Below are 576,716 nucleotides of genomic sequence, written 5' to 3' on the forward strand. Positions count from 1 at the left end.
ATTTCATTTCTGCTGCTGAATTCTATTCGTCTCCCCAGGAGGTCATGTCATTGCTTATTTAATTTGTATACTTGCTCTGTTATATGCATTTAACTTTGCTTGTAATTGTATTTTATGCACATGCGCTCCCCTATAAAATCATCCCAACCAATTTAAAATTATGCATTCTTTACTGAGATATTCAAGTCTTCTTTTGAAATTGTATTCAATTCGCAATATACAGTTGAAGTCAGAATTATTAGCCCCCCTTTGAATTTTTTAAAATATTTCCTAAATGATGTTTAACAGAGCAAGAAAATTTTCACAGTATGTCTGATAATATTTTTTCTTCTGAAGAAAGTTTTGTTAGTTTTATTTTGGCTAGAACAAAGCAAGTTTTTAATTTTTTAAAAAACATTTAATGCATTTTGAGCTATTTTTTTTCCCGATAGTCTACAGAACAAACCATCATAACACAATAACTTGCCTAATTACCCTAACCTGCCTAGTTGCCCTAATTAACCTGGTTAAGCCTTTAAATGTCACTTTAAGCTGTATAAAAGTGTCTTGAAAAATATCTAGTCAAATACTTTTTTCATCATGGCAAAAACTTAATAAATCAGTAATTAGAGATGAGTTATTAAAACTATTATGTCTAGAAATGTGTTGGAAAAATCTTCTCTCTGTTAAACAGAAAATGAAAAAAAATAATAAACAAGGGTGCTAATAATTCAGGAGGCTAATAATTCAGCCCTAAAATATAATCTGATGGGTGTTTTGAGCTGAAACGTTACAGACACATTCTAGAGACACCAAAGACTTCTCTTACATCTTGTAAAAGGGGTAAAATAGATGCCCTTTATTGTCATCATCTTGCTTAATCCCGTCCCTTTTCGCAGTGTCGTACAAAAGAATTTTGCATGCTCTAACTCTAGTGTGACCACGTCACCTATGCAATTTCTATTTTAAACATCTAATTCTGAATCTTTTTTAAATGAAGATTTATTAAATATCTGGCCATTGTTTATAATATTGACCTTTAAGTATGTATTTGTCTTGTCAGAAATGAATTATCACAGATTTTTGTGATGTGCAGGTAGAACTAATGAAAGACACGGACACATTTTTCTTTCATATGTTGTGCATAACTGTCTCTTTTTTTTGTATTTTTATTTTCTTACAAACCAGGTAGGTAATGTTAGTGTTATGTAACAGGCTGTACAACACAATGTAAAGACATAAAAATAACACAAACAAATAATACAAATGACCAAAAAAAAAGCAGCAATGGGCCAACGTGAACCCTGTTTTCACATTTTTCCAATGTACATAGCAAGCATTTATTCAGACTTTGCCCTTGGCAATAAAGCGGGATTGCGAACGCGAAATGTACACTCAAGTATGTCGTATTGGCAACAAAATAAAATATTAATAAAAAAACTAATGGATAGATATGCCTTCACAGAGTCTAGATACAATCGGAAGAGTTGAGTTTTATGTCGTCGTCTTTTTTTTTTCCAGCAAGGGCTTACATTTGTGCAATCATAGTCATAAGAGAATACAAAAAAAAAAAAAAAATGGCAATATGTCTAGCATGGAGTAAACAATCTATTAAAACAAATCACATTCCCAGTGTAAACACCAATCCTGGGGTCAGGTATTCAAATATAGACTTCAATTCCCACAATTCCTCAACATAACTGAATAAACAGTCCTTCCCGCTGAACAGGATGTTGAAAGTAGTACATAAACAGACGTTTGCATTTGTTTATCTTATTTACCTGTTTAACTTCACATCCTGGCTGTTACACTGAAGTCTGCGAGTAAACGAATGCTTTTAACAGCAAGTTACTTCAGAATAGAAGACAAACCTGAACATAAACCATTGTGTAAACAATGTCTAAAGCAGTGAAGCGTTTTTTGAAAAGTAAGACAAGAACATCCGCAGGTGACTTTAAAGATAAAAAGACTACTGGGACGCACATTTGGACGCACAAATACACATAAAGCTTCATAAATGTTCTCATCTAGCAATTTTCAGAGTGCTTTGGGGGCGATATTGATTTCTGTGCATCAATACAGTGAAATGATGTACTTTTGGTTGATATTTAAAGGGATAGTTCACCCAAAAATGTTTATTAAGTGTTGATTTAGGATTGTAGATTACTTTTTTCTTCATCATCCAAACATAACAGAAGATTTTTAGATAAAACTGTCAACTTTTATATGATTAATGACTAAATAGTCAAGAAATCATGACTCTTTTTTTATTCTTAAAGGGATAGTTCACAAAAATAATCATTCACTCTCCTTTAAGTAGTTTTTAAAAAAGTTTTGTTTCTTCTGGAAAACAGAAAGGAAGATACTTGGAAGAATGCTGATGACGCCCACTGACATTCATAGAAAGAAAAAATATCCTATGGAAGTCAATGGGTACAATAACTTAAAAATATCTTTTTTCATCAATGTTCATCAGAAGAAAGAAACTTTAATAGGGTTTGAAGGGTAAGTAAAGGATGACAGATTAATTTTTTTAGGTAAATTATCCCTTTAAAATGCTAAAATTAGTCATTGACTTACATTTTATGACTTACATTACAATACATTTTATTCAGAATCACCATCTTCTATAACAGGGGTCACCAATCTTGACCCTGGAGGGCCAGTGTTCCTGCAGGGTTTAGCTCCTTGCCTCTACACACCTGCTTGGGTGTTTCAAGTATACCTTGTAAAACCTTGATTAGCTTGTTCAGGGGTGTTTGATCAGGACTGGAGCTAAAATCTGCAGGACACCGGCTCTCCAGGAACAAATTTGATGAGTCCTGTTCTATAATGTGAAAAACTAAATAAAATAAGAGTCACTCAAATCATTGATGGTCAAATGGTGATTGTTGACATTTTAAGAGTTTGGGTGAACTATCATTTTGAACCACTTTATAAAGCGATTTCATCAGAATAACGGGCCAAATGGAGAAAAATATATATGAGATCCACTTCATAGATAGTTATAACTGTGTATTCACAATAAAAAATAAAAACACAAGAGAATTCTTACCTTCTTGTCTTGATGTAGAATTTTTGATCCACTAAACACTGTAATGTGTGCATAAATACACAGCTATAAGAACCAAATATGGAGCAGAAGCTCTGGTGTAAACAAAAGAAAGTGATGAACAAACAGTAACGCTGAGTCTCTTCCTGATTTTGCTGCATGTTTAAGGTCATTTTCAGGTTGTCCGTTTCTTGAAATAGTCATTGAAACGGGTTATTTCCAGGTTGATTTGTCCTTTGCGAGTCTTAAGAAAAAACAGGAGTATCAATTCAGAGCTGTGCTGTGAACTTGTGGTTTTGTGTTGCTTCAGTCCAGTATTATTTCTGTGAGAAAAACAGGCTGTAAAGATTTTTTAAAAAGAAAAGAGGTGATATATAGATTTTTTTAATGTATGAACAGACAGAAAAAATCACGGAGAGCCTGCTGAGTGAGTGAATTTAACAGAAAAACTAAAAATCGCCCACCAGTGTCCGAAACATAAAGTGCAGGCAGTGTCTTTGTCTCTGGGGATTTTCATCGCCCTCCTTCAAAACAGAACGAACTCAAAAGAATGTCTGAAACATGCAGAGATGAGTGAGCTTGGGCAGCAAAAACAATGCAAAAATCCTCAACGGCTGCGCTGAAATTTGGTTTCAAAAAAATGGTGAGGAGGAGGAGGATGATGGTGATCTCCTTTGCTCGAGTCTGTTTTTACTCCACTCGTATGAGCAGGCCGTATAGAAGCGTGCCTCCTTTCTCCTTGGTGATCCATTCGATTTCTGCATTGCTGAATCGCGGGTCTAGCGGCTCGCTGATTCCTAAAGACGACGGACCTACTTTATAGGAGCCTGGCCGGACACACACCTGGAAGCCCACCTGAGCCTGGTGACAGCGGAGCGAACGCGGGTCTCGAAATCTGCAGGGAAAAGTGGAACGGTGACCATTTTGTACAAATATTGAGTTTTCAAAGGATAAAACTAAAGCCGTTTTACTTTAGATCCGCAAAATAGCATTGATGTTGCATTAGTAATAATCACAATGCAAAATATTAAACATTGAATCTGGAATATAATTGATCATTTCCCAAGGTCTGTCACTGTATCAGATTTTAATGGCATTCAAGTATAAAAAAATGGTACTGTTTAGTAACTTTGAATAATTATTAATTATTATTAACACTATACAGTATTGTTTTACATTTGATTATTTATTGAATTTGTCTATGCTAATAGATTAAAATAAATATAAAATTACTAATTCTTTCCAAATAGTCATTCAAATGATCTAGTGAAATTGTATTCATATCGAAATATATTTAGCAGAATATAAAATATCAACAATGCTAGACTTTTTCCAATATTGTGCAGCCCTAAAACACTGATTTTCATTTTTTGGAAATAGGCTTATTTACCCTGAAAACATCCACCAGAGTTGAACAGCTAAGCATTACCATTTTTGAATCCATTCAGCCGATCTCTGGGTCTCTTACTAACACTTTTAGCTTAGCATAGCATAAATCATTGAATCAGATTAGACCGTTGGCATCTAGCTAAAAAAAAAAGGCTTTGATAATTTTCCTATTTAACAGTGGAATTCTGTAACTACTAGAATTACCATAGTGGTCATTCTGACCGTTCTCATATAAGACGTCATATTGTCTTGTAATATTTATATTCAAAGCTTCTATTGAGATATTAAAACTAAGCTTTTTATAGGGCTTATTTCTCAGTTCTATGCCTTTTAGGTTTACTCTGAATCCTAAGAGTTCTGTTTAATCCTGAAGATTAGTCTAAGATTTGTGATTGCACTTTTCCAAAATGTACCTCAATTTCAATACATGAACAAAATGTCAAGTTTTTCCACAGAATTTATTTTACACCTGTTCATCTGCATAACATGTTCCCAGCTTGTTCTTGTTGAAGTGCAATAACGTGTAAGGGCACATTTTTCATGTATTTTGGTCCCGTGTTCACATCAAACCATTTTGGAGGGGGGTTCATTCTGCAATCCAGGAGATAATTGGAAAACGTTTTCTTTCTCCCCCTCACTTTTTTTTGTTGAATGACATTCCTGAAAACCTTTTTGACTCAGAGATCAAACCTGTTTACAACTCTTACATTTTTGGCTAAGAAATGTATATTACTAAAATAGTCTACTTCTCAAATTCCAACTATTTCCATGTGGATTTCTCAGTTGTCAGTCTTTCTTCCTTTGGAAAAATTAACCTATGATCTCAACCACAAACAGAACAAATTCTGGACGCTTTGGGGACCTCTTCAATTTTTTCTACATAAACTCTGAATTTTTTATTTTCAATTTTTATTTTTTTTATTTGAGTTCTGGCTTCTTTTGTTTTAATAATTTTATTATAATTATTATTATTATAATTTTTTTGTTTAAACAGACATTTGTACATTTTTATTCAATCTGGCATAATAATCAAGGAACTCTGCTGCTGTACCAGGGCTACAGAAGGTGCAATGTTGTTACGCATCATCTGAAAATAGTTTACTATTTTAGTGTAATGCTAAAAAAAGCAACTACTGTAGGTAACTAAATAACAGTCACAGCACAGTGTAATATTATAGCATATCATGTTTTTTTCGCTAAAATTTCAGCTTTCTTCAAAATATTTTCTTTTGTGTTCAAAAAAAGAAAGAAAATCTTGAGAGAACCACTTTTGGGTGAGTAAATTTTCATTTTTGGGCAAAATATGCCCCTTAAGTAATTGAATGCATAAATTGTTTGATCAGGATGTTCACTAACAGTACACCGCTGCTTATTTTTACCCCTAAACAAACAACAAAAAAGATCTGAAAACACAGAGCAACAGACAACATAATAGAATCTCCGAATTTGATTTGATAAACACATTATGCTACACAACAATTTCATTTCTTTTGAACCAACTGTCGTAAATCTTTTATTCATTATAGCATCCAAAAGCTGCTATAATTTTAATGTCCTGTTTAAATGTCCTCAGGAAGTCTGCAAACTGTGGACTTACTGCACTTTCGGAGCGAAGACCTCGAGGCCGGAATATCGCATGGTTGGTGAGAGCTGCACTCTGGGAATGTCTCTCTCTGGAGCGCTGTTCTCCTCCGGCTCTCCGTAGCTGCCATGACCCTCCGTCTTCACCGACGATGACGAGAAAATAGAGGATGATTCTGCTGATGAGAAATAGAGAAGCTGATTTTAATTCACACATTCATGCATTTCAGAAGCAGATATTTAGCCTTTTCAATGTTAGAGATGAACTGGATAAAAAAAATAATAAGCCTACAATTGAAAAGGAGTTGAATTATTAGTCACGTTTATTTTTTCCCCAATTTCTGTTTAACGGAGAGATTTTTTTCAACACATTTCTAAACATAATAGTTTTAATAACTCATTTCTAATAACTGATTTATTTGATCTTTTCCATGATGACAGTAAATAATATCTGACTACATATTTTTCAAGACACTTCTATGCAGCTTAAAGTGACATTTAAAGGCTTAACTAGGTTAATTAGACTATCGAAAAAATAATTAGCTTAAGGGGGCTAATAATTTTGTCTAAAATGGTGTTTAAAAAATTAAAAACGGCTTTTATTCTAGTAGAAATAAAACAAAAAAGACTTTCTCCGTAGAAAAAATATTATCAGACATACTGTGAAAATTTCCTTGCTCTGTTAAACATAATTTAGGAAATATTTTTTTAAAAATTAAGATTTCTAAGGGGCACTAATAATTCTGAATTCAACTGAATATTATGTATATATTATATATATTTCACTTATTTATGAAAAATATTATTAAATAACACAATAACATCTTAATTATAAGAATCTACACAAAATCTCTTACAATCACACCACCCAATCTTGATTTATTTGATCAAAAATACAGTATGAACAGTAGTATTGTGAAATATTAAAATAAATATATTATATAAATATATTTAATATATAAATATATATACCAAATGTATATTATAACTATACATTTGGTTTGAAAAATAATGTTATACATTACATTATATAAAAATAACTGTTTTTCATTTTAACATCTATTAATATGTAATTTATTGCTGTAAAAGGACTGACAGCATAATTACTCCATTCTTCAATGTTTAATGTAATTGTTTAATATATTATTGTTTTACATTATCAGTAGTGTTGAAAACAGATTAATATTTGCGTGACAATTACGTTTCATACAAACAATATAAATTATATTACTATCACTTATAATTAGTCATTGATGAACAGAAGTGTTTAATGGTTTCAAACAATACCCAATAATTGTTAATGAATAAATTCAGAATTATTTTCCAGTAACTGCTAACCTGATAACAGTTGGTTGTGGTCCAGGGTGCGTCTAAGAGAACCGACACTTGTGCCGTGATACGCAATGTGCCACTTCTTGAAGGCATTGGAGACTTCACAGTGGGTCTTGATCCTGATTAAATAAAGACAAGACCACTTGATAAGGCATTAAATACCACTAATAAATCATCTTCACATTCTAACAGCTTAAATACAGAAGCAACTTAAAAGTAACTGACTGGAGTGCAAAGCGGCACCAGCCGAACGGTAGAGCATAGTCTCTGGGGGGCTCTCCTCGCTTGTAATAGGCCTCATCACCCCTTAATTTATGACAGGACTCACAGTAACACAGGTTATACTTGGCATCCTCATTAAAGTAACCATCTGGAAGAAAAAAAAAGAGCAAGGGATTCAGTATGTAACAGGTTAGCATTAACCATCACATTCAATCTGTGCACATACAGCTGAGACCAAAAGTTTACATACACTGTATAAAAAGGCACATAACCATAAAAAAGTCAGATGTTAATGTGATTAAACTTTTTCTCTTTTAGGAAAGTTAGGTGTATCAAATTTGTTTTTGTTATGCTTAATAGCAGAATAGTGAGAGAGAAGCCAGATTACAATTTGCTAAATTACACTGGGAAAAAGAATAATGTTTGGAGATGTCCTGTGGTCCGATGGAACTAAGCTTAAACTGTTTGGCCATAATGACCAGTGTTACATTTGGAAGACAAAGGGGAAAGATTACAAGCCAAGGAACACCATCCCAACTGTAAAGTATGGGGAAGGCAGCATCATGTTGTGGGGCTGTTTTGCTGCAGAAGGGACTGGTCCGCTTTACAGCATAGATGGCATCATGAAGAAAGAACATTATGTAGAAATACTTAAGCAACATCTCAAGACATCAGCCAGGAAATTAAAACTTGGCCACAAATGGGTCTTCCAAACAGACCATGACCCCAAGCATACTGATAAATTAGTTAAAATGTGCTTTAAGGTCAACAGAGTAAATGTTTTGGAGTGGCCATCACAAAGCCCTGACCTCTATCCTATAGAAAATTTGTGGCCAGATTTGAAAAAGCTTGTGCGAGCAAGACAGCCTACAATTTTGACTCGGTTACACCAATTCTGTCAGGAGGAATGGTCTAAAAATTCCTTCAAACTATTGTAAGAAGCTTGTGGAAGGATACCTAAAATATTTGACCAAAGTTATACAGATTAAAAGCAAAGCTAAAAAAATACCAAGGAAATGTATGTCAACTTTTGACTGTCTAGAAATTAATAAATATAAATATTAATAAATATCTCATTATTCTACAGACCCTTCACTTGTTACAAACCTGTTGAACACAGCAGGTTAAACACAATAGTGTCTTCTATGGAAGTCAGTGGCTACCAGTTTCTAACATTCTTCAAAATTGTAACACAGGTAAAAATATTATCCTATTCAGATGCACAATATTTAATCCAATTCCATTTTTATTTGTATAGCGCTTTTACAATGTAGATTGTGTCAAAGCAGCTTCACAGAAGATTACAGTGAACTGAAACAGTGTCAGTTCCGTTTTCAGAGTTCAAGTTCAGTTCAGTGCAATACATTTTTTTGCAATATGCATTATTGTTTCAGTTTATTATGCAGTGGTTATAATGCGAGTTTAAAAAAGCTTATAAAATTTGATAACTAGAAACGCTATTGGGAAAAAATATTGACTTCCATAGTGTTTGCTTTTTCTACTGTTACTACTGGTACTACTGGTTTCTAACATTCTTCAAAATATCTTCTTTTTCGTTCAATAGAAAGTAGAACTCATAAAGGGTTGGAAGGACTTGAGGGTGAGATATAGTGAGGTAATTTACATTTTTTTGTAAAAATCTCTTTAAATTAATCGGTCACACTTTACAATAAGGTTCATTATTTAATGTTAATTAATGCATTTACTAACATGAACAAACAATGAACAATACATTTACTACTGTATTTGTTCATGTTAGTTAACGTTAGTTAATGAAAATACAGTAGTTCATTGTTAGGTCATGTCAACTCATGCTGCATTAACTAATGTTAACAAGCACTGACTTGGATGGTAATAATGCATTAGAAAATGTTCAATTATGGTATTGTAAAGTGTTACCAATTAATCTATAATCTACTGTATTGTATTGTAGTATCAGAAGCATCTCGCACCCTAAGAAACACTAAATGCTGAAATAAGTCACTTATTCGCATGTAACTGAGTTTTAATTCTGTGGTTCACATAAGACTTTCAAATACAGGAAAGTAATAACCAGTAGCCAAGACATTGTGTACGTTAAATAGTCATAACAATATAGAGAGGAACCCCAAAAAGACAGAATGCTGAAACAGTTAGCAGAGAAAAGCCCTACACAAACACACACACACACACAGCATACAGGCATCTAGGACATTCACAATTAAGCCAATTACAGTGTTTTATATGGCGAATGGAACATAGTCGACTCTTAAGAGGATTAAGACAAAGACTGTATAAAATCAATTTGCACTGGTGTGAATGGAGTCTGCTTTCATGGTAATGTCTAATGAACACATGCGGTTTGGTTCAGGGATCAGATGCGACAGCACAAAACAGAACAGATGCGTAAGTTGCAAAGACCACAAAAAATATCCGTCTCACTTGATTTCCACTACTGCAAATCACATTTATGTGCAAAACTGAGTATTGCATAAACATTTGAGAAAAGAGCAGCGTTTCTTTCTTTAACACACCTTCAATGTTACCCCTTTCACCCTAGACTACAATCAAAGGGGTTGTAACGTGGAAAAAGGTTCTCCTTCTCAATTGTACACATAAGATTTTATGAGTATTTTTAAAATTGATACGCATCTTGGAGTTTTCATTTTTATGCGATAGTTTAAAGGCCTCTTAAAATAGCTGAATGGAAACAGCTACTGAACGCTGCATTTTAAAAAACAAAATTAAATTAAATTTTAGACTTCATCTGTCATGAATCAGATTAATTAAAGGGATAGTTCACCCAGAAATAAATGTTTATTCACTATTCACTCGCCCTCAAGTAGTTTCAAACCTTATTTAGTTTGTGTTGAACACAAAAGAAGATATTTTAGAAAATACTAGAAACTGGTACCCTACAGTAGAAAAAACAAATACTATGAATGCCAAGGGTTACATGTTAAGCATTTTTCAAAATATCTTCCTTTATGTTCAACAGAAGAAAGAAACTCAAACAGGTTTGTGACAATTGAAGGCTGAGTAAATGATGAAAGAGTTCTCAGCTTGAGGTGAAAATAAGGTCATGGCAGAGCTGTTTTTATAAAGGGAAGGAGCTACTCATATCCCATTCATGTTATGGCTCACATGATGTCACACATGGAACAAAGCAGCAAACTCATGGCACATTTTAGGGAACCTTTAAATGTATGAGGTTTAATGTGGTTGTACCAGGCAGTGTGAGGAGGTCTTTGAATCTGGAGCACAGCGCCTGATACTCGCAGGTCTTATTAGGGTTGACCTCGGGAGGAGGAGTCCAGCAGACACTCTCTTTTATACCTGCAGCATAGAGAGCAAAAGTGTGAAGCAGAGCTACATTAACTACATTGTGTGAATAAAGGTCAGAATGTGACGCACCGTCCACCATATCAGCCTTCTCCATGTCCCCTTGACAGCGCATGTCTCCTCGCTCACCACCAACCACCGGCACATGATTCGCCACGATAGTCACCTGACAATACAACAAGACAATCAGCTAAACTCTGAAAGAAAAACATCTGTTTAATAACACAATATAATACAGTGTTAATATATCTATTACTGTATTAATAATAACAACAAGAACATGTTTAATGAAATATTTTCTGACAAGGAATTTTCCAATAAGATTACATTACATATTAACACACACACACACACACACACATATATATATACATACACACACACACAAACTAGGTTTGGGTCTATAGACGATGCCATCGATTGGGGATGGCTGATAGACATCACGATGCTGAGCCAGCATCGAGATCCTCCACCCCGCCTCCATCGCAAACCCGCTCGCAAAAAATACACACTCTGGCCCCATTTACACTAATACAGCCTAGTTTTAAAATGACATTTTAGAACGAAAACAATCCACATCCAGTGTTGCCAACTTAGCGACTTTGTCGCTAGATTTAGTGACTTTTCAGAACCCCTTAGCCACAAATTTTCAATAAAGGGGCTTTTTTGTGTTACTGGAGATTTTTATAGACAGTCATTTGTCCATACTGTATCGTCCCTACTCTTCTCAACGAGCTGCGGCCGCTGGCCCCTCCCCTGCCTCAGAGCACTGACAGGTGGCCCAGTCCTCGTACAGCAGTGTCTCCCACCTGCAGCCTGACAGCAGATCACCCCTCTGCGTACCGATGGCAAATCATTTAGCACCGGCAGTGTGAGGGTTATTTCCAATATACAGTCAAACTGATCTGCTTCTCCTTTATTTTAACAATTTAATTTGACCGTTCATTCTTTTCTTGTTCACAAATCACAGAGATTTTAGTGACAATTTCAGAACTTGTCTGAGTTTATTACGTTTGAGAGATTACTGCAAATTCACTACACATCTGTGATAAACTGTATTCAAAAAAAAAATTTTATTTTGTTATATTGACATGCTTACATAAAGCGAAGTGCAAATATAAATACCCCTTTATTGACCATAGGCTGTTAAACAAACAGAAATAGTAGAATGTGATGTTGTCAGCAATATGTAAATTAACGTATGATGTAATCTAGCAACTTTTCGGGCACAGCTTAGCGCCTTTTTAACTTATCTTTATTTATTTATGATTTGGTTATGGGTAAAACAAAGATCATGTGGGTCAGCTAGTTGAAACGGTAGGCAACAATTAATTCGTTATGAATTAATTAATTATTTAAATATAATTAATTCACCACCGCCTACAACAACGATGCAGTCTTTCATAGCAATGTTTCACATTAGACATCATACGATGCCAAATTGGTCAACATCCCCCAACCCAATAATAATAAACATAATTTTTAATCAAATTCACTTTTTGTGATGAGGTTTTCTGAATGATGATATTGATGAATGAAATATTGATTACATTTAAAATATGTACTTAATAATAACAACTCAATTTTTTTAACAAAAAACATATTTTAAGTTCCAGGAAATTTAATATAAAGATTCTGACCTGTTCACACTGGCCGTAAAGGTCAATGAGAGCGTAACAGGGGCTCGGGATGTCCTGTGCCGCTACACCCTGATCCATGCCATTCACAAACAAATGGAGACAACCACTGCTATCCACCAACAGCCCCAAAACTGTCCCCTCTGGACAGGTGTCCAGGTTTGGACCATAGTTCTCACAAATCTGAGAATGACAGGAAGAAAAAGGAAATAGTACATCGAGTACACAAACACGAGTAAGAGGCAGGCTGAAAAAAGAATGAAAAACCTCAAGAGAAAAAAGAACTGGGGCAAGGACCAGAAAGGACATCACCTTTAGCGAGTTGTGGAAAACAGAGTCTCGTTGCAGTAGCCAGACTGAGCGTTTAAGGCAGCAGGCTGTGGAAGGAAAGTTGAGTCGGTCTGGTGAATGACCAATCACACCGAGGGAGAGAGACGACGTCCATGAGGGATTCAAGCGGTCAATCTGAAACTGAGGAACAAAAGGAGACACACTTAGCATCAAATGGATATTGTTTTTAACATCCAGCAAGACTCTTATGCAGAAACAAACCTGGAAGAGCTGCTGGCGAGGCAGAGCTTGGGCTGTGACCAGAAGCCCCTGGTTGTAGCTGGACACCCGAGCGGCGGTCAGATTTTGATTGGACAGCTGGATATTCTTCCCATGATTCTCCAAAAACGTCATGACTGTGGGCACCAATGGAGGCTCATTCTCACACTGAGGAGAAATAAACAAATTCAGATTAAACCTTAGACGAAAGCCTTGACAAAATGTTCATGTTCGTTGAATTATAAGGGGAAAAACAGCTAATTATAAGCTTATTGTCATGTAACTGAAGTTTCTTCATTTTGTAATAATTCTGTAAGTACTTTATTGACACATCAGTGTCTCATTATTATTTATGAAATAGTTTTCTTATCCTCTAAGAAAACACTGCTTTTAAATTATTCCGTTATTCCCAGTATTTCATGATGGGTCACGGGTATTGTTGCTGCAAGTACCGATTTCTGTACCAATCAGTACAAAATATGTTTAAAAATGTGACAATGGAAGCATTTCCCGCTTCTTTTAAAGTGCTGCTAAGAGGAGTCTTCAACACTGCTGATTGGCCATTGTGTTCACGTGATCAACAGGTATGACTGTGATTGGCTACAGTGATCATCATATACACACTTCATTGAGCGTTTACACAGAAACACGGACACTGGAGCTTTTGAAAGCCATGCCTATCAGCTGATCCTGCTGGAATGCTGCATTGTAAGAGCGAATAAACTGTTTAACGTTATACACTACTGCCAAGCAAACTAGTTTTCTTGTTTGTCATCGTCTTCTGTGCTAAACAAACTGTGGCAAGTGGTTTTCACCAGATGCGTCTATTCTTAGAGCTTCTGCTATAAATACATCACGGATCAAGTCAGAGAATGTGAGTGAGTCAGTGATTTGAGAATATAATTTAAAAATGTTAATTATTTTTGTTACAAAAAAAAAACAAAAAAACATCAATCTGCTTCATAAGACAAGTGTTAACCCCCTGCAAGTGTATGGGTTACTTTTACCACAGAGTTATTTTTGCTTTTGGAAGATTACACCATTACACAGCATGGAAGAGTCAACTTAAAATTTAAACTACTCTGACTGTCTGAGGGAGAGTAAATTATGTGATATATTTCATTTTTATGTCAACCATTCCTTTAAAAACTCATTAAATATAAAATCATTCATTTCCTCGGGTTTACGTGAGTCAGCATGCACCACTGACAGATGACAGCTGCTCCCTCCCCTCTTTCTCTCCTTCCTTGCCTTAAAACGAATACTTTCTGCTCAAGTTTAAGTAGCAGGTCGGCGCCAGTGATGTAGGGTTTAGTGCTTCAACCCATGCACTCCAATGCTAACGGCGACCCTAAGTTCGATTCCGCCTAGGGTCCTATGCCGATCCTTCCTCTCTCTCTGATCCCAATGCTTTCCTGTCAATTCCCTCTACTTTCCTATCCAAATAAAGGTCAAAACCCCAAAATAGTAATAAAAAAATTATAAAATAAAAAGAGTAAGTAGCATATTTCAAAATTGTGAGTTAAACTTAAACTGAAAGACCGGGATTTCATGACCCTTTAAAATACAACTGAAACAAACTTCAAAAAGTGCTGTAGTAAGCAGCACACCTCTCTGACAGGAGTGCAGTCCTCTTCTCCTTCACTGCAGCTGTCGGACGAGAGCGAGGGAGCTTTCACACTCTCAGAATCCTCAACTAGTGTTGAACTGACGATGGACACAGCCGTCACCTTTCCATACAGGTCCAATACAGCATACACGTTCTGGAACAAGTGGTAAAAACGTGGTTGAGTGGACTGTACGACTGAAAAATGAAACATATTACATAAGTATAGAATGATAGAGGTACCTTTGCTACTGCAGTGGCTGCTGGTCCCATATCTTCTCCATCAATGAGAATGTGCATGGTGTCGTCACTGCATCTCTTCACCCCGACACGATTTCCAACCTATAACCAGAACAGAGATGGAAAATGTGTTATAGGGCTGCACGATTAATTGAAATGAAGCTGAAATCACGATTCAGCATAATCTGGAATTTTCATGAACATCTTGCCAGGAAAGGAAGGCTCTGTGATCACTAGTAAATCTCAGACTAAGGGCGCTCTCAAACTGAAACTGCAAATAAAAGACAAATAGGAGACACTGGAGATCAAACAGAGCAGATTCAATGCGACTAATATCCGCACAACTACAGAATCATCTCAAATAATAATTATAAAAACTCGACTGAAGACATGAGTTTGAATTTTTAAAAAAAAAGTCATTTAATGTGGTATTTTCACATTTTAAGAGAAGCAATGAATATATTCGATTTAGGAATGTGCCGATTCATTTTGATTTATTTATTTTTTTTGCATAGCTTGTAAGTGAACTATGGCTCTGCGAAGTAAACGCTCTATTTGAAAGCAGGGGCTGGAGATATACTGCTGATTACATAGCTGGGTTTACTGCTAAAATGAGCACGAAAATAGCCTTCAATTAATCGTGCAGCACTAATTCCTTAATTTACAAAACCCAACAGGCATAATTTACTAAATATATTTTGTAAATGATTATTCATCCTATCCATCATCCTAACAGGAAACTTTTTAAACATTTCTTCATGACTTCAAGACTTGTCACAATTGAAACGTTCATTTTTTCTTAAAAGAATCTCGAACGGCCAAGATCTTAAGCATCAAGTGAGAATATCAGACAAAGAACATGTGACACTCAGGAGCAGTGTTGCCAGATATAGCTGACCTTTTCTAGCCCAAAAGCTGTCCAAAAAGCCAAAAATATTAGATCAATATTTAAATATTTTTAATGTATTTAAATCGAAACTAACCTAGTTACTTTAATCGTCATATTTTTAACCATACAGCAACCAACACCAGCAGTCAGAACCACAACCAGATCTCATCGAAACACTGCCCCCTCTCACCCACACACTGCACTTATTGTTAGACTATGTTTTACTTTCGAAATGGGGTAAAAATTCATCCTATTTGGCATTTTTAATTCTTTTTAACTTAAATTCTGTTCAAAGCTTCTGTTTGTTCTTGCTGTCAATTGTGAAAAAAGGGATCGATAATAGTGACATGATAAAGTGTTGTGAGTTTAACAGCCGGCGCTGCGTGATGCCCGTGCACGCAAAAGGGAGTCGGATGTCCAGAGAGTCAGATTTTGATACAACTTTCCTTCACCTCCTTATGTGGGTGGGCCCACACGGTTTGTGCTATGCACTGGTCACTACTAGCTGAATGGAGTAAGAGCACACAGTTTAGTTTTGTTGAATAAGTTGCATATAAAAGTTACGTTTCAAAACCGCCTAAATTTTGTCCAATCCCCTATGCCATTTTTTACCGGCACAATCAAATTTAAATTGCCCAATTGGGTGGGAAACTGCCATATCTGGCAAACACTGCTCAGGACTAAAATAACTGTGGTAAAAAAAAATCAGCTGTGCCATCACAGGAATAAATAAAATTAATGAAAAAAGTTCAATTATTCGTTTATATAAACAGATATAACTAAACTGCAATAGTAACTATATCCGTCTTTTGATTGAGATGTTAAAGCCAGGTCCTGACTCTCTGTGGTTATTAAATATCCCATGACACTTCTCTTAAAGGGCCATGAAACCCCCCCATTTTCAGTTTAGGTCTACATCTGAATTTTTTTCAAAATATGTATCAAAATGGGCATGGAGCTCAGCGAGCAAAGGGCAGGAGTGGGCATGGCCAGCATGGGAGAAGGAGGTGAGCGAACAAATGTTGTCAGTTAGCTCACAAAATGAGACAAAAACCGTGAGGAGATGCATGATTTTATAGTTTACAAAGTTAAAATGCAAAGAAATAAACAGTAATTTATTGCCCTGCTACATTTTTTATTCGTAATTTCATATACACGTAACCACAATTTATATTATTATTAAGATAATTGTGTTCATATAAACACAATAAATGAGGACTTTTCCCTAAATCTCCAGGCCTGAATGCATATTCAGTGCAGCAGGTCTCTTGCCCTGTCTATTTTAACCATTAGCCCTGTTGGTAATCTAGAGGATTTAAGCAAACACAGCAGCACGGCGATGTGTCTAAATGTGATTAAACTCTTGATAAAAGACAACGTCTGATATTCTCCAATTCTCATACTGCTCTCCAGTCAAAAATGCTTGCTGCACACAAACAGCTTTGCTGTATTGACCCTGACAGCATTGCGGGGAAAAACATGCACCAAACCCAGTGGATCATGGAAACAAACACATACGACCCTTTATGAACAGCTAAATACTGTGTGCCGTGAATCCATGGACGCTTCTCACCCAGTCATCAACGTGTCTCACAGCTTGGCACTGGCAGGTCTGCCTTGCCTTCGGAAAGCACGTGCAGTCATGAATAATTAAGAAGCCGGCTCTTCTCATAGGATAAGAAAACACAGCTATGAATAATAATGAGAAACCGACGCGTCATCTTTGCATTTGCAGTTTTGCGCCAAGTTGCCGATTTTGATCCCGCCCCAAAAATCATTTTAAACCCGGAAGATGAAATTAGCTGACAAAAGCTCAAAATTATCCAGTTTTTCTCACAACAGAAGCTGACAGGTGCTAACATTGTCTTAACTGATGCTCAACACACACAAACCTGTTAAAATCTCAAAAAAAGTACTCGAGGGTTTTTTGAACCTTTAAAGAGCAGAAGTGTAACCCCAGTGTCCTGACCAAATTTCCTCCGTTGGCCCTTATGATCATAGCCTCCCAATCATCCCCATCCACCGAATTGACAGTATCACTGTCTCTCCACTCCACCAATAGCTGGTGTGTGGTGAGCGTACTGGCGCCGTTGTACTGTGGCTGTAATCGCATCACCCAAGTGGATGCTGCACACTGGTGGTAGTGTGGAGAGACATCTCTTATGATTGTGAAGCGCTTTAGGTGTTTGCCCATAAGTACATAATAAGTCCACATTACTTACTTACTTACAATATTAATGTTCACAGCATAAACTATACTTCTGTTATGCATATTCTGCAGTTTCCCTTAATACTAATACTCTGTAAAGTCAGATGTTTTCTGATTGGTCAATGCTCTTATCATGCTTTATGAAATTGATTCCAAGGACAGAGTTGCTTTGTGTTTTCAGAGATTTAAAGTGTCCTCTGCTATAAAATTAGAATGATGATTAACCTCTATAGTTCCTTTCATAAGTGTGAACCTGCATTTCGTACCGTGAGGCGATCCAGAGAGCAGCCATAGTTCTGTCTCTGCAGTACTCCGTTGCGTCTGACCTCAGAGCCGGCCAGCACCCAGGTGACCTTTGTCCTGAGCTGAGTGAGTGAAGGCGAGAGGCCGCTGAGAGGGCATGATGGCAGGTCAGGGGGCTGCAGGGTGGTCAGCCCCACATGAAGAGAACCAGACCACCTCTCATCCACCTTGTTAATTTTCACCTGAAAAACACCAGTCCCATATATAAAAACAACATTATTATCTGATTTCAGAATGTACAGTTGTGAATTAAAGCATGTCCTGCATCTTACCTCAAACACTTCATCTGTTTTGAGCTCTTTTGCACTAAAGACAATTCCATGGGCATAACCTCCGACCCTCAGCGCTTGGCATCCATCTCCTAATAACACCACGTTTTTACCATGTTTACTGTGCAGGCGATGAGCTACTCCTGCCACTAGAGAGAAAAAGACATCCCATTTACAACTGACAGCAGGCATAGACCTTAAAACAAGCTGTAAATGATCCATCTTAGTCATTTAAATATTGTTTTTTTATTAGTTTTATTAAAAAAAAACAAGAACAAATATCATAACAAGAAACTAACAAAATAATAAGAGCAACAAAATAAATATAAAAGAAGGAGGGGAAGGTGAGACTACAAATGAAATTAGTGACAAAAATACATACAAAAGAGAAAAGTAAAACACAACAAAAGGGGGGGGGTCTATTGATAATTTTAAAGCAGTTTTTCCAATCTTAAAACAGCAGTTTACTTAAACTAAAACTAAAAAAAGTTTAATAGTTTATTAAATTTCAACATAAAAGATTCTGTATTTAGATCATTCTCTCAAGTCCCTAATTAAAAATTTAGGAGACTTTTTTTCTTCTTCAGTAACACTATAAGTAACATTTGTAGCTGATACTGGTTCAGGGTTTCTGTAAGTTTTATGAGGGTTTATTTAATATATATTTATGACTCTTTAAAACCAAACAAACATTTTGAAAAAAAAATAATCAGGGGAAAAAATCTAAAGTAAAAACAATACTGTTGAGAACTATGTATGGTTTCTAGGGCAAACATAAAGAGTTGTGTTTAGAGCAACATTTTAACGAAAAAAAAAACTAAATATTTTTTTTTTATGTTAAAAGTATGTTAAGGTTTGAATACGACTTATTCAACCACTTGAGTGTAAAAATAACTTTTGCTTCTCATCAGACCCATTGTATATAGTATCTATATACTTCTATGACAATGCTGTCAAACAAGTTGCTATAAACACAACTCTTCATGTGCTCCCTAGACATTATAAACAGTGAAAATAGCTATATATATATATATATATATATATATATATATATATATATATATATATATATATATATATATATATATATATATATATATACAGTGGGGAAAATAAGTATTTGACACATCAGCATTTTTATCAGTAAGGGGATTTCTAAGTGGGCTACTGACACAAAATTCCTACCAGATGTAGCCATCAAGCCAAATATTGAATTCATACAAAGAAATCAGAACATTTAAGTATACAAGTTGAGTCATAATAAATAAAGTGAAATGACACAGGGAATAAGTATTGAACACATGAAGATAACAAGGTGCAAAATGGCATAGAAAGTCAGGAGATCTGTCAGTATTGAGAGAAAAACCCTGCTCCCTATCAGTACTAATTGATATCAGCTGCTTTAGTCCTAGTTGATGGCCTATAAAGGCTTCTCATTACTCAGGAGGCACACATGAAAGACTTCATGATGACTAAAAACAAAGAACTCTCTCAAGATCTGCGTAGTCTTATCGTTGAAAAGCATTTTGATGGGAATGGTTATAGGCGCATTTCCAGAATGCTGAATGTTCCTGTGAGCACTGTGGGGGCTATTATCCGGAAATGGAAAAAGCATAAGTTCACCATAAACCGGCCACGATCAGGTGCTCCACGTAAGATCCCTGTCCGAGGAGTCCAAAGAATAATCAGGAGAGTTCTCCAAGAGCCAAGAACCACTCGGGCAGAACTTCAGGAAGACCTCGCATCAGCGGGTACTATTGTTTCAAAGAAAACTATAAGCAATGCACTGAACCACCATGGCATACATGCACGCTCACCACGCAAGACTCCATTGCTGAACAAAAAGCATGTTGAGGCCCGGTTAAAGTTTGCGAAACAGCATTTGGAGAAGCCTGTGGATTATTGGGAAACTATAGTATGGTCAGATGAAAGCAAAATTGAACTTTTTGGCAGTCATTCTACACATCATGTTTGGAGAAGAAATGGCACTGCCCACCACCCCAAGAACACTATACCAACAGTTAAGTTTGGGGGTGGAAGCATCATGGTTTGGGGCTGCTTTTCAGCAAGGGGTACTGGCAGACTTCATATTATTGAAGGTAGGATGAATGGAGAAATGTACCGGGACATTCTGGATAAAAATCTGCTGCCATCTACCAGAAAGCTGAAAATGAAAAGAGGGTGGACATTTCAGCAAGACAATGATCCCAAACACAAGGCCAAGGAAACAATGAAGTGGTTTCAAAGAAAGAAAATCAAGTTGCTTGAATGGCCCAGTCAATCACCTGACCTAAATCCCATAGAAAATCTATGGAGAGAACTGAAGATCAAAGTTCATAAAAGAGGCCCAAGGAACCTTCAAGATTTAAAGACCGTTTGTGTGGAAGAATGGGCCAGAATCACTCCTGAGCAATGCAGACGACTGGTCTCTCCATACAAGAGGCGTCTAGAAGCTGTGATCACCAACAAAGGCTTTTCTACAAAGTATTAAGTTAAGTGTGTTCAATACTTATTCCCTGTGTCATTTCACTTTATTTATTATGACTCAACTTGTATACTTAAATGTTCTGATTTCTTTGTATGAATTCAATATTTGGCTTGATGGCTACATCTGGTAGGAATTTTGTGTCAGTAGCCCACTTAGAAATCCCCTTACTGATAAAAATGCTGATGTGTCAAATACTTATTTTCCCCGCTGTATATATATATATATATATATATATATATATATATATATATATATATATATATATATATATATATATATATATATATATATATATATATATATATATATATATATATATATATATATATATACATATATATACATATATATATATATGCCTATATAATATTTAGCTATGATATACCATCATCAAGAGACATGGGAACAGAGCGATTCTTTTTTTAAAGGGTTTAATTCAATAAAAAGCCAATTAAGACTTTTTTAAAACTCATAGAAACCCTGTGGTCATTGAGGATTCAACTACTGTAATTCGGCTAGTGTCATTTTGACAATCAAAAAACAAACACAGGCAATGCAGAATTATCATCCGTGGCACCTGGTTATACACTGAGGTCTTATGAAACAAAACAATCAGTATATGCAGGAAACCTCAAGATTGATTTCAAATTTCTTTCAACATTATTACCTTTAATCCACAGCCTCTGCAAAAATTCCTGACTGCGTTCATGACAGACATTTGATATTTTGTTTTGACTGTTTAAGACACTCTTGCTTTGACTGTATATGTTTGTTTTTTTCTCTCAAAGCTTCAGCAAACAATGCTCTTTAATTTTCTACTGAAGAAAAACATCACTTGCATCTTTTATGTCCTGACGGTGAGTAACTCATTAGAAAATGTTCATTTTTGCATAATCTGCATTCTTTTAAAAGTATTACTGCCTTAAAAGATTACTGTGATAATACAATACCCGGGGAGTGTATGGGGAAGCTCTTTTCTGTGATGTTACTGGTACACAGACTGTTGTCCAGTGGACCGGATGAGCTTGTAATGGACACTTGCACACACTGACCATAAAGATCGACCACAGCATACACTTCTAAAAAAACAAAACACACACACACAACACACAACACACACACACACACACACACACACACACACACACACACACACACACACACACACACACACACACACACACACACAGAGAGAAGAAATCAAATCAGGAGGACAAAATACATTATTAAGATGTAAAATAACAGCGCTGCATTACGTTTGGTAAGCTAGCTGAAAATTACCTGATGGCAGCCCAGTACAAGCTACACCCTGGTCGAGGCCGTTGATGAAGTAATGCAGGTCTCCAGTTGCTGTTCGCATCATCCCAATCCTGGAGGCAGTAGTCAGAGAGTCCAAGTCACAGCCATAGTTATTCCTCATGGTATTGCCATCCTGCATGATTGCTGTGCCGCTACAGATAAGATAGAGTGAAGGCAGATGTCAGGTATCTGGTCTGACAACAAAAGTACTTGAACAACTTGTATACTTGTACAACATAAGCCTTTGTATAACAATAGCTATAATTCCATCCAAAAATAGGAATTAATTTTACGCGCAAAACTGGAATATCGTATAATAGATGTGCGAATAAAAGCAGCATTTCTGTCCAACGAGTCAAAGAGAACAAAATGGTCACTTCCTGATTAACTGGCGCCAAATATTAACAGTAAAAGCGGATTTTGTCTGTAGTGGGAGAAGCTGCATCAATCTTTTCTTCATTTAATAAAGGACTTGCGCCTCAGAAGGCAATCCAGACATGCAGTGAACATGCGGTAGGATTTGAAGGCATGAGACGCAGAGCATAGACACTCTTAACTGTTCTGGAGGTAATTCAAAATATAATAACACTAATACTGAAATGATTAAGTTGTTTTAAAATGACCCAAACAACATTTCCGATGTTTAATGATGTGCTCAGCCTGCTGGTTTATCCATTCACACACATTTTTACCATCACATAATCTCTTAAAAAAATCACATGACTTTTTTAAATGCCTATACTGGAATTTGTTCGGTAAAAGTGTTTCCATCGTAGTTTATGCGCATCTTTTCTTATCGAATAAAATGTTCTTCCTCCTCAGTTTTGCTCATGTTTTATTATGCACATTTTTAAAAATTATGCGTATCTTGGCATTTCCATCAAGCAGCTCACCTCAGCATCCATGTGTCATAGTCAATGTCAGTCATCGTATTTGGAAACTCCAGTTCTTCGGGTCTGATCGCTGTCACTCCTGTGCATGGATACATGAAACAGAGTTGAAAACCAAGTTTTTATTAACAGAGTTCCATTCATTTTTGCTTTAATCATTTAAAGTATTCGTATACAGTTATTACTAAAAAACTAATTATTTTAGCTTCATCAATGTTTTTGATTCTTCTACGAGAAAAAATTAAACATTTCAGTCTAAATAGGTTTTTTTTATAGGCAGATTTTAAAAAAAATTACTTTTATGAACCAAACTACTGTAATGAATCAAAGACTATTGATGAATCTGTGGTATTTCTTCAATAGAAATCCCTCAGATTCTTTTATCTGAGATGATGCTGATTCCCATTCAGTAAATCTGAACTAGTGGTTTTTCTTTAAAAGATTTTTGTTGAGATTTTTGTATTTTGTTAGTGAATCAGTGCTATTTTGTTAATAATACAAAAATGAATTTGTTTCTTTATACATTAGAGGAACTGCTGTACTAAATTAGTGATATTTCCTTAATTAATCAGAGATATTACTGAAGTCAGTCATTGGTGTTTCTGTAGCAATTGGTATTTCTTTATTATTTTCAACTTTTACAAATCAGTGGCATTACGAAGAGAATCTGAAGTATTTCATAATGAATCCACGGTATTACTTTAGCAAATTTGTAGCAAATTTCTTTTTATTGATTCAGTGGTGTTTCTTTAATAAAACACTGGCACTTAAACACTTGTATTTCTTTAATGGTTTTAATATATCCTTTGATAAGATGGATATTTAGTAACTAAGAAAAGTTAATGAAACAGTGAGTACAATATGGACAATATATTATTATTTCTTCAGGAAACAAGCAATATTTATTTATGAAATATATTGGTCTGTCTTTAGTAAATCTGTGGTATTTATTTTTTTCTAAATATTTTTAGGGGTCTTTAGGGGACCTTTTTTATTGTGATAAGATAGTGGAGGTTTCAGACAGGAGAGCATTAGAAGCAGAGACAGAGAAAGGACAGACAAAGGACCTTCAGCCAGGTAACAAACTCGGGTTGATTTGAGCACCATGGTGCTATATGTTGGCACACTTAACCACTAAGCTATTGTCATTGACAAATCAGTCATATTTCTTTAGTAAATCAGGGGCATGACAATGCTTCCCACACATAGACTATACTTGGGTGGGGCTCCCAGGTATATTAACGGCCGTCCAAGTATATTAAAAGTGACACTTTGTTTTTTAACTACTATTAATATCTTTTACACTTTTTTGCATTGGCCCCATATAACCAAACATCCACAATCGATTAAGTAGTGAAAAATCTTCTCTTGTTTACCCGTTTCATTCTGTGTAAGACTTGTCAGCACTCACACAGACAGTCTCACATGCTTTGCAGACCCACAGAGACACGCCTTTTTCTGACTTGAAAAATTCATCTTGCTCAAGTTTGTAAATCTCCTAAATTGTCTGGGATTCAACTTTTGCTTTCGCTTTCACTTTCTAAAGCTCATATGCGTTTTTGAATTACTCTTTTATTAAAGACTACTTTCCGCTTGCTTCACAGCTGACACTGTGCACAACTTGATTAGCTTGTTCAGGTGTGTTTGATTAGGGTTGGAGCTAAAATATGCAGGACACCGGACCTCCAGGAACAAGTTTGGTGATCCCTGATTAAACGGATCGTTCAGAAACGACGAGTAAAAACTTTATTATATACTTGGAGAGGATGAAAATGACTAAAATGGTCTAAACTGGCTGCAAAATATATGTAGCCTACACCATTAGTAATGGTTAATCAACACATTTGCCTTATTTAAGTAATTTTTATCTTGTAATTGATATTTTGGCGATATTGTCTGTTTTATTCCCTTTTCTGTCATTTATTTCTCATTTGCTAATTATTTTATTAATTTGATGATGGTAATATATTACATAGGCTATTTATATATATATATATCTAAAATGCTTTGGCATTCAAGTTTGCTTTTTACATCTTTTGCATACTTTTTGCATATTTAACTCTGTCATTGTGTGCACGTGGCTCCTGAATAGTGTATATAGGTAACTAATTATGTAATGTGGATAAATGGTGTGTTTTAATCCGGATATCACCGCAAGTATATTTCAAACCAGTGGGAAGCACTGTATTAAGTGAATAAATGGTTCAATCATAAGTAAACAAGATATGTGGAATCACTGGTTATTTCTTTTGCCAACTAACTGCATTTCTTTAGTAAATCTGTGTTATTTCTTCACTGAATCATGTCCTTTCATAATAACTGACCTGCTTCTATAGAGCCCGACCAGCGATCCACCATTTTCTGAATCACAATTTCAAAGAGCTCTCCTTCCCGAAGGCACCTATTAAAACAGACACACAAGCATAAAATATTAATGCCTTATCTATTAAGATCAAGCAGCAGGATCTAACAGTCCTTAAGGTTTCATGCTAAATCAAAAGTAACCTGTTTGAAATGACGATGGCATCATTAAACTCGCTGCGGCAGTTCTGCCTAAGTGCTGTTCGGCCACCGTTGGTGATGACTGCGTTAGTGCCGTGCAGCTGATGAAAGCGCAGGTCATTGGCAGCTGTGGCTCCTGAAATTGAACACGGGCTACCAGGAGACATGGCAGTGGGACCCTCGGAGCTGTCGTCAGGCAAGGGAGGGAGATCAGCTGAAAAATAGAGATTTTTTTATTATTAAAGGTCTGTAGACACTTAGCAATTTCAGTGTAGGGTGAACAATTTACAGTATTTGCAATGGTATCACAAACTAAAAGGCTCCAAGTACATTGTGGTCACGAGATGCTAAGTTAAAGCAGTTTTCAGAGGAAAAAAAAAAACAGGTTGCAGATTTCAGAATTTTTAGATATTATTAGGATTATTATACATTACACCGAGATATTAAGAAGTTCCATATTGCTTGTAGGGCTGCACAATATTGGACACATCTAACATTGGGATGTTTCTTATTCTGCGATATATATTGCGATATGAATGCAATTTCACTAGATGAGTTGAATAACTATTTGGAAAAAATTAATAATTTTAGATTGACTGAGATGTGTAATGCATGATATATAATAAACAATCTGCAAGAGTGAATAAATTCAATCAATAAAAAGATAAAAATTAAATAAACATCGTTTTATTGTTTACCCGAAAAGTCGAACTGTATTTAGATGTACAGAAATGTAATAATCAAATATAAAGTCTTCATTGTATAAACAATTCAATCAAATTAACGATTTCCCATTTATAACCGTCACACAAGCCTTAAAAAACACTTGCAAAATGGTCAATTATTATCCAGACTAACATTGCATATACTCACAATGTGACTATGATTAACATTGCGATATTGATAATGAAAAAAAATATTGTGCAGTCCTAATTGCTTGCATCAAGGAGACGCTGAAATCGCCTTTAAATTTCACTGTAAACTTCCGCTTTGTATATGGCAAGTTTACGACGTCTGGTAAATATGTGTAGCTATTGAGTATTCTTTCATTTTTGCACCAACTAACTGTTGCTGAAATAAATTGTTGCTGATGTAATGTAGCAAATGATGCCATTTGACATAAGACATCGTTGTAGAAACTGTCAAAAAAAAAAAATCATCTCATGAGGTTTTAAACATTTATGAGTTTCATTCTTCTTCTGAACATAAAAGAAGATACTGTGAAGAATGCTGGCTTCTGGCCCCCAGTGATTTCCATAGGAGGACAACAATTGGCAATAGAAATGAATGGGTGCCAGCTAGCAGCATTTTTCAAATTATCTTCTATTGTGTTCAACAGGGGAATGAATCTCAAATAGGTTTTAAAGTGAAGGGTAAATGATGGCAGGACTCCCTTTAAAACTGCTAAAACTAAAACTATGATTGTTTTTAATTTGTGTGGCCGTGTGTCAAATATCTATTTTTAGGAAAATATATTCAACAACTTTGACACACAACACATTAATATTGTGGTGGTCATACTATATAATGTTTTATTGTTTGTCTTTGCTGAATAACACAGAAGATAATGTGCTTTTACTTTTTAAACACTTTCATATTAATTTGTAATATTGGAGTTTGTTTCTAATACCATTCAGCCTTATTTCAAGGTGTCTACCATCCATTAATTTCTATGCCATCTTTATTGCTCTCACCCATATCATCCATGATGGTGGCCTGAGCAGCCTGTCCATACAGATCCACTACTGCATACACGTTGGGCGGAACATTCCAGGCAGCAGGACCTTGAGGCACTCCATTCACAAAGAAATGCAAACTCCCATCTTCCTTTCGGACAACTCCCACCGTATCTCCAGCCTGCAGACATTCGCATGAAATATATGTAAAACCCTTCAATAGCCAAATTAAGATGATGCGCAAAGTCTAGAACGTCTTTATTTGTGTCTTTGCTCTACTGTATTTATCAATGCTTACACTTGATTGGTTAAGCAGGTGCACTCCCTTACAAAATCATCCCAATGTATTTAAAACTATGAATTATTTCAAAATAGAGCTATTCACTTTATCTTGTGAAATTATACTCAATATAGTCAATATATAACCTAGAAAACTCTCTAAAAGACAAAAATATCTATCTTTATCTAAAAAACATGTCTATTTAAAGGTCTCTTTATGATGCTGCATACTTTCAAGCCTGTACCTCAGGTCTTGCCGTGTCTTTTTGTATATCATTGTATTACTGCTTAACGTAGTGTTGTTTAGGATAAAATCTGTGTTGTCTTTGTAAGGTGACCATTTGTATTGTGAAGAGTGCCTATACGAATAAACTTTATTATTGTTGTTATTATTATTATTGTTACTATTATTAATAATACAATTACAGTGTATATAAAGGAACCAAAGACTGAAATTCAACTCTTAGCACCTCTTTTAAGACTATTCCCATACTTTTTAAGACCTCATAACCACTTCAGGTTTCAACTGGTAACATTGGTGACTTTTTAACTTGCAGTACTTTTGTTGTATAATCTTGAATAAAAATTTGAATCCAGCAGGAGGCACCAATAGAATTGGAGAATTAACACTTGGAGAAATAACCAAGTCAACTTGGTTACTGCAGTAAAAAAAGCAGCGTGATATCAAATCTAGCAAGACTTTATACATTCTTTTCACATTTCCAGTTTTCTCAGAGGCAGAAGGCGTCAAAGTTGGGTAAACTCAAGAGCACAGTGAATGAGAGAATACAACAAACATTTTTTTTTTACAATCCTATTTGCTAAAATAATAAAAGATAAACTCCTTGATGGTGTTATACAGACTTTTAGAAAAAAGGAAAGAAATTGTGTAAGACTGATGACGGCATCCAGAGTAGAGAATAACATTAAAATTCACTCTCAGCCCCATAGACGCTGCATTAAGCGGTAATTTGTTTTTTTTAATTTGACACAAAGATGATATAATACATTCATATGTTTTTAAATATGTTCAAAATATTTAAATATGTTCATAATGTTCAAAATATTAAAAACTTTCAAGGATTTAAGATTATGATGACCAGTGCCATAACAGTCTTGTGAAAAGGGTCTATAGACAGTCTATGATGCATGGAGGGCACAATTGCAAACCAGTGTTTTCCAGTAGGATGCTTTTTTCAGCTGGTTATTCTCGATCCGAAAGTGGGTGTCAATACCGTTTTGAGTAGGTTACTTTGATTTTGAAAGATATGTGTTAACGCTGTTATGCTTGTGTCAGATACAGTTCAATCATGAGAGAAAAACGGTCTCCTAATCCAGTGTCTGCCATCAGATAAGATGTTGAAATACAGTGTAAGTGTTCTTGACTAATAAAAGTATGTTACTGATATTATGCTGGCTGATTTGCATGTTGATTCTAATCAGGAGCAGTTTATGTTTCATTTATTTAGTTTGCAATTACTAATGCATTATTTACATCCAAGTCCATGCTTGTTAACATTAGTTAATGCACCGTGAGTTAACATCAACTAACAATAAACTACTGTATTTTCATTAACTAACGTTACCTAACATGAACAAATACAGTAGTAGATGTATTGTTTATTGTTTGTTCATGTTAGTAAATGCATTCATTAACATTAACTAATGAACCTTATTGTAAAGTGTGACCATCTAGTATTTACCTGGTATGTGTTTTTCTGTAATTTCAAAATGGGGCTTTATTTTTATTTAGTGAAAATAAATGTCAACGTGTTAGTGGGACAGTACGTACGTGTGTCAAACATTTAGGTAAATTACATTTGTTTGGGTTGGTTATACATAAAATAAAGGAAAAACGTTCACTTTACAGATGACGATGGTCTGTTTAAATGGCACAAGATGCCATCTGAGTGGGGGTAAAATGACTCACAGCAGCTGTTTCAATTTCCATTACACCAATTTTTTTTAAACGATCAGTCTAGAAAGTGGCCCTGATCAACAGCAGTATTAGTTCAAAGATGTTAAAAGCAAGTAAAATAGATTAAAACCAATGTTTCAAAGCTATCCAAATGTGTCATCAAGCTGCCAACTGAAAGTTCAGAGCATCCTCCTTACGCATACATGCAAAGCATAATGAGTAATCTTGTGTTCCATGAAAAAAGGTCTATAAACTACATAGCACCGCAATTTTTGGAGATTAAATTCAGGCAAACTTTAGCATAACTATACATTGTACAACAAAAATTTAATACCAAGTAAAATAGCATTTAAGAAATTTGTATCTTTTTTAAGGGTCTTGAACTCTAAATCGATTTATGATGTTTTAATACTTTTTAAGAACCTGCGGAAACCCTGTATCATGTAATAATGTAATATGTAGCATATGTATAAACAGCTGTCTGAAGATACTCCTTTTAGTTACACAATTTCATTAAGAAAATACAGATTCGCACTGACACAAGTTTTTAAATGTTATTTTTCTCAAAATATCTGAAAAAAAAAGCAAAAAGTTTGAGCTGGGCTTTAAACTCACTTTTAGACGGTCCAAATTGTGCCCATATTCATCCAGAATTGTAGTTCCATTGTGCATGACCCCATTTCCAGTCATCATCCAGGTTCCTGTGGAGATAGCAAAGCAAAAGATTAGCTAATACTCATGCATTTTACATTTGACGTGGCCTTGAAATCACAGACACTAATCAGTCAGCTGTTCTTTCACTTGTGACCTTTTGCATAACTGTTTAGGCATCTTACCCGAGCGCAGGTTGGTCATGGTTGATGGTAGCTGAAGATAGGCAGGGTTATGAGTCGTCACACCAATCTCTATGGAGCCAGCCCATTTGTCCACCATTTTGTCAATGCGCACCTGGAAAACCTCATTGGAGTGCAATGGACGATTGCTAAGCACAACACCATGGTTGAAGTCATCCGTCGCACTGCACCAGAGAACAACATTTCATTGAACTGCCCCTTAACGTCAATTAAATAGAGCAATTTTGGGATTCAGTTAACTCACTGAGGTCGTAAAGCAGTCCGCCCATCGCTGATGATTGCAGCCTTCTGCCCACAATTTGGATGGAAGAGCAAGCGGTCTGGGATATCAGGCTCAGGGGTTAATGAGAGTGCAGGCCGGGGTCGACCCACGTCAGGTGACAGTGCCCTCATGATGGCGTTATTGCGGCGCAACCGATCACTGTGGTTATGGTTGTGCACAATGGTGACTTTAACCGCCATGCCATAGAGATCCACCACTCCATACACTACGCCAGGTGTCTGGTTGGCTGCAACCCCTATAAAATCAATGCAGAAATGTAGATTAGAAAAATTGGTGTGTGAATTTCTTAACGTGTAATGTGTCGCTCTTGTTTGTTGTGACCTCATTTCCAACCTGTAAAAAAAAATACAATGTAAACAAAAGAGAACTGTTCTGTCATTTGAGACATGAGTTTTCATCTGGGGCTTTTATTTTGAAAATTACCTGAACTTATATCAAGATCAAGAATAAACAAAACAAAAACAACAATACAAAATAAAACAGAACAATAATTATCAACACATGTCCAAAAAGAAGGTGGAAGAAACAGAATGTCTTATGCTGATTTAATCCTACCCCTATCCTATCAAACCAACTTCACAATTATGTTGTCTCAATCAATCTTAAAAAATTAAAAAAATGTACAACCTATGTTTGTGTATTTATGGCCACAAATCAACAAGAAAATAAAGAAACAACCATAAAAACCTATATCCAATCTTGATTTAGATCGCATCCTTCTGATTGCACTAACAAATTCAATTTAATATGTCTGCTACTGGCTTTTCCTAAGGCTCATTTCTGGGCCATCTTTTATTATTTATTTACAGCTCTTTGGTCATATATTTAGAAAATATGATGTACATGTTGACAAAACCCAGCTTGACCTGTTTTCAATGTTCCCTCTAGGCCAGGGGTTTTCAAACTGTGGGTCGCGCAACGTCACATAGCTGCAGCTATATTCACATTGCGGTGAATCAAAACCAGTACGATTGACGGCAATAACTCAAAAACATCTTACCCTAAAAATAAAGGGCCCTATCATACACCCGGCGCAATGTGGCGCGGCGCAATAGTCTTTTACTACTTTAAGCTTGGCGCAAGGGTCATTTTGAGGTGTTGCGCCACACTGTTTAAATAGCAAATGCATTTGCACTCAAATGTGCGCCCATATGCGTTCTGGTCTAAAAAAGCAATCGTGTTTTGGCGCGTTGACAAAGTCGGTCTATTGTCTGGCGCAAAGTGTGCCTGGCTTACACACTACACACAAGATGTAGAGCAATATGCAAATATCTTTACATATGAAAAAGATATAATATCTTAAAGATATATAATAAGGATATATATAGGATATAAATATAAACCACTGCCTTTATACTTTCTTCATCTCGGGAGGCTTTTTCAGTTCATTCAATTTGCTTTTATATATTGTTATTATTATTAGCAGTATTATTTATTATATCCATATTTATATTTGTTTTATTAAAAACAAGCTTAGATTTGTCCACCTGTCAGGTTTTAGACCATATGGGGCATAGCAGGTGTATTTGGAAATAACTCAGTATTTTGACCACACTTTATTATTATTAATCATTTATTCATTTGCTGGAAATTAGAACTGAATTTAGAAATAGTTTTGAAACAAATCTTTGCGCTTAACAAACGAAATTAATTATTTATAGGCTAACTGATGTCTGTGCGGTAAGGTTTCCCTATCCACGAGAGCAAAAGCGAAAGTGAACTTACTTTACGTCATGTTAATAGCAATGCGCTTATGGCACGATGCAGCTAGCTCTTAAAGGTAATGGGAGATGAGACTCGAATTGGTTTATTCTCAAAACACACCTATAACTCATTAAAAAAATAAACTCAACCCCTTTAGACCATGCGCCATGGCGCAAAGCAGATTGTTCCGTCATTAAGTTAGCAAAAATGCGTTCTGACACGCCCAGAAAGCATTTGCGCCCTGCGTTTTGCGCTCTGCGCATGGACCGTCAAAATAGAGCCCAAAGTGTGTTTCCTACAAAAAGACAAAGCTAGTTAATTTTCACAGCTGTCTTTTTCTTTTTTTTTCCGCTCGACATTACAAGCACTGCTCCGTTTGAGCCCTCGCAATCTGCGTTTAGCCAGCAGAACTCGCGTTGAGCGGAGCTCTTAGTAAGGGACCGTCGGAAAAGTGCTTTTTGCGTTTTTGGTGTTTTTTAAATTTTTTTATTTTTTTTGCTCCGTCCTGCGTGTTTTATTTTAAACAATACTAATTTTCAATACAATTAAAAGTGAAATAGATTTTATAGCTTTATTTAATTTCTGGATAGGTCATTGATTTTATTAGGCTAAACCTTTTATTTTATTGTCAATAGTTTCTAATGTTTGCTATGTATTCTATCATTTGAAGCTATATGTTGTCCCATATTTTTTACATCCCAACGTTGACAGATTGCTAATCAATAAATAGCTATAGTGCTATCTGTTAGTTTTAACGTCACCTAATGTTATGGAAGGGCATAGATGTTATGGAAAATAGTAATAGTAATGTAACTACCCCATCATTCCTTCCTAAAGCAAATGTGTAAATACTAGATCTATTCAGCAATAATGTTAATTGCATTGGCATATTTATCTAACGTTGTCCCAGCTTGTAGTAGTCGATCAAAAAGCTATTTAGTTTTTTATGACTATACACTAGCAGTGGAATTTACTGCGATGTGATGGGGCTTGATCAAAGGTTGATCATATTCTCTTCTAAAAAAAGAAGAGTATCTTTTTCAACAAAAAATTATCAGAGTTACAGCCAGCATCCCTAAAAAAAACACTTCGAGCCTCATTTTGTGCATATCAAATCGCAAAATCCAAAAAGCCACACACCATATATTTTTGACTGCTTTAAATGGATACATTTTTTTTTTACCCATAAATCCATATTGAAATATTATGGTGGGTCTTGAGATTGAATTACTTGCCTAGGTGGGTCCTGGAATAAAAAAGTTTGGGAATCCCCGCTCTAGGCTATATGTCTAAACCAGTCTCACCTTGATCAATGCCATTAATGTAGAAGTGCAGTGCTCCACTGGCTTTCCTCATCAGCCCAATGTGATCTCCTTCCTATAAATGACATCAGCAAAAATAAGTAATTGTGGTCTTGTTGTGTATAAATAAATCATGCCATCTTGAGTACTATGGATCAGATCAGTCAAATTACCTGTAGTTCATCCAGGCTGAATTCGCAGTATTCCCGACGAGTCCCTTTCCCATTGGTTAAAATCCCACAGCCACTCATCATTATTGTGCCTTAGAGACAAAAAAAAAAAGCAATGAATACCACAATTTAGTTATTTATAGAGAGTGATTGGACATATATGCCTGATAGGTACACTACCAATCAAAAGTTTGGGGTCATTTTTTTCATGTTTTGTTTTTAGGAAAATTATTCTGTCCATCAAGGTAGAATTGATTTAAATGTAAAAAATTTAAAAAAAAAAAAGTTAAATACGTATTTATTAAATATTTATTTATTTCTTATTGTATGTATTATCAAATTAAATTATTACTCCAGTCATTATTGCTTTTATTACCACAATAGTAATAATAATAATAATAATAATAATAATAATAATTACTATTAGAGTGATTTCTGAAGGATCATGTGACTCTGAAGACTAGAGTAACGAAGCTGAAATTTCTTCTTTAAAATAAAATATTAAATTAAATTATAAACTACTTTTGAACAGTTATTTTATAGTGCAATAACATTTCACAATTTACACTGTATTTTTGATTAAATAAACGCGGCCTTGGTAAGCAGGAGAGGCTTATTTTAAAACATTTAAAAATCCTACTGACCCCAAACTTTTGACCGGTAGTGTACATTGTGAAAGTTCTGTAAACAATTGTGATTTGATTATATATGACTAAATTACAATGTGTGTACCTGAGCGCAAATTGGTCATTGTTGCGGGGTAATCAAGATTATTTGGGTTGTGGGTTGTCACTCCAATCTCAATGGAACCAGACCATTTATCCACCAGTTTGTCAATGCGAATCTGAAAAAAAAAAACGTAATAAATACATCAGAACTAAATTTACTTATACATTTCACATACATATAAAACATACAAAATAAATTTGAAGGCATTTGTCCTTAACTTAAAGGAGATGTTTGTCATAAATACTTAAACACTTAAATGAGAAAATACTGCAGATCAAATATACTATACAAGTATAATTTCAATTAATGGTGATTACCAAATAATCCTAATAAAACATTGCAAAATTAAACATTTACTTTGTTTAAAAAATTAGTTCAACAACTTCAACTAAAAATTAAGATGTTTAATTCTTTTGGCTGATAACTAAATAAAAAAGTAATTATTTACAAAATTATTACCTATAAAGGTGCAGTTTCTCATTGCTTCTTATTGTGGACTTATTGTTTTGCCTAAACCCTCAACATCATCAGGAGCCTCAGGTATTAATTGTGTTTTGACTGTATATATATTTTAATCACTTTCAAAATGCTGGTAGCTATTGATTTGCATTTTACGAGTCACAAAAGACCACCAATTCAGTTTTAAACCATCTTTAAATGTTCTTCTGAAGGTACAAGTCAACTAAATCTTGCACATACAGCCTGAGGGTGAATAATTTAACTTTTCTTTTACTATTTTTTTTTTTGTCTGACCTATCCATTTAAGGCCAAATCCTTCACATTACATTAAAGGGCACCTATTTTACCCCGTTTTCAAAATTTAAGAAAAGTCTTTTGTGTCTCCAGAATCTGTCTGTAAAGTTTCAACTCAAAACAACAATCACATTATTTATTAAAGCTTTCAGAATATTGAAATTTTCTGCTCTGAACACAGCGTAGCTGTTTTTGTTGCCCATGCCTTTAATAGTAGTTATCCCCGCCCACCATTCCCACGTGCCTGTCAGAGTGTGTCTAAGGCCGTACTCACACTAGGTACAGTTGCCTCGAACCGGGCCAAAGCACGCTTGTCCCCCCTCCCGTCTCCCCCGACGGCCCGCACTCACACCACAAATGGGCCTCGGCACGCTTACGTCATAGCTGCTGCGCTGTTCAGTGAGAAGCCCTCTCACTCAGCAGCACAGTGGAGATTTATCTAGTCAGTCGGTTTGATATGCAGTGACATGCAGTCAAATAGTAGTCAACAGATCCGCTACTTTTGGCGCTCATAAACAATCATAATGCTCTCTTGCTGCAGGAATGAGGAGGTCTGCTGAAGGCACGCAACTGTCGTGCTGTGAGGAGTTCTCGTCTTCAATAAACTACGGCAGTTTGTGTTCACTGAACAGTAAGAATGATTAATAAATCCATATGAAACAGCCTCTTAAAAGTCACGTCTCGCTTTCAGTTTCGGGCTTTGGCGCGTTTTGCACTCACACACAAGCGTACCGTGCCAAAGCCCAAGTGAACCGCGCTCAGGCACACCTCTTCCAACCGGGCCAGGGCCGGCCCAGTGAACCGTGCTTGAGCCCGATTCAGCGCACTCACACTTCTCAAACGATCCGGGAAACGGGCCTGGGCATGGTACGGATGGCATAGTGTGAGTAGGCCCTAAATCTCCGCCTCCGCTGCTCCAGATAAACAGCACAGTGACAGACCAGAAGGAAGCAGATCTCACGTAACGTTTGTGTAAAATACTACAGTAAGAACTCACAATGATTATTTGATGTATTTGTTGTGGAGTTTACTCAAACCTCTTTGTGAAGATTAGTCACAAACAATGTCATTACAAAGTTCACGCACATACACACAGACACACACACAACGGACACACAGCATGCACGCAATTAACTAAACACTGATTTTGCTTGCAAATGTGACAGGATACAGGATAATATCCAATGCTGTATGGATATCCCTTAGGTTAATGTACAAAATAAACCTGATTTAACATCCACAAACCCGGATTAAAGCATCTTCTTTTATAATTGTACGAACACGCGGCAGTGGTGATAAAGTAAAGATGGTAAAATCGCTGTAATTCAATACAATACTTTTTTTTTTTTTTGTTTTAAACTTGTAAAATCATTCTTGATCACATTTGATTATGATTGATGATCAGAGAGAGCTGAACAGATCTTTTAATCACGGTTTCTTTGCGCAAGTCCTGTCCTGTTGATATGATTATACACGTTAATATGAAGACATGTTAATACACTGCTGTAAATCAATACGTTGGATGAGGAACAGCACTCTTACAGTACATCACGTTGCAATCAGCCTCAAAATATTAAGGAATTGGATCCTATTTTAACGTCAAAGAAAAAAGAGACTTGTGTTTCTATCACCCCAATATGACTGTGGACACACTATACATACACACAGTTCTGTCCAAACAGCTTACAAAAGATGATTTTCATCATAGGTGCACTTTAAGAATTATTTGACACATTTAATTATATAAAGTTGTCTGCACTAACAATTCTAGTAAACATTACAACTTACACCTGTCTGAATGTAACAAGTCATACCTCAAACATTTCGTTGTGCCTGAGTGGTCGATTGGTCATGACGACTCCATTATTGAACTCATCCAGCGGTCTCCTTCTTTCTGCTGTCTTATTATTGTTGCTCAGTTTGATCAGCGTCCCACATTTCTCATGAAACAGCAGTGCATCATTGGTCGTCATTCCACCAGTGCCCACCCCTAGTCCTGCTGCCCCACCAGCGTTGCCCGCCGGGCTGCTATTGCTGCTACTGCCTCCACCACCACCTCCGCCGCCAATGCCACTGTCACTTCCTGTTCCTCTGCCTCCACCGTTACTTCCTGTGCCGCCCCTTGAGGAGTCAGAACCGCCACCTCCACCCCCAACATTCAAATCCTCTGCCCCGTCATCCTCCGAGCGATACAGAGACACAATGGCATTGTTGAACACATCAAACAACTGATGCTCAGTCAAAACTATGAAAGAGAAAAAGATAGAGCACAAAATACAGTGAAACACAATGACATTGAAGATTATTGATGATTTATAAATAAGAATCCATTTTAATGTGACATACCACTATCAGGCTCAAAGTTATTTGGAAATTTGTCCGGCCGACTGTGCGTCCTTGACACTTCAGGCACTAATGAGAAAAGGGGGAAAAATATTAAAATTGAGACAGTCAAATATTGAAAGTGTACATGATAAATAAAAGTCTTTTAAAAGTAATAAGCGGTTCAGCCAAATTATTTATATACAAGACATTATTACACAGAGCTATTTAAGTTTTCTCATAAAGAATTGTTAAATAAATATTAAATATACAGCTATGGAAAAAACATTTAGACACCACTTGACATTTTTCAGTTTCTCTTGCTATTAGACATACAGTGCTCAGCATAATTGAGTACACCCCATTTAGAAAAAGAATATTTTTCTTCATTTCTCAGTGAATATAGGCAATGTATTTTGGTGCATTTGAACAAAACATTTATTAAACAGATACATTTATTAAAATTATATTTAAGTCACCAAACACTTAAATTCAAGCAAAATATTGCAAAAAAATTACAACCTACAATTTTTTATTATTTTTTTTTTGCTTCTCTTGATTTTTCCTCGTTTTTAAATTTGTATTTAATATTTTTCTATAACATATGAATTTGGGTGTACTGCTTTTGGGGTCATTATCGTATGTTATTTTGTTAGATAAGCTCCAGATTTGGCTTCAATACTGACTAATCTAATGTATATGCACAAATATAATGTTGTATAGCTTCCAATTAAACATATGAATTTAAAAGATAGATTTGTAAGGGGTGTACTTATGTACAGTTGAAGTCAGAATTATTAGCCCCCCCTGTGTATTTTTTCCCTAGTTTCTGTTTAACGGAGAGAAGTTTGTTCCAACACATTTCTAAACATAATAGTTTTAATAACTCATTTCTTATAACTGATTTATTTTATCTTTGCCATGATGTCAGTAAATAATATTATACTACATGTTTTTCAAGACACTTCTATACAGCTTAAAGTGACATTTAAAGGCTTAACTAGGTTAATTAGGTAAACAAGGCATACATCTCCAAAACCTGACAGGAGATCAAATCTAAACTTGTTTTTATTAAAACTAATATAAATATGAATATAATAAATAATACTTTTAATAATAAAAACATTATACAATTGCAAACTGGCATATAGAAAAAGGCATGGAGGGATGAAGAAGGCATGGAGGTAGTGTTTTTATATCCATGTATTCAATAATAATTTTTGTAAAATTTTAATTCTTTTATTCTATTCTAATTTTTCATATGTAAAGATATTTGTGTATTGCTTTCCATCCTGTGTGCATTAAGCAACGTGTAAGCATTTGAACCTACACACGCGTTTAATAAACACTCTCTGCACTCGACTTTAGACCAGCTTTTAGTTGGTTAGTGGCGTGATCTGTTTCAGTTCTTAAAAATAGCAACGTGTCAACAATGCGCCTTAACACACCTCCTTTATAGACCAACACAACCATGAGTCCACAAAGTGGCACAAATGGATTAGCCATTTAAACAATGTGCTGCAAAACATGAAATTTAGGGTTGCGCTAGTCTGAAAATCGCGCCAAACACGTCTTGTGCCTCATTGAGCCGAGTGTAAGATAGGGCCCTTTGTTTTACTCAAACAAAAAACTTTAAATTATAAATCCAAAAAAAAACTGAGACTTTCTCAATGGTCTCTTCCTTTTTTTAATAGCTTTACATACCAGATGTAATGTTACATCATCTCTATCATTCTGTACAGTGTGGTCTAGTTTTACCTTCCTCCGCTGATCCGTTCATCCGCTCTGTAGTAGCAGCAGCTGCAGTCAGTACAGCAGCTCTATCATCATGACTACGACAGGCATCTGCCATAATGGACACTGCCTGCGTCGACACAATCTCATCCTCCACCTCTTCATCCTCGTCACCCTCCATTTCAGATGGCGGTTCACAGGACACCACAGTCACTTGTGTGCACTTCCCATAGAGGTCCACCACAGCCCACAGTCGAGATGGAAGTCCACTAGCAGCAGCGCCGCAGTCCTGCCCATTCACCCACAGGTGTAGCTCTCCTTTCCCATTCCGCTGGATGCCCACACGGTCTCCTTCCCCAAGCTGGTCAAGATCCCGACCGTACTCCTCCAGGACCGAACGGCCATCCTTCAGCACCGAGCAGCCAGACACAATCCACGAGCCACCTTTCAGCCCTGTGGCGCTGCTGGGAAATTCCAGACCGGCTGGGTCCAGCGCCGTCACACCGATTTCTATAGAGCCGCTCCAAGAGTTCACCTAAGGACAAAAATGTCAGTCAGTATTTGTTTTTATTTACAAAACATATAGGCTGAAATGAAGGACATATATTTCATATAATAAAACTACCCCCCCACCCCCCTGTAGTCCAGGGGCCTCATGTATCAACGCTGCGTACGCACAAAAACTTTGCGTACGCCAGGTTTCACGCTCAGAATCGCTCACGTTTGGATTTACTAACAATGAACTGAATGTGGGAATGTGCGCAGCTTCACGGCAGCTTTCTGGCTGGCGTACGCACATTTTTTGTGCGTGTCTGTTTTATTTCCATTGGCGACTCCTAGAGGCAGTTGTGTTAAATTCCTCTCTACAAAGTGTCTGAGCCTTGCAATGGCAGCTGTATGAGACGGGTTCAGCAGGTATATAAGGTTTCCATACCATACAGTTGACCAGCTAAACATTAAAGCACAATTTGCAGTGGTCGCCTGTTTTCCCAATGTAATCTGAGCTATCTACTGCACGCACATTGCTATAAAGACACTATCTGAAGATGAATTTGCATGCGTGAATCAGAAACATTTCCATTCAATAAATGTGCAAATAAAATATGATGTACAAACTTATTAATGATTCCTACTTGTCTTTCTCATGATAAATAGTGGGCAAAATCTGATATGTAGCGGGGGGGAAAAAAGAAGAAAGAGTTCATCAGACGCTGGAATCGAACCGAGTTCATGCTCGAACGTGTCAAAACATGTTGACATGCGTCTTACGAGCTGCGCCACTGAGACTGTTAAGGGCAATGCAACATTTTACACATATAAACCACACTATTTCTTTTTTAATGCACTCAGTACGATGTTCAGACCCAACTGTGTTAACCGCATCAGCTAAACTCTCCCACTCGATTTTTTTCTTTTGTTGTTAATTCCGGAGAACAAACTTGCAAATAACACCGCTTTTCTCCGGTCTACCCCTGGAAGCAGCACCTCCAATTCACATTCTGTTCAAAGTTTCTCTTCTTGCTTGATTTTGCCATTGCTTTTTCGTTGGGTTTTGCCAAAGTAGAGTCATTAGCATATTCATATGGGGGAGGAGGCAGGGAGGGGTTTTGTGCTCGTGCATGTTGCGCTCAGTTTCACGTTCATTCGAATGTCCAAAAGAATATGCGTGAGATTCGGCGTACGCAGTGTTTCATACATCTGAATTTTTTTCGTACGCAATGTTTTAGTATGATTTCCACGCAAGTCTTCGTACATGAGGCCCCAGATCTTTAATGTACACATTTGTACCAAGTTCACTCGAGCTGTGGACAATTCCAACATTATAATGTTCCAAAGTTGTGTCAACCACTTGTACATGTCCAAGTTATGTGGAGGAAGCCAATCTTGTGCTAATACATTTTTTTTAGCATAAGTTAAGCCAGTCAGCCAAACAGCTTTTTGTAGCTTGGTAAGATTAAACTAAAATTCTAAAAAAATGTAATCATCACACAGTGTAGTTGTGACAAGATCTCATATGAAAAGATCTTACGAGATTAAATCACAACGAGATTTCTAGTAAGGTGTGATGTTATGATGGAGCGTGAGGGTGATATAAGCATTGAAGATTGGAGGCAGGATTAGATTTAAACTAAAAATCAAGTGCTTTGCGCACACCTGGCAACCCAGGCTGGCTTCAGAGTTGCACGTGTCACTCGGTTGGGCATGCGGCTGTGACATAATCGTTTTCAGTTCAGCGGCTGCCACGTCCAACAGTGGCTACAACTGCAGCCACACACATTATGGTTTGTAACAATGCGATGGAATAGCACTTCAGATATGCTTAAAGTCATAATCTTCATAAAAAAAAACAAATGGAATTAAGACATGGAGTATTTCTAGTTTCTTTCACATTATTCAATTGCAGTACAGACATGGAAAGACCGCAATCAATATATTAGCATCGTGAAGGACTTTTAGTCGCATTTTGCGACAGGATAAGCCATACACGGCTGTTTGACACCATTTTCTGCACCTTCCGAGTCTGGTCAGTTGGCGTGCAGTATCATTACAAATTACATAACATCCAGTCAGTAGCATTTATAGCTAAATATTTAGCAATGTTTGCATGTCCTTTACGGCATAGAATTAATTAAAATAGAAAAAAAAACATGAATTATTAGAACTTTTTTTAAAAAGCAGCTCATTCTTTTGCAGTTTGTAATTTATTTATTTATTTATTTATTTATTTTTTGGAGTTGAATAAAAATATATTTTCCATTCATATGTTAGCAATTATTTTGGTAATATTTTACATTATATATAAAAAGACAATTTTCCATTGACAGGCTATTAGAAAAATAATTAGTAGTGTTTCCATGTGCTTTACTAGATATAATTAATTAAATTTTTAGTTGAATAAAACACATTTTTCTATTTATAGATTTTAGAATTAAAGATTTCTCAAAAATTTTGTAAAAATCTTGTCTCGTTCTTGTGAACCCAATCCCGTGTTTCGTCTCGTCTCATGGATAAGCGCCTCGTCACACTCCTATCATTCAGTAATAATGTCATTTAGTTTATGTTTTGCTTTGTTTTTTAATAATCTGGAATGCTCTGTGATTTATATTCTAAATGACGTGACAAAGATAATTCAAAGCATCATGAACTGAAAAAGAGGACAATTTGACAACACTTTAAATATGGTCACAATTCATGCTATTAACTACTGGCTCCTAATCATACCTAATCCCAACTTCTTCCTTATTAACTACTATTAAACAGCAAATAAGCAGTTTATCAAGCTAGAAATTTTAGTTAATGGTTTATTAATACAGTGAATTGTGACCTAAAGTGTAACTGTTTTTTTTTTTTTTGCATTATTCATCCACTGTATTTAATCACTTCATTTTTGTAACGACAGTTCAGACACAAAAAAAAAAAAAAAAGAATCACACAAATACCTGTATTAATCAGCCTATAGTTAAAGGCTTCCAAACATAAAGAGTTCCTATCAGCCGAAGCAAAAGTGTGAGGGAAGAAAGATTTTAAAAATAATAATAAATTAACAAATAAATAATAGCAAGAATATATTGATGGTAAAACATATGGTCATTACATACGTTGTCATACAATACAGTACAATACATTTTTAATTATATGTCATGTTTCCTATGCACAAAAGAAGTAAATTAGAATGTTAGTAAAAGAAAATAATTTTAAATATTACTGTATTAAATAAATGCAGACAACACAAGCAAAAATACTTTCAATACTTTTTGATGGTAGCGAGCATAACAAACAATTTTCATTAAAATTCTTTTTAAAAATGATCTAAGAAGAATGATGTTAACATCGACTTATGTCTGGGACAAAACATTCAAAGCAAAAATGTGAAACTCTTATTTCTGTTCATGAAATTACACTTTTGTCTCGTTACAAAAGCTGCTATAAAATATAAAAACTATAATACTTACCTAATACCTACAGTATAATACTTTTAACGGTGAGACTACAGTTCTAGACAGACAAACTATGTTATGTGTCCACCAGTGTATTTTAAGTGTGTGGAGTTTGCTCCAATGTAAACAGTACTTTGTGGATGGTTACTTCCCTTTCTGGAATCCTCTCACACATATCGCATGAAAGTTAGCAGGTTTATGAGAATTATATGGTTATATGTTCAACACAGGAAAGCCTTTTAATCACCAAGTTACTATACTCTGAAAACAATATTTTAATATTTTACTCATGGGAATAGCTTTGTCCCTAGACTGGGTCATAAGTGACTGTTGTTTGCTTTAAAAGGTTAGTTCACCCCCCAGAAAAACTCCTTTATTATTTTCTCGCCCTCATGTCGTTTCAGTCCCCTGAGACCTGTTTTCATCTTTAGAACACAAATTAATATATTTTAGAATAATTCTGAGAGCTGTCTGACTGTCCATAGACACCAACGGTGTTGAGACATTCACAGCCCCAAAAAAAGGAATCAACAATATTGTCAACTTTTCATCTGACTTAAGAGGTTCAACTGTAATAAAAAGCTCCAAGAACTTATTATTATTTTTTTTTTATCAACAACAACAACAACAACAACAACAACAAAACTGTTAAAACACATTTGTTCACCCAAGTCCTCCCTTCAGCATTGCCAAGTCAGGTCAGCGTATGTGTACTACAGGTAATACAACACATTCACACTACAAGCGACTCGCATCGGCAAAGCGACAAGCGATCGCTAATTTCAATGTAGAGTGAGCGACTTTCGGCGACCTCCATCTAGGCGAGCATCTCTTGAGCGACAGCCAATAGAGTAGAGCTCCGGTGATCCTCTTTCAGCTCGCTCAGAGGCCAGTTGTATTTGTGCTGTATATACCTACAGACCCCTGCGTTTGAAGCAGGTCCAGAGTGACAGGCAGCTACAAAGTTGCTGCTAGTCTGAATGAGGCATTAGTGTTGCGCTGCTGACTCTAATGGTAATACATTGTACAGCCTAAAGTAAACTTGCACAATAACCTAATATGGAAGAATATACTGTAAAAATTATTTGACATGTTATGACAACACATGTTTTTATAGTACTTAAACTTATTTTAATAAGTTAATCAGATTTTTGACTTAAAATTGTTTTACTTAATATTTTTAGTGGGTTTGACTAATTTAAAGGCCACTTTTGATAAAAATTAATTTTTGATAGCTGTTTGGAAAGAACTGTGTGTAGATATAGTGTGTCCACTGTCATATAGGAGTAATATAAACACAAGAAATCTTAAATTTTTTTTTAAATGTCCTGGGGTCCGTTTTTTGTACCTCGCTTAAATGATCTAAGATGATTTTGCCGATCCTGGATCTTTTAATCTCGATAACTGATCTCTCGCTAATTTGGTTCTTCAAACAAGTTTGCGAATCAGATTAAAATGTCTGGATAAACTGGATAAATGTATTATTGCTTTAAAAAAAAAAAGTCACATCTTGTACATTTCTATTATACACAATTTGTACTAAAGCGATCCAAAAAGTTCATATCAATAAGTTTTCTCTTTGCACCACCAGGTGGCAGTCTTTGTACTTTCATTTCGAGGGTGCAGATTGCATACGTTTTATTAATATGTATAACTTTATTTATTTTATTAATGACTATAACTTTATATATATATAGTTTAATAATATGTACCATTTTTCCAAGTGTAAATAACTACTACTGTAAGAAAATATCAGAATTCGGAACATATTTTCTGTATTATCTTTGATTGAACTGAGCCGATCTAATCCTGTTTATATGAATTGAACCTGCTCCCGATCAGGTTTAACCTAGCAGAACTGTTGCTATGACAACGACTCTCGGATCAGCTTTGAAGAACGAAACGATCCTGGATCGTGTCGAATCGTCAATATCCAAATCCAGCTAACTGGGTAATCCACGTGCGAAGAACGGATCCCTGACGTTAAAATAGGACCCAAATCCCGGTGATTTTGAGGCCCAATGCAATGTGACATAGCAGTACGGTTTTCCCCGCCCACCGAATTGACTGACAAGTGCCATTTTCCTATAATAACATGTATACACATGTCCTCAGAACATTGTTTTGCAAAGAAATTGGGATTAAAACATCTGTTTCAACTCTCTCTGTGATTTTATAAGTTTAAAACAATTTTTAAACAAAGCATGTTAGTAATAAAGACAGTAAAATCCTTATGTAATTCTTAACCGTTATAATCGCCACGGCCACATGATCTCAGTAAACGCTAATGTATGTTTGTACTGCGAATGCCATTTGTGTGTACACATCATTTCAGAAAGGCTTGAATAAACTCCACCACAAATACATGAAATAAACTTACTTGGTATTTTTGACTAGTGACCTTTTTTCAGCTTCATCTGAGTCGGTCTCTGTCACTGACTGCTGTTTATCTCACGTAACGCATGATGAGAAGCAGATGGGAGCGGTGGGCTGGGAGAAGCAGCTCATTTGTATTTAAAGCCACAGGCTACAAAAACAGCTTCACTATACTTAGCAAAATGGGCCGATTCTGGAGGCTATTATAAATAATCTGATGGGTATTTTGAGCTGAAACTTTACAGACACAGTCTGGAGACACCAAAGGCTTATCTTACATAATGTAAAAGTGGTAAAATAGGTGCTCTTTAAGTTAAGTGACTAGAAGATTTTCAGTTGATTTAACTAAACAATTTAAGGCGGTAAGATTTTTTACAGCATAGACATCGAGCAAACAGATTTTGGGTACACAAAAATGAAGCACTGATGTCACATAATGATTTTATGGTTCCTTTTCTGGACTCCGAACATCCCTGGACGATTGTTGTTTATAGAGGATGAAAGAGCTCTTGGATTTCATCTAAATATCTTAATTTGTGTTCCAAAAATGACCAAAAGTCTCAAGGGATTGCAATGACATGAGAATGAGTAATCAATAACAACATTTTTATTTCTAGGTGATCTAACCCTTTAATTAGTCTACAATGGAGATCAAAATTACAGTACAATAAATATATTTATCATGTAACAAGATTTTTTTTTTAAGTAAACATCTTGCACGTTATGCCACAGGCACCGACTCCAGAGATTTCATTAAAAAGACCTCCATCTCTATTTAGTAAACTATTGTCTCTAAATTCTGCATCCTCACCACATTCCTCAAATGTTTCTCTATGTGGATGGTATGTATGTAGTCTGTCAGAGAAGCAGGCCATGTGTATCTGGGTTAAGGCTGGCTGAGAAGAGGGACAGGCGGCACTGATAAAGTCATTTCTCTAATCTGGTTACATAAGTGACCAGTAATCTGCTTCATTGTCTTGTTCCCCCTCTGTCTAGAAGTGAGGAAACAGAACTAGTGAAAATGAAGAGGAAACGGACATATTATCAAGGAACAACATAAATGATGCTGTGAGCTTCTTTTCCCAGGCCTCATTTCCACATAATTGCTAAAGTCAATTCTTTTAAACATTAGACAGCATTTTGATTCAATCTGACTAAAACACATCCTCTTCTGAATCCATTTTCTAAATAGGATTTTGTGTAAGAGCTGACTGAATGATGGATGATGTCACACTATAGCAGTACTGGGATTTGACTAATTATAAGATTACTGGACTCATTTACTAGTAATTATATGGATCATTTCATATTTGAAAGCATAAAAGAAATTGACAAAATATTACAACGCTGCACTGCAAAAAAGTACAGTCCAAATATTTAACTAGGTTTCTGCAGGTTTCACCAAGTCCACTTTTAAGATTTTAAGACATTTTAGCAGTAAATAAATGGAGATCTTATAAACAAATGTTACTGTAAGGAAAGTAATTAAATGCTGCTTTTAAGACTAATGTTTTATTGAGATGGATTGTTGGGGATTGTATGGATGTTAATGGCCAGATTGAGAAGCTATGACAAAGTAAAGTTAAGACCTGTTAAAAAATATTTAATACCTACAACTAGTGCTGGGCGATAATTCGATATCGATAATTATCACGATATCTAATTTTCTGATAAAACGATAACGACAGTTCGATAATTGCTCAATAATATTTACGCACTATGTGTAATGCTGCGCAAATATTTTGCAGCCTGCCCTTCCGGATGCCGCACGAAGTATACAAGTTTACATACCGACAGTATTAGTTGCACTTAAAGGAGTAAAAAAAAAATAAGACAAAAAAGGTCAGTCACAAACACTGTTGACAAGAAATGTCATTAGACTTCAGTAGTATTGCAAACTGCGCAGATGACTAGTACCATCAAAAGCAGGCAACATCACAAACCAGTTTCATCGTATAAAACAAGGCCACGCTTATGAAGATACAAAGAAATTACAAACGCAAACAAGTGTTGGTAAACCAGCGCAACTACCCAGCAGAGTTTCAAGTCATCATTTCGAAAGGCATGCCTTACGAGATTTTATTTTGTATAATGTGTGACTTAATTTTATGTCCATTTTGTTGGGTAGTTATCTACAGCATAAATAAGAGGAACGTATAACATGTGAGGTGAAGCGCTTTAAAACAAGCCCGCTAAATGCTTTAGCGCCAAAACAATCCATTAAACTATTCTCACGGTTTCATTTTAATTAATGCAGTTAATTAAAAGTGCAGTTTGAGCAGCATGAGCTGGACAGTCTTTACAGGCTATTCGCGGCACTTATAGTATTGTTAGATTATCTCAGAAAAATAAACACGGTCTGAAGGATGATAGAGCTCAGAAGCTTGTTGTGTGAATGGAGAGGCTCCCCACATATCTCGCCGTGATGCATGATTTGTAAAATGAGAGTCTGCTGCATAGGCCCAAATTAGTGCAAGTATGTCAGACAAAATTGGTTAAAACACCTGAGGATATAAAGGAAATTTGCGCATAACAGGGTTTTACGTCCTGCAATGTCAGAAGGGTGACTGCATAAAGTAAACGGCCGCGTACCACAGCACAAAGCATAACTAAACTTTTACATGTCCATGCTTAATCAGTCATCGATAAGGTCTATCGATTAAAGCGTTATCGACAATCAATAGATCAAGTAATCGTTAGCATCCCTAAATAAAATATATTAAAAAATATTTCACCCTAAATTCACCGCACTCACCATTAAAAGAACAGTTCATCCAAATCTGAAAATTCTGTGACCATTAACTCACCTTTTACTTGTTCCAAACTTGTTTTTTTTTCTGATATTGAACAATAATATCCAATAACTTGTAATGTCAAAACTTGAACAGTAAATGCTGAATTAAGATTGTTCTTTTGTTTATTATTTTATTTATATTGTCAGACAGCTAAAACATTTCACGAAATATGTTAAATCAGCTGCACAAAGGGATTGGTATGCTGAAAATCCTATAAAATTGATAGATTTAAAGATTTTACATTTATTGTAATAATTATCGATATCGACCGATATAAAAAAAATTATCGTGATCATTTTTTTGCCATATCACACAGCTCTACCAACAACACAATATTTTAGTAGATTCACTAGACTTTTTAAGGTCTAAAATTTAGCTTTTGAGATTCAAGACATTTTAAGACCCCACGGATACCCTTTCTAAATATTCTTATATCAAAAAGCATTATTTTCTACAAGTAATACATAATGTTTGTTTTTAGAAATAATACTTGAAAATCAAGTAAGTTTTTCCTTTAATCTGCCAAGGGGTAAGCAAAATAATCTTGTTTTCAATTTAAATATTAATTTTGAATTTTGGACAAGAGCATTTTTTTGTTGTTGCAGTTTTTCCCCAGCAGAGATTTGCATTGTATTTACCAGCAAGAATCAAGGTTTTAGCTTCAAATCAGTTTTTGAATGTTTTACTAAGGAAAAACATCTTTTCACTTATTTTCACTTCCGGGCAAGTACATTTAAAAGCAAATCGATTTTTTTTGGTACACAAGTCAGTGTTTCTCAACCACGTTCCAGGAGGACCACCAGCTCTGCACATTTTCCTTGTCTCCGTAACAAAACATCCCTTGATTCAGATCATCAGCTCAGTAGCAGAGACTATTGCCACAGCCATTACAGGTCTTTTAGGGTGCACTCACACTTTGTTATTCGAACTGTACCCGGGTGTCTATCCCGGTTCGTTTGACAAGTGTGAGTGCTCCGAATCGGGCCCAAGTTCGGTTTAGTAGGCCGGCCCTGGCCCGGGCATACTCACACTTGCTTTGAACAGTGCAGAATTGGGATTGTCTCCCCTTCCCTCTCCCCGGACGGCCTGCACTCACATTGCATTTTGCCTTTTGAGCCTAAGCACGCTGACATCATTGATGATGCGACTGTTCAGTTTGAGAGAAAGATAATCGCTCTCACTCAGCACAGTGGAGATTGCTTTAGTTACGTTTTAGTCTTTTGAGATGAAGAGGGGGGTTGTTGCATCTTTAATAAACTATGCCAGTTTGCGTTCATTGAAAAGTAAAAATAATTAATAAATCCATATGAAACAGTCACTTAAAAGTGACATGCCATCTTCAGGTTCGGGCTCAGATGTGCTTTGGACTCACACTACAAGTGTATCGTACAAGTGTAGCTCTGGCGCCCCTCTTCCAACAGGGAAAGGGCTGGCCAACTGAACCGCGCCTGAGCCCGATTCAAAGCACTCACACTTGTCAAACGAACCAGGAAATGGGCCTGGGCACAGTTCGGATAACATAGTGTGAGTGCACCCTAAAAGACCTGCAATGACTATGGCAGACAAAGGAGACATCTAAAACATGCATTGTGGTGGTGGTCCTCCAGGAATGTGGTAGAGAAACACTGCTCTAAATAAATCACGTCTGAAATAATTTTCATAAAACACACATCCTAATCACTTTATTTAATGTTTTTCCACAAAATCTTTTCTTAACAGGCTTTGATCGCCCTCAGCAAACATTCAACATTCTCTAGCATTGCCTGGCAGCAAACACTAGTATCCTTGAGCAATGTCTGTGCCATCCTCAAAACACAATAAACACCTCTTTACACAGACCCATTACAAACCTCTCATTAGCCAGCTGTGCATCTGCGTTGTTACACACAAAAAGCCATGAAGCGCAAACTATAAAAACTAAATCTTCTTAAGGTTTTCATCAAGGGCTGCACAATATATCCTTTTACTATTGTTATTGCAATTTGTGTTCATTCGCAATAGTCACATCGCAGCATCTACAATGTGCAGTTGGGATTATTACTGTTGATCAGCAATGAAGAATGTACAGTGTTTACATTTACATTACATTTGATTATTCAATAATAGGAGTAGGACAAAACATATAGCACTGTTGCAATTCTAATAAATATATGTGCTGCTATTAAAAGAAAATACACCTTATAACTTTTTGATTGGTCCCCCTTAATTTAAAAATATTATGTTATATTGTAAATGTTTTTCTTGTGATACATCGCCGATACTGTAATCTATCATTCTCGGGGGCAAAATAACATAATAATATTGTATCGTAGTACTGTACCTGAATATCTGAATACTTATTTCACTTTATTTTTGCTCTATCTTATTTATTTATTCTTGCAATTTCATTGATTCACTCGTCTACAAGATTATTCCAATCAAAGTTAAAGATTTCCAAATACAGCTATTCAAGTCATATGCCGAAATTGTATTCATATAGCAATATAAATCGCAGCAAAATAAAATACCGCAATGTCAGATTTTCCAATATCGTGCAGCTCAGTGCAAGCTCTCCCGGATAAACGGATATTGCGAGGGCTTAAACGGAGCAGTGGTCTTAATGTCAAACAAAAAAAAAAAAAGAGAAAAAGACAGCTGTAAAACATAACCAGCTTTGTCTTTTTGTAGGAAACACACTTGAGATCTTTTTAGGGTAAGAGGTTTTTGTGTTATTGCCGCTATAACTGAATGTGTCAGGAATATCGAAAACAAAACCAATTTAACCGCGCTCATTTCTGGCGCACCCCTGGATGTACAGCGCCTTTAGCATTTGCCTATACTCCCTATGCCACGGGCCGGCCCTGAGTTGGCTCCTGAGTGTTGTAAATACCCGCGCTCACCTCCCTTGCAACAGAGCGCATAGTAGATAAATGACATCAGTACATAATAACCGATTATGATTATTACTGAACCGATACCGAATTGCCCGCGTCTGCATCGCGATGCACCGAAGAAACAATTAATTTTGACACCCCTACTGTACATCCAGATTAAATTCATACAATACCATAAAGATTTCAACTTTATTTATTTGAGGTGAAAATTTCACTTTTTAATGGCTTCAAATATAATTTCCTATTCAATCAGTACCTATGCAGTGTGAGTCTGTAATTTCTTATCTAATTTTTGCATTTGTGCCTTTTAGGCATGGGATGATAACCCTTTTTAAGGTATACTGCGGTTTGCAAAAGTCAAAGTTTTAAAACCATTAAAACTTTCTGCAATACCGTTACTAAGGTATGTGTGCGCTTTTTTTACTTACGTTTTTTTTTTTTTTAGGGAAACAGTATCTCCAGCGGAAAAGATGCCGTTTTGAATTAAAAAAAAAAAAATAGAAAATGGGTTTTTGAAACAAATGAAGACAGCAGAAGTCAATAATTCATTTAGCCTGACATTGTTCCAAAATCTTTTAAATGTTTCTCAAAATAAAATATATTGTGTTCAAAAGGGAAAAAAGTTTTTGCTTTTTACAAAGACATTTGAAAAGAATATATTTAAAGCAGTAATCACAGTACTGTTTTACCATGAAACTGTGAAATTCTTTTCCAAGGTTATCATACCGTGAGAATCTTATACTGGCCCATGCCTAGTGGCTTTAGAGGTTCCTACTTTTTAAAAATTTACAGTAAAAATTTAACCTAAATAAATTAAGTTAAAAAGTGGTGCTTGAGATTAGACACATCTCAAAGCCACATCTTCAAAACAGCCTGCAATTTGTTCATCATGATATGGAATATCATTTACTGACAAAATTAGTAAAAACAGAGGTTTAATATGTAACGACATCTTTCTCTTCTCTGCTAATGAAATCCATTCCTAGGCCAGTACCATGAAGCTAGATTAGCTGCTAGGTTGCACCAATTTTGAATTTTAAAGGGTATAAAGGTAGCTTGACTCATCTCAGCTGCTCCATAATACCATGAAGGGCTGGTTCAATAAACAATATCATATCGAATTACAATAAAATTTATTTTGATAATGATGATAATCACAGAGCAGCAATACGCGACAACAAGATGACGAAAGCAGTGAAGAAAGTAAACTAACCTTAAGTTATTATCCAAAGATGATTAAATTATTGACAAAAAAAAACGCAGCACGAATTCTGTTATATGGAAGTGGTTTGGCTATCTAAAGTATGACAAGGAGCAGATTATTCGGATCTGTAATGTATGTCAATGGCTTGTAAAAACCAAGTCTGGCAACACAACCAACTGATTCAATCACTCAAAAAAAACATGAAACTTTTACAATTTCTGTGCACTTGCTAGAAGTTGTACTGTATATTTTTGTTGTTTATGTTTTGCACAATTAATTTACCTCGTTATGCCAGATTAGTCTTTTTAAATGTATTTTACTATTTGTTTTTATTTAAGGCCAAATCTAATTTTTGTTGCATCAGTCATTGTTGGGATAATCACTTTTACAGCTGGAAGCATTAACAACTTATATCGAAATATTTTGTTATTGTTCAAAATGGAATTTTTTTTTCTTTTTTTTTTTGCCATATTGCCCAGCCTAATACCATAACAACAAGAGGGATTAAAGTCGAGCTGGCTTCATGCTACCTAAAACTAATGACTGCACATTATATGGTTTTAATGTCAAAGTCGCAATGTATGAATCCATAATATTCATATAGCTACACGTGCAATGAGGGGTCAGGACTATAGTTGAACTTGACATTTGTAGCTAGGCCTGTCACAATAATCAATATATCGACTTATCGCACAACACATAGCCATGACATCAATAATTTTTAAAAAATTTTTAATTTTTAAATTTTTTAATTTTTAAAACAACCTCTCTATCTCTATTGGAGGTGTCGGTGTCAGTGTGGTTAAAAAACACTATAGTATTTACTATAAATTACTATAGTAAATTTTCATGTGGGTGCCTGACAACTGAAAACAGATTTGGTAGCAGATATCACAGCCTCTGTTACTTTTTACCTTGCACTATTGTGTTACCATTTATTATTTTTTATTGAGAATATCTGTTTTTACATTCCGATTCCAATGTCTCATTATTGAATTGATAAAATGACTATAATTAAAGGAAATATTCTTAGGTACATTCTTTGGAATAGTGTACTTGATGTTATTATATTGCCTACATAATGAGTGGCAAAAAATTGTCTTAAAATGACAATAATGTCATTTATCACAATATATTATGGTGCAATATCATATGACAAGAATTAATATTGTGACAGACCTATTTGAAGCTTTAACAAAGATTGATTGCACTTAATTATTTATACAATGAATACTCTGTATCTTTGCATACATTTTGTATATTTTATGTAGATTCACTCCCCTACGAAATCAACCCAATAAATCCAAAAAAAAAAACATCCCAATAGAGTTATGAGGTTTTTTTTTTGCAATGCATTGTTACTGTTGAGCATGTAAACACGATGGAAAATCGGCAGTGTTTGAGAACGCACTCAACAGCACTTAAGGGAAAGGGACATTTTTAAAATTTCTGTACTGATTAGTTCTGAAATTTAGTATCATGACAACACTACCACAATGTTAGTTTTTTTTCCATATCATGCAAGCAGCATACCTAAAACCCAAGATTGGTGCAAAGTAAACCGAAACTTACTTAAATATCAGATGAAGTGACAGCTAGTTGCTAGCTGCCTTCACAGCTCGTTTCACATTCTTGTCATTAAATAATCATTAAGTTACTCTTAGTTCTATTATATTTACCATTACAATCACAGCTTCTAGAAGACAATTACGTACCAAAAAAGGGGAAACAATGGATGTGGCAGTGTAAGACACCCTGCTGTAAAACCATATGGTACGTCAGCAGACAGCAAGGTCACGCTTAATGAAAAATCCATAGACAGACAAACACTACAGAAACCAAAATGAACTAAATGCTGCTTAGTCATAGAGAAATACAATAATGTAGATGGACAAAAGTAGGATAACCTATGTAATAAAGGTTTAATTTGTATATAGGAATCAGCCTACTGTCTACAAAGCTTTAAATGTGTAATATGAGACTAACTTTTTATTACCATACGATCTGAGACCACTGTCAGAGGAACAAAAGCGCTGAGGCAATACCTTGCCAAAAGGTGTTAAGTTGTTTGTACTTTTTAGTAGGGCTGCACAAAAGATCGCGTTTGAACATTGATATTGCAATGTGTGCGTTCGCAAAAGTCACATCGCAAGATACGCAATGTTAAGTTGGGATTATAGATGACCAAAAACCACAATTCTAAACAATGAGATTTGTGGAGACACGGCAGAACTGAACCATATTAAAGTGAAAGTTTATCATCTGCAATGGTTTTTTTAAGGCCTGTGAAATTTAAGAGAGTTTAAAGCATTTTAATAGTGCAGAAAATAAAGATTAAATTTATTGAATTATTTAAATGACAAATAATATGCAGTGTTATTTTACATTTGATTATACAATTTCTGTAGCTAAATACTGTTTCTCTCCCACAAAAACCATTTATATTAATTTAACATTTGCTTATTTACTGTAGTCTGTTAATCTTATTAAATTATATACAATATTATATTTCACTCCCCTATCAATCAATTTAAAGTAACTTTGCAAATAGATTTGTTTAAGTCTTCTGGTGAAATTGTATTTATATTGCAATATATACTACAGAGAAAAAAATATTGCAATGTTAAATTTTTCCAATATCGTGCAGCCGGTTTTAGGTACTAATATGTACCCTGAAGGTTCTTGGATGAAGCATTTAAGTACAAAAATGTAATATTTGAAAAGGTATCATCTAGGGCTACACAATATATCATTTGAGCATCGAAATCACAATATGTCAGATTTTTCCAATATCGTGAAGCCCTGGTACCATCAGTGACAGCTTTATAACTTTATTTTTGAGGGTGTATTACAGTTCAGACTCCGAGATAATCTGCTGGCTGTAATGTTGATGTAAAGCTAACAACCACTATATTATGAAAGAATATGTGTATACTACAGACATTTGCTTTCATGTTTTGTTCTACAACATTAGTTAAAAACACTTCAAGCTAATTTAAAAACAAGTGTTTATTAAAAGCATAAGCAGCTAATATCACAAGAAAACTGGAAGATCATGTTCATAAACCGAATTCTTGCATAAATACCTATTATTAAGTCTCTAGGCTTTCTTCTAATAAAACTAAGAAATAAAAAGGTGATGTTTTATAAAAAACATGGAGGCGGTTCATTTCACTGTGGCAACCCCTAATAAAGTGGAATAAGTAGAAGGAATGTGAGTGAGTAAGATGGAAAGGTACTTATCTATACTTCTAATAACAGATAAACATAAACTGCAAGTAGGAAATACTAATAAACAATGAGTGTGCATTATTCTCCAGTAATTCAAGCCATTAAAGTCAGTTAATCCACTAATAATACTAAAACAAATTGCAAGAAATTTGTTCAGATTGTTCAGAGGTTGCGTTTCAAGACAGCTGTTAGGTTTTATCTTAAAATGCACATTTGCAGGACTAATTGCGTATGCATCTCGTCCCAATTCCTGCACTGGCAATTTCAAAAATGCCATTTTAGAGCTGGAATATGAGGCTTGAGCCACTGATAGCAGACTAATGCAGTTATTAGAGAAAGAGCGAGAAAGATTCATGTAAATTGCCATATACTGTATGTGCCTTTTAAAGGAGTCTGGAGTGTCTGCTTCAAAAGCAGCACTTTACAGTATTTCACATCGATTCAACAGAGCAGCAGTAAAAAACTATTTTTATGAGTCTGTGTCCCTACTGTATACGTGCGTTTGTGTGGAGAGCAATAGAAAGAGTTTTTCATTGATAATTAAATGTAATTTTGTGACAAAACCAGAAATAATCTGTCATTATTATACTAATAAAAATTTTGAGATGTAAACAAAAACAACAGTCCCAACGTATTTCCCGTATTACATTTTTAATTTCTATAGCTTCAGAAAATTCAAAAAGAGCCGCATATTGATAAATAATGTTATGAGAGCTGTTTTAACATTAAGTTTTAATTTAATTGCCTCTTGTTACAGTTATGAAGTAGTTTGATAACAAGCAGGAAATGTTCATGGGCCAATGACATCACCACGTTGAAATAGTCTATTGATTAATATATATACTAGTATATATATGCTTGGTTTGCTGTTGCAGGCTGTAATGACCTTTGAAAAAAACTTAAATCCTTTGATGAAGTGATTTATAAAGAATAATGTGTGAAAAAGAATGATGACAGTCCACTGAGTTATTAGACAATTATGCACAACCAGGGTTGAGATGCTGTTACACCTCAAGCATGAATTACTTTCCTAATAATTAAACAGGCCAGAGTCAATTATTAAGCTTCTACAGTTACCACACCTACAGAATTACTTCAACACATTTGACAGTTTTTTGTCCTAAAACTGCTCATGAAGGACTAGTTTAAATGAGTATCATCCAAGCCTCTGTTGGTAATCCAAAAATGTCATTTTAGATCTAGTAAGGGACATTTAAGTAACTGCTAGCAGGCTAATGCAGTTACTAATATTAATACAGTTATTAATATAGTTATGGTAGGGAGAAATTTGGTGTGAATTATGTTATAATAATTCGGGTGGGGGGGGGGGGGGGGTTGGGGGGGGGGGGGGGTGGGGATATAAATATATCATTGTAAATATACTGATTATTTTTGCTGTTATTACTGTGTTATCCTAAAATTTTAATTGTTAAATGTACAGTTTGTTCTGATCAATTACTATTTTTATTGTTATAAATATAAATTATATGATGTATTGAATAATAATGTGATATACTGAACAATAATATGATATATTGAATAATATGATATATTACATTGTTTTAATTTGATTATTATATATATATATATATATATATATATATATATATATATATATATATATATATATATATATATATATATATATATATATATATATATATATATATATACTTTTTTTAGTACTACTACTACTGTTTAGTGTTTTTATTAGACATGCATGTTCTTTTATTTTTATGTAAACTTTATAACTGCTTTGGCAATACATTTGTAACATTTGTCATGCCAATAAAGCAATTGTTGAATTGAATTGAGAGGTAAGGAAAAAGAGAGTAGCTAGTTAAAAAAAAATTACATTTTGTTGCAAAAACGACAACAATCAACTTTTAAAACGACTGTTCAGCATATTAACTTTGTTAGTGTATATAGTTTTTTTGCCCGTTGTAATCAAACTAGGGCTGGGAGATATGGCAAAAATGCAGTCTCAATAATTTATTCATTTTCTTTACGGCTTAGTCCCTTTATTAATCTGGGGTCGATACAGCGGAATGAACCGCCAACTTATCCAGCATATGTTTTACACAGCAGATACACTTCCAGCAACAACCTAACAATAGGAAACAGCCATGCACTCTTACATTCACACTCATACACTCCAGACAATTTAGCTTACACAATTCACCTGTACCGCATATCTTAGGAATGTGGGGGAAACCCACATGAATACAGGGAGAACATACAAATTCCACACAGAAATGCCAACTGACCCAGCCGGGGCTCTAACCAGCGACCTTCTTTCTGTAAGGCGATTGTGCTACCCACAGCACAACTGTGATGCTCACAATCTTGATAATTATTTTCCATATTGATCGATAACAATATATATTTCAATATCAGTAGTTAATGAATCTAATCTAATCTAATGCTTCCAGATTTAAAACAGTACCCCAACAATGACTGAGGCTACAAAGATTAGTGTCAAATAAATGCCATAACATATTTTTGGCTGATAAATTTTCGGTAGGTGAAAATTTGGTACATCTCTAATATCAACACACTTTAAGATTCCTATTGTTGCACATTTCTGCTGTGTGATTGTCTCTTAGATCAATATAAAGTAAAGAAAGTCCAGAGCATATCATTGTTATTATTGACATAAATTTTATTGCAATTCCATATAATATTGTTTATCAAAAACAAAATTAAACTGTTATTAAACTGTAACAAATCTTTAGAATTACCTAAAATGTTTAGTGCAGTGATATGAAACTGTAATGAAATCAGGATTTATTGTAAATATTTTAAACCGTTTCTTCAAAAATAACAGCACACCTAGGTCCGGACATCCATTAACAAATCTGAATGTAGCATTCAAGAACACCATACAATCAAAAATATTACTTTTGCAAGCTTGTTCAAGCTAGCTTATTTAAAATGAGTTGAAACAACAGAATTCTTATGTTTTTGGAACAACCTAATTGTTTTACGTTCAAGCCACTTAAATTTCTAAAAACGATTACGCTAACTTAATCAATTTTTTTGTTCATGAAGGAATTATGTGAAACCCAGCATTTTTACAGTATAGCATGTGGAACTGCAATGCACTCAATACCTGCTTGGAACTACTTCAGTTATATGTTGTTGTTTTTAATAACTACACACCTTAGAACACTTATCAACCAATCAGAATCAGGCATTCAACAACCCTCTGCTACAGTAATACATGCAATTCAGCGTTGTCCGCTTCTTAAGAGGCCTGAAACAACGTTCCCAGTTCCACTTGTTCTCATTAAACATTCTCGATTTGATTTGGTCAGTTCTATATATCTAAACTATTCATTTGAATAAATACCTCAGTGACTCATCATAACACTAAAAGACAGTCACGGGATGTAACCTGCAGAAGGGGTCACAGGACCAATCGATTACCGAATTCAAGAGAATCGATTCACCGGACTGTACCAAACCGTGTTTACATGACCTTCCGAGCGAACATACAGGCTAATATTTCCCCAAATACGCTGTGCATAACTAGACAGCTGTGAACAGAGCAGATTCGTCTTGTTAACCCCATGACAGTCCAGTAATAGCAAGGCAGGAGAGCATCCAAACATCAACAGCTCTGCCACTGACAAACCATGACAGATCACCGCAAACCCGCAGCACACGCACATCACGAATCATCCACACACCTAAACACCCCGCATGACCTCTGAATGAGCTCTGTCAGAGCCTCGTGCCTCAGTAATGAACCACTGCAGACGATCTGACAGACTCCCACCCTTTTCTCCATTTCTCCCTCTCTCCCTCCCTCTCTCTGGTGGGACATGCTTGTTTACCTTCTTGTCGATGCGGACAGTGAAGACATCGCGGTCCCTCAGCGGCTCCCGACTGAGGACCAGGCCGTGATTGAATTCCTGTACCGGCTGATTCCGTTGAGCGGTTCGGTTGGAGTTCGACAAACCGATCAGTTTTCCGCTGCGCGGATGCAGCTCAGCCGCCATCTTCGCACGGGCGGCGCGGTGCACGACACCGAGCGTAGTTTTGCGACAGTGGGGAGACGGTTGTAGGTAGTTCGCGATTGGCTATGGGTATATTGCTAGTGGTATGTATCATAGACATAACCAGACTTAATATATCAGCCTCAACTTGATAAATGTGTACATGCTCAGAGGTATCAGTAAAGACAATTCTTATATGCAGTTGTAAATGAAATGCTGCTAACGGGCAAGGGTCGAAACTGGATGAATGTGCTGTAGGTAATATGTAAATATATGCACACATGCTCATTATGTATTGAACAACACTCACACGAGATCTCAGCTTCAATTACAAAATATCTGAACTTAAAGGCCTTAATTCGATCTTCATGAAATTATAGAACATTTAAAAGGACTTAAATAAGATAAGAAAGTGTTACATTTATATGCACTGCCACAACAACTAAATGTGAAAATGACTTTCTGTTTAAATAGATTGTGTCCATTAGCAAATATTTGTTTGTTATCATTTTGGTAAAATTAAGTCATTAAGATCTATAAGTACTTGTATTTGTATAGTGTAAAATTATTCGTACTTAATGTTTTAAATTCACCTTCATAAAATGTGCAGAAATAATTGTAGAGTGTACATTTATATAAAAATGTCTGATATTTATTTTTAAAAAGCTGCCAGTGTTTTAAAATTGTGAACTGTACTACCTTTGTGTGAAATATTCTCTAGATGGCAGTATTTTACAGCTAAACTGACCTAAACTGATGAATGCATCCACAGTATGTTGTCAATTAACAGGGGAATTATATTTGTTTCAGGTTTACTAAATTCTTTCCTCTTCAATAAATATTAATTCTAATTAATATTTCTCTATATTAATTCTAATTAATACGTCTCTAATAAACTGCTTTACTTAATGAAAAAATTTCTGACTTATAACTAGGGCCAGACAGAATCTGTGGACATTTTCAAAAAAAAATTTGACATATGGGGTATGTGAAAGTTTCACATACACAAAGTAACAAAGTAAAAGTAGTAATGTCAATTATTCCCTTCTTGCTCTGTTAAGATTTAAAAATATTTTATAATTTTTTGACCTCAGTTACAAGAAACAAGAAGGCTATAAAACATCTCTAATAATGAAAAAAAATCTATACAATCTAATCATTTAAATATTATGGTTTCCCCTATATAGTTGAAGTCAAAATTATTAGCCCCCCTTTGATTTATATATATATATATATATATATATATATATATATATATATATTTCATAAATTATGTTTAACAGAGCATGGAAATTTTCACAGTATGTCTAATAATATTTTAATAATATAATTTTTTTTTTCTAATTTGTTTTATTTCAGCTAGAACAGAAGCAGCTTTTATTTAAAAAAAAATTAAGGTCAAAATTATTAGCCCCTTTAAGCAGTTTCTTTTCTGAGTCTACAGTTTAATACAGTCTATTACCCTAACCTGCCTAGTTAACCTAATTAACCTAGTTAAGTCTTTAAATGTCACTTTAAGCTGTATTGAAAAGATTTTTTTCAACACATTTCTAAACATAATAGTTTTAATAACTCATCTCTTATAACTGATTTATTTTATCTTTGCCATGATGACATGAAAATGAAATTCTTTGTAGTCAATAAAGGTATATATTTAAAAGCAAGAAATATGAATAAATGTATATTTTGATTAGCTATTGCATGTATTATATATGGCATGTTGTATCTGAACAAAAAGACAATCTAAGTTATTGCAATTAATTTAAATATAATTAAAAGATACTTTGTGTGCTTTTGAAAATGCTGCAGAAATGTCAGATGTGCGAGTAGGATACATTTAATACAAAAGCACAATTGCTATCAAATTATGTAAGTTAACTGTGAAAGTGATGACCCATTCCATTGCAAAACAAAGGAGTAGCATCGAAAATAATATTTATGCACGTAACCTGCACATTTGATTGCAGCTGATTTATTTTGTTCTCTAAAATATGGTCATTAAAAAAAACATTTGCTTTTATATGTGTTTGCAAACACATTTCAGAAGAATTTTCATTACAGTGTTTAATGTTCTGTCGTTTTTAAACATATTTTAATGCTCAGTGTAACATAATTGACATTTAATACTTTTTATATTGTTTATTAATACATTTTGGAGGTTATAATGACTGACTAAAAATTTAGCAGTTTTAAATAGCCCTTCCTGATTTGATCAAGAGTTGAGCCTGTCGGGATGATTGTGTTAAATCTCTACAAAGTGAGTTCATTCATTGCTTCTGTAGGACAGCTGTGGGACGACACCGCTGTGTGTTTGTACGCTGCCCGATCAAGATCAATGACCTGACCCTGGACAACGATTTTCTCCAGACACCCACGCAGGTATGGATTACTTTTTGCCACCTCGCTGTCACCTAAAAAAAAGAGAGAGTTCATGGACTCAATTGAAAAAGGTAGGATTTGTTAAATAGACTCCCTGCACTAAGCTGACAAATAAAGAATTTAACAATGACCAATGCGGATGTTGCTGATGGAGTAGTTTATCACGGAAATTCGTGCTCACTTTACCTGGCACTCCCCCAAATGTCAGGAGCATCCCATTTTTCCACATGGAGAGAAAGTCCAGAGTTTCCGATTTAACCTTTGGTTTGCTGTTTACCACAAGTGAATTTTTCAGTATAGTGAAAGTAAGTGTTGCAGGTTCACTGGGAAATTCGGTTGATCCATCTTTCAGGCCCAACTGTGAAAAAGGGTGTACAAAAATGTTGTGTGTTTAAAGCTATAACTGAGCAATTCCATGCAAATGTCAATCTTGCAATAAAATAAACTAAACTTCACCAAAATACAGAAAGTTTTTTGTGGAAGCAAATATTTTATAGTACTTTAGAAATACTCAAAAATGTCAAACTATTATATTGGATTTACTGAAGTCACACAAGTGGCAATTTCACATCCATAACGACACTTTTTCCTCATAAATGCAAAAGTCTTAAGTAAAATAAAACCAATATTTTTTGTTCTATAAACCAACGTTTATACTTTTGATGAGCATTATTTTGGGGGGGGGGGGGGGTGGGGGGGGGGTTGTGCAGTTTAATATACAGAATTTCTACAAAGTATGTTGTTTACTGTAAACTCGCTAACTTTTTTGGTCACATCCATAACGCATGTTTATTTTGTCTGTTTAAAGTACAAAACATTTTTAGAGAATTACATTTTTCTCTGTGGTCAGCTGATCTGGTAAATAAAAACAGATGTTTCAGTATAATGTTAACATATACTTTCTATGTGAATTTATGGTTTGAGGTTTTACTGCAAATGTCACCTCCATAACACTGGAATTATCTATCAATAAGCAAATCAGTTGTTACAATGGTTATAAATCTTTGTTAATATAACAGTTTGTTGCTTTATATTAGCTCGGGTCTATAGTTAATATTAAACAATTTCTTTATTAAATGAAAAAACAAACAAAACAATAGTTAAATTAATTAATTAATTAGTTTGGACTTAGAATGTTGAAATTTATATTTTTATATGTCAAACAATTGCATTATTGAATTTAAAAATTTTAAAACAATAAAGTCTGAATTTTGATATAGATCAGGGGTTTTCAAACTTTTCAGCCCGCAACCCCCAAAATAACAATGCTAGTGTCTTGCGACCCCCACATACCTTGAAGGTGGTTATAAATATATAAATGTTGCGGACATAGCAAGAGGCCTATAAACACAAGCACATTGACAACACCGAAAAATGCAAAAGCCTAGCAACAATTTATGTAGTCATTTATTAAATTGTGGGCAGCATGGTGGTGCAATGGGTAGCACAATTGCCTCACAGAAATAAGGTCTCTGGTTCTAGCCCTAACTGGGTCAGTTGGCATTTCTGTGTGGAGTTTGGATGTCCTCCCCATGTTTGTGTGGGTTTTCTCTGGGTGCTCTGGGTTTTCTCCACAGTCCAAACACATGCGCTGTAGGTGAATTGGCCGTAGTTTATGTGAGTGTGTGCAAGAGTGTGTGGGTGTTTCCCAGTGTTGGGTTGTGGCTGAAAGGATAAGTTGGCAGTTCATTTCGATATGGCGACCCCTGATTAATAAAGGGACTAAGCCGAAAAGAAAATGAATGAATGTATAAATAAATTGTTTAATTTAATATTATAACCTCACCAAATAAGACCGGTGCACACAATGTTTTCAACACAAGCCTATTCTTGGTTTAATTATGGAGACAGCCACTCAGAGATAATCCTCATTGTTCAGTGTGGCCTGTATTTATTTGTAATGTATTTGATTGCCATAAAGGTGTCAGAAAGTTTAACCTGGTGCTATAAAATAAATCTTCTGCAGTTGATGCTATTGCTGTGTTGTTAATCTAATGTGAACACATCAATTCATTGAAAAAAAATATACATTTGCATGTTGTTTTTAATGTTCCTATTAAATACTATTTATCTACTGTGGGTTATGGATAAAATATGGTCATTCTAATTGTTTAATAAAATTTATTTTACTTTTCAAATCACCAAGCGACCCCCTATCATTGTCCTGTGACCCCCACGTTGGGAACCACTAATATAGAAAGCTGCCAAACTTGAGATATAAAATTGATATTAAAAAAAATTGCAATTACGAGAAAAAAGTCAGAATTTTGAGAATCATTTTAGTTAGGATTCTGAGTTCATATAAGTTTCACTTGATTTATGATTTACAAATTTAACCATAAATTTAGGATTTCTCGTGATTCTTGGATTCTTGATTTTCTCAGACTTACAGTAAAATGAAACTACTAAATTGGCCGTTGTGAGTTTATTTTTAGCAATGGAAAATGTGTCTCACGAATCTTTTCTGGTGGTAAAAAAAAATTAAAGGGACAATAAGACTGTTGCTGTTTGTGAAGGATAAGGGAGCTCTCAGATTCCATCTAATATCCTTATTTGTGTTCTGAAAATGAAAAATAAGTTGATTAGTTGACTTAAAAACGAGAGTAAGCCTATTGCTTTATAATCATTAAGAAAAAAAATTATGTGCATAATTATAAAAGTTCAGTCATTTAGTTTACTGACCCAATTTTCTTTAAATATAGACAAGGCTAGTTTATTTATATAGCATTTCATTCGCAATGGTAATTTTAAGTGCTTTACATAAACGAGAATAAAAGAAAAAAGAAAAGAAAAATGACAAAGAATTAAATATGATTACAAACAGACTAAAATGTGTTAAAACAGGTTATAAATGAATGAAAAAGAAAAGAAAGACGTAATTGTACAATGTGTCGTACAAAGCACAGTGCTCATTTAGTAAAGGCACAGATAAACAGATGTGTTTTAAGTCTTGATTTGAATGTGCCTAATTTTGGAGCACATCTGATCATTTCTGGAATAGCTGAACGTGGATTCACCCTGCTTTTACTGAACTCTTGGAATTTTTAATTTACATGATCCTAATAATCTGAGGGATCTGTTGGGTTTGTATTCAGGGATCATATCTGTAATATATTGAGGTCATGGGCTATTTTAGTAATTTATAGACAGGTAGTAATACTTTAAAAGCTATTCTGAATGTAACTGGATAGGTCTGAGGACAGGTGTGATGTGCTCTGATTTTTTGGTTCTGATCAGAATTCTGGCAGCAGCGTTCTGGATGAGCAGCAAATATCTGACTGTCTTATTGCTTTTAAGGCAATGTGTTTACTCTATTTAAAAAAAAATGTTAAGTAAGTAATCACTTTTTACAGTGTGGGGAAGAGTAAATAACAGTGTCATTTTCATTTTTTTGAGTGAACTAACACTTAAACTGACAAATGAGGGAATTAAATTCACAATTCAGTATTGTAAGAAACTGCTCATTGTAAGGAGTTTGTTTAAGTTGTTTTTTTTTATTTATACATACCTTATCATCTTTATCCCCTTCTAAAACATACAAAAATCCTGTGCTTTGGAGACTTAGTGTTGTCCCAATCCAAGATCCAAAGATCTCTACTGTGATTCCGGCCTCTTCAGTCTTAAGAGCAGGAAGATCTGTGGTGACACGTCCATGGAAAGATAACGTCATCTTATCTGCAATGCAAGTTTAAACATACATGATTTTTCACTCACCAGATGTATTAAACACAGCCACTCCAGTTCCTGGAAAATAGCTCCCTTTCTTGATTTCTGAAGAGCATGGCCGAGGTTCCCATGTTGAGTCTGTATCCCAGGGGGTGCTGAGATTCAGCCAATGCCCTCCTCTGATACACGCATCCATTTCTGGCTCAAACTTAAGTAATTGGATAAAATGAAAGTCACATTAGCACGACTCAGTCAATGCAACGAGTAATAGTTATTTTTCACTTTTCAGTTCAAATGTTATTGGGAATAGACAAGCAATCTTACAGGATGGAAGAGTTTTTGTTTGTCCACCAACATGCCACCGAGAGCCAGACGTATCTTCCCTGTTAGTTGTTCTTCTGCCAGTTTCGAATGAAGTCCCACTACAAGTTCTACCTCGTTGTTTACCTCCAGTACCACAAATTTACCTTCACTGCGCAATTCCAGCTGTCCAAAAGCAAAACAGAGCTTTTATTCGTTCATCTCAATATAGCAGTTTAAAAAGGAATAAGGTCTCATTAAAAAGACGTTAGCTAAAGCTATATACAGTATGGACAAAAAAAGGAAAGACCTTATCAAAATTTAAAATAATTTTATATGTAAACCACTGATGACTTCCTAATTAAAAATAAAAATATGCCGCCATTTAGAGCATTTTGTTTGTTTTTTTTACAAAAGAGCAAAATCACCCTAACTCAAACAACACAAATACCAATGCTTTAACTTCAGAAGAGTTGGGAAAGCAATATTTGGTGGACTGACCTGCAGTCACAACAAATTAAAACATTTGTTATTTCTCCCAACTGTGATTTACTGAAAGAAACAAATCTTTCTCTGGCTGCACTGGCATATTTATAACAAGAATCATTTGAGGTTATATTAGAAATAGAATAATGATTAAGAATCACAGTGCTGTCATAAAATACTAATAATTATCACTTTAAATGTTAATATATTGCATGTTTGTCTCTGTCAGCAAGACATTTTTAATAATTTATGATTTGTATAGAATGATTGCAAAAGTTTGGGGTCAGTAGGATTTTTAAATGTTTTAAAATAAGCTTCTCCTGCTCACCAAGGCTCCATTTATTTAATTAAAAATACAGTACAAATTGTAAAATTGTGAAATGTTATTGCACTATAAAATAACTGTTCAACAGTTTAGTTTATCATTTCATTTAATATTTTATTCCAGTGGTTTTGATGAAGGATGAATTGTCAGCTTCATTACTACAGTTTTCAGTCACATGATCCTTCAGAAATTACTCTAATATAAATAATTATTAATATTATTATTAATGGTAATAGTAATAAAAGTAATAATGACTGAAGTAATAATTTCATTTGAAACTACATACAATAAGAAAGCAGTAATTTAAAATGTTAATAAAAATTTAATTATTTTATTTTATTTTACATTTAATAAATGCCACCTTGATGAACAGAATAATTTTCTTAAGATAAAAAAAGATTTTAAAAAAACTGACCCCAAACTTTTGACCAGTAGTGTATATTTAAATAAGTTGAGTTTCCCAGTACTGGGTTGCGGCTGCAAGGGTGTCGCTAATGATATCTTTGATAGTGTGTGTGTGTGTGTGTGTGTGTGTGTGTGTGTGTGTGTGTGTGTGTTTGTTTGTGTGTTTTAGTTTCAGTATTTTTGGATTCAGTCAATTAAATAATCTTTGTATGCTGTTGGGGATTTTTTTTCAGCCACTCTGGGGGGATTTTGGGTCCTAATTTGTCAACAACGTACTCTGTGTTTCAGCAAATGTAATGATTTTTGATGACAAAACTTATTTTCACACATATTTTAGGAAAACTCTTTTACTTTCGTTGTTAAAAACTCAACAATACACTCTGGCCAAATGTACTACACTTTCGTTATGTTGGTGGATATTTTTGCCCAATTGAATTCCATTATAATGACTTTTTTGATTGCAAACTATGACACAATATAATCATGCATTTTTGACAGTTAGTGGTAAAATGTATTATTTTTACTGTTGATCATCAGTTGCAATGCAAATAAAAGCTTGGGTATACAATTGAAGTCAGAATTATTAGCTCCCCTTTAAATGTTTTTTTCTTTTTCATATATTTCTCAAATGATGTTTAACAGAGTAAGATAATTAGAAGTAATAATTAGAAGTCAAAGATAATATAAGATAAGAAGTAAAATGTCATAGTATGTTTGATAATGTTTTTCTTCCAGAGAATTTCTTATTTGTTTTATTTTAGCTAGAATAAAAGACAGTCTACAGAACAAACCATCTTTTTACAATAACTTGCCTAATTACCCTATCCTGCCTAGGAAACCTAATTAACCTAGTTAAGCCTTTAAATGTCACTTTAAGTTGTATAGAAGTGTCTTGAAAAATATCTAGTTAAATATTATGTACTGTCATCATGGCAAAGATAAAATTAATCAGTTATTAGAAATGAGTTATTAAAACTATTATGTTTAGAAATGTGTTGGAAAAATCTCCCTTAAACTGAAATTCAGAAGAAAAGAAAAAAAAAAAAAAAAAAAATATATATATATATATATATATATATATATATATATATATTTTTTTTTTTTTTTTTTTTTTTTTTTTTTTTTTTTTACAATTTTATCTTTGCCATATATATATACCTCAACTCTCAGAAAATGGTAAATGTAGTATGTGTATTTAACATGCATACTATAATCTGCTTTATGCTCCATAGAACTCCATATAAAAGCCTAAAACCTATTTTTGCACAGAACTATCTAAAGGGTTATTTGTGTCAACTGAAGATCAACGGTAAAAAAATACACATTTTATCTCTTCCAAACAGGGAAAACCACCAATAATCAATAATGCATGATTATATGATGTCAGGGCTTTGCAATCAAAAAACGTTATTATAATGGAAGTCAGTCGGGCACAAAGAGCCACAAACATGATTTAGATGAGGAGTTACAATTAGTGGTAAAGTGGGTACAGAATAATAAGATGGTTTTAAATTTGACAAAAACCAGAAGTATTGTGTTTGGATCAAACTTTCGATTTAAATGTAAACCACAATTCAATTAGTCTGTAAAAGTGTGCCTTTTAAACAGGTAGAGGAAATTAGGCTTCTTAGACTTCTTTTTGATAGTAGGTTAAAGTGCTCAAAACAGATTGATAAAATGGTAATAGTTATGAGAAGAGGCTTAGCAATTATTAAGAGATGTGTAAAATATTTACCACTGGACTGTATCTCGCAGATTGTTCAGGCAATGGTTCTTTCTTATCTAGAGTACTGTCTAGTGCAGGGGTGTCCAAACTTGGTCCTGGAGGGCCAGTGTCCTGCAGATTTTTGCTCCAGCTTGCCTCAATACACCTGCAAGGATGTTTCTGGAAAGCCTAAGAGCTTGATTAGCTAGCCCAGGTGTGTCAGATTGGGGTTGGAGCTAAACTTTGCAGGACACCGGCCCTCCATGACCGAGTTTGGGCACACCTGGTCTAGTAGTATGGTCGAGTGCATCAAGTTAAGACTTGATTAATTACAGTTAGTGCAGAATAGAGTGGCACAACAAATTTTACACTGCAATGAAAGGGTTAATATTATGAAAATGCATAAAACTTTAGGTTGGTTTTTGGCGAAGGATTGGGTAATTGTTTCTCTGTTGTGTTTCAATAGAACTATTTCAAGAGTTCAAGAGTTTGAAGAGTTGCAAGTGTATTGTACTGTCAACCTTTGTGTAGTAATTCTAGTCATAATTTTAACACCAGGCATGCATCAAAAGGAAGATTTTTGCTTCCTGTTTCAAAAATAATGCAAAGCAATGAACTAATGTATAGAGGCAAGAAAACAGGGAATGAATTGCCATCAGACATATCATGCTTTGTAACAAGTAAAATGAGGTTGAAAAAAAATGTTAAAGAAACATTTAATGGCACAATATTAAGTTTTCCAAACAAAGACGTAACTCGCGGCTGATCATAGTACAATGCACAATGCAAAAGAACAATGTAGGGATGAGTGTTTCCTAAAACCGGTAATTTCTCTGTTGCAGATCCATCTTTTAAACCACTTTAGTTATAACATAAAATGCCCTTAATGAGGCTCTAAACGAGGTGGTAACAACTTCTTTAGAGAAGAACCCCATAATTTCTTTGTACACACACAAATGCAATAAAAATCCAATATTATTTTTGGTAAAAACATGCATTCTTGTTCTATATTAAATGAAATATATGTAAATGGCACATATTCTAATACCATATATAAATCATATAAGTAAATAATGAGGCTATTAATTAAAAAATGAAATTTTATTTTTATTATTTATTAGGAAATTTAAAAAATCATACTTTAATAATAATATTAATAATATTGATGATCATGATGATGACGATTATTATTATTATTATTAAGTAGGATATTTATTTTTATTTTTTTTGAAAAGTCTACTTTTACAATTTGACACATGCAAACCACTGCAGAAATGTTTTAACCATCAGGCCCATGTCATATACAGTACAGATACTTAATAAATAACATACTATAAATTAAAAGCATTAACATATGCTATGTTTTTTGTTTTCACAAGCTTTAAAGACCTAATGTAAATTCATCTTTAAATAATAGGTTACCTATAGCTTCGTCATGAGCCACGGCTGTGTTCAAAATGACATAAATGTTTTCATATTGCACTGAAAGCAAATTACACCTATGAGAGATGACTTTAATGCTTTTTTTTTAATAATTCCAAGTTTAAATGTCAGAATGTTATAAACAAATAGGGATTAGGAGGGATAACTGGGAATAGAACACAACCAGGAAATTATGTTTCTAACTACAGCTCCAGAGGTGTAGTTGCAAGCGTACAAGTTTGCGACGCAGTTTGCAAATGTTCATTGGAATGACGAATTTGAGAAAAAACAAATCAACTAACTATATTGGTAATGACGGAACTTGCAACCTTAGTTGGCTAATGATAGTTTTTGGAAACGCACCGCATGATGTTATATGAATTTGGGGTTTTTAAGTTTTTAAAAATTGGTCTTTGTTGTTATGGATTAATGTAATTTTGTTTTGTGTTAGCTGGACCCCAGTAAGGGTATTCTGATAAATAAATTAAAATGAAATAAATAACGAATGTGTAGTAAATTTGAACAATACACAAGTTGAAAAATCAAAAATATTTATTATGTTAAAAAATGTTTCTGTTTCATATCAATGTTGTTTTTTGCATTAGATTCAGCAACATTAAGCAGTACAATATTTATAATATGCCATAATCAGCAGTCAGTGAAACTGGTAGATGTTAAAAATATATGAAGTACTCACCAAATGCCAGGCTCCATCATTGAGTTTGCGACCTCCCTTTACACTCACTAAGATGTCTGCTTTCCCAATCTGCATTTCAGGGATGCCATCACGCAGTGAAAGCACAAACCAGTCTTGACCTTCTTTAGTGTCTCCATAAAAGACAGCTCCCTCCGGGTCAAGGGTTCGAAACTCAAAGAAAGATCTGATGCTGTGCGTGAGAGGTAAAACATCTTTAAGTCTTTAACTGCTATTATAATTTTCCACACCTGTAAATTAGGATTTAGAAAATGATCAACTAACCTCCTGATGTCAGAGAGGTTTGCACATGTTTGCATCGCAGGTGTCCATTTTTGTTGTCTGTGTGCAAGATTGATGGTTCCCCTGCCGGATATCTGTCTCAGGCATCCCAAAAAAATCAGAGAATGTTTTTGACATCATACAACAAATATCATGCAGCAGCCAAACTCACTCAGATTACATTTAGACAAATCTCTCGCACTCTCGCTAAAGGCTAGGTAAACACCAGCGTCTGAGATATGCCAGACAGGCTGCCAGTATAAATACTGCTGCCCGGGGCAAGAGTGGAACCAGGGTTCAACGAATTCAGAGTTGAATACGCCAGCCATGCAATGACTTTATCAGCTGAAGTTGCTTTCAGGGCTGCAATTTGCTTAAAATATTCACCACTGCTTTAGTCTGCTGTCGTTGGTTTTGCAATGGACACATATTTGTTTCACAATAATACAATATAAATTAGCGGACAACACTAATTAATTTTAAAAATAGGAAAAAATGTTTATTCATTCATTTTCTTGTCGGCTTAGTCTCTTTATTAATCCGGGGTCACCACAGCGGAATGAACCGCCAACTTATCTAGTAAGTTTTTACACAGCGGATGCCCTTCTAGCCGCAACCCATCTCTGAGAAACTTCCACACACACATTCACACACACACTCATACACTACGGACAATTTAGCCTACCTAATTCACCTGTACCGCATGTCTTTGGACTATGGGGGAAACCGAAGTACCCAGAGGAAACCCACGCGAAGACAGGGAGAACATGCAAACTCCACACAGAAACACCAACTGAGCTGAGGTTCGAACCAGCAACCTATTACCTACTTCACCACTGCCTCGCCGGAATTTTTTTTTATTATCAATAATGTGTAAATACTTCATATGTGTTACATAAGCAATATCACACAAGTAGCAGTGTGATGGCTGTATATCGGCACTGGGAGGCGTACGTTAATGTTTCACCAGTGACTATATACAGCCATATCACACTGCTACGAGTTTGATATTGCATTTATAGAACAGTTTGACAGCATAATCGTGTATGCAATAAAGAAAATCAAACACGGGTCTAAAAAACATTTCTTCCGCTTTTTATTCACATCTGCAGCTGACTTCAGAACAGCAGAAACCGTTGCTACTTCACCAACGTCACTTTAGAGCTAGCATTTGAATGATTCTCTAGCAAAACACATATCAAAAGTGATCACAAAAATGGTGATTTTGCTGACATTTTAAGATTATAAGGTTGAACAGCATAAAAATGACAGCAGTCTACAGAGATTTCCCAGTATTTTTCTGTTGCAATGGGGATATCACAATAATTAATTCAGAAAAAGCCAGAGAAAAGCAAACACTACCAGATTACTGTTGTGTTTGCAATAAGGAAAAACGCTAAACACATGCGGGCATTTCTTCTTTCTTTCTTTTCACTGAACTTGCCTGCAGTAACAAAAACAGGATACGCATTAGAAACAAACAGATGGCCAACCAAAATTAACTCAGGAGTATACAATGAGTGGCCAACACAAAATACACACATTCCTGATATGTGAGTCCCATCTCACACTCAATACACTACAATTACTATGGTATAAATACAACACTACAACATACAAAAGAGAGAGATCGACTTGGAATGACATTTACCAGTTTTATAATGATTTGATCAGCTGTAGTTAGAAAATATGCAGAGCTTTTCTCATCTAAGGGCTTATTATGCGCTCTCTGTCGCCATCTTGTGGATGGACAATGTCAAGCATCTTTGCTCTGCTCAAAGACAGTCTCTCAGAAATTATGAATATAAAAAATAGGCACTATCCTTTTAAATAAACTGCAAAGTTGCAATCTAAACAACTACATATTTACCTATAAAGCCTCAAAAGTACACCAACAGCAGCAACATTTATCAAACTGTAGAGTTCCCTCTGCTTGTGCAAGAACCAGACAGAACTGTTGTATGTATATACATAAATACATAACGCAATATATAATTTTTTTTTAATCAAAACCAAATCAGGTAATCCTTTAAATATCTACATATGAAGGTTGAAGAATTCAAAGTAGTTTAAAGTATAAAATGTTCTATAAATTTTAAGAACTTTTAAATTTTAAGAAAATTGTGTGTTATGTAATAACAAAAATGTTGTAGAGATCATTAAGATGTTGTCTAAAAACTTGTAGCAAATATATTAAATTAGCTTGGTTGTTTTTAATTTTCTATGATAAAATCTGTTACTTTACAGTTAATCTAAATAAACTTACAAATAAGAATTTTAATTGATTAAAAAAATTGAAATATCTAAGCAAAAAGGGCACACTTTTAGGTTTCAAGGGTTAACTACATTAGTTAACATGAACTAACAATAAATAAAGCATTTATAAGTCGATGTTGAATTCTGAATTCACCGTTAGAAACTCAAAAGTTTTTCAAATATATTTTTATTGAACGTTTTTAGTGAAAAAACATTTCTGAAATTTACATTGAATAATAATGTAATGTAGTTTAAGTCCTGACCCCCACATGAAAAATATAATAAAAAATAGTTATAAATAAATGAAATCAAATAAAAGTTTTATTTTTTAACAATTTACCGTAAGCTAACATGAACAAATAATGAACAATTGTTTTTTTATTATTATCTAACAAAGGCTTATAGTTGGCTCTACAAACCTATTGTTCATACATCATGTTTGCTAATGCATCTGCTGATAAAACATTTTTATAACCTTACCATGTTTATTTATTTTCTTTTTTGGGGAGTTTGAGTTTTAAAAGGTATTAAAAAATGAGGCAAAGCAAGTTTATTTTTTTTACATTATTTAAATGACACTTAAAAGTCGAGCTTATTTAAATAAATGTACTTTAGTGTTTTGTGTAAATAAGGCGAAGTGGATCAGATTCTTCATTCAAATGTGTATTACCACCCTTTAGCTTTATGGTTAAATTAATGTTGATTAATTTACGTGGTTTCAGTGGTATATTTGGTAAAACACATTAATTGCATAGTAACCAACAAAGCACATTTGTGATTACTTATCTCTCATATCTTGTTTAAAGTAATTTATTTCTTATAGAGATGTTGTACTCACTTGATCACCTGCTGCTCTCCTGCACTGAAGAATCAGGCATGGGCATAACAACAAGATGATCACTTCCTTGAGATATTTCATTTTCTTTACCTCCAGAGATTAGAATGAATGAAATCAAGCTGGACGCCTTGTTTGAGCCAACTGCCGTCTGACCACCTTTCTCTCTCTCTCTCTCTCTCTCTCTGACCCATGAGAAGTGAGTAAACTCCAGTCAAACACACAATCTCCCCACAAGACCAGTGACTTGATGTTGACATCACAGAACCTGAAAATATTGATTTCAGAGATGTTTTTTATGCATATGTATGCTGATAACATGGGGATTTATTTGACCAAAACCATCTGTGTTCAATTGGGCACACAAAAAATGGCTGAAAGGTTATAGATCTAGGCTGAGAGGTTAATGAGACTCAAATGTATGTCATATAGGTGGGGAATAGGTATTAATGCATTTTTTTATAGTATGTCATAGTAAATATACAGTTTTTGTTTATTTCCAGTTTAAGCTTAAAAAATAAGCAGTATATGTAAATATTAATATAACCTGTAAAATATAACCTGATCAAATAATGTAATTATAAATAATGTAAATACTTTTATTTATTTGTTGCCATAATTATATTTAGGTTCAGAAATTGTTATTATAATTAAGAAGTAATTTATTTATTTATTTATTTATTTATTTATTTTGCAATGTCTACTTTTACAAATTTGACACACACAAACCCCCGCAGAAATGTTGTAGCCTATATGTCATATACAGTAGAGATGCATATAAATGGCCTACTATAAAATATATATATTAGGTTTCACAAGCTTTGAAGATTTCTGCTTGTGAATCGTAGGTTACCTATAACTTTTGGCTGCTTTCAAAATGGCATAAATGATTTCAGAGTGCACTACAAAGGGAACGCAATCATCAGTCTGACGTTTGCTAAAGGTGAACTGTAAAAAATTATTTAAAAGCAAATTACTCTTGAGAGAGAAAACTTTAAGCTTTTTTGATAATCATTCAATGTGTAGTGTTTGAAAGGAATAGGCCATAAAGGGGATAACTGGGAATAGAACACAACCAGGATCTATGCTTCGAACTTCAGCTCTAGAGGAGTATTTGCAACCGCACGTTTGTGGATGTTTATTGGAACAATGGATTTGGGAAACACTAAATCGCTGAATTATAATTGCAATGACAGAACTTGCGACTTTAGTTGGGTAGTTGGATGGTTTTACTTTTATAATGCACTCAAATCCTCGCAGAAATGTTGTAGCCTATATGTCATATACAATACAGATACATTTAAATAGGCTAAAATAAATAATACAATTTTATGTAACCTATATTTTTGGTTTTCACAAGTTTTGGAGATTTCCGCTTATAAATCATATAGGTAGGTCACCTATAACTATTGGTATGAGCCATGGCCGTATTCAAAATGGCATAAATACTTTTAGCGTGCACTACGAAGGGAGCACAATTGTCAATCTGAAGTTAGCTATAGCTAAACTGTAAAAATAACTTTGAAAGCACATGAGAGAGATAGCTTTTTTATTAGTCATTTAAAGTGGAACATTCGAAAAGGAATGGGGCAGAATTTGGAATAGAACACAACCAGGATATATATGCTTCTAACTACAGCTCTAGAGGAGTAGTTGCAACCACACGTGTTTGCAGATGTTCATTGCAATGACGGATTTGGGAAACACCAAATGGCTTAACTATAATTGTAATGAATGAACTTGCGACCTTAGTTGGGTAGTTTGATGGTTTTACTTTTACAACACACTCAAACCCCCACAGAAATGTTGTAGCCTACAGTAGATGTCATATACAAAACAGATACATTTAAATAGGCTACTAGAACGATTTAATGTACCCTATATTTATTTATTTTTACAAGTTTTGGAGATTTCTGCTTGTATATCACCTCTAGCTATTGGTATAAGCCATGGCTGCGTTCAAAATGGCATAATTTCAGAGTGCACTGAAGTTCGCTAAAGCTGAACCGTAAAAAATAACTTTGAAAGCAAATTACACATGAGAGAGAAAACTTTAAGCTTTTTTATTAATCATTTAAAGTGGAACATTCAAGAGGAATAGGCCATAGGGGGGATAACTGGGAAAAGAACTCAATCAGGAACTATGCTTCTAACCGCACATGTTTGCAGATGTTCATTGGAACAACGGATTTGGGAAACACCAAATCACTATACTATAATTGCAATGACAGAACTTGTGACCTTAGTGGGCTAGTTGGATGGTTTTTGGAAATGCAGCCCTGGCAGTGATTGCACAACAGTTGAACTTTGAAAGGGAACTGATGTTTGCTCATCCAGTACAGTGAAACCTTGGCATATTATTAGTGAGGCATATGTGTGTGTGTGTGTGTGTGTGTGTGTGTGTGTGTGTGTGTGTGTGTGTGTGTGTGTGTGTGTGTGTGTGTGTGTGTGTGTGTGTGTGTGTGTGTGCGTGCGTGCGTGTTTGCGTGCATGCTTCTTTTTTTTTTTTGGTTTGGTACTTGGAATGTCTAAATCAGGACCAGTGAAGTTTTCGATCAATTTCAGACTAAACCTAATATTACTATGATTAACTGGAAGATGAGATGCAAGAAAAGTTTAAATACTTTCCACTGTTTTGTTTAATTATTTCATCATTGTGTCCTGACTCTTGGTCCATGAGTCAAAGAGCTGGAAAACAGCCTAAAATTATGCTTTAGGCTTTTACTAATCTCCACTCTTACCAATACAATACTAATACGCACTCTTTCATCAGTGGGAAAGTTGTACATGTATAGTTATATGATATAGTTGTATATAATCAAATTCTCTCCATTTCATCAGGAAATTGAAACTGTAGTCATAATGGAAGTTATAGCGCATTTATATTACCATGTCTCAAATAATTGATGAATTAGTGTTTTAAATATGTTAAAAAATAATATAAAATACAATAAAATTGTATTTAATTAAAAGGTTGTCAGTAAAACCAAATGTTTCATCACATTATATTCACATTAGTCAAGTCATGCAATGACCACAGCTCATAAGCTCACTACAGAAGAACATTACAAAAAAAACTTGCAATGTGATGCATACATACATATTCCTTTTACTTAACCTGTAGAGATGTCTACTACAGGTTTAAACAAATAAGTCATGGAAAATCATTTGTACAGTACTTTAATTGTTTAATAGCGTATAGTACAGCTAGTGTTTCCTCCCATAATGATAAAAATCCGGTGAATCGTTAATGTGACTATTTTAAATTTTATATGGCTATTTTTACTGCATCGATGCTGTAAAGTAATTAAAATGCAATCAGCATTCGTTTAGTTGTTCAAGCGTAAAACAAGATGAAAAGCCTTTAACACACACATGCTGTCAAAATCAGCTGGCCAGCACAGAAATTCCATTGAAAATACTGTGGTAAAATAAATGTTAATACATATTTTTTTACAGTGCGCAGGAAGTTTTTTATTTAATAAAGTGCTTTTTGCACAATTTGATACACACTTTATGTTGCATATCAGTCAGGCAGTGGAAATCATTGATTTTTAAAGGAAACTTTAAACGCGCCAATTTTGTAACGGCATGCAGTTCACCGGAAGCATTACCCAGTTTACTGAAAAATTAAATGTGAATTTGACTTTTTTTATTTGAGGGTTAATTATCTTAAAATAAAAAGCTATTGAGTTTAGTGTTCTGGTCTTTGTTCTTCATTTGTAGCCCTTATCCGATAACACTTTATTTTAGATCATTGTTAAAGAAAATTGTAATTATAGTTCAATTCACTTCAAAACAGAGCCACAGTTTTTTAGTTAATCTTTGTCTAAATAAAAAAGGAAAGGGAAGATGTAACTTTATTCATAGATTCTTCCCTAGCTGGATTGAACCATGATTTTGAAACAGCAGGAACATACACCCACCATATTTGTGTACCATTACAACATTGGTAAATAAGATACAAAGATTTACTTTGAGGGTAATTGTCTAGTGATAAGCATTGTACCCAAATATTTTTTGCCAGTACATTGAAATCACATTTTTAACCCTTTAACTGCCTGCTCTACCAAATGTTTGACCAAATTTTGAATGTTCTAAATAAAAACTGTTAAAGCCATTTAAGGAATTATGGTTTTAAATAATGGTTTACACTGAAAAAAAATAAAAATAAAAAATCTAACGAACATAATCCTGCTACACTACTACACTTGATTTTGGTTTTATTGTAAAAAAGAAAACATGTTAAATGAGAATCTGAAATATTTTATAGCATTCTTCAAAAATTAAAGATGATTTAGAATTCAAAAATGTTTCATTTAGATTATGTTTTAAAAATAAATTGGTCTTACACTTCCTTTTTGTTCCTATTTGATTTTCATAGTATATGTATTCATTCCGGTACTTTTACCATAAAATGACATGTCAACCATTTGGTAGAGGTTTAAATTTTAGAAATTATGGGATGTGTTGAAAAAGATGCTATAAGTGTGTTAACTGACGACATTAGCAGTTAAGAAATGCAATCCAAAAATGTTTTTCTTGGTGAGGCAGTTATTTAAACCTCTGTAATTTGCACTTCTTGTCGAAACTGAACATACACTGCATAGTAATGATGGATTCAAAGATATTTTGCACGTCATCAGGTTAATACTTTATTTGTATGGTTGTAGTGTGGACAGAGGGAGTAAAGAGAACAAGAGCAAAAAAAAAATGAACTGCAGATTGTAGACTTGAATTGGCAACGTGTGCCAACAAACCTCTGTATTAAATGGTCACAAAGTCAACAAGACACAAAAAAAGTTTTCAAACATTTCACGTCTTTGAAACTGCCCAAATATAATGTGGACCTCTAAAACAATGGCACAATATAACATTGTCACAAAATACCAGACGACTGAGTCACATGCCTACAACTATGACCAAGTGCAGAACATATGCAGCTGGTAGATTTGGATTGAAAATTGAAGCCTTTAAAGCATAGATCTCAAGCTCAATTCCTGGAGGGCCGCAGCTCTGCACTGTTTTGCTCCAACCCTGATCAAACACAGCTAATCCAAATAATCAAGGTGTTCAAAAGAGTCATGAACACCTTCATTAGTTGAATCAACTGTTTGATCAGGGTTGGAGCAAAACTGTGCAGAGCTGCGGCCCTCCTGGAATTGAGCTTGATACTTATGCTTTAAAGGTTCTTTGTTCTAGGTGGACCAAGCTGATATTTTGTATTCATGTGTTGTTCAAAACCAAACATACTGAACAAATCTGGGATTATTTCAGTACACATGCCCCCCAAAAAGCTTGTTTTTTAATTGGTCTGTGCAAATATTCAGTAGTCGCTCCAGATGCTGACCCATAAATATATATATTTTTTTAAAGTAGGACTAGTAGTAGTAGTAGTAATAGTAGTAGTAGCCCACACAGTCACAAGTGACCTCTTTTAAGCGTACTATCCACTGAATTTTATTGAACGTTTGCTGATGGATGAACAGGAACACAAGAACATAACTCATTTTGATGTTCCCCAAAAGTAAAACTTAAATAAAGTGTTTTATAGAAAATGGTATCACAATTTTGCTTCTGTAAGGTGCATTCAGATTATGTGCATATTCTTATTAGCTTATTTAAATAAAAGGAAATGCAAAGGCATCTTGTATGTAAACATCAGAATTTTAGATTTAGTCATTTTAACCAGTTACTGATTCAGAATTTAGCATTTTAAATTTGGGCGAATATGTAAATCCATTCAGAGTTAAATACATAATTTAAAAAAGGTCAGAAAATAATAATAAATGTATAAAGCCAATGTTATTCATTCTCTGAAAATAGTTGTCACATTTTCACCACAATTTGTACATTCGTTTACATAAATTGAACATCTGCTGCCAATGACTGGTACAGGTAGGTGACATAATTTACATATCTCTAAAATTCATCGAACATTTTTGTGGTGGAGAAAACACAGCAAAAAAGAACAGGTCCAAAATCAAACACAAGTTTGTTGGTAACTATCAAGGGAGATAGACCTTGTTTTGGTTTTTCCTTCACCACCACACACCCTTTCTCTCTTTCACACACACAAACACAGTCTTACAATGCGAACAAAAGGCTTGTACTCACACCCGAGTGAAGCTACATGATCCACAACCGTTCATTGCATTGTGTTTAACCCTCAGGAAATAAACAGTGCTGCGGCTACATTGCACAGTTTCACACTCACTTCAAAGGGAGAAGGTAAAATATCGAGAATCGACGGGGAAATGGAGGATTTTGGAATGAGAGCTGGAGATGGAAGGGTGGTGTTTGAAAAGCTTTCGTGATGCTTGGGGAAAAGAAATAAGGCAACATAGGAGTTTTTCTTTTTGGTTTTAAAGTTGAAATGTTGATACTGAGGGGTTAAAAAGTTTTTGTCAGGACGTGTCTTGAGAGAAAAAAAGCAGAACATAATGAAGAACCACTTATGAAGGTAAATGGAGTTTTGTGACAACACCAGAAGATACTGTAGAAGCAATTGTTGCTCATGCGTTGTGGTTATATTGAATCCAACTTCCTTGACATATCTCTATGACTACTGTATATATATATAGATATATATGTATATGAATACCTCATAGCGGTTCAGTTTTACATGTTATTTTTCAAGTCAGCATACAGAAATGATCTACCATACTGTCTTTATTTTTTTAACCTCATGACTAAATTACATTCATATTCTTGTGTACTTGACGAGCTTCGAGTACAAGCCTTGTCTCACTACCAAAATAGGAAAATATGTCAATCAAACATAATATAGTGTAAAACAAAATAAAAAAAAAACAAGAAAGAACAAGGGAGAGCTTAAGCCACTCCAGTGCTATAAGTCCCATAGTGCAGGCCCTGCAGGGAGTCAGAACCGACTGACGTCCTCTCCCTGTCTTTGCCAACAGAAACACCAACAGAAATGGTGGCTTGATTCTACGTAGTAGATTTTGTTTTGCTAAACCTAACATTCTCCAACTACCGCCTCTATTCTCTTTACAAAGGAAGCTCCGTTGTGCTAACATACTCCACGTCTACGCATTTCTCCACTTTGCTCCTATTTTAGCTCACGCTCTCACGCTATATTGTTCTTCACTTGGTTTCACTGTATCTATCGCATCTCAAATCAAGTCAAGTGAATGGAGTGTCTTTGGTGGACACCAGGGGGCAGTGGGGAGGAGAAGGCCACTAACATGAAGTCGACTGTTGCTGGAAGAGATGAAACTTCTGGCAGGAGTACTGGAAGTACACAGACTTATTTTATAAATGATCAAGGATTAATAGCCACATCCTACAAACCACACTATGTGAAACGGAATCTGTCTCTAGGCATAACATGGGCAAATGTAGAGTGTATTCTAAATCACCTTACACTTGATCTTGTCATGATAACCCTGGTTAGTGAAGGCATCACATAATATGTTTTATCCATATGACATGTAGCTACACCATCAAGTTGCTATGCTATGACTTAAGAAAGAAGAACTTCATCTATGTTTTCTATTTACTGACCTATTAAGATTATAACAGCTTTCCCAGGAATGATGTGAACTTCCAAGGACCTGGCCAAGGCTGATGCAGCACGTATGATTTTTAAGTGTGCATGCCTACACCCCCAACACACCCCACAAATACACTTACACAAACCTGCAGGCACACATAAAGCCGAAATACTGGAAAACACATGACTGGAGTACTGATGTTGTAAGATATGACACTGAGCTACCCCAATTTCTCCATGCATTACCTCTATACAAATTCACACATTGTACACACTCATGCGCACACACATTAATGCTGCTGCATCTTCCTTCCCTGTGTGTTGAGTATGTTGAGCCACTTCAGGCGTAACATTTAGCGTTTGATGATAAGCCACCCTTGTATAAGCAGTATAATTAACACAACTATTATTATCATTATTGTTGTTATACTGTCCCTATTATGGGAAGCAGACAGAATTCATTTAGAAAAACACACATCCTGTTAGCTGTTATTGTTCACGTTATCTCTGATATCGTAATGGCTCTGAGAGGATGGAGATCCCAGCTTTATCAACACTACAGAAGAGGCAAAAGGGTGGTGTGTTGGAGGTGCATCTTGGCAGTGCCTAAAGGGGGCGTTATATTATTTGTTCTTCACCCCCTCATATCCTTTCTTCTTTGTCTTCAAGACACTCTCCATCATTCCACCACATCTGATTCCTATGAATCTCCATACATTTGCTGCTTTACAAAAAAGACACAAGAGCTGTGCAAGAGTGTTTGGTTAACAAACAGAAAAAAAACATAATCTCCACCCTTAATGGCCTTCTCTGCTCTTATACAGTATTCCCTTGCTGCCATTGTTTACTAACTTATGGGTTGTCCTGCTTTGTGCTACTGCTGCCGCCACTGTTGTATAGGCTGGGGTTCATCACTAAAGGATGGGGCAATGTGCCTGTTAAAGGGGCAGCTGCGGCAGCATAATTAAAAAAAGGCAAGAAGGGCAAGGGCTCTTTGTCCCCTGATGCCATCATATTTAGAGCCATTGGAAGGGCAGCAAGGTTATAAGGGTATGGCAGTAGCTGTGGGCCATACAGTAGGTGATAAGGGTCGGGGTAAAAGGGCAGTTTAGTGGAGTCAGCATGGGGTACCATTTTCCCAAGTGGAGGAAATGGTAGGGGTCCAGCAGGGTAAGACATCAGGATCTGCTCCTCCTGATTCTTACCAGAACAGTACCCTCCAGGAATAACCATTGGAAGAGAATACTCCTGCACAGGGTAGCCCGAGACCCTGTGGTGTTCTGTATGAGTACCAGAGGTGATGTCTTTTAATTCAGGCTCTGCTGCGGGCACTTGAGGATTTAGCAGGGCGGGGGAAGAAGGATCGATTATCCCAGCTGAATTTGCTGGCAACATAAGACCCTGTTTTTCTGAGTTATGTCTTCCTCTGTGTGATTGGTTATGATCCAACTGTGGTCGCAACTGTAGGTCCAGAGGTTCTGGAGAGTGACACGTTGACTTTGAATACCTTTGAGAAAGACCTTTAGGAGTGGTTTGAATGACAGAGCATGTGGGAGATGGAATAGGACTGAGTGGTTCCTCTTTGGGCACTAGCAATGACACCTCCTCATTACAAGACTGGGCTTTTAAGATGTTGGATGGATGTTTAATCTGTTCATCAAGCTCCTTCTTTTTTGCCAGTATTGTTGGCCTGGATAAGTCTTGGGCTTGGCTGCTAGATTGAGGAAAGATTCTTAGATCCTGAGCATCTTGTAAATCACTGAAATCTTGATTTGGATTTTTGTCACAGTCTGTAAATGCATAACCTCTGCCTGTTTTTAGTGATATTGGTACAGATGGAGTTGTTTCTCTTCTAATCTGAGGCTCTGTCAGCATTTGAGAAACTTGGATTTGTCTGTTACTTGGTGTCTGGCTTCTTTTCTGCTGATCTAGTTTTTCTAAATTTTGCTTTTCTGGTGTCCTGTAGTCTAGGCACTCTGCACCATTCATTACCAAAACACTAGGGAGGTTTGGAGAAATGACGTTAAATCTTTCTAAAGTGGGGCTGTGAATAACTTGGGAAAACTGTGCACACCGTGGACTGTGAACTTTTTCATTCTTTGTCACCTTAGGGCTTTCACAATCTCTGACTCTTTGGTGTTCTTCCATCTTCTCACCCAGTTCGTTATTGGTGTTTTGACATTCTGGTTTGGAATAATATATGACAGACACTGGCTGTACTTGCTCACAGTTGGTGTCTAAACCTATGCTTGGTATAGTGTCCACTGCAGAAGGTGTGTAACTTGGCATGTCTTGCTTTTCATGTGCATCTTCAACCTCTGTTAAACTCCCTAACTCATGTCGCTTGAGGTGGCAGTTAAGTGCAGCAGAGGTTTTGCAGACCTTATCACATTTTGAGCATGTGTATCTAATTAAAGGTCTCCTGCCCAAGCGAACTGGGCTGCCTTTCTCAATGGACCGTCCATTCACTCCATCATCATCAGCCACTTTCATTTCCACCTCACCTTTTGATGACTGTGAAGTGTAGAAAGTGGGGGCAGACAAGGGCTTGTTTTTGGGATGCTGACTTCTCTGATGTTCCTCTAGCTTAAACTGTGAGGGGAATGGAGCTCTGCAATGCATGCATACAAACTCAAACAGATGTGTCATTTCATGTTTGTCTCGTTTCCTTGGGCTAGAGAACCAGCGCCCACATGTTCCACACTCAGAGGCTTGATCTTCTGACCATCGTTGCTTGATGATAGAAGATGCTGTGTGTGTTGGATTAGGTGTAGCCTGAGGAACAGTTGAAGGGAGAGGGAGATTAGGCTTTCCATTTGTTCCCTTTTCTTTTTCCTTCTGTTCTGTTCTTAAAGAGACAGGGAAAGAGTGTGGCATTTCTTTGACTTCAGTTTTTACTGGATCACTAACCTCCTTCTGTTCTGTCTTTTCTTTCTGCCTTTTTTCCTCTCTCTCATCTGCATCTTCATCCTCAGCATCTTTATTCAGATGATTTTTCATGAGTCTTTCAGCTCTCCTCATAGGCCTCAGGGATCGTTTGTAGTGCATTTTGCGTTTCCAGGCTTTAGCTCCTTGTATATGAAGAGCCTTTCGCTTAGGTTTGTAAGAATAATAAGGCCTCCAAAGGTTGTCCTCTACATCATGGTCATTTCTGTCCTCCCTGACTTCCTGCCGGAAGAAGTATTTCCTCACTTTGGTTTTCACTTTAGAGCTTTTCCTTTTGGGCTCCCTCTCCTTTCCTTCCTGATTGGAGTTGCGATGTTTACGTTGGTGATGATGGGTGTGTCTTTGCTCTCTCTGTTTGTCTTGTAAGAGGTTACTTTTTTTAGGTTTGCTTCGTGTAGGGCTTTTGTCTCTTCTTAGATCTGTTTCTGAAATGCTCCTTTTGACAATTGCCTCCTCCCCTATGCGCACAGTTATCTGACAAAGTGGACCACTCCCTTTGACTTCTGATCCCACCGCTAAAGGTATTGTTTTACTTGACTCTGTTTTATGGTGAACTTTTCGTCCCTTGTGAAGTTTCTCCGTTGGATGTCTGATTTTTGAGACCTCTGGGTCTAAACCGACAGCATTCCACTCCCTGTATGCCTCTGTTGGCTCTTTCTGGCTATGCTTTTTTATTGTCTTTGCCAGTTGATGCTTTTCTGGACTTCTTTTTCTCTCTTCAGAGTCTGTCTTATTTCTGTGAACAATGACAGAGGAAGAAACTGCAGTGCTGTGCATGATGACTGAGGGTTTACTGCGTGCAAATGCTATGACTGAAGACACAGCTCTTTCTGGGCACTTTGGAGTTTGGCCTTTGTCGTTGTTATTACCTGATGGCCACAAATCTGAATCCTCTACCTGTCCTGCTTCTAGTGTCATATCTGTTTGTGGAGATGCTATTTCTGTACCCTGCTCTATGTCCAACCTGATGGGGAATCCCTCAGTCTCAGCCTTGATGTCTTGGTTTTGAAGATCTTTCAGGAAAGACTCCAATTTCTTTGTGTCCAATGGTTGTGGGAGGCTGCCATCTACAGACAAATGCAGGTTATCAGTTGAGTCAGAAGTTAGTAGTCCATCAGCCATTGGCTGACTATAGGTTTTGTAAGGTCGTTTTAGGGATCGCATGGGCAGCAGGCGGTAAAGTTTAAGGGCATTGACCTTCTGCTTGTAGCCACCATTAGCTGTTTTTTCACTTGAGATCAAGCCTGGATTTATGCCATGGAAAGCCTTTTGGTGTGTTTTAAGGTTGTAGTAGGTAGGAAATGCCTCCCAGCAAAAGATGCATTGGTAGCGTCGCTCACCAGTGTGCCACACCTCATGTTTAGTACGATATTCAGCCAGAGCAAAAACCTTGTCACAGAAGTGACAGGGGTACTTCCGGCGCCAGGAATGCACATTGGAGTGTCGCTTCAGGCTGGACAATGTCATGTAAGAGCGCTCACACACTGAGCAAAAGTAAATAATATGTCCATCCACCACTTTAACAAAGTGATCGTCATCCCCCAGGGTATCCCCGCATGTCAGTGCTTCAGCATGACGGGCTGTAAGGTCTCGCACTTTCTTTGCGGGTTGGCCAGGCCTTGTTTCTTGTCCAAGCTGTTCTGGCTCTGCAGCCTCATCTGTTCTCTCCCCCTCCACTTCACCCTCCTCCAGGGGCTCTTCTTTGGGTGGCACTGGAAAAGCTGGCAGTCCTTGCCTGCAGGTGGCCTCGTGGGATTGCAGTCTTTTATTATGGATGAAGGCTTTGCCACAGTGTCGGCAGCTGAGTACTCGTCCCCCCCGATGGAGACGCATGTGGACAGTGAGGGACGATGCAGTGCTGAACAGACGGTGACACACCCCACACAGTAGTTCTGGCTTCGGCACTGCCCTAAAGGAGTCATGGAAAGATGCTGTGGGGTGAGTCAAGGGGGAGGAAGTTAGAGAGACAGACGAGGGCGAATGAGGAGGAGGAGTTGATGAGGAAGAGTGAGGGTTGATGCTGGGTAGAGGAAGGCTGAGTTCAACATGAAGGCTGTTTGCTTTGCGTTTTTTGCCTTTTGAATTCTCTGGGTCCTTTACACCTTGGTCCTGGTAGGCTCTTGCACTAAGGTTGAAAAGGATATGTGCTGTTTCTGTTGTTGAATGCTCTTTGTATCCATTATTGAGACTGACCCCAGCTGTTTCCTTTGGACTGTCCATTTTATTAGAGTGTTGTAAAGGAGATGCTGGGTATCTGGAACCACTACCATCAACAGAAACTGACAGAGATGACTTGCAGTTCTTACTGACTGGAGCAGTTAGATCGACAGGGAAGGAGGAGGAAGAGCATGGCAGACGGTCAGTTTTTGATGACGTTTTGGATAACTGTTTGTCTCTATATGTTTCCTCCATCCATGCCGTGCCATCTAAGCCATCTTTGCTATGGACGTCAGAAGAGGAAGTGGGGGGGGATGAGGAACAGTGCTTCTGTGCAGAAAAGCCAGGCAATCCTGCACTAAGGGGAAAACTAAGTGATATCCTTGTTGTTTTGGCACTATTTGCCTCCTCTGTGCCCTCTCCCATCCTGTCTCCTCTAATGTGCTTATTTCTGTGTTTCATTGGATCCTTGTTCAAATCCTCTGAGATGCTCTCCAAGGCTATAGTTGGTCTAAATCAGAGCACTAGACATTCAAAGGGTCTTTCTGTTGTCCAACAAGATCCTGGAAAATTCAAGACTCTGAGTGTCTGTTTTATCTCTATCTTTAGTGCAGAAGTTGAAGGATGGTGGAGAACAGAAGGTTCAGATCAAGAAGACTGTAGTTTAAAGATGGTCAAGCCCAGAGACGACAGCTCCTAGATGTAGATAAGACTCTGCATCTTTGATTATGTTGGTATAAAACGGGACGGGAATTGCCATGTATTGCACATTCAGCTCCAAGAGCGCAGTGCAGGTCTGGAGAGGGTCCCAGCCATCCTCTCCTGACACCATGACCCCGCTCTTAAACCTGCAACAGATTGGAAAAAAAGTGGTTTTAAATTTGAGTTTTAATCACATGAAACCTTGTTCCAGTAGTATTATACTACCAAAAAAACAAAAAAACACATGACTTGTTCCTGGAGGTCTGGTGTCCTGCAGATTTTAGCTCCAACCCTAATCAAACACACCTGAACAAGCTAATCAATGTCTAACTAGGTATACTTGAAACACCCAGGCAGGTGTGTTGAGACAAGTTGCAGCTAAACCCTGCAGGGCACCGGACCTCCAGGAATGAGATTGGTGACCCCTGCTCTATAGGGTGACATATCATATTAGGTTTTAGAACAGACATACCATAAAATACAAGTTAGCATGAAATAAGCAGTCCATTATAGTAACTATACACATGCAACTTATTCAGACAAGGTTGGTTGCAGTCAACTCAGTTTCCAAATTGGGCATCACAAAATCTGAAAGTGTGGAAAGAATCTCAGCAATCAACCCCACTGAGTCACAGCATTCCCTTTACCTAATTGAACGCTGCTAAGATTTAATTAAGATTTCCCCGACAGAGTGTTATTTATAGTCAAAGTGCTCCAAATTTGACTAGAGTGAAAAGGTACCAAAATATAGATGGCCTTTTGAACTGAAGCATCGTATTCTTGATGCGGATTTTTTGGATGATTTTGTACAAATTTCAAGCAGGGGATCATATGATTCATACTGTTGTGAAGTTTGCTTTAGCAGAGACTGAATAGTTCTTAATGTCATTGCATCCATCTTTGGATGCTTATTTAAATATTTATTAAATTACATTTTTAACCAAGGTCTACCATAGAGAAAGATCATTCTTAGTTAGCACTAATGATGCGACACCAGAGAAAATCCCCAGTCATGGTTTTCTTCCTGCGTTTTAGCCAGGCAGGCAGGCAGGCCTCTGTAAAATTCCACAAGCAGCCCTGAACGCACTGAAACTAGGTCAGCACTGTTATTGCAGAGAGAGAAAGAGAGGAGGAGGGAGAGCAATGGAGAAAGAGAGAGACAGAGAGAGGTGTGGAAGAAAGCAAGATCCAGGCCTGGAGACAGGAACAGCCACAAACACACTCTAACACATGCACACATACACATAGGCAGTCAACAAGCTGCATGCATGCACACACACACTCACACTCACTCTCTACTCTCAACACGCAAGCACATTTGTAGGCGTGCAGGCACATATGAACCAGTCTGTCTGTAAACAAGCTGCCTGACAGCTAGCATTACCCAGCACACCGCAAATGCAGCTGCTGAGAGTGTGCTAAGGATGTATACCAGAAGACCTGTATAATAATAGACGGTATGCAAGAGTTCATTTAGACAGGAAGAGTTGCAAATTATTTAAACCTGTCCGCCACTTGTTGTGTCTGTCGCCCAATCGCATTAAAACAAGGCCTAAGAGTGAAACCATTTTACATGGTGTTCGAATAGTGAATGGACAAACACATCTGCCACCCCCTCATTTTCTCTGTACGTCTGTCCCTATTTATCTCTCCCTCTCACCCTCCTTTTCTTTTCGTGTATGACGCACACACTGCCTCTTCAACAAACAGTCCCTGGCGCAAGAGGCTGGCCAAGCGTGACAGGGCCTTTGCCTCCCCTCTCTGACAGCCCCTCTACTCAAACATGCAGCCAACTGAAAGAGTTGGAGCTGAAGCATTAAGGTGTTGCATCTTGCAAAATGAAGCCTTATTTCGAGTTTATTTATATGAACGTTGATGAACTGACTCTCTCCCAAACTGAAAACAGCTATCAAGCCCACGTCTTCAGCTGGAACATGTCAGTTCTTCAGGTAAAGATGTTCAGTTTCAGATTTTCAAAACACCTTTTTGTTCTAATGCCAAACCCAACCACCCAAAAAAGCTGTCTTTGAAAAAGCTAATGAGCTAAGGTCTTGCATTTGGCTGTGCCAGTGAAAGAGACCATAGACTGAATGGCAGTAGAAAAGGGTAATGAGTGAAGGCCGCCTGTTTCCGTGTGGCCGTGACGGGGCCCACCAGGGTGAGGCGGACTGTGAAAAGGGGGCTGTCGCTAGATACTGAACTCTGCACAACCCCCTGCCAGAAACATGGTACAGCCAGCCAGAGGAGAGATGGGAGGTAGAGAAAAGAGCAAAAATGAGAAGTGAGCTGTTTTGGAGGAGCAGATAGGAGGATGGTCCGAGGATGTTTTCGTGGTAGGATTTCTTCACTCTTTGCCTCCCCCCACTCCCTTGAGCAATTCATGGTATCTTGGTGATTTGGCATGACTGGCCATGCTCCAGCTAGTCTGCCTGTGTTACACGCTGTGTTCGATATGGTTCACTAAGTAGAAATTCGACAAGTGATTCCCGTGAATCTGTTGCTGTAATATGATCAAGGACAACATTCTAAGTAAAGCAAAAGTGGAGGAAAATGTACATCACCAACAGAGTGAGAAGAATAAGTGACCTGGCTAAAGCCGCTTCCTCTAGATCATGTCTGAACCTGCATCCATAATGCTTCGGTTTGGTTAGAAAGACGCTCAGCCTTGCCATGTTTCCATTCTAAAGCTGATACTTCTGTTGTTTGAATATTCTAAGAACTTAAAACGAACGTGTGCCAACCTTTAATTTCAAATATCCCATGCAAGTACTATTATGCAGCAGCTGAAAATACTTGATGCTGGCGTATACGCAACTCACTTCAGTGAGACAAGCTGCATGGCTTCTAACGACCTCTGACCCTATGGCCTTGTAGGGGCTGTTAATTGTGTACTACTCAATATGCTACAGAGGAAAAGACTGCATATCTGTAAAACTTTTTTCCAAAAAATTGTATGACCATTTTGTTATAACATTCATCTTACGTAATCCCGGATGCTGCTTTTAGGAAATAGGACCGTGTCCATTTTTCCAAGACGCTGCTTAGTCATTAATACTGAAGAGATCATTTTGTCAGATGCAAACATGACAAAATGTAAAGTATCCAAATCGGTAAGAACAGTAATTACGATACGAGAACGCAAAGTATGAAGCTTTATTCTCGTTTCACTTTAATCTTGGAGCGACTCAGCAACCCTGAAAAAGAACTGCGTGGTTCAGCCACAACAGCCGAGGATAAGGGAGACAGGCCTTGATTAGCGCGCACGCAAACCCCCCCACACACATACTCAGTTCTGGTGTCTACACAGAACCAAAACAACATCGATATGATATGAGAGTGGTACAGAAATGCAAGAAGCAGGAAGAGGTGAAGACAGCAAGATAGATCAGAGGAAAAAGTCTCTCCTTCGCGCTCCCATTCTCTGCTAGGCAAGCACACAACAAGACAACGTACCTCGAAAAACCTTCTGCTGCATCTCGGCTGCGATGTGTTCTCTCTCTCACTCTCTCACTCTCCCTCCCTTGGTCTGTGTGTCCTGGTCTGCGTGTTCCCGTGTGCGTGTATGAGTGAGCGAGAGAGAGAGAGAGAGAGAACACAGGGAAAGACGAGCGCGTGCACACAGACAGCGCTATGTAGAGGGCAGAAACGACTCTCTCGCACTCTGACTCTCCCCCTCCTGCTGCCGCTCTATCTCTCTTTCCCTCGCTCACTCTCACACTTCAGTTTGCAACTGACACATGATTCTGGGCTGTTTTTGCATTTTTTATCTCCCCCAGCCTCATACCCCTTACTCACCCGCACCCCTCCTTTTAGACTCATTCTAATTCCAACTCTCTCTTTTTATTCCAAATTTTTCTTTTTGTGTTCATTAGACACACACACACTTTCACCATGCAAAACTGTCTACTCTACATACACCAAGCCTGATGATAGCAAGGAAAGGGAGGGAGAGCAGGAGCGAGGGAGAGAATGAGCGAGAGGACGCCATTTAAGCAGTTTGTTACGAGCACTGCCAGTCCCCAAAATGGCTGAAAACAAACAGGAGCCATGCCAACAGAAAAAAAAGCTTGGCCATAGACACACGAAGGGAAAGAGATAAAGAGTAGGAGCGGGGAGAAGCAGAGAAGCCAGACAATACTTGGGTTAAACTTTTAAATAAGTGAGGTTGCCAAAAGAGAGATCAAAGAGAAGGGCATGGACATGCACTTAGGTTTCCATTTATTCTCTGTCTACTTCACTGACTAAAGAGGAGGATCTTTACGGCAAGAAACAGTCAAACAAAGAAGTAAATATTGGCAGAGAGGGCATTCTGTGACAGATGTGGCCTTCTCTGTGTTATAAATAGAATCTCGATGTACTTTTTGTCCTGCCTTCATTCGCCAACTTGTCTGACATCTCTTGGATTGATCCATCAAGCTCACTGTCAATCTATAATCTACATATAGGCGATAAAAAGTTCAGGAACCACCTGTTTTACAACTGTTTTACAGAAATAAGTGCTGTCTTGACTTTCAGAATGATTTTCCACGCCCAAACAAACCTGTGGAGTGGGCAAGGCGACAAGATAAGGAAAATAAGAGGACGAATTTTGTTTTTCCCTCAAACTTCTCTCTTCTTTTTCTGTTCACTTGTTTTTCATGCCCAAATTTCTGCCGAACAGCTCATTATACCCCCCGTCCTACGTTCCTTTCCCCCGTGCCCCTCGGTCCTTCTCTCTATTTTTCCTTTCTCTTCCGCACTCCTTCTTTTTCTCCTCTTTTGTATGCCAGCCCACTTGTCTCCATGGGAACTCGGTTTGGAAGGGGTGTTTTTCTTATGATCTCTCCGACTTGGTGGAACTTTGTCACTTTTCTCACACTTTTCTCTGATTCTTTTCTTTCAAGGGGTTTCTTACTGCGAGCTTGATTATAAAACTTTAAGTCTGCATGTTTGTGGTATTTCTCACTTAAAACTAGTTTAGGTAACCTATTGAAAAGATTCACCAATTGACAATGTGGTATCGGTTGTGAGGTGTTTGGAATTTGGAACAGTAGATTTCCAAGATACTTCACCGCAGGCCAGTTTTTTTAAAGCATGATGCCAGAAAACAATGGGTGTTTTATCACTTGGTGTAGATAAGGAATAGTAACTGTTGACAAGGAAGTTTTATGGAAGTGTATTTGATTTGAGGTGATTTTGGATAAGACTTGTTCCAGTCTATCAGTGTTAAACCAAAGAGGGATGTTTTAGTGATTATGCATGACAAATTTTAAATGATCATAAATGCAACAAATACTTGTACTGTGTAATGTGTAAGACCAACTGGGACTTAACAACTGATTACGATTGTTTATGATGACTTATTTAGGTGGTCAGCATTAGTCTTACTCTTTCAATGGCTAAAGCTTATTTTTTCTTGCATCAACATTTGACCATCTTTTACTTTTATTTTGTTTTCTACTGTATTTTCCGAACCCAAAAAATGCTCTGGTCCTTTAACAGGTTTTGTTGAAATCATACACTCACCGGCCACTTTATTAGGGACACCTTACTAGTACCAGGTGCTCTATTGGATTGAGATATGGTGACTGTGGAGACCATTTTGTACAGTGAACTCATTGTCATGTTCAAGAAACCAGTCTGAGATGATTCGCGCTTTATGACATGGTAAGTTATCCCGCTGGAAGTAGCCACCACAAGATGGGTACACTGTGGTCATAAAGGGAGGGTCAGCAACAATACTCAAGTAGGCTGTGGCGTTGACACGATGATCAATTGGTACTAATGCACCCAAAGTGTGCCAAGAAAATATCCCCCACACCATTACACCACCACCACCAGCCTGAACTGTTGATACAAGGCAGCATGGATCCATGATTTCATGTTGTTGACGCCAAATTTTGACCCTAACATTTGAATTTCGCAATAGAAATCGAGACTTATCAGACCAGGCAACGTTTTTTCAATCTTCTATTGTGCAATTTTGGTGAGCCTGTGTGAATTGTAGCCTCAGTTTCCTGTTCTTAGCTGACAGGAGTGGCACCCAGTGTGGTCTTCTGCTGCTGTAGCACATTCGCCTCAAAGTTGGACATGTTGTGCGTTCATAGATGCTCTTCTTCATATCTGTAACAAGTTGTTATTTGAGTTACTGTTGCCTTTCTCTCAGATCGAACCAGTCTGGCCATTCTCCACAGAACTCTGGCATCAACAAGGCATTTGCGCCCACACAGAATTGCCGCTCACTGGATTTTTTTTTTTTCAAACCATTCTCTGTAAACCCTAGAGATGGTTGTGGGTGAAAATCCCAGTAGATCACCATTTTATGAAATACTCAGATCAGCCCATCTGGCACCAACAACCATGGCACGTTTAAAGTCACTTAAGTCACCTTTTTTCCTCATTCTGATCCTTGCTTTGAACCGCAGCCGATCATCTTGACCATGTCTACATGCCTAAATGCATTGAGTTGCTGCCTTGTGATTGGCTGATTAGAAATTTGTGTTTAAGTGGCCGGAGAGTGTAATTATTTCACTTAAATTTTGTGTGAAATCAAAATTTACTATGTTTATTTTGCTAGCACACATTTTATTCTCAAGGTGAACAGTTCATCTTTGCAAGTTAATTCACTGAAAAAAGTGTCTGTCCTTCTCTGCTGACGGCTTTAGCCACAATATCCTCAACCACGCCCATTTCACAGTTGGTTTGCGTCATTTGAGGGAATGATGCACGAAAAGAAAGCCCCGCCCTACTCAATATTCCATTTCAGTTGGTAGTACATCAACATATTGGAATAAAAGTCACAGCAATTTTCAGTTCATGCTGACTTTTTATCAGTAAGAGGGCTGTGGTAAAGAATATTGTGGCTGAATCTGTCAAACTGTGGTCAACAGAGAAGGACTGCCACTCTAAACATGGATGCAAATAGTCAGATTTTAATTTATTATCAAAAAAACATTTGCATGGAGTAATTGTTCAACCAAAATAAGCATTGTTAATTTTGATTTTACATGTACTTTATTGTTATCTATACAGTTTTAAGAAGGAAAATTAAAGGATCAGTTGTTTCCAGTCTGGGCTATACTGCTAATCTGATGTAAACATGGATTATTTTACTGATTATTCACTCACACTTATAACTACCAAACATTAGACTCTAAATAAGAATTAAAAATATATTTGGATAAAAGCATCAACCAAATTATCAAATGCAAATGTACTATGTATGTTATATCACAACACTCTTTTAGGCAAATTCAAAAGTAGGCCAGACAGAGGTGGTCTTCAGGAACTGTCCTCTTGAATGAGCTATTCAGCTCCGCAAACAAGCTTTGTCATATTCCAAATGATTATATTTGTCGTCTGATTGTCTCTAATCTCTGTCTGCTGTGAAAATAGGTGGCTCAAATGTTGGCCTGCTCGCCGCTGATCAAAGGCCGTCTTTAACATGACATATGGATCAGCAGACACTAATGAGAGGGCAGTGGCCAGCTGAATCTCCACCGTAACAAAAGAGTCGGGACATCTGGAGCAAGCCACACACAGTCTCCTGGTAAGTTTTTGGGGAAAAGAAGGGGGCCGTTCAGTGTCCGCCTGCAACGGGATAACAAATATGGCTGTGGGCAGATGAATGAAATGTCCAGTTAACCCTCTGATGATCAGCAGTTACTGGTGTGAGTGAATTCAGGACTGATCAATACAAATAACCTACAGTTGAAGTGAGAATTATTAGCCCCGCTGTTTATTTTTTCCCCCAATTTCTGTTTAAAAGAGAGATTTTTTTTCAACACGTTTCTAAACATACAGTAATAGTTTTAATAACTCATTTCTAATAACTGATTTATTTTATCTTTGCCATGATGACAGTAAATTGACTGGATATTTTTCAAGACAGCTTAAAGTGACATTTAAAGGCTTAACTAGGTTATTTAGGTAGGGTTGCTTAATTATGGGAAAAATCATAATCACGATTATTTTGGTCATACTTGTAATCACGATTATTCTAATCAGTTAAAGTCAAAATTATTTGCCCTTCTATGAATTTTTTTTATATATAAATATTTCCCAAATGATGTTTAACAAAGGATTTTTTTCTATAATATTTTTTCTTCTGGAGAAAGTCTTATTTGTTTTATTTCCACTAGAGTAAAAGCAGGTTTAAATATTTTGAAACCTATTGTAATAGCTCAATATTATTAGCCCCTTAAGCAATATATATTTTTGATTGTCTGCAGAAGAAACTACTGTTATACAATGACTTGCCTAATTACAATATTTAAGCTTTTGAATTGCACTTTAATCTGCAACATCTAAAAACATCTAGTAAAAACATCTAGTAAAATGTTATGTACTGTCATCATAGTAAAGATAAAACAAATTAGTAATTAGACATGAGTTATTAAATCTGTTGTTTAAACTGTGCTTTAAGCATCTTCACTGTAAGAAAAAGCTTTACAAAAAGGCTAATAATTTTGACCCTAAAAACTGCATTTATTCTAGCCAAAATAAAACAAATAACACTTTCTCCAGAAGAAAAAACATCAGACACACTGTGAAAATTTCCTTGCTCTGTTAAACATCATTTGGGAAATATTTTTTAAAAAATGTTAAAAATTCAAAGGGGGGCTAATAATTCTGAGGGGCTAAGAGTCCAGTTGTACGAAAATGTGCGATTTTAAAAAGGAGGCGTGGCACCTGCACCTCTAACCCCAACCGTCATTGGGTGATGAGCAAATCGTACTAAATTGTATGAATTAGATCATACAAATTCATACAAATTAGCCACTAAAGCAAAAAGTTATAAATTGCTGTGAGATTGCGTTGGAAATTCAAGAACAGTAAGGGCCCTATCTACTCTATTTAAACTCTTTGAGGCATCTGTATTTATTTACACATAGCAGTAATATTTCTTAATATATTTTTGTTTATAAAACAAATTAAATTCTTCATCCTTGTCTCTTTTTTCTTATAGTGTAAAATCTACTGTTGCATCTGGTAGTAACCATGGTTTAATTACTGCTAAAGGTACAGTAGGACTAATATTTGTTTGACTCACTTCCATTTCTGTTGCTTTTTTTAAACACTGGCCATCCAAAACTTTTATTTACCCTTCTCTCCGTATCCCAACATGTTTTTTTAAGTTATTTTGAAAAATGTTATAAACCTGTAACCATTGACATTAATGGTAGGAAAAACAAATACAATGTAAGTAAATGGTTTCAGGTTTTCTGCTTTTTTTATATATATATATTCAAACTTCAACTGATTTGTACAAACAAAGGGTGCAAATGACGACAGAATTTTTAGTTTCGGGTGAACTATCGCTTAATAAGTTAATATAATTCTGATTTCAGTGGTATTGCAATAATTTATTTTAATATTTTTTACTTGGTTCTAATTGTTCTTTTTTTCTTATTGTTTTAAAAAAATTATTTGTTCAATTTCGTAACTCCAAATCCAAAATATTGATAACTGCATACATGATTAAATCAAATTAAATCAAACACATATGATTGGCAGTGCTCTTGCCTCATTCTGTCCCAACACCATGAAGTAACTATTATACTTGGATGATTTCTGGTGTTATCTCGTGTTCTTCCTCTAAGCACATCCCTGCCAGAATGGAGATTGCGCTGAACGTTTTTAATGAAAAACTCTTCCAATTCCTTTCCTTTTTGTCTCACACTGATCAAGTATTGTGCATTTAAACAACATCCCTGTTCCATGAGAGTGTTTTTAGAATATTGTATGCATTTTCTTTATATGTCATACATTGTAAAAATTCTTGCTGCCTAAATTTTGTTTTACTTGAGTCAAGGAAATTTTATAGTCTTCTAAAATTCTATCAGTCAAGCTGAATAAAAATATTAAGTTAAATTTGTATTACTTAAAATATTTAGCTGAAACTAGATTAAGGGCGTACAGTTGCCTTGAATCATGCCAAAGTACGTTTGTCCCCCCTCCCCTCTCCCCTGCTGGCTTGCACTCACTGCATTTTGCCTTCTGAGCCAGAGCGCGCTTACATCATCAATGATGTGACTGTTCAGTTTAACAGGAAGAGAAGTGCTCTCGCTCAGCACAGTGGAGATTTAGTTATATCATTTTGTATTTTGTTTGTGATGCTGTGGTACACAATCAAATATTTTTTGACACTCATAAATTATAATATAAGTCATCGTGCTGCAGAAGTCAGGAGGTTTGCTAAAGGTGACAGCTGACGTGCAGCGAGAGGTTTGCATCTTTTATAAACTATGATAGTTCGTATTCATTGAAAAGTAAGAATGATTAATAAATCCATATGAAATTGTCCCTTAAAAGTGACATTGTGTCTTTAGTTTCAGCTCAGGTGTGCTTTGCCTTCACACTACAGATGTGCCTCGCCAAAACCCAACCAAACCTCGCTCTGGCACACCTCTTCCAACCGCACCTGCACTGTAAAAATATCCATAAATTAACAGTTTTCTGTATTTTGTGATTCATGTTTTTATTTATTTTTTTGATTATTTTGCATTATCCATTGCTGAGACTGCAGCTCTGCACAAGACATTTGGCCAGCAGAGAAATTGAAATGGTCAATCCTAATTGAGTCTGGTTCTCTTGAGATTTTTTTTTTCTTCACTTATGCCAATAGGTAAATTTTTTTTTCCTCGTCGCTGTCGCCACTAGCTTGCATGGTTTAGGATCGGTAGAGGCATGCATCGATGGATTTACTCTTCAGTGTTTGGACTCTCAGTAGTGATTATTAAACCACACAGAACTGAGCTAAACTGAACTGAACTTAAACACTAAAAACTGAACTACACTGTTCCAATTTACTATGATCTTTTATGTGAAGCTGCTTTGACACAATCTACATTGTAAGCGCTATACAAGTAAAGGTGAATTGATATGAATTAAATTACTGTATGCTCATGCATAATGAGCTTTGGTCTTTCTTTTCACAACTTTTAACATTAAAAAAGTTTTAAAAAGTGACTTTTATGAACATTTTAATATATATTGAGTGGTTGGTGTTACAAATTGTGTTGCAAAAACCTTAAACTGCTAGTACATTTTCTGTTTTATTACAGTTTCATTTATTCATAAATTATTTCTTATACATGATATTATTTCAAACTACTGAAATGTCAATAAAAGTCACTTTGTTAAGCTGTAGAGTTAAATGTTCAACATATAAAGTCAACAGAGCAGAGATCAGGGTCCCATTGTAAAATTAACAGCTATAAACAGACGGAAAACACAAAATACGGAAACTCTTAATTAAAAGATATTTTTTACAGTGTGGGTCGATTCAGAGCACTGACACACGTCAAACAAACCACAAACATTCCCAGGCACGGTTCAGATAGCCTAGTGTGAGTGCACCCTAACTCATTAATATTAAAGTAACATTTGTTTTCATGACTTTTTATGATTTCATTTTTACAGTGTATTCCAGGACAGTTCACAAAAAAAAAGGTTAAAAGCTGTGTTTGCCAGTATGTTTACCTTTAAATATACAGTAGAAACCTCTACCTCTTGTCTCTTTTTTTATTTTATGTTAACCTACCCTATGTCATTATTTTATAGTAAACACACCTATGTTTCAGACCATTTGTTACACTATAACACAACTATAACACAAATGTGAATCCGTCTAAAATTGTTGAATTTTTATCAAAAGGAAACCTTAAAAAACTGTTTTAGATTTTTATCTTATATATTATAATCATTATTATTATTTATGAATTTTACCTTGTGTATTATTTATTTCTGTTAATGACTTTTAATTATTAGGACTTTTTTAAAAATATAGAAAAGTGGTATTTATAAATTGTGGTGACCTTGATCGTTTTTTTTTTTTTTTTTTTGCCATGACATAGCCATAACAGCTGAAATGGCAATAAAATTAAATTTCTCTCTCTCCAGAAGAAAAAATATTATAGGAAATAATGTGTAAAATTCCTTGCTCTGTTAAACATCATTTGGGAAATATTTAAAAAAAAAAAATGAAACAAGAGGACTAATAATTTGGCCTTCAACTGTTTGTTAAGGAAACTTACTGTTAATCAAGTTACAGATTTTTTACTGAAACATTTTTTACTGCTTTTATCGTTGAAATCATGGCCATTTTTAGTGTTAGCACATTAAACAGTTTCAGTTGTTTCATTGACTTGCCATTAAAATCCAAAAAACAAATTAAAATATCTACAAAGTCATCCTTATGCTTTATGAACTATAGAATAGAGCCATTATAAAGAGATTTACTGGCCATTTTCCTTGTAAAAAAAAAAAAAAAAAAGCTTGGCCTATTTCATTGTCAATGTCACACAATCATGTTCCTTCAGAATTGAATGGAAAGCCTTTAGCTTCAGCGGCAGAAGGCATGGAGAACCTTAGTGTTGAAGATCTCAGGAAATACATTGACACTATGCCAGTAGATGTGCTTCTGTAATTGCTCCAAAAGGTGGAGGACACACCAAATACTAACGTTAACGCGTATAAACATAGTACAGCTCACTTCATTATATATTTGTTTTGCTTAGAGAAACCATCTGCAAGTTTCATGAACATTATGAAGAAAATCATGTTCTAAAGGCCAAAAAAGTCAATGATTTCAAATCTGTCAGGTGTTAATCATTTTGGTCACCGCCACCATCTCTATTTATAAGTATTTGGAATGTTTGTATATATTTTATATCTGATTACATTTTGAAATGTACCTATCAGAGGTGTGGAAACCTCTTATCCTCACTAAACCATTTATTTGATCGTTTTCTATTTGTTAACATACAATAAATATAAAAATACACATTTAAAATAACATTTAAATTTGTTTTTTTTTTACAACATGACTACTAGTTTTTTGTGTCCTTCAGAAATCATTCCATATATTTATTTGCTACTCTGTTATTATTATTGTTCACTTCTGTATTTTATTTTAAAAAGTTTAGTTTAACTTTTGGTTTATTTTTAGAATCTGAAATTCCCAAAAACTTCTTAATGATGATCTAAATGGTGCGAGATTACAGCTTTTGAATATTCAATCTTTGTCCTGTATTTTTGTGAATTCATTCTTTTTGTAAAATGCACCGTTCTTGATTCGCTCTTTTTTTTTTTTTTTATTGAAAAAGCTTTTCAATGTACAATAATATCATATTGATGCAAACAGTTTAATCTCTTTGTATGAAGACTTATTTTTTCTTAAAGAGTTGGTTCACCCTAAAATTGTAATTCTGTCATCATTTATTCATGACATGTAAAAACTCAAGGAAATGAGTTATGGGTCAATAGTTCTGTGTAGAGAACAAAATCTCTAAAATGCGATTAAAAAATATCTTCGTTTGTCTTCTGAAGATGAGCAAACATTGGTTTGGAACAACATGTAAGTGAATAAAACTGTAAGTGGAGAATTCTCCTTTTGGGGTGAAATAACTCTTTATTGCTTTATATAAAGAACATAACTGTAGCCCTAATGGATCCCATCTTGTTTCTTCTAATAATTAAAATGCTTCGCAAAATATTTCCATTATCCCTTATTCCTACGTTTACTTGTTTATACATGCCGTATTTCCATAAGGTAAATATATACCATACATAATTTAATCATTAAAATGAACCTTTGTTAAAAGCCGCGTATAAAAAAGTTTTATAAAAATCCATCAAAGGTCTTTTCATTGTGTAAATTGTCAGAATTTTCATCACATTTTTTAAAATTTAACAACTTCTTAATACTTAATGTTTTGGAAAAATGACATGCTTTTGTATGAAAATACATTGAAATACTTGATCTTTCACAAAGTTCTTTCACAATTTACAGCTTAATTGTTTTCATTTACCATTCACCCTCAGACATAAAGGTACTGCGAGCTGTCACTGGGATGGGACCTTTTCAAAAGGTACAAATTTGTACTTAAAGGGTCCATATTGGTACCTCAAAAGTATATATCACCACATAAAAAATTTAAAAGGAACACTTTTGTACGTTTTCGATACTAATATGTATCCTTGAGGTATTATTATGAACCTTTCAGTTACAAATTTGTAACTTTTGAAAAGGTACCACCCCAGTGACAGCTCGCAGTACCTTTATTTCTGAGAGTGTTGGTGAACTATCTTTATTATCAAAATAAAATAAACCATGTTTCAACTGTTTTTCTCCATACACTCTCAGAAATAAAGGTACAGGAGCTGTCACTGGGGAAGTACCTTTTCAAAAGGTACAAATTTATATCTGAAGGGTTTATAATGGTACCTCAAAGGTACTTTTTAGGTATATTTGGGTACTAGTACGCCCCTTTGAGGTACCACTGTGGATTATATGGGTACAAATATGCATCTTTTGAAAAGGTACTGCCTCAGTGACAGCTCCTCTTCCTTTAATTCTTTATGAGAGTGTAGGGTGAAATTTAGTGTCACCTCTCACTGACAAAGGTGCAGAATTTGTCCCATACATGAGCTCATTTGTCCTTTTTTGACTGTTATGCCATCATGGTGAAAATAACCCATCGAAAAAGACTTTAAGACCAAGCAAAATCCTCAGTTGGGTATCGCTTTGGTGCAAGTTCAGCTAATCAGCTTTGGCCAATGCTAACAAATATTTTTCATAAGTCAAACATCCAGCTGTTCAAGAAAACACACAACCATGACATAAGAGCAGTCATCTTTTGCTACTGTAAGACTTTTATTTTTAATCTTGGATCTTATTCTTGAAACAAAAAAATAACCAAACAAAAGGTGTGAGGCACCAAAAACATACCATATTAAAATTGATTTGCTTACTATTTTAGATAAAAATGTCAAAAAGTTTGGTTATAATGACCATCAGGCAAGCTAATTCAGAATAATGCTTAAAATGTCACTAAAATGCAGTATTTAAAACTCATAATTACGTAGAAAACACCAAAAAAGGTGTATTATTGCAAAAAGGTCCACTTTTTAAAAACAAAGAACCACCCCTTTCACCAGGCTGGCTACAGGCCTGATAGTTTATTCATTCATTCATTTTCTTTTTCGGCTTACTCCCTTTATTAATCTGGGGATGCCACAGCAGAGTGTACCGCCAACTTATCCAGCATATGTTTTATGCAGTGGATGCCCTTCCAGTGGCAACCCATCACTGGGAAACATCCATACACACTTATTCACACACACACACACTACAGACAATTTCGCTTAACTTCACCTATACCGCGTGTCTTTGGACATGTCCTTTTAAGAATGCAAAATTAGTGTGAAGGGTGGACACATGCTTTTGCTCACCTTCAGAAGCAAGAAAACATGCTTCACAATGAAATGTGCATTCCTAGTCTATTATTGTTAGGCAAGAGAAGGTATGAAACTCCTGCAATCCATACGTGGGTTGATAAGTATTTGGAAAAATCAGGGATAAACTGTAATTGAAGTGCCATTTACTTTAGCACTCTGTTTTATTTACATCTTTTTTGCATCCCAACATTGACATTAAGCATTTTTCTTTCACAGCCATCAATCATAATGATAGGTTGTGCTGATTGTCATAAGTCTTAAATAACAGTAGAGTTTGATGATTAAAATACAGGCTGGGAAACATTTCTGCTTGGTGAGCTTAATTTCGCAAAAAGTTACTTTACCGTTTACAGTCATTACGATCTTAAAAACATGTCATTACGCTGCCTTGGTAGTTTTTTTTTAACCAAACAAGCATATATATGGAGCCTTGTGATTACTAAACTGGAACAAAAATGCTTCCTGAGAGCTCCTGATCGAAGCAGAGTAGTTCATTTTCTGCTGAAGCCTTCAGGAGCACATAGCCTCCATCTAGTGGTCACGATGAGCGTTTCAGCATATCTTCTGCAGTATAAAACACAACTGTCAACTTTATTAAATGAAATGAGTGTAGATAACTCAGAATGTACTGATAGTTAATTTTACTCATTTAAAGAGTTTTGAGCTCAGCGTTGAGGGTAATAAGTTAATGAAATACCTCATTACTTCAACTTAAATGGAGTAAGTTCACAGTACTCATATAGATTGTTTTTTAACTTAAATGGTGTGTTGCAATCGGTTTCCTCAAACGGTTTGAGTTGCCTTAACTTATGTTTTACAGTACTCAGTTGATTTGAGTTCTCTTCATTTATTGGGTTTTACTGTGCTACAATTGCTTCATTTACTCAAATGGATTAAGTTCACAGTACGTATTAGTATTCGTTTTTGAATCTTAATGGTTTGTTGCAATCGATTTCCTCAAATGGTTTGAGTTACCTTAACTTATTGGGTTTAACAGTATAAATCATTCATTTTCCTTCGGCTTAGTCTATTTCAGAGGTCACCACAGTGGAATGAACCACCAACTATACTGGCATATTTTTTATGCAATACATCACTTTAGCATCTCTTGAATATACAAATAAATGACATCTTAAACATGAAAGACAACTATAGATATGATACTCGAATAAAACTAGTGGTATTAAAACTGTATTGAAGATTGTGTTTTAGTTTCTAGAATAACATTGCAATAATAATATCCATGCGTGAGTGTAGCGATAGGGGTTGCATATTTATATTTACTTAAGCTTTAAATAAATTTATTATTGCCTTTTTATGCACCAAAAATTGTTTTAGTTCTAATTTTAGTTTGAGATATAGTTTGTAATATGTTTTTTTTTTTTATCAAAAGGCAGACTTGAGTCTCTTCACTGGCTTAATGAATGTAATGATTCCAGAAGGAACTCTAAAAATGTGAAGCACACAATTGCGTAACTGAATTATTACGCTGTGAGCCACAAGGTGGTGCTGCAAGCCAATTTAAACTATTAACACTGCCTGAACAACTGCTCACGTTGAGATAAAATATTAACCCCCTAGCGGTCATCATTCCACAGGTGGAACTTTTATTATGTCAAAACCAAACGTATATTAACAAACTATATATAATATGCATATATTTTTTTAAGTGTGGGCTCCAAATCTGCGTTGACACTTAACCAAGTAATGTGTAAACTTATGAGAATACATAACACAAGCTTTGTAGCAAACATTACTAAAGTGGACAAGGTAGTGTGCTGTGCTTAAATGAATGTACACTGCAATTATTTGTTTCACTTTTTCTTTATTTACAAAAAAAAAAACTAAACACAAAATTATTAAGTACATAAACAAACTATTTTTGCAACAGGTAAAAACATTAAATGATCCACCAAGAAAAACTTTCCATTCACTTATATCAAAACGTCAAAACCATTTTGTTAAAAACAAAAGTATACTTTAGCTATAAAAAGACTTGATAATGGGGGAGAATTACAGTGTTCAACCACTCTTTTATTTATTATTCACCCTAAGACATTTGTTCATCTTTGGAGCACAAATTAAGATATTGTAGGCCAAATCTGAAAGCTCCTACATAGACAGCAAGGTTCTCAACTAGTTTAAAGGTATCAAACAGTTTTTATGTCTTTAGTGGTTCGATCAATGGTATTGTAACGCGACAAGAATAATTTGCATCAACAAAACAATAACAACTTTATTCAACAGTTTCTATTAAATGTCAGTATAGGGTGCACATTCATGGGTTCATGTTTTACTTAAAATATCTTTAGTTTGTAATCCTGAAAATAAATGAAGGTGTCGGGAGATTGGAATAAGGATGAGTAATTAATAATTTCATTTTTGGGTGAAATTAAACCCAGAATTACAGTTCTGATATCACAAACGAACCCTTATAATGTTGTTCAAAACTCAGATGAACACTCATGGAGTAGTTGTAAATATTAGGCTGTATAATGGTGTTGGGTAGTGGCCTATTTATTTAAGCTTCCATAAATCCATCGTAAAACATAAAATATTTTTAAATGATACATTCAAATCACTGACTTGCAGCAGCTGCTGAATGACTGTTCCCTAACAACTTCTTGGCTGGCTTGTGAATCTACGCATGTCAACAGTATTGTTGTAGGACTCAGGTTCAAACAAATATGGTTGTGCAAGAAAGTCAAGCACTTCTCTTACAGTGAAATTTACTGAAGCTTTTCCATGTGCAACTACTTACTAGGGTAATCGTGATACCGTTAATTGTTCTTACGATACTATAACAGCTGAAATATCACAATATCTAGTATTGCAATACTGTAATTCAGAACTCAAATATAAAGAAAACTGTCAGAAATACTATATTTTATGTTATAATAGGCCTACTTGAATGCAAGTATTATTTGCACTCCAAATTCTTCTCGTTTATTTTATAGATAACTGACCAAAAATACATTAAAATAAAGATACAAATTATGCCGAATGAAATTTGTTACAAAAGAGCATTTTTTTCTAACAAAATTGAGCTATATGAAGTTGTCAAAACTTGTTTCAATGTCGCTTTTTTGGGTTTTTCATCTTTTAGTCTTCTCGGGTAACAATTCAAAGTAATTCAAAATTTCACTTTGTTAGTCGTTCTTTTAAAAAGATTGTTGCAGTCAGTAAAAAAAAACACATTAACAGTAACAGAAATGAACCGATTTAGATGTGCGTTCAAACTGAAGCGTTAGAAAACATGCAATAGGCTACCATAAAAGGTGCGAATTCTACACAGTTTTGCAACCTTAAAGGTCTCCACAGACTATTCAAATAAAATGGTTTATTGTTGCACAAACATGTGAGCATTTTAGTGACTTTTCCACATGAAACATTATCTATTGTAGATAAACCATTAATGACGATTCTACCGTTTACAAACTACAGTCGCACCACCAGTATTTTGGAGCCATAGTATTGCGATACTACCGTAGTACCCGTGCAACCCTACTAGTTACAGCCATTTAGTTATCTTCATTCCTCTATTCTTACTGGAGCTTCAGCTACAAATGAATCACATGCCATACGTCAAGTCAAAGGTCAGCCAAGTTGTCACTTAGACCAGTTGGTGGCCACAGGAAATTAGCTATTTGAGTTTCTAATTTAAAAAATGTAAATGTCAGTTTCAAAAACACACTGATCCACTTCATAAGACATGTTAACCCCTTGGTGGAGTATAGGTTAGTTTTACAACAGATTTACATGCTTTTAGATGATTCACCAAAGGGCCAGTACACAAGAACAGTATACAGCATGGAAGAGCCAGGATAAAACTGAAAACTACTCCAACTGTGTTTGTCTAACAGAAAAAAGTCATATACATTGATGTAGGCCTAAGGGTGAGTAAATTATAGAGAAGGTGTCATTTTGGAGTGAACTAACACAAGACTTTCAGAACACAAAGACGTTTTAAACTAGACATCTTTAAGATTTTCACTCATCATAGAACATGTGCTGCTATTGATGCGACAATAAAAGTTATTTAAAGTCTATTTGCCCAAAACACTTGACGCATCGCTAAAATAAAAATACATATTAAACAATAGTTATCTTTTGACGACCGGCTGTGAAATGTAATGAGCTTTATTATTTTATGGAAAAATAGATATATGATGAAGGGTCATAGTTTGAGATCTGGCACTCATTTGCTATCTTTCTTTTTTTGGATTTGTTAGTACTTGTTAAGTCTGTCAACCAAACCATCAAGCAGTCATTATGATTGTCAATTTGTGCATGTTATTTATAATTTTTAATTTAAATAGTTGTTTAGTCATTATAGAGTGTGAATTATGTGTGCTGTTTTGTTCTTTTGTAATTTCGAAACAATGATTCTGCGTGTTGTTATACAGGCTCAATACAGTATAATTGCATTGTGTACATTTTCTATAATTTTATTTCATTTTTGATACTTATTCCTAAATGTAATATTTTGTTTATAAATTAATTAACATTTGCATTATTATTTTAGTGGGTGTATTTGGGTAGATTATAAACAATGCATCTTTTTTCCTGCTACTTTTGTATAAGTTTCCTAAAAATATTAAACAAAAACATTCTATAAAAACATGAATCTGAACTAATTTAACGGTTTAATACCGGTGTTCTGAATAAAAAGATGCTCATATGATAAATAGATTTAATTTAGCTTTTTATTCATATAAACACGACGCATTAAAAGTGACAGCTAACCCCTAATGACATTGTCTTTTACTTTCTCGTCATGATTTACATCAGGTAACAGGGATGCCAAAACAATGTGATTCATTGTATATTCCATACGTTGAATATAATATCTAACATTTGTGCCCCATTATAAAGGTCTTGGACAACACGAGGGAGAATGATGACTCGTAAACGATGCCTTCAATTAAAACTAAGGGTCATTAAGCTGTTACTTTTGAGACTTTTTTTTTCTTTCAGCATTCCTGGTGAAAACATGAGTAGAAAACAGAATTGAGTCCTCCATGTTGTATCGACATGCACGCCACACAACTATACAAGCATGAACTCGCCTGATTATTTTGTGTACTGAGAGAAGTATATCTAAGAGGAAGAATTTTTTTTCTATGTACTGAAAAAAACAAAGATGCTGTCTGATTGAGACACTGGCTCGTATTAGTTTAGTGAAGGGTTTTTACGCAGAGCATAATGCTAATGTTAGCTAGCTCGCTTCACTTGAGTCTGGAGTTACGCAACTCGGCTTCCCTCTGCCCTGTAAACCCGCCCAAGTACACAAGCACAGACTCCATGTTTGTTCGTCTCACCGCCACTGTACCGCCATATACGTGACAAGCCCTCAAAAACATACTTCTCTTGTATTATTTCTAATCAAGTGTCTAAACATCGATCATTAGATCGACTTAGACAGATCTTGACGTGACATTGTAATACTATCGTGCAAGAAACCGTTTTGACTTGCAAATATATTACGACAAAAGCTACTTTAAAAGCTTTAGAACCAATAACTAACTTAATTTCCATGAAGACAAACCAAATATGTAATCAATAATCCTGATAAAAGAGGGACTGTCTAACAGTGAGTCGACTGGGGTTTGATAACGTAACTTACATGAGCTCAACAAGCTCTTACTCCTTTATCCGATTAGCTTTGTTGAGATGAACGCTATAATCCAACTCCTCGAGTATAAAATACCATTCCTACTAAATCGATTGATCTTATTAAAGATTCAGAAACTAATTTAAATGTTAAAAAAACATCAGTGTTCAAAAATGTAATGTTAAAATACATGACTATCAAGCTTTGTGCTAACAGGCTAATAAGAACGTGATACGAGTAACACAATGTAATAAACAGCCACATCTAATGTTACACTGAAACTACGTGAAGACAAGACAGATTTCAGCGAAAACAGCCTTTTAAACAAAATGTATAAAACAATCATGAATGTTGGCTTTAAAAATTACAAGTGTATTTCTTGCCTGTATTACCAGTTAATTAACGTAAATTACAACATGTATAACGTTATACTTTAAACCCGTAATTCTACCTAAAAGAACAGTTTAAAAAAAACTATGTAATTTAACGTACTATTTTCTTTCTACACTTCAACAATATATACTTAATCCACATCAATAACCAAACAACGCTTAATTATCCTAAATAAACCCAAATACTTATAGCACACATTGACAATGTAAATTACAAACTATATTTTTTTAGGAAACGGTGTCGTAGCCGTTTGATCTAGTGTTGTTTAATGTTCCTCTTCCACAAAGGATGGCGGCTACAAACTAACATTAGCAAAAGCTCAGCAGTCGCTATGTAACATCAATATACATTACCAAGCTTTCTTGACTAAGTTACACTCTTCACATGCGACAATATTTAATATACTATCCTATAAAGTTATATCATTTCGCAATAATGGTCTTGTTAATATGTATATAAAGACAACAAAAACGTATGCTAGCGCCTTTCTGTCGAATAACATGGCCTAAATGTATATTTCAGTTTTTTCCCTATTTACACAACTACTATAACGTTATAATTTTTACATTGGTTTCAGAAAACATTAAACATTTAAAACCATAACGTTTCTTGAATGTGTTTTCATTAAAAATGTACTGTCCGAAGCCTTAGGCTTTCAGCGGAGTTTCCAGCGAATCATACCGAGAAAAGCGCGTGCCGTCCAGCCATTGTTTTAACTCGACCTCGTGGATTCTTGCATTTTCCCGTAAAACCCAAATAAAAGAAAAAAATCGTAATAAATAGTTCGGTGAATAATATTAAGCATACAAAATAAAGTCTAAATCAGTATTTTAAATTAAATACAAATCAAATATAAAACCAAAATAATGTTGTTAATCCTCGACGGTAGGGGTAGGCCTCTTGCACGAGCTTCTTTTCCAGCTCTCTTAGCTGATCCAGAGCGAGACGGACGGAACAGCACGGGTTTTTTTTATTTTTGCTCATGGGGTGAAAAAATACCAGTCGGGTAAAATCGGCAATGCTCGTAAAGAAGGCGGGCAGTACGAATGTTATTTGACCGCCGTCAAATCTGGATTACAATTGGCCAAATACTTTAGCCTCTTGAATAATAATAACACGTCTGACGAATAACGTTTCACTCTCACAAAATCTGTTTAATATTCAAATATTTCATGCACAATGACCCGCCCTAGGTTTGTAAGACCCTATAAAAACTTTTCATACGACTTGTCCCGCCTCCGCCTAAACAGGATTCGCAGGAATCCAAAGCGCGCGACTCCATTGGCTCTGCGTCAGATTTATTGAATTTTTCATGAGCAGCGGCTTCACGGCCAATAAAGGCTCAGCAACATCGATTCATAACCCTCCCTCTGACTGTTCAGCCCCTGCCAAAAAGGCTGTGTAAACCTGTAGCAAAGCGGGCAGTCTATATAAAGACGTGTGAGAGCGCTTTGCTCTCAGATGCGCTTAGAGCGCACTGGAGTGTAGATCGGGGAAAGGGAAGGGGAGTGTCGGAAGCGACAATAGCTAGTATATAAACACAATTTTAAAAAGCACGTTGAATACCAAGCCACGGTAGGCACTGGGAAACCGCCATCGGACAGGTTCCGGTCACCATTGGGTGCCAGGAGAGTCTTGGTGGCGTTTCAGACTGGTGTTCCTTCTTACAAAGCGGCGTGCCGGGGGAGGACGCGTCTCTTTGAATAGACAGGATGCACGGACCGCCTTCCAGCGACAGCGCATGCCCATTGCGCCTCATCAAGAGAGTGCAATTCGGCGTCCTCAGCCCAGATGAACTTGTAGGTTTTGCTCTTGAAAGCTGGTATTCTCTTCATTCTTTGAGTATTGTTGTATTACTCAAATCATCCTCGTTTTAAGATCCTATTAAATACTTCTGTTAACATACATTGTCTTCTGTGAGCTTGTGTTTTGCTAACTTAGCCGGCTAGCCACTTCTTCCTCTAGTAAAGAGCATGTGTTTAGAAAGTTGAACAAACACTACACGAGAGTCCAATTTCTTTACCAATTAACAACACGACACGGAAGGCTTTATTTGGAGTTATACATTACAATTTACATTGTTTTTGTAATGATTATGGTTTGTTTACTCGACTTGAAAATTTGAGTCACATGGCAGACCCTGGCTTGATCAAGTTTCCACATTGTCCCCCGTATCACCCTAACTGGCAATAAAATGTTTTATGTGCATGAATTAATTCAAAGTGCTCAAATAAGTTCATTTGATGAGATGCACTTATGATTTGCAATAAATATAAAGCATATGGCATATTTCTCAGTTCAGCTTCAGTTCAGTGCTTTTTATGAGCAATGAAAGTAACTTATATTTGGTGTTTATTCATAACTGTCATCCTTTTAAAAATTATAACTGTATCCTAAAATATTTTCTATTAATACTAGTTTTAGAAATTTGACAATTGTTATTTTTCTGTGCAGTGTACTTCGAGTAACCCAGTTGTGTGACCATTAAATGATTTTGTTTACATGTTTAACTTGAGAGTTAAATGTCATCTGGTGAGGGATTCATATTTCGTTTAAAAATGATGCTCATTGCAAAGTCACCAGCCTTTATGGTGTCGAGCTTAAGGATTAAAGTTTGTTTTCAAAGAAAAGTATTCTTACTCTTGTGAATCATTTTGTTATTTTCAGAAACGGATGTCCGTTACCGAAGGGGGCATCAAGTACCCTGAGACCACAGAAGGAGGACGCCCTAAACTGGGGGGACTCATGGACCCCCGGCAAGGGGTTATTGAAAGATCAGGCAGATGCCAGACATGTGCAGGTGTGTTCATATATCTCGAAATGTATCTAATTATCAATATTTTAATACTTGGACAGTTCAGACTCATTTTTTTAATGTGACGATTAATTACGTTAACATTTCTTATTAATATACACTTTTTTTTTTGCTTCTTTTAGGTAACATGACTGAGTGCCCTGGTCATTTTGGCCACATTGAGCTGGCCAAGCCGGTCTTTCATGTTGGCTTCATCACAAAGATCATGAAGGTCCTCCGCTGTGTGTGTTTCTTCTGTTCAAAGCTGCTTGTGGATGCGGTATGTCATTTCCTGTTTTGTTCAGTAATTCATAGTTACTCATAGTTGTTTCTATTTTAATTTTTGGTCCGAGTATTTCACTGCATTTTTAAATGTAAATTTTGTTTTTCCCAGAACAATCCAAAAATCAAAGACATCCTGACAAAGTCTAAGGGGCAGCCTCGCAAGCGTCTGACCCACGTCTATGACCTCTGTAAAGGCAAAAACATTTGCGAGGGTGGAGAGGAGATGGACAACAAGTTTGGAGTTGAGCAGCCCGAGTCAGAGGACATCACCAAAGAGAAGGTACAGTCATACATGGGCCAAGTTTAACACACTAATGCGTTTAAAGCTGTTTTTTTTGTTTTTTTAGCTTACTCCCGTCTACTGTACAAAAACAAATTTTACTTTACCGTCCTGCTTTTAATCATTCCAGAAGTTTTTATGAAATTAACTCAAAGGGACTTGGTAAAGTGACACCAAGAAATGTTTATCATATAATAACACTAAAAATCATATTTAATTTAAGTATTCAATTGTGTGTTTTTTTTATTGTATTTTTGTTATTGAAATGTTTTTGCCATGAAAATAGCCTTTGTTGCTGACATAGCATTCAAAAATACATTACTTTTACTGTACGTCTTCAGGGTCATGGAGGCTGTGGCAGGTACCAACCACGCATCCGTCGCTCTGGCCTGGAGTTGTATGCTGAATGGAAGCATGTGAATGAAGACTCTCAGGAGAAAAAGATTCTCCTCAGCCCTGAACGTGTGCATGAGATCTTTAAGCGCATTGCAGATGAAGAGGACATAATCCTGGGCATGGACCCCAAATACGCCCGTCCCGAGTGGATGATTGTCACAGTGTTGCCTGTTCCCCCTCTAGCTGTCAGACCGGCTGTGGTCATGCAGGGCTCTGCTAGGAACCAGGTTAGTATTTCTTGGTAGCCAGAGGGAAAGTGGGCAGGTGTACCGCAAGGGTTAGTACTGATGACTGTTAGGTTTGATTCAATTGTATGTTTTCACCTTCCACCAGGATGATTTAACACACAAGTTGGCTGACATTGTCAAGATCAATAACCAGCTGAAGCGAAATGAGCAGAGTGGAGCAGCAGCTCATGTTATAGCAGAGGATGTCAAGCTGCTTCAGTTTCACGTGGCCACCATGGTGGACAATGAACTGCCAGGTCTACCTAGGGTAAGATTTACAGTATAACTCAGATGATGTTTATACACTTTGCAATGGTTATATGCTTATTAACTGGCATGATTTGTTAATGTAGTAGTGTTTATTAATGTTTTGTTAGTGATTGTAAATATAATTTATTGTAAATATATTTATTGTAAATTTTGGGTAGTTGTAATTGTGTAAAAGTAAAAAATGCAGCCTTGTCTATATAAAAATAGATGTTAGAATGCAATGTTTTAGTTTTTTACTTTAAGTGAATCAAACGTTTTTTTTTTTTTTTTTTACCATGATTTAAAGAAGACACACACACTGTCTGGGTGGCCTTTTATAGAACATTAATTTGACAGATTTAAAGGCTTTTCTATTTGGGTTTCTATTCACAGTGCAGCAATAATATACTAGTTGCAATATCCAAAATAAAAAAGTCAGTGTCATTTATCAGTATCATATATCATATCAAAGTTTAAACATTCGAAAATATTTATTTATGATTTATAAAATGCAAAGATTTCTCTTTATAAACTTAGTTTGTCTGTTACATTTGTCTTAAGTTTAAGTAACTTACAAGATTTAATCATCATTAAATGGAACACTTGAGTTACTTGATTGTAAGATGCTTAAAACATTAAATGATATTTTCCTTGCTTTTAATGTGTACAGATTAGTATACCCCTAAAATGCTGTTTACCTCAACACATAAAACACAAATTTGTTATTTGATATGGTTACATTTAATAGCATTTTGGTCCACTGAATTTAAAGTTGATTGGCCTAGCCAAGAGATTAGGACCATTAATTCAATATTTGTTAATTTTTTTTGTTTCAGGCAATGCAAAAGTCTGGTCGGCCACTGAAGTCCATCAAGCAAAGGCTAAAGGGTAAAGAAGGACGTGTCAGAGGTAATTTGATGGGGAAGCGTGTGGACTTCTCTGCCCGAACTGTCATCACGCCTGATCCTAACCTGCAGATTGACCAGGTGGGAGTACCCCGTTCTATTGCAGCAAACATGACCTTTCCTGAGATCGTCACACCCTTTAACATTGACAGGTACTATTAGAAATATATAATTCTCAAAGTATGCTTTCTGTAAAATGGATGTGATTGATAATTTTTTTTTTCACCTTTAACAGACTTCAAGAGCTTGTGAGGAGAGGTAACAGTCAGTACCCTGGAGCCAAATATATTATCCGAGACAACGGGGACAGAATTGACCTCCGATTCCACCCTAAACCAAGTGACCTTCATCTTCAGATAGGATACAAAGTTAGTTTTGCCAGTCTGTTGCGGTGGTTCATCAAAGTGTAGAGTATGCAACAAGCTTATTTGTGACCTGTTTTCTCTCCTTAAGGTTGAGAGGCACATGTGTGATGGGGACATCATTGTGTTCAACAGACAGCCTACGCTCCACAAAATGTCTATGATGGGCCATAGAGTTCGAATCTTGCCTTGGTCAACATTTCGACTCAACCTCAGGTATGCTGCAATAAGACTTGGTCTCCCTGATTAACAAAGACATGGGCAGGAATTGTATTGTAATGCATTTGAATTGAATAACGATTGCAAGTAATTATAAATACAGTTGATGATTTTGTTTAACAGCTTTGTTATTAAAATGACTTGATTATATGATGGTAACAAACATGTGTAAAGAGAGAATTGCTTTTATTTCTAGTGTGACGACCCCATACAATGCTGACTTTGACGGCGATGAAATGAACCTGCACTTGCCACAGTCTCTGGAGACCCGTGCTGAGATCCAGGAGCTGGCCATGGTGCCTCGTATGATTGTCACACCACAGTCCAACAGACCTGTCATGGGTATTGTGCAGGACACACTGACAGCTGTGCGCAAGTTCACCAAGAGAGATGTCTTCTTAGAGAGGGTGCGTTGACAACACAGTAGGGCTGAGTCAAAGAATCCAATTAGCTGTTAGAAACTACAGACATAAAAGGTTCATGCTAACAAAGTGCTCTTGTGCTTTATTTTAGGGTGAGGTGATGAATCTCCTCATGTTTCTCTCTACATGGGATGGCAAAGTGCCCCAACCAGCCATCTTGAAGCCTCGTCCCCTCTGGACCGGCAAACAGATCTTTAGCTTGATTATCCCTGGCCACATCAATGCCATCCGCACACACAGCACTCATCCTGATGAAGAGGACAGTGGCCCTTACAAGAACATCTCCCCTGGAGACACAAAGGTGCAGTAGTGTAGCCCAAGCATGGGCATATTTATGCCGGTTTTTTTATTTTTATATATTTATATATTTTTTTTGATTATTCACTTAATTGTTTGTGTATTTTTGCAGGTAATTGTGGAGAACGGTGAGCTGATCATGGGGATCCTGTGTAAGAAATCGTTGGGAACCTCAGCTGGATCACTTGTCCATATCTCATACCTTGAGATGGGCCATGACATCACAAGACTCTTCTATTCCAACATCCAGACTGTGGTTAACAACTGGCTCCTCATTGAAGGTAAAATAAGCAAATTGAGTTTGAAGGTTTTTCTCCTAATCAGGCTGATATTAAGTTCTAATCAATACGGTGTTTGTTCTTTTCTTCTTGTCTGCTTTAGGTCACTCTATTGGTATTGGAGACTCCATTGCTGATAAGGCGACATATCAGGACATTCAGAACACTATCAAGAAAGCCAAACAGGATGTGATAGAGGTGCGGTGGCATTGTTACTAAATATCAAGGCTCTGTTATAAGACGCTTGTGCACATGTTGACTTATTTTTCTGCTTCTGTTCTGCTCACAGGTCATTGAAAAAGCCCACAACAATGAGCTGGAGCCTACTCCAGGTAACACTTTGAGACAGACCTTTGAGAACCAGGTTAATCGCATTCTAAATGATGCTCGAGACAAAACTGGATCCTCTGCCCAGAAGTCCCTGTCAGAGTACAACAATTTCAAATCCATGGTGGTGGCTGGTTCAAAAGGGTCCAAAATTAACATTTCTCAGGTGAGAGCAGTCTTCCTTGTTTTAATGTTTAAAATTTTAATGGGGCGTTCATTGCCGACATCTCAATTTTGACCCTAAACCAGAAATGAAACTTTCTAAAAATGTACATGCAAATATTGTCAGATATCATACATTTTGGTCTTTTATGCTTTTTCTGTTCACCCGTTTAGGTTATTGCTGTGGTGGGTCAGCAGAACGTTGAGGGTAAGCGAATTCCCTTTGGTTTCAAACATCGCACACTCCCTCACTTCATCAAAGACGACTACGGTCCTGAGAGTAGAGGCTTTGTGGAGAACTCTTATCTGGCCGGTCTCACACCAACTGAGTTTTTCTTTCACGCCATGGGAGGCAGAGAAGGTCTGATTGATACAGCTGTCAAAACTGCTGAGACAGGTAATGGGGTCTAAGCTTAAACCTTTTTCTGTAACACAAATTTCCAGTTTTAAATTTATATGAAACTGTCAAAATGTCATCAGGTTTGTCTCCATGATTTTAATTTTTCTACTGAATGTCAGGTTATATTCAGCGTCGTCTAATCAAGTCTATGGAGTCTGTAATGGTGAAGTACGATGCAACAGTCAGAAACTCCATTAACCAGGTTGTCCAGCTGAGGTATGGAGAGGATGGGCTTGCAGGAGAGGCTGTGGAGTTTCAAAATATGGCCACTCTTAAGCCATCGCACAAAGCCTTTGAAAAGAAGTGAGTTTTTTTGCATACATTTTGACAGTTAAGTATAAATGTCCAGTATTTTAAAATATATATAAAATGGCTAAATTGCCCTAAATCAAAAGGTTTAAATTTGTTATCACTTGTATCGTTTAAGTCATTTTAGGTCTTTGTTGATAGCCGATAGCGAGTGCCCACGTGATGTATACAAATGTCACTGATTCAACTGTCCACCTCTTTTTCCAATCACACAGGTTCAAGTTTGACTACGCCAATGAACGAGCTCTCCGCCGCACTCTTCAGGAAGATGTGGTGAAAGATGTGATGACCAATGCTCATGTCCAGAGTTCTCTAGAGAGAGAGTTTGAGAAGATGAGGGAAGACCGAGAGATCTTGAGGGCCATTTTCCCCACAGGAGACAGCAAGGTCTGTAACATTAGGCACCATCAATGTCCAAACACATGAACATCATTGGATATTTTGTAAATGTCTGAGGTGTGCAAATATAAAGACACAAACTGCTATGTTTTCTATAGGTGGTCCTACCGTGCAATCTGGCCAGAATGATCTGGAATGCTCAGAAGATTTTCCGCATTAACCCTCGGGCACCAACTGATCTCAACCCAGCACGGGTTGTGGACGGTGGGTTCAAGACATTGGTTTGTGGTTTTTAAATCTGTAAATGTTAGATTTATTTTTTGATATCTTATGATATCTTTATTTTAACATGCACTTTAAGAGACTGTGTCTGACTGGGTCTCCCAGCTAAATAAAGACTTTGTGCCATCTATATTAAGCCTGCTGAAGACTGATCCCTATAGCTTACTGCTGGCTTGTGGCAGACCTGTGCAAGCTGATTATAAAGTCTCAGCTTTTGCATCATTCTATACATTGACTAAAGCAAAGCAAAACAAAACATTTGCTCTATTGTTATGATAGTTCATTAAATTTTCCTCTGCTTTTATTTTTGTAGGAGTTAAGGAGTTGAGTAAGAAGCTGGTGATTGTAAATGGCGATGACCAGTTAAGCAGGCAAGCCCAGGAGAACGCCACTCTGCTTTTCAACATCCATCTGCGATCAACCCTCTGTTCCAAACGAATGACTGAGGAGTTCCGTCTTAGCACTGAGGCCTTTGATTGGCTGCTGGGAGAGATTGAGACCAAATTTAACCAATCCATTGTAAGTGAATGCATTCTGAGTGCAGCTGAATGTCTGCACCTGGATAAATTGGGAATATTGAGCAAAATCAAATTGATACAATTTTAAAAGTGCCTTCATTGACTGACGCTGTACATTTTTCTTTTCCGTTTACCTCAGGCTCACCCAGGTGAGATGGTAGGTGCTCTGGCTGCCCAGTCCCTGGGAGAGCCTGCTACTCAGATGACCCTGAACACATTCCACTACGCCGGTGTGTCCGCCAAAAACGTCACTCTCGGTGTGCCTCGTCTCAAAGAGCTTATCAACATCTCCAAGCGACCCAAGACCCCCTCCCTGACTGTCTTTCTACTGGGCCAAGCAGCCCGTGATGCAGAGAGGGCCAAAGATATCCTGTGTCGGTTGGAGCACACAACCCTGCGCAAGGTCACTGCCAACACAGCCATTTATTATGACCCCAACCCTCAGAACACTGTGGTGACTGAGGATCAAGAGTGGGTTAACGTCTACTATGAGATGCCTGACTTCGATGTGACCCGAATTTCACCCTGGCTGTTGCGTATTGAACTTGACCGCAAACACATGACTGACCGTAAGCTGACTATGGAGCAAATTGCAGAAAAGATCAATGCAGGTGGGTCTGATATTAGTGAATAGACATATTTCTAACACTTTTAACGGGCTATCAAATTTTAATGCTTGTCTGTGTGTTAGGATTTGGTGACGACTTAAACTGCATCTTCAATGATGACAATGCTGAGAAACTGGTACTGCGAATCCGCATCATGAACAGCGACGAGAACAAGTTCCAAGAGGTGTTGTAATTTAACATTTTTATTGGTGCATGAGCATAACTGTCTACTTTCTCTCAATGTTGAATTCGAAATCTTGTCACCAGGATGAGGAGGTTGTAGATAAGATGGACGATGATGTCTTCCTTCGATGCATTGAATCCAACATGCTGACAGACATGACCCTGCAAGGCATTGAGCAGATCAGCAAGGTATACCTCTTTTGGCAGTTTGGCTTCTATGCTGTCTAATACCCGACAGTCCGTTTGGCAGTGCAGGCTTGTCATAAATGACACTTGTATGCACTTCAGACAGCTAATTGGTACCCACCTGGATTATAAAGTGACAATTGGAAGGGCCTACTGTTTTGTGGATGAAATTTAAGTTTCTCCCTCTCTACACTGTTAGGTGTACATGCATCTTCCCCAGACGGACAACAAAAAGAAAATCATCATCACAGAAGATGGAGAGTTTAAAGCCCTGCAGGAGTGGATCCTGGAAACAGATGGAGTCAGTCTCATGAGGGTCCTTAGTGAAAAGGATGTGGACCCTGTTCGGACCACCTCCAACGACATTGTGGAGATTTTCACTGTAAGAATTGTGCTGGCCTGTCTAAATGTTGTGATATACTTAAGTCCTCAGATCAAACTTAGAAATTTCTACTCTTGGCCTGCAGGTTCTTGGTATTGAGGCAGTGCGTAAGGCTCTGGAAAGAGAGTTGTACCATGTCATCTCTTTTGATGGTTCTTACGTTAACTACCGCCATCTTGCCTTGCTGTGTGACACAATGACCTGCAGGGGTCACTTGATGGCTATCACTCGTCATGGTATCAATAGGCAGGACACTGGACCACTAATGAAGTGCTCTTTTGAGGAGACGGTAAGGTCGACAGTTGACTATTAAATGTTTTAAAGTGGCAGCCAGGATGGTCTTGTAAATGTCTAAATAATTAAAAATGTAGGTGGACGTGTTGATGGAAGCCTCTTCCCATGGTGAATCTGATCCAATGAAAGGAGTATCTGAAAACATCATGCTCGGTCAACTGGCTCCTGCAGGCACTGGTTGCTTTGACCTGCTGTTGGATGCTGAGAAATGCAAATATGGCATGGAGATCCCCACTAACATTCCTGGAATCAGTGTTGCAGGACGTAAGTCAAACTTATTTCCAGTTTTAAATGCTCAAACTAATCCAAAGTCGACTAAACCTTTCATTTAACCCTTTTCCACCACAGCCACAGGCATGTTCTTTGGCTCTGCCCCCAGCCCGATGAGTGGCATGTCTCCTGCCATGACCCCCTGGAATACAGGAGCTACTCCTGCATATGGTGCCTGGTCTCCCAGTGTTGGTGAGTGAAGTTAAATAAGGGTTTTTTATGGTTAACCTTATTATCTTTGCAGAGTCAATTTCACACCCATTTATTTTTCTATATGCAGGAAGTGGAATGACACCTGGAGCTGCAGGCTTTTCTCCAAGTGCTGCATCTGATGCCAGCGGCTTCTCACCTGGATATTCTCCTGCCTGGTCCCCTACTCCTGGCTCTCCAGGATCGCCTGGACCAGCTAGCCCATATATTCCATCACCAGGTTATATCACTCTTCATTTTGGTCTCGATTTAAGATTAATGGGCATTATTTGTGTAAACTGCAAACTGACAGGTCTCTAATGCCCTTTTTTATTTCTTCTGCAGGAGCCTTGTCTCCCAACTACTCTCCAACCTCTCCTGCTTATGAGCCTCGTTCTCCTGGTGGTGGATACACCCCACAGAGCCCTGGTTATTCTCCGACTTCTCCATCTTACTCTCCAACTTCACCATCTTATTCTCCCACCAGCCCGAACTACAGCCCAACATCTCCGTCCTACTCTCCTACATCACCTTCCTATTCTCCAACATCGCCGTCTTATTCTCCAACATCTCCAAGCTACTCTCCGACTTCACCTTCTTATTCTCCGACTTCACCATCCTATTCGCCAACTTCACCATCCTATTCACCAACATCTCCTAGTTATAGCCCCACATCCCCCAGCTACAGCCCAACCTCACCAAGTTACAGCCCCACATCTCCATCTTATTCTCCTACCTCTCCATCTTATTCCCCAACCTCCCCATCTTACTCTCCCACCTCCCCAAGCTACTCTCCAACCTCCCCTTCCTATTCCCCAACATCTCCAAGCTACAGTCCCACTTCACCCAACTACACACCCACCTCCCCCAGTTATTCCCCAACCTCTCCATCTTACAGCCCTACCTCACCTTCCTACTCCCCCACCTCTCCCAATTACACACCCACCAGCCCCAACTATTCCCCCACTTCTCCTTCATATTCTCCCACTTCTCCATCCTACTCTCCATCCAGTCCTCGCTACACCCCACAGTCTCCCACCTACACCCCAAGCTCACCTTCCTACAGCCCGAGCTCTCCATCCTATTCCCCTACATCTCCAAAATACACACCCACCTCTCCCTCCTACAGTCCCAGTTCTCCAGAGTATACTCCAACATCCCCCAAATATTCCCCTACTTCTCCAAAGTACTCTCCTACATCGCCCAAATACAGTCCCACCTCTCCAACCTACTCCCCAACTACGCCCAAGTACAGCCCCACTTCCCCAACTTATTCTCCAACCTCTCCTACCTACACCCCAACCAGTCCCAAATACTCCCCTACCTCTCCAACTTACTCTCCAACTTCACCGAAATACTCTCCCACTTCCCCCACTTACTCTCCCACTAGTCCCAAGGGCTCCACTTACAGCCCCACTTCTCCTGGCTACAGCCCCACCTCTCCAACCTACAGCCCTGCCATCAGCCCAGATGACAGTGATGAAGAAAATAACTAAAGATTGTTTGCGCCGGGCTTTGTCTGACTTCCCTGATGGGCAGTTTGACCCTAGGATAAAGACTGAAGGAAAGCCATCCAGCTGTGATTCACGGGGAAGGCTGAGCAACCTGGGCTCCCATCCTCTTGGTTTCTCTTTTGGACTTCTTGAACTGTTCTTAATTAGCCTCACTAAACAGGCTTCAGTGGTTGCATATGTTATTTCAGAGGTTTGAACTATAAGCCAAACAAGGCTGCCTTTGTACAGACCATTTGGTCACCAAGGTGAGGGAGAACCAATAACTCAAAATTGGTGGAAGGATGCAGGTGGCTAACTGCTTTTTGGAGGAAAAAGATCACTTGTAATCCTCTTTCCATCCATCATTTCTATCTCCCTTACTTTTTCTCTAAAATTCAGTGTTGGATGTAAAGGAAATCTAAGAAGTATTGCCAAAAGCCTTCAAACAGAAAACAGTGGATTGTATCTAAAAAGTTTCAATTGAAACCTTGACAAAAAAAATCTCTATAACGTGAATAGAAAGAGGGGAAACTGACCCTTTACACATTTTACAGCTTTTTGTTTCTTCTTTGTTGTAAATAAGCGCTTGTTCCTGGTTTTGATAATTTTCCTGATCAGAACTGAGAACTCTTTAAATATTGTTTTGTTTTCTTCTGTCTAAATGAGTTCTTGCATACAATAATTTCTAAAGGAACGGATGGTCGGAAGTGGCTGTCTGTTGTTGAAGCTGACACACATTGTGCAGATTTAAAATGTCTTGTTATACTGTAGTCTAAATATGTATGCTGGCCCATGGCATGGGTAAAAGTGTTGTGTAGTGATTGCCCTCTCCTGTAGGAAGTGGAGAGAGAGAAACCGGATGTCTAATTAACAGGCATCAACTTCCTATTCAAATGTCCCCAAAAGATGCAAGCCTTATCCTTCACCAGCATCTGCCCAGTAATTTACTATTTCAATAAAAGCAAAAACAACTGTTAGACGGTGGTCTTGTACCTCTACGCACATAGTGTGAAGTGAGTTTTTCTTTTGGTTTTAGTTTCCTTTTAACCCAAATGGAGTTGGAACACTGCATCTATATCCCCAAGCCACCATGTTAACCTTTTTTAAAACCATCTTGGTTCAAATCTTATGAGACCTTCCTTGTCCTCAGCACTCAGCCCTTTACTATAAAAAGTATATAATCTTTCTTTTCCTGATATTTGCATCAAGTGCAACTAATATTCTCTTGTGTGAATTACTGCGGAAAAGCTTTTATTTGACACTTTTTCTTGCGCTGGCTTACTTGTTGTCGGGTCAGCTATGCTTTTTTTGGATTAAGTGCTTGAGTGGGGGGAAAAAGGTGCAGTTTGGTTTGTTTCCTTTTTAAATATGCACTGTTTCATATCTTGTGTAATTGTGCCCTAAAACCTTCGTGGTTCTTCGTTAACCCAAATGTCATCATTATGCTTGAACAGTAGAGGGCGACAGAGATTGATTTGACTCGGGCATGTAGATCTTTTTGAGTGTTACTTTTTAAAGCAAGCAGCATCTGTGGTTTCCTCAACTCGCACTTCCATCTGCATGGTGGTAGCTGCAGGAGGTTTTGCTGATTCACTTGTAAATGACTTTGCTCTTGCATATTTCAGCTTTAGTTAAGGCCTTAGACTGCATTAGGGAGAGCAGCTCTGACCGTGTCTCTTTAATGCCCTTGTTTGCCTTCAGTTTAATGGATGTTTCAGACCAGTCCAGTTAATGCTCTGTACCCAGGCTACCTGTAAGAGTGTGTGAGTGTGCGTGCGTGTGTGAATGAGGGTATAAATGGGAAAAGACAGGGTTTTCTTGAGTTTGAGTAATTACTGGGTCGGGATTATGGGGAAAGGAGAATTTAAATTAAGAGAAATTGCCACTGTATAGAAATCAATCTGATTACTTAATTCTCTGTATCTATGTTTTGTTTGTTTTTGACTTGAAAAATAAAAAGTTTGACTAAATGTTGTTCATTCTGTGTTTCTTTTTCTTGTTTAAAGTAGAGTTGGCCAAAATTTGCCCATGGTAACCTTTAATTTGACCCACCTTCTGATCTGAGAGGGGGAATGATATGAATGGTTTTGAGATTGTCAATTCAAATGTAATGTAGCCCTTTCTTTGTTTTATTGTTAAAAACTAACTGAAATGAATGGTTTCAATTAAATAGTGTAATTTAATCTTATTTTGTTAATGCTGTCACCCGACAATCCAGAGACTTTTATTGAGCAAATCAAGTCAAAGTCTGATTCTGCTTGACCTGTGTATTCCCCATTGAACTCCACTGTGTTAAAAAATGTGATTGTTTTTACCCCAATAAATGATCATTTATTTAGTTGTACTATGTTAGGTAATATAATTTAATGTAATATTTTCTATTTATTTTGAAATACTATGAAAGGAATTAGGAAATTATCAACAAGTTGAGTGTAATATACTTTTAGTATTTTCTTTAAATTTATCTTCAGCCCATAGTTCTCAATGATATTCGTTTTTTGGCCCTTCATTCATAAGTTTGAGCATCCATGATTTAAAGTGTTGTGTTGATTTATAGAAATTGTAGTCTTTTACTGATTACAAATTACATTATAGTTGTATTACATTTTATTATAACCAGATTATTATATATAAATATATCAATTCAAACTTATTTTTAAATGAACAACTTACAAAAAAAGCTTGCTGTTTGTCATGTGGTCATTAAAACAATGTGATTATGCTAAAGTGTTGTTAAATGATTTAGGCCTTAAATATTTCAGGAATTTGGCCTGACCGATGAATTACAAGAGCAAATTAATAAACAAAAAATTGTAAATGTTTTAGAAATATTTTTAGTTATTGTATAACTATAAATCACAGACTTGTAAGCTTGTAATTGATTGTTTTAATAAGTAATGTAACCTTTATAGCAAACTAGATAAGTTACTTCCAGAAAAAAAAAAAAACATTTGAAGAATAAAGTATATATTAATTTTCGCATATTTCAGTGAGATTAAAACACTGCAAAAAAATGTTACTTAGATTTTTTTTGTCCCGTTTCTAGTCCAAATTCTTAAATCAAGAAGGATTTTTTAGACAAGTAAAAGATGTAGTTTCGTTTTAAGCAATAATATATCAGAATAAAAAGATTTTTCTTTAAAACAAGCAAAATAATCTTATGCTAGAACAGGGGTGGCCAACCCTGTTCCTGGAGAGCCACATTCTTGCAGATTTCACTTGCAACCCATATCAACCACACCTGCCTGTAACTATCACGTGGTGTTCAGGTCCTAATTAATTGGTTCAGGTGTGTTTGATATGTGGAGCAACTGAAATCTGCAGGAAGGTGGCTCTCCAGGAACAGGGTTGGCCACCCTTGTGCTAGAAGGAAAAGGAAGGTTATGTTGCTTATTTTAACCCTCTCAGGCTCAAATTAGGTTTTAGAAACAGGAAAAATCTAATATTTGGGAAAAATATAATAGTAAAATAGAATCCTGACTTTTTTTTTTAGAGAGACCTTCACATGCAAGGCGTTTTGGGATGTTGCAGATTTGCAACATTGGCCCAGTGTGGTAATTAGACATTGACGACTGAATATGATATGAACAATAACTTTTTATATACAACTTTTCAAACAATGTAACAAATTGCTTTTCTTTGGCAGAACAACAGCAAAAACAATATGGGATCCAAATATAATATCTCAAATCCTCATTGAGTAGGTCATGTTTCCAAGTCACTTTGTCATGTGGTACTCCAAGAAAGTTTTTGTCTTTTGTGTCATCTGGTGTGCAAGTGGGGAAACTGTTTGTTGCTAATGGACAACCAGGTCTTCCAGTGGTACCTCTGAGTAAAAAACGTATACGCCTGCCTTGAGAGGGCTAAGAAGAAACTATATTAATTTTGACACAATATTTTTAAAAACAAGACTATATGTTTTGCTCGTCTAGAAAATGCTTCTTTATTTAAGATTTTTAGATATTTGGCCTAAAAAGAATACAAAAACTCAACACAAAAAAAGCATTTTTGCAGTGAAGATCAATATTTCATTATAATAGTGTAAGAAGCACTGTATTTTACCGCATGTATGCTTCCCTTGAAAATAATTTGGTAAATTAAAGTAACTACATGGGAAAGGTTAGGAATCTGAGTAGATTATGGTTTAGCAGTTATTACCCAGCTACTGTAACTATAAAGTACACAATATTAACATTTACAATCAGACCACAATGTAAAATGTTACCAATTTATTCAGTGTTGCTTTCAGAATGTGAAACTCTGTAGAAGCAAGCAAACCGTGGTAGGAGAATGTTTACCAAACTGAAGTAAACAAAATCATTTTCCAATTTACCGCACCACATGACATGTGACTCAACATAGTGTGGGTTTTGGAGAATGAATTCATTATACTCTATGAAAGATGAGTTTGTATATTACCTTATAAAGGCAAGTACCTGTGCAAACAGTGCAGCCCTTTTATAACTGACAAGTTCTTGTTTCAGTAAACCACTGACACCACAGTCCAGCCCCTGCATTTCCTATGTTCATGTGTGTTTGCATATCATGTATTCCTTAATTTGTGGGGACCAAATGTCACCACAAGTATAGACATGCCAGTAGATTTTGACCTTGTGGGGACTTTACTTTGGTGAGGATTGGGAAAATGGTGCATTAATCACACAGAATGAGGTATTTAGAAAATTGTTATGTAAAAAATGCTAATTGTTTCCTGTGAGGGTTGTGTTTAGGGGTCGGGTTGGGATAGGGGGATAAAATATACAGTATGTACAGTACAGTACAATTATTATATCTATGGGAAGTCCCTTAAATAGCTAGTACAAATGTGTTTGTATGTGTGAGTGTGCTTGAATGAATGAAGCCACAGCCATTGTGTGCAGACAGCATGCTAAAAAGTTTACATGCTAGCTTTTAGCCATGACTTACAGGTCTGAGATCAGATGTTCAAAAGTTCCCAAAAGTATTGTGTCCACAGGCAAGTCTTGACATAGTTATGAATGCTTTGTGTGTGTGTGACTGGGTGTGACTCTTAAATACGTAAAAGTAGAAACTGACACCTCACAGGCTGAAACTGATTTGATATATTTTCTTCTTGTTTAGGCACAGAAATTTTTCCTGCTGTCAAATTTAGTCAAAACAAACAAATAACACGTTTAGGAAATCTGTGCACTCCACTTTGCCTCTTTTCCTCATTTTTTGGCATGTTTGTTTAAATGGGGGTGTTTTCAAGGGGGGTGGACCAAAAACCCATTCAGGAAGTCAGTTTGTACATTTGCCTCTCTTCAACAAATTCTCTCTTCCTTTCCTTCTTGAAACTTTGCAGAGTTCTTCAACTTCAACTTCATCAGCAAGGTAAACACTGAATTTCTTAAAAAAAGCCCTCAGATATTCAATTTAGAAGTGTGTGAGCTTCAAAACTAGCTGCCATTGAAGCTGCTTTATTGTTCATTCATTTTTAAGAACTTAAAGCAGAGAGAGGTTTAGGTAGAAGAGACACTCCCAAAGCTCCACACCCTAGTTCTACATCTAGCTTATTTCCTAAAACAAATGAGCACTTATTGCTATGAAAATGACTGTAGGGTTTAGAAATGCTGCTAATGAACTTTTGAAGTATTTAAATGATGAATTGAGATGCCATCTGGAATTTTCTTGTATGAGCATTTTTTCAGCATCTTATGTTTATATTAAGTTATTTTATGCTAAATGCAATGTAAATCACCTATTCTTTCTCCATAAAAGCAAAATGACTCAACCTTAAACGTTTTTGGATCTCTTGTTCAGGATTGCTTTTAATGACTTTGTGGATTAATATTATTTTTATTATTTTTCTGTTTTGTTTTTATAATGTGCCTGTGACATATTGTAAGGTGTCCTTGAGTGCTCTGAAGGCGCCTATAAATAAAAGGTATTATTATTATTAACATTAACTCTTCAAGTGTGTTGCACATCCTGACATTTGACTTTGCATTTTTTTTATAGTAGTTGGTGACCTTCCAATAGGAAAAGCTTTTCTTGTATCATAAACTGTATATAGTCTGCTTGTCATTTTACTACACTTTGATTGCAGTTCTACCACAGTATTCATGTCAGTGTTTTTATGACTCCACCCTTGTCTCTTGCAGTTTATCTGTTCATGATCTAACTGCATGTCTCTCTAAAATGAAAGATATAGGTTATATCACAGATTATTTATCTATCTGCCTTATCAACTAATCAGCGTTTCCATCTCACAAACATGTTACGCAATAAGGTTGTGATCATTGTTAAGCTGTGTTGACAAGTGTGTTTTGTAACTCTAAAGTCACTTAAGTCCATATAGTTTGTGTAAAAATGTGTCTGTTTAATGTCAATACAAAAAAAATCAGCTGATTATTGTTTAAGGTTTGTTTTCTGCATAGCAGTGACAAGATTAAAGAAATTCTATTGCCAAGATCAAAGATTATTGCAGAAATTACAAAAAGTAAATTAAATGGAAAATAAATACACAGTTAAACAAATAAGAACGTTTCTACATATGGCCATTCACAACCAGCATCTCCACATTAAAGATCAAAATGCTTAAAAGCAATTTGCAAATACTGTTTATTAAACGTCCCAAAGTGTCCATGTTATTTTCATTAAAGGGCCATAAAGCCCCCCCCCTCAGTTCATGATATGGGTGTGGATCACTGCGAGCGGAGGCAGGAGTGGGCGTGGCCAGCAGAGCAAAGGAAAAAGAAGGGAGCCTTTGGAAAGCATGTGCTGTCATGAATAATTAAAAAGTAGGGTCTTCTGATAGGCTAAGAAAACTCAGCTATGAATAATAATGAGAAATCGACGTGTCATCACTCCACTAGCAGATGCGCGCTATGTCACCGATTTTGATCCCGCTCCACTAATTATTTTAAACCCAGAAGATGAAATTAGCTGACAAAAGCTCCAAATTATCCATTTGTCTCCACAATTAAAGTTGACAGGTGCTAATGTTGTCTTAAATGATGCTTAACACACACGAATCTGATAAAATCTAAAAAAAAAGACCTCCAGGGTGTCTTGAACCTTTAAATAGTCTAATTCCCAAAGGTGTACATGGGGGAACCAGCATATAGTTTGTCCTTGTCACAGTGTTGCAGCCCAAGACCGGTTACTCACTGAAGCTAAGCAGGGCTGAGCCTGATCAGTACCTGAATGGGAGACCATGGGAAGACTAGGTTGCTGTTGGATGTGGATGAGGAGGGGTGCTCAACCTGTGGTCTGTGTGAGTTCTAATGCCCCAGTAAAATGAAGGGGACACCATACTGTCAGTGAGCGCTGTCTTTCAGACAAGAAGTTAAACCGAGGTCCTGACTCTCTGTCCTGGCCAAATTCCCTACATCAAGGCTTCTAAATCATCTCCTTCCACCGATGGCTCTATCACCTATGGCTGGTGTGTGGTGAGCGCACTGGTGCCGTTGTCCTATTCCAAGAGGATGTTACACACTGTTGTTGATGTAGAGCAGGGGTTTCCAAACTTTTCAGCCAGCGACTCGCGACCCCAATATCCTTTGAGGTGGTTATAAATACAGAAACCTTGCATGCAATAGCACACACACACACAAATAGACCCAAGTCTATTCTTCGTTTAATTTTTTAATGTATGTCAGTGCTGTAAATGTGCCAGAAAGTTTAACCTGATGTTATAAAAATCAATCTGCTGCATCTGACACTATTGCTGTGTCTTGAATATAATGTAATTACCCCCGGGGTCGAAATCCAATAGAACTAACTATAAGCTACAGTAACTATATAGTATATAGTTACTATAAACAACTATAAACTATTTTTTTTTATTTTCAGTAGGTTATGGATAAAATATGGTAATTCTTATGGTTAAATAAAAATAAATAGATTTTTGGAAATCCCCAGGAGACCCCTCGGGGGTCCCGACCCCCACTTTGAGAACAACTGGTGTAGAAGCACTTGGGGTGTATGGCCATACTGGATAAATGCGCTGTATAAATACACATTACCTTTACGTCTATGTTTGTTTTATATTAGTGTTTAATTGCTTTGCTTCCTGAGGAACCGACCAGTTTTTTCACCTCTTGTTGGAGGAAGTAGATCACAACGAGGATGATCACTCTGTGCTATTTATTCTATGAATTTAATGGTGGCTTGTTCCATTAATTATTAATTAATCTTACAATTTATAGTAAATAATAAAAGTAAATTGACATTCTAAAATGTGACAGCTTTTTCCATTTTTTTTTTCCTAAAAATGTGTGGAAGGTTATTTATTTTAATAATTATGTTCTTAGTTACTAGTAGTACTAGTAGTAGTGGTGACACATTAGATAACATCAGTTAAGAGTATGGCTTAACAGCAAAGAACCCCCCCCCCCCTTTTTTTTTTTTTCCTTACAGTAAATGTTCTATTTGGGAGTGACATGGTGGCTCAGTGGTTAGCACTGTTGCCTCACATCAAGAAGGTTGCTGGTTCGAGTCCTGGCTGGGTCAGTTGGCATTTCTGTGTGGAGTTTGTATGTTCTCTTCGTGTTCGTGTGGATTTCCTTCAGGTGGTCTGATTTCCCCCACAGTCCAAAGACATGCCCTATACTGTAGGTTAATTGAGTAAGCTAAATTGGCCATAGTGTGTGTGTGTGTGTGTGAATGAGTGTGTGTATGGATGCTTCTCAGTACTGTACTGAGTTGCAGCTATAAGGGCATCCGCTGTGTAAAACATAAACTGGATAAGTTGGCGGTTCATTCTGCTGTGGCGACCCCTGATGAATAAAGGGACTAAGCTGAAAAGAAAATGAATGAATGTTCTATTCCTAATTTTTTAAAGGTGAACTTTGAAAACTACAGCTGCTGTTTTGCTGTTTTTATTATTTGTACTTAGTGTAAGTTATTAAAACTTATTTCTAAGCATATACAAGACACGTAGGCTATACTTCAGCCAATTAGATGGATATAAAAAAAACAAATGTCAAAAATATAAATAACTATAAAAATGTAATTTAATTATAAAAATCTGTTAACTGAGTGGTTCTACCATTGATTTTGGTTTCTGGAAAGCGTAACGTAATGTACTAAAACAATGCGCGTTTTACCGTGTTTCCTCCATTAGCTCCTCTGAGTGGAGGAGAGATGGATGTAGCTCTGCAGTAATTATCCCGCTAGTGTTTAGCGTTAGTCAGGCAACCCGACTCTCCTCGCTGTGGGGCGTCCTCGGCAGGGCCGCTCGGATTATTCCCCCGTGTCCAGTTACTGGACACATATAAGCTAACCAGGCCAGGTGAACTCACTCACACACACACCTAGGTGCAGGAACAGGCAGGATGGAGCCGGACTCTGACAGCATGCCGGAGCAGGCCGAAGGAGCTTTGCAGTTAAGTGAACTAGTATGTTCTTTAGCTCCGAGTGCACTTTATACTTACGATAGGAAACCGAGACCTATTGTTGACAACATATTATGCGCATACGAGGTCCACCTGTATATTTATTATTTCATGCTCTTCTATTGTAGGGTAATATTATTTTCAGTGAAAAAACTGGTCTCAAAGAGTTGGTGATGATGCCTGTCTTAAAGTTAAACCTTAAAGCTAAAAGAAATATATATATATATATATATATATATATATATATATATATATATATATATATATATATATATATATATATATATATATATATATATATATGTACTATACCATATCTGTAGCTTATCTACAAAGTGTGAAAAACTATAAGGAAACCATATGCTGATTTACCCAATTAAAAAAAAGCATTGCAGTTTGTTTTTTGAAGCAGACCCCACCTTCAATTGCTCAACCAATGTTGTGGCAGTGGTTGCATGACTTTAATTGCTGACTAACGTAACTTGGGCAGAGTGTTTAGGAAACATGTCTGAAAACAGTCCTGTTGTCCAAATATGCATGGGTCTCTATTTTAGCAAATGAATACAAAATAATTATTATGCCTGAGTTAGTGGTATGCATAAAACGGTACAAGAAAAGTACAGACAAATTGTTGTAGAACAAATAACAGCAATGTGGTGGATGTGGTGTGTGCAGATTATATTAAACACAATTAATTAATAGGAACTTACATAATGGCATCACATTATATGTGTATTTCCAACACTATTTCATGGTATCTTTTTGATTTAGTGGTTAATTCAAATTTGTACAATCTCATTCATACATTTTAATACAGTTTGCTTAATTTGACTGTTGGGTTTACGGGTAGGGTTTGGTGCCAAGTGTCTTTTTAAAAATCATACGTCATCTTATGCCTGAACTTGTATTCATTTGTATGAATTAGCCAATAAACTGACACAATGTAAAATAGTTATGTTTCTGTGTGAGATCAGGATGGTATTTCAAATGAAATCTCCACATAATACAAACAACATGCTGTCACTGTCATGTTACTTATTCTTCATAATGTGTCGATTAGGTAAAATTCACCTATAACTGTTTAGAAATACTATGTATTTGGAAATCGCCTACAGTGATGTTTTTCAGCTAAATTACAGACACAATTTTAATTTAGATATTATGTATGGTGCTGCAAAATTTCAACACTTCAATGAGTATTTAGCATCCCCAATTATTATTTTTAAAGAATTATGAATCAACACAGGAAACCGATTGTGACAGCTTGCATGTTCCCTCCTTGGTCTGAGGTTCTTTGTGACTTACTGTAGTTGCGTGCTGCTTAATATACACTTTTAGTAAGTTTTTCCTAGTGAGTCACTTCTACATCTGCTTATTTTCTATGTCTGGTTTCTAATCTATGGATATTTAGTTCTTTTGACTTCCTTTTCCCCCAGTGTTAGTTCCTGTTTCCTTTGTTTCTGTCTCATGTTTGTTTCTATGGTTAGTCACAGTTCATTGGTTGTGTACACCTGAGTCTCATTTAGTTGCTTGTGTCATCTTTTGTGTTTAATGCTCTGTTTTAGATTAAGTTGTCGGTGTGTGTTGTTATTATATTGTCTTGATCACCATTTATAGTTAACCAATTTTTTTAAAATGATCTCACAATTTATTTTCCCTCTTCTGGTTTTTAACCTTTGAGTGTCTTTCTTTGGTTAAACACAAAAATATACATTTTGCAGGCACCCATTGACTTCCACAGTTGGAAAAAAATATAGTGAAAGTCAATCAGAAATCAGCATTTAAAAGCAATGTCTTTTTTTGTGTTTAACAGAAGAAATAATCTCAAATACGTTTTGAAAAAGTGAAGGATTTGTGATGATTACAAAATTTTTATTTTTGGGTGAACTGTCTCTTTAAATAATTGCTGACTGCTGTGGTAGAACACAAGTAAACCCAAGTGAATGGCTGTTTTACACCTTGCTGTACTGTGAGGGTGGGGTGTTAAAATGCTTGATGAGGAGATGATACTCTGTGAAAACTGAAGTCAAGACAAGTTGTCATTGTTAGTTCGTGGCATGGAGGACACAAAAAGCTTCTGTGTAATCAGATGAATCATAGGACCCTTATGAAAACTAAACATGGTTTTAATACAAATAAACACAAAGCATAACATGTTTTTTACGTAGTTACACCATGATAACCACAAAATTACCATGGTTTTGGTACATAAATAGTTTATTAATAGTATAATGTGGTTATAGTAATGGTAATTTACATTGCAAAAAAAATTTAAAAATGTATAGGTTTCTTTATTCTGTTGAGCACAAAAGAAAATATTTTGAAGAATGTTGGTAACCAAACAATTCCTACTGGTTAATAGCATCAGATTGTGATTTAATGGCATAATATTTGTGATACTGCCTATGCTAATGCAAGCTGACTTTATAGATTTCGTCACAAATGAAAATAAATCTTCCAAAAGTCCAAAAGTATCCACTACTGCTGAAGCCTATGAGAACACAGTCAGAATGCCCATATAATTCATCATGAAAGCGACCAATATCAATGTATGTTTTTAAATTATGGGATGTTATATATTTAAGTAATATTTAAGAAGGCTAGTATTAGTGGGTTCCAACATTTTAGTATTATTTCTGAATGAATATACATTTTTGAACGGAATATCTTAAACCAATGATTCAGTGGTTTATTTACAAAGACAGTCACTTATTTCACTTTTAAATCAATCAAGCATTTTTAAGGAATTATTCACTGAATCACTCATTAAAGGGTCGGTTTGCCCAAAAATGAAAATTGTTTATTATTCACCCTCATGTTGTTTCAATATTCTGAGACATTCATTCATCTTCAAAACACAAATTAAGATATTTTTTTATGAAATCCGAGAGCTTTCTGATCCTTTCTAGACAGCAATGGTTCTGAAACATTCAAAATCCTGAAAAGGAACCAACCAACTTACTTTTATAAAAAAAAAAAAAAAAATATATATATATATATATATATATATATATATATATATACTATATATATATATATATATATATATATATATATATATATATATATATATATATATATATATATATATATATATATATATATATATATATATATATATATAAATATATATATATATAATAAAAGATTTACTCGTAAAACCGTGATATGATGCTCCAAAAACACTTTTGTGCACCAGAAAGTTTGGACATACAATGCTGGTGTGTGGTACTGCTGACTTTTTTATGGCAATACGTTATACTTGCTGCAGTAAACACCCTGAACTTAAGTGGGAGAGAAGACATAGGCTTAGTTATAGGAGACATGTTTTTAGACATTTTTGGCACACAAGTAATCTTGGAGCATTGCGTGATTACTGTTGAACCACTGAAATCACATGGAATCTTGTGACTGTTTTTGGTTCTTTTTCTCTACTTCAAGCTTCCTGGTACTGTTGCTGTATATGGAGATTAAGAGAGTTCTCAGATTTAATCTAAATTATCTTAATTTGTCTTCAGAAGGAGAACAAGGTCTCTGGAAATCTAAAAGACAAGAGAATGAGTAATGAATAATATAGCTTTCATTTTTAATTGAACTAACCCTTTAAGGCAGTTGGCAGTTTCAGCGCCATATTTATTGCACCTATGACAGAATTCAACTAGTCAAGTTACAAACACTCTCCACAACATACTCTTTAATTATCTTTACATAAATTCAACTGTTTCTTTAAAGCTAGAGTTCTCAACTGGTTTGGCCATGGGACCCAAATTTTTACATGGTCATCAAGCCGCGACCCAAATTTTTAGGAACCATAATGCAATTTTAGGAATTATAATTAATTTGTATTTATTTGTTAACATACACAAGTAGTGACAGATAAATCATAAGAAAATCACCAAGACTTACAAATAAACTAAATTTTATTGCTGTCATTAAACAAAATGTATCAAATTACAGAGTAAAAGTGACAAATACTGTAAAGTGTGGTTAGGGTAAAGGAAGGGTTAGTTACCGTGAACTGAACTGTTAATAAAACATGCTGTCTAGTTTCTAAATGTCGTTTTAATTTAGAAGATTTCGTGCTCTCTTGTGAGAGCACCTCACTAATTATGACACACTAAGGCTTTAAGTCTTTTTTTTGTTGTCAATATATGTAAATCCATACTTTACATATTGGGGGTCGTACTTGCGCTTTTACTTATTTGTTGCTAATTAAATGAAATTTCATATGTCAAACGGTTGGGTTGTCATGCACGCATTTCAAAATATACGTCAAAATAAATAATTTAGCTTTTGTTGTTTGTTTGACCACACATCGCGACCCACTGAAAGGTCGCGACCCACCAGTTGAGAAACACTGCTTTAAAGTATGCTCTTTTGTGGTGAACAGAATAACGAATCTCATACAGATTTGGAACAAAATTAACTGATGGATTGACTTTCATTTTTTAAAGAACTGTGTTGTAACATGGCTCTTATGGAAGAAAATCTTTACTCTATCATTCTAAAGAGATTTTGATGACTGTTTATGACTGAAACAAACAATCTAGCTTGTGTTTTCTTAACTCTGTAAATGTTTTACAACTCGTTACATCACCTATTTTTTCTAGAAATTATAGCTACTAACAAGTGGATTTTTAAAATAGTCTGTATGTCATTAAAAAGCAGTGATAAATTAGTATCATAAAGTCAAGGAGTAGCTAAAAATGAATCATTTTTATGAGGGGGTTGTTCCTCAATAGGGTTTCCTTACATTTTATGAAACGTAATGCTTAGCAGTGACTAAATGAACAGATAAAAAGGGAGGAGCAGCACAATTCAGCTCTATCACGGCCAGCAGTTTGTGTTCACAACTGTTACCAAACAATGAATCTGCATTTTTGTTGGCACAGTGAAACTGGACATGTCTCGCTCTCTGTATGACATGTATCGGAGTGATATAAGATAACATGGGCCTCTAAAGGCCTCTTTACAGTAATGCAGTGACAGTAATGAGAGTGAAGTAATGCAGCTCTGTTCGGCTCCTCTCAGTGTCACACCATTACAACAAGAGCCTAATTAGACTGATTGATTTATTTTAAGCAGGCCTGTTCATTTATATATCAATATTTATCTGGTAAACACAAATGCATATCAAGGAGCATATCCTATCTAATATTAACTATGAATTATTTTGTTTGGTTTCTTGGTGTTCTGATGTATTGGTCACATTTTTTAATATGTAAACAAACAAACAGCAAAATATAAGAATATGCATAAGACTGTTACAACAGTGGCATAGAAGGAAATCAGGAAGAAGCATTAGGTAAACTCCAAACACACCCTGAAGGCTGGCATTTCCTTATTGACTTGAGTTTTTTTACTAGCAGCAGAATGTTGTAATATATGGGTCATATGTTTATTTTCATATATTTCCATTTCCCCCCCTCAATATGCATACTAAAGTGGAATGTTTGTTTATTTTCTTTGAGAAAAAAGGGTTATCATGCATTTTTACCATGGATACCACAGAAAAGGCCAAATGAAAGTCACACATTCAGTGCAACAATAGTTTATGTGACCCTGAAACACAAAACCTTGTGTTGCTTGGGAATATTTTGGCAGTAGCATTGTATGGGAAGTACATTGTATTGGTCCAAATGATAGATTTTTCTTGTATGCCAAACATAATTCGAATATTCAGTAAAAGTCATCTTTTATGAACATATTTTGTAAATGTCATTCTATAAATATATCAAAACTACATTTTTGATTAGAAATATGCATTGCTAAACGCTTAATTTGGGATACTTTTTTTTAAAGTCAGAATTATTAAACCCTTTTGAATTTTTTTTCTTTTTAAAAATATTTTCTAAATGATGTTTAACAGAGCAAAGAAATTTTCACAGTATGTTTGATAATATTTTTTTCTTCTAGAGAAAGTCTTATTAGTTTTTTTTTCTGCTAGAATAAAAGCAGTTTTAAATTTTTTAACACCAATTTAAAGTCAAAATTATTAAGCAATATTTTTTTTTCTATATATTTTTTAAATGTCACTTTAAGCTGTATAGAAGTATCTTGAAAAATATCTAGTCAAAGATTATTTACTGTCATAATGGCAAAGATGAAATAAATCAGTTATTATAAATTAGTTATTAAAGATATATCATGTTTAGAAATATGTTGATAAAATTAAGATAAACAAATAAGATAAAAACAGAAGTTCTGACTTCAACTGTGTGTGTGTGTGTGTGTGTGTGTGTGTGTGTGTGTGTGTGTGTGTGTGTGTGTGTGTCTGTGTGTGTGTATAGTAGATATTTTTTTAAATATATATATATATATATATATATATATATATATATATATATATATATATATATATATATATATAGTATTCCAGAGTCATATGCACTACAAAATTTGTCCACACAATTGATTTGTGTTGGGACATAAAGTTAACTTATTAAGAATTAAGTTTTAGTAACTTATTAGTTTTTACAAATTTAAGTTGATTAAACATAAATAATAAAGTCCCACCAAAAACCTTTGAACAAACAGCATTTTTGTTCATTCAAAAAATCTTGTGAAACATATTTAAATAAATAATTATTTGATGCATATTAAAAGATTCAGTTTAAAGGATGACATTTTTGGTGATGCAATATATCGCTTATACATAAAAAACAATTCTAGCAACATTTTAGCTGATTGCACAACCTCTCTGTTGGAGGTGTCAGTGTCATAAAAACTTGCTACATACTATATTTACTATATTTATTTACTGCAAAAAGTATATTTTCATATGAGTGTCTGATAAATGAAAATAGATCTGGTAGCAGATACCACAGCCTCTGTTACTTTTTACCTTGCACTTTTTGATTAACATATATTATTTTTTACTTGTTTAGGATATATATATATATATATATATATATATATATATATATATATATATATATATATATATATATATATATATATATATATATATATATATATATATATATATATATATATATATATATATATATATATATATATATATACGTTCTCACATTCTAATTCCAATGCCTAATTGTGAAATTGTTAAAATGACTATAATTAAATTAAATAATCTTAAGAATAAAATATGACTGATGATATGATGATCTGGCATAAATTGGTCTTAAAATAAAAATAATTAATAATAATTAATATATATATATATATATATATATATATATATATATATATATATATATATATATATATATATATATATATATATATATATATATATATAATGTTATGCAAAATGATGATACTACATTTCACCCATGTTAATATTTGTTTTAGGAAACATTCGAAACATTCAAGTCGACACTTTTCTTGCATTTGATCTGCTTTCTCTTCATATATGATCACATTTGTGTATTTAATTTGATACGAGTGCCATAATGTCTTTGACCCTCATGTGTTTTCTTGCGTGCCGCTGTGTCCAAACAAACAGACGTGCAGAATTCAGACCATGTGTTTTGGCAGTCGAGTTACTGACAGGTCAAAGAACCAATCAGATAACGCTCTTCAACTGATAGCTCTGTTGGCAGATTAGTTAGAGAAGTCAAATGCTAAGTAGGATTTCATCATGAAGCATGTTGCGGTTTTTTATCTTTTTTTTTCAGTAAAACATATAGAAAATGCTAGAAGACAAGACAGTGATGAAAAACACTGTGTGCCATATGAAATAATTTACACCGTACTTCAAATACTCTTCAAATGTCTAGCACAGAATTGTTTTTTCACTTCATCTTAATTCTAATCAGCAAGTTTACATAAAATTGATCAAAGGGGATATTGAACATAAACATTTAATATAAATTAAATGCTGTTCTTTCAGTGTCTATTTCCAATGATTTCTGAGTAATGTAATTGGTAATAATATGAAAAATAATTGTTTTTTGAGCGCCAATAATGGGAATTAAAATGATTTGTGAAGCATCATGTTAACATTGGTGCTGAAAATTCAGCTTTACATCACTGGAATAACTTATATTTTAAAATAATAATATATGAAATATATTAAAATATGAAGCATTTTTTTTACATTGTAACAGTATTTTACAATATTACTGTTTTTTGCTGTATTGTTTTATCAAAGAAAAATAAATAGTACTATCTGATTAGCTCCTCTCAGTGTCACAGACTTATAGGTGTATTTGTATCATGCCAATTCACGTTGACAACAATATTAATGTTGTAAATACTTGTGCCTATCAAAGACGATATCCTATCTAATATTAGCATTGATTGCTAATGTTTTCTGCCTTCAATTTAAAACATTTGATAAGATGTTTGGCCTACTTATTAATAACTCACATTTATTCACGAGTAAGCAAAAATCACAGCAATAGGGTGTGTGCTCAGTTCATTTTTATTTGGCCTATGGCCTTTATCTTTCCTGGCATATCATATTATTATTATTATTATTATTATTATTATTATCATTATCATTATTATTAGTGGTATATTTTGTGCAAATATGATTTGTTTTTTGTTCAGAAATCTTTGATATGTATTTCATATGGCACATTTTTCTTCTCACTAGCTGACATACAGCTTTTTTGCTCTACTATATTTAACACAACATATTAATAAAAATAAAAAAAACCCTGAATGCCAGCCTCATCTTTTATAGAAAAAAACCTTTAAAAAAGAGCTAAAAACCTGTCATGCTAAAATCATGTCATTTAATTTCTAGAGTGATGGCATCTCCATTGCAACTCCTCTTGCTAATTGTCAACAGCGCTATCAGTTCAAGACTTTTGTTATCTGACTGGCATATATAATTGATTGCTATATAATATAATTGCAGGGGAGATTACTGAAAGCTACCCGTATGCATTTTTTATTACTCTATTGAATTGAAAAATCAGTTCGGATAAAAGTACAAAGAAATGTATCTAAAAATTGCTTCCGATAATTGTTCATTAGTTCACTCTTCTGATTCCCTCATCCATTTAATAGGGCATTCAACAGCGTGGTACTCTAGAAACAGGGATGGGAAACGTTTCAAATCATTTCAAAGGCATTTGCATTAGCCATTCACCTTTTTACCATCTCATCTTTGTTCCTCCAGAATGCAACCATTTCAGGCGGCTCCAGGACAGTTTGGCGATGAGGTTCGTCAGCCAGGACTTTATTGCTGGAGAGTGGAGAAAATGAAGGCTGTTCCTCTGAATCAAGCTGAAGTGGGGGCTTTCTTCAACGGAGACTCATACCTGGTGCTGGATAACAGGGGAGATCAGGGAGCAGACCTACACATGTGGATCGGTGAGATTCGTTTTTTTTAGTCACTTTCAGTCTTGCAACTTTTAAAGAAACTGAATAGATGGACTATGTTCAAAAGCTTAAATGGATAGTTCTAAGGTTTTATGCATTTCTGACTTCTTTATTTCTCAAAACAAAATCTGAAGAATGTTGAAAAATAGCAGCTACATTCAAAAAAACTTTTGCTGCTTGTTCAAGCTACTTATTTAAAATGAGTTGAAACAACCCAATTCTTGAGCTTTTTGGGGTGAAATTTAATTGTTTTGTGTTCAATCCACTTAATTGTTAATAGTTAACTTATCCGATTTGTGTTGGGACAACATTGGGGCAGCATTTTTTACAGTGTTTATTGACATCTATTGTAAGAAGAAAAAATTCTATGGAAGTAAGTGGCAGTTTTTTCCCCAATGGTCTTCAGTATATCCTTTGTTCAGTTAAGGAAAAACTTAAACAGGTTTGGAACAAGTGGAGAATGAGGAATGATGACAGATCTTTAATTTCTGGGTGAACTACCTCTTTAAAGAAGCTCTATCCTCTCATAACCATGACTTTTTTTTTACTAATTAATATTTACAGAAGAATACATTTAAAGATGTGTACTGGCTTTACATTGTTTATGTTGTTGTTTATATTGGGATGGTCATATATGTGAATGGACAGTTTTATTCTCATTGTCAATGTTACTCATGCCACAGGTAATGAAAGGCCAATGCCAAAATCAAAAGTGAATTATGGGTGTTGAATTGTTCCGCTCATTTTTCTTTTGCTGTTCCAAATTTGATCTTTTATTATCTCCTTCATGTAGCTTTTGGATAACCTATTGCTATTTTTGTGTATTTTTCTCTTTGTACCTTATACAAAAATTCACGGCAGGCATATTTACCACAAGAATCATTTATTAAAAGATCACTGCAGAGATTAAAAATATGAACTAAAATATTATTTCTGTTCCTTACACTTTATATGCGGCTCTACCCTTAAAGCCACAACACTTTGCCACATTTGTCAGCAAGAAAAAATACATAATTTTTTTTGCAATATGTTTATTAGTTTGCATATTACAACATGTTACACAGTATATTATACTTATGTTAACACAGCAAACATTTTACATCCCGAATATCTCCCACCACCCCATCCCCAATCAAAAGAATATAGAAACAAAATAAAAATAAATTAATACTACTACTACTACTACTACTAATAATAATAATAATATTAATTATAATAATAATACATTATTCAAAATAAAATCTGTATAATATAAATAAATATGTTGGTTACACTGAATGAAAATGGAACATTATTTCCCGTATATTTTGACATTTCATTTTAATGGGTAAAATGTGTTAATTAAAAAGCTACACTTTTTACAATTCCAGACTACAATTAAACAATATATTAGTTAAAAACTATTAAGAAATATTAATTTATTATTAATATTAATGAATTATTAATTAACACTCCACCAGAGTGTTGACATGTGAGGGTCTCAGGGTCAGTCATTCAGTTACGTCAGGATATTTGAGCTCCTCAATGGCCTTTTGAATTTAGTGATATGCTTGATCAGACAGTGAAGTGAGCCTGACCTGCTCTAAATTATCGGCTGATGGAGCACAGAGGGGGATGAAGAGGGAACGATCCCAAGGGAAACAGCCATGGCCTGGTGTTTTCATAGCTCATGAATGTTTGAGCAGGCTTGTGACAGGACTTCAGTTTGGTCTATTGTCTTATGGGGTATCCAGTGCTTTGGGTAACACTAAGCTGGTTGTCAGCTTGATGAAGCATCTTCCCCTGTACCTTTTTGCTGAGCAGTCCTCATCCATACACTCTTCAAACAACTCCCACCATATTATTCTTTCATAATGAGTCTCCTATTGTAGATACTGGTAAGCCATCAGTGCAGCTATTCATCAAATCTAACATTTTAAAAGATGATGGTGTATAGACCATTTTTTAGGGATGTAAACAATAATAGTGGTCCTAATGTATTTCCTGTATTACATTTGTAATTTCCACAGCTCTCAAGAATCCAAAAAGATCCACATATTGATAAATAATGTTACAATAGCTCTTTTAACGTTGTTATGGTTGAATTGCCTCTTGTTACAGTTATGGAATAGTTTAACAACAAGCAGGAAATGTTTATAGGCCATGGACATTGCCACATTGAAATGGTCTGTATTGTGACTTCAATTTAATAAAAAAAAATGTTATTAATTTTTTTTTTCTGACTGTCATAAAAGTCAAGATGCTCTGTTATGGCAAAGACCAAAACACTGACTATTCATTTGAATTTATTATTGCTTTACTGTAACTTAGACTTGCATTTTGCATAAATATAAAAGTATATATGCACATTTAAGCTTGGAAAACATCAAACAAATGCTTAAATATGTAGTATAAAAATGTAGTAACAATATAAAGTAAATATTCTATATTAAATACTTTTTTTAAGCTCCTTGAACCTTGAAACAAGCATTTTTTTTGTCTCTTGCACGATATCTGAGCTTTCATTTTCAGCACACAAATTGAAACTTTGGAAACATCATGTGTTTATTGAAGTAAATGATTTACTGAAAGCATTTATTTTGTAAGGTTTAATCCATGCCATAAGGAAAAGCTTTAACCTTTTAATTTTTATTTTTTTGTTTAAGTTATTGAAGGATTATTCAATTGAAAAATTAAGAGTAAAGATTCATATGTAACAGTGCGTATTGAAGGTATTAAACATATCAGCATTTTGCTCAGAAAACATGTTTTTAAAGGTGCTGTTGACTTGAAATTTTTACCAGATGACACATCCAAAATAACAGCCAACATAATTCATACATACAAAGTGAACAAAACAAATTAGAAATTAATTTATGTGTAGTAAAATGTAATGACACCAGGAAAAAGTATTACATGAAGAAAGGGAGGCATAAAAAGGCATGGAAAGCCCAGACAGCAGCTTATAATCTCTCCATTGTTCAGCAGTGTAAAATAATGAATATTAGCTGCTTCAGTCCCAAAATTGACATTGCCAGGAGGACGAAGATGAAACCAGGGTGGACATTACAGCAACACAAAGGCCCCAAACACAGCCAAGGAAACACTTGACTGCTCTCAGAAAAAAAAAAAAAAAACAGAATGACCCAGACAGTCATCTGACCTGAATTCAACAGAAAATAAGAAGTAAAGATCAGATGTTATAGATGAGACCTCCAGAACCGTGAAGATTTTTTAGACTAAAAAAATCACACCTGAGCAATGCATGCAACTCCATTCTCCATATAAGAGGCGTCTTGAAGCTGTCATTACAAAAAGCCTTTTATACAAATTATTAAATATAATTATTACAATTATTATTAATTATTATTAATTATTAACAATTATTAATTATTAAATACAATTTTGTAGTTTAGTACGTTCTCCTTGTGTCATTCCAATGTTAATAAATACAGTATAACTCTTTTTTTTATTTTATTTTGTTTTGTTTAGTTTTATTTGTTTTTTATGGATTTCTACCAAACTCTTGGTCATTTTCATGTCAACTGCATCTTTGGAATTATATTTACCAGGAAAAATCATGACATGTTCAATACTTAATTTACCTGCTGAATGTACACTATACAAAAGTCTTGTCGTCAATCACAGTTGTGTAAGAGCAACAAATAATAACTTGATTTCTAGTTGTTCGTTTGGAAAAGTAGCAGAAGGTAAATTTTCTGAGGAATTATCTGTTGAACTGCATCCCAATCATCACAAATACTGCAGAAGACCTATTGGAATCCGCATGGACCCACGATTCTCACAGAAATCAGTCAAGTTTGGTGAAGGAAAAATCATGGTTTGGGGTTACATTCAGTATGGGGGCGTGCGAGAGATCTGCAGAGTGGATGGCAACAACAACAGCCTGAGGTATCAAGATATTTGTGCTGCCCATTACATTATAAACCACAGGAGAGGGAAATTTGTTCAGCAGGAGAGCGCTCTTTCTTCTACTTCAGCCTCCACATCAAAGTTCCCGACAGCAAAAACGTTTAAGGTGCTTCAGGATTGGCCAGCTAAGTCACCATACATGACCATTATTGAGCATGTCTGGGGTAAAATGAAGGAGGAGGCATTGAAGATTAATCCAAAGAATCTTTATGGAGATCTGATAGGAGACCTGCAAGAACGCTTTCTTTGCCATTCAAAAAGACTTTATTAATAAGTTATTTAAGTCGTTGCAGAGATGTATGGATGCAGTCCTCCAAGCCCCTGGAACTCATACACAATATTAATTCTTTTTCAACTGCACCATGACTTCATATTCTATACTGTACATAATTTCTGTTTAGTGACAAGACTTTTGACTCAACAAAGTCAGACCTTATTGTTTTAATTAAATAATTAGAAATCAAGGCATGATCATATTTTGGTAAAATAAGCATAATCTAGAGGCCTTTGCCTTTCATACAAACCACTTCTGATACCAAATTATCAACTAGAAGTCAAATTATTATTTGTTGCTCGTAAAACTTGGGTAGACGACAAGATGTGTATATACAGTATACAGTACAAAACAATATAAAATATAAATCTTCTAAATGCATAAAATAAAAAACTTTTATTTTAGAAATAAAATCTAATACATCATAAGGCATATGCATTACCTAATGAAAGTTGAGTAAAAGAAAGGATGGTACTTGCACAAGACACAACAAGATCATTGTTGCACAATAGAATCACTTGATCTTGTTTTTCTCTCTGCCAAAATAGTTATAAGCCAAAATAACTCAAATTAACTGTAAATAATTGCATAATTCTACCATAAACTGCTTTGCGTTTTGGAAAAACAGCTCTGCCTTTGCTTTACCACAGCAGAAAACAGCAGCTCAGAGTCTGCAGGCAGAGGAAGTGGTTGAGTAGGTATCATTGCAAAATGGCACGAGTGTTAACACACACAGCATTTTTGACTTTTTCTCGGTATGTAAGTGAAAGCGTACTACCGGTAAACATTTTGGGGGTTAGCCAATGTTGCTTACTAAAGCTGCATTAGCACAAGGACAGTAAAATTTATTCATTCATTCATTTTCCTTCGGCTTAGTCCTTTTATTCATCAGCGGTTGCCAAAGCGGAATGAACTACAAACTAATCCAGCATATGTTTTACACAGCGGATACCCTTTCAGCTGCAACCCAGTACTAGGAAACATCCATACTCACTCATTTCATTCACACGCATAAACTACGGCCAAGTTAGTTTATTCACATGGAATGTGAGGGAAAACGGAGCACTCGGAGGAAACCCACGCTAACACAGGGAGAACATGCAAACTCCACACAGAAATGTTAACTGGCCCAGCTGAGACTCCAAACAGTGACCATCTTTCTGTGAGGCAACAGTACTAACCACTGAGCCACGGTGTTGTCCAACAATAAAATTGTGAAATATTATTAACTTTTAACTTGTTGATGTGACTCAAAGCTGATCTGTTTTAGCATTAGTACAGCTTTTGTTATTATTTATAATGAGTCATTTAATTATAAACATGTTTTTTTCTGCTTCATAGTTTTGTTAAGATTTTACTTAAGACACTTTGATGAAACTAAACTTCAATAAAACCTTTTATTTTTACATCGGAAGTTACTTTAATCTTTTTTACGCATATAATGCATCCTTAATTAATCTAAGTAAATACAATTTTAATGGTACTCATTAACTCAGTGGCTCAGTAGGTAGTGCTGTCGCCTCACAGCAAGAAGGTTGCTCGGTCGTTGGTTCGAACCTCGGCTGGGTCAGTTGGCATTTCTGTGTGGAGTTTGCATGTTCTCCCTGCGTTCACGTGGGTTTTCTCCGGGTGCTTCAGTTTCCCTCACAGTCCAAAGACATGCGGTATTGGTGAATTGGTTAGGCTAAATTGTCCGTAGTGTATGAGTGTGTGTGTGTGGATGGATGTTTCCCAGAGATGGGTTGCGGCTGGAACGACATCCGCCACGTAAAAACTTGCTGAATAAGTTGGTGGCTCATTCCACTGTGGCAACCCCGGATTAATAAAGGGTCTAAGCCGAAAAGAAAATGAATAAATGAATAATAATGTTAGGGAAAAAACTGTTTAAAATCAAAATGAAAAATGAGTCAGATGAAGAAGACCCCAGTGAAGAAATCAGAGATTAAATCAATCAAAGAATGTTTAGTGAACATAGTTTGCATTTTTATATGCAGACGCCTGCGTCAACACTTGCACAGAGTTCGCAATCCAATCTGCTTATAATCTCAAATCACACAATTATATTCTCACATAACGCATTAACTGCGTCATACAGTCAGCGATAGATAATAATAGAGCTTCATACAACCTTACTGGGGAAAACATAGATAAACTTAGAAAATATCCATGTGTGAGCGTACAATTTAGAACAAAATCTCCAATGATTATGTAAGCGTCAAGCAAACAGGAGGCAATTCAACTTCAGTCTTCTAGTCTCCACCTATGAAGAACACAAACGCAAAGAATGCTTATCTACCTCTAGCAGGAATCTTATCAGAATGGTAATAAACATCTTTCTGCTGGCAGCTAACTAATACATAGAAGGTCTTGCTCATACAATAGAATCTTAAAAGCATTTATTCTTTAATGTTGTCCAAATAGCATCAAATGTACACAAGCAATTTGACAAAAATGACAAGCATTTAGGCTTTCTGCAGCAAATGTGATGCAAAACATTACAAAAACAGCAACAGAAACATTTAAATAACAGCCGCTGCACTCCCAATTAAATTATAAATGCTTTTAAAAAAATAACACATATTAAACCTCTTTAACATGTATAATAGACTACTGAGTGACGGATGTTTTTGCACTGAGTCACAGATCTGACTTTTCATTTTCAAACCTTATTAGATTAGATTAGATTAGATTAGATGCAACTTTATTGTCATTACACATGTACAAGTACAATGCAACGAAATGCAGTTTAGGTCTAACCAGCAGTGCAATAGCAGCAAGTGCAGGATACAGGAATAAGTTATAAAGTGCAGTTATAGAAAACTATGGTTATATTTACAGATGGATGTACTATGAACATTATATACAGGTTGGATAAGCTATGAACAGATTTACAATATATGAATATATGTGCAGGTTGCTATTAATAATCAGTAGTGTGCAGATACATACGCATGATTACAAGTGTATATGTTACAATATATGAATATATGTACAGGTTGCTATTAATAATCAGTAGTATGCAGATAAATAAGGGAGACAGCTCTGGGGAAAAAGCTGTTCCTCAGTCTGCTGGTTTTTGTCCGGGGGAGCCTGAAGCGCCTGCCGGAAGGCAGGAGAGAAAACTGTCTGTGAGCAGGGTGAGAGGTGTCCTTCAGAATACTGCGTGCTCGGCGCAAACAGTGTTTCTTCTGGATGTCCTCTATGGATGGCAGTGTGGTCCCTGTGATGCGTTGGGCAGTTTTCACCACCCGCTGCAGTGCCTTACGCTCAGCAACAGAGCAGCTTTCATACCAGACTGTGGCGCAGCTGGTCAGGATGCTCTCTATTGTGCAGCGGTAGAAGTTCACCAAGACGGCTGATGAAAGCTGGTTCTTCTTCAGTTGCCTTAAGAAGAATATGCGCTGGTGAGCTTTCTTGATCAGGCTGGAGGTGTTGGTGTTATGCTAGTTATTTTACTTTCAAGATCTGATGTGAACTGTCTGCTGCTGCTTTCAGTAGAATGGCAATAAAGTGTTACATGAAATTGTATTTAAACTCACATTTATAACATTTAACACAAATAAAGCACATAATCTGTACCTGAGGTTATCTTTGTCGCATGCTTGTTCTGCTAAAATATAAATGTTCTTGCTAATGGATAGGACAAAAACTCTTTTTACATGGAACAGATAGCATTTATCACATGTCGTGGTTTCGCATCACTTGTTGTTAGGACAGGCTGTTACTTTAAAAACGGTATTGGTAGGTAGGTCATCACATATAATCTAGACTAAGGGTGCCCAAACACGATGAGCTAAAAACATGATGCCCAAACATGATGAGTCAAAAATCATTGCGAGCAGTGGGCCGAAGATAAATATACCAAACTATATTACATTAAAGTTGCCATGGGTAATTTCTTCATTTATTTCCTAATATTTCAAAATAAATAGAAAACAGTACTTTAAATAGTATTAACTAATGCACTATTACTATTAAGTTACACCTTGTTGCAATAAAAAACATAAACAATCACATTTATAACAGTGGAGTTCAACGCTGAACACAATAGTCAAGCAGAATCTGACTTTGACTTGATTTGCTCACCAAAGTCTCTGCATTTTCAGTGACAGTATGCACAACTTTAAACAAAATCTGATTAATTTACACCAATTAATTGAAACAATTAATTTCAGTTAGCTTTTAAAAATAAAACAAACAAACAAACAAAAAGAGTTATATTAAATTTAAATTGACAATCTCAACCCTCCCCATCATTCTCTATCTCATCTCAGATGGAATGGTGGGCTAAATCAAAGGTTACCATGGGTCAACTTTTTCCTGCAGGCCCTAGTTTGGGCATCTCTGATCTAGACCCTTAAACTCAAATTTAACTTATTTAGTAATCATCTCACAGAAAGGATATTTGCCAATTCTGGTCATCATCCAGATACCCACTCCTTCAATAATTATAATAAATGTTTCTTTAGCAGCTGATGTAATGATTTCGGATGGATTGTGTGACACCAAAGACTGGAATAAGGATGTTGATATTCAGCTTAAAAATGTAAAGTTAATTGTAATAATATGTCACAATTTTACAGTTTTTAATTATTCTAACCCTTGGTCAGCAAAAATGTTTTTAAATGGATTCCCAACTTCGAACTGATCCCAAACGTTTGTAAACTGAATTGTGCAAGTAGTTTTAAAAGGATTAAATACATGTGGATTTTCTGTCTTCCTCTTTCAGGAGAGAAATCGTCGCGTGACGAGCAGGTGGCTTGCGCCATGTTGGCCACACAACTGGATAATTTCCTGGGTGGAGATCCAGTCCAGCACAGGCAGGTTCAGGGTTACGAGTCTCCAGAATTCATGAAACTCTTCCCTCGAGGAGTCAGTTATAAGGTGAGAAAGTACAGTCATTTATTCTTTGATCAATAAAAAGTTTGTAAGAACAACATTTATATTAGATATTTTAACATTATAATTGTTGTTTATCAACCAATTTCAAAATATTGCTGAATTAAAGTATTATTTTTTTTGTTTTGTTTTGTTTTGTTTTACTGTCCCCAAAGCTTTGATTAAAAGTGTATCTTTGTTTTCACAAAAACATTAACCAGCATTTAAAAAAGATTAGTTTATTAAATTTATTAAATTAAGAAATATTTCTTGAGCAGCAAATCATCATATTAGGATATTATCTGAACTGGAATAATGCCACCACAGAAACAAATAGCATGTTTCAAACAAATATAAATGCAAAACATGTTTTTTTATCAGATACTTCTTTATATATTAAAAAAAAAAACTAATATGATCTGATAACCTACATTCTAATCTGTATTATACTCACAATTACAGTGGCACTTATTTGCATGATTAAAGTAATAACTCCTTAAGTAAAACATTTTACTTCACACACTATTTTCTGAAACTCAAGTGGTTATACACCTTTATTAATTTCTTTCTCCTCTTAAACACAAAAAAAGATATTTTTAAGGAAGATGAAAACCTGTAACCTTTGACATTCATAGTCGGAAAAACAAATACGATGGAATTCAAGGCTTACAGGTTTCAAGCTTTCTCCTAAATATCTTCTTTTGTGTCCAAGAGGAGAAAGAAAGTCTAACTGGTTTGGAACAAATACAGGGTGAATAAATGATGACAGAATTTTTAGTTTTAGGTGAAATATCTCTTTAATTCATTTAAAGAGTGTTTATGTTTCATGCACCTTCATTGCTGTTCTGTTTGTGCAGGAGGGAGGAGTGGAGTCTGGCTTCAGAAGAGCGCAGTCTGGACCTGGACCTGTTCAGAGGTTATACCAAATCAAAGGGAAACGCAACATCAGGGCAAAGGAAGTAGATTTGAGCTGGCAGAGCTTTAACAAGGGCGACTGCTTCATACTTGATCTGGGCGAGGTCTGTGTGTGTTGTTTGTTTCAATTTTCATTTATATAGGAATAAATGCCATTACACTACACAGAATTTAAACAATTGCTTTACATCATACAGTAAAAGATCATGAAGTGCAGAAGGCCAATATAAAAAGCCTGAAACTTTTTTTTATTCTCCAGACGATTGTGTCATGGATTGGATCTCAGGCAAACATCTTCGAGAAGCAGAAGGTGAGAGAGATCGCCTCTCTCATCAGAGATACAGACAGACATGGCAAAGCTCAGATCACCAATGTCAATGAGGGAGAGGAGACACAGGAAATGCTGAAGGTAACAAGTGTTTAACTTTCTCTAGCTTCCTGTTATTATATTCTTTTGATATCATGCGTCACAGTTTCTATGTTCATGTGTTTGTTAAGGTATCAAAAGGAAACAACAAACAGAGCTAGCTCATGGTGTGGTTGAAACACTTGTGGTGTTTCATACCGATTTTTCTGGTGTTGATTTAGTGACTGATTCATATCAGTATGTAAGGTCTCACTTTTTTAAGGTCTGATTTTGTAAAATCTACACACATTTGTTAGCTTTAGTTTAAATACTTATCAAATGATCATATGATTTGTATTATTTGCACCTTTCAAAACATTTATGAGTACTAATGACCCTAACCTTTATCCCTATACAAAATTACACATCTCTGTTATCTCCATCCGGGTCATGGCACCCCTTTAACTTTCCTGATTCCACTTGCCCACTACTAAGTGGGATTGAATGGATGCTAACCACAGTCTCTAGCTTTAGTCACAGGTATTACTCTTGAGGCCAGGGGAGTGAAATTAACCTGTACACCTCTTTCTAGCTAGTCTTCATTACACTTACCCAAGAAAACTTAGTCACAGGACCAATGCAACCCATCCGGTTGTTCACTACCTGACCAAAGTCTTGTCATGTATCCAAGCTTTAGGAACAATAAATAATAACTTGACTTCTAGTTGATCATTTGGTATCAGAATCATTTGGTATAAAATAAAATCATGCCTTGATTTTTAATTAATCAATTAGGACAGTAAGGTCTAAACTTGCTTAGACAAAAGTCTTGTCACTTAACAGAAATAATGGACAGTATAGAATATAAAGTCATGGTGCAGTGGAAAAATAATTAATATTGTGTCTGACTACCATCAGCTTGGAGGATTGCATCCATACATCTCTGCAATAACTTAAATAACATATTAGTAAAGTCATCTGAAATGGAGTGTTCTTACAGGAGGTCATCAAGATTCTTTGGATTCATCTTCAATGCCTTTTTCTTTATCTTACCCCAAACATGCTCAATAATGTTCATATCTGGTGACTGGGATGGCCAATGCTGAAGCACCTTGACAACCACTTTTTGTTAGTTTTCATAATAAGGTTGGAGTCTGGTGAACCATAGTTTTCTTGGATGTGTACAAGAAGGACATGTATCTGAAACGTGTAGCACAACATATCCTAAGTAACATATTTCAGATTCACCAAACTATACAAAATGCCCTCTATTTGTTGATTTATTGTCTGAAACATGCAGCCAAACAGACCTGGAGCAACATGTCATTTCTGACATGGCAGGCAGCACACAAACAAAGATGTAACCTTTAGCATCACGTGCTGATGCCCCTTTTCAGGTTTACATAAAGAATATATTAGCTGGCCTGTGATGCACTTAACCTCACATGGGTCACGGCACCACTTTAAATTCTTTTTCCATTCAAGTGTACCACATTTTTATAAGTTTCAGTACAGACTTGTAGAAGTTGGTACTATGCTACATTACAAGTGATTCATCATATAGATTTTAAACATGGAAGATGAAAAAGGGGATTGGGAAAGCTGAGAATAAGCCAGTTATTCCCTACAATTAATACCAACAGATGCAAATGTTGTCTTAATTTATGTTCAACATACTCAAAATTTAGTCCAAGGTTTTATGAGCCTTTCAAGTCTCTGGTTTTACTTGCCCCATACTAAGTGGGTATTGAACTGGCGTTTTTGTCATGGAATGTGTTTTAGCATCACAGATGTCCCATTTGTGGTCAGAGAAGTGAGGCTTACTTATTCAGTTTCTACCGTTGATTCATCCCACGTGGGTCATGGCACCAATGTAACCCTGCTTATTCTACTCCATGTTATCTGACTGATTCGAACCAACATTGGTAAATTGTAGATAGATCAGAACAACATTTGTCAAGTTTTCCAGGTCAGACCAGTAGGTCAGCTAAAAACACTGATTGTAAACACTTGCTTTTATTCACTTTGAAATGTAATACGAATTTGTACAGTTTCAGCTTACATCCGATTACTTACTATTTCCACTACTTTGCTGCCAGGAATGGGTTTAGATGAGCACTGCTCTCATCTTCTCTATCTTTTGTTGTATTGAACAGGTTCTTGGTCCAGTGCCAGAGCTGAAAGAAAGCACTCCAGAGGAGGACAGCAAAGCAGATGCATCAAATTCAGCCTCTCTTTACAAGGTACCCTAACTCTCTCATGTTTTATGCATGTCATCACCTTGGAATCATAAGGTTCTATCTGCGTTCTGAATGATTTTGAGATATTGAGCTTCAAAGTTTTTACATTCCATAGCAAACAGTATGTGTGTAACATTTGTTTTTTGTAAATAAAAAGTCTTAAAATGTAAACAACTTATAAAAAACATTCCCTAATGAAAATACGTTGTCAATTAATAAGGATATGTCAGTAACTCAATTTTGACAAAAATGTCAGATAGAATCTTATAATTCCAAGGTGACGATATAAACTGTAAAATATAAACATAAAATATAACATATAAATATTAATATAAACTGTGGAAACTTTGTTGATAACATTAGATGTGGAATGATCCATTGAATTAGGAATCATATTCATTTTTCATCAACTTTTCTAGGTTTCAGATGCCACAGGGTCAATGAAGTTGACCAAGGTGTCAGAGAAAAGTCCATTTGCCAAGGACTTGCTGGTGCGTGATGACTGCTTTATCCTGGACAATGGGGCCAACGGAAAAATCTTTGTTTGGAAAGGTAAGAAAAATGGTGTATGTCAAAATAGAGGACAGTAACATTGAAAAAATAAGACTATCATCTTATTAATCAAGGATGCATTAAACAATACTAAAGGCATTTATAATGTAAGAAAGCATTCTTATTTCAAATAAATGGTTCCTCAAAGAATCATGGGAAATAATTATCAGTTTTCACAAAAATATTGACCAGCACATTTGTTTTCAACTGCGATAATAACAACCAGATAGTAAAGTGTTTTGGGACAAACTTTATGTTGCCTTAAAAAAGCTTTGCCTGATTTTAAAAATTAAGTTTATACAGTACTTGGAAATATGGAAAGATTTAGCATATTTTTAACATCTGTAACACTGCTTGCATGATTTACCACGCTACTAATGTGAATAAACATGTTAGCACACAGTTAATATATTACAATATGTTGCTAGAATGTTTTACACTATGCTAGCCTGAATTAGGTTTCAGAAAGGTTTCAGTTTCATTGAGGGATTCATTAAAGGGGTTAGTTGTAACATGCTGATGAAGTCAGATTTCACACAATTAATTTAAATTCAGTTTACTTTAAATAGTATATTACCTCAGTATTTAACTCATTTTTTTATTCTACACAGCACAGCATGTTTATTTATCTATTCGATAAACACATTTGGATTTATTTGCGTTTGTATTCATTGTTATGCAATGCATTTATTTGTATTATTAGCAATAAGAAATATGTTTTTCTATAAAAAAAAATTCTATTAAAAAACATTTTGTATTTAAAAAGTTCAGAGCATAACACACTTAAATTTTTTTTATTATTTTGTTCATTTAATTGGTGTCCAACAGTGTGTGGTTTATTTGTTACACCCTGTTACAAATAACCCTGCTGTATTGTGTTTTTCTTAAAACTGGCTAGCAGTCACTGTGTTTTTTACATCTTTTAAAATGGTTCAATATTTTAGCCTAGAAGACGGTAATCACATCAATATAAGATTTTGTTTACATACTTTCACAGATAAAAAAAAAAAAAAAATTATAGAGTATAATAAAAAACTTTTATGTTGCGAAATGGTTTCTCCTGTGTTTCTCATCCAAATTTCACTGAACTTTTTCAGTAATTGGCAGGAAGACGTCTGCCTACACTGTGGTGAAAACTTTAAAAGCATGTCATGGTTAACCCTGAGCAAATACCTTAAAACTCTGTTACATTTTACCCCTTGTTACTTTGTGCCCCACGCTTCCCTATATAAATAATTAGTTTACTGTTATCATGACAAATATAAAAAAAAAATCAGTTATTAGAAATTAGTTATTTAAACTATTATGTTTAGAAATGTGTTGAAGAAAAAGTCTTTGTTAAACAGAAATAGTGGTAAAAATAAACGGGGGCAAATGTATATGTATATACATAATACAGCTTCTATGCTATTTTCTGCAATTCTCAGGAAGTGGAGCCAACGCAGAAGAGAAGAGGGTTGCTTTAAAAATGGCAGATGACTTCATCCAGCAAATGAATTACCCAAAGATGAAAACACAGGTTGGTGTTTGTGCAAATATCTTTTGTGTGTGTGTTTATGACCCCTACATGCATGCCCACAAGCAGCTGCCAGTGGTTATCTTATGTAGTTATTGGTTTGGACTTGGTCATTTAAAACACTTATTCAAAAATATTGAAAATATATATTAATTGGACCCCTCATGATCTGTTTCTTTTTGTCTTCTAGGTGGAGATTTTACCACAGGGCAGAGAAACTGTTATCTTTAAACAGTTTTTCCAAAGCTGGAATTAAACCTCATTTCACTGCATGATCAGATAATAAACTGCACTCAACCAGTTGTCAAAAAACTGTAATTTACTTCAATAAGGCCATTGATATATTGCGTAATAAACAAATGTACAGTTGTAAAACAAATCATTCATGGAGGTTTGCAGTAATAATGGATATGAGTAAGAGAGGCTTTACTATTTGTTTGGTACCGCGTTTGTACGGCTTTTAGAGGGTGTTTATATTGGTCAATGCTAATTTTAAAGAGCTTTTAATAATAATTTCCCCCTTTTTTGATCGAGAGGGTCAAATCTACTGTTATGTTGCAGGCTTAATGAACGCAAACCCTTGAGTAGATGCCATTTCTACTTAAAAACAGAATAATGTAACCACTTTCAAGCCAATTTACTATTTCACAATCTCTGTGAAATGGCTTTTTTTCTCATTTTGTACTCATTTTGTGTATGTAACTGCAGCATGGCAATAAAAATGCAAATGCAACAACAGCAAAAACACTGTTTCTCAGGTGTGAAGTCGTGCTAATGGGCTGGAATTCCCTTTATGGCTGATAAGATGACAGCAAAGTTATGTAAGCGCCGTTAAGGGTCATTAGCATTCAGGGCATGTTACCATGGTTTACATTAACTCATATCAACTCTTACAAGGATTAACAGCTTAACAACTGAGGATTTAAGCAGATAAACACATATACTTTACATAAATGTTGGTTTATCATTACCCAACATTGGGTCAAATATGGCCAAATCCAATTTGTTGAGTTAAAATGCGAAATTTTAATAATTTGAAAAAATGAACCCGACATTGGGTGTGTCATTATTTGCCCCAATGTTGGGTTATGACAACACAGTATTTCTACTATATAAGTGAAACCTTCTGTCTACTGAGAATTTTGAAATATTGAATTGAGATCTGCAAAGCTTGGTTCATTTATTTATTTCTATTCATTTTCTCTTTTATGAATCTGAACTTTGGATTTGGAGGAGGTAGAACACAGTTATCACATGGTTTCAGAAAATGTTCACCTACTTTTTTTTTCTTGTAGCTGATGTTTGCTGTGTGATTACAGTGTGAAACTTTGGGTGTGACAAGCAACTTTGCAGCTATACATTCACTTTCAGTTAAAGTAATTAACCTGAATTCCTATGTAGTTTGTGGAACTTAAACTGCAATGTTAGGAAGAGGATTTTACGTAATTGCAATTCAAATTACATCATCTTAAAGTGACTATTATTAACTATATTTTTATTTTATTTTGACCAAAAATCAACATGTAGGCAAGAAAAGAGGATCCGAGGGTCTCAGTTGAGGATGGCGATATCTCTTTCAAGTATTTCAAGACAAGTATCATCAATATTGATACTACAATTATTATTTTATAGTATTTTATGTTTTTTAATCACCATCAGTATTATTAATAAAGAAAACACAACAGACATAATTTCTTTTTACATTTATTAAAATTAGAGAACACTATTAATTACACAACAAATGGCTAAATAAAACCATATAAAACTAAATATTACACATCGCACAAACCTTGTTTCATTTTTTTAAATTACATTTAATCCCATTAACATTTTTATTTAATGAAACAAATGGCTGCTGACTCTCCTTTTGAGCCTGTTATTCTTTGACTGATCAGTGGTGTACTGTTTTGTGACAAGTGTCACACGTCCCGTCATTATTAACTGGAGCAATATAACTCCAGATTAAGCATCTTTTTCGTTCAGTCATGATGACTCCATGCTCAAGTTGAAAACCTGCTGCTTTGTGTGTGCTGTGCACTATGTTTTGAAAGGGTGTAGCTGTGAGCAAACCTTATTTTTTACAGTCTATGGAGTAAAACTGACCCATTAACAGAGATACAGCCGAGTAATGTTATAGTTCTCATTCCAGTTCTTATTAAAGTAAATATTTATTAAGATATTCTAAAATCAGCAACCATTTATTTAAGAAAAATAAAACGTATAAAGGATCGATATAGAAGGAATAAAAAATATTTTCATTGCCAGTATCGAAAATATCGATACTTAAGGATCGATCTACCCACCCCTAAATTAGCAGCAGAAAAAAAAAAATAAATATATAAAGTCAATCCAGAAGGTAAGCATCAAAGTAACTGCTTGATATGCAAACCCAAATGAAAGAACCAAACTAAGGGCTTAAATACACGAGTAAATAAGAAAGCAAGCCAGATACATGTGAACACAGTTAATCAATGAGTGTAGCCATAGAAACAGCTAGCAAAGGAAATAGTAAGTATTAGAGATTTTACATCATTTGTCCTTTCTAATTCTGTTTTTCACAAAGTGCCTTGGTTTTTTGTTGAAGTGCCTTGGTTATTTAGTAAAACACTGTTCTAATAGCATGGGACTTAAAATTTTGAAAGAAGGTTACGTTATTTCTGAAAAAAACAAGTGTTCATAAATTGTTCTCTAATTTTAATCTCCACTATGTAAAACAAGAACACAAAATGTCCATAACACTTCAGTTTTAAAAATTTTGTCTCATTTAAATTTTCTGTTTCAAGTTAGCGGTTTGCTACCTCAGTTAACATTCCCCGTTTTATTGGACAATAAAGTTTTTTATGTTTTCTTTGTAATGAAATCATTTCAGGTCAACATGTAAAACTACATACTGCTGGGTGCCAGAAGACTATAAGGAAATTTTTTTAAAGATTTAATACAAGCTTGAATATTAAATATAGATTCCTGCTCTTTCTTTCTCATCACTATGGAGTTTCAGGGTGTGAAGCAGCATTATGTTACTGGGATAAAGTTCATGCCAACAACTGTTGCTAAGGCAATGTGAGTAATCATCACTGTCCCCAAAAAGGTCAAACCAGTGATTAACACTACGTGTCATAAGCAACTTATTTCAAATACAGCTGAAGTCAGAATTATTAGCCCCTCTGTTTATTTTTTCCCCAATTTCTGTTTAACGGAGAGACGATTTCTTCAACACATCACTAAACATAATAGTTTTAATAACTCATCTCTAATAACTGATTTATTTTATCTTTGCCATGATGACAGTAAATAATATTTCACTAGATATTTTCAGGACACTTCTATACAGCTTAAAGTGACATGTAAAGGCTTAACTAGGTTAATTGGGTTAACTAGGCAGGTTAGGGTAATTAGGCGAGTTATTGTGTAACCATGGTTTATTCTGTAGACTATGGAAAAAACATAGCTTAAAGAGGCTAATGATTTTGACCTTAAAAGAGTTTTTTTAAAAATTAAAACTGCTTTTATTCCAGGTAAAATAAAACAAATAAGACTTTCCCCAGAAAAAAAAATATAATCAGACATACTGTGAAAATTTCCTTGCCTTGTTAAACATAATTTGGGAAATATTTAAAAAAGAAAAAAAAATTAAAAGGGGGGCTAATAATTTTGACTTCAACTGTAAGTCCAAGGAAATCACACAGGATCTTCCTTTTGGCTTTTCTTGATTTTTATGTAATGTAATGTAAGCAACCGCTTCAGTTCACTGGAATTTATAATCATGCTTTTATAATCCTCCTCAGCTTTACTTTTGGATAGTTACATAACCTGTTAACAGTCATATAACCATACATATTTTATATCTGATGACTATAAAATCATCAAGAGAATGGATGCTCACAAATTTAAAATATTTGTATATAAAGGTTGGGTAAATACTAGAATCTGACATCGTACTCCAGACAATATCGCTAAGTGAGTGTTCAATGAATCAGTAAATGAACATGTGGCATGATATGGGACAGTATTAACTGTCTGATTCCTGGCATCATGCCATTTTGACTACTGTCTGAATCATTGCTGGGAAAGACCATATCTCATCACGTAGCTTTTTCTCAGCCTTCGCCTCACACCGTCATGACAGTAAAAACTGAGGTCCAAAGTTCAGAGTATGCAGGAGACGAGGTAAAACACGGGCTGAGAGAGCGCTAGCCTTCAGTCTCAGCAGACACCTCGAGCTGCGTTCACCTGCTCCCCAACACCTCACCATGGGTAAGTCACAGAGGATTTACATGCAGAGATTTGTGCTGGAAAATCAGGGAAATGCAGGAAAAGAAAATTTATAATAGTTAAATATTGTATTTTATATTTTAGAAAATAAATATTTTACATTATTTACATTTTAATGCTATTTAATATTTTTATAAGAATGTAAATAAATTATAATATTTAAATTAATAAATTGTATATCATATTTTAAGATGTATTATTATGATTTATTATTAATATTATTATTGTTGTTGCTTTGATGAGTGATTATTTTTACATCCAACATTGCAGCAAAGTTATCTTATTTGAGCAACAGGAATTATATTGTTTATTATGCTTTTATGCATTTATTTTGAGAATATCAAAATTTGACAATATTTATAATTTTGTACGGGAAATATATATTACATCTATATTTAAATTACAATATATAATATATATTGTAGTAATATGAATTATGGGCGACATGGTGGCTCAGTGGTTAGCACTATTGCCTCACAGCAAGAAGGTTGCTGTTTCGAATCCTAGCTGGGTCAGTTGGCATTATTGTGTGGAGTTTGCATGTTCTCTCCGTGATCACGTGGGTTTCCTTTGGGTACTCCGGTTTCCCCCACAGTCCAAAGACATGCACTATAGGTGAATTGAGTAAGGTAAATTGTCCGTGGTGTTTGTGTGTGAAAAGTGTGTATGGATGTTTCCATGTGTGATCAATTGCAGCTGGAAGGGCATCCACTGCGTAAAACGTGCTGGATAAGTTGGTGGTTCATTCTGCTGTGGTGACCCCAGATTAATAAAGGGACTAAGCCGATAAGAAAATTAATAAATGGTGGCTCAGTGGTTAGTGCTATTGACTCACAGCAAAAAGGTCGCTGGTTCGAGACCCAGCTGGGTCAGTTGGCATTTCTGTGTGGAGTTTGCATGTTCTCCCCATGTTGGTGTGAGTTTTCTACAGTTTCCCCCACAGTTGAAAGATATGCGGTACAAGTTAATGGAATACACTAAATTGGCCGTAGTGTATGAGTGTTTATGGGTGTTTCCCAGTACTTGGTTGCAGTTAGGAGGGCATCCACTGTGTAAAACATATGCTAGATGTTGGCGGTTCATTCCACTGTGGCCACCTCTGATTAATAAAGGGACAAAGCTGAAGGAAAATGAGTAAATATAATTTATTGCTGTTGTTGTGTTGTTAACCGCTTAAATACAAGTATATAATATTTATAACAACCAGTATTTGAGTCTGATCTTGTCGGTTTTACTGGAATAATAATCATTATTTATAATAGTATTATATAAGTATAATACAATTTATAAAAAATATATACTTATATTATGGTATTTTTAGTTCCAATAAATTTAATAATAATATGTCTTACATTCAATAATGCATTAACGGGTTAACTTTCACTGAAGGTGTTCATAATTAATTTAAACATAGTGTAACTCTAAAAAGACTGTTTTAATAAATAAAAAATCCTTCTTATAGGAGAACAGACGAAGCCCTACAAGAGCATCCTGAAGGACAACACTCTAAGTATGATTCTTATACATGTTCTCTATTTTGTGTACATCTACCTCAATTATAAAGTGCTGTGTTAGGTTATTTGCTAAAGCATCGTCAGACGATATCAAACAGGTTACAGTCTAATAAATAACCCAGAATCCCGTGTTCCTGTTGTGTCCTGCAGAAGTGCCTCAGATCTCCAACCAGGGGCAGCAGAGTAACTCTATTGGCGCAGTGCGATGGGTTTTACCGGATGAAGAGGTTCAGGTACACAGCTCCGCGCCCACGATCCCCTACAAGAGTAACAGCGGCTTCTCCACTCGCTCACAGGTAACGCCGAGTAACTCTGCTAATGTTGTGGTGTATAAATTTTGAGATAGCAGCACAATAACCGGTGAATATATTGTGTTTCCAGCAAAGGCAGCGTCAGCAGGGCCTTAAGGACCTCCGCAGCTTGGACGAGTGCATTCAGTTCATCAACCGCTGGAAACAGCAGGTGGCACAAGTCTGCAAGGTAGGCCATCGATTATTTAAAGTCCTTTAAAATGACAAATTATGAAAAATATATAACAGTAACAACAATTGAAATATATTTTGAATGTGAGTCTTTATAAGAGGTAGTAATGACAAGGCGTAAAACGTTACTTTACATTAGGCCTACTTGAAAAATACTAAGGTAATGTCAAAGTGTATTGTGTAGTCTTTAGTAATATTGCAAGTGTTAAGTAGTTTCTTTTGATTTTAATATTATATCAGTAGTTTAACCAACTAACAACAATGAACAGCTGTTTATTAGCTAACATAATGCATACCTTAGATTCACACAGTACCAATATGTTTATTATTTATTTGTTCATGTTATTTAATGCGTTTATTTAAAGTGTTACACAAATAGCAAGTAATACTATTTTACTTTAAGTTTTCATTGATAACACAATTTTTCCATGTTAGTTAACATGAATTAATAATAAATTGCCTTTAAAACAATCTCATTTTATTTAGCCAATTATTATTTTATTAAAACGTCAAAAGTTGTTTTTATTAATATCATTTAATGATAATATGAATCATAAACATTATTAATAGTAATTGTATATTAGAATATGGAGAAATATTTATTCATTATTTGTTTAATTAATAGTTAATCCCAGTGGTATTGCATGCAATTATTATGCATTTCATTTTATGCACATGCATTTAACTGGGAAACTAAAATAAACTTGCTAAGTAATTAATTCTAAAATCAAATGTATTACAAATAAAATGTAAACCATAAACTTATGATTATAGGATACAGCATTACACTGTGATGGCACTTGAGCGTATGGGTTCGTTTTACTGTAAAATGCTAGCTTGTACTGTGCTAGAAAGCCAAGTTTTACTTTAGTGCATGAAGTTTTTTATCAGCCCAAGTAATAATGTCTTGGCAGACCTCTCTTTGCGTGCAAACTCAGTTTTTTATAGCTGATATCATACGATAAGCGTTGCCATGTGAAAGGTGTATGATGCCAGTTGATTAGTTTATATGAGCCAGGTTCACTGATAACACTTATGTAAATAACCTAGTAATTCTGCATCTGTCTCCATACACCGGGTAGGTTGCTTATATAAATATATAAATATTGCTTTTTATGGATGATTATTATAATAAAAATGACAAATTCTGACTTCACCTGTATAATAAAAAAAACTGATGACATTAAAACATTATTTTGTCTATATTTACCCTTTTCAAAATGCAAAAAAAAAAACTTAAATAAATAGCAATTTTTTATTGTAAGTATGCATTTTATATATGACATACATTTTTTATTAATGTAAACATAAGTAAATTACATTTAGCATTTATTAAATTATTACTGTTTTTAAATGTAAAATAGGAGAAATACCCATGTACTCTTAAGTAGCAGTAGCCTAATAATAGATTTTTCCTATTCGCTTGCAATAATATTTCAATCATTTAACAGTATAGAAAATATAGTATAATTTTTATTTCAAATATTTTAAAAGGTAGTTAAAAATTATGTTTTTTATTTTTCATAAATATGTTACACCGAATGATAACAGGACATTACTTTTTCATTACATTTTCACAATTTAGAACATCAAAGGAAACTTTTTACCTGCATTTAATATGCTTTATACCCTAATTATAGTTTAATTTGCTACATACAGCAAAATGACACAATTTCTCTTCAGCCCATGTGGAATATTTACAACCTATACATATGCTAAATAAAAAATATGTATGTGTGTGATTTTCAGAATGAGGATGATCCCGGTGAAGGAAGCAGCAGACCAACAAAAACAGACTCCAGAACTGAACGCAGTCTTGAAGAGAGTCGCAAGCTTATTCTTCAGTGGGCCAATGAACTTCAAAGTGTAGACAAGGTGAAACTGCAATAAAAAAAGATGTGTCAACCATACTGAACTGTTGTGCAATGCACTATACAGTTCAATTTCATTTGAGCGGTTATATTCAGTAATGACTTAATCAAACTGCTCTGTTTGAACTTTAGCTATCCAAAAAGCAGCCATGGTTGAAGGAAAGGATTGATCTGGAGGAAGAAGATGACAAAACTAAGCTTGATAAAAGTGAGGGTGATGAGGTGCAGGAGAGGATCACAGAATGGGCCAAAGAGATACAGAGTGTGTCAGAGGTGAGAAGATGAGTCTTATCTGTTGCCACTTACACATTATGTGGTCCAAGTCCATTCTTGTTATTTCCTCCAATTAGCTCATCTTTCTAAGTATCCGAAATCAGATATAGATCCCCTACAAGTGCAGGTATAATAAAATATTACTCCAGTAAAAGTCCTACTTTTCAATTGTACTATAGATTCAAAGTACATACGAGCTTGATTTTTAGTGTACTTAAGCATTAAAAGCACTTATTGATGAATGTTTATTTAGCTAGAGAATTTTATTATTTTATAAAAGTTGCCTAGTCATGAATTAAGTGACAATAACATATCATGATCACTAGTATCTTACAAAAACTATTAAATAAAAAGGTGTGTAAATGTCTTCTGTCAAGTATAAACATGATACAATAGGCCTAAAAAAAAGACGTACCATGAATAAAAAGTGTTAACATAAGAAGATCATACTAATTTTATATCTATTATGTGCTACAGCAGCGGAAAACATGCGTGACCATGTTAGTTTTTTTTAAAATATGTTTATTTGCAAATACAGAACATTATGCAGAATGCAAAAATGTATTTTATTTTTTTAACAATTATTAGAAAAGGCAAAATAAAATAAAATTATACCTATAGTAATCCTAACCTAGTCAGATTCATTTGTAAATGCAGTGAATCATTTACTGGACTCTCACTCTAAATGGATCATTTGAATCAGTAAGCCGTTTACAGGAGACTCACTCCAAATCGGTTATTTGAATCAGTAAGTTGTTGACTCTAGAATAGATGTGATCAGATCAGTTCAAACTCACAAAAATCATTTTTTTCATGAATCAAACAACAGGATCCTCTCCCTGATGATTCTTCTCTTCAGAATCACATAGAACTCAGCTTCATTTAGGAAAAGTAATGGACTAAAAAAGAACAATATTTTATTTTTCTGGAATGTAAGTGAAATCAAAAGTTTTCTAAAATAAAAATACTCTTAAGTACAGATTTCTACTTAAGAACAGCACTGAAGTAACAATGCTTCACTGTCTACTTGTGAAACAACATTTGATTATACAATACAAACTTTCTAATTTTACAATACAATACAAAAACCTTTTATCACTGGCATAAAGGGAATAATGATCAGAATTGTTGTAAAACATGTTATGTTTAAATGCAGAGCTGCGGTATGCCGGGAGATGAACTGGCGCAGATGTTGCGTCTGCTGGGACTGAGGAAAAAGAGACTGGCTACCCTCATGCCACTGCTGGAGTTCATCACATGGAGTCTGCTGAAAGAAGAGAGCAAGGTGAGATGGCTAAAAATGTCTTTACTGCTCTATTATTACTGTGTAAAAAAAAAAAACGGTTCTGCTCAACATTTTCTAGCCATTTAAATTTGTTTCTGATTATATCATTCAGTTAGTCGTATGCTTCTGGTAAATCTGAGGGAAACATCACTTCATTATTGTGTAGCAGACATTGCCACCTTTAGGAAAAAATTACAAATTGCACTTGTCTTTGTATAAAGATTACATTAGAAACACATCTGTGCAACATTTGTGGTGTAAATCTGCCCCCCATATTCTGACCATATTCCAGCACTTTATGTAACAAAATCAGGTCAAGGCTGCTCTTTGCCTGCACAAAACTCAGTCAAAAGACATAATTCTCATAATAATTGTAGTGTAAATGTACTCATTCGATCTTTGAGCAGCATTACATGCAGTCTGTGTAAATCTCACATCTACTGTGCCATCTTTACTGTGTAAATGTTGAATTATTAAGTCAAACAGTACTAGTAATTTACGAATAAACCGTTGTCTCATAACTGTAATAGGATATGCAATATATTTTCTTATCAGGATAAAGTGTGAGGCTGTAAAATTAAATTGACTAAACTGCTTCGGAGACAAGATAGAGCTGATAAATTTATGGATGGAAAAATGAATTTAGGTTGTTTAAAGTGCGAAGTTCAAGCGAGCATCTTTGCTTTGCTGTACATTGGCCAGATATTGCAACGTGTTACATAAGTTTGACCATTTGCATTTTAAAGACATTGATTAGGTGCTGTACAACCAATGACAAACAGGCATCCTATACAAATGTATTTATATGATAAATTAATGTGAGAATTTTTTGGTGACAGGTTTAGTTGTTTTATTCACACATCCACAAAGGGTTGGTTCACCCAAAAATGAAAATTCTGTTTTCAATCATTCACCCTTCGCTTGTTTCAAACGTTATGAGTTTATTCCTTCTGTTCAACTTAAAAGGGGATATTTTGAAGAAATCTGTACCCATTGACTTTCATAGTGTTTGTTTTTTTCTTATCATGGAAGTTGACAGTTACAGTTTTTTTTTTGTGTTTAACAGCATTTAGAAATTCATAAAGGTTTGGAACCACTTGAGTGTGAGACATTAATACATTTTCATTTTAGGATGTATGTAAATACATCATCATAGACCAAGGGTGTCCAAACTCGGTCCTGGAGGGCCAGTGTCCTGGAGAGTTTAGCTCCAATCCTAATCAAACACACCTGTACCAGCTAATCAAGCTCTTACTACATATACTAGAAGCTTCCTAGCAGGACTGAGTTTGGACACCCCTGTGAAAAACTATATCGTGTCATTTTAACCCTAGCATATGCAGTATTAGACGTACAAAGTACTGCATAAGATAACTCTACTAAAATGTCTTATTTGTTTTAGGGCATGGTTCCTCATCTTTGGCTTTCTGCTAAGCAGCGCACCTGGAAAGCTGGTAAGGGATCTGAAATCTGACCTCAAATATTTTAAGCTTGACATATGAGTATACCAGTAACGTTAAGATTATTTGTAGCTCTTTGTAACTTCTTGGTTCTCTTTCTTTTTTTAAAGGAATATCACGATACATCCCTAATTCAGGTAACTATTTTTTCAGCTATAACCGCTGTGCGCATTTGAGATATTTAACAAAGCACTGCTGTGTCACTATGTTGAATGTTAGTATAAAGACTGTCGAATACACAGCACTACTTTTAAAATAGAGTATTTTTAAAGTTGTGGATTCATGGACATTAAACTTATATTTTAATCTTAAATTTAAATTAAACTTAAATGAATCCTCTAGTGCACATACCCTTCAACAGAAGAATCTTTTGTATTTGCCGTTTAAGTAATAATGACCTGGTTCAGTGTACAGTAAATACCTTGTGGACAAATTTTGTACAAAAACCCTATAAAGCAGGCTCGTATCCAGGGGGGAACCGGATGATTCGAAAGACCCACCCCTCAATGACAAAGGTCTTGAATTTTTCCCATTCATGACCTCATTTGTCCTATTTTGACTGCTACACCATCATAAATTGTAAAAAAAAACACAAAAAAAGGCTTTAGGAGCTTGGTGTGACTTAAGCTAATCAGTTTTGTTTGATGCAAACTATTATTTTTTTATGTGTCCATCATCCAGCTGTGCAAGAAAACATATAATCACATGTAGCCTAAGTGAAGTAATCTTTCACCACTGTTTTGTTTTTAAATAGAGAAAACATTTTAAAGTAACTTTATTTCTAAATCTTAAGATATTGTTGTTATCTATGAATTTACAATCAAATTTACTTTTTTACAAGAGAGGCTAGAATAAATCATGAAGCTCTTTTATTATTATTATGTTTAATTTTTTTATTATTCAAATGGTCAAATTCTGAATGTGGAAAATTAAATGTGCTGGCCAGCTTGTTATTTGCCTAATAAATAAATAAATGACAACAGGCAACAGTTTTTATTCAAAATTTAACAGATTCCTATTTTTTTTTCTAATGATATATGATGTGATACATTTGCACAAATTGCATACATTTCTTTATTCTTAATCTTTAGGAAATATTTTGGTACATTGAAACCACCAACAAGCTAATCCAGCTAAATATAGTGCTTAAAATGCAGTATTTAAACCTCATACCTAAATAGAATATGACTGCAAAATAACTGCAAAAAAGGTCCACTTTTTGAGAAAAAAGAACCGCCCCGTTCACCAGGCTGGCTGCAGGCCTGTAAAGTGCATGGGTATACTGCACATACGTTAAATGCATGCTTTCAAACATTATCATTATCATATTGTTTATGCAACTCACGATCAAATAAATATACTGCGAAAGGCTGTGTGTTTGACTTTGTGCTTATGCTAATGAACAGAGCATACAAACGAGACCATACCAGTTTACTCCAATTAGCCATCCGTTCGCTAAATGGTTTCTACCCAGCAAGCATTTTTTGTTTTTAAAAGATGTCTAATACACGTCTAAACATAGTCGTCTTGGATAAAACAAGGCTAAATTTGGGCTGTCAGTGAAAATCTAATAGACGTCTAAGAATACGCCAAAACTACACTAGTCATCAAATTAACAGAAATGAATGACTATACATGTAAGGTCAAGAGGGATTTGGATGCAGACCTGGTGCAGTGCAATCTGAGCTGCATCCAATGCTTTTTAATGCATTCACCTAACACCACCCCTAACCCTACCCCTCACAGTGACGTCACTTACTCCATTGAGTGCATTGCGTGCAATCTCAGCCTGCATCATAAAGGCTGCATCCAGATACTATTGGTAAAGTCTGACTAATCTCTCTATTTGACGACTAGTGTAGTTTCGGGCTATTCTTAGATGCCTTAGATTTTCACTGACAGCACAAATTTAGCCTTGTTTTAGCCAAGCTGTCTACATTTAGATGTCTATCAGATGTCTATTAAACGCAAAATTGTTTGCTGGGTAACAGTTCACTAACATTCTTAATAAATCAATTAGGCAGTAAGATCTTGTATCTAAACTCAAAACTTAAGATTATTTTCTCTTATTTTTCACAGTGTGGAGCTGGATTGTCAGTGCAGGAGGTAAGTTAAAGTCATATATCATGACCCACCGCAACAAAACAAACACAAAAAAACTCTTCATTACAGCATTAACAAAAATTGTGAATCCTAAAACCTTCATGTCTTTTTCTTAAACAGCTGATGTAAGTCTTGATCCCATGACCAACAACCCTTGGCTTTATGTTTCTGAAGACCACAAGAAGATTCAGGAGGGTCTAATAGAGGCCAATCTGCCTTACAGCTCTCAGCGCTTTGATAGTTTGCCCTGCGTGCTAGGTTGGGAAGGCTACATGAGCGGCCGCCATTACTGGGAAGTGGAGTTTGCAAATAATGGTTATTGGAGAGTAGGAGTGACTACTGCCTCCTCAAAGAGGCACGGCCGCTTCCCGATGAACCCATCAAGTGGTTATTGGGTCCTGTGGCGGAGCACAAGACAGTTCTTCGCCTGCACCAATCCTGAAACCCCCCTGCCACAGGAGCTGGTGCCCCGGAGAATGGGAATATACATTGACTATGAGGAGGGACAGATCTCTTTCTACAATGCCGACAACAAATCACACATTTACACTTTCACTGGACACTTTCGCGAAAAGCTGTACCCTTTCTTTTCTCTCATGGATGGCAGGACCCTTATGACCTTATGGTCTCCTAAAGAGCATAGCCACTTTTAATAGCATGGCAGGTTTAAAAGTTTATCTTTCACTCTGCACTTTCACTCATTTGAACATTTACACCTTAATAAATAATTCATTGGAATCAATTAAATCCAAAAGAAATAATAGCAGCCTTTCCATTTAGAGGATTGAACACCATTGTGGGCTGGACCCGCTTAATAAAGGCTATTATTAAAAATAACAAATGAAACACTCTTTCAACATGATTGCCATATTAATATTTCCAATTTAGAATATTTATATGTATATTTTATGTCGATCTATAATTATATACATGCATCTCAGCTTGTCTGCTTTCATGTATATGAATAACAGTATGTGTTATGACACAAATATTTCATGAAATATAAATTGCATAATGTTGGTATGTATATATTTCTATATAAAGTGTTGTCTGTTAATTCGTGTAACATTGAATAAGATAACTACAATGTGATATTTATTATATTAATGTGTATATGTTGTTATTAAAAGGTTAATCATGCTGTATTATAGATGCTCTAGATGATTATGTATTAATAAAAAAAATTAATTCAGGTCAACATGCGTCTGTTTATCATTCCCACTGCACTAACGTTAGTCTAAATGAATGTTATTTAATGGAAAGTTTTTACATAGGCAAATATTTATAATAATTGGAAGTAGACAGGTGGGCTTATATTGTTTATCTAATTTAAGACTTCTGGGCAGAGTAAAAGTTTATACACTTTTATTTTCTGAATATATTATTGACAATTTACCCTTGAGTCTTTAAAAACAATTCACAAGCAAAATAATTGATTCATAAAACTTAAAAATTATTGTGGAATCACTGAGGCAATCCTTAATTTAGTTCCGTTTTCACAGACTTTCCTGAAGAGCAGGAGAGCTGACCTATAGGATTGTTCAAACAGTTCATCTTCTAAGTGATGTAACCAATCACATTCTCGCTTCCAACCAAGGGCGGGACATTTTTTCAGATGTGGTGAAACTGTCTCTGGACAAAACTTATTCATGTTTTAACTTTAACTTAACTTATAAATATATCTTTGGGAGCATGTTAATTTCATAATTACCAACTATAACTATCATATCGAATGATTTTGCTTCTCGAAGACACTAATAAATCTGTCCAGAATGAATCACACGGACTGGAAAGAAACCACCCCGGTTTTCATAACAAGGTTTGTTACAATAAAGACTATTTTTGATTGTTACGCTGGGTGGTGCTGATGCTGCAATACTGCAAAACTTCAAACTGAGTTAAGAACTTTCCTTACAACAGTTATATTAACGTTGTTATTCGACTGGAAATTAGGTTTAGCATTAGGCTATGCATTTTGTAACATGGCATAAAAAGTATTTTATAATTTATCATTGTTATAATGATTCTTCTTTCTTAAAAAGAAATGAAAAAAGGAAGGAAAATGTTTAAAGAGAACATTTTTGGGACAAAGATTATTACTGTATGAGGCCATTTACATTCACTCTGCTTTGTTTAGATTTGGGTCAAAGCTGATAAAGCCACTTCATACACAAGTAAGTAGATCAACAGGATATAAATCAAACTGTGTCTCATCTGCTTGCCTTCTTCTTTGCCTCATTGACAGAAAATCTTACATCCCATTATCTTCACTCCCATGTGATTTGTTCTCCTAAGGTATTTACATAGTTGAAAATTTGTATTGATCATTCATTCTGCTGAATTCATCAGCAAAATTGCAGACACATCTATTTATCAAATCCTGTTTAGTTTCTTCATGAGTCTTAACAGTCATTTTGTATTGTATTGTATTGTTCAACTCGAATTCCAGAAAAGTTGAGGATGTTTTTTATCATGCAACAAAGTCATAAACATGCAATTTGCTCATTTTTGTTAACTTTTATTTAATTGTCGAAAGTACAAAGAAACATTTTTTTTCAACAAGCAAATTTATTGTATTATGGAAATATGAATAAATTTAGATTGTGATGGCTGCCACACACTCCTTTTAAAACAATATTTAATCATCTAGAAATTGATGATTGAAACTGTTCAAGTTTTACAAGCACACTTTTTGAGCAATCTAATAACCATAAAATTACCATGAAAGATGTCATTATGATGTCAGTATATGTTTCTGAATTCTGCCAATATGCCTTTATAACGATACTTGTGCAGACATTTCTCACACCCATACTGTTTGCTCTGCTATTCCTCTTTTACATATATGCTTTAAGACAGACTGGATCGTCTCTCTGAACTTTGAGACTGGGATCTCAATGTCTGTTTTTTTACTTTCAGAAGCAAGCTAAAACATGAACTCCTCTGAGTCCAGCACACATCTCCAGTGTGTTCTTGATTATCAGAGTTCAACTCTGGCCCTGAGAACCAGCTGCATCACTACTGCACACAACTGATGTACAACTTTCACTATTAACAAACATTCAAGTATGTGCAGGATCAGACTGTGTTCAGTGACAATGTTTTTTCCTGAGCTCCTGAGCTCAAGTTCTCCTGAACTCATGTGGCTTTATTTAACAACACAACATGTTTGTTCTTCATGCAGTGCTATCTGAGGCTCAAAGCTGGAGCACATTCAAATGGGGTTCCTGCCTTACTCTATACAGATTGCGATTTCTCTGGTTTTCCTCAATGTTTTCACAATGTTAAATATAATAGCTGGTAAAATATTTTACTTAATTGTGATTTGACGTTGAAAAATGTGATTTTTTAAAAATTTATTTGTTTGTTTGAAACACACTTTTACCACAAAATAATGAGCCATGATCCTGCTTTACTTGCAAATACTGAGATGCTCATTTTATACCCAACATTAAAGCCCTCATGTATCAATAATTTACCTGCTTATTATAGAGTGCTTCAAAACATTTTTATTTGGATATTTGATGATGGTGTCACGGTGACGCAGTGGATAGCACGATTTTATTGCATTTTACAAAAACGCCTCGACTTTTCTGGAGTTTGGGTTGTAAATGATTTGTTTTGATTGCACTGTTTGCTGTCAAACAATTTACCACCAGAAGGTGGAGGAACTGGTTCTTGAATCTTGATTTTCCCTGGAAAATGACAAGTCTTACAGTCATAACTTAGATGTTTGACTAGTTTTATCAGATCTTTTTTAGGTTTGAATTTGTTAATTTAGTGCCACTTGGCTTGGAAAAAAACACTATAGTGATTTATAGTAAATACTATAGTGTTTTTGAATCATATCAGTAATTTACTTAAATTAATCTGTTGTGGTATTTCTATAGTTGCAGTCTTAATACAACAACGGTATTTATATAAACAAACTACATCAGAGTAAATTACTGCAGTAAAAATAGTAAATAGTTAAAATAAGTTCACAATAGTTAATAAAATAATAAATTAAACTTAATTCCTTAGATTTGAGTCAAATAATTCTTTTAGCTTCAGTTTAAAAAGTTATACTTGTTTAACAATATATGAATCAACAAAACATTTAAAGGTAATGATACCATATTTCATACACACCATATTACCATTCATTTTACATTAAATGTATATTTTCTTAAGCAAATGCAATTGTCTTGAAAAATGTAATCTTTAGTAAAAAATATATAAATATTATTCTGCAAAATATATTTGTATAGCAAATAGTTTTAAAATAAATACAATTACTCTACTTCCCTGTACTGATTCATTTAGCATTATGTACAATGTTTAAAGCAAGGGGGTCATTAAATTTACATTTAATTCAAGTACCTAAATATTAAAATAAATCTCTTATTTTAAGCAGATAAGTCATTTAATTACAGTAACTAGTTTCTTTGTAACTGATTACACACAACACTAAATGTAATACACAGTAGTATTTTTAGTAGTATTTTTTATAGTATTTTTTCATGTTGTACATGCCTTTCTATTAACAACCAGTTTATTGTATCATTTTCTGCTAGTTGCTCAGCTTACAGTTTGTACAGGTGTGTTGATAAAACAAGATATTAGTTATGTTATCTTTGTACAGTTATGAGACAGAACAGCATTTCAGTGCTTTAAATACCTGGGAGTGGTTTATGAATTCATATTGAAACATGTTTGCTGCGCAGTAGGTAGTGCTGTCGCCTCACAGCAAGAAGGTCGCTGGGTCACTGGTTCGAGCCTCGGCGTTTCTGTGTGGAGTTTGCATGTTCTCCCTGCGATCGTGTGGGTTTCCTCCGGGTGTTCCGGTTTTCCCCACAGTCCAAAGACATGCGGTACAGCTGAATTGGGTAGGCTAAATTGTCCATAGTATATGAGTGTGTGTGTGGATGTTTCCCAAAGATGGGTTGCAGCTGGAAGGGCATACGCTGCGTAAAACATGTGCTGAATAAGTTGCCGGTTCATTGCGCTGTGGAGACCCCGGATTAATAAAGGGACTAAGCCGAAAAGAAAATAAATGCATGAATAAATAATTAAAATGCATGTTAGTGCATTTTAAAAAGCTGTATTGCACAACAATAATTTCACTTTTGTTAAAACCGATAAGTTCATTACAAATATTAACGGGGCAGATTTAGTGATTCGTGGTCCCCAAGTAGTTCCAGGCCATGAAATTCTAAAATGCACCTTTTGCACTTTATTTTAATTGATTTATTTAGCTGTTTTTGTCTTATATCACTCAGTCACCTTTTCTACACATTGTCTTAGTGCAAAACAATAATATCAACATGTAAAGCATCTTGTAAATCTTTTTAAATTATTTGTTTTCTTAAAATGAATTCACAACTAAAAATGATATATTAACCATTTTGTTTTTAAAAATAAATCTTTACCTAAGTTGACTGCTAGACTTGATTCAGGGTGGGGGACACATCCGCGCAGATGTAACAAACATTAAACTTTTACTTTCTTAGACCCTCGTCATAAAAAATATAATAGAAAATTATGTTATATATAATTTCTATGTATAATTTTTAATTCTATGTATTCATTTGGGGATCCTAAGCAGCCGCTTACCTTGCTTATTGGTGAAATGCGCATCTGAACATTATTAAACATACTACTCTTTTGACGATGCTGAAGGGCTTTTATTTTGAAGTCTCAGCGGTTGTTTTTCTGTTTCTCTATGGTTTCTCGCTGTTCACGTGTGTTTCAAGTTTAAGCTGAATCAACAACACCAATGGACTTTAGACGGCGCCTTTCGGAATAACGCTAAATTACTCCAACACTGCTCTGCTCCAAACCGCTACAATGGGAATATTATACATCGATCTGCAGGCGTTTTCGACATACGTACCGTGCAGCTCCAGACAGTTTTCAGTCATGTTGAAGTAATTATAAACAACAAGAACTGCGCTTCAATGAACTCGTCGTTTCATTTCCAGAAGCTGCTTAGTCACTAATAATAATGCCACTTGAGGAGTCCGGTGAAAACACTCCGCTTCTCAGAGACGAGATTATAAGGTAACGTTAACGTGTGATAACTGTATAATTTGTAACGTGAATGATATAATAACGTATATCAGGACTGTTATAAATGTTCTGAATTTATGAAATGAAAGTATTTGGCTTCGTTAAAGAATTCAAACTTAACAATGTTGCCAGTGTTCCACGTCACAAGGGCACTTTTGTCACTAATGCTCATAACATGATACGTCTAAAATAGATTAGGCTCAACGAGGAGAGATATGAATAATATCTATTGGGTTAAAGTTGGTTTTATATCGCACATTCATCCAGTGACAACTTGTGACATGCTTTCTATATTGTTTAACTTACCATGGTACTTTGAATAATGGGTCTGAAATAACATACAAGCATGGCTTCATATCAACATTAGCACTATTTATTTGACCATGAACAATGTTGTAATTTGATAGTCAGTGGCTGCTAATACAATTTCACCATTTAGGATTGGCAAAGAATACTTTTCTGAAATGATATTATTAAGGAGAAAGTCAGAATGTGCGAATATAAAACCAACTTTTTCGCAATGTAATATATTTCATTTATTAGGAGCCGTTGTCGCAATTCAGATTTAAAGGGACCGTTCACCAAAAAATTGAAAATTCTGTCATTCACTCATCCTTCACTTGTGTAAAATCGGTTTGAGTTTCTTTCTTCTTTTGAAAGCAAAGTAAGATATTCTGAAGAAAGCTGAAAACCTTTGACGTCCATATTGTTCATTCTTACTTCTTTGGAAGTCATCGGTTACAGGTTTTCAGCTTTTGTCACAATATCTTCTCCACTGTTCAGCATAAGAAAGAAACTCATAATGGTTTAATTGAGGTAAAGTTGGTTTTATATTCGCACATTCATCCAGTGACAACTAGTGACATGCTTTCTATATTGTTTACTATGGTACGTTGAATATTGGGTCTGAAATCACATGCAAGTATGACTTCACAACAACATTAGCACTATTTAATTGACCATGAACAATGTTGTAATTAATTTGATAGTCATTGGATGCTAATACAAGTTCACTATTTAGGTTTTGCAAAGAATACTTTTCTGAAATGATATTATTAAGGAGAAAGTCAGAATGTGCGAATATACCAACTTTACCTCAATTTAATAGCTTGCATATATAAGGAGCCTTTGTCGTAATTCAGATATAAAGGGACAGTTCATCTAAAAATTAAAATTCAGTCATTTACTTTTCACGTGTGTAAAATCTGTCTGAATTTCTTTCTTCTGTTGAATGCAAAGGAAGATAGTCTGAAGAAAGCTGACCTCCACATTATTCGTTCTTCTTTGGAAGTCAGTGGTTACATGTATTTTGCTTTCTTCACAATGTATTCTCTACTGGTCAGCATAAGAAAGAAACTCATAAAGGTTTATAACAACTTAAATTGTAGTAAATGCTTGAGTTAACTATCAATTAAATGCACGGAATAATTGAAATGATGTAGACTTAAATGTAAAACTTTTCCTTTTTTATTTTAAGTGATGGAGATACTGACAGAAGCAGATGGAGGTCCATCAGAGTCATGTACTTTACCATGTTCCTTAGCAGTGTTGGTAAGAGAAAAACATGTTTGCACATCAACATTACTTGTCAGATCAGTTAACATTTGCCTTGCAGCTTTTGTGAAGATGCATTTTGCAGTCTGGTTCAATGAACTTCAAAATAGCCATTCAGTTTAGAGTGGAAAACCTGCTGTAACTTGCCAAATCATTTTGCAGTGTCAGGACGTGTTTAACTGTGCAATTCCACATTTTATGCCTTCAAACCTCATAAAAGCAATATAGGTGTAATTAGAAGCATGCTGTATGCAAAGCCGTTTTCCTAGGTAACAGATTAATTGTTATTTGCATTATTTGCAGGTTAATTGCATTGTTGTTTAGTACAAAATAAAGGGGCATACAATGTATGTATTAGTAATAGCATTTTTATTTTTTAGGTTTTACGATTGTCATCACTTCAATTTGGCCCTATCTGAAGAAAGTAAGTTATTTGCAGTTACATATTAAATATGAGTTGTATGCAGAAGGACTTTTAATTTTCTGTAACATGAGTCAAGTGCTTCTGGTGAGCTGTATGCTGTTACAAAATCAGCCCATTTAAAGGTCTGTTTTAAAAAAGAAAATCAACAATCTCCACTGCCTGATTAATAAACAATATAAAGTGGTTCTCAGAATGTACAAGAAGCACTGCATTAAATAAAAATTTTACATGCCATGTCTTTAAAATATGAACATTTATTTTACCCCAGTATTTTCAGTGGAGTTTCTGCGGTAGCCGGCTGATCCTGATGGGCGCTTGCGTGTAAACGGCTTTTCATCTCGTTTTACGCTTAAACTACTAAATGAATGCTGAAGTCTTTCTAACTGATTATATTTTAATTACAACATCGATGCTGTTAAAGGAACCCTATAAAATTGAAAAACTCACAATAACCATTCACCAGATGTTTATCGGTATGGGAATAAACACTAGCTGTGCATATACCCTATTTCATTGTACTTAGGAAGTTAAATGTTTTATAAGCTCATGCATTGTAAATCAAACCCACAATTGTGGTGTTTACTAGCAGAATTCTTTTGTTTGATTTACAGGAATTTGTGTTGTTTGTTTTGTTTATTAATTTGTATTAAAAATTACTTTTTATGCTTAAACTTTATGCTTAAAATAGGACAGACATGTCCTTTGAAAGATGTGAAAATATCAGTAAGTAACTTACCATTCAGTTAATAATAATATTTTGCTATTTGAGTCAAGTGTTATTAGAATTCTTAGAATTTAGTTTTAATGCAAAGCATTACCTGTGCTATGTTTGTCTTGAATAAATCGAAGTGAGAAAGGGAAGTAGATACAGTATATGCATTTCATTTCAAAGAAACGTTTCTTAGAATGATGAGCTGCTCAACGGAAACTCGACTTCTCAGTTTTAAATTCAGTGAATTTCAGTCTAACCATCTGTTGAGGTTTGAATTTGAAGATTTGTTCCCTAAATAAATCTCCTGTGCAGACTTTGCAGAAGTATGAGATGAAGAGCAGCGATGGGCACCTTCGCTACTGGAGGACCATTGTCCTGCAAAGGTTTATCTGCTTGTTAAGTCGTGACATATCAGTGACGCATGGAAGTGAATGGTTTTTGAGTCCAAGTCGCTACTCATTTGAATTGAGAAAATATTTGTTTATGACCACTTTTTAGTCGTTTCACACATTAAAGTGAATTTTATAGAAGTGAATTTTATATAGTCTACACATCAGTCTCTGGACTTGCTGCATCACAAATACAAAATTGTAACAACTTATAAAAAATGATTCACTTTCTTGCTATCTGATATTAGGCATGGACAAATATATTGTAATTGTGATTTTCGAAAGTATTACATCGCTTTGTAAATGTTTGTTATTACCATTTGATGAGTGTCCTATACAGTTTGAAATAGCACTTGGACCCATGAAGCCGCTTCACGTGACGTCAAACTTAACAAGCGGATTAGTGTCAATCCGCATCAATAAGGGCTGCACTATATATCGTTTCAGCATTGATGAATGTGCACAATGTGCAATTCCGCAATAGTCACATAGCAGGATGTCAAGCAATAAAAAACACCTTAACAAAGATTAAATGTATAATTATTTTGTACAATAAGGATAATAAGTGAGTGCTTTTTTACCTTATTATGTTATTTTACATTATTACGTTACGTTATAGTGTTGTTTTAAGTTATTATTATTCTTTTTTTTAACAATTGTTTAGAATTTCTGTCCCTTAGGCCAGTGGTTCTCAAACTTTGGTACATGTACCACAAGTAGGACGCAAGCTTCCTTCTAGTGGTACACGGAGCAATCGCTGTATAATTCAAGTAAAAAAATGAACACGCGTTTAACCCTTTGATGCGTACGATAACAACGATGTGATCAGGAAATTGAATTTAATAGGCTTAACTTTTTATTTTATTTTCATTTTTCTAATGTTTGTTATGTATTCTATCATTTGAGATTATTTATCTCCCCATACGCCCCCACGGTTGTTGGGGGCGTATCTCGTATTTTTTATCCATGTTGACAGGTATAGTTTATTCACTTGCTTCTCCGACACACCTTGCCTACTCTAACAAGCAGTAAGCAGATCAAATTTCTAATTTAAATATGTAAATCCATGTCATATATTTAAAATACAAGTTAATATTTAGATTTCAAAGATATACAAATAAGACATATACACATGCAACATATTTTAAAATTTATTTAACAGAATTATATATGAATATTATGACATACATTAACCTATATTTATGAGGTCCAAGAAACATTTGCAGGTTTTAATGACTAGGCTACTTTATGATAATATTTTACATTTAAGTACAGCAGTTTTCTTTTAACTTTTTAAGAGCAGTGCCATTTATTAATTATCTTTTAAAATCACATTTTTATTTAAACTTTGACGTTTTATTTAACTTTTTGTTTTACCCATGTGTTATTGTTCAAACTATTCATTATGTTTAAAGTGGCTGACAATATTAAATATTATAATATAATAGTAATAGGTATATATTTTTTCTGCGCACATGCTGTTTGCTTTTTGATTCAACTACATTGCTTTTATCTGTTGCAAATAGAGAATAACATCTTTATTCCGGGATTACCACTTTTAATAAATACACTTGCATATAAAGTAAATTGTACCTCAAAGCATTTACTGGGGTTCGTGCCCTGAATCCACCAAGATAGGATGGCCGATGTGGGACCCACCAGGGATGGCCCACGTGGGACCCACCTGGGATTGCCACAGTGACCACAGTGCACCCATCTTCTGATACTTCCAGCAGTATAACAGGCCAATGTGGACCAAAATCTCTGGGGAATATTTCCAGTAACTTGTTGAATTTATGCCATGAAGAATTAAGTCGAAAGATTAAAAGATGAAACATACAAAATCAGATAAAACTCTGGAGGAAACGCTGGATAGCTTGTTAATGATAAACATGTCTCCTTGGTCTTATCCATATTTCTTTGCATGTTGAACACACGTTGACCACAACAGGAGAAAAAAAATTGCAGTTAAATTTCAAATTAATCACTTGCGTTAATGCACTAGTTTTGAAAGCGCACGCATGCACGCACGCACGCACGCACGCACCCACACACACACACACACACACACACACACACACACACACACACATATATATATATATATATATATATATATATATATATATATATATATATATATTGAATGGGACTCAATACTTGGAAGAACCCACCTGGGCTGTCCCAATTGGGACCCATCTGGTATTATTACTTATGATAATACTTTACATTTAAGTACAGCAGTTTTGTTTTAACTTTTTAAGAACAGTGCCATTTCTAATTAACTTTTAAAATCACATTTTAATTTAAACGTTGATGTTTAAAAAGTTGAAAAAGTTACAAAATGTTAAAAACTGATTAATTAGTTATATTTACAAATGTTTAATTGAACTGCCAAGTCCCTGTTGGTCTGTATATTGTAAGTTCATTAATCATGCTATGTCTTTTTAGATCGATGAAAGTGCAGATGCCAGTTTTTTGGGATGGGTGGTTGCTGCATACAGTTTGGGTCAGATGGTGGCCTCACCCTTCTTTGGATTGTGGTCCAATCACAGGCCTCGACGGGAGCCTCTAGTCTGCTCTATATTCATTAATGTCTCAGCCAACATTTACTACTCCTATGTCTACTTACCTCCCTCACACAACCAGATTCACATGCTCTTGGCTCGCACATTTGTGGGTATCGGAGCAGGTAAAAAGACTTTTTTTTGAAAGAATTTAATACATGCATGTAGAATATATTAAATTGATCAAAGGTAACAGTAAATATATTTGTGATGTATTTCACATAAATGCTGTCTTTTAAAACGTTCTTTTCACATCACAATGCTGAAAAATGTTTATCAGGACTTCATATAAACAGTGAATGGTACAATAATTATGCAAATTGATGATATAAAATGGTCAAATGTTTTTCGAGCACCAAATCAGCAAGATTCAACAACATTCAGCCTTGTCACCACTAAAATAAATGTAATTTTTTGATAAATGCAGTTTTTTTTAAATCGTACAGATTCCTTGCAATATGAATTTTTATACAATTATAGATTTTTATAAGATTATGATTGAATAGCAAAATAATATTCAATAAAATGTTTATTTGTACAACTATGCCTCACTTGCAGATGCAGAACAAACACTCATCAAACAAAGTCAAAGCATTTGATTTCTTTGCTGTGTCTTTCTGTCCTCCAGGTAATGTAGCAGTGGTGAGGTCCTATGTGGCTGGTGCCACTTCCCTGAAGGAAAGAACCAGTGCAATGGCAAACATGAGTGCCTGTCAAGCTCTCGGCTTTATACTTGGCCCAGGTCTGTGTAAAGTATTTAAAGCATGTTACTTGCAGTATATTGCAAAAATATCATTTGTTACTCTAATGAAGGCAAGTTATTGCAACGAGTAATTGCTTGTGTACTATTTCTAATATTGGATCAATGTGAATAAAGGCTTTTAAAAGTTCATCTGAAATCAGAATTTTAAATGTTTATTATTCAACTTAAGGGCTTCCATAGCAACTGTATCTCAATGTTCTCAACCAAACCCCTTTTGCCGCTAGTTTGCTATGAGGGAATCATAGATATATGTAAATATTGTTTTGGGATTATTTACAGTTTTAACCCAAAAAAATGACCATTCTGTCAGATGAAGAAGAGCCGGAGTCAGAGATTCAAATAAATAAATTAAGTTTACTGAAGATAGTTTGCAGTTTCATCCGCAGAAGCCAGCTTCAACACTCGCAATGAGTTCCTAGGCCGCTCTGCTTACAACCACAAATCAATAACAATTATACTCTCACATAACGTCATTACCTACATGTAGGTGTTCTTACCTGATTGGGTAAAACACAAATAGACTAGGAAAGTTTTCACATAGATGCATGCGTACAATTCTGAACAATATCTTAAGCATATAAACATCAGATATCCATCAGACTGTTTACAGCTCCAGACAGTTTTTTTTTTTTTATCCAAGGCTGTGTGTACTCTCAGCCAAACAAAATCACTATAGACATTTTAGATAGTATTATCACATAGAAATAACAATTGAAACAGTTGTTTTTAGTCCTTAGCCCTTCCGTTTCACTTGAGGTCTCCGTGACCTCTGACCTAGTTTGGTGGCTCCTGAAAATAGTCACAAAGAGACAGGCAAATGCACTGAACATTCTTACATAAAGCATTGTGTGTTAACTTATTCATTATTCAATAATCATCTTTAATAAAAAAATAATGAGAAACTGGCTGAGATGGATTGGAAGGCAGAAATCCGAATCCTTCAATATAAATATGAATATGTAAATATCTATGTGAGGGAATGCTCTGCAAAGAAAGCACCACAACCTACACAAGATTTAGTTTCAGTTGGAAATACAGTACATCAACATACTAAAATAAAAATCTCAGCAACATCAAGTTCACATAGACTTGAACTTTTTTTTCAATGTTTTTTCAAGTGCCTCGGACTGATGATTTGTTTGCATAATTTACAGAATCCATATCCAAAAAGTACAGACACATTATTTACCCCTGAAGCTCCTTTTGTTTGTTTTGGATGTTAGAATTCTTCTCTTTGTTTGACAGTGACAGCAAAGTACAGAATAGCTCTTTCTGGATTATCTTCAACATTCTTTAAGGCAGTGGTTCTTAATTTCAGTCCTCAGGCCCCCCGCCCTGCACATTTTGTATGTCTCTATTATTTGACACAAGGATCATAGATCTCTCTGTTAATGAGCTGATGATCTGAATTGGGTGTTTTAAGTTAGTAAGACTGCTATAAGCATTGGTTTCAATTATCATAAAAAGGAAAGAGAGGCTCTCTGTTTTAACTACATACACATTTTTACATATAGCCCCTTACATGAAGGGAATTAACATAATTTGTTTTCTCCAGCTCTGCAGGCTGTTTTGTCATTCATTGGAGAAACCGGCGTGAGTGTGGATGTCATCAAGCTTCAGGTTAACATGTACACAGCTCCAGCGCTGTTGGCGGCCTGCTTTGGGGTCATTAACATTCTGCTGGTTATTTTAGTCTTGAGGTAATAATCAACCCAAGTCTTTTACAGCATTTGACACCTGCACTGTAGTAATACTGCATGATAGCATTGTAAGGTCCAGCCAGCTAGTCCAATGACGGTGTCTACTGGTGGACGAAGGTTCACTGCTTGTTCGGTCTTTCCAGTGCACAATGTTGATTTACTTTGAACTTAACTCATATCTGACTACAATTTTAGTATGAGGTGGTTTAGAATATCAATATATTTATCCTATATTTATATATATAAATATATTTATATCTATATTTATATAATATATCTATATATATAAATGGAGTTTTATCTGACTCCATTTATATAACATTGATAAAGTTATTTTGTTTTCTTTAACATTGCTTTAGATTATGATTGAATAATCTAGATTCCTTATTGTATGTAATTCTCGTTCATTCAAATTCCTATAACATCCTGAGTCTTGTACCGGCCGAGTATGCAATCTCTTAAGCAAAAGCGTGTCAGTCTTGGTCACTAAACAGTGGCGATTGACGCTATCCTAAAAGGGCAGAACCCTACTTACTCAGATTAGGATAATTTTTATGCTGCCTCCATAGAGCTGCTATATCCTAAATCAAACTGAGCTATTTAGTCATATATTGATCATTACTATAGAATTAAGCAGAGCAGTCATACTTAAACTATTAGTAACTTTGAGTAATCACTATACTATCCAAATAGTATTATAAGTTTAAAAGATGAAGGTCTATCTCCTTAGATAACCTTTTATAGTCTAAGTATACATGAATTAATGCCAATGTGTTAGTCGGAGCTCTAAGAACATTGTATAGCTTGCCACGCTGCTCCGTCTACTGTGTTTTAGTTCGTTACTAACCTGTATAGGGGCTTGTGCTGTTATGTACTTAACGTAATCCACTAACACGAACTCCGTTTGAATTATTCAAAACATAACAATTTAATAGCCAGGTAAATGTGTATTATGCCAATTCATTCAGTCAATTCATAAACGATCAATACAAGACATCAAATTCTCAAAGATAAATTCAAGATTAAAAGATGCATACCTGACTTCAAAACATACATAGCGTGGAACATGAAGTTCCACGCTATGGGCTGATCTGGATAATAGAATCGCCCCGAACATTTTAGAAACTTTCCCTTTTGTAGAAAAATCCAAGAATCCCCTCAAGGAAAGGGGTGTGTAAATAATAAAAGGCATTTGCATTTAGTGGAAGAGTTTCTGCGTATAGCAAAGGCACACACATCACAGTGGTTCAAAAGATACCTGAAGTTATATATTTATTGTTTTGATTATGCCTATTTCTGAGGGAATGAGACCCTTATACCAGTCGCACTGAGACATTTCAATTAATATCAAACATGATAGATAAAGTCACATGGGTAGATTTAGAACATTCAGACTTTGAAATGACCATTTTGTTTGAGTACAGTATGTAGAGGAGGATTACATTTTCTCCAAATGTAAATGGAGGAAAGAAAGGGAGCTGTTTTTTCCGCATTCCCGCCTGCTGGGTTGTGGAGTCGATTGTCTCTGTTTTCGGCTCATGTTTGAATTTTCAAAGACATCAAAATATTTGTGATATGTCACGTGTTACAGATTTTAAATATTAAAACACTATGTGATTTTAAGACTTTATTATTTATTAATTTATTATTGTTTATTTTTCTTAATTATTTATTTTAAAACACAGTTTTGCACACTATGTACTTGATTTAAATAAAGCAATCTACAGAATTTAACAAGCTTTTATTGATTTAGGGAGCACTCTGTGGATGACCATGGGAACAGGATCCGTCCAATTAACTACACTCCAGAAGGCAAGAACCATAAATGTTTTTGAATTCTTTAGCCACCCACCCAATACACACCCATTTAAATTGCCACAGATACGCTAGATAAGTTTATAGGTCAGGTATAAACACTGATATTGAAAGTAGTGATCACATTAGAGTAAATGACATTTTGAAAGAAATTAAGTTATCAGTTTCAATAAAATATTAAACATGCGTTTGCCTCTGAATCATTTGTTCAAATCATTCTGAATCATTAGAGAGCATCTTCCCCCCAAAAAAACACTGATTTAAATTTGTATGCTTGAGTCATTGATTGATCAACTGTTAAATGATTAGATACTGAAATTAAAAATAGTTGTTTGTAAAATAGATTGTGGTGTCACAGTGGCTCAGTGGTTAGCACTGTCACCTCACAGCAAGAAGATTTTGTTTGCATCTAGTTTGCATGTTCTCCACAAGGCATGAACAATATATTGTTTCAGCATCGATATCACAATAGTCACATTGCAATATATGCAGTGTTGAGTCTTAGTTGATCAGGAGCTACAGAATTTAATTACTGTATTTATATGGAATGTATATTATTTATGCAAAAAAAAAAAAACTTTTCCTACTTTTTCAATTTTTTTCTTAATTATTGTCTTGTTTCTAGTCCAAACATCTACATTTTAAAGCAAAAACAAGATTATTTCACTTGTTACCTATTATTTACTTGTTTTAAGGAAAACAAAACAATAATTTTACTTGATACGAGAATATTTCGAAACTTGGACTAGAAACAAGACAAAGTAAAGTAAGAAGAACCTTTTTTGCATTGGATGATTCAATTTGTGTACCTGAATACTGTTAGATTCCCAAGAAAACCATCAAACATTGCTATTCAAACCATTTTGTAAAACTGAATTTGTATCGCAATATTTATTAAAGAAAAATAAAATCTTGCAACATCAGATTTTTCTAATACCATGCAGCCCTATTCTTCACACATCTTGGCAGTCTGGTTTCTACTCACAATCCAAAGACAAGCAGTATAGGTGAACTGTATGATCTTAAATGGCCTTAGTGTGTGGTTGTTTCCCAGTACTGGGTTGTGGCTGGATGAGCATCCATTGCGGAAATCATACTTGAATAGTTGGCGGTTCATTCCACTGCATAAATAACAGACTAAGCTGAAGGAAAATGAATGAAAATAGATTGCAGAAAAGTGGTGATTTTAACTGTGTATTTTTGCATTGCCATTGTGCAAAGTATTTTATAGTAATCTATCATCTTTCTGCCTTCAGAGCGAGTAGATGTGCCTCCTGAGGTTGAAGGTGATATCGACCATATTGCAGTGTTCACATCTAACGTCCTTTTCTTCATCATTCTCTTTATTTTTGCTGTGTTTGAGACGTAAGTGATGATCCTAAAATCTTCACTCATATTTACGTTTAATTTGCTCTTATTTCAATTATGCGCATCATTTGCCTGCAGTATATCTACTCCTCTGTCAATGGACATGTTCGCATGGACAAGAAAGGAAGCTGTTTTGTATAATGGCATCATATTGGCTGCCATAGGCTTTGAGTCCATCCTCGTCTTTCTGGTGGTAAAAGTGGTTTCAGCACGGTAAGAAAAAAGTTTACGATTTAATTTTGAACAGCTTAATACTGATGTACTTTAGGCTATTACATATATACTGTTTTATGATCTATACCATTTTGCTGTACAGTATTTCTTAATTCCAGTAATATCCAAAATACTTTTCAGTATTACACCTGCTGTTTTTTCACAACCAAATAAAGTTACTTATTTTGTCATCTTTTTTAAACCTTGTTCATATTGGTTGTAAAATGAAGCCTTTTCTGACTAATAATGGAAACGGTACTTTACTGAAGGACAGAATGATAGGATCTCATTGTGACTAGTCATAAATCCCCCTTGTGCGTTTTCTTCTGCTAAATCAAGCATATATTTGACTGCTAGTATTTGACTTCCTCTTGTTGCACTTACAGGCTGAGTAATCTGATTTCAGATTAAATCAGAGTTTGTTTTTCAGGGTAGGAGATCGGCCACTGCTGCTTGGAGGCTTGATTCTCATATTTGTAGGGTTTTTTATGCTGTTGCCATGGGGAAATCAATATCCTAAAATACAGTGGACAGGTAAGGAATCTGAAAAACAAAGAAAAGTTTAAATCTGCTAACTTACATCATGTTAATACAAGTCAATAACATGTCAATTTATTATTGGTTAATACATATAAACAGGTTACATGGTTTCTAGTTAACAGTTCAAACATGCTAACAACAATCTAATTAGATTGGATTCAATTTTATTGCCATTACACATGTACAAGTACAAGGCAACAAAATGCAGTTTAGGTCTAACCAGCAGTGCAATAGCAGCTAGCTTAGCGGTCAAAATGCTATCCGGTTAGCAAAAAATCTTTGAAACGCATTTAGTCTCTCCCCTGCCTTCCAAAGCCACGCCTCCTGATATCATGAATGCACAGCTTAAAGACAGCAATAGACTACCCAGTAGGGTTGTGACTACTGTTTGCTTAGTGCTTGGCCGACAGCGTACATTAATCACACTTATTTAGGAAGTCCGCAGGGTCTTAAAAAGTAGTAAAAGTTGATCAATCAATTATGAGATAATTAAGGTCCTTAAAAGGTATTAAAAAGTTTTAATTGCATTTTACGAGGTCTTCAATTTTGTTCAAGCGTTGTCCAAAGTGTTTGACTCCAAAAAACCACAAGTATATTTATTTTCTAATATTAAAAACAGCGTGTTCAATCTACGTGATTGGTTCTCGCGGGGGCGTGTCCGGCCAAGCTCCTCTATCTGGGTGATGTCACGTAATCTGCAACAATGTGACACTCTCCACATTTCACAAAACCATAGAGCTAAACAGACGACAAAATGGAAATAATGTAAGTTTGCGTACTCCTGGTTGGAGAGTGGATGAAGTCTGTCGCTGAAAACAAGCACCTAAAGTTTTGTTTCTTCTGAGCTTATCTGAGTTCTGTTGCATGGTTGTGCTCCATTGATTTATTTTACTACAACTGTTTGCTAAGGTAAAGGTTTGATACTGATTAGAACTTGTGGTGATGAGGTCTTAAAATATTCTGTGGTCTTTAATAAGTCTTCAAAAGGTATTGAAATTTCCTTTAGGATTTCTGCTTATAACCTGTTATTACTAAGCCGTAATTGCATACTTCACAGGTTGTCATTGTTCTAAAGTATATAGCAGGATAGGCGGAATAGCGCTATTTACATTTGTTTTGTTGTTAAACTAAATAAAAATCTACATTATCGGTGCTGTAAAACAGGGGTTCCCAAACTTTTCAGCCCGCAACCCCCAAAATGACAATGCTATTGACTTGCGACCCCCAATAACCTCATAGGTGGCTATAAATATAACACCCCCCCCCCCACCAATTCCCGACCCCCACATTGAGAACCACACCTGTAAAAGGTCCCTTATGAAACTAAAAATAGTTACATTAATCTTTCGCCGGAAGATTTTGGTGGCTGAACAACACTACTGTGCATACAACCCATTTATAACACAATCTGCAGAAGCTTTGCGTGATTAAACTACTTTTAAAACATAACATTATCAGTATAAAAGAAAACTTCAGCCATAGGGGTCATCCTTCCTCTAGCGTACAAAAGTAACTCCAATATTGATTCAGGATTTTAAAGTTTTGATTGAGCATTTGATTTTACTGCTGTCACTCTCTTGTGTGCACATGAACACACAAACATAGGAACTGCGTGAACAGAGGTGCGCGGTTGTTTGAATCTACATTTGTTGACAGACAGTTTAGGGTACTTATCAGAATTATGGGATTTATTTGGATGAACATTTTTTTATATCATGCTTTACACAGAATATAAAAATACATATAAATGCATTTAGATCATTTACTTTAATCAATACTATTGGAATGTGAAGAGACTTTCAACCAGCACATCAAAAAATGTTTCTGAAGACAATCACCTACTGCACCTTTACCATTGATCATTTCTGAATAATCATGTGACTGAAGATTGGGTAGTGAATAATTAACATTAAAAATTGAATTCAAACTGAATTGCAATTTTAAATTGTAATAATGTCACACTACTACTCTAAAACACAGAACATAATAAACCCCAAACCTCTGGGGGGGTAGTGTGTATTGCATAAAAAATGTATTACATTTGTATTTATCATCTCCTCATCAACAGACATTAAGAATAACACTATACCACCAATACAACTGGCACCCACCCCAGCCTCAAACAGTTCCCTGGAGCCCATTGGATGCCCGTCCGAACAGACCTGGTGCTTGTTCACCCCTGTAATTCATCTCGCACAGTACATCACCTCTGACATCCTGATCGGAGTGGGCTATCCCACATGCAACGTCATGTCCTACACTTTATACTCAAAGATACTGGGGCCCAAACCACAGGTAAAACACTTTCTACTAATCCTTAAACCAAACCAACATGACGATTAACCAACTTCCCCAATTGTTTGCAAACACAGGGAGTTTACATGGGATGGCTGACTGCATCAGGAAGTGGCGCGCGGACCCTCGGGCCTGTCTTTGTTTCACACTTCTACACCATCCTGGGACCTCGCTGGGCCTTCAGTGCCATATGTGGCATAGTGCTAGCTGCGATTGTAATGCTCAGCGCCATGTACAAGCGTCTCGTCGCCTTCTCCATACGCCATGGACGGATTGCGGAATGACGGCATTACTGACAGGTGCCCCCTACCAACTTCTTAAAGAGACAGTTCATATGTAATACTCCTCAAGTGGTAACAAATCTTTTGTGTTTTCTGTTGGAAACAAAAAGAAGATTATTTGAAGAATGTTGTAATCTGGTAGCCATGGAATTTCATAGTAGGAACAAGAAGACTTTGGAAGTCCATAGGAAGCAGTTTCAGACATTCTTGACAATATCTTCTGTCCTGTTCAACAGAAGTTCAGCATATTATGACATAATTGTCATTTTTTTTGGTCAACTATCCCTTTATAGACATGAACTTTCCCTTTAAGTGGGTCTGACTTAAACCTGTGAATGCTATTTAATACACGTTCATGCTAATCATGATTTCTTTAAAGTGATGATTCACCCAAAGCTAAGAATTCTGTCAGAATTTACTCCTTTACTTCTTTTTTAATTTTAAAAGAAGAATTTGAAGAAAGCTGGAAACCTGTAACCATTGACTTCCATAGTATTTATTTTTCCTACTATGGAACTCGATCTTTACAGCTTTCTTTTAAATCTCATAATCTTTTGTGTTGAACGGAATGAAGAAACCTCTAAAGATACCATTTAAGAGAGAGTAAATAGTGACTAAATGTTCATTTTTGGGGGGTGAACTATCCTTTTAAGTAGACTGTCTTCCATTTAAATGTGAATAACATTCTTTAGACTACTATTAACTGAGCTGTGAATTGATCTACTATTGGAGCAGAATGGCATAAATCATGTCACCGTTTAAAACGCACAGTTGCACAATCTAAACAGAGCGATGTGAATAAACCACAGTATTGACATTATTTGGCAGCTCCATGAGTTAATGAAGTATCGCAGGCTTATGCGGTTGTTTAAGCAAACACTTTACAGATTCTGATTGTTTTGTTTTTAATAATTGTTGCTAATAAACTGAATTCCTGTTACTGTTAAACATTAACACACATTCAAATTTCTAAGCTGATTGAAGTCGATGTTGAAGTTTGTTTTTAATAACACTAAGCTTAATGTACACTATGTTCTGAGCATTACTTGACTTTGGGTGCATCCTGAAGATTTAATATGATCACTGGTGATTGATGGGTGTTAAAGCACAGTATGAACTTTTCCTGAAAACCTGTAATAAACTAATGTTTTTAAAGACGTGAGGGTTGGTGTTTTCCATGAGTTTTTTTTTTTCAGTGTGTACATAATGATCTAACAAGAATGGATTTGTTCTTCATGAAAAGATAACATCAATGGATCGATTCTGCAATATTCAGGTGAAATTTTATTAGAATATACTATTTGCATTATCTAAGAATATAATGTCAAATTTATCCACAGATGGCTTCTGAAAAAAGCATCTTTGAAGTGTTACACCAGGCCGTTTGCGAGGTTTGTTCACACAGCCTGTCATTAGTACTGAGAAGGTATTACTGTAAAATATTCTTTGTGATGAACACATAACCAAGATGGCAAAAAAACAACTATGGCGGTAATTCCATAACAGCCTTCTGCTATACAGTCAGGTTTAACACCAGCTCACTGGTTCACACTTTTATGATGTATTTTCAGCAGCCACAAAACCACTGTTTCCATGATGCACTGCGTGTAGGATTAAGTAGCTCTTCTTTTCTGCTTGTTCTTAGCTCTGGATTTGCCTGCTTTGTGTTTCGACAGGCCTGGAGCTCCGCGGTCACCCGACACAAGCATTCTGTTGGCAAAATGAGTACAAGAGAATGGTATAACTATTAAAAGACTTGAAGAACCAGTTTATATTAATGCTGAAATCACTGTTGTTCATGTACAAACAACTTATTGAAACAGTATGAATTAGTACAGCAAATGATTCCCAATGTCTGGAGAGGTTTAGTGATATTTAGGAGACATTGTTAGAATTAGTGCAGCTATTCTGGCATACATTTATGAGGGTTCAGTAACTAAATGACAGTTCTTTTTACATTTCTAGCCTAGAAACTTTCTAAATAGTGTAGAAAGTTGTAAGAAGTGAAGTTATTTAATAGAAAAATTTTATGAATTGGATACTGTATGAATGAAAAGGAATTGCTGGTTGTGTACAGTAGAAGTCAGAATTGTTTACCCCCCCTAGCCCCCCACCCCCCCTCTTATTTTAATTTTTTTTTTCTTTTTTAAATATTTCCCAAATTATGTTTAACAAAGTAAGGAAATTTTCACAGTATGTCTGATAATATTTTCTTCTGGAGAAAGTTTTATTTGTTTTATTTTGGCTAGAATAAAAGCAGTTTTTTTATTTTTGATAAACATTTTAAGGTACATATTATTAGCTCCTTTAAGCTATTTTTGATAGTCCACAGAACAAACCATCATTATACAATAACTTGCCTAATTACCCTAACCTGCCTATTTAACCTAATTAAGCTAGTTGAGCCTTTAAATGTCACTTCAAGCTGTATAGCAGTGTCTTGAAGAATATCTAGTCAATTATTTACTGTCATGGCAAAGATAAAATTAATCAGTTATTAGAAATGAATTATTAAAACTATTATGTTTACAAATGTGCTGATTAATTTTCTTTTTGGCTTATTCCCTTTATTAATTCGGGGTCACCACAGCAGAATGAACCACCATGCCTTATTATCATGCCTAGTATTATTAGTTTGATTAGGTTATGGATTGTGAACTTTCTATTGAAACTGATTTTTTTTTCTGTATTTGAAAATATTTAGTATTATTTTCTTTTTGGCTTAGTCTCTCTATTAATCCGGGATCGCCACAGCAGAATGAACCGCCAACTTATCCAGCACACTTTTACGCAGCGGATGCCCTTCCAGCCGCAACCCATCTCTGGGAAAATTTTCTCTTGGAATTATGAAGAAAAATGTCATAATTGTGCAATAAAATGTTCCTTTTTATTTCAATTTATTTAAATAACACATTTAATACGGTGTTATTTTATATATACTATTGGATTTTTACAAATGTTTTATTTCCTTTTCATCAAAGTTTTGTAAATATGTATTAATAAATGATAAAATTATTATTATAGTTTGACAAAAATGTTTATTATGATTAACCAACTTCCCCAATTGTTTGTAAACTCCCTGTGTTTACATGAGATGGCTGACTCTATTAGGAAGTGGTGCGTTGACCCTCGGCCCGTGTTTGTTTACCACTTCTAGACCATCCTGGGATCTCGCTGGGCCTTCAGTGCCATATGCAACATAGTCAAATCAAGCATCTCATCGCCTTCTCCATACGCAATGGACGGATAGAGAAATGATGGCATGACTGACAGGTGCCCCCCACCAACTTCTTAAAGGGACCGTTCACCTTAAAATTAAAATGCACTGACCCCCAAGTGGTAACACTTTGTGTTTTTTGTTAGAGACAAGAAGAAGACCATTTAAAGAATGTTGAAATCTTGTAGACTTTGACTTCCATCGTAGAAAAAGAATACTATGGAATTCAAGGAACCTATTTTAGACATTCTTGAGAATGTATTCTTGTCTATTCAACAGAAGTCAAGCAAATGATGACATAATTGTCATTTTTTGCTGAACTATCTCTTTATGGACATGAACGTTCCTATTCAGTGGGTATTTTAATTCTAATCATGATTTCTTTAAAGTGATGATTCACCCAAATCTGAAAATTCCGTCAGCCTTTATTTGTTCCAAACCATTTTGAATTTAAAAGAAGATATTTTGAAGAAAGCTGGAAACCTGTAACCATTGACTTCCATAGTATTTATTTTTTTCTACTATGGAACTCGATCTTTACAGCTTTCTTTTTAAATCTCATCATCTTTTGTGTTCAACAGAATGAAGAAACTTATAAAGATACCACTCAAGGGAGAGTAAATAGTGAGTAAATCTTCAATAAATGACATCTTTAGTAATAGAATTTAACAAAAATGTTCATTATAAAGTTTTTTTTAGTAATTTTCTCCAGAGCTCACACCAGTGTTATTTTAGTATTAGCAATGATATTGGCAAAGTTAAATATTTTATATTTATTTATTTATGTTCGTGCTGTTTTTATTGCATACACATGCACATATAGTACAGTCAGTAATGCACAAAAGCTCAATTGAATTAAGCTTGTGAATTGTATGACAACTAGCTGAAGTATTACTATGATTTGTTTTATTCAGTTTAAGTTTAATTTAGTAAGTGTACATTTTAAATAATGAAAATTGTTCGTTTGTTTTAATGACTATCATTCATGATCGCCCTATTTTTTTACTCACCGTTTCTTAGGACAGGCTCTGAGTTTGTGTTTTCGGCTGCCGCAGTTAAAACAGCCGGTTTGCCTCTGACCACAGGGGTGATCAGGTAGAGCACAGCGACCACATGAGGAACAGTGACGCCACGCTAGACACAGAGAAACACAGTTAGAGGTAAGTGCTGAATCAAGAATAAACGCACTCGGAAACATTCAGTCCAAAGAACTCAAATGAAGGATTGCTTACAGGGCTTCACACACCGTCCACATTCATCACAGTGTCTCCATTCTCGTCCATCCTGTGAGTTGAAAAGTGAAACATCTTTGAGTCTGCTCATATTTTAAAGACTTTGAGTTAAACATGAGTTTTTACCTTTGATGGGCACATGTCACACTTAGGGCAGTGTTTGTTTGCTGCTGACACATACCTCTCACAAACACTGCAAAATCTGAAAAAGATTCAGAAACATCAGTGGTAATTTTTAAACAGGTTTAAAGGAGTTTATACAACTTTTATTAAAAGCGGCATTCAACAATTAAATGAACAATTGAGTGCATATTTACAATATAGGATTTTGTATTTCCAGGAATGAAACCAGTGAAATACAAGCTTATTAAAGTAACAATTCATTTTCAACTAAAACAAAGCTGATTAATAACTTCTTAGTTATTTTTGATAGTTAAAACTACATTCCTTAAAAATGTAATCAGATTAAAAATGGATTCACTGAAATTTCTAATTCTACATAAACTAAGAAATAAAGTACTGATGCAAGAGTATTTCTTCCATATTCTGGTGAAATTGACCCTTCGCTAAGCCCCGCCCTCCTAAGTTACTGTTGCTACGCCTGTCAAACTTTTGTGCCTGGCATGTCTATTACAATATCTAAGATATTCCCAGGGATATAATTAGTCATTAATTAGTCAAAACCAGACAAAAAAGGACTGCAGTATGCGTTACAGGGATATATCCACTACATAATAGGCAACGATTAGAAAATAATCAAAATTTTAATCAAAATTGAAGCTTGGTTAGCCTAGCCACCTCATACGCTGACCAACAGCTCGGTTCATGCTCAGCAGGAGAGGTGAAATCTAATGATAACAAATTAAACCGCGACTTCTCTTTTTTAGCCAAAAAGCCTGATAGTTTAATTGTTGTGCAATGAAATAGAGCGTTACTAACCCACAAGGAAACACGCATGGACTGTGCTTCAACATAATTCATTCAAAGAAAGATCAACCAGAAAGGGGAAATTAATGGATTTGTGCTGAATATTAGCATCACTGACCCATAAAATTGTAAAATAACGTTACCTATAAATGTCAGTATGTTTGTGTGCTCTTTATACAGTTTATATTCTAATTAGCAGTTAAATGGAATAAATAAATAAATTGAAATGCAAACCAAAGTATAAATAGCAGAAGTGAACAAATAGATTTTCCCAACCAGCAAATATTAATCCCACACAAAATATAAAGCAGACACTAACCCGATATAACATCGTCACCAATGACTAAATCTCCAAAAGACAGACGAAAACATCAGTGAACTGCTCTGACATGGACGCTTATGAATGACTGAAAAAAAGCTGGGGGTAAAGTATATTGATCACAAGTGCCCAGTTTGGGATCACATCTCGGTTTTGTTCTGTTGATTTTAAATTTTTAAATATTCGTAGCTTGAAAAAGGTGGAAATATGATTGCTATTAGTATGATTATGACGAAGGCTTAAACGGAGCAGTGCTCATAATATCTAGCGAAAAAAGAAAAGAAAAAGACAGCGGTGAAACATAACCTGCTTTGTATTTTCGTAGGAAACACAATTTAGATCTGTTTAGGGTAAGAGCTGTGCGAGTTATTGCCGTCTATGACTGTCAGGAATCTCGAAACAAAACCAACTTAACTCCGCTTCTTTTAATCCATGCTGGCATTTCTCCCCCTGGGTTTTTTGATTTTGAAAAGGAAAACAATTCCACCACCCAGTCCAAACTTTAAGGATACCGGGTGTCTGATTTGCACAATGCATATGCACAACGCTTTGACCTGTTTCCCTCACTCGAAAGCTTGACAGAGCTCCTGCGCGTAGGTACGGTTGCTAAGCCACGATTGGTGGGTGGCTGTGTTTTAGCCAAGGGTCAGTTGCATTGAAATATGTATATTTACATGAAATGAATAAGATTATAGTGCAATGTAATATAATAAAGATTAGTAGTATTTAATTTATTTAATTAAAACCTAAAAAACTTACATACATATTTGTTTCCTAACAGTTTAACATTTAATTTTATTCTGGAATTTTTTCAAGCTACGTACATTAACTTTCATAAAAATTTCAGATGATGATGTTTGATGAAAGACGCTCAAAGTGAGATATTTATTTTTATAGTTTCGGCTTATATTTAAAGTTTAGTTCCTCCTAAAAAAAAACACACACACACACACACACACACACACACGCACACACACACACACACACACACACACACACACACACACACACACACAACCACACACATTTGGTGATTGCAGCTTAAAGGTGACTGGTGGAGAATGAAGTCACAAGCATTGCTCAGGAGTAATGTTTTCACAGATTCAACAGAGTAAAAATCTTGATGCTTCTGTGGGTCTTGTCTATCAAATCTGATCTTTACTTTGTGTTTTCTATTGGATTTAAGTCAGGAGGTTGGCTGGGCCATTCTACAGCTTGATTTTCTTTCTCTGAAAGCATTTGAGAGTTTCCTTGGCTGTGTTTTGGATCATTGTCTTGCTGAAATGTGCTCTCTGGTTATCATCCCGACAATGTAGATGTTGGACTGAATCAGCTAATATTAATTTACACTGAGGAAAGGCAGAGGGTTGCTGAATAACTACTGAGAGATTTCAGCTGCTGTCTGGGCTTTCACTGCCCTTCTACACCTCTCTTTTTTTCATGTGTTCAATACTTTTTCCCTGCGTCATTTCAGTTTATTACACATAACTCAATTTGTAAACTTAAAGTCAACAGCACCTTTAGAATTATGTTTTCTGTGGAAAATTGTGCTGTGTTGAACAGGCAGATTTAACCAATAAGCAAGGTAAGCGACCGCTTGGGGCCCCAGGAAATCTTGGGGGCCCCCAATAAATATCAAGAAATATAAATTATGCCTACAAACTATAAATAACATAATTTTCTTTGTATAGTAAGACAAACACATACATTTTTACATAATTAAATATTATTTAATATATAAACAAATCAATTTTTACATAATTAAATATTATTTAATATACAATAAAATATAGTATTGTTATAATATCCACCACCCTCAATCATAGAGCAGTCAAATTTATAAAAAATTTATTATTTTTAGTTGTGAATTTATTTTAAGACATCTAATAATTTAAAATGTAAAGTTTTCATTGAGATAAAATGTAGAAAAGAAGATCGAATGATATAAAACACAGCTAAATAAAAAAAACTTGAATAAAAGTAAAAAGGGTGCATTTCAGGACTTGGGGCTTCATACTGGAGTTGCTTAGGGTGCCCTAAATCAAGATGTAAAAAAGAAAACTAAATTCAAAGGGGGGCTAATAATTCTGACTTCAACTGAATGTATGTATATACATACGTACATATGTATACACACACACACACACACACACACACTGTATATATATATATATATATATATATATATATATATATATATATATATATATATACACATACACATACATTTGTTTCTCCTCTGAGTCAAAGCTGAGTGCACTAAAATAAAAAGGTCGCACCTGTATCCTTTGCTCATTTTTTGAATTGCATTAATAGAAACTATTGGCTAATAACTTCACAAGACCTCCAAAAGTGCATCTGTTATCTGGGCTATCTTGTCTCCTCCCTCCTCACAGAGAAAAAAATGTGACCACTTCCTGTACAGCAGCACATTATGGCTTTTCAGAATTTACCAGGGTGACATCTGTGCTCACTTTTAAAAGTTTAGTTCCTCCTAAAACAATGCCTTTTAGCCTTGGGTCAAACAAACCTGAAAGCGTTATGAAGAAGGAATGTGTTTTAAATGCACCTGTAACCTTCAGCCTCTGGTAGAATGATATCTTTGGGGCTCAGGTTGGTGAAAAGTCGAACAGGTGATTGTTTACGGCCCGTCTTTCCATGTTTATACAGAGGGTGGTTATCATAATCGACCTGAAAACAAATAAACAGCATTGGACTTTTACTCCCTGTAGAGTTCATGTGTTATTTCATTCATTAATATGATATTCCTATATTACCTGGTAATCCAGCATAGAGAACGAGGGGAAACACTCAAGGATACGGGACTCGAAGAAGTACGGGAAAATCCAGATCATTGGCATCTCAGCTGAAGCATTACTCACTGAAGATTATATCAACAACAACAGGTAAACAAATATATAAAACAATCTTTTAATACACATTTACTCATCCTCATGCAATTCCAACCCTATATTTTTCTTACTTGGAATATTAAAAAAAGAAATTTGTTTTTTTCCCCATGTAACCATACAAACATATGCAGAACTGTATGTCCTACTGCACCCAACCCGGTCTGAGCTGGGATTGGACCGGGCATCCTTTGTATGAGCATTGGTTGCTCTAACAAGGAGGCTAAAGACCATGGCCCTTTAGCGTCTGTTGTTACAGCACATTTTGTGGTCAGAGGAGTGGGGTTTACCTGCATAGCACTTCGCTAGCTGGCCTCCGATACATGTTTTTTTAAATATTCATGACAAAGGAGCAACCAGTACAATCTACTGCTATTTCTCTGTTCACCATTTGCTGAAGATATCAACAAGTAAGAATGATACGATTGACTCCACCTCATTCCACCTGAAGGGCTCCTTCTCTTTCTTGGAAAGTCAAAATAGGAATTAAGCCAAACCGCAAAGGTTACTTGTTTTCTGTGTAATTACAGTAGAGCTTCATGTTTCAACCTTCAAAAGCTACGCTGAAGTACTACAAAACTTAAAATGGTCAGTGTCTTAACATTTTAATTCATGTTCATCTTTAGAATACAAATTGAAATGAAATTCAAAGGATTGTTCACCCAAAAACGAATATTTCCTATTATTTTACTCACCCACAGGTCATCCAAGATGTAGTAAAACATTAAAGAAGATTTTGAGCTGAATTTGTGGTCCTAGGTCATTCTGACAATGTAAGTCAATGGTGAAAATCTTTTGAGATTAAAACCAAACACATACAAACAAGTCCAAATCAATGGCCATGGCTCATGATGACATTCTAAGGTCTTGTGAAGCAACATGATCGATCAGTGTATGAAACTGAACCTTATATACAATAGTAGCTTTAATCCACAGCCTGGTCAAACAGATTTTGGCGCATTTGCAAATATAATCTGATTGTAGCACGGTCATTTTAATGATGAATGTGTGAGGGCTGGTGATGAAATTACCAATATTTATCAGCAAATTGAGTCATCTGGCTTCCTGTCCAGTCATGTGCATTCGTCATCAGATTGACTGGACTACAATCGGACTACATTTGCACATGTGCTGAGAACAGTTTACCAGGCTGTAGATTAAAGCTAATAATATTGTATATTAAGTTTAATTTCTAACACAGACTGATCATTTTGCTTCACAAGACCTCAGTGTCACCAAGCCTTTTTTGTATGTGTTTACGTTTATTCTCTAAACTATGATCATCATTTACTGCCATTATAAAAATCCCCAGAGATTCAGTTTAAAATCTGTTCTACTGAAAAAAGAAAGCCACTTTCATCTTGGAAGACTTGCATGAAATTAACAGGAAGTTTTTCATTGTAATTGGAAAATAATAAAGCTACAAGAGTAAGTTTTTTTGCATTTGTAAACTAAAAATTACTTATTCAACAGTTTCTTCTCTGTGTCAGTATATTGCGCACGTTGATCTGTATGCGTGTCCCACTTGGTTGCCTACTGAAGTCTTGTCGCCCATCCAAGTTTTAGGAACAATAAATAATAACTTGACTTCTAGTTAATCATTTAGTATCTGAAGGGGCTTATATGAAAGGCAAAGGCCTCTAGATTAAGATTATTTTACCAAAATAAAATATGATCATGCCTTGATTTTTAAATCATTTAATTAGGACAGTAAGGTCGAACTTTGCTTACACAAAAGTCTTGTCACTTTGCATAAATACAGTAGCATACAGTATAGAATATAAAGTCATGGTGCAGTGGAAAAACAAATAATATTGTGTATGACTCCCATGAGCTTGGAGGACTGCATCCATACATCTCTGCAATTACTCTGATAACTTATTAATAAAGTCATCTGGAATGGCAAAGAAAGCGTTCTTGCAGGACTCCCAGAGTTCATCAAGTTTCTTGGAATTTATCTTCAATGCCTTCTCCATCTTACTCCAGACATGCTCAAAAATGTCCATATCTGGTGACTGGGCTGGCCAATTCTGGAGAACCTTGACCTTTTATGCTTTCAGGAACTTTGATGTGGAGGCTGAAGTATGAGAAGAAGCGCTATCCTACTAAAGAATTTGCCCTCTCCTGTGGTTTGTAATAGGGCTGCACGATTCTGGCAAAAATGTAAATCATGATATTATTTGCTTAAAATCAAGATCACAATTTTGTCATGATTCTGTAAATGTAAAATAAAGGTTAATTTGATTAGCCTATTATTATTGTTAATTCTCAAACATATGGCAAAACAACAATAATATTAGACCTATGTGTAGGTCTACTGTTGCTTAAAATGCTACATTTTGTATAGTCATTATGGTGGACTTGAACAGACGTTCAATATGTCCTGTTTGTTAATTCACAGTAAAATTATGACATCAGAATATAACTATTCATAATTATAAAGTTGATTTATTATGTTTAAGACATGCTTAAACTATTATTTTCATGCACAACACTTTGTGTTCGCTATGAAAGGAAAAAACATACTAAATGCTTGTCGTAATCATTACTCTAAAATGCCATATGATCATTTAAATGATGTGCAGCCAGGTTTCACTTTCACTTCCGAGTGCGGCTCATGGCTGCTGTCACTGTGAGAAAAAATACACACATGCAAATTAAACCTCCTGCTCGGCCATCAAACGATCGCTCTGTGCAACAAACTGAACGTTATTTACAACTTTATTACCTGTAATTCACAGCCCATGCAGGTTGTGTTCACAAAAGTAGGGGTCATGCGTGCACACACGAGTTCTCGGTAGTAAACAAACAGTGCGTCAGTTCACGTGTGATTTCGTGGCCGCGAATACATCATTACATGAAGACAGAAATGACATTTTTGGGGGAATTATACCTTATGAAGACAGTATGTGACACTCTTAACGCCATTTGAAGGTGTCAATGCTGCTGTGAAGACTTGTGCAACTGCCTTGCTTTTCTCCTGACCTTGAAAATAGAATTGGCTGAATCGTAAAAAAAGCTGAATTAAGATCGTGCGTAGGGTCGAATCGAGATCGTGATCTTTTTTCGATTAATCGTGCAGCCCTAGTTTGTAATGTAATGGGCAGCCCAAATGTCTTGATACCTCAGGCTGTTGATGTAACCCCAAACCATGATTTTTCCTTCAGCAAACAGAGAATCTTGGGTTTATGTGAGTTCCAATAGGTCTTCTGCAGTATTTGTGATGATTTGGATGCAGTTCAACAGATAATTCATCATAAAAATCTACCTTCTGCCATTTTTCCAAATGATCAACTAGAAGTCAGTTTATTTTTGTAGCTCTTACAACTGGGATCGACGACAAGACTTTTGTCAGGTAGTGTAAACCACCTTTTCAGTTCATATGAGTAGATATTTGGATCCAGATGCAATATAAAACTAATATGTTTGTGTAGTGTTCATCAATTGGTACTTGTACTTAAAATCAACTTCTTAAAATGTTTAATTTTCAAATTGCTTTTACTAGGTTAATCCTTACTTTTACTTTTAAGTGTACACTTTTAAGTGTTTGATTATGTGATTGTGGACCATAAAAAAATAGCCTAATGTTGCACAGGTATATTTTGTCAATAAAAACAATGCATTGTTGTTACGACTGAAGTTTATTTATTTATTTATTATTGCCAATTGCACGTCTTTTTCTTTGTCCCACCTTCCTGTTGTTTTTCTGTTATTCCATAGGCTCCCATACCGGGGTGATCTTGAGTTCTGATTGGCTGCTGGTCTAGGAGGCATGTATATAAAGGAGCTTCCAAAGGAGCCCAAAATGATTAATTTTACTATAATGCCACAAACTATTAGAATACTAAGTTCAATTCAATTCCTGTTCATTTATCAAAGAAGCTTAACATAGTTCTAGTAAAGTCCAGATTTAAGTAAATATCATGTTCCATGAAAACATTTTGTACATTTCCTACCATAAATATATCAATACTTTGTAAAAAAAAAAAATCAATAATATGTATTGGTAATTACTTAATAGTATCAACTTTAAGGGCATTTTTCTAATTATTTAGATTTTTTTTAACCCTAACATTCCAGATTTTTAAAAAGTTGCATCTTGCCCAAATACTGCATTTATTTATTCAACTTTTCAGGTGACCTCACTTTCTAAAAATTGACCCTTGCGACTGGTTTTGTGGTCACATACAGAGTACTTAACTGGGAAAGCCTGCAGTTCCTCATACCTTTATTCAGATTTTTCCAGGTCATTGAAATCTGAGAGAAACTGTTAGCTAGTGGCTTCACCAGGCCTCCAAATGGCGGGTCTGTTATCATGACTAACTTCTCTCCTCCTTCCTCTTGCAGAAAGCCTTGAAAAAACTTGACCGCTTCCTGCAAAACAGCACAGAATGACTTGGCGCACCATGTGCTATACCGTGACCACATTTGACGCAGACAAAGTTTTGCTTCTGTACCTCATCATCAAAGAAGTGATGGTTAAACATATTATAGCGGCAGAACTCATCCTGTCCATAAAACTGGCAGTACCTATAAGAGGGGAGAAATACAATAGGTTGATGAAAACACAAAATGAATGTAAAATGCAAGCATCAACATGCACTTCAAAATGGCTTAATGAAACCCACAATCTGATGTTATTTCCAAACCCTGCAGGTCAACAAGTTTAGAGCCGAGCAGACATATTCCTGTCAGTTATGAAAGACAGTAAAAGTGTGTACACACACATAGGCATACGCAGCAGGCTTTGGCATGTTAAAAAGGGGCTGAACACTTTTTCCAACACATTCCACAGACAAGCACACCACTGCATGCAGGAGGAAGAAATCAAACGCATTCACCAATTCTCTCATCAGTATCTCAGGTAAGTTGTTTTAATGCATTATATTATAGCACGTTTTATGCAACACTGATTTACATGATCAAAAAAATAACACTTGAAATACAGTGTCAATGCCTATATTTAAACGATATGTGCAGACAACACAAAAATCTATGTATGATTCAGATTTTCAAGTTTTTTTTAAGGCTATGCACGTGATGTGTTCTAGGAAAGTCTAGCTGAGATATTTTGCGCAGTTGTGAAATGTAAAAAGGAACTGCTTTGTACGTGCTCAGCTGATTTGGTCAGATAATTTTGGTGCTCAGTCATCTGCTTTGTGTATTTGCATGGCATGCACGGGATACGATTATCAGAACTAAAGGCCACCGAAGTGATGTTTGTGAGGGTTTACTAATTATTTTCTGTTCTGTTTAGTGAGTTGATAAATGGCAGAGAAAGACTTCAGGCCTTTATCAGAGGAAACCAGTTCCTTCTGTCTGGCTACTGAGGCTCGTTCGGGGGTACAAGTCACGCAACCCTTCCCACGCTCTCCAAAACTAATCAAGAGAACTGGAGCCGTCTCTCCAAAACCCTTTGAGGTAATGACAGATTTTTTTTTTTACCTGTCAGGCAGCCTACAGTACCTGAGACAACCTACAGGGGTCGTGCTAGTAGCTTTGTTTTTCAAACATTTGAGGATGGCAGGAGTTCTAAACATTTTTGTAAAAGTCTCCTTTATGCTCACCAAGGCTGCAGATCAGATGCAGTAAACTGTATTATTGTGAAACATTATTACAGTATAAATAACTTTTTAAATATAATTTAATACATTGTTTAGCATCATCACTCCAGTCTTCAAAGTCAGTGTCTTTTGAAACAATATATATTGTATATATATAGATTAATGAACAAAAAGTATAGCCCTCTTGTGAAATTTTTATACTTTTGTCCCAAGTGCTGTTTAATGGAAAACATTTCTTAACACATATTTAAACACTAGTTTTAATAACTAATATCTTAAGACTAAATAACTTTTGTCTTTGCCATAATGACAGCACATATTTTACAAGTTATTTTGCAAGATACTAGTATTCCACTTTTATTTAAAAATCACATTTATAAGGGGTTTAAACAGTTCTGCAGAAACACCTTCATCGACATTCTGCCTTTGTACATGTCATCAATAGGGTGAAGCCCCGCCCATTAGTCATGATCTTTCCCTCATTAGTCTTGTTTTTGAGTCTGTCACTATGCTGACACATAGGCATTTGTAGCTCCACCATCTTTTGAAAAATGTTCAATCTCATTTGAATTTAAAGTGACAAAAAGGGGCAGTTTCAAAGAGTTATAAAACCTTATTTGTGGGCTATTTTGAGCTGAAACTTGTGGTTCTTATTTCTGGCAGTGGTGCTTATTTCTGTTCCTTGGTCCTAAAAACCACTGCCTTCATGCCTTCTTCGTCTCAAAGGGCTTTTTCAGTTTATTCATGACAATTTGCTTTTGTATAATGTTATTATTTTTAGCAGTATTATTTATTATATGCATATGTATATTTATTTTATTAAAAACAAGCTTAGATTTGCCCACCTGTCAGATTTTGGACCATATGGGGCACAGCAGGTGTATTTGGCTATAACTAGGGCCAGACGGAATCTGCGGACATTTTTTGCTATTTCTGCAGAGAATTTTGGTAAAAATCTGTGGATTTCTGCGAAATTATTTTGGGAGCATCCAGCGAGTATCATAATTAAAACGTTAATATATGAAATAAAAAGTAATAAATTACTGAATAAAAACGGAATAAATTCAGATTTACACATTTACTCAAGTAAATAAACAGAATTAATGATGTTCTAAAAATCGCCAGAAATCTGCGGAAAATCTGCAGAATTCTGCTCGTGCAGATTCCGTGTGGGCCTAGCTATTACTCTTTTTTTTTTTTGACCACACTGCGTTATTATTGTTCATTTATTTGTTTGCTGGAAATTAGAACTGAATTTAGAAATAGTTTTAAAAGAAATCTTTGCGCTTAACAAACAAAATTAATTATGTAGGCTAATTGATATATGTGCGTACAACACCACTTCTTTATCCACGAAAGAGAAAGTGAAAGTAACGAATAAAGAGGCTCATTCTTTTATTTCCGTGCTGCAGATGATCTGTTTAACTGTTTTCTCGCTAGTGAAGTGCTCAGTTTTTCCACTTACAAAGTCGTCATGTAAATAGCAAATGCGCTATGGCGCGACGCAACTGACTCTTAAAGGGAATAGGGGGTGAGACTCTAATCGGTTATTCTCAAAACACACTTATAACTCATTAAGAGAATAAGCTCAACTCTGTTAGACCATGCTCTGCGAGGCAAAGCAGGTTTTTCCGTCCTTAAAATAGCAAAAGTGGATTCTAAAATGCCCTTAATGTTTTTGCGCCCTGCGCTTTGGACTTTGCGCCAAGATCGTTTTTGATCATTGTCGAAATTTTGATCATTTAAAATATTTTGAAGCAGTAAACATGTATGGCTAAATAATTCAAATCAATCATCGTCATCAATCAATCAATCAATGATTTTAAAACCTTGACTTTTCCAAACCGCAGTATGCCTTAAAAATGATTATCATCCCATGCCTACTAATAATATTGACCTTGGCATTTTTTCCAGCCAAACTAAAAGAAATAAGTCTTTCCCCAAAAGAAAAATATAATAGGAATTACTGTAAAAAGGGTTTTGCTCTGCTAAAAATCACTTGGGAAAATTAACACACTTATAATTAATTTAACACGACACTGTTTATTTAACATATTAAGCCTTTAAAAAATATTCATTACCCAAACGCCAAACTTTGATATTATTTCTTTGCTTCAAACTTTTGAACAGCAATTCAAAGTCTAAACAATTATGTGTACAGCTGCCAGTCTTGTTGGAGGACTTGAAGAAGGAGAGGAAAAAAACAGAATCTCATCTGGAATCTGTTAAAAAGCGGCAAGCAAACCTCACAGTAAGTCAAATTGTTTTATATATGACTTTAACCACATATCAGAAAAAGCTGACATATTTTGAGTGAAAGATTACAAAATTTTTTAATCACATTCTCATAAAGTATTCAAAACTGAAAGTTTATCTAAATGTGAAAATCTTTAGCTCTTTTGTAAACGACTATGATTTCTAAAGTAACTGCTGAGTTCATTTCTGGTGAAGACGAGTTCAGAGGCGATGAAGCAGCAGGTACAGGAGTGCTACGAGGGTCTACATTTGGCTCTGCAGGAGGATGAGCGGGCCGTTCTGGACATGATAGAGCAAGACCGCCGAGAAACCAGCAGCAAACTAAATCGAATTCTTCAAGACTGGAATCAGCACCTCTGTCTCCTGCAGAAGCACATCTCCTGCATGCAGTTGGTACAAAGCCCAGAGGAGGCCGTAAAGCAGGTAACCATTAAAGAGCAAAACTCTTTGGCCTCATTTCATTAAAGTCGTCTGATTGAAGAAGCACAGGGATCACATATATTGTCTTCTCCATGTTCTCTGTTTTCAGCCATTTCCTGAGGATTTTACGTAAGGCTAACTATTTCATCAGTTTTATGAAAAGTAGATTTTGTGGCAGGGTGTTAATGCAAATAGATTTGTAATGTAATGCAACTACTGTGAATAACTGAGTTTTATGTGTACCACTTGAATGTATAGATTGGCAGGCTGTCGTAAGAAGCCGGACCCCGCTGAAGGGGAAATCAAAATGAATGAGGAAAGAATCCTGAAGCTCATGAAGGTTCTTAGAAACATCTCAAAAGATCTGAAGGCCCAGCTACAAAGAAAGAGCCTGCTTCTGGGTACAAAGCACTTTTGGATAACATACACAAACATGGGGCCCTATCATACACTCTGCATGATAAGGCGTAAGACGTGTTTGGTGCAATTTGTTGCAATTTTCAGACCAGCGCAACCCTAATTTTCACGTTTGCACCATGTTGTTTAAATAGCAAATTCATTTGTGCCACTTTGTGGACTCATGGGTGGGCCCACACGAAAGCTGCATACGCAGAAATTTACAGATTTTTAGCTCATCATTGAGTCTATTTATTTATTTTATAAAATGTGTGTAAATTTATATTTATTCAGTTTTTTTAAATATTAGTTTTAGAAATATTATTGACTAATATAAAAATGTTCATATGATTTATTTACAATGCAGTTTGTAAAGTCATATTTTCTGTATTTTAGTAGATGCATTATATGAGACTTGCTTTGTTTACCAAATAAGTGAATCTAATTGCATTGGCATTGTAAGTTTAAAAGGTTTTATTTTCTTATTTCATATACTTTCGTATACAAGTTTTTAAGTTACGATACACCCAAAATCATTCCACATAAATCTAGAGATTCTTTACAAAATTCTGTGCAGAAATATAAAAAATGTCTGCAGATTCTGTCTGGCCCTCCTCATGGCTGATTAAAATGTTGCAAAATATATAATTTTTTACATAAATATTAAAGACCACTGCCTCCATGCCTTCTTCGTGTCGGGGGCTTTTTCAGTTTATTCATGACAATTTGCATTTGTATAATGTTTTTATTAGTAGTAGTAGTAGTATTATATGCATAGTTATATTTGTTTTAACAAAAACAAGTTTAGATTTGTCTACCTGTGGGGTTTTGGACAATATGGGGCATAAGAATAGGATGCGTGTTTGGACATAACTCTTTTGGAGCACACTTAATTTTTATTATTTATTAGTTTGCTGGAAAATAGAACTAAATTTAGAAATAGTTTTGAAAAAAATCTTTGCGCTTAACAAACTAAATTAAATATGTAGGCTAATAGATGTCTTCAGTGGAGTGCATACGACACCGTTTCCTTATCTACAAAAGTGAATGTAGTAAAGAGTAAAAGTAAAGTAGAGCATGTGCCGGGGCGCAGAGTGCATTTTTCCATTCTTAAAATAACAGAAGTAGACTTGGAAACTTTGCATCCTGCGCTTTAGACTTTGTGCCTAGATTATTAAAATAGAGCCTATATAGTTGAAATCAAATTAGTAGCCCCCACTGTTAAATTTAAACTCTTATATTTTTTCTACTTTTGTTTAAACAAGGCAAGATTTTTTTCCAACACATTTCTAAAAATAATTGTTTTAATAACTAATTTCTAATAACTGATTTATCTTTACAATAATGACGGTACATAATATTTTATTAGATATTTTTCAAGATGCAAGTATTCAGGTTATTTACTAGTCAAGTTAGGGTGATTAGGCAAGTCATTGTATAGCAGTGATTTGTTTTGAAGCTAATTGAAAAATATTGCTTAAGGTGGCTAATAATATTGACCTTAAAATGGTTTAAAAAAATACATACATAAAAAAAAAAAAAAAAAAATATATATATATATATATATATATATATATATATATATATATATATATATATATATATATATATATATATATAAACACTTTTATTCCAGCCGAAACAAATAAGGCCTTCTCTAGAAAAAAAAAATACATTATCAGAAATACTGTGAAAATAGCCTTGCTCCAATAAATATTACTTAAGAATGTTTAAAAAATAATAAATATATTAAGAGGAGGGCTAATAATTTTGCCCTCAACTGTATATACATGCTATATACTGTATAGTACTTTATACATTTTTTCTTGTAGATATATTGTAAAAATAGGGAGTGAGCGAGCATTGTATACGACCGTTCAAAGGTTTGGGGCTTATAGGATTTAATTTCTTTTAAAAATAAATAAGTATGATCAGAATTGGCCGTAAACACGCTTCGGATGTTACAAATGATTATAAATTGTTACAAATAATTCAATTTTAACCTTAATTGGCAGCTGCTCGAGCTTTATTACAACTATTTCTGAAGGATTGCGTGGGACTGATGACTGCAATAATGATGAACATTATTGGATCATTGAATGAATACATTACGTTTTATTATATAATGTATACTTTATTTGATATATATAATGTGTTTATTAACATGAACTAATAATGAACAATGCTCGTACAGCAAGCATTTATTAATCATAGTAATATCCCAATTTATGCCTGTTAATTAACGTACCAACATCAACATAATCTAAAAATAATCAACTTTAGTTCCATTAACTAATGTTTACAAAGATTAATAAATACAGTAATGAATGTTTGTTTATGCTAGTAAATTCATTACTAGTACAACCTTATTGTACAGTGTTACCACCTATTGATTCTGAATTTTTTAAGGACCTTTGACCACCCTGAATTGTTTTACCTCTCTAAAACTATTATAGAGCATGCAGTGCATATGAAAAATATACATCTAATTTAAGTCTGTAGTGCATGTTTATGCTCTATATAATATTAATGATATAATTAGTCCATGTGGTGAGTAAATCAGTGAATATCCTTGCATTTCTTTTCAACAGACTCCTGTAATGTGGCGATTGACAATCAGACCTGCCACAAGCAGATCAAGGTGAGCTCAGATGGACGTAGTCTGTGTCTGTCCCCAGAGGAGCGCGGCGTCCCCAATGAGCCTCTGAGGTTTGATCAGCTATACTGTGCACTGGGATCTACTGCTATTAAATCTGGCCAGCAGTACTGGGAGGTGGATGTGCACTGCTGTCCGTCATGGGCTGTGGGCATAACCTACGGCAGCTTGCAGAGGAAAGGAAGAGACAAAGGAGCCAAACTGGGGCGAAACAGGTGCTCGTGGAGTCTTGAGTTTCAGAATGGGAATCTGACAGCCTGGCATAATGATCGACACATGCCGCTACCCGTCACTGCAGCTCGGGCAGCACCGAACAGAGTCGGGGTGTTTGTGAAGTACCAGAAGGGTCGTGTGGTGTTCTATGATGCTGAGAGCATGAGGACGCTGCAGGAGTTTTCAGCGGTGCAGACAGCTGTGTTTGACAGAGCGCATCATCAGTTTACTGAGCCGCTTTACCCAGCGTTTCGCTTCTTTTCACCCAAAGATAAACATACAGGCCATCATCATATGCAAATATGTGACCTTAGTCTTTAATACAGGGTGTCTGCGGGGTCTTAAAATGTCTTTAATTTCAAAAACTAAATTTTAGGCCTTAAAATCACTTAAATATTGTCTTGTAGTTGTTAAGGCATTTTAAACAAGTCTTAAACAATTTATCTAAAAAAAAAAACTTTGAACAAAACTTCATTGATAACTCGATTTACCAATATGTAAATCGTAAATTAATATGTAATTATCTTACTTACAATAACATTTGTTTAAAAGTTATCTGTGTTTTATAGACCATATGTGCTGATGACACAGGCCTGGACAGACTGTTGTGAACACATTTACATTATTATAGTTTTTTTTTCTTTGTTGAAAATAATATGCATATACACAACTAGGGTTTGCTTGTTTGACACATTATTTTTAAATATGTGGCTAAGAATTGTTTTGGATGGGGCAAGTAAACATCTTTTCTGGGGCCGTTAGAAAAAGTCCTTAGTGTTTAACCCAATATAAGTCTGAAATTTCCTTCATAATGGACTTATAAAAACCCTGCGGAAACTATGTAATAATGTTTGAAGACAACTACAATTCCAATTATTGGGGTCATTTTTCTAATGTTTCTGAAAGAAGTCTCTTTAGAATTTATATAGTTAAAGTGAAATCGAAGATTCATTCAGAAGCTAAAACATCTGAACTTTTTTCATTGACTAAACGGCAAAAGCACCCGTTTTTAGACAAATGTTTTGTCTAAAATGTTATTTTTATATAATATATATACTATTTTATATACTATTAAACACTCCACTTTTGCACGTTATCAATATACTTAAGTCTGCTTCAGCCATAGTATGACAGCAAAGTTCCTTGATTACCATAGTACTGGGTGTAACAGCAAAAGACTTTGAATGGAAAAATGATTGCAATGATTTATTGAATTTTTGGAGCGAGATGCTAACAGTTCCTGCCAGATCCGGAGATCGGCTAAATAAATTAAAAAAATACTAAAATTCAACTGTTTAACTCCAGGGGAGTTGTACAATTTGTATATTTCCCCTCAAAAAGTGGAGAGTTCCTTTAAAAACAACACTTTCTTTGTCGAGTTTTTTTTTGTGCATACAAGTGAACATTTTAAGCTTAACAGTTGCATATACAACCTGAGTTATGGTACCAAAGTATTGAAAATTCAACCAGTTAAAAAATACAGTTGCATTGCCAGTATTTTGAAGCCTCAGTATTTCAATAGTACTACCATAGTACTGGTAAATATGCAACTCTAATATATAATGCTTTATAAATAATAGTGACACAATTTACTGGATTGACAAATTACAGAGCTGGGGCCTGTACCATGAAGCTGGATTAGCTGACTAGCAAGTTACAGTAAGTTTCAGTTTAGTTTGCACTAATTCTGGGTTTCAGGTACAATGAAGGCAGCACAGCTGTTTGTTGTCATGGTATCTTACGGTACACAGCTAACCTGCTCCGAGACAGGTTATGTTCTGGTTTAGAGATTGTAAACCGAGCACATTTTATATATACAGATGCAATTTAAAGCTTTTTTTTCCCAGGAGATAAAGCTTAAAAAAGATGACCTATGAGCTTAGATTTCTGATTTTCTGTAGTCTGTTGACCTGTACAGTACACACATAATGTCAACCATACAAGATAACTTCACTTACTGATAGGGCAAACTTTTTCTTTTAGCTGTCCTCTTTCATGGACAGCTCTTTTCATCTTGCTGTATAGTTTTGTATTTTTTTTTTTACATCTTAAAATGGTTTTAAACAGAATAAAACATAAAGAATAAAAGTTTCAACATATTTAGAAAACCCTAAACTTAAAGAGCCCCTATTATTATGGGTTTTTGAAAAATGACCTTCCATGCAGTGAGTACCATGGCTCTAAGTGAAGTGAAATATCCAGGCTTAAATCTGAAAGTGCACCATATTTAAAATTATAGATTCATTAATAAAAGAGTTGCCTCATAGTGGTTTGAATGAATCACTGCTGTAACAAATCTTTGTCGGTGTGATATCGATACGAAACTCAATCCCTGCCCATCTGTTGAGTGCGCAGACCTGGAAAAATTGATCAGTTTCTTCCTCCATTTCACAAGTGTAAGTAAGTGCAATTAAAATGGTTGCCTCCTAGTTTTCTCTAGCTTTCAAATTATGATTTTAATTGTGTTTTGTTACTTGTAACCACTCCACTGTATCTAGTTAACTCTTTATATTCTCATATCGCGTCTAAAGCCATGTTAAAAACGTGACGTGTGTCGCTTTGTTTATGCGTTTAAAATGGGTATAAATGCGTTTGTGAGCTCGCAATCTACTTACGTTTGTCGTTGCTATGGCCACCACCATCAGCTGTTCCTACACATGTGCGGCGGTCAAGTTTCAAATTAGTTCAACTTTTGCCACCTGAATGTGTGTCATTAAGAATAGAGCAATCTGCTGGTGTTAAACTGCATTGCTTTAATGCACTCCTGCATTGGGCTCACACATACACTCTGACTACTTCAAAATTGTTAAGCTGTGGTGGGCATTTCTCTCTGTCTCACGCTGACCACAGCTGATCAATCGCAATAGACTGTGTCATCTAACCAGTCCATGCAGATTAGCTTCGCACTAAGGAGGTGTTTGGGAACAAATGAATTGCTGAGCAAATCATAGGGGAGTTGTTGGGATAATGAGGTAAAAATAAATGCATATTTTAAGACAATGAAAGCGTTTTTTAACCTTGCATGCATATCAGCAAGTTGTTGGAATCCCCCAAAACCAAAATATGACCATTTTTAATGCAAAATAGGGGCTCTTTAATGTTAATTACACTTTACAGGTTCAAAACAATTTTGAGCATCAATTAATAATTCACAGTCTGTAAGAAAAAAAGTAATCCTACTTGTTACATTTTATCCTTGTATTTTTAAAGAATTGTGTTGTATTATATTTACCTGTAATCAATGTCCAGCAATAAACTCCTTATGACAGGACTCTTGTCTTCCAGATTCCGAATCTTAATCACCTCATGTAATCTGTAAATTGATAAAAGACTAAATATAATTGATAAAAACAGAACTGTCAAGTTAGATATGCATTGACTGAATTTACTATTTTGATTGGATCATGTCTAGAAGCACTTTAAAATTTATAGAAGTTGAGAGTAAAACAGAGTGTCTCATCATTATATTATTATAATATCAATATAGAATATATTTTAATCAACATTATAATATTGTTGGTGTCATTGGCGTCTTTCCCAAAAGGCTTGTCTGTGAAAAATGTAGTAGATGACATAACCTATTGTTTGTTATTTGGATTCACCACAATAAAATGTTTAATTTTACACTTTAAATGTTGAGGGGGTCAAATAAAATGGAATATTGTACGCTATATAAATGCTCTAAATGATAAAATATCCTAGATGATTACATTTTTAAAAGTGCATTTAAAACAAGTGCCTATTAATGACAAATCCAAACAACTCATTGTACTTTTTAAGAGTACAGTACTGTATGTTACCCAAGACACTAGTTTTCCATCAATATTAGTAACAGATTACACTTACCGTGGTGTTCCTACGCAGAGCAATTTCCGGAAACCTAATGTACTGAGTGTGTCCAAGAGGAAATGACAGCTCCGCTCTGCAAACAGATACTGTGCATTGCTCTTCTTGTTGTCCAGAGGACTCAGCAGTAAACTGGGCTTCTTCAGCCGCTGAACTGTGACGTCCTCAGAAAGTGCCCTATGCTTAGTATGATTCATCCATTCTCCAGGGAGGATCAACAGCTGGCAGTCCACACAAAACCTTTTCTGCTCCAGTGGGAGAGAAGCAAACTCGAGAAATCTGCGACAGGAAGAATGTAGACTTTAGCTAGTCTCTGCTGTAGCATACCAGTGTTATTTAAAGTCTATTCTTTTGACATAAACACTTTAAAAATGATAATTGATGAGTGTAGCATGGCTTAAATTTTAAAATAAGAGTCATTTACCTGGAGTAGTATTGTTGATGAGTGAAAAGAGGCTTTTTAGAGCGGTTCTGTTCCTCTCTGGCCAGCATCCTTGCTTCTGATATCTATATCATGAGTAAAATGCAAATATTTACGCAGCTGATTTTTATATCTTTAATAATGTTTTAAATACAGGTGATACTTGTGTTAGCTATCAAATTTTCTTAATGTAAACTTAGCTTCTTAACATATTAAGTTCTACTAAATAACATTAGGGGTGACACAATGGGTAGCGATGTCGCTAGTTCAGGTCGCTAGTTCAGCCCTGGAAGTGAATGAGTGTATGGGTGTTTCCCAGTGATGAAAGAGCTTCGCTGTTAAAACATATCCTGGATAAGTTGATGGTTCATTCTGCTGTGGCAACACCTGATTAATAAAGGGACTAAGCCAAAAAAGAAAATGAATAAATTAATAAATAACATTACCCATTCTTTCAATTTCTTTTCAGCGTAGTCCCTTTATTAATCATAATACATGCATTTAACATAAGTAGACTTTTATTGTTCTATTGTATATAAGCAATATATATCTATTGCTGCTGTGGCAACACCTGATTAATAAAGGGACTAAGCCAAAAAAGAAAATGAATAAATTAATAAATAACATTACCCATTCTTTCAATTTCTTTTCAGCGTAGTCCCTTTATTAATCATAATACATGCATTTAACATAAGTAGACTTTTATTGTTCTATTGTATATAAACAGTTTATAAAGTCCCCCCACAAACACAAATACATTTTAACTACATATTTTTACTATATCATGGCCATTAAAGCCTGATGTGTCAAATGCGGATATATATTATTAAAAATATAAATGTACAACTTTAGAAAAACATTAAGTCTTCTTTTACCTGTTTAATGGGTTAAATCATCACATTATAAGTGTGGTATAACTTCATTTACAACACCATTGTCCAAATGAATTTGTTTTATTTTTAGGAAAAATTAATGACTATTTAAAATGATACCTAATTCTATTATACATTTGAATAATCACATATCACAATAAGTATGTTGATCTGTTTCACTAAAAGATGATGGAACATTATTTTTCTGTAAAATATTTATTTATATAGATAAATATTAGAGTTAAAAAAACATCATTCGAAATATTGAAGTCAGCAGTTTGCATATACTGTGCTTTTTCATTCTTCATTCATTTTCTTTTTCGGCTTAGTCACTTTATTAAGCAGGGGTCGCCACAGAGGAATGAACCGCCAACTTATCCAGCATGTGTTTTACGCAGCAGATGCCCTTCCAGCTGCAACTCAGCACTGGGAAACACCCATACATACTCATACACTACGGCTTATCCAGTTGACCTGAACCGCATATCTTCGGACTGTGGGGAAACCTGAGCACCCAGAGGAATCCCACGAGAACATGCAAACTCCACACAGAAATACAAACTGTCCCAGCGACCTTCTTGTTGTGAGGCGTTTGTGCTACCCGCTACGCCACTGTGACGCCCTAATGTGCTTTCTATGAATATTAAATATTAAACATCTGCGGATTTAATTTAATGTTGACGACAAAATATAGCCTAATGTTGACCATTATATTAAATTCATATTAATTTATTCATTAAATAGAACTTTAGACATCCGCTCACAGATAATGTACAACATGACGTTGGTTAAAGAAACACAAGCTCAATTTTCGTTATGAAAAATAACCTTCTCGTCTGCCCACTGAAAAAAGTTGCAGTCTTTTCTGTCCCGACAAGCAGAGCACGCGTAAAACCTCCTGCCCTTTTCTTCTTCTCCGTGGCCAGTTTTCTCGAAAAGCAGAGCGGGTCCTGAGAAATACAAGTGTTGTTATTTTACATCATTATTTTACAGTACAACATGTGGCAGAGCAGCAATATTATTTCATTATCTCATACCATGAGGACATCGTGGTGCAGTTTTGTCGCTTTCGTTTTGAACAATGACTTCAATTCCGCCGCTTTCCACGACATCATCCGCTGTTTTGCTCATTTTTGCGAGAACTATTTCAAATGAGAATCAAAATAACACTCACATGCATGACAGGAGGCTGCCATAACAGCGCAAACCACGCCCCTTACGCGAAAACCCCACCCCGCTGCTGTGACACGCGCGATTTCATTGGACAACGTAGTTACTTGTCGTCTGAGAAAGAAGTTCAGAGTGCACATCAATCAAGTTCGTCGTTGATGAATCCAACGTTGACAAACGGTAAAAACTTCTTTCTTAATAATGTGTAATATTAATAATTTAGTACTTGGAGATGTGAGTGTATGTTTTTTTCATTTTTTATAGTGTTAATTTTATTTTTTTAATCTTTATTTTTATATTTTCGATCGCCCTCATGAGAGTACGATTGTAGTGCCAAAGACCAAGCTGCGGATCTAAAGATAAAAAATATATTGTTTTTTCATTTAACACGCAAATATCGTACACAAAGTCTTTCAAAAATTTGGGATCAGCAAGAATTGTAATTTTGTTTATAGAAGAATGCTTCAATTCATGACCATTCAAAGCAGCAACTTTTTTTTTTTTTTTGTGGATACTCACAAAAACAACAAAACCTTGCTTTTATAAACTTTCACTTACTTATCTCATCTGAGGTGATCTTTAGGTAAAAATGCTTCATCAAAATATTTAATGAATCTGAGAACAAAGTCTACATACATGCCCTACAGATTTCCTATATGTTTTGCTGACAGATCATTTAGAATACTGCTGCATCATTGTTGTAAACATTTGATATTTCTAAATGTAAAATAAAAACATCTAACATTTCTGCACACTTCTGTGTGTTTTTTTTCTGTAGGCTCATTACAGGTGCCAGCACAATGTTCATGTTCGACCAGGCATGGCTAGTCAACGACGCCTGTCAAAAAACACATGCTCTGGGGCAAAAAATGGTTTGCACTTAGGTAAAGACTGTAGTCAAAAGGGGAGGATCAAGTAGGTGAGTTAGAAATGTCACAATTGGAAAACATTTTAAGTTTTTTTAAGTTTTTTTTTTAAGTTTAAGAAATTTTAAGTTTCTTTGTGTGATTTGTTTTTATTTTTCAGGAACAATGATCCCCATATTCCCGCTTACTCAACCTCTGTGCGCTTGTACAATGTGCATTGAGGCACAAGGTTGTAGGGGTCACTGTAGTTGCCACCACCGCAAGAGCTAACGCTGGCTGTAGAGATGCCACCATGTCAGAGGCTGAGCTGCCAGTTGCCACCAGAGCTATTGCTGCCACATGCACCAGAGTTACTGTCAACAGAACCGCTCACAGAGCCTCAACCACAGTCAGACCCATTCTAGCAAAACTGCCAGAGCCTGTGGTGCTAGAGCTGGCAGATTTGCTGCTGCCATAGCCAATGCTTCCAGAGCCACCGATACCACCACCTGAGCTCCAAGATTGGCCACCTCTGCTAAAGCCAACTAACTAACTAACTAACTAACTAACTAACTAACTAACTAACTAACTAACTAACTAACTAACTAACTAACTAACTAACTAACTAACTAACTAACTAACTAACTAACTAACTCCTATCAGAGCCACTCTACCTATTTCTAAAGTGAGGACAATTTATGCTTTATAAATCCCTAATAAATGACAATAAAAGGCTCAGTGTCAAATGAACAGTATATCTTTGTAATCCTAAAAAATAAAATTACTGTAAAGTTTAAATATTGCAGAATAACAGGAGTGTCAAAATACGATATAAAATTGGATAAAAAACAACAACAATATAATAATTTAGCAATATATTATGATACAACATTATAATGTTATTTAGTTATTTACTGTAACTTTATTTTAGTTAAGATTGCAAAAATGTATTTTTCATTTGATGCAGATTCATTTATGTCTCTTCAAATGATTAGAAATGAATAAAGTTGTGTTTTTTTCCTCTGTTTAGAAAATAACTGAGCCTTTAATTGTCATTTATAAGGAATTTATAAAGCATAAATTGTCCTCACTTTAGATTAGGTCACAAAACTGGATGAAGTTAATATACTAAAGCATTTATTAACATACAAATAATTATTAGTACATGTCTGAATAATAAGATATATAAATGTTAATTTGAATGGTTTATTAATTATTAACTTACGCATTCTGAATGATCTTTAAAAGCCACGAAGTACTCTCAAATAATTGGTTTGTACATGATACTATCCTTTTAAATTGATTTGCCAATCGTAATTAAAAGCAGAAGAAAATAATTGGCGAGCACCTATGGTCAGCACCTGCTCTTAAGTTAGTACTTTTCAGAAAAATATTAAAAAACATCTTTCAGATATTAGCATGGCTCCACGAAGAACTAGAAAAGTGAGTCAGGATTCAGACGGTTTTTTTGTTTTTTGGGGGGTTCCATAATTGTTAATATTTAATGGACGAAAACATGATTATTACCAAATAAATTCTGTATTCTTAATAAATGAAAGGGTCGAACTTTAAAATTTTGCCCAACATTACCCATGTAATGCACTTTTATCCAAATATTGTGATGTTACTGATATTTGCACATTTTGTAAGAATGAGTGTGAAGACATTTGTCACTTTTTTTTTCCTTGCGATGTATCATCACTGTTTTGGAATGATTTAAATTTATATTGTTTTTCCAAGGTTAATATGAGTGGTAATTTGCACCTTAAGGATGATATTTTTGTTATTCTGAAAAACAAAACAAGTCGTTAGAAGCCACTGTGAACTTTCTTATGTTTGCTGAAAATTTTACATTTACAAACAGAGGTCCCTTCAAAAAAATCCAATCTTTATAGACTTCCTATGTAAAAAATAACATTTAATTAAATCACTTATATTGAAAATAAGAAATATGCTTCTTTCTTCAGCAAATATGATGAGATCCTTCATGCTACTTGAATATTTATCTCTTTTTTATTGCATCATTTCTTTTAACTTAAAAAAAAAACTAAATGATGTATTGTATTTTGGTTTTGCTCTTTATCTTGTGTTCTAATGTGATTATTGTGTAAAAGAACTGTCATCTTTTACTGTATTCTAAGTTGTATTATACAGTTTCTTGAAGTTAATATATATATTTTTAAATTACTAAAACTAACAAAAAAAGAACTAAGACATTAGGCAAGAATTTAAAGATAAAAAGAGTTATTCCAAGAGGGAAAGTGGAGAAAAGCTTGGCTTCAATCATACAAATTTTGCATTTCAAATAAATTAAGAGAAATACATTTAAAGATTTTATATAAAATATATCCAAGCAACATGTTACTTTCCAAATTTACACATATTGAGAAAAAAAATTAATTTTGTAAAAACAGTGAGGAATCCTTATGTCACTATTTTGTTGATTGTCAAAGTGTGCAATTATTTTGGCAAGATTAAAATAATATGTTAATAGCATTGATGAATGCTAAATAATTTATTTGTTGTTTTGAAAATGGTGATAAACAAATTAACAATTTTGTTAATTTTGTCATTTTAAATGGTAAATGTCTTCTTTCAAAACCTCCTCCTTTATACAAGGTTTTTGTCTTATTGACTTATTAATAAAACTTATTAGGCTAACTTATTCTGTTAATGAAGTCTCTCAACGCTGTAAAAAATGTAAAAGCTCCGTCTTGTAAGCTATTATGAATCTGTTTTTGGCGTCTTGTAAATGTTTTCCTTTTTTTTTTTTTTTTTTTAATTATCTTTGGAATTTTTGTTTGTTGTCTCAAAAAAGAGCTGTGTCAATCTCTGTTCACTGTAATCATTTTCTTTTTTACTGCTGTACGTTTTATTTGCAATAAAAAATACCAATAGCGAATTGAAAGCTTCATATCTGAATGCTTAAATATTATTATTAATAATAATAATATTAATAACAATAATAATAACTAAAACGCTTATCATTTTAGATTTTATTCCACCTGCAAATGAATTCTGCCAACGCGTGAACAAATCTGCGCTCACCCAGTCCAGTAGATGGCAGAAGTGTACCTTTTAAATTGATTTGCCAATCGCAATTAAAAGCAGAAGAAAATAATTGGCGAGCACCTATGGTGAGCACCTGCTCTTAAGTTAGTACTTTTCAGAAAAATATTAAAAAACATCTTTCAGGTATTAGCATGGCTCCACGAAGAACTAGAAAAGTGAGTCAGGATTCAGACGGTCAGGTCGACGACCAGCAGAGCTTTGAGCAGAAGATCAGACTCACCAAGAGAAAAGAGCTCTTCATACAACAGTTTGAGAAGGAAGGTCAGTCATTAAGCCAATACCGTTTTCCAGATTTTCTGTGGGTTCTTAAAATGTATTAGGTAGGTTTAAATCAAGTGTTAAATTCGTACATGTATTCATTAAATGTTGCATGCCATGCAAAATGCTCAGTATAGTTAGTTGTTTTACAATAAAAATTATAACATTCGTGAATCAACATTTGTATTAAGTCTTGTTTTCTCAGAATGAGCAAAATTAATTGTTTAGGCTTAAACAAGAACACATTGTTTAGTTTTGCTGTAAATTCTGTTTGATTTGAGATGATTTTATGGATGTTTTGATACAACTCACAAGCTATTCTGGTCAGTTTTAGCAGAAAACAAGACTTGTATCATGTAAGTTAATTTTGCTTGTGTGTGTGTGTGTGTGTGTGTGTGTGTGTGTGTGTGTGTGTGTGTGTGTGTGTGTGTGTTTGGTTCACTGGAAAACATAAAATCCAAAGGAACAATGTAATTTACCCTTATTTCCATAATGCTATTCAAACCTTAAATTATTTGTGTTACTTTATTTTGTGTAAAAGAATTGAGGATGGGATAAAACATTGTGTGCTATAAGTTAAATGCACATTGTGAGTATCCTTTCAAACTGTTTTATCAATTTATCATTTGTTTTAAACGGGTCACAAAGACGCAATATAACCTGCAGAAACCCTGAATGAATGACTTTGTCTTTCATTGGAACAGCGCAGGACCGGATAAATGAAATGGAGGCTAATCTGAACAAATTATTAGCAACAGTGGACAGAGTCTTCAAAATAGAGCTGATGAAAATGCCGCTGTCACTTCACACCACGCTGATAAAAGACCTGATGAACGGTACGACAACTACAGTTTGTCCTGTCTGCATGTTATATAATGACTAGTAGCAGCTTTAATCTTCTAATGTGTTTTTCCAGATGATGACACGTCTGTTGGCGAGGTGACGATGGCTCTTAAGGTAAAGGGATTTTGCTGGCCTCTGGTGTTCACTTAAGATAACAACAACACTTAAATGTGACCTGCTGCTTGTTTTCGATTTTTTTTTAGTGTGCCTCTCCAGAAATTCAGAAACCCCTGTCTCGAAAGCCAAGCAAAAAAGGTTCCAGAAAACTTAAGTAATGTTTTCAAATGTAACTTTTATATGTGTTAGGATTAAAGTTTTGTTTTTTTGTAGCTTTAAATGCCTTGGCAGGGCAACAAAGGTCGTCGAGTCAAAGTAAGACTCCAATTGAAGGCCAAAAGGTACTTAACTTCTGCTTCTATTCTTTGTGTGGGTGTTTAGTTTGTTTCACTAATGACTTATCAAAACAGAAACCTACAAAGAAGACCCTGCACAGCAGTAAAAGCACTGGGAGTCTGAGGTAAACTTTTTAATTAAATTGAACTCTTTTGCAGTCTTTATTCATTTTTAAGCTGGAAAATATATTTTACAGGATTTTTTAAATACAGCACAAGCTAAATTTAATAAAAGATTTTGATAATACCAAATCATAATGTATTAATATCAACAAATGCTTGCTTTTTATTTTATTTTATTAGTTTTACTTTTCAATAATTACCACACAACAAAACAGCAATACAAATATAGGAAATAAGCATGATAATACAAATAAATAATGGTAATAATAATTAAAATAAAGAAAAATACATTTAAAAAAATTAAGTTATTATTAGAAAACAATTGGGGCATATACATGGTTCCAATGAAAATACAGTGGCAGTCAATGGGGTAGTGGGCATATTAAGCATTACACTGCTGCTCAGAATTCACACTATGTTGGTCCAGGTGATAAGGAAAAGGTTGCCATATATTGCAAAACTTATCAAAATGATCATCAGGACTCTTCATGTGCAATATTTGAGTGAGATAAGTTAACCATGTCTTAAATTGAGGAGTAGAATCTGATTTCCACAGTTTTAGAATGACTCTTTTAGTAATAATCATTCCATAAATTATGATGCTTTGTATGGACTCATTATAATCCAGCAGAGAATGAGAGTACCCAAATAATTTGGGTCAATTGTAAAGGTAAAACCATACATATCAGAAAAGCATTTAAATGTCACACCAGAAATCATAAAGTTCACGTCCAAAAGAGGTGGATCAGGGAGCCTTTAGCAGACTTGCATCGGTCACACGTAGGGGCAATGGGGAAACATTTTTGTAATTTAGATTTTAAATAGTGCAGTCTATGCATTACTTTAAACCCAATTAATTGATGCCTGGAATAAATAGAGCAAGATTGAACTCTACTGAGGTTTTTCTCCCATGTATTGGTCTCAATCTGTATGTCCCTGTCTTCTTCCCAAGCATTCTTCAAATAAATTATAGAGTAGCTCAGTTCTTGAGAAAACGCATACAAAATCTCAAATCAAGTGTTTGGAATCGGGTGAGCCCAATAGTAGACTGGCTGCAATTTTAAAATTGGATATTGCATGGTAATTTCTAATCTGTAAATGTTGAAAAAAAGTGTACTGCGGGGAGAGAAAACGTTTCTTTTAGTTGAGAAATAAGGCAAATTTTTATTAACATATAAATCCTCCAGGGTGACAAAACCTTTTAGTCACTAAATATTGAATGTCATGTCAGCTTGATTTTGCTTTTCTACTTTTTTTAATCAAACTTACTGATATAATAAAAGACCATCTTCCATAAGGACTGGAGATGTAATATTTTATAATGTGTTTAATCAAATTTAGGTGGGATGTACCAATGTATTGAGCACCGATATTGGATTCATTTAAAGCTTTTGGCATATCGGCAATAATGCGAAAAGGTTTACTAATTACATGGAGGAAATGAGTCCAACTTTTTTCTCAGTTAAATGATTAAATACTTGCAATAAACTAAGTATAATCTTTACAAAATGTCAGACTAATATGTACAAAATATCAGATGTGCATGGGCAAAGCAGCTCGTGTGGACCATTATCAAGCACTGGCATAAAATCCATTGGTTAGTTTGAGCTAAAACGTCTTAAACACTAAATAAAGCCATCTGCTCTGAGTCAATCTACATCTGAGTCAATATTTTTCGGTAGCTGAAATATTTATATTTTACATATAGCTACATCATTGGCTTTAAGTTTTGTTATACTTACATTTCTTCACACAAATTTCTTGATGTTGTCCCAACACAAATTGATTCAGTTAAATTAATTGTTTTAGGTTCAATTTAATTAAATTTGTAAGAATGATTACGTTATCCCAAAGAAACTTCAGAATTGTTACAACTCATTTAAAGTAGTTTAATCAAGCTGCAAAAATCCCTTTGAGTATAAATAAAATGTTTTCTTTTGTCAAATAAAAGTATCTCTTAGAAGTATTGTCAAATCAAGTTTAAAGATTGTCATATTGTGTTTTTTTAATTTTAATATTTGTTCAACAAATCCAAGCCATGTTTAGTAAAACTATTTTAATGAAAAAAAAAATACTAACTATAGTTAACAAGTATCATAAAATACTCTTTAAGTGCTTTAAAATTGCATCCCTAAAACTTTGTACATTAACTCATTCAGTCTCATTTTAAATTTATTCTGAAGACCCCTTGAAAGTTAGCTGAAGTGAGGAATGTCAAAGGGTTAAATGATTGTTTTATTAATGTTATGCTTTTTGTTATTGGTTAAATAGTGGATGAATTAAATGCAAATCCCTTTTGATTCTTGTTGACAGATGTGCCTCAACCATCAATGCCAAAAGAACTCAAGGACGGGTTGTCAAACTCAGTGACCAAGCAAATGCTTTAGGGGTTCAATTTAGGTAACATTTCCTTTCTTGAGTGTTATACTGGTGAAGATCTCTTCATATGTGTGTTGGCACTGACAAATCTGCTGTTTACAAACAGACAAACAAGTCGCTCTGTTGGAGATGAATTGATGATGGCTACAGCCACAATAGTAACTTCCCATGGAGAAGTGAGTTTGACTACATATACATTTTTACACTTCATTTTACTCTTTTGGCATTCATTTTGCTGGTCTTTTTTGCTTTCAAGACTCTGTTCCTTTCCGAGGACAATAAAGATGAGATCAATGTTGAGCTGCTCGATGACGCAGCCGTAAATCAGATGAGGAAGATCAAGGTTAGAAAATCTCCAGAACTTCATGTGTGTGCATGAGATGAAGTCCACCATAACCAGCAGTTTGTGACCTCTTTATTGCAGGAACTGATGGACTATCTGTGTAACAAAGTGAGGATCAATAACACATGCTAATGCTTTTTTAAAATCCGTCTTCTTAAATAATATGAATAAATAAATGTTATTATAAATGCAATGGCTATTTCTAGATTATTTGGTTTGGAGTGTGATAAGATTTTTCCCATCATTTTCAACATGACTTCTTAACGTAACTGTAATAATTATTTTATATATTTATTGCATAAATAATATATCATATTATTGTAATTTTAAATATCATTTGTAATTTTTTTTCCATATTTTGTTACATTTTACTTGGTTTCGAAAATGTTGTAGAACTTTGTAAAAAGAGAAAATAACAATTAAGTATATTAAATGACTTTGGGTACTAGCAAATATTTAATAATTAACAATTTATTAAAATAAATGATTAATGGAGTCAATGTTGACATTTTTAGCTTTAGTTTGTTGATTTTTTTTCGGTGACTGTCTTATTTAAACGCTAGATGGCGCCAGTCCACTTATACATCTTGCTATTTTATGTTTTTCTTTCTATTAGAATAAATATTAACTGTAATCTAAATATGTAAATCTAAAAATCTGCATGTTTCAATGAAACTTTATATACAGGAACTAAAATCATTGCTTTTTCGTTTGGTTTTGACTAAGTGGAGTCATTGGCATATTCATACGAGGGAAGAGGCAGGGAAATTCAGGTGTACAAAGAGAATATGCGTGGGATTCCGCGTACGTAGTGTTTCATACATCTGATTTTTTTTTACTGCGCACATCTACAGCTTTGTCCGTACGCAATGTTTTAGTATCAGTTCAACACAAGTCTTTGTACATGAGGCCCCTAGTGACTAATTTTGATCCCTCTTGTTCCTTTCATTTAGGCTATTGATTCATTTTATTATCACTGTGCATCCTAAGTTAGTGAATTAAGGCAGTAATATACTTTTTTTATAGTAATAAAGGTTACACAACAATACCGTTTACATAAACGCAGACGGATCATGGCTTCAGTCATGTAAACAAGTGTTTTAAATGATATTTTGTTCTCCTTATTTCTTTCAGCTTTATTTCAAATAATATAAATGTTTAAAGGTAAAAATAAAGCTTTATGTTGGGCTATCATAAGCTGTTTTTTAATTTTTTTTCGTGAAATTGTCTGGTAGGCATTTGTAAAAACGCAACCATTCAGTTATTAGGCTGTCAAACCTGTCATTTTATTTAATTATTTAGCCTTTATTAACTTGTTTTTAGGTTACATTTTAATTTTTAGGGCCATGAGCTACAAGTTAAAATAAAATTGATCTGCTAATTGTATTTTAGCTGTTAAAATAGGCCTAAAATATATTTTCTGCTGTTTAATTAAGCATTAGCAAATAGCAGTATAGCCTAAAAAAATACATACTTTGTATAATATAAAATATCTAAATTTGTGTTCTGAAGGTTGAAATGATGGAAGTGTTAGTAATTAATGACAAAAAGAATTTTCAGTTTTGAGTGAACTAATCCTTGATGAAAACTGAGGGGTCACAAATTATTTCTGAGGGGGGCAATGCCCCCTTTTGCCCCCCATAGCACCAGGCCTGACACAACGTCTACTAGTCAGCACTGTAGTCTGTAAAAAAAAAAAAAAGGTCAGCACAAGTTTTCTAATGTCATTCTCGCATAAACTCCATTTCCCAGAATGCATCTGCGGCTTCAGTGCGGCTCGTGCAGGGATGATGGTGCTGAGGCAAATACGCACGAGCGCATCACAGCCATACGCCAACACCCAGTTCGTGCATGCGCCCGCAACACTGCGCACTACGTTTATTACCGATCCTATAGCACACATAACCACTTTTCCAAAATCGGAGGTGCGAGGCGCTTAGTATTGATTTTTTTTTTTTAAACACCCATTGTGTCGGCTTTAGCGCTCGTGCACCGGGCGGTTGATGAAAGATGTGCAGCGCGCGCTGAAAGCTGAAGAAGATCTGTAGATACGCATGACATTGGGCTCTGGAAAGGTCTGCAGAGAACAATGAGCACCGGTGAGTGTGTTGACAGCGTATCACGTACTGTATACTAATCTGATTACCTGAAAGGCCGGAGATTTGTGTGTTTGTCTGGTTCCACCCGCCACCGTCGTGCTGAAATGCGTAGTGAAAGCTACAACTGTCGGAGTGTGCAGGCTGTTTCTGCGATTGACTGTGATGTGTGCTAGATGCTCAAAACACCGTAGTACACACTTGGTGTTCAGTAGCAGGTGACGATAAATAGCCTACTGAAGTTTGTAACTTTAATAAAAATCAGTGCTGAAGGGTTTATTTTTTTCAAAGAACTGGCACAATCTACAAAATGAAATTTAATTATGATTTAATATGAAATGAACAAAGTATATTAAATTGTAAAATGCAAATGTGTGTTGATTATAATGTTATTGGTGTGGTGATTAATGCTGATTCAAATGAAAATACATGAAATTGAAGTTTCTCAAATTTTTGTAGACTGCACACACTTCGAAATAAAGGTATGAAGTCTGCTGTTGGGGCGGTACCATTACAAAAGATACATGTTCTTCCATCATTACTACCTAAAGTACATCAGGTATATTAGTACATTATTACTACCTAAAAAGTGCAAATGTGAATCTTTTTGAAGAAGTACAGCCCCAGTGACGAAGGGATAGTTCTTCCACAATAAAAATTGCCATTTACTCAACCTTAACTTTGCACAAACCTGTTGGAGTTTCTTTTTACGAAAGATATTATGAAAATGTTGGAAACCTATAACTAGGCCTGAACAATATCATGTGTGCATCAATATCACAATGTGTAAATATGCAATAGTTACATTGCAGGGTTAGAATATTTACGAAAGATTATAATGATGTTATTAAATATTCTTTTTTTCCCCAATTATTTATACAATGATGACTGCTATTTTACGTTTGCTTGTCCAATTTCTGTATATGAAAACTTCCCAGAAAACCATAAAGCACTGTTTATTTATTAATTTTCCCTTGTAATTTATTATAATGTATACAGATGCGGACTACTGCATAGACTAGACTGAGATGATCAAGTTTTTGTTCTATCAAAATCAATTAATTCTTTTCAAATAGAGCTTTTTAAATCATTTGGTGAAATTATATTATTATCACACAATATATATATATATATATTGAAAAAAACAACATATTGCAGTGTCTGAATTTTCCAATATTGTGCAGCCCTACCTGTAACCATTAACTTATTTTTATTTCATATTATTCAAGTCAACGGTTGCAGGTTTCTAACATTCTTCAGAATATCTTTTAACAGAAAATGAAACTCATAAAGGTTTAGAACCACTTGAGGTGGAGTAAATTTTGCTTCGGTGAAATATAATTTTAATGACATGCATTCGATTTAATTGCTTTCATTGCCTGGACTGGCATATTTTAGTACACTGTAAAAAAATCAGTAATTTTCCGGTTATTTCCGGCAGCTTTGGTGCTGGAAAAAAAAGTAAAATAACACCCGTTAAATTACAGAAATTTACTGTGGAAAAAAACAGGTTGTATTACAGAAATTTACCAGAAATTTAAAGTTAAGTAAATTTCTGTAATTTAATGTTTGTTATTTTATGGTAAATTTCTGTAATTTAACAGCCGTTATTTTACTTTTTTTTTCCAGCACCCCAGCAGCTGGAAATAAACCCTAAATTTTTTTTTTTTTTTTTTTTTAACAGTGTAGCATGAAGAACAAAATGGTTAAACTGTATAAAATGATCAAATACTGATAGCAAAATGATCAAATACTGTTAGCAAATAAAGAACTTTCTCTATTATTGAATCATTTCATGGCTTCCATCAAACCTTATTTCTGCATCCTGCAAACTTATCTTATAATCGCTGCAAAACTCAGATTGTTTCACTTTTGCTAATCCTAAATATAGTTTACATTTGTTGCATGTCTTGTAAAATTGAAAATATTCATCTCTCTTTTGCTAACAAAATTAAAATTTTACTTTTGCATTATGCATATTTGACCTGTTTGCATGCATGGAAGATGCATAAAGTTTAATAGAAATACACATATTCTAGTTTGGAAGTGCAGGGATAATACAGGCTACAGTACAGTCATTCAGTATGTGGTTAAAGTTAACAGTGAGGTTGTTAAGCAGGATGTCTGCTAATTAGAATGATAATCCAGGATCTCTCTCAGGTATTAGCTGATTCCGCTGTCAAGGTGGTCAATAACTCTGACTTTGATCAATATTTTGAAACGAGAACGCTTTTGTGGAGAATGAGATTTGTGTCGTCTCTCTTAATATGTCATGTTTGTGGAGTAGTTGCTTAATGTGCTGTACTATACTGAAATCTTGCTCAAACCATTACATTGTAATTTATTTATTTAGAAATGTTTGTCTGGAGAAGTAAATGAATTGTAATAATGCACAATCTGGTTAAATGTATACCTTCAGTGTAACTACTTTCCAGCCAGCATGAATCGTGCTAGAAATTCAGCTCATATGACACTGACTGATGTAAAAGCAGAGCATTAAATCACAATGGGAGTGACTTTGGTGTGAAACTAGTACATTAGGACTGCAGTTCTGTACTGGGATGGTTCAGGACACAAAGTATTTTTATATCGGTTCATCAAGTTCTGTACAAATAACTTTTTGTGCGCAAAAATTTGATAAAAATACAACAACAAGATACTGAAATTAGTACAGCACCTAACAATGATCTTTTTGCCCCTTTTTATAAGATGTAAAATAAGTCTCTGATGTCCCTAGAGTATGTTTGTGAAGCTTCAGCTCAATACGTCTTGAACAACTCTCTTTTAGGACTCATCTCCCTTTTAGGCCTTGATTTTGTGCCATTTCGGTGACTGTTGCTTTAAATTCAAATGAGATTGTGCTTCCTGCACTCTTTTCAAAAGAGGGTGGGGCTACAAGTGCCTGTGTCAGCATAGTGGCCAATTCAAAAACAAGACTAACATTCTATACTAATGATGCAGTGTTCATTACTAATGGGTGGCGCTTTTCCCCTCTGATGACAAGTAAAAAGAGAGAATGTTTTTTCAAGTGTGATTAATATACAATAAAATTATTACATTTTTATCACTAGAAGTTGATTATATCCACCGACTCTTGCCACACAACTGTATTTAAAACCCTTATAAATGTGATTTTTTTTTTTTACACAATAAGTCCCCTTTAAATGCACTGGTTGAAACTGAGAGTTGCTTAGTCAAACTTTAAACTTCCAGTGGGGGGAAATAAACTGGTAGTTTATTCATTTGACTAAATTTTCAAATATCTGCACTTTATCTGAAGATTTTTATCATTGAGATATTTACTTAGTGTTTACACTGTATTTCATGACAACATATCATACCTTGTTATTTTGGACTTAAGAAATAGTCACCCACTACCAGACTCTGGTGGATGTCTGATTCGTGAACAAGCTGATTCTTTGCAGTAAATTGATTGCAAATCAAATCGAATGATTTGTTTCTAAATTGGATTGATTCACTTGTATCTGTTCTGGAAAAAAATAAAAACTCGACTGTCAGAGTAAGTCTCTAGGTAACAATATACTGAATGACAACTAAAACGAGGGTAAATCAAATGCTTTAATGCTGTTGTGATCACATTTACATTGTACAAAATGTTGTCAAATTGTAACAAACCCCATCACTAACATTTTATTTAAATTGATTAGGTTTGTTCTTTGACCCATAGTATTGAAATAACCCGGCATTTTTGGTAGTTTTTTCTCAGTGTTAATACCTAATGCATATAAAAATGCATTTGCACATTTTGCTTTTGACACATTCATAAGTAAAGCTGAATTAACATTTTAATTGTAGTAATATTATTTTAGTGTATATGTAGTTTTACTCAAGCACATGATTTGTAGTGATTTTTCACAATGAAGACAATCATAATATTCTTCATATCTTATATATGGTTCAAGATGACAAGTGTGTGTAGCAAGTGATTGTTGAATTTGCTTCAAAATAGTCAGTGTGTGTGGGTAACATTACAAGTAATGTATTACGCAATAACAAATAAAAATTTCTGTGATGGCGGTATTCTCATTATTTTGAACACATAAGAAAAGGGGATTGTAATCGCAAGTTCTGAAAGAGATCAAGCCTCAGGCAGGTATGAAAAAGTAACTCAATAGTAATGTAACCTATTACTTTTCATATAAAGTAAGTAATGCAACTGCTTAATTTTTGGGGAGTGACTCAACATTGTAATGCATAACCTTCAAAAGTAACTTTCCCCAACACTCAAAACAATGCATATGATTAGATGTGTAGCTTTTTTACCTCATAAAAAACTTGATCATCCAGTTTAGTTTGCTGCCGATTGCTCAGTTATAAGCATCCATATCAACAAACCCTAAACTACGTTATTGTTAACCTTTCAAAATACCCAAGCTCTTTTAAAGATAGACAGATTCTGATTGATTGTTCATATTTTTTTCATTAAAGCCCTGAACAAATCACAACTGTATTGTTCTGTTGTTCTTATGTTAGTGTACAGTTGACAACATTTGATTTAAATGGGTTCAGCTATATCCACGATAGTGTTTTTCAGCCAATGATGAACTTCTGGTGACAGCTTTATGTGAGTATTTTCAAATTCAAAGGTTCATTTCACAACATTGCTTTTGTAATGTAACTCAGTTAAATGTAACTCAGTTTTGTAAGGTAACTCACTTAAGCTATCATTTAGTTGTTAAAGTGTAAAAAGAGATGAAAGACCATTTAATCGAAGGCACCATCATTAGCCGCAGGCCTGCTCAGAAACTTATTGAAAATACTGGGGTAAAATTAATTTCTATATTTTAAAGACATGACGCAGAAAGATATGATTTAATGCAGTGCTTCTTGTTTGGTCTTATACACTTTATAGCGTATCTCAACCAGGCAGTGAAGATCTTAAACACAGTGATTTTATATGGGATGACAATTAACTGGAAGTCCTGGGTCTGGCTGACTGAAATTAAAAGTTTTTGTGCATATAACTCATTGGATCAATACATTTATTCAAAGTTGTCCTAAAAATTTTCTTAGGAAAGTTTTGAAAAACTTTTTGACCCCCTTCAAATGTTGACTACGGTTGTGGCTGAATTCTGCATTGCTTTTTGTGCCATATCCTTCTTGCTCTTTTAAATACCCTTTTTTCTTGTGTGTGCGCACGTTAAGACATTTGTTCCTTTTTAGTAGATACTTGGTTGCAATTACAACAATGTGTATTTTGTTTCAATTGAGCAGACTAGATGTAAATGTTTTACAGATGTTGGAAGCAAATAGTGAAATAGGCAGCGGATGATCTCACTCTTGCTTCAATAAGTCCCTGAGAAAAAGGCTCTAGTAATTATCCCTGAAATCTAGAGTGGGCTTGTGACATTTTCCTTGTCCTGGTTTTGTTGGTGCTGACTGTAAGAGAAATGGCCTCCAGCTTCTCCATCAAACACCAGCTACGGTTGGGATATAATAAGGCGGCTCATTTTTCATGTGACACGGGAGCAGTTTTCAGGCTATTTAAAGAAAAATAGGAGAAATCAGAAAGGAGGCACAAATTGGATATCGTGTATGAAAAAGTGGGTTTGAAATCTACACTTTTGCCTTCTGAGTGAACCCTGCTGGTTTTGTTAATTGAGGCTTGGCTGGATGCATGCTGGGAGAATGTCATCTCCTCATCAGCAGGTGTGTTTGCAGGGGCGTTACAAAAACCGCTTCAGTGTATTCAATGCGCATGTGCAACCTCCCATCTCACATTTGTAGTTTAACATCTGCTTTCTTCATATTATGCCAGATGTTTTTTTATGGACATAACTTATTGTCACTGGTGTTTTCAATGCCAATATTGTTTTACTTCTGTTGTGTGCATTATGGTCTGTTGTATTATGATGAAAACTAATACTTCTTGACCCTGACCCTGTGACTTGCCTGTATTCATAAGGTAATTATTAGAAAGTGGTTATGTTCAATGCAATCTCTCAGCAATTCATATTTAGTGGCTAATTGTTATGCATGTCCATGATCTCATTCATACATTCTGCTATGATTTGATCATTCTCCAATGATGGGTTGAGGTTTGAGGGGCACGTCATGTTTTTAATCATATGTGTTCATACAAATTAACAACTTTTCTGGAGCTTAATAAGGATTAGTCCACCCAAAAACGAAAATTCTGTTATTAATTACTCACCCAATCTCTTATGCCATTCCATTTCCTTGAAACAACATTTGTTCGTCTTCGGAACAGAAATGAAGATATTTTAGTTGAAATATAAGAGCTCTCGCATCCTCTAAAGATAGTAATGGTCAAGAGTTGTTCAAAGTTAGGAAAATGAAGCAGAAACATTGTCAAAACATACCATGTAACTTCAGTTGTTCAACTGTATCATACAAAGCTCCAAGAACACTTTTGTGCACCAAAAAAACTGTTAAAATAACTTTGTTTGCCAATGTCTTTGGAGTCAGATTAGAGTGCCCGTTTACAACAGGCAATATGGTGTTTGTGTTGCGCTGCTGACTCTAATGGCAGTACATTACTCTGGCCTTAGTGAGTGCAAACCAGAAGATATAGGTGATTATAGACCAAGTCACTTTACAGTTTTACACTGAAGTTACATGAAAGGTTTTGACAATGTTTTTAGTTCCTTTTCTGAATTTTGAATGTCTCTGGCTGGCCCATTGCAGTAAATGGAAGGTCAGAGTGCTCTCGGATTTCATCTAAAATATCTTAAATTTTCTTCCAAAGATGGATGAATGTGTCAGGAGTTTGGAACGACACAGTGGTGAGTATTAATAATAGAATTTTCATTTCTGTGTGAGCTAACCCTTTAAAGAGCTGATTCCATCTTTCACAATCGTATGTAAATTATGCAAGATGACTTCAATAATATAATCAGAAAAAGTCTATTCACACACCCATTGACCCACCCAAAGACCTCTCCTTAAAGAAATCAGGAATGTAAACAAAAGAGTTGGATTAAAACATCAGATGTGCATGTAAATGTGTCACTCTCATCTTCATGTGAACTTATTCAGGTGGAAACAGATCCTGAATCCGTGTTCATGAACAGTTTGCAATTACATGACACTCCAGATTGGGGTTCATCTGGTTTCATCAGATTTTGTTGCTAGCATGTTCTTCATGCACTGAAACAAGTCACAAGCATTCGCATACGGTTTTCTTTATTTTGCACTCTTTGAATGTCTCTAAATATATCTTCAGACTGCCGTTTTTATCTTATCAAGCAGGCACCTCATCCCAGAACCCAAGCTGGAGGCAGCAGATCTTAAAAATACACGTTCTTGAATGCCTTTTTGTAGCTCCTTTGGTTTAGCAATCTTATTTTGTGCTACATGTATATAGGATTTTTAAAAATTCGGAGGAAAGCAATATCCTAGATAATATGTGCATTGGATGAGCATGACAAATCGACTTTACAATTCCTTTTAAAGGATGATTTTTGATGCATGAATTTGCAGATGTAGAAACAAAGCTGCATTTGACATGGCTTATTGTCATGCGTGTATTTACACAGTTGCATCATTTAAAATCTCAATGCTGTGATTAAAGAAAGTCTTTGACAAAGAAATATTCAATGTGACTTAAGCAGATGTGAATGTGGTGCAGCAGTCAACACTTTTTCAACTCATTTTCACATTTCATATCAGTGGCTAGGTTTACATGCACCAAATTTCCTCAATCTAAATGAATTGAATCTGAATACAGATCTGTTTACATGTGCCCTAAACATATTGTTACATGTAGGAGATATCGGGGATGAAAGTAACATTTCTCATAAAAAATTAAGATAATTCTTTATTTTACGCCCTGCAAAGTACAGCGTAAGTACTGTGAAATAATGGTGTACTTTTCTGTACGTATAGTACAAGTATAAAGAACGTATGTGTAGGTATAAGGGAACAAACTGTAATGCTTGGGTAATAAGGTGGTAACAACCAGATATGCAACATGCAAAGTACTGCATAAGTGTATTAAGTTTATGGTGTACTTTTCTATAAAGTGCAAAGGAACAAACCATAGTGTTTGGTTAATAAGGGGGTAACAATAAGATATTCAACATGCAAAGTACGGTTTAAGTATACTGAATTTATGATGTACTTTTCTTTAAGTATTGTAAACATATAAAGAATTATGCAAGGATGGTGAGAACCTAATGCAACCTGCAAACACCTGCATAAGTACATTAATAATAGTACCCTTATTCAGTGCTTGGGTTTTATATGGGGCTTTTAATCAATAAAAAGGTTTACAACCTGTGAATTTATAAAACCTTATTGTATACTGTATGTATTTTAAATCTGCAATTCAATATCAAAATATATTTCCATATACTACTTACCTTATGAGTTACTTGTCGATCTCACCACCGTCAGCAATGTCTCAACATCAACAAATAATTTTGCATGATATACTGTAGGCCTTCCGTCAGGGTTCAGTGGGGTGGAGGTGACCAACTGTTACATTTCAGTGAAGGTATAGCTGATGTTTTTATAGAAAAACATAGTGTGTAATTTGGCCTTCATTAAATTAAAACTGCTAATATAGTTTTCTCTTGTTCTTTCTGTTCAAATATACACTTGTGCTTTGAAGTCCAGCTTCTTCCCTGCTTTTTCCCTGTAGTTAAAGGCTGAATACAGCATTTGTGGCTTGTAAAAGAAAGCTTTTCTAAACTTAATTTTAAAAGATAATGTTTTTAGCAGAAATATGGTTACTAATATGTGGTTACTAACTCTAAAGGGCGGTCTATCAAAATCAGGTGTTATTTTGTTTCAATGTAGAACATCTACAATTTAACTTAAACAAAAGTTGCACATTGTTACTTTTGACCCCATAGGCAGGGACGAAAGTAACACAACAGTATTTGCTAGAATTACTGGCTTAATCCTGTTTATTTTAAATGTATCTGACATTGACCTTGTTAATGTTAACTGTTAATGTTGTCCTTTAATTTCGCAAAAATTATTAAATTGCATTTTTCTTTTTAAATTTCAGCCTTATATGTTTCAAAAGCAACCCAACAATGCAAAATGTAAAAATGTTCTTAATTTTTTGAATATTTTTAATTATTATTGGCAATATGCATTTTTTTCATAAAACATAATCATAACACTGAAAACTCTAATGTGGAAGTTAAAACTAAGGTATGGCTATTATGAGTGTGACATAAATAACTAGACATAAATAAATAGTGTTACTGTCGTTCCCGCAGAAACTCTTGATTTACTTCTAAACTGAAAAACTCAGACACTGCAAACTTAAGGATGTGTGGTTGCACTAAATAACCTGTAGATTGATCATTAGTGTGACGCATAAAAAGAGAAACAACATGTAATGAAGAAAAAAAAAGAACTACGAAAATAATTAAAATTTTGCTCTTAAAGGGCCATGACACCCCCCACTTTCGGTTAAAGTCTACTTCAGAATTTTTTCAAAAGATGCATGATTAATGGGCGTGGAGCTTCGCGAGCATCGGGCAGGAGTGGGCGTGGCCAGCAGGGGAGAACGTGAGTGAACGAAGCTAGCTCACAAAATGAGACAAACCGTGAGGAGACGCATAAGTTTATAGTTTACAAAGTTAAAATGCAAAGAAATAAACAGTGATTTAATGCCCTGCTACACATAACCACAATTTATATAATTATAAAGAAAAGTGTGTTCATGTAAACCGTATAAATGGGGACTTCTCCCTCAATCCCCGTATCCAGCAGACTCAGTGCAGCAGGTCTCTCCTGACCTGTCTATTTTAACCATTAGCCCTGCTGGTAATCTGGAGGATTTAGGCAAACACAGCAGCACAGTGATGTGTCTGAATGTGAACGAACTCCTGATAAAAGACAGCGTCCGCCATTCTCTAATTCTCGTGCTGCTCTCCCGACAAAAATGCTAGCAACAAACACAGCTTTGCTGTATGATCGGCCCTGACAAGATCGCGGGGGAAAACATGCAACAAACCCAGTGGATCATGGAAACAAACACATATGAGCATTCATGAACGGCTAAATACTGTGTGCCCGTGGGTCCGTGACACAGCTCGGGCTTGACTCTGGCAGGTCTCATGAATAATTAAGCAGCCGGCTCTTCTCATAGGATAAGAAAACTCCGCTATAAATAATAATGAGAAACCGACGCGTCATCATTGCACTTGCAGTACTGCGCTACGTCGCCGATTTTGATCCCCCCCCAAGAAACATTTTAAAACCGGAAGCTGAAATTAGCTGACAAAAGCTCAAAATTATCCAGTTTTCCCCACAATTAAAGCTGACAGGTGCTAACATTGTCTTAACTGATGCTCAACACACACAAATATGTTAATATATAAAAAAAAAGTTATCCAGGGTGTCCTGAACCTTTAAAAACTAAAATTCAGACCTAAACACCACGGCACGTGATGCCAAAATCAGCCGATATCTGGCAGCTCCATTAAGGGTTGCATGCTGAATGTGCTGTTATAGCCTGCAAAGCAAATGTTGTCAGCGCTTCGAGAAAATCACTTTGTTACTTTCATCCCATGTTACTTTCGTCCTCACTCTCTCTTGCATTGTTATCTGACATACATATCTACTTATCTATTTGTAATTACTGTTTATAGCTAATAACATGTATATTATGCTCATTTTTATTTGCCAATACCTGATTCTAGTTCATATGACTTATATATTCTGTACATCCATCTGTAAATATTATCCATAGTTATTTATAATTCACTTTTAACACTTTTAATATGACTTGTATATTATGTACACTGTACATCCATCTGTAAATATTATCCATAGTTATAGTTATAATTTACTTTTAGCTTATACCTATATCCCACACTTGCTGCTATTTTACTACTGGTTAGACCTAAACTGCATTTCATTGACTTGTACATGTACATGTGTAATGACAATAGAGTTGAATCTAATCTAACATCTGTTTTGCATTCATGCTCTGTAGAGACAGCATGGACATGACGCCAACAGAGCCCATCGTTATTGTTACACATTTATAAATCTGCATTGTTTTTTTTTTTTTTTTTTTTGTGGACTTTTGCTTTTTCCGTCAATCACTTCTTTCGAAGTTTACATTTAAAACAAGAACACAAGCTTTTTTATAAATTCTGAATACAATTGAGAAAGTAGTCAGATTCAAACATTTACATGGTCCTTTGTTGCTGTTTGGAAAAGGAATAAACTAACACTTTCGTTTTACTTCCGATCATGCCCAGTTGGATCAATTAAGTTGTTTACATGAATCCAATTGAACTGAGTTATTTGGCTGCATGTAAACGTAACAATTGTGACAGCGGTAGTTGATTTAGAGTCTCTTTTTCTCTTTCCTGAATGGGATATTTCTGTTCATTTTGAAAGTGTTTCTCCCGTAAGAATCAGTAAGTTGTTTATGTATCTTTAGCTTGGAAGAGAATGTTACAGTAGTGTGTGATTATTCTCAACCATTACCCCTATCGTCCAGCTATGGCAATCAGAAGGGTGCTGAGGTTATGAAGACATGTCCAGAATGTCACATCTTTGTGTTAAACTGATCAGGTCTGGATTTACTGACGGTCAGTGCTGTAAATCAGCAGACAGAATAGAGACGCACAACTTGGGGTTAGACATTTTAGTCTAAATTAATTCTTAGGAAAACTGCTGTAAAAAATGACAAACTTGAAACCTGTGTTATTACTGTGAAACCAGTGTAATTATCATTTAGAATATCCCTTTTTCCTAAGTGACCCAAACAATGAAACTCAAACTACAGTACTAATTTTAAAATTGTGTAAGTAATACCTCGGGTGTGCATTATTTTCATTTAATTTCACACCTTGAAGTCAATTATTCCACTTAAATAAGAGACCTCACCACACACCACAGTATTTCAAGACATTTGTCAGGATTTTGTTCTCAAACAGCCCCTTTGTGTGGTACCAGTTTTTTGCACGCCATTCAAAGCTTTTTATTTTGTTTTGATTTTTAATTTCTGTAGGCTGTATAATAACTAAAGTTATACCGCATAATATGTAACCATTATGTTGTCAGAACTTATACATAATTACTATAGCTGTGTGTTATTTGACCATATTTTCACATTAACAATCAGAGTCAACCAATCGGCAGCACTGTAGTTTAAAATAATATAAAAATATGATTAAATAGGTGGTGCGGTGGTGCAGTGCGTAGCACAGTTGGCTCACAGCAAGAATTTCTGTGTGGAGTTTACATGTTCACCCAGTGTTGGCGTGGGTTTCCTCCAAGTCCTCCGGTTTCCCCCACAGTCTAAAGACACATGCTATAGGGGAATTGGGTAAGCTAAATTGTCTGTAGTGTACGTGTAAAAGAGTCTATGGTGTTTGTCAGTGATGGGTTGCAGGTAGAAGGGCATCCGTTGTGTAAAACATATGTTGGATAAGTTGGCGCTTTATTGTGCTGTAGTGACCAAACAAAGCTTTATCTTAAATTCTGATTATTTCTGTAGAAGTTTCTCAGTTGCCAAGTATTTCTGTGTAAAAGCAGGCATACACAATGCGTTTTTTGTTTTCACCGTCATATGAAATCTTACAAAAAAAAATTCCCATTGGAAAAAAATGTGTGGAAGTTGTTGATACGTACCATTTGAAAGGAATTTATGAGCTGAGAGGAGTTGATTAAATCATTTTAAAACTTAAAAATCAAAAGTTTGAGAGTTGAAGGATTGTACAAGCCGATCTGTCAATCCTGCTGAAGTTAACCAAGTTTTCCCAATGCTGTAAAGGAACCTGTATGTTTTGAAACATTGATCCACACTGTTTAAAGAGTTAATTCACCCAAAAAAGGTAATGCTTTCTTTTACAACCTGCAAAGTACCGTGTAAGTACAGTGAAATTACGGTGTACTTTTCTGTAAGAGTATAAGTATAAAGAAAGTATGTATACACTTGTGTAGTTCTTTGTGTTGAATATCTTATTGTTACCCCCTTATTAACCAAACATTATGGTTTGTTCCTTTGCAATTTATAGAAAAGTACACCATAAATTCAATACACTTATGCAGTACTTTGCGTGTTGCATATCTGGTTGTTACCCCCTTAGTACCCAAGCATTACAGTTTGTTTCTTTATACCTACACATACGTTCTTTATACTTATACTTCTATAAAAGTACACCATTATTTCTCTGTACTTACAAGCTACTTTGCGAGTTGTAAAAGAAAGCGTTATTTACTCTACCTCATTTGGTTTTAAACTTTCGAGTATCTTTCCTGTTGATCACAAAAGAAGATATTTTGATGAATGCTGATTACTGGCATCCATCGACTTTGATAGTAAAAAAAGAAATTACTAGTCAGCTAGCATTTTTTAAAATATCTTCTTTTGCCTTCAACAGAAGAAACTGAGTAAATAAACTATGACTTCATCAAATGAAAAACAAGGATAGCTCTCAGTGTAAACTTGCTTATTTCACTAGTTTTGTAACTGGAACTTGACTGAATTTTTTTTTCTCTGTGATCAATCACAGATTACTGATTATGCAGTGTAATATATTATTATCAAGAGTCAACACTTAGCAGCAGGTCTGGTTTGATTACAACAAATTCTAGTGCGCGATTGCTTTTTATGTGAGGTTCTCTTGATGTTGCATGAATTTAACATGAATTCTTTGCACCGTATTGATTCATTTACACATTTTATAAACTGATAAAAAGCCATTACAATGGATGCATAGTTTTGTATGTTACAAAATCTAAATCATTAAAGCCGTTTTGTTTTGTATCTTTAGGTCTTCTAAATGACAGCATCATTACTGCCAGAGCCAGGATTAAACATAATATTCACTTTTCTTTTTTTTTTTTTTGGTCCAGTCCACACTGGACTGAATAACTAGTGTAAACGCGCTCTTAAACATGACATTCTGAAAAAAGAATCAATGAATGAAATAACTGAAGAAAATTCTTAAGCTTCAAAAATCAAAGACACAAGCGAGATAAAGTCACAAGCAATTTATTGAAGAAAAAACAAAAAACAAAACATATAGAATCAATCAATGGTTATTTTCTTAGTAAATACACTCTAAAAATGTTTTGCAGGAATCCCACTCTAAGCCAGATATCAAATCTGTTGACTTTTTTTCCTGACTTTTACTTACTTAAAAGCTGAAAATCCACGACCTACTGTATAATGAACGGACAAAAAAAAGCCTGATCTCAACGTACAAAATCACTCATACGAAAATGTACAATTTTAAAAAGGCGGTGTGGTACCCAACCCCACTCCTAAACTCAATCAGCATTTAGGGATGAGCAAATCGTACTAAACTGTATGATTGAGATCATACAAATTCATACGGATTAGCCACTAAATCAAAAAGATACGAATTGCCATGAGATGGAAAAACAGGCCACTGTTTTGTTTTTATTGTTAAAATTATTGTTTTTATATCACAAACATAATTTTGTAGGATTTAAATTAAGTACAAAAATGAATAATTTACCTCAGATTTGGAATAAAATCTGAGCTACTTGTTTTTTGGATGGCTACAATTTCTTTCCCATAATTTATAGCTCAAACATTAGTTTTACAAATTTGTCATTTTCTTTTTTGTCACCTTTTGAACTCAAAGCTCTTAAAAAAATCTCTGATAGCAACAAACAAACATAAATCTCCGATATCAAATTACATGGACAACAATATTAAAATTCCCCGATCTTCAATGTCTGGGATAGACTTTAAAATTCCATGACATTCCGGAAATTCCATGATCCGTAAGAACATTTTAGTTAATGAACACATTTACCGAATTGCTTGATTACAGTTGTTTTCCATGAATAGCCACAGTCTTCTCAGCCTTGTCTGCATGTGCTGCTGAGATTTGACACCTGAGTGTCACTTCTGTGCTTCAGAGGAGTCTCAGGTTTCGTGGAGAGAGTGAAGCACCTCAGTAAATTATTCATAACTTGAATCTTAAGGGTGTCTTAGTTGGAGTGAGTAGAGCTGGTTCCTCATCCGTTTTTCTCTGTTATCTCTCTCCTTCTGTGGCCTCTATTATTCCCTCCATTAGCTCAGGCAAAGAGGTTTTAAAATGAAGTTTGAAGTGACTTTCAAATGGAGATCAAAGTGCAGAGAGGGAATCTGAACTTTTTTTTTTTTTTTTTTTTTTTGTGTAGGTGTGAATGTGCGTTGTGTGTTTGGACACTAATGAGATTCAAAGCAGACCGTGCTTTGTCAGCTTTCTGTATAGGGTTTTCTATAGAGAGTGAGAGAATGTAAGAATCCCCAAGAACAAATTGAAATGAATAGCTTATTTGTCATACCATCAATAGATGCATACAAATGACCATAATGTGAGTCAGGACTTTCGGATGCATACATCTCACAGTTTTTAAAGGTATAGTTCTGCCAAAAATGAACATTCGTTTTCAACATGCTCATGGTTTACTCACACTCAAGTAGTTCTAAACTTTTATAAATTTCTTTCTTCTGTTGAACACAAAACAAGATATTCTAAAGAATATTTGAAAAAAAAAAACAGCCATTGACATTTATAGTAGGAACAAGAAATACTGTTAGTAACTTTTTCCCCTCAACATTCTTCAGTATAGCTTGCTTTGTCTTTAACAGAAGAAAGAAAACTAAACAGGCTTGGAAGAAGTGTAGGATGAGTAAATGATGGCAGAAATGTCACTAAATGGATTGACAATTTTTTTCTTGTCACCTCATATTTCAGTTTCTCATCAAATCATGACCAATCAAATGCTCTCTGTCACTGACATGCTCCGTCCCCCTCAAGAGGCTTTTCATTTGATTTTATTTCATGTGCTTGAGCTCAACCACTCTCACTGGCAGCTGTGATAAAAAGCAAACGCTATTGGCTGGTATTTTAAAGGGGAGGAGCTACTCTATATCCCACACTTTATTTGTGTTTCAGTTGAGATTACGCCAAAATTCTGATTAAAATGCACATTTCAAAGCACTTTGGAGGACATTTATTGTAAAAAGGAAACTTTAAGTATTCTATCAGAGTAATAATGTTTTTTATGCTGAAGTTCTGGAAGCACTATGTCACTATGCCATGTCATAGCATGCTATGCCCTAACCCAGTGGTCACTAAACTTGTTCCTGGAGGGCCGGTGTCCTGCAGATTTTAGCTCCAACGCTAATCAAACACACCTGAACAAGCTAATCAAGGCCTTACTAGGTATACTTGAAACATCCAGGCAGGTGTGTTGAGGCAAGTTGGAGCTAAACCTAAGAGTTTACCTAAGCTCTAAGAGTTATCTACTTATTTGAGGAGCAACTTGAAAAACTTTTCTAAAACTATTATATTCTAAAACTATTCAATTTATTATGAAATATATATAGAAAAGTTCACTTATAGTTGAAGTAAATATAATTTTTTTCATCTGTTGCGTCTCTTCACTTTCATTCATGAATTTTCATGTGGTTCGTCATGGGATAGCACAGCGTGCTTCAGATGCGCATATCAGAATCGTGCCGGAAGTAGTATGCATCTGGGTACTTCTCACATACTGTTTTTTTATTCCATGAATTCAGACATACTCTGCTTGCATACTGTTTTTAGTATACTATATAGTATTGAAGTATGCAATTCAGACGCACCTATTATGTACCGCTAACATGGCAAATACAAAATAATTTAGTTATTACAAATTCTTTATTAAAACTTATGTAAAAATTATATTCTCTCCATTAAACAGCATTGGGAATGATTTAAAAAAAAAAAAAAAAAGAATTACAATTTCACAGGAGGGCTAATAATTTTGCCTTTAAGTATGTGCATAACTCTACACTCATAACTCACACACACACACACACACACACACACACACACACACACACACACACACACACACACACACACACACACATTTAAGTGGTTTTAAGGGTTGTCAGCTCATCCCCCTCTGATTATCCTCTACTGTGTCTATTGATCCTTATGTCCAGATGATGAATACCCTGAAACTATTTTATAATACTAACAAGCAAAATTCTGAAACATGTCAGTACATATACTACAGAAAACTTTACAAATTAATCATCTTGATGGATGAAGAAAACGAGCAGTTAGATTAGTGAGGCACATGTTCTCTGTCTGTGCAAATCATACAAAGGGAATTATGTAATGTTTTCTTTAAAGACTGAATTTGGCTCACTCTCTCCAACGCTGTTTTTTTTCTCTTCTTTTCCCCATCCTTCACTTTAGAACAATGCCTCTTTGATTATTTTTTTCCACGGATTGCAAGCACAGATTTTTAGGAGCATCTAAACACCCATTTTTAATGGTGTTAAAGAAACTGAAGCCAAACGCTTACGGCAGCAAATAAGACACAGTAAAAAAAAATTACCCTGTAATTAATTACTTGTTTGGCTTTTCTTTAAGCATGGATCTTCAGCTTTGTTAATAAAAAAGTCCATGAAGAGGAGAATGACATCTTACACTTTACAGGGCTAGTGGTGATTGTACTGATGTGGGAAAACTATACCAAAATGTATTTCTCGTTACTCCTTTCATTATTTCTACTTTACTTGTGACCTCCTGAAAAGTAGTAATTCTTTTCAAGACTCGTTACATTAGTTTTGTAATAATCTGGGCACTGTCTTGGTATATACTTTTACAGTTGCTGTTATGACTCCCTAAAGATCATTTGCTGCACATTCAATAATCATATTCCAGCACATGTCAGTGTTCTGCTCCTACACAATCATCCCAGAGAAAGCTGTTTTTACGCTTCAAACACAAAGCTAATCAACATTTAATGTACACTACCTAACAAAAGTCTGGTCGTCAATCACAGTTGTGTAAGAGCTACAAAAAATCACTTGACATCTAGTTGATCATTTGGAAAAGTGGCAGAAGGTATATTTTTCAGATGAATCATCTGTTAAACTGCATCCCAATCATCACAAATTCTACAGAAGACCGATTGGAACCTCCGTGGACCCAAGATTCTCACAAAAATCAGTCAAGTTTGGTGAAGGAAAATTATGGTTTGGGGTTACATTCACTACTAGGTTGTGCAAGAGATCTGCAGAGTGGATGGCAAAATCAACAGCCTGATGTATAAAGACATTTGTGCTGCTCATTATATTACAAACCACAAGAGAGGGCAAATTTCTCATCAGGATAGCGCTTCTCCTCATACGTCAGCCTTCACATCAAAGTTCCTGAAAGCAAAGAAGGTCAAGGTGCTCTGGGATTGGCCAGCCCAGTCACCATTCATTATTGAGCATGTCTGGGGAAAGATGTGAAGGGGGAGGCATTAAAGATGAATCCAAAAAATCTTGATGAATTCTGGAAGTCCCGCAAGAACACTTTCTTTGCCATTCCAGATGATTTTATGAAGTTATTTGAGTCTTGCAGAGATGTATGGAAGCAGTCCTCCGAGCTCATAGGAGTCACACTCAATATTATTTACTTTCTTCACTGCACCATGACTTTATATTCTATACTGTACATTATTTCTGTTAAGTGACAAGACTTTTGTTTAAGCAAAGTCAGACCTTACTGTGAAGACATAATTTTATAATTTCGGAAAAAAATCCAGAATGTCAAGACGTAAGTTTATAACGTCTAGAAAAAATCCAAAATGTGAAGACGTAAGTTTATAACTTTTGAAAAAAATCTAGAATGTCAAGACGCAAGTTTATGACATGTAGAAAAAAATCCAGAAAAAATCCTAATTAAATAATTAAAAATCAAGGCATTATCATATTTTATTTTATTGAAATAAGCGTAATCTAAGAGACCTTTTCCTTTCATACAAGCAGTTTCTGATATACTGTAAATGATCAACTAGAAATCAAGTTATTATTTGTTGTTTCTAAAGATTAGATTGTCATGTGTACATGGAAAATGCTACTGTAAGCAGATGTAGCTATTAGCTTGTCTAAAATCGTTGTTTCTAACTCATTATATGACCAAAATCTACATTAAGTAACACAGTGATGTTTTATTGGCTGATAAGTCTAGAAACTGTACACTAAATCCAGAGTAATAATCAAGGAATTTTGCTGTCATGCCATGGCTAAAGTAGGCACAATATTATACAATGAAGGGAAATCAGCTATAGCTTCCTTTAATGTAACCAACGTGACCAGTTGCTTGCACTGGGAGCGTGCCTTGTAACCATGCAGACATCTGAGAAAAATGCTCCTCCACCGCTCCGTCATAAACGCAACAGATACACTATGATTTAATTTATTCAACCAACAAAACAAACAACTCTTTGAAATTTGGAGAGTTAGTTATTAATTGTCCAGATAAATGATCCATATATATAATGCAGAGTCTAAAAAGTAGAGTAAATTTAAATACTTGATTAAATTCCCTTTATACTAAATAGCCTATATTTTTAGTAGACTAAATAGTTTATTTCATTTACACCTTTTTTCCTCTTGTATTTATCCAGTTTATTTTTGTTGACTGTGAAACTGCTTATTTCAGGGGAGGTTTGGGGGTCATTTTGGGGTTTTTATTATCTTAAACACCAGGTTCTCCATCACTAATGTTTGCTTAGGGCAATTTTTACAGTAATATGCTACAAGTAATTTGTTACCACCCAACACTTCTGCTTTCATTGCAAAGCCCCCTGACAGGTGCAGGCTGCCCGTTCAAAAGCCTGATGATAATTAAGGACTTATGGAGGACGTGTGTGTGAGAGAGAGAGATAGCAGGATGACATTGACTCAGAGTCTGTGATCAAACCTCAAAGAGTAATGTGTGTGTGTGTGTGTGTGTGTGTGTGTGTGTGTGTGTGTGTGTGTGTGTGTGTGTGTGTGTGTGTGTGTGTGTGTGTGTGTGTGTGTGTGTGTGTGTGTGAGTGTGAGTGAGAGAGAGAGAGAGAGAGAGAGAGAGAGAGAGAGAGACTGAGAGCTGGGGGTTTTCTGAACTGGAAAAGATTTGAGCCCCTCCAACCTCATAAATGCATTAATTTAACTGACTAGGTGTGCGAAAGGTTCTGCGGTTTGTAAATGCTTGCCATGACTCTGTTCATATTTCAGAACTTTTATTAGAGCAACATTCAAGTGTGGTCTTGCTGTTGGAGGACTCGTGATAAAGATCTCAGAGTTTGTTCCAATCCATCAAAACACAAATCCTTTTGCAAGGAAAAGATTAAAAATGATAAGTAAACCACAATGTCGATATAAGTCACAAGGTTGTAAGGATTTGGTAATAGCGCTAACAAAGTACAGGGTTCTTACTGTGCCATTATGCCTATAAGCTATATATATATGAAGAGTTTAGATGCAAAAACTTGTAAATGCTGTCTGAGTTTTTCCACTAAAATGAGCGTTTTTATCAGGCTCCTGTGTGTTTGTTCAGTAATATTACTTTGATAGCAAAGAACAAGTCCTTTATATCTCAACATAACCAAAGGAAGTTGAGTAAAATGTTCAGTTTCGATGGAAATTTCAGATGGCACTTGAGGTTTTTGCATCTGAACTCCTCATATATATGTCCATATATATATAAATATATATAAAGATGCAAGTATAAACACTGTGACAGTGCACCTAGCTTTTTAATGTGGATTTTGAACATGGAACACAAATAATATTTTCTAACAATATCAGTGTGTGTATTTGTCCTGCATGTAGCTTTAAGTAATAACAAATTTTTCACAACCCTGTTTGAGTTTCTTTTTTTAGGTTCAACATAAAATAAATGTTTTTGAGATATCTTGTTGCCCGGTGGCCACTGACTTTTTGTAACATTCTTCAAATTATCTTCTTTAGTTTTTAAAAGAACAATAAAATTCGTAAAGGTTTTTAACCCCTTTAGGGTGAGTTATTATATATTTAATTGTAAATGTTGTCATTTTCATTTGAAAATCTTTGCTTAAAATGTGTTTACATGCTAATAATAAATATTGATAATATTAAAGTAATATATTAGCTATATATACACATATTTACTATACACACACACACACACACACTTATATATACAATAAAAGTCAGAATTATTGTTTGTCAATTTTTTTCTCCCCTGTTTCTGTTTAACGGAGAGAAGATTTTTTAAACACATTTCTAAACATAATAGTTTTAATAACTCATTTCTAATAACTGATTTATTTTATCTTTGCCATGATGACAATAAATAATATTTGACTAGATATTTTTCAAGACACTTCTAAACAACCTAAAGTGGCATTTAAAGGCTTAACTAGGTTAATTAGGTTAACTAGGCAGGTTAGGCAAGTTATTGTATAAACATGGTTTGTTCTGTAGACAAGCAAAAAATATATAGCTTAAAGGAGCTAATATTTTTGACCCTAAAATGATTTAAAAAAATTAAAAACTGCTTTTATTCTTGCAGAAACAAAACAAAAAAATACTTTCCCCAGAAGAAAAAAACATTATCAGCCATACTGTAAAATGTCCTTGCTCTGTTAAACATCATTTGGGAAATATAAAAATGTGTGTGTATATATAGCAAATATATTATTATTATTATTATTATTATTATTGTGCTTATTATTTTAATATTATCAATTTTTATTATTAGCATATACACACATTTTATGCAAACTTTTTCAAATTAAAATGAAAAAATGTTCAATCAAATATACAATTTACTTATCCACAAATCAGTCATTACTGCTATAATATCAGCAGTAGTATTCTAACTAGCAAAAATCTAGCATAAACTTTACTTTGATATTTAAATACCACAAAAGACTTATGCATATATATATATATATATATATATATATATATATATATATATATATATATATATATATATATATATATATATATATATATATATATTAGTAATTAAATGTAATTTGCAACTCCAGATTCCAGATATGGTAATAAAATAATAAATATTGATAATATTGAAATAATAATTGCTATGAATTATATACAATGTGTGTATATTTATGTATGCATGTATAGGTGCGTGTTTGTATGTGTATTATTGCCTTTTGTGGTATTTAAATATAAAAAGTAACGTTACTACATCTTTAATTCTAAGCAGTATCTCCTGTGCTCGTATCAGGTTGTTGCATTAATTCTGTTGCTGCTGTGCACCTCACACAAAACACGGTGAACGCCCTCGGATATTTTGGAAGGGGTGTCATGTTTTTGATCGAGAAGCTTCTATTTATAATGGATTGCAGCAATGGCTCGAGTGTGAGGCGGGAATCATATGACCTGCGCTCATTCCTGTAGTATCGCCGTGTCGCGCGCGCTGGGAAGCGCATTTCTCTCCGCCCGGCTCTCGCGTTCGAGGAGCTCAGCTTTAACATGCACCAGACTGCAGTTCACCACTGAAAAACTGACGGATATTCATTTAAACAGCGCGTTTATTCTTCTGTTTACAAGAATATACGTGGTTTCGTGAGACGATGCCGGAAGAGAAAGGTAATGTCGCCCTTTGAGTTTTTGAATATAGTGTGTGCTTGTTTATTTCACATGACTGTTAATAGCGCTTTGTCATTGATGTTACATGATGGTTTCAATGTCAACCAATAGCGCATTCAACGTTACGACGTTTATTTCCACCATTATGACAGAATTTGAGCTTTGTATTATGATATTTTGGAATATTTGGTCGTGCAACAGTTTATATTTCATCTTTGGACACATTTAGCAAATGTTTACTCGCATTTTGTTAGATTGTGACTCTGCTAAACAGAATGAGTATTGTCTTTTAAAACAACAACAACATGATTTTGGCAGAAGGACACAGTGTTGCACTCCAGGAGCTCAGATGCAATCTGGTCTCCTTGGACAGCGAGATGTTTTTGCTTGTGTGTGTGTGTGCGCGTGTGCACGTGGTATTCCCTGATATATATGCATTTATGGAGACTAAATGTACCCACAAGTATATTCTTGGTGTATAGTATTGACCTTGTATGGACATTTCTGTTCTCTGTGAGGAAATAGCTGTATATAAAACATACAGAATGAAGTATTTTGAAATTGTAAAAATACAGAAAGATTTTGAGGGAAAGGTAGTGCTGGAGAAAGTAGATCAAATATAATGTTTGTTCTGTATTTAAGTCTTTATTTCTATAGGACGTCCCCTTAAGGACAGCAATATGATAGCTATTTAAGTGTGTGTATGTGAAGGAGAAAGTGAGAACATAAAGGGGAGGGGTGGATGAAATACTGGCATGTGACATATAGGGATTTTTTTTGAGTTATAATTAAAGAGCACTTGATTATTATTAGAGGTGTCCATGATTATTTAGCTGTCTTCCTTAAAAGCCAGGTTTTTATTTTGATTGTCATGAATAGACCCTGCAGTTTCATCTGAATAAGAAATCAGTTAAATGCTTTTGAAGCAATCAGTGTGCATTAAAGCAGGGTTTGAAACGTTTCCCCCTTCTGTTGTAACAAATACCTTGAAACAGCTTCTCAAATAAGAAAAATATTAGATTTGTATTTTTACTTACTATTTTTTATTATTGCGTTTTTAAAGACTATTATCATTAAAAAATGAGCAATTAAACATTTCAATTAAATAGATGTTAAGTGGTGGATGAAATATTTACAGAAACCTGATGGCCAAAAGCTGATTGATTGCCAGTGAATGTAATTACATGGGGTGGCATGGTGGCTCAGTGGTTGGCACTCTCACCTCCCAGCATGAAGGTCAATGGTTCGAGTCCTGTCTGGGTCAGTTAGTATTTTTCTGTGTGGAGTTTGCATATTCTCCCCGTGTTGGCGTTGGTTTCCTCTGTGCTCCGGTTTACCCTACAGTCCAATGACATGCGCTATGCGAATTACATGCGCATGCAAAAATGAATGAATGAATGTAATCATATGTTTCAATTAAGAAAAACTATTTAAAAACAATGGCAAGGTTGACTCTGTAAGTGAATTTTAGTAAGGAAACAGAAATATTCATTGATTTAAGCCATTTTTTGCATGCTTTTTATATTGTTTTGCATTCAAGTCAAATTTAAAATTTTAAATGACAAAGTTTGAATCCTATTTGTCTATAAGTCCTATAATGTTTAAGAATGAAATCAGTAACCACAGAGCAGGTGGTCTTTTGTGGCTGCTTAAAATGTATTTGAACATATGAACATCTCAGTAATAAAACAAATCAAAGAAAAGGTGCTTAGACTACATCTGGAAGTTGCCAAAATTGGACAAGCTCAGTCGTCCATTTGTAATCCGATCAATAAAACCAGGTCTCAAAGTGTAAGCAGGCCCTGATATGGCCAGTTATTGTCAGGTTTACAGTCAGGTCAGTGTATCAGTCGACTTAAATTTGTGGCAGAATTGCTGTGGGCATCTACATCACAGAGAGAGAGAGTTTTGGCACCTGACACTTTGAGATCACAAAGCAACTGACTGCAGGAAAGGCCTTGCTGTCACACGTTCACAAGGGCAAACGCATCCAAGTCATGATATAACTGTTGGACGGGTCTCAACAGCTGCAGAAATACCCGGTGCTGACCGTGGTGATGGTAAACAAACTCTTCTTTAATGCGACAAACAAGAATGTGATAGGAAAGATGGACAAATTAAATATAACATACACTCAAAAAATTACCTTTGCTGTGGTCACACTGATTATTTAAAATGAGGTGAAAACAACACAACTTTTGAGTTTTTTGCAACATCTTAGCTGTTTTATGTACAATAATTCTTACACTTGTAAAGATTAATAAGTAAATTTAAATCCTTCATGTTTTTCCAACACAAATCAAGTGTGTGGAACCCAGTATTTTTTACTATGTAGTATCTTACTGATCAGGGGTGCATTTTCTAAAACTGTAGTTGCTCTGTCACAGTTAGTTATGATGTAAAGTGTCCGTAATGACACTCTAAAATAGGGCTGCACCATATTGGAAAAATCTGACACATGCGATGTTTTGTTTTTCTGCAATATACAGTATATTGCGATATGAATATAATTTCACGAGATGGTTTAAACAGCTAGATTTAATTCATTTAGATAGGTTTGTATGATCTGTTTGTTATGCAGTAATTCTGCATAAATCCTAATAAATTACAAGCATATAATAAAAACAACAGAGCAAAGATAAAAGTCAAATAGATAGTGCTTTATGGTTTCTGGAGAGTCTAACAGTATTCAGGTACAGAAATTAAACAATCAAAGACAAAATAAAATGGTCATCATTGTATAAATTATTTAAAATAATAATATCTTTATCTTTAATCAATAATGTAATCTGATGTGATTAATGCGGATACAGACATTGTGATATCGATGCTCAGACAATAGTGGGTGAAAATAAGAAAAAACACAAGAAACGGATATGTGAAACTAAAATTATTTATTAAACAATGATATAACACAAAGAATAATGTGAATTGAATAGGATTTAAATAGGAAGTTTGGCTAGAGGAGAAATGGTCGTGCCCAGCTGAGCATGGTTTCTCTCTAGGATTTTTTTCCTTCACTTTTGTCATTTGATGAAGTTTGTTCCTCACCACTGTCGCCACTGGCTTGCTTGGTTTGGGAGTTGTGGAGCTGTGCATTTGTGGATTTGCTCTTCAATGTAAAACAATCTAACTAAACCCCAACACACTATAGTTAGCCAAAACCATAATCTTCAGGTATGCAACGATTTGCTAAACTACTCAAACTATTCAAATCAAAACTACGAGGAGGGCAACTCCTCCGTAAACTAACTAACACAATAGACTATTCTAATCAGAATTAGAATTACGAGTCACATTATGTGAGCAGTTAGCAAATCAAAGACGGTCATCTGGTAATCCAATTCTCATAAAGATCTTTCGACTTCCTTATAATCAGGTAAAGTATTAGCTACAAAGCTTAGCTTAACAATAAAGCCCTTAAACGAGAGACAGAGAGAGAGAAAAAACTAAACCATTAAGATTACAAACACTACACAACAGGCTGGTTGACGCAAGTGAGGAGTGTTAATATCAGTTATACATTTTAGTATGATTTGCTCGCATCCTCCAATGACAGATGGATTAAGGGTGGGATTTGGGGGTTTGCCTTCTTTTAAAAATCTTGCATTTTGGTATGAAAGAAATTGTATGAATTTGTACAAATTTTTGGACAATACGTAAAAAACCTTACATTTCCTCATGAGATCGGTCTGGTGCATCAGAAGAGCTTTTGTTTGTCCTTGGGTGCAAACATGAGATATCAATGAACAAAAGTGGACAAATGTGAGTCTTGGATTCTTATCTTGCTTTTTCTCTACCACAAAGAATAATAGATTAAGTGCTTTAGATCCATTACTGTGGTTACTGGTGTTGGCCTCCCATGCGACAGAAAGCTGCTGAAATGGAGTTACTCTTGTTGCTCAAAATGGGTATGCAATTTGCTTTAAAATCCTTTAATCATCCTGCCATGTCCGAGGATCATCCTCTCACACAGCTGCAAGCCCTGCGGATGAATTAATGCTTTAAGTTTCTTGTAGATTTAAGCATCTCTTGGAATGTTTGTGTGGCTTTGACACTATTTGAACATTTTGTAGTGTTACACTACACTTTTGACGCATCTTTACATTTTGTAGGGTTCCTCTTCCTCGAATTGTAACACTTTAAAATAAGGTTGCATTAGCCAATGTTAGTTGGCATTTAATAACATGAACAAACAATACATAATACATTTATTACATTTTGTTCATGTTAGTTATCGTTAGTTAATGAAAACAAAAGTTCAGTGTTAGTACATTTTAACTCATTAAAATGCTAACAAACCTGAATTTAGATTTTAATAAGGCGTTAGTAAATGTTGAACTGTGATTAATTGATAAATGCTGTATGGTTTATTATTAGTATATACATAGTTCATTATTATTTATTATTAGTTCATATTAATAAATACATTAGCTAACAGTACTTAATGAAACCTATTGTAATGTGTGACTGATATGTTTTTTTTTTTTTTGCCTAATTAAATTAAAAATGTTGGAAGTTTATAATATTGGAGTTTATACACCTGCACATTGATGTTTTACAGTATATGTACCTTCATTTTACATTTAGAATCCATTTGAAATCATAAGACAAACATATTTTTCACACAGTACATTACAATGTTTTTTTTTATTTAGTTTTTTAAAATAAATAATTCAGCTATAATTCATTGTTCAACAGCCAAGAACAAAGAACACACTTCACACTACATACATATGATACATGTTACATATTCAGCCACCTGTCACACCAAGACAATTCAACTAAGAAAAACAACGTATAGCAAACATACATGGAAATTAAGGTTGTGGTACGTTTGAATGTACATACTAATTTATCCCAATTTTAGATGTTGCCAGAGATTATCCAATTTTCTATGTACTTCTCCCTCATTGTTCAATCTCCTCAGCATGCACCCATATGATGCAATTTCAATCATCCCATTAATCCACTCTTTTATTTCTGGCATTCTGGGACACTTCCAATTACGTAGTATCATCCTAGCAGCTGTAATGCATCCAATATTGAAAAGAATAAAGGATTTTTTACCTATATTAGGTATCACTAATTTGTCACCCAGGAGGCATAGCCGTGGCTCTACATGTAACTCACAGCCTATAGCCACTCCTTCATTATTCTTAAAATTTTACACCAGAATGGGTAAACTAGACAACATTCTCAGATCATGTGTAAATATGTACCCTCTTCTTTATTGCATTTCCAACACTGATTATTTCCAGCTAGTCCCATCCTATAGAGTCTGGATGGTGTGTAGTAGTATCTACTGTATGTATTATTTTGTACTGCATGAACTTTGCTCTTAACTTCTCTTATATTTTTACCTACATCTGAATAAATTCAAGACAATCAAAATTATTCTTTTGTGAAGAATTTTTTTTTACTTTAAAATATCATTAAAATATCTCATTTATCAGCTATTATATTTATTTACATTTAACTCACAAATCAGTTTTAAAAGAAGTCCAAATTGTCAGACAAGATCTTGTTAATCAGAATTTTCTTGTCCGAACTCACAGTTTTGTTATAAACTCTTAAATTACAAGATAACACAAAGCCAGTATACTGAGACAGAAAACCCCCTGGAAGATATAAACTCAGAGGTATGACTTGTTTGGTGTAAACTCAGAATTGCGAGGGGAAAAAAAACTTTTTTCTCTTTGATTTGTGGGCAAAATTAGTTTCAATTACCCTTCTTTAAATAATAAAACCCTCTGATGTAAAGGGGCTTCAATACCTTGCACAACCTTTTGAGTGACAGTCATGAGAAGGTATCTGTGACCATTAGGTCATAAAAAGGTCAAATGCCAGAAGTGATTTAACATGTATTCATGAACCTATACACTTCAGTGCTAAATGCAAGCAAGTGCAGAATATGAAAATGTGAACCTCCTCTCCTGACTTCAAACAGCTTTGACATACAGTGTGATATGCAAGGAACGGGGCTCTTATATAACTCATAACACATACTGTAGACTTTTACTGCAATATTGAGTTATGCTGCAGTGCGAGAGTAAAAGGAGCATTCCATTCATCCTAGTGTTCAAACGCTTTTGATTATACAATCTTACCTCAAATCCCACAATTGCATTTGCCAAATAAGACAAATCAGGAGTGAATGTTGGCTAGGTGAGTGGCAGAGGGATCGTGGGGTGGAAATAGGAGCCTTGCGAACACATAGACATGTCAGCCATGCGCATGGAGCTCCAGCAGAATGTAGCAGGGCATGATGGAATCCTCATGGGCTCAGTAGATGCTCTATTTATGGAGAACCTGCTTAAAGATGGATGACCCTAACAACAAAGTCGGTGAAAAGTATGGTGTGTGTGTGTGTTTAGGGACATGTGGAACAAACTCCTCCCTTACGCTGACCTTTAGTTCATTGTGCTTACAGTGGTTTTGATGATATATAATGTGGATGTAAATAGAGGTGGGGGAAAATATTGATACACCATAGTATAGCAATTTGATCCACAGCAATGTTATAATGATACATGCATGCCCTTATCGAAAATTTGCCAGTAATTAATAAAATGTATTTCTTTACAGTCCACCACAGTAGATGGTTTTGTTGAGTTATTGTTTTTTTTTTTCTGGTGAGCTTGGTCACCTTCAGCTTGCAGTAAGTTAGTAAAATAAAGATGGCTGCATTGTGCAACAGAGGCTCATTCTGAAAATGTAGCCCTATATACATTTCTAGAGATCGCGAATTATGTAGCCAGAGCTACGTATGGCATGGCTACATTTAGGGCCCTATCATACACCCGGCACAGTGTGGCACAAGGCGTGGCGCAATAGTCTTTTGGTAGTATCATCTTGACGCAAGAGTCGTTTTGAGGCGTTGCGCTACGCTGTTTAAATAGCAAATGCATTAGCGCTCATTTGTGCGCCCATAGGCGTTCTAGTCTAAAAAGGAAGGCGTTCTGAGGCGGACCGCTGGCGCGTTGCTATTTTGAGAAACTATATTAGATTTTTCATTAGACCAAAACTAACCCATCTAAACGAGTTGCGCCTCGCTTACGCACTGCTTAATACGTACAAGAGAGCAATAGGCAAATATCTTTACATATGAAAAAAATTAAATATTACGGATATATATAAGATATAATAAGAATAGATATAGAATATAAATATAAAGGATTAAAATATTACAAAACATATTATTTTCTAGCCTACATAAATATGAAATATCACTGCTTTTATGTCTTCTTCATCTCAGGAGGCTTTTTCTGTTAATTTATAACAATTTGCTTTTGTATAATGTTATTATTATTAGCAGTATTATTTATTATATCCATATTTATATTTGTTTTGTTAAAAACAAGCTTAGATTTGCCCACCTGTCAGGTTTTAGACCATATGGGGCACAGCATGTGTTTTAGGATATAACTCAGGTTTTTGAGCACATTTTGTTATTATTATTCATTTATTAGTTTGCTGGAAATTAGAACTGAATTTAGAAATAGTTTTGAAACGAAATATTTGCGCTTAACAAACAAAATTATTTATTTATAGACTAATTATTTATTTATAAACCTGTGAGCAATGGTTCCAGAAAGCAGGTGATACAAAAACCAAACAAAAAAAACAAAACAAACAAGTAATTAACAGGGTGAGAATGTGGTCGAATCTGAAAACGTGGTAAAAATCAGGCTGCTGCAAGGTACTTTCTTTTTCTGGATTGCTTTCCAAAACACTTTTAGTTGGGTTTAGGGAAGTGGGTGGACGCTGGTCGATATGTGCTTTTTAAAACACTATTGGTTGGGTTTAGAAAAGGGAGTGGGGGGCGGGGTATTGGTCGGTTGGTAAGTCAGTCAGTCGACAGCAGCCTCTTGTGGATTTATGTGAGAAGAGCAGGCGCGAATGGCACTCATGAAAGAAATTTGAGGCAGTAGCCTCTGGCAGATACGCAAAAGAAAAATGGTAAAAAAAAAAAACATTGCTTCTGGGATGTATTTGGCACTCTCTATAAATGTATATGGGGTACATAATCAGAATGAGTCTGGGTTCAGCAACGATTATGAAAAAAGGTAATTGATATCAAACAATTAATATGAGTATCATGTAACATGACATATGCAACTTGGGATGTGTAAGTTTTAAGTCCCTGGTATACTTGAAGAACAAACTGAAATTATGCCATTTTGAACAAAAGTGTTTGAAAGGAAGATTGTTTTGAGTTTGTTTTGTCATTTCAAAACAGCTCACCAAAAATATATTTTAGGGGAGTTTGTTTTAACCCCTAAACACTGTTTATTTTGACTCCTTGGAGGTACCAGTGGTCCGTTGCATTTACACAATATTTTTTTTAAAGACTTGGAGGGGGTCACACACTGGACAAGAAGCCCACCTTGTCTTTTCTATGAGAGTGTGCACACCAGCAGCTTGACACATTTACAACCCTGCTTACTGCAGCACAGGGTAGTCTAGTTGATGTTTCTGTGGGGAGTATGCATGTTCTCCCTGCGTTCGTGTAGGTTTCCTCCGGGTGCTCCGGTTACCCCCACAGTCCAAAGACATGTGGTACAGGTGAATTATGTAGGCTAAATTGCCCGTAGTGTATGAGTGTGTACTATGTACTAAAAACTGACATACTATGTCAAACAATAAATACAATGTACTTACTGTGCTCATAATGTATTGCAGAACACTTCTGGTGCTCTTGAGGTGGATTACAGGTAGGGTTAGTGACAGGTTTGGTGCTGTGGGTAGGGTAGGATAAGGTGTAAGGGATGGTCTACAATGTAAATACAGAAATTGATTACAGATGTAATTACACATAAGTACTATATTTAAGTACTTATACTTAAATACTAGATGTGAAAATGCAGATTTATGTATGAGGTATGCAATATAGTGAAAGATCAAAATATTACAAAATATGAATTATCATTTGCAATAAATCAGCAGAAAGAAGCAAGTGAAGGATGAGTAAATGATGACAGAACTCTCAGTTTACGAAGAACTATCTTCTTTAAATAATAAGACAGCAAAAAAGGAACTCCATTCTGTTTTGTTTACCTGGTTGTTCTGGGTAATTTCAGGTTGATAAAACCACCAGTGGAGCAAAGTGCCGGTGAGATATTTATTTATGAATTGTTTTATGCAACAGTAAAACAGAGTGGTTCAATGTCGGAAATTTTTGTGATGCGTTGTTTTCCTCTTAAATAATATGAAACATATGTTGGTTGTATCGATTGTAACCCATATCACATTACTCAGCATGCCTTTGTATGAACTGAATGGGTTCATCAGTGATAGGGATCTTACTACTGAACCACAACTTCATGCATTTATTCCTTTAACCACAGATCTTTGGCTTGGGTTGAAAGGATTTAGAGACTTTTGGTTGTATTTGTAGTGTACTTTATGAGAACTAGATCCACCTTGAGTTTTCCAGTTCTTATCAGAAGAGATGCAGTTAAAGGCCTGTAAGATTCATTCGCTGTTATTTCACTCTTATTATGATGTGGTTTGCTGGTTTATGGAAGTCTTGTGTTTGGCTGCTGGCATCACATTAAATTGTATGAGGGGTTTTCATGCTTGACAGATGAAAGCTATACTGATAAGAAAAAACATTAAAGGTGAAGCAAAGATCCTAAACATCATCAATGCACCAAGACAACCAAGATATGTTGTCTGATATCCTGTCTTAAATACTCCACATTTTGGGAGGTAAATAGCACATGTATGTTTAATGAGGTAACCGTTGAGGCTGTGTTTAATTGGCTGTATCTTACCATAAGAGTTCTCTTGGTAAAGGAGAATTTATTCGACTTTGGATTATTTTTCGAATTATTTAAACTGCAGCGTTTAGAGTTGCATTAATTATGTTATGTGCTGGCGACATGGTGGCGCAGTAGGGAGCATGACTGCCTTAGAGCTAGAAGGTCGCTGGTTCGAGCCTCGGCTGGGCCAGTTGACATTTCTCTGTGGAGTTTGCATGTTCTCCCTGTGTTGGCGTGGGTTTCCTCTGGGTGCTCTTGTTTCCCCCACAAGTCCAAAGACATGTGCTATAGGCAGTGGTGTAAAGTAACTAATTACAAATACTCAAATTACTATAATTGAGTAGTTTTTCTCAGGAATTGTAATTTACTAAGTTTTAGAAATGTGCACTTTTACTTTACCTTGAGTACATTTATGGTACAGTATCGGTACTTTTACTCCACTACTCCCCTTCAACCTGCAGTCACTACTTTATTCTTCCTTGTCTATGGGGATTAGAAAAATCAGTCCTGTGACTCCTGTCCAATGAAATCACACATAGAAAGTAAATCTCATTATAATAAAATACCTCAAGACATGGACGATTTTTAATTGCAGTAAACTGTTTGGAAGCATTAAAAGTGTCCAATAAGATGTCCTAAATCTTTACACGCATTGACCCAAAGACTGTTTATATTCATGTCACTGATGAGAAGATGAAGGATGTTTACTGTGTGATGACCAAAATGGCGTCATGACGTCAGATTAACATTGTACCCCAATGTCGTAGGGACGTTGCATTTTGTTTGGAAATGAAATGAGGTTTGACCTCAGAACCCAACATCAGGCTGATGTCAATGTCCAACATCCAACCTAAAATCAACCAAATATCAACGTCTAATGAGTCTAATTAGCGTCAATACAGCTTGAAGTTGTGTGGACGTTACCACAATGATGTCTATCAGACATTGGATTTTGGTTGCCATACCTGACGAATAAATGTCAGTATTGGACGGCAATATGATGTTGGTTTAAGATATTGGCTCAACGTTGGATTTTGGTCTCTTTCCAACACAACCTAAAATCAACCAAATTTCAACGTCATTTGATATCGTTATTGGACATCAAAATAACATTGTCCTTATAGACTCTGGCTAGATATTGAATTTTGATCACCTAACGTCATGACCTAAATCTAACCTAATATTAACATCTTATGACGTTGTGTGCCTGCTGGGCGATAACTGAATGCACTACAGAATGTTACGTTTACACACATCCACAAATGACATGTAAATGCATCAGCTTTTTACACCGTAATACTCACTACTCAGTACTCTTGAGTACTTTTGAAAGGGCTACTTTTTACTCATGCTTTCAGTGATATTTACAGCCGATACATTTACTCTACTTGCACATTTTTAGGCAAGTTGTGGTACTTTTACTGGAGTATGAATTTTCAGTACTCTTTCCACCACTGGCTATAGGTGAATTGGTATGCTAAAACTGACCGTAGCGTATATGTGTGAATAAGTGTGTATGGGTGTTTCCCAGTGAAGGGTTGCAACTGGAAGGGCATCCGCTGCGTAAAACATATGCTGGATAAGTGGGCGGTTAATTTCCCTGTGGCGACCCAAAATTAATAAAGGGTGAAAGCCGAAAGGAAAATGAATGAATGTTATGTGATTTTGTTAAATTTATTGTTGTTATTTGGGTTTATTCATCATTATTGTTATTTTTTGTTTTTATTTCAATTTTAGTCTTAATTAAAGGTAAATATTGCAGTTAATTGTTCAGGCAACTATTTTAATTTAGATTTTTTTCCATCTATTAATTTTGTCTTTTTCTTGTATTTAAACTTTTAATATTATTTTATAATTTAATATGATGTGCACCCCACTCTGTGGGGATTTTGAGTCTCAATTTGGCCATAACGTTTTCTGTGTTGCGGCCAGCAGAATGATTTTTGGTGGCAAATCTTATTTTGACATATAATTTGGGAAAATGCTTTGATTTTTAAAAAATATATATAACTGTACAGTACACTCTGGGCAAATTTACTACCCTTTTGTTATGTTCGGGATAAAATCATCCTCTAAATTAAACTGCTGTAAAAATGTTATTTAAAAATGACAGGATTTTAACTCTTTAATTGTCAAATTTATAAATGATGATTTGGTGAAAAAAGCACAAAATGATGTATTTTCAATATAGAGAGTAATTGTGGACTGGATTTTTTTTAACCTTTATTCACAGTCTTGAACATGTGAAAGATTCATAACAACATTGGCTTTGTTGCATTGTTTGCCCCATAGACTTCCATTAACCAAGTGTTTTGATTGCAAAACCATGACATCGTATAATCATGCATTTTTGATTGTTGGTGGTTTTCCCTGTTGGGAAAAGGTCAAACTTGTAATTTTTCATATTGATCATCTGTTGGCACAGTTAACCCTTTAGATAGGCCTGAGCAAAATGCTTAGATTCTGGGTTTTAAATGGAGTATAAAGGCAAAATAAAGTGTGTGTGTGTGTGTGTCTTTAAGAGTGTGAGAGTGACATTTTCGCACTTACAGTAATCAAATCAAAAATATGCATCTCAACTCTCAGAACTACTGTACATGCAGTAAACAAAAACAATGGAAGTGAATGTGGCAAAAACAGCCAAAAACAGTAAATTAGGGAGAAAAATGTAAATTATGGAGAAAATTCTATGCTACACAAAAACTAACATTGCATCAAAGCCAATGTTGTTACATGTCCAAGACGTGATAAAAGGTAAAAAAAAAAAAAAAAAAAAAAACAGTTCACAATTATATATACTGAAAATAAGTCATTTTGTGTGTTTTTTTAACCAAATTAGTGGCATACTTTATGAATTTGGCAATTAATAAGTTAAAATCCTATAATTGTTTTAAAAACATTTAGTAGATTGATCAAGACTGAGGTTGATTAACAGATTTATGCATACAAAATTAAAAAAATATATTTATCTGATGCATTTTTAGTTTAATTTAGTGGATGTTTTCATCCCTAACATAACAAAAGGTAGTAAATTTGAACAGTACACAAGGGCTAATATATTCAAATTGTTCAAAATGTTAATAATAATAATAATAATAAATTACTACAGGCTGCTCCAGAAAGATGAAGTTTGTCCTTTATTTTCCCATGGGTCTTTGGTTTTAATTTGCAGTAGCTGGAATAAACCTGCAATTTGTTAAATGCTTTGACTCTTTAAGGGGGGTTTACAACCCTCCTTTCAAGCTTCATTATTGGAAACATGCATTCTGAAAAAAAAAAAAAACCTGAAGAGATGTTTATGGAAATACTGTCATTATTCTGTCATTTGACTACAACCTCAGATGAATAATTCTGGTATAATGCATTACCATATACAGTCTACATGCTCAGTGTCATTCATCATTTTTATTGTGTTTTGTCCACTGCTGTACCTGATTTGTGAAAGGAGGAAATAGCTTCAGCTTTAAAGGGGTCTTAAAACATTCCCAGCATGCCATTTTTGAGGTACAGCAGCACAAGAGTCTCTCTGGAGATATATAAAAACAAGCTGATACAGTGGGAGTTTGCAGAATGTATTAGAATCAAGTGTTAACGGAATGGTGTGCCAATTGGTGAATAAAATGTGAATGGGAAAGCCAGTTAACAATGTTTCAGAGACATTTCATGATGTAGCTGAGAAAGTGGCACTAATGACTGACTTTTGTGTACAGAAGCAAAACATTACACTGTAAAACCCAACAGAACACTTTATCAATTGAAAATTCACTCAAAAATAACTGAAAGTTAATTCTACTCATTTGAAAAGAGTTTTGAACTCAGTGTTGAAGGTAATGAGTTAATATAAAACCTAATTTCTTCAACTTAAATGGGCACTTAAAAATTCACAGTATTCAAATAGATTGTTTTTTTTTTTTACTCAAATGTTTTGTTGCAATTGGTTTTCTCAAACGGTTTGAGTTGCCTTAATTTTTCAGTTTTACAGTATTCAGTTGGTTTGAGTTCTCTTCATTTATTTTATTTTACTGTGCTCAAACTCTTTCATTTACTCAAATGGATTAAGTTCACAGTACTCATTAGGATTTCTTTTTGAACTTAAATGATTGTTGCATTAGTTTTTCTCAAACGGTTTGAGTTACCTTAACGTATTGGTTTAATAATGTAGGAGCAGCCAGTTTCTTTTATATAATTTTAAGCAGCACTAATAACCTTGTCTCTCTTTCATTTTGACTTTTATGTCAAGATGTCATTAAATCCCTAAAAACGTACGATTTTTTTTTCACTTCATCCACTGTGATATAAACCATACAAGATATGATTATTAATCCTAAGACCCATTGTCAATTATTAATCAACATACGATGTCAAATCAGTTGTGACAAAAATGGTCTGATATTAAACCAGGAATAAATGCGGCGCACATTTAAAAGCACAGTATATAATTTTCACCACTAGAGGGCATGTATTCACAACAAACAAAGGCATAGTTTGATGACACTGTGTGGAATCATGGCAAAAATATACTGTGCTAAAGTATTAAAACCTTAAAATCATGTTAGAATGTAGCACTGTAAGGCCCAATGCCAATTCTATTTTTTGTACCCCTACCCTTCCCCTTCCCCTTGGCCCTTACAACCGAGGTTTAAGGGGAAGGGCTTGAAAATTTACCCCTAAGAATTGGGACAACACTACATCACCTGCACACATCATCATATGCCCTCGTGATCTGATGGTTCATGTAAGATCAGACGATCGCGACTGCTGTAGTTATTTCAGTTTTGTTTTTTATTGGTATTTATCTTCAGGAAATCACTAAAAGCATATAGTATGTTATCATAACGATCTAAAGTGGCAATAAGATGTTTGACTGTACTCTGCTTTAACTGTATTGTGTATTTACCAACCCTTGGCTCATTGGCTCAACGTAGCCCCGCGGACGTTCTGGAGACCGCAAAATATGTCCCGGGAGGTACGTATTCGAGCAGTTTTTGTTTCCGCGAATACACTAGAGGATTCTGTTTTTCATCTTACCTGATTTCTAGAACCGCTCTTCCCTGGAATCGATCCCTGTCGCCGTGGCCAGCTCCTCCTCCCTCTGGGCCTATACTCCGCTGACGTAACGCTGCGAGCTAAGCAGACAAACTGGTCGAGGCGGGAAAGCCCTCCACACAGAGGCAAGCCGTCAACCTGGTGAGCGCGAAGAGGAGGAGCGGAGCGGTGTGCGTTCGCTCGATTAAAAAAAAAATAACGCAGCCAGACTTACCTCCGGTACGGTAAAAAGCATGATGGTAAAACACGAACGCGGTTATGAATATATTAAAACACATGTTCGTTTGTCGTAAAAATTCATAATAATGACAAAAATACTTATTTGTGGATCTCATTACTTCCGGGTTCAGCAATATTGCTTTTGTGGCAGGTGTTTTCTGGGAAAATTTCTTACCCCTTGGTTTCGAGTGTGGTTTCGAAAAATCTTCTTTCGAAGGGCTATTCACCCCTTCCCCTTAGCCCTACGACTTCAAGCTAAAGAGAATTGGGACACCCCTACCCCTTGGCGTGCACGTGCAAAACGAGGGGTAGGGGTAAGGGTAAGGGCTAAGGGGTAGAATTGGGATTGGGCCTGAAGCTGAAACAAGAGCACTGAATCAATTGCTTATGAGAAACAAGCTTAATGCGTCACAAAAACAGATGAGCTTTTATAATGCCACAGTTGACCTCTTTTGGTTCTTCTGGTTGTGATCACCTGAGGAAGAAGCAGCATAGTTTTATCAATATAATTTAAGGTTCTGTTTATGATAATTTATGCAGTATAATAAAACATACAACGTATTAAAGCTTCCCATTTTAACTAATTATTCTGGTGCCATTACTGAGAGGCTAAGAAGGGTATTGCATATTGTCAGACAGATTGCTAGTCATTTTCTTTAGCAAAGTCATATTCGGTAACATTTAGAGCACACTAAATAAATTTTAAAATCCAGTGGTTGATAGGGTCGCTCTACATTTTTATTTTCTTTAAAATGTCACGTTACAAAAGTTAAATTAGTTGCAATTAACAGGAGTGTTATATACTTCATACTGTGACTACTATTATGACTTGGCACATGGGTTGTCTTTCCTCATGATATGGCAAATGCTGCCAAACACACACACATGCACACACACACATACACACACACACAGTCATTCAATGATTGCTGTAGTTTCCTCCCAAAGTACTTCTATCTAATTAGCGTTAAAGGCTCATGCAGCAAATCTGTGCGAGCTAAAACCAGAAGCCTTTAAAAATGTATCATCAAATGAGGGACAATTACAGGATCTTTGCTTCTGTGAACAAGTAAAAACACATTTCTATAGCTATTTATTCTTCAGACTTCACCTGTTGTGAAAATCCCACCATAGAATAGAACGGGATGTCCGACAGAACCAGTTTTTCTACACACCCTTTTAAAACAAGAGGTTGAAGGTCTTTCTTTGGCTGCGTGTTAGACTGTATTATGAAGTGTTTGTTTGAGTTTACACGCCTTTTGTAATGGAGTATGTGTGAATATTGGATGGCAGACGGGCACAAACAGAAGCTTAAAAATGTTCAAAAGTTCAACAGTTCAATGTAGAGCCCCACACACTCTAAGAAAAGTTTGTAAAATTAGGGCCTGGTGTACTATAAAGCTAATTTTCCATGTTGATTTTTACAGGTGTTTTCTATTTATTTTAAACCATACATGTCATTGTATTGAGTTTTAGAGTAAAGCCATAGTCACACAGCACTTTTCTCCCCTTAGACATTCATACGCATGCGAATGCGGCAGACCGGAAATGCAAGCACGTGCGACAAGTTTTGCAGTTCACTGTGTTGGAAAGTTCAAGCTTGGTGTACTCTGATCTGTGAAATCACATCATGTGGCTATGTGAGATCAAATCCAAGATCAAAACATGACCTCTGCATACAGAAATTTAAAATATAAACCAATCACTCGATTTTTAATGTTTAGTCAACTACAACAAAATCCCGCCTTTTTTCGCAGTGCCGTACAACAGAATTTTGCATACCCAAACTCTAGTCTGACTGAACGGATCAGCTCGGATTGTTAGTATCAATCAAAGTATTTATGTTGATTCAGTGATGTAATAAATTATATTATTTTATATGAATAAATAAAGATAATAACGATGTTTGTGTACTTTTTTCGTTTTTATTTTCTACGAGCACATTATATGTTGGTAGGGTTTCTCTGATCATCATTTTTGTAGTTGGTACAGCAACTATTTTTTTTGTCATCATACATACGGAAGCTCATTTCTGCCACTGAATAAAAAATTAAAACAATTATTGCAAAAATCTCAGATTTTGTTGAATTGTGTTTATGTCATGAAATTCTGACTTATTTCTCAGGATTGCATATTTACATCTTGCAATTCTGTCTTTATAGCTTGCAATTTCGAATTTACGAAGGGAAAAGTCTGAATTTTAAGACTGTTTCATGCAATTCTGAGAAAAAAGTAAAACTTCTGAGGTAAAAGTTGCAATAACTTAAAAAGAAGTATTCAGTGATCACTGGTGTCTAATCCAAACACATCGGCTTTGATTGGCTAATACATTAAAAAGCTCAACAGAAATGTGTGATTGGTTATAATGTTCAGTGTTGCAAAAAAATAAATAAAAAATGTAAACAGATCCTTAATCTGAAGCAATATGTGCACATCTGAATGTAATGCAATGACACATTATTATTTTTGAAATGTAATCATGACAGCCAGTTTTTTTTACTTATTTTGAATATTGTGGGGCATTTTTGTGTCATTAAATTGCATTTTGTTTAACAAGATCAGCTGCGAGTGAAACTCCTTATAAATTACACAGAATATATATATTTTTTGAGAAAGTAAAACTACACAGTTTCCTGTGAGGGTTGGATTTAGTGGTAGGGTGGGCTTAGGGCAATAGAAAATACAGTTTGTACAGTATAAAAACAATAGAGACCTATGTAAAGTACCCACAATTCACAAAAAATATGTGTGTGTGTGTGTGTGTGTGTGTGTAATAGAGCAGTGTTTTTCAATCATGTTCCTGAAGGACCAACACTGCATGTTTTGGATGTCTCCTTTGTCTATTACACCTATTACAGGCCTTTTGGTCTCTGCTAACGAGCTGATTTTCTGAATCAGGTGTGTTTGGTTAAGGAGACATTAGCTGCGTCCCAAATGGCACACTATACACTTTGCACTTATGCGGAACAGCATAGTATATGAATGAACAACACTGAACAGCATAGTATATGAATGTAGCGCTGTCCCAAATGGAAATTTTTTTATTAAGCGGAAATTCAAACCGTTTCCCTGATGACATTTTACGATTGCCAAATTAGTGAAAGAAATGACCAAAGCACCAAATAATACCTGCTATGAGAATAATCGCATTTACCATCGGGAGGTGGTATAATCACTCTCGTAGAAAAATTTAGTTTTCACTTTCCAAAATTAATGAAGTAATCCAACATGTTTGCCCAATAGCTTCCCCGCTTCCGCTAAGTGTACAAAACAGTGGTTGTTGAGTGCGTGAAGTGTCCAACATTCAACACTTCATATTAATGAATACTGAATTGAATACTGTAAGTGCATCGTCCACGTAATTAAAGTGCAATTATTTTTTTTCAGAGTTTTTTTTTTTTTTTTTTTGAGTGAATGCACTACTTACACTATTTATACTACAGAATGGTGTAGAATAGTGCATAAGTATGTGATTTGGGACGCACCTATAGAAAATGTGCAGAGCTGGTGGTCCTCCAGGAACATGGTTGAGAAAAACTGTAATAAAGACAGTTTCAAATTGTGATTTTTGTAGTAACATGCAAAAAAATCACAAAATAATACAAATATTAAATACAATAAGAATAAAAAGAAAGTAGTTAGTGTCAAATTTGTAAATATTGTACAAGCAGACTACTATTACCATTTCTCTGTAGTATAGACTATGCCAGTTTCAATAATATTCACCAAACAATTTTTTTTTAGACATGTAGCTAATATCGAGATAACTGCAGGTGTGGTTAAGTTAGTTCACAGATTTGTGAGTAATTCTATACCTCTCAGTTTTTGTGCGCTATCTGGGAATATTAAAAACCAAATGTTGTCTATCACTGTGTCTCCACAGCGTTTCACCAGCAGGCTGTCCACAGTCCCCTGGAGCAGCAGAAGGGCCAGCGGCAGAGTGGCCCGGTCCCCTGTCAAAACTGTGGCAAACCCTGCAAAGGAGAGGTGCTCCGGGTGCAGAACAAACACTTCCACATCAAGTGCTTTGTTTGCAAAGGTAACACATCGGTCTCTACACACACTCCATTCATACGGACTATTATTATGCGACGGTTATCAGACAGTTACATAATGGCTTTTACACTAAAGGAGTCTTGAAAGGCAACTTCCAGAACCTGAACACAAAACAGATGTGATGAAAACGTCTCAATGTTTTATTGTGCAGCATTTCATGTCAACAAACTCAGTCATTATGTCTGAATGGAAAGGGTGAGGTGCATATTTGTGTGACCGTAGAGAAAGAAAGTTTGTTAAGGTGACTTCGTTTCATCTGTTTGCGATCTGATTTCATTAAGGATTATTCAACTTAATCCAAACCCTTGGATTACTGGGGTTTCCTGTTTTGTCTGTCAGTGTACTGGTGTGTGCATGTGTGCTTATGCATGTGCTAGACCATTTCTCCCAGCACCGGCTGTTTTCAGCTTGATGATGTTGTGAACACAGATAGCGGTTGCTAGGGGATCTTGGGGTTCAGACAATGTGAGCTTCTTAATAGAGTTTAGCACGTTTATTCTTACCCCTGAGCATTAGACAGTTTGATTCCTGCACGCCATTTGTCTAATTACAGTTGCTGCTGTTGTTTTTGTTGATAAGTTTCCACTCTTGGTGCTTTTTATTTTAAATAAGTGTCATGTTTTTAGCTACTGATGAGTGGTTATAGATTTAATCCAGACTTATAAGGGCTAGTTAAAAAAGGCCAAATACATATATTTTGGACATGATGTCAAAAATGGGTCAGTAACAAGGCAAATCAAAGCCTTTTATGTATGTTTAGCTTTAGGACTTGGATTTACATGTACATTAGAAATTACATATTTGAACACAGTAGCAAACCAGGAATACATATCTAAATATAATTTATTTATTCTTTTTTTTTTTTTTGGCTCAGACTCCAAACAAACCAAGAGAACAATATAAATAAATAAAATGGTAACAAAATAATGTTTTTTACACTGTATACAGCATAATATGAATCTTTCCTAGATAACCTATGCTATGCATTTACAATGGTTTGAGGTCAGTAAGACCTTTTTTTTTCGTGAGAAATTAATACTTTATACAAATGTTATAGGCAGGGTTGGGCAAAACTACATTGAAATGCATTTTAAAATAAAATAATAAACACCTTAATTTTAGGTGTATAAAAATAAAGTACAAATAACAGCAGCCACAAAATGTACTAAAATAAAATACTGTATTTTGTATTTTAAAAATACTATAAAACACTTTTAAAAAGGAGCATGACATTTCTTTGCAAGTCTTTTATCAATTAGACCTATTCAATCAATCCCTTTTCCATTAAACTGACTCCGTGAAGTAAACAATACTTGATTTACTTTGCTATTGATAATACTTTGCTATTGGACTCTTCAGTATTCAATATAAAAACTGTATTTGGAGTTTTTGTTTATTAAATATTTGTGTTTATATGTTGTGGCATTTTAATGCTTACATCTTTTCTCTTACTAATTATACAGTAGATCTACTGATCAACTACTGGCATTTGAAACAGCCAATGAAGTATTGAAGGAATCGTCACTGTTAGACTTATTTTTATATTGTTTGTTTTAACGACAAACATGTGGCATCAGCAATCCATCCAAACTTACTAATATTTGTAGTTATACTCTTTCTTTATTAAATTCTTCTTCAAATGGAAGAGTCAGTAACACTCAAAGACTAATCAAAGGATGCATTTGATGTCTTGATGTAGACTTCTTACAAAGTATTTTACAGTATTTTAAAAATACAAAAATACAAGACACTGAAGTATTTTGACACAAAATATTCAACCATTTTCATAAACCCTAATCAAATACAAATGACAAAATACTATTTTATATTTAATATCTTAAATACTGCCCATCACTTGTTATAGAAATATTTTAACACAAAATTGACATTTATAATCTTATTAAACATTTTTAATTCTAATAATCGATGTGCATTTTCCACATACATATTACAAAGCGTTGTTGAAGCATTGAACACATTGTTATCAGTATTCAACAGATTTTATTAAAAATGTTTTTGAGCAACAAATCTGCATATTAAAATAGTTTCTGAAGGATTTCCAAATACAGAGGTTTAATTGGAAAGTAGAAATATTTCTGTTTTGCTAAATATTTTAATGGATAATGATTTTTCGTTATTACAAAAATAAAAAATAAAAAAACCAGCAGCAAAGATTTTCAATATAAAAATAACAGTTCTCCATGGCACCCTCATCTTCAAATAAGACAAATTATGTGGATCTTTCCTGTGTAAAGAGGACCTGTCATACAAAAATCAATTTTAAAAGGAGTTTAAACACAATATTGTGGCAACAGTTTGTGATTTTAATCAGCTTCATAAGGTAAAAATTCTAAACAGTCTGCAGAGGCACTTTGGTTGACATTCTCTCTCTGTACGGAGGAAAGCCCTGCCCGTTAGTGATGAACTCTCCCTCATTAGCATAGGATGTTAGTCTTGTTTTTGAATCTGCTATTATGCCAGGGGTTCTCAAACTCAGCCCTGGAGGGCTGGTGCCCTGCAGATTTTAGCTTCAACTTGCCTCAACACACCTGCATGTTTCTAGAAAGTCTAGTAAGAGCTTGATTAATAGGTGTATTGATAGATCACATGACCAGCAGGGAATGTCTGTATTCATTAACACCAAAGCCTTTTATTTACAGCCTAAATCCTGCACATACTGTATATTCTCAATCATATACCATTTTTTTGACTCACCATTATGAGTACAAAAGCCTCACTGGTTTTATGGGAGTCACTCTGGTTTTGTGGGCGGCTGTTGTTTTTACAGGAAGCATGTGTGAGTGTGTGTGTCTTTCCGACACTCAGTATGCTGTCACACCACCTTCATCTCATTTGTTATGTAAAACATCAAACAAACCAGATGCTTCATCCGAAGATGTTTTGGAGCCTTCGTATGGAGGTCTGGAGAAGGACAGAGACACGTGGGGGAACTCGCTTATCATAAAACTGCCTGTATTTGTTTCATGCACACCATGACAACATGCTAATGTTATTCTGCACAGTGGGGATTTCATTGCTCCATAAAGGCTGGACTGAGCACGCCCAACATTCATTCCAGACATGTGAGCTCAAACAGTGGAATATATTATTTAATCACAATACTCATTTGTATGCATAGACAATTACGTAGAGCAATTTATCTGAATTTTTAATAGAAAGCAAACTTATTTTTATGGGTACTGTAGATGCACTTTTAGTGCATATCTTCATATGGATTAATAATATATATACATTAAAATTTCTTCAGTACATACAACGTTCTCTTTCTTTTTGCATTGAAAAAAACATTTTTGCATAGATATCACAAATGCACATTTTTTGTACATTTTATATGCAATTATTTTGAATACCTGGAGAGAAATATCAGTTCAAAACATGCTCAAATTTGATATTATCAAAGCATTGCATATCAAATATCATTTACTTTTGACTACTTAATATATATGTTTTGTGTGTGTCTGTGTGTATGTCAGGCATGTATAAGATTTTGTTTGCATGATAAGCTTAGATAAAAATATCACGTGGTATCAGTTTCGTGGTATTGTGATTACTCCTCTGAAAAAAGTTCTTTTTAAATGTCTGGGTAAAAAAACAACAACATTTTCCCCTTTGAACACAATACATTTTATTGTAAGCAACATTTAAAATATTTTGGAACAGAAGCTTTTGATGTGGAGGGTCCTTTTCAGCTGGAGATACTGTTGTATATATATATAAACGTACATATACTGTAGTATAGTAATAACATAAAGGAACATTATAACAACATTTTGATGGTTTTAAAACCTTGACTTTTCCAAACCATGGTGCACCTTGAAAACGGTTATCATCCCATGCGTAGTGCATGTGTGTGTGCGGTATGTGTTTACTTTTTAAAACCTGTGACCTACACCCCACTGAAAACACCCTTATACAGCTGCCTTTTGTTCATCTGAATCCCCTGCTGATAGTTTTTTTAGTATTAACACACTCTGCAACTGCACACACACACACACACACACCCCATAGGAAATTCTTGAATCCTGATACTTCATTCAGGGAATATGTTGAAATGGTTTGATTCAAATTCTTAGAAAGTCTGTGATTTCCCGTAAATTTTGTGAGTGTGTGAGTGTGTGTGTGTGTGAGTGTGTGTGTGTGTGTGTGTGTGTGTGTATGTGTGTGTTTGTATGTGTGTGTGTTGAGGCAGCCCATGTTATTTCTCTTTTTTGTGTCCTGATAGCACCAGAGTTCATCTGAAACATGAAGAGTCACATATATTTAGTATGTTTGGCAAGTGATATGATTTCACACACTGCAGACATATGCTGCACTTGTATGCATGAAAATGCTCAAAAGGTTCCATGATTTGTAATTCAAAAACCTATTGATTGTGATGCAAGTTTCTTTGGTATTTAGGGACATTTCAAACTGTGAAATAGAATTTATTTTCATATCACAAATGTGCAGTGATAGGAATAACAGTGTTATAAATAATCAACATTACTACTAACATATTTACTTTTTCCAGTAACAAGTAATTGCAACCTCAGTACTGTTACTGACAATAACGTGGCGTTATATATTTGATATACTGTATCATTCATTATAATTGAACTCACTGAAATGGGAGTGGGGGATATTGGGATGTCGCCTATGATGATTGGTGTGTGTGTGTGTGTGTTTGGGGGTTGGACAATGTTACATTTCTTAAAAAAAAAAACATAATTTATTTTTAGACTTACTTGTTGGCCAGTTCTGTTCAGTGCAGTAAATATTAATATATAAACCAAGATTATTAAGTTGTAAGCCATTTATTATGTTTTATTGTTTTTGTTTATATTACATTTCATAGGTGTTTTATAATAACAATTTATTTATTATAGTGTCCATATTATAATAAACACAATAGTTACTGTTCATGATAATTAGTTACTTTTATAAGGATTTAATTCAGTTACAACCTCAAATCAGAAAAGTTGTGGCAGTATGGAAAATGCAAATAAAAACAATTATTATAATTATTTAGTACAAAAGCAGCATCCAAGAAAGGTCTAGTCCTGTAGGAGCAAAGATAGACAGAGGATAACCAGATTTGCCAACAAAAACGTGAGAAAATTAATGAAATCTTTTAAAACAATTTTCCTAAAAAAAATAGGAAGATATTTAGATATTTCAGATTCAACATTGAATAACATAATTAAAAGGTTCAAAGAATCTGATAGAATTTTGACAAGGAAGTAAGCCTTAGCTGATCCCCAATCTCTCAGACGGCACTGCATCAAGAATCGTCATTCGTCTACAGCATAAGCCAGTGGTTCTCAAACTGTGGTACGCGGGCCTCCTTCTAGTGGTACGCAGAGGAATGAAATATGTCATGTACAAGCTACACACATTTCAAAATTTATCAAAAATTATGTATATAATATGCCATATAGCCATATATTTTTGAGGTAATCTGCCACATTTTTTAACCGTGAAGAGTTGTAGCTGCTTTACTGGGCCTACTACGCTACTGTATTTCAATACTGCTCATTTTGGTGGTACTTGGAGAGACATTTTTTTTCTGAGGTGGTACTTGATGAAAAAAGTTTGAGAACCACTGCCATAAGCGATATCACCACATGGGCTTAGGACTACTTTGGCAAACCTTTGTCAAGTACCACAGTGCGTAGTTACATTCACAAATGTGTTTTTAAGAGCAAATTACATTTTGTGTGATCATCTTACAATTGTCATTTAGAGGCTGTCAAATTTGACAGATAAAATCAGTCCAATTTTACAATATTTGTGTTTTCTGAGGATTTAGATCAATGAATGAACAATGTTTTGGTACTGTGTATGAATGATGTCTTATCTGTCAAAACCAACACAAGGCTCATTGTGAAGATGTAGCCTCACATACATTTCTGGAGAGCGTGAAGTATGAACTGTGCGTATGGCAGCATTTCATCTTTAAAAACAAACGCTACGGGGTGGTAAAACCCTGCTGACGGCTTCTGTTTCTTTTTGTGCTTACCTCCATGTGGACGACTTGCCACTGTTACTAGTTTGTCCAGTTGCTCGTCGCATACGTCGGCAGACTTGAGACACAGAGAAGAGACGACTGCGATGATGGAGTTTGAGTCTGGCGAAGAACGATTTCAGAAATCAGTTAAAATAAAACCTGTTCAAAAACAGTCGGTCAATCAGTTGACAGCTGCTTCTGGTGGATATACACGAAAAGAATAGGTGCAAATGGCACTGACGAGAGAAATTTGATATCTGAAAAAGCGTACACGGGACTAAGCTGAAAAGAAAATGAATGAATGAATGAAAAGGCATACACAGCGGCCTCTGATGGATTCGCAAAAACAAAAACGATAAAAAACGTACCTCCTGCGACGTAAAATGTTGCTGATTATTTTACGGTAATTTACAAGCATTTCAGCATGAAGGGCACTATTGGTAATTGCTTAATTTTAAGTCTAAACATTTACCATGTAAAACTGTGTGCTTCTAACAACAACACAGTTTTTCAAAAGTGAAATTAGTAAAATGAAATTTGAATAGTAAAATTTTATAATTTGAAAATGGAGAGCTAAGCTTGGATTTTACTATCAAAATGTATCCTGCTTTTCTCTTAAAGCTTGTACACATTTGGTGTCTGTAATATTTTTACCATTGCTTGACTATGGGGATGTTTTACATATGAATGCTTTAACCAAATGTCTTCAGCCTTTAAACTCTGTTTATCACAGTGCTCTAAGGTTTGTTACAGGCTATCAGAGACATTGTGAATTGTATGCCAAAGCTGAGTGGCCTTCTCTGAATGTAAGAAGGTATATCCCCCTGGATGACTCTGTTTTACAAGGTTCCTCTATGACTGGTGCCTTCATCCCTAGATTCCCTTCTTCATCAGTCCAAAAGCCAATGCGCCCTATGTTCATTTGACTGTTCCCCTGTTTTGAACTGAAATAGGAAAGCAAGCCTTTAGTCATGCCTCCCTCTCATCCTGGAGTACTCTTCAGTCTGAACAAAAAATGTTTGAGCTCATCCCAATTACATCGTTTGCTCTATCCTTTTTAACAAACAACAACAGTCCATTTCTCGATGTATGTATTTTTTATATATTGTAATGTGATATAGCTGAACCACTAAACTGTATTTTTATATTATATTTATTTTCTATTTCTTATTAATATTTTTTTCATAAGTCGTTGCGGACCTCTTGGCCAGTTCACCCTTGTAAATGAGATCTTGATCTCAATGGGTTTTTATCTGGTTAAATAAAGTAACATATATATTATTACTGAAGTATGACCATGCTTTATTACAGTCTTTTGCTTTCTTTTGAGTCTGCATTTAATTTGTTTAGTTTAGTTGTCATTTCAGTTGTTGAAACCTCCAATGACCATGTTTCACAGTTAAATGAAATCATGCCAGTCTGATTTAACACAGAAGATTAAATTGTTTCCTACTCAAGGACAGAGCACAAAGTGTTTGTGGGCTCAAGGCTACATCAAATTTTTCGTTTTAAACTGTTTTCCACTGCAACTGAGCACACATTGACTTTATATAACAACTCCTCAGATCCTGGAGGATTCAGCTGAATTAATAAATGGCACACTTTATTTAGTTCCCCTTTTAATATAGTGCTCATGAGGGAAATAGAACCACAGAGTCCTCCTATTCATAACCTAACACAAATAACTCAAAATGCTGCATGGAGACCTCAGATGTTTTGAAATGACAAATATGGATTTTTATCTTTTACTGACATTTTTATTGGGAACACATTATGCTCTAATTCCATCTGTCACTTTGGATTTTGAATCAGAAGAGAACCACTCAGATTTCATTAGTATTATGGTATTTTATTTTGCAGATAAAGGCAAGATGTAATAATGATTGGTTACTACCTATTTTCAACTTAAACTCTTAAAATGTATCTTGCAAGTGAAGGCAGGATGATCTGTAAATGTGTGTGTGAGTGAAGTGGGACGCTGACAACAGAGGTGCAGATCCAAATGCAGGGTTAATTATGCAGAGAATGGTCAGGCAAGCAACAGTCAACCCAGGAGCTAAGAGATGTATACTGGCAATCCAAAGTCCTGGTCAATAAGCAGACAGATGGTCAGTACAGGCAAGCAGCAAGCAGCGTAAACAAACAAAACAAAGCGAGGGTCAAAACAAGGCAAGGCAGGGAAAATGTGTCGGAATGTTCACAATCGGTATAACAACACTCAGCAAAGTTTAGTGTGGTGTATAAATAGTCCAACTAATCAGTCTTTGAGCAGTTTCAGCTATATGAGTGTAATCAAACGGGATCAGTAACCAATATGTGTATGTGTGGTGCATGAGTGGATCCTGTAGTCCAAATAATGGCAGATCTGTAGTTCTATACGACCTGTGCGTTTACCAGCAATCTGTAAGTATAACATCACTGGTGCTTGTGACAGCGTGTCTGTGTGGGATGTTTGTTTTTGGTGTTTTCTTTACAGTTGGGGATGTCCTCAACTGGAAATATCCTTCACATATAAAAAGGAATGAAAAAGGGTTTTGTTAAGGGTAATGTTGGATTTCAGATGACTACGTTAAAAGACTAAATTAAAAATACTTGAAATTGAACTTCCATCACAGAAATTTAAATACATCTTAAATATATTTAATGTGTCATAAAATAAAACCTAGAAATATCTAGTGTTACGCCCTGTGTGGCTCAGAGGATGAAAAGTGCTAAACATAATTATGACAACCCAATATATTTTAAATTTCCTTTGAGATGTTAGCTGCTATGAATCTACATAGACAATGTACATGGCAAAACAAAAGTGGTTTACTTTATTTACAATAAAGATAAGAAAGAATAAATAAGAATACTTAATCACCCAGTAAAAAATTAAGTAAATTTACTAATCTTAAATAATAAATAAGTGCAAAATAAGCAATTTGAAACAAACTTGATAGAGGGAAGGAAAATAAAAGAAATTTAAAAAAATTGCAAATGAAATATCCGCTAACTAAACCCTCCCCACCACTAAATACCTAAAGAGAAAGCTGAAAATAGAAATAAAAACATCTTTGACACCCATCACTAAAACTATGGTCGCCGGAGAAAACATACAGAGGGTAGCACCCGCTTCTAACCTAATGGTTTAACACAGAATGATCTACGTGTATCTAAAATGCAAGTCACGTGACAGACCGTACTTTCACTTCCCTTTTATTAGATTTAAGCAGTTGTAGTTTGGATGTTAAGAATAGATGTACAACTCAAAATCATGAAGCAAATCAGAGAACAGGTCAAACACACAAGTGTCACACAGAAAGACAAAGCAGTGACAAGAGACGAAGTATTCCCCCGGTCTGGTCCGAGTTGTCACTGGAGCTCTTAAATGACCCTATCCTCTTCTCACTGGTCTACTCGTAAAAACTCCATGAGCAAATCGGAATGTCTAGATTTTAGAAGGATAGCAAACAGCAAATAAAAACAGAGAGAGGAGGAGGAAAAAATGAAACAACATGTAACACCCCACCCCTTAAAAAACATTATACCCTCAATATTAATGTTTGTACATTCAAAAGAATATGGGGTTAGTTATGTTCTAGAAAGTGCATCAGTGACCACATTATCTACTCCCTTCTTGTGTTGAATTTCAATGTAATAATTTTGAATCAAATCCCCCTCAACAGCCTTTGATTCTAGTTGTGCATTTGACACAAGAAAGTGAGAGGATTGTGGTCTGTGTACACTATTACTGGATAGGAGGTACACCCAACATACACTTCAAAATGTTATGATGATAACTTAATCACGTTCAACACATGGAAATGACAAACCATGAGCCTCAAACAGCATTGTTTCTTAGTTTCTTTAGTGTTTTTTTTTTAAGCTTTTTGAAAAGGGGTGAAATTATTAATGCTTGTTGGCACTGTATTAACCTTATTCTCCGCAGACGAGCGGGCGCTGCCATTTGAATCTTTTTGGCACGAGACTTCCGGTCTCATTCACTTTCATTCATTTTTAGACATTAAAAACTGCTCGTTTCGCTGTTTGATGTTGTAAACTGATATTTGCTTGTTATATTATTCTACTTGGTCTGTATAGTCATGCAAACATTTGTTTGTAGAGCAAGTAGTTTGACCGTTTTTTGGCGTTTATTATTCCTTGTCATTTCTCCCATAGGCGACTGAAATGGAAGTTCTAAGACAATCGCGAAAACAGGCGCACTTCCGCATTTTAGAATAAGGTCAATATGTGTGTTTTTGTTTTTGCTGTATTGCTTTAAGTATTTATTTAGTAAACTATGGCCAGTAGACTGTTCATATTTGCATGTTCAGTGTTTTCTCTTAGTGCTTCAGACTGTCAAGTGTTTACATGGCCATGTTTCGTTCATTATGCTGGTTCACACTAATTTGCACTTGTGTGTTAGTTATCGATTGAGTTAGTGTGTAATTACAGGTCATTAGAGGCAGAAAAGAACACTGTGCTGTAGTGCAGTGAATGCTCAGGACTATGAAGGTGAAAGTCACAGCTGGAGCTTGTGGAGCTCAGCCAAATAAAGATGATGATGCAGGAGTTGTTCTGTTCAGCAGGTTCATTGGCGGAGGTGTGCTAATACCTAACAGTGTTGTTTCCAGCATGTTCTGCTGGATGGCAAAATCATGATGCAGTGTATGATGATGTAGACTCAACTTAACATGTGACAATGCATGTCGATACAAAAATGGTGATAGCCAGCCACCAGTTCAAATACGGATTTTAAAAACTGGGTCAAAGTTACGTTTTCAAAATATTTGATGTTTGATTTAAAGTTTGTAAGGTTAGTTGTAACTCTTTAACATGTGCTTTTCACAGTTTTTCATGACTATATGAAGAGCTATAGTCTGATGTCACTGTATTCAGCACAGACTATGGTACTACAATATAAGCAGCATGAATCATTTTGTATATTCATTAAGTTTATATATTATGTTGAGGCCAGAAAATGAAGCTAATATTTATGTAATCTTTCATTTGCTTTCATTGCATATAAAAATTAAATAAAACAATGGTATCTATAAATATGAATATATTTAATTAAGGTTTAGGGCAGCACGGTGACTCAGTGGTTAGCACTGTTGCCTGACAGTAAGAAGGTCACTGGTTCGAGCCCTGGCTGGGTTAGTTTGCATTCTTGTGTGGAGTTTGCATGTTCTCCCTGCATGTGTTGGTGTGACTTTTATCTGGGTGCTCCGGTTTCCCCCACAGTCCAAAGACATTCGGTACAGGTAAATTGGGTAGGCTAAATAATAATATAATAATAATAATAATTATTATTATTATTATTGTTATTATTATTATTATTATTGTTATTATTATTATTAGTAGTAGTAGTAGTAGTAGTAGTAGTAGTAGTAGTATTATATATTATCAATATTATTGATGGTATTATTATTAATGGTAAAAGCAATAATGACTGGAATAATAATTTTATTTGAAACTACATACATTAAGTAATCAATAAATATTTAATAAATAAATATTTAACAATTAATTATTTTTGACATTGAATAAATGCTGCCTTGATAAACAGAATCATTTTCCTAAAAAAAAAAAAACATTTTTACTATTTTAACTGCAGATGTGACAGCAGTACCCTGTCTGCTGAATTATTGTTGAAGGTTTGATCTCTCAGACTGTGGAAATGTGTCGAGAGACAGCAGATCCCCTCCAGCCAGCCAACTCCCTGAAAGCATGCAGTCCAGCGCCATTTTATGTTGCCAGAGAATGTGGATCACTTCAGCTAGCTCGTGTTGGCTTGGACAGTGCGTATAGGGGTTAAATTACCCTGCAGGAATAAAACGCTTCCCTGTGTTGATGTGAGTCCTGCCAATTACATGTCACTGCTGCTGGCTTTCGCAATACCTTGGCCTTGAGGAGGGAGTTTTAACCTTGCAGCTTCTCGTTGACCTTTCGCCAATAGCTTACTGTATTCTTCCAGAAAGTATGCCAGAAATTCAGGAGATTCCTCAGGTGAGGAACGTGTGAAGGAATTAAAACCTCAGTCAAACACTTTTTCTTATCTTGTTTACTCGCTCTTCTTGCACTGCAAAGTTTAGGTTTCAGAGAGCCAGACATGTTGTGAATGTCTATCCAGAGATTTGATTTCGAGTTCAGTATCAACATTCTCAAGTTACTTTGTTCACCAGTGGTTAGGCTACATAAGGCCAGCAGTACGGAATCTGTGGTACTTTTCCCAAACATTGATGCATTGCAACTCATGTTTGAACAATCAAAGTATGATGCATTGTTTTAGTTTAAATGTAAAACTAGCAAAATGGCTTTCCAATGGGAGCAGAGTAATGAGTTTTGCTAATAAACAATTAGCTTGTTTCTTTTCCTTGGTCTAACTTTTCCCTTCATACTTAATTGAAGACATTCCATTTCTTTGAAAAACAATATTGAAAAATCTGTATTCTCCCAGCAGGCATAGGACGTCAACATGATGTCAGATTTTACGTTGCACCCCAAGGACGTGGAGACATTGCATTTTGTTTGGAAATGAAAATCGGTTTGACATCAGAACTCAACGTCAGGTCGATGCCACTTTCCAACACAACCTAAAATCAACTAAAATATCAACGTCTAATGATGTTACAGCATGACGTTGTGTGGACTATAACGTCTAATGGACGTTGGATTTTGGAAGCCATACCTGACGAATAAGTTTTAATATTTGATGTCAATATGATGTTGTTTTAAGATGTTGTCCTTGACGTTGGATTTTTGTCACTTTCCAACACAACCTTAAATCAACCAAATATCAACATAATTTGATATTAATAATGGACGTCAAAATAACATTGTCCTTAGATGCTGGCTAGACATTGAATTTTAGTCACCTGAAGTCAAAACCTAAATGTAAACTAATGTTAACATCTTACGATATTTTAAACAGAGCTTAAATTCCTTACTATATCATGTACAATAGCATGCATATATGGGCATACAATGATGAAACATTATTTATTTGTCTATAAAATTGCATTTGGTTTCAGAAATTAATTTTGACAAAAGTGTAATATTTCAATTTGAATATTTACTTTAGCATTTTTTGACATTATACTCAAACCACTGTAGAACTTTTGCATATACAGTTGAAGTCAGAATTATTCAACCCCCTGAATTATTAGCCCCCTGTTTATTTTTTCCCCAATTTCTGTTTAACGGAGAGAGTTTTTTTAGCACATTTTTAAACATAAAAAGGCTAAGAGTTTTGACCTTAAAATGATTCTTAAAAAATTAAAAACTGCTTTTATTCTAAACAAAATAAAACAAAAAAGAAGAAAATATATTAGCAGACATACTGTGAAAATATCCTAGCTCTGTTAAACATAATTTGGCAAATATTTAAAAGAGAAAAAAAAAACATTTAAAGGGGGGCTAATAATTCTGACTTCAACCATATGTAGACTACAATAGGCTGTGGATAGTCTACATTTTTATATAAATGAAAACCAGATGGGCGAGGCAGTGGCGCAGTAGGTAGTGCTGTCGCCTCACACAAAGAAGGTCGCTGGGTCCCTGGTTCGAACCTTGGCTCAGTTGACGTTTCTGTGTGGAGTTTGCATGTTCTCACTGCCTTCGCGTGGGTTTTCTCCGGGGTGCTCCGGTTTCCCCCACAGTCCAAAGACATGTGGTACAGGTGAATTGGGTAAGCTATATTGTCCGTAATGTGTGTGTGAATGTGTGTGTGGATGTTTCCCAGAGATGGGTTGCGGCTGGAGGGGCATCTGCTGCATAAAAACTTGCTGGATAAGTTGGTGGTTCATTCCACTGTGGCGACCCCGGATTAATAAAGGGACTAAACCGACAAGAAAATGAATGAATGAAAACCAGGTGGTTCATTCCGCTGTGGCGACCCCGGATTAGTCCCTTTATTAAGCTGACTTATATGTTTTGTTTTCACAAGCATTGGAAATAAAATATTTTTTCAATTCAATAAAGTCATATTAAATTTAAATCATTGTACCAAATGCATATTAGGCTTTTGGGAGTGCACTATGAAGCGCACTTGTCAATTTGAAGATTGTTAAAACTGAACCGTATAAAAATAACTTTGAAATCAAATTACATTAAACCACATAAAAGTTCAAATAGCACAGGTTTGCGAATGTTTATTGAAACAATGCATTTGGAAAACAGAATTGCTGAACTATGTTCTTAACGAAACTTATAAGGGTTTTGGGAAACACACCCCTGAGTCGTCAGTCTAACCAGGCCCCTGATTGACCTTTACTCATCATCACCACTAAATCCGTCCATTTGTTTGTCTACATTTGGTTATCTAAAACGCATCTTAATAAATGTATAAAATGTTTATCTCCATTCCTTGTGGGTGATTGGTCAACTCCTTTGACTGGGTTGTGGGTGGAAGGGCATCCTCTGCGTAAAACATATGCCGGAATAGTTGGTGGTTCATTTGGCTGTGGCGAACCCTGATAAATAAGGGACTAAGCCGAAGAAAAAATGAATGAATAAATTAATGATTGGTCAACAGTTTTATTGATGATAAAACAACGTTAACAGGCATAATGCATTCTTAAATATTGAACTAAGATTAATGAATGCTTTATAAGTATTGTTTATTATTAGTTCATGTCACTAAATACATTAACATTAGTTAATGAAACCTTATTAAAAAGTGTGACCAATTTGTTTTATGTTATATTAACTTATTGTAGTAAGTTAATCAGTTATACAAATGAAAACTTAATGTTTTAAGTCAATTTATTGGATGCTAGTTGAAATGACTTGTAAAGTTAATTTGATTCAACTTAAAAATGTAAGAATTTTTAAGTAAATGTTCGCATTTTAAAATGTTGGCCTCTTTGCTGCTATTTACAAACTATATTTCTCTTGTTCCTTTCATATTCTATAGTCTGCTTATTCTGCATTTTCTGTTCTTTCCCACCCTCTTTTTTTACTGCTGCATTTGTATCCTGCTCATCTGTGCTCAATTGATCCTATCCGCTATTTGTAAGCTTAAATCACGTTTTAGAAGCGTGTTCTCTCATCATACGGAAGGTGTGACATTCTTAAGAGCTCAAGCACTGCAGTGTTGATTCCCGAGGTGCTGATGGGGTGTCCATCTGGAGCTTTTACCCCAGGGAGGCCTGTTCCTGGAATTGTTCTGGTGTTTGTTGTTTTGAATGAAAACTTCCTCTGGATTTAACAGTGTATATGTAACAGTATAACCCGAACGCTGTCTGTCATGTGAGGACTGTGATCCTGTTGCTTGCAGATGTTTCGTTGCTTCTCTTCTTCAGGTGTTGTTTTCTGTCTGCAGCGGAGCTAAATATACTGGGAGGTTGAAATACACACTCTGTGGTGCCCAGTGTTTAGCACTTCTTATCACTGGAGGCTTTGGGTTAAATGCTTCAGTTGTTGATGGGTCTTCAGACTGATGTGCTGCAGTTGGATGCATGAAGGTCCACAAAAGGCTCTATGAAAGTAAATCGCTAAATGTATCGTTAAAGCTGTCAATATAAGATAATAATATATTAATAAGTGTTTTTTTTTATTGAGATTTATGCATCACTTAAACGTTGAAAAAGCTTTGCATTGTTTTATAGGCCTACTGATTTGAAAATCTTAGCGAGGAAAATGTAAAAAAAAACTGTACTTTGGATATATTTAAAGTAGCAAATGTAAAAGTTATATTTATGGAAAATGATCTTTACTTAATATTCTCATTATTTTTCAGTAGAGTCAATAATTTTGACACATGCAATGTATTTTTGACTATTTGACTATTAATGTTGGCAAAAATATACACATGCAACATAAGTTTTGTGGTCCAAGGCCACAATTTACTATTGTAATAATACAGTTTGGATGTTTATTTAAAAATAATAATAATAATAATAATAATGATGATAATATTAATTATAATATTTCCTTACATTTATATAGAGCTTTATTGGATTGTCAAAGCGCTTTACACGTTTTTTTGTGGGGAATCTCCTAATCCACCACCAGTGTGCAGCATCCACCTGGATGACGCAACACCAGACATATTGCACCAGATCACACATCACACACTAGCTGATTGGTGGAGAGGAGACAGACTGATGAAGCCAATTATCACATGGGGATGGTTAGGAGGCCATGATGGACAGAGGCAAATTTGGCCAGGATACTTCTGATTTTTAATGACCACAGAGAGTCCCCATCACTATATTGGGGCGTTAGGACCCACACAGACCTCAGGTAGGGCGCCCCCTGTACTCACCACCACTTTCGGCAGCAACCTAGTTTTTACATGTGGTCTCCCATCCAGATACTGACTGGGCGCAGCCCTGCTTAGTTTCAGTGGGTGACCATGTAAGAGTTCTGGCAAATATCATATATAAAATCATATATAATTAAGTAATAGATTAGTAACTATTAGTATAATATTGCTATTTTATGGGTTTTTTTAATCAATTTTTAATAATTTTTTTCTATCATTTTTGTTCTAATAAAATATGAATTACATTTTAAACTCACTAATTTAGCACATAGATTGTTACTGTTTTAATCTGCTTTCCAAACATTTTTAAAAAAGTAAATAAATGTCGCATCTGTAATAATGCTTTTTCATCACACAATATACATTTTATATATGGACTTATGTGGGAAAAAGATTAACCGTGATCCATCGCATTTAAAATAAACGTTTGTTTTGACATAATATGCCTGTGTAATATATACAAGTTGAAGTCAGAATTATTAGCCCCCCTGAATTATTCGCTCAGTGAATGATAGTAAATAATATTTTACTAGATATTTTTCAAGACACTTCTATACAGCCTAAAGTGACATTTAAAGGCTTAACTAGGTTAATTAGGTTAACTAGGCAGGTAAGGATAATTTAGCAAGTTATTGTATAACGATAGTTTGTTCTGTAGACTATCGAGAAAAAAGTTAGCTTAAAGAGGCTAATGGTTTTGACCTAAAATGCATTTAAAAAAAAAAAAAACTGCTTATATTCTTGCCGAAATAAATCAAATAAGACTTTCTCCAGAAGAAAAAATATTATCAGACATACTGTGAAAACTTCCCTGCTCTATCAAACATAATTTGGGAAACATTTAAAGAAGAAACAAATTGAAAGGGGGGTAAAAATTATATATAAATAAATGCACATACATATATTTGAGAAATTTTTTATTTATATTTAGATATATTTAGATATAATATATATATATATATATGATACACAAACCTATCATAAGTGAAAACAGACTTTTATTTTTTATTTGATTAATCACGAGTAATATGAAAGTACATTATAAGCATACATAATTAATCAAATTCAGCAGATATGGCTACTATTGCTTTTTCTTTGATGAAATGAGAGGTGCTGTGTTGTGCTTGGTGTGTTGCTGATCTATTACCTTACAGGTTGTTTTTAAGACACTTTGTGCTCTGAGGAGGAAGTTTAAATACATTTGGCACAGAATCCACACGCTGTCACACCCGATATCTCTATAACCTCACTAATCTACTATATCACACACCAGCCAATCGCTCCTCAGCAGACCTGGAAAAATGTCTACCATTTCCTGAGCAACATTCCTGTGTTATTGTTTGGGGTTTTACTATGAACGGAACATTAGAGTGCATTGTGTTGTGCTAACAGGGGAATAAGTGCATGTGTTGCTGTCTGTGTGTACACTTTTGGGTGTGTGTGAAAGAGAGTGTGGATATTTCTGTATTAAGGCTGAACTGAATTATTAACTAACTATCACTTATCTGCTCCTGCTTGATACAATATCTTCCACAATATATTCCACAATATGTTCCACAATATGTGGAAATATGTTCCATAATGATTGACACTCTTATTATTTATCTGGTTATCCTTGTAAAGTGGCTTTGACAGTGTTTACATTGAATTAAAATGCATAGGAATAAAGGTAACTTGTCTTTAGCCCTTATGTAAAGCCAATTGAGGCCATATAAATGTGCTCTTTCAGAGGTAGGTGGATCACTGTCAGTTGATCTGAGAGAATAGGGTGCTGAAGTAGTGATTAAGTAAGCGATTGTTGTTGAATAATGGTAATGCTGACGTTATGTTGTTTGCTTTTCACTTATATAGTATGTTAGAGCGCAAGAACATGTATAAAAAAAAACTTTTGTGAGCTGAGAGAAAAAGAGTGTGAGTATTTAGTTTCTGTCGCATCTTGTAAAGGAATCTTTAAACTGATACAACCTGAAGCATGCAAGTTAGCAGCATTAACTGTAAAAGAGACACTGTAAATTGTGGAGAAATTAACATTAGTATAAGTCGAATTGTGAAGGGAGAGAATAGACTGCAGTCGGCCGTAATCATGGTGCGATTTTGGTGGGGGGTGGGGGGTTTGAAATGTTTTTTTTCAACTTTTTTTTTTTCAAACATTAACTGTATGGTTAAAACAAAATGATAATAGAACATTTAGATTCATTATATATCTTTAATATGTACAGTATATTAGGGATAGGATGGTTCATGGAAAAACTAAATGTTCGGTTCTCATCACGGTTCGGTACACATGTGTATTGAATGGTTCACACATTTTGTGTGTGTGTGTGTGTGTGTGTGTGTGTGTGTGTGTGTGTGTGTGTGTGTGTGTGTGTGTGTGTGTGTGTGTGTATGTATATATATGTATATATACATGTATATACATACAGCCAGCAAAAAGCAGACACCCCAGATCTAAATTTTAAAAGATGCTTACTAGGGTTGTAACGGTATGAATTTTTCACGGTATGATAATCGTCTAAAACAATACCACGGTTTGACGGTTTCGCGGTATACGGTATGTTACAAATGTTACAAAATAATAGAACAGTGAAGCAAATTTGACTTTTTCCAAATAATATATTTTTAGTTACTATAAACAACACCACTTACAATGAACAAATAAAAATAAGAAAATAATAAATAATGTGTCAAAGTCCAAATAAAGTCCAAATAAACATGGTGCAAATCCTCAGTAAAAAATAGGTATAAATATTTACTATACTATAAATAGTTACATAACGAAACTAGATTCAATATGGAACATCCTTAGGTTTTATGTGCCAGCATGGATATGGTTGTCTGTGGATATGGATTTGGATATGGTTGTCTGCAATGCAGACAAACAGCTGCATCTTCATTTGCGTCTTTTGAAAACAGCAAGAGCAGCAGTTCGTCTTTGCTGTGTCACTGTTTTGTCATGTTTCTGTGCTGCTGTGCATGCAAAAGTACTTAGTATGAGAATTATTTCATGCAAAACTTTTTTTTTTGGCGTTTTATTTAGCCGCGCATAAATGTATGCCTTTCTCTCATTCCGTGTTGTTCAAAAAGCTTGGTCCACAAACAAAAGCGAAACCTATGCTTATTGGTTGTGATATAGCGAGTTTGAACCAATCTGGGCATGGAGGAGGGACAATGCATCAATGTATCATGTCTGATTTGTCCGGAGACACAGTGACGAGCGTTTCTTTGTCAAATCAGCGTTGTCAAATGTTGATGACGTAACCGCACTGATTCCGGAGCCTCTGAAAGTCCGCGAATGTTATGTGATACAGCACTGGAAAGCTGAGATTCTCTTCTTTATGCCAATCTTTGAATTGTATGAATCGGATCAGCGGATCAAAAGTTATTAAACATTTAAGAGCAATACTTATTTTTAGCCGCGGGCGGCTGTCTCTGTTTTTAAGGGTTAAAACCGTTGATATGCAATTGTTCATGGTATGATAATCGTGCACGTTCAAATCGTGGTAAACCGTCATACCGGTATATTGTTACAACCCTAATGCTTACTCAGCTGTTTGATTTGAATCCAATGCGGAAAAAAGTAGTTCCTCATACAAAAGGATTTTTGAGACTCTCCATGTTGATTTTGTTTTTATATCCACAATTATGCCGTCAAACTGTTGTATAAACGCAATATCACACTTGTAGCAGTGCGATATGGCCTCGTGCCAATGCACGCCTCCCACCAGTGCCGATATATAGCCATATCGCACTGCTACTCGTGTGATATTGCTTATATATATACATACACACACACTCACCATCACTTTATTAAGTACACCTTACTAGTACCAGGTTGGACCCCCTTTGCCTTCAGAACTGCCTTAATCCTTTATGGCATAGATTTAACATGGCACTGCAAATATTCCTCAGAGAATTTGGTCCATATTGAAATAATAGCATCACGCAGTTGCTGCAGATTCATCGGCTGCACATCCATGACGCAAATCTCCCGTTCCACCACATCCCAAAGGTGCTCTATTGGATTGAGATCTGGTGACTGTGGAGGCCATCTGATTACAGTGAACTTATTGTCATGTACAACAAACCAGTCTGAGATGAGCTTTATGACATGGTGCTTTATCCTACTGGAAGTAGCCATCAGACTGTGGTCATAAAGGGATGGACATGGTCAGCAACAATACTCAGGTGGCCTGTGGGATTGACGCGATGCTCAATTGATACTAATCGGCCCAAAATGTGCTAAGACAATATTCCCCCATCCAGTGCACTGCCACCACCTGCCTAAACTGCTGATACTAGCCGGATGAATCCATGCTTTCATGTTGTTGACGGCAAATTATGACGTACCATCCGAATATCACAGCAGAAATCGAGACTCATAAGACCAGGCAATGTTTTTCCAATCTTGTCCAACTTTGATGAGCCTGTGTGAATTGTAGTCTCAGTTTCCTGTTCTTAGCTGACAGGAGTGGCACCTGGTGTGGTCTTCTGCTGCTGTAGCTCATCTGCCTCAAGGTTGGACATGTTGTGCATTCAGAGATGCTCTTCTGTATACTTCGATTGTACCTTTCTATCAGCTGGAACCAGTCTGGCCATTCTCCTCTGACCTCTGGCATTAACAAGGCATTTGCGCCCACAGAACAGCCACGCACTGGATATTTTCTTTTTGGACCATTCTCTGTTAACCCTAGAGATGGTTTTGTGAGTGTATATATGTGCGTGTGTATTTTTTTTGTTCTGTTTCATTTGTGTTAAATTAGTGTATTATTATTATGATAGAATCACAAATCTCTGCACTCAAGGCATGTGATTTTCTTAACAAACGTTTTCATATTAATGATATTGATGTTTAATAATAATAATAATAATAATAATAATATTAATAATGATAATTGTAAGGAGTCAGGGGGCCTTCCGTAACTTGCAGGGCCCTACACACCTTGCGTGGTGTCCGCGTACAGATCAGTCCATATTTTTATGATTAATGTTATGTACTGAACAGTACTTTATAGTTACAGTAACTTACAAATCCAAGGCACAAATAAAGTACTTTTTTGCTTTGGACAGACAAAAAGAAAAGAAAGGAAATTCCAGAGTTATCATTTACCTCAGAGGAGCTGGAAAACGGATCTGCCCTGAGGATGATGTCATCGGAGCAAGTCCGTGTGTATTATGTTCCTGTCGTGCTTCCTGTTTTATTGGAAAATGGACTGTGAGAGAGTGAGCGAGGAGATAGGAAAATGAGGGGAAGCTTGTGTTTCGGTTTGTTTTGTCCTGTCCACTAATGCACCTGCCTCTGAGCCTCCAGTCTCTGTGTCTGGATGATGTCATTCTGAGCTGCCGCTGATTATAGACACGCAACAGTTACTCTACTCGCATAAACAAGTGGACATGCACACAAACATGTCATTTTGATGGTCATCAGGAGGGAGTCACCGGCTAAACCACGATATGATACTGTCACAATATGTTGCTCATTTTAATGTTATATTGATATATAATAACAAAACAATTAGTCCTCCTTTGACATATAATGTAAGCACTGTTTATGGAAAGAAGATTTGTAACACATCATCGTTTTAATAACAAATTTATTTTCACTTTTCCAGGATGATAGTACATAATAATTAGTTATATTTGCAAAATACAAGTATTCAAGTGTAATTTAAAGTCCTAAATTGGCTACATAGTTGAACTAAGCAATGTTGGTTAATTAGGGAAAGTTACATTTTCTAAAGACATGGAGAGCAAAACTAACAAATGCAGAGTGAAAATAAATTTGCACCAAACTTATTCTCCAACTCAATGGCGAGTGAAGTTTCAATTAAATTAAATTCAATTCAATTCAATTCATCTTTAGTTCTATAACGCTTTTACAATGTAGACTGTGTCAAAACAGCTTAACATAGAAGATCATAGTAAATTGAAAGAATGTCAGTCCAGTTTTTAGAGTTTAAGTTCAGTTTAGTTAAGTTCACTGTGGTTTAATATTCACTGCTGAGAGTTCAAACACTGAAAAGCAAATCCATTGATGCGCAGCTCCACAGTAGCAACAGTGGCGAGGAACAAACTTCACCATTTGATGAAAGTGAAGGGGAAAAAAATCCTTGAGAGAAACCAGGCTCAGTTGAGCACAAACATTTCTCCTCTGGACAAACTTCTTGTGTAGAGCTGCAGTCTAGGTGCCGGAAGCTGGAGAACGCTGGACGTCCATTGTGGAGAAGCTGCAGGTGGGAGAGGTCACCGGCTGGTGTACAGGCTGGTCATTCAGGATCAATGTAAAGACTTGTCTGTCACTGGGTCTCATGCTCTCCACCCCTCCATGACCGCCACATCAGCTGCTCAGGATACGGCCTGGTCCACGATTATGGAAACGTCAGGAATAATAAAAACAGACTAACATAAGCGTAGATGCCGTTCAAATTATAACGTCTTTTTGGGAAGTGTTCACGGCTCCAGTTGCCCTAAATAAAACAGACTAACAATACTTTAAAGGATTTGGATCTCAAAAGCATCTGTGTTTTATCTGTATGCTATTGCATAGTAGCCAGTGGTCAACAGTAGGGCTGCACGTCATTGGAAAAATCTGATATTACAATATTTTATTTTCCCGCCTTAAAACAAGCTAAACTATTTGCCAGTGGGCTAAATAAAATAATCTTGTTTTCGTTTTGAAATATAGATATTTTCACTAGAAACAAGACTGAACTCTTTTCAAATAACTCTTATCATATAAATTCTGCATAAAAATAAATTCTGTAGCTCCTGGTCAACTATAATTCAGACTCAACATTGTGTATCTTTTGATGTGCCTTTTGCGGACGCGCACATTGCGATATCAATAGTGAAACAATATATTGTTCAGCCCCAATTATCAGACATGTTAATTACATTGTAGAAGGTTGATATGTCTAACGAAATTTCTACACAACCTAACACAATTAGGATTGTCTCGCTAAAGGTAAAATCATATTCTTTTGTCTCACCCCTAGTCACTATAGATTATATAATATCGCATTGCTACAGTGTCGGAAATGGCAATCAAGAGAAAACAATTAATTTTTTATTGTGTCTAATATAATTTACTGTGTTTTTTTCTGCAGTTTGTGACTTTATTAATAACTTATTTGAGTCTTTGCAGAGATGTATGGATGTAGTCCTCCAAGTTCATGGGAGTCATTCATACAATATTCATTCTTTTTCCAATGCACATTGACATTATATTCTATACTGTCCATTATTTCTGTTAAGACTTTTGTCTAAGCAAAGTCAGACCTTACTGTCCTAATTAAATTATTTAAAAATCAAGGCATGATCATATTTTATTTTGGTCAAATAAGTAATTTAAAGGCCTTTGCCTTTTATGTAAGCCAATTCTGATACCAAATGATCAACTAGAATTCAAGTTATTAGTGTGCTGTTCCTAAAACTTGGACAGGCGACAAGACTTTTGTCAGGTACTGTATATTTATTGATATGTACAGTTGATAATATTATTTTCTGTGTTTTTTTCTGCAGTTTGTGAATGTGACTTGGCTCAAGGAGGGTTTTTTGTGCGTCAAGGCGAGTATATCTGCACTGTGGATTACCAGCGACTCTATGGCACCCGCTGCTTCAGCTGTGAGGAGTTCATTGAAGGAGAGGTTGTGTCTGCCCTGGGCAAGACTTACCATCCACGCTGCTTTGTTTGTGCCACCTGCAAGTAAGACACACTTGCATACTGTACACACTCGCATACATTCACTATTGTACATTTAACTTTAGGTTTATATTTACCTTGTGGTGGATAATGTAAAATGGTAGTAACCAAATTTCAAAATGGTATTCACATAGTTTGTTCAATATGAAATCCAGGTTATTATAGTTAATGGAAACTAAAACATAAACCATAAGATTGAAGCTTATTCATTCATTTTCTTTTCGGCTTAGTCCCTTTATTAATCAAGGGTCGCCACAGCGGAATGAAACGCCAACTTATCCAGCATATGTTTTGTGCAGCTGCAACCCATCACTGGGAAACATCTATACATGCTTATTTACACTTATACACTATGGACAATTTAGCTCCCCCAATTCACCTATAGCGCATGTTTTTGGACTTGTGGGGGAAACCAGAGCACCCGGTGGAAACCTACGGAAACAAAGGGAGAACATGTAAACTCCACACAGAAATGCCAATTGACCCACCAACCTTCTTGCTGTGAGGCGATCATGCTACCCACTGCGCCACCATGACACTCCTAGGATAGAAGTCTTACTGGTATTTTTTTTTAACTATAAATAAAATAAAAGTTAAGAAAAAATAAATAAATACCCAAATAACCCACTCACTCACTTTCTTTTACTTGGATTAGTCCTTGCGTTATCAGTGGTCACCACAGTGGAATGAACCACCAATTACTCTGCCATATGTCTTAATGGTTCCCTTCCTGCTCTTTAACACTTGAACCTACAGTTCTGGAAAAAAAAAACTTTGTCATTCACACACTCACCTTTACACTGGTCAGTTTGGCGTATCCAATTCACCTTTATCATGTACTGTATTGGGACACTGGGAGAAACTAGGGAAACCAGGGCACCCCAAGGAAACCCATCCAAAACATGCAAATCCATACAGAATGGCCCACTAGCCTTATAGAAAAATTCTAGAACCATATAGAAATATTTGAATAATATTAATAATATAGACAAAAGCACAATTTTTTTTTTACTAATTTATGTAAAAAAATCATTATTTACTTAAAATTAATTGTAATAGAAAATAAGTCAAGGGAATAGCAATATTTAGTGATGATATGTGAGTAATCAACTTTTTATAATTGGTTAGTAGTTTAATTGATAAAATTAAATTATAATAAAATCCATAGATTTTTTCAAGGTTACTACCTGTCAAAAGTCTTGTCATCAATGGCATCAATTCCAGCAACAAATATGAAAAATTGGCAGATGGTAGAATTTTCCAATGAATCATCTGTTGAACTGCATCCCAATCATCACCAATACTGCAGAAGACATATTGGAACTCACATGGACCCAAGATTCTCACAAAAATCAGTCAAGTTTGGTGAAGGAGAAATCATGGTTTGGGGTTACATTCAATCTGGGGCTTGCAAGAGATCTGCAGAGTGGATGGTAACATCAACAGCCTTAGGTATCAAGACATTTGTGTTGCCCTTTACATTAGAAACCAAAGGAGAGGGCAAAGTCTTCAGCAGGATAGCGCTCTTTCTCATACAGGTCAAAGTGCTCCAAAATTGGCCAGCCCAGTCACCAGACATGAACATTATTGAGCATGTCTGGGGTAAGATGGGGGAGGTGACATTGAAGATGAATCCAAAGAATCTTGATGAATTCTGGGAGTCCTGCAAGAACGCTTTCTTTGCTGTTCCAGATGACTTTATTAATAAGTTATTTGAGTCATTGCAGAAATGTATGGATGCAGTCCTCCAAGTTCTTGGGAGTCATGCACAATATTAATTACTTTCTCCACTGCACCATGACTTTATATTCTATAGTTTCCATTATTTCTGTTAAGACTTTTGTCTAAGCAAAGTCAGACATTACTGTCATAATTAAATGATTTAAAATCAAGACATGATCATATTTTATTTTGGTAAAATAAGTTTAATCTAGAGGCCTTTGCCTTTCATATAAGCCACTTCTGATACCAAATGATCAACTAGAACTCAAAGTATTTGTTTGCTGTTTCTAAAACTGGGATAGGTGACAAGACTTTTGTCAGGTACTGTATATTTATTGATATGTACAGTTGAAAGTCAAAATTCGAAGGTCAATATTATTAGCCCCTTTAAGCTTTATATTTTTTTCGATAATCTACAGAACAAACCATCGCTATACAATATCTTGCCTAATTACCCTAACCTGCCTAGTTAATCTAGTTTACCTAGTTAAGCCTATAAATGTCACTGTAAAGAAGTGTCTTGAAAATATCTAGTAAAATATTATTTACGGTCATCATGGCAAAAATAAAATAAATCAGTTATTAGAAATGAGTTATAAAAACCATTATGTTTACAAGTGTGTTGAAAAAATCTTCTCTCCTTTAAATAGAAATTGGGGAATAAAATAAACTGGGGGCTAATAAATCAGGGGGATAATAATTCTGACTTCAACTGTATATAAATATTATTGTTATTTGTTTTAATACTATCAATATATATATATATATATATATATATATATATATATATATATATATATATATATATATATATATATATATATATATATATATATATATATATATATCTTTATAATAAATTATTTTATTATAATAAATTTGCAAGCCTCTGATTTGCTATGCCCTTAAGAATGCATAACTTTTGCTAAATTCATTTTAAACATATAGCCATAATATTTTTTTTACCAAATACATTCTGATCAAATAAAATTTTGATAGAGCAAATAGTTCCCCCTCATGAAGACTCAAATTAAATGCACTTACTGTATTGTATTTGTTGGAGTTTTGTTTTAAAATGTTCTGTGGGTGCTTGTGTATGTGTGAACTTAATGGGAAGTCAATCTTGTTACTCAGGGTGGGGAAGGAAAGGGTTTCAGTAAGAATGTTAAGTGTGTGCTCCGCTCCTAGGCCACTTATTTACAGAGGGGTGTAGGGTGTCCCTCTGAATGGATGTTGTGTATGTGCATGTGACACGAGTCCCTCCTGCATTTACCACAGCGATGCCCGTGTTTCTGTGGACACGCTGTTCCCAGTTGGTATCTTGGGTGCGACTGAATTTAAAATCACCTCGTAAATGTCTCGTTTGTATTTACTCTGGATGACTCTATCCAGCCTTTTCCAACACTTAGTGCTTGTGTGATTGCTAGATTGAAATGATTGTTGTAATTATAACTTTAATGGCAGGCTAGCAGGTGTGAAGTACACAGGCTCTTTACTGATGATATTTGTACAAATTCAATTCACAGACGCACAGTACCTGTTGTAACACCGAAATAAATAGATATTTGTCACAAAGAGTTGAAGTTAGATTACATCAGACACTGGTGTGATAATCGGATTAAGAGATTCACTCTTAAATTGGGTGATGAGAGCTGATGATCAACATACTGTGATTTCATCGGCTCTCACACTGAACTATGAGCCAAACAGATGACTGGACCTGAGCCATCAAGCCTGTTTCATGCTTCAACTGAGAGTATTGTTCATGCCCTATTTCATGTAGCATTATTTAAATTAATTTAGAAGATTTTTTATGTAATAATATTAGTTTATAATCATGTGAAACTTAAAAAGGAGGTACAAAAGATATGGTATTCATTTTCTCTTGCTTTATTAAAAAAAATTGCATGCATATCTTATACATTAAAGGGATAGTTCACACACAAAAAATGATAACTTACTATTTACTCACCCTCTAAGTGATTCTAAAATGTTATGAGTTTCTTTCTTCCGTTGAACTCAAAACAAAAAAGTTTTTTAAGAAAACTGAAAACCTGTAACCATTAACTTTTTCCAGGATAAATAAATACTATGGAAGTCAATAGTTACGTTTCAAAATAACTTCTTTTGTTTTCAACAGAAGAACAAAACTCAAACAGGTTTCAAACAAGTGAATGGAGAGTAAATGATGACAGAATTTTTTTTTAACTATTCCTTTTTACATGCATGTCATGCCATGGCATTGATGGTATATTGGTTAGTTACGTTAGTATTTGCATTTCCAAAAGAAAAGATGTAATTTTAGTACTTTTGCTTCATTTATAAGTTTTAGATTTCCACTGTATCCAGTGCAAATCAAGTCCATACTTATTAACTTATTGATTTATTTATTTTAATTGAAAATCAAGATTATTACACCAAATATGGATTTCCTAAATCTTTTGAAGTTAAAACTCTGCGTGTCATCAAAAAATGAATATAAGCATGTCTGTAAACTATTACTTGTTTCATTATTTTGACCAATTCTCATTTTCTGCAAGGAAATATCAGGAAATGGAACTGTCTTTAGTAGTTTACACAATAAAATCAAAGTGTAATTTTACTGAAACACATAACCATAAATTGAGGAAAATTTTCAAGTGGAAGTAATCATTGGCATTGCATGCAAAATGCATTTGCTTTCATAGCTTAGAAAACAGAATAAACACAAATGAAACTGTTTCAGGCCTCAACTACAGCTACAGTGATCGACAGTCAAAGTAGAGTAGCATATATTGTTTGTGGACGCTAATTGTAGACCTTTGTGTGTTATTATGTTAATGTGTTGCTATTTACAACTTGTTCCAGGCTGCTTAAAAAGAAAATTTATATTCATTAATACTTTAACATTTTATGCAATTTTTTAAATTAATTTAAAGTAAGGGGTGGCACAGTGGCTGGGGCAATTGGCATTTGTATGTGGAGTTTGCATGTTCCACCAGTGTTTGCGTGGGTTTCCTCCAGGTGCGCTGGTTTCCCCCACAGTCCAATGTGTATATAGGTGAATAAAATAAACTAAATTGGGCGTAGTGTATCAGTGTAAATGTGAATGAGTGTATGGGTGTTTTCCAATGCTGTGACAGTTGAGTTTAAGGTTGGGGTAGGTCCGCAGCCGCTAGATCTCTGGTGATTGTCACAGTTCACATAGCAACATTATTAGAGTAGTAAAATAAACATTTCATAGTTTACAGTGCATTATATGCAGCCTACAAACAATAATCTATTATTTCACTTTTTTAACCTCATGTTAATCTTTATATGTTTACTATCTTCATGAAAACAGTTTGACAGAATTTTTGTTTCCCTATTTTTACAAGAAAAATCTATAAATATTATCGTAACATTACGTGTTACTCTCTAAAAGTACATTAAATTTCCTTTAAAAAGCAGAAAAATAACGTAATACCAAATTCCAAGCAATAACTGTAAATTTAATGTTAGATTTTTTTATTACAGAACATATCTGTAAAACAACAGGTATTTCACTGTACAGTATCATGAAAAAACTGAAAAATTCTGTAAAACAATAGAAAATTGCCTGTAAAATAATTTTTTTTTTTTACAGTGTATAGTATAGTTCAAAAACACTGTATGTAGGGTTTACTATAAATTACTTTAGTAGTTTTTTTTAATGTTGGCTAACATAGCAAAACATCCATTAATTTTCACATTTATTATAATCAGTTATGATGTGGAAGTTTGAATACACAAATGTCTAAATCAATTACAGTGTTATTGCTACTGAAAAGTGAACATTTCCCTTTAAAACAGTCATACATACAGATACAGTACAAGGGTCTTAAAACATGTCTTTGCTTTCAGTTGCATTAAAATACATTTGCCAATGGTCAATTCTTATATCTTTTTACATACACACTTAATGTAGCTTCCCAACATCCTGTCCTAATTTAAAAGGGTTTTGAGAAACTAATTGAAAGTTCGTCTTCTTATGAAAGTCACTTTATTACTTTGCTGAATGATAAGGTGACTGTATTTCTGGCAGGCAGCCGTTTCCAGCTGGCGACCGCGTGACGTTTAATGGGAAGGAGTGCATTTGTGAGAAATGTACTCAGCCTGTGCCAGTCAACAGCACGGCTCCCTCACAGGCTGTGCACAGTGAGTTCTCTGTGTTTCTGCATTGCTATCCGCATTATATGTTATTTTGTCTTTCTGACAGACGCACACTGACTCATTCAATGACAGCTTTCATTAGTACACCATAACACTTTTGTCTCACTCTCTTGGCAGATTGCTGTGGATGTGGAAAGGAGTTTAAAAGTGAGCAGTCTCTGGTGGCGCTGGACAAGCACTGGCACCTTGGCTGCTTCAAGTGCAAAGTGTGCAATAAAGTGCTTAATGCCGAATATATCAGCAAGTTAGTCCCACTCTCACTGTTCTCTGTGGATGGCTGATTGTGTGTGCTTTATTGATCTTAGTAATGTGTTGTGGTGATCTGCAAGCCTGTCGAGCCCTCTGGAATGACTCAGCGTTATTGATGTGGTCAAAAATGAAAGGGTTCTCATAGCAAGCTGAGATTTGCCACCATTTCTGACTTCAAGTGTAATGTGTGTTTATGCTCTGCAGGGATGGGATCCCCTACTGTGAGGCAGATTACCACGCCATGTTCGGCATCCAGTGTGAAACCTGCAAGAAATACATCACCGGAAAAGTACTTGAGGTTTGAAATAATTTTTACTATTTGGTAGAGATTGTTAACATCGTCTCATGTCAACATGATAGTATGTAGAATCGAACTAGGTATTTCAGTCCAAGTTCAAAATATTGTCATTTTGTTCATGCAGAGCGTTCTTGCAGGACCCACAGTGCGTCAGTATTCTTTGGATTCATCTTCAATGCCTCCTCCTTCATCTTACCCAACATGCTCAATAATGTTCATGTTTGGTGACTGTGCTGGCCAATTCTGATGCAAACAGAAATTGCCAGATTGATAAGACCAACAGGAGCGAGACAAAAGCGAAAAGTAGATTACATACAAAGTCAATGTAAACAGGTGAATTTCCCTCATTCAAGTCTTTCCATGCAAATTCAGATAATTCAACTTCAGAAGAAAAATTAGCTTGGTCTAACAGGGTTGTGCTTATTCTCTTAATGAGTTGTGGGTGTGTTTTTACCATAACCTGCATTAAACCAATCACATCTTCCATTCCCTTTAGGAGTCAGTTGCGTTGTGTCATGGCACATTTGCTATTTACATAGTGAAATTAGTAAATGGAAAAACTGAACACTTCACCAGCGAGAAAACAATTAAACAGACCATCTGCAGCGAGGATAAAAAACTAACCTCTTTCATTCGGCCTCTTTACTTTCTCTTTATTTTACTCTTTACTCCTTTTGCTTTTTGGATAAGGTAACGGTGTTGTACACACTCCAGTGAAGACATCCATTAGCCTACATATTTAATTTAGTTTACTAAGTGCAAAGATTTGTTTCAAAACTATTTCTAAATTCAGCTCTATTTTCCAGCAAATGAATAAATTAACAATAAAAGAAAAAGTTATTTTCAAACACACGTACTATTCTTATGCACGATATGGTGATGCCAACGTCTCTAAAACCTGACACATGGACAAATCTAAACTTGTTTTATTAAAACAAATATAAATATGCATATAATAAATATGACTACTAAAAATAATAACATTATACAAATACAAATTGTCATGAATAAACTGTAAAAAGCCCTCCAAGGCATGAAGGTTGTGCTTTTTATATTTAAAATAATATTATTAAAATAAAAAAATAATAACATTTTAATCCCTTAATTTTTTTTTCATGTGTAAAGATATTTGTGTATTGCTGTACATCATGTGTGTATTAGGCAATGCGCATAACTAACACGCTCTGTGCTGGACTTTTGACTAGCTTTTAGATGGTGCAGTCTATTTCAGTTTTTTTAAAATAGCAACGCACCAACAATGCGCCGTAACACACCTCCTTTCTAGACCGGCACACCCATGAGTCCACAAAGTGGCGCAAATGGATTTGCTATTTAAACAACGTGGTGCAAAACGTAAAAATTAGGTTTGCGCTGTTCTGAAAATAGCAACAAATCTCGTCATACATGACTTGCGCCTAATTGCACCAGGTGTATGGTAGGACCCTCTGTATTTTCCATCAAGGCAACCCAGGGTTCTGAAATCTAATTAAATAAACAACCAGTGGTCGGTGTTACACAGACCATAACAAAAACTGATTTTCCCAGTTGGAATGCACATATTTCAAGGAGAATAACTAAAACATTGTTTTTCAGATAAACTAGTATATATACTAAGCATGTCTTTTAAATATCTTTTAAGTCCTCCATACACTTTCCTTTTATTGTTTTACTTAAAGTAAATTAAGTTATGAATACTATTTCATGTTGATTTTAGCTTTGTCACCCCCTAAAATGTGTTTTCTTAAATTTTCGCTTTGAGTGTGCATGAAAGGCTTTTATTCTCATTTGTGAGCTTTAGACTGGTACTCTATAATCCCAGTGGTCATGTTGGAGGAGGCAGAAGCTGAGTGGGTGCTTACAAAGAGAATCTCAGGCAGTCAATTCAGAACCCTTCTGAAGTCTAATTACAGTCCAGAACAATATATCTCCTCATATTGCATGTCCCGCTCAATACTGCCATTTTTGCTCACATGCTTTTGTTTGTACATGCAACATCTTTTTTATAGACAGCTATTGTGTTGCAACCTGACAAGGACCCCGTTGATGTATTTGTTCTTTCTATCTGCAAAGATTTCCATTAGGTAATCTTACAAATGGATAAATATTGCTTTTAATTGAACAGCTTATGTGTTTATTTCATCATTGACACATATAAACAAGGATCTACAGCGATCCACAGAATCTACTCTGTGTTCCTCAGAGCTCTATAAATAAGTGTATCTGTGTGTGTTTATATGTGTGTGTCAGGAGTGACACGCTGTTTCTATAGCGACTGTCCCATTGGCTCCTCCACTTGCTCTTGGTAACCCTAAATTAGAACAAGTCACTGAGTGACATCATACCTTAGGATGGTAATTTTAACTAAACAGTTCCCGTGCCAAGAGCTTTCAGCAGATGTGAAATAAAAGAAGCCATGCAAAACTGCATCTTGGCATAAAGTTTTTGCCCTCAGCAACACTCAGGGCTAGTTGATACAGGTATCCTTATGTTAGCAACAATTAGCCCACCTTTCAGGAGTAATGCCAATTCACAAGCCTAGACAACGTCTGGGTACTGGGGTAATCAAATGTAAAGAGTTTTATTTGGTGTGGTGTGTATGAAGGATTTTTTTTAATGGTTTGATGTTATTTTGTGGAACTGTTCTTATGGAAAACGCCAAAGTTTACTCAGAACCACTTATTGAATGTTATGTATGAACCTAAAATGTCATGACATTTGATGTGGTAGGACTGTAACTGTTTTCAAAGAGGATAGGCATTGAAATAGAGGAGTGATGCACTAGATTTCCAATGCAGGTAATTATGACGCACTTGAAATGACACAAATCAGCAGCTTGACTGAAGAAGTGTGACAGCATGCTGAAAATGTATGATTATAGAAGCGTCCTTTAGGACTAAATGAAGGTTAATAACATTTGCTTGACATTAATCTTAGGCAATTAAATAAGGTGAATGAGATTTTACAAGTATGCACTCTCTCAGTGTGGATAGACCACTCTAAAAATGTTTATCCTTTACTAACATGCAGGGCTGTTTCCCAAAAGCATCGTATGCCTTAATAGATTTTAAAAATGATGCGACTGATCTCAAATTTTATGTTCTCTTTCCCAAAAACATGGTAACTAAAGTAGTATCTGAAAATTGTTGTAGATATATGAGTACTTTGGAGGGGTTTTGTAAGAATATAAAGTTATGAGGTCACATGCAGGGTAATTGGTAGATTTTCATTCATTCATTCATTCATTCATTCATTCATTCGTTTTCCTTCGGCATAGTCCCTGATTTACCAGGGGTTGCCACAGCGAAATGAACCGCTAACTACTCTGGCACATGTTTTATGCAATGGATGCTCTTCCAGCTGCAATACAGCACCAGGCTGGGAAAGAGTTTTTTTTTTACTCTTTTATTAATTAATTTTCTTTTTTAGCTTGGTCACTTTATTAGTCTGGGGTCACCACAGTGGAATGAACAGCCAACTTATCCAGCATATGTTTTGTGCAGCAGATACCCTTTCAGCTGCAACCAATCACTGGGAAACATCCATACACATTCAATTCACACACATACACTAGTCAATTTTAGCATATCCAATTCACCTACAGTGATGTCTTTGGACTTAAGGGGAAAACCGGAGCACCCGGATGAAACCTATGCAAACACGGGGAGAACATGCTAACTCCACACAGAAATGCCAATTGACCCAGCCCAGCCGAGGCTCAAAAAAAGCGACCTTCTTGCTGTGAAGTAACTGGTACCCACTGCCCCATCGCGTCACTCAGTTTTTTACTCTTTCCCTATGAAATTATAAATTAAATCCTTAAAAGTAATTTGCCAGTCTTTCAAATTAATTATATTTCTACATAATTGTTTTAATTGTTTATACATAATTGTTATAAGATGACGATTATTGGGTTAGACGTATAAGATGCAGTTCCACATAAGATTAAATTTCAGCACCTTGGAAATGGAAAGCAAACCTAAGTAGAAGCGACTTCTGAGTAGCACGTAGAATGAGTTTCCAACATTCCTAAAAATGCACTCTGAAATGTAAACTTGCATGTAGAGAACACTCTTAGGAACTAAGATACATCGTTTTCCAGGAAATTCAGCCCTGGAGAACATTCACGCCATATTTTAAAAAGTACAATACAAAGTTACAATCTGACTGAGCTAAAAGTGTTTTCACGCATGGCAGGTTGAATAACAGTGAACGCTGCAATGTTAACCTTGGTGTGCAGGTGGAGCTTTAGAGATGTTTAACTGAAATGTGAATGCAGCACAGACTAAGACAACTGAATAAACCAAAAACAGGACATGAAATAGCAAGATGTGACCATCAAAAAGACAGAATGTTCAATCATACTTTTTTATCATAATAGGGGCTTTTATGATTTAGCTTCTCCTTGCAGCATTTTTTTTTTTTTGCATGCAAAGAAGGAAATCTTGCTCATTTAATAAACTCTTTAAGAACTGACAGAATTCTCATTACATATTTATGAGTGAGTTCAGCCCAAGACACAGCATTTTTTGATATGTTCAGTAAGATTTGTAGGAAAATATACAAAACAAAAATGTTTATATTTATGTTTAGGTTCTGTTTTACACGTAAATGCTAAGTGAACCAGGCCTAAATGTATTATTTAATATTAATAGTTTTTAGTTAGAATGACATGAACTAAGAGAACTACAGTATAAAGTAATACTAATGTAAGTATTTCTCCATGTAACAGTGCAATGATTGACAGATTGATTAATGATACACTAGAGAAAATATAAGACATCAACTCAATAGTTTTTGTATTGTTTTACAAATATTAGTGCATCCGTATTCATTTACAGCATATTATCTCCCTGGAAAAATAGCTGAAACCATACATTTAGATGAACAGCAACTTGTCACTTGGCCAGCAACATAAAGGACTGTGGTTACACTACACTTTCCCATCAAATAGTGCAAGGTAATACGTTGTGTGTATATTACCAGATTAAAATGCAACTTTTAGGGCTAAAAAAAAGCCCATTTTGAAAACTATATAGTGACAAGCTGTTGTACCCTGAATGCACAACATACTAATTGACATACTAAGAATGAGATAATAAAAAATAGTTATTTTTTTAATTAGATATTAGATTTTTAATTAGATTTTGCACTTGAAAAATGTATGTCTAAAAGGTAATCATATTCTCTTGTGTTATAGAATGATAATGAGATTTCTTTCAGAGCAATACAGAAGCAATACTAAAGGCCATTTTAAGATAATGGTTTGGTTAAAGTTTAAACATAAAATGAATGTGACCATAAGAAGTGAAGTGTGGCATCTTTGCATCAACAGCTCATCAGTCTGTGTTCCCTCTACTGTACAAACACTGCTAGTGCAGATGTTTTTTTTCCCCTCATGCATAATGCAACTGCATCACAGCAGCATTTCAGCCACATTACATAACAGCAGTTATTTGGAAAAATAAATAAATAAATTGATTTTTTAGGAGGATGAAGATGAAATTATAAAAATAACTTTGAGTTATATTTTGTGTACAAATGTATTAATAAGTTATTTCTTTATTCCTTCATCTGGGTTGAATGTCTGATGCGAGCTCTCTTTGTTTATTGTTTGCAGGCTGGAGAAAAACACTACCATCCCACATGTGCCAGATGTGCTCGCTGTGACCAGATGTTTGGGGAAGGGGAAGAGATGTACCTGCAAGGTAGCTAAACGAAATTCAGTCGAATCCACATATTGAAAGTTTTTGGATATGTATCTGATATGTTTTGTATTTTACGCTAATGCTGTAAAACAATGTAGATGCAGAATTCTTAATGCGACAATAAAACACTCTTTTATATATAAATATAATATTTATAAACTCAGTGGAACAAATTATGAAAGCTATCATTATAGAATATCTTGTCTAGATACAAATAAATCCCTTATTAGTGAATGTTCACAGTTATTTTGTTTAATTGAGCCTTATAGTCTCATGAGTGACTTCGTCTCTGTGTCTCCCAAATCTGCTTGTAATGTTTAAAATATAAAGAACATTGATTTGTTGTGGAGATGCATTTTGGTTTGATGATTTGTGTCAGACTGCTGCAGGAAACAGTTTTTTTCTGTACAGTTCTCTAAATTTAGACCATAAAACTAGACAGGCAGGCAGTTCAGACACAGTTGAGGACTACTGATGAGGATAAATGAATCATATGTATCAGTGATTTTCATTTAATATACACTGAAATAAACTACTGTGTCTTTTATTCAAATACATTTTTATATTGGGTTAAGTGAAATTTATGGTTTCTGATTATAACCGATTTTATTCAATTAACTTTCAGTAAGAAACAAACCCCCTTATGCCAAGTTCAGACTGCATGATTTTCAAAGTACTCGTGTCAAAGATGTTTTCACACTGAATGACTATCTAGGCTAGCGCTTTCTCACTGCTTTGTTTACACTGCAAGATGGATCAGCAAAAGGGGGTTTCATACTGCATGACTTTAGAATAGGAAGAATCGCAGCCAACTTTGTCCAAACTACGTCTCACAACCAAAAACACACAGTAAATTTTTTGTCTTTAACTACATAATGAGAAACAACACTTTAATGGGGTAGAAAATGTACATATTTGCTCACCTTGGCTTGAAGGGAATTAGCAATTTCTCCTCAACTTTTTTCTTTTTTGACCAGATTGTGATATTGCTCACTTGACACTTCAAACAGACATGGGTGCTCCTGCCAAATTTTCACAAGTTTTTCTTTCATTTCTTGGGTCCAAATAAACTGAAAATAAGGTTTTTAACTTCTCCCCCAACCTCCTGCTGGCCTGCAGATATCTATACTAGTGGGTGCTGCTTTCTCATTGGCTATAGGTAAATGGCTGATGTTATTTTCAGTCAAAGCACATTTCACACCGCATGATGTGAATCACAGACAGCTCCAAATATTTAGCATGCCAAATATCTAAGGGGCATCAGCGACTCATCGGCAATTCTCTCAGATTGCATCTTTGATAGCTCACATTGTGTGATTATCACTCACGTCGCGTGAACGAGCACTGATTTACCTGCGAGTTCAGGCATTTGTCGCTAATTTCTTAAAACCTGTTGGTGGGTCAAATATTGAGCTAAAATCATGCAGTCTGAACTTGGCATAAGTGAACTTAAAAACATTCATTTTTCTCAAAGAAATATTTGACTTTAACCAGGAGTTGTCATCTCATGTGACCACATGAAAAAGGTACATTTATGTGCTTCAAGTTTTTATGTATTTCTAATATTTCTAATTTAAAGCCATACTGAAAGCACCAGCAGGTAGTTTACCTCATTATTTAAAAAAAACAAAAAACTAACAATAGTATAGCCTAAGTTTAGTCTAAAGAACAATTTTACTTGCATTTTGATTTCAAGTCGAACCAAAGTAAAAGCAATATTTACCTTTTGAGTCCATGTATTTTTCCTAAATATTTTGATCAATGTCAAAATACATTTTTCATTTTCAACCAAGTCAAAACTATAACTTGAGTTGAACTTTAATTTAGCTGTAACAAATTACAGTAATTAAAAAAAAAATGGTTCAAAGTGAATTTTGTCAGTGTACTGACACAAACAGGACAGCATAGTTTTATTTTGCATTTTAGGAGCAAAAGCAACAGTCAGTCAGGTGGAGCTAAAAGCTCATATAAAAGCTGTAAATTCCATAGTTGATCCGTTATAAATTATAACGCAGAAAATACACAGTTGGCATTTATTTTTTGTTTTCTGTTGTGTTCTATCTCCAACCTTGGAGTAATTCAGTGTTTTGTTAGACTCTGCGCAGTGAATTAGCAAACAAACCCACTGCACTGCAGTTCGTTTACAGAGATTTATAGTCAGATGTTGACGCTGCTTTGCATTTAAGAAGCAGAATCAGTTAGAAGCCTTTTTTTCAATCGAGCTGAAATAAAATGAAAGACTGCTGACTCACTTGAGAGGTGAATTATGGAGTTACTTAGTTTATGAGTGCCAGTTTATACTGCAGTTAATATGAAAATGCAAACTCCTCAGAAAGAAAAGTCATGTCAAAAGACAAAACTAAGAGAAATAAAGAGAAAATTTTAGTGCGCTCAAATAATCTTTCATCATGTCTAAAATCTACATAATTTGTAGTTGTGGTACTATTTTTTTAAATGTTTGTTTAATTTATCATGTTGTTGATTGTTAAAAAAAATCTAAATAATATTTAAAACAAAGACATTTATTATTTTTTATACATAATTATTACAAGGCTCTCTGGAATACTTGATTCTGATTGGTTAATCATGACATTCCATATATGGTATATGGTATTCCCAGATAACAACCACTGAAACTAATAGCAGGCTCATCCGGGTACTATGAATAATTTTGACTGCTATTGAATTAATTTCCATATTTACTTATATGCTTTATGATATGATTATCTCTCATGCTGCTGTTCTTGACTGTTTGGCGCCATCTTGTGACTCAATAAGTAGGTTAGTGTAGGCTGCATTCAGCCGTTTTTGTTACTATCAGATTTATAAATATGTTATTAAATGAATAAAGCTCAGATAAAAGAGTTGCATCCGATTATTTAGTTTTGTGACAATTCGCTATGTAACAGGGAGGGTAATGTACATCTAGTTAGTGGTTTTTGCAGAATAAAGCCCTGCAGACTTATACAACAAAGTCTGAGAAGCCTTTACTCTGCTAGAACAACCGCCTAGAGGTACATTATCCCTTACTTACACTTAAATTTGACCATTGAGGTGTCAACTTTATTTTTTGTCCTTCTTTTTTTACAGGTTCTTCCATCTGGCATCCTCCTTGCAGACAGGCAGCGCGTATGGAGGAGAAGAGCAAGGTAAAACTAACTGTAAAACTATCAGGTGATACAATACAAATGCCAAATTTTTGTATTTTAGTGAGCCTAGATGATATTGGTGAGATGATAGTATAACTACAGTCAAGGTGCGATTTAAAAAGGGGGGTTTGACACTCCTAATTAACGATTGATGCTCGTGAAGGATGTCAAGCAATATGTGTGGGTGATCTGCCCTTTAGATGGTAGATGAATGTTTGCACTGAACTATATTGTTTAGAAATAATAAAAACATACATTTGATCGTGCCTCCATGATGGTTCATATCAGCTCATGATCAACTCCAGTTGTCTGAATCTGGCAGATCGAGCACATATTTGTGTAATACTTAACCATGCCTTATTGAATAAAAAATATATATAATTAATTTTTTAATATATATTTAATTTACTTTATAAATATTTTTTCTTTAAAAACAATGTATAAAATGTATAGTTTTACTAGTTACATTAAAATATAAAATATTTTATCCTTCACAATCTGCTCTCTGTAGTGACATGCAACTGCTCTGTGTAAATTGTGTTCAGTACTTGTTTTACATGGTTGAACTATATTTGTTATTCCTGAAGTGAATCGGAAACTAAAACAATGCAAATAGTCTATAAATGCTGTCAGCTGATCTAGTTCATTCTAAGGTACTTTATATGATACTGTTTTCAGCTAAAACTTAAAATATTGTGCGTTTTTTTTTAATAATGGTTTGTGAACTGCATGATTAAAGCATTTAGAATATTGACAGCCCCAAAAATTTGCCAGCAGCACATGTGTCTGATGTTACAAACTAGAAACGAGCTCTGGTTTTAGGTTGCTTACATGATCAAAAACACATTATGCAAAGTCATTTAACAGGAAATCCAGCTACATTAGTTGCATACCTTAAACTAAGGTGATATGCAGTATGTAACAAGCCTTTCCCTGCAGAAACAGGTGCGGATTCAGCTCAGTGATCTCCATTCTCATGTACCTGAGCAGGTTTGTGTCATGCGGCCCTTTCCCTCTGCATGGGCTTTACCTCCCGACCCGCTTCCAGCTTTAATAGACGCTCGCTGGGGTCCAGAAAGGGCCGCCCCGTAGGCTAATGCCACACCTAGCCAGTAGAAATCTGGAAAGAAAGATTGTATGGTCAAATATTTAAACTGAGTTTAGAAAAGAAATAATTCAACCATTAATGCATTACTAATAATCCAGCAAAACATTTGTAATATTGTTCAAAGGCTCTCTGTAGAGTTTCTGTTTGTTTGGACTGCTTGATGTTTGATGGTAATACAATGACCTTAATTATTAAAAGAAAAAATTATGTGAAATATTTAAAAATATTTATTTCAGAGTATATATATTTTAGAGAATATACATAGCTAAAACACATTTAATAAAATAAATATATTAATAAATCTGACCATGATGTTAAGATTATGCTTAAAATAAGAACAAAATATGTGTCAAAACAGTAGTTTTTTTCTTTTACAAATACTTTATATTATACTGCAGTGTTTATACTGTATATTTTTGCAGGAAAACAAGACAAATAAAAAAAAAACAATTGCAGTAAAAATTCAACAAAAAAACCATCAATCCATTTGGCAAAGAGCTTTTTTAGCCTTCTTTTTAAAAATATTTTGTGTTGAGTGTTAATTCATCCAGGGTTACAGTAAAAAGTCAATAAAACGCGCTGGAATTTCTAGTCTTTTTGGTTGCTGATCTCCTATAGTTTAATGTCTTTTTATGTCTTTACTTTTTTATATTTCTCACCTTGTTTTTTTTTTGCAGGTGACACGAACCTCCTCTGAGAGCATCACTTCTGCTCCAGCCTCCAGCGCCTCAGGCTCCCCTAGCAGAGTTATCTATGTAAGAGCACATCTGGAATTAAACCCATAATGCATCACTCTTCATTTGCTCAAAATCACCACCAGTGGGCACCAACACACAAGGCTACAAATGACTGTTGCTCTTTCTTTAGGCAAAACTGGGTGATGAACTTCTGGATTATAAGGATCTGGCTGCTCTTCCTAAAATCAAAGCCATCTACAACATTGACAGGCCTGACATGCTTTCATACTCGCCCTATGTGAGCTATCCTGTGGAGGACAGGACTTTTGGAGAGGTACAAACACACATGGAAGTAACATATACTGTATATCCCCAGTATTTGATGTTGCTCATTTTATACATCTTTTTCTCTTTATAGGTGATTTATACTAAAATTATTGACTCGAGAAAGGGCTTTAGCATGTACTATTATGTTACAGCTGTGCCATTTTCAGTCTAATCATCTTTACTCATCATCCAGAATCATTCCATTTGGTTTCAGCAAAAAAAGCACATGCCAATTTTCCACTATTGTCTCAAATGGTTCTCTTTGCTTAACTGTTTAATTGGTCCAGTCAGCACAGATACAGTTTCATTTTTCAGGTTGTACTAATGTTGGACTGACACAGTTTCAGTATAGAATTTTTATGTTAAGCTGCTTTGACACAAACTATACTGTAAGAAATAAAGATGAGTTGAGTTAAATAATGCAATACAAATGAATCAGTCATTGCCTTGATAAAGTAAGTGTATTGTAAACAGCAATATTGAGAATTATTGTTTGTATGTATATATATATATATATATATATATATATATATATATATATATATATATATATATATATATATATATATATATATATATACATATCTTTTTTTTATTCTTTATCTGATATTTTCTTTTTCAAATAACAGCAATTGCAAGCAGCAATTAATTTGTATCAATTAGGAAGTCCCATGTATCAATTAGGAAGTCTCTGTGACTGCTTTAATCAACAATAAAAAATTGATTTTAGCCATTTACATTAAATTGCAATAGAAAACCAGTATTAGTTAAATTATTAATACAAAAAATACTTTTTATTAGTTATAGATCAGTATATAGACTGAAGCAAGCAAGCCTCACAAGTGTCGAGCGCACCATTACTTACAGCCAATCAAGCTGTTTGGTGTTGCGCTATGATTTCAGATCCCCTTTTTTCACTTTTTAACCCAGAGCCTACCTTAGATTGCTTTTATCGGATCACAAATTGTACAAAAGAAAAGTCAAATAAAAGTATGTACTGCTATCTTTATGATTGGGTGTGTAAGACAGATGTTTGGGTGGGCTCAGCCCACCCCTGCCCCTGCCTAGAATTGACATGATAGCACCACTTATAGGGAGATAGCAACTTTAGCAAGCTATTTGGAATGTGCATGTCAAATTTCATGAAGATCAGAGTATTCATTTATGGGTCATAAATGAACATTTGGTATATTTGGCAATGGCCGCTTTATAAATGACCCTTTAATAGGTGTATACTGTATTTGTACAACGCTGGATTCGTTGAGACTAGGCAAAAAACCTAGAACTAGTTTGCAAGAGTATTTTTTTCCAAAAAATGCAAAATAATAGAAATGTTTGCAAGGTTAGTGGCCTGATCTTACGCTTGCAGAACTTGAGCCAATGGATTCCAAAGAAATAAGGCACTTGAGACAGCAGTTTAGGATTTATGAGCGATTTTTATGTTTTGTGCCACTGTGCTTCCATCAGACCGATTGGAGCCAGCCTTGGTGACATGATAGACGAAAAGGGTATAACAGCACTATTTGTCTAAATTGTCTCTATGACTTACAGTTTTAAATCAGAAGAGTTTAAGAGCATAAAGGAGACCTTTGGACTTTTCTAAGAATTACTTGTAGAATAGTGTTTCAGTGCTACTCTTGAAGCCTTAATAAATATTTTAATATTCCAAATAGCCAGCTATGGAGAATGGCAGTTTGGCAACAGAATGTAGACATCACACGCACACGCTCTACTTGCACGGATTGGCATGGTTATCTAACTGTGCCTAGAAGATTGGGCTGAGAATGGTTTGTATATATGCCACACCATAGCAGGCTCAGGTGCAAATAAAATAGGAACCATAACTAACTCTTCTTAGAACCATTCGGCACTATAGTGGAAAAGCAGCTATTGTTTTACTAATTCATTAAAGCATTGAGTTTCAGTAAAGCTCATTTTTCATTAACATACCGATCACTGCATTTCAGTTCATCTTACTCATTTGCTTTCTTTGTTTACAGTCACCCCAGCAACTCACGCCTACTCCAACTGAGGTACAGTAGAGCTGACATGAAGGAACAGGTCGTGTTATTGTTTCAGTGGGTCTCGTTCACTAATCATGTCAGTCAAATGGTGTACTTGTGTGCACAGGAAAAGTCTTTTCTGATATTTATTTAATTTTATGCATTATTTAAGTTATTTTACTATACTTTTTGTTATTTATAGACTATAGGTGTACTACTGGGTGGTTTTTATAAGAGGGAAGTCCCTTTCTGAAATTGTAGGTGTACTGCAAGTTTCAATCTTTGGACCAATGTATTGCTTTATTGTTTTTAAGTTTGTTTTTAATCACAATAAACAAACTTGTTACATGATGGACCATATCTACTAATTAAAAACACATGCAAGATTAATGAACGAGACCTTGTTTTCCTCATAATTTGTGAATAGTTGTGGTTTAGTGAACTGCGCGGTATTGTGTGTTGTTTTTCTCCATGTTTCTCCATGTTTGAAACTCTGTGGTGTCAGACTCTCAATGATCAGCCTATTACAAGTTAGGACTGATTATTGTAAACTGGTTGCATCTGTGTTTCTTTTCCAGCTTTGTAGTCGCCTCCTATGTGTAGTCTCCACTGCCATAGTGATCACCCTTTTACTAGACTAAATGAAGATTTTGATTCTATTAAATATTCTCTGTTTGCTTGTAGGGAGATGGGGAAAAGTCTCCCCGTCAGAGGAGGCCCTCGAGCCCCAGCTCCAACAGCTCTTTAGGAGGCTATGGTCGCTATACGCCTTCCCGCTCACCACAGACCTACAGCAGACCAGGTATCCCTCCACATATGCAGTTATCTATAAGTATTTTAAATGATTTGAATGTAATGGAGCTGTAAACATTATCATTTTCCTCATACACTATTATTCATAATGTTGCACTATGTATATTTATCAGTTATATACCGTGTATTTTTATATATTTACACTACCATTCAAAAGTTCAGAAAGGTTTTACTGGTCAGTAAAAAAAAAATAAATAAATAAAATAAAATAATAATAATAATAGTAATTTAATTATGTAGGGTCACCGATCGAAATGTAACATCTTTTAAATGCAGTGTTTAGATTTGTGAAGATTCTTTGCTCAGAGATTTTGGAACAAGATTTACAGACTATGCAAAGCATATTTTGACAATTCTTGTGATCTCTTGGAGCAGCTTCTATAGCACTATAGCACTATAAGCAATAGCTCTACCATCAAACATCATGAATCCTGAATTGTTAGATTGAAAAAAATGTCTTATTCTCTGTCAGAGAACAATTATAGTAAACACTTCTATATGGATCCTATTTCAGGAGATGACAAATGATCCATACAGTTGTATCGGACGTAGGGAAGATTCATTTTAAACACATAGTTTAAATCTCCTGAGATTGTAGGTGTACCACAAAGTTCAGTCCTTGGACCAATCCTGCTTTGTTCTTTCTAGTTTATTTAAATATACAGCAGAATATAACAACACGACATAACAATAACATAATTTGGCATGAATAGATTAACTTGGTACTTGATGAATCATAGTTAGTAATCAAAAATACACTCAAGATTAATTACTGGGATCTTGTTTTTCTCACATTTTGTAAATAGGGGTTTAGTGGCTTGGGGCCGGTTGCACCAGAAGTGCGCAACTTAAAACGTAGCCTAGTTGTTACTTACATGGACTTAAAAGTAATGTCTTAAAAATCTAAATCTAAATTTTAGTCCTTAAAATTCTTAAATTTTCTGAAATATTGTGTTGTAGGTCTTAAATCTTTTTTAAACAGGTCTTAATTTTTCTTTGTTCATGTATTGCTACCCAATCTGGCAAAAATCCATACAATTACCAACAATCCATCTCAATGAAACTTTAAACTTTTTATTAAAATTTGTGTTTTAACTCTATTTACCATAATGGTTTAATTATTTTCCTAACTAAAACATTTGTTTAAAAGTGCTCCATGTATTTACTGCTGAGAACACCGACATGGACAGATTGTTGTGCATAGATTTAGTTTTTTATAGTTTTTTTTAAATACTTTTAAAACATTTGTTCATTTTTTTTAAAAAGAAAGTTTATGTTGGTGCATAGGTGTATAGATAAAAGTAGAGATTGCTTGTTGTTAAACAATATTTAAATCATTTAGCTAAAAAATATCTAAAATATTAACTTTTTTATAATTAAGATATTATTGTATTAGTAAATGTATGATATTCTAATATTTTTTGTTGATAGGGCAAATAAAAATATATTCCACCTGGGCCATTTGAAAAAAATCCTTAGTGTTTAACCCTTTATAAGTCTAAAATTTAATTCATATTGGTATTAAAATGTCTTAAGGTCTTAAATTGAACTTGGTGAAACCTGCAGAAACCCTGATTAATTGCAGGATTTTAAAGCAGTTTAATGATTTGAATGTTTTTTTTATTGGATATTACATCATTCAATGCGACTACACATGATTTTACAGAGAGATTACGACCTACTAACTACGGTTTGCCTCAAGCCTGGTTCATACTCGACGCGTCTGCTAGTTCGTTTGAGTGTGCACGGCGAATGTGATGTCATCGATGTGTTTTGTGGAGGATCGCTTTGGGTGCGCGCGACTTGATTTCGGCTGGCAGAGCACATGATTTTTTTTGAGATTCGAACGAACAGTTCACGCGGCGCCGCGTTTCTGTTGAGTTGAATATGAATCACAGCCATGACTGTACAGACATCTTTATGATCCGTGATTATAGGGATAACCAGATGATCAATCTTTGCTAGAAATTGCAACAGTAGGAAAGGAGGAAAGTTTTTTGTTAAAAAGTTTGGAAAAACCTGAGGGATAAGTTTGTTAAAGCCAAAAGAGGTCATGGCAAAAGTGAAGACCAGGGTACAATTACAGAAATAAGTTTTTCCACCTGTCATAGGTTTAATACTGATCTATATATTACAATTTTGAATTTAAAACAATTTGATAGTTACAAAACTAAAATTAAGGAACAAATTATTTTGATAACTGGAAAGGAATATTTGAACCTATCTGTTTACAATATACTGATGGCCTGTTTTTCTAGGCTTTATTTTTTTATGGAGCATCAGAATTTTTTAAGTAAGTGTACTTTTTTGCTTTTATTCTTGCCATAATAAAAATATATTTGTAGAGCAACCCATATTCTGTTGTCCTCAATATTTCAATAAACTTTAATGGGTAAAACTGTTAGAGATTTAAACAAAAGCAAGTGATGCATCAAAGTTTGATTTAAAAACATCTTAAATGGTTATAAAAATCCTTATAATCATTAAAATAATTTATAAAAATAATATAAATAATTAGTTTAAAAATCTTGAACAATATTAATGAAATTAAGTAGTTCTGGAAACTGACAATACGGTCAGTTTTTTTTTACTGCCCCCTGTCGTTTTAAATAATATCACAACTGCGAACGTGTCAAGTATAAAAGCCTCGAGGTGCGTGCACAGTCAGCAGAGGTGTGCAATGCAGTGCCAGGCGAAAGTATAAGTATGTGGTGCAACCAAAGTAAAAACAACTTTAGTCATAAACTAGCTAGTAGTAACTCAGCCACTAGTGTGGACTTAACATTCCAGTTTAAGAAAGAACTTACGAACAGCTGGTGTAACCCTGCCTGCGCATTATTATATGTTACAGTATATATTGACAGTAAAATTAATAACTGTAAAAAAACTAAAACTTACAATGTGATTTTTGAATTTCAAGTCTCAAAATAATTTTTTTAAAAGCTTGTGAGACACTGAACTGGAGTAGTGTCTGCTGAAACTGGTTTTTATTTTATGAACATTGGTTTTCATGCGTTTTCTTTTTAAAAGTAAAATCTCAGCCACCCTAAACATTTGAATGGTAGTGTATGTTTATTAAAGCAGAACACAAACTCATATTGTGCTGCATACTAATAAGAATCGTTATGAAACATTCCAAATCATTTATTCAGTCTGAAAAGCAACAGAGTTAAAGCATTAAAACTGATTTGATGCAGAAATTTAGAAACAAAGACATTCACAAATCATTTAGTTCTTAGTATAGTTGCTGATGTTATATTACTTCTATTCTTCCCTGGACCAACTGGGCCTCTTGCTTAGACCAGTATCTGAGCATCAAATACACCACCCAGCCAGAAAATTCCCACTTGCTCTCTGTACCAACCTCGGGGAGGAGTAGTGCCCATGGTAGTGCCAGAGGCTCCTCCCCGCTGCCTCTGTACAACAGCAGTGGTAGAAACACACCCCAGGCAGCCCTGCCCCTCAACCCCACTACTCTGGCTTTACTCCAGCAGCACAACTACATCCCTTACTTCAGAGGTACCACAGCTTTGCCTGCAGGCCTTTGCCAGTACCAATTTATCACAAACTGCACTTAACTGTGTGCTTGGATTTGATTGGTACAAGATTTACCCCTGCCGGGCAATATTAATAATGAACGAGTGCAAAAGTGAAAAAGCTGTATAAGAATTTGAGTAACACTAATGTGCATGAAGTTCCTGCCGTTGGTATTAAATTGCAACACAAATGAAGCATGGATCAAGCCTAATAATTCAGAGTTTAATAACTGTTTGCATTCAGTCTGAAGGACTAGTGAATTGCAGACATGAAATTACTACCCTATCCTTCATCCACCTTTCCTAAACAGGAATTGAGACAGGATTCAGACAGGAAGCAAAGTCTGAAAGTAGGCCTAGGACAGCCCTGCACCTCAATTTGCCTTCTCACGGTAAACCCTAAAAACCAGATTCTCTTTCACTGTGTATCACCGGTCTATTACAGTGATGTGAGGTTGTAGGTGTGCCACAAGGTTCAGTCCTTGGACCAATCCATTGATATGCTTGCTGGTATTGTCTATATGAAGTTTGTATGTCCAATGCATGGAGAATCAGTGGATATATTCATTAAATTTTAGCTGAAACTGTAATTTTATGCCCATGTTACATGTAAACGTTGGTGGTGAGCATCAGTATGCATTTATTTGTTGTACTGTAGTTGATGTTGTGTTTTGTTTGGTAAGGTGATTTTATTTACCATACGTTTAATATTTAAAGTAACTGTATGTTTGTGTTAGTGTTACCATTTACTTTGTGGTTCTCGTTTCTCAGTTTTTAGCATTTATTCAAGTGTTTTATTTAACCTAACATATATATTCAGGCAGGCAGGAGTTCAAAGGTCTGAGACCATTAATCAAAATGTAGTGAAGTATATTGTGTGTATAGTACATTCTATATTTTACATGTTGATATACAGTTAGGTCCATAAATATTTGGACATCGACACAATTCTAACATTTTTGGCTTTATATAATTGCAGAGTGTCATCTTTAGGTTAAGGGTGTTTACATCCAAATCAGGTGAATGGTGTGGGAATTACACAAGTTTGCATATGTGCCTCCCACTTGTAAAGGGTCCAAAAGTACAGAATAATAGTTATAAATCAAGCTTTAACTTTTTATTTCTTGGTTGCCAATCCTTTGCAGTCAATTACAGCCTGAAGTCTGTAACTCATTTCATTTCAAATCCATTGTGTTGGTGTATAGAGCCAAAAATGTTAGGCTTGTGTCGATATCCAAATATTTAGGGACCTATATCTGGAACTGGACCTGGAACTCTATCTATATTCTACTGGAGAACAAGTAGTAACTCTTTATATTTACTGCTTATAAATCAGGATACAGATTTAGGTTTTGTGGTTTCTCTGCAAGAAATTGAGAGAACGGGAACTCAGTAAAGTTCGCAGGAGAAGATTAAAGGGGTAAATAGTTGAGCTGTAATTTCGGGTTGGTTTGCCAGGCACAGTGGCATAAACTAGGGCCTTGTGCAGTTCCAGGCAACCCTTTAATGCAGCATGAAAGTACATTGAGGTTGTGTTTGGAGTGTGCCGTTTATGATTCAGTTAGCTGTCTAATTGACTTTTCATGGTGAAGGAGCCACAAAAGAAAAAATCAGCTCTACGTTACAAATGCAAAACCTTGATCTTGCCTTGATCTTCCCATATCACCATCTGAGGCTAAATGAAGATTGAAGACAGAAAATACATGGTGCATTACACCCAGCGGATTCAAAAGGGATGCACAATCCATAAAATAGTATTTTATTGAGTTATGGGGAGCATTGAGACCTTCATTCTCCATGGTGTGCTCCATCGTTGTGATTTGTGATGTTTGGTGTATTTTATGACAATGTCCTGCTCCCCCAGCTCTAGATGAGTAAAAGAATTTTCCTTGATACTGGGGGAAATTTTACTAACAGCACTGAGTGTTTAATGTGTGTTAAATGGTGTGTGCATGTGTCTGAAGGACAGCTGCAAGTGTGTGTGACGGAAAGAAAAGAAAAAGGAGACAGAGAACGAAAATGAGAGAATTAGATGTGTTTTTTATTTTTTACCATTATTAGGACCTGATTTACTAAAAAGTGCAAATTAGTGCAAATTCACAATATTTAGCTGACTATATTTCCCAGTGATGGGTTGCGGCTGGAAGGGCATCCACATGCTATATAAGTTGGCGGTTCATTCCGCTGTGGCAATCCCAGATTGATAAAGGGACTAAGCCGAAAAGAAAATGAATGAATGAATGAATGAATAGCTGACCATAATTCACAATCTTAAGCTGATTTAGCTGATATGTATTTATGTTGGTACAGTACATTTACTGGTTTACTGTATATCTGTCATACAATAAAGGCCTTAAAATACTAGGCCATTGGAATTCGTCAGGCTGCCGTTCAGTGTCAGTTTGGCTAGTTGGTTTTATGTGTTCCACACATCACCTCTTGTCAGGTTAACGCCACATGAAGTTGGCCTGATTCATCATTGGCTGTCGGCTGAAAAGAGTTCTGATTGGCTATTTAGCAATGATTCATTGTGCAAGAACAAACAATTTTAAACAATGTAACCAAGAAAACATTTTAAGTCAAGAGGAAACACAGAGGAGCTAGCTGTAATTTCACTACATTTTTTAAATATTTGCAAATAATATGGATTATTAGCTTATCAGACATATTTGCATGATCAAATCCCTCTGTGGTGAGTGACAATTACTGTGAAAATGGTAAGCCTACTAAATGCTGTTTTTTTATGCATTTTCTGTGTACATATTCTCTTCCAGTTTCCCTGAGAATGAGAAAACACACATTTCAGTCATTTCAGTCTTCTGCCGTCTGTTTGGTGTTTTCACAGGCAGCTTTTTGGGCCAGACTGGACCAACCGCAAGTCGATAACACAGTTGGTTTTTGTTTGTGCTAGTTATTCGGTGTTGGCTTGATATGTCCCGGCCCTAAGACCATCAGTAGGTATCGTTGTTCTAGAGGGAATATTTAACCAAAGTTTGAAATAATACAAACTTAGGCCATCAAATACATACAGTAGGTGCCTTTTTGCTTTTAGTATTGCATTGAAGTAAATAAAACTGTGGTTCTTGATGATTTAAACAAGCGAGTAACTTCGGTTTGAGAAGTTTGACACATAAGTGGAAGTCTTTTATCTTTTTTTTTTTTTTTAAATAGATTAATTGTTTTCATTTTTAACTTTTCAGTTCCATCAAAATGTTTCAAAAGTAACCCAGCTATACTAAATGTATTTATGATTTATTTAGATTGTTTTATTATTATCGAAAGTATGCATTCATTTTTATAAAATATCCAAGTGGAAACACCAAACTCATATGTGGAAGTGAAAAATAAGGTATGGCTATTAGCTGAGGGACAAAAGTGCCAGAGTTACTTTTGTCCAACAGGAACTCTTGCCATTTAAACCTATTTACTTTCAAACTAAAAAAACTAGAGCAGTGTTAGAGCAGTAAATAACCTGTAGATTGATCCTTACTTTGACACATAAAAAGAAAAACACAACTTGTAATTAGAAGGGAAAAAGTACTGCCACAGTGATTTACTTTCTGCACAAATTGTTATCTGGACCTAACCACAGAAGACAGAGATGAAATCACATGATATTTGGCAGCTCTGTCAAGGGTTGCATTCCAAATGTGCTGTTATGCAGTAGCTCGCAAATGTTGAAAAGCAAATGTTGTCAGGGCTTCTTTACTTTCATTAGGTTGCTTTCATTCCTGCTTTCCCCTGCCCATACTGTATCTCCTAATGATAGGTTGAAGTCTCATCAGGTCAAAGGAGGGTTTGTGCTGGCACAAACTGTTAGCATATCTGGTCCTTAGCGTGTAGCTGAAAAACAGATTCTCTCTCTCCTTTAATCTCAGTTTGGTGAAAGAGTATGATTTAAATGCTGTTTTATTTCATGTGAAGATTATGATGATAGCAATGTCACAATTCAGCCTGCCAGACATTTATATCAATTCATATTGACTAAAAAACCAAAGCACTGGACACTTGAGTGTCTGCTGTAATATAAATGCAGCATTTTTTGATTTGATTATATTAGATTCAGTTATTCAAACACAAATACATTTCATCATAATTAACAAAACATCTTCAAATCTGTGTAAAGTCAAAAATTACAATTGAATTTGAACCAGTTCGCAATGGAGCGGGATTAAGCACAAGTTTATTCAATTATATTCACAGTCTTAAGATTAAAATTTTCACATTGCAAAGACAGATTTGTCATACTATGAGCTGGCTGTATTGTGAGGTTTGATAGTACATTTAAGACTCAATACAATGTCAGATATAAGACATCTTTTTTTTGTTCTCTTTTCCTTTCTTCTCCACGTCTGGCATGACCTTTATCCCCCGAGGTAGTGAAAGTGGGCGCAGTACCCCCAGTCTCTCCACCTACTCTGATGGCAAATCTCCATCGTCTACATATGTGGCAGCCCCACGGCATTTCCATATCCCAGGTAAGCCCTAAAACTCTTCTGGTAAATCAGCAGGTTTTGTCTCCCTTTCTGTGCAGTTTATGAAAGAAATCTGGCAGACTGAATCATCTGTATTCATATTGTACTTTCATTTTGTTCTGTGATCTTTCTCTAAAGATCCTAATCATCAATTTTATACATTTCTAATTCATTAGTGTGCAAAAATACCTATTTTTAGTACAAGAAACAAACCTGTTACTATCACTGCACATGTTTAAAATAAACCCAATAATTAGTTTCATGTGTTTTCTGCCCATTTTTTGTAATGACGTCTTGTTTCCAACTCTGGCACAGGCTGAAACGGCTCTTAAATGTCTCACATGTGTTACATTAAATGACTGATTTTCTTCTTGAAGTAATGGTTGCGAAGCAGACGTGAGGTTGGGATGACCTAAACAAGCCGCAGAGAGACACATGCTGTCAATTATTAAGACATTATGTCATTGTAGTTACACCATTTATCTCCCTGTTTTCCTCTTAGATCATTTTAGGTGACATTTCTGTCTTCCGAGATGAAAATAAGAGAGAGATTTCATTATTTATGTGACTCCGACTTCATATTTCAACCCCGTTTTTCATTGTTGAGGATCTCGTACAAAACAAAGCTTGATAATTGCATGAACATTACATGATGATGGATGGTTATGAAATGAATTACGATATCTGGAATCTTCATATAGGTCATTTGCTGCCTTTTCCTTTTGCCCCGACTCCATCCTCTATTAACTCATGCTTCTTTATTCATCTTCTTTCTTATGCTCTTGCTCTCTTTGTCTTTCATTCACAGAGACTAAAGTCAAAGATAATATCTATAGAAAGCCCCCTATCTACAAACAGCATGGTACAGTTCAGTCTCCGTACAGCCATGTTTCTTTGCATGCCGTTATGCATGGGACTGTAACCTTTGACCCTCCTTTCTGTCTGCTGGTTTCCATTTCAGCTTCAAAAAAGTAGGTCTTGTAGGTTTTGCAAATCCTTGAAAAGGGTTGGAATTAACCAGGTACTTCTCACACAGTCAATGGCTAATTGTTGGTTGTACATCTGCGAACATCTTGACCACCTTCAGCGGGTCATATTTCATGCATATTTGTCAGGTTTATTTTAAAGAGTGTTCTTGTTAGCCCCGGACAATTATTAATGGTGCTTTATGAGCCTATTAACTGCATATAATTGTTTTGTATGCATTTGATGTTACACATATCGTACACTGTCATTCAAAAGTTTGTGGAGGGTAAGATTTTTTTAAGTCTCGTATGCTTGCCAATTCTGCATTTTTTTTAATTTAACATTAAAATTTGTCACAAATTATATATATAAAAAAAAAAGATTGAGTAAAGAGTTTAGTTTTAATGTACTTTAACTATTAACCTATATACATTTCTGGAGATCACGAATTATGTAGCCAGAAGTACGTATGGCTGTATTTTGTCTTTAAAACGAACACTACATTTTATTTATATTGTAGTAAAGCTGAATTTTCAGCATTATTACAGCAGTTTTTGCAGATGTTTTGGTAAATATTTTAAACGTCTTTACTGTCAGTTTTATTCAATTTGATGTTACACCATACTAATAATAATTAAAACGTTTATTTATTTATTCAAAAATATTTTTGAAAATGTCTTATTGCCAAATAATTTATTTGATTAAAAATAAAATAAGAATTGTAATGAGAAGTATTGCATTGTAAAATAGCTGTATTCTGTTTCTTTCTACATATTCTAAATATATATTCTATACACTTGAAGTCAGAATTATTAGCCCCCCTTTGATTTTTGTTTTTAAATATTTCTCAAACAATGTTTAACAAAGCAAGGAAATTTTCACAGTATGTCTGATAATATTTTTTTCTTCTGGAAAAAGTCTTATTTGTTTATTTTGGCTAGAATAAAAGCAGTTTTTATTTTTTTTAAAAATCATTTTAGGCTCAACATTATTTGCCCCTTTAAGCTATATTTTTTTTCTGATAGTCTACAGAAAAAAACATCACTTTACAATAACTTTCCTAATTACCCTAACCTGCCTAGTTAACCTTATTAACCTAGTTAAGCCTTTAAATGTCACTTTAAGCTGTATAGAAGTGTCTTGAAAAATGTCTAGTCAAATATTATGGTCACACTTTACAATAAGGTTCATTAGTTAATGTTAATTAATGCATTTACAAACATGAACAAACAATGAACAATACATTTACTACTGTATTTGTTCATGTTAGTAAACGTTAGTTAATGAAAATACAGTAGTTCATTGTTAGTTCATGTTAACTCATGGTGCATTAACTAATGTTAAAAAGCATGAACTTGGATGTTAATAATGCATGAGTAAATGTTAAATTATGATTAATAAATGCTGTACATGTGTTGTTTATGATTAGTTCAATCTTCTCTCTGTTAAGCAGAAATTGGGGAAAAATAAATGAATAAATAAAAAAAATAAAAATAAATAAATAAAATATATACATACATATATATATGTATGTATGTATGTATGTATATATATATATATATATATATATATATATATATATATATATATATATATATATATATATATATATATATATATATATATATATATATATATATATAATGAAAATCTACTTACCCCAAGCTCTTGAATGGTACATTTGTGTACGTTTAATGTAAATAATGCCTTTGATACAATGTTTTCATCAACAAGATTTACGTGTCTTTTGCAGTTTTTAATATTGGTTAATCCAGACATGGAAACAGCATTCAGAGATGATTTTTTTTTTTTTTTGTGCGTCCATCCATACATATAATCATCTGTCAGTTACAGTATAGTTTATCATGTGTCTTGTGATTTAAATGTCAGACAATGTTGGGTGTCTATGTCACTCATCGGTTTGGTGAAATGTCAAAGGCATTTGTGTAACCCATTGTGATTGGTTTAAAGACATCTATAACACTAACTGTGATTGGGTGGTTGTGAAATTAATCACTGGATTTGTTGTTTCTTTTGGCCTTTTTTTCTCCTGAACTTCACCCTGATTCAACATTGTGTTTGGTTGATCACTTGCTTGTGGATTCTGTACACATTTTTATTCTTGTAGCAAACACTGTGAACTCTGTCAATCAGACTACTTATACTCTATATGATTTTTTTGATTGCGACAGTATATTATTTTATAGTTTGTGTGGTACCTTGCATGGTGTAACTGGTAACCTACTCTCAGACAGTGAAACTAGGATGTATTTTAATGTTTTTATTGTGCTGCAGCTTCCAGAACCTCCTGGCAAGATGGTGATGATGTAGACAGAAAGGTGATTTGTATATCTGTATAAACATCCATGTGTGTATTTAGTAGCTACTGAGCAGATTTGATTGATTGAAGTGAATAAGACTGTAAGTCTCGAGTCAATAATTTTCAGATGGATGCGCGGTCAATATTCCTTCTATTATTATTGGTATTAATGACCAGGCAGCGATTGGAACCATATTGGCTCTAGATTTCTGGTCTCATTCACCTCCATTGATTTTTAGCTGTACAAAATAGCTTGTTATACTGCTTGGTGTTGCAAACTAGCATTTTCTTATTATAATATTTACCTGTTATTAGTCATAAACACATGTTTGTAGAGCAAGTAGTTTGACCGTTTTTTGAGAATAAGTTTACTACAAATCAAATAAACTTTTACAAATACATTTTCACAATAAATCAAAGTCAAATTATCAAATTAAAGTTGCATTTTTTTTTATTAGAAGTGTATTAAATTAGTATGAAATAGCTAATTCGTTTTTAGCTTATGCTCATTTTAGCAATTAGCTTGATCCACTTGCATCTGTAGGCTACAGTATATATAATTTTATGTTTACTTCTGTTACCTTTAAAATGTAATTACTTTTTGTTTATGATCGTTTAATCAAAATGTAATTGTAATTATAATATGATTACAATTTATTTTAAACTGAACTATACTTAAATTAATTTCTCTTGAAACTTTTGAACTTACCAATTATTACCAAATATCACATTACAATTGAGACTACAATCAACTACAATCAAGTTTCCATGTGTTTTAGTGTATTAGTCAGAACTAAAAAAAATCTTTGTGCATATAAAACATAATTATAATATTATACAAATTATATATTTTTCTACAATTTGATGATATATGTAGCCTTATATTATTTCTGTTTGTAATTAAATAAATAAATAAATATATATATATATATATATATATATTAGGGCTGTAACGATACACCAAACCCACGATTCGGTTAGTAACACGATTTTTGACCCACGATTCGGTTCGTATCACAATTTTTTTTTTTTTTTTTTGTGTGGGGTGGGAAAAAAAAGATTTTTAAAACTGTTTTTTATTAAATAACATTTGAAAAATCTTTAGAAACTAAACATTAAAGAACAATATTAACTATGCAAATTATTAACAATATAAAAAGCCATATATAAAATAAATAAATAGCCAAAGCTATCACTTCTGTTTTCTTTGTAACAAAATACTGTTGAAAAACCAAACAGAACTAAACTCCATTGTGTAGATGGTTCAAGCATGTTGAAAATTATTTTTCAATCAAGTTCTCTTACATAGAAAAAGTAAATTAAATAGCTACTAGGGATGCTCATTTCGGTTAATTTTGCTAACCGACAACCGCCGCTCATTAATCGGTTATTACCGGTTAACTGGTCAGATTACTATTAATTTTATATTAAACAAATTGACGTGTCTATTTTGTGTCTGACACATTAAATATTGCATTTTAAAATACTGATTTATTTTTATATGTTAGAATATTAATAGCGGAACAGAACAACAGAGCATCTTCATGCACCTGCAGTGTTTAGCACAGAAGAGCAGAATAATCTAAATAAAATGAATAAAATAAATAGGACTGCCTTAAATTATTTCTATTTAAATAATTAATTTATATTACAAAACGAAAATACTGACTGATTCTTTTTAATAACCGGCATAGGTTTTTTTTCCAATTATATGTTTTTTTCTTCCGTCAAATAAAAATAGCTGACTTCCTCAAATTGCTGGCTTCACGGAAAATATGCATTTATTTAATGCCCCACTGTTATTATTATAATCACAAAACCTTTTACATTTTAATAGAAATCCTTATTTTAAAGATTATGTCCTGATATAGCCTATGGTTTCCTCTCTCTCCCTCGCGGTTCAAGTGCACGCGCTGCGTGATGAAAAGACAGCAACAATGCGCTCATATGTTGACTTTTTGTAAACAGTTTTGTTGTTTAAATATGATATTGCATTAATCTGCGTACATGCTTTATAAGCTGTAAAATAAAAAGTAAAGCCTAATTGTTGCGTTTATTACGCAGATCCAGGTCAACATAAGCGCTGCAGCATTAACACGTCTGTATCAAACAGCAATATTCTTCTTCCATGTTGCTTCTTTGGCAAATGTGTCTGTAGGCACGGGTTACACGTTATGGTCCCGCAAATTAAGTATGCCTTGCAGTTAAACAAGGGGCGAAAACGAGGCGCACCTCACTGCCTTTATGTTGACAAGGAAAAAAGAAGAGGCACGGTCCTCTCATGAAACGACTGAATCAGCTGGGTATCGATTGTGCAAAAGTGCTGCTGTCTGTGTTGTTACAATAGTAATATTTAATACTAATGTGATATTCAAGATTTGTATATTCATACAGCTCTGGATAACTTAAAACAATGATTAGACCTTCAGAGCGGCGTTAATGCGTCCTGAAGTAAAGCGAAACGGCTATAAACTCCAGCAAGATAGAGTGATTGTATGCAGAACCATATACCTTTATCTCTAAATAAAGTATAACTATAGAAACTGTGTTCATCTTAACTGAAAGCTTCGTCATGTTTTCTGACCTCACGCATCGCGCACCTGTCAGTCAGCACTCTCAAAGGTTCAAACAGAAAGCGCACAGCACGGTTACAGAAAAGTTTGCGCTGTTACCTGACATCTGGTGAACGCCCATCCCTCTCTGCGCAGCCACATTAACAGTGTGAGCAAATCATCGTGTATGTGCTGAAAATCCAGCCGCTTTGACAGCATTGGCAATGTTTCTGGCGTTGTCGGTTGTCAAGCGGGGTTAAGTTGGTTTTGTTTTTGATATTCCTGACACATTCAGACGGTCCCTTACTAAGAGCTCCGTGCGAGCTCTTCCGGCTAAATATTGCGAGGGCTTAAACGGAGCAGTGCTTGTAATGTCGAACGAAAAAAAGTGTTAATTAGCTCAACTTTTGCAGGCACGCGTGACGTTATTGGAAAGCTAGTCACGGGGTGTGTCGCGATTCTCTCTTATCACACCGATTTCGATTTTATATCGTGTATCGTTACAGCCCTAATACATATATATATATATATATATATATATATAAACTTGAAATAAACTATAAGACAATTCACTTATAACTGGAGATTTAATCAAACCTTATGGACATTATCCAAAGCTTTATAATAATACAATTGTAGTAATAATTTATGTTTTAACTACAAATTCAATAGTTAATTAGTCAATAGTTAGCATTTCTTTGTTAAAACCATGGTTAATAACCATAAAGTTATATGTTTTCCATTCTATATTTCAAACTTATTATTTGGTATGTGTCTATATTTGTCAATAGACCAGGACCAGTTGGATGAACCTGAAGACTGAGATTGATGGACAGTCTCCAGAGCTAGACCCCAGGACCTCCACACACAGCCTGCCCACTGATATGTCTCAACCCAGTGAGTAGGGGATCTAAAAATCTTTTAAACACAAACATAACGCCATGTCAGGTCACTCAGCAGCCATTTTGGTATTATCTTTGATCAGCTTGTTCTATGATGGTAAATTAAATATTTATTTTTTTCTGTGTTTGCCATGAAGACAGTCCATAAAGTATAATTATATAGTTATTTTGCAAGATATTCAACTTCATGGCTTAATCAGGTTAATTAGGTTAATTAGGAAAGTTAATTATAAAAATTATAAATTAATTCATTTAGTAGTCATTGGACAACAGTGGTTTTTTTTGTAGCCATAAAATATGTATTCTAAAGAGGGGTAAGAACATTGACTTTAGGCGTTTTAACATTTTTATGTATGTATGTATGTATTTATTTATTTATTTATTTATTGTAATTATAACTTAATTCAATAATAAAAAAATTATTAATTAATTAATGTAATTTATTTATTAATTACTAATTGTATTTATTTATTTATTTATTGTAATTAATAATATAATTTAATTTAATTTATTTTATATATATATATATATATATATATATATATATATATATATATATTATTGTAATTAATGAATTACTTATTTTTTATTGCAATTAATAATCAAATTTAATTATTATTAAATGAATTATTATTAAAATTAAAAAATGATTTTATTTATTGATTTATTTTAACATATTTATTAGCCTTATAATTTCTTGTGTTTCATTGTCAGTGTGTTGCAAGAGTAAAGTGCCTTAAATCATCCAACTCTGCTTTACAGACTTTCCATATAATAAGTCTGCTTCCCTGCCAGGATATGGGCGGAACGGCATATACAAGGTAAACTTCCTAAGGCTTGCATACAAACACAGCCCCCCACAAACCTTTTAATGCTCCATCTGTCAGTGATTTTTGGGAATGTATGTGAGCTGTGGTCACAAATGCTGTCATTGACGCTCTCAGCGATGAAGAATGCTGTTTTATCCTAGTTGCATTTGTCAATCCCAGCTGCTGGGACACGAAGGACTGTTGTATTTGCACACATCATGGACACAGATCAGTTGGTGTGGAGATTCAGCTGAAGAAACCGTAATATTCAGAGTGTTTGTCTGTGCTGATTTGCAGTTAAAATGTATCTTATTCACTCCCTCTGGCTGTTTGTTTTCCATGTTGTACTTTGAACTGGAAACCTGGCTCTCTTAATGGATGATCCTCAGTGTTGAAGAGAAAGATGTGCTTTGACAGCAGAGAAGCCAGAAACAGTGTTTATTAGTAATCTGCTCTAGATCTACATTCACGCATGCACTTTTTGTTTGGGAGTGAGCTGAAAGCTTCTCCTGTACACTAGGTGGCGGTGTTTTGTAACAATTCTTTGTATTTCCAGAACAATGGATCTTTTTACACAAGACTGTGATGATAAGGGTCATCAGCATCTTTAGTCCTCAGAAGTTTTTACAAAAAAAACTAGTGGATGAAGAATACAAATATAAGAAAAAAAGTATAATAGAAATTATATGTATGAAGGCCTCCTTTTCTATATTACTTGATAAAGTACTTGATATTTACTTGATATGTACTTATCATGAATAATATTTACTTTTTTCTCTCTATCATTAGTGAATTAATTCATAATGAATTAAAAATTACTTGAGTTGACTTTGTCTTGGATATATCATTGTCAGTATTGTTTAGATATTTGATTGAGTCATGTGACCATAGTGTTCAAATTAACTCCAGACGCACCAGGTGCTGTTTTATAGAATAGCCATGTTAATAAAGGCTTTTTAATCTTTTCACGTGCCGTGGACTTATAATTTAGTATTCTACTTGATATTTTATTTACTTAAGTAGTAAAAGTAATTATTTAATTAATTTCTTAAGAAAATTTAATTATTAAAACTCAGATTCGGACAACCATGTTGATAACTTATGAAAATTCATGAAAACACGCTGATGATACCATTCATTCATTCATTCATTTTCTTGTCGGCTTAGTCCCTTTATTAATCCGGGGTGATTGAACCTCCAACCTATCGAGCAAATTTTTACGCAGCGGATGCCCTTCCAGCCGCAACCCACCTCTGGGAAACATCCACACACACTCATACACTACGGACAATTTAGCCTACCCAATTCACCTGTACTGCATGTCTTTGGACTGTGGGGGAAACCGGAGCACCCGGAGGAAACCCTCTAACGCAGGGAGAACATGCAAACTCCACACAGAAACGCCAACTGAGCCGAGGCTCGAACCAGCGACTTTCTTGCTGTGAGGCGACACACTACCTACTGCGCATTTGCTTCGCCTGATGATACCATTCAGATTGTAAAATCAGTTAATTATTTATCGATGACTATTGATTTACTGGAGTTTTAACTCTGGCTGGATCATTTGAATCAGTGAGTTGTTTACTGGACACTCACTCTGAACGGATTATTTGAAACAGTGAGTTGTTTACTGGAGAATCACTCTGATTAAATCTTTTGAATCAGTGAGTTGTTTACTGGACACTCACTCTGAACGGATCAGTTGAATCAGTGAGTTGTTTACTGGAGACTCTCTGATTAAATCTTTTGAATCAGTGAGTTGTTTACTGGACACTCACTCTGAACGGATCAGTTGAATCAGTGAGTTGTTTACTGGAGACTCTCTGATTAAATCTTTTGAATCTGTGAATTGTTTACTGGAGACTCACTCTGAACGGATCATTTCAATCCGGGGTCACCACAGTAGAATGAACCGCCAACTTATCCAGCATATGTTTTATGCAGCGGATGCAGTTTCCAGCTGCAACTAATCTCTGGGAAAGAGATTCACACTCATTCACACTTATACACTACAGACAATTTAGCCTACCCAAGTCACCTGAACCGAATGTCTTTGGACTGTGGGCGAAACCCGAGCACCCGGAGGAAACCCACGCGATAGCAGGGAGAACATGCAAACTCTACACAAAAACGGCAACTGACCCAGCCAAGGCTCGAACCAGCGACCTTCTTGCTGTGAGACGACAGCAATACCTACTGTGCCACTGCGTTGCACAATATTTTATTGCTTAATAAATTTTGTATGTGATTTTATGTTAATTTAGAATAAACTATGGAATGTTCTCAGTAACATTTGTTAAGGAAATATTGGCCGTATATTTGCTGTTTGCATATATTTCAATTAATATGGAAAGCCAGTGCATGTTTTTACCTAAACTAATATTAGATTTTTATTAAATGCGTGTGCGTGTAAAACAATATAATTTCCACAAAAAAATGATGGGTTTCTTTTTTAAAGAAGTTGTTACCACCCCATTTAGAGCATCATTATGGCCGTTTTACTTTATAACTAACATGGTTCAAACAATGGATTTACAACAGAGAAACTATGGGTTTTGTAAAACACTGGTCTCTACATCGTTCTTTTCCCAATGATGCATCATACTATGGTAGTTCAGCCGCAAGTTACGTCATTGTTTAGGAAACGCACCCCTGAATGGATCATTTGTATCAGTCAGTTGTAAACTGGAGACTCACTCTGAATGGATCAATTGAATCTGTGAGTTGTTTACTGAAGACTCACTGTGAACGGATCATTTGAATCCGTGAGTTGTTTACTGGAGACTCACTCTGAACAGATAGTTTGAATGAGTAAGTTGTTTACTGGAGACTCACTGTGAACAAATCATTTGAATCAGTGAGTTGTTTACTCGAGACTCACTCTGAACAGATCTTTTGAATCAGTGAGTTGTTTACTGGAGATTCACTCTGAAAGGATCATTTGAATCAGTGAGTTGTTTACTGGAGACTCACTCTGAACAGGTCATTTGAATCAGTGAGTTGTTTACTGGAGACTCACTCTGAAATGATCATTTGAATCAGTGAGTTGTTTACTGGGAGCAGCACTGTTGCCTCACAGCAAGAAGGTTGCTGGTTCAATTGGCTGGACCAGTTGTCATTTTTATGTGGAGTTTGCATGTTCTCCCTGTGTTCGCGTGGGTTTCCTCTAATGCTAGAGGAATAAACTAAAGTGTGTGTAAGTGTAAATTAAATCAATTAAAATAAAGTCTAGATACTTAACATATGTACTTAAGTACTGTACAGTAGTGAAGTAAAAGAACTTAGTCACTGTCCACCACTAAAAACACACCTTATGTACATTTATAAAGCCATACTTTGTATTACATCAACTTTAAAAAATAAAATAAAATAGTTAATGCTTATGCCAGGTGTTTATGCAGCATCTATGAGTGGGACAGTAAATTTGATGTTATTTATTTCCATGTTTTTGAAAGTCATGAAGCACTATTGTGCAGTTTCGATATTGATATTTGTGGTACTCTCCTATTCACTGCCCTCTAAGTTTACCCAATTATGACGACTTCTGCTGCTGAGAAACATGGACACGTGAAAAGAAGCCATGAACAGCTTAAAAACACAAATAGTACCCATTCTTTATGTCTAATATGGTTTGACTTAGTTGCATATTTCAACTTTTTAGAAAGGCATGTGAAACCGAAAGCTGGCCATAGGTCAATATTTATAACTATATATACAGGAAAGCTTCAGCCCTAAGGATTCAATCCTCTGTCTGTGCTAGACTTTAACCTTTCACCTCAGGAAATGAAAGGAAAACTTTCACAGTTTCACAGCAGCCGATCTGTTCAAACGTTATATTGTTAGTCTTAACTGATTGTAGCAGAAGGTATGGTGAAATAAATGTTTACTGTGACCTTCTTAAAACCACATATTGGTCTTTTGAAACATAAATGCACCCTGTTTGTTTTCAGTTCCTAAAGATTTGTCATAATTGTCAATTTTTGAAGAATTGAGATCAAATACATCATATGAAAGCTGAATAAATAAGCACTCTATTGATGTCAATTACAATAGAAACTAAATTTGGCTTATAGATACAACTAGTTGAAAATCCTAAATTCAAGGGTTCAACAAAGTGAAAATACAGAAAAAAATGGCTTTAAAATGTTCAAATTAGGCAAGGCAAGGCAAGTTTATTTATATAGCACATTTCATACACAGTGGCAATTCAAAGTGCTTTACATAAACAAGAATAAAAGTAAAATAAAAATAAAAACAAATAATAAAAATGCGTAAAAATAAAACAAAACATAAAAACAGGTAAAATGTGATATAAAAGAATGAAGAAGAAGAGAAAAACATGATAGTGCAATTTGTCGGACGCAGCACAGTGCTCATTCAGTAAAGGCACAGCTAAACAGATGTGTTTTCAGTCTTGATTTGAATGTGCCTAACGTTGGAGCACATCTGATCATTTCTGGAAGCTGATTCCAGCAGCGGGGGGCATAGTGGCTGAAAGCTGATTCACCCTGCTTTGACTGAACTCTTGGAACTTCTAGTTTATATGATCCTAAAGATCTGAGTGATCTGTTAGGTTTGTATTCAGTGAGCATATCTGTGATGTATTTAGGTCCTAGGCCATTTAGTGATTTATAGACCAGTAATAATACTTTAAAATCTATTCTGAATGTAACTGGCAGCCAGTGTAAAGACCTGAGGACAGGTGTGATGTGCTCTGATTTTCTGGTTCTGGTTAGAATTCTGGCTGCAGCATTCTGGATGAGCTGTAACTGTCTGACTGTCTTTTTAGGAAGACCAGTGAGGAGTCCATTACAGTAATCCACCCTGCTGCTGATAAAAGCATGAACAAGTTTTTCTAAATCTTCACTAGAAACAAAGCATCTGATTCTTGCTATGTTTTTGAGATGATAGTATGCTGATTTACTGACTGCTTTGACATGACTGTTGAAACTCAGATCTGACTCCAGAGTCACACCAAGATTCTTGACCTTATTTTTTGTCGTTTGACCTTTAGTGCCAAGGTATGCATTTACCTTGAGAACCTCATCTTTGTTTCCAAACACAATCATTTCAGTTTTCTCTTTGTTTAACTGAAGAAAGTTTTGGCACATCCAATTGCTCATTTCATCAATGCATTGGCAGAGGGTGTCAATGGGGCTGTAGTCATTAGGCAGTAAGGCTAGGTAGATTTGAGTGTCATCAGCAAAGCTGTGGTAGGAGATTTGGCTCTTTCTCATTATTTGGCTTAGAGGGAGCATGTAAAGGTTGAACAGGAGAGGTGCCAGAATCGAATTAAGTTCTTAACAATGCATATTACTAATCAGAAATGGCATTTTTATCTATTTATGCCATGTCTTCATAAAACATGATATTTACTCAATATTTACTATAATTTGGCTATAATTCTAACCATTTTGACCCATACAATGTATTTTTGTCAAATGGCAAAATTATACTTGTGCAACAAAAGACTAGTTTTGTGGTCCAGAGTCACATTTGCACTCAATAATTTGGTGAATGCTTTTATCCAAAGTGACTTACAAATGAGATCAAGTAATTAAAAGTAACAAAAGACAACCTGTAAAGACATTTCTCAGTTAGTGTAATGCACTACACAAATGTTATAAATATAGTGCTCAAAAAAATAAGGTAACAGTTGGAGTTACATTGAGTTAAGTGTTCCCTTTATTTTTCGAACAGTATATATTATCACACATTCAGCTATGAATAACATGTTCTGACTAGAGTTAAATAAAGGCCTGGTTTTGCTTTTCTCTAGGCAGCTGATCTTGGTGAGGATGAGGCAGACCATGATTCATCCTGGAGTGGAATGAGAGGTGAGTTTGTGTTTGACTTATAGACCATAAATAAGAAGCATTTGTTCCACAAAAGATTATTGGTTGTAATTTGTGTTACTCTTTCTCTTTTTTTTCAATCTCTTCCTGTTTTCCATGCCTTTTCAGAGTACAAGGTAAGATATTGTGTTTTTAAGGGAATGCTGTAGCTTTTCAAGTCAGTGACTAAAATAGGTTGTTAGTAGACTGTTCTTATTGGAGGGTAAATTTTATATGAAAGTAACAAAGCATAACCAACCAGTATTAAATACAAATTTACTTGCATGGTAACTGGATTTGGTTTTAAGATGATATCAATAGTATTATTTGAAATGAATAGAAAAATTGTTCATTGTTTCCATTCTGCTTATGCTATTTTAGAGTTTTAAGCAGTGTTAGTTCTCATGACAGTTTTAGAAAATAACGCAAAATTTCGCACAGCATTTCGTGAAAATATGCATTTGTTTAAAATATGTCATACTGAGCCTAAACTATTGAATTGTAGCGTGTAATTGTGTGTCATATGCATGTTTACAGGTGTACCCATATGACATGCTAGCTGTGTCCCACAGAGTCCGAGTAAAACTACCACGTGATGTGGACCGCACCAGACTGGAGGTAATGCTTTATTAGAACTTCAACTACACCATTTCCCTGTTCTTCAGTTTCCTTCCTATGTGGTTTATTTTTAAGTTCATACTTTGCTTTCAATGCTGTAGATGATTTGTCTCTAGCCTTGTGTAGCCAGATCTTCAAAATTGTGGCTCTTTAGCAACTTTCACTTGCCAAGGATCGTCTAGTGGCCACTTAACTGACATTTAACTGACAAATAATAACAGATTTTGGTCAGTGTCATGATAATGGGATATTCATCCTAGTGATGTCTGCTTTTTAAAGCACTGTCGTATGAAGCTTTAAAACTGTTATGAATGGTTAGTTCCATGAACAGGGTTTTTATCATTGCTGTTTCAAAATGTTTCATAATTTCGTGGTTCTCCGTTGGGGGTATTACTCACACTCAAAATCCAGCGGTTTTGTGTCATTGTAGAAACACTGCTTGATCATTTTTACCAAACCCTGGTAAGTTTTATGATTACAAAAGTATGCTTATTTTAACCTATATTTAACAATATTAGACAATATCACAAAAGCTTTGCATTAGATAGACTATACTTTCAGTTTAAATTGTGTAAAGTTTGCTTCAATATTTATTGCATTTACAGTTTTGACCAGGTATCACTACACTAAAAAATGTAAGAGACAACAGATAGTTTTATGTTGCTTGAACTTATTTGAATAAGTTAATCAGGGTTCAACTAATTTTTGGAAAGTTATGCAAAGTTTAACTTAACACTTTTTAGTCAGTTTGATTGATGTAAGTTAATATGACTAGAAAAGGAAATTATGAGGTAAAGTCAGCAAGAAAATGTTTTGAGTGTAGCATAATATGTTTCAAAGCCTTCAAAGTTTCATTTCATGCATTACCTGTAACCACAAAATTAAAATATACTCTCAATTGAATGATCCTCATGTAGTTTCAAATCGTCATGAATTTCCTTGTTCTGTTGAACACAAAAGAAGATAAGGAACGTGTAAATTTGTAGCCATTGGCTTTCATAGTAGGAAAAAGTTGAAGTCAATAGGTGTTGGTTTGATTAAGATATCTTCTTGAGGAAAGAACTTCAAGCTTTTTGGAACAAGTGTAGGGTGAGTAAATGATGACATAATCTCCATTTTAGGGTAAACTAACCCTTCGGGCATGAAAGAATAACATAAATCCACAACAGCCTGTTGCCGTGGGCCGGGACAATCAATAAATCATTCATTCAAGAATAGAAAAGTCTCTCACATATTTTTGTTTTTTGTTTAGGACAGGCACTATTTTCCTTCATAAATTAGAGTTGTCCAGCATGATGGTTGCAACATAGGCTCATTCTGAAAATGTAGCCCTATGTACATTTCTGGAGATCGCAAATTATGTAGCCAGAGGAATATATAGACTTTCATCTCTAAAACGAATGCTACAGGGCAGTATGATGCCGTTTCTTTTCTTGCTTACGAGCCAACCGCTTACCTATGTTATGTAAGGGGGGTCTCTTCACACCACCACCACCAGTGTGCAGCATTCGCTTGGATGATGCTACAGCAGCAACGGTGGAAATCTGGCCAGGACACCGGATTACACCCCTACTCTTTTCGAGAAGTGCCATGGGATTTTTAATGACCACAGTGAGTCAGGACCATGCTTTAATGTCTTATCTGAAAGACTCCCTGCTTTCCTGCTGTTATCAGTTTGTCCAGTTAGCTTGACATGTATGTCGGTGGACTTGAGAAGCAGAGTGGAGTTGACCGTGATAACAGGGTCCAAGTATGACATTCGCAAGAGATATTTGAGATCTGAAAAAGCACCCTAAAGCAGATTTGCGAAAACAAAAAAAACTGCAAAAACACTTTGCTTTTGGGACGTATTTTGCACTCTACATAAATGTATATAGGAGTACGTAATTAGAATGAGCCTTGGTTGGATGGTTTACATGTAAACATTAAAGAAAAAGACACATCTCAGAAATCCTGTAAACTCCAAACAATCAAATAATGACTTTAATATTCCTGACTGAAACTAAGACTAAGTGGTACTTTTGGGATGATTTACATTTACATACGGCTGGAGCAAGGCTTGTCTTGTTGCTGTTTAATCATCATTTTGTTCAATATCAATCTGGATCACAGAAGCCAAAAAAATGTTTGCTTGTGAATGCGTATGTTTGAGAGGTTGTAGCATTATCAGACCGCAGTCCACATGCCGACAGATAATTTATCCCTGGCGTTCCTGGACACCAGTGTCAGTGTTATTAGTGGGTTTAAATGGAAAAGGGATGAGAAATATCTGGCGCGCTTTTACTTCAGCCTGAGTTACGAGAGATGCTAATTTATCGAGCCCACTCCCTATAACTGTTACTGTGGAATCACTGTGGTTAAAGCTGCAACATCTCAAAATCTGTGTGTTTTCATCATCATGTGATTGCTGTCTCGATATAAGAGGCTATTGTCACATCTGTTTGAACTAAGCTTGATTGGAGTCATCCTCCCAGCGGGAGACCCTTGCAACACCCAAAACGTTCCAAAGACGCTGATTTCAGCGTTTTATTTGGAGACACGCAAGACACCCAGACATCTGCAAGTGCTGGAGAACCACATATGACGGGCCTGAAAGAATAAAGATTTATACAAATGCATTCTGGAATGATTTAAACCCAAATTGAGGTCATAGGCTTACAAGTCTGGCAACTTTCACAGCCCCCCAGTGGTGCTCGTAATCCCGATGGTGCTGAAGGCAATGAATGTCCTCCACCATCCAATAGCTGTAAGTGACACATGCATATATAGCTGGTTGTAATTATTGTCAATATTGTATTATTTTTCAGTCCGCCTTTAATCTGGAATGACGTTTGTGCCATGCAGATATTGTTACCAGAATAAACAGTGCTTAGATTTCTGGCAGAGGTCTGTCGGGTTTGTTCTGATTTAGGTCTGATTAGCTCTATGACAGTGTTATTTTAGGCCTTTATAGATGGATGACTGTATCGCGGAGCTATTCAGCATGGTTTATAAGTGGTCGCTCACAGGGAAATTAATAATCTGTCATGATTTATTCTCTCTCTGAAACGACAAAACTTTCTTTTGTGCAGGATAACAGGAGATATTTAGAGGAGAAAGTCTGTGCTGCGCGTTTCCATACAATGAAAGTAGTTGGTGCCACAGCTGTGAAGCAAGACTTTCAAAGCAAAAAAAGAAAAAATGGAATTAATGAATATTTAAGTTTGAGTCTTTTCCTCACAAAGTTTTTATTGAATTTTGAAACATTTATTATTTGTAGTTAATGCTTAAATTAAACGACAGCCTTCAGTTTGATAGTCACACTAAGGGCCTTATCATACACCCAGTGCAATATGGTGCCAGGCGTGTATGGCCTGACTTCTGTATTTATTTTTATTTTCATATGGCAGGTTTCATTTTCATGTTTTGCACCCTGTTGTTTAAATTGCAAATCTTTTTGCACCACTTTGTGAACTTATGCGTGTGCTGATCTGAAAATGAGGTGTGTTAAGGTGCATTGCTGGCATGTTTCTATTTTGAAGCAACTGAAATAGATCGCACCATTGACCAACAAAAAACTGGTCAGAAGTCGTATTTGTTTTGGAGATGCATGCATTACCATATGGGACAATGGGAAATGTGTTTAAATATAACTCAGTTTTCTTTATTATTGTTCATTTATTTCACAAAAAACACATAACGGGCCGTGAACTCCCCCCACCCCCCTCCCCCCGGCTTTTATTTTTTGTTCTGTTTCTGAATTTGTTTTTAAAAGATGGAGTTTGATAAATTGGATGAGCTGGTCCGACTGTCACTGAAAACGGCCCTTACCTCAAAACTCTGCATTATAAGAAAAAGAAAACACACTGTACAGTCAGAATTGTAGCATGTATTCTTAACTTTTTTTGCACAGTGACGCTACTTTGAATGAGTCGGATTTACCTTTACATTATATGGCAACTGCGCTTCACGAAAGACGAAGTTAAGATTCCGTTCTTTATACCACATGGATAAACAAAATAGATAATAAGTATAAACAAGGATAATAAGGATAAACAAGAGACGAAAAAGAGATTATGGTGAGAATGAATGAATGAATGAATGAATGAATGAATGACAGCTTTTAAGATATGAGAGGCATCCCCTTTTTGCCCAGTAAGTTTATCTTGTGTTTTATTTGCTGATGTAAGCTATTTTTTAAAGATACATATAATTTATAACCATACATTATTTATATTACTTCATATCACCTCTTAAAAGCTTTTTGTATTAAAGGACAAGGTACAGATATTGATGTTTCACAGTGTTTTACTCTACATTATTTGAATCTAGCAAGCTTTGTAATGTTTACATTTTAAATCCAAATCCTAAAAATCAGAAATGACAACAGATTGTTAAGATTTAATTAATTAATTTCCATGTAATGTTATTGATTAATGCACTTACTTGACAGATTTCATTCATTCATTTTCCTTTTGCTTAGTCCCTGATTTATCAGAGGTTACCATAGCAGAATGAACCACCACTTACTTGACAGATTAAAAATAATAATAGTTTTTTAATAATCCTATCATTTCAGAGGCACCTGTCACCAGAGGACTTCTACAATGTGTTTAGGATGACCATTGAACAGTTTGACCGTTTGGCCTTGTGGAAAAAAAATGAACTGAAGAAGAAAGCCCGCCTGTTTTAAACCACGCTGAATCGCTCGAAGGAAAGCAAAGATAAAGAGAAAACCTCTTCTCATCCGTCCTGTGCGCACTGAGGGATGAGTGTGAGAGAAATATATATGCACCTCCGTTCTGCTGCATAGCTACTGCCATCCCATCTCACGCTGAGGAAGAGGAAGTGCTTTCACAACGCTGTTCGCCACCAAGCTTCATGTGTGAACGCCACATCACATGGTCTGAATGTTAATCCGAAACTGGAGTCGGAACTCAATTCTCCACGACTCTCTTTGATTGTGTTCGATTTCGCTCCCTCGGCTGTCTTTGTGATTACTGCGTTGTATTCTCTCTTTGTGGAAAAAGCACTCAATATTGATATAAGCCTCTTTCTTTACATTTTATACAGTTGATAAAACATGGCCAAGCAGCTCTACTTGTAAATCTTTATGCTGTGTAATAACATCCAATGTTCCCACTCCCCTTGTCTTTTGCTATGATTGTCGTCCAATGTCCTTGTCCTTGTCTACTCATATAGAGTGCATTATTCTGCCTCCCTACCACATCAGCAGATCTGGTTCCAGAAGTATTTTTACCATTCAATTTTCCGATAGGGATTAAAAAAATGTCATTATCAATAATTAAATGCTATGTGAAAAATCAAAAGTTTGATTTGAAACATAAGAGAAAAAATCCATCAAAAGAAAAAGTTTACAAAGAACTACAATCTCATGAAGCATTGCAGATGACACAGTTGAAATCAGTGGAAATATAAAACTCTTCATTTAAAGTTGTTGGTTGTATATTTATACCCCAACGTCAAGTTAATTACTGGTATGCAAAATTTTCAGGTATTTTGATTGTTCACAGCTGGTCCTGCATCAGTTCACGATTGATTTACCAATCAAATGATTCCTAACTCACTATAAATAGCCAGGGTTTTCTTTTCTCAGTATCTTCATCTTGAAGATGCTGAGTCCAAAAACACGCAACCTAAGTAAATTGAACATACCAAATTATACCATAGCCAAGCTCTTAGCAAGTGTACTTCACTCCTTAGACATACTGTATTTGTCATTAGTCAGAAATAAGACAGGGAGAGTTCATCGAGATCTACCTGAGCTTAAACTCCCCTCTCGCCCTGCAAATGGAGGGAGCCCAGGGCTCGAGAATCTCATAAGCTCAATCAACTAAGTGTGAACTATTGAATGCAATTTAGTTCTAGGTTTTTCGTCCGGTGAAAACCAAACTAGTGCAGAAACATTTTCTGGAGTCTTAAAATTAAAAGTTAAAAATCATTATTTTTTTTAACTTACTGTTGATAGGGGGCGCTAAAATGTTTAAGCCACTATTGCTAAAATAATTTTAACTCTTGAACAGAATTATAAACTGTACCTTTACTAAAGTCTAAATATGCTTGTGAAAACTCCATTTGTGGTCACAGTAAACAATTGCATTTGGCCAGGCGGTGGCACTATAACCTGAAAACACACAAACACAAAAGAGCTGAAAAACCATGGTCTCAATGAACTATTTGTTCTATTGGCTTCCCTTCAGATCAGATACGTGAGCCTGTGCAATGATATTTTGGATTTCGCTTCTTAGCAAAATTCAAGTTTAGTGAACTCTAAAGGCGTATCTATTCACACACTTGCAACTTCGCCAAATTAAAAATGCAAGTTCATGCCAGAAATTTAACATGTCCTTGCGTTGAAAAGTTCAAGTTTGGTGAACTCTGACCTGCAAATTACTATCATGTGATTGCATGAGACCCACAAAAGTTCAAAACTTGACCTCTCTACAGAATATATAAAACATGGAGGAATTGCTGGTATTAGCGTAGTCGTATCATCTTGTTTTACCACGCCCATTTTCGTAGCATTGTCCAAATGCATTTTTCTTAATCAAAGACTTGAGTGACTGCCACTTAATTTGCTAATTCAAGTCACATGAATTTGTGAGACTAATAGAAGAACAGAACATGACCTCTCTGTACAGAAGTTTAAAACGTGGAGGAATCGCTTTTTTAGCAGTGCCGCATCATCTTGTTTTATCCTGCCCATTTTCGCAAAACAGCCTCTCAGTGTGACAGTATCTATAGATGTACTTAGGAAAAGAATGTAATCTCATGAAGCATTGCAAATGACACAATTATATGTAAAACAACAGAGGAATATAAAAACTTTTATTTAAAGTTGTTAGTTATATCCATACCAATATTTAATTATCTGGATCAGGGGTTCTCAAACTTGGTCCTGGAGGGCCAGTGTCTTGTAGATTTTAGCTCCAACTTGCCTCAACACACCTGCCTGGATACTTCTAGTATGCATGGAGTTTGATTAGCTGGTTCAGGAGTATATAATTGGGGTTGAAGCTAAAACCTGCTGGTCACCGGCCCTCCAGGACCGTTTGGGCACCCCTGATCTAGAGTGTGTAAACTGATTTGTTATTTGAGGTGGTTCATGGATTGGATGATCTCTGGTAGCTCTTTGCTCGCTTTAACTGTCCGATTGGTACAATTTCTGTAAAGCATTATGGGAAATGCTGGACAGATCGTCAGAAAAAGCATATACAATTGGTTAACAACACTGGAGCTCACAGCAGGTCTGCCTTTAAAGGTTTTCCCTATAGAAAAAATGAATGAGTTTTTACTTCTGGATCCTAACTGCTTTATTGTTTGCTCAGTGTGTTTCTCTCGCTCTTTTAACCTGCCTGTTCCTCTTTATACCTCCTAAACATGATACTCAGCCACTGCTTGGACTGTAAAATCTATCATGTATTATCAGCTTTATGGAAGCTTTGTCGTTCATGGCTTTAGCATGACCAGGCCAAAGACTCGTTCAGAGCAAGAAGTCAACAAAGCACCTTACATGTGACCTAACCAGACGTGGCGCAATAAAACGACAAACTTTTTTTAAATGTCCTTTCCAGCCTCAATAGTGACAAACAAAGAGCAACAGAACTCTTGTTTGATCGATTGGTTTCTAGTTTCATGACATCTCACTGTTTTGCCCTGCCCACTGTGAAATCTCACTGGTTCCTTGAAACATCATTAAAGGGACGCTTAACATAAAAATAAAGTGTTGCTCTTCATTCAAAAAATTCCCCTGCTCAGTTTCGGCACTAAATGCAGCCACAGCCTCTCACATGACAGCAGGGAAAGGCTCAGCCAATCACAGTGATCATTTGTTTTGGGGGCGGTACAACTCGAGTATAGAATGTGATTTAACCATGTCTAGGTTAATACTGACAGCGTGATTTTTTTAAAGTGAATTAATTATAAGTGGGGACATTTCAGTAGTCGGTGGATATTGGACTGGACACGTCACTTTTGTCCATGCTAAATCTACGCCCATGCTTATAACAAATATCATTAAGTGTCATTCGCTCTGCTATGACATTTTAAATGCAATGATGGCAATGTGTGTTCCCTGCAGACACAGGACGTCAACATGACGTCATATTGACGTTGTACCCAACGTCATGGTAACGTTGGATTTTGTTTGGAAATGAAAATCGGGTTGATGCCAGAACCCATATTTAGGCCGACATCAATGTCCAACGTTTAACAGCAAATCAACCTAAAATCAACCAAATATCAAAGTCTAATCATGTTACACCTTGATGTGTGGACGTTACCATTATGATGTCTATCAGACATTGGATTTTGGTCACTTTCCAACACAACCTAAAATCAATCAAATATCAACATTCTTTGATAGCATTATTGGATGTCAAATTACGTTGTCCTTGGACATTGGCTAGACATTGAATTTTGTCACTTGCCATCATGACCTAAATCTAAACTAATATCAATATCTTATGATGTTGTGTGCCTGCTGGGTTATGACAAAAAGACGGAATCAAATCACGTGTTTTTGTCTTTGGCATGACAACTTATTACCAAGACAACAAAACTTGTCATAAATCTTGCATAAACATGATTGTCATCAAGCCATTATAAATGTGTCATGAATTTTATTACAGCGTCATTCTTTTTTTTTTTTTTTTTACCTCAAGTACACTGGTACGAGCTGAATTTGTCATTAGAATGTCATTAAATATTAATGACACTGTTAAGAAAATATTTGACACTTTTAATGAAACATTTTAATGACAAATACTGAAAATTGTCATCATAAAAATGTCTATGACACAATTATAATGGCCTCAAGACAATAATGCTTATGACCAGATATGTTGTCTTGGGATTGTCAAGTTGTCATGACAAAGACCAAGACTTGTGTTTTATTTATGTCAAGTTGTCATAACAAACAATGTGATCTTTGCATTTAAAATGGCATAACTGAGCAACATAACAGTATCACAAGCATGCATAAAACCTCATTCACATTCATGACAATGTCCTATGTCATTTTTATAAAGGTTTCATGACAGTCTTTTGAAAACCTCTTAAAATAAAGTGTTTCTGTTGATACATTGAGGTATTATGAAGTAAACAATTGGTCTATACAAGAAACTGAACCTTAATTACAACATTACATTTATTCCATATAGTCTCTGTGCAAGATCACAAATGAGCTGAAGTTCCCTTTAAATATGCAGTGTCTTCTCATTGGCTGTGATTTGTGTCACATCATGCTTCAGTTTTTGAATATGTCATATTGCGCCTGGTTAGGATACAGTGTTAGTTGATATGTTCCTTGTTAATCGTTGTTGAATGATAGTGAGTGTGAACAGCTGGAACAATGCATTGTTTTTGTGTTAAATTATGTATTTCTTTGCTTCTTCAGGTAAATGTGCAATTCATCCTCAGAGATTTATCATATCACAGTTATTCAGTAAGACATTTAGACTTTGAAATTGATATCTGAACATCACATACTCTTTCCATATATATTGTGCACAATACGCACAATCATAAACGCATCAGCCAGACATGGCATCTGTCTGTATTGTTTTAATCTGCACAAATGAAAGTACTCACGACAGAGTAAACTCTTATTTTTATATGCCTTTTCTTTTCATACAGATGTCTGCCAGATTATTTCCATTTGCAAAAAACGGACTTTAGCATGAAGCCATGCCAAAGTTAACAGTATCTGTAGCAATTAGCTAAACTAATACAACACAACATCTAATGAAGCATGCGGTTCAGTGGCGCTTCATTTTATGACGGTTTTCTTTTGTTTTTTGATTGTTGATAAATGTGTGTGCATTATATTAATATATATATAAATGTCTGTTACACTGATCATGTCACTTTGTAGGCATGCACTACAAACAGAACCATCATGTGAAGGCATAATAATGAATATTAGATTGTAATGATGCTGTGTTTTTGATTTGAGATCTGAAAGTTATTGTTTTGTTTCCTCGGACACATTCTTAAAAGGATGGTTTCCCCAGAATATGTATTGTTAATGTAGTCACCCTCAGGCCAGATGTAGATGACTTTTTCTACAGTAGAATAGCAGATTTTTCGATGAAGCCATGCTCCTTTGTGATTCAAAATGCAAGTCAACCAGCGGATTCGAATGTTATCACTCGATTGAATTGGTGTTATCAGTAGGCGCATGGTGTTATCCATTCACATGGTTAATTAGCTATAGATTAAATACCGCCTTGAAATAATAATGATAATTATTTATATTGTTTATTAAATTTCTCATTATTTTGTATTTTTTTAACATCTACCCCTACTCCAACCCTAAACCCAACCATCACAGAAATCTAAAAATAGATCTGGAGTCTTCTCTATTAGGCATAAAGTGGAGCTTTTTTACAGTAATTTAAGGTTCAAATACTGCATTTTAGTGATCTTTTAAGCACTAATTTGGGCTGGATTAGCTTGTCGAATGTTATCTTTACCACACTTTTTGATGCAAAAAAAAAATACTTCCTACATTTATGTGAAAGTGCTTATTATACAACTTTTTTGTTTACAAAAATGTATGTTTATTTACAAGTTTATTTACAGTTTTATATACAACATAGTGAGATTAGGATTTTAGAAATATGAAAGAATACTTATTTATAAATGCTAATTTATCATCATCCATCATAAAAAAACAAACAACAAAAAATTGGGCAGCTGTTAAAATTTATTTACATGAAAAACTGTAGCCTATATGCAGCTCATTTCCTCAGTCAGAATTTGTCCATTTAAATAATAAAAAAAGCCGTCTTTTATTAGTTATTTTATTGGTTATTCTTTTTAAAGCCTTCTATTGGTTATTTTCACAATTGGGATGGCATGTTGTCAAAAAATGGGTCAAATGAGCTTATAAAGGCACCAAATTCTGGACTTTGTCAGAAGGAGGGTGGGTCTTTCAAACCACCCAAACCCCCTGATCCCCCACCCCCCAGCTACGGACCTGGTATAGCTGATTAACCATGTGGATGGATGATAGCCTTCTGAGCCTACTAGTAGGTGCAGAAGACCCCCTACTGGCCCATATCTATTAGCAGATAACCATTGATAACACCCATTCAATCGAGTCCATTCAAGAGGCTGAGTCAATATCACTTTAAGAGTCAACAAACATATAAAGGCAAAACCAGATTATTACACATGGCTGATGTCTTTTAAAGCAAACAAATAGCCAGTGCAAACAACAACAACAACAACAACAACAACAAAAATAGCAAATCAATCTCCAAAGCATCAGCTAAAATCTTTAATGTTCCACTGATTCAAGTCATCCACATCACAATTCATCAGTTGTAGCTTTAAGTTCCTTAATTATTTGGAAGAATGAAGAAAAACAAGTGTTTCGTCCTTTTAGTCATACAAATTTATCACATACTGTACAAAAAAAGTCATGACAGCATATGTTTTTTTCTTCAATTTGAGTAAGTCAATCAGGCTTTGACTTAATTTTTTATATTAAATTTTAACTTGATGTTTTTAAAAGTCAGCTTGACAAGTTGAAATAATAATAATTAAGTTTAATAATTAAGTTGGTAATAAAAAATAAAATTAAGTTGGTTGAACTTAAAAATGTTTTACATTTCAGAAGTTTGAAACTGTTTGAAGCCCCATTACATAGTTCTGTCTTATGAAAACCCATGTGCAACATGTGCCTGTCTTGAACAATATCAAGGCATCTTTGGATTTTTTAAATTTTTTTCTCAGCAGGGAAACTCTTGCTTTCTTGTTGATTGTGAAAGTATAACATTTCTAACCAACTATAAATGTGTGCATATCCAGATCTATTTCTTCAGGGTCATATATAATGTAACATTTGTCATGCAGTAGGCTACATTTTAGCCATCGCTGGTTTTGCCAAAATCTGTTGTTCTGGGGAAAAATACACAGTAAGGCTCATCTCAAACACATGAATGTGTTTCGGTCTGAGTGTGTAGGTGAGAGTCTTCCCAGAAGAGCTGTGGAGGATGAATGCGCTGCTCTTATTTAAACAGCTGTAGAAACAGGCACGCGTGTGGTGTTAGCTGACAGATCAGCAGTGGAGACTAGGTGAGTTCAGATCAGTGTGTGCTAAATCATCTTCATTATTATTGTTTTTTACAAATCACTGTTCTAGCAAGGAGGCCATGTCTGCATTTGCCCCGGTTCCATTTATGTGTTCTCTTAAAATATGGTTTGCTATTGTGTATGTGTGAAGTCTCTTTGTCTGGATGAAAGCAGATGTAGGACTGTCTGTGACCCAAGAGAACTCTGACCCACAGTTTTGAGAGCTGCTTTCCTACTTTTGCTACTGTTACACATGAAGAGAGCTTGTGCCTGTTATGACTGCTTTCAAACAAATGTTTTGTTTTATACATAGAAAGTTCGAGAGACCTCATTCTGAAGTTATATTTGTGTTAAGATGAGCTCACAGGACATAATGGGTTTTTCCATGTGTGTGCTGCAGGTTTTTTTGTTTGTTTGTTTGTATGCAAGCTAACTACAGAGTACAGTTTAACTGTGATTGTGATGTTATTCTGACTGTGCAATGTAAAGAGTTTGGGAAATGTAAATGCACCCATTTTATTCACCATATCTTTGAGTTGCTTTGCAAGAAATAATGATATTCATCTCAATAAATACAGCTATTTCAACTGACAAGTGTTTTTTTTCTGTAAGAAAAGTTTCTGACTTGATAGATAGAAATATATAACTTATAAATATCAGCTTATAAATATATAAATATAACTTGGGCATCATATTTTTTTTACAGAGCAGTGTGTAAATGTTACCGCCTCCAGACTCTGCTATTGGTTGGATGTTTTTTCAGCGCGCTGATTGATTGGCCCACACGGTTGCCAATCTGGTGCAGATTTGACAGCGCGAGCGGTCCCCTGAGCGAATGCTGGATGTGAATCTGAAGTAGCTCACAGGCCAGAGGAACAAGAACAACAGAGGTGGCCGTTATCAAGTACACGCGGATGCAGGACAGTTCCGTCATTTTGCCATAAAAGACATGACGGAAAGCAACGAAGAAGGTAAGATTTTGCATAGAAATTTTGCCAGACAGTAGTCTTTAATGCGTTGTGAAAGAGCTTTGGCCATTCCTGAAATGTTTCCTAATTTGTCGATTTCAACACAACATTGGGGTTTCATAAGGACAAGCTCAGTACGGTCATTCAGAATGAAAAAGCTCTTCGTGGATAACAAACATAACTTTAGCATTTTAATTCTCCCTTGCATAATATAAGTGTGATAAAATTGCTTTATATTGTTTATTTATTTTAATCTATATATTTCACAAAATGCAGTAATAACATAAAACAGCTTTGAAGTTGCCGTCCTGTATTTACATTAGTGATTTTGTGGAGCTGCCTTCAGCTCCTTTCTTATTGTGGAGCTGAGGCTGAGCAGCACAAAGAAGCACGAGGGGTCCTGATGAATGTGCTTGGCTCGTGGGGGCTCTTGTTGAAAAGCACGAGCCTGCAGGGATCAGCTGGCGTCTGGAGCCCTGTCACAGATTATGCAGAGAGGGGGAGGGGCTGAGAAGCTAAATTATGAAGAGCAAATCCAATTAATTCCATACTATGCGGAAGGATGACACCTAAACCACCGGTAAATGGATGCTAGATAATGTTTTCTTTGTGTGTGGGGTTAATATGAGATTGTCTTTGACAGAAATGCTTTGCATCATTATGCCTTATATTTAAGTTTAACTTTAGCTTATTAGCCCTATTCTTAAGCAATTGTAGTGCTCTTCACACTTGAAATAGAAAACCATTGGTCATTGTAAATGCCAGCTTAACTTAAGGGCCATACTTAGGGATTGTAAAAGTGTTTCTAACCCTGTATCTGTTACATAGGTGTAAAACACTTTTACAAGGGATTTAAAACAAGTGCTGTGTAAAAAAAACATCTTGTTGTTCTCAGGTGTTTTGCAAGTTCAGAGAGGATGTTTGTTTGAAAAGTCTATTTATACGATTAGTTCAGCCCCATTTAAAGGTCTCCTCCATCTTCAGTTTTCCTCTGGGAATAAATGACAATGAAGCAGCAAGAATCGTCTTCCTGTACATTGTTAGCTTTACTGATTTTGGCTCTGAGATGGTACGAGGGGAAACAGAGCAAAACATAAAAAGCCATCAAAGCAGCTTGCTGCCTCACATAACATTGTCCAGACTGACTCAAAACACTCAAACCAGGTAAAGAAAATAAGGAAGGATCAACTGAAACTGGTTGGGTTTGGTCAAACGTGATTCTTGGACTCCTCCACTAGAAATACGATCATTTGGAAAAACAAAGATAAGCATGTGAACAAAGCTCAGCATGTTTGATCAATAGCCAGTGTGGAGTTTAAATGGGTGTGACCGAATGCAGTGAGGGATGTTAGTTATGGAGCATCCGGTAAAATGGGTGATGGAGCCTTATTTGACCTGTTAATCTACATTTGGCTGAACTTTCTTCACAGTTTGTATCATAGAAACTGGAGCCTGAAATCAGGAAGTTCTGCTTCCTAATCAGAGCATAAACAAAATACCTTTTCCCCATTGAATCCCCCCCTTTAAAAATAATATTTCCTTCTATTCTGGAGTAAATCCTGATGTTACTGGCAATTTCATATCGATCTGGCAGAGAATAAACAACAAACAGATTTGTTTTTCAGAAGGGTGATTTTTATTCCATTTAAGGTGAAAATGCTTGTGGTTTGCACTCTTATTATAGTAGCATGTATAAGCTTGTTCATTTACACTTCATTTCAGCAATTCTGTAGCCACACAAGTGAGGTCATTCAAGGGCTAAATGCCGGTATATGAGTGTTGCATGGCTTCAGTAGGTGGGAGTTTGATATTTTCACTGATAGCTTGATGAGTGGTTTGTACATGTGGTTCGACGTCTTATTGCTTATGCAGTGACATCATCACTAGTGCACATCTGGATTTTCAGTGTTGCAGCATCGGTGCTAGAAAGAGAAAGGCCTCTGGTTTAGACTGAAGATGGTTGACTGGTCTTGCTTAATTTGCAACAGAAAAAATAAATCAGTGGGTCATTTAGTGAATATTCTTTATTTTCTAATCTCTACTTTGAGTGATACAAAAAAAATAGTGATATTGTACAGTACAGTTCCTGTTTTTATAGTAGCATGGGTTTCCGTCCAGACTGTTTTCCCTCTCTTGTGGTTCTAGTCTAGCGATCTGTGCCTTAGGATAGTTTTCACAGACGAACAGAGTCTCCAGTGGGTTTATATTAGTCTGGCTCGGGGTGCAGCATGTAGTTTAACTGTCTTTGTGTAAGAGTCTGTCCAATACAGCTGTAAACAGCTGCTGATTCTTTCTATTTTGCTTAATTCCATACCACCTCCTGACCTCTGACTCTGATGGGAAATTGTATTCATATATAAAAAAAGCTTGAAGATGTAGATTTTTGAAGTTGAGGTAAATTCAACCCCATAGAGATAATGAAATTCAACATTCATTATTACATGTATGCATAGGATTTAGCTTACAGTTTATACAACAATAATGTTATTGAATTTATGGAAAATGTTTGGTTGGGATTCAAACACATGCATTTGAAGTAGTAAGCACTACATACTGTATACCAGTTGTTTTTTATTATCTATCTATGTCTATCTATTTCTATTTTCTATCTCCATAGCTGAACAAACTACCAACTACTCTGGCATATGTTATGCAGTGAATGCCCCATTAGGTGCAACCCAGTACTGGAAAGCATCCACACCCTCTCTCAATCACATACACACTACAGCCAATTTAGTTCATCCAATTCACTTATACTGCATGTCTTTGGACTGTTAGGAAAGCTGTCTATCTGTGTCTTATTAAACCTTTTTATAAACTCTTCCAGGCCATGTTTATGTGAACCGAAAGCCCCCTTGAGGGCACATAAAGAGCACTGACTCTGTATTAAAGACCACATGAGATCATAGTGAGTTTTGTGGTTTATAGTTCATGTGTATTTACTTTGAAGCCATCTCTCCACCTTATTTGTAATGTAATAGTGAACACAGCCATTTATTTTCACTGCAAAAAAAATTAAAAACTTACGAGCCTGTCGAATTCAGCACCATTCAAAATGTGAATGTATAACTGTGATGTTAATTGTATTGTATTGTATAAGTCACTTTGGAATGGTTTCTGAGAATTTTTCAGTTTTGTTCCTGGAAAGATTTCTTCTTCTGCATGCCATAAAAGGCAAATATCCTAAACTTTTAAATAAATTAAACACACATAAAACAGATTGTTTTTCTCTTTTCTCTGAAATAATAATAATTTATCCTGCACAGAATTTTTCCCAATTACATGCTTTCAAGTATGAAGTTGTCCCTCCCACTGATACCACATACAACCAACTAACAAGTATCAAAGTCATGGTTGATAAATGTAATTTAAGAACGTTTTCAGAGTAAGACATGTAAACGGTTTGCTTTGTTTCAAAAAAATGATTTCATATGGGTTCGGTTACTGTAAGTTTCAGGAGGCATTACAATATTTATAAACAATCCAAAATTTGTTACATGCAAATAAACTCTCACTTCCCACTGGTCAAAGGATACCACCATACTAAATGCTCCAGGATTACACTCATCCTTATTGTGGCATTTTTTTTTCTGCTGTTGCTTTATTATTTCATCACTCTGAACAAGAATCAAGGCAATTTTTGTATTTTGGATAGTTCTCATAAAATACATTCTTCCAACTCAGTTTCAGGCATTTCACAATATATTTCTCCAATATAACCCATGACTAATTTTGAGAGGCTTTAGAAAACAAATGCTATTTTTTTATTGTATATTATAACATATCATACATTATGATAAACCCTGGTTTGCTGATTCATTGCGATGATACGTATCTATTCAGCAAGTGAGGTTCGTGTGTGGTCAAGTAATTTTTTTTTCTTTAGCACTTTTAGAATGTAGATTGTGTCTAAGCAGCTTTGCACGATTGAAGAATGGAGAATTAAAACGCCATAATATTCACTGTGGGTGACAGTGAACCAGTGTTTAAATGATCTCTGTTTTCCTCCCCCTGCTGGATTGTGTTTATGGTCATGGTTGTTTTTGGTCCCAAACCATAGTACAATTATCTGCTTGTTACCCATTTTACTAGGTAAAGAAAGTACAGAAAAATACAGGATATCATTGATTACCTTATGGTTGTACATAGGATTTTTAGAATTTTATAAAAACTTCAAAGTCAAACACAGAAGAGCGCATGAGTCTGTCATGAATGTTGTGCCATTTCTATTATTTCTGATAAAGCCAAGTGGAAATAATATTTAGATTCTCTCTGCACGCATTGCATCAATGCCACTTTTCAGGAAAGAGTTATGAGTATTCATAGAGTTATGAGTATTCATGCATGAGGAATAGTGGAGTTTGTATGAACTGTTCTCCAGACTGTTTTTTGTCATTTTTGTTTGGAGAGATGATACTGGGATTGGGGAAAAGTCTGTGAGTTGGAATATAAACTTGGAAACCCACAACACAGTATTGCTATATTTTATTTTGATTAATTTTCTTTTCAGCTTAGTCCCTTTATTAATCTGGGGTCATCACAGCGGAATGAACCGCCAACTTATCCAGCATATGTTTTACGTAGCGAATGCCCTTCCAGCTGCAACCCATCACTGTGAAACATCCATACACACTCATTCACACGCATACAATAGGACAATTTAGCTTACCCGATTCACCTACAGTGCATGTCTTTGGACTTGTGGGGGAAACAAGAGCACCCAGAGGAAACCCACACAAACATGGGGAGAACATGCAAACTCCACATAGAAATGCCAACTGACCCAGCCGGGGCTCAAAATAGCTACTTTCTTGCTGTGAGGTGATTGTACAACCCAATGCGCAACCGTGATGCCACCTATATTAGCAAAGACTATAAAATACACAAGACACGTCACTTAAAGAGTTCAGATGAAACCTCTAAAAGCCCTCTGAGGCTACCATGTTTAAGTTGAGTAATTTCTCTTTTATGTCAGTTAATATGTTATTTTCATTGCCTTTAATGTGAAATTAATGGACACAAGTATAGTAGTTTCAGAAAAATGCTCATGTTAGAAGAAAATTTCAGATGGCACTTACATGTACTTTTTGTATTTGAACTCTTCTGAAACTCTATAAATTTGAATGGGGAAAGTGTATCCGTCAGTATAGCGAATGAAGCCCCGTCTTGTACGGAATCCAATCATCAATCACCACAGGCTGAGGATTCTCCTAGGGTGGAGCTCGGACCAGATGTGATTTTCTGCAGATTTTGTGGATTCAAACGATTAGAAATAAAACTAAAGAGACAGTTGTTGTCAAATTTAAGGTGTTTCAAGATGGCTGCCAAGTGAAATGACTTGCCATGTTGCCTTGAATGGACTTTGATTTTAGTGTGCATCTCTGCTTGTGTGAAGAGTTGTTAGTGATCATGTTTCTCATAAGCATATGGCCCTGTTTTTGTCTGTAAAACAAAGTATTTATTTATTAAGTACTTATACACACACACACACACACACACACACACACACACACACACACACACACACACACACACACACACACACACACATATATATATATATATGGACCAGAAATGCTAGTGTCAAGCTCTCTTAAAGACCACTGGCTGTTAATAAAAGGTTAAAATGTAAATAAATGTTTAGGCTCAGACATTTCACAATTAGAATTATGCTGACACAAAAAGCCTAAAAAATGAATGATGTTTTCAACAAAAGTATAAGGTATAACAACAATGATTAAGACAATTTATGAGTTTATAGGTACTAAATAGTCCATGACAGCTTGGTTCTGTTTAATTATTAGCAATAAATATGTGCGCAAGTTCAGAAGTAACACTGTATTTACAGAAACAGCTGTCTCTCCAGAGCCTGCCAGTCATGTATTCCCCCGCGGCTCTGTAACATGACCGGACTAGAGTGACAGATCCTTAAAGTAAAACACAAATAAAGTGCTGTTGCATGCCTTTGAGTCTTCTTCATCTCTGGATATGCTCTCCCATTAGGGTTTTACATCAAGACATAGCCAGAGGGAAGATGTAGCTTTGCTCGTCTTTGTGTCAAACTTAACACACTGAGGAGTGCTTGTGTTCTCTAAAAAGCTTCTTCAAATTACTTATTTGAGAATGTGTGTGTGTGTGTGTGTGTGTGTGTGTATGTGTATAGACTGGTGTCTGTACTGTAAACCAAGCTGAACTCTGAGTCACTGTCTAAGAAAGCTGATGCGTCACATTCTTTAGTTATACTCAGTTGTCTGTTTCTTTCATCATTAAATATTCTGTGAATCATTTTAAGAAAGTAGAGGATTACTGTCATTTCCGTCTCTGTCATTATTTGTTTCCGCTCATAAACATTATTTAATAGAAAGTGAGAGAAGGAGAAAGCAATTGAGTGAGAAAGGTGTGGAAATTGTAGCAAAAGCTGCTGAAGATGAAAGTGGTGGTGGTGGTTGTTAGCACTCCAAAACCACTTCACAGACGGAGAGGGCTCTGATTAGACTGATGTGGTTGGTGTTATTCGCCGGCTGGAAACTCTGGTTAAGTGTTTTGTGTTTAGGGTATGTTGTCGCAGCCAAGGTAACAGGCTTTCTGTAACGGCTTGTTTTATAGCTAACAGATGCTAGAAATGTTAGCATGAATATTTAATGCACAGTATGCTGCATTTGTTTGCAGTTTTAGAAGCTGAGATTTTTAATAATAAACTCATGTTTAGTATTATTTGTTTTCAGATTGCAAAATTTTTGATTGAGTTTTATGCCTAAATGACAACGATTTGGCTATGTATGTACTGTATGTCAGTGTAGCTATATGACATAATGAATAAACAACTGACCCTTAAAGTATGATTTCAATATTGTCCTGTTTGTGATATGGCTTTGGTGTATAATTGTTAATCCACTTAAAGCTTTAAATAAAGATTATATTATATTATAAATAGGGATGTCTATCCGTTCACGGCAAAGTAGAACAAGGAAGCAGCTTGAAGTGGAAAGCGCAAGTATGTGTGCGGTCTGGAGTTGGGAAGAGACGATTGTAACGTCGGGGAGTTCTGGATCCACATGCAGGTTTATTCAAAGTCAGGCAAGCGATGGTCAAAACAGGTGCAAACAGGTATTTGGAGACAGTCCAGAATCACAGTCGAATACAGGCTAGAGGTCAGAAAGGCAGGCGGCAGGCAAAGACAAAGAGGCTAACAAGGCTGACGGTCAGTACACAAGATAACAAGACTAGGAAAACGCGTTGTAGTGTTACTAATGACAGACAACAAGACTCGGCCAACTGAAGGGGTGAATGTGTGGCTTAAATAGTGTGTGTTAATCAGTCTCTGACAATCCTCAGGTGGTGTGAATGTAATCAGTCTAGATCAGTGGTTCCCAACCTGGGGTCCACAAGGGGGGCGCGGGAGAGGATAAGTGTTGAGGTATAAAAGGCATAAAAATGCTCCACTATTATATAGGGCTGTACAATTAATCCAAAATGCGATTTCGATTTCAAACAATTATAAAAAAGCATTAATCAAACGATTATATGCATCATATACCGCCCCCTTTCCAGTTGTACACGTGTTGCGAAAGACCGCGTGCCTATGTGTGTGTGTGCTACACGCACACGCAGTCAGAAGCATGCGGCCGGTCAGCATTCGCACACTGAGACGAGCAGAGGAGCGCAGACATCTAAAGTCATCTTAACGTGAGCGCTTTAATGGTCAAATAGGTGTCAAAACGCGGTGTTTAGTGATTATTTATATTAACCCTCATTTGTGTAATAAACAAACGAGTTGAGGTTTAAAAGACGTGAAAGAGAAACCATTAAAGAGAAAGCGCAAAATATTCCTGCTGCCGCCTGTTTTTATGATTAATCAAACAAGTAGAAAATGTTTCTCTGTTCTTGACTGAAGGATTTTTGTAGCCAAAGTGTTTTTCTTACAGTGAAGATGCTTAAAGCACAGTTTGTTTTATATTTTTATTCTATTGTATTTATTTCTCTTTCCTTTGCAGGGTGGAAAATAACTGTATGTATACACTTGAAGTCAGAATTATTTGCCCTCCTGAATATTAGCAACCCTTTTCCTGCCCAATTTCTGTTTAATGGAAAGAAGTTTTTTTTAAACTTATTTCTGAACATAATAGTTTTGATATCTCATGTCTAATTACTGATTTCTTTTATCTTTGCTATGATGACAGCACATAATATTTTACTAGATATTTTTTCAAAATACAACCATTCAAATTAAAGTGCAATTCAAAGGCTTAATTAGGGTAATTTGGCAAGTCATAGTATAACAGTAGTTTCTTCTGCAGACAATCAAAAATATATATTGCTTAAGGGGGCTAATAATATTGACCTTAAAATAGGTTTCAAAATATTTAAACCTGCTTTTATTCTAGCTAAAATAAAACAAATAAGCCTAGAAGAAAAAAATATATATTAGAGAAAATACTGTTAAATTCCTTGTTCTGTTAAACATAATTTGGGAAATATTTATAAAAAAAAAATTCTCAGCAGCGCTAATAATTTTGACTTTAACTGATAATCATTTGAATAATTGTGATTACAATTATGACCAAAGTAATTGTGATTATGATTTTTCACAAAATCAGCCCTACTATTATATATGTATTTTTAAGTACCAAAAAAAAAATCAACACACATGCTTAAAATTCCAACATAATAGTAAAAACAATAAAAATAAATAACTTTAAATTATTTTTTACATTTTGCTCACTTGCGCAATGTGCTTGTCCAACTTCTCGTAAAGGCAAAATCAAAACAAAAATGGCAGAGAAACGTTAATGCAATGATTATTCAGAGGCGAAGAAAAGCCAAGAAAAGATAAGACAAAGCCTATCTAAATACACATAAACACACACATACAGTAAATATATATATATATATATATATATATATATATATATATATATATATATATACGGCACATATGTGTGTGCGTGCGTGTGTATTTATATGGTGGGGGGGCTCCAATGTTTGTATTTGTTCATGGGGGGGGGCCCCAGAGAAAAAGGTTGGGAACCACTGGTCTAGATGAGGAAGCATGTGTGAGTGTGACCGGAGTTCATGGATGAATATGTAGTCCAGAAATGGCGGATTTGTAGTCCATGGTATTTGTAGGTGCAAACCAGCGATCTTATGGGAAATTATCGCTGGTAATCATGACAATGATAAGCGTTTTCAAGGGATACCGTGGTTTGGAAGAGTCGAAGTTTTAAAATCGGCAACATTTTCTGTAATACCTTTCCTAAGGTAAGTAAGATTTTTTATTTACATTTTTTTTCTGTATCTTCAGAAGAAAAAATATGCAAAGATGCTGTTTTAAATTGTAAAGAAATCTGTGTTTTTGAAACTAACGAAGACAGCAAAAGTCAACTATTCATTTGAATTATTTAGCCTGACATGTTTACTGATCCAAAATAGTATAAATCTTTCAGAAAATAAATTATATTGTTTTCAAAGGGGAAAAAAAGTTTTTGTTTTTTTATCCAGACATTTTAAAACAATATGTTTTAGAGCGGTAATCACAATACCGTGATAAAGTGAAACCAAGATTTTTTTATCCAAAGTTAGGTCATAAGATTCTTTTACCGGCCCATACCTACTCTGGAGATATTATAAAGTTGACAACAATGACAACAGCATTGCCATAGCAAATTGTGAGATATGTAAACTTGCAATTGCCTGCTGGGTATTTTAAGTTAAGGTGCTGTTTGTTTTTAAATTGGATTTGTTTATATTTACTGTTGCACTAAAGTCCAAAAGTGAAGAATTGATGTTATTTATTTTATAAAAATAAGGTGAATTAAATAAAAAATAAGGACAATCCTGTAAATATTTACTCCTTCTTAATTCTTTTTTTAAGTATTATAGAAGTATTGGATCGGGTTTCGGTATCAGTAGATACTAAAAATCAAATGACTAGGACTTGAGGGCAGAAAAACCTGGGACATCTCTAATTATAAAGATTATATTATACTGTTTCAGATTCATTCAAAAACACTTATTCATCCCAACAAGTGAAGTCTAAGTCGTCAAACCATTCAAATTGATGAGATATTTTTAAATAGACTGCAACAATTTGTCGTCTTGGAATTATAAGGTTCTGTCTGCGTTCTAAATGATTTTAAGATACTAAGCTTCAAAAGTTTTGCATTCCATACAGTAAATAATATGAGTGTAACAGTTCTCTTTCATACATGAACATGATAGAGACCCTAAATGTAATCTGAATGTAAATTATGAAAATTATCTTAAATTTGCAAATTGGGGTAAAAAAACAGGCAAACGCAGATACCGTAGCACCTTCTAATTCTAAAAAGTCATTTTCTGCTTGGGATTATAAGGTTCTGGGAGATCATTAATTAAATCTTTACTTTTCAAGAAATACAATCAGTCTGCTTATTAATTTAACTTAAAAAAATGGTGTTGTAAACAATATGTTCATGTTTAAGTAAGGTACATTTTTGCTTTCTATATCATTTGTTTAATGTTTAAGGATGAATATGATGTCCAGTGAAGATGTTAATTTTATGTAATTATGCAATTAATATGGTAATATCTATTGTTGTAAGTAAGATGAATTGAATTGAATTTATTATTTGCCCTTCAAGGCTTAATATCAAATTTAAAGTCTTTAAAAGAAAACAGACAATGAGCAAATGAGTTGTTTAACAAAGTTTAACAAACACTGAAAATGTTTCAATGACTAAATAAACACTAATGAAAATATTTCACATTTAATATATTGCTTTTTTTTTATTTTTTTTTTTAACAATGGAGCAGTCTGGTAGAATTACAAAGAAAGCTGATCCTGATTGGTCCCTGTGCGTGCATTCAAAATGCTGATTGGCTCACAGAAAGAACCTTATAGAGCCAAGCTAGAATTTGACTTTGTAGATAAAACCGTTTTTTGTTTTTTAAAATAAAAGGCTTAAAATGTAAACAACTTATAAAAAAAATCACATAATGTAAATAACTTGTGATATGATAAGAATACGCGAATAACTCAAAAATGTCAAGTTATTGTCAAATTATTTTTTGTAAGAATTCATCCAGAATTTATTGATTTATCCAGAGTCATGCAGCTTTAACTCATTGTGCCTTACAATTTCCTCAGAAATTCACCTGTAATAGAAAAGAAAATCTCCAGGCATGTGTGTAGGAGAATTTCCTTGTTGATAAAGCATGGTCTCACAGCTCTACTGTTATAAAACTGTCCCAGTGGGAGGGTATCTCTAATGAAAGGATAAATGAGGGTACAATGATGACACAAGAATGCACAGACATGCTCTTATGGAAATAAAGAGTGACCTATTGACCTTATTCTGCAGTGTGGAGGTGCGTTCGTTTTTGCGATTGTTTTAGAAAGTTTGGTTCAGTTGCCTATGAGAGAAATGACTAGGAATAATGACTATAAATGGTCAAACTACTTTGCTTTGCGAACTCTGTTTATATCTATACACAAAACAAGAATAATAAAATAAAAAATATCATTAATGTCAAGCAGCATAACAAGCATTTTTTAACATCTGAAAATCAGTGTAAGTATTTGAGACCAAAAAATTCCAATAACTGCACCCACTCGTGTTGAAGAATAATATCAATATAGATCTTTATGGGGTTAGTAGTAAGTAGGGCTTGATTTACTGCATACTAGCTCTAATCTAAAAGGACTTTATTAATGAAATGAATATGAAATAAAATAAAATACATACATTTTGTTGAAAAAATCTGAGAAAGGTTGCCAGACAATTTGTGAACTAATTTCGAGAAGAGCACGTGATATGATTGATCGCAGCTGATCCTCGACCAGTAATCATTAGCTAGCCAATCAGATCATTCCAAACTCACCATAAATATCCTGCCTAACTTTACTCCTATCTTCGTTTTGGAAGACCCCCCTCCTCTTCTCTAGTTTAATCCAGGATCGGGTGACATGGTGACTCAGTGGCATTGCTACCTCACAGCAAGAAGGTTACTGGTTTAAGTCCTAGCTGGGCCAATCAGCATTTCTGTGGAGAGTTTACATGTTCTCCCCATGTTCGCGTGGGTTTCCCCTGGGTACATCGGTTTCCTCCAACTGCTCAAAGACTTGTGATATAAGTTAATTAAACAATAGTAACAGTCACATGCTCTTTAATACCGAGCGGTCTATTCGGTATTGGTTGTGGTTGGCGGTCTATTCCTAAAGAGCTGTCATTGTTAATTAAGGAATTGGGGAATTGGGAAACTCTCGAGAACTAACTGATCTTGTACCCCTTTACATGCTCATTGACCAGGCGGGAGCCTTGGGCTCATCCATCTCTGAGCTCAGGGCTCTCTCCCAGGACAGCATGCCAAACCTGCTAACATCATCTAGCATTATCCAGGTGCGAACTCTTGAAACGTACTTAAATTACTGAAGCTAAAGCTAAAAGAAATTAAGCTCAATAGAAATCTATATAAAGAAATATTAGGGCTTCACAGTGGTGCAGTGGGCAGCACGATCGCCTCAGAGCAAGAAGGTCACTGGTTTGAGCCCCAGCTGGGTCAGTTGGCATTTCTGTGTGGAGTTTGCACGTTCTCCCTGTGTTCGCGTGGGTTTCCTCTGGGTGCTCTGGTTTCCTCCACAAGTCTTAAGACATGTGTGATATGTAGGTGAATTGAATAAGCTAAATTGGCCATAGTGTATGTGTGTGAATGCAGGAGTGTATGGGTGTTCCCAGTGTTGGGTTGTGGCTGGAAGGGCATCCGCTGCGTAAAACATTTGCTGGATAAAATTGGCGGTTCATTCCACTGTGGCGACACCTGATTAATAAAGGGACTATGCCGAAAAGAAAATTAATGAATGAATAAAGAAATATTCATAACTAAAACTTTAATAGAGAATGTCCAGTTTGGGAAAGTTATATCGTGGTGTTTTGGGGGATTTTTCCATCATCTGCACTTCGAAAATTTGCAATCCTTCAGTGATATTACCACAATACTGGAATGTTTCATAACTTGAACTATAGGGTTAGGCTTTATCATGCAAACAATGCTATTAGACCCTGATCATATGTCTGTTGATGTTTGTTGTCAAAGTTAATGAGTTACAATACTTGATAATGTCTCGCAAATTTTTGAAACAACAATTGCAATGTTAATGTAGACAATAACTATCGCACAATTAAAAATAAGTATCTAAAAATAAAAGCTACATAAAAAGTTCTAATGAATCCTATGAAAAGAAAATGCTAAAAGAAAACGGCCTTAAATTCCTGTGGTACAGTAAGCAGCTTGTATCTGTATCTCTTCTATTATTAAGAGAAAAAAAAAACTGACCTACACAAACTTCTTTGGGTCTTTCTGCAACAAATTCTTTCTGTTCTAAAACAAGCACCATCTGTGCTTTAGGGGTTATTTATCCTGCAGGTGCATTTGTGGCATTTAGGCCTTAAGGCAGCTCTTTCATCATTTCTCTTCCTCTCTGACACTCAGCATGCCTTTTCGTGCCTATTTTGTGCCTGTCGTTACCTATTTCCTTGCATTCATTCTGATCTGCCAGATAAATAGAGGCAGGAATTAAGAGCACTCTCTCACATTCACTGTATACTGTATGAAAGCCCAATAACAAAGTGATGGAAACAGTAGAAGCACTTTATAGCAGCTATTCTATAGTCCATGGGGAAAGTGACAGTGACTAATAGATTATTGCCATTTCCTGTAGCCGGTCAGAAAGGGAGTAAAATGAGTCAGTCTTTGGGTTTTAATCCTCAAAGGGAGTGCATATATTTCAACACCCAGACTCTGTGTGTGTGTGTGCGCACAAACAAACTTGCACACCTTTTTTCTTTTTATGCTTTTCCACCCATTTGTGTTATTATAACCCACTTTCCATTGATTCCAATTTATTTTTAGTAGGGGCGTATGATTTTTAGGGTGATGATGAAGGCAATCTGCCCTTTGGGTATTTGGGTAAAATGCTTAGTTTGGATTTTAGCCAAGACTTGTTTTCACATGCTTTTGCCACAGTGGATTCAGGCTTTTCTGAAGTAAGTGGATGTGCTTATGGGCATGTTGCTTTATAGTGATGTTAGTTAAAAAATAACCAGGTGTTCAATGCTATGTGCAATAAAGGTGTTTTTCGAGGTCTGGTTTCGTTCTGGAAAATTTGTGAGCATTTAAGAGCTTTGTGTTACTATTTTTTTTAAGTCCACTTTAGATGCTGAGGCATCCAGACTTGTCCTTTTAAGTGCATTTAGGTTAATGTCAAGGTGTTATGATTTATGAGAATACTTGCTTTCTTTCCCTGTATTTCACCCTTGACACACCTTCACACAGCCAGCCCAGAGGCTGTGTCTACTCAAACTTCTAGCTTAGCATGACTTTATTCATTCATTTTTCTTTAGTGTAGTCTCTATTTCAGAGGTCGCCACAGCAGAATAAACCTCCAACTCATTTATTCATTTTCTTGTCAGCTTAGTTCCTTTATTAATCCGGGGTCGCCACAGCGGAATGAACTGCCAACTTATCCAGCACGTTTTTACGCAGCGGATGCCCTTCCAGCCGCAACCCATCTCTGGGAAACATCCACACACACTTATTCACACTCGTACACTATGGACAATTTAGCCTACCCAATTGACCTGTACCGCATATTTATGGATTGTGGGGAAAACTGGAGCACCCGGAGGAAACCCACGCGAATGGAGGGAGAACATATAAACTCCACACAGAAACGCCACCTGACCCAGCCGAGGCTCGAACCAGCAACCTTCTTACTGTGAGGCGACAGCACTACCTACTGCGCCTCGTTAAACCTCTAACTATAGCGGCATATGTTTTACTCAGCGGATCCCTTTCCAGCCGCAACCCAATACTGGGAAACACCCATTTACACACACACTCATAAACTACGGACAATTTAGTTTGCTCAATTCACTTATACTGCATGTCTTTGGACTGTGGGGGGAAACTAGTAAAGGGGTCTGGATGCAGACTTGGTGCAGTGCAATCTGAGCTGCATCCAATGCTTTTTAATGCGCTCACCTAACCCCACCCCTAACCCTACCCCTCACAGTGACGTTACTACAGTAGCTCCATTGAGTGCATTGTGTTTGACATTGCATCACTGAGATATGCAGTCTCAGCTTGCATCATGAAGGCTGCATCCAGATACTCTATCCAAATAAACTGGAGCACCCAGAGGAAACCCATGCCAACACTGGGAGAACATCCAAACTCCACACAGAAATACCAACTGACCCAGCTGGGACTCAAATCAGAGACTTTTTTGTTATAAAGCAAGTGCTAACCACTGAGCCACTGTGCTGTCACATGTCTTTTTTCCAGAGCTTTTGTTGCTGTCAATATTTGATACAGTACATACATTAGCACACAGTCCAATGTTTTTGGAAAAACTCTTGTTGATTCACAAAAATCAAAATTCAAACAAGAGAAATTTGTCTTCAAAAAGTTTAATTAATTCTGAAAACTTGTTAAGTCTGTTCTGAAAAATTTTTCTAAACAAAATACTTGATTTGAAGACTAAATTGCCTACATTTTCTTACAATAGTTTATAATGTTTTTTCCTATTATTTAAAAAAAAAATAATTACCATAATTTAACAACCAAAACATACTATAATGTGAGAACACTAAGGTTTTGCTCTACAAACGTCAATGTGAAGTTTTTCATTTAACACAAATTACATCAATAATAATTATAACAATAAAAATAATAAAAAGAAGGGCTGGCCGATATTGGATGCTAGGATGCACAAGAAAAGAAATCAAAAAGCCACTCTGGCGACATCCTTGCATCCTTTTTAATTGACAAGCTCTGCATTGCTGTTCATTTCCGCGTGTGTTGTTATTCTGTCCTGAAGTGACAAGTGCGAGTGTGTGGTTTCCTTTACCATTTTCAGTGGGCTTTGCGCTCGCTGTAACTAGGTGACCATCCATCATTTTCTCAGGGGATGACAAATTGACAAATCATTGCTTGAGCTCCGATACATGTTTATGGAGAAAAGTAAAAAGCACTGCAGCATTTGGGGTACGCACCACAACGCCACTGGGTGCGCTGCGTTTGTCTTAAGTAATTAGTCTGCCGTTATTACTGAAATGTGTATATTCCATACAAAGGGTGAAGCAGAATGGTTAGTTCTACTCACATTAATCACAGTGTGCATGTGGCATTCGAAAAGTTGAGATGTATTCATCTATGTGCGCCTGGAAAATGTGCATGCGTCACAAGTGTGCTGCACAAGCGTCCCATATGCACGTTGTGCAAGTTGCGTACCTCCATTGGAAACAACAAACTTATACCTTAAGATTATTAGCACTGTATTCAAGGCATGTGCTCAGCAGCCACATTCTAATAAAACTATATAGCGCTTCATACCAAAACTTCATACCAAATCTTTTTTTAATCGATACTGACAAAAGTGTTCTGTCAATAAATACCGATTTTAACGCCCAGCCCTTATAAAAAGAAACAAGACTAATTCTTCTTTTAGAAGGTATACATGTCAAAAATAATTTTTGCAGCTTGTTCAAACTACGTATTTAAAATGAGCCTGAATTAATACAATGTTGAGTTTTTAGAGGGACATCTTAATGGTTTTCTGTTCAATTCACATAAATTTGTAAAAACAACTAAGTTAACTTAATAAATTTGTGTTGGGACAATATGAAGGTATTGTGTGGAACCCAGCATTCCCCAAAGTGTATTTTGGGAAAACAGATTGTTTTTTTATATGCGAGAAAATATCCAAGCTGTATTTTATGTGAACATTCTTTAGCATGTGCCTTTGTACAGCCATGTTGCTTTCATCATATATTTCCACCTGCACTTGACATTTTCTTTTATTAAATGAATGCCTGTTTCAAAAACTGCATTTTTCAGTGTTGTGTTGTTGTGTCTTGTTTAGAAACAGGTGGTTCTTTTGATCTATAATAAATTCCATTTCCAGTCTCTGAAAGTTTACATATAATTAGCCTAACCTTTAGAACCTTTTACTCCTAGTAAATCTTTTGGTAAATCCTTAGTGTTTGTGGCCTTGGAAAGTTTCCATATTACAACTCTCTCATAACTGGGAATGGTAATTGGCTAATGGCATTCTTTCAGGGATTAAAACACACAGGCATGTGCTGCTTTGGCTCATAAACACCTTCATACGTGGGACCTAATAGGACAGAGTGAGCAAATGGTTATGCATTATTTAAATTTAGCCTTCGGTAACACTTTATAATGACTACACACTATGAACCATTTATTATGCATTAGCAAACAGTAAATTCATTATTTGTTAAGCATTGACTCTACATTAATAAACACTAGTAAGCAGATTAATAAACCATTAATATCAACATTTTTTATCTTATTATTCAGGCATATACTAATAGTTCATTTGTATGTTTATAAATGCTTTATTAAATCAACTTTTTCCAGTTTTGTGACCTAATCTAAAGCGGTATTTAAGGTGGACTATTATAAGGTGGACTATTTACGCATTTTAAATCCCTTATAAATGACAAATAAAGGCTCAGTTATATTCTAAACAGAAAAAAGAACACAAACAACTTTATTCATTTCTGTTTATTTGAAAATACACAATTGAAACTGAATCAAATGAAAAACAAATCTGTGCAACCTTATCTAAAATAAAATGACTCTACAGTTTAGACATTGCATCTTATTATATTGTTAAATTACTATACTGTAGTTGTTTTATCCAATTTTATTTTGACACTTCTGTTATTCAATGTTTAAACTTTACAGTAATGTAACTTTTTAGATAAGGTTGCAAAGATTATTGTTCATGTGATACCAAGCCTTTAAATGTCATTTTTAAGGGTTTTATAATGCATAAATAGCTCTCACTTTAGATTAGGTCACAAAACTGCAATAAGTTGAGGTAATTAAAAACATTTATTAAGCAACACAATCTCACGGCAATTCGTAACTTTTTCATTTAGTGGCTAATTCGTATGAATTCGTACAATCTAATTCGTACAATTTAGTACGATTTGCTTATCCCCCAATGACGGTTGGGGTTAGGGGTGGGGTCAGGTGCCACGCCTCCTTTTTAAAATCGTACCATTTCGTACGACTGAACTCGTACGAATTCGTACGAATTAGCCACTAAACTGGCAAAACGTAAAATACTTACGTTTTCTCGTGAGATCAGGCTGTTATTAACATACAAATTAACTGTTTATATATGCCTGAATAATAAGATATATAAATGTTGATTTCAATAGTTTATTAATCATTTACTTATTCTCAATGATCTTAAAAACCTTCAGCTACTCGTAAATACAAAAGGTTTGTAAATAATGCAATACTTAATCTAGTAATTAAAAATCAATCAGTCGCAATTTATGAAAATACAAATATCAAGCACATTATAAATGTGGTTATAAGTCAAGAATACAGCATTTGTAGCTGCAGGTATAAACTGCTTACTAATGCTTATTAATGTAGAGTTAATGCTTAACAAATAATGAATTCACTAGATACTAATGCTTAATAAATGATTCATAGTGTGTAGTTATTATAAAGTGTTACCAAGCCTTCTTGTATGTGGGCAGTAATGGTGCAATTAGCAGCCATATGAAGTACAAAATCAGCAGCTAACATGCTCTGGCTTGCACCTCCACTATTTTATGTTTTGATTTCTTTATGAGTGCAATAAGTGCATATTATATTTGTACAGGATGGGAGACCACATGAAAAAGCTAGGTTGCTGAATTGGTTTTAGTAAGACCAGCAGGGGGCGCTCAACCTGTGGTCTGTGTTGGTCCTAATGCCCCAGTATATTGATGGGGACTCTATACTGCTTAATGAGCACTGTTATTCTGTAAAGTGCTCTGACTCTGAGTGTCCAGAAAAGTGCTAAATAAATGTAAGGAATTATTATTATTATTAGAATGTTGAAAGCTGGGATAATATACATTTTACACTTATTTTCTGACTTTAAAACTATTTGAAAACTTGGTAACACTTTATAATAACTGCACACTGTGAATAATTTATAATGTAATAGCAAATAGATAATTCACTATTTGATAGGTTAGGCAAGGCAAAACAAGGCAAGTTTATTTATATAGCACATTTCATGCACAGTGGCAATTCAAAGTGCTTTACATTAACAAGAATAAAAGAGACAAGTATAAGAAACAAGTATAAGCATTAACATTAATAGATATTAGTAAGCAGTTTATACAAATATGTATAATGTGCTTAATGTTTGTTATTGATAATGTCTTTACTAATAAATTAAATATTGCATTATTTACAAAGCTATTATTTAAGAGTAGTTGGTGGTTTTTAAGATCAATCAAAATAAGTAAGTTGATTATTAATAACTATTCAAATAAATATTTATACACATTTATTTTTCAGGTATATTGTAACAGTTACTTTATGTTCATAAATGCTTTATGAACACAACTTCATGCATTTTTGTGATCTGAGGTCTATTTGTACTATACTAATTATGATTAATGTAGAGTTAACGACCATTTGACTATTTGCTAATGTTTAATAAAATATTATAGTATAGTATAATAAAGATTTTTTGGGGGAATTCTTATAACTTAAATTTGGAAAGTTAACCTAATTTATTTGTGTAGGGACAACATGAATTAATTGTGTGGAACCCTGCCTTTTTACAATCTTTTTTAAATTTTTTTTTACATGTAATAAAAATATAACAACATTACATCACAATCATATTTACATCTTTGTTTTCAATTTAGAGGAAAAAAACAAACCATAAAAAATAAAACAAAAAACATACAAAACTAAAAAAATGGATTAAAAATAAAATGAGAAAAAAGGGGACGGGGCACAGGTTGTTTAAATTAGTAACAGATTATTATAGATAAAACATTAGGAAGGAATTATTGAAAAAATAATTAATTATTGGCATGCTCCAGAATATCAATATGACAGTGGTTTGTTTACCCTGCGTTTTTGCAGTGTAGAATAAAACCTTGCATTATTGCATATAATCATTATCATCACATTTTTTCTCACACAGTAAATGTTTTTGGCTGTATAGATGTATGTTTGAAAATGATTTCTTCAACACTTAGCCTTCATCTTCTTTCCTCTCTCATTTCTTTCAGTGTATGAAAGAAGTTTGTTGTTGCTGTCATTCAGCGCTCTTACACTTGAAGCTTTGCAGACGTTTCTTTGGAATGCTGCTATTCCTATAATGCCTCTCCTCAATGGTCCTTTCTTGCACTGCTATTGGCTGAACAGAGAGTCTTTCAAAAATAAAGTATTATTTTCCCCAATTTTACAAAACACAGCTGATAGACAGGAATGATGTGCTGTCTTTACATGCAACACTACATGAAACAACACAAAATAAGAGTGCTGTTTGTAATGAAAAAAAAAGATTCTACCTAGACAATAAACAGAACCATGATTTTCCTTTTTTAGTGTAAAGGTTCAACATACTGTAGATGACAAAGATCAGTGTGAATATTTGAGGAACTGCTGCTTGTTTAATGCTTATTGGTTATCTTTCTGACAGTAGGTTCGAGGCTTAATAAATTGTGTCTGGCAGGTGAAGTGGAGGTCTTCCACATTCTCCTGTTCCTCTATCCTCCTCCTCTCTTCCCTTTAACCCACACCCTCTCTCTTCTTCCCTTTGGCCGTACGGGTATGTCAGTACAGTATATTTACATGGGCCAATTTTTATGAAACCAAACGAATCCAGTCTGATTAAAAAAATTCAAAGTTAATTTTATATACAGTATTCAACATTCAAAGTGAATCAAAAATGTTTTTACTAAATTAAGGTATAGAACAGTAGTTTTAGGACAACTGGAAATCGAGAAAAGAAAGAGAAAAATATCTTATGCAAAAAATCCCCCTCTATATAAAATGTAGATTTGAATAGTATTTCTAACTTTAGTTAAAATAATTCCAATTATACTTAACCACCATATAGACAGCTTTTCCGCTGTTACCAGTTTGTCCTGTAGCTCGCCATGTACATCGACGAACTTGACATGTTGAGAGAAGTTGCCAATGAGGTTCAAGTCAATCGAAGAACGGTTCCAGAAAGTGGCTAAGACAAAAACAGAAGCCAAAATTAAACAAGTAAATAACAGGGTGAGAATGTGGTAAAGTCTGAAAACATGGTAAAAATCAGGCAAGGGTTTTCTTTTTCTGAATTGCTTTTTAAAACCATTTGGGTTTTGAATGTTGGGTTTGGAAGTTGGTGGGCCGGTCAATCGTTGCTTTTGAAAACACTATTGGTTGGGTTAGGGGAAGGAAGAGAGTGGGTCAGTTGATCAGTCAGTCATTCCCTCAGTCAACCAGTCAGTCAACAATGGCCTCTGGTGGATTAAGGCGGAAACAGCAGGTTTTCAGATTCCTGAAAAGAAAAACTGCAAATATCGTACCTCCAGGGGCATATTTGGTGCTCTGCAGCAATGTCTATAGAGGTACGTTTTTAAAATGAGCCTGGGTTGATGATATCATGACTATATTAATTAAGCTAATTATAATAAATGCAGAACACTTTTTTAGCATTTAAAATATGACAAAAAACTACATTAAACAGAATTTAAAAGATAAAATAATTAAGCCCGCACACAACATAATGTCAGCAGTCCTTTTTCCTCTTGTAGTATATAGTCTAATTTTCTGCCTTTGTTGCTATGTATGTGTACGCCAGGACCCAAATAAGTGCGGGATCATATATCAGAAATGCTGTGTCTGGATCAGAGCTGGACCTTAGCTGAAACCCCAGTAAACAATGTGAAAATCTGATCCTAAATCAGCACTCTGCACAAATACATGCTGTTGGATCTCCGGGGGCAGACTTCCTCCCTGAGCTCTGATGAAAATCAATGTCTGTGGTTCTGGCTGAGTCTGCCTGAAACATTTATCAAAATCATCTGATGGAAAGAGCCTGGATCTAAGGAAACGAGTCTGTGATGGCTGCTATACATGTACACTGAGAGCATTTCTTTTTGATTGCCGTATATTCAGTGATCAAGGAAGAACCAGAGTAAAAAAAATAATAGGATGGGGACTCATACATTTTACATTAAAGCAGATTGGTTTCTTAATTGGGTCTCTACCCCCCATAGGGCTGGTCAGCCATAATCAACGACACGTCTGCAGCATCAGCCTGACCAGATGGTGGACTGAGCCCCGACGTGGTGGGGTGGCCTGACAGAGGGATTTTTTTGTGACTTGTTGTCCTGCTGGGCCAACCTCCCCTTTAGCACATCCATCTGACTGTTTGTGTGGACTGCACAAGAGGCACCCTGGCTATAGCAGCTGGGATTAGAGAAGGGGTGTGGTTTGGGGGAGGGTTATTGTGTATGTTATCAAAGAGGGACATCAAGGAGAACGAAAGAGAGGAAGGAAATGTAATTAGACAGAAGAAGTAGGTGGAGGACTTTTGGATGAAGGAAAATGCAAAAACTAATGAAGAATCTGGCCAATCTGAAAGCAGAGGAGTTATGGTTCAATGCAAATAAGTGGATACTGTATGTAGATTAATATAGGGGACTTCATGTTCTCCCCATGTTAGCGTGGGTTTACTCCGGGTGCTCCAGCTTCCCCACAGTTCAAAGACATGCGCTATAGGTAAATTGAATAAACTAAATTGGCCATAGTCTATGAGTGTGTGTGTAAACATAAGTGTATGCGTGTTTCCCAGTACTGGGTTGCAGCTAGAAGGGCATCCGCTCTGTAAAAAATATGCTGATAGTTGGTCGTTTATTCCGCTGTGGTGACCTCTGATAAATCAGAGACTGAGCTGAAGGAAAATGAATGATTCATAGAAGGTGAGCTGTATTCAGCTGCTCATTCCAAGTGATAACTTGCCAACATAGGCTTATTCTGAAAACGTAGCCCTATATGTTTCTGGAGATCGTGAATTATGTAGCCAGAGCTACGTATCTCTGCATTTCATTTTTTAAATGAACTCTGTGGCGGTATGGCACCGTTCCTTTTCATGCTTACCCGCTGACCACTTGCCTTTGTATGGATGGCTTTCCTGCTGTTACCAGTGTGTCCAGTGGCTCACCATGTACATCGACGAACTTGAGACGCAGAGAAGAGTTGGCCTTGATGATAGGGTTCATGTCTGGTAAAAAACGGTTCCAGAAAGCGGGTAAGACAAAAACAGAATCCAAAAAATAAAATAAACAAGTAAATAACAGGGTGAGAATGTGGTAAAATCTGCAAAGGTGGTAAAAATCAGATAAGGACTTTTCTTATTTTGGATTGCTTTAGAAAATTGTTAGTTGTGTTTAGGAAAGTGGGGGGGCGGGTCAATCAATACAATTGGTTGGGTTTAGGGAAGGAGGAGGGTGGGTCAGTCATTTGGTCAGTCAGTTAGTCATTCAAACTTGGGTTGGGTGATGTCGACCAATTTAGGCGATGGACGATGGCATTGTCGTCGTAGGCGGCGGTGAAATAATTATTTATAAATTATAAATTAATTCATAACTAATTAATTATTTGTAGCCTACCTGAACCACATGGTCTTTGTTTTACCCATAACCAAATCATAAACAAATAAAGAAAAGTTACACACAAATTACCACCTGTCAATCTCTTTTTCCGCAGGACTCTGGCATGAATATGTAGAGTGATCTGTGTCCTTATAATGGCATCGACAAACTTGGTTGTTAAAAAAGGTGCACAACCAACAGGAACCAACCAACATTGTCTGACGTGTTTGCTAAAATTACTAAGTTCAAGCATGAAAGCGAAAGATTGAAAAAGTTTCACGTTACCTGATAAATTCAAAGAACAGAAGAGTCGTTAGATAAAGACAAGATTAAATAAATAGCACGTTTACCAACTATAGTGAGACGCAATCCAGTGGTACATCCTTGATAAATTGTCCGACGTGTACTGCTCTCTGGGGTGACTGCTGGAGCTCAGAGTCAGACACGCACATAGCCTACATTGCAGCGTATGACAGAGTGTGTTTGTGTGTGTGGTTTTCAGTGGTATAGTGTGGAAGGAGGGCTTTTCAGAAATGCTAGATGAAATGCATGGATCGATTTCGTTCTAAAATACCATTTTAAACCTAAGAAGTATTAGTGTAAACAGGGCCTAAATGTGCATTTTTCGTGAGAGAGTTACTGCTGTGACAGGGTGGAGGATCACAATGCCGGCTCAACATTGTGATGTCTATCGGCCATTAGCGATGGATGATAGCATCATCTATCACCACAACCCTAGAGGGGATCACTCACCAGAAGCACTGCTCGGCGACGCACCACACAGCACCATGTGTTTCAGAATTCTACACATAGGTTTCTATCAGGGTACACACACCGGCGCCACAAGTAGGTGGATGTCTGCGGCGCCCAGTCACGACTCAGGACACTGTTTACATTTCTGCCACCCCACAGAGCACCATATGAATAGTTTCATTTTAAATTGTAATACTTTCAACTGTCATGTGCGTGCCGACCTGCGGCGCATCCAGTGTGCGACGCACTCAATTCAAACATTTGGTCAACAGTGGCCTCTGGTGGGTTTACAGGAGAGCAGCAGGTGCGAATGACACTCGCAAAAGAAATTAAAAGTCTGAAAAAGCGTACACAGCAGCCTTTGGTGTATTTGCGAAAACAAAAACTGCAGAAAACAGACCTCCTGGGGTGAATTTTGCTCTGTCCATAAATGTATATAGAGGTACGTTTTCAGAATAATCCTGGGTTGAAACTTCAACATTGTCTGCTCCATTAACTCCCACAAATGACTCAAATTGGACTATTGTCTTGGTCATCTTGTCCTTGCCAAACTGCGTACTCAATGTACTTTGACAATTTCTGTTAAGGCCAGCAGACAAAAATGTTGGATCTCAATTACACTTTCAATGCACAATAATGAAAAGAAGCTGGCTGCTCTGAGGCATTTGGAAAAACAATCTGATATTAATATTTTTAGCCTAAATTTTCAATGTAAAAGAAAGTAGAAAGCAAGAACATAGCGTGGCCTCATCTGCACTATAGTCCTGAGTATCATGCGTGGAATGTTGAGCTGTTTTTTGTCAAAGCCTTCTTAGGGCGGTTCAGGGATATAGGATTGTCTATCTCCTTTGAGACCCCTTGTTGGACTGGTTTGAAGCGCACTATCCAGCTGACCCTGCCCAGCCCAAACAAAGCGCTAATGTACATTTGAACCCCAGCCAGATTATTGCAAGCAGGCATGGTTTCAAAAAGCAGTCATACTCACTCAGATTTTGACCTAGTTTTTAAATACTCCTTACTGTTGCTTTGTCTCCTCCATTAAGGCTTTCCTCCACTGGACCACAGCCAGTGTTCCACACTGCCCGTCCATATGCACTACAGCTTTCTAGGCTTTCTGCACTATAAAATGAGTCCAGTGTCAAATTATGCAATTGGAGCTGAGCAGAGCAGCGTTTACCTCATAACCATATGGAGACCCTGATTGCTTGTGATGAAGACAATCATGATGGTAATTTCTCCAGTCCTGTATACAGGGTTCTGGCTGCAGTGCACTAGATCAGAAAGTTTCCATTTACCACATTTACTGCATGTGCAAGGAAAATCTGTGTGTTTAGTGTAATTTTTCACATGTGCACATGAGATAGCATCTTATCTGGGGAGAACTGGAGAGCAACTATTAAAAATGTTGCCAATGTTTTTGTCTAAGAATTTCTTGCTTTCGTGTGTGTGTGCTGACAGGTTGGTTATGCTGTTAAACTGCATTACATTTCTAAGAACTTAAACGCATCTGAAGTACTGTATTTACAACAGCAACGTCTTTACGGACAACTACAGCTTATGCAATCTGACACAAATTATTTTCTTTTTTATAACTAAGACTATACACCTTAATGCGTATGTTTTCTATTTGGGATTATAGACTGTAAAAGATATGGACATAGTATGCAAGACGTTATCCATAGGTTTCTGAAGATTGCAAATGTCAACCGGTACCATTTTGTTTCAAAATGATAAATTATCCTAAATAAAACGAATACATTTAAAGAGACACTATATAAGTGTATAATAATTTCACTCACCTGGGAAATGGAGGCCACGTGAACGGTTTGTGAGCACTTAGGAGCAATTAGGTGCACACAGCATGCCATATTATCTGATAATTGTAAGAAATATTTCCAAAAAGCAAAAACTGTGTAAAGCCACCTAAAGTTGAGCTGACGTGATGGCGACCAGCGAGACCTAGCTGTCACTCAAATGGCCACTCCCTTAATTATGCAGACTTATTATAACTTAACATAAATTAAACTGACAAGTTATAAATTTTTTTTTACCAACCTCACAGTTGTCATGAGTGGTAATATCAGCTATTTGAACCAAAATCGTTCTTAGTACCAGGCCGTAAACACCTTTTTTTTGACGGCTTACCCCCGTATGGATGGCTTTTCCGCTGTTACCAATTTGTCCAGTTAGCTCGACATGTACATGGATTTGAAATGCAGAGTGGAGTTGATTGTGAAAACGGGGTTTGAGTCCGGTGAAGAATGGTTCTGTAAAGCAAGTAAAACAAAAACAGAAGGCAAAAAATAAAATAAACAAGTAAATAACAGGGTGAGAATGTGGTAAAATCTGAAAACGTGGTAAAAATCAGGTTGCCGTAAGCACTTTTCTTTTTCTGCATTGCTTTCAAAAACACTGCGCTTGAGTTTAGGAAAGGGGGTGGGTGGGTCAATTGGTGCTTTTTTTAAAACACTATTGGTTGGGTTTAGGGAAGGGGGAGGGTGGGCTGATCGGTCAGTCGACAACAGCCTCTGGTGGATTTACTTAAGAACAGCAGGCGTGAATGGCACTCGCTAGAGAAATTTGACATCTGAAAATGCCTACACATCAGCCTCTGGCAAAAACACAAATACAAAAAAGCTGCAAAAAAAACATTGGTCTTGGTTTTGCTCCTTCCACAAATGTATTTAGGAGTACGTAATCAGAATAAGCCTGGGTTGGAAAGCATTGTTACTGTTGTCAGTATAGACCATTTTGAGGGATGTAAATAAAAACAATGGTCTTAAGATATTTCCTGTCTTACATTTTTTGTTTATTTAGCTACCGAGAATCTAAAAAGAGGCACATATTGATAAATAATTATTATAAGTTATTATATAAGTTATTATTGAATTGTCTCTTGTTACAGTTATTAAATAGTTTGATAACAAGCAGGAAATGTTCATTGGTCAATAGCTAAATTTACATTTACCTGTTTTAATGCACATATGTGAAAAATCGGTTGATGGAAACGCCAAGATGTGCATACATTTTTAAAATGCGCATAAAAAATTCTGCACATAACTGAGTCGTATAAACTTTATTTGATAAGAAAAGATGCGCATAAAATATGATGTAAACACTTACCAGTACAGTATGCACATTAAAAATGATCATGCGATTTTGTTATAGGAAATCATGTGATGATAAAAATGTATGTGAATGGACAAATCCAGCATGCTGAATGCATTATAAAGCATCTGAAATGTTTTTGTCATTCTAAAAAGCTTTATCATTTCAGTATTAGTGTTATTATATTATTAATCACCTCCAGAATCAACAGCGTCTGTGCTCTGTGTCACCACACATTCACTGTGTGTCAGTATTGTCTTCTGAGGTGCAAGACATGTATGAAATAACGAAAAGATTCACACAGTTTCTCCTACAGCAGAAAATTCCTCTTTACTTCTTGTAGTTTAAGTTTAGAATATATTTATCTCATTGGTATTTTGAGTACTATGAGAAATAAACTGGATGATCTTATCAGATCAATCACCTTCTGTGGTCCTAAATCCTCTGTCTACTCTTTGTTAATTAATTCTTTAAGGAGGCTTTGGCTTGATTATACCATATGTGTGTCTTTGTATGTGTAGGAGAAGAGTGAGTACATAAGCCAAATGTCGACCCAAATCTCCAGTCAGTTCTCTCTTGTTTGAATGCTGAGAACAACAAGAGTTAGAGATCTCAGAGCTGATATCTGTTGGTTTTAAATGAACCAAAAATACTTGGCAACATTTCAGAAATCTCTGAAAACATTGTCCAGCAATTATAAAGGTTCAACAGGTCCTGTGTGTTTTACAGGGTTGAGAAATATTAAAGAGGTCATTCAGGACTCTGATTAGAAATGCTAGTTTTTACACAGTAGATCTAAAGCCTTCAAATTAATTTGCCAGTGGAAGTCAGTTGACTTTGTAATCTTGCTGTCTTGCAGGTGGTGTGCATATTATTTTGGCTTGTGTATTTTGCCAATGAGGCCAGCCATTTTAGTAATGAGGTGTTTCTACATTCCTCGTAGACATGAAAACACATAAACCCTGATGACTGACATAAAGGCATATTCTACGAAATTTCGCTTTAAAAGACCTTGAATTCAGCTCATATGCTGCCCCTGACAAAACAGCCTTTGCTGTAATTAATGCCCTGCCGTGGAACCCAGAGGAAACAGTCAATCTACTAGCTACCAGGCTCTTTAATGCTTCATTAGAGTTTTGTTTGTTTAAAGCTTACCCTCCTCACAGTTACCAGTCTGCCAACACGGGGCCTCCACCCTGCTTCCAACATCCTGAGCATGTGATTTGAGGCTAAGCTAGAGGTTTTTGTTTTATTTGCTTTATTGTTAGAAGGTGTCACACTTTTATAGATGCACCAAAACTGAACTGATAACTGATTAAACTTGAAGGCCGATGTATAGGCAGATAAATATACTTTTTTTAGTCATGTGGAGTTTGCATGTTCTCCCTGCCTTCGCGTGGGTTTCCTCCGGGTGCTCCGGTTTCCCCCACAGTCCAAAGACATGCGGTACAGGTGAATTGGGTAGGCTAAATTGTCAGTAAAAACTTGCTGGATAAGTTGGCGGTTCATTCCGCTGTGGCGACCCCGGATTAATAAAGGGACTAAGCTGACAAGAAAATGAATGAATGAATAAATAAATACTGTTTGACTCTACGGAAAACCATAAAACACTGTTCATTTGACTCTTTTTGTTGCTCTATTGTAATTATTTTTGCTTGCAATTTGTTTACTATATATTTTAATACATGGTTCAGACTAGGGCTGTGCAATTTGGTAAAAACATCTAATTGTGATTTTTATTAACAGATATTTTGATTTCAGTTTGATTTGCGATTTAATTTTGTAGTCAAGCTTCAGCTCAATATTCTGTTAGTTAAAAAGGAACTGAAAATATATGAACTAACTTTTTTTCAAATTTGTTTAGAAATATTCAGAAATTAAACACTAATTTTTCTTTAGAGCAAACAGTAGTGAGTTATGGTGTAAGTTATCTCCTGGTGCTGTGGCGACAATTCTGGGACAGCTCTTACAAACTACCTGCTTTTGTTGGCGTCTCTGATTTTGAAACCAAAATATTCCCATTATTACCAACATACTGCTTTTCCTTGATTTGAGTTTGGCTATTAATGCTTCTGAAGCGGCAGAAGCCATCATCCCACTTGTCCGCGCTTTCCTGTTTTATTGTGGGTTTTCCACATAGTTCGGTTGCGCAATTCTGATTGGGAAAAACGAAAGTGTGCTTACTCAATTGGCTAGTGAGACTGTCACGCATTTGCTCTGAGTGGGGGAAACTATATAATACATAAATATTTCAAATCGCAGCCTCTTATGATAAGCTAATTGAAACGTTTCAAATCACAATTGCAATTCAATTTCGATTAATCGCACATCCCTAATTCACACCCTTAGAAAATCACCCCAATCAATCCTAATTAATGATTTCTTTGCAAATAGAGCTATTCAACCCATGTGATTAAACTGTATTCATATCGTAAGAAAAATCACTTTTACCTATACCTCTAAGACATCCCTCTATGGAAAAATGTGCATTATATTGAACTGTGCACTTATAATGACCTCAAGGATTTAGTTCTGTGTCAGTGTAACAGTATTCTTACTCTTTTGTCTTCTCCGCATAGCTCTCTATATTGTGCCTGACTTGTGCATTGTGTCTTCTTTGATGTGAGATCATAATAAAGATGGCTTTGTCACGAGATTAAGACGCTACAAGAAGCAGTTGACAGTGCATAATTCAGTGTATCTGTTGTTTTATCAAACCATCTGTAATCTAAGTTAAATACGAGGTATGCCACAACTGATAAAGTTATACAGGAAGGCAACTAAACAAACGGAACACAGATAAGTGTGTTATCGTAAAACTGGCACTTGTTGAATCTGATACAGTGTTGAATCTGATATTGTGGGTAAGGCAGGCTTTGTGTTGAAACCTCAGAATCAACGACACTATTGCTTTCTGCTGTGCTGCAGGCTTTGGGTGGATTTAATGTCTGCATATCAGTTTGATTCTCTCACCAGTATGATGTCAGGGGGTATAGTTGTTTTTGTGCCAAGGCCAAATACATGGATCAGTGTCCAGATTCAATATCCTGCTGACACACTCGTGAGTTAACTCAAACACAATCGTTGTTTTGCAATCCAGACATACCTTTAGATTGACTTGTTATAGTTTCTTATCAAGTTTCTTATTGTGCTCAGCTATTAAATACAGTTTACAGCTATGGAAATCAAGAACTTGGTTGAGATTATATGCATTTTCACAGCAATTCAGACTATTTGAGAAGTACAGCAGGACTCCCACTTGCAACCCAGGCTCATTCTGAAAATGTTCCACTATATACATTTTTGAAGAGCACCAAATACGTCACAGGAGGTACTTTTTTTGCTGTTTTTGTTTTCACGAATCCACTAGAGGGCGCTGTGTACACTTTTTCAGATCTCAACTTTCTCCAGCAAGTACCATTTGCACCTGCTGTTCTCATGAAAGTCCACCAGAGGCCACTGTTGACTGACTGACTGACTGACTGATGGATTGACTCACCCTTCTCCCCTCCTAAACCTAACTGATAGTGTTTTCAAAAGCACCAGTTGACCTGCCCATCCACTTCCCTAAACCCAACCAACAGTTTAAAAAACAATCCAAAAAAAGAAAGGCTCCTGTCTAATTTTTACCACGTTTTGAGATTTCACCACATTCTCACTCCATTTATTTACTCTGTAACACCACCTCTATGCATGCAAGATGTTACACTGAGGGAGTTCACAGAATTTTTATTTCACACATACTGAAATTAAAATTAACTTCACAAGCCTGTTTTTCCCTTTTTCCTTCTTGTTTAATTTCTCTACATGTGTATACAGTATTTAGTCCACACAAACAAAAGTAATCAGTATCCAAAATCAAACAGTCATTGAATGTAAACAGTCTGTGTAAATGATATAGATGGTTGGGTGAGTGTTGGGTAGATGGATTTGAGTGCGATGCAATAAGATCCACTTCCTCACACTGGGAAAACGGTAGTATGATGAATTTAAGAGTCACTGACCGTCATTCCACGTGTACACATATAGTTCATTTGCCAATGAGAAGCATAAAGAACGTTGAAACCAAATCATTGCAGTCCATTGAAAGCACCAACAAACACCTCATCTGAACATCTCTAGGACAACAGGTCCTGTCTACATAAGAAATAAACATAGGGCAAATTACAACCAACCATTGAAAATACTTTCAAACTTAAAACGTATTCAATACTCACATTTGAGCAGCAACAATAATGTTCTCAAAAACAATCAGAACCGGAGTGGGTCGGTAGCCTCAGTTCACCATGTGGTTCCCTCTACCAAACACGACTCACTTGCTCTATGGTGAGCTGGAATATATCCAGTTCTCACTCCCCTCTAGTGCAACCTAGTGGCCTGTAGTAATATTGCAACCAGTGCTTCTCACATCACAGGAAACTAAAACAACAATTAAAGCATGTAACGTTTGTTCGTTACAACTCGTTTATTATAAATTTTTTGGTTTCTGTTTTTGTTTTACCCACTTTCTGGAACTGTTTTTTGCCAGACTTAAGCCTTTCATTTTGGTCAACTCTTCTCTGCGTCTCAAGTCCACTGAGGTACAGTGCAGTGTTTCCTGTAGGATTTTTTCCAGCTGTGGTGGCAGGCCTTTTTTTTTATGTGGCATTATTTCAATGACAAATGTCGGTGTGCATTATTACAAGTCGAGATGGCATTTATGTAATAGCCTACGAGCATGCAGATCACTTTGCTTGGGCGCCGATTTCCTCTGCTCGTGCACAAAACTTCTTGCACGCCCCCTCAAATATAAGCTGCTTTAAGAGCCCGCAGATATTCTTGTGCGCTCTCAAATAAACGCTGCTGAATTGCGATTTAGTGCAATTATGTAACAAGTATGTCTCCAACATTTATTAGATTTGCTAGGAATATTTATGAATGTCTCCAGTGTTAATGCGTTCTGAAGTAAAGTGAAACAGCTATACATCGTGTTTGCTGTCCTCACGCATCACGCACCAGTCGGTCAGCCAGTCAGCACGTAACGTTAAAAGGTTAAACAAATGACGCACAGCACTACTACGGTTACAGAAAAGTTCACACTGTTAAAATTAATTTACCCTTTAATACGTTTTGGTGTGATTATTACCCGCTATTAAAAAAAATTTAATGTTTTGAATGAGAAGCTGTAATGTAGCCATGGCGGGATGAATTTTGGCGTGTCGCCCCGCCATGGAAGAATTAATGTAATGGAAACCATGCAGTGTGTGCTAACGGACAAACTGGTAACAGCAGAAAAACCGCTGGAAGTAATCGGTCAGCTAATAAGTGCAAAAAGTAAAAGCATCATACCGCCCCATAGCGTTGGTTTTAAAGATGAAATACAGCAATAGCTACATAATTCACAATCTCCAGAAATGTACAACATATAGGGCTATGTTTTCAAAATGCGCCTATGATGCACACTTTTAGTTTTACAATTTTTACTGTATTTTTGATGGAATAACCGCATCATTGGTGAGCAGGATAAGCTTATTTTAAAACATTTAAAAATATTACTCACCCCAAACTTTTGTTCCGTAGTGTATGTTAGCACACATTTCAGTTGTTATTTTTTAACAAGAATCTTAGACTTTGCCTCCACTTTGTCTATGACTAATGTCATTCTTTTCTGGCCACATCAGGCTTAAATCTGACAGGTTGACAATGAAGAGCACAGACATTTAATACACAGCAGACAAAAGAAAAGTCTGAGAGTTCAATAAAAGAGTCTTATAAATAATAACATCATAGCTAACAAACATAAATAACAAAGATTATTTACAGTATTTATTTAAGACTTGTTCACACTGACAGACATTTGCAGCAAAAAAATGACAAGATATTTTTATTTCTATAACGAGAGTGGACAACTAATGCTGGAACTGAGTGCCTGAAAAGTTAAACAGCAATAGGAGAAAGAATAATAAAGTTACCAAAATTATAGAGATAAATTTTAAAAAATGAGATGAAAGAAATTGCAAAAAACGAAAGCTACTGTAGCTGATTCTTGCACAAGTGGAAAAGCAAAGTTTGCACACATAATGAATCAATCGTGGATTTGTGAATTAATTTCATTAATCTAAATCAAATTTTTCTCCAATAACCATTGTTCCTCTTTTGCTTTTACCACCTGGGAAACGTTGGTGGTGGGAAACTCTAATGTGGCTTATTTATTTATTTATTTATTTTTTGGTCAGCAAATGTATTTCTCAGCTTCGTTGGCACTTAGTGTACTATTATCCAAGCTCTTCAAGAGTTCACACTTAGCTGATAATCAAAGCGTATTTAGCATGCTGTCCCGGGAGAGAACCCTGAGTAATATCCTCGAGCCTGGGGCTCCCTCCCGTTAGAAGGGCGAGAGGGGAGTTCGAGCTCAGGTAGGTCTTAAGAACTCCCCTGCTTGTCATTGTGAGTAGTGTAAACTAAGGTTGTATTGGGTGATAATTTGTTTTAGTCAATTGGCTATGGTTTATGTTTTTGGACGGTGGGAGGAAACTGGGAAACCCGGGGGAAACCCACATGAACACGGGGAGAACATGTAAACTCCGCACAGAAACACCAACTGGGCTGATAGGTTGGAACAGCGGTGTTCTTGCTGTGAGGCAACAGTGCTAGCCACTGGGCCACTGTGTCGCCCTATCAGAAAAGGGGCAGGAAGTAGGGGTGGAAAAAAAACTCAGATTATTTATAATGCTCCGTAATCATCTAATAGGGCAGATTACGGAGCTAATAAGGAGCCAGCCCTGTTAATCATAAGCACGTGATCTTCTCGAAATTAGTTTATGAATAAACCACACGTATTGCTCTTGGGTAAATGCTCTGATATTTATAAGCTTATTCACGCATGTAAAGGAATCATTCACCATTTTTTTTTACTTACACTCAAGTGGTTCAAAATCTTTTAAAAATTATTTTGTTGAACACAAAAGAAGATGTTATGATAAAAGCTGAAAACCTGTAACCATTGACATTCACAGGAGAAACACATACTCTGGACTTTAATGGTTACAGTTTCTCATCTTTCTTGCTTTATGTTAAACTGGAGAAATTTCTAAAGGTTTGAAACAAGTAAACTGTGTACAGACGATTTTTATTTTTTTGGTGAACTATCCCTTAAGTTTTAGTAAACATAAGCTCATTAATCGTCCCTCTTCACACACATGCGCTGTATCCAGCTGTGGAATTGGAGAAGTGGGGCTGCAGGGCGGAGAAAAGAGGGAGAGGAAACTCCACTGAAAGGAAGGAGGTCCCACTTTTCGGCGAGCTAGTTATGGAGAGAAAGTGAGAGATTCTCTTTTGAGTCTCCAAGCAGCTCTACTTGGGAAGCGTAGCGGGTTGCTTTCGGGATCACGATAAACGGAAAAGTTAACAGAGCTACTCTGTGTTCAGATCGAGGAGAGTTTCAGGAAGTTTTGTGAGTGAAAAGGAGACACTGCCGGGCAGTTGCGAGCGGAGGTGTGCTGCTTCGTGGAGGGGGAAAGCGGGGAAACAGAGACGGCTCTGTTGCGCGGATTTTAATGAAATTCAGCAGCTGTCGGACACACGCCTGCATCCCCTGCCAACCCTGAGTTGGATGCGTTTGACTTTAAGATGCGGAGCGACCCCATACTGTTCGCCTCGAGGGGTGAGTGTCCAGTGTCTCCAACAGGGGAGTCACAGTTGCTTGCTTTAAGACCGTCTGTTAATATTAGGCTACGGTGTCCTGGTGTATTATATTCACGATATGAAAGAAAACCCCATCTTTAATTGCAGATTGAATAGTCAATGTGGTAGTCCTGTATCCTGAAATATTCACGCGCTGTGAGACTTGAGTTAGGACAAAGTTAGTCAAAATACGTAACGTTAAATTTTTTAATCACAGTATGTGCAAAAACAGTAATATTCCAAATATTACACATATTGAAAGCGAAATTACCGTGTCTTTTTGGGAAGAACTGGGTTCACCACGTGAATAGTTGAATCCCTCGCAACCCTCAAGTGAGGGCAATGGGCAGTTAGAAAAGCCGTTGCAGTTCGAAATGTGAAGAGGCGGTAAATTTAACGACGTGACGTTGAAGGAGGTAGACTGCTATTTCAAGGCTTTGTAGTTTATTTATTTTTACCAAAAGTGTAAATCATTAATCTTCTGATTAGCATTTATTTAAAAATATTTAGACATTTTACAATTACTATACTAGAATATTGTATTTTTTTTTAATAACCACGCAAGAAAAATGTATTGCAGTCAGTCATGATAACTATAGGATGATACAGGTGCCCTCATCTTCTGTCACAGAAGTCTGCACATTCAGAAACACAACATAAGCTGGATAGGCAGGATATCTGTGATTGGTTGTTTGTCTGGCAGCTGTGAGGTGTCAGGTATCCAGTACGTGCATCACAGCTCTGCACTTGGTTGGGTATGACAGAGCCCTATTGTCCACAGAGGTTTAATGGTATCTGAGTTCAGGGTGTAGCATTGCTTTTAGAGTTTTGTTTGTAAAGGGCCAAGTAGGGTTTTTGTCACAGGCTTCCTAATTGTGATTGGTGGTCAGTTGCAGCAATCAAACATTAGCCTTGTTACGGTATTGTTTCTTTGAGGTACAGTATGGGACCTTACATTATCGCTAAATAACTCCTTAAGGTTTGTGCTTTGTGTCAGGTCCTTATCTCAAGGTTAGTTTGTGTTAAAAAAATCCCCCAAAAACAAAACTGTTTTAGTTACTTTTTGTGACACAAAAGTTATTTTGAAGAATGTTGTACATTTCCCCCCTTCCTATAAATGTCATGGGCTACCAGTTTCCAACATTCTTCAGAATATTTTTAATTATGTTCAACAGGTTTGGAACAAGGTTTGAAACAACTTGAAGGAGAGTGTTGAGTAAATTTTTGTTTTTGAGTTAACTATGCTTTAAAAGAGCATATTATCATTTACACGTGTTACATTGACTACAACTCCATACTTTATTTGAAGTTTTGCACTAAAACATGTCAGCACAGTTCCAGATGTCACAGTGTTCCCTGTGGATTTGAACTTTTCATCTTGTTCTGGAGCTCATACTGGGCTGCGCTGGTGGTTAATGTGTTTATTGACATTTATGAACATGGCACTGTGTTGTTAGACCAGTCTGACATGGTATGAACTGGCACTCGATTACAGTGTGTGATGTGGGTATTGGTCTGCTTGCCTACTTGGCTTGATTTTAGGGGGTCTCCTCTTCGACAGTTTCCACTCTGATGACTTTTTAAAGGCTTGCACGTGCCAGAAACCCCCAAAGGCTTTCCTTTCCTCTAAGTGGAGATGTCTGACCCAAAACGACAAAAACGAAGAACAGAGCTATTTAAGTTTGCCTTTCTCCATCTTTTCCACCCACTCTGTCAACTGCTTGGCTCCACTGCAGTCTTTTATCATTTTCTCTGTCAATTGCTACCATAAACATTCTCTACTAGAGAGTTAATAGCTTTCTACATTGTCCCTAAGGGGAGAGTGCCAGAGAGGTTTGTGTGTTTGCCTCTCTGGCTAAACGTTTTAAGATAATTTGGGAAACTCTTAAAAGGAAGAAATGTCATGCGTTCATGTTGCTTTTAAGGTTTCAGCCCCAGCTTAATATTAAACTTAATATATTTGATGCATCTTCATGCAATTACTAAAGTAATTACTGGAAGGCAAATATACTATTGCATCCATAAATGCAGACATAAAAAGATGTAAAAACATCTCTGCTAAGTTTCCCAGGCACCATGGAGTCTCCTCCACCCTCCAGAAGGATGATTCCTAAAGGTTTCTGTAACCAGTGTCCCCTCTCTTCCACCCCTCTGCCCACTGTGGTTTAGGAGTTAGCGCTCTGTAATTATACATGCACACACATACTCATGAACACACAAGTGCACATTAATGGACATGTATTCTAAACCGTCCTTTCATAATTGAAACCTTAGTTATTTCTCATATGCTCATGTGAAAGGATAGTACACAAATATAATCAAACCCAGAGAAAAATGCAATCATACATGCAGGAGATTCTCTTATTGATGATCCGGTGCATTTGATATATGTGTCTACACAGATGCTGGTATTCAAGCCCATCATTAGTGGGACAGTGGAGCATCTGTTCAATATTTTCTTCTCTCCTGTACTTTTCTACCATTTTCCAGGCCTGTGTAGTCTGAGTAGTGCTCTGGTGTGCCCTGGCCTGTGGCAGCGAGCAGTAACCATGATGGGGCCAAACCGTAAAGCAGCCTAATTTCACAAACCACAGACTAGTAGCGGCCGTTCACCCAACTGCCAAATGTCTTTTTTTCTGGGCACACAGTGCCACTCAGATCTGCAAGAGATTCTTTAGGGCTGCATGATATATCGTTTCAGCTTCGATATCGCAATGTGAGCATCCACAATAGTCACACTGCAGGATCTGAGATGTTGAGTCAGGAATTATTGTTAAACAACAGCCACAATTCAGGATACCTGATATTTTTGGGGTTACTGCAGAGTTAACTCATAAACAAGCATTTTAAAAGAGTTTAAGTCATTCAGACATTTTACCATTTTAACCTCAATAAAGATTTTATTGAATTATTTAGGCAATAAAGGCTATGCAATGTTATTTTACATTCAATCATTCTATTTCTGAACACAAATACTGTTAGACTTTCCCAGAAAACCATAGCACAATGTTTACTTCACTTTACCTTTGCTCTGTTGTACCCCCTGAATTATTAGCCCCCCTGTTAATTTTTTCCCAAATTTCTATTAAACGGAGAGAAGATTTTTTCAACATTTCTTTACATCAAAGTTTTAATCACTCATTTCTAAGAACTAATTTATTTTATCTTTGCCATGATGACAACATATCATATTTTACTAGATATTTTCAAGACACTTTTATACAGCTTAAAGTGACATTTAAAAGCTTAACTAGGTTAATTGGGTCAACTAGGCAGGTTAGGGTAATTAGACAAGTTATTGTATAACAGTGGTTTGTTCTGTAGAAAAAAAAATTGCTTAAAGGGCTAATAATTTTGAGCTTAAAATGTTTTTTAATTAAGAACTGATTTTATTCTAACTGATATAAAACAAAAAATAAGACTTTCTCCAGACGAAAAAATATTATCAGACATACTGTGAAAATTTCATTGCTCTGTTAAACATTATTTGGGAAATATAAAAAAAAGGAAAAAAATCAAAGGAAGCTATGGGCTAATAATTCTGACTTCAACTGTATATGTTTATTATATTTATTTAAGTTTATTATATTTTATGCAGATTCGATCCACTAAAAAACAATCCCAATTAGTCTAAATCAATGAATTACTTCCAAAGAGAGCTATTCAAGCCATCTAGTGAATTTGTATTCATATCCCCATATATATCACTATAGATGATATTGATAATATGGGTTCCTGTGGGACATGAATGCTAAAAGCGCAAACTGGTTTATTGATAGAAGTTGGTAAAACGAACACACAGATGTGATCGATGACAAGATTATTCATTTATTATAGCGATCTATTCATTTATGTAAACAAATCCATTAAATTACTATTTTACAGTTTTTTTTATACCCGCTTCGAATGTTATTACTCAATTGACTAGGCGTTATCAGTGGTTAACAGCTGGATATGAAAATGGGCTGGATGTAGGCCAATAGGGGCCTTCTTTGCCTACTGGTAGGCTCAGAATGCTGTTATCATCCATGTAATCAGCTAGACTAATAGAGAAGACTCCAGATACAGATCTATTTTAACATTACTGTGACAGTATGGGTTTTGGGTTGGGGTAGGGGTAGGTGTAGACATTAATAATATGCAATTAATGGGAAATGTAATAAATAATATAAATAATTCTCGTTAACTTCCGACTGCAGCCATATCTGATCTATAGCTGATTAACCATGTGGATGGATGATGACAACCTTTTAAGCCTACCAGTAAGTGCGAAAGACCCCTACTGGCCCATATCTATTAGCTAATAACCACTGATAATGCCCATTCATCGAGTTATAACATTCGAATTGTCTGTTTTTTTTTCATCATTTCACTTACCTTCATGTTTGTTTTCAGACTCAAAAATAGAATATTTGAATGAAATTTAAGGGATTTCTGTTGTCCATTAAACATCTATTCAATCCAAAACCATAATGCTTTAAAAGATTTGTAAGGAGATCTTGAAAGGCAAAAAAATAAATAAATAATAATAATAAATCAATATGATTCCTGCAGTTTAATCTACATGCTGTTTACTCCTGGCATGGTGAACCTATTTAACTTTGGCTTTTATTCACATATTCCAACATGGATCAGTGAATATAAATAGAAGCACAACCACACCTGTATGACATGCTAGAACAAACCTCATTGGTTCATATGTGCTGGTGTGACATTCACAAAAAAAAACCTTTTTGGTTCAAGCATGTCAAGCAAGCATGCTTGAACATCTATGACTGAATCTTAATACTGTAAACATTATTTGCTCATAAGTGTTTATGAATAAACTGCTAAATCCTGAGCATTTATATTTCCTCTATGACATCATTTTGAAGTGTCAGAATTTAAAATAAACTTTTTTGGGGTTTTCACCTTTAATGGATTGGACAGTAGACAGTATAGACAGGAAAGTGTGGGGAGCAGAGAGAGGGGATGGATCAGCATAGGACCTCTAGGCGGGAATTGAACTCAGGTTAACGTGAGCACCTGAGTGCATGTGTCAACCACTAGGCCATCTGAGCCAACTAAAGTCAACTTTTAATGGAGGGACAGCAAAATCTCTCAAATTGTTTTCCTAAGGTGATGAATTTCTTATGTATTTGGAACAACATGAGGGTGAATAAATGATGATCGAATTTTCATCAACTTGTAATTTATTTTAGGTAGAAAGATGGAAGCTTTGTCTTGTTTCCTGTTATTTACACAAAAGAACAAAGATGGCTGCAGAGTGAACTGATCTGCTTTAGAAAACTTTGATATGACTGAAGGTGTTATGAGAGAAAATATCATACTTTCATTTTTATCTATCCCTCCATCCATCCGTCTGTTCAGCCTCCAAGTATTTTGGTGTGTAAGACCGGATTGTAGTTTAGAATGAGCTTGTGTTGTATCTCAGTCATCACCAGCTCTCCGCCTGGATCCTGTCAGCAGACATCAAAGAAAAGCAGTGCGCTGGATGATGAGTTGGGGAGGACAGAAGAGCGAGAGGTTCACATTTATGTTTTTGGCAGGTTTCTGAAGCAAGGCAAAAGAAGTTGTTTGTTATCTTTTTTTCTAAGGTTTATCGTCAGCTGCCATAACTTTCCACTTGTGAAGTGAGAGAAATGAATAGCTTCTTGGCTCAGTACAGAAACGGAGAAGAGTGAGGGAGAGTGGAGTGAGGGAGAGTGATAATAGTAGGAAAAAAGAGTGAATGAAGGATGTGGGATGGTGGATACTCCACAGAAACTTGGCATGGGTTTATGCCTGATTATATATGGTAGGTCATAGAAAACCATATAGATCTAAATGGTTCATTAAAGAGAACTGCTTTAAGATGTGATAGAAGAGTCGGATAGGATGACAGAACAGACAGATAGATAGTCTGTAATTTGCATTCACACACACACTCACTTTTCCTTTGGTGAATTTCAAGGATGTTGCTTCTCAGCAGCCTGGGTGGTAGAGCGTAACCACATATACATACACACCTACGCAAATCCACACACACACACACACACACACACACACACACACACACACACACTGCATCAGCAGACAAATAATACTAGTTCTTCCATGCTGGCTGAATCACAAGTGCTTTTGTAGACCACATCCCTCAGTGTTATTGAATTTGGGTCGGAATGGTACAATAATGTGATTTTTGTACTGCAAAGGCTGCGAATGATGTTTACTCTGGGAGTTCACTAGGTCAGCTTGTCAAACTAGTCCTAGACAAACAGCAAGGTAAATACTATTCATTATGAGCAACACCAAATTTAGCTTAGCTTTTCAAAATCTTCTCCAGGATGGACTGATCCTGGTGCTGGTCAGTTTTAAGTATTTTTAAATTTTTTGGTTTGCATGTGTTTAAAGTGATTGGTCATCTAGAAAGGAACATTTGCTTTTAATTTAACATTGAACTTACTCTCAGGCTATCCAAGATGTAAATGATTTTCAGCTAAAACCATGGTCCATGGTTAAACAAAAAATGGCAATGCCATTGACTAATCTGCCCTTTTAGAGTCCAAATAGCATAAAAATGATAATACATTGAAGTCATTCATTCATTTATTCATTTATTCATTCATTCTCTTTTCAACTTAGTCCCTGTATTAACTGGGGTCACCACAGCAGAATGAACCACCAACTTATACAGCATATGTTTTACACAGCGGATGCCCTTCCAGCTGCAACCTATCACTGGGAAACATCCATACACACTCATTCACACATACAATAAAGACAATTTAGCCTACCCAGTTCACCTATACCACATGTCTTTGGACTTGTGGGGGAAACCAGAGCACCCAGAGGAAACCCACAGTAACACAGGGAGAACATGCAAACTCCACACAGAAATGCCAACTGACCCAGCCGGGTCTCAAACCAGTCCCTTCTTGCTGTGAGGCGATTGTGCTACCCACTGCGCCACCATGCTGCCCACATTGAATTCTTATTAAGCAAAATGATCAATCCGTGCAAGAAACTGAACATGATTGACTATGTTCTAACCTTTCCCCTATTCAAACAGCCCTGAGCTCATACATGACAGTCTGGAATGCAACTTTATGGATATAAATTTACCTGTACATGTTTTTTTTTTTGACTCTCAAAGTGCCATTGACATTTTATGAATAACCAAAGACCACCATTTCAGCTAAAATCTCCTATAATCTTCTTCTAAAGAATGAAAGAGACCTACATCTTGCCTGATTGTGAGTAAATTATTAGAATTTTATTTTTGGGTGAACAATCCCTTTAACAATTTGTAATACCTAGCTTGGATGTATGTTGGTTTTTAAAGATGAGCTAGTCGGATGCATCTCATCATTTAGTTTTGTTTATGCTAGGGCTAGTCAGTGGCGAGCTTGAAGAAGGCTCTTATTGTGAATGTGGGTGGTTGTGATTGTTGAAAGTTTTTTCCCTTCATTTTCTTTCTGTTTTTTCTCTCAACTTTGCCTCTAAGCATAGTTTGAAGGTGGTCCTCATTTCTATGTGGCACTTGGTGATCTTTAATGTAGGGATTTAGTTTGCTTGGTTGGATTTTAAAGTATATTTCCTTTCATGTTGTTTGGCCACCGTCACCAAAAGTGCTTCATTCGCTTTATTCATTCTGACATGTGCGAGCTGTTGGACAGAGAGTGATACAGTAACAACTGGAAATTTTGTAAGCGTTTACTTTTTTAAAATGAACATTTCATCAGACCCAGTGATACTGGTTCTAAATTGAAAAACATCCCTTTGAAACTTTTTTCTAGTTATCATTTTGTGTCTTTGATTTAAATTGCATAATTGCAAAATGATTCAAATGTTATTTTGATGGCTTGTTTTAGTTACTCTACTAGATATAAGTTAATTTTTAAATTACAATTCAACTACCAACCAGTCATTGGAGGGTTAGTTGAATAAGGGTTGTTGCAGGGTCTTAAAAAGTATTAAAAGTTGATTAATCAATTATGAGAAAATTACAGCCCTTAAACGGTATTAAAAAGTCTAAGTCACATTTTTACGAGGTCTTAAATTTAGTTCAAACGTTGTTCAACGTGTTTGAATCCAAAAAAAGCATAAATAAATTAATTTTCCTCCTAATATTAACAATGGCGTGCTCACGATTGGTTCGGGCCGGGGCGTGTAAGTCCAAGCTCCTTTGTCTGGGTGATGTCACGTTATTTGCGACAAATGCGGGACGGTGATGTGACACTCTCCACATGTTGTAAAACCATAGAGCAAAACAGATGGCAAAATGGGAAAATGTAAGTTTGCGTACTCCTGGTTGGAGAAAGACGAGTTTAAAGTGGCTGAAGCCTGTTGCTGAAAACAAACACGTAATTTATTATTTCAAGCTTTGTTTCTTTCGAGCTATCTGAGTTCTGTTGCATGGTTGTGCTCCATTGATTTATTTAACTACAACTGTTTATTGAGTTAAAGGTTTGATACAGATTAAGTGGCAATGAGGTCTTAAAATATTCTGAGAAGGTCTTTAAAAAGTCTTCAAAAAGGTATTGAAATTACCTTTAGGATTCCTGCATATAGATTCCTGTTAATAAGTTGTACTTATTAGTTGAACAATTAGTTGAAAAATGACTTAAAGTCAACAGAATGTCTGTGAAGCTATTTTTAACAAATCAACAATTTGGACTAAATGGTTAAAAATGTTTAGGTTGTTTAGGCTTGTGAATGAATATTTTAGGGTACAAAATGCTCTGTTGTGTTATGGTAGACAGTTTACAGGTACTAAGGAGAAGCTCAAGCACATATACAGTGGGAAAAGGTCTTTTCAGTTGGACAAAAGTACATGTGATTTGAATTATCTAGGAAATCAACTTTGATTCAATTAGATTGTACTTGTGCAAGGACACTTTAATGCCCTTCTAAATCAGTACTTGGACAATCAGTTTAACTATGACGCAAGTGCACAAACCTTGTATAGTAGATTTTTCTAACAATCATTTAGTGTATCCCTCTTAGACAAAATCCAGATCAAATTTAATGGACAACTGAACTGAAAAAAATTCCACAGCTGCAAATTTGACTTGTGTATATGACATACTGGAAGATAAATATTTTCATAATAAATCCAAATTTCAATGCATAACCTGGCGCATGATCTCAGTAATAAAAAAGAAGTATTGCAACCGGAGAAACAACTGTAGCACTTTTTCCTACATAAAATGCCTCAGAGTGCAGAGATAACACATAACACCATGTTCTAAGTACACGTGATGTGACACGATGCCACACCATGTGATAAAATGTATCTTTTCCATGTTAAAAAGAGTTTTTATCCTAAACATTAGTGATGGTGACGAGTGAAATTTCTGTTTAGAAATTATTTCTATTTTTGTGATGTCTCTGTGATATTTCTGTAATGTGATCTTTCTGAACATTAGCATAACTTACTGACAAGGATCACCTTTGATTATGTGCTTTATTTAGTGTTAATTGCTACCAGTGTACATTTGAATACCATTTTACATGACATCTATTGCCATACTGAAAGCAGAAGCTGATAAGTAAAGTATCTTGAAAGTAAAATAACTATCAAACAGTTGCAAAATGAAAGTCAGAACTGTGACGCAGTACAAGTCAACTATATCAGCCACTCAGTAGTCTATAAACCTCCTATAATGTTAAATATGTTTGCTATATAATAATTAGATTACAACCTTTACCATTAGGAATACAGTTTCTAGTTTTTAAATGAATAGCTGGTATTTAAGTGTTTCTTTTGTGTTGTGCCGTGTCTGGTGCAGACAGACAAATTGCTTGTCACTAGAATCTTGTTCGTTACATGTACAGTATTAAGGACACTGTGTTAAAATGTATCAAATGTCAAGTGATCTTGCATTCAAAAGTGGATGTTTTGTGGTAGGAAACTTAATATTGTTCTGAGATCGATCCGTAGTGTAATGGAGTTCATAGGAACTGTTGAGGCAAGGCTTTTGATGTGCATCAAAAGTGTTCTGACATGTTTCGATAACACGTTTACGAACAGTTTAATAATAAAATCAAATTTCTATACCTTTGAAAATAAAGTTGGATATTCCAATCCATTTATTGTCCATTTCGTCAAAAGTAAAAAAAGTAAACATCAAAATAGACATAAACCCATTCTCAGTAGGGGAGGCTGACGTGAAACTGTCGTTTCGACACAGTGTCGAGTTCCCTGAGCGCAAGCATTTTAAAACACTACCGAATCATGATCCAAAACACCCAGGTCACATGACTAAAATGATTCAAAGCATTGGTCGTTTCAAAAGCATTTCAAGACCTGGCCAATCTGCATGTGACTGACAGGGTTTGAAAAATTTCAATCTCGTGCAGCCTAGTGGACTGTTCGCAGGCACAGAGTAACTCTGCTGAGTTCGAATTCCGACTTGTACAAATATTCTGAAGTTAAGACTTGATATATTTTAATAATTTTACTTTTTATGACCAAAACAAGACATAATTATTCACAAAGTGTTCGTAAGGATTTCAGACCAATGTAAAAAAAATTAAAAAATAAATAAAAAACATAGAAGAACAGAGCATTTAAAAAACTAACATCTATAGTTGCATCATCCTGGATTCAAACCTATTATTCATACATGCTAGTCAGGAACTCTCACCACTTCACTAAATCACTTGAAACCTCAACTCTACAACATTGTGTTTAATACCTTAATTTGCATAACTGCTTTGCTGAAGCTGTTGCAGAGCAATACATAAAAATATAGAAACGGATTTCATAACGTTTCGAAGCTGCGACCCATTTGCTTAGACTTCTTCAGTAGGTTTGAAGCCTCGCTTAGCCCACCACTAATTCTCAAGTCCATTACTTTCAGAAAGTTTGTTTGACCTTCTTTTATATCCCCTAGGTCATTGCTTGAAGAGCATAAATACATTATACACCCTCTAGTGGTGTGAAAGAAAATTACAACTAAAAAAGTGTCTCCTACAGTATTCGACCAGTTTATCAGAGTTAACACGCTTAGCATGTCTTCTTAAAATCGTATAACTTAATCCGTTACAATTCTTCACTATTTTATGATTCTATGTGCATTGTCCTTTTATCAAGCATCTTTTTGTGCGTTACTTATATTCAGTTATACCCATGTAAATATGTAGATAAAAACATAGCTTCCCTGAAGTGCATTCTCGAGGAAAGGCTACCAGCATTCAAATGAACTTTAGCCAACCTGAAGAAAAACTGGCTTATATCCAGATGCAAGTGCTCCAGTTTTGGTGGCTGGAATCTAGACCAGCAGTCATACACTGACACACTCAATTTGCTATGCACACTTCATTTCATAGCACACTCTAATCAGTGCGCTCTATTCTCTGTTTTACGTCAAGAAGCTGCCCCTACAGCAGCCATCCTCACCCCCCCTCTAGTCTGCAGTCTTATGTAAACCTTCAGCTATGTGTTTGTATGGGCCTGAGCCCATTGTAATGCTGTTTTATAGACCTCTGATTTTCCAGGGCTGCAATTCACATTTGATAGCCTTTGATATTCCTCAGGTGCCGAGCCAACAGATACCCATAATTCACTGTTTTTACTAGATGCCAGCCAACATCTCAGGGCAGCACAAAGCACACAGACCATTTTTACAGTGTCAATATGAGAAAATCAACAAAGCACAAGATTTGATGCTTCAGAGGTATTAGATATCAGTCCAAAGTTCTAGTTTGAATATTTGAAGTGCTTATTGAATCTATGATTGTATGTGTTTTTGCAGCGATGGAGGAGTTGTTGGCAGAGTTACGAGTGTTTCTGGAGTTGTTGGACAGAGAGTATTTGACTGCTGGAGTGAGAGAGAAGAAACAGCAAATATTAAACATCCTGCACAGAGTTCTGGCCACTAGAGGTAAGTGGAAAAAAAGCCCTTTAACTGCTCTTTTGACCTTTGACCACAGTTGAACTCTTCACAATGCACTACATCTCATCATCATAACTAAAGTGTTCTTAAAATCAGTCAATCATTAAGGTTTTTCAGCATTTTGAATGTGTTGAATGTGTGTGCTTTGTTCTCTCAGAACCCTCATGTAAGACAGAGATACACACATCTCTCCCGGCCCCTCCCCAGATGCCCCTACCAGAGATTCCTCACCCCTGGATGGTAAGTGTTGCAAAATTACAATTCATACAGCAACTATTAGGGATGTAGTGGATCATTGGTGATCTGTACATACCATGCGATTTTGTTCTATTCTTGTGTATAGTCTCTTTAAAGGTTACTTACATCTATTTTGGACTTTTTGGGATTACACTATTTTCAGTGTGTGCACTGCACACAATAAGAGCTGCCTCTCATTAAGTTTTCCTTTGGATAATCTTTGGAATTTGACAAAATGATGTAAAATTTCACCCATTTTAGTAAAAATATTTCTGTGAGAAAAAAGTTTGTGAAAGTAGTTAAATAATAACATACGGAATAACATGCCAAAAAGTCTAGTAAACTACAATAAATGTAATGTAATGTGTATTTATATAGCACATTTTTCGAGTTCGAACATACACCAAAAGCGCTTCACAATCATGAGCGGGTCTCTCCACACCACCATCAGTGTGCTCACAACACATCACCTATACAGTAGGTGGAGTGAAGAAAGAGTGATAGAGCCAATTCGGTGGATGGGGATGATTGGGACGCCGTGATGGTTAAGGGCCGAGAGGGAATTTGGCCAGGACACCGGAGTTACACCTCTACTCCTTACAAGAAGTGCCATGGGATTTTAAATGACCACAGAGAGTCAGGACCTTAGTTTATCGTCTCATCTGAAAGATGGTGAAAGTAGTCTGACAATAACATACGAAATAACATGCCTAACAGTCCAATAAACAACAAAAAAATGATTGTGTGAGATATGATTCAATATATGGACCAAACTCTACTTAACAAACTCTCAAAAACCTTGTCTTCATTGATTTTCTAATATAAGTTTGTTTGCTTTAGCAGTCCAGAAATTATGTCTCACTATCAAAAACCTCCAGTGGACAGTAGCAAAATGAGACACAGATTTAGAGTTCCACATGAGGTTGTTATTAATTAGCAAATAATATAAATATTCTGAATGAAAACATTAGGTAAGAAGGTTACATCGAATAAAAACCCTAAAAACTCTATGTGACAAGAAACACAGTGATAAGCAATTTGGCTGTTTGCACCAGACGCAGCATGACAGAAATTTAAATACAGCCATTCATAGTGCACTCACTGCTCTCCAACGATATGGTAAGGTTTATAATCTAATTAACACATATTAAACATATTTAACATTATAAAATGTACATTCTGAATCACTGATATTTGTTGGCTTGCACTGAACTTACAGTACTAAAGTTCAATTTCAAAAGGCATAGATCTGAGGTGAACTATCTGCTGCTACTTTTCAGTGGTATGGCAATAAATGTCATTTAGCAATTAGCATTTAGCACTAAATAAAGCACATGAGGTGTACCTGAGGTGATCATTGTCAGTTTGTCTTTTTGTTCAGCTGCAAGAGATAAAAGCCATTTCTAAAATATTAATTTCAGGTGACCGTTAGAACAAAAACTCTTTTTAATATTGAAAATATTCCTTCTATTGTGTGCCACTGCTTTCATTTTGAACACCACGTAAATCAGCCTTTAGGCTCAAAAGTCACGCTCGTTCCTGTTGATGATGTTAATCCGGCAACCTGCTCTTGTGTGTTTTGAACCAGGCATGCAATACCTAGTTCAACCAATAGGCATCAAACTTACATACTGCAACTTTAACCCGGTGAACCGCAGCAACCTAATTAATCAAGGAGTATTTATGTATGACCTCACCTCTCTCACCTCTGTCCCTCAGCAGTTGATTATTACAAGTGTGAAGTCCTGAAACAGTAATCATGTTGTCTTATGTATGAACCCTGACTGCCACTTGCTGGTGGTTTGATGGTGTCTTTTTGTAAAGTGTTCAGTGTTTGTTTTATGAGCTCTGTAAAACAGCAGCAGGAAGTGTTCACATCAGTTTTCTGTCACATGACCTCATAGTTACCGACACGCGACCCTGATGTGGTCTCATCCGTCACACATGAAACAGATTACGGCTGTATGTATGTACGGGCTCACATATGTGTGACACTTAGAGCAACAATGATCTTTGTTTGAGGGCAGAAGCAGATGCTTGTGATAAATAGCAGGTGTTCATGGGTCATGGTTGGTCATTTTCAGCGCACACATCCCAGCACCTTGTTTAACAGTGCACTCTTTACGCACTCAGCGCTTTACAGTATAATTAGAAACATCCTTTCCTACTTCAGCCATCCGTGCTTAACCCTGGTGTGCGTGTATGTGTGTGTGAGGCGGTTCCCATTCCCGGAAGGTGTGAGGGGGCATAGGATTGTGGGGTAGACTGTGTGAGATGAAATGATAGAAATATCCATTTACTACAGTCCAAGGTCGGACCTCTGCTTGTGCAAAACCTGCCTGAGGATAGGCAGAACCTGAAAGTCGCCCACCATTTTTTTCTTTTCCACTGTACTGTTTAGTTTTTCTTATTCCTGCTCTTCATCAGCCACACCCTCTGCTCCATGCAGTTCTTCTCTCTCTCTCTTTCTCTCCCCAGCTATGTGATGATTTAGTATTGCGTCAGTGAGCCAGGTTTATAAACTGACTCTCTGTTATATTCCTGCCAGACCTAATTCTGCACATTCAGTATGTGTGTGTGTTTGACTAAAGCCTTCTATGGCCCTTATGAGTGTTCAAAATCGCACCAGGAGAGAAACTGAGGGATTGAATAAGGAGGACTGAAACTGGGCATGTGGGTGGTGAGATAGGGCCGCGGACAGGACAGCAGACGCCACAGTACGCAAGGGGGAGAATAGTGTCTGTAGACTTTCTGAGCATGTGTGTGTGTGTGTTTGTGTTGACTTGAACTCTGTGGCTTTGGTTTTATGAATGTTTGGCAGCAAAATCACTGCAACTCTTCCCTGTGCAAGCACTATAATAAACCCAGCAGAGAAATATCCGACTTTCTATTGATGCTTCATGAGGCTTGCTAGGTGCTAATTTAGTTCCAATTGTGATCTTTTCTTAGAGATGAATGGGGGCTATGCTTACTGTACTCTGACTAAAGTCTTGTCGCCCATCCCAGTTGTAAGAGCAACAAATAATAACTTGACTTCTAGTTGATGATTTGGAAAAGTGGCAGATGGTAGCTTTTTCTGAAGAATCATCTGTTGAACTGCATCCCAATCGTCACAAATACTGCAGAATACTTATTAGAACTCACATAAACCCAAGATTCTCATGGTTTGGTGAAGGAGAAATCATGGTTTGGGGTTACATTCAGTATGGGAGTGTGCGAGAGATCTGCAGGGTTGATGGCAACATCAACAGCCTGAGGTATCAAAACATTTGTGCTGCCCATTACATTACAAAGCACAGGAGAGGGCGCTCCTTCTCAAACTTCAGCCTCCACATAAAGTTTCTGAAAACAAAGAAGGTCAAGGTGATCCAGGGTTGGCCAGCCCAGTCACCAGAGATAAACATTATTGAGCAATTCTGGGGAAAGATGAAGAAGGCATTAAAGATGAATTCAAAGAATCTTGATGCTGGGAGTCCTGCAAGAGCACTTTCTTTGCCATTCCAGATTACTTTATTAATAAGTTAATTGAGTCATTGCAGAGATGTATGGATGCAGTCCTCCAAGCTCCAATGCACAATATGAATTCTTTTTCCACTGCATCATGACTTTATATTCTACATTGTACATTATTTCTGTTAAGTGACTTTTGTCTATGCAAAGTCAGACCTAACTGTTCTACTTAAATAAGTAAAATAAGCATCTAGAGGCCTTTGCCTTTCATAAAAGCCACATTTGTTGTTCCTAAAACTTGGATAAGCATCAAGACTTTTGTCAGGTTGTGTACATGCATGCAAAGTTTGCTCTTATGGGAGTCACATAATAACTCAACTATTAAAACCAGCAGTGATGTAAGTATACATTGATTACCTATACTTACTACAGTAACTGTCTCTTTGAACATAGAGTCTTGTCATTCTGTAGTCTAAGACTGGTTGCCCAAATAAGCTAAGCTGAATTTAGCCTGGTCATAGCCTATAAGGTGACCACCTGGAAAAGCTTGGTTTCTTGTTGTTAGTGAGACCAGGAGGGGTTTGCATGCCTGTGGACTGTGTTCTAGGTCCTAATTCACCAGTGTAGTGGGACTAGTTACTTTGAATGGGAGACCACGCCAAGGTGATAACTACCATTTCGTTCACCAGCCATAGCCTTCCAATCTAGCTCTGTTCCAGCCATAACATTTTATGGCAGGATTGTGCAAACAGGTTTACCTGACTGTAAAATACTTTAGACATTAAAACGGTCTATAAATGACCGATTTATTCATTCATCAACTTTAAAAAAGAATGTTGGATTGACCAATGGACTACTAGCAAAATCCAGAAACCTCTCTATTTTTCATCATCCAGTTGTTGACATTGTTGAATCCAGGACTTAAATGACATTGCTCTCTGCTAGTTTACATAATGTCAGAGTTCTTATTTTTAGTGCAAATGTAACCAGCAAAATAACCCAATATTTTGTTCTTAGGGGACCACCTTGGTGGCTAGTTCCTGTAAGTACACCATGTGAAAGCCCCATAGGTTACAACATTTTTGTTGTTGGTCCAGTCATGCCTCTTTGTACTGTGTGATACTCAACACTGCTTTTTATGTTGGTTTGTTTAAAAACACATTTCAGTACTACCCCTGGTGTGAGTGTTGAGTGCTGCTTTAGGGCAAGTTCTACCTTTCAAAGCAAGCTAGATGGAAGGCATTGTAATGGAACAGAACGCAGACGTCTTGTGGTGTGTTTTTTGACACGACATCTTAAAAACTTGATGCAGAGAAGCTGAAAATACAGAGATGTGATGTAACCCTCCCATACTATCATGCACAGTGAGTTCAAAGACAACACTGCCAAATATCAATAAACATTTGTGGATTTTGTCAAGGAGGGGGTAAGTCCCTAATACACTTTCTTCAGTTGCCGAATTACATCCTGCCGTTTGTAGCTGAGCAGTGAAAGAGCGTGTGTAAGAGAATATGGGGAAGCCATAACTGACTCCGCTGGGACAATGATGACTTCCATCTGTGTTGATGTTGGCTTCTGCTCCTCCCCACCAGCATCCCCCAGCCTCCAAATGTGCACCCCAACACACAATGTCACATTAATGAACACAGACAAATCCATTATCTGTCTGCTCTTTGTGACCTAAAAGGGAGTCTGTTTTATCAGTTTTTAAGATCCTCCCCTATAACTAGAGCATTTTTAGTTCTATTTGGTCCTTTTTGTTTTCCCCTTATCTCTCATTCTCTCTGAATCTCCCAAAATGAAATGAAGCCCAAATATTACATGCTGTACACTGTAAAACCCAACAACAGTCAACTTTGTCAAATAAAATGAGTGTAGTTAACTCAAAATTTACTAACGGTTAATTCTACTCATTTAAAAAGAGTTTTGAACTCAGTGTTGAATGTAATAAGTTAATTCAATACCTCCTTACTTCAATTTAAATGGAGTAAGTTCACAGTACTTATAGATTAGTCTTTTAGCTCAAATGGTTTGTTGCAATCGGTTTTCTCAAAGGATTTGAGTTGACTTAACTTAATGGGTTTTACTTACAGTACTCAGTTGATTTGAGTTCACTTCATTAATCGGATTTTACTGTGCTCAAATTGCTTCATTTACTCAAATAGATTAAGTTCACAGTACTCATTAAGATTCCTTTTTGAACTTAAATGGTTTGTTGCAATCGGTATCCTCAAACAGTTTAAGTTACCTTAACTTTTTGGGTTTTACAGTGTAGCAATAACTGTTTTAGACAAGAGTCTATCATTGCAGGCAAACTAGTTAGTTTTGGATTAAAGTTTTCTCTTTCTATGCCTGCAAGCCAATGATGGAGATCCCAAGATTCAGTTGTGCAAAAGTGAAGGACTTTACTGTATCCCCCACCTCCCTTTTAAGGAGGGCTAACCGCAGTCTGGAATGCAATGACCTAATCCCTCATTGTGTCATGGACAAAAGGAGGAAAATGAATTATGATTCATGCACAACAATGCATTTTGTCTGTTGCCATGGAAATACCAATACAGATGGAGATTTCTACCCTTCTGAACATCTTTTATAGGATATAGCAAGTGACAGTTTATATAGTCACTTCATTCGGGAAAATGAGCTTTCAGTTTTTCACTTGCCTTTTGTGCAAGTCTGCTGGAAAGTTTCTGAAATACCAGTTGAGAAAGAAAAGATTCTGCAAAACACATAGAAAACCATCACAAGTCTACCACAACTAACTTCACTGCGTGAATTTGTGTGAAAGTAAGATCAAGATGTTGTGCATAAATACAATCCATATCAAGGCGGCCAAAAGAGGAAATGTGAATGTTAAACGATTGAAATATTGTAGGATTAAGTGCAGTTTCCTGGCTACCCTGTGCTCCAGTCCCAATACAATAGACCCAGACTGGCCCAGACGTCTGTTAACACTCACACTTACCACGGACCACATAACAGCACTATACACTGTGTTGTGAGGTGAAATGGTGTGGAAAGGGAGTGTTGAAGCTAGATTTTGAAATCTAGGTCAAGTATCTAGCTTTATACATATGCACAGACATATTGATTGACTAGATGTTGCATGAATGGGTGGAATTGGACTTTCTTCTGCTAGGAGCAAATCAGCTCCATATAGACTTCCAGCTCAGATCAGAGGTGGAACTTCGCCTAAAAATACTTGAGCGGCTCTGGTACGGAACGCTGCTTCAGCAAGACTCTTCACACTGCAGTTTTGCCTGGAATTCTGTCCTCCCTCCGGGCTTAGATGCCCTGATGAACTGAAACCATAACAGGCAGTAACACAGCCGTCTTCTGTGCTTAGCTGAGCTGTTTATGGTTTGATGGTATGGAAGGAACTGATAAATGGCGCTTCTGTATTCAGAGAAGTTTTTGGACTGGTAATGTCAACCTTTAAAAAAACAACTCTTTACCTTTTTTCTTTCCGTATTTTATTGTTTCCCAGCCCCCTCTTTATTGAACAATGTACACTACTCTTTAGTTATTTTCCTAAAGGGAGCATTGTTAAATTGACTATCGTTAAGTTTACTTAATAATTGTTAATTGTTAAGTAAAACGGGTAAGTGTTAACTAACATACATGCTGTGAAATTGTTATTTGAACATTTATAATTTTGTTGACCTCTGTTAATTAATTAATTCAACTTTTTAGCTAGTTAAACAATAAGTTGAATTATTAATTCATGTTTGTTAATTAATTTAGTCTGCATCTTCTGTAAGATTAGAAATGTCTATACTATCACTTTTAAACAATTTGACGCATCCTTATTGAATCAAAGTATTTGTTTTTCTTTAAGAAACCGTTCCTACCCTTAATGGGTTTGAATGGTATATAGTTGTTTTGTATTACCACTATGCAGTGTATTTTAAAAGTGGGTTAGAGAAAATTTTAGAAATATATAAAGAAAAAAGCATGAAAAGAAAATTGCAGCCAAGTGTTGTATTGGATATGCATGTCTGCAGACGTATGTATAGACAGCATGTACACACTTAACCACCCATACACATAAAGAGTGTATGGGGAATTTAGCATGTTCTGGTCTTCATTATATCTAAAGCCAAGTTGTAATGACTATCGCTGAAATAAAGTATCCCTGTCTACCTCAGACGTCAAACACACCCTCCTCTTATCTGCCAAGAGGTCACACTAAAATATTACAGTTTCTGTTGTAGTTTACATTACACATTTAAACAAAAATCCTCAGGAACCAGCAGCAGCAACACAAACTCAATGCAGAATTCACTCCAACATAACATCATTTTGATGCAGTTTTTTTTTTTTTTTTGCTCGCTAATATACTAAAGGAGGAAATGAGCGAATTTAGGCCATGTTAACAAAGGCCATGCTTCTCTGGCCAACATCAACAGTCTAAAGATCATTTTTTGGTAATATTTGAACATAGAAGTCTTATCACAGCTCATTTCTAAAAGGAAAATAGAGTGCAGCTCTGAGCATAAGCGAGACGTATTTTATATTGTTCCTTATCCGTTTTAACTTTCCATGAGCTGTTCTCATTCAGTGTTTTCAATGTAAACAGCTGTTCATGCTCCATGTTATGATATTTTACCATATTGAGGTTACCATGGTAGTAAAGTGTGCCAGGTGGCAACCTTGATCATTGGTCCTTTGGTCTCATGAAATGTGCTGTAATTCCCCCACCTGAAAAGCGATGGAAAAGTAAGGCGCTCTGTGAAACAAAATGTAAGAAAAAGAAATAAAGACAGACTTTCCATGTGCTGGAGGGGGGGTGGGAAGGAAAATGAAAAGCGTTTATACGAGTTTGTCATCAACCATAATTGTTTGCATGCAGCCTGGGAAATGAGGGAGGCTCTGGAGAGCCTGTGTCGTTATGACAACACCAGGTTGTCACATGTGTTGCCAGCGGGGCCCAACTAACCAGTACTCAAATCAGAGGGTCTTAAACACGTTGTAACTCACGTATGCATGCTCATTTGCACTCATATACACACAATCGCTCTTTCTCTTTTTCTTTCAAACATTCCCATTCACACACTAATGAGGTTCTGGTGGTTCTATACATATATTATATACGAATGCACAAATGTTTTTAGTTTTTTTGTGTTAACATTAATACACTGCGAAAGAATGTGATCAATTGAACCGTTGCTTTCCACAGGTTTGAACTATATTTGCGGTGGTAACCTGATTGAAACATCCTTTACCCATGGCACATAAATGGTTAACTACATGTGACACAAAAGATTATGTGATTTTTAACAATACTTTTATTTATTATCACACTGTTTCACACCGTTTGTTTTTTAATAGGTTAAAGTAAAAAAAAAGACTTAATATAAAAACGAAATCCACTATTTTTCTTATTTTTATGCTATTTAGGAGCCATCTGCACATAGCTGCACCCTCTCTCGCATTCTCTCTTTTCTCTAGTTCAGGTTGCTTTATTGGCATGACATTTAGTAATGGATTGACAAAGTATTTTGGATATGTATAAAATGTATAATATATCATCATCTAATGAATAACATATACTGCAAATGAGAAATAAATGACAGAAAAAGTAAATAAAAACACACAATGTCTCTAAAATTGATATTTATTAATAATTAATTAATAATTAGAATATAATAGTGATCATTCATTCATTTTCTTTTTTTGCCTTTATTAATCAGGGGTCACCACAGCGGAATTAAAGCCACAACCCAACAGTGGGAAACACCCATACACTCTTGTATTCACACACAAACACTACGACCAATTTAGTATATTCAATTCATCTACAGTATACCACATGTCTTTGGACTGTGGGGGAAACCAGAGCACCCACGCAAACAGGGAGAACATGCAAACTCCACACAGAAATGCCAACTGACCCATTCCTGGACATTTTAGGACATTTAGAAACATGGGCCAGATGCATTTTTAAGCCTCAAAATGATTCATCTCTTTGGGTCTTTGCAGTGCACATAAGACTGTCTGAGGAAGTGTTGTTGACAGTTCTTGTGCACATGAGCAGTATGAAATGAAGCGAGAAAAGATTTTCCACTTGTTAATCGAACGTGGATGTTTGGTTATCTTAGGCGGATACAAAAAAGTGTAAAAGGATGATAATATTGGTGAAAAAAAAAATCTTAAAATATACTTGGGCGGCCGTAAATATACTTGGGTGGCTCACCCAAGTAAAGTCTATGTGTGGGAAGCACTGAGTTGCAATTAGAAAACAATTAGCAAAGGTGAATTCTGTAATAATATTTAGTATAATGATATACAGTTGTCAATTCATTTTAACATGCACATCATATGTAATGTATTATGTAATGTAATGTATTATGATAATTTGATTGTTTTAAACATACTTTTGCACTTTAAACTTTTTCTGTTGTTATTTTTTTTATATAAAGATAAATGTATTATAGTTATTTTAACATTTATCTTACTGCCAGCATAATTTTTTTCCCCTCTGACCTCATTGTAGTGCATTCTAGGATTTCCTTCCACAAAGTAGGCATGCAGTTCTAGCAATTTAGTCAAAAGAAAGTACCTTAATTATGCCACACACTTTTCAGTATAGTCTTGGCGCCAGGTGTGTGTCTGTGATGACATAAAATGCTGCCTGTGTAGACAGAACTCTAGATTTTGTTACAGAACTCATTAAAGAAGTGATAGACTGTCAGGTATTAGCTTTATTTACAACAGTTGTTTTTGTTTAAACGCAGACTGAGAAATTTGGCCAAGTGACTTATGTTAGGGAAGGTGCCCACACTTCTACTGGTATGCCTCCAGATGGGAATAAAAAAAAAACACAAATAGCCCTGAAGTATTTTTCCAGAACTTGCTGGCCAGTCGTATAAATCTCATCTTTCTAATCTGCAGTTCACTATGCTTTCTGTTTAGCATCTAGTATCCGTTTTTTGATTTGTTTGTGTTGTATGTTCACTTTCTTCCTTCTCTTTTCTTGTACTCATCGTGACCAGCTGCTCTTTTAGCATAGATACAAGTTTTTTATTCCTGACAGGTTTGTTTATTAACATTCCCTTCTGACTCTTGCCACAGATGTTGATACTGTAGGCCTTTGGTTGGTTTGTACCCAATTATGACGTTAGAGGTCCATTTAATACACTGAAAAAAGAGTTGCATGCAAAACTGTTGCAAACAATATATTTGTGTTGAATTTAAATAAACAAATCAAGTTTAATAATGTTTAACTTAATTTGTTTGTTTAAATTCAGTCCAAATAAATTGTTTACAACCACTTAACGTAAAAAATGTAGTAAATCCAAGCAATCATCTTTAAATAATTTTTTTCAGTGTAGGGAATGTTCTTAAAACATTTGGGCAAGGTTCTCTAAGCAATAAATAAATGTTCTTCCAGTAGCATTATTGGAATGTTTATTAAAGTTATCGGATCCATAATGATGGTCAGCACAAAAGAACATTAGCCTGGTTATATTTAATAAAAAATCTGTTAAAACTGAAATATGTTCAGATAATACCCAAAAGTAACTTTACCACACAGGTTGTAAAATGATAAAAGAAAGATGTTTCCTTTTCAAATACATAGGCGAGAATAAAAATATTTTAAAGGAGATAAATAAAGTTCAGGCTGACGCAGTGGCGTAGTAGGTAGTGCTGTCGCCTCACAGCAAAAAGGTTGTTGGTTTGAGCCTCGGCTGGTTCAGTTGATGTTTCTGTGTGGTGTTTGCATGTTCTCCTTGCATTTGCGTGGGTTTCCTCTGGGTGCTTCAGTTTCCGCCACAGTCCAAAGACGGGTATGCTAAAAAAATCTTCCGTAGTGTATGTGTGTGAATGAGTGTGTATGGATGTTTCCCAGAGATGGGTTGCAGCTGAAGGGCATCCGCTGCGTAAAACATATGCTGGATAAGTTGGCGGTTCATTCTGCTGTGACAGTCTTAGATTAATCAATGGACTAATCTTAAAAGAAAATGAATGAATGAATGAATGAATGAATGAATATATACAGATAAAGTCAGAATTATTAGCCCCCCCCTTTAATTTTTTTAATATTTACTAAATGATGTTTAACAGAGCAAGGAATTTTTCACAGTATGTCTGATAATATTTTTTCTTCTGGAGAAAGTCTTATTTGTTTTATTTTGGCTAGAATATAAGCAGTTTTTAATTTTTCAAAAAACATTTCAAGGTCAAAATTATTAGCCCCTTTAAACTACATTTTTTCGATAGTCTACAGAACAAACCACTGTTATACAATAACTTGCCTAATTACCCTAAAGCCTAGTTCACACTACAGGATTTTAAACATCAGCAGATCGCTGTGCTGTTCACACTACAAGACTTGACTTTGTGTCTTTTGATCTCTGTGGTGTTCACACTACGCAACACTCCGTGAACGATCCACAAGAGGGGGGTCACACACTACATGATCTGACAACATCTCATTCCCCATCAGCTCATTCAAGCTACCAAACCACAGCCAATGAAAATTTGAGGGAGGAGTCGTCAGAAAAAAGCTGAACACTATTGGCTGCTTGTGTGCTGATTACATCACTGACAGCTTTTCAAGCTTTGGAGAAAGCCTTTAAAAACATCGTCAAATCAGCTGATTTATAAGTGGATTAATCACTCATCTGCAAGGTTCGAGTGGATAGATACACAGAGAGTTTTTAATTTTTGTAATTTTATAACTCTTTGAAATAAAACTAACATATTTATAACACCCTGGCGTTTTCTAACTATCAGTGTATTTCTTTCTGACATTGTTATTTTTTTTTATTACAAAACAGTAAAGAACTGAACATTTCTGCCTTAAATTATCATATTGGTCAAAATGACTGCATGCATGTCTGATACTTTTCGCTGTTACTTTAAATATGTGTGCATTTTCTTGCCTGGCAACTTCCTGCTAACATAAACAAAACTTTCTGATGGCAAAAACATCAATTTACTTCAGATATATCTTTCAAAACTGCATATTCTGTGCTGTTAAATAGCTCCTGTTTGAAAGTAAAAATGAAAGCCAAGCCTTTAAGTGTTTTAGTATCTTAACTACATATTTATAGGCTGTATTACCAAAAAAAATATTATATTTTAGGGTAATGGTGTCATTAAATATGATGCCAGACATTCAAAGCTTAATTTTAATATCTCAATAATAGCTTTGAATGTGAATATGTTGTGACAATATGGCGTTTCATATGAGAACGATCAGAATGAGCAGTATGGTAATTCTAATAGTTACAGAATTCTAGTTCCACTGTTAATATAGCCTACTCTCATGTCTGTGCTAACGCAGAATGAAGCGAGTGCACCGATGCCCATTCTGACCAATCACAGATGTTTCTGCTGAGCTCCTGAACACACAGCCATTCAGCTCATGCTGATATGCTCTCTCATTGGCGGCAGCTCGTTACTACATCTGACCACACGTGGGGTTGAGTCGGCCGACTGCTCTGGAATATTTAGCATGCTGAATGTTGGATTTCCGTCTGCGAGGTGTCGGCGACGCGTCAGCGAGCCTCGTTGATGCGTTGCTCAGTAGTTCACACATAAAGAGCGGCGAGCGCCGAGCACCCGCAGATTTCTTCCCGATCACAGCCCGATCGGTCGGCGAGCTCGTTAACTTCCAAATCAGGCTCAAATCAGGCTCAAAATCCTCTAGTGTGAACTAGGCATAACCTGCCTAGTTAAATTAATTAACCTAGTTAAGCCTTTAAATGTCACTTTAAGATGCATAGAAGTGTCTTGAAAAATATCTAGTCAAATATTATTTACTGATATCATGGCAAAGATAAAATAAATCAGATATTAAAAAAGAGTTGTTAAAACTATCATGTTTAGAAATGTGTTAAAAAAAAATCTGCTCTCTGTTAAACAGAAATTGAGGAAAAAATATTCAGGGGGGCTAATAATTCTGACTTCAACTGTATATGTATAATTCAATGAGGTGCTAAATGTTCAAGCTGACCAATTTCTCTCTCCATCTCTCTTTCTAAAGCCTCCAGACAATGGGCCTCCTCCTTTACCGAGCTCCTCTCTTCCTGAGGGTTATTATGAGGAAGCGGTTCCACTGGGTCCTGGGAAAGCACCAGAGTACATCACCTCTAGTACGAACCGTTTTTCCACATTACACTATTAAGATGCCTGGCACATTTTAGAGCTATGTCAGTAATGTAACACCATCTGTGACCTAAGAAAACCAGATCATTTTTGTATTCATTTCAGTGAAACCTAATAAGAGTCCCATCTGTATTCTCAGATTATGACTCGGACGCCATGAGCAGTTCGTATGAGTCATATGATGAGGAAGAGGAGGATGGGAAGGGTCAGAAGATGCGTCACCAGTGGCCATCTGAGGAGGCCTCCATGGACTTGGTAAAAGATGCACGTATCTGCGCATTCCTGTTGCGAAAGAAACGCTTTGGTCAGTGGACCAAACTTCTATGTGTCATAAAGGACAACAAACTGTTGGTGAGCATGCACACACTCACAGACATGACTGATGTAGTTTGCCCCATAGAAGGGTGCAATGTGAAGTCACATTCTAATGTCTTGTGACATTAGTATGTATCATACCTGTCAACCCTCCCGTTTTTCCCGGGATTCTCCTGTATTTCACAGTTCTATCCCGTTATCATCCCGTAAAGGTATTTTCTCGTATTTCTGCTGTATTTTCTGTCTTTCTCTGAAGGGTGGCAAATAAACATTAAAGAGCTGAGCCTCCGCCGAACCACCAAGGGCCGCTCCTTTCTCCTAAATATGAGTCTGCTCTGTGCTTTCGCTTTGTTTAAGCATGAAAACACTATGAAATAAATATAAAGACGCAGGATTCCCTTTCTTTTTCATTACTGGTGCCGTATCCCCTTCATGTGCATTCCTCAAAACAGTCATATAGCAGTGCATGACTTTCAGCTCAATAGTGATAAATAGACGCTCTTTCCTAAACAGATTCTGTACTCGCGATTTGAAGCGAAGCGAAAGTCTGGGTTTTGGGTGCGTGTTTAAACATACACATAATTAATAATAATAATATCTAAAAATGTCGATCTTGGTGTTTTTTTTTTTTCAAACACAACTAATTTCGTCCTAAATGAGCATTAAAAATAGGTAAGCAATTGAGTGCCTTCATTATAACGTTAGATGTGTTCATTTTTAAAGTGACACCTCTGTTATTTACTGTAATCAAACAAAAAAATCTAAATAAATCATTCATTCGTTGCTCTTTAATCAGAATCTGTAAGTTATACAGTAAAGAAATGGCATAAAATCCCTTATTATGGTGGCCATATCCCTTATTTTCACTTCCCAATGTTGACAGGTATGGTTTACATTGTATGATTTACATATACATTGTTTGCTTGAGTATGTTTCTGACACAGTTTATCCACTGATGCACATCTCACTCTCCACCATCTCATGTTTTTATTTCCTTTAGTGCTACAAGTCCTCTAAAGACCAGACTCCACAGATGGAGCTCCTTCTGTCCGGCTGCAGTATCACACACATCCCCAAAGATGGCAAGAAGAAGAAGCATGAACTGAAGATCGTCCATCAGGGAGCTGATGCTCTAGTGCTTGCTGTACAGAGCAAAGAACAGGCCGAACAATGGCTAAAGGTAAGCAGAGCATAATTCAAACAGTGGTATCCCTCAGTGCAGTGTTAAGTGATTGGCATTTTAATTCACCGGATTGTGTTCAATGATGAAAATATGGAGTAATTTATTAAAAATCAACTGTTGATAAGCATGTTTTTCAAGTAAACCACATCGGTATGTTTGTAGATTCAGCAAAGTTAAACAAAGCAACAGTAATCATCGGGTCTAGCTGTTCTCTGTTTGTGCTCAATTGGGTGTGTAGGGTTTAAAACAGTTTGGTCTTTACATACTAAATTCAGCACTGAGCATATTATTTTGCTTTGCACAAGATGTGCAATCTACTATTTAGATGTTTATATCCACCCAAGGGATGGGTGAGATTGCAAAAAATAAAATCTAAAAAATTTTTCTCAGAATGTTCCTGACTCAAAGATTACAAAGGGTTTTTTAGAGTCAATAAAGGAATATAAAACATAGAAAACAGATGGTTTGCTTGCATTTCATATGCTTTTAATTAGCTGTGTCAAAATTAATTGTTTCTTTGGTGCACATACAGTAGTTGAGTTTTTACAGGTACAGTTCATATATCTGACTGTGTGTATTAAAGGACAAAGTTGTATTACAAATAATATGTAAACATAAATATATTTATACACTTTAATACAAGAATTGTTGTGCTGTGAAGAAAATATAAAACTGTATATGGAAAGCATCATCAATGCACCGTGATGCACCGAGATATAGACCAGTGTAGGTTCACACCTCCCCTCTTTATGTACATAAAACTTATTTTTTAAACCAAAATAAGACATGTCGTTTTTTGAAAAACATAAAAAAAAATCTGCAATATGATTCTAGTAGTGTTATTAAAAAAACAACAACAACTTAAAAAGCCATCTGGTTAAAGAAAGTTATATTCTAAGTCCAACACTCATGAAGTGTTGAGTGTTGTAAATATTAATGAAGCATGAAAAGATTAATGATCTATTCTTTCTTCTGTACCAAAAACAAGAAATTCTAAAGAATGTTGAGGAAAAAACAGCCATTGACATCAATAGAAGGAACAAAAAAATACTATGGAAGTCAATGGCTGCTTTTCCCAACACACATACAGTATATCTTTATTTTTTTCTCAACAGGAAAAAAAAATCACTCAAACAGTTTTTAAACTAATGAAGACTAAATAAATTAATGTAGAAATGTCAATATTGCATAAACTATCCCTTTAGCAATAGTGCTAGTGAAAGTTTCTGGGCTCATATGTGATGAATCTTTGAGTTAATATTCTAAAAACTTACACTTCACAAAGATGATCAAAACCAGCTGCAGTCAATGGACAATTGATGGAAATCACAGTTCCCTCATTGCTGTCCATCACTCTTTTGGTTGTTCTGTTTATAAAGACATCATTCGTTGTAACCATCCCATTTATAAAGACAAAAGCAATAAGACTTTCTGAACCAGTACCATGTTTCCGTGTGGCAATGGGCTTCTGTTTATTGATTTGTGGGCAGGAAGGCACATGCGGCAAGCTATACAGCACCTTCAAGTGGGTGTGGATTGCACAGACTGTTCAAATATACAGCTCTGGAAAGCAACAACAGCCGTAATTGCTATTTAGGAAGGCAGCGTACATAGCTCTGCACTGTTTGGTCAGGTGTCGTGTATAGTGAAAACATACTGAAGTAATTGATTTGGGCTTGGGATAAACAGAAACCACCCTGGCTCGGAGGGCTTTGTTGTATTGTGTTTCATTCACGCACACACTGTACACCCAACAACTAGAGGGTGTTTAAGGACTCCATCTTAATATGAAGAAACACATTTGCTCTAACATTTAGTGTAGATCATTAATAAACTGGTAAATTATTAAACTGAATATTACTCTAACAAATATTTCGCTGTTTAATGTTAGTGTATTTCTCCAGCTTCCGTTTAAGACCATTTATTTCCACTTTTATAAAAGTTATTAAAGTTGAAACAAGCAAACAAAACTTGATTGACCAAATTTGTATAAACTGTTTCATGTGTGCCATTTGGCAATATATTTTTTCTAATCTTGGATAGTCTAGTAGTCTAGATAGTCTAATCACTAGTCTAGTTCATTTATTTATTTTTTTATATTTTACTACCTATAATTAATTATATTTATGAAACTGATATTTGATCTGATTGGTCAATCCATAGACATTTAAAAAAGGCACAGAGTGTCTACATTGAAAAAAAATACTTTGAACAAACTTTTAAAAATACGGTATTTTTTTCAAAGTATACTTTAACTTTAGTTCAAACTTGGATCAAAACATTTAAAATAATCTAAATTGAATAAATTTATTGTGGTCAAGAAATAAAATTACATTCACACAGAGTAAAAATATTGTTTGCTATTAAGACACTTTTATTATAAATTATTCATTGATTCATTTTCTTGTCGGTTTAGTCCCTTTATTACTCTGGGGTCGCCACAGCGGAATGAACCGCCAACTTATCCAGCAAGTTTTTACGCAGCAGATGCCCTTCCAGCCGCAACCCATCTCTGGGAAACATCCACACACACATTCACACACACACACTCATACACTAGGGACAATGCTGCATGTCTTTGGACTGTGGGCGAAACCGGAGCACCCGGAGGAAACCCACGCGAATGCAGGGAGAACATGCACAGAGAACATCCTCACAGAAACGCCAACTGAGCCAAGGTTCGAACCAGCGACCTAGCGACCTTCTTGCTGTGAGGCAACAGCACTACCTACTGCGACACTGCTTCGCCTATTATAAATTATATTATATATTATAAAAATTTTTATTATTTTTTATTTTATTTTGGTACAACTTAAAATTTTATTATTTGCTTTGGACCAACTCAAAAAAATTACTTTAATATGTTAAAGCTTGATTAATACATTTGTCTCAAATGATAGTTTTGACTTGTTTGAAGAAAAAAAAAATTTTTCATATTAATCAAAATATTATTAATTAATATTTTTTATTTATTTTGAAAAAAGTACATTCAATAAAAGGTAAAATGTTGTTTTTATAACCATTAATTAATTGAATTGCTTTGGTTCAACTTAAAATTAAAATTTCAGGTAAAATTTTACTTTGGATACATATATTGTACAGTACTATAATAAATAAAAATATAACAATAGACTTTTCAATAACAAGGTAAACCATCAGCTGGTGATTTCAATACACGTATGTAGCTATAAATGTCACAAAAGATGATGGTAATCAAACTCACATTAGAAATACGTAAACTGAATAGCAAATAAACAATACCTTTTTCCATATAACCACATTAAATCAAATCTGCTAGTTTAAAGTAAAAATACTACTGAATAAAGCAGGTTATAATTGGAAACTATCATTTTTCACTTAATTTAATTTAAAGATGTACTCTATATGAAAAACAGCAGTTTTTCAGTATATGTGTTTGTAAAGTGCTCAAAAGTCTTTTGTAGATAAGTGAAGGCATTAGATCACTAATAACCCAGTTATTAATAACTCTTGAATATTTACAAGATGAGATTGTTAGAGAAAGTGGTGAGTTTTGCTCTGCTTCATCAGTTTTAAAAAGTGGAAATAAGCTGTTTTATATGGGAACAATTGGATGCAGTATTAAAAAAAGGAAATAAAACGCAGATAAGGAGACTTTCATGGAATACTTTATGTCTTCAAACCAAATCGAGGAATATTATAGAAGCCCAGAGGCGTCTGTGGTCCCTTAATGCTTTATCCAGTTTACTAATGATTTATTTATGGAAAATGTTGGCTTGTTGTTTTCCATGATTCATTTTTGTTAATGCTTTTTAGTGTCGTATCTCTCCTCTGCACTCTTTTCCTCTTTGTTCTCTCCGTCTATCTCTTCCAGTCTTCTTTTGTTCAGTTAGTACTCTCCATGTAGCTCTTCTGTTCTGATCTTTTGGACAGGCCTGGGGAAATTCCACCTCCTGTCTTTCTTCTTCTTCCCTCCGTTTCTTTTTCTTCTCTCTTTTTTGTCATCTGACGCTCCTCCTCCCTGGGGCAGAATGGTAAGATATGGAGTCTTTATGTCTTCTAGTATATGTTTTTGTTTGTACGAATGAACGTGACTACCATATATTGACTTTTTTTATTGTTGTGAATTTTATGCTTTCTGTTGGGCTGATTTTTTTTTGCAAACGAGATAAATCTTGGCTTGTGCGAAATTGTGTAATTGTCTATACAGGAGTAGAGAAAAGTTGCTGTTAATTTATATAATTTATAACACCAATAATCTGATCTTAGTATGTTTAAGACAATACTCTGATTAAAAGTCTACCATGTAAACATCGATTTTTGATTAATTTATTTGATTAGGGTCATAATCAAATTAAACAGAGAAATCGAATTAAGACATGTGAGGTATGCCGATTTTAGTTGCATTATTAAAGTGAAGTACAGACATATAAACACCGCACTTAAACCATTACCATCGTGTAGGATTTTCGCCGCATTTTGCAACAGGATAGTCTATACACAATAGGACTGCTCGATTTTGGGAAAAATCATAATCACGATTATTTTGGTCATAATTGTAGTCACGGTTGTTCAAAACGACTATCAGTTGAAGTCAAAATTATTAGCGCCCCTGAGAATTAAAAAATAAATAAAAAATTTCCCAAATGATGTTTAACAGAGTAATGAATTTTAAGGATTCAGGGGGGTTGGTGGCATATGTCGCGGGAAAACTGAAGACCGGGAGGGGTGTCACTAGGGTACTTCAGATCACTTTGGAAGGGCACTTTCTATTCAAGACTAAAAGGCCATGTGCACTACACAGGTTGAGCCCTATGTGTGCACGTGCCTGACTGCATATATACAGTTATTTTCCACCCTGCAAAGGAAAGAGAAATAAATGCAATATAACAAAAATATGAAACAAACTGTGCTTTAAGCATCTTCACTGTAAGAAAAACACTTAAGCTACAAAAGTCCTTTAGTCAAGAGCAGTGAGGGATTTTCTCTTTTTGTTTGATTAATGATAAAAATAGGCGGCAGCAATAATATTGCGCTGTCACTTTAATGGTTTCGCTTTCACATGTCTATTGTTTTTTAACTCGTGTGTTTATTACACAAATAAGGGTTATTATGAAAAACCACTAGACATCGTGTTTTGACACCTATTTGACCATTAAAGTGCTCACGTTAAGATGACTTTAGATGTGTGCGCTCTGCTCGTCTCAGTGTGCGAATGAGAACGAATACTGACCGCATGCTTCTGACTCTGTTTGCGCGCCGCTCACACACACACACACACACACATATATAAGCATGACACAATAATTGTTTATCTCGAATAATGGTTTTTCATAATCATTAGAAGCTGAAATCGAAATCTGATTTTAAATTAATTGCACAGCCCTAATACACTCACAGCTGTTTGACACTATTCTCTGCACCTACCAAGTCAGAGACGGACCACAGACACCTGCATTGAGAAATGCATTGAGTTTTTTTTTGTTTCTCATACAGCATGAGGTATCAAATACTATTAAAACTACACTCTTCCAGCAGCTCATAAACATTTGTGTGAAGATGTTTTAAAATTCATTCTTTCATTCATTCTATTTCTTATGAAAAAAATTTATTTTTCTTTGGCTTTTATTAATCTGGGGTTGCCACAGCAGAATGAACCGCCAACTTATTCAGCATATGTTTTATGCAGCGGATGCCCTTCCAGCTGCAACCCATCACTGAGAAACATCCATACACACTCATTCACACACTTACACTACAAGTAATTTAGTCTACCCAATTCACCTGTACCACATATTTGGAATTGTGGGGGAAACCGGAGCACCTGGAGGAAACCCACGTGAACACAGGGAGAACATGCAAACTCCACACAGAAATGCCAACTGACCCAGCCAAAGCTTGAAACATCGACCTTCTTGCTGTGAGGTGAACATGCTACCCACTGTGTCACCATGCAGCCTTGTTTTAAAATAGTAAGAAAAAAAACTATTTCTCAGCTCATCAATAAATACCTTTTTAGGTGTAACATCCCATTAATCATATGAGATTTAAATGTAAAATGGAAACTGTCATTGGCTTTGCTTCTCTTCACTATTGTGGTGGTTTTCCATTGCAGCTCAAAGTTTAAACATTCACAGTTTGTTTGACCTTTAACTCTGACTTTTTGGTTTTATTTTACAAAGTAGTTCTCCATATTAACTCTTCTATGAAAACATCAATGCTAATGAGGCCACATTAGCACAGGACAAAAGATTTTTAGACTGAGCGTATCCCAGAAACCCACTTTGTTGCAGTCAAAGCCAAAGAGTAAGGCCACAGCCTGCAATTTTCCCATGAGCCCATTTATGGAAACTGGTTGCCAAACCTCAACGTGCTGCGTCAAGTTACGGTGCTCAGAAGAGCTCAGTGACAAGGATATTTGGTTATACTTTATTTTATGGCATGTGGGCAATTTGTGAAGGCGTTAAAGTGAGCTTCTCTTTGTGACTCTCTGTATCAATCTAGTTCACTCAGTCAGTATCACTGGTCATGTTTTTTTGGATGTAACCCCCAGGTAATTTGAGGTCACGCTCATATATGGCGACAAGCAGTCTGTGCAGTCTGTAAATCTCTGGATATCTCATTCACACTGAGCCACTGCACAGCACATAGACACAGCCACGAGAGCAATGACGCATGAAACAGCCTTCCAGCTGCACTTCCAACTGCATGTGACGTGTTGGATCTATTTGAGCGCATGTGCATGGCAGAACGTGGAGGTGCCAGAGAGTTTGTGGCATGTTTGATTGGGAGCAAAAACAGAGTTAGATTGATATTTGCTGGGTTCTCACTGGAAATATAATTACAATTAACTGTGCCTGGAAAAAATGTGTAAGTCTCGGAAAAGTGATAAAATATTAGCAATTTATAATCTAAAAAGCATATTGTAGCAGTTTGGGAGTTTCTCTGTGTGCATGTAATGTTTTATAGTTTAAATTAGAGATGGAATTGTTCTAGTTCAATTGCACATGCATTTTTTTAAATTGGAAATACATGTTTTACAGTACATGAGAACTGTTAGATCAAGCATTACAAATAGTAGTATATTAGTCAAAATGAAAACTTTCATCGAATAAACTATTCAACATTACAAACTCATGGAAGATGAGAACAGTGTTGCAATTAGTTATAACTATATAATTAAAATTATAAAATAGTAAAACCATAAAATATATATAATATTAATGTAGTCTACTTTATTTATTCCTTTATTAAAAATTGTCTATCTTTATTTAATAATATAAAAATCATATTGGCCCTAAACACTTGCTCTAAGTCTGTAAAATAATATTTCTCTAGACTAGTTTATTTGTTTTTATTGTTTTTTATTTATAATTGTTGACGTTGAAATCATATATGAGATTAATTTATCTTTATGAGTGCAGTCTTCCTGTATTTTGCAGCTACACTGTAAAAAAAACTAACTTGACAGTTTTCTGTATTTTTTTGTGATTTATGTTTTTCTTTTTCATTTATTTAGGCTTTTGAATTATGTTTTGGGACCTTGATCTTTCTTCCAACAACTTTTAAACTTGAATAAAAGTGACATTTATAAACATTTTTAATTGTCTGAAGTAATATATTCTCTGGGTTGATGTATATTTGCTGCAAAAACCTGTTAATAAGCTGCAAGTATTTTCTGTTATTTTACAAGCTCCTTAACAATGTCTTGACTTAAACTACTACAGGGTGTCCGCAGAGTCTTAAAAAGTCTTAAAATATTTTAAAATTCCAAAAATGTTAGGCCTTAAAGTCTTAAATTCACTGAAATATAGCGCTGTATGTCTTAAATCATTTTAAACAGTTCTTAATTTTTTTCTGTCTAAGTGAAGCTACCCAATCGGGCAGACATCCATCTAATCACCAACAATCCATCTTAAAAAAATCAGGGAAAGAAAACTAAAAACAGTTCCTCATGATAATAACAGAGCAAAATATCCCTTAATGTTATCTTCCATTAATACAAAATCTCTTTACAGAAGAAAGGGCGAGTAGACATAATATTTATAAATAGCCATGAAACTTAAGGTTTTAACAGAAACGTATAGGTTGAATAGAAGTTACTCTATCAGTTTAGACCAAAAGCCAACAAATTTATACTTTAATTAATGTAATTGTCTCCACAATAAATAAATAATACAAAAAGAATTATTATGTTGAAAAGTGTATACAACTAGAGTTTTCTTGTTTTGTATGTTGCTAATTTTGATTTTTATTTTATTTTTTGAGGCAAGCTAAAAAAAAAAACTAAATTTCATTGGGCCATTAGAAATAATCGTTAGTGTTTAGCCCTGCATAAGTCTAAAATTTAATTTACAATGGTCTTAAGGGTCTTAAAAAGTCTTTAGTTTGATTTGATGAAACCTGCAGAGTCACTTTTTTAAACTGCAGAGTTGAATTTTCTACATCAAAAGTGGACAGAGAAGAGATCAAGGTCCTATAATGCAATACACAATCATAAATATATGGTACACACAAAACACGGAAACTGTTAATTAACAGATATTTTTTACAATGTACATCCCAGATAGACTGTACATGCCAGATAAAGATGTATGGTAACCTGGCTATACATAATTAAGATATTTTTAAATTTGTGTGATTGTTCATAATTTTATACAATAATCATATGAGGATTTCTGCTCTTTATTTTAAATAGAACAAGCCATTTCATTAGATTTCAATATGGAATATGGAGTTTCTGCCTGTTATTTTGCACTTTAACTTTCTGTTCTGTGGTTTCTTAAAGGTGATGAAAGAAGTCTGCTCGAATGGAAATGGAGTGGTGGATTGCGACGGAGCTGGCTCTGGATCCACTGTTCACAAGGCAGAGCTGGAAAAGGTGCAATTTCATAATTATATTTATGGATAATACTTTCTGTGTGTGTGTGTATTTACCATGCCTCCAGACGACACGCAGGTCTACCTACATGCAGGTTTGTGAGACTGTGTGGCGGTTTGCATGCTTGCCAGCTTCACCACTCCTCAATACCGGCGCCTCCTCTCTGTACTCCTGTACAGTGGCTCTGCCAGGGCATGGAGGGGTATAAAAGCTGCATATGCATATACCAAATTCCATCGTGCCACGGATGTGTGCCAGGTTAAATACTGTAGGTGTGACGGGAAATGTGATCTTATCTTTTTAAGAACACATTCTTTAGTACTGGTAAGCTGTGACATTATTTTTGCAGCGTGTGCATGTTGCACTTGTTTATGCGTGTGTTTTAAGATATATCTCATGGGGTTTAATGTCAAACCTCTTAAACTGGCACAGCATGCATGAGCCTAGTCTAATTATTCACACTTAATGCAAAACAGATGCTCTTTGAGTTTTGTTTGGGTAGACTGCCGAGGTCTAAGCCTGTGGGGTTTATATCCCATAGTCTTTGTGTGTATGTATTTAATGTGTCTGTCTATAAACAATTTGACAATAAATTTAGGAACGAATGCCGAACACTATTGTTTTTGGAGTTCAGTGTGTGCACTTTCCTCATGAAATGGGTTTTCTTTAAAACGGTAATGGATATCTGAAACATTATTCTTGTTTTGCAGAAGCTGTCCTGTGATCGGCCCAGTTCAGATGGAGAGCCCTGCCATGAAAACGGCATCTCAGATGGCAAAGATTCAGGTGAGTCCTCATGTTCACTTTTTTGTTTGGAGCGCTGGAGGTCACAGAGTAAAAGGTGATAAAAGGAAAATGCATGTGTGTGTATGCTTTTTCAATGTAGTAAATCAAAATCCAGTACATATATATTTGAAGTCAGACATATTAGCCCCCTGTTTGTTTATTTTTTTCCCAATTTCTGTTTAATGGAGAGATTTTTTCAACACATTTCTAAACACAATAGTTTTAATAACTCATTTCTAATAACTGATTTATCTTATCTTTGTCATGATGACAGTAAATAATATTTGACTAGATATTTTTCAAGACACTTCTATACAGCTTAAAATGACATGTAAAGGCTAATCTAGGTTAATTAGGCAGGTTAGGGTAATTAGGCAAGTTATTGTATAATGATGGTTTGTTTTATGTATCGCAAAAAAATAAGTTAAAGGGGCTAATGATTTTGACCTTAAAATTGTTATTAAAAAAAATAAAACTGCTTTTATTCTAGCCGAAATAAAACAAATAAGACTTTCTCCAGAAGAAATAAATATTATCTGGCATACTGTTAAAGTTTCCTTGCTCTGTTAAACATCATTTGGGAAATATAAAAAAAAGTTCAAAGAGGGGCTAATAATTCTAACTTCAACTCTACATATAAAAATACATACTAGCATACACATTATTATAATTAGCTGGCAAGCATTGGCTGAAACAGATTTGACTAAAAGATGAATCTTGAATTTCTAAATTACTACAATATAGAGCTGCACAATTAATCGAAAAAAGATCGCGATCTCGATTTGACCCCTAGACGATCTTAATCCAGTATTTTTTACGATTCTGCCAATAATAATTGCAAGTTCAGGGGACAAGCAAAGGCGGCTGCACGAGTCTTTCACACACATTGCTCAGCGACATTGACACCTCCAAATGATGTTAAAAGAGTCACATACGCTATTCAAAAGGTATAATTCACCCTAAAATGTCATTTTTGTCTTCATATAATGAAGTATTCACTGCCGGGAAATCACACATGACGTGAGCTGCTGACTGTGCAGGCGTGCGTCCCACTTAATGACAGACGCACACGAGTCTTCTTTAGTGAACAGAACCCTCATATACTGTGAGTAACAAGTAATAAAGTTGTAAATAATATTCAGTTTGTGGCATAGAGTGATCGTTTGAAAGCCGAACGCAAAGTATGAACAGCACTTTAGCAGTGAAAATGAAACTGTAAGCGTGCATATCATTTAAATAATCATATCGCATTTTACAGTTATGACTGAGTTTCCTTTCATAGCGAACATACAGTTGTGCATGAAAATAAATGTTTACAGTATCAGTATAACTACACTAGCCTGTATAATGTTGATTTTACCAGTGAATTAAATGGTCTTATAATGTTGTCAATGACAGATTGCAAGCATAGGCCTATATCTAAAACATAATTCAACATCAGAATTATTATAAGTAGAATGTAATTATTTATAGAAACCAGTAGAACTATACATAATATTGTTGTTTTACCATATGTTTGAGAAAAAAACAATAATCTTATGTTAAGCTTCATTTTACATCTACAGAATCGTGAAAGAATCGTGATCTTTATTTTAAGCTAAAAAAATCGGGATTCTCATTTTGGCCAGAATGGTGCAGCTCTACTACAATATGAAATATATGATTTGAATTGACTGATACATATATAATTGTTTTCAAGTATTTATATATGTTATGTTTTCAGTAGAGTTTGAGTGACAGTTTGATTTAATAATTAACATTTTAATCTTTTAAAACTAAATTGTACTTGGAATCCTGTCATTTATGTTCCAGAATTGCTATATTTTATGACAAAAATGTGTATTTATGTATTATTTTGATTCATGGAGTGATTGTTTAGCCTGAACTCGAGAAAAAGGTTGGTAAAACAACATAAGCAACTATGCTTGGAGAAAAGGACACTAATAAATTGAATTCCATTAAAGTGAATTTTATTTGACTTGAAAGGTTCCATTGTTCCAATAATGCCAAAGTCAAGGCAAGGAGACCCTTCTTAAATAATCTAATAGGATTATTTATCTAGTATTTACACCACAGTCTCAATCTGGGATTGAGCTTTTCGGGACATCTGTTTCAGGTCTGTGGAATTTTTTTTTTTTTCACAATTCAGACTTGCCTCAGACTGGTTGGTGAAGAATTGCCTAATTTGAGTGGAATCCAAAACTTTTGAATCTGCAAGCTCACATGATTGATAGTGCAGCATCACAGTAACAAGCCACAGTAACTTATGTGCTGCTTTTTACTCTACTGACCTCAATGTATGGATATAAAGTTGAAGTCAGAATTATTACCCCCCCTGTTTATTTTCCCCCCAATTTCTGTTTAATAGAGAGAAGATTTTTTCAACACATTTTTAAACATTCATTCATTTTCTTGTCAGCATTGTACCTTTATTAATCCGGGGTCACCACAGCGGAATGAACCGCAAACTTATCCAGCAGGTTTTTACACAGCGGATGCCTTTCCAGCCACAACCCATCTCTGGGAAACATCCACACACACACACTCATACACTATGGACAATTTAGCCCACGCGAGCACAGGGAGAACCTGCAAACTCCTCACAGAAACGCCATCTGAGCCGAGGTTCGAACGAGCGACCCAACGACCTTCTTGCTGTGAGTCAGCAGCTCTACCTACTGCACCACTACGTCGCCACATTTCTAAACATAATAATTTTATTAACTTATTTCTAATAACTGATTTATTTTATCTTTGCCATGATGACAATAAATGATATTTGACTAGATATTTTTCAAGACACTTCTATACAGCTTAAAGTGACATTTAAATCTTAACTGGGTTAATTAGGTTCAATAGGCAGGTTAGGGTAATAAGGCAAGTTATTGTATATCGATTTTTTGTTCTGTAGAACATCGAAAAATAAAGCTTAAAGGGGATAATAATTTTGACCTTAAAATGGTTTTTTAAAAAATTCAAAACTGCTTTTACTGTAGCCGAAATAAAAAAAAAGACTTTCTCCAGAAGAAAAAATATTTTCAGACATACTATGAAAATTTTCTTGCTCTGTTAAACATTATTTAGGAAATATTTAAAAAAGAAAAAAAATCAAAGAGAGGCTAATAATTCTGACTTCAACTGTATATTCGTTTATATAATAATTCATGCAAAAGTCTAAGGTTATGAAGGAGGGTCCCAGGTACACAATTTAATATTAAATGTTTATATGTATAACAAATTTAGGGTAGCGTTTTTGGCAGCAGATCTCTCTCTGATCTCTGAAATATTCTTTCATCACACCAGCAGCCAACTGCTGCACCTCTCCGATGAAAGATGGAAGAAATTTGAAAAGAGCCATGCAGATTAATCAGATTTGTCATATTCTTTCCAGCTGTCGTAAGGGCTGAGATGCTGTGAAATCATATTAGCATGATCGCAGAATTTTCCCTCATGATAAAATGAAGAACGGTGTCTGCATAGGTCCTTTAAGGGCCAATGGTTTTTGCATCTGTGGCTCTGTGGCTCCTGCATGCCTGAGGCTGCTGCGCAGAGACAGAGAGGCTTTAGAGGACTCTGAGTTCAGATGGGCTCAGATTTAATTAAAGGAGTCGCCAACTAAGATATAATCTTCTGTAGTGGAGCTTGGACGAGGTCAAATTTTTAGAAGAGCAAAAGTTTTTTATTTATTCTTTGTCCATTCATGCTGTTTCTGCAGTCAGATATTAGCTCTGTTTCCATCAACCTATTGTTGTGCATTTGGGAGTATTGCATCAAAGATGCATAATGGAAACGCCAAGATGTGCATACATTTGAACAATGTGTGTAAAAATATATGCACACAACTGAGTAGGATAAACTTTTTAATCCAAAAGAAATTACAGCTACTGTTTTTCTTTTAAACATTGTCTTTATTGATTTAAAGAGCTTTTAACTATGGAGGACCAAAACTGAAAAAACATAAATAAAAATAAATAAATACACAAATTAATGAATAAATGTTTAAATCTACAAATTCCTGCATAAATAAATATATTAAAAAATTATAGGGCGCTGTAAAAGTGGTAAAAATCTACTTTCAGTTTAGCATTTTCTTAATCCCCCAACCTGCCTGCACTACATATATATTTATTTATTTATTTGCACATTTATTCATTGTTTTATTTATGCAAGAATTCATGTATTTATTTATTAATGTATTTATTTTTTTGCATATTCATTTATTTGTTTTTGCAGGTTTCATCCTCCATATTAAACATGTACTACAGAAATCTAAACCAAACACACAAAAAAGTGTGTATATATATATATATATATATATATATATATATATATATATATATATATATATATATATATATATATATATATATATATATACACACACACACACAAACACACACACACACACACACACACACACAGACACACACACACACACACACACACACACACACACACAAATATATAAGTAAATGCATGTACTTACACATACAACATAAAGGTAAATCATATAACAACAAAGGTATACAGTATCAATAGCAGGTCATACAAGTTATACAGACAAAAGATTTTTGTCAGTGTCCTTCAGGAATCCTACAAAGGGATTCCAAATTTTGAAAAACTTTTCAGGTTTTCTCTTGATGGAATAAGTTAATTTTTCTGAAGCTAAACAATAAGACAATTCCCACAACCATTGTCCAAAATGTGAATTCCAAAAATCAGCCATTATAAGTTTTGCTTGTAATAAACAGAAAGTCAACAGCTTCTTATCTGAACTAGTAAACGTGCTTGTAATTAGAACAATATTTAGAATACAAAGTTTTGGACATTTTGGGTATATCCTGTTTTAATAGCAGTCTCCTTCAAGTAAACTCTGGCTTGGAGATATGACTTCTATGTTACATTTGGAGCGAATTAGGAAACAAAAATTTGGCAAAATCTGGCATCCTTTTTTCCTTTACCTTGACAAAAATCTTGTGAACTAATGCATCATTTTATGCAATGTTTTAATATTTCTTTTCTGTTGTTCAAACAGGTCTTTGTAAACAAGTTTTTTGGAATTGCTTGTCATATGGGTGTTTTTTTTATTGTTATTATCTTTTCAATTTTCATTTATTGTTTTTCTTTCTTTGTTTATGCAACATGGACAAAATTTGTAAAACAGAGAATCCTTTTTCCTCAATTTCTATCTTCAATAAAAATAAATTTATGTCACAAAAACTTTTTATCCAATAAAAAATGTGCATAAACTATTGTATGATTGAAACACCTTTGCCGAGTCCAGCATGCGCATCAAAAAAGTCATGTTTTAACAGATCATGTGATAACAAAAATGGGAGTGATTCTACAGCATTAATGGACGAACCGTCTGACCACATTGTAAAACATCTTGCTTTGACCATTCTAAAATTCCTTAGTACCTCATCAAAGCGGTATGGTATTATTATTACCCCCAGAACCCTCAGAAGTCTTGAGTGGCTGAACTACCAAAAAGTCAACATAGGCTCATTCTGAAAACTTAGCTCTATATACGTTTTTAGAGATTGGAAATTACTGTATGTAGCCTTAAGTACGTATGGGTGCATTTCCTTTATAAAAAAGAATGCTGCAAGGCAGTATGACGGCGTTCCTTTTCGACTACTTACCTCCGTATGGACAGCTTTTCCACTGTTACCAGTTTGTCCAGTGCCTCGCCATGTACGTCAGCGGACTTGAGACGCAGAGAGGAGTTGACCACGGTGATAGGGTTGGAGTCCATTGAAGAATGGTTCCAGAAAGCTTGTGAGACAAAAACAGAATCCAAAAAAATGAAATAAGTAAATAACAGGGTGAAAATGTGGTAAAATCTGAAACGTGGTAAAAAATCAGGCAAAGGCTTTTCTTTTTGTGAATTGCTTTTTAAAACTGCCTGTTGGGTTTAGGGAAGTGGGTGGGTGAGTCGATCTGTGCTTTTGAAAACATTATTGGTTGGGTTTAGGGAGAGAGGAGGGTGGGTCAGTCAGTCAAACAGTCAGTTGACTGCGGCCTCTGGTGAATTTACACGAGAAGAGCAGGCGCAAGAAAAGATACTGGCACCTGCGCACCTCTGGTGGATTTGTGAAAACAAACACTGCAAAAAACGTAGCTCCTGGGATGTATTTGACGCTTTTAAAAAATTTATATAGAGGTACGTTTTCATAATAAGCCTGGGTTGTCTCCAAAATCCACTAAGTGTTCATTGCGTTTCATCTTTGCATGTATTTTTGCATGTTCTTACTAAGAAAACTAAGAATGGCAAGTCAAGATCTCAAAAAACAAGGGCTGCGTCCAAAACTGCATACTTCCATACGATACAGTACGCTAAAATCAGTATGCGAGCTGAGTAGTATGTCAGAATTCATAGAATTCAAAAATCAGTATGCGAGAAGTACCCGGATTACTTACTACTTCCGGTGAGATTCTGTAGTGCGCCTTACATGCACGCTGAGCTATCCCATGATGCCCCTCGAGAGAATTCATGAATGGGAGTAAAGTGACGCAACTGACGCAGGTACCTACTGAGTAGTAGGCAGTTTCGGACGCAGCCAATTTTTCTATGATTGTCAACTATTGGTTAGGAAGTGGATGTACTCTGAATGGATTCCACTGTGTGTCTTTGCACTGTCTGTGCTCAAGATTGTTTTCCTACATGATTTATTCTTTTAACAATGCCATTAACTCAAAACCACACTCAGATTAAAGCTACAAAGCATCTGAACAACTTGGAGAAGAATTGAGTGGGTTTCATGCACTGGATTTGGAGTCAATTTAGCATCATTCTCTCTGGCCTAAATGACAAACATTTTAAAGTGATCAGACTGCCGTTTGTCATTTTCCATAATTCAGTCTTTCCCTCATCAAATCCACCCCAAAAACTAAATGTTTTCCAAACCCATCCCTTGTTAATAGTTGCAACACCAACATATCTGTGTAATATATTACATTATAAAATCCCATACTTATATTTCATGCTCTGACACTAATTTGCCTCTTTTTTTGCAGCTAAAGGCAAGAAGAACTCTAAATCAGAGCAGAAAGGCACTGTGGGACGTGTGACTGGAAAGAAAATCACAAAAATCATCAGCCTAGGCAAGAAGAAACCATCAACAGATGAACAGACCTCATCAGCGGAGGAAGATGTCCCAACATGTGGTGAGCGGTTGCAATACCAGGTTGATATACACTAGCATTTAAAAGTTTGGGGGCTGCATTTATGTAATCTGTTTTCAATTCAATATATTTTAAAATGTAATTTATTCTTATGATGTCTTCCAAGATTCTATGATCAGCATTTATTTGAAGCAAATTTACTGGCGCTGTTGTTCAGTTGAATCCATCCTTACTAAATAAAAGTATTTGTCTCGTGGTACAGTAGTTAGTTATGTTCAGTGATGACAGTGGCTTTGTTTACACGGTCCATATTTATGATTAATAATCATAATTATTAATGTAACTCAGATTCGCCTTATATGAACAGGTAGAATAATAGATTTAAAGACCAGTCACTAAAACCAATCACTGAATATTGTATATAGACATGGTGTATAAATTAACAAATATCAAGTTTTTGTATTGTGTATTTTAGGATTTAGTGTTATCTCTTTGGGAGCTCTTGCAGTTATTATCCTCTCAGATATGAAGCCAACATTTAGTGTAGGTTTTTTCTCTCCTTCACGCAGACCCATTACCTAAAGAATGGGCTTTTCTCTCTTTATAACCACAATATAACTGTTTTTTATATTTATATAACCTTATGGGAGGTCATTATTGTTAAGACCTTGATAGTCTTAACAATAGTGAATGGCAGTCTTCAAAATATTTGAATGACACATTCCATGTGTAGACTGTAATATTTGTTCAGTGTGAGTCATTTCAATGAGTCATGAAATTGATATTGCAGTGTCAGTCTCATTCTCATTCTTTATTAATAACCAGGGAGTGCATGAGCATGAGCTTCTGACTGTATGTTAATATCACTAGCAATATATGGGCACACTATCTCACTATGCTCACTGAGGACAGTGTTTTTTTTTTTTTGCAAATGTTTACTAATTTACTGTAGTTTTACCTGTACCATTCAAAATAACATTAATAATAAGAAAACAAAGTTAACTAAATAATTTCATTACTGAAACGAATTCTGAACAAAGTATCTGAATATATATATACACTCACCGGCTGGAAGTAGCCATCAGAAGATGGGTACACTGTGGTCATAAAGGAATGGACATGGTCAGCAACAATCCTCTGGTAGACTGTGGTGTTGACACGATGCTCAATTGGTACTAATCGGCCTAGAGTGGATAGATTCAAGGTTTCATGTTGTTGGCGCCAAATTCTGACCCTACCACCCGAATGTCCCAGCAGAAATCGAGACTTATCAGACCAGGCAACGTTTTTTTCCAATCTTCTATTGTCCGATTTTGGTGAGCCTGTGCTAATTGTATCCTCAGTTTCCTGTTCTTAGCTGACAGGAGTGTGGTCTTCTGCTGCTGTAGCCCATCCGCCTCAAGGTTTGAGGTGTTGTGCGCTCAGACATGTCTTAATTGTAACGAGTGGTTATTTGAGTTACTGTTGTCTTTCTATCAGCTAGAACCAGTCTGACCATTCTCTTCTGACCTCTGGCATCAACAAGGCATTTGCACCCACAGAACTGCCGCTCACTGGATATTTTCTCCTTTTCAAACCATTCTCTGTAAACCCTAGAGATGGTTGTGCTTGAAAATCCCAGCACATTAGCAGTTTCTGAAATACTCAGACCAGCCCATCTGGCTCCAATAACCATGCCATGTTCAAAGTCACTCAAATCACCTTTTTTCACATTCTGATGCTCAGTTTGAGCTGCAGCAGATCGTCTTGACCATGCATGCATGCCTAAATGCATTGAGTTGCTGTCATTTGATTGGCTGATTACAAGTTTACATTAACGAGAAGTTTGACAGATGTACCTAATAAAGTGGCCGGTGAGCATGTGTTTGTGTGTGTGTTTATATATATATATATATATATATATATATATATATATATATATATATATATATATATATATATATATATATATATATATATACAGTTGAAGTCAGAATTACATTTATTATTTTAAATTAAATTTATTATTTAAAAATATATATTTATTGTTGTTATTTATTATTATTATTATTATTATTATTACTTTTTTTCCCAGAGATGGGTTGCGGCTGGAAGGGCATCCGCTGCGTAAAAAAGTGCTGGATAGGTTGGCGGTTCATTCCAGCTGTGGCGACCCCGGTTTAAAAAAAAGGGACTAAGCCGACAAGAAAATTAATGAATGAATAATTACTTTATGTATTAATATTGATATGTATTTAAAAAATCATTTAAACTACTATGCTATTCCATAATAATGCTCTTTTTTTACTTACTGGCTTCAAAATTTGAAGTGTAGTGAAAATTCAGAATTTGTTTTGGCTGTACATATAATTATTTCCCCAAAGTCCTTCATGCAAAATAATTAACTTACAATATAAATTCTTAGCACACTTGTCAAAACTTCCTCTCATAACCCAAATCATCAACACCTTTCCACTCTGCGTGTGTGTGTTTCTACCCATTGCCTGTCACATAAATCTCTCTGCCCACTCCTCCATTAACAGGCTATCTTAACGTGCTGTCCAACAACCGCTGGAGAGAGCGCTGGTGCCAGCTAAAAGACAACCAGCTGTTCCTGCACAAAGATCGAGCCGATCTGAAGACGCACATGGCCTCTCTGCCGCTGCGGGGCTGTGAGGTCATTCCAGGCCTGGACTCCAAACATCCCTTCGCCTTCCGTCTGCTGCGCAATGGACAGGAGGTGGCTGTTCTGGAGGTACGGGCCAAGTCCCTCAGCTTTTCACGGGTGCAATTAATGTGTCTGAGACGGGACCTCAGGGCAGGGATTAGATGGATGGTTTGGTTGGCTGGCCCTCGCAATAATGTCAGTGCTGTATCATGTGTAGAGTGGATTTGCAGAGATAGCATAGGTTGGAGCTTTATGTGTCTCGTATTTCATTGACACTCATTCATTGCCTTTTCCCATCAGGCCTCCTCCTCTGAGAGTATGGGAAGGTGGTTGGGGGTCTTGCTGGCTGAGACGGGCTCCACAACAGATCCCGCTGCACTCCACTACGATTACATTGACGTAGAGACCACTGCTAACGTCATTCAGCTGGCAAAGCAGTCATTTTGGTGAGAGAGCCTGCATAACTGAAAATATTTTTATTAGCATGCTAGTTACTTTTCTTAACAGCCTAGCCATTTTTAAACTAGCATGTTAAAATATCACATTGTATTGCAGGCATAGCTTTACAGCCAAGTGAGTTGTGGTAGTAAATGTTCTCTCTCGTACAGGATGTAACTCTGGAAAGTCTGATTCATTTTACTGAATTGGTCTATTTGGAGAGTTTGGGCAAATAAACCAGTTCATAAAGAACTGATTAGGACAATTTGGGCAGAGGTTTGCTGTGCGCTTTTTTGTTAATATATTAAATATACAATAAATATTTATAAAGATAATATCTACGGATACATTTATTATACAATTATTTGTAACACTTTATTTTGATGGTCCATTTGACTATTAGTAGACTGCTTAATATGTTGATAGTGCTCCTTTAACAGACATTTAACTGACAATAAGAAACTTTGCAAGTACATGTCAACTTACACTAACCCCAACCCTAACCCCAACCTAACAATCTACTTATAATCTAATGAGAATTAGTTGGCATGTAAATGAAATGTAACTTAAATTCAACAAACGGACCATTAACATGAAGTGTGACCCAATTATTACACACATTTATCTGCAAACTTAAATCTGGTTATTTATAGAATTAGAATTTTTTTATTTAAATTAATTGTGCGACCTTATGGTAATATAACATTTTCAAATTACCACCTGCTTTGAATGCTATCACACGATTGAATTAGCGTTATCAGTGGTTATCAGAAGATAGATATGGGCCAGTTGGGGCCTTCTGCGCCTACTGGCAGGCTTTAGAAGGCTGTTATCATCCATCCACATGGTTAATCAGCTATACTAAGTAGAGATGACTCCAGATCCAGATCAGTTTTTACATTACTGTGATGGTTGGGTTTAGGGTTGGGGTAGGGGTAGACGTTAATAAAGTACAATCAATAAATATAAAAATAAAAGAAAAACATCTACAGCACATTTCATAAACAGTGGCAATTCAAAGTGCTTTACATAAACACTGTGTAGACAGTTTTTCCATATTCCATTCTGGCGATCTCCCCCCCCCCCCCCCGTGTGTGTGTGTGTGTGTGTGTGTATGTGTGTGTGGACTATCCTGTTACAAGACAGTACTGCATTTCAATAATGTGACTAAAATCGCTGAAATTAGTAAATGTTGAAAATAACTAAGATGCCTCAGACATATTTTTATTGTTAGTTGTTAATGATTAACCATTGGGTAACACTTTAGTTTAGATTACCATTCATGTTATTAACTACTGGCTTATTACCTGTCAATTATTAAGAAATTGTTCATTAGTAGTTATAAAGTATGATCCTATTCTGCATCCCTAATCCTACCCAAAACCTAACTTCTACCTTACTCATTATTAATAAACAGCGTATTGGTAGTTTAATAAGCTAGTAGGGTTAGTTAATGGTTTGTTAAATCTGTGAATTGTAACCTAAGCTAAAGTGTTACCAACTATTGTTAGTTGTTAACATGTTAACTAACACATTAAATCCTATTGTAAACAAATCTTACTGACCCCACACACCTGTATGATATTGAAATATATTTTTAGTCATAATGTTTAATTATTTCTAGGTAGAATTTGAGCTAATGAGTGTATTGATGTGTTCTCAGTTTCACCAGTAAGCGTGCAGTTTCTCCTAACCCATACCTGGATAATCCGGTCAATGGTTATGCCTGTCCCACTGGGGTCGCTCTGCATTATGACGATGTGCCCTGCATCAATGGAACGGTACACATATACTTTAAAACCATTCAGTTCTTACCTTCATTCCTTATCCTGCTGAACTCCTCCTCATTCTTGATCCTCCTTAACTTCTGTTCTCCATTTCTTATCAAATCACTCTTCTCTTGCTTGCACGCTTGCAATATGGAAGATACCAGATGCACACTACTCCTCCCCAGCTTCAGGGGGCCGCCGCTGGAAAGACGAATCTCATTATGAAAATACAGATCTTTATGAAAACATGCCCTCCCCCAAACTAGCAGCTCGCTACTCTCCCAAGTCCACCCGCACATCATCTTCCTCGGGGCATTACAGCACACCAAACTCCACCAAATCTCTGTCTTCTTCCTCTGCTGCTAATACTAACACTAACCAGGTGACTAACCCAAACTAACACAGTTTGTTTTAAAGGTACAGACCTGTATCTTATTTTAACTTTAATAAAAGACAATGTTTTTACATTTGCTGATCATTTTGAGATTTTTTAAAATATGCTTTCATATTAGGCATGGGGTAGTATAAGATTCTGACGGTGTGATAACCTTGGATAAAAATAACATGGTTTGATAATATTGTAATTGTATTGTGACAATACTGCTTTAAAAAAATATTTTTATATGTCTGGGTAAAAACAAAACTTTTTTCCCCCCTTTGAACACAATATGTTTTATTTTAAGAAACATTTATAATATTTTGTAGCAGAAAACACATCAGGCGATTATTGGCTTCTGCTGTCTTTATTAGTTTCAAAAACACAGATTTCTTTACGATTTAAAACGGCATATTTGGACATTTTCTGCCGAAGATACTGTTATCCTAAAAAACAAAAAAGGGAAAAAAAAATCTTACAAATACCTTAAAAAATTTTGCCGGTTTTAAAACCTTGACTTTTCCAAACCGTGCTATACCTCGAAAACGGTTATTGTCCCATGCCTATTTCATACCATGTTTTTTTTCACAAAAATGAAAAGAAAACACAAAATACACTTTTAAGTGTTTATTCCATTGATCGTAGAACTACAGTTTATAGGCAATACTCAAATATTTGTTTCCCTTATTATAGCCAGAAATGTAAAGTTAATAAACATTTTTCTACATAGAGACTTCTATTCTGAAAGTTTTTATAGAGGTGATTGCTCATGTATGTTTTATACATTACTTAATCGCTCGCTGTATTGTAAAAAAAAAGTATATATACACTGTAAAAAATTAAGCCAGTACAACAAAAGAAAAACCCTACATAATCCTTATTTTCTTTTGCTTTTTCTCATTCACTCAATGTTTAAAATCATCAGGTTTAAAATCATCAGCTGCACTGACCTCAAATTATTTGTCAATAATACAAAAAAACATTTACTTAGGCTAAAATATGATTATTAGATTTCTGGAGAGGTGAACTACTCTGTAACAAAATATTTTAAATTGTGCCTACTGAACATTTTTGTCTGTAGAACTGGAATGCCTGAGTTGAGTGAAAAAAAAAACATAATCCTTATTTTATTTTTCTTTTTCTTGTGTACTTAATTTTTTGAAAACATTTGCTCTGACCTAAAATGTTTAAAGTTGAGTAAACAAAAATCTCTTTTGGAAATTAGTACCTAGAAATAATACATTAACAGAACAAACAAACATAGTTTAGTTGAAAAAAAAACTTATTTATTATAACTTATTTATAACTTATTTATATTTATTAGTCACAGAATTAGAAACAGAACAGGAGGCAAAACAATAACGGTAAACAAGACAAACATGGCAGGACAAACAGGGAAAAATGCTTTGTAATGCTTCACAGGGGAAAAAACAAGACTCGGCAAAGAATCTGTGAATGAGGTGTCTTTATAGTCCTAGTAATCAGTCCATCATGAGCTTCCAGCTGTGTGTATAATCAGGGACTGGTTCCTCCATTTGAATTATAGTTTGAACAGTTGATTTGCCAGTTAATTATTACAGAATTTTACTAAGTTATTCAAATTAAATATCACATTTACATTTGATTTCTCATTTGAGAAAGCATTTTGATCTCATTCATTCTTTTCGGCTCAGTCCCTTTATTGATCAGGGGTCGCCACAGCAGATTGAACCGCCAACTTATCTAGCACATTTTTTATGCAGCGGATACCCTTCCAGCTGCAACCCAACACTGAAAAACACCCACACACTCTTGCTCACACTCACACACACTACGACCAATATAGCTTTTTCAATTAACCTCTAGCGCATGTCTTTGGACTGTGGGAAACCCGGAGGAACCCACATTTTGATTTATTATTTGGAAAATATATATGGAAAAACTTCTATATGTGTATACATCAGTTAAATAATAGTCCACCTAACAATCCACATGCGTTAAGCGTTTATTTTTGTCGGACAACCCCTAAAGATAAATTACAAATAATAATGAATAATAATTTAAAAATATGTTAATAGTATTGCAGTAGTATTTTGTTGTTGTTGTTGTTGTTAATAATGACAAATGTTATTATTGGTGTTACTATTTTTTTTTTATTGTTGTTGTTGTTAGGTGTAGAAATACTGCAACTTTTATTTAAAAGTGAGGAGCTCTGAGATTAACTCAACTTAAAGTAAGAAGTTGACTGAAGCTTTTTTGGTTGCTCACAAAACTTATCTTTTTAACTTAATGAAGAAAATTTTGATTTAGGTCCAGTAAACGTTTTTACAGATTTACAGAAACCAACACACAGACAAAAAAAAAAGTAATTTAAACTTTTTTCAAGTTTGATTTTTTACAGTGTATATTTATATATTTCTTTCTGAACATTTCAAATTTCTTTCTGAAAAAGATTTCAGAAAATTACACAATAAAAACATGTTTAAAAATATGACCTTTAACTTCTTAAATGTTTGCATTTGTTTCTGAAAATGTACTCCTTATACATTTAATTCCTTGTTTTTATATTTATAACAATTCAAAAATCAATATAAATAGTAATATGTTTGAGATTCTTGATTAAATACAAAATGTATTGTCATAACGGTGTATCTTGGCCTAAGTTAATATTATAAACAAACATATCATGGAAACAAAAGCACAGAACACAGTGCATGCATTATGGACCACCCAGCACCAGAAATGACTGCCTTTGATCTATGTAATATCCTTGTCTGTGTGGCTGTGGCCTTGCATAGATTTACTGAGCCCTTAGTTTGCTCTAGGTTCAATTTTATAGGCTGGGGATATAAAAAAGATGTTTGATGCCAGCTATAATGTAACTAAAACAAAAAAAATACCCCCTTTAGCAACATGTGTGGTTCAGTAAATGTGGTTTGCAGCAGTCACCTTTGAAAAAGTATTTGTATGAAGTGGTAATCTTAGAACTGAATCACAAATGACATACTTAAAATATAACAGGTGTTAACAGTGAAATCCTTATATGTCAGATGTTTGTTAGCAGCCCATATATCAGTTTCTTTTATGTGTGTGTGTATTCAAAAGTTCATACTTTTTTTTTCATCCAATCAGATGAAAGGGAAGAAAGGCTTGATCGCCAATGGTTTCGGTGCAAAGAAGTTGGACAAGAATCAACCCAAAAAGGCCAATGGCATTAGCAGCACTCTGCCAGTGAAGCGTAACAACTCCAGTAAGAGATTTTAACATCTAGAACACATCTGACTGATAATCTCAAAATGATCCCTTGCTTTCTTTAATAAGTGGACATTCGGCTAAAACTAAACTAAGCAGACATCAAGTCTGCATCCATTTTCCTTGCTATTACACCACTAATTTCTTTCAAGGAAAAAAAGAAGCCACACAGATTTGTGGAGAATGCTGGTATGTGGAAATTGCAGTGCTGTTAGACAGCAGTGGATCTGTTGACTTGCTCTTTATAAACTCAATCACCCCAAATTCCATTTCCAAAAGGCAGCCAGTCAGTCACATCCTAACCATCCAGTGGCCATTTAGGTGAACTCACAAATATTTGGATTCTGTATATTCTGCCTGCCTTTTAATCTGTACTTGCGGCCCCAGAGGTCTTTAATGCAATGAAGTGAGTCCAAATGTTAAAAACAGAGATTTTCTAATGGTTTCTTTTGATTCTAATGCATCATTAACCTTCACAGGTGTAGATCAGTATAAGTACGGGAAAAACAGAGTGGAGGCAGATGCCAAGAAACTCCAAGCCAAAGAGGAGGAGCTGATGAGGAAGAAACAGGAAATCCGAAACCGCCTGACCCAGCTGAAAAAAGACAGAAAGGACCTTCGCACTGCTTTAGAGAACAACACAGGTGAGGATCAACTAAGTCAACTTACTTGTCCATTATCTTTTTCATGGTTAATGATGAACAGGGTTCAAGATAACAAAAAATACTTGATGCACTACTACTAATTAGTCCTCCAGGTCATCAAGGATGTATTTAAAGGCATGGATTGCCCAAAAATCTCAATTCCATCATTATTTTCTCACCTATTTCTCACCTAATCGATGAGTTTTTTCTTTTTCAACACAAATACAGATATTTTGAAGAATGTTAGTAGCTGGTACCCATTGACTTCAATAGTATGCCAGAAACTACCATTCTTCAAAATATTCCTATGTGTTCAACAGAAGAAGGAAACTCATACAGTTTTGAAACCACATAAGGGAGAATAAGCGATGATTTAATTTTCATTTTTGCGTGACCTATCCCTTTAAGACCTGTTTATTATTGCCCTAGTAGATGAGAAGAAAACATCCTTTATGGCTTTAAGGGCAAGCCCAAAAGTGCAAAGCCCAGAGCTCTCTTCTCTAACACTGTCAGTGTTTGGGGTGGTGTTGGCCTCTCGCAGAGTTTCCACCCGTTTGCCACTCATGAATATATCTTTATCAGTTCAGCTGCCAGCATGCTCTTTCAGGACAGCAGGTTAACTGCCTCTCCATCATCAGATTTTAAAACTGATTTTGCTTTCACAGCATTTTGCAGCATGGAAACCTCTACCAAACATCACTCCTTGGGATCTGAAATCTATAGAATCACATGATGGAATTGCAATCGGCTTGTTCTGAAAACGTAGCCTTATATACATTTCTGGAGATTGCAAATTATGTAGCCAGAAGTATGCATCCCTGCATTTCATCTTTAAAACAAGCTCTACGGGGTGGTATGACGCAGTTTATTTTCACACTTACTAGCTGAACGCTTACCTCCATTTTGACAACTTAAATATTTTGAAACCTATTTTAATTGCTCAATATTAATAGCCCCTTTAAGCAATACCTATTTTTGATAGTCTGCAGAAGAAACTACTGTTATACAATGACTTGTCTAGTTACACTAATTAAGCCTTTGAATGTCACTTTAAGCTGAATACTAGTATCTGAAAAATACCTAGTAAAATATAATGTAATGTCATCATAGCAAAGATTAAATAAATCAGTTATTAGAAATGAGTTATCAAAACTATTATGTTTAAAAATGGGTTGAATAAATCTTTCCATTAAACAGAAATTGGGGGGAAGGGGTCGCTAATAATTCAGGTGGGCTAATAATTCTGACTTTAAATGTATGTATACATAGTTATTTTCCTCCCTGTAAATAAGGAAAGGGAAATAAATACAATAGAATAGAAATATTAAACAAACTGCCTTAAGCATCTTCACTGTAAGAAAAAACATTAGCTACAAAAGTCCTTCAGTCAAGAGCAGTGAGGGATTTTGTCCTTTTGTTGTTTGATTAATGATAAAAACAGTTGGCAGCAGGAATATGGCGCATTGTCACTTTAAGAATAGTGCAGCTCTGATATGGTTTCTCTTTCACATGTCTTTTGATTGTCGACTTGTTTTATTTATTACACAAATGAGGATGAATAATCATTAAACACAGCGCTCTGACACAAATGTGCATATATTTGCACTTGCATTAAGATGCAGTTAGATGTATGTGCTCTGCTTGTCTCTGAGGCTAAGCGCGCACAGTTAGCTCGCCATGTACGTCGTCAGACTTGAGATGCAAAGAGGAGTTGACCACGATGACGGGGTTTGAGTCTGGTGAAGAACGGTTCCAAAAAGTGGGTAGACAAAACAGAAGCCAAAAAATAAAATAAACAAGTAAATAACAGGGTAAGAACGTAGTAAAATATGAAAATGTGGTAACAATCAGGTGAGGGCTTTAGATTTTGTGGATTGCTTTTTAAAACTGTCGATTTGGTTTAGGGAAGTGGGTGGACAGGTCAATCTGTGCTTTTAAAAACGTTATTGGTTGGGTTTAGGGAAGGAGAAGGGTGGGTCAGTCATTCAGTCAGTCAGTTAGTCGACAGCGGTGGATTTATGTGAGAACAGCAGACGGGAATGGCACTAACAATAGAAATATGAGATCTGAAAAAGCGTGCACGTCAGCCTCTGGTGAATTCACGAAAAACAAAAACTGCAAAAAAAAAAAAAACATTTGGCAATTGGTATTTGGGAATCTCCAAAAATGCATAAAATGGTACGTTTTCAGAATAAGCTTGGGTTGTGGAATTAGGTTCAAAACTTGTCTGTCTTATTACAATATGTGCTGCCCGCTAGGGTAAAGCAGAAGCAGATTCAATTGCTTACAGTGGAGCTTCAGCATCTTTTGTGGAAAGAGGCAAATAGCAGCCATTATTTCTGGTTAGATAAAGAGACGAAGGCGGGTTGGGTTCTATTCTAGATCTGAACCACCATACTCTGTAGAGTTACCCAGACGATGACACCTTCAGCTCTGTGAAACTGCCCCCAATAGTGGACAACATTTCACAGTTGCCCTTATATGAGCTTATCATCCTGTTGTTTTTGAAGACTTCACTCCTACACCCCTTCACCCCTATACCTTCACTGTTGTAGAGGGCGCTGAATATGTTTAGTCCAGCCCGGACTCATCACACATTTACATCTACCTTTACTCATTTAGCAGACACTTTTATCCAAATTAACTAACAAGTAAGGATAAAAGAAACACTTCAAATTATCAGAGAGTCGCAGTACACAGATAAATGCTACGATAAGTCTAAGTTACTAAATATACAAGTAAACAAAAATATATATAATCAGTGCCATCACACAGTGACATTTCTGATATTATATCTCTTATTGAGGCATGAGTATTGATATTGATTTGACCTCACTCCACTAGGGGTTTTGCATCCTTCAAAACGCTTTTAAAGGTAGTAACATGATGGTTGTCATGAGAAGAATTATTCCCGCTTTTAGTGCATATTTCTCTCAGTATGGTGATATGGGTATGCGAGTTCCCATAGCATCAACTGCACTGGGTTGAGTTCTCTCAGAAGTACAAGATGCAATGGCTGCCATTTCAATGAGTCCTGTTATGAACTCACCTGTTTTATTCCCCTCAGCTAAGCGTTCCCAGGCATCTTTGACAGAGAGGCTTAAGAAAGTGGAGGATGAGTGCAAACTGAAAGAGGAAGAGCGAGTCAGTCTGGAGCTGGAGTTGACGGAGGTCAAGGAGAGTCTGAAGAAAGCTCTGAATGGTGGCGTCACCCTGGGCCTGACCATTGAACCCAAAACGGGCAGCTCCAGCCCACAGGTCTGGAAAAGCCGCAGTCATTACTCAAACATAGACATGATGTAATACTAACTCTAGGCTTGTTTTATGTTCCGTTAAAGCAAAGTAAGTATCAAATGTGTCTCATCTGTCTTTAGTCTCCAGTATTAATGAGGCGAACGGTGGACAACTCGCCCATTTCCAGCTGTAACACCAGTGACACGGAGACCTGCTCTCTGCCGGTCAACAGTGCGTCTCTGCTGCGCCGCCAGACACAACAGAAAGCCTCACCTGTGCGAGGTCACGTCCTCAGAAAAGCTAAGGTCAGTAAACATGAGAGTTATGTATATATGTATTACACTAGGTGTTAATCACACTTGCATTTGAAATATTCCCCTGTGCACTCATTCTTTTGTTGTTGTTGTTGTTGTTGTTGCAGGAATGGGAGATGAAATCTGGCACATAAGTTCACTTTTCCACGAACCTTTCACTTTTGTTGTATCTATTTATTTAATTTTGTCCATATATGAGTGATGTTGAAATTGAATTGACTGAACCATAGACACAGTTTTCCAAAAAGAACTCTTGACTGAATCCGGTTCCCAGTGCTGCTGTTTTGTTATTATCATTATATCATTGGACCATGATTTTACTAGAGCAATTCATTTACATGCATAATTTCATTTTATTTAAAATTCCTAAAATATGAGAAAAAAAAAACACAAGCCATTTCTTACAATTGGGTCAAGAGCAATGCCACAATACCAAGTTACAGTAGTAAATACCCATACACTTCTGTTCAAAATCCATATTTTTAAGGTAATTAATAGTTGTTGAGCAAGAATAAATTAAACTGTTCAAAAATGAGAATTATAATACAAATAATTAGGTAAAACTTTAGTTTTAGGACCAATTCTCACTGCCAACTTTCAGCTTATTTCATATCTGTTAATATAATGGCTGTTTGTTTGTACATATAAAGTACATCCCTAATCCTAGCCAATAACTAAACCAAACTAAGCAACACAGGCTCATTCTGAAAACGAAGCCTTATAAATGTTTCTGGAGATCACAAATTATGTAGCCAGAAGTACGCTGCATGCTGTGCTGTTGTTAAGTATGCTGTTTTTAGAACGAACTAGACGGGGTGGTATGATGTCTTTTTTTCACGCTTACCAGCTGACCGCTTACCTCCGTATGGCTAGTTTTCCTGCTGTTACCAGTTAGTTCACCATGTATGTCGGCGGACTTAAGATGCAGAGAGGAGTTGACCACGACAACAGGATTCAAGTAATACAAAAACAGAAGCCAAAAAATAAAATAAACAAGCAATTAACAGGGTGAGAATGTGGTAAAATCTGAAAATGTAGTAAAAATCAAGCAAAAAGGTCAATCGGTGCTTTTTAAAACACTATTGGTGGGGTTTAGGGAAGGAGGAGGGTGGGTCAGTTGATCGGTCAGTCAGTCAATCAGTCAGTCGACAGCGGCTTTTGGTGGATTTACGTTAGAACAGCATGCACGAATGACACTCGCAAGAGAAATTTGAGATCTGAAAAAGTGTACACAGCGCCCTCTAGTGGATTTTTGAAAACAAAAACTGCAGAAAAAACGTTGCTTCTGGGACGTATTTTACAATCTCCAGAAATGTATACAGCGATAGGTTTTCAGAATGAGCTTGGGTTGAAGCTACTACCATAATAACTATTAATAAGCAGCAAATTAGGAGTTTATTAAGGCAAAAATCATTGTTAATGGTTTGTTAATATTGAGAATTGTACCTTAAACAATGAGTGTAGCAAAAAAAATTATGTTACAAAAATAGACATTAAAGAATGTAGTAATGACTGCTGAACATTCAGCTTTGCCATCACAGATAAATGATATATTGACAAATATTTAAATAGAAGTGATCAAATATAATAACATAACATAATATTACTGCTTTTATATTTGAGATCAAATAACTGTAACTTATTAAAAATACTCATTTCAAAATCATAATGACCTCAAAAAGTTATACAGCCAATCATGTGTCAGCACAAAACATGGGACATCTCAGATGATGCATATCAGATGCATATCTCACAACCTAAATATAAAATGCACAAAACCTCAGTGGTCTCGGAAATCACTTAAAAGTCTATAAAAGTCTGTTTCTTTCTTCAACAACAAGCCATTAATGGAAGACAAAATCTCCCAAGTATTTATTTGTAAATGTTTAAGTAAATATAAGCCTATCTGTGTGTGTCTGTTAATATTTAGTAATGCCTTTCGTTTGGCTTTACACTAGCTGTAGAGAGCAGCTTCGAGATAAATGTACATGACAGAACGTGATCATTCAAAGCCTGTTCTTTATAGAAAAAGTGTAATCTGTATGAAAGTATTTTACCAGTCTCTCCTCCTCCTCCTCCTCCTCTGTGTCTGGCCCATTATTTTCAATCCAGCGGTCTGGCCTTACTTTTGGCAATGGTAACTGCAGCCCATGGGGAACAGGGCAGCTCAGGCCAGGGTGTGTCCTCTGCTGGCTGACTGCTCTGGAAACTAGGCCCGAAAGTACAGCCACGCTTCCCCTTCATCGTACACACTGCACAGAAAACACTACAAAGACACACACTGACAGTTAAACATGTACTGTATGCTATCATGAACAAGCGTGCATATGTGAACTTTCATTAAGCTGTGCAGGTGTAAGAGCTGTAAGTAATCTGTGTTACATTTGGTTGAACAAAAAGAATGTTTTATTTGGGCAGAAGAGTGTAATCCTGCTTTGTTTTGACCACTCAAAGTCCAGCCAACTCACGTACTGAAAAATGGTGCTTTTAAGCGATGCTTAAACCGTTTACTCCTAACTCAGCCTGATTGTGGAGTTATGGTGCTTAATTCAGATTGACTTTTGTATTAATGTTCAAGGCACATTCATAGCATTTTGTTTATTGTGCGGTGAAGCTTGACTTGTGATTGTAGCTTCACATTGTCAAGCTTCGCTACACACAGGGTCCTGTGTAAATATATTTCTCCTTTTCTACTTGGACCCGAAGGTATTCAGAGCTTACTCTTTGTCCGGTGGTTTTGTAAAGGTCAGCACTGGATGAATATTTGGTCTGAGCATATTTGTAAAAGAGAAGTCTCTTAGCGACTTAAAGGGATAGTTCACCCCAAAATGTAAATTCTGTTTTCATTTATTAATCCTTCTCTTGTTTTAATTCTGAGAGGATAATTTGAAGAATGTTGGAAACTAATGAAGCCATTGGCCTCCCTAGTTTTAGATAGGAGTTATGGAATGTGGATAAATGGTGAGTACATTTTCATTTTTAATCGAACTGTCCCTTTAAGTCAGCTCAAAGTAGATGCTTTACTCGTTCTGCACAACTGCTTATTCTTTGATTACAATGATTCACTGATTTGTCACAACAAATGTAAAATAAAACTTTGGTTAAGTCAGCTTTTGGTCTCACTTAGCAGAAATATGGAATGTGAACTGTTTCGCTTTAAATGTCATTTTGCTTTGAGGGTGGGAGCAAGGACGCCTGTTTGTTTTGCACCTTATAGATATTACTCAAGTTTTATTTTGATGATGACTGTTGTTAACTTGACAACTAAAGGACTGTACATAGAAATAATTAAACTGCTTTTAAAACAAATCCTGTGTGTACTGTTTGTTTTCACTGTAAATCATAAACATTTCTTGGAAATTTTGAAACCGTAATTTATTGTATTTTCACAAAATCCTCCAAAGATATTGACTGTTGTGATATATGGTGTCATTTATTTACAGTCCCACTAACTAAGGGTGATTTTCACAAACTTAATTCTCAGTTAAAGTAGTCTGACCAACTAAAAGTTAACCAAGATTAACTTTTTGTATGACTGATAAAAAAGAAAATAAAAGGTGACTGACTAGTTTATGCAATTAGCCTCTGTTGATTCATGCCACCCATTGTTGTAAATACAGTATACAATACTGTATATATACAATATATTATATATATTGTATGCCAGGACCTGAAATTTGTTTTGTATTTCCGTATTTTGTTTTGTATCATTTGTTCTGTTCTCATAAAAAAGACAGAAGAAAAATGAATACCATATTATAACTAAATAATAATTTTAGTAAGAAAATGGAAAGGGGTAATAAATAAAATAGAGGAATAAGAGTTAAAAGTATAAATTTGGGGCCAAAAAAAGATTTACTAAAAAAATTAAACAACTAAATTTTTAAATTCTGAAGTTTTTAAAGTTGTAAACAGTTTTTTGGTTTAATAAATGTTTGCACTAATGAACATAACGACACACTGCAGATTCAAATTCTCACACGGAACACTGGCGACCTCATGTGACAAAACATACGCATTTAAAAATATACGTTTTTATTCTGGATGTTTTGTGTATAAGGATAATTATATATATATAAAAAATGCGCTTGTTTTGTGTCTTGCATTTTGGTATGTTTTAAATACTGTAAAACACTTTAATAAAAAAGTCTGCATGACATAACAAAAATGTAGCCTTTGATATGTGCTTTTTATTTTTTTTGTGCATAATTAATTTACAAATACAGCAAAAACAGGCAAAAAACTAAAATTCCAAAAATAATTGATATTCCAAAAAAAAAAAAAAAAAAAACACAAAGCAAAACAATTAAGACAAAATCAAATGGAAGACATTCACAAGATGCTAAAAAGAGATTTAAAATAGCTTACAATAGACAGAGCTTTAACATTTTTACAGCTTTAAGAGACTTCATTAACAGAATAAGTTTGTTGACAAAAACCTTGTATAAAGGAGGAGATTTTGAAATTAGGCATTTGTGGATAAAGAAATTTACCATTTAAAATAATAAAATTAACAAAATTGTACATTTATTTATCACCATTTTCCAAATAACAAATAATTTCTTTTGCATTCAGTGTTATCAACATATTATTATTATTATTATTATTATCATCAGAATATTCAGAAGAACAGTCTTGCTAAAATAATTGCACACTCAACAAATAAGTCACAAAGATTCCTCATGGTTTTTACAAAATGAACAGTCTTTCTCGATATCTGAAAATTTTGATTGGTGCTTTCTTAGTTATTTGGCAAGGCTTGAGATCAGACTAGAAAATTGATTAATATTGAGGAAGGAGGTCAATGCGACTATGGATGTAAATTCTGCATTACATATAAAGAAAGTAACAGATATAGCAGGGGTGAATTCGGGAGCAAGTCAAAATAAAAGAGGAAAATAATAAAGTACAGTGGCGATAGGCTACCTACAAAACTTCTTTGCAAATGCCAGTAGCTGATCTGCAGGTGCTCTTTAGTTTGACATAGCTAGTCAGTATGAGACAAAAAATATTTAATAATACTCCAATCTACAGACTACTCAAAAACTCCCAACTCAGGTTTTATGGCAGCAAAAAATAGATAGCTTTTTTTTTAGATATCGTGCTTTATATTGTGTATTGAAGAGTACAAGATTGATTTATGGAAGTGACTAAAACTGGAGAACTTTTAACTTAGGACTTTTAAGAGATGGTGCGCAATTTTCACAATCAAGAGATAATATATTCTAACTTATTATCAGCATTAAATGGTTTTTACAGTAGAGATAATCTTTAAGGCAGGACTTTCTGTGTGAAATTTGTACAAAATCTATACTAAAATAAAGAGAAACACAAGTAACATTTTTAATGAATGTCTCCTCACAGTAGAGGTGAATGTGGTGCAGAGAAGCTGACTTAAACTTGCTCAGTTAATGCAGTATCAATCATTGTTTACTTCACTTTGTCAGTTTATGGCGAAGGGATTGATCCAATAAGCCTATTGATGGAAGGTTTGCTAAAAATGTCATGCTCCCTTGAAAAATTATTTTCAAAATACAAAAATAAGGTATTTTATTTAGATTTTTTGGCCGCTGTATTTTGTCGTTTGTTTTGATACACCTAAAATTGAGGTATTTAGCATTTTATATTAAAATACATTTCTTTGTATTTTTGCCTAACTCTATTCTTAGCTGCTGCTGAAGTTTCTCATCGGCATCCTTTCAGTGCACTCTAGATTACTTTGTCACGTGATGTCTGTTACATTTCTCGTCGCTTAATAAGAAGTGCCAATCGTTGTTTTTAGTTGAGTTTTATAATTGATCGTTAATTTATTGTTATAAGTGTTATATTTTAATTGTATATATTTGGTTTATTAAGTACATAAATTTATTTAGATTTTTGTATGTGTAAGGTAACGTTTAAAATCTTGAAAGTATAAAAAATAAATAAAAATAACAATTATGCTTTGTAATATATGAAGTAAATGAACTTTCCGCTAGAGGGCAGAACTGTGTACCTCAAATGTTCCCATCATCGACAGAGTTTATCCGAAGAAGAGAGAAACGTTTAGCCCTCGGATGATATTTTCTCCTTTCTATTTGATTTGTATTTACACCGTCAGTGTTTTTGCTCATAGAGGCATTTTCCGGTGAAAATGAATGATGATATATTGACCACTCTGAAAATACTGATCATTGGCGAAAGTGGAGTAGGCAAATCCAGGTATGAGACTTAAAGTTACAGATTCCAGCTGATAGAACAACAACAACAGCAGCAGCAGCAGCACATACACTGCATGAGCTTGTTAATAAAACAGATTGTTTTGGATTACAAAAATACTCAGTATTTATCAACCGAGAGTATTCAAGGATACATGTTTTCTTAAATACTAATATCACATCCAGTACACATTTGCAGATGTGTGCGACTCTCTCTATGCGTTGTAAAGAAAGTGTAATTCCTAATGCGAAGCTGCCAAGGTTAACCATTTTTAATTTCCTCCCTTCTCTTTCTTAGTCTTCTTTTGAGATTTACTGATGATACATTTGATGCAGAAATTGGTGCAACAATAGGTAAGTCCATGTAAAATGATAAATGTTTAAAAATAAAGTAATTATTTTTAAATGATTATAAAGGGTCTAACACGCAAACAAAAACAGTGGAGCAAAGTTAGGTATTGAGGAAATGTTGGTCTTATATTCGCTCATTTTGACTTTCTCCTTAATAATATCATTTCAGTATTCTTTGCAAATTCTAAATGGTGAAATCGTATTTCAATGACTATAAAATTACAGCATTGTTCACGGTCAATTAAATAGTGTTAATGTTGTTTTGAAGTCATACTTGAAAGTGATTTCAGACTGAATATTCAAAGTACAGTGGTAAATAAAATACAAGAATAATAATATATAGTAGGAAGCATGTCACAACCAAAAACCAACTTTAACTTATCTCTATAAGTCAGGTAAGGTTTTATATTCCCACTTTCTGACTTGCTTGTCAAATAATTCAGTAAAGCTGCATTTCATCGTCAACAATTTAAAGCTTTAAATCAAAGTAAAAAGTTGAAAATCCTTAAGGATTGGCAATAAAGGCACAGTTTACCCAAAAATGAAAACCTTTTCATCATTTACTCATATTTCAGTTCTTCCACAAAGGAAGATATGCTGACAAATGTTGTACAATAGAAACCATCGACTTCAACAGTATTGTTTGTTCCTATTATGTATGTCCCTCCAACATTCTTTAGAATATCTTGTTTTGTGTTCACCAGAAGAAATTAATAGTTTTGTTTCTCACCACTGGCTTGCTTGGTTTGGCACTTGTGGAGCTGCCCATCGATTTGCTCTTCAGTGTTTGGACTTTCAGCAGTGATAATTAAACCACACCAAGCTGAACTTAAAATCTGAACTGACAGTTTCAATTGACCAGAACTTCAATGTTAAGTTGCTTTGACATAATCTACATTTTAAAAGCGCTGTAGAAATAAAGATGAATCGAATTGAATTGAATAAAAGTTTAGAACCACTTGAGTGTGAATGAATAGAATGAGAATAGTGTGGAAATGTAAATTTTTAGGTGAAAATCCCTTTATATATTGCAGCACTGCAAATAATGTAAAACAACAACAAAAATAATACGCTTCAGCGTTTTTATTTAACGATACAAATATCCAAACAACCTTGGATCAAGATATTTCAGATATAAATATGAAAATTAAGTTGTGCTTTGTTACATATTAAGTGAGTTTATGCTTCAAGCAAAAACAAATATCTGTCAATGAATTGTAATAAGTGTCAAAGTCTAAGAAAAAAATTATTTTCAGCACATTATCACACAAATCAAGACCTCATTTTACATAATAAAGCTCCTTTTCTAAATTTTAATTACTTCGAGTTGGAATTAAATAAAAGTTTTCTCTTCTTATTTTTATATGTTTATAGTAGTGTTAGTAATAAATTAGGAATACAGTGCTCAGCATAATTGAGTACACCCCATTTTGAAAATAATTTTAGATGAATATAGGCAATACATTTTGGCGTATGTAAACAACAGTTTTATTAAACAGATATATTTATTAAAATAATATTTTAGTCACCGAACATATTTAGAAATTGAAACATAATACAATTAAAATCAATGAAAAAATTTCAACTAAGTTTTTTTTTCTTTTCTCTTTTTCTGCTTCTCTTGATTTTTCCTTTTTTTTTTAAATTTGTATTTAATATTTTTTCATACCATATAAATTTAGCTGTACTAGTTTTTGGACCATTATCATAAGTTATTTTGTTAGATAAGCTCCAGATTTGGCTTCAGTACTGACTAATCTAATATAACTGCACAAATGTAATACTGCAGAGCTTCCTGTTACAAATATGAATTTAAAAGAGAGATTTGTGAGGGGTGTACTCATATATGCTGAGCACTGTATGTGCGCTTCATTATTTTGTAAAATTTAATTTGCCCTTGCAGTCTTTAATCAAACATCACAACCTTCTCTACCCTTCGATACAACATTGCTTCACTTCTGGTTAGATGGAATGTTTTTTGGGAGGGGCCATCAGGGCGTATCTTGTTTCTGTCCTGCATTCATCCATTCCTCAGTCTTTCTTCAATTTGTTAGCAACACCTATATTTCAACAATCCAATCAGTTCCCGAAGGATGAAATCATGCACCTCCCTACATTTGTTTTTTAAATTTTTAATGGATGTACAGTGGGTATAGAAAAGAATCACCCCCCTTCAAAATATTTACATTTTGTTGCATTGTAGCCTGAAATGAAGACAGACACAGTTTTGTTTTATCTAGGTGTAATTATTCACTACAATGTATAACATCCATGTAAAAGATTTAACACCAACATGTCAGAAAACAACAACAAGCATAGAAACAGAATTCACTCAGTTGTGAAATGGATCACCCCCCTCCTAAAAAATACTTGTAAACTCAATCAGATGTACCTAATCACCTTAACGACACACAACACAATTTAACTTTCATTGGTGGTCAATTTGATCAGCTCAGCATGAAAATAGCTTTAGTGTAACATTTCAACCCCAGGTAGTGCAACTAAAGCAAACCATCAACTATGGGTGGCAAGGCATTGTCAAAAGATCTCTGGGATAAAGTTGTGGCCAGGCACAAGTTATGAAATGGAGATCAAATGCTTTATCAATGCCTAGAAGCACAGTGAAGTCCATTTTTAAAAAGTGGAATGTATTTGGTACAACACAGACCCTCCCTGAATCAGAACGTCACTCCAAACTGGATGAAAGAGCCAGGAGGAAACTGGTCAAAGAGGCAACCAAGAGGCCTACAACAACTTTGAAGTAGTTGCAATATTTTATGTCAAAGAGTGGTCATTGTGTGCATGTGACAACAATATCAACGATTCTCCCCAAATGTGGCTTGTGTGGGAGGGTTGCACGAAAAAAGCCACATCTTAAGAAAAGCAACATAAAGTCACAACACAGCTTTGCCAAAACCCACCTAGAAGCCACATGGAAAAAGTGTCATGGTCAGTGACTAAAATTTTATTATTTGGCCTCAACACCATACGATATGTATGGCAGAAATTCAATGCAGCTCACCATCCAAACAACACCATTCCTACCATAAAACATGGAGGTGAAAATATCTTGTTATGGGGTTGTTTCACTGCAGCAGGAACTGGAGAACTTGTCAGGATAGAAGGAATTATGGATGAGGTAAAATACTGACAAATTCTTAAGGAAAGTCTGCTGCTCTCTGCCAGAAGGTTATCAATGGGAAGAAGGTTTACCTTCCAACATGACAATGACACGAAGCACACAGCAAAACTGACCACACCGTGGTTGAAGGAGAAAAAGGTGAATGTCCTGGCATGGCCAAGTCAGAGTCCAGATTTAAACCCATTGAAAATCTGTGGAATAATTTGAATACTGCAGTCCACAAATAGACACCATCAAATTTAACTGAACTTGAACAGTTTTGCAAAGAGGGGTGGGCTAATATTGCAAAGTCTAAATGTGCAAAGTTAGTAGAAACGTATCGCAACAGATTAAAGGCTGTGTTTAAAGCAAAAGGTTATTCAACCAAACGCTGAAAAAGGGGGTGATCCTTTTTCCAACCCATTAATTTTGTTTTTTATATGTAAATTTTTTTCTGACATTTTGGTGTTATATCTTTTGGTTGGGTGTTATAAGCTGCACTAAGTGAATACAGTTAGATTAAACAAAAAATGTGTCTGTCTTCATTTCAGGCTACAATGCAACAAAATGCAACTATTTTGAAGGGGGGTGATTCTTTTCTATACCCACTGTACATCAAGATTGAATGAAAAAAGGTGAATCTTAACTTTGATGCATTCACCTTTAATAATCATTAAACATTTGTAATGGAAAACAAGACAAAAATACTGATAAAGAGTATTACTTTTTTACACAATGGTCAGAAGGTCTTTGCATGGTACTAAAAAGTAATCAATCTTCGATGATGACACCTGTAGAAAACCTGTTGACTTCTAGTTTGTTCTTGGTGTGTGACGTATAGATTTTTTTACAGGTCACATATTTGTTGTGTAAGCACGAGAAGCTTGCTTTCCTGGTTGCTCGGTTAATGACAATCTATGAAAACAAATATCTTCTGATTACCCTGAAGCCAACATCAGTCACACATGCTGCTCTAGATCTGGTTTTACTTGAAAACCAACATCACATTCATCGCTCAAATTCTAGACCTAAATTTAAAATTATGAAAATCTAAAAGTGCATTTATTCATGTTAAACATTGTTCAGGGGCTACATTAACACTAATGTCTGTGCAATGAAAATCAACACATGATCTACTGCTTCTTATGTTGTGGAAATCCATCGGTTGTCAAAGCAGTGACAAATTTAAGGTAACGTGTGTATGTGTGACCGCCGTTTTCGTTTCAAAGCCCTCCAATCCAAACCAAACACATCCAGGTCTCCCTCTTCCTCTGGTAAATCTGTCAGTGCTGTGCTGAAATTCGGCAGTACTTCATGCCTCCAGATCTTTCATTCACAGAGTGCTGAGAGATTTATTCCCCCGTCGTCTTTACACATACTTTCATTTTTCTTTTATGAATGTAAATCACTTATGTTTGTAAGTGATGTGGCTTTGCTGAGTGATGAGGCAGGTGGTTGATTCGTCCTATTTTCTTTTTTATCTGTACGTATTAAACCCACAATTCCCCGTTCTGCTGTAAATTTTGGGATTTTTAGCTTTAGTCACTCTGGGCTTGTTGCCTGACAAATATCTCGGTCCATCAAAAATTAAATCGATCTCACTATATATGTATGGTTTTACCATAATCCTCATAAAACTTCTGGACGGTAATCTTGAATTTTTACAAACGTTTAATCTGTCCATCTAATTATGACAGTATTTATGTAAAAATCTACAAAATTAAATAATTATTTATAATAAACTAAAACTGTATATATAAAATGTAGTTACATTTTATTTTATGTAATATTTTATTGTAATATTTTATGTAATAATTTATGAATATAAAAATAAAAATAAATAGTAAAAACATAAAGAAAAACAATTATATAAAAAAAGAAAAAGTAAGAATACAAGTACTAAACGTGATTTGTTTTTCATGAAGGTGTGGATTTCAAGGTGAAAACGCTGGCTGTAGATGGAAACCGAGCAAAACTAGCAATCTGGGTAAGAAAGCAAGTGTTTTATTTCCTCTTGTCTTATACATGTGGAGTTTAGAGCAGCATTGCCTTATGTTTTTAGAATGATAATAACTTATCCACCTTTTTTGTGCATTATTTTATATTATGGGGTTGTCTTTGTGCTTTTTCTATTTTTTTACTCTTTAACCTGCACTTTTAGAACATACATTTTTACCAATTTCTTCATTTAAATTGTGTTCCTGACACCACTCTAGCTCAACCTAAGGACTGTTAAACTAAGTCGATATAAGTTTGTGTTTTATTTGAGCAAACTCGAGACGGAAAGTTGGTTTTAATCTGGTTTCAACACCATGGTAACTTGCACTGCTTAGCTAACTTGCTCCAGAACAGGAATTATTCTGGGATAGAGATCGCAAACTAAAACTGGACCAGTCAGTTGGGAGTAAAGTAAAGTTTATTTGATGTAATAAACCCACTCCTAGTCCACTAGCATCTTTTTTGCGTCAAATTAAAGCCTTTTACAATGAAATCATTTCTGTTGCTAATAATTTATTCATGTGACTTATAATTATTTATACTTTTATTATGTTTGAACATTATTTATTTAAATAGGGCTGTGCTGATAGATAATATTATATCGAATTGCAGTAAAATGTATGTCAATAACAATAAGCTCTGGACTTTATTACTCTATTGGTCTAAAATCCAATCTCACAGCAGAAATGTAGAACAATGGGAAAAGTGTGTTGATATTAGATACATACCAAATTTTCTACCACTAAAAACTTATCAGCCAAAAATATATTAAGCCATTTAATGGACCCTGTAATTTTTGTGACTTCAGCCATTATTGGGATACTCTTTTTAAATCTGGACTCATTAACAACTTATATTGTCATTGTTCAATATGAAAAATAATTAATGAGATAGCATTTTTTCTCCCAGCCCTATATTCAAATAGTTTTGACTTTTATAAGTGGGGGACAGCTGAATAAGATCCAAAAGTTTATGTTCATATAATTATTAATGACCTGTTTCTAAATGGTCTGTCTGTAAAAGTGAGGGGGAAATATCCCCCGTCCCTCCCAGTTGCTATACCCCTGATAGCATTTATACATAAAGCTTTTAAGCTGTTGGTGAACCTATAATATTAAAATCAGTTGATTGATTTGGATTTAAATAAAATTATTCCTTTAAGTTTCCTTTTCAAGCTTTTGCTGAATCAACAATGGTTATTACTTTCTTGAAAATATGTTTCAATCCATCATATTAAAAAAAAAAAAACAATGAAATATCTTTAGCAGAGAAGTGAATTGCTCTTACTTACTTCCTTTTTTTTTGAGTAATCTTTAAAACTGACCCTCGAATGTGATGTTTGATTGGCTGTTTGCTGAATGTGCAACACCTCCAGCTGCATGTGGTTCAGAGTTGTTCACAAACTCTGTTGTAAGTTTACAGAACATTTATATAAAGCATTGTGAAACCACTTAACCTGATCCTAACCAGGTTGGATTTGTTTGGTTTTGTCAACTCGAAACTTAATTTGCAACTTGTAGTTTGTTCAACTCATTTTGTGCAACAGGCCTCAGATGGTGACAATGTTTAGAGGTAAACAGGAACAGCTCATGTTGTAAATGTTATTTTAAAATAATCTGTAGATCAAATGAAGTCCCTTAGCAGAATGTTTGTAAGAGTCTCTATAATATCAGAATATGAAACTAGAAATTGACAGTACAAAAGAGATTAGAGTTAATTGACAATAATAATAACTCTCATCCGATTTAGATATTTTCATGTGCAAAATTAATACATCATATATTGTAAATATATAATATATTTATGCATTATTAACTTTATTATCCAATCATCTCCAGGAAAAGTACTGTATACGACAAATGTAACAACTATATAATGTCAAACTCAGTTCCTAGATTGCCGGAGCTCTGCACAGTTTAATTCCAACCCTAATTAAACACACCTGATCAAACTAAGTCCTTCAGTCTTGTTTGAAACCTGCAGGTAAGTGTGTTGAAGCAGGGTTGGAACTAAACTGTGCAGGGCTGCTGCCCTCCAGGATCTGAATTTGACACCCCTTAACAGTTCACAGTGTTTCAGTTGTGCACCACAAGATGGCAGTGTTTCCTAAGAGAAAAGCATCTTTTTTAAATATATGTAATAATAATTCAAATAACCATTGTTACTTCTTTTTAACACCATTTCTCTTAAAGGCTGATTTGTTTTGTGTTTACAGGATACAGCAGGTCAAGAACGTTTTCGGACTTTAACACCCAGTTACTACAGAGGAGCTCAGGGTGTCATTCTGGGTAACTGTTCACTGTTATAGTAATGATTAGCATTAAAATATCAATTCCAATTGTTGAATAATCCGATGTTGTAATTTTCTGTTCACATTGTGTCTTGTAGTGTATGATGTCTCTAGGCGAGAGACATTTGCTAAGCTGGATAACTGGTTGAGTGAGCTGGAGACGTACTGTACAAGAAATGATCTTGTCAAGATGCTAGTGGGAAACAAAATCGATAAGGTGAGTTCCACTTATATTACTGCTCACTCTCAAAAAAAAAAACGCCTGCCTGTGTATTAAAATCTGACATGGAGCAGCTTTCTGCTTGGCATTTATAATATACACGGCACCATATGTGTCTACAAAAACTCTTTATGGGTAAGCAATGTAATTAGTAATAACAACTAATAAGAATAGCTCGTGCCCCCTTTTCCCCTAATGTACACTACTTTACTGTACTATTACTGCACTAGGTCTTTTCTACTATATAATTATAGAGTTACATCTTGTATTCAGTCTTTTGTTTATTGTTGATATTTTTGATTATTTGTTCGGTCACACTTTACAATAAGGTTCATTAGTTACTCTTAAGTAATGCATTTACTAACATGAACAAACAATGAACAATACATTTACTACAGTAGTTATTCATGTTAATAAACATTAGTTAATGAAAATACAGTAGTTCATTGTTAGTTCATGTTACCTCATGGTGCATTAAATAATGTTAACAAGCATGGATGTTAATAATGCATTAGTAAATGTTCAATTATGATTAATAAATGCTGTACAAGTGTTGGTTATGATTAGTTCATGTTAGTAAATGCATTAACTAATGAACCTTATTGTAAAGTGTTACCATTTGTTCCATATTTATTATTGTTGCTTGTGTCTAAGAGCTACCAAACAAAATGACAATACACTTCTAATTATAAAAAAAAAAGATGTTCTTGAAATGCTGATTTTCTCTGCAGGATGATCGTGAGATTGAGCGAGAGGAGGGCCTGAAGTTCGCAAGAAAACACTCCATGCTTTTCATAGGTAAGTCATCTGTAGGATGTACTTTGATGAATAACCCGAGCCCTCATTATTCACTAAACCGCAGGCTTTAAATAGTCATACATTGCCCTTTTACTTTCCCATATTTCATTTCAAGATTCATTACTTTAACACATGGAAAAATCAGACTTTTGACGTCAGCTAGTTTATTCAACTGCTGTACTACACACATGCTGCTATTTTTAAACACTCGGGCCCATTCACTAAAAACAAAGATTATGTTATTTAATTGAGAGGATGGATTGTTTGTATGAGTTGTCGTTCATTTATTATGGCAGCAAATTCAAGTCAGACTTCACAATGCTCTTGAGTTATTTCTTGTATGATGGTAGCAGTGCTGTATACGTGTTTGCGGGTGACGTCCTGCATTCTTCTGCGCTGTGGGTTTGGTTTGCAAGTCATGTGACGCGCCTCATGAGTGGGGATGTAAGCAGTAATCTGTTTGAATTAGCCGTGAAGCCCTCACACCAAATGAACTCTGCAGATGGACAATATGGCTAGAGCCCGTGTGCTGGAGTCCAATGTTTTTTTTTTTCTTTCTCAAATGTAGTGTTTCCTATTCCTTTCTACTTTCTGCAGTTTTCTTTTTAAATTAAATGTGAACAGTTTATTGCTTCTTTGCACATAATTCACCATGCATTATTTCCATTATGGCAGCATTTACATAAACGTACACATTTGTAAGTTTAGGGTCACGAAGTTTATGTTTTAAAAAATATATATAAATTTTATTAAGCAAGTATGTGTTAATTGTGACCGTATTTAAAATGTAACAGAATATCTATTTATCTATCCATCTTACACTTTTTCTGTTTTCATAGTTAGTTTTTTTTTATTTATTTGTTTTATTTATTTATTTTATTCTTATTTATAGTCTTTTCTTAACAGTTGCTCATTTTGGGTTATAGATATTTACAAAAACAGAGAGAACAATGTCAATTGTTCAGTTTTATTTTGTGAAGAGCAAAGATGGCTTTGTAGAAAAAGCAAGATAGAAGGTTCCTCAGAAGTTGATGCTGTTTGTATTTTTGTAAAAGTGTTGATAGCTCATTTGAAAAAAGATTTTAATTATTACAGTTTATTGAGTGATCTTAATTTTTTCCCAATATATGGTGCTATAAAGATGTGTTTTGTTCTGTTGTAGAAAACAATTAAGTTTTCAACAATTTGTTCTTTTAAGATTGTAATATTTTGTTGATTTCTTGTAGAGCTGCACAATATTGGGAAAAAAACTGACATTGCAATACATTCATTCATTGCGATATGAATGGAATTTCAGCAGATGACTTGGATAGCTAAATATGCAAATAAAATAAAATGATTTATGATTTTCTGACAAGTCAAATGGTAATCAAAAGCAGAAATTAAATAATCAATGTGTTTTTAACCTTAAAAACACATGCAAATATTAAACTTTCACTCTCAAGTTTTTGTTTTTTAAATATCTCCCAAATGATGTTTAACAGAGCAAGGACATTTTCACAGTATTTCTGATAATATTTTTTTTTTTCTGGAGAAAGTCTTAGTTGTTTTATTTTGCCTAAAATAAAATAAAATTTTTAAACACCATTTAAGGACAATATTATTAGCCCCTTAGCTATCTTTTCCATAGTCTACAAAACAAACTATCATTATACAATAATTTGCCCAAATACCCTAACCTGCCTAGTTAACCTACATTAACTAACCTAGTTAAGCCTTTAAATTTCACTTTAAGCTGTATAGAAGTGTCTTGAAAAATATCTAGTAAATTATTATTTACTGTCATCATGACAAAGCTAAATAAATCAATTATTAGAGATGAGTTATTAAGACTATTTTGTTTAGAAATATGTTGAAAAAGTCTTCTCTCCATTAAACAGAAATTGGGGGGAAAAAATAAAAAGGGGGTGAATGATATATATTATTTAATTATGAAGACAATTGTATTATGTCTTACAAGAAACAAACTATTTTAGTCTTTCTAATTCAAATTCACAGACTTATTTGGCACCATTGTACTAGCAATTTTATGTTAGGCAATTTTATAGTACATCTTTAATTTTATGAGTCTTCTTTCTTTCTTCCTTTCCTTCTATTTAATTTTCGTATAGCGCTCACAATTCATCACATCCTATTCTCCAGGTGTTACAGACCTCTTTACTGCACACTAGAGTATATACACTACCCAACAAAAGTCTTGTCATCAATCCCGGTTGTAAGAGTAACAAATAATAATTTGACTTCTAGTTGATCATTTGGAAAAGTGTCAGAAGGTAAATTTGTCAGATGAATCATCTGTTGAACTGCATCCCAATCATCATAAATACTGCAGAAGACCTACTGGAACCCACATGGATCCAAGATTCTCACAGAAATCAGTCAAGTTTGCTGAAGGAAAAATCATGGTTTGGGGTTACATTCAGTATGGGGGTTTGCGAGAGATCTGCAGAGTGCATGGCAACATCAACAGCCTGAGGTATCAGGACATTTGTGCTGCCCATTACATTACAAGCCACAAGAGAAGGACAAATTCTTCAGCTGGTCAACGCTCCTTCTCATACTTCAGCCTCCACTTCAAAGTTCCTGAAAGCAAAGTAGGTCAAGGTGCTCCAGTATTGGCCAGCCCAGTCACCATACATGAACATAAATGAGCATGTCTGGGGTAAAATGGAGGAGGCATTGAAGATGAACCCAAAGAATATTGACAAACTCTGGGAGTCCTGCAAGAACGCTTTCTTTGGCATTCCAGATGACTTTATTAGTAAGTTATTTAAGTCATTGCAGAGATGTATGGATGCAGTCATCCAAGCTCATGGGAGTCATACACAATATTAACTCTTTTTCCACTGCACCAGGACTTTATATTCTATACTGTCTATTATTTCTGTGAAGTGACAAGACTTTTGTCTAAGCAAAGTCAGATTTACAGTCCTAATTAAATAATTAATAATCAAGCCATGATCATATTTTATTTTGCTAAAATAAGCATAATCTTCATATAAGCCGCTTCTGATACCAAATGATCAACTAGAAGTCAAGTTAGTATCTGTTGTTCCTAAAACTTTGATAGGCGACAAGACTTTAGTCAGGTAGTGTACACTCATCTCTCTTTTTCTCTCTATTTCACCCAGAGTCCAGTGCTAAAACAAGGGATGGTGTCCAGTGTGCCTTTGAGGAGCTGGTGGAGAAAATCCTGCAGACTCCAGGCTTGTGGGAGAGTATGCATAAGTCAAGAGGAGTTGCCCTGTCTGAACTCTCTGAAAGTAGTCAAGGAGGCTGCGGGGCGTACTGCTCACTTCTCTAACACGCACACTGGTGTTTAGACAGTGCAGGTTAGATTAGTTAACCCATACAAAGGATACATATGCCTTTTTGGTAAGTGTATCCCCGCGAGCACACAAACAAAACTTTCATAAGTATTAATCATTTAACAGAGCTGACAAAAACAAAGAAGATGGCTGGAAATAGATAAGCTTTTTTTCTGTTAAAATTCATTTGACGATTTTTATCGAAGGCATGCTGATCATTTGTATTCAGGAAGGGGATAAAAACAAAAAAAAAAACTTGATTACTCCATAATACCTCAGATCAGTTTGCTTCTCGGTTTGTATATTGCTCGTAATGTTTTACTTTGTTTTGTCCCAGTGCCTGTGTTTCTTATTTAGGAAGAGGTAAACACTCATCAGTCTAACTCGACCTTTCAAACTGCTGGAATGAGCTCTCAGTAGAACACAGATTTCCATCAACATGCCCTCTCTTGATGTCTGCAACGTGCGGAACTCCGTTCTTTCTTTATCTGTCCATCTTTGGATCCCATTTTTTCCCTACTGTCAGTCACTTGTTAACTTTAGTTCCTCCCTCTCTCTCACTACATGTATCTGTCTTCAATTCACTTCCACCATTCCCTCTGTTTCTCCACTGAATAATAGAGTTAGCAAGCGTTTGGATCTGTGTTTTACTGCTTTTATTGACTTGGGCCGCCCACTTCAAAACATGTTTTTGAAGGGTTTATAAATCAAACATATTGGCGCAATGAATCTCTCTTTTGTACATATAAACAGAGGGTAAAACTGGCTAAAAATAAAACTTGCCTTCAGACTTATGGACAGTGTAACATGTCTGTCCATCGTAGAGAAGGAAAAAAAAAAAGATCCTCACAGTGAGTCACTGGGTGTGACTATAGATGGTTTTTACGCACAGAGAAATGGAACAAAAGAACACATTTAGAAATAATAAATGTTCATCCCAAAAATGCACTGCACTTAATGGCGATGCCAAATTAATATTTCCATTCTCCCGGTTTAATCTGGACTATTTGATCTGGACTATTTAGTCTGTTCTGTTTGCTTTAGAGAAACATCCAGGGGGTCCCAGATGTCGAGTCTTGTATTCATTGCTTAAAAACTGGGTGGTAAAGTCCTTTCGAGAGCCAACTTCAGTTATAGCAGTTTTAGAAAGTGTGTGGCACATGTGGAAGGAAACGCAGGGTTTGAATGCACACCCACAGAAAAGTCCTCATTTTTGCATTCCTTTTTACTTGTTTTGATATTTGCTGATAATTAGAAGCTGATTTATGTATTGGGTGGTTTCAAGTTGCATGCAATATGTCTTATGTGCATTTTTAGGGCAGTTATATAGTATCTAATTGTATATTTTTTTCACTATTCATCATCATATAATTCTATATGAGAGTTAATTGCCATTGATTGAAGGACTTTTGGTTTAGGTTCTTCACTGTTTTATGGATATTTATGTCCAAACCTTATGAGTATAATACACAAGAATGAGTTTACGCAATATTGCCTACTGTTATTGCACATTAATTACTCTATGTAAATATTTGCTTATGATGGTCATAAATATATTGTAATGTTGATGTGTGAGTCTCTGCACTATAATGAAATGACAATATTTTGTCTTTGAATACCTTCTTTCTTTCTCTCTTTTTCACATTCTCTCATATTTTTTCCAGCAGTGAGTTCTTGTTAAATATGACCCACCACAGGAATGTATCTCCAGGCCTCTGCGATTTCACCGTTTCCCGTTACATTTCTGCGTGAATGCTGTAGTGACTGAAGTGTTTGCTTATTCATGCGTTCGGTCGGCATCTTCATATGGTTTCCGTGATCATTCAATGTGTTGAATCCAAATTATTGCATTTAGATGGACAGGCAGGTTGGGTAACCATAGAGATTGCAGGTTTTCAGGTTTTTCTGCCCTTTGACCAGGAGGTGTGTAATTCCTAGATGACAAATGAATGTCTGGCTCAAAGATCTTTTTGGATGCAAAATTATTTGAAGAAAGTTTGTGTCGATCATACATCAGCTCTGCTTTGCGGTGTCTGTACTCTATTGTTCTTATATGACTGCTAGACCTGTAATTCAGTATGTTGAATTTCTCCTCTAAATGCTCCCACCTGCCAGTTTCACCTTTCTCTTGGATCAGGAATGGATATTCCAGGCGCAATTTCATAATTGCTTAATATAATACTGAGGCCTAATTTCTGCTTAGGGTTAGTAGAAAATCTTGGTTTGGAGTAGTTTTCTAAGTATCGGTGTCCAAATTTTAATATTTGCGGGTGACCAACCATTCTGGTCTTTTCAGGTTAATTGTGTAAAGCTACTTCCTTGGATTCTTTCGCACATCTTTGCTGAGTTTTTAACATAGCATTATTTTTAGGAAGAAGTGAGTTATAATGTGTTTAATTGTAAAAAATCTCATACTTGATGTTTTCGAATGACAACTGTTATTTAGTTTATTATTCTTCATTATCTGTTCTGCCTTATTTCACATAATTGTTGATTTTGTAAATGTTATGATTTATGGTACCAGGATACAATTTGCATGGGCTTATTAAAAATTGGGCAGTAGAAAAGGAAAAAGGTTGCCTGGTACAGTATTATTTTAGCAAACTAAGACTAAAAATATTAGTCAAAAAACATTTTCATTAATTGAAATTTTTTTTTTACAATAAATAAAAAACTAAAACTAAACAAAACTAACAACAGAAAAAACTGAAATAAAATAGTAATTAGCAAACACAAATAATCCTTTTCATGTTTCTTATGCACTGTTTAGAGAAAAAACAGAAGATGTTGCTTCACAGTCAAACACAAGCTCATGATTATACAAACAGATCTTTCCTATATAAACAAAATGTGTTCTAACCTTTTCTTCATTTGCAAAAATAAATAAATAAATAAATAAAAAACTATAAAGTATGATGTTTAATATTAAGAAGAATTACTAAATTTTTACTTTTATTTGGACATGGATCAATCTTACCTTGTTTACTTTTGCACCTTGGCACACTTTGGGCCTCTTGGTAACAACTGAGCGTCACAGCCTACTTAAGTGTTGTTGCTGATCATGTTCATTTTTTATAAGCATATAGAGAACCAATCTTGTGATGCTACTGTACGTTCAGCAGGAAAATTTACCGTCACAAAGGTCAGATGATTTTAAACTGGCTTAATCCAACAGAGCACCTTTAGGATGTCACACAACAGAAGATTCACATCATGTAATCAGAAACTGCCTAATGCTATTATATAGATCTGATTTTATTTTTTATTTGTTGAATATGTAGTGTGCCGTGAATAATAATATATTTCTAAAGGCTTAAGCGGGTCCAACTTTGTACTACAAGCAGTGATGGAAAGAGTAATGAAAAAGCATACTCAATTAAAAGTACCATTACTTGCCTAAAAATGTAGTGTAAGTAGAGTAAAAGTACCTGTTGTAAATATTACTCACAGTACGAGTAAAAAGTAGCCATAAGTACTCATGAGTACTCATAAAAGTACTCATGAGTAGTGATTATTATGCTGATAAAAGTTGATGCATTCACATGTAATTTGTGGATGTGTGTAAATGTAACATTCTGTAGTGCATTTAGTTATTGCCCAGCAGCCACACAATGTCATAAGACGTTAATGTTAGGTTAGATTTAGGTTGTGATGTCAGGTGACAAAAATTCAATGTCTAGCCAGCGTCTAAGGACAACATTATTTTGATGTCCAATAATGACATCAAATGACGTTGATATTTGGTTGATTTTAGGTTGTTAGAAAGTGACCAAAATCCAATGTCGAGCCAACATCTTAGACCAACATCCTATTGACAACAAATTCTGACATTTATTCATCAGTTATGGCAACCAAAATTCAACATCTGATAGATGTCATGGTGGTAACGTCGACACAACGTCAAGCTGTAACATCATTAGACGTTGAAATTTGGTTGGTTTTAGGTTGGACGTTGGACATTGACATTGGGCTGACGTTGAGTTCTGATGTAAACCCAGTTTTCATTTCTAAACAAAATGCAGGGTTTCCACAACATTAAGGTACAATTTCAATCTGACATCATGTTGACGTCTTGTGCCTGCTGGGTGTTTAAGGCCATTTTGGTCATCATACAGTAAATATCCATCATCTTCTCATCAGTGACATGCATCTAAACCAGGGGTGCCCATACTCCTGGAGGGCCGGTGTCCTGCAAAGTTTAGTTCCAATCCCAATTAAATGGACCTGGGCTAGCTAATCAATCTTATACTAGGCTTTCTAGAAACATCCGTGCAGGTGTGTTAATGTAAGCTGGAGCTAAAATCTGCAGGACATTGGCCCTCCAGTGTTTGGGCATCCCTGATCTAAACAGTCTCTGGGTCAATGCGTGTAAAGATTTTGAACATCTTCTTGCACACTTTAATGCTTCCAAACAATTTGCTGCAATGTAAAGTGCATATGTCTAGAAGTAGTTCATTATGGTGCAATTTACCTTCTATGTGTGATTTGATTGGACAGGAATTACTGGACTGATTTTTCTAATTCCTATAAACAAGAAAAAATAAAGTAGTAACTGCAGGTTGAAGGAATGTAGTAAGAGTAAAAGTACAGATACTGCACTAAATATGTACTCAAGGAAAAGTAAAAGTACACATTTTTAAAACTACTTAGTAAATTACAATTTCTGAGAAAAACTACTTAATTACAGTAACTTGACTATTTGTAATTAGTTACTTTACACTACTGACTACAAGTGTTGTTCAGCAGTGTTGGGAAAAATTGCTTTTGAAAATATTGCATTGCAATATTGAGTTACTCTACCAAAAAGTAACTAGTTGCGTTACTTTGTTACTTTTAATGGAAATTATGCATTACTTTTGAGTTGCTTTTTCATACATGAGGCTTGATCTCTCAACGTGCAGGGTATTTTTTTTAATAGTTAATAATTAAAAAAATGAATAAAAAAATAAAATAATGTTACCTTCTGAGAATAGCCTGACGCTATACATGTCATATATACAGATGACAGTCGGCGGCCATAAGCACGTATACGCCGTATGCCTACTTTTTTCCGCGAGCAGTTTTGGGTATTACAACTTCTCAGGATCAAAATACCAAAATGTGTATATCCTCGGTATGCTCACTTGTTTTTTTACTGATTAGACTTCCTTAATTTAGGTGTATTCACATCCCCTTTAACTGTATACCAAATGTTTTTTTAATATGTTGTTTTAATATGTTGCAATTGACTCTTCGCTAAGCCACACCCAAAAACCGCCACCCACCAATCGTGGCTTAGCAATCGTAGCTACGCGCAGGAGCTCCTTCAAGCGTTCGAGTGTGGGAAACAAGCCAAAGCGTTGTGCATATGGATTGTGCAAATCTGGTACCCGGTATCCTTAAAGTTTAGACAAGGTGGTGGAATTTTTTCCCCTTTCAAAACCAAAGGAGAAATGCCATTGTGGATCAAGCTCTGTGAGGGGCGCTATAAGGAGCGAGTTAAGTGATTTGGTGATAGACCGATGACAATAACTTGCACACCTCTTACCCTAAAAATATCTAAACTGTGTTTCCTATAAAAATACAAAGCAGGTTATGTTTCACAGTGGTCTTTTTTTTCTTTCTTTTTTTTTTTGCTCTATATTATGAGCACTGCTCCGTTCGCCATAGTCATACTAATAGTGAATAGGTCATGTCATTGATCAGGAAAATACGAATCTGCGAATCTGCTGCTAACTTTACTGAACTTCATATTTCCATCTATCTCAAGCTACAAATATTTTAAATTACAAATCAATAGAACAAAAACAGAGATGCGATCAATATACTTTACCAGCAGCTGTTTTTAAGTAAATTATAAAGAGCACACAAACATACTGACAGTTATAGGTAACATTGTTATGGGTCAATGATGCTAATACTCGGCACAAATCTATCAATTTTCCCTTTATGATTGTTTTTGCTATGAATGAATGATGTAGAAGCACTGTCCATGCGTGTTTCCTCGTCGTTTAGTAACGCTCCCATTCATTGCACAACAAATAAATTATCAGGCTTTTTGGCTAAAAAAAGAGCAATCACGGTTTATTTGTTATTACTAGATTATTTTTTTAATTTCACCTCTCCTGCTGAGCTTGAGCTAAGCTGTTGAATGGTCAGCGTATGAGGCGGCTAGGCTAACCTAGCTTCAATTTTGATTGAATTATTCTCTAATCGGTTGCCTATTAGGTGGTGACTATACCCCTGTAATGCATACTGCAGTTTATTTTTTATCTGTCTTTTCTCCATGGAGGAGGCAGACCCAGCCCATTCACTGCTTTGTCCTGTTCACACTTTGTGCCTTTACATAGAACAAACACAAAACTTAAGATCATGTGAACAACTTTTTATCTGTTATGGTAGTTGGCAGAAAGGAAGTGCCGTATTAAAACAGAAGTTAGCCCACTGGATAGTTGATGCCATCGCCCTTGCCAGGGCAAGCCTTGTCCCCCGAGCGTGAGAGCACACTCTACTAGAAGTGTCGTCTTCTCTTGATCGTTAGCGTGCAGTGCCTTTCTAAGAATATCTGTAGAGCTGCAGGCTGGGCAACACCTAACACATAGCGAGATTTTATCATCTTCGAGTGGAGTCGGTTTCAAACCGGTTACACCCAGTAATCGGGAGGAAATTAAGCTCAGTGTCAAAAATGCTTGCTGCGCCATGCTCCCTAACCTGGAGATACATAAGTTTTTTTTTTCTCTGCTAGAAAGCTGCCCGTTGGAAAACCCAAAAGAATTCCTCCAAGACCCCTAGCACCCAACTCAGTGAAGGAGCCGGGTGCGTGGCTCAGTTTGATGCCTGGTATGCCCACTTGGTTACTGAATGGGTCCTTGACAAGGACCAGCGCTTAGAACCGCTGCTTTAGAAGATCTGTGCTTTCTGATTTCCAGGCTCTGTCCACTCTTTACACTAAACTAAGAACTTCTATTAGTACATTTCTGTGTAGGCCATCAGCCCGTGTCTCATTAACCACTGTCTTTTATGCTTACATTCCTCTTCTCTTTCGTGCGTGGCTCTGTGCTCAGACGAGCTCTCTGTGGGCTCGTTACACTGTCCTGCATGAGATTATTATGAGGCTGCATTGGTGGTTTCATTAGGTGTCAAGTTCCCCAAACGTCACAGCATTTGGCCTGTTCACGTGCCCTGTTCTGGTTATCAGTCTAATTGATTTGCCGTATCGGCCAGGAGAGCTGAGCCAAAACAGTTGTGGTTCGGAGGATGGCTTGAAGAAAGTGCACCAGGGGTCAGAGTTTAGTGATCACTGTGGAATCTCTATTTCTCTCCTGAGGCACATTTAGCGTATTGTGCTGTGTATAAACCAGAGGAACATTTTCATTAGCAATATACGGTAACTGCATCTTAATGTGGGGTGAAATGCTGGGTTTCTTTGTACCATTGATCTTCTAGTAATTGATGGCATATTTGGCCAGTTTTGAAGCATGACATTGGTCTGAAAAGCCATTTGCTTGGCTGCAGTCCATTTCTAAATCCTTCTTAACACAGACTCAGGTCTATCTGGAGCTGAAAGACTATTTATGTTAAAGGGCCATGAAACCCCCTCGTTTCAGCAGGGTGTTTTCACACCTCTACTTTGGAAAAAGTCAGAAAAGTGGGCGTGTCCAGCTCTGTTTAGGGGGGAGTGTCGGAGGAACTAAAGTGGGAGGGTGTGGGAGTGTCTATTTGGGCACGCGCGACTTTCAGAGTCAAAATAAACACACACAGGAGAAAGTGATGGTGTTTAACCTACATGGACATCTGTAGTCGAATGATTTGCCAAATTACTAAATGTTGAACTTTAACTGCAGTTTGGCTCTTTCATTCAGGGAATTCATTCATGCCCCTCGCGACAAACGAGATATTTGATTCGAGGATCTGCTCTAAGCATGTATTTTTCATGCAATGTTTGATACCGCACGGCGAATGAGAGAAAAAAAACCTCCACATTTCCCGGAAACTTAGATGCACACGGCAGGTAGTGTCAGAAAGCCGCGTGTGTTATTCTGGTCACAAAATGCGGTAAAAACCCTACACGAGGTTAAAGTTTGGTTGTAGTGCTAACATGTTTACACTCGGTGCAATAGTTAACTTAGTTTGATACGAACAAACTGAATAAACAAAGAGCACTGGTCGCTCACTTACCAAATCTGTAGAGACAGGACAATCACCAGCAACTAGAGCCGCGTCTTTATTAAGAGAAGACTACAAGCGAATCCGGATCTCTGCGTTTGCAGATGAGAACAGCTCTCTGGTAAACAATAATCCTCCTTAGACACGCAAGTTATTGTTGTCGAGCGTCGCGTACACTGTTAATCCACACGTGACTCCAGATGAGCTCTCACAGAGAGAAAATGAAAACAAAACTTAACGGCAGCAAACTATAAAAGCAACACTTCACGCTTGTTTTGCCAACACAACGTGGCGTCTCTGTCGTGTAAACACGGTGACAGTAATGAATATTAATGAAGTTGCACAATAGAGCGCGCTGATTGGTTTGAACCAAGCCTTACTCATGCATTAATGCATCACACTGTAAGACGTAATAAGACACACTCTGGCACAGACGTCCAGTCTGCACGCTGGAATACAGGCTATTATGTCATGACCGTGACGCAGCTTCAAAAATTCGTTTCAAACCGTAAGTACGAATTTGCTTGAAATAACGCAAAAACAACCAATTTACACTTTTTAGTGAAATATAGGTGTCCTAATAGTGTTTTTAGCAGTGTGGGACACATATACGACTGTCAACAGCTCAAAAAATGTGTTTTGGTGTTTCGTGACCCTTTAAGTATCAAGTTTATTAGGAATGTCTCTGGAAACATGCGTATATATTTTTTGTATTAATCCTATAAATTGTCATAATCAGTTGACTCCAAGTAACTCAAACATGTGAACAGTCAGAATAAACACATATTATTCTTTAGATTATTAGATTCTCTGACTATTTGGCTTTGCAACATGGAATTCATATTGGTCACAGCGTAGCACCTTAATACTGACCTACTCACGCTTATGACATGCCTGTCCAACTTATTTAAAGAATTGTTCTTTTAACAAGTTTTGATTGATACTTTTTATACAAAATTAATAATAATTAAAGGGTCATATTTGTACAATTTATACTCTTTAAGGGATTATTCACCCCAAAATGAAAACTTCTGCCATCATTTACACACAGTTCACTTGTTTAAAACCTACTTGAGTTACTTTTGTTAAACACAAAAGAATATATTTTTAAATGCTGGTTGCTGGTACAATTTACTTCCATATTTATTAATTTATTAATTAATTATTTTATTTATGAATGTATATCGATGGAAGTTGATGGATGCCAGCAACCAGAATTTTCAAATTGTGTTCAACCAAAAAAAGAAACTCATAAAGGTTTTAAACCATATGTGGAAGAAAAATGATGATGTTATAATCCTTTTTGGGTGAACTATCCCTTTAAAGAGTGCATTGGAGGACTTTATAGTGACGTTTTAGTGTCATAGCAGAATTGCAAATGTAGGACATTACACCCTCTACATTTATCATGGCCTTTCAGTTTATTTTACATTATTCATTTTATTATATAGTAAGTTTATTACACTAGCGATTTCCTTTGCTGTTCTAAATAAGGTTTGACAGTAAAGAGCTGATGCTTGCCAAGGAACTGATTTCAGCTTAGCTGTGGAGAAAAAAGGGTACTAAGTTTTATCTCTCTTAAAACACAAATAATCCATTCGGTTCCTCCATGTTGTAAAAACACCTTTTAGTTTTATTTTTTGTTTTACCCTACATGTTTTGGCAAGTATTTGAACATTAGCTTGCACTTCTGTCAGAAAATATTTTTTTAATGTAATGCCTCAAACATGGTCTCATACCTGTTCATCACTCATTGGTTCAACCCGCTTGCTCGAGTTAGCCATGCCCCAAATTCTTGCTATAATCTATGTGGCAAAACTGATGGAAAGTCTTGTTTGTAGTGTGGGAAAGAGTCAGGACTGTGGCTTCTGCCTAGAACAGAGTGAGTCGGTCGGTCGGTTTGTCTGTCTGTCTGTTATTTTTCTTTGTGGTTTCCTGCTTTACTCTTAATCAAACTTAGTCTGGAGGTTATGAATATCAGAAGAATATAGCTATTATAATATTTACCAATCAGATGAATCCAAATGCACAAGAATAACCAGATTTCCTTATCTTAGTCACCCCATTCCACCCCTCCTAGATTAAACCAGGATAGGGTGGCACGGCGGCTCAGTGGTCAGCTCTGTTGCCTCACAGCAAGAAGGTCACTGGTTCGAGTCTCGACTTGGCCAGTTGGCATTTTTTTGTGGAGTTTACATGTTCTCTTTGCTTGCGTAGGTTCCCTTGGGTATACTCTGGCTTCCTTCAACAGTCCCAACACATGCATAAGTGAATTAAATAAATCAAATTGGCACAATATATGAGTGTTTTAGTACTGATCATTCACATGTAACCATGTGCTGGAATAGTTGGCGCTTGTTCCGGCTATGGCGACCCCCATGGTCAAGGAATAGGCTAAGCGAAACAATTCGGGGGAGCTGTCAAGACATATATGAGCTCAGACTTCTCTCTCCTGATAAAATGGGAGAAAGCCCCAGGCTCAAGGATCTTCTGAGCACAGGGCTCTCTCCCAGGACAGGAAGCTAAACACGCTTTATTATCAATCATCAGCTAAGTGTGAACTCTTGTATTAGTATACAAGAATGTAACAAGAAGTGTATGCTCCAGACTGATGTGAACATGCTTAGGGCTCTGTGATGTAGACTTGTATTTTATAAATCACCAAGGACCATGGTTTAGGCCTAAAATCTTCTTTAAAGTGGTACTGAAATACATCTGGTCTAAGTAACAGACTTTTTTATTTTTGGATGAACTATCCCTTTAAGCCGCAACATGATTTTAAATGAGCAAGAACATTCGACAAGTTATTTTTAAATGGGCATGTACTGTAAGCTTACTGTCTGGTCCCCGAACTCAGTCTACAAAACAAACTTTTGAATTCCAGTTTTCAGCTCTGGACAGTTGACATCCTGGCTGTAAAATCCGCTGCACGCAATTAAGATTTGGCTGGACAGTCCACGCTCTCAAGATTCATTAGGTTCCAGTGTCTATATTTGACAGAGCGCTGACATCCAGAAACCCAATTCTGCTTTCTTCTCTTTCCTCACCTTTTGTTTTCCAGACACTGAATAGGCAGCAGTGCTTTCCTCATCAATACAAAGGAAATGAATAATGCTGTCTAAATTCCATAATGCAAAGTCTGCAGCATAAATTCTGACGTGACAATGACCAGCATGTATTGATTTAGTGGTGATGGAAAATAAAAGACCCTTCATAGAAAAAAAAAATGTCCTTTGCTTTCAAAGTCAGTTTTTAGCACAAAGCTAAGTGGGCACATGGGAGGCCAACATATGAATTAGTGGCTTCATTCATCTTTGCAGATCTGCGGCTTTTAGTGTGCTCCCATATGACATCCCGTTGGCCCCGATCCCCTCAGAGGGATTCCTGTAGGATTCTGTCATTCACTCCACACGTACATGCACACATAAAGACTACCAGATTGACTACTACAGTATAGAAGGCTGTAGCCACAAGCTTCTATAATAAACTAATCACATTGTATCAACACACAGAGGGTGTAAGCTTTCCTCAAGCACAAGAGGCAGTGCCATGGAAAAACCGCATGTTTCAGCAAGACAGTCCCTTTTCTGTGTTCCTGGGGAATGAAAGGAAAGCGGATGAAAACAGTCTGGTGGTCCTATGGGTCATATGATTGGCACACGCTATAACGGAGTCTTTATTTTGTGTAAATAATCTTGCCTTGTGAAATAATTGTAGTATTTATTTCTTTTTGACTGTCTGATCTGGTGCACTTGGACATGCCGCTAGGTCAAATGCACATAACTGCCTGAAATGTCATGGATGGATGTTCTAAAGACTGGAATATAATGTGAAACCCATCATTTTGTGTATTACTAGTTGGCTTAAAAGTAGCAGTAAATCACTGTTTTGTTTTCACCAGTCTGTCACAGGTTGTAGATAACCTGTCTGTTTTTACTTACCTCTCCTAACAGGCCGGTCTGCTTTAAAAGCATCAGATTTAAACACATTCTCTTTAGTGCACCACTTGTTAATGCGCAAACTTTGATTTGTTGGCTCATTTTCATTTTGTACCCTGTACGGTACTGCAATGCAGCTAGTGATTAATGTTTTTAAGAGCGCCAGTAATTCTTTCTTACACTTCTGGCTTTAAAACGTGCAAAGGTAGCCCTGCTTTGAGATGCTTTTTTAGTGCGCTGCTGGAGGTCTCAAGGCTGATTTCACCTTTTGGCAAAGTTCAGTGCTAAAATGTTTACGTTTGGCCAATCAGGCTTCAGACAGTAGCGCCTACACGAGAGTGAGGTCATGCATGCTCTCAGCTAACAGTCCTGCCACCAGCAGCATTATTGCAAGGCACATGACAGACCAGGTGGGCTGTCATATCCCTTCTTCAGAACGCACTCAACAGCCCTGTCTAAACCTGATTTGAACTTTCCACGTCTCTAACTGCTTACATTATTTAGTTTTAGCATATAAACCTGCATTATGTTAAAGCATGAACAATAATATCGCTTTTAAATCTGCATAATGGAAGTTAAATATTAACTGAAAAATGTTTTGATTTTTGCAACTGTCCTATTATCTTAAACTTAAGGATTATTAATGTTAGAAAAACAAATAACTTGCACACTTTTCATTACTGTAATTTTGCAGTTCATTTCAATTTTACCACTCAAGATGATTTTATATACTTAAAATGTTTTTAATACTCCTGCTTAACAGTTACATCTGTGGTACTTATGTACCTCAAAAAACTCCTGTCTTTGGAAATAGTGTATATTTATGTTCATTTAATTAACCACAACTTTTATTGTTCCAAAAGTTTGTCATATTTTTATTCAGATTAAACTTGCTGTAAATAACTTACTATTACCTTCTTTAATATTTCTTGGTATTTTCACTATTATTATGATAGGACAGTGTGTAGTCAGGAGGCAAAATTGGAGAGAGAAAAGGGGGATGATATGGGTATGCTGCAGCAAGTCTAAGGTCAGCTGAATACCTGAATATACTGAATCAACAGGAGTCTTATTTATAAAATTTGCGTAGAAAACCTTGATAAAATTGAACATTCACCAGAATAAATTCTAATTTATCTATTTATGGGTAATAATCGATGATAATGAAATGATGATTTAAAATGGTTCAATTTAGTCAATATTTAAGTAAAGATGTTTGCTTAGGGTTCACTTACAGTTGTGTACATTCTCCTGTCAAGTTAGGTTTTTTATAGATCACATCATTTACGTGAAAAGTTGCGTACGCACATTTCCGCCCCTGTTTGAGTTCATGTCACGTTTATAAATGAGACCCATTATTGTTCCATCATTCTATTTTATCTTCCCTTATGAGACAGGCATATTCCAAGATGACAAAGCCAGAATTTATCAGACTCAAATAGTAAAAGCGTGGTTTAGAGAGCATGAGTATTCATTTTTACACATAGTTTGGCCACCCCAAAGTTCAGACCTTAACTTTACCTTTAGGGGCCCTATACACCCGGCACAATGTGGCGCAAGGCGCAACGCAATTGTTATTTGCTACTTTCAGCTTGGCGCTAGGGTCATTTTGAGGTGTTGCGCCACACTGTTTAAATGGCAAATGCATTTGCGCCCATAGGCGTTCTGGTCTAAAAAAGCAGGTGTGTTTTTGGCGCGTTGCTATTTTGAGAAACTGTAAATAGTCTGTTCTTTAGACCAGAACAAAGTCGGTCTATTGTCTGGCGCAAAGTGCGCCTGGCTTACACACTACACACAAGATGTAGAGCAACACGCAAATATCTTTACATATGAAAAAGATAAAATATATTAAGGATATATATAATAAGGATATATATAGGATATAAATATAAATGATTAAAGTATTACAAAACATATTAATTTCTAGCCTACATGAATTTAAAAACCACTACCTTTCATTTTTTTCATCTCGGGAGGCTTTTTCAGTTCATTCAATTTGCTTTTGTATAATGTTATTATTATTAGCAGTATTATGTATTATATCCATATTTATATTTGTTTTATTAAAAACAAGCTTAGATTTGTCCACCTGTCAGGTTTTAGACCATATGGGGCATAGCAGGTGTATTTGGAAATAACTCAGTATTTTGAACACACTTCGTTATTATTGTTCATTTATTCGTTTGCTGGAAATTAGAACTGAATTTAGAAATAGTTTTGAAACAAATCTTTGCGCTTAACAAACGAAATTAATTATTATAGCCTAATTGATGTCTGTGCGGTAAGGTTTCCCTATCCATGAGAGCAAAAGCAAAAGTGAACTTACATTACGTCATGTAATAAACAAATGTGCTTATGGCACGACGCTGCTGGCTCTTAAAGGTAATGGGAGATGAGAATCTGATTGGTTTATTCTCAAAACACACCTATAACTCATTAAGAAAATAAACTCAACCCTTGACCATGCATCACGGCGCAAAGCAGATTTTCCCGTCCTTAAATTAGCAAAAATACGTTCTGACTCGCCCTGAAAGCGTTTGCGCCCTGGGTTTTGCGCTCTGCGCATGGACCGTCAAAATAGAGCCCTAGGATGTGCTAGTAAAGGCTTTACGCAGAAATCTGATTCTACGGAAAAGTGTCATGCAGTTCTGGACAAATAAATGTTGTGACATTGCAAAAGCATACTGGAATGATGCCACAGTGAATGTGTTTCATATTTAAAGCAAAAACAGAGCTTTGGTCCAATGAAATAAAGGAGGAAGAGTTTATTACTTTTTTTGAATGGGCAGTAGCACAAGCCTGTCGACACTGACATAATATAAAGACTTAAACTCATCTTTTTTTTGTTTTTTATTACAAAAATGATGTATGATTATAATAAAATAATAAATGAGCCACAGAGTGAATAAAATTGCAAGTCTTTGGGTGAACTAACCCTTGAAGTTGTAATTGATGTCATAAAATCTTATCTCTGATGATGTTGGAAGACTACAAACATGGCACTATTAAGATAAAACTTAACCAAACTAAGATATTGCACCAAAAACGAGCTGAAAGTACTGGATATTTGCATGGATGAAAAATATGGTCGATTCATTTTATATTACTAATAATAGAGAGTGATTAAATAGTTTCTTACTGACTTTAATTTCAGACAGCCTGTTAAATGTCAGTGCGGTACCGTAATGAAAACTCCACACCTCTGAGATTCTACGATCTCAAATGTCAAAAGCAAAGCCTCTAAAATATCAGTAAAACAGCTCCTGAACGATGGCTAGTGCACTCCAAAGAGGAAAAACTCACGTTATGCTGTCAGTTTTTATAAGTCCAGTAGTTTGTCTAATCTTCAGGCCTGGATTAAGCCGTCTGTTATGGTGGAGACCTCATAGGACCTTTGATGGTTAGCAGTTGTTTGACTGGAAAGTGGAGTGTTTTAGTGAACTACAGTGGACGTCAGAGGACCTAGAGAGACATATATTACCATCATAGAGCGATTCCCAGGCACATCTCTCTGTTTTATTGTCTTTTTATTGCTTTGGATAGACGACAAAGAGCAAGAGCCCTATTTGTAATGTGATGTGCATGTGCACAAAGATTCAATGTTGATTCAATTATGTTGGCCAATCAATCATTTTCCAGGAGCAAAACAAAGGAAGAAGCGGAAAAGTTGCAGTCTGGCCCAGCTTTTCTTTTCTTTTCCCCCTTGAGATCTAACCTTTTCTGTTTGATTACTGACTGTCTAATTTAAAAAAGTTTTGCTGTCAGAAACCTTTTTTAAAAAAGAGATAAGACCTTTATCAAACTCTAGGTATTGTCTTTTATTATTCTTCTGACACCCTAGGTGTTCAATTTCTCCTCGCTTAAAGAGAATTGAGCTCTTGTAAAGTGACTCCTGCTCACCACAAGCCTCCTGTCGTGGAGTTTAAATCCAGACATGAGGGTTATATCAAAAATACAAACACTCATAGACATGTTTAGAAATGAGTGAGTTAGGGAGCAAATCAGCATTTGAAGGGCCTGAGGCCTGCCTGTGGAAAGTGTCCGTCAGCAATGGGATTTATGAAGCTGTCATAGCACTTGCATATGAGCGCTGTCCTAAAATACCCATTGGCAAAATGATGCCACACGGCCTGCCAAGTTTACATGTATAATTGTAGATTCCCTGTGCGAAAATATGTCACGTTCAGTGTAAGTGCATGTGCAAGTATGGCAATTATTAAAGCTGTCATTTGGCCGTAGGCACGAGGCCGGAGGTAATCATAACCACATGCTCCTATTCAGACCAACAGAGTGATTGCAAGTTTTACACAACAAATAATAATTTTTGATTTTTCTGGCAAAAAAACACCATGTCCTAAAAACACGTGATGTGACAAGATTCCAGCAACAAGCAATGTGTGTGTCTACTCCAAACATGATGCAACACGACAGAAACATTTAAATACTAGCCATTCATTTAAATATCAGCCACTACCCTGCCACTGAATGGTAGGTTATCATCTAATTATTACATATGTCATTTTATTAAAAGTACATAGGCTGTGTTACTGAGTCACAGTTCTGACTTTCATTTTCAAATTTTATATTCTCAAGATCTGAGGTGACTATTTGCTTCTGCTTTCAGTAGTATGGCAAAAAATGTCACATATAATGATATTCAAACTCACATTAGTAGCATTTAACACTGAATAAAGCACATAATCAGTACCTGAGGTGATAATTGCCATACAGGTTTTGGTGTTGTTTAAGTGCAACGTTACAGAAAATAGAAACCATTTCTAATTTAGAAATTGTTTGTGTCGCCAACGCTGATGGTTAGGAAAACGTGTTTTAACACAGAAAAAAAGCAATTAACTGCTAGGAGTCTCAAACAACAGTTTTTTTTTTTTTTGATTAATTCCTGATTAAATATTTTGAACAGTTTATTTGGGTGAATGATTAAATGACAGAATCAAAAAGAATATTTGCAGATGTTGTGCAATTTGATCAGTTTGCTGGTTTGTCCATTATGTGCCCATTTTTGTTATCTCATATATTTGTTATATAAATGTGAAATCACATTTTAAAGGCACACAGTACTGTATTTGGTAAATGTGCTTCTGTAGTAGGTTATGCACATTTTTATAATCGAATTATGCACATTTTCGCAATTTATTTGTACATTTGTATGCAGTATTCCAATATGCACATAAAAATAGGTGGATGGAACCATAGCTAATGTATAAAATCGCATTCTGTCAGTTATTCTGTAAAAGGATTTTTTGTGAATAAGCATTTTTTTTTACTACCATTTAACATGTTGTACACATTTGAATGTGTATATGAAAGCAAACTGTATTCATCAAGTGTCATTGTCCTGTAACCCACCAGCATATTTTATTCCAGAATTAGTATTTTAGAACAATTTATTTGAGAAAATGTTTCAGTGACTTTTCTGTGCACTATACCTACAGTATGTGTAGTAAAAGCTGCTACATCTGAAAACATGTGAAAATCCCTTCATTCATTCATTCATTCATTCATTTTTTTCCGCTTATCCGGGGTCGGGCCATGGGGGCAACAGTCTCAGGAGACAACCCCACACTTCCCTCTTTTCCTTCTCCCCAGACTTCTTTTTAGCTTGAAGGCGTATAGATAAGGGTAAGAGTTGAATAGCACTCGAAACAAAGATTTTTCAGGACCACACTCGAAACCAAGGGGTATGAACATTTCCCAGAATACGCCATCTACAACAGCAGCATGGCTGCTCACCGAAGTCAGGAGATGCACAAATTGGTATTTTTGGTTTTACAACGAACAAGTACATGTTTTAATATATTCATAATGGCATTCATGTTTTACCGTTATGCTTTTAAAAAAAGGAAAAGAAAAAAAGGCAATATTTTCCATATAATTTTTCCTATAATCCATATTAATAACTCTTGTATAGTAGTTCCACAACATACTTTTACATGTCATTCAATGACACTTAAATACCCTGTCAGAAAAGTCTAGTGGCTGGGACACTTACAGTGTCTGGTATAATGTTAGTGTAGTTTTTGTATAGATGAATAAGGCCACGGTGTAAATACACTACAGTTATGAGCTTATTGCCACATTATATTGTTGTGATAAAATTATATCGTTGACTTCAGTGATTTGCTGAAGATAAATACCCACAAACAACGCAACTGGAATAACTAGAGCAGTCAAATAAAGAACCCTTCCCCTTCACTCTCTGTTTCAAGGGCCAAGAGGAAGGGTTAAGGGTAAAAACAAATAATAGAATTGGGATTGGGCCATAGTCTCTCCGTCATGTCCTTAGTCTACCCTGAAGCCTCCTCCTGGTGGGACAGGCCTGTAAAACCTCCCTAAGCAGGTGTCCAATAGAGGCATTCAATTCAATTCAGCTTTATTTGTATAGCGCTTTTACAATGTAGATTGTGTCAAAGCAGCTTCACATAAATGGTCATAGTAACTGGAACAGTGTGGTTCAGGTTTTAGTGTTTAAGTTCAGTTTAGTTCAGTTTAGCTCAGTTTAGTGTGATTTAATCATTACCGAGATTTCAAACACTGAAGAGCAAATTCATCGATGCGTAGCTCTACCAATCCTGAACCATGCGAGGCAGTGGCGACAGCGGAGAGGGAAAAAAAACTTCACCTGATGGGAGTGAAGAAAAAAAAAACCTTGAGAGAACCAGACTCAGTTGGGCACGACCATTTTAATTTCTCCACTGGCCAAAAGTCTTGTGCAGAGCTTCAGTCGCCGTGGTGGAGGCATCCGATTCCCGAGCTACCTCAGCTGGCTTCTCTTGATGTGGAAGAGCAGTGGCTCTACTCCGAGATTCTCTCAGCTGACAGCTTCTTACCTAGACCAATATCTGAAAATACCTATATATAGAATAAGCTGAGCATTTGAAAGAAGTCCTTCTGTGACATGATTTCATAGTCATGTGATTATTATTAATTGCACTAAATTCATAAAAGTGAAGTCTTCTGTTTACAAGATTTCCTGGCTTTTTTTCTGAGGCTGTGCTCTGCACAAGAGCACCCTCTGGCCTTCGTCTGAGATTTACTCCTGATGACACAGCCGTGCTTTCCTGACAAGATGTGCATGACAATCACAGTTTTGCTTAATCACTTTTGTGATTGTCTCTTGATTAATTGCACCGCCCTACTCTTTAGGCATGTTTTTTCTCTATTTCTCTTTTGACAAAAACCAATAAGGTGGTTTTAAACTGTAAAATAATGTACTCCAGTTTTTAGTTTAGTCAACAGGGTCCACTTATGTTAAATGTTTTAGCATAACCACTGACCTAGGGAAAGATCTATGGAAACATTCTGGAGTGAAAAACATAATAAAAGTCCCAGTGCCTGGACTGTTATATCAGCACACGTACTGTAGCAAGATATCAAAGTCTGAGTCCCCTGTTTTACTTTACTATGGTTAGGATTCAGATTAGGTGTGAGAGAAACTGAACGGGAAACATTCACTGCTGATATATTACAGATATATTACAGACACAGAAATGGCTGAACTAACAGCAAAGAAAAAAGAGAGACACCGACAGTAAAGTGAGCTGGGCTTTTGTGTTACATATGGTGATTTGTAAATCATAAGCCTCATTCAGAGGTCAACTTTAAAACACCACAAGTCTGAGGCTGATGGAAACTTCTGTCAGTAATTTTTCATCCTGATACGATGCGCTAATATGTGTTACTGTCAGTTTAGCTGTAAATATTGTCTGCCTGAAAAGGTTTGGCGAGCAGACATAGGTATCTAATATGATTTCTGTGTATTTATCATTGTATAGTCTAGAATACATCAGAAACGTACCCGGAGAGCAATATTTTGAGTTGGAGTCTAGACACTTTGTTTATTGACAACAGTAGGTTTATCCAAAGTGGAGTCGTCGCTGTTACCTTTACATTTTTGAAGTGCTTTCTTTCGTTTGACTCCATGCCACACACACAAACACACATTTGATTAACAGTGTTTAACCGGCTCGAGCATGTGAGGATGTTGCTTTCTTTCTTACTTTCTTTCTTTCTTTTTTCCTTCTTTCTTTCGCTGTCCTTCTCAGCCAAACCGCATTCCAGCTGCATCTGCCATCCCTTCCATCTGCTCTACTGACGCGGTTCCACTCCACTCTTCTGAGGAATTTATTTAACTTTCGCTTTAGAAATATTAGACAGAGAAACATGGGCCCTGAGGTTTGGCCCCCTGCTCTCCGTGTCTTTTATGTTTGATCTTGTCATTATGTGCTGTGTGGTTCGGGCTCCTGATTTGTAATATGTTTCTGCTGTCATAAGCAGTCGTGGCGTGGCGTGGCACTTCTGACCTGGCAGCAGCTCGTCCGCTTCAGAGATGAAAGGCAGTTCTTCTAAACAAAACACTAGGATACAGTATAGCGGCGAGTGCACATGATTGAAGAAAAGACTAGTTTAGATTGAAGCAGACACTGGTGGAAGAGTCAAACTTGGATTGTTTTGTTTTTTATTTGATTCAAAGCAAACTGAAGATTAGATCATGAAGAACAGAATATATATAATAGTATATTGACATAATTCAAAATTGGAGCAAAATGAGAACATTCACTCACCGGCCACTTTATTAGGTACACCTTGCTGGTACCAAATTGGACCCCCTTTAACCTTCAGAACTACCTTATTCCTTCATGGCATAGATTCAACAAGGTACTGTAAATATTCCTTAGAGATTTTGATCGATATTGACATGATAGCATCATGGAGTTGCTGCAGATTTGTCGGCTGCACATACATGATGCAAATCTCCATTTCCACCACATCTCAAAGGTGCTCTATTGGGTGGAGTCTGGTGACTGTGGAGGCCATTTGAGTACAGCGAACTCACTGTCATGTTCAAGAATCCAGTCTGAGATGAAATATGCTTTATGACATGGTGCGTTATTCTGCTGGAAGTACTGTAGCCATCAGAAGATGGGTACACTGTGGTCATAAAGGGATGGACATGGTCAGCAACAATACTCAGGTAAGCTGTGGTGTTGACACGATGCTCGATTGATACTAATTAGTATCATTACTTAGTGTGCCAAGAAAATATCCCCCACACCATTATGCCACCACCACCAACCTGACCTGTTGATACAAGGCAGGATGAATCCATGCTTTCATGTTGTTCACGCCAAATTCTGACCCCATCATCCAATGTCATAACAGAAATCGAAACTCATCAGACCAGGCAACGTTTTTCCAATCAGTCATTGTGCAGTTTTGGCGAGCCTGTGTGAATTGTAGCTTCGGTTTCCTGTTCATAGCTGACAGGAGTGCCACCTGGTGTGGTCGTCTGCTGCTGTAGCCCATCTGCCTCAGGGTTTGACGTGTTTTGCATTCAGAGATTCTCTTCTGTATAGCTTGGTTGTAACGATTGGTTATTTGAGTTACTGTTGCCTTTATATCAGCTCGAACCAGTCTAGCCATTCTCCTCTGATCTCAACAAGGCATTTGCACCCACAGCACTGGATATTTTTGCTTTTTTAGACCATTCTCTGTAAACCCTAGAGATGGTTGTATGTGAAAATCCCAGTAGATCAGTAGTTTCTGACCAGTCTGTCTTGCACCAACAACCATGCCACGTTCAAATTCACTTAAATCACCTTTCTTCCCCATTCTGATGATTTAAAATTGTACTATTATTAATTATTATTATTATTATTATTTTATGGTTTTATTATTATTATTATTGTTGTTGTTGTTGTTGTTGTTGTTGTTGTTGTTGTGTCATCAATTTAATTAATTTAAAATCTAGGAAACTAGCTCAGCTTGCTATTTCTCTATTTTGGTTGGAATTTGTTGGAAGACTTTTTCTGTATTGTAATAATAAAATTAATTTATGTTTTTATTTTTTATGTTATACACTGAATATTTAAACTAAATATAATGGCAGTGTCTTTAAAATTTAGATTTTATTATGACATCATTAATCTTAATATTTACAATAACTTCACAAAAGCAGGGGAAGAGTCTTCATTTTCTTAACTAGTTGAAAGCCCACCCTTTTTAATAGTTCACTTAGAAATGAATGAATGAATTAGTTCATCAACAAACAAATAACATTTTAAAAAGAACTTAAAACAAAGTATTAGTTACCTCTGTGTTTCAGTGTTTTAACAGTGTTAAAACAAGATCTCCTTTTTTGGGCCACAACACATTTTGGTGCAAGTGGAAATTCCAGCAATGTCTCTGATTAATCTCCTTTTCCACGAAACATCTCTGTTATATGTCTACACATGCGCAGAATATCCTGCATTTGTGGTTTAATAACACGCCTTTGAAACCACTGATTTTCTCTGTTAACATTTCTGGTAGTTTCTTGGAGGTTTGCAGTATAAATTAAAGACCGGAAATGTTTGGAGCACCTCAGGTTAACGTTTTAGCCAGAATAAAGCAACGACTGAGATTCCTTGAAACATCTGTGACTGGAAGAATAAAAACTAAGGAAAACTACAGTAAAACAATGGCAACTACTATATTCTGCTTATCAGGATATTATCTGATCCATCAGGAAATATAATACAACAGGTCTAACTAATTATCTGACTTAAATTATATTTTAAATACTGTAATTTTTTGCACCGTTTATTCATAAAAGAAATTGAAGAAAGAATTTAGGACATATTACGCGACACACACTCTATCAAGCTGAAAGGTGAAAAGTCAAAAGGTTTGAAAAGGGTAAAACTGCCAGTGTGTCTAGGCTGTATTTCATCAGTAATACAGTTGAAAAACAGCATTACGGTAAAATTACTTCAAGATTTTATAACATCATTGCTTCAGCCTTCAGTGTCACGTGACCCTTCAAATATGAATATGCAGAACATTTATTGTAATTGTATTAAATTTTATGTTCGATAATAATATCTCAATCATCTGTGTACAGTATTTTATATTTGTTATTTATAACATTATAATAGGTGATATTATTTTTATCAGGCTGATATCACATGAAAGTGGACTGAAGCTGTCAGTTCAAAACAAAGAATGAACAAAGTGTCCTTTATTTCGTCTTTCACTTAGATGCCATCTTTGAAAAGCCCATCAGGCAGCTATTTTAGTCATTCTTTTAAATCTGAAACATCTCATTGAACTTATTATCCTCCACATTATTTTAGTAATTCATTTCTTGCCATTGTAGAGATGAAGAAGCATATTCATCTGCCGTTTGATGGCCTTTCATGCAAAACATTTGGCAGATGCTTTTATCTGAAGCTATTTAAATTGCACACATTTAATCAGTTCTTTTCTTATACTGTAAGAATCAAACATACACCAAGGTGTTTAATAGTTCCATGTTCTGTTTTTACAGGAAGGCAGTTGTGGACAGTATTAGCCACTGAGTGTGCAAAAAATATCAGATCATTTCTGAGTCACTTGAATTAGACCTGCACAACACTGGGAAAATAAGCAATACTATTCTTCAGTATTGTGATAACGATATTTGTTAGAATATGTTATTTCCTTACACAAATGCTATTTTTAAATAATTTGTATAATGATATTAAAATAAAGAGGTAAAATATATTAGATTCATTTTAATTTTGAGTAAGCTTTGTCAAAGATATAGTCTTTAAAATGCTACAAAGAGCTCAGCAGATATTTTAACACAATCTCACGTCAATGTGTAACTTTTTGATATAGTGGCTTATTTGTATGAATTTGTACAATATACAAAATGTATATGTACATTTTAATATGATTTGATCATTCCCCAATGACGGTTGGGTTTAGGGGCAGGGTTTGGGTGCCCCTGTTCTTTTTTTAAAATAGTAAATTTTGTACGACTGAAGTTGTATGGATTCATACAAATTAGTCACTAAACGGAAAAAGCATAAAATAGTTACGTTTCCTTGTGAGACCAGGCTGGAAATTCAGATTCGGATTGGCTGTTGTCATTCTCTTCTCTTGTGTCAACTTTATTTTCATTTCTGTTTTCACCTTCGGGTCATTCCAGCCAATAGCAGCACAGCAGCTACTGGGAAGGTGGGGATAGCAAGGGCCCATCTGATCGTCATCATTTAAATAAACAACCAATGTATAAAATAACATTATAAATTTAAATTTAGTAATTTATCCCATGTCTTCAATACATATATCTCATATCTTTTTAACATGATAATGATACTTTTGCTTTTTATTGTGTAGCATTAGCTCCTTTCAGCATACACAGTAAAATACACTTTTGGGTTCCACACAATCGAATTGTGTTGGGACAACATGAAGGAGTTAAGTTAACTTATTCGTTTTTACACATTTAAGTGGATTGAACATAAAACAATTCAGTTGTAACCCTCAAAAAAAGTCCAGATTTTTATGCATAAGTCTGCAAACATCTTCTTCTTTTTTTTTTTTCTGAAGGTATACGGCACACTTCGATTTGGGACACACTAGCTCTGATGTCGAACACTGTATTGGAGAATGAGTATGCAACAGTGTTGGGCAGAAAGTGATTGGCTATTTTGTTTAGAAGTCATTTCTGATACAATTAGTTTTCATTTTCCATTCCATTTTCTCCCATTGATAATTGCATTTAGGCATGGGCCGGTATAAGATTTTGACGGTATGATAACCTTATATTAAAATATTACGGTTTGACAGTTTTGTGATTACTGCTCTAAAATATATTCTTTTTATATGTCTGGGTAAAAAACAAAACCTTTTCCCCCTTTGAACACAGTATATTTTCATATACTAAAGAAGAATCATTGACTTCTGCTTTCTTCATTTGTTTCAAAAACTCAGATTTCTTCACCATTTAAAATGGCATCTTTGAATAACTTTTCTGCTGGAGATACTGTTGTCCTAAAAAAACTAGTAATTATTAAATCTTACACGTACCTTACGCAATAGCATAAAATTTTGGTGGTTTAAAACCTAGACATTTCCAAACAGCGGTATGCCTTGAAAATGGTCATTGTCCCATGCCTAATTGCATTAGTTTTGTATATCTTGAATACCTATATATATATATATATATATATATATATATATATATATATATATATATATATATATATATATATATATATATAATCAAATCAGAATAACCTAATCAGAAATGAGATCATACACTATTAGTCTCCAATTCACCTCAACCTTATTAACTGCCATGCTGTTGTTTTAGCTTGTTTTCATTATTTACATTTAAAGGATCAAGTCATTTAAAAAGGAAAATCTAATCTCACTCAAGTAGCTATAAACCTGTGAATTTATTTCTTCTGTTGAACATTAAACAAAAACTTCCTGAAGAATGTTGGAAAAAAGGTTGGCAACCATTGTCATCTGTTGTAGAAACCAAAAATACGATACGTTTTTATCCAGCATTCAACTCAAACAGCTTTGAAAGAGATAGAGGATGAGTAAACAATGGAAAAATGTTTGTTTTGGGAGAGCTATACCTTTAAAATATTTGTCATAAAATGTCAAACATAAAAATAATGCACTTATAATGGTTCTAGGGTTCAGATAGGGTCTGATCACATGACTAATCAGTGCTCAGAATCTGGACTCGGCATTCCGTCTGTGTCTCTATACAGCCAGTTGATAATTAATGAACCACTTAGGAAAGGTAACTAATTATTCCAATATGGGAAATGTCTCAAATATCATAGTCTGCCTGAAGCTTCCCCCTGTTTAGATGATTTTGGATATTCTTTGTAGTCCTTCCTGTTGCCAGAGAGGGAAAGTGTGTGTGTGTAAGTATCTTTTGACAGTAACTTGGATTGTGTGTGCGATGAGAAGGGTGGAGAGAGTCTGGAGTGTGTCACACACTGGCCAGCTCAGCATCCCAACCTGTTTAGCTAGATAATGGGTGAGATCCACAAAACCTGCTCAAACATTTCAGCAAATAGCCTCGATGGAAATTTCAGCTCAGAGCACTGGTCTTTGCCAGTCCCTGAGAAATAGGAGAAAAGAAATTGTAACGGGACAAAGAGAGAGAGGTGCTTGATTTATAATAGTTCCCTTTATAGTGCACATTATGATATGATGTGAAAGTGATTCTTCAGCAATTCTTTGTTCATTAGTAGCCTATTACATTTATATAATAGCTCAAACGTGCTACAAGTAAGGAAATGCATCTTCATCAGCTCAGACCTACTGATTCTATCTGTTAGTTTTGCTGTCAGTGATAAAATATGTATATGTTTAAATATATTAGCTAAACTTTTATAAATGTCTGTATGTGGCCAATCCAGATTTACGTATTGGAAAGATGGAAAAGATAAAATGATCTGGCAAACTGGCTAATGCTAGTGTGTGGGCACTGGATATGGCCACAAAAAAATGTTTGGACAATGAATTTGCATTTTGTGTTGAAAATTTCAAGACCTTTGAGCAGTGGTGTAAGGCTTTTCTCAGGAATCATACCTTTGTTGGTAGGTATGCACTTGAATATTTTTTAATGTTGTATCTGTACTTTTTTATGGAGGCTGTAGAATAGGTAATAATTTTACTGTAAATAACATTCAGTTTTGGGCACAGATTGACAGTCTAACTTAACAGACTTTTGCTTGTCAGTTACTTGGTCAACTACGTCTTGAATCTTAAGTCAATGACAGTGAAACATTTCTCTTTTTTTAAAATGTATTTTATTTTTTTTTTTTGGCAAATGTGTGGAAATATGTTTCAGGGTCACTGTATATAGTATGTGTTTGTAAGAGTGTATTAAATAAATGACACTTTTGTTTGCAGTAGAACCACACAACTAAGAATTAAAGCATCATGATTTTAATTCAAAGACTCACACACTCTGATTCATAATTAAATCAAAACAGCTAGCCTTTGTCTATTAAAACTTACCAAGTACAGCACCGTCCCAGCAAACATGCCAATCTGATGGAGACTCAGAGAGAGAGCAGATGACATGTAGTTATAAAACATTCAGTACTGGGTCATTTTAAGCCTGTTAAGGATAGGCTGCACGGTGGCACAATGTGTAGCACGTTCCACTCACAGTCTCATGCCTTCACCTCACTGGTTCGAGCCTTGGCTGGGTCAGCTGGCGTTTCTGTGTGGAGTTTGCATGTTCTCCCCCGCGTTCGCGTGGGTTTCCTCTGGGTGCTCCGGTTTCCCCCACAAGTACAAAGACATGTGCAATAGGTGAATTGGGTAAGCTAAATTGTTCGTTGTATGTGTGTATATGGACGTTTCCCAGTGATGGGTTGCAGCTGGAAGGGCATCTGCTGCGTAGAACATGTGCTTTATAAGTTGGCGAATCATTCCGCTCTGGCTACCCCAAATTAATAAAGGGACTAAGCCATAAAGAAAATGAATGAATGAATGTTAACAATATTCAAACGATCACAGAAATACTGGGGTAGCCGTTTATAATTGAGATGTTGTGATATAATAAAAAAATAAAAATAAAAATTCAATTAAAAAAGTATTAATTACATCAGTGTACTAGTAGGTGACAGAAAGTAGCTGTTAAAATGTTTTTTGTTATTGATTCATTTGTGAAAAGATTTGTTCTAAAACGCTGAAGCTAAGCCTTAGTTAAAAATAATTTGCATTAAACATTTTAATTAGACTACAATAAATATTCTGAAAAAATGTGTGCCTGTTGATTGAAGATGTAACTTTGTGTCAAAATGTCAGCCCAGGCTAATTGGAAATGCGTGCTTCAGCCTATTTTTTCAAAATGTAAAATCCCTTCCTCCAGGAGCCTTTTTTTGCACATATCTAATGACAAATCCACCAGAGGGCGCTGTCTATATGTTTGAATATCTGAAATTTGTTACTTAGGGTAAGTTTTATTATACATTTTTGATATATGTCCTACTTGTACATGTCCATGAGAAGGCAGGGCTTGTTGAACAGATTACCCAATGCAAGGGTTAGGGGTGGGGTTTGGCAACACACCCTACACAGCAAGAAGGTCGCTGGTTTGTGCCTCGGCTGGGTCAGTTGGCATGTCTGTGTGTAATTTGCATGTTCTGCCTGTGTTGGCATGGCTTTCCTCCGGGTGCTCCGGTTTCCCCCACAACTCCAAAGACATGCACTATAGGTGAATTGGGCAAGCTAAATATTGACCGTACTGTATGTGTGTGGATGCTTCCCAGTGATGGGTTGCAGCTGGAAGGGTATCCACTGCATAAAACATGTGCTGGATAAGCTGGCGATTCATTCCGCTGTGGAGACCCCGGATTAATAAAGGGACTAAGCCGAAAAGAAAATGAATATCCCAGTGATTATATGTGTGAAAAGAAAGAAAAGTTGTTGCTGTCATACCCTGTAGTGTCAATTTTACCTAGAAACTTTGAACAAATTAATGTATGTTGAAGTCCATTTTTCACAAAAAAACTGCATTTCCATTTTCATTTTGGGCATTTCTAATGAGCATGTATCAAAATCATGTTTTGTAGTTTACACAGACACAAACAAATACAGTGGTCCCTCACTATAGTGCAGTTCACCTTTCATGGCCTCGCAGCTTCACTGATTTTTTTAGAGCAATTTGACATGGATTTTTTTTTTTTTTTTTTTACAGCATATTGTGTTCTGCGTCCTGATTGGCTGTGGACCTTGTCAGTCAATCTCCTACGTGTCTCCTGTACAGTACAGAATGCGTTCAGCTTGCCAAATTAACATAAATCGCTGATTGCTAGCAGTGTGAGTTCCAAAAAGGTGCAAAAGAGTTGTAACAGCAAGACCATCATCAAGGGGGTGGAAAAACCAGATGCACACAAACCCATACATTTTATAATTGTAAACATAGGTTTATTTCAGCATATGCACAACGGCGCCACAAGTTGGCGTTCATCCCAGGACACTGTTCACATTTCTGCCATGCCATCTGAATAATTTGGATCTTTGGTTATATTCTGTATTACTGGTCTTTTTTTTCTGCGAAAGTTTAAACATTTTAGGAGTGTTTAAACAAGAGAGAAAATGTTAATGCCTGTCTGAGAAAAGTGTATTAAGTGTGTAGTGAGAGGTTTTACAGCCTTAAAACATCTATAATAATTATGAAAAATAAACCAGACTACTTTGCTGATTTCGCCTATCGTTGGTTATTTTTAGAAATTAATATTTTCGCGAATAATCATATATGTTTGCAGCCGGAAGTTAACAAGAATTATTTCTATTATTTATTAAAGTTCCCATTTATTGTATGTTATAAACATCTACCCCTCCCCAACTCTAAACCCAACCGTCACAGTACTGCAAAAATATTAATTATTGTTATAAAGTGTCATAAAAAAATGCTGCTATATTAATGTGCATATCGCACTTCCGGCCGGCTGCATATCCAATCTAGACTTTACCTAACGAAGGATCACTGTAGTCGCATGCCTGCTTTTGAGTAATGCTCCTGGCCATTAGATCGCCCCCTGGGGGCTGGCTAAGTCATAAAGCGCGCCTCCATCTTAATGAACGAGATTTGAGCCCAAATAAAAAAATTAATTACACTTGCAATAAATTGTCAACTAAGGCACTGGTTATCATGCTGATATAGGTGCAGATCTTCATTTTTTTTAAACAGTATGTTTTTAGCCAGTAATTTAATACTATAAAAACGGGTCTCTGGCCCTCTGGCTCCATCTGGTAGTCCCTTCCGCGCATGCCCAGGCTCCAATTTCAGCAGTCTTTTGCAACATTTTTTGCCCGTCATGAGGCGTTTTGCCTTCAAAGCGTTCAGTGGGAAAAGGCGCTATTGCGTCGTCCATATTTTTTACAGCCATTGGCTCAAGCTTGGTGAACTCTGACCTGCCAAATCGCATCATGTGATTGCATGAGACCAATAGATTATCAAAATGTGACCAATCTGGACAGAAATTTTAAATGTTTTATCAATCATATTGATAATAATCATATTGTTTATCCCACCCCTTTTTTTACAGCGATGTACGACTTAATATCTTAAATGAACAGCCAATTACATAAAAAGCAGGTGTGGGTATTTGACAACTAAAACCAATTTACTTATTTTTTTTTTCAAAGAGACATCGCCATCAAGTGTCCTGGCATGCAGAATGCTGTTTTTTATGGATCTTTGTGAATGAAAAACTGCAAAACATTTAAAAAAATGCAAGTCAAAAAAAAAAAATCTGCTTTTAAGGTGATCATTGTCATGCAAATGTACATTTAATACAGCAGAGGCGTGAGTGATTATTTGTTTAGCTAAATGATGAGCGCAGCTTCACGACACTGTGCTGCACACAGTAAACACCACAGTCATCGCTGCATGCCCATTCCCAGCATTTGTTCAGGATTAAACCCTTAAGGAAAGACAAGATCACACAGACCTCCGTTCTCATCATCCATTTCCAGCTCTGTTTGTGCTGTGTGGTGTCTTTGTATTTACTGGGCTGAAACCAGCGTGAAGGCAAACAAGGTCTCTCCCTTTGGCAAAGTTAGCAGGACCGCTTTCAAAAAAGATGCGAAGGCTAAAAACCAAAAGGAAAAAAAAGAAGCTTGTCATTTGAACTTGGGTCAAACCGCAGAGACAAATTAGCCAAATTTCATTCGTTTGCCTTGATGCTGTGTGAATTATTCAGCGCTAAAACATTTCTGTTTGAAATTTCTTCATTTAAAACTCACAAAAAGATCATGTTTATTCATAAACAAGAAAGTTAAGCCTCGAATGGATACCCTGTGTTGAAATGTTAGCATTTATATCACCGATCAGAAAGATTCAGAAGGATTCTGCAGAGCTTTAAACTTTAATAATGATGAAATGCAAAGCAACATCATATCATCAAAATGTTTTATTTAACGTTCTGTTTAAGTAAACAAGGTTCCTGATGTAAAAACTGAACATTAAAAGAAAATTAGAGAATAAATGAGATATTATGCATTCCTTCATTGGATAAACATCCAGTCTCTACAATAAAAAAAAGAATATAACTTAACAATAAAAAACAGACTATTATTACACGTTTCTTTTTACAGTCTTTAATCATTTCAAAGGTTCTAAAATGTGCACAAAATAACTTTGTCTGTCAGCGTCCTTTTGAACACAGTTAGTGAAACTCGAGTAACTTTCTCATCTCTTTGTTCACCGTAAAGGCCTAAAGACATTCACATGTGATTCAAGAGGGAAAACAAAGGGAAAGGAGATTTCAAAAGCAGATCAGATCATACATTTCCCCATTTTTAATAGAAAATTTACCAAATAAAATGTGCTACAGTGCTCTGCTGAGCAGAAAAGCAGGGGCATAGTGCTAACTGATATTAAAAATGGGATTGGGTGCAGTCAGATAAGTGCATACTGCTTTTTCAATAAGTCTCTTTGGCCTTTCCTTTAAACAGACATACTTGCTTATTACGACACTCAAAATTGCTCTTTTAATTCTGTAAATGGAGTAAAACTCGACTCTACTGTAAATAACACTGCATCCAACATAGTTTCTTTCAATTCCTTCAACACAACCAAAGGCAAAAACCGCAAAACAAACAAAATGAGATTGCTCACTGAATCTGAGATGTGGTAATACTGCTATACTTTTTATCTTTGTGTGTGTGTGTGTGTGTATGTGTGTGTGTGTGTGCGCGTGTGTGTGCGTGCGTGCGTGGGTGCATGTGTGTGTGTGTGTGTGTGTGTGTGTGTGTGTTTTAAAATGGAAGTATCTTTTGTACTTCTTGTAAACAACAATTCAAGAGTAATTCTGTCCAGCTGAGAGGGAAAAAAGGGGGATAAAACATGACTGGCTAAATTATTTTCTGCTTCCACTGAAGTACGTTGTTCTGAATAAAAGATGGCAACACGTTGGCTTTTAAGCAATAATAACAACTTCATAAATATCCCTTTGGGTCCCAGTCCTCGTCTCAAAACAGATACAGGAAAAAAAAAAACCTTGAAGTCTGTTTCTATCTTTCTCACTGTGTGTCTGAGAAACGTGGGCAAACGAGAGGAAGCAGAGTTTGAACTTATCTCTCAGCTCACGGCTATTGTTGGCAGGTGACAGTTGAAGTTTTCCAATTTTGGAGACAAAACACTGTTGTAGTCACAGCCAGAGGAGATATCAAGACAAAACATGCACAAATGGCCTTATGTGGACGATGATGATTGAATCTGAAGGTCATCGGCGGTGAGAGAAGAGTGTGTATTATACACACGTATACACACACACACACACTCCTTTGTCATTTCATCCAACTGTACATTCTCATTCATCTCTCCTTCGAGACGCATCAAGGCACTTTGGTGCGATACAATACAAATTTCTGATTAATATCAAAATAAGTTAACATTGCAAAAGTGTCTCGTTCAGAAATACTGCTGTTTCGTCAACACTTATCCAAAAGGAGAAAAAGAAATGCACACATTGGTGAACTAAACAAGTGCTGCATTTCAGGGCACTTCATTGTACTTATAATAACAAACCAGTACCACAAAGTAATGTAGAATATTCCAAAAGTAGAGGAGCGGGGTCTTCTGTCACTGTGTGTGCGCGCATTAGTATTTGTGGAGGAGAGGCACTTTAACAGTCTTGATCTCGGCTATATGTGAGGATTTCTGGATGATGCAGCTGGTGGTGGTGGCAGCGGTGGCCGTGCCTTTAGGCTGAGCCAGGTTAGTGAGAGCCATGGCAGCGTTGATCTCCCTCCAGTACGTCTCATCTTTCCTCTGTCCCTTCTCCTTCTGCAGACTCCTGTTGACATATCAAACACCTATTACTTAAACAAACTGACAGCTTTTTACAAGCTAAACATTTAAGCACACTTAACTGCACTAATGAGAAAGTGTGAGCTTAGAGTTTCTTAAGTGACCCCATGCCACAATTGTCTATATCACACAGTTTCAAGATGAGCAATTTCTGCTTTTAAATTTTGAGTTTATACTGTAGGACTTTTTAGTTAACATGATGTGCCATTTTAACTTTTCCTCAATTTTTCAAAGTTATCCGGAATTTCTGACTTTGTCTACAGATATCACAAAATGCTATTATTGGCTACAATCATCAAGTAAACCAAACTGTCATTTTGTGTATGTTACACCAATTAAAGTTAAAAGTAACACACTTGACTGAGGTAATTGATGTGTATGCTAGTTCCAGTCATACGCACCTGTCACATTTATTTGATCCATGCTCCACAGTCTCTGTAAACACACACACAGAACAAAACCAGTGTCAATAACAAAACACACAGAGGCAAAGGAAGACAGTAAGTAAACATTCAGAGTTCTTGTTCATGTGTAGATCTGCGCTACTTTTGAGAATGGAGGAAGACGCTTCACTAACTGAGACTGCAGAAGCTTGTTTCCGTTTACTCCATTGAGAATAGTGGAATCATCCCAGATGCTTGGCACAGTGCTATTTGTTAAATACAGAGGTCAGCAACACACTTAAGGCTAATTACTTAATGGTAATCACCAGTTCCTCTACCACACACACACACGCACAGTCACACACACAAGTACTGAAAGATTATACTATATGTGTCTGATCAAAAATAATATTAAGATGTGGATTTAGAGGGTAGTAAAATTACTCCACACATTTGGAGTTTCACTTTTAAAGGGGTGGTAAAGAGAAAAACACAGACATTCTGGATTTAGACACCAATAAAATGACAGAATAACCTCTGTAAATGTTGAAAATAATTTGTGTCCCAATGAGAAGCAGTTACCTTCTGAATAATGTTTGAGCAATTTATCTTTGTTTATAATGTCTTTGAATCATGTATTTAGATGTCAGCATTTTATGTGGAAGTACTTTTCCTGAAAAAAACTCAAACGTTTCTGACAGGCTAAAAAAAAAAAAATTGATTGACAACGATTGGCACCAATCTGTCTGACACCAATTTGATGGATGATGAAAGGATCTTATTTTGTTCAAGAAATGTTTTGGAATGATACATTTCAAAAACGTATTAATACATGAGATTGTATCTTAAACAAGAAATTTAAAATTCTTAGTAATCTGACATAAATTTTCAAAGTTACAAGTAATTTAATGATCTAAGCAGAAAGCATGGCGCAAAAGCATTAAGGGCATGTCCGAATCCCATTTTGCTATTTTAAGGATTGAAAAATACACTCTGCGCCCCTGCGCATGGTCTAACAGCGTTGTGCTTATTCTCTTAATGAGTTATAGGAGTATTTTAAGCATAACGTGCATTAAACCAATCAGAGTCTCATCTCCCATTCCTATTAGAAGTCATTTGCGTCATGCCATTGCGCATTTGCTATTTACATGGCGGAATTTGTACGTGGAAAACTAACGCTTCACTAGAGAGAAAACAGACCATCTGCAGCATGAGGATAAAGAATAAGCCTTCTCCATTCAGCCTCCACACATTTTATTCTTATGCCCAATATGGTGATGCATACATCTCCAAAACCTGACAGGTGGACTAAACTTGTTCTTAATAAAACAAATATAAATATGCATATAATTAATAATACTGCTAATAATATTAACATTGTACAAATGCAAATTGTCATGAATAAACAACAACAACAAAAAAGCCCCCCAGTAATGGCATGGGGTTAGTTTTTTATATTTCCGTAGAAAATTATTATCCTCAATTTTTTTCGTATGTAAAGATATTTGTGTATTGCTGTACATCATGTGTGTATTAAGCAATGTGTAATCGTTTGGACCCACAGAGGAGCATAACTAACGCGCTCTTATTACGCTAGATGTATGATAGGGTCCATAATCAATAAAATCTTTGTTAACGAACCGTTATGTATTTTTAAAAAGTGTTCAATACTCTAATCACTGCTAGTTGATCTGCAGTTGCTAATATAGCTGTGGTAAAAAAAAGCAGTCAAAAAAACTATTTTGCATAAATTCTGAGATGCAAACGAAATGCATCACTATTCTCGCTTGAATCGATTCTGAGCTTAGTTCTTAACAGCAGATGGCACAGTATGCTTTGCATCCAGTTCCTCACAAATACAAAAAATCTTTACACTTGAATTTTTACACTTGAATCTAAAAAAATTAGTAATAAAGATAAGAAACCTTAAAGCAAATAACAAAATTATTTTTTGTGAGCTTTGTTTGCTTATTTTATTCATGACATACAAGCTAATATACACGACTCAGCCGTATGCACTTGCTAGTGAACATTTGAGTGTACCAAGTTAAAAACTAGCCTAAATCACAATCTGCTGTTAAAAAGCTCAGAATTGATTTAAAAACAATAGAGATGTATTTTGAAAATCTCTAAATTGATGCAGAATTGATTTCTCTATTCCATTGATTTCTTTATTCTATGTTTTTTTTCACTACAGCTTTAGTTGAAAAGTCCCTTTAGTCAACAGAATGTCTAAATGGAGACCAAAATAAAAATAGATGCCAAAATAAAAATATTAATGAAGTACTTTATACCTCTGTATACTTCCTTTCTCTGAATATCCACACCTTGCACTGCGATACTGTAAAATGATTGCGCAGAGATATCTGATATTACACCAGGCCGATCTCTTACTGGACATGACAGTTATGGTTTAACATGTCTCACACTTTCATCTAGGATGAATTTTACAGACGTTGAATCATTCTCTAAATCCAGATCCATGATGTCGTTTGTCCAGCGAGTTAAACCTCATGACTTTACTCCGGATGTCTCGGCTCTCTCCCCGGAGGCAGCGTTTTGCATGCGTTCACCTCATCCTATCCTAAACCTTGCACTCACACACAGCCCTTGGATCCAGAACGGACACTGGAGCGCTGCCCACACACCTGCAGGGCCAAACAGCACCTAATCATCCCCAACGGCTCGTCTGAGCCTGTGCTAAACTTGTTTTTCCTTAAAAACCATTCACATGTGCGCTGAATGGCAACTGGGTGTTGAGGAAAGGCCAGCAGTGGGCCAGTAGCGCCTGAGGCTAATTGAGAAATATCCTGTTGTGCTCTGTGTGTTCTGTAATAGTTTTACATGGCTGAGAATGAGCGTGTTAGTCAGAATAACTCGATACTCACAGATGTGTTTGGGGCCCAATTAAATGAACCGGAGTGTGGGATTGCAAAACAAGTAGTTCATGTGAAGATGGAGTGATTAGAGAGCCTCCAGTGGGAAATCTGGCCTTAATTCGTACAGTCTGAGTTAGATTTTTCTCAATATCTGCCCAAGTGATCCCATAATGTTCCTGTCACGATTTGTAATGTATTTCCCTTTCTTTCACTGTACTTTTGGGTTAATGGATTAACTCTACTGGCTATGAGAGTTTTATTGTATTTAATCTTGACCGAGCAGGTGCTGTTGCAGGGTTATATACAGGAATATGCTGCTGTGAGCATGTGAGATGTGCTGCTGCGGTTGCATGAATGGGCGTCAATAATTATGCAGCAGATCAGGTAAAGTAGCAGGAGGAAGAGGCTTTCAGATAAGCCTGTGTTGCTGGACCATTCATAGCAAACTAGTCTTGCATTTTATACTGGTACTAAAAAAGCATTGCAATATTCTGCTGTTGTTTTTTATTTCTTATTTAATAAGTAGCCTCGGTAAGTAACTGCAATTCTTGTGCTGACTGACCCAAAACTGAAGCATGTTAACAGAAAATGCCTCAAAGATAGAATGTGATCGCCAATTTCACTTTCATTACTGCCTTGTTGCACTAAAACACACAAAATTAAGTCCAAATGGCCATCTTGATGAATATCCTTGCAAATACAGTTGGAAAGCCTTTTGAATGTAAACACTTTAAATACATTCAACTAGGGCTTGACATTCACACCTGCCAAACTGCCAATGCTGGTAGATTTCAGCTGTTGCCGGTTGAAAATAATTTTTAAACTGCCAGTGCTGGCTCGTCACTAAAAATGACAATTTTAGATCATTGATGTTTGTAAATATCTGTGCAAATGTGATCTAAGAATTGAGAAGCAGCACGACTAACAAAAAAACTGTTCACACAAACAAAAGAAAACAGGTGAATACAGAATGAGAGAATGATCAGGTGCATAGTGAGACACAGGCGTGCTTCACTCATTGATGAGAGCTTAAGTGTGCTCCCGTTTCCTTGTGCAAAGCAACTGTGCCTAGAAACGCAACTGGTGCGATTGATTCTCTTTGAGATAGACATGGAAAAAAACATTGCTCGAGCAAGCAGCAATGTAAGCAGCAGCAGCCACTTTTGCTTTAACCATTGTTTGAAGCGATTATTAATGGGCCTAACATTAACCATGTGCACACCAACATTTCATTTTCATACAGGCAATGTTTTTCACCTGCATTCTTTTGATGACATAAAGTTTTAATAACATTTTGGTTAATATGTTTTAATTATCATCCTGTAAAAAAAACATTGCTTTAATAGGAGATTAAGTGGCTGATCACACCGAACGCGTTTTTCTGTTCTAAAAACAGGCGCACCACACTGCCATTTTTTGTTGACAAGAAAAAAAGAAGTGCTTTGCACTTTTTATGTTGCTAGGCAATGACTGAATCAGCTTGAGTGCGAGTGTTGCTGTTGAATTTGGTATAATTGTAATATTTAATAACATTGTGAAATTCAAGATTTGTAAAGTCATAAAGCTCCCCATAACTCAAAACAGCAACCACTAGTCTCTCTTCAAATGTCTCTGTAGTCGTCTTGACAATACAAACACTGCTGTCACCTCAACAAAAACTCCACCTCACCTCATTTGATTAGATAATAAAAAAGATGCGACTGATGTAGTGGGAATTTTTCCAGACTTTTTTTAACTGTAAGTGCACTGCACACAATGACAAAAACGTGAGGTACAGCAGGCGGGTAAAATACGAGGCGCAAATCATTAAAATAAAAAGAGGCTTCTCTCAATGCAAAAAGCGAATTCGGTGTAATCGGACCCTATCTCTCCATTTTGGGACCTTTAGCCTGGACAGACTACTGTGCATAGTTTTAGATACATGAAAACTTTTTTTAAAATGTCAATAGTTTTTTTAAGGACATTTTTGTTGGATGAAAAGTGTACTGTAAACAGCTATATTTAGCTTGTTTTCATACATTATTAAAAATTTGTAGCAAGGAAATAATTAGTTTGGATGTGGCCAGAGAAAAATTTGGTAAATCCTTGGTGTTAAGCCCTGAAAAGTCATGTGAAATAAAACTAATTTCACTGCAACACTAAAACCACAGACCATTTGCTCATGAATATTGAGCAAGGTCATACACAACACGCACAACAAATTAAAAGAACAAGGAGAGATGTGGACATAACACAAAATATAAATCAAGTCATTTTAGCATGCCAAATTGAAATATATTTTCCCAACAGCAAAATTATGGCTTGTGAAAATGGCGAATGGCTAGTAACATTGGAAAACTACCAGTAAGCACAGTGGTTGTTGATCAAAACAGTTAATGTCAAGCCCTGCATTCAACCATTCAGATAGTGTCATTATTGCGGGTCTGCACAGCTCTTAAAGTGACTATCGTATTGACCCTCTGGCATGTGATAGGTCATGATAGATCATAGGTCATGTATTATTCAGTTTGTTTTCTGCTGTTTTTTTGTTTTGTGGTATCGGTACATTATCTGTATTGTGATATACTGACAAGGTAAGTCATTATTTTTTGTATCGTGGCAACACTACCCAGCAAGCATTTTTTGCTTTTGAAATATGTCTAATAGATGTCTAATAGACATCTAAACATAGTCATCTTGGCTAAAACGAGGCTAAATTTGGGCTGTCAGTGAAAATCTAATAGACGTCTAAGAATAGGGCAAAACTACGCTAGTCATCAAATAAACAGAAATGAATGACTACATATAAAGTCTGTCTAATCCGTCTGTTTGACGACTAGTCTAGTTTTGGACTATTCTTAAATGTCTATTAGATTTTCAATGACAGTCAAAGTTTAGACTTGTTTTAGCCAAGATGACTATGTTTAGATGTCTATTAGACATCTATTAAACACAAAATCATTTAGTGGGTAATACCAACTTTTAAAATATTGGGCAGCCAGCTCATTGACAGCAGAATGAATCTGTCTGGTCTGAATCTGATTTCTCTCAGTGTCAGCAGGTTCACTCTGCTGATGTTTTTCAGGCACATGTGGTGTACAGTATGTAGCCTTGTATCCATTTTCTCTTTTTGTATCTCTCTGTATTCTTGTCTGTTCTCTGTTGTAGATAAGCTCCTGCTCTCTGAGGCTTTTGTGATTTGCTATTCTCAGTGTGCTTGATACAAACAACAAACCAAGATCTGTGTTTTGTCAAACGCAGGTATTCAGTCCTTAGCTGCACATGCCATTAAACCTTGAAATTATTATTCTTTTTTCCCCAGCAGCATTCAGCAATTCCAAGTTTGCTCTTCGCTCAGCCTCGTAACTGTCTTTTCCGTCACTGACACCTTCATTTATCAACAGTATAATAACACAAACAACCCAAACTGCTTAGACATTGCTTCTGTTCAGATTTGGGGCTATTTTCCTAAAATTACCAGCTCTAGGATTTGATGTGAATTTGATTTGGAGGCCATTCAGAAAGTGTGATAGAGCTGATGCTTTTGTCTGACATTATTATCGCAGTTACAGTAGCTCATTTTACTCTTTTGGCATTTGTTTGTCTGGTTTCTACTGACAACCACCAGCCTAAGAAATAAAGAGCAAAACATTCTGTCATCCCTCGCTCCTAAATCATGGGCAGTAATGGTATCTAATCTTAACTTGAATAACATGAATCTCTTGATGGCCAGGAATAGTAGAAGGGGAAGGAGTAGGAAGGGAATTAAGTCATTAAACAAGGGAATATATGAATTAAGAGAAATGGACCAATTATGATGGTTCAGAAATGCAGCACATTTATACACAACCAGTATAATCCCTGTTTTTATGTTTTTTTATTTTATTTTATACTTTTGAGATAACAAAAGTCTTGTTGTTGATCCCAGTTGTAAAAGCAACAAATAATAACTTGACTTCTAGTTGATCATTTGGAAATATGGCAGAAGGTCGATTTTCTGAGGAATTATCTGTTGAACTGCATCCCAATCATCACCAATACTGCAAAAGACCTATTGGAACCCGCATGGACCAAAGATTCTCACAGAAATCAGTCAAGTTTGGTGAAGGAAAAATCATGGTTTGGGGTTACATTCAGTATTGCAAGACATCTGCAGAATGGATGGCAACATCAACAGCCTGAGGTATCAAGACATTTGTGCTGCCCATTACATTACAAACCACAGGAGAGGACGAAGTCTTCAGCAGGATAGCGCTCCTTCTCATACTTTAGCCTCCACATCAAAGTTTCTGCAAGCCAAGAAGGTCAAGGTGCTCCAAGCTTGGCCAGCCCAGTCATCAGACATAAATCTTATTAAGCATGTTTGGGGTAAGATGAAGGAGAAAGCATTGTAGATAAATCCAAAGAATCTTGATGAACTCTGGGAGTCCTGCAAAAACACTTTCTTTGCCATTTCAGATGATGTTAATTTATTTGAGTCATTGCAGAGATGTATGGATGCAGTCCTTCAAGCTCATGCATTCATACACAATATTTATTGACCAGACTTTTGTCTTAGCAAAGTCAGACCTTCCTGTCCTAATTAAGTAATTAAGAAATCGAGGCATGATCATACTTTACTTGGGTAAAATAAACGTAATCTAGAGGCATTTTCCTTTCATATAAGCCGGTTCTGTTACCAAATGATCAACTAGAAGTCAAGTTATTATTTGTTGTTCCTAAAATTTGGATAGGCAACAAGACAAGTAGTGTAGAGAGCAGTACTGACTTCCATAGTATTCGTTTTTCTACTACAGAAATCAACGGTTCCATTTTTCAGCTTTCCTCAGAATATCTTCTGTTATGTTTATGAAGAATAAAGAAAAAGTTTGGAACCACTTGAGTAAATAATGTGTAAATTAAAATTTTGGGTAAACTATCTTTTAAACGGATTAATACAAGGTGGTGCAGTAGGTAGTGCTGTCACCTCACAGCAAGAAGGTCACTGATTCAAGCCTCGGCTGGGTCAGTTGGCATTTTGTGTGGAGTTTGGATGTGCTCCCCGCGTTCGTGTGGGTTTCCTCTGGGTGCTCCGGTTTCCCCCACAGTCCAAAGACATGCCCGATAGGTGAATTGGATAAGCTGTGTATGTGTGTGAATGAGTGTGTATGAATTTTTCCCAGAGATGGGTTGCAGCTGGAAGGGCATCCGCTGCGTAAAACGTGCTGGATAAGTTGGTGGTTCATTTTGCTGTGGTGACCCCGGATTAATAAAGGGACTAAGCCGACAAGAAAATTAATTAATTAATTAATACCACTGATAGAGAAAAAGAAAACATGTTGATTGATAAGATGTGAGATAAGTCTCCTCTGTACTGCTGTGCATATTTGCTGTATGCACATGCAATTGTTGAGGACGCGTGTATGTGCTTTTTGTATACATTAAACATTGCTTATTTGTCTGTTTTATGCCATCAGAATATTTATAATAACTGAAATCATTTGGTGGAATGGAAATGTAATTCAGTCAAGACCTTCCTGGCACCACTTTAACTGCTCATTTCCTGAAAAAATCATCATGATGTTTGGATTTTATTATTTTGTTGCGGCATACTGACTCAAACCTAAAGCATGTTCATTGCATTCTAAAACTGTCCCTCATGCTGATCTGATATCTTCAACAGTGTTAAGGGGGCTTGTCTGCAATGCATGCAGCATTAAGTGACCCTCTTTAGGGAGCAGACTGCGTCTCTGCTCTCTCCCCCAGGAAAACTCTGAGCTGAAAATTGGATGCAGACCCAGTGCAATTTCCAAATGCTGCTGCCTAAAACATCTAAAACTCAGATTTTCAAAAACAACAGCGGTGCCAAAGAAATTATAAATCCTCTATAAATCATAAGGTGCTAGTTGTAACTATTTTCTGGTATTTTTTTTTATTCGTTTTTGCAGTATTTGCTACTGAGCAGGTCTGGTTTGACATGGCTCTGTTTGCAGTGAGTTGGGCGACTGATGATGCCAAAGAGGCCTGATGGATTGAAAATAGCCCAGCACTCTTACCATCACCACAGGAAATGGGAAGAGAAAGAAAAGAGCAGAAATAAGTGTTAAAAAGGAGACGAATAGCTCTGCCAGCTACTGATAGATGTTAGACCAGTGAACACCTGGCGCAGATGTATGGTCTCTGTACACTACTTACTGCCGCCACCTGCTTTCATTTAGCCAGACAAGTAAATACAAACACACAGCACTGTATAGTGTTTAAAATGGATGGATTTTAGGTGGAGCCTGGCAAGTGGAGAGGTTTAGAGGAAGAAACTAAAGTATAAAATCAGTAGTGGATATGAGATTTTTAAAATATTTAATAACAAAATGACGATAAAAAACATCCCTGAATCCAAATCCAATTTTGAGCTTTATACATCGAATACATTTCTTCATGTGGCCTTAACAACTGAGTAAATCGTTTCACAAAAGAGAATTTTTTTTTACTCTATTACAAAATGTAGTCACTTCTACAGTAATGTTAGACAGTGGCTGCATCTCCTCAACAATAAAAGCAATAACCTTTTTTTTTTGTTTAGTCTAATTAACTGCTTTACCTGGAGAACGTGAACTGATGTCAATCATTTGTTGTTTAGCTGGAGGTGGTGAGTTTTACTTACACATAATCTACACTCATCGAAGAAGAGAAGTGAATTGTCATTGAGTTCAAAATAAGGATCCATGGCAAAAATGTGAATCTCCGGCCTGCCATTGTTTCTGTTTCTGACTGTCTGTAGTGATGACGGGCGATTCATGAATAAATTGTTTCTTCTAATTGGACCAGTCAAACCAGTTAAATAAATTGAGTTGTTGTGAAACAGTTTGCGCCTTCAGTAAGTACTAACATACCAGAATCCCCCTTTGACTCAAAATAAACCAGAATCCTGATTTATTCAGTTACTGGAACAGTACACTGACTCATCTGCTGTGAAAAAAGAGACCTGATGATGATGATAAGTGCAAGCCGACTGTTTCGTCAAAGCATGCTTTGTCATTCAACCTGACCAAGGTCATTTTTATTCTGCAATATATTTTGTAAAAGCCAATTAAGCAAGGTAAAAAGTAACTCATGTTAAATTTTTTAAAAGTAACTCAAATAATATAAATTATTTTTAAAAGTAAAGTACTTTACTCGTTACTTTGGAAAAGTAATATTATTACATTCCGCAGGTTACATATAACGCGTTACCCCTTAACACTGATTATAATATTACTTGCATAGGGCTGCACAATATTGGAGAAATCAAACATTGCGATATTTAGTTTTCGTCAAGATATTCTTTTCAAAATATTCTATTATTAAATTCCCCAGAATAGTAATAAATGATAAAACTGTCATGTTATCTTGCATTTAGAGGCAGGTGCCCAGCCTGGTCTCATGAGGAAACATAACTATCTTCTGTTTATTAGTTTAGTGGCTATTTCGTTCAGTTGTTTGAAAATGTACGATTTTAAAAAGGAGGCGTGGCACCAAACCCCATCTCTAAACCCAACCGTCATTGGGAGATAAGCAAATCATACTAAATTGTACAAATGCGATCTTACAGATTTATACGACTTAGCTTGTAAACCAAAAAATAATGAATTGCCGTGAGATCGTGTCGAGGTGTGATGTTTAAGAACACAATCATGTTTGACAGTTATGAAAGGTAATTATACAAACTCATTTTGATAATTGACAATATATATATATATATATATATATATATATATATATATATATATATATATATATATATATATATATATATATATACTTTATAACAACAACATTTTAGATGATCAGATTGATCATATTTTGAAACAAAATCACATTTCAATGGGCATTGTTTAAATTGATTTATATTGATTAAAATAGGTTTATTGATAAAAAAAATTTTTTTAACTTGCATGTATTTTAGCGTGTCTAAAAATAGGAATCTATTGAATAGTGGTGTTCTTCATCTAAATAATCCATGTTTGTGTGTCTTTAGTTGTTTGAAAAGATTGTAAAACTGTTAAAATGACATAAGGGTGAGTAATTGATAAATACTCTTTGATTAATCTTTCCTTTAAAGTGACACATATACTTGATGGAGAAAATATACCAACACTCACCAGAAACACTCCAAGAAATGATATCAAAAGCTGCTTTTCCTTCAAGTAGAAATAACAGTAGATATTTGAGTCGATTATTTGAAAGTATTATCAGTCCAATCCTCTCACCCTGAACTGGGGTCAGTACCATAATCAAGAGTATCTGCTAGAGATTACCCAAAGAGAGCAAACTTCTCATTGTCTAACACAAAGAACACGTTGATCTTTCTGTCCCTGAACAGCAAACATTTGCCAAAAAAATAAAAACATCGACTCCAACTGTACATAAGCAGTAGATTGTAAAAATGTTGGGTTCCACAGAATTCTTTTATGTTGTCACAAAAATAAATGGATTAAGTTAATTGAATCGTTTTACAAATTTAAGTGAATTGAACAAAAAGCAATTAAGTTGTCCCCTTCAAAAAATAAAGAATTGTATTGGTTCAACTCATAATTAATAAGTAGTTTAAACAAGCAGCAAACAAAAGTAATTATTTTGGTGCATATTGGACGCATCCTGTAAACGAGTGGCTAAAATACTTCAGACAGGTCTGTTTCTGTGCAACTGTCAATGATCAGTCTTAACGGAGACAAAATGTCATCATGGTTGGCATGTCAGAGCAGACCAGGGCTGGAAATATACCTCCATCCAACCGTTCATTCTTTCTTTTGATCGTCCATCTATCAGCTGCATGAACTGAAGTGACAAATGGAATCTGGGCAACATGTCATGGCTTTTTGGCTATTGAGGCGAAGACGAGAATGGAAAAGATGTCAGCGTCAATCTGTGGTGAATGAATGTGGCACATACTGCTTCAAAATCACAGAGAAACATCCCCGCATGTAGAAGAAAGAGGGACAGTTACAATTCAACAAATTAGCAGGCATCAGAAAAAGACGCATGATGAATTTGTCACATTTATAATGTAACAACTGGAGTCTGCTCTGTGGTTCTCAAACCCGTGGCCATAATCTCTGCCTGTTTTTACTGGTTTATAAAATAGAGCTCACATCTTTCACAGCCTTTCAAATAAAGAGGAGGAAAATTGGTTCTGTCCAAAGCAGACAGACATCATCAGGTCTTGGTGTCTCGTTTTTACGTCCACCGTGTGCATGAGAAAAATGAACGCTGTTCTTTAATAATGTCACCGAAGGCCTGTGAATGATGTTAAGATGAGGTTGGCATGTGTGTCGTCTCAGGTTTGCCAGCTCTACCCTCACTCATCTGTTTCTCTTTCGGTTTTCTGTCTCTTCAGGTCACTCTTGAGATAAATCCATCTCAAACGGGCTGAGTTTGTCTTCTGGTTTGCTTCCATTTTTCTCACTGTTTCCTGTGATCATCATTTCTGTTCTGTTTCTCTCTTCAACTCGTTTTTGACGTTCACAGTTTTTTTTTTTAAGTCAATGTCTTGGTTCTTGTTTTCCCATTCACTTTCCCAGATCATACTTTTGGTTGAGGTTTAATTCACTGTAATGGCCTCGTCTTTTAAAAGCAGCCCAATTACTGACTCCATTCTTCCATTCTCTCCATTCCATTCAGGTTTATCAGTAATCGCCGCACTATAAATATCCACGATATCCTCCGTTTCTGGGTCAGGGTGGTTGGATGAGACATGAGGGCCAATAGAGCAATGAAGAATGATAGTGATCCTTTGCACATTATTTAAAACCTCTCCCTGGTGAAAAACACAGCAGTATTGACACTGTTGGACTTCCTCTTCTCTGAGCCTTTGAATCACAGCCCATTAATCTATGATGGATCAAACTGTGTTGAAGGTGCTGACATGTTCTGGGCTGTGGATTTGACTGGTGAGCTAAAAGAACAACCCAACAGTGGCTAAACTGATGGGGTAAACAGGGTGAGAGAAATGATGGGGCAATTTTATTTAATATTTTTAGTATTTCTGTGGATCTGCGGAGCAGATGACACACCATGACAGTCTGACTGCTGCCAAAATAAAGCAGCAGCCTCAGCATCTGGGTGTGAAATCTGTTAAATCGTCCCCTCATTTTATATTTACCAGTCAGAGTAAACACAAATCACCACAACATATTCTCTACCACAAAATAGCAGAACAGTCTGTACCCTGAGCCACAGATGCAACCCAAAGGGACGCAAATACCCCAGATCTAGTCTAGCACACATGGTCAGGTCTGGATTTCTGTTGAATAATACAATACATTTAGGTGTGTTTTTCACCAGACCCTCTTGAACATCAACTACTTCTTACTTTCAAACTTCTTCATACTTTTGATTTAGGCATAAATATACTGAAAAACTTAGGTCATCCATTTACAAATGCTGTTTAAAAATAAATGACTTTCTTAAGACAATTAAAGATGCCAGGTATTTGAATGTGAAATGTGCTTGGAATTTTTCATACAATGAAAGTCAGTTGGTGACCAACACTTTCCAGAACCTTCTTTTGTGTCATATATACAGTGCTCGAGAGAGCTTAACATGCTGTCAAATTAGTCAAATTAATAAATTATCTTCATCTCTTTGACAGCACACATGCTGAAAATTCTCACAACGCATACCAGGGGCGGATTTAGTGATTTTGGTGCCCTAAGCAGTTCCAGCTATGGGCGCTAAGTCCTGAAATGTACCCTTTCTACTTTTAATAAATTTTTATTTATATTGCTGTTTTTTTATATCACTCAATCTTCTTTATGGCATTTTAAATCTCTACATTTTAAATGATTAGTTTTCTTAAAATTAATTTACAACTAAAAATAATAAATATATATATTTTTTATAAATCTGACTGCTGGACTGCTCTATGATGAAAATTTTATTTTATAATATTATAATTACATAACATTACATTATTATAATAAAATTATATTTGATTGTACACTAAAAAAAATTTATTCATTCATTTTTCTTTTCGGCTTAGCCCCTTATTAATCTGAGGTTGCCACAGCTGAATAAACCGCCAACTTATGCAGCATATGTTTTGCAAAGTGGATGCCCTTCCAGCTGCAACCCATCACTGGTAAACATGATTCACACACTGATAAACACACTCCCAGACCTTCTTGCTGTGAGGCGACAGCACTACCTACTGCGCCACTGCTTCGCCTATTTCTAAACATAATAGTTTTAATAACTCATTTCTAACAACTGATTTCTTTTATCTTTGCCATGATGACAGTAAATAATATTTGACTAGATATTTTTCAAGACACTTCTATGCAGCTTAAAGTGACATTTAAAGACTTAACTAGGTTAATTAGACTAATCAGGCAAGGAAGGTTAATTAGGCAAGTTATTGTATAATGATGGTTTGTTCTGTAGATTATCGAAAAAATATATATAGCTTAAAGGGGCTAATAATATTGTCCTTAAAATGGTGTTCAATTTTTTTAAATGCTTTTATTCTCTTTGAAATAAAACAAACAAGACTTTCTCTGGAAGAAAAAATATTTTCAGACAGACTGTGAAAATTTCCTTGCTCTGTTAAACAACATTTGGGAAATATTTAAAAAAGAAAAAAAATTTAATGGGGGCTGATAATTCTAACAACTATATGTGTTTTATTTCTTCATTACATCAGTCTAATAATACAGAGGGCATCTGGCTCACTGTTCTGGACGTGTGGATCTGCTATTTGCTAATGGCTAGAAAAGTGATTCTGATCTCTTACACTATCAGAACCTATAAAAGTCCCACAAACAGACTTCAAACACGTTCACTAGAGGACATAGCACGCCACTGAGGTATTAGACAGTATCTGCAACCTGACGTACATGAGGAGAGAAAGAGAAAGAGGCTCATGCTGAAAACATTTGCCTAAAGTGTTATCAAACAGAGATAAGCTCCATCTAGAATCTAAAACCTTTTTCAGCTCCAATAAAACAAAATGAAAAAGAAAAACATTGAAAGCAAGCAACTTCGGAATCATTGCAAATGATGGAGACTGTTGTTTTGATCTCATATTGCATGTTTCTTTGCAAACTAATTCTGTCCAGAGATGAATACAGAATTACTTTCGACCGCAACCTCAGAGAAAAAAAAACATAGTATTATAACAATGTTTGAAAGTATTTTCTGAGCTAAATAATGATTGCGGACTCGATCCAAAAATACATAATGAAATGAACTACGATGTTCCTTTAAAGTCTGATCACACACACACACACACACATTCTCTCTCTCTTTATCCTACGCTCTTTGATTCTCCAATTTCTATTTTCATCTGTTAATCTATCCTTGTGAAATTGCCTTGTTTTGTTTTCCCCTTCAGTCAGAACTGTTCTTTCCAAGTTAGACAAAAAAACACATACAGGCCGTGCTGTACTCTTTCTTATGGTCAAACTCTGTCGGTTTAAAGCTATTAGGTTCTCCACACCCCTCAAACCCTGCCATTCATTCATTGCTCCTTTCCTCGTGTCTGCTATCTATTCTCGTGTGTGAGCTGCCAGAGCAGTGTGTGTCTGTTTACACCTCTCCTCCACACAATCCACACACACTCAGTTTTCAAGTGGGCCTCGGACTATTTGCAATTCATCACGATACATTGCTCTTGAGCTTCAGCACAGTTTATACACAGAGCGCTGCTGAGAGACTAAGAATTCAGTTTCTGGAATACGTTTTTGAGCAATAATTTAAGTTACAAATAGCTACAAAAACGAAATTATAAAAGATGGATGAGAGCTTATTTAACAGTGTCTGGATAAAAGACATTACTCTGTGCTGCAAAAAGGATGCTCAATTGCTTATCAAAAGTCCTACTGTAAACTTGCTGAGAATATTAAAAATAAATAAATAAATATTTAATATTTAATGTATTGTTATTTGTAGGATTGTTATTATTTAATATATATGTAATAAATAATGAAAACAATATACTGTTTTTAAAATCTGATATTGTTCAGTTTACTTTGCTTTCTTTGAGGGATTTGTAGCTGACATTTTATAGTTTTGAGATATTTATGTTCTATTAATTAATAAATAGCCGTGCAATATTTTGCAAACAACAGCACTTGTCCAGTCTCTTAACCCTTCACCCTAATGTATTACTCCGCCCACATACAGAGGCAAGCAGAGGAAACTCCAAAGTTTGACAAAAATTGCTGCTGTTGGATAACATGATGTACTTTTAAGGCTTTCAGGTCAGGAATTTAGTTGTTTAATTGTAGGGTTAATTATTGTGAAATTTCGATTGCAACAGAGAAATACTGGGAAATCTCTGTAGACTGATGGCATTTCATTGTGTTCAGCCTTATCATCTTATAATGTCAGCAAAAATCACCTGCTTTGTCATCACTTTAGACATTACGCTAGAGAATCATTCAAACGCTAACTCCAAAGTGACGTTTGTAAAGTAGCAACGGTTTTTCTGTTCTGACGTCAGCTGCAGATGTGAATGAGTGGCGGAAGAAAGTAGTTTCTCCTACAAAAGTGTTTTTGAGACTGATTTTCTTTTTTTATACACACGATTATGCTGTCAAACAGTTGTATAAACGCAATATCACACTCGTAGCAATGGAATGTGACTATTTTCTTACTGGTGGTGGCACTAAGGCACTCAGCTCGTGGCCTTGTGCCATCGCACGCCTCCCATGAGTGCCGATATACAACCATATTGCACTGCTACTCGTGTGATATTGCTTATATATTATCTTATATTATACTATATTATAACTAGCTGTGATGAAACACTTGGCTCATAAGAATACATACCAAAGTTTGGGTTCATAAGAATGGGATGAATATTTTGAACAGTATTTTTGAAAAAACCTCAATGACTAAATATATGACTGGGAAAAAAGAGCCTGCAGGTGCATTTTAAATGTTGTAACTAATCATCCTGCAATGAATGTCACTGCAGAACTGAGTATGAATTATCATACGCAGTAAAAGGCAGAACAATTCTCTCAGACCTGAGGACAGTGCATGAATCACGAGTGTCTAAAATTTCTGATTGAATCTGTATGTGACTCTTTTCAACAGAAAGCTTGTATAAGGTTTTGGGGATGCTAAAGCCTTATATTATATTCTGTAATATTTAGGGCTGTCCATTTCATTTGTCATTTGTTGTTATAATTAGTTTCATACAGTTTGACGATGCAGGCAAAAACAAAGAACACATTTATATGCTCCTATATATGTCTTAAATTTAAAGGGTATTATAAGTCTTAAGCAATTTCACATAAGAATAGGATTAAGCAACAAGTTCATATCACGCATTAATAATGCTGTATTTGTGCAGATGTCATAATGATACGGCAGTTTAGTAAATAAGAAGTTAAATGGACAGTTCACCAGTTTTGTTGAACAGAAAAAGATATTTTGAAACTAGTTGGCAAACTGTAACATTTTTGGGTATACTATTGCTATATTATATCATATAAGTACATTTAGTGATTTCGCAGGTGGTTTTTACCCAAAATAGAAATTAATCCCCTGCTTTTAACCCATCCAAGTGCATACACATTATGAGTGAGGAGTGAGAGCAAACACACATAACCATGCCCTTAACCAGGGGAAAGACCCACCCCTCATTGACAAAGGTCCAGAAATTTGCCCTATACATGACCTAAATTGTCCTATTTTGACAGCTGTGTCATTATAAATGGTGAAAATAGTGAGAATAAAAAGGCGTTAAGGCCAATCATAATCCTCTGCTGGCTGTCGCTTTGGCGTGACTTCAGATAATCAGTTTTGCCCAATGCTAACAAATATTTTTCATTAGTCCAGCAACCAGCTGTGCAAGAAAATAATAATAATAATTCTTTACATTTATATACCGCTTTTCTGGGCACTCAAAGCGCTTTACACAATGGGGGAAATTTCCTAATCCACCACCAGTGTGTAGCATCCACCTGGATGATGCGATGGCAGCCATTTTGCGCCAGACCGCACACCACATACCAGCTGATTGGCGGAGAGGAGACAGAGTGATGATATGCCAATCATGACATGGGGAGGGTTAGGAAGCCATGATGGACAGAGGCCAGAGGGCAGATTTGGCCAGGATGCCGGGGTTAAACACCTACTCTATTTTGAAGGACATCCTGGGATTTTTAATGACCACACCGTCGGGACCTCGGTTTAACGTCTCATGCGAAAGACGTTGAAACATACAATCTGATGTAAGAGAAGTCACCTTTCACTACTGTATTTTTTTAAATAGAGAAAATGTTTTACAAGTAACATTTATTCCAAATCTTGCACCTTATTTTTGAAGCAGAAAATGACCAATAAAAAGATGTGAAGCACCAAAAGCACACATATTATGGTACTATTACTATTACTAATACTATTTTGGCCGTTGTTCTTATCCATGAATTTTCAAATTACATTGTTTACAAGAGAGGCAAGAAAAATGGTTACACTCTACATTATTATTATTGTTATTATTGTTATTATTATTATTATTATTTATTTATTTATTTTTAAATAATTTTTTATTCAAATAACCAAACTCTGACTGAGGAAAGTTGAATGTGCTGGCCAGTTTGTTATTGATCTAATAAATGACAATAGGCTACAGTTTTTATTTAAACTTTAACAGATTCCTTTTTTTTAATGATATATGATGTGATAAATTTGTATTTATTTTATTTTTTCATTTTTCTTTATTCTACATTTTAGAAAATTTTTGATCTTTAGAACATATTTTTTGTACATTAAAAATTGTGGTGATGATGACCATCCTTCAAGCTAATCCAGGTAAAAATAGTGCTTAAATTCACTAAGTATTTAAATTTCTTAAATAACTATAAAATGAGGCAAATAACTGCAAAAACATCCACATTTTGAGAGAAAATAACCACCTCTTTTACCAGGCCTGCATAAACACACACTGTGAGCATACATCCGGAGCAGTGGGCTGCTATTGCTTACAGCACCCGGGGAGCAATTTGGGATTAGGTGCCTTGATCAAGAGCACCTCGTATGGAAGGTGGGTGAGAGTGTGATTTGTTCACTCCCCTGATCTTCAGTTCCTGCAATGACCAGGAATTGAACCTGTAACTTTTGGATTACAATTCCAATTTACTATCCATTAGGCCATAACTGCCCCTCACAGTGAGAAATGATGTGACTCAACGGTATTTAAAACAAGTGCTACTAATACAAAAGTTCTAATATTGTTACAAAAATAAAAGCTAGGGTAGATTTCTTTTTTTAAATGTAGTCTAATACTTATGGAAGAAATGAGTTTTCAGTTGCCGTCTAAATGTTGCCAGAGAATCAGCAGTCTGTATGGGATTTGAAAGATTGTTCTACCAGCGAGGAACTGTAAGATTCTGAATGTAGTTCCATACAGCTCTTGACCACATTACAACTCCATATCAATACAACAAATAATTTCAGTTACTGCACGGTCTCAACAAAACAGAAGGCTTTAAATAAGATGCATAAGAATTAAGTCATTCAAACAGCAGCTGTTTGAGGACAGAAAAGTGACAAATGTCTAGTAAATACAACATTTGAAAAATGTCTTATTGTGTGGTAAGTTAAGCATATAAGAGTAACTGAGTCCATTGAATGATTAGAAAATATCAAATCATCACCTCAGGTGTGCATTATTTTCCCAATAATTCAGAGTTTCTGTTACTTATTAGTTGCTCATATTATATGTCATGTGTAGGTTCTGTGACAAACAAATGTGAATATGTGTTTTTTTAAATTAACTACCAATAAACCATGCAAATAATGAATACAAAGTATCACCATTATCCAATATATCGAAAATATTCCATTATCAATATGAAGATGGAGATGTTTCAGTGAGTGTTTTGTGCAGACAGAGCCGGATCGGTCATTGTCCTGCTGCTCTGTGGTCCCTGAGCAGTAAATCAGCCAGTTCAGCATGTACTCTTTAAATGCCATTCCCTGCCAGACTGTTTCTCTAAATTACACATGCCTCCTCAGCACTGTATGTCACTGTCAGACAACACTGAGACATGTTCGCCAAAGAGAAAGAGAGGCTGTCAAGCTTTTTAATAGCATCAGACACACTGCTTTTATATATTGCACTGTATGTGGCTGCACGTGTAGTACAACTGTGCAAGTTAAAGTGTGCTCTGTGTTTCCAGCTGCACACAAACACACATGCAGGGCTGTCAATCATCAGATGAACAGCAGGCCTTGCACATTAATAATGTCATAATTTACAGGCTTGTGTTTTGTTGTATGTTTAGGCTTGGATAAATTGCCCACCTGCATCTGATTGCGGTGCTGGACTGAAATCTGCTCTGTTGGAGAGATTGTACTTTTCTTGGACAATGGCTTTTAAAGTATTTTCTTCTGGTGGCTTCAGTCCAATGAGTCTGCAGGACTGTTAAAATAGACTGGCACCTATGAGCCCCGATGGCCTTGTCAAGCCTCTCTGTTTTCATTTAACATATTTCTGCCTCCTGCCTCTGTTTAATGTCCACTGACCTTGAAAAAGATGTCATAAAACACAGGTGACACTTTTGGTTCTGTGAAGGAATATGTCCCACAGCGAATGGCTGACGCTCTATTGCACAGCGTAAAGACTGATTGGAAAAAGAGAATCATAACCATTTTTCTTTTTCTTTGGTAGAATTATTTAAACTCTTATTAGAGATTTCAATTATATAAAGATTTTCTCCTTTTTTTTAATATACAGTTGAAGTCAGAATTATTAGCCATGAATTATCTTTGCCATGATGACAGCACATAATATTTTACTAGATATTTTCAAGACACTTCTATACAGCTTAAAGTGACATTTAAAAGCTTAACCAGGTTAACTAGGCAGGACATCATTTGGGAAATATTTAAAAAAGAAAAAAAATCAAAGAGGGCTAATAATTCTGACTCCAACTGAATATTTCTGGGCAATGGAAGATTATTCTTAATGATGGAAAAACTAACTTTATATTTTTAAAAATGCATGCGTGTACAGAAAGAAGCCATCCAACTCACTTCCAAAGCAAAGTTGTAATAATATTTTTAATATTGTATCCAGTTCTGCTACTGTATATTTAGTTAAATTGCTACTAAATGCCTCAAACACAACTCAAATCTTAAAAAGTACTACAAACATTACTAATATATTTGAAAATAATATTTTATGAAGTAGTGCACTGGATGATGATCGAGGTAGTCAAGTTTTATGGTTATGTTCGGTAATATGCCTCAGTTATACATTTTTATGCAATTACATCTAATTTATTCATCAAACTTTTGTTTTCAGTGTTTTTAGGGATATTGAGCAGTCCTCAGTGACATTTGTGATATTAAATTAAAGGTAACAGGTTTGCATTCCTATTATTCAATGATCATGAAAGACTTTTTATTTTACAGATTTCTAATTTGCATCACTTTAAGATGGAAGATTTCGATCGGTCTGTGCATCGCTGCAACAAGTCAAACCCACCTAAATTTATTATATTTTAAAAATGTGATTAATTCCTCTCTATTTTTAAGCTCTATTTCTCTGCTTTTTTTCTTTTCTTTTTAATTTTTTTAATTTTTTGGTGGAAACTGTGCTACTTTATAAAATTGTAAATAGTAAGATTTAAAGAACAGCAATTACTTAACATGATTTTTAACAACTATCTATTTTATCCTTGTTTAGTGAGAAAAAGTATTCACCTCAGTTTTTTAAATGGCAGCAGTATCAAAAATAGCATTTTCCCATACAGATTACATCAGTTGATTTTTTTTGTTTTTACAGTCCCCAAATGACATACAGGTACAGTACAGAAAACAGGGGCCTTTTTATAATCAATATGACAAATAACACACCAGCAGCCAGTTTATGTCTCAAATGATGCACCTTCTATTAGGCTTATGAGTTCCTGCATATCCAAAACCTGATGCAACATGTAAAAACACATCTAAGACAAATTTCTGAGAGCACGCTCACTTTACTGCAAGCTCTCGTCTTCCCTAATAGCACAGCATGCTGATCTATATCATCTAGACCCAGTACCACACATAGAGGGAAAACACTGAGCGAGATTCCTGCCATTAAATATCCCATTAAAGTGTATTTGACATAAAATCCCTGGCATGTGCCCTGGAATTCTCTCGCTTCTTGTTTTCAATGAAACTCCCATCAGGGTTCCCGTTGCGTTTTATTTCGTATTTTTCTTATACAATGGCCTCTTAAGTTTTCCATCCGAGTGCTTGAGGCTTTGCTGGCCCGGTGGCTCCTTTGCCACGTCTGATCTGTAAAACTTTATGTGAGGAGTGATAAAAAAGCTTTTTTAGATTAAATTCGTTTCATTAAGCTATAGCAAGATATGATACATTGGTTTGAATACTGTACATCTGAGCTAAAACTTAGCATCTTGGTTAACCGAGCGCAGAGAGACACAGACAGCTAGACAGCTATTAAAAAAAGAGAAAGAAAACCGACTATAGATCTAAAATTTCAACCTCACGCCCTATTAGTTTGAAACCCAATGAATGTTTGTATTAAAATATCCAGGAATGCAGAAGAAAAGAAAATGGAAGGAAAAAGAATAGCTGAGAAATCCCAGGAGGACATGATGCAAACTCCAGCAACTAGATTGAATGACAAATTCAATATCAATTTAATTCAGAGTTTATTGCTGCATTTTGTTCTGATTGATCCCTTATTCGCTCTTACGCAGATGCTGCTGTGTGGGATCCTGTGCTTCTAAACATTTGGGTCTGGTTGTATACTTGTGTGAAATGACAAACCGACACTTGTACAGTACCAGACAAAGAAAAGACACTCAAATTCATTATTCAATATTCATTAAAGCGCCTGTATTATGATTTTTGAAATATTACCTTTCATGCAGTGTGTAGTGGTTTGCAAAAGTAAAAGAACTTCAATGTTTTAAAGAATAAAGAGAATGTACAATGCATTTATTGTCTTAAAGAACGGCTAACATGAGTCAAATTTTACTTATGTAACTGAACTATGTAGCTCTATAATTTTGCATAATGTGCAAAATATGCTATTCATCAACATAGGCTCATTCTGAAGACGTAGCCCTATGTATGTTTCTGGAGATCGCAAATTATGTAGCCAGAAGTACGTATGGCTGCATTTTGTCTTTAAAATGAACACTATGGGGTGGTATGACGTCGTTCCTTTTCACGGTTACGAGCTGACCGCTTACCTCCATGTGGACGGCTTTCCCGCTGTTACCAGTTTGTTCAGTTAGCTCGCCATGTATGTCAGTGGACTTTAGAGGCAGAGAGGAGCTGACCACGACGACAGGGTTTGAGTCTGGCAAAGAATGGTTCCAAAAGGTGGGTAAGACAAAAGCAGTAAACAGTTAAAAAAAATAATAAAAATAAAAATCTGACAATTGCTTTTTAAAAAAGATTGCTTTTTTTAAACTGTCTGTTGGGTCTAGGGAAGTGGGTGGAAATAAGAAGAGAAAGAGGAGGGTAGGTCGGTCAATCTGTCAGTCAGTCAGTTGACAGCAACCTCTAGTGGATTTATATGAGAACAGCAAGCGGTAATGCCACTAGCAAGAAAAATTAGAGATCTCAAAAGCATACACCGCAAGCTTCAGTAGATTCACGATAACAAAAACTGCAAAAAACGTACCTCATGGGACATCTATGGCTCTCTCCAGAAGTGTATATATTGGTTCGTTTTAACAATGAGCCTTGGTTGCTATTCATTGTCTGTCTATGTTAAGATTTTAAACGGTTGCATCTTGTGACATCATATTCAGTTTTGTTTGTTTTTTTAGATCTCGTTGGTTCATGCTGCATTGTTTTAGCTGAACCGCACTATGCTTTGTTTGGAAATGGATTGAAACCCATCTTTTAGTGGCATCAGTATGCTAGTTTGTGTGCACCAAGGTTTAAATGACAGAAATCACACTTATTCAAACAAACTTGACCAAGTTTAAACAAAGCCTGCCAAGTGTGAACACACCATAGGAGCTTAACTAAATTCTGAAAGAACTAATTCAAGCTTAATTAAGCAACAAATCTCTTTAAAACTCTTAAAATGTCTATATCAGCAGGTGTTTACACAAACAGTCTTTAAACACCGGTCCAGAAGGTGGTTTGCAACATCTAAATACCCAAATGCCTTGGGTTTAAAGAAAATCCCAGCATTCTGTCCCTCAGCCCTGAGATAATGCAAACCATGTTTGTCAGTAAGAAATGTCCAAATGAAATGAGAAACAAAGTAAAACAAAGCCTGCACGGTGAGATCCCTGCGGCTTGATGTAAACAGCAGTATGTAAGCGAAGAAATGAGGAGCAAGCAATGTTATCAGTTATGAATCCTGTCAGGACAAAGACTCAGTGTTCTGACCTGGAGAAATCTGTGGCGCGTTCATGAAGAAAAGAAAGTGAAGACATGCGCTTGAAGGCATTAGTCGCCGACACAGTATCTCACATAAATTCCTATGGATGATCAATAGGGGCTGACATTCTTCCAGATGATGATGAACAGGGCTTAAATAATTGCCAGAACTCTCCTGAAACATATTTGTCATTTTGGAACGTCTAAAAGATTTGTGATAACATCACAAACACCTGGAGGACTTAAACAGCACATGGAAGCAAACAAAGCCAACTGTGAAGACTGTAGACGCTCCCTGCTGAGAGACTCCAAACCAATGCTGACCTCAAAACAGACGAGTTCGAGCAGATTCAACTCTGGCAGAGCCTTTTTCGTTAAATGAGAAAATCTCTAGAAACCAGATGAAGCCATTATCAAGCAGATGCAAAGAGGAAATTAATAGAAAAATGCAATTTTTTTTCTTTCTTATTATCTCTACAGTAGATCTAATTTTCAAATACTGTTACATTTGTTCTCATAAGTATTGAAAACACTTATTTTTTTGCAGAAACTGTAATATAACTGTAATTGTGTCTGTCCTCACAAACCTCTCCAAACATGCTTCTTTGGCCAACATTCACCTTAAAACTTTCAATGTTATCGAACATTCTTTTGGACAATTACAAAATATTCATTCATTCATTCGTTTTCTTTTCGGCTTATTAATCCTTTATTAATCCAGGGTCGCCACAGCGGAATGAACCCCCTACCAATAAACAGTTGAAGGCAAAATTATTAGCTCTCTAATAAATAATGATTAACAGAGCAAGGACATTTTCACAGTATTTTCTAGAATAATTATTTCTTCTGAAGAAAGTCATATCTTATTTAATTTGCCTGCAGTAAAATCTTCTTCTTTTTCAAATTAGTTTTGAAAATAGTTTTTAAGGTCAATAGTTATAACCCCCCAAAACACTGTTGTCAAATGGCTTGCCTGATTAACCTAACTTGACTTCATTAACCTAGTTAAACCTTTTAACTGCACTTTAAGCTGAGTACTAGTACCTTGCAAAAACTAGTAAAAAAGGATGTACTGTCAAGATGGCAGAAACAAAATAAATTTGTTATTAAAACTGTTATTCAAAAATATTCATACAGAAATACAGTGGTATATACCGATTAGCATGCCAAGAGTGTACATGCTGTATATAGTTTGTTTGCACGCAAGTAATGATAGAGCCAAATGTAAGACTGCTGTAAGTCACTGTAACACTGGTTTGCTTCATCCATCCTACAGATGTGTTCTATTTCTTATATGCATGGTTGTGAGATGATTCCAAAATTGTGTGTTTGTTAGTCATGCTGAATCATTGAAAGCAGTTAAATACTCATATTTTATTGCAATGCTATAGAGATTTCCTGGGTTAACCGTGTTTTTGATTCCAATTTGATTGAATTTGTGTTAATTTGAGCCGGATCTTGCAAGATCCTGTTCCAAAAAATGTCAGATATTCGTGTTTTATGTTCTGGTATTTATTTTAATGTATCCGGCATTAATTTGTTCATGATGAATACGTACGTGTGTGTGTTTGAGAGAGAGAATGAGTGACACACAAATGATGGTAATCACCATGCGCAAAAGCAAAAAGCAAAAGTCACGTTTAACTATTGGACAGCAGGAGACAGAAGCAAAGCGATCTCAAGTCAGCCAGAAAACTTGACAGAAGAGGTACAGTAACTGTGGGCTCTTCTTAAAGATTAGACAGAGTGAGTCATTTCATTATTATTTGTTCACTTGACATATAATAGTGAAGTGCACTGAATAATGATCGTTCATACGATTTATGTTTGTAGCTACATTTTCTTATTATCCATAACTGACCTATAACATTATATATCACAAAAAAGTAAGACCGTTCAGAAATGTGATGCTGTGTTGCAATGTGTTGCACTATCACTGTTTAATGATGTCATGTTCTGGGAAAACTGAAATTGTTTGGTGGAAGTCGGTAATGGTAACATTTATTTCCTTGTTCCGGAAATTATTCATTTACAAATTCAGAAAATTCAGATTGTCAAGCCCTTATTTTAATATATCGCACAGGCCGAAAGTGGGCCGCAATCTCCTGGTTGAGAACCACTCTCTATATTGATGTACTTTAGATACATATCAGCACACCATGAAGTATAAGTAGCTGTGTTTGAGATCAACAGTGAGTGACACTTCAGGAGGAAGTTCATCAGGCCATAGTTTAACTCTCTTCAGAAACAGTACACATACCTAGACCATATGTTTCAACACATACTGATTACCGAAGCTTCCAAACTTGCTTCTCTTTTCTTCACAAATTCACTTTTGATTAAAGACCTCAGTAGTTGGTGTTGGACACGAACTCAAAACTGTGTGAAATACTGAAAAAAAATGTGAAGATAAGAGAATGAAGATGGAAGAGTGAGAATAACTGTCACGCTGACTAAAGAAATGCTGATAGTTAATGAGCTGAAGACTAAACCAGAAATAACTACAGTGTTTACTGTACAAGGCGTTCTGTTTCATTGCAAGTCCAAATCTGATCTCTCGCAACCTTAAAACGTTTTATCAAAAGTACAAAGCTTAATATAAAAGCGCAAATTTTGTGAACTATTGAACTGCAATATTTTTAACGTACTGGTATTTTCATACTATTAAAAACATATTTCATAATATTTACAAATGTCAGGTTTAAATGAAATGATTAATGTGTGTGAGAGAGAGAATAGAGAGAGCGTATGACCCTTCAGTGACTCTCCTTGCAGCCAAAATCATACATGGACCAAAACACAGCTGATAATGGGCTGAAGAAACGGCTTCAAGATGCCATTCTTCCTTACACAGAGAAGGAAAGAATGTAAGATGGGCAGCAGCTCACCAGTCCTGTAGATAAAGTTGGCTTCTGCTTCTGAAGAGGATGGTGACAGCAGGTCTTCATCATACTCATTTGAGCTGAACGAGCCCGAGTGGTTCCTCTTCCGTGCGTCCATTACGCCATTGGCCCCCATTACATGACGGAGCGAGTCATTGAGGTAACGATGCAACAGGCTGCTCTTGTATTTAGGCGGTGACACATAGTCGTCAGCCAATGAGGCGTCTGAAGCTGCTCGAAGACCTGCCCCCATGCCGCCACCTTCCTTCTTGATGACGCTCTGGTACATGGGTTTACTGAACTCCCCGACCTGAGCTCGTGTTGCTGGGTCAGCATCTGGATGTCAAGCAGGATACATGGAACAAATTTGTAAGTACAAACTTGAGAAAATCTTTGCAAAAGCAATAAAACTACTGGTTGTATTTTCATGATTACTAGTGTGTTATGCATGACCCTTCCAGCACAATCAAAACTGTTAAAAACCAGTTCTAACAGGACGTGAGCTTGTCAGATCAAATTTGGGCCTGAGAGATTGATCACTGCCTCATTTAGGAAACTATCAAAACAAAAAACAACATTCCATTGCATTGTTGGTGCAGTGGTTACCACTATTGCCTCACGGCAAGAAGGTCATTGGTTCAAGTCCCGGCTGGGTCAGTTGGCATTTTTGTGTAGAGTTAGCATGTTCTCCCCATGTTGGCGTGGGTTTCCTCTGGGTGCTCCGGTTTCCCCCACAGTCCAAAGATATGAGGTATAAGTGAATTAAATAAACCAAACTGGCCATAGTGAATGTATGTGAATGAGTGTATATGGATGTTTCCCAGTACTGGGTTGCAGCTGGAAGGGCGTCTGCTGTGTAAAACATAGGCGACCAAAACAGGTGACCCCAGTTTAATATGGAGACTAAGCTGAAGGAAAATGAATGAATGAATAAATAAATGCATTAAAATAAGATAAAAATAAATATATAAATAAAGATAGGTAAGATTTGATGTTTGTTTAGATTTACAAATCCAAACTTACAATCTAAATAATGTCTGCATGTAAATACATAATGAAATAAATAGAGCCATTGTATTAAAATAAATTAAAATAAATTAAAATAAAATAAAATTAATTTCAATTCAATTCAATTAATAAAATGAAATAAAAATGAAATTAAAAAATATAGGTAAGATTTGATTTTTGTTTAGATTTACAAATCCAAATTTACATGCAAAATACAGTCTGTCCTGATAAATATTTTAAAACATAAAATAAAATTAAATTTAATAAATTAAATTAATGTTTTTTATAAAAATAAATAAATAAGGAAATAAATAAAATAATGAAATAAATAGAGTCAGGGCTAAAAAGCACACAAGCACAATGATTACAGTATCATTCTTTTTTCCCTAACAGTAAAAAGGTAATTGGAAAGTAACAAAAGATTATTATGTCATTTGTTTCAAATCATTTTTTTAAATATCCTTGTTTTATATCCTTTTATATTAAGAAATATTTATTGAGCACCAAATCATCATATTAGAATCATTTCTGAAGGATCATATAACACTGGACTACTAACGATAAAATGACAAAATGACATGACAGAATACAAAATTATTTCACATTGAAATAATGTTCTACAATATTACTGATTGTTTGTGTTTCCAATATACGGTATAAGGTACTTTTTTCATAATAACTGACCCAAACTTTTATCTAGACTGAAGTGTAAATGCAGCTAGTGTGATATCCATTCATTCTGATATGGAACTGTTTGTTAGTTTTGCCAATATACTGAAAACCACTAAGACAAGCCAACAGATAAATAACACTGGTAGATCTGCAATAAATTGTCTGATTTCATTCTGCTTTTTGGTTAGAAAACTAATAAAAGTATTAGCTTTCTCTTCTCAAAAGAGAATCTGACATTCCAATGTCTGAGACTGTATTCAGTAGATCTTTCCGTTGATCGTTCTGTAAAAAAACACCCTATCATTCATCTCATATTATTTGCTCGGCCACCTGTAGACCCATCAGTGATTCATTAGAGAGCATAAATAACAGACACTGACATGTTTTATTTCTGGAAGATATATAAGTGAAGAATTCATTCTAGATGACAGGGACATTAAAGCTGACTGCAAGATGCAGTAACAGTAGTGAGACAGTCCAAAATATTGATATAATCACTTGTGTCACCAATAAAAGCTAATGTTTTAGCAGAATAACATTAAACCATTTATCAATTGCAATTTAATTAATACTGATATTATTAATATAGATATTTAACTTCTCATCATGCTTTACATAACACCTTTATAATTCTGTTTTTAGTAAAGACTAATCATGGATGACAGCAGAAACATCTTTCACACACCTGTCAGATTTTGAGTTTTTTGGCTTTGCCTTTTTTTCTTCATTCTACTGTCAAGAAATCTTCCAAAATACAGTTTAAATCGTTTCTTTTATCACATTTTATCAATCCGTGTCTGCATATTTCAATTATAATGCATATTTTTATAGGCGTTTTCTCACATTGACTTTATTTTCTCTTGAACTAAGCCATAAATCTCTAATTTAGCAGTACTTACATCAAACCTTACACATTTAATCAAATCTATACTCACTGGCCACTTTATTAGGTACGCCTGTCCAACTGTTACTGCAAATTTTAAAAAACTCAATGCATTTACGCATGAAGACATAGTCAAGACGATCTGCTGCAGTTCATACCAAGCATCAGAATGGGAAAGAAAGGTGATTTAAGTGACTTTAACGTGGCATGGTTGTTGGAGCCAGGCGGGCTGGTCTGAGTATTTCAGAAACTGCTGATGTACTGGGATTTTCATGCACAACCATCTTTAGGGTTTACAGAGAATGGTCAGAAAAAGAGAAAATATCCCAGACAGTTCTGTGGGCACAAATGCCTTGTTGATGCCAGAGGTCAGAGGAAAATGGCAAGACTGCTTTGAACTCATAGAAAGGCAACAGCAACTCAAACAACCCCTTGTTACAACCAAGGTATGCAGAAGAGCATCTTTGAGCGCACAAAACATCAAACATTGAGGAGGATAGGCAGCAGCCAAAGACCACGCCGGGTGGCACTCCTGTCAGCTAAGAACAGGAAAATGATGCTACAATTGGCACAGGCTCACCAAAATTGGACAATAGGAGATTGGAAAAACGTTGCCTGGTCTGACGAGTCTCAATTTCTGCTGTGACATTCGGATGGAAGGGTCAAAATTTGGCATCAACAACATTAAAGCATGGATCCATCCTGCCTTGTATCAATTGTTTAGGCTGGTGATGGTGGTGTAATGGTGTGAGGGATATTTTCTTGGCACACTTTAGGGCCATTAGCACCAATTGAGCATTGTGTCAACTCTACGGCCTACCTAGGTATTGTTGCTGACCATGTCCATCCCTTTATGACCACAGTGTAGCCGTCTTCAATCTTTAATTATTTTTTTTATTACGTCTGTTCATAGTATCTGAGTTATTCAAATTTAGTGAAAGCTCTCTCTAGACCAGAAATGCCAAAACTATGCCAAAGTTGGTCAGGGGTAACCTTTGATTTGGCCCACCATCCAATCTGAGAAGGAAAGGAGAATGATGGGGAAGGTTGGGGAGAAGTCCTTTAACAGACATCATCATTTTGAATTGACCATAACCTTTTTTGTTTGTTTGTTTGTTTTATTGTTGAACTACTAAAAAAAGCAAACTAAAATTAAATGTTTCAATAAAACTTTGCAAATAAATCAGATTTTTTAAAATGTAAATACTGTCTCTCGAGGGATAGAGGACAATGCACAAAACATCGCAAATGCAAAGCTTAGATTGTGCATTTGGTATTGAACTCCATTGTGTAGTTGATTGTTATTTAAAAATAACCTTTTAGTAAACTATATTAATACAAAAAAAGTTTTCTTGCCTTAAACATCCAAGTTCCTTTGAATTCACTTTTTTATTTTAATTATTCCTGTAGCGCCTGTTTTGATTTCCTTCACTGAGAAGATCCATGTGCCAAATTACAATCTTTTTTTTAGCATACCGAGGCACATCACTCGCTCCACATCCTCAAAGTCAATATTTTTTAAAGATTTTTTTAGCGCAGCCTTATTGTACACTACCTTGACAACCAGACCATAATGCAGAAAACAAATGTAAACATGCCGGAGTTCACACAAACGCAATATTTCCTAGGATACTGGGTTAGGATTGCGTGAGTGAATGCCTCCTAAGTGAGCTAGGATTTCACTGCGAGGCTCGATCTTGACTCGAATGTGTGAAGAGTGTGTCTGAAGCTTAGATCTTCTGTGTAGCACATAATTACTGAGCTCAGACACAGCAGCGACAGACCTGATGAAACGTCTGTGCAACAGAACTTTCCCTCTAAACAGCTGAGACGTTTCATATGCAAAGTAAACAACTTGTATGATGTTACATGATGTACTTGTTTAATCACTGCTCACAGTATTTGGGGGTATCGTAAAGAAAACAACTCAAACTTTAGAAGACAGAAAAATGTAAAAGAGAAGAAAATTCTCATCAGTTTACTCCTAATTTCTGTAGTTTTGAGTTGTTAATATTTAAAGTTCTGGTGTGATTTGTCCTTTTTTATTTGACATAGTTTTGCTTGTTTTTGTTTTGCTTAAATTTACTTTGTGTTTCGTTTTGATTTCTGTCTTTATTTTATTTTATTTTATTTTATTTTTTTTTTATATTATGTTATGTCAAAAGTTCCACCATATGATTTGTCAGCTCACATTGCTAGTTTTGTGTTGAACAATTCATCTGTGCATGACATTAAGAAAAAAAAAGTGTGCTCTTAGAATTTAAAATTAAAATGTGCAAATGCACTTCCTGTTTATTACAGTTAAATTGTCAGATTATGTGATTTTGAGGTATTGGGGGAATATAGGGCAAATAGAAATGGTGTGCAGAATTTTAAAAAGGATGGTGCATTTTCTGATCTTACTGAATAAAATGCCTACTTTATAACATCCAATCAGCTTGCAGTACAAAAAACAAGCCACGCCCACTGTTTTCTCATTTAATATTCCTTTTCTCAAGGAACTGCATCAAAATATGAACAAAAACAGCCACAGCTTCAGTTCATGTGTGATTTTGAGGTATTGGGCGTGGCTAACATACTTAACCACACCCCTCCAACTGTCAGTTTTGACAACAAACAGAAATGGTAAGGAGAAGGAGTCTGTTAGGTTGTAATAACTCTTCTAAAACCCTTTTCCTGAATCTTCTTTCTGAATGAAATGCCTACTTTACTACATCTAATCAGCTCGCAGTACAAAAACAAGCCACACCCATAATTTTCTCATCTAATATTCCGTTTCTCAAGGAACTGCGTCACAATCCAAAAAAAAAAAAAAAAAACAGCCTCAGCTTCCAGTTTATAGGGACTTTAAAGGCACACTCACATGACAATTTCCACCCCATTGACTTACATTTATACGTACGTATCCAAATAAGTGAGAATGGAAAGTAAACATAAGCTTGAGCTAAATAAATTGTAAAAGCATAATGGGTAATTTTGCGTTCTAAGAAAAAGGTCTATATTTGAAGGTGTGCAAGAAGTTTGTGCATGAACAGAGGAAATCAGTGCGCAAACAAAGACTCGCATGTTATTACATATGTTAATACTCGCTGTATTACATAAATGCGATCTCAACTTGTAATACTGCGCTCACGATAATTGTCATTGAAATAACGTCATAGGTAGTTGGTAAATCCTAGAAGAAATACTGAATACCATTTGAACAGATTTTGAATGGTCAAAGTCTAGCGTGACCACGGCTTACGTTGAGTTGCTTTGCAGTTTTTATTTGCTTCGCTTTGTTTAGATTTTCCCTTGTTTTGATTGGTTGTTCTTGCATTTGTTTTGTTTTAGTAATTCTCATCATTCTAACGGCATTCAAAGGTTGTTTACAATGTGCTCTTTTGCTTTGTGCTGCCTTGCTTTACCAAGTAAATGCCCTTTAAAAAGACAGAAACATTGCTACCTATGCATTAAATTTGAAAGTTCTTATTTGTTAATAAATAATTTTGAGTGCAACATTAAGTCTTTCCCCGCCATTGATGAGATATCTCTTTAATTGTGAGACAACATTTATATGCCATTGACAAGTTTTTAATCTGTGGTCTAGGTGTATTACCCTACTTATAGGCACATGTCTGGTGTGTCTGAGTTGTGTTTTGTCATGTGGTGTGCCTTGTGTTTGTTCCATGTGCTTTTGTTGATTTCATGTGTTTCCTTTGTTCTTTTTTCCCGCCGTTTGTAAATGTGTATTAGTTCCACCTGTGTCTCTCCCCTGTTTGTATTCAGTTTTTAATTCAGTATCTTGTATTTATACCCCTGTGTTCAGTTCATTCTTTGTCTGTTATTGTATTGTTACACCTTGATGTCCTGCATGAGTGGCATGTGTCTGTTTATGTAGTAAATGTTCTTTTTGTAAATAAAAATGTAAATCTTTAAATGTAGATAATTTTTTTTGATAAACTCTGAGTCTCTAACGTCTGTGTGAAAGCCTACCTGTGACACTTATAGCCCTAGTGCATGTCCAGAATGAATTACAGAAATTCTGAGTCTCCCAGGTACAAATTTCAAACACGATAAGTAAAAATTGTAGGCCTGATTGAATGTAAAATAAGGAGTTATACAGCCAAGCAAGCACGCATTGAAAGTCAATATTGTTGCTGCGCTTTTCTGTACAGTGAATTAATTGTATGACAAGTTTAGATGTGAGAAGTAGGTGAGGGAATCAGACATGAAAGGTTAACCCAGGCTGCTGAAACAGACTCCATGCCATTCTGCTACATACGAAAAGAGGGAAGTTATTTGTAGGATGAGACAGAAGTGAGCGGCACAAACTGGGCATTCCTCTTCCAACCACAGAGTGTGTGTCCTCCCCCAAGACATCTAATCAAGGCACCAAAAACAGAGTGTGTGTGTTTGGAGGTCACTGTTAAGCACAGGGGGATGATAAGTGTTCAGTCTGAATGTCTCATTGTGTGCGGACGCTCATGTAAAGAGAGAGAGATGCAGCCAACAAACATGCAGCCTGTCAGAGAGCCAGCAATATCCCTGCAGTCGTAATGCCTGCACTCGTCGATTAAAGAGAGAAGGAGAGATGTAAAAGAGAGAACTTTAGATAGGATGTTTTTGTGTTGGTGCATGTACACACTAGATTGTATGTGAGTGTTTGTGGTTGAGTCCTGACGCCCCATTGCGGTGTGTTAATCACAGCGTGCATGACTGTCTGTAAGCCTACGCGTCTGTCCGTTTGACTTAAACACAGAGGAGGATTCACACACGAGCGCTGCGCTCCACATACCCCGACCCTGATTTATGGTTGCTATACGATGCTATAAAAATGTTTGGAGTGTTGCACTGACTGCCTTGTCATAAAACATGCACACTTAAGCACCCTGTCTGGTCTGTTCCTGCTACATGCTGAATGCAGTTCCTTATAAATACCACAACGCTTCATACCAAACAAATTTAGCACGAAAATAGTGAATTTGTCTGTGGTTGTTTGTTTTAAATGCTTGAAGGGATTCACCTTAAAATGAAATTTCTCTTATAATTTACTTACCCTTCACTTGCTCCAGACCAGTTTGAGGTTTTGTTTGAGGTTGAACACAAAATATTATATACTGAAGAATATTGGAAACCTGTAACTACTGACGTTCATAGTATTTGATTTTCATACTTTGGAAGTCAATAATTACAGGTTTTCAGCATATTCAACATATCTTGTTTTCTGCTCAGTAGAACAGAAAACTCATGAGGTGGATTTCCCAAACAATGACATAACTCGCGGCTGAACTATCATAGTACGATACATCGTTTTGGAAAAGAATGATGTACTGACGAGTGTTTTCCCCAAAATCGTAGTTTTTTTGTCACAGATTCATCGTTTGAACCACACTAGTTGGAACGTAAAATGTTAGAATGTAAAACATCCAAAATGATGCTCTACATGGGGTGGAGTAAGAACTTCTTTATAGAAAAAAAACATTATTTCTGTGCAAATTATATTGTTTTAAACGCAGACGCATTTTTAAATTTAAAAAAAAAAGCTATTATTATTTTTCATAAAAACATGCACTCACTTTCCATATAAATTGAAATATATGTAAAGGGCACATAAAGGGTCAATGTTTCCTTTGCTAATATTATTGAGAATATTTTTTAGAATACTTTTATATTCTAAAATACTTTGAGAATACTTTTTTTAATCATTCCAAGTTTAAATGTTGATAGGATTAAAAGGAAAAGGGCATAGGAGGGATAACTGGGAATAGTATAAAACCAGGAATTATGCTTCTATCTACAGCAGAGGTGTAGTTGCAAGCGTACAAGTTTGCAACGCAGTTTGCGAATGTTCATTGGAACGATAGATTTGGAAAATGGCAAATTAATTAACTGTTTGTAACGACGGAACTTGCAATCTTAGTTGGCTAACTATGGTTTTTGAAAACACACCCCTGATTTGGAACAAGTAAAGGGTGAGTAAATTATGACAGAACAAGGCAGTGAACAACGTGTATTAAAATCTGTGTAACACATGACTAAGCGGATGCATATTCTTAAATATACACTCAAATTCTGCCATGATCATTTTTTTCTCTTAAAAACAAACTTCCAAGTCCCTTTGTATTAGCAGTTTAACATTTGAACAAGGTGTGTGGATTATTATTATTATTAATTTTCGTTTTTATTAAGCCATTTGGAAAGATTGATTGTTCAAATAATATTACATGCTAAATTGGCTTAAAGTCAGCAATTTTAAGTTTTAGTGCTGCAATGATGAAATCTACTTTGAAGAATTGTGTAATGTTTTGTCCATATAATGTAAGACAGTGGGTCCAAATGACATTCATTTTATGGACATGAAGCACAGATACACTTCCGGTCAAAAGTTTGAGGTCAGTTTTTCTTTTTATTCTGTTCATCAAGGCGACATTTTTTAAATGTAATTTTGTTTTTAATGATTAAATATATATATATATATATATATATATATATATATATATATATATATATATATATATATATATATATATATATATATATATATATATATATATATATATATATATATATACATATACTATAAACTTTTAATAACTACTTTCTTATTGTATGTAGTTTCAAATTAAATTATTGATCCAGTAATTATTGCTTTCATTACTATTAATAATAATAATAATCATGTGACTCTAAAGACTGGAGTAATGAAGCTGAAAATTTTTAATTCTTCTTTAATATTACTGGAATAAATTATAAATCTAAATTACAAACTACCATTATTTTTATTCATTCATTTTCTTTTTGGCTTTTGCCTTTAATAATCTGGGGTTGCCACAGCGGAATGAACAGTCAACTTATCCAGCATATGTTTTACACAGTGGATGCCCTTGCAGCTGCAACCCATCACTGGGAAACATCCATACACAATCATTCACACACATACACTACAGACAATTCAGCTTACCCAATTCACCTGTACCACATGTCTTTGAACTTGTAAGGGAAACCAGAGCACCCAGAAAAAACCCACACGGGAAGAACACGCAAACTCCTCACAGAAATGTCAACTGAACCAGCCGAGGCTCGAACGAGTGACCTCTTGCTGTTAGGCGATTGTGCTACTCACTGTGCTACTCACTGTGCCACCATGACGCACTAATTTTATTTTATAGTGGAATAACATTTCACAATTTTACAATTTTTACTGTATTTTTGATGAAAAAAATCACAGGCTTGGTGAGCAGGAGAAGCTTATTTTAAAACATTTAAATATCCCACTGGCAACAAACTTTTCACTGGTAGTTATTTTTATTTTTATTTTATTTTATTTTTTTAAAGCTCCCTTTAGGAAATACTTCAAATTTATAAGACATAGTTTTCCTTTAGAAACAGTTCAGTATTAATGTTTCCATTCAGGGACTTTTTGAGGAAAAAGGTTTAGATAGAACATCAAAATATTTATGGAAATGCTGATAAGTGGTAAACTCATCCAAGACGTTTACCACCACAAAAATACTGAGACAACACATTCTCTACAGTTTTCCTATTAGTGGTCAATCAAATGTGCATTTTTGTGACTGACTGTTAAAGTCTGCATTTGGTAAAAAAAAGAAGAAAAGAAAAGAAAAGAATAATAGGATGTCATTATTTACACACCCTCACAGACTGGCTTTATTTCCTATAGAAAAAAAATACATTTTGAAGAATGTTGATCCAACACAACACTGGACCTCGCTGACTTTGTATGGACAAAAAAATAAAAAATAAAATAAATAAATAAATATATATAATTTTTTAAACATGTTTTACAGAAGAAAGAAAATCATGCAGGTTGAGGACAGACAAATCATAATCACATTTTTGGGCAGACTGTCCCTTTAAGTCTGTTTCACACATGTGGATTATAACCAACACAAAAAACAATAGAATAATAATTTTCAAGTAATTTTCTTCTTAGCAGTTAATCAAGATGTGTTTTTTTTTTACAATGACCAGCTGTTGAACATTTAGTCCACAATTTGAACATCTTTGATTTAAGCTTCACATTCTGCATTGGCATCTTTATGAAATGGGTTATGTCTCCAAAAGTGCACTGTATGAATAATTATGCTCAGTTGTATTCACAGTCTATGTGCGTGAGTGTGTGCATGTCGTACCATCAGAGCAGGAGTCATCACTGCTGACGCTCAGCCTTTCTGCATTGCCCTGGACGTATTTGTTGTAGAGTTTGATCCTAAGCGCCCAACTCAAGTCAGGCTGCCTAACTGTGTTCTTCAGTCGCCGTCGAGCATTTGCAAACCAGTTAGACACCTGAAAATAAAACAGAGAGAGAGAGAGAGAGAGACAGAGACAGTGTTAAAATTATGGTAAATATAGATAGATAAACAAAATAAATGAAAAATAACTTCCTGAAAATGTTTATTTTACATGCACTGTGTCAGGTTTAAAGATAATTGTCCAGGGATTAGTGGTAAAAACATGTTCACTTTTCACAAAATTAAATAAAATGTGGCAATAAAGAATGCAACAATAGGATTTTTATTTTTTGGCCATTATCTGTTTTTAACAAAAAACAGTTTGAAAGATTTTGATACTGATACTGGTTAATTGTATGCAGTACTTGTTGTTTTTTCTTCTTCATTAAATTGGCTTTAGAACATGGATTAGATTTATTTAACATTCAACTTTCCAGCGTTTAAGAGAAGCACAGATTTTCAATATTTCTTTTAAGGACACTAGCTTTTATTTGACATATAATAACATTTTTTAATAGACTTAACAAATAAAGCCAGTGCTATTGCTACGTGTAAATGATACATTTTACTACTCCAGAAAAGTGCAGATGGTTTCTTGTATTTTGAAAAACCAAACCAACCAATGGTTTTGTGGCAGTTATTGAGCATGGTGCTCAGCAGCTGCTTTACCCAAGAACATCTAATATTTTGTACAGGTTATGTTTAGTCTTTTGCAATTATTTAATGAAATGGCTTAGAAAAAACATTGGAATTCCTTCCTATAATTAGTAACCCATAAGTGTCTGCATTTTTCATATTATTGCAGATAAGTTGATCGCTTTAAGCTTATGGAAAATAAGCCGCTAAATATCGGTGGCCAATACACTTAGTGGCAATGTCTTATTATGTTGATTCATACATTACAACAATTTGAAAACTCCATTCAATTTTTCAAGGTTGTCATTCACTGTAAACAATGCAGGGTTCCACATAATTCATTCATGTTGACCCAACACAAATTGATTTAGTTAACCTAACACTTTTAACAAATTTATGTGGATTGAACATAAAAAATTAAGTTATGAAATCTCAAGAATTGTGTTGTTTCAGCTCATTGTAATAGAGTAGTTTGAACGAGCAAAAAATAAATACATTTTTTTGAGTGTCGAAAATTACACACCATCCATACCAAACATTACCATAAACATAAACTAAAAACATGTGGCATGATGCATTATTCAAAGAAACCATGGCATTTTACCTGGTTTTTACATGCCATTATTAATTTTTAAATAAATAAACAAAAAAATTTTTGACTAAATAAATTTGAGCAATTTAAGCACATTAGAAGATGTGATGTGTACACCGCTTGTGTAGCTGTAGTTTATAAATCATGTTTTACAATAAAAGTGTTTTGCTGAAGTAATAACACAGAAGTGAGTCTTCATAAAGGGACAATCTGCCATATTATCTTAATTTTTTTTGAAAATGGATGCAATTTATTACCCTTTTACTGCCTCTAGTGTTCATTTCAGCAGAACTACAGTGCATTTTGCAAAAAAATGTCAGTTGAGGAATGTTTTTCCAATAAGGCTGGGTAGAAAAAGACGCAACAGATCTTAACCTGTAACTCGAGTGTTTCTCTCCTACGTACAGCATGTCTGTCTCCCACAGAAACACATGTGTCTGGACTAAAAGACCCAGATATTTCTTTATTTATTAGGACACTATGTAAACCATTAAAAACAGAAGGCTGATGCCACACAGATATCCAAGGCACACTGTGAACGTAACATTACATTAATTCCTCTTCAACTGAGACGGTGACGACCTGGGTGCTTATTCTGGCCTCTGCCACTCTCACCTAATAATATTCCTTTTCTTGTGCCCGATGTCTGTCTTTTTGCAATAAAAACAATATTTGACCCAGCCTTCTCCATTTCACAGAGACCATTAGATGTTATACTAGGAAAACTTTTCATGCCTGATACACTTCAAGCCACAAAGGCATTGTGCTGGGCCACTTCTTTAAAAACGATATTTAAGCCCCGAGTTTCCTGACCTCTGCTTTATATAAAGTTCCTAAGAGAAAACAGACATATTACTTATTTTAAAAGGGTCAACAGAGGCCAGTACATTTTGAAGAAACTATCATCAAGTGTATCTGTACTACTAAAGTCTAGAGATGTTCACGTCTTGTTAAGTTATTTTAGCATGAGATTATTTATTCACTGAAATTGAGCATCAGTTTTGTGTTTGAAAATCTTTTTTTTTCCTTCTCTATATTGCAGTGTGGTCTGCTCACATTTTTAACAAAGGGGTTCTTTTCATGAATATTAGAACCAGATTAAATTTTAGGGTCATCCAGACTAGCATCCTCAGGCTGGGCCAATTCTTAACAAATTTAGAGAACATGTTTATGTCTTCACGTATATACAGAGACACAGACTGAGACAGATATGTACACAGAAACCGACACTCAGTGCAGACTTGAAAACACATATGTAAAGAGTTAAACACAAGCCAGAATGCCTCTGAATTAAAAATATATTGGCTAAATGATAAAAAAAGAAAGAAACTTTTCGCTTGCACCTCTTGTCTGGAATGAACACCTCATTGTAAAAAAGAAAAATGTCATTTTAACAATCCTTCTGTCAGGAACTAGTAGTTCTTGGTAGGACGCCTGTGGAAAAGTTGTGGAAAATTAATGTACCTGCACAAGTGTCATTTGTGAGCCAAGCGCGAGAAGAATTTTCTCTGTTTTAGTGGGGTAAGGATTGTCCCTGTGTTTGTAGAGCCACTGTTTCAGAGGCCGGGCCATGTCCTGTAAAGCTTGCCGTTTATGCCGTACCTTTCCTGGGTTTTGACGAGACCTGTGAGAAAAGCAAAGCAGACATGTAAATCTCCTGACAATTACACATGACTGAAGAATTGGCACTGGTGTGGAGAAAGTCACACTGCATATCTTTCACATAGCAAATGATTTTTATTTATTGTCAAATAGTAACTAACAAAATATTCATCTAAATGTGCCATGCAGTGAGATGACCAATGGTCTTTTGGTGATTGTTTAAAAGTTTTACAAATGGGAGATACTGTATATAAAGTATTACAAGAGATATTTAAAAACGCAAGATATTTAATAACACTGTAATTGTTGTTTTAATCATATGTACCTGATATTACTGGTCATATCACTCACTTTGCACACACACAAAAAAACTTTTTTGTAAGTAAAAAAGCAGTTGGACTGCCCATATAACCATGAAATAAAATACGATATATAGCTATAAAATCTGATATTTCACTAATTACACATGATAAAATACTGACACAATGCATGCAAACATTTGTGCATCTTAACACTGCAGTTTGTTTCTGAAGGAATCTGTTTTTGAACTGATCATCGGAGCCAATGATTCGTTGATTAGTCATAAAGGCAGCCGCTGTAGCTTCTTTTTTTTTTTTATTAATCATCCATCTTAAAACATTTCTGTAAATTGTTGATTCAATGAAAACTCATTAAGACAGGAACTTGCTGCCACCTACAGGTGGTTTTATAATGTATCCATGAACATCTAAACCAGTGGTTCTCAAAGTGGGGGTCGTGAGAAAATGTGTGTGTGTGGGGGGGGGGGGGGGGGGGGGGGGGGGTGTCGCTTGGTTATTTCCAAAAATCTCATATATTTTATTAAACTATTAAATTTATCACATTTAATCAATTATTATATTTTATTTGTGGCCCCTGGGGTTATTATGCTAGATTAACATAGCAGCATTTGCGTTAGTTGCAGAAGATTGATTTTGCAGTACAATCATAAACTTTGACACCTTTATGGCACTCACATACATTAAAAATTAAGGCCATGACTGAACATGAAGGATGATCTCCAATAGGCTCGAAATCTCCAAAATTAAACCAAGAATAGTTTTGTGCTATAAATATTGTGCTCACTATTCTAATTAAGTGAGGTTAATATTAAATTAAACAAATGAATAATGATTATAATAAATATTTGGTTGTAAGACTGTTGCACTTTTCTGTGTTGCCAATATGCATATGATTATATAGTTCCTTTCGTTGTGTGTGCACCATTGTGTGCAATATTTGTATGCTTATAACCAACTCAGAGCATAGTGGGGGTCGCGAGTCACTGGAGTTATTATTTTAGGGCTGAAAAGTTTTAGAACACCTGATCTAAACAGCCAAGGTAGTCACAAAACCGACTTAAATATATTCATACTGTATGTTAAAGATATAATTTCGGTCAATATCACTCACCCCTAACCATTAAATATTGCAATAGAAGGGAATAATTAATAGTTATGTCCTGTGAAATGAGCATTATCAACACAATCTTATGCATTCATAAAGTGACTATGGTGAAATCTGTTGATCTTTATGCTAAGTGAAGATGTACTGTAGTGCATTATCATCGATTCACATTAAATATTACACTAGGTCTTTACTCTAGGTTCCATGTGAAAATATGTTGAATAAAAAGCCATTTTATATCAAGCATTACAGAAGTTATGAATGTTACAATATATATACTTTTATTTCTTCAGATTTCTTATTACTTAAGTCAAGAGTATTCAGCTTTTCTGACTTTCTGACTCTGAAGCCCCTAGTTGTAAATGACAGGCCCCCAATATATTTCTGCTACTTTTCAAACTTTTTGTGAAGAAATTACGGTAGCGGTGATATACATTAAATAAATAATTATGTTACTTTTGTATTTTTAAGAACAACATTCTGTCTCCCTCTAAGTATACCCTCATATAGTTCCAAACCCATTATAAAGTTAATCCAAATGACAAATTAATTTTTTTAAAGAGATTTCTGTTCTATTGAATGTCTGTTCTCCAAAAACATTTAAAATTTTTAGATATAAAAAGTTTAAATTACTGCATCTTTTCATTGCTTATTAATTCACATGACTTTTCTAGTGATTTAAGATTGCAAAAATCTTTAAATTAGATGTACTTACAAGTAATAAGTAGCAATTATAAATAACTACAAATGAACTTTTAACAGCTTGATATCACTCTGAAAAAATATATAGTTGTTATGTCCATGACTTTTAAGACTGCAGTAATGTCCATGACTTTTGCCAGACATCCCACTGATGAAATGCTCTCATTTCAAAGCATGCGGACCGCTTGTCCTCAAGTAGTACAAGTGCTGAGCAAATGCAATAAAATAAGACATCAACTTAGTTACCAGTTGTAAATTATTTTAAATCATTTTAGGTATGTTGAAGCTCCCTGGTGAGCCCAGCCCCTTGTTTGACACCTACAGTCATAAGTGGTTCTCTAACAAACAAATAAATAAATAAACTAAAAAATAAAACCCGTTTTGTGGAACTTTCAGACGAACTCCAGTAGGCCAGCATCAATCTGTTTTTCCTCTAATTGGAGTCTGTATTTTAGGAACGAACAGAAGCTGGTTATTTAAACCTGTAGATGTCAGTATGGCGCTGTTATATCACCTTGTTATCTTCAAACAACCTGACTGCACATTTAACATATTTTCCCTCAACGCCCCGTGGTTCATGTTCAGCAAATATTTCCCTTGTAACCCAGATCTGTATTAACAACCCAAAGAAAGTTTTCTGCTGCCTGTTCTCGATACGGGCGACACACACCTCCGTATTTATATTAATAATTTTCATTAGCAGCGATATTCCCCAGGAGGCGAGCAGCGCGGCTGTACTGTTGTCCTATTGGCTCCGCTTACACGCGCAGAAATGAGCTTCAATGCGCGCGAGCCAGACGCACCCGCAGCGGAGGATGTTTGCATAAGTTTTTCACAAGACATCACTTTTAGGCTCGGTGTCACCGTGCATCGCAGTCCTATAATGAAGCACTGTGTTGTCTGCAAATAAAAAACAGGTTGGGATAAACAGCTTGGGGCGGTGAGGCTGAACTCGCAGGGCAAATAAAGGATGACACGGTTTCCCTCACTGCGAAAATATTCGTGATTGACTGGACCACACATACAGTTGAAGGAAATGTTTATTTATTAGAAACAGACCTGGACGTGTTTTAAATTCGCTACCGAACACGAATGACCTCATGTACCCGATCGACAAGCCCCTGCTAATTCAGCACCATCGACAGCGACTTAATTGAATTGTGAATATTAATTTCCTGCAATTCTCTTTCTGAGACCTCAACGTATCCTAGATAAGAAGTCGCCAAGCAGGCTGTAAATTCAAACCATATGCTCTCAAACCACAACTGAGCTCAAAATCTATGGAAAGAAAACAAAAGGACTGTGAAAAGTCAAACAGTTGGACGTGCCACCGCTTTTCACCGCTTGGCCCTCAAATTGAACAACTTGATGTTTATCTTTAATAAGGTTCTCCGTGCTGTCACGCGCTTAAAAGCATTAACAGCGTTAAAATGACCACAGATGACTTTAACAGGCAATATGCACTTTCTCCTCTAAAGTATTTTTACAGAATGTTTAGCCTAATTATTCACGTCAATAAAAAGAAATGTTTAAAGTCCCAATTATTTACAGTGAAGATGAAACCTACTCATTTTAAAAGTCCAGCCAAAGCGGCCGCAGCCATTAAAAACATTTGAGAACAGAAAATCTAATTAAAAGATGATAAACAAAAATATGTGCAAGCTCATCAATAAAATCACAGTCTACATTTTGGAGGGATGTAATAATGTTTAATTATAAAGCATCTGAGGTAAATTTCAGAAAAGACCGTGAGGTCTTCTGACATACCCTGATCTCCTGTGCCGGATAGCGGAGCTGTCTTTGAGGACTGGGCTGCTGGAGAGCAGGTCCGGATGCTGCCCGTCTATCACCTCTAGATAATTGCGACTGCTTCTTTCCACCTCATTCGCCTTCTCCTCGAATAAGACCTGGCTGCTTAACTTATTAAACACAATTGTGTTCATCTTTGGTATATTAGTCCTCCTTTTCCCCCGTGTTTCCGCTGAAAGTGCTTGGCAGCCGTGCGGATGTCCTACTCAACGGAGCCGCAGCGCCCTGTAAAAATCCTGTGAAGCAGAATAAAATGACAATTATGTTCTATGTCAGCCGTGAGTTGACCCAGACGTACATTTGGAAACAATATTCGGCAGCATAACGACGGTATTTTTAAATGTACCGTTAATAGGAGCAATAAGAATTTAACCACAACAAACGCGCAAAAGTCATTCAGCGCGCGAGTCTGACAGACTCTAGTGAGGAACATTGACCAAACTGATGAACTTGGTTTGTTTGTAACTTCTGTAGAGTTTTGTTTATGTAAACTTTGCACAAGTATTCAGAATGAATGATGCACATTTGGCACATGCAGCTCTATAATTCTTATTTGACCGGTCAGTAACACAGTTCATTTCACAAGACAATGTGTATTTTAAATATAGAAAAATGAATGCATTTGCTGTTTAATTTCATGTAAGCTCTAATAAACGTTTTGACAGCACTTAGGGGTTTATTTACAACTCGGTACAGCAAGCATCCTGCAAAACTTCACATAAACAAATGTCAACAATTTGAGGTCATTGCTGTCCAGGGAAAGCGATGAAATAAACCAAACATCAAAACTTAATGAATCATCCCTTTCGTGCAGTTGAATGAAAGTGACCCGACAGAGTGAAAACATTTACAAGTCATGACTGAAAACAGTTGTGGAATGTGGGCTGAATGCGCGTACCTGTGTATTCCTCCTTCTGCGTCTTTCTGTAAAGTGTAATCCAGTTTCCAGTTTCCCATTCCCTCTTACATGTTCTCCGCTCTAAGATCCTGCGCGCAAACCACACGAACCGCTTTCGCCTCTGCGCTTTATTCAAGCGCGCCCGGGAACATGAATCCACGACTCGTCTCGTGTTTCCCAGCTAAGCGGCTCAGACGGCGAACATACTGTGAATGTTTTATGCCGGTTCCGCCGCCGTGCAGGGGGAGGCTACCGGGACACAGCCAGTGCAACAGTGTATTCCCTTGTGTGGGTTCACGTCTGGACCGCGTCCATCACCCGACTGAATGAGAGTTGTATAGAGTTACTAATATCAGCCAGAGCTGGTGTGACTGCACGCAGTTTATCACAAGCAGCTTCACCTCAGTCTGATGGGCAAAACAGACACAATTCTGACGTGCAACAGATTTGTAGTCTCAAGTGGAGAAACAAGTCATTTAGATGTAGACTGACTGCTGAAGGGAATACCATATGAATTTATTATAGGAGAAATATTAGGCATACTATATCTGCTGATATCAAATTTCCATTTTAGTCTAGAAACTTTCAATTAGCTACATATATTGTAACCCGTATTGAAGACGTTTTATAGCATATTATGGGCAAATTCTTACGAGAATTAACTAGCCTATTAAAATTAACTAAAAATAAATAATATTTAATAATTGTAATATTTTTAATAGTAAAACACCATTGTTGTTATTAAAGCTGGAGTTTTACAAATGGTAATACATAATAACATAATAATATAGTGATGATGATGATGATGATGATGATGATAGAATATTGTTGCTAAACCTTTTTTTAATGCTTGCCCTGTAAAAAAATCTGGTTGCCCTGTTTTGTTTTGTTTTTTTTAAGTTGAACCAAATTAACCTTACTTGGTTGGCATTGAATTTAAATTATGTTAAACTGACTTAAAACAGCTTGCATAACTTACAAAATTGAACATGAACTTAGTTTTATAAGTTATGAACAAAAAACACACGCTGTCATGACTAATTGATCATAGAAACAAAATTTTGTTTTTAGTTTTTCAATCTAAACATTGCCCTAAAACCTGAAAGCAGTATGACATTAAAAAACGATGGGAATGCGGCCAAACAAGATTGATTGATTGACTTATATCCTATTTAATTATTTTGAGATACAAGCTCAAATGTGACAATTTTTTAGATTTATAATACCCAAGTTTTTCTAGTGTTTCAGCTCAATATTATTAATAAAGAATTATTGATTAATTATTATTCATGCTCATTGACTTCATTGCAAAAATGTAACGCTTGAAAATGTAATCTAATATATGTTACATATAATACTCCACATCAAATGGCATGATATCTTTTAATAATAAATCTGGTTTTATTCCCTGTAATAACGGAAGACCTCGCGGAAGTCTGGGTTCACCCAAAACGCTTACTGCTAGGACACAAAATCCCTCAAGACCTCACTTTTATTGTCTTAACATTTCGAGAGCGGGATCACTTCAATGAACATCCTAATTCTTTTCCAAACATGGTTAGCGAGGTCTACAATTACTTCTATTCCAGTTCGCTCGAGAACCTCTATAAACCAATATATAAACAAATTAATTACATCAACGCCATGTGCGACGCTTTATCTGGAGACTTCGCGTGCTGAGGAAACGCGGCTCGCGTGAGTTCTCTCGCGAGCGTCGATGTGAATCTGGTACCCTCTCATTTTCCCAAATTACACGACTTACACGTCGCATTGAATGCCATTGACTGTGTCTTTCGGGTTTATCCAGGGTAGTGTTTGGAGGTGAAGTGACTAAACTCGGAGGCACATGTGTGCTCCTTACGCCCCGTATAATTGGCGTGTTCCTTTTATTTGGGTGTATTTTTACCTATTTAATGAACAAACTCTCCCGGACATCACCCGGATGACTCACAGCCCCAGTGAATGCAATGGAGAGAAAGGGACAGTTATGCTCGACCGCAATCAACCACTGAAATGATGTCTTTTCTCTTATTCTCTCTCGCCTGTCCGGATTTATGTGGTCGCCCACATGTTTACTCTAACGGTGGCATATCCAGACTGACCACATACCCTTGGGCAGGTACAATCACACATCACTCAGTGGCGTGCTTCATTCTGTGGGATGCCTACGGCGTAAAGGTGTGGTAGTGGGAGAGATAATGTGCTCTCTGAAGCCTCGCTGATAGTGTAATGACCCACTTCGCCAGTAAACGGCCCTGATTCTTTGGGTATCTGCCAGACCAAGTGTCTTATTTAGGATCTAGGTTTATTTGTAGTGTTTCTATCCTACCAAAGTCGCAAAACAGCTTCTCATTTTCAGTGGCTGATGAGAACATACAAAAGACTGGGGATGAGAGTAAGGCTATTGTATTTTTTTTTTTTTTGAGGGACAACTTAGTGGTTGTTCATGCTAATCTCTCAAACTTTGATACATTGTATTGCAGCCATATTTGTCTTCTAAAAACAAAATGCATTTAAACTTCACAACTACACAATCACAGATCCTTTGAGTTAATGCCAATTACAAAGAGTTCTGTTGTTGCAAACCTACAGTACTGCATGATTTGTTGCTGGAATATAACTATTAGGTAATTTGGTGCACTAATTTCCTGACTGTCCAGTAATTTATTAAAGAACAAAGTGAACTATTCATTTAGAAATTTAACACTGTAACAAATTGCTGTGTGTGTGTGTGTGTGTCATAGGTCTCAGCATGAGTACACCCCATTTCCATCCATTCATTTTCTTTTTGGCTTAGTTCCTTTATTAATCTAGGGTCGTCACAGCGGAATGAACCACCAACTTATCCAGCATGTGTTTTACGCAGCGGATGCCCTTCCAGCTGCAACCCATCATTGAAAACATCCATACACACTCACTCACACACATACACTATGGACAATTTAGCTTACCCAATTCATCAATAGTGGATGTCTTTGGACTTGTGGGGGAAACCGGAGCACCCGGAGAAACATGCAAACTCCACAAAGAAATGCCAACTGACCCAGCCAAGGCTCGAACCAGAAACCTTCTTGCTGTAAGGTGACAGCACTACCTATGCGCCACCACATCGCCCACACCCCATTTTGAAAATGAATATTTTTATCTATTTCTCAGTGATTATGGGTTATATTTATTGGTGCATTTGAACAAAACAAATTTATTAAACAGATATATTCATTAAAATAATATTTTAGTTTACTTTAGAAATGGAAAGATAATACATTTAAATTCATGCAAAATATTGGAAAAAAAATACAAATTACAAAATTGTAGATTTTTTTTGTTTCTCTAGATTTTTGCTATTTTTTAAAATTTGTTTAATATTTTCACAAACATATAAATTTGGGCTATTAATTTTTGAAACATTATTGTAAGCTATTCTGTTAGATTAGCTTAAGTACTGACTAAACTAATGTATATGAAATATGAAGCATCCTATAGAAAATATAAATTTAAGTAAGAGTTTATGGGGGGTGTACTCATATATGCTGAGCACTTTATATATACTTATATATATTGTAAGGGTTCACCCAATCTAACATTTGTGACAAATGTGGTACTTAGAACTTACTATCCTACACTTTTACTGCCGAGGGATAGAAAGAAATAAAAAATATGAAAAAATACAAAAAAATCATCATAAGAGGTTTGTTGTGCCATTTTTAATAAATTGTTACAACTGTTAACTTTTTTATCACTTGTGACTCTGGACGACTAAACCAGGCTAATGTTGAGCAGTTATATGTTTTTAATTAGTCAAAAATAAATTGTATGGGTCAATGAAATTTTCTTTTATGCCAAAAATCATTATCAAGTAAAAATCATGTTCCACAAAGATATTTTGTTAATTTCTAACTGTAAATATGTAAAACTTTTGTTTTTTAACGTAATATGCAATGCTAGGAAAATAATTTGAAGAACTTTTTAGATGATTTTCTCAATATTTGAATTGTTTGAACCCTCAGATTTCTGATTTAAAATAGTTGTATCTTGACTAAATATTGCTAGATTTTAGGAAACCATTAATCAATGCAAAGCTTTTTTTTTTTTTTTCAGTTTTCATGTGATGAATAAATCTCAGTTTCCTAATATTGACACATTACTGGTTTTGTGGTCCAGGGTCACATATAGATTTGAAGTTACCGTGAATGCCTAGCATTAAATTAAACAAAAGAAATAGCTATGAACCCCAAAAATCAGGCTGATAAAAATACTTTCTTACTTGAAAATTAATATTTATGGTGATAAAATCCACAATCTTGCTTCTCCTGTGAGCTTGGCATGTGTGCTATATGTTGACCATCATATATTGTTTCTGAATGGTTAAACTGACAGTGTTTCCAATAACCCCATGTTACAACACTCCCCGGGTACTACCCAATTTTTCTTTTGAAAATATTACACTTAAAACTAGCAGAACTTTCACTAAACCTGACATCAATGAACCCAAGTGTTCCTCATTACAATTTTATTTCCATTCCTGCTGGAGCAACATATTTGGGCTGCCGCAACAGCATCTGAGTAAAACAACAATTAAGTGTTTATGTGAACTAACCCAAATTCACTTACAGGACAGACAAAAGTTTGATGACAAACCAAGATGCTTTATTCAACTTAAAGGGACAGTTAACACATAAATTAAACTGACTCACCTTCAGGCCATCCAAAATGTGGAGTTACTTCTAGTAAAGGATGTGGCCTTTGGTCATTCATAACATTTTGTGAGTCATAAAAACATACAGAGATAAAAAATAATAATAATAATACCTTATAATGCATTGAGGTCTTACAAATTAACAAAAAACTAATTCTTGCAAGAAACAGAACATCATTTATAACATTACCTGGCTTGCATTTTTAGCTACAAAACCTTATGGGTGAACAGTCTTTTTAAAGGTCGCTAGAAGTGCTTTCAAGAGTTCACACTTAGCTGATGATTGATTAAAAGCAAGTTTGGAATGCTGTCTCGGGAGAGAGCCCTGAGCTCAAAAGGTTCTTGAGCCCTGGGCTCCCTCCCGTTTGCAGGGCAAGAAGGAAGTTTTGAGCTCAGGTAGGTCTCGAGAACCCCCCCCCCCCCCCTTTTTTTTATGAAAGCTAATGACAGAAAATGATTGTTATGAAAGAGATATGCTGCTGGATGAGATTTTGATTGTAGTGTTTACATTTAGATTGATCAATTAACTTGTGGTGCATGTTTTTGGAATCTAGGAGGAAACCGGAGAAGCACGGGAAGAACATGCTAACTTAGCACAGAAGCGACAGCCGGCCTGTTTAAGGACTAGAACTAGTGACGTTCTTGCTGTGAGGCAACAGTGTTGATCACTGGGCCACCGTGCCGCCCTATGAAGGAAAAGGTGGGGGAGTAGAGGTGTAAGGAGGATTCTTCAAATCAAAGATGACTATAGTGAGAAACCCTGGCTCTTTATAGTGGGTTAGGAATCGTCTGATTGGTGGATCATACATAGTTAATGCAGAACCAGCCATTTTCAATCATACTCACGTGATCCTCTCGAAGTTAGTTTATAAATAAACTTCACTTAAAAGGGCATTTTTGTTTGATTTTTGAGAGCATTCACTTGGTGAGAGGATTTAATAAAAAACTGAATTATGAGGTTTCAGGGAAGATAGACAGTGATTCAGAGAGCAGCAATTACAGCCAATCTGAGAGCTGTGTGGAAATGGAGGGTTTTTGGTCAATAATATTGTAGTGATATTACTGTAAACTTAGTAACTAAACCAATTTAACTAAGGTATGTCTTTAAAAACTGAAAGAGTACCGCTGATGATATTAACTAACTTTGCCATCTTAATAAACATAAACAAAGGACACTTATCACACACTTACCAAATCTGTAGAGACAGAACAATCAACACAAACTGCAACCACATCTTAAAAAGAAAACAACTGGCAAATCCGGATTTCACCATTTCCAGATTTGTAAAGCTCTTGGGTAAAAATGTTCCTTACAAACTTCTTTTTGTCGCATGTTAGCAGACCACTGTAATCCACACGTCTACATGTGATCGGTGCTCTCATTGCAGGGAAATGGAAACAAAATCTTAGTTGCAGCATATTTATAAACGCAACACTGACGACCCATGTCTTCGAACAATTCTTCTTCTTCTTGCACTTGTTTCAATTACGGTTGGTGACACAACGTGGCGTCTCTCTGAACAGGTAAAATCAGTTAAAAGGAGTCTTCGAATTTACTCAATGATCTCATCACTGTGATGTCGCAAAAGAACAAATCTGCTCAAAACAATGCAAAAAAACAGACAAACAATTTTCACTTGTTAGCTAAATATATGTGTCCTATTAGTGTTTTTGCAACGTGGGACATATATACGACTGTCAGCATCTCAAAAAATGTGTTTCGGTGTTTTGTGACACTTTAAGACTAACATACTGATACTATCAACCCAGGCTCATTCCATTTACGCTTTTTGAGATGTCTAATTTCTCTCGTCAGTGCCATTTGCACCTGCTGTTCTCATGTAAATCCAACCACTGTTTCCAGCATGGCGAATTGAAAAGGATAAGAATCTGGCCATATTTAACAGTTCTTTAGCTGCAGATCTAATTTCCTGGTGCTACCTCCCGGCAGGCACAGGACGTCAACATGATGTCATGTTGACGTTGTACCCCAACGTCGTGGGGACGTTAGATTTTGTTTGGAAATAAAAATCGGGTTAATGTGTCAGAATCCAATGTCAGGACGACATCAATGTCCAACCTAAAATCAACCAAATATCAACATGTAATCATGTTACAGCTTCACTTTGTGTGGACGTTACCATTATGGCATATATCAGACTTTAGATTTTGGTCACTTTCCAACACAACCTAAAATCAACCAAATATCAATGTAAATTGCATTGTCCTTAATAACGTTGTCTGTAGGTGCTGACTAGACATTGCATTTTGGTCACCTGACATCACAACCTAAATCTAACCTAATATTAACGTCTTGTGTGTCTGCTGGGCTTGGTGTCAACATGTCTTCTCATTAAATCCATTTTCTGGTGTCATTAATGCAGTCTGTCTTTAAGTAGGACTTTGGGGCCACTTTAAAAAATTCACAGATGAGATTTGTTAAAATTATTGGGCCTTGTGGAAAATATAAACTGCTTAACAATTGCACCCATTAGAGATTGTTAAAAGTGATTCAATCAGTGTTTTTCAAATGACCTAAAACACAAGTCACACAAGGTATACCCTCAGCAGCTTTTCCACACACCCCGAAGACCCTCACTGGGTAGATCTGAATGACATTAGTGTCGTCGGAGCTGGCAAACTCAAAGTCTTGTTGAATAATTTGTGTCGGTTTTCCCACCTTTTCTTTCTTTCCCAAGCAGTGATTTTCTTTTAAAGATGGTTTCCTAAAATACATCAATGCCTGTGAAGTATGCGTGTCGTGTTTTGTTTAGTAATCTACTGGGTCGCTGGCTCTGGGTTTTGGCACGCTGTTATCTTTTTAGGTTGCGCTGTTTTCAGAGGTAATACTGTTCCTTTTTTGAAGTGGCTGCTTATTCGTGCGGTTGCTGTTTTGAGGTTGGACGCTTCCTGACCTCATATTAAGAAGCTTGTGTGCATGCTGACAGTGCAGGGTTTATTTTAGATTTGAGGAGAACAAAGGAACTTCAATATAACATTACATAGAGCACGTTTAGACATGCTGCTATTACGCGATTTTACAGATAGCATTAGGAACAACTTGCAGCAGCACATCAAATAGGCAAATCCATAAAAGAATATGGCACGTAAGGATGATTGGCAGCAGTTTGATTTATCTGGTGCGATCAGTTACCAGCACCTTCTCCCGCTGTGTAAAAATCCAAAGCAAAAAGCTCCCATTACACTGTCTCGAACACACTATATGAGCTGAAAAAAGTCAGATAATCATCAGCAGTTGGCCTGCCGCTGTACTCCCTCTGTCTGTCTTTTCCCGTCTCGGCCTCAACCTCCTCTCTCTTTCTCTCACCCATGTTGGGTGCTGAGAGCTTGATGAACACATCCTGATGAAAAGTCAAGGATAATATCATTCTTGGGCCGGAGCCACAAGCCTCCCAGGCAGGTTTAAACCCAGAAAGGAGAAGGTCTAGATATCTATGTGTCCAAGTATTTGACGTGTGTGTGGGAGGTCGGTAAGGTATACTTACTGTACACATTTATAGCTGCTTGTTATGTTATTGTCATATTGGACTCATTTATTGGTATCATATTTTGAATTATAATATAATGATGCCTTGACTTTTTCTATGCCCTATTGGGTAATGCCAGTACATGGCACAGGTGAATTTCTTCATAAAGGAGTTGATGCATTGATCACACCAACAATTCAATCCTAACACTGCTTAGAAACGTCTCAAAACCATGGCAGCATATGGAATTGCATACTGTTGTGTTTTTAATAAACAATTATTTTGCTCTGTATTAATATGTTATGTTTGTATGAATACCCATTTCCACTGTCATGCTGAAAGGTTCTAAGAACCATCAGGTATGGTTCTAGTTGTGTTTCCATGTGAGCCTGGTATGGTAAGACATGATTACCAGTGTTGGGCACGCTCCTTTAAAAGAGTAATTAGTTATAGTTACTTCTCACAAATAGTAACTAAGTTACTATTTTTAATTATAAAAGTAACTAAATGCCTAGTTAACTATTGTGTTACTTAAAAAAATCTCATTTGTCAAATGACTATAAAATAAATATAAAACATTGTACACTAACCTAGACTATTTTAATGTTTTTGTTGGACAACGTGAGAGACAACGGCAACATGTCCTTAAAGGTGCAGTAGGTGATCTGCCAAAATACTAACCGATTAGCAAAATAGCTTTGAAACACAGTCTTACCCCTGCCATCCAAAGCCACGCCTCCTTAAATACAAACGTGCGAACGACAGCAGACAACCCACTAGTTCATGTCATTCGTCAGTTAAAAAAAGTAGTTAGTGGTAGGCCGGCGGCGTGCAGGAATTACACTTCATACTAAGCCATACTTACAGGCCGTATATTCAGAGAAGCATTGTAAACAATATAGGGGGCGCATCACAGGCTATCATTGTTCAAAAATGAACCAATGTGAATATAAAAGCATCTTCAGCTCAGTAAAGCAGGCTAGGCGAAAAAGCGACATTTATTAATGTTTTGTTGTTAAACTAAATAAAAATCTACATTATTGATGCCGTAAAAGGTCCCTTATGGAATTGAAAAAGTTACATCAATCTTTCCCCAGAAGATTTCAGAGGCTGAACAACACTTCTGTGCATATAAACCATTCAAAACAACACAATCTACAGAAACATTGTGAGTAAAATGCTTTCAAAACATAACATAACTTGTCTAAAAGAAATACTTGGTGTTATCCTTCCTCAAGTGTGCAAAAGTAACTCCAATATTGATTCTGGATTTCAAAAAGTTTTAATTTAGCATTTGACGTTATCGCTGTGATTTCATGTTCCCCATGTGCACATAAACGCGCGGGATGCATGCACGTGCTAATGGCGGATCTGCGTGAGCAGATGCACCGATGTACAAATCTACATTTGTTGACAGACAGTTTGGGCTACTTTTCAGAACTATGGGAATTATCGGCCCGACAATACTTAGTTAGATGAACTTTTTTTAGTCTTATGCCTTACCCAGAATAAAAAAAAATACATAAATACATTTAGATCATTTACTTTAATCATTACTATTGGAATGTGAAGAAACTTTCAACCAGCACAACAAAAATGTTTCTGAAGATAATCACCAACTGCATCTTTAATTATACTGTACATCTAGATTATATTTTGTTGTCAGCTGCAACAGATTGATTTTAAAGCACCAGTTTTTGCTTTCTGACACCTTTATGGCAATCAAATACATTAAAAATAAATTCAGACCACTACGGAACAATGAAAAGGATCATGGTGGTGGCCTCCAAAATTAAACCAACAATAGACCTGTGCTGAAAACACAGCACACCAGTGTCATTAGGTGAGGTTAATATTAAATTGGAAATTCAAAAAAGCAATGCTTAGTTAAATAGCAAAAAGTACAAAAAAATATCTATTCAAAAAGGCGGCAACACCAAAGATCCAAGAATGCCAATTTATTCAATTAAAAAGGCTGATACAAGGTGTTGGCATTTTTAAAGCTTTGGTGTTTCTGCATTTTTAAATATATATTATTAAATTAAAGAAATGACTACATAAATGATGGTTAAAAAAAGCCTATGGTTGTTAGACTGTTGCACAATATAGTGTTGTCAATATGCTCATGTTTATATAAGCCTATTGTTGTGTGTGCAACATTTGTATGTTTATAACCACCTCTGAGGAATATGGCGGTTGCAAGTCACTGTCATTGTTATTTTGGGGGTCACAGGCTGAAACATTTGAGAACCACTGTGTTATGCACCCTCAGTCACTGAACGATTCATTCGATTCATTCAAAAAGACTTATTCACAAAAGAAAAAAACAATTGACATCTAGACCAGTAAAATCTGGATGAAAATAAAAAAATATGATTAGAAATACTGAATTTAAGTTTTTATTATTAGTGGTAACAATGCACACAATAATGTATCTTGCTCAACCCTGACTCTTAAAGTTCAATCATAAAAAAATAATAATAATGATGTCACTTAAAGATTAGGGTGTTACACCTACTACATATTCTTTAAAACTGTCTTATTATAAAGAGAGGCTGAAGGAATTCCCCAAACCCCCTTTTTCAGTCTAGCTGCTTCTAGTTGATAGCATATTACAGGTGATTTTTTCCTTTTGTAATAAAAGTGCGTACTCCATAAAATATGTTAGCATAAGCATGGCTTGTCAGTACCAATGCAGTCTTTATTAAAGTTGTTGAGCTCTTTATAGGGGACAGGTCTGAAAGCCGACCCAGACACTGTGGTATTTGTGCACTCATTTCTGTGTTTATTTATTGTTAGGCCAGCTAGTTATTTACACTTTATGGATGGGAATGTCAGAATTCATTTGAGGCCGTTAAACCGTTTAAGAGAAAAAAAGAGACAGAGGGAGGGAACTGGAACAATAAGGAGTGAGTAAGCAAACCAAAAATCATCTAGTTATGCAAAGGAATTACAAGATGTATTTAACCTTTGAGAGAGCGTTACATTTTCAGGGTTTGGGACCACAAGAGAACAGCAACTACTGTAGGAAACTAGAGTGTGTTTGTGTGTGAAACCAAAAACAATCTTGTCCAGATCTGTGTACTAAGTGAGTGTATTTTAACGCCCATTATGCTCTGCTCTCCATTTGGCCTTGTAGTCCTTTTTGAGGGAAGGCAAAGCCACTTCTGATATTTGGAAGAAAATTTTACTAGTCATTAGTTTCTTTATGAAATACTCGAACCAACTGCCTAGGGAGCTGCGGGAGCCTTCCACTTCAAACAGACGTTTTCATTTTCATAAAAAATAGCACATGCGCAGGCACTTGCATTACATCGCTCCGTCCCACTACGACCTTAAGTAAACAGACTGAATTATGTTTTTATACAAATGAGACCGTATTCAATGTAATTCAATCAAAATCTAATAAGGAAATGGTTCCTGGTTGTTGTGAAGAGGTCAGATTACTCGGCGAGGGCAGAGATGGAGGTTTAGGTGAAGCATGACCGCAACGTTTCTCAGCGTATTTCCCTCTTCGCTCCTTTCCAAATATTAAGGGCTCAACTGTTAAGTGTGTTCGTGTGGCGACAAAACCTCTTATTAGCATTGAATCATTTCCTTGATCAAATAACAGATGTTTGCATAAGTTTGTGAATGGATTATACAACATCTTTTAAGAGATTTTTTAAAGAGTTTTTTTTTACTCGAGACAAAAAAATGACAAATTTAATGGGATGAAGGACAGCAAAGTTATTCTTCATTTGACTCTTTGTTAAGGGATTGGATGTAGTCCAAAACAGAAGAGTCGCTGGATTGTGAAAATCCTGACATTGGCCACCTGCTGAGAAACACCTTTAAACAAATGCATATTAGGGCTGTCAAGCAATTAGACATTTGCACAATGTGGTGGTTCATAAAAGCAGATATCTAATGTATGAAATTGATAATGTTGTTGTGTCATTCATCATCAAAGTCCGAAAGCCATGCCACCTCCTGGAAAAGAATAGTGCAGTGGTGTCCAAACTTAGCCTGTAGATCCTCTGTCTTGCAGACTTTAGTTCTAGCTTGCCTCTACATGTCTGTTGGTGCCAATAGCCTAGTGGTTAAGTGCGGCGACATATAGCACCATGGTGCTCACAGCAACCAGAGTTTGATTCCCGGTTTGAAGTCCTATCCCGATCCTTCCCCTTTCTCTGTTTCCAATGCTTTCCTGTCTGCTCTCCACCATCCTATCCCAATAAAAAAGCTAAAAAAAAAAAAACTAAAAAAATGATAATAAAAATAAAAAAACATGCATCTCTGGATGTATTTGGTATGGCTAGTATTAGCGTTTTTAGGTGTGTTTATTTATTAAATATATTACTTGATTTAACTATCATCACATCATCGCAAATCACACATCATCGGTCGTTCATCCAAATCATCCTTGTCCAGCCCAATTTTTCTGCCACATGGACTGAGTGTAGACCTCTTGTCTATCTGCACTCATCTGTGGTTAAGTATACTTTGCAAACTGGACAAACATGGCTGTGCTCAAAATGGAGTTGAAATAAAACACAAAATAAACATACTGCACAACTAAAATGAAAAAAAAAGCTGATAAGAAAGCATCTTGTGACAGAGGTATCAGCAATTCTCCAGTCAGTTAATGCAATGTCACTTTTTTATATACCACATTTTAAACAGACAACTTTATGTCAGTGTTGCTTTCAATGAAAAATTCCAACATAGGCTCATTCTGAAAATGCAGCTTTATATGCATTTCTGGAGATCGTGAATTATCGATGTTCCTTTTCGCGATTACCAGCTAACCTCTTACCTCCGTATGGATGGCAGACGAAAACTAAAGCCAAAAAATAAGTGGGTGAGAATGTGGTAAAAACGTGATAAAAATTAGGCTGCAGTGAGGGCTTTTCTTTTTCTGAATTGCTCTTCAAAACACTGTCAGTTGGGTTTAGGAAAAAGGGCCATGAAACCCCCTCGTTTCAGCAGGGTGTTTTCACACCTCTACTTTGGAAAAAGTCAGAAAAGTGGGCGTGTCCAGCTCTGTTTAGGGGGGAGTGTCGGAGGAACTAAAGTGGGAGGGTGTGGGAGTGTCTATTTGGGCACGCGCGAGTTTCAGTCAAAATACTCACACACAGGAGAAAGAGATAGTGCTTAACCTACATTTACATCTGTAGTGGAATTATTTGCCAAATTATTAAATGGTGGACTTTAACTGCAGTTTGGCTCTTTCATTCAGGGAATTCATTCATGCCCCTTGCGACAAACGAGATATTTGATTCGAGGATCTGCTCTAAGCGTGTATTTTTCATGCAATGTTTAATATCGCACGGCGAATGAGAGAAAAAAAAACCTCCGCATTTTCCGGAAACTTAGATGCACACGGCAGGTAGTGTCAGAAAGCCGCATGTGTTATTCCGGTCACTAAATGCGGTTAAAAACCCTACACGAGGTTAAAGTTTGGTTGTGGTCCTAACATGTTACGGTGCAATAGTTAACTTAGTTCGATACGAACAAACTGAATAAACAAAGAGCACTAGTCGCTCACTTTTTAAATCTGTAGAGACAGGACAATCACCAGCAACTAGAGCCGCGTCTTTATGAAGAGAATACTACAAGCGATTCCAGATCTCAGCGTTTGCAGATGAGAACAGCTCTCAGGTAAACAATAATCCTCCTTAGACACGTAAGTTATTGTTGTCGAGCGTCGCGTACACTGTTAATCCACACGTGAGTCTGAGCTCTCACAGAGAGAAAATGAAAACGAAACTTAACGGCAGCAAACTATAAAAGCAACACTTCACGCTTGTTTTGCCAACACAACGTGGCGTCTATGTCATGTAAACACAGTAATGAATATTAATGAAGTTGCACAATAGAGCGCGCTGATTGGTTTGAACCAAGCCTTACTCATGCATTAATGCAACACACTGTAAGACGTAATAAGACTCACTCTGGCACAGACGCCCAGTCTGTAGGCTGGAATACAGGCTATTATGTCATGACCGTGACGCAGCTTCAAAAATTCGTTTCAAACCGGAAGTACGAATTTGCTTGAAATAACGCAAAAACAACCAATTTACACTTTTTAGTGAAATATAGGTGTCCTAATAGTGTTTATAGCAGTGTGGGACACATATATGACTGTCAACAGCTCAAAAAATGTGTTTTGGTGTTTCGTGACCCTTTAGGAAAACAGGTGGGCGCTGGTCAACTGGTGCTTTTGAAAACACTATCGGTTGGGTTTAGGGAAGGTGAAGGGTTGGGGGATCAGTCGGTCAGTCAGTCTGTCAGTCGACATCGGCCTCTGGTGGATTTACATGAGAATAGCAGGCACGAATGGCACTCATGAGAGAAACTTGAAATCTCAAAAAGCAAACACAGTGGACTCTAGTGGATTCGCGAAAACAAAAATTGCAAAAAAAAAAAAGTACCTCCTGGGACGTATTTGGTGCTCTCCAGAAACCTATATAGGGCTACGTTTTCAGAATGAGCCTGGGTTGAAAATTCCAGTAACACTTTATTTAAAGAACCAATTCTCACTAGTGGCTTATTACATGCCTATTATGAAGACAGTGGCTGTTTATTTGTATTTAAAAAAATATATATTCTGATAATATTCTACATGCCCAATTCTACCAAATTCCTATATGTTAAATTCAACTATTACCTTAATAAAAGGGCAATTAGGAATTTATTGAGCTAAAAGTAATAATTAATAGTTTGTTTAATAGCAAAAAATGTTCCTTGAAATAAACCGTGACCAAAGTTCCACTTCGATTTCCATAACTTTAGCTACCAAGTGTTCATGTTTTTACCTGAGGACATCTGAGCTTGATGAAATGAACAAAGGAAATGAACCACTGAGACCTAATGCTTGTTTGAAAGTGTTTACCAGATGGAGCAAACATTTGAGGAAAGTTCACTTTGATGAGCTGTTTCACACACCTGAAATGAACTCCAAATGAACTTTGTTTTGGTCTGATTTTATACAAAATGATGTCACTCTTCAATTTGGCCTGGCCTTAAGAAGTGAATTGAGGTTTGAAGAGGCTTAGGCAGTGCGGTCTACACTTTTGAGCTGACAGGGCAGGAAAGACAGACGCTAGAGCACTAATTCTAATCCCAATGACTAAAACATGTCCTCTGTCCTCAACTCACCATGCCATAAATTCAGTCAAACACGCAAAATTTGTTTAATGATGTTAGTTAGGCATGTCCTACTAGTCATCAACCTCAGAGAGAGAAACAGAGAGAGACAGAGATGGATGAAGAGGCGAAGTAAAAACGAAGGGTAGCGGTTGTAACATCTGCACTGCTCGGGTTTAAAAAGGCCGTATTTATTTTTGCTGATCAGAGTCGTATACTCAGAAGACAATGATTCTCATTTAGAGTCTCTCAGTTTATAGTCTGTTGAAGAAAACTGCACTTAGCCATACATGATAGACTCAACACAGGAGAATCAAGGATGACAAACGCAGAGGCACAGGAAATCAGCTGCAATCAATCGAAATATTGATTCTAAAATTCAAGTATTCAGTTCCGTTTGTCTCCAGCTTAATGTATTCAAATAGAATTTACTGTAGAAAGGTTGCAAATGTTATTTCTTACATGGTAGGAGTCAAGATGTTGGGTTTTTTTTTATCACAGATGTTGGTCTGGTTTCACTTTGACATCATGTAAAAGTTGTGGTCAATGAAGGATTTTTTTAGTCCTGCTCCAAGAGAAAAAGATATATAGCTAAGACTTTATGGTAGCACTTTATTTTACAGTCCTGCGTGGCATGTATATACTATGTAATTATCATAGTCATTACATAAACTGGGGATTAACCACAGTAGGTACTATCTCTAAGCCTACCACTGTCCCTAACCTTAATCTTATGTAGTTACCTTATATGACCTAGTACTTTTACAGTACACATATTGTAAAACAAAGGTAAATTGTTTTTTTATCAATATGGTACCATGTGCAACAATGACCAGCACCTGATTTACTGTATTCATTTATCTTGGTAAAAGTTTCATTTATCTTATGCTCTATTATATAACACAATCACACATTAATTCTTCAGTATACGTACTTAGACTAAACTGGCTGACTCTGAAGAAATTTATTTATTTATTGCTTTTTTTTTACAAACAATTGGAAGTTTTAGGTAAACCCATTTTTGGTGGACAGATGGAAAACGTTCGAGGTTACTAAAGTAACCCTTCGTTCCCCGAGGAGGGGAACGGAAGCACTATAAGTGGATTTGATTTGTAAAATCCACGCATTGGGAGGATTTGGATCAGAAGCCGCTTGTCTGGAGAGTATTGAACGGGCCAATGAATGAAATTAATTGGCAGCGTAAGCTTGCGCAGGTGTGCGACATCTGCAATTATCTCAGCATATAAGCACACCTGAAGCCAGCAGACGCCATCCTTTTAAGCTGAAGAGACTTTCAAACAGCTAAGGGACAGTCATTATGGCGACGGAGTATAGTGCTTCCGTTCCCCTCCTCGGGGAACGAAGGGTTACTTTAGTAACCTCGAACGTTCCCCTTCGGGGGGAACTTCAGCACTATAAGTGGATTTGATTTGTAAAATCCACGCATTGGGAGCCCATTGAAAGCGCCATAATGACTGCACCTTACCAACACCCCCGATGAGGAGATAGTCAAGCAAGCGTGACGCACCCACATCATGGGGGGCGCGGTCCTCCAACGTGTCCCTGGCCCTGATTTATCCTACTTCAACAGAAGTTTTACGGATTTAGATATATTTTTTGGGAAGTCGTGAGCATCTAGATAATTCTAGGAAATACGACAGTACATTGGGAAGCGTGCAATCCCGATAGGGAGGACGCTGCGGAGGCCATCCGTTACCCAAGGGGGGGATAGATGGCAGAATTTACATATGGACTAGCCCTAAAAAGGGGGAGTACGCATAGCAAAAGAGTGGTTAGCGGAGAGGGAAGACACGGGTCCGCCCAGGGGGGGGGACTTAACCGTGGCGGAATAAGCATATGGGATCGCCTAGTGGGGATCACGCATAGCAGGCACCTATACCCAAAACGCGGGCTGACCAGCGGGCAGACCTACAACGTAGTGGGCCAGCAAGTGACTCCTCCGCTGAGTCAGTGCTGGGGGCCACGGAGGAATCTGCAGGGCTCACCTGACGGGGAACTTTACTGACAGATAAAAAAAGGCGCACGTACCTCCGTGTTAGGGAGAATGGCGCAGCAAGCGTGTTTCAACACCCTACCGAGTTGTCTCCTCAATCACCAAAGGGTTACCTAATACCCTTGAGGAAACCGGCTCCACTCGCAGATTGTAAAACCTTGCAAATGTGTTGGGTGTCGCCCAGTCCGCAGTTCTACAGATGTCTGTTAGAGAGGCGCCGCGTGCACGCGCCCAAGAGGATGCAACGCTCCGAGTGGAGTGTGCACGAACTCCCGGGGGACACGGCTGACCTCGACTCGAATAAGCGAGTGAAATGGCATCCACAATCCAGTGGGATAATCTTTGTTTTGATACGGCACTTCCCTGCTGCCGACCGCCATAACAGACAAAGAGCTGCTCAGATGATCTAAAATTCTGAGTACGGTCCACATAAATGCGCAGAGCGCGAACTGGACAAAGTAAAGAAAGGGCTGGGTCTGCCTCCTCCGGGGGCAGCGCTTGCAGGTTCACTACCTGATCTCTAAAGGGGGTGGTAGGAACCTTGGGCACATAACCGGGGCGGGGTCTCAGGATGACGTGAGAGTAATCCGGCCCGAATTTCAGGCACGAGTCACTGACCGAAAATGCCTCCAGGTCCCCGACCCTCTTGATGGAGGCCAACGCAACCAGCAGAGCTGTCTTCAGGGACAGAAATCTTAGAGATACTGATTCGAGTGGCTCAAAGGGATCGGATCGCAGACTCGTGAGAACGAGGGCGAGATCCCAAGAGGGCATGAGAGGGGGGCGAGATGGATTAATTCGCCTAGCACCCCTAAGGAACTGGATGACCAGGTTATGCTTTCCCACGGTGCCGCCAGCTACCACGCTATGATAAGCGGAGATGGCGGCCACGTAAACCTTGAGAGTGGAGGGCGACAGCCTGCTGTCCAACTTCTCTTGAAGGAAAGAGAGCACAACACTAATCTGGCAATTTCGGGGGTCTTCTCTGCGAGAGACGCACCATTCAGAGAATAGACTCCACTTCAGGGCGTAGGCGCGCCTCGTGGAGGGGGCTGTAGCCTGAGTGATGGTATTAACCACCGCAGTCGGTAGGTTACCTAAGTCTTCCTCGCGTCTAGGGACCACACGTGGAGGTTCCAGAGATCGGGGCGAGGTTGCCAGATGGTGCCCTGTCCCTGAGAGAGTAGGTCCTCTCTCAAAGGGATCCGCCAGGGGAGGGCCGTCGCGAGGAGTGAGAGCTCTGATATCCAGGTCCGGTTGGGCCAAAGGGGCGCAACTAGCAGAACCTGTTCCTCGTCCTCCCTGACCTTGCACAGAAACTGCGCGAGCAGGCTCACTGGGGGAAACGCATACTTGCGCATGCCCCGAGGCCAGCTGTGGGCCAGTGCATCCGTGCCGAGAGAGCCCTCGGTCAGGGAAAAAAACAACTGGCAGTGAGCGTTCTCGGGGGAAGCAAACAGATCGATCTGGGCCTCCCCGAATCGCGCCCATATCAGCTGAACAGACTCGGGGTGGAGTCTCCATTCTCCAGGACGTAACAGCTGTCGTGAGAGCGCATCGGCTGCACGATTGAGCGTGCCTGGGACGTGAATGGCGCGCAGCGATTTCAGCCGCGGGTGACTCCAGAGGAGCAGACGGCGGGCGAGCTGAGACATGCGGCGAGAGCGCATACCCCCCATGCGGTTGATATACGCCGCCGCCGCCATACTGTCCGTCCTGACCAGCACGTGTTGCCGCTCCAGCACCGGTAAAAAGCGGTGGAGAGCGAGGAACACTACCAACAGCTCTAGGCGATTGATATGCCAATGCAGCTGGGCACCCTTCCAGAGGCCCGCAGCCGCATGCCCGCGACACACGGCCCCCCAACCCGTGTTGGAAGCGTCTGTTGAAACAACAACATGGCTGGACGCCTGTCCTAGAGGCACACCGGCCTGTAGGAACGAGGGGTCGTTCCAAGGGCTGAGGGCGCGGCGACACAGCGCAGTAACCGAGACCCGGTGTGTGCCCGCGTGCCATGCGCATCTGGGGACCCGATCGTGAAGCCAGTGCTAAAGTGGTCTCATATGGAGCAACCCGAGCGGCGTGACGGCGGCTGCGGATGCCATATGCCCCAGGAGCCTCTGAAAGAACTTCAGTGGGACCACTAGTTTGCTGTCGAGCTCCCTCAGACAGTTCAGCAACAGGCGAGCGTGTTCCTCGGAGAGGTGCGCTACCATGGTGATCGAGTCCAGCTCCATCCCGAGAAAAGAAATCCTCTGCACGGGGGCGAGTTTGCTCTTTTCTCGGTTGACCTGAAGCCCCAGTAGGCGGAGATGCCGAAGCACCTTGTCCCTGTGCATAATCAATTGCTCCCGCGAGTGGGCTAAAATCAGCCAGTCGTCGAGATAATTGAGTATGCGAATGCCCGCGAGCCGAAGGGGCGCTAGGGCACCCTCCGCGAGTTTGGTGAAGACCCGCGGAGACAGAGAGAGCCCGAAGGGGAGGACCTTGTACTGCCACGCTCGACCCTCGAACGCAAACCGCAGAAATTGGCGGTGGCGTGGAAGAATGGAGACATGGAAATACGCGTCCTTCAGGTCTATGGCTGCAAACCAATCCCGAGGACGAACGCATTGGAGAATGCGCCTCTGCGTGAGCATTCTGAACGGCAGCCTGTGCAGACAGCGGTTCAAAACGCGCAGATCTAGGATTGGCCGTGACCCACCGCTCTTTTTGGGTACGATGAAGTATGGGCTGTAAAACCCACTCTCCATCTCGGCTGGAGGAACCGGCTCGATTGCACCCTTCGCCAGGAGGGCAGCAATCTCCTCTCGCAAGACAGGGGCGGACAGGGGGTTGACCCTGGAGAAATACACGCCCGTAAACTTGGGGGGCCATTTCGCGAACTGAATCGCGTAACCGAGTCTGATTGTGCGTATGAGCCACCGCGAGGGGCTGGCCCGCGCTAACCAGGCAGGCAGAGCCCTCGCTAATGGAGTCATCGCTACAATCGCTGACGTACCAGCGGTGGGGCAGCGCGGAGTGGGTGTGCTGATCCGGGAAGCACGAGGGTCCCGCGGAAGAGCTGGAGGAGAGCGATTCGCTCTGGCTCCGCACCCTGACTCCGGAGAGGGGGCTGGAGGGCTGAGGGAAGGGAGACCGTCCCCCCAGCGCTCGTGAGCCACTGGCGAAGCACGTAGAGTCTGCGAGCCGGAAGGCAGCGCGTCCCGGACTGGCAGAACTCGTGCAGTCACATCCGGGGAAGGGAAAAAGTGCTCTTTTACTGATGTTTTGGTGGCACTGAAAAGTACCGTTGTTATCGGGGCCCTGCCCTCCAGCGGGGAAAGAGCAAGTTTCCTCTTCTCCGGATGGCCTGTCTCAGGGACGCTTCGCGGTCCGTTTACCGGACTTAACGGCGCCCTGGGCAGGAGGGGCTGCCTGCTTTCGAGGTGAACGCCGCGCCCGCTTGGCCGGAGGCGCAGGCGGGGGCGGGGCAGCACTCGTTGGCGGGCGCCCTCGGCGAGGAACAGCGGAGGTGGATGGCTCGGCGGGCGGAGCGGGCTTACGGCCACGCCGATAGATGACATTGCCCATCGCATCCGACTGCTCTTTCACCGCCTTGAATTCCTGGGTGAATTCACCGACGGTGTCGCCGAACAGGCCAGCCTGGGATATGGGCGAGTCAAGAAAGCGAACTTTGTCAACGTCGCGCATATCGGCCAGGTTTAGCCAGAGGTGGCGTTCCTGAACCACAAGTGTGGACATCGTCCTCCCCAGCGCACACGCGGCGGACTTAGTAGTCCGAAGAGCATAGTCGGTCGCGGTGCGCAGCTCATGTAATAAGCTTGGGTTGGACCCGCCCTCGTGCAGCTCGGCCAGCGCCTGCGCTTGGTAGCGCTGGTAGGTGGCCATCGCGTGCAAAGCAGAAGCAGCCTGGCCCGCAGCCTTATAAGCTCTGGCTCCGAGGGAGGCAGACAACCTACAGGCTTTGGACGGGAGGCGGGGCAAACCCCGCCACGTAGAGGCGCCGCGCGGACAAAGATTGACCGCGATAGCGCGCTCCACTGACGGGATCGCCTCATACCCCCTGGCAGCTCCGCCGTCAAGGGCGGTGAGGGCGGAGGCACACGCAGCACGGGCAGAGAAAGGTGCCCTCCAAGACTGCGTGAGCCTACTGTGCACTTCCGGGAAGAAGGGGACGAGAGGCTTCGAAGGCTTCGCCTTCTGGTCCTCTACGTAGCACCCATCTAGTCGGTCCGGCCGCGGAGCTGGGGGATAAACCATCTCCAACCCCACGGCCGAAGCAGCCCGGGAAAGCACGGCTAACATGTCCACTTCAGGATCCGATTTGACAGCGCTCACCTGCCCGGAGGGGGCGAGCGGGTCCGGATCTTCGTCGGACAGTGAAAGCCCACCCTCCGATGCCGCGGAGGACATCTGATCTCCGGTGTCAGCGAGTGTGAGAGCTACCATCTGGATAGACGGATCACTCTCACCACCCGAAGCTTGGATGGAGCGCCGTGAGGAGCGAGAGGTCCGCGAGCCCGTGGGCGGCGGATTATCTCCCGCTGAAACCCTCAGATCTGCCCGAGCGCCCGCTGCTTTTTTAGAACAGGAGGCAACTGGGGTGGCTCGCTCTCTTGCGAAAGTTAGCCGCGATCTTAGCTGTGCAACGGTCATGGCATCGCAATGACGACATGAACCGCCCGCGAGCACCGCATTAACATGCTGGACCCCCAAACATGCAATGCAGTGATTGTGTCCATCATCCGGAGCCAGGAAACCCCCGCATCCAGAAACGCACAGTCGGAGCGCCATCCTGAAAAGGACGTGCTGCACGACTGTGTTGCTCTTTTAGGAAAGTTGCAACTATACGCACCGCTCTGGAGGACCGGACCCAAAGAACCGCAGGCAAGGGAGTAACCCAGCTCGACCGTCTGCCACCGCGAAGACCCACTCAGGACCGGGAGACACACTCGTTCGCTCTGAAGTGCTGATCAGCAAGAGGAACCCTCATCGACTCACTCAGAAAGGATCTGAAGCGAAAAGGATGGCGTCTGCTGGCTTCAGGTGTGCTTATATGCTGAGATAATTGCAGATGTCGCACACCTGCGCAAGCTTACGCTGCCAATTAATTTCATTCATTGGCCCGTTCAATACTCTCCAGACAAGCGGCTTCTGATCCAAATCCTCCCAATGCGTGGATTTTACAAATCAAATCCACTTACAGTGCTGAAGTTCCCCCCGAAGGGGAACTACTTTATATATTTAAAATATATTTTATATAATATAATTTTATGAGTTTGGAATTATATAAGTAAATTATGACATACTTTTTATTTTGGGCTGAGAAACCATTTAACTGGAAAAATAAATTGAGAATTTGCAACCTTGTGCCAGTAAATCATTTATTTTGTGCATAGCATATCATTCTGTGCTTTAAGAACATAAACTATATTTTAGAAATTAAAATTAAATATCATCCCTCCTTCAGCAATTAATTTTATATTTGCAGCAGATCATTTACAACAGACCTCTATTCTGATGCTCTGATATATACTGCTGATAAAAAGGCAACAGTAGCTCAAATAACCACTCGTTACAACCAAGTTCTCTGAATGCTCAACACGTCGAACCTTGAGATGGATGGGTTACAGCAGCAGAAGGTTCACAATTAACAAAGGCTAAAATTCACACAGGCTCCCCAAAATTGAACAATATAAGAATGGAAAAACGTTGCCTGGTCTGATGAGTCTTGATTTCTGCTACGACATTCGTATGGTAGGGTCAGAATTTGGCATCAACAACATGAAAGCATGGATTCATTCTGCTTTGTATTAACAGTTCAGGCTTGTGGTGTAATGGTGTGGGGGATGTTTCTTGGCACACTTTGGTCCCATTAGTACCAATTGAGCATCGTTTCAAGGCCACAGCCCACCTAAGTATTGTTGCTTTCCATGTCCATGCCTTTATCATCACAGAGTACCCATTTTCTGATGGCTACTTCCAGCAGGATGATGCGCCATGTCATAAAGTGTGTCATCTCAGTCTGGTTTCGTGAACATGACAATGAGTTCACTGTACTAAAATGGCCTCCACAGTCAGCAGATCTCAATCCAATAGAGCACCATTGAGATGTAGAGGAACGGGAGATTCGTATCATGGATGTGCAGCCGACAAACCTGGGGGAACAGCATGATGCTATCATGCCATATGGAGCAAAATCTCTGAGGAATATTTTCTGTATCTGTTCAACCTATGCCACGAAGGATTAAGGTAGGTCTGAAGGCAAAAGAAGGTCAAATCTGCTACTAGTAAGTTGTACATAATAAAGTAGCTGGTGAGTGTATATCCTGAATGAAGAATCTGGCTCATAAATGAGGTTAAAAATATCTAATTAGAATTCTAATAACCACTGAGACAAAGCTATATTGCTTCATGTAGTGATATCTAAATTATCTTTTTATTTTAGTCATAATATCAAAAATCAACCCATATGCACACCATCAAAAGTCAGGAATTAGGTTCAGATCAGATAAAATCTTTTTTTACAGTGTTTTTGACATTTGAGTCATAATATGGCAAATTTCCACTGCTTGTTCCAATAGTTTGGAAAATTGTACTGTTGCTTGTTTTGTTGTTTTGCATTCATTATATCTGGTAAAGAAAACACTGGACATTGGATTGATGCCGATAATATAAAACATGATTATTTTTAAAGATTACGTTTTATGGGTCTGTCTGAGCGAAAGGCATGCTACTGCTGCTGTTGTACTGTTGCGGTGGTCTGATTTTCCTTATACAGTTTTAATAGGCAGAATTAATGAGGACATTGAGAGGAGCCATCACCGTATTTTTTCAATAACAAATAATAATGCAAAGTACTCCATCTCATCAGGGAATCACTGCACAAAATCATAGGGACTAGCCACTGCACGTCACCAATGATTGAATTTATGAGCAATCTTTCAAAATTTATGAGCATTTTATGTGCAATCTTTCAAAAATTTACTTTTTCAGCTTTAAACTACCACCAAACCATTTGTAAGTGCGTTTTGTCAGTTTTCTTTTCTCTACAGAATAAATGTTGTGTTTGTGAGCATGAAAAGAAAGCGAGAGAAAGAAAAATGTAAGGCAAGCCCTTCTGTTTTAATCTTCAATAAGAGAGTAGCATGAAGTTTTTAAAAGAAAAGATGTGCTTGTTTTTTGCGCATTCGAACATCAGTACCTGCTACATTTATGAATGTGTTGTATTCATGCTCTAAACCACTTCAGAGAACACAAACTGTGGAACATTTGGCATGGACACACATAGGAGAAGAAAGAGTTTATTGTTATTGCTAAATTAGATGCTGTGATGAGGAAATTGAGGGAAAAGGCTGAAACAAGGGCGAGCAAAGTTTATGTAGACTCCAAAGAATTAATTAATAACATGTTTAGCTTTGGCTAAATGCTTCCTATTATTACAGAGATTAAGCAAATTATAAATAAACACATCCGTTCAAATTACTGTATACTCATTGAGTGGATACTCAGGGGGTAAATTAGCTAATTTGTTGTAGCGTAGTGGTTCAGATTGAGGGGAAGATATACTGTATATCTATCTGTGTTGCTTGTGGTCACTATTTTTACCCATATTTAGCCTTGTCATTGGCAAGAGCCAGGCGTCGAATGTTGGCCACACAGCTGGCTGCTGCCTCCTGCAGAATCTCATCGGTGGATCCGATCATGACAAGCAGAAGCTGCAACAGAGAGAGGAACGTGTCAGAAACTGCCATCATAAAGTACAATCCAATAATGAAAACTCTAGCCAACATTCTCCTTTCATTAGACAGAAAGTAAACCGCATAGCTACAATAACAGTCATTCACCAAGGCCTCTTACAGCAGTTCTTTCCTGGGGCTTGAAGGAGACATCTAATCTGTTATTAAGCTATAAATGCAACTGTTTGCACACTGCAGACGTTTGCCAGAGGAGTTTACAGCTCCTGCGGCTGCCAAGGCCTGCTGCCTACTGGATGGCAAAGCACCGCATCGGCTCATTAGCTTACATATCAGTGTGTTTGTGTGTTTAGTTGCGTTGAGTGGACGAGACGAGGTAGAAAGTGGGAATATGGCATGTATGAGTGAGTATATTAGCGCAGTTGTGTTTGTTATTGTAATGAATAGGTTTAGTAGCTGTTTATAAATTCTCCTCTCCTCCATAAAGCGTGAGTGCTGTAGAGAACATTTGGCCACAAAATCTGGTCGCGCCCTCCCTCAGATCAAAGGTCATATTTGATCCCTTGTGTAACCCGCTTCTTTTGATCCACGCTCTTAACACTGGGCTCCCAAACTAAAAAAGACCACTTTCCGGAACATTCTGTCTATGTAGTAAATTTTTTTTCAGTTTATTGTACAATGAGACTTACTTATTATACTGTCACATAAAGTGAACCTAAGGGGTAGTGTTTGTGGCAATGCCACACTGAGGTTAGGTTATATTGCATGGTATAATATAGTTGTCTTTCTGTCAAGGGAAGGAAAAAGAAAGAAACAGAAAGATTAGTGGTGAGATGTGTTCCTAAATCTGAATAAACACAAAGTGTGGGCAAATACACTGGCACGGTGGGCATTCTAAATCTGTTTGGTATGCGAGTCCTTCAATGCATAGTAATAATAAGTGATTTGTTGAGTTTCATCCTGTTCATTGTTGCACATGTAGGTCAAATTTTACTTTACCATAGTAAAACCAGAGTCTCTGAACCTCTTGACTGCTTAAGGGATGGATATGAACATACCGTGAAAAACATATTGACATAAGTATATTATATTAATATTATTTATTGTATGTCAATTAATTCTGTTAAACCAGATAGGAGACCACAGGGTTCGCTCAACCTGCGGTCTGTGTGGGTCCTAATGCCCCAGTATAGTTAAGAGGACTTTATACTGCTCAGTGAGTGTCGTCTTTCGGATGAGATGTTAAACCGAGGTCCGGATCCTCTGTGGCCGTTAAAAATCCCCCTGCCCACTGCCTCTCTCCATCAAGGCTACTAACCATTCCCATATCATAATTGGCTTTATCACTCTGTCTTCGTACCACCAATCAGCTGGTGTGTGGTGTGCGGTTTGGTGCAATATGGCTGCCGTTGCGTCATCCAGGTGTATGTTGCATGTTGTATGTTGGATGAGGAGATTCCCTCAATGTGTAAAGCGCTTTAGGTGTCCAGAAAAGTGCTATATAAAAGTAAGAAATTATTATTTTTGTGTAATGGTCCCAAAAGGGCTGAGATTAAACAAGATGATTAGGCAATTAAAGAAGTGAATGATTACTCCTTATTTAAAATTTCTTTAAAGAGGTGTCATGTTTTGATCCACTATTGGTCTCACACAATCATGTGATGCGATGCATGCATTCACATGTACTGTATATGAATGGAAGTCTCCAGGAACAGGATTAAACAACATCCCTGGTATAGAACTTTGGATTTTCTCATAGAATGTGACAGTTTGCAATTGGTATGATTCATTTTGGACATGCCACTTTTTGTTCAAATGTAAACAGAAGCCTAGAATATTTTCATCATTTTCAATTTTTCAAAATTTTCAATCATTTGGATGACTTTTACAATGATTTTTGTAGTGTGAGAATGTTACGGCCTTACATGGCCTTTTACAAAGAAAAGACAGAATTGAGGGTCATTTACCACTATAAATTAAAATAGTTGCATCCATAAATATTTATTGTGTCCAAAACATCACAGTTTTGATGACTGCTAATTTAAATGTTTAAACCCCTTAAAAAAAAAAAATAAATAAATTGAAAGTCCATCAATAACATTTAAGCAAAACAGAATGTACATCCTCAAAATCCTATGTTAAAGTTCATCAGTGCATGTGGATTTGACTTTCAATAAAATATCTTTAAAAATAAAGTGTGTAAGCTTAAAGTTTTTTTTTTATGTTATACACACACATACCCAGTTTTTAAAGCCAACAGTGGGCTAAGATACAGAGAAGCAAGACATTCCCAGAATTCCCTGCTAAAAGTTAAATAGTGAAGAATCAACAGATTGCAAGACTAACACAAGCTTCACCGGATTCCTCAACTCATCTGACATCCATGAAAAACATGGATTAGACAGCGTCTCTCTCGTAATTATTTATTTTCAGCAGTCTGAATGTATCAGTTATCATTTTCAGCTGGATTTGGGGTTAAAATAGATCTCAAAAGACCTCGAAGAGGCAAACGGATGCAAACATGAGGCTGCAGCAACATGCCAGCACGTTCAGACAAGCTGCTTTTGTGAGCAGTCAGAGGATGCCCGCGACAGGGTCAGCCACCGTTTGCCAGAGCTCATAGAGTGTTATTCAGCCGTGGCCAAACAGGGGCTCCTAGGGCCTGGAGCGGAGCCTCAGATAAGCACTGCTCTCTGTCTAGCCCTGGCCCTCTCAGCTCTCCCAGCTGGTTCCTGAACAGACTATAATAGCCCACTTGTTAAATACTCCCAAACCTCAGTAACATGATAACTTGCCTCATGTTTGAAAAATGAATGAGAGCCTCTAAGACTTTCTTCTGTCTTTCACGCCGCAAAGGCGAGAGGATCCTGGCCTCCAGGAAGGGAGAGCAAAAACATGTTTTCCCAGGCTTCTCTTTCAGAGCAAGCACATGTACATCAGTTCTCACACATGCTATGTCACGCATGTAGGTGTTGCGGTGTTAAGTGCAGCAGCGGTAAGCTGGCGTTTCCTGAGGAGAGGGCTTTAAATGTTAGCAAAAGCCCCCTGTTCTCCCACCGCTCCGTGTTCTCGTTCTCTGCCTCACTCTTTTTCTTGAGCTCTTTTAAATAGTGCATGTTTATTTTTGTCACTCATTCCATTTATCCACTAGGATTTAGGTCTAAATGAACTGTGTCCTAAACTGTTCTCATGACCTGCACACAAAAACATTCGAAAAAAGCTGTCAAGTGAAAATATATCTATGAAGTAAATCTGTCCATCCATCCATCCATCCATCCATCCATCCATCCATCCATCCATCCATCCATCCATCCATCCATCCATCCATCCATCCATCCATCCATCCATCCATCCATCCATCCATCCATCCATCCATCCATCTATCTATCTATCTATCTATCTATCTATCTATCTATCCCCTTTTTTCTTTTACAGTTTTTCTCAGTTGCTTTGGCACATTTTTCAAAATGTCAAATGTCAAGATTGCAAACGACAAAACTTTTTGCTGGAACATCAGAACTTTAACGCATGTCTGCAAAACATTGTTACTCACCCAAAACATTTCAAACCTTGAAATGTCCACAGAAACATTAAAGTGTATTTGTCATCGTCTGCGCCACACTGCTCAAAATTATTAGATGTTTTTTCACCATGACAGTCAACCATTAAAATTAGGGCTTAAAAAAATCTGATATTTGTTGAAAAGAGTCCTAAGTACAAGATAAAAAAGAACATTTGTATTTACGTTTATTTTTGTACAAATGCATTACATGTAACATGCAATCTTGCTAGTCCAGTTAGTGTATTGTATATTTTATGTTTCTTATATTACCAGAAATAAACAAAAATACTACAAAATAGCATCCATAAAAAAATATTCTTGGTGGACATCCTGTCATTCTTGTTGACCTTGCCAGAGATACACTTCTTCCAATTACTCTTTTACAAACATGTGGCTGCAGTTCAGGATTGTGGAAGTTCTCCATTCTCAAAAACAATGTTAGTGACTGTGCTGTGGGAAATCTACATTTATATATATGATACCAAACTTGATTGGTTAAAAAGATTATGAAAATTGTTTTGCAATTAGAGGTCATTTAAAAAAATTTAAGACATTACAAACAATGTTGATATCTGATACTTTATAGTGTAAACGTGCATTTAAAAAAATTTGATCATTGAATATGTTGCTTTGATTGTGATGGCTCATACGATGAAGAATGATTAATAAGTTGTGCGGAGTCTGACAGTTGAAATGAGAATTGACTCATCAGTTTTGATCAACAAGCCATACTACGGACAATTGTATTTATTGTGTGCACACATGTGCTTAAACATTTGCTATTTGCTTAAATCAATAGAAAATTACAACATTATGTAAACAAAATGCTAATTGTTCAGATATCTAAACTTATTTATCTAAACTACTACTTACTTATCTAAAGTAAGTAGTATATTCCCTGCAGGCACAAGACGTCAACATGATGTCAACAGTTTTACCCTAACATCATGGGGATTTTGGATTTTGTTTGGAAATGAAAATCGGTTTGACATCAGAACCCAACGTCAGTCCGACATCAATATCCACTGTCCAACCTAAAATCAACCAAATATCAACGTCTAATCATTTTTCACCTTGACGTGTGGACGTTATCACTATGACTAGTGACTAGAATCTTTCAGACGTTGAGTTTTAGCCACTTTCCAACACAACCAAAAGTCAAACAAATATCAATGTAATTTGACTTATTATTTTAACTTATTATGTTATTGCACATCAAAATAACATTGTCCTTAGACGCTGGCTAGACATTGAATTTTGGTCACCTGACGTCATGATCTAAATCTAACCTAATATTAACTTCTTATGATGTTGTGTGTCTGCTGGCTTGCCCCATAACTCATTTACATAATCTTTGATTTATCCACGCTCTCTCTTCTCTTTCTCTTCTTTTCTTGTTGTCTATTCTTAAGCATTATGAACTCATATAATTTAAACACACCTTTTAAACCTTTTCTATACTCTCACACCTGAGAGACCCTGCATTCCTCACCTTAGACAAAACAGAGGATCGAGTCATGCGGTTTCAAGACATAAAACACTCCAAACTTCAGACACACGCTACAGTAGCCAGATCAGAAACAGACTGAATAGCCTGAGTGTGTATGAGGACGTCATCTGCTTGCCATATCCACAACAGCTTCAACCTGCTATACACAAGCCATGACTAAAAGAAAACGTATGGAATATTTAACAGGTCCAGACTGAATCATGCTCCTTCTTTACATCTCTCCTTCATATTCCAAACAGATATCCTCATTTGCATCCACAACGGTTTGTTCTAAACACATAAACATGACAGGAGAGAAAACTTACAGAAGGAACATCTGAGCACTTTCAAGTGCAAGTTCGTAGTCCACAAAAATACAGTCTAAGCCACACAAAACATTGCAGGATCTGGCACCTTGCACCAGCTGGAATCCTCTCAGATGATAATTACCATTCGTATTTTGTAATTTGTCTCGCTAAAGTATTTTTGCCTATGAAAGGGGCTCTTTAATAGCAAAATCTGGCTAAAGCTGTCTGCAAGGATTTATGGTTTCAGCAAACAATCTGCAAAGCTCTGGCGGTGTGCTGGAAGGAAAGCGAGACCGGGATTTCTGAGCATCAAACACAACCAGGCACATCCGAATGAAAGCTGTGAGATACCGAGTGTACATGTCAAATCAAACGGATTGAGTGTGTGTTTAATTACCACATGCTGCAGGACGCTAATACACATAACTTGATGACAGTTGTTCAATCCAAACTGTATTAGTTCCCAAGTGGGAAGAACTTTCACACAGTGTCTGTTTTTGAGGTGCAAAGCACACTAAAATCATAAAAGGGCTGTTGTTTCAGGACCAGTTTTCAAAAACTCTTTTCATATTTTATGAAATAATCAAATGGAAAATTACAAGTTCTTTTTCTTTTTAGTTTAAATTAAAGAAAATGTAAAAAGGCAAAATTTATAAAAGCTGGAGGGTGTAGAAACCATCTCTAATGTATTTTCCAGTGTGAAATATTTTCTTCTCAATGCTTAATTTCCTCTGCTAAAGCTTGAGGGGACTGAGTTCTACACCATTAAGAACGTCGTTGAACTAAGAAAGTTGCAGACAGAACACAAGTCTGAGGGCACAGCATGCAAAACGAGAAAAGGAGAGAAAGAGAGAGAGAGAGTAAAGGAAATCATTACAGCTCTAAACTGTTGGGTGTACAGGAGCTTCTGACTCTGAAATACGATTGCAATAATAGCAAGAGGCAGTCTTGAGTTTTACACCCCTTCATAAATTAAACTGCAGTGCAGACATGGTTCCCCGATAGACTCTGTCTCAAAACTCATTCGAAATGGTAGGAAATATTCTTTTAACACATCTCCTGTCACAATAGCTCATATATCATATTTGAAATGTACAGTTGTGCTCAGGTAGAGGCAGACAATATGTCAATCAGAGCAAGTTAAAGATATAATGAGGGTGCAGTTAAAGGTTGTTTGGTGTAACATTTGCAGACAAACTGAACTGTCCAGTTTTTGTCATTGCTTGGCAAAAAACAAAAACAAAAACATTGGCCTCAACAGCTTTTTGCAAATTGGACATTACTCTTTTGGAACACCCAAAGTTCAGTCCAGCCTCCAATTATGGGCTGAGCTGAACCACAGTCACTGCACCAGCACATCAGACTACAGCACGCCATTAAAGGAACATGGGAAAAAATATTTGGCTGCAACACCACAACCACTCTCATAATTTATATCCAGTTGTTATTGGGGGTGTGGGGGAGGCTTTTTAACTGTATGTACGAGGTCTCGACTGTTTTCTCATGTGAAAATCTCATTGGGAAAGCAATAAGTGGTTAAATTTGAATATTGGCAAAACAAGTTTTTTTCCCTCCCAAACTGAATTGCAGTGTACATGGCAGAAATAAAATGTCAAACATCTTTTATTGAATAATACGTAGTTCAGCAGTGTTAACTGCAAGCCCAGACATTGGGTATACTATAAAATATTCTGAGACGAGGCCTTGTCCAGTCTAAGTAATATTACAGTATTGCTTGACTATAGATGACATCTTAAGGCCCGCTCACAACAAGAATGATGAATATAAAGATTACTTTTACATGGTAGTACCCTTAAGGTGACAGCTTTGTATCTAATAGGCCTCTAAACAGATCATGTTTTTTCCTTAGAATATTTATATTCCCTTAAATGGCACCTATTTTACCCCCTTTTCAAATTTAAAGATTAGTCCTTTGTGTCTTTAGAATGTGTATGTAAAGTTTCAGCTCAAAAGACCCAGATTATTTATTTTACCTTTCAGAACAGTAGAATTTTCTTCTCTAAACACATTGCAGCTATTTTTGTTGCCAGTGCCTTTATTGCTAGTTCTCCCCGCCCACCGGTCCCACCAAAGTAAATGGCTGTAATTAATTAACATGCACTGTTTTAAAAACATTTTAAACTTGTAAAACTCTTGATCACATCTGATGATTGTTGATGATCACAGAGAGCTGAACAGATTTTTTTCCTTGTTGCTTTGCGCACACTCTAGTTGATGTGATTATACGCGTTACTACAGAGACATGTTAATACGTAGCTGTCAATCAGTTGGGTGGGCCGGGAAACCACCCCTCTACGTCACGTTGTGGTGGGCATCAAAATAAGAGGAATTTGGATCCTATTTTAACTTCAGGAAATTAAAAAAAAGACACTTATTGTCTTTATATTCCTTCAGTAAGACTGTGGACACATTATCCCTACACACAGTTTTGTCCAAACAGCTTCCAAAAGATGATTTTTATCATAGGTTCCCTTTAAAGAAATTCACTCAAAAACATCTGCATTTTAATTACTCACTGTCTTTACAGGTTTCTTTTGGGCCTGCAAAATGTGCAGCCTCTACAAACAGTTTCGAGCATATTCATTAAAGTATGTAGCATAATTAGGTATAAACTCACTAGGAGGAGTAGGATGTATGTTGTGTTGCTCATTAAAATGATGCATACTCATGCTTATCATACTAGATGATGAAACATATTTTAAAAAATTGTAATCAGTGTGAACTCATGTGATTTTATACCAGAACATCAATAGAATAAGAGGGTCTTGAGGCAACAAACTCTAGTCTGCAGAGTTTCACTTGTGATGACAAAATATTTATGTTATGTTATAACATAAAATGTGTGAAATAGCAGCATTTCTTTTTATAGTGCTTCTCAGAACAAATCGTGGGTTAACCTGGAGCAAAGACAATGTGAATGTTGGATGAACATATTTAAGAACATCTGTCCAAAACGCACAAAAATACAGTTTGGCTCAACATAATAAAGCAATAACAGCAGCTACCAAGAACGATACTAAAAGCACAAAGCTGTTATCTATGTTAAAAGATGATTGATATAAAGAGGATCCTGAAACTTAACAGGCTCTCTAACCAAAAAGAGATTAGAGTTTACCAGCAGGTAACAAATTTGGATCCAGTTAGAAATATTGCCTTGTAAAAGCTAACTCAACCAAGATGTAATGGCCAAATTGTAAAAGCTTTAATACCCAATTCGAAACAAAGCAAACAATCTACACGTATGAAAAACTCAAGACATTTTTATTCTTATTTTAATGATATTACAATGTTTTATCAGGAACAACTAGTAAAAAATTTTCTCTTGAAGAAATAAAGTCAACTTTGGCATGTTTGAATTGCCTGAGGGTGAATTAAAATCTTAATTAACTCCTTTAATAATCATTGTTGGTTAAACTATGACTTCATAGGTACTGTTTGGATTCATTTTCCTTTGGTTTGTTCAACTAACCGGCAACTATTCCAGCATATGCTTTATCCAGCGGATGACATTTCAGCTACAATCCATTACTGGGAAACACATACACAACTTTTACATAAACACTACTCACTCTTACACTACAACCAATTTATTTCAACCAATTCACCTAAAGCACATGTCTTTGGACTGTGGGTGAAACCGGAGCGCCCAGAGGAAACCCACATGAACCCGAAGAGAACATGTAGACTCTACACAGAAATGCCAACTGGCCCAGCTGGGACTTAAACCTGTGACCTCCTTTCTGTGAGACAACAGTGCTAACCAGTGAGCCACCATGCCACCAAGACATTTATTACAAAAGTAATTATTAAATGCATCCTTTGGTTCAAATCAAAATCTAGCAGAGCTTGTTTGTGATGGCTAACAACTGAGCCACTGTGCTGCCCGGCTACTACTTTGGATCTTTTAGACAAACTAGAGAAGCAATGTCCCTTTAAGGGTTCTGTCCAAGTGACATGTTTCTGTTGCCATAAAAGTACAATTTCTGCAGTGTGTGGCATGGTTTGTTTAGGAGATATTGTAATCACTGAGTTATATTATAGAGTTCTGTAATAAAATGCATTAGGTTTCTTTAAGCTGTTGCAGTCTAGAACTGTCACTCTAACAGCCACATCTTGAAATGCTTGATTTTTGGCATTGGCAGACAACAGTTTTCCCTAAATAACCCTGCAAGAGCTCCAATAAAACCTACATCACACCTAACACACAAATCCGTTTAGTTACTTGTAAATTGAGCAATTATTACGGAAAGTTTTTAAAAACCATGTAAGGCACTGTTGTATAACATAGCATGCATCTTTTGATTTGAGCACCACATTGAGTGGATTCCAGAAAGTGCCACTCAGAATGTATCCCAGCAGTGTTCTGTCACTCCAGACGAGTCTGCCCTGGCCAAAGCCATGCCACGGTCACATTCTGCTCCTTCTTCCCAGCAGCTTGCTGAGCAACCGTTCCCCACGCAACAGCTTTCAATGCTCAGCAGCCCTGGCATGCTAGGGCACAGGGGATAACTGGGGGGGTGACGGAGCAAGGCTCAGTATACACACTGATGTTTGCTCTACTGAATTCCCATGACAGCCAGAAAACGCTCTTACTTCCGCCCCCAAAACCCATCTCCCCAACCCATTTTGAAATAAAGAAAACATGCCTTGTTCTCCTGCCCTCATCGCTCAAAAACAGTTTAAAATACATCCTTTCAAAGCATACTAGTGATGTTTTTATTGCAAGTTGCAATGTTCCAATTTCTATCGAAGAAGTTGCAACTTGCAATACAAAATAGAGGTCTAGAAGCAGGTGATTGGTGAAGTATAAACAATACCTTGACTACTCCATTTTCATGCATGGTGATGCAGTTGTTGGGGTCTTTAGACAGCTCAAACAGGGCTCGTGCTGTTGCTTGATGCACTGAAGGATCTTTTGAGTAAAGATATCGTACTAGAGGGGCAACAGCTCCAGCCTCCCCAAAAGACACACAATTACTCCCCCATGTACAGCAGCATGCGATGGCTTCCGCTAGGTATCGCCTTAACTTATCCTCCTCCTGTACAACCACATATGAGATGAAGACAGTGAAATAAAATTTTAATGGTACAGTATTTAAGTTTCACACCCAGTGGTTGAACTAGGCATTGCACACATAATTCAAAACAAACGCAAGCGCAGGTTGCTAGATTGACGATACCAACAGTGTGCCTGACTGTCGAGTCTAAAGGCTGATTTAAGGCTGTTTTAAATCTTATTCTAAATAAAAGCAACGGCATGTGATAAATGGAATATCTTCCATGTTAAAAGGAGTTTTTGTCCTTACCAACATCTTAAATTTTTATTTTTAGAAACGGCTTTTATTTCTCACTGCTGAACAACAGGATAAACTGACAATGATCACCTCCTGTACACCTCATGTGCTTTATTCAGTGTTAAATGCTAACAATGTGAGTTTGAATGCCATTTTACATGACATTTATTGCCATACCACTGAAAGCAGCAGATTGAAAGTAAAATAATTCACAATAGCCCCTTTCACATATACAGACCTTTCTGGAAAGGTTGTATGTGTGAACAGGTCCTTTTTGAAAATACCGGTAAATTCGTTCTGGCTATTTTCCGGAAAGAAAAGTTGTAACATTACCGGCAATTTGCCGGAATGCTGCACTGTGTGAATGCAGAAGGAAGATTGCCGTAATAAGCGCGTGCACGTCTAGAATGTGCTGACGTGAGAAGTCTGCTTTAGCCAATCACAACAGTCAGACGCATTTACGTCCGCGCGGTTTGTGAGAATAAAAGCCTTTGAATATTTTTCCAGACACATTTAGCTGCTAGAAGTTAGTCAGATAATGTTCATATGTTCTTCTTAATGCCAACTGTGTAAATAATCATTGATGAGATGCTTATGATAAGCCGTTGTTTGTTTACCTTCAACAGCCTGTGAGCGACTGCACACGCACATATTATGAACATCTCGACATGCGAAAGTGATCCTGCGAAAGTTGTTCACAATATTGATCATCCACAGAGTTTGTAATTTAGTCAAATGTTTACAAATACAAGCGCAGCCGTTTAAAGCTCATTTGTGGTGAATGATGTCAGAATTTACCGGTATTTTGGAATGGATGTGTGAATGCTCTTTTCCGGAAAATTTCCGTAACGTCCTCGCCAGTGTGAACAGCGCTTTTTTGAATATACTGGTAAAGTCGTTCCGGAAATTTTTCAGATATTTACCGGTATCACTGTGTGAAAGGGGCTAATGACATATAATTGAAATCATTCAGTGCAAGCCGACACATAGAAGTAATTCAGCATGAGCATTTAATAATGTTAATGAAATTTTATATGTATTAATTAGATTATAAACTTCACCATTTAGTTGGAGTGCAGTAAGTGCACTATTCTGTGCTTCTGATTGGCTGTATTTAAATTTCAGTTGTGTTCGACCAGGGCAAACAGCCAAACTGCCTATTACTGCTTATATACCTGTTTATCTAATGTGTACACTTGTATTATTTATATTATTTTCAAATTAATAGCCACCTCGTGTGAATTTGCTACTGAGTTTGGAGTCTGCTACTGTCCACCGGAGGTCGCACTTTGGTCGCCGATGTGTACTTTGAGAGCCTTTCTGACCTAATGAAATACTAAAGAAATATAATTGGCTAAAGTGGCAGTGGGCGGGTTAAATGACCAAAACAAAGACAGACGTTCTGGCACGTAATGGACATTTTCAAGGCAGAATGTCTGACTATAACATTGTTTTTCAGACAAATAAGAACATAAACTTGGCATGTTCCTTAAATATCTGCAAACATATAATGATAGTTTTATGCTTTAGAAGAGTCAAAAACTTACATTTAGCACCTTTAAGTAGATTTTGGTGCAACAATTCATTTTTAGAATTGGTTAAAATACATTAATTATACAATCTGTCTACACTGTTTCTCCAAGTCGAACTTGGGTTAAATCATAATACCAAAAAATTTTGACGGCTACCTTCACGCTATTAGCTGAAATCTGATTTTGTGGGTGTATTCATTTCATGATTACATTGATTGTCCACACTGTCTCAATCTGATTAGTGTATCCCAATGGCATTTTTTCATTTTCTGGAACATCTGCGCTGGTTTCTGTAACAAATGTTTTGTTTTGCCAATAAAAATTAGATTTGGACTGACAGTCTTAACAAGGCTTTGATTCCTATTGTGAAATGCCTGATTATGAACTTCATATTGACTTTTCAGACAATACCAGAGATAAGTATTTGTTAATATGAAACATGACTGGAGCAGCACTCACTGTGTTGGTAAGACTTGCCAGCATGGGAACAACACCATGGTCTGTAATAACTGCCAGGTTCTCCACATCTTTGGCGATTTTAGCAATCGCTGCACACACACTGGCCAGCACGTCTTTATTCTGCGATTTTAGCAAATTAACAATGAGCTCCAAACCACCCACAAAGGAACGCACCATTTCCCCAGCATCCTGAAACAGAAAGAAAACAAGAGAATGTTGTGAATTTTTATTGTTTATAAGAAAATGTCTGACTGTGGACAATCATGTGTTAAATCATTCACAGCAGTATAGAGAACAGACACATTTCTATTATGATACTCCAGAATGCTTTTAAAACAAAATTGTGAGATTCAGCAAGTCTGTACTCATTCTGTTATACAGCAAACCTGTATATGTCAAACTCAATCAGTCCACGTTATCTAGAGAAAATTGTTAGAGAGAACAAAAAAATGGCTGACAAAGTGGAACATTCATTATTTTTTCTAAGTATATTATTTGTCTGCGAACCAAAGCTAATTTTAGGCTTGGTGCACCATGGTGGTGGGTGCACTGCAAATTTTACTCAGGTCCCATGAATGCTTATGCCAACATGCAGCTGAGGGCCAGCCGCAATACAAAAGTGGGCATAAAAACACACAAGACCGCTTATATCGCACAGAGAATGCAACTTCAGGCTGTCTTCTGGTTCTACTCCAGTCATTTTAGGGTGCCAGTGGGTGATTTTAGCATGCCAGCATGGAACCAGGCTGTTTTGGGTGATCATTATAATACAGTGATATCTGTATTGATAGTACAGAGACATATTATTATGGTTTGGGAATCAGATGAAGCCAAACATTCAGTAAACAAGTCGTTCTCGCATTCCCACCTTCTATTTCTACTGAATAAAGATGTAGCTTTTGATGACAAGGAATGATTATGGACTACCACAGGTCTCTGCTTCTGCTCTGCTAATTTGCAAAACACAACCACATCTCGAGACGATCACTGTGAGAATTGGATCTTCCTAACCCAGTGAACAAAGTCTAGAGTCCCTGATCCTATTGTACATTCACTCCTATGGGTTCTCTTGAGAACAATACAATCTGTCCCTCTATAACCCTGTATTTCACAATACAGCTTAACCCTAATAAACCCTTGAACGCAGCACAGTAGAAAGCAACCTTCCACCCTGCAGACCTAAAACGAGAGACCAAGAGGAGGTCAAGCGTGCAAAGCGGGGTGAAGACAGCAGCATCAGAGAGAAGCCTCTCAAGTCATGCCAGAGGATGAGCTCTGTGTTTAGTGTGTCTGGGCAGAGATCAGGGAGGAGAGGGGAGGAATCTGCAGCGTGTCTCACACAGGAAATGGCAGTACAGGAATACTGATGAACACTGGGAAAGCAAGAGAGAAGCAAGAGCACAAGAGGAAGTATGGCAGAGCCACCAGCTGCGGAGGGTCACTGAGGAACCCTTTCAACCCAGGGCCCACAAAAACATCCCCAACCAAGTTCCACATCAGCAAACACAGCACGAACCGAGACGTGCAGAGAAGGAGGAAGAGCGAGGGAGAAAGAGAGAGAGAGAACGGATGAAACACAAACAGTGTACCAAAACCAATGTAAGCCAAGCTGAAAGACGGACAGGAAAAGGCCTGAGAGAGAAAAGGAGAAGGACACGATTCTGAGAGTGAATATATGAGACAAAAATGAAGGAAAATGCACTCAACAAATGTTTTGTACAAAAGGGAGCGAGAACATACATTCTAGAAGCCAAACAGTTCTATTCAAATTGATAAAGAACAAAGAAAGTTCACTTAAAGGTTCAAGACACCCTACTTGTGTTGAGCATCAGTTAAGACAACGTTATCACCTGTCAGCTTTAAATGCGGGGAAAACTGGATAATTTTTAGCTTTTGTCTGCTAATTACATCTTCCAAGTTTAAAGTAAGTTTGGGGGCGGGTTCAAAATCAGTGGCATAGCACTGCTATAGTGGAGTGATGATGCGTCAGTTTCTCATTATTATTCATAGCAGAGTTTTCTTATCCTATGAGAAGCCCCTGCTTCTTAATTATTCATGAGAGCATGTGCTTTCCGAAGGCAAGGCGTGCCAAGCTATGAGACCCAATGACTAGGTGAGACCACGTCCGCGCATGTTGTATGTGTTTGTTTCCATGATTCATAGGTTTCGTTGCATGTTTTTCCATGTGACGCTGTCAAGGCAGATACAGCAAAGCTGTTGATTTGCAGCAAGCATTTTTGTCGGGAGAGCTGTAAGAGAATAAGAGAATGGCGGACTTTGTCTTTTATCAGTTGAGTTTGTTACCATTCATACACATCGGCCATTCGTGCTGCTGTGTTTGCCTATGTTTCAAATCCTCCAGATTACCAGCAGGGTTAATGGTTAAAATAAAAAAGGGAAGAAGACCTGTTGTACTGCTATATACTGTGACTGTATTCAGACCCAGGGATTCAGGACAAATAGAACAAATTGTGGTTATGAAATTACAAATAATAAATGTAGCAGGGCATTAAATTACTTACTGATTATTTCTTTGCATTTTAACTTTTTAAACTATAAATCATGGGTCTCTTCATGGGTTGTGTCTTATTTTTTGAGCCAACTGACAACAGTTGTTTGCTCCATTCTTTTCCCCCCCTGCTATGCCAGCCACACCCACTCCATCCTCTTTCTAGAGAAATGAAAAATTAAATGAGACAACAGGGGGCGTGGCTTGTTTTATTTTACGTAGACATAATTAAAAAAATAGGAAAAGGGTCTCATTAGAATTAATACAACCTAACAGACACACTCCCCTCACCATTTCTGTTTTCATAGTGCTGTCAAACTGACAGTTGGAGACCTCAGATGTAATCTGAGAATTTAACTGAAAACAATGGCAAACTATTATCTTTTTATGACATGCACAGATGAATTGTTCACAACTAAACTAGCAATGTTAGCTAACAAAATCAGTATGGTTAGTTTTAGATCTCATCTGTACTTTAAATATGCTACAAGACCAAGAAGCACAATTGGAAATAACAACTGATATCAGTGTTTCAAGTTCTCATTTGTAAGTTGTAAGTTTGGGTAAAAGCATCTGTTAAATGACTAAAATAAAAACTATAATTTGGTCTCCCTAGGCAATTGTAGCAAAATGAGTTCAGAATTTTTTTGTGAGGCTGCCCTCTAAAATACATTACCATTGTTTGATTTTTTAAATATTGATCATATAGATAGCTGAGTTGACAGTAGATAACAGATCATTTAATGAAATGCAACCACACATTGATTCATTGGGGTAATTAAGCCTTGTCCTCACTAAAGCAGACAGCACACTCCATGCTGCATGCTGAACATCCTCTGCCGATTTAGCAACAAAGCACAAAGTCATACAGCTCATAATCACCAGAGAATCCATAGTAAGTACCAGCTGTGAGCACGTGTTTGTGCGCTGTTAGGGATTTCGAAGCCCCCAGATGCGGTTCCTCAAGCATGATTCTCATAAATCTGGTCTTAGAGCTGTTAACTCAATCCACATGGGTTTTTATCTAAATAACTGCTACTGCAAGACAGATCAGGTTCCCGGTGTGGATATGTGCATAATTTCACATAGTTCTTACCACCAACCACTCATTCTGCTTATTCCTAATGTGACCCAGTGTAGTTCACAAAGTAAGCGGTCTATACAGAACAAAAAGATAATAATGCTTCCATGTATATAAATGCAGTTTATAAAAGCAATACTATATTATTTGCAACAGTGTCGATAATCTACAAGAACAATGATGTATTTGTGTTAATGCGTTACACAAGAGGCTCAGGAAAGCAGACTTTTTCTGTGCCAGCTATGAGATTTAATCTATATATAGATGGGATGAATGCTGTGTCAATGTATTTATTGTTTTTAGTCTGAAAATGTGATTTATGTTTACTTGTCAACCAGCAGATGAGGATGGTAGTTCAAAATAAAGAGTGCAGTATCTTAAACCTCATATAATTGAAAGC

The 576,716-nt window shown here is 35.8% G+C and overlaps 15 protein-coding genes and 4 long non-coding RNA genes across 59 annotated transcripts in view; 11 read left to right on the top strand and 8 right to left on the bottom strand.

Moving 5' to 3' along the window:
* Window positions 1–1,294: 1,294 nt before the first annotated feature.
* neurl4 (neuralized E3 ubiquitin protein ligase 4) lies at window positions 1,295–59,928 on the bottom strand. 2 transcript variants are annotated; one of them, XM_021480311.3, is made up of 29 exons: window positions 59,737–59,928; window positions 39,505–40,015; window positions 37,771–37,836; window positions 37,239–37,669; window positions 34,675–34,786; window positions 33,946–34,034; window positions 33,776–33,848; window positions 30,729–31,002; window positions 30,467–30,648; window positions 30,246–30,331; window positions 27,452–27,614; window positions 25,761–25,971; window positions 25,580–25,656; window positions 23,259–23,337; window positions 22,348–22,517; window positions 22,017–22,145; window positions 18,582–18,727; window positions 18,273–18,491; window positions 14,912–15,010; window positions 14,673–14,825; window positions 13,066–13,230; window positions 12,826–12,984; window positions 12,517–12,696; window positions 10,949–11,042; window positions 10,763–10,870; window positions 7,559–7,703; window positions 7,340–7,452; window positions 6,018–6,177; window positions 1,295–3,926 (listed from the first exon to the last, which is right to left on the bottom strand). In XM_021480311.3, the coding sequence occupies exons 1-29, from the start codon at window positions 59,899–59,901 to the stop codon at window positions 3,722–3,724; spliced, it is 4,764 nt and encodes a 1,587-aa protein (XP_021335986.2). In that variant the 5' UTR covers window positions 59,902–59,928; the 3' UTR covers window positions 1,295–3,721. The 2 variants fall into 2 exon arrangements, with proteins under 2 accessions (XP_021335986.2, XP_021335985.2); XM_021480310.3 differs by having other exon boundaries at window positions 6,018–6,180.
* A 1,905-nt stretch (window positions 59,929–61,833) lies between these two features.
* shbg (sex hormone-binding globulin) lies at window positions 61,834–74,856 on the bottom strand. The gene is given in 8 exon segments (NM_001007151.3): window positions 61,834–62,309; window positions 62,464–62,635; window positions 65,786–65,913; window positions 65,992–66,151; window positions 66,268–66,429; window positions 71,284–71,473; window positions 71,566–71,657; window positions 74,657–74,856. Coding segments are annotated over 8 exon segments (1,146 nt in total). The 5' UTR covers window positions 74,738–74,856; the 3' UTR covers window positions 61,834–62,148.
* Window positions 74,753–100,212, top strand: LOC141376801 (uncharacterized). The gene is made up of 3 exons (XR_012388000.1): window positions 74,753–74,852; window positions 95,349–95,502; window positions 96,922–100,212. It is a non-coding gene; the product is annotated as an uncharacterized lncRNA (long non-coding RNA).
* zbtb4 (zinc finger and BTB domain containing 4) lies at window positions 79,284–91,502 on the bottom strand. Its single transcript, XM_001339110.8, has 2 exons — window positions 91,428–91,502; window positions 79,284–88,120 (listed from the first exon to the last, which is right to left on the bottom strand). Exon 2 carries the CDS (start codon window positions 87,732–87,734, stop codon window positions 83,022–83,024), a length of 4,713 nt encoding a protein of 1,570 aa, XP_001339146.3. The 5' UTR covers window positions 87,735–88,120; window positions 91,428–91,502; the 3' UTR covers window positions 79,284–83,021.
* Window positions 100,213–110,662: 10,450 nt separating the features above from the next.
* polr2a (RNA polymerase II subunit A) lies at window positions 110,663–123,829 on the top strand. Its single transcript, XM_005156225.5, has 28 exons — window positions 110,663–111,002; window positions 111,871–112,003; window positions 112,141–112,277; window positions 112,392–112,562; window positions 112,904–113,185; window positions 113,292–113,453; window positions 114,271–114,491; window positions 114,575–114,707; window positions 114,793–114,917; window positions 115,117–115,327; window positions 115,434–115,643; window positions 115,752–115,920; window positions 116,021–116,115; window positions 116,207–116,410; window positions 116,581–116,803; window positions 116,926–117,109; window positions 117,331–117,502; window positions 117,613–117,718; window positions 118,050–118,255; window positions 118,394–118,865; window positions 118,946–119,046; window positions 119,130–119,234; window positions 119,431–119,613; window positions 119,699–119,902; window positions 119,985–120,171; window positions 120,256–120,369; window positions 120,458–120,607; window positions 120,712–123,829. The coding sequence occupies exons 1-28, from the start codon at window positions 110,916–110,918 to the stop codon at window positions 121,860–121,862; spliced, it is 5,898 nt and encodes a 1,965-aa protein (XP_005156282.1). The 5' UTR covers window positions 110,663–110,915; the 3' UTR covers window positions 121,863–123,829.
* Window positions 123,830–127,122: 3,293 nt separating this feature from the next.
* capgb (capping protein (actin filament), gelsolin-like b) lies at window positions 127,123–155,893 on the top strand. 2 transcript variants are annotated; one of them, NM_001001594.2, is given in 9 exon segments: window positions 127,123–127,211; window positions 140,313–140,506; window positions 149,431–149,585; window positions 150,437–150,598; window positions 150,754–150,903; window positions 152,997–153,083; window positions 153,500–153,632; window positions 155,060–155,151; window positions 155,339–155,893. In NM_001001594.2, coding segments are annotated over 8 exon segments (1,038 nt in total). In that variant the 5' UTR covers window positions 127,123–127,211; window position 140,313; the 3' UTR covers window positions 155,405–155,893.
* A 2,997-nt stretch (window positions 155,894–158,890) lies between these two features.
* On the top strand, window positions 158,891–169,609 carry si:dkey-219e21.2. Its single transcript, XM_021480312.3, has 11 exons — window positions 158,891–159,402; window positions 160,883–160,930; window positions 161,085–161,230; window positions 161,316–161,414; window positions 163,166–163,291; window positions 163,420–163,560; window positions 164,717–164,845; window positions 166,248–166,299; window positions 166,416–166,442; window positions 168,385–168,411; window positions 168,529–169,609. Exons 1-11 carry the CDS (start codon window positions 159,399–159,401, stop codon window positions 169,059–169,061), a joined length of 1,332 nt encoding a protein of 443 aa, XP_021335987.1. The 5' UTR covers window positions 158,891–159,398; the 3' UTR covers window positions 169,062–169,609.
* A 393-nt stretch (window positions 169,610–170,002) lies between these two features.
* On the top strand, window positions 170,003–190,237 carry mfsd8 (major facilitator superfamily domain containing 8). Of its 3 annotated transcripts, XM_073917732.1 has the most exons (13): window positions 170,003–170,227; window positions 170,546–170,582; window positions 175,937–176,010; window positions 176,394–176,437; window positions 179,990–180,230; window positions 180,734–180,847; window positions 182,424–182,568; window positions 184,322–184,380; window positions 185,640–185,748; window positions 185,830–185,964; window positions 186,395–186,498; window positions 188,573–188,799; window positions 188,877–190,237. In XM_073917732.1, exons 3-13 carry the CDS (start codon window positions 175,980–175,982, stop codon window positions 189,081–189,083), a joined length of 1,416 nt encoding a protein of 471 aa, XP_073773833.1. In that variant the 5' UTR covers window positions 170,003–170,227; window positions 170,546–170,582; window positions 175,937–175,979; the 3' UTR covers window positions 189,084–190,237.
* A 100-nt stretch (window positions 190,238–190,337) lies between these two features.
* zcchc4 (zinc finger, CCHC domain containing 4) lies at window positions 190,338–215,541 on the bottom strand. Of its 2 annotated transcripts, NM_001113599.1 has the most exon segments (13): window positions 190,347–190,790; window positions 193,308–193,431; window positions 193,530–193,581; window positions 193,656–193,731; window positions 197,345–197,466; window positions 197,553–197,656; window positions 201,911–202,058; window positions 202,142–202,214; window positions 212,422–212,502; window positions 213,036–213,314; window positions 213,460–213,542; window positions 215,157–215,278; window positions 215,366–215,541. In NM_001113599.1, coding segments are annotated over 13 exon segments (1,455 nt in total). In that variant the 5' UTR covers window positions 215,460–215,541; the 3' UTR covers window positions 190,347–190,693.
* On the top strand, window positions 202,483–211,358 carry si:dkey-219e21.4. Its single transcript, XM_009306726.5, has 7 exons — window positions 202,483–202,548; window positions 202,942–203,105; window positions 205,410–205,499; window positions 205,700–205,927; window positions 206,034–206,053; window positions 206,183–206,325; window positions 208,912–211,358. Exons 2-7 carry the CDS (start codon window positions 202,953–202,955, stop codon window positions 209,508–209,510), a joined length of 1,233 nt encoding a protein of 410 aa, XP_009305001.2. The 5' UTR covers window positions 202,483–202,548; window positions 202,942–202,952; the 3' UTR covers window positions 209,511–211,358.
* A 59-nt stretch (window positions 215,542–215,600) lies between the features above and the next one.
* LOC103911920 (uncharacterized) lies at window positions 215,601–219,242 on the top strand. Its single transcript, XR_012387999.1, has 4 exons — window positions 215,601–215,678; window positions 216,277–216,417; window positions 216,525–217,028; window positions 217,440–219,242. It is a non-coding gene; the product is annotated as an uncharacterized lncRNA (long non-coding RNA).
* A 208-nt stretch (window positions 219,243–219,450) lies between these two features.
* cdca9 (cell division cycle associated 9) lies at window positions 219,451–223,946 on the top strand. 4 transcript variants are annotated; one of them, XM_073917293.1, is made up of 10 exons: window positions 219,451–219,676; window positions 220,383–220,509; window positions 220,590–220,630; window positions 220,720–220,771; window positions 220,847–220,914; window positions 220,984–221,033; window positions 223,345–223,431; window positions 223,517–223,586; window positions 223,667–223,753; window positions 223,835–223,946. In XM_073917293.1, exons 2-10 carry the CDS (start codon window positions 220,398–220,400, stop codon window positions 223,883–223,885), a joined length of 618 nt encoding a protein of 205 aa, XP_073773394.1. In that variant the 5' UTR covers window positions 219,451–219,676; window positions 220,383–220,397; the 3' UTR covers window positions 223,886–223,946.
* Window positions 223,947–225,595: 1,649 nt separating this feature from the next.
* Window positions 225,596–346,145, top strand: ablim2 (actin binding LIM protein family, member 2). Of its 14 annotated transcripts, none has more exons than XM_073918442.1 (21): window positions 247,996–248,197; window positions 267,113–267,268; window positions 291,063–291,246; window positions 297,008–297,120; window positions 297,253–297,379; window positions 297,589–297,682; window positions 303,300–303,387; window positions 306,478–306,536; window positions 308,322–308,399; window positions 308,512–308,655; window positions 311,336–311,453; window positions 314,765–314,983; window positions 319,377–319,478; window positions 320,284–320,337; window positions 322,737–322,780; window positions 326,105–326,210; window positions 326,978–327,036; window positions 332,804–332,861; window positions 332,988–332,995; window positions 333,396–333,476; window positions 338,035–346,145. In XM_073918442.1, exons 1-21 carry the CDS (start codon window positions 248,182–248,184, stop codon window positions 338,146–338,148), a joined length of 2,022 nt encoding a protein of 673 aa, XP_073774543.1. In that variant the 5' UTR covers window positions 247,996–248,181; the 3' UTR covers window positions 338,149–346,145. The 14 variants fall into 14 exon arrangements, with proteins under 14 accessions (XP_073774548.1, XP_073774544.1, XP_073774553.1 ...); XM_068224765.2 differs by lacking the exons at window positions 333,396–333,476; window positions 338,035–346,145 and adding exons at window positions 307,476–307,526; window positions 310,649–310,681 and having other exon boundaries at window positions 332,988–333,060; XM_068224775.2 differs by lacking the exons at window positions 322,737–322,780; window positions 326,105–326,210; window positions 326,978–327,036; ... (2 more) ...; window positions 333,396–333,476; window positions 338,035–346,145 and adding exons at window positions 307,476–307,526; window positions 310,649–310,681; window positions 320,437–321,903.
* Window positions 346,146–346,409: 264 nt separating this feature from the next.
* On the top strand, window positions 346,410–441,432 carry afap1 (actin filament associated protein 1). 6 transcript variants are annotated; one of them, XM_021472534.3, is made up of 18 exons: window positions 346,410–346,528; window positions 393,255–393,383; window positions 393,553–393,635; window positions 407,077–407,185; window positions 407,338–407,549; window positions 408,514–408,693; window positions 417,464–417,556; window positions 418,267–418,342; window positions 425,363–425,512; window positions 427,993–428,204; window positions 428,418–428,563; window positions 430,219–430,336; window positions 430,482–430,706; window positions 433,812–433,929; window positions 434,411–434,575; window positions 437,643–437,833; window positions 437,950–438,114; window positions 438,231–441,432. In XM_021472534.3, the coding sequence occupies exons 1-18, from the start codon at window positions 346,507–346,509 to the stop codon at window positions 438,255–438,257; spliced, it is 2,421 nt and encodes an 806-aa protein (XP_021328209.2). In that variant the 5' UTR covers window positions 346,410–346,506; the 3' UTR covers window positions 438,258–441,432. The 6 variants fall into 6 exon arrangements, with proteins under 6 accessions (XP_021328209.2, XP_073774570.1, XP_021328208.2 ...); XM_021472533.3 differs by lacking the exon at window positions 346,410–346,528 and adding an exon at window positions 381,121–381,493; XM_073918469.1 differs by lacking the exon at window positions 430,482–430,706.
* LOC141376802 (uncharacterized) lies at window positions 366,104–381,857 on the bottom strand. The gene is made up of 3 exons (XR_012388001.1): window positions 381,785–381,857; window positions 372,889–373,010; window positions 366,104–367,583 (listed from the first exon to the last, which is right to left on the bottom strand). It is a non-coding gene; the product is annotated as an uncharacterized lncRNA (long non-coding RNA).
* On the bottom strand, window positions 377,624–378,168 carry LOC110438939 (uncharacterized). Its single transcript, XR_002457342.3, has 2 exons — window positions 378,069–378,168; window positions 377,624–377,988 (listed from the first exon to the last, which is right to left on the bottom strand). It is a non-coding gene; the product is annotated as an uncharacterized lncRNA (long non-coding RNA).
* A 2,715-nt stretch (window positions 441,433–444,147) lies between the features above and the next one.
* rab18a (RAB18A, member RAS oncogene family) lies at window positions 444,148–457,974 on the top strand. Of its 2 annotated transcripts, none has more exons than XR_012387487.1 (7): window positions 444,148–444,324; window positions 444,619–444,674; window positions 449,718–449,779; window positions 452,006–452,078; window positions 452,179–452,297; window positions 453,032–455,310; window positions 456,130–456,644. XR_012387487.1 is itself a non-coding variant. In NM_206830.1 (7 exon segments), coding segments are annotated over 7 exon segments (618 nt in total). In that variant the 5' UTR covers window positions 444,164–444,256; the 3' UTR covers window positions 456,403–457,974.
* Window positions 457,975–487,204: 29,230 nt separating this feature from the next.
* On the bottom strand, window positions 487,205–535,136 carry mkxa (mohawk homeobox a). The gene is given in 7 exon segments (NM_001098733.2): window positions 487,205–489,104; window positions 489,520–489,553; window positions 516,578–516,907; window positions 527,270–527,423; window positions 530,061–530,220; window positions 534,093–534,370; window positions 535,033–535,136. Coding segments are annotated over 6 exon segments (1,050 nt in total). The 5' UTR covers window positions 534,269–534,370; window positions 535,033–535,136; the 3' UTR covers window positions 487,205–488,908.
* A 24,337-nt stretch (window positions 535,137–559,473) lies between these two features.
* odad2 (outer dynein arm docking complex subunit 2) overlaps window positions 559,474–576,716 on the bottom strand; it is a 126,549-nt gene continuing 109,306 nt past the window's right edge. For 10 of the 14 annotated variants that reach the window (XM_073918459.1, XM_073918463.1, XM_073918456.1 and 7 more), the window contains 3 exons: window positions 572,727–572,915; window positions 570,259–570,480; window positions 559,474–560,082 (listed from right to left, as the gene is read on the bottom strand). In XM_073918459.1, coding sequence (XP_073774560.1) covers window positions 559,969–560,082; window positions 570,259–570,480; window positions 572,727–572,915 — 525 coding nt within the window. In that variant the 3' untranslated portion in view covers window positions 559,474–559,968. The remainder of the gene's footprint in view (window positions 560,083–570,258; window positions 570,481–572,726; window positions 572,916–576,716) is intronic. The other 4 variants (XM_073918468.1, XM_073918466.1, XM_073918467.1 and 1 more) reach the window with 1 other exon arrangement.

The sequence above is a fragment of the Danio rerio genome, chromosome 12 (assembly GCF_049306965.1).
Source record: "Danio rerio strain Tuebingen ecotype United States chromosome 12, GRCz12tu, whole genome shotgun sequence".
Classification (NCBI taxonomy): domain Eukaryota; kingdom Metazoa; phylum Chordata; class Actinopteri; order Cypriniformes; family Danionidae; genus Danio; species Danio rerio.

What these genes read in the sequence shown, in the direction of transcription:
- mfsd8 (XM_009306639.5), top strand. Translation starts at nt 170,181, where the DNA reads ATGAATCACACGGACTGGAAAGAAACCACCCCGGTTTTCATAACAAG. An exon ending in CTGGTTATTTTAGTCTTGAG is followed by an intron (nt 182,569 to 184,321) that starts GTAATAATCAAC and finishes TTATTGATTTAG; the next exon opens with GGAGCACTCTGTGGATGACC. An exon ending in GTAAAAGTGGTTTCAGCACG is followed by an intron (nt 185,965 to 186,394) that starts GTAAGAAAAAAG and finishes TTTGTTTTTCAG; the next exon opens with GGTAGGAGATCGGCCACTGC.
- neurl4 (XM_021480310.3), bottom strand. Translation starts at nt 59,901, where the DNA reads ATGGCGGCTGAGCTGCATCCGCGCAGCGGAAAACTGATCGGTTTGTCG. An exon ending in GTCGGGCTCTATAGAAGCAG is followed by an intron (nt 23,338 to 25,579) that starts GTCAGTTATTAT and finishes ATCCATGCACAG; the next exon opens with GAGTGACAGCGATCAGACCC. An exon ending in TATGACACATGGATGCTGAG is followed by an intron (nt 22,518 to 23,258) that starts GTGAGCTGCTTG and finishes TCTTATCTGTAG; the next exon opens with CGGCACAGCAATCATGCAGG.
- si:dkey-219e21.2 (XM_021480312.3), top strand. An exon ending in ACGATACATCCCTAATTCAG is followed by an intron (nt 166,443 to 168,384) that starts GTAACTATTTTT and finishes TATTTTTCACAG; the next exon opens with TGTGGAGCTGGATTGTCAGT. An exon ending in CTGGATTGTCAGTGCAGGAG is followed by an intron (nt 168,412 to 168,528) that starts GTAAGTTAAAGT and finishes TTTCTTAAACAG; the next exon opens with CTGATGTAAGTCTTGATCCC.
- zcchc4 (XM_073917733.1), bottom strand. Translation starts at nt 202,171, where the DNA reads ATGTTTAACCATCACTTCTTTGATGATGAG. An exon ending in TCTCTATGCTGGATTACCAG is followed by an intron (nt 197,467 to 197,552) that starts GTAATATAGGAA and finishes ATTTGTTTTCAG; the next exon opens with GTCGATTATGATAACCACCC. An exon ending in GTGACATGTGCCCATCAAAG is followed by an intron (nt 193,582 to 193,655) that starts GTAAAAACTCAT and finishes TTCAACTCACAG; the next exon opens with GATGGACGAGAATGGAGACA.
- zbtb4 (XM_001339110.8), bottom strand. Translation starts at nt 87,734, where the DNA reads ATGAAACACAGAAATAAGCACATTAGAGGAGACAGGATGGGAGAGGGC.
- cdca9 (XM_073917293.1), top strand. Translation starts at nt 220,398, where the DNA reads ATGGAGGCTAATCTGAACAAATTATTAGCAACAGTGGACAGAGTCTTC. An exon ending in CTCCAATTGAAGGCCAAAAG is followed by an intron (nt 220,915 to 220,983) that starts GTACTTAACTTC and finishes TTATCAAAACAG; the next exon opens with AAACCTACAAAGAAGACCCT. An exon ending in ATCAGATGAGGAAGATCAAG is followed by an intron (nt 223,754 to 223,834) that starts GTTAGAAAATCT and finishes TCTTTATTGCAG; the next exon opens with GAACTGATGGACTATCTGTG.
- ablim2 (XM_073918442.1), top strand. An exon ending in GTATGGAGGAGAAGAGCAAG is followed by an intron (nt 306,537 to 308,321) that starts GTAAAACTAACT and finishes TTTTTTTTGCAG; the next exon opens with GTGACACGAACCTCCTCTGA. An exon ending in CCCCTAGCAGAGTTATCTAT is followed by an intron (nt 308,400 to 308,511) that starts GTAAGAGCACAT and finishes CTCTTTCTTTAG; the next exon opens with GCAAAACTGGGTGATGAACT.
- afap1 (XM_021472533.3), top strand. Translation starts at nt 381,460, where the DNA reads ATGCGGAGCGACCCCATACTGTTCGCCTCGAGGG. An exon ending in CGGGCAGCTCCAGCCCACAG is followed by an intron (nt 437,834 to 437,949) that starts GTCTGGAAAAGC and finishes ATCTGTCTTTAG; the next exon opens with TCTCCAGTATTAATGAGGCG. An exon ending in ACGTCCTCAGAAAAGCTAAG is followed by an intron (nt 438,115 to 438,230) that starts GTCAGTAAACAT and finishes TTGTTGTTGCAG; the next exon opens with GAATGGGAGATGAAATCTGG.
- capgb (XM_021480032.3), top strand. Translation starts at nt 131,159, where the DNA reads ATGGAGCCGGACTCTGACAGCATGCCGGAGCAGGCCGAAGGAGCTTTG. An exon ending in CAGGCCGAAGGAGCTTTGCA is followed by an intron (nt 131,209 to 140,312) that starts GTTAAGTGAACT and finishes TTGTTCCTCCAG; the next exon opens with AATGCAACCATTTCAGGCGG. An exon ending in ACCCAAAGATGAAAACACAG is followed by an intron (nt 155,152 to 155,338) that starts GTTGGTGTTTGT and finishes TTTGTCTTCTAG; the next exon opens with GTGGAGATTTTACCACAGGG.
- si:dkey-219e21.4 (XM_009306726.5), top strand. Translation starts at nt 202,953, where the DNA reads ATGGCAGAGAAAGACTTCAGGCCTTTATCAGAGGAAACCAGTTCCTTC. An exon ending in TCTCTCCAAAACCCTTTGAG is followed by an intron (nt 203,106 to 205,409) that starts GTAATGACAGAT and finishes TTATGTGTACAG; the next exon opens with CTGCCAGTCTTGTTGGAGGA. An exon ending in CAGAGGAGGCCGTAAAGCAG is followed by an intron (nt 205,928 to 206,033) that starts GTAACCATTAAA and finishes CTCTGTTTTCAG; the next exon opens with CCATTTCCTGAGGATTTTAC.
- polr2a (XM_005156225.5), top strand. Translation starts at nt 110,916, where the DNA reads ATGCACGGACCGCCTTCCAGCGACAGCGCATGCCCATTGCGCCTCATC. An exon ending in CCAAACAGGATGTGATAGAG is followed by an intron (nt 116,116 to 116,206) that starts GTGCGGTGGCAT and finishes TTCTGCTCACAG; the next exon opens with GTCATTGAAAAAGCCCACAA. An exon ending in TGCCTGGTCTCCCAGTGTTG is followed by an intron (nt 120,370 to 120,457) that starts GTGAGTGAAGTT and finishes TTCTATATGCAG; the next exon opens with GAAGTGGAATGACACCTGGA.